This window comes from Pongo abelii, chromosome X (genome assembly GCF_028885655.2).
Source record: "Pongo abelii isolate AG06213 chromosome X, NHGRI_mPonAbe1-v2.0_pri, whole genome shotgun sequence".
NCBI lineage: Eukaryota > Metazoa > Chordata > Mammalia > Primates > Hominidae > Pongo > Pongo abelii.
Genome location: NC_072008.2, coordinates 5,797,052 through 6,373,767, shown reverse-complemented (window position 1 = coordinate 6,373,767; position 576,716 = coordinate 5,797,052). Strand labels below are relative to the sequence as shown.

Here is a 576,716-nt window from a genome sequence, read left to right as displayed (position 1 = left end):
AGAGAGCTGGGGTTTTTTTGTATATGAAGCATATATTTCTCTTCATCTCTGAATGAAGAATTGTATGTATTAAACCTTTCCAGAGTGGTTTTGTTGTGCACTGTCTTGGCTAACCTAGGACTACACGTTGCAACATCCTCTTCTGTCTGTTTCAGAGCCATTGCATCACTCAGACTTCAAAGCTTTCACAGACATTGTTGCCTTTTATTCTTATAATACTTCTCTAAGGTCAAACTAGGTGATATTTTTATTGCCACTATCATCCCTTTCTTGTTGTCTCATTTATAGATGAGAATGCTGATAGGAACAAAACCAGAATTTGATCTTTTCATGTTGACTTCTTATCTTTTTTATTACACTGTGCTCCTAGTATTATGAGGTTCCTATGAGCATTCAATTCATGTGTCTATGTTTGTAACACAGTGTCTGATACACAGTATCCGGAATAAACAGCCTTGATAGTAACAATTAACAGTTCACATCAAAATGCCACTCACATTTAGTTAAAAAAAAAAAGTGGATATATAAAAAGGAAAAAAACATAATTTAGTGGATTATTGATGTTCATCTATACCATTTTCATACAGGTCTCATGTGAAACTGGCCAAATGCATTAATCTGGCAGCTATAAATGCAAGTTTCCAAATGTGTTCTTTTCCTAGAAATGTATGTATTGTTTAAGTCATTGTGCCATTGTGCATGCATGCTCCTCCTGGGAAGTTTAGAGTGACAGAAGATGTTTAAAGACAGACGCGAGTCTTTGAAAATTGCATTCTCTGAACTGTAAGGCAGATTTCTCCACAATCCCTTGAGTAATGCAAAGCTACACTTTCAAGCACAGGAGAACTAAAATGTTCCTGAGAGACTGGCCAACTACCCACCACCCTCTTTAGAAAGGCATTAGGCTGATACCTTAATAAGGACTCTGTAAATAGCATTAAAGAACGATTTAAATTGTTTCCTTGAGAACACTAACTTCTGTGTCACTGAAACATTTTGCTAGTAATTATTTAAGAGGGAAATTATCAACGAGCTGAACAGAGGTGAAATTCTTTACGTTACAAAATGCTTTTAACATATTCTAGAACAGAGACCACTCACAAACTTGGAAGTCTCTTTTGCAGAGTGCTCCATCCACTCAGCCTCATATGGATTCCATAGAGAAAAATAAACTACACGATGCCTGCTGTCATCTCGACAAAGTACCAGTAGATGATAAATCATTAAACACTATGGCAGAAGATGCATGACTCGTTTCTTTGCAATGAAGTGGAACAAGTCTGAACCCTCAGGTCCGGAAGCCCAGCTTCCAGTGGCATCGTCTTTACTGAACAAAAGCTCAGACTCATTTTAAAATTATCTTTGACACGGAGGCTGCAATATCACCCTCTCTTCAGGGTTCTTCAGAAGATCCTTTGAAGCTCTTTTTGAATTTAAATATACATTTATAAAGCCATGGTTGTAAGGCAGAGTTCTGCAACCCTTTTGTTGTTGTTGTTCCCCAAGAGCCAGATAATATTTTTGACTTTTCACTCTGTACACCCAAGAAGCAATGCTGAGAGGATTATGTAAGTACATACACAACCAATTAAGTTTTTTTCAACTTTCGAATTCAGGGATACATGTGCAGGTTTGTTTCATTGGTAAATGTGTGTCATGGGGGTTTGCTGTGCAGATTATTTCATCACCCAGGTATTCTCATTAGTTATTTTTCCCAATCCTCTCCCTCCTCCCACCGGCCACCCTCTGATAGGCCCCAATGTGTGTTGTTCTCCTCTAGGTATCCAGGTGTTCTCGTCATTTAGCTTCCACTTATAAGTGAGAACATGCGGCATTTGGTTTTCTGTTCTTGTGTTAGTTTGCTAAGGATAATAGCCTCCAGAAGATCCATCCATGTCCCTGCAAAAAAACATGATCTCGTTCTTTTTTATGTCCGTATAGTATTTCATGGTGTATCTGTACCACATTTTCTTCACGCAGTCTGTCATTGATGGGCATTTAGGTTGATTCCATGTCATTGCTATTGTGAGTAGTGATGCAATGAACATATGAACCATTCCTAACACACCAGTCATTAAAAAAACTGTACCAAACACAGAAACATGGCAGCAGGTCAGATTTAACCCATGGGTCATAGTTTACTGCCCTCTGTCAGAAAGTATCAAGAATGGTCTAAGTTGCCTTATGAATAGTAATTTTAGTAGTAATAATACTATTAAAAATAATCCAAATAACTGAAATTTACCTGTTCAAGCTTACAGAATCATTTCACATGCATTACCTTATTTGATTTAGGTGAGTTCCGTCATTTCAACCATCATTGTAAGTGCTATCTCCATTGGGAGCTTTAAGGAGGGGACTAATTTGATTTAATTCCATGAGGATAGAACCATCTTTTGTCTGAGATGTTCATAAAATGCTTTGTGGGATCAGCTGGCAGTGAAGGATGGCCCAGAAGTTCTGCGTGCTATTTTATTGACATTGCCTTCTACAAGACAGGATTTAGAGAAAAACAATAGGCAGTTCATAATACCACTTAATCCTCAGAAGGATTTTAGAGGATAAAAGATGTGTAGCCAGGTTTCCAGTAGGGACTGTGGAATTTCACCTATTTGCTCTTATGATCACTGACTCAGTCGCATGTGTTACCTCTCCCTGCACAAATGCAAGTTCCATCAGAGACACTTCTCTATTGTTTGCCAGCTCAAATACAAACAATCCCAAATTCATCTTGCAAAAATCATTCTTATGTCTGAAGCAATAGATATCGTTCAATGCAGTAGGTTGGACGTAGGTTGCATAGGTAGATTGCAGAGTGCTCCATCCACTCAACCTCATATGGATTCCACAGAGAAAAATAAACGACGTGATGCCTGCTGTCATCTTGACAAAGTACCAGAAGATGATAAATCATTAAACTCTGTGGCAAAAGATGCATGACCAATTTCTTTGCAATGAAGTGGAGCAAGTCTGAACCCTCAGGTCAGGAAGCCCAGTTCCCTCACGGCCTCACTGGTAAAGGATCATCCTGCGGTTATTAACCTCTCTTTCCCCCTTCACTCCACATGCAGGAGTTTGAAACCGAACTAGAGGAAATCGAATAGGAAGAGTTCCAAGATTTCAGTAAGATAGAAACCCTTCAACGATTTTCTCTTTCCCAATCCTTGCTTTAAGAATGTAACTGCCACAGGGTGTGGTGGCTCACGCCTGTAATCCCAGCACTTTGAGAGGATTGCTTGAGCCCAGGAGTTCCAGACCAGTCTGGGCAACATGGCAAAACCCCGTCTCTACCAAAAATGTAAAAATTAGCTGGGGATGGTGGCATGCACCTGTAGTTCCAGCTACTTGGGTGGCTGAGGCAGGAGGATCAATTGAGCCCACAAGGTTGAGGCTACAGTGAGCCACGATCATGCCACTACACTCCACCCTGGATGACAGTGAGACCCTGTCTCAAAGTGAAAAAAAAAAAAGAGAATTCAGCTCAGAAACTACTAGATTCATATAAGCCAGCATGTGGCTGCTTGAATACTACCACGACAACTATTCCATGGAATCTGCCTTGGCAATAGTCATGATTTTTACTGGGGTTCATTTAAACATGCAGCACCATAAACTCCTGGAAATCAATACTCCAGGTAATAACACTTTCTCTTTTGCTTCCCCACATTATTTTTGTACAGTGAAGATACATTTATTAGTTTAAAGGAACTTTTAAAAGTTTTTTAATTATGGTAAAATACACACAGCCTAAAATGTGCCATTTTAACCATTTTAAAGTGTTCAGTAGTAATTAAGAACACTCACATTGTTGAGTAAGCAAATCTCCAGAACTCTCTTCTTTACTTTTAACTTTAATTTTAGGTTCAGGCATACATGTGTAGGTCTGTTATTTAGGTGATATTGTTTGGGTCTCTGTCCCCACCCAAATCTCACCTCCAATTGTAATACCCAGGTGTCCAGGGAGAGACCAGATGGGAGGTGATTGGATCATAGGGGTGGTTTCCCCCTTGCTGTTCTCGTGATAGTGAGGGAGTTCTCACGAGATCTGATAGTTTATAAGTGACAGTTTCCCCTGCTCTCCCTCTCCTTCCTGCCACCTTGTAAAGAAGGTGCTTGCTTCCCCTTCACCTTCCATCATGATTGTTAGTTTCCTGAGGCCTTCCCACCAGTGCAGAACTGTGAATCAATTAAATCTCTTTATAAATTACCCAGCCTCAGGGTGTTCTTTACAGCATTGTGGAAATGGACTAATACAGTAGGTAAACTGCGGGTCACGGGGTGTGGTGTACAGATTGTTTTGTCAGCCAGATAATAAGCAAAGCACCAGCTCAGTGTTTTTTCTGATCCTTTCCCTCTTCCCACCTCCCACCCTCAAGAATGTTCCATTGTGTGGTGTTCCCCTCTATGTGTCCATGTGTCCTCATTGTTTAGCTCCCATTGATAAGTGCAAACATATGGTACTTAGCTTTCTGTTTCTGCATTGGTTTGCTTAGGATGATAGCCTCCAGCTCCATCCTTATCACTGCAAAGAACATAATTTTGCAGAATTCTTTTCATCTTGCAAAATGTGGACTCTGTACCTATTAAACAACAAATCCCCATTCCCCCTGCCCCAACCCTCGGGAAACACCATTCTATTTTCTGAATGAATTGCATTCCACAAATCTGATGACTTTAGAAGCCTCCTATGAGTGGGATCATATATTTCTTTTCTTGTGATAAGTTTATTTCACATAGCTTCATGTTCTCAAGGTTAATAAAGGGAATTTGTTTTTTGTTTTTGTTTTTTTTTAAAGCTTGTTTCACAAGGCATAGAATTATAGAATACAATAACCCCAATGTAGGAACATTTTAGACAAACTTGGGTGGAATATATTTTTCTAAAATCTAGTGATTGGCTCCGTTGCATAAAGATGAACAACATAATTAAAATTCATGTATTCCCTTTTCAAATGGCGTCCACGTCGTGTAAAAATGTGGGGGCAGTTTTCACAGTTTAGTCTGGGGATTTAATTAGGAACATGGCACTGAGACACAATGTCTGCCAATTAAAAAACTAGAGCACAGGATAATAACTAATAAAAATGATTTAAAAGTACTTTGGAAACATAGCCTGAAATGTCTGTGCAACAGGATAATGGTGATTTTGGTGGTTATGGGGCAGTTGTTTCCAATAATAGTCGAATGTGCTCAATCCAGAACAATGATGTAAGATGCTTTTAAGATTGGTTACCTTCTTAAAGGGTCATCCTGGTTTTATCCTTATTTAATAGAAAAGGCTTTGTTAGGCACACTTTAAGTAAGACATGAAACACCTAAAAAACAACATCATTAAAGAATATGTATTTTTCCCATGTGTTTTTACCTTTTCTTATTTCAAGGCTTCTTGTCTAATTATTTATATTAAAGAGAAACAATGAGTGTCACATTTGGATTATGAGAAGAACATTCTCTGCTGAGGATAATGCATCCTAAAGTTATTTACCTGGAGGAAGAGCGTGTTAATTTTATCTTCATACAGCAGGGTAATCCTGCACACAAGTGTAAAGGGGATGGTTTTGCAGCAAACTGCAACACTTGGATTTTAGTTAGTGCCTCCTCACCAATTCAGTAACCTCAGATGGGCCATGTGGCTTTTCCACATCATGTGAAATGAGGAAGCTGCGTGGATCATGAGTCTTCAAATAAAATTGTGGCTGAAACTGCAATCCTTTAAAAACAAGAACAACAGAAATCCAAAAGATTCTGAGCAATGGATTCAAGAGCAATCCATAAAACAATCAGAAAGCACTTCTATCATTCGTAGTCTCCACCTCTATCATTAACAATCTCCACCCCTCACCCCTAGGCCAAGTGGTGCTCAGAACAGAGTTTGAAAATCTCTGGGCTATGTCAGCTCTAAGATACCATCCAGCTTGGATATACAGTTCAAAGGCCTGGTAATAAACGAGCAAGCTGGAGAAAAATCTGCTGGTCATTGGTTGCAAGTTAGAAAACATATTTTGGAAGATGCCAGGGATAGCAACTTATGGCCTTAGTCCCTTTGGTATTCAGAAACCTTGCTAGAGATATAAAAGGAGGGAGTAGGGCATCTGGGGTCCTGAACCTATGGGGGAGTTCTCTGGGCAACACCTAGGAGAGGGCTTTAGGACCAGCCCCTAGTGGCCCATACTGGTAGACCTCTCTAGTGCATTGCCTCGTGGAGGTTTTCACCTTGCTGCTTGGAGTGGGTTCTTCTCTGGGCATCTTCCTGAGTGTGTTGACACAGCTGTTCCCCAGGCAGAACCCTGTGTGCCTAATGCATACAAGAGGATGACTATTTTCCCCTCCTGATCCCTATAGAGATTTGGAAACAGAAGCCTCCCTTTACTTCTTAGGGAAGGGTGGACCTCACTTGAGCAGGTTGCTGCCTACTGGCCTATTAAACTGCTCCATCTTCTACTGCCCACCAGAATGAGAGATGGTTGGACACAATGTCTCATGCCTCAAATCCCAGCACTTTGGGAGGTTGATGTGGGTGGATCACTTGAGCCCAGTGGTTTGAGATCAGTCTGGGCAACATGCTGAGACCCCGACTCTACAGCAGAAAATAAACAAACAAACAAAAAAATTAACTGGGCATGTTGGTGTGTGTGTAGTCCCAGCTACTCAGGAAGCTGAGGTGGGAGGATCCTTTGAAGCCAGGGGCTTGATGCTGCAGTGAGCTGTGATTATACCACTGCACTCCAGCCTGGGTGACAGAGTGAGACCCAGTCTCAAAAAAAAAAAAAAAGAGAAGAAAAGAAAAGAAAAAAGAATGAGAGCCTCCTCTGGTAAGCTGTTTTGTTTGGTGCAGAGGAAAAAATCAATTAATTTTAAAAATTATTATCTCATTTAAAAATGAGGAAGAGACACTATCAACATCTAATGAGGAGGATATAATCGGAGAGACAAAAGAGAGAGTACAAAAGAGTACAGATGAAAGATCTTGTGACCACCAAGGAGATAAAATGAGGATATTTTTTAAAGAGACTTTCTGAATTTAAGAATGATATTGGTAAAATTTAAAAATCAATAAATAAGGCAAGTTAAAAAGTGATGAGTCACTGCTAATAAACTACACTGATATTTTAGAAACACAAATGAAAAGATTATCTCAGGAAGTAGGAGGCAAAAATAGAAAAAAAAGGACAATTCTTATTAAATTGATTAATCACAAAGGCACAGAAAAAACTTTATAAGCCTCCCCAAATGAAGGATTACCTGTAATAAAAACAAAATTAGTCTTGAATCAAACATACTCATCACTAAACAGGAATCTAGAAAACAGTTAATATTACATACTATGACTGGAAAACAGCTGGGATCCAAGCATCCTATATACACTAACTGTTTTACTGGAAGAAAAAAGGAAACAGAAAAAAGAAAAGAATTTTTTTTTAATATATGCAACATCTCAGAAGATTTACTTTCCTTACTGAGACTAATATGCACAAAAGTACTCAATATAAACAAACAAAACATCTGGCCAGTGCAGTGGCTCACATCTGTAATCCCAGCACTTTGGGAGGCCAAGGCAGGAGGATCACTTGAAGCCAGGAGTTCAAGGCCAGCCTGGGCAACACAGCAAGATTGAGACCCCATCTCTACCAAAAATAACTGTTTCAAAAATTAGCATGGTGGTGGCACACACCCCGAGTCCTAGTTACTCAGTAGGCTGAAGGATAAGCCCAGGAGTTTGAGGCTGTCGTGAGCTATGATTGCAGTCTGCACTCCAGCCTGGGCCATGAGAAAAACAAAACAGAAAAAGTCTGAGTAGAGATAAAGGAAGATGGTGAGACTAGAAAACCATTTTGAGCAATGGATCTCATTACATAAAAATATGTTTTTAAATATTCATATTTAGAGTTAGATTATAAATATATTTTTAAAAAAGAATGATAATAGTATTAGTGGATATTATAACATGCTCTCTAAAATAATATATATACATACAGAAAAATGTGTAAATATATAAACAAAAACATGCGTGTAACTATGTACACACATATACAGAAACACATATGTGTAAATATATACATATATAGAAACATATGTGTAAGCATATACATACATATACAAGTACATGTGTAAATATATACACACACATATACAGAAACATATGTAAATGTATACATGCATATACAGGAACATATGTACAAATATATACATATACAGAAACATATGTGTAAATATATACATATACAGAAACATGTGTGTAAGTATATACATACATATACCAAAAACATATATGTGTAAATAAATACACACATATACAGAAACATGTGTGTAAGTATATACATACATATACCAAAAACATATATGTGTAAATATATACATAAAAATACAGAAACATATGTGTAAGTATATACATACACATACACCTAAACAGATATATGTAACTTCTTGCAAGAAAACCATTTACATATATATTTATTTTATTTTTTATTTTTTGAGAGGGAGTCTTGCTGTGTTGCCCAGGCTGCAATCCAGTGGTATGATCTTGACTCACTGCAACCTCCACCTCCCAAGTTCAAGCGATTCTCCTGCCTCAATCTCCTGAGTAGCTGAGATTACAGGCACAAGCCACCACATCCAGCAAATTTTTTGTATTTTTACTAGAGATGGGGTTTCACCATGTTGGCCAGGCTGGTCTCGAACTCCTGACCTCAAGTGATCCGCCTGCCTTGGCCTCCCAAAGTGCTGGATTACAGGCATAAGCCACTGTACCTGGCTCATTAATACATTTTAAATTCTTTCTGTAAAATCCTAGGAGTTGAAAGGTAGGGAACTAGTAGGCTCATAAAGAATCTGGATATTGGAAATTAAAATACCTGGATTGAAAATTCCTCCATGTTATTTAATTTTGAGGTAGTAACAGAGATAAAGATGTTTAGCTACTTACTCAACAAATATTTATTAAGAGCCTATATGGGTAAGGCATTCTTTTAGTCAAGATGATACACCTATCAATAAGATAAGCACAAACTTTTGTTTCCTGAGCCTTACATCTCAGGGGCAAAAGACAGATAACAAGCAAACAAACATAAATAAACTTGAAGGTGGTAGAAAGTCCTGTGAAAAAATTAAAACAGAGAATGGACTGGGAAGTGTCTTGGAAAATGATAAAAGAAAGCCTCACTTAGAAAGTAGCATTTGAACTGATATTGGAGTAAATGAATGAGCTCTTATACACACACCCCTCACACACACTACTGGGGGAAAGCATTGCAATCAGATATCAAGAATTTAAATGACTGATAAAAGAGGGGAATAAAGTGGATGAGGGGAAGAATGAAAGAATGTGAGATCAGACAGAGAGACTGGAATTGTATTTCAAGTGAAAAATGGAGACTGTGTGAGAGTGTTATCAGGGATATGACGGGGTTGCATTTATGTTTGAAAAACCTAACCCTACAACTTTATCTTCTGTTGATGAGAAGAACTTGATAACTTGAAAATGCTCCTGTTACAAAACAACTAGAAGTGCTATGTAAGGTGCAACAGCTGTCCTTTAAATGCAAAATCAAATTCCCCCCTCCAAAAGGAAAAACTCAGCATACCCCAAAAATAAAAAATACAAAACAACGTGAATATAAGTGCATGACATTATTGCCACCCAGGGAGGTTTGTGCTGGTTTTAGTAAACTACAGGGATTGATGGAGCTGGAACTGAGACACCAACTAAGATTGAGACCTTTCAAAGTAAAGATAATTTTCTGCCAGTATAGGAGAGTGAAAAAGAAAGTTTATTTTAAAAATGGCATTATTGTACATTTTTGACAGTTAATTTTGATTGCATGGATCCAGACTTGTAGTTTATATGATCACTATGCTTCTCAAAGCTACAACATGCAAGTAAAAAATGAACTGGTCCTGGGGGAGTGTCAACACTACAGCTCATGGCAGCAACACATTTAAAAACCTTCTACAGAGGAACACGCTCATCAAGAGCTGCACACAATTCCCATTGATAAAACCCTCCTGAAGATGAGTTCACAATAAAAAGTCACAATATAGTGAAGTCACAACCCAATGCTCATGAAGGTCAAAAGGCACAACACATTTCCCATTGAAAAACCCTCCCGAAGATGAGTTCACAATCAAAAATCACAATACATGTGAAGTCCCAATCCAGTGCTCATGATGGTCAAAAGGCACAAATAGCAATATAATCACAACAACATAATACATAATCAGATTTGGATTACGAAAAGCATTTAGAATTGAAGAAGGACCAGAAATAAGAGGAAGATACTGTAATTAAAAGACAGATGGGTTTTAAATAAAAATGAGAAGTAAAAAGCAAGCCCTGGAACATAAACCTCGATGGATAAATTAAAGATCAGATGACACATGACTGAACTGAGAAAAAAATGAATGGGCAGAGAGACATGAAAAAATTACTTAGAATGCAGCACATAAATATCAACAGATAGATTGTATCAAAGTCAGTTCTAGAGAGAAGGAGGGTACATGGAAGAGATTCAGGGTACAATGACTAAAAGGTGATGGAGAATAACAGCATCCTGAGAATAAGGATCAAGCAATATTCCAAAAGATAACCATGGAAATATTCCAGAATCATATGAAACAGGAACATGCACAGTCACAAAACAAAATGAATCCCAAGCAGGGGAAATAAAGACAAGTCCACACCCTGGCACATCAAACTGAAATTCAAGAACAGACAAGTGAAAACCCACAAAAGCAACCAGAATAAACAAAACATCATATACAACAGAATAATAATTATAGGAGCAATACAGCTCATAGTAGGAATGACAGAAGCCAACAAGCAGAGATTTGTTTGTAGTGGCCAGAGAAAGTTACTGTTAAAATTCCATACTTAACAAAATTAACTTTATTAAGTTAATAAAGTTACTTTTCTTTAAAATTAATTAATTAAATTATTAAGATTAACTTAATTTTGAAAGAACAAAAAAAGAATAATGTAGAGGACTTGTCAAGATTTATTATAAAGCTACAGAAAGTAAGGGCATAATTGTGGAATAATCATTGAAAAAATAGAAGAATGAAACTGCATAGAGAGCCTGGAAATTTTTTCCCACATATATGGAAGCATATTTACAGCAGTGGTGTTACGAATTAGTGGGAAAAGGATAAACTAATAAATAAAAGTGCTTGTGAAATGGTTATCCATAACAGGTAAAAAGATAGATCCCTATCTCATGCCCTATGAAAAATTAAATAAATTAAAATCTAGAGAGATTAAAGGCCTAAATGTAAAAAGCAAAGCTTGAAGGATTTGAAAGCAACCATAGATAGAAATATTAACTTCCTTGAAATAGAATAGATTTGGTATATAAGACACAAGAAGAACAAATTCTTTTAAAACAACATCGATTAATTTGAATATACAAATGATCAACATATCTGAAAATTAAAGATACCCTGAAAAAAGAGAAAAACCAAGAATGTGTGAAGACTATTTGGAACATATTTTATTCAAAGGGATTATAATTAATATCAAGAATATAAAAATGTAAATATATATGTACGTATGGAAATATATAGAGATGTAGCTATTATATATAGCTCTATCTATGAATACACACACACATACTTCAACAAATCAATAAGTAAAGAGAAAAAACCTCTGTAGGACATATTAAAGGAAAAAAAGAGCATTTAAATGAAGGAAAAAACCTGAACGACCAGTTACATGTGAAAAGACCTCTTTTACAGCTGGTTAGGGAAATTCAGATTAAAACAGCAATGAGACTCCACTAAGATGGCAAAAAGTAAAGTCTGACAGTATCAAGCACCAAGGAAGACATGAAGCCAAAAGGGATCCCTTGCTCTGTTGGAGAGAGTGTGAATTTGTAGAACCACTTTGGGACGCTATCTTGAAACATCAGGAGAATTGAAGATGTGCTCAGCCTACCAGCCAGTTTTCCACTTGAGAGAAGCTCAAGCTATGGGTGCAGTGTCATGGACAAGAATGCTGACAGTAACTTGCTTGAAATAATGAAAAGGTAGAAACTGCCCACATTGGAATAATCAACAAGATGAATAAACTATAGTTACAGGTATCAATTCATTCAATCTCAAATTTAACTATAAATGAAGAATGACCTTCAGAATGATAACATTTACTTAAGTTTTACAAATGAACCTATATCTTTATATCTATCTATCCATCTACCTGTCTATCAATTCTATCTATCTATCTATCTATCTATCTATCTATCTATTTATCTATTATCTATCTATGCAATCTATCATCTATTCTATCATCTATCGTTTGTTGATCTATCATCTATCTAATCTATCATCTATTTTATGATCTATCATCTACCTATCTGTTTATCTATCTCTACCTGTTTATCTATCTGTCATCTATTATTTATCTATCATCAATCTATATCTACTTATAGATATAGATACACACATATGCATTGCAATGATAAGGCAATCCAGAGCAATGATAAAACCAAATTAACTAGAGTCCATTGGGAAGGAAGGGATGGAAAATAAAATCCAGAGCATGTACATAGGGGATTTTAAAATATTTCTCTAGTGTATCATTATATTCTGAAAACCAACATAAAGAAGACATGAGGGAAATATGGTAATGCTATTCACATTACTCCTTCCTCCATGTCCTCCTCACATCCAGCAAACTCCCAACACCTTGTCTCAGTTGCATGACTACATTCCACAACATCCGAGTCCTGACACTGTCTCCCTCAAAAAATATTTTTGGGACATGAGGAAAATTACAGACATAATTTTCCTAATGTGAAGTGGTTCCTCCTAAGTTTGAAGAATAACAAGAAATATCTAATTCACAATTGATTTAGTTTCCTTTCATTCATTTCACTTTTTTTCTAAATGTGGTATGTTTACATAACAGCAAATACACAAAAATAACAAATAGTAGAGATTCTCCTATTTGAAACTATAATTTCTTTGTTTCTTCTTTTTATTTTTTAGAAATAAGACCCCTGGGAATCTTGGGCATATGCGAAAACACATATGCTCACACACTTAGATAATGAGGTTCAGTCATAGCAATTAGGTTGCATTTAAAATTCCTAGCATCAGTTGTAAGAGTCTAAGTACTTATTTTTTCTGAATGTAACACACCTTTATCTCTGTGCATAGTCTCTAGTATTCCTAAGTCAGTCTCTTTCTTTGCCATGGTCTAACTTGGTAGTCTGAACTTTCCATTCTTTCCTCTGAGTAGGGTAATCTTGAGAGTTGAGGTGATTAACATCTCTAATAATTTGTACGGTATAATGTAGTTAAAAGTTGATGCTTAGGGTAGTGAATGTGTGAAGAGAACGGAAGATCAACAGAGAAGAGAAAAGTTGCTAGCTGGCATGGCCTTTTTCCCAGTCATTATTGCTTGGAAAGAAAGTTAGAATTTTATTGCCAAGATATTTAACTAAATGCCACATATGTGTGTGTGTGTGTGTGTATGTGTGTGTGTATATACACACAAAACACCCAGATACCGATAAGTATATATATATATGCACACACACACCTATATATGCACACATATGTATGTATATGCCTATATATATATATATATATATAGCTCTCTCTCAGAGAGGGGGAGAGAGAGACAGAGAGAGACAGAGAGAGAGAAATAGATTAGGTAGAGATAGATGTAGATAGAATAGATAGTAGATACATAGGATAGATGGAATAGATGATAGAGATAGATATGAATGCAGTAGATAGATACATAGATAACATGAGATAGAATATGTACATATATCTATCAGATAGGGAGATTAGATATAGATGTGACACACATACATACATATACACAGTTATTTAGAATTCTTGTCACCCAGCTTTGTGGAGATACTATATGTGTTAACTTCACAATTAAATCTTCACAACTGTCATGAGGTGGAAGCTATCATTATAACAATTTTGCATAGAGAGCTGTTGCCTAAAGAGGCAAGTTACATGACTTGGCCCAGCTAGCAAGAGGTGCAGGCGTGACGTGAATCCAGGCTGTGTGATCTGCAGCTCCTTCTTCCAACCCACCGTGCGCTATTGGAAGTTGCCATTTTTCAGTTTTCCCCAAGTGCAAAGTGGCATCTCAAGAGGATATGAATGTCCATAGAAATACTCACAGAAATCCCTCTTACTGAATTTAGTATTCTGCACCTAAGGCTAATCATCAATATAAAAATTCAGCGTTCATCTTCGCCATTCTATGTATTGAACCAAATCTCTTCCATATGACAGTTGCATTTTCACTTCCAAGCCATAAGAGGGAGACGAAGGATCCTCTGTAGTTTCTCTTGCTGGCGATAACAGTTGCAAAGGCAAAATTTTGAATGCATCTAAGTTAATCACCAAAGAGAGGCACTAATAGCCCTGGCTCCATTTAAGTAGCTCCTGCATGGAATGTTCCTTATGTATTGAATATTTTTAAGCCCTATCATTACCATTATCATCTACGGCTACATTCATCATCATCCACAAGTAATGGAAAAGGTTTTCCTCGCTCCCAAAGTACTGTGTGCTCATTTCAGAACGTCCTGTGCTCTTAATGCATTTCTTAATGATGACTCTAGTCTGTGATGAGGCACAGGGGTTTTGGAAGTCAGAAAGCCAGGATCTCATTGCACGCTCATCTTTAGTGGAGACCTCTTGCCTAGCTTGAAATGCAACTCAAATACATAGAGCTCAAATTACCTAGCCTTTCTGCTTCAGGTTATTCAAACCCAACGAAATATTGATATACTTTTAAAGATAATTATTGCACATAAAAAGTCACCTCTGATTTTTGTATGAGCAAGATAACGATTGCACATAAGCCACCTCTGATTTTTGTATGAGCAAACACAAGACGGAAAAAAGAGAAGCTATTTTCAAAGCATTCAGACCTTGACTTATGTAAGGAGATTTAATATTAAAAAAATTAGTTGCAACTTGAAGTGAGGTCCAGCTTGTCTAAATGTGGAGTTGGTAACGCAGATGAGTCTGAATGGCAATGTGTGTGTGAAGCATTGTTAGAGACAGTGAAAGCCTTTGGTTGGGTTTCTTAGAAGTAGACCTTGACACAAGGATTTGGGTGCAAGGGATTCACTGATGAAAAAACCAGCTGCTCCCATGTCAGAGGGTCTTTGGCTCTGGGATCCTTTGGGTAAAGAGATAAGAGATAAATTTCTAGGAGGAGCAACTCACTGTCAACCAAGGGTCATTCTCCAGAGCAGCAGAGCGGCTGTGAACTGTTAGTAGTCCCCACTTCCAACAGCCAAATGTGCACTGGCCCTTTAAAAAGTATTCTCAGGGCACAAAAACAGCATCTCCATGCCTACTAACTCCTGCAAGTAGAAATCTCTTCAAGCGTCTATTTAAAATAATATCCCTCTTCACGCTGTGATGCCTAATACATCCCACTCAGAAATTTTAATGTGTTAAAATCAGATTAGGTAATGGCTTATTATGCTAATTGTAATTGTACTTAAGGTCATAGTTGCTAAATCTTTCACTTATATCCTAACTATCAGGTGAGGGTTTGTAAATAAAATGGTGTTTTTTTTTCCCTAAGATTTATTGGTATGATTTCCAAATCTGTGGTAGGTTTCCCACACGTGTTTCCTTGCTTATAAATCCTCACGCTTAGCAAGAGCTGATGCTTAGGATAATGATTTCTCAATGAGAAGTTGAGCTGGATTTATTAGCAGGTTTTATAAATCAAGTGCCAAATATATAATTTAAACTTCAGAAAGCACAGATTTATATGCCTTGCAATAAATCATGAGAATAAGTATCCACTAAGTCCTTCTTTTAAGCTAATCTGGTCAATTGCTGGGTAAATACTTCATGTCTTTTAATCCATTTTGTATTCATAATTAGAAGTCATTATTTCAGTAAATATCTGTCGATTTATGGTTATCCTAAATGCATGCATTTGGAGAAGTTTGGAAACTTGCCTGCATATTAACAGTTACAAAGGATAACTAATGCTATCATGATGAAAATGAATGAAAAATGTACAATAATAATATTGAATCCCATAATTAAAGGATAAGGCAGAACTTCAACGAAAAAGGAATCATTTAATAATAATTATATGGTAATAAGTCATCAGTTATAATTGTATGATGTTTTACAATTGACTTAGCACTTTATGCATGCTTCTTTATTTTATTCTGATGGTAAGAAGTAGGTTGCATATAATTTTAAAGAATTGATGAGACCAAGCCTCGGACATTCAATGTGTTACCCAACATCACTGAGATAGCCTGTCAGTGGTCTCTTTTCTACAGGTTTTGGCATCCAACTCTCCTCCGACATCCACCCCAACATGCCTTAGCATGGATGTGAATGTTAATTGCATGAGGCAAATGTTCTCTATGGCCACTTTGATTTCTCTCTTCAAAGTCTGTGTACACACAAAGAATCATACTAAAGGGTCAAACTGAAATTTCATTTGTTTATACCTTCCTCTATAATCATGGGAGAGGACAGCGTTTAAATAAACCCCCCCCCCCAAGTTGACACAAACCACTTTTACAGGTTTTAATGTCACTTTTCCTTCATCTTTATGTAAATTGCCAATTACCAGAGAAGGCTGGCCAGGTCTCATTTATTCCAGAAGACATAGACTAATAGTTAAGCACAGAGACCCTCCCGTTTGCCTTACAATGGTGGAGCTAGTTCAATGGCTGTATACAGTCATTTAAAAAAATGAAATAGCCGGACGCGGAGGCTGAAGCCTGTAATCCCAGCACTTTGGGAGGCCGAGGCGGGCAGATCACGAGGTCAGGAAATCGAGACCATCCTGGTTAACATGGTGAAACCCCGTCTCTACTAAAAATACAAAAAATTAGCTGGGCGTGGTGGCGGGCACCTGTAGTCCCAGCTACTTGGGAGGCTGAGGCAGGAGAATGGCGTGAACCCGGGAGGCAGAGCTTGCAGTGAGCCGAGATCATGCCACTGCACTCCAGCCTGGGCGACAGAGCAAGACTACTTCTCAAAAAACAAAACAAAACAAAAAAAATATTGACTTCATTTTCAAGAATGGATTAAACACTTTGTTAATATTATTGAATACTAAAGTAACGTTTTATAATTTTGATCAATGATTAATACCAATATGGAAAAGCCCCGTGCAAAAGGATCATCAAAGAAAAGGTTTCCAATAGATCCTATAAATAACAAACTAGTCATTTAAAAAGAAGAAACAAGGACAAGAAAATTGGAAGTTGGGAATGACAAAGTGAGGGGGATGCTGAATAAGGCCACTACATAATTTTGTCATTCAAGCAGGACGCTTGAGAGAAATAGGGACTCAGAAACAAATTTATAATTTTCTAAAGTTTATAGTTTTTAAAAACAAACACTGAACATAAGTGTTATTAAATTGGTGGAGCTATAAATTAGTTCTATTAAAAAGTATTTCTAGACACAGACACACATCACTTTAAAAAATACTTCTGGCGGGGCGCTGTGGCTCACGCCTGTAATCCCAGCACTTTGGGAGGCCAAGGCGGGCAGATCACGAGGTCAGGAGATCGAGACTATCCTGGCTAACACGGTGAAACCCCGTCTCTACTAAAAATACAAAAAATTAGCCGGGCGCGGTGGCGGGCGCCTGTAGTCCCAGCTACTCGGGAGGCTGAGGCAGGAGAATGGCGTGAACCCGGGAGGCGGAGCTTGCAGTGAGCCGAGATCGCGCCACTGCACTCCAGCCTGGGCGACAGAGCGAGACTCTGTCTCAAAAAAAAAAAAAAAAAAATACTTCTTGCATTCTGGTTTGTGATAAAGTGGTGTATTCATTGGCTTGAGCTGCCATAACAAAATATCACAGAGACTGGGCAGCTTAAACAACATTTTATTTTCTCACAGTTCTGGAAGCTGGAAGTTCAACATCAAGGTGTGGGCAGGGCTGTTTCCTCCTGAGGCCTCCCTCTTTGGCTTGTAGACGCCATCTTCTCCCTGTGTCCTCAAAGGGTCCTTCCTCTGTGTAGGTCTGTGTCCTCATGTTCTTTTCTTATAAGGGCACCAGTCCTGTTGAATTAGGGCCCACTCTAGTGACCTTGGTTACCTTAATCATGTACTTAAAAACTCTATTGCCAAATATAGTCACATTCTAAAGTTCTAGGGGTTAGGGGTTCAATATATAAATTGTTCAAGAAAACAATTCAGCTCACAGATTGGGCATGTACAAGTTTTCCTGATCCACCAACTGAATGAAGCTATGAAATCAGGACAGGATGCATGGGGCAGCTGTTTGAGGACTCTAAAAATGAAATGGCCACTACCTACTTGTGAGAATGGCCCAAATTTACAACACTGATCAAACCAAATGCTGGTGAGGACACAGAGCAATAAGAACTCTCATTCATTCCTGGTGGGAATGCAAAATAATACAGCCACTTTGGAAGACAATTTGGAAATGTCTTACGAAACCAACAATAGTCTTATAATAATATCTAGGAATTGTGCTCCTAGGTATCTACCAAAATGAATTAAAGACTTACGTTCAAACAAAACTGCACATTAATGTTTATAGCAGCTTCACACATAATTGCCAAATCTTGGAAACAACTAAGATGCCCTTCAGTAGATGAACAGAGAAGTAAACTGTGTTAAATGCAGACAATGGAATGTCACCCCTCCTTAAAAAGAAATGAGCTATCAAACCAGTAGAGACATGGAGGAACCTTGAATATGACTAAGTGAAACAAGACAATGTGGAAAGGCTACAGACTGAGAGTTTAACTGTAGGACACTCTGGAAAAGGCAGGACTATGGGGGCAGTAAACAGATCAGTGCTTGACAGGGGTCTGAGGGACAGAGGGAAGAATAGGCAGAACACAGAGGATTTTTAAGGCAGTGAAAATGCATGAGACTGTAATGGTGGATCCATGTCATTATACATTTGTCAAAACCCACAGGATGCACAACACTAATGAACTCTAATGTAAACTAATGTGAATCCTAATGTAAACTGTGAACTTTGGATGATAGTGATGTGTCAATGTAGGTTGATTAATTGTAATGTACCATCTGTTGCATGACGTTAATTGTAGGGGAAGCTATTCATATGTGAGGCAGTAGGAAGATGCCCCACTTAACTTTGCAGAGAAGCTAAAATGACTATAAAAAATAAAGCCTATTGGCTGGGTGTGGTGGCTCACACCTGTAATCCCAGCACTTTGGGAGGCAGAGGCAGGTGGATCACTTGAAGCCAGGAGTTTGAGACCATCCTGGCCAACATGGTGAAACCCCATCTCTACTAAAAACACAAAAATTAGCCGGCATGGTGGTGTACACCTGTAGTCCCAGCTACTCGGGAGGCTGAAGTAGGAGAATCGCTTGAATCCAGGAGGCAGAGGCTGCAGAGAGCCAAGATCATGCCACTGCACTCCAGGCTGGTTGACAGAGAAGACTCCATCTCAAAAAATATATAAGTAAATGTAAAAAAGCCTATTAATTAAAAAACAACAGCAACAAAAACTAAATACATCCCATTCAGAAATTGTAATGTGTTAAAATCAGATTAGGAAATGGCTTATTGTGCTAATTGAAATTGTACTTACTCAAGGTCACAGTTGCTATGATAGAGGAGACAGGTTGGAGAAGACGAACAGAGTTCCAAGTTCCACCAAGACAGTGACGAGCTGGTTATTGTTTTCCCTTTGGGGTCTGATATGGTTTGGCTGTATGTCCCCACCAAATCTCATTCAGAATTGTAATCCCCAGTGTTGGAGGTGGGGCCCGGTGGGAGGTGATTGGCTCTCATGGAGGCGGTTTCTCATAAATGGTTTAGCATCATCCCCTCCATGCCATTCTCACAGCAGTAACTGAGTTTTCATGAGATCTGATTGCTTAAAAGTGTGCAGCACCTCCCTGCCCACTCTTTGTCCTGCTCCTGCCATGTAAGACACCTGCTTCCACTTTGCCTTCTGCCATGAGTAAAAGCTCCCTCAGGCCTCCCATGAAGCAGATACTGCCATGCTTCTTGTACAGCCTGCAGAACCATGAGCCAATTAAACTCCTTTTCTTCATAAATTACCCAGTCTCAGGTATTTCTTTATAGCAGTGTGAGAAGGGACTGATACAGGGTCCTTTATCCTGAATGCAATGCACCAACAACCCAGGAACTGAGCTCATTAGCACAGGTAGAGAGGATAACAGAAGCACTTGTTCTGGCTTAAGAATCAGGAAAGAGGTGCTGTACCATTCAGAGAGGGTGCAGAAACCCCAATTCTTCTCTTTTACTTTCATTCTTTCCCCCTGTTTTCGTCTTTGCTTTCCTTTGCGCCAGCCCTTGAGAGACCCTGTAACAGCGAAGGTGGTGAGAAAGCCCACAGGTGCCTGATTAGAGAGAACCCTGACTACAAGCAAGGTTCATTCCTCTCTGTTCAAAAGAAGAGGACTATTTCAACAGCCTTTTCAGATAATGTGGCCATTTATTAAAGTTTGTGTGCAATGTGGAATCTAAAATCACAACCATGAACTTTTTGTATGTTCTTAAGGAAAATGTATTGCTCTGTGTCGCACTCACAACGTTTTGTCTTGTTTTTACTCACTTAAATTTTTTAGCACCATGCCATTGGAAAACAACAGTTGATTGAATTATGCAGATTTTCAATATGTGGACATATTTCACTATACAGGGCCCAAAAGTCACATTTGTTAATGACATCAGCAATTTGATTTGAAAATAGTTTGCTAAAGGGATTTCTCAGTAGTCGATGAAGGTTTTCCAAAAATCTCATTTTTCCTTGAAGTGAAGGGCTCACTTTATTCAATTCTGAATTACCATGGTGAGTCCATCAGATATTCCTTCAAATGCTTTCACTCTTCCATGAAAACAGCAGCCACTTCAGCATGCAATTGAAGCAACATCACACTTGCTTTTCCCAAAAACAGCCATCACACTTCAGTATGCAGCAGAAGTGCTCACAAGCAGTTTCCATTTCACTGTACAGATTATTAACAAGACATACATAGAAGAGCTGTATACAATTTTATTGTCTCCTCCAAGTCACTCTTAAGTGAAACGGCCCTTTCCCTTCTTTGTTTCTGAGACTGCATGGTGCTAAAAAAAACCACAATGGCTGCTTGTACCTTTTAGTGTCACTGTTTTGATTTGTTTTAAGGCACCAGTAGCTTTACTCACCATTGTTTTGCCACTGAAGTGCATATATCAGCATTCAGGAAAAGGCACATGACATGATTATGTTATGAAAGTTGTTTTGACTGCCTGGTTTTCAACCCGGTCATAGGATCCTGGGGACTCCAAGGGTCTGAAAACCACACTTTGATAATTGCTACTCTTGCCTACTATAAACATTTATAATTGTGGACAATTACAGCTTTGATTTTGATATGTTCTGATAGTGCAGTTCATCTTGTTGCAATTATGAATGATTTGTGAACCACAACTACTCCCAAGTATATGTTTCACCCATTGGTTTCTTACTATGGTAAGAGCTTTGTGCCTACCAAGGTGTGTGTTTTATAAAATTGGTATCACATTATGACAGTAAAACAAATAATTCCACCTTCTGTAGGGAGACCCCCTGAAACTATTGCTATGGAATAAAAGATGAAATGCTCTGATTATTGTAAATACAAAATTCCACGCAGGATTGTGTAAAGACAATGCCAGGTTGGACTGCCAGAACGAGCCAATAGCGCGTGATGTGCTTCCCCCTGCAGAGAGCCTATGAAGGGACATGCAGTCAGGGAGGTTTCACATCACCAAGATTCCTATCCCAGAAAAGCAGATGTTCATAGCTCTGGGAATGGAATGCGACCCTCATGGAGAGCCTATAAACGAACGCATGGGGGGCGCCTGTCCATATGGATAAGATAGGGCTATAAACGCCCTCGTCTTGCCACGGCTCTTCTAGGCCTCTTTAGGGTTAAGGCATATTCCCTTCTGAGAATTTCTGGTCTAAACAGTTGTCTAGCTTCACATCCTGTTTCCATGGACTGTTTGTAACCAGCTTTTGTTGCAATTGTTACTACTGATTAATATCTTGCTAATCATAGGTTATGGAAAGATTGTGTTTCTGTTTTAAGGCTCTGTTAGAAATTACTGATGCACACACTATATTGTAAATTCTTATCTCTGTATACTGTACTTCTACATACAAATGTACTGTACTTCTACATACAAATGTTATGTTACAGAATTACTTCATCCCCATGTGACCATCTCACCTCATAATCAAATGACCCTAAATCCCTCACTAACCAACCCCCACCCTCACTAAACTTAATAATAAATGCTGGTATATCCAGTGCATTGTTGGCACCGTGGGACCAGAAGGCGGTGGCCCCCCTGGATCCAGCTTTCACTGTCTTTTGTGCGTCTATTATTTCTCAACCTGCCGATCCACCTGGGAACAAAGAGAGAGCCCCGTTGCATTGCGGGCTGCTGGCCAGATCCCACAATAATCTTCCACATTAGACCAGCATTCACAACAAGCATAGAGTTGCAAGTATAATAATAATTTAAAAAAAATTTGCAAAGCTCTACTTTTATTCCACGAACTGGCTAGAAAAAAAAAAATCTGCGCCATTATCAGAATTAGCTTCATTGATATTCTATTTCTGTCCTCTGATGTTATAGATAGAAAACTGATGCCATTCATGTGCTTGTGAAGGTGAAGCTGTTTTGCTAACAGAGCCATCATGCTAATAGCCATCACTTCACTTTCCGCATGTGAACGAGAACATTTGGAACTGAAAAGGAGGAAAAATAGGCCGGCCATGGTGGCTCATGCCTGTAATCCCAGCACTTTGGGAGGCTGAGGCAGGCAGATCACTTGAGGTCAGGAGTTTGAGACCAACTTGGCCAACATGGTGAAACTCCATCTCTACTAAAATGCTGGGATAACTGGTGTGAGCACGCACGAGAATTTGAGAGCTTGAGAATTTGCCACCATTTGATAATTTTCTGAGGGTTATGGACAGCCTCCCTGGAAGAATGCAGCTCTCTATAAACACTGTCCATCAAATTTCAGAGTTCAAGGAGTTCCTGAAGTCTATCCAGGGATCTCCCAGAACAGTAATTATTCAATGACGGCTCTATCTCATCTTGGGGGTCATTGTGGAATTTTGTGAGTTATTTGTGTTTTATTATTGTTATTATACTAACTTATTATCACTACTGACATTTAGTGGACAAATGCCAGGAATGAGAAAAAGTTTAGCAATGTACATAACATGAAACAAAAGAAGAATTGTATCATTTCCCATACAATTTTGAAATATCCTGCAGGTATGTATGTATATATAAAACAATTTTGAAATATCCTGCTAGGTATTTATGTATACATAAAACCTCTCAGTGATGACCTGAATCTAAATCTAGAACCTAACTCCATTTTATATCTAAACTCAAGCACTTTTTTTTGCACATTTTTAATAAGCATTGAACTTTCCAGAAAGCAGCTGCCAAGTAATTAAAGGGGAAATTATAGTTTATTTATTTGAAAACTTACCAAGAGTTGTTAATAATTTCAGAAAAAATTCCAACACTGCTTATGGTATTTGAGTCCCTGGCACAGAGAATTCACCATCCCCACCCCAAACTCCTAACGTGTGTCAAGGGCATTTGCAACTATTACAAACAGCTGATTTGATGTGCATGTATAAATATTGGAGCACTTGCTTGTGTCATGCAGTGAAAATACATGAATTATATTATTGCACATTACTTTCTATTTCTTCTTTGAATTGCAGGTAGGAAACTTCATAGAGCTTTTGAGAATCATTATTTATTGTGCATGTAAAATATTTGTGCCTGATACTTAGTAAACACTGCACTCTATAAATTAGCTGTCATCATCATTATTAGTATTAATATACATGTATGAGAACAAGTGCATAAGTATTTGTCATATAAGTGGGAGATTTGTGTCTCTGAAAGTTTAGGAGAATTGCTCTAGGAATAGTCCAGGTTGAGAGGTTTAAGGAAAATTGTCTTTAAGTAAAGACAGGATGTTAAGATCTACCTTTAAAAGGTAGGCATGTTTTACTCCTGTTCCCTTAAATGTATCCTGTTTTTGACATTATTGAAATGCTTCTTCGACCTAGAAAAGAAGTACTAATTGTACTTGTAATTTTAGATAATTTTAACTTTTTTCCGTTGTTCCTTTTAGTACATAGAGTCTACCTCTTCCATATTTACTGAGTGGTAACAGAATGGACAATCATTTACAGAGAAGTCTTTTGCCCCCAACATTAAATGACACGTTCGCTCAAACAAAAGCAAATTCATGGAGCCTCACTGCAAACAGGCCATGGCCGTATCCCTCATGAGGTTGTTCATGAAGTCTTTGTTTACTATGTCTGTCTATCTCACACCCTTCGGTGATTACAGCCACACCTATCAACGTCTGTGTTTATGATCAATCATTTTTTCCCTCTGTGATCTCCTAGGGACTCCAATGCAATCAACCCCACCAAAAGGGTGACATTTTAGCATTTTGGTTTTGCTGAGGCTGCCTTGCTGAGAAGCAAATAAGATGTTTGATTTCTGCTGGTAAAATAAAATTGGCAACCATGAGACCTAAGAGATTCTGAGAAATGGCATGGACTTCATAACTTCTTGTAATAAAAGTCAAATCATGCATTATTTTCTTGGCTGTGTTTCAGGGAGTGAGGGAGTAAAACCAGGGAATCTTTATATATATATATATATGTGTGTGTGTGTGTGTGTGTGTGTGTGTAGTTATCTATCTATATTTATACATACAGACACATGTATCTTCAATATATTTACATATCTTTACGAAAGTGACTTTACTGAAGGTATTTAAATTATATTCAGGAAAGTGACTTTCCTGAAGATACGTAAATTGCTTACATATATTTTTTCTTATTCTTTGAGAAATGCCTATTGCTCCTTCTTTCATTTCTCAAATAAATCTCCTTTAAATTTCATAACTTGCAATGTAAGATGTGCATAATACGCTCTGTTTTGTGATCCTTAAAGTGCATAGATCCACTTTCTGTCAATATCAGTAATGAGCCAGCTATAATTGCTTATCAGAAAAAACAATGCCACACTACATCCTACCTAAGTTCTCATCAAGCCCAGTCAGAAGAATTATCTTAATGAAGAGTAATCGAAGGAGAAGTAGCTTACTTACCTTCTAGATTTCGAAAATATCAGGACATTTTGTACTCTGTGTATTTGGATAATGAGTTCTATTTGTTTGTTTGTTTGATTTTTGCCACCACATGACAGTCAAATTTAGCATGGATACTAAAAGTAAAAATTAAAACTAATGGCAAAAGCGCAATTACTTTTGCACCAGCCTAATACATCATCAGCATGCGTTGAAGGGTACAACACACATATGTCCTTTAAGCCAGCCCTTTCATAGGTTGTAAGGATATGATGGCAAATGTTCACTACTCCATCTCTTATATTAAAACCCATCTAAAAATATCCAGGCTTATGTTTTAGAACAACTTCCGTTTCTCCTAATGAATCAATGGGCTTTATTTTTCTTATGGAAGGTCAAACATGGAGCCAATTTTTATGAACTTTGTGGACTCTATTATGTTTCTATTCTCTTCTATAGTTCTGTTTTTCATTCAAATATGTGTTTTTATACGTTATCATATGTACTATAACAAGTATATGACATTTCCCCGTTCCCTAACATTATGTCCCCAGCATGCCTTCCCTTCAATCTTCTCTGTCGCTTTTTTTTTCTCAAACTTGATGTGCATCCCCTGAATTTGGGAATACCTGACTCTCTCCTGAGAATATGAAACTGTCTTGTGGTGCAGAGCACAGGGCTGTGTCTGAAAATTCACTTCCTCCTATCATCAGTGTGATGGCATGTGGATCGTCATAAGAGGACCAGGGTGAACCCGGCACATCTGCATTGGCTTGAGATCATCTTACAGTGATGAGTTTCCATGTGTGCAGCCTGCAAACGCAGCTTCCCCTCTCTGCTCTCGCCCTCTAGGAGCAGAAGCAGAGGAGGAGGTTTCAGAGTTGCCATCCTGAAGAGCAACACACATTGCCTTTGGCCATAAGAAACAAGAGATAGCAAAGAGCCCACAAATGGGTCCAAAAGAGAGCATTTCAGTCTTGACCATCAGCTAACTCCAGAAAGCAAGGAAAGAGTGTCATCAATGAGAGTGTCATGATACCTGCTGAGTAAGAACCTACTGAGACTCTTACCTCTCCTCCCTCATGTAGACCCTGGAAAAAAAAAAAGAAAAACAGCCACCATATAGGGAAGAAGGAGAGGTAAGAAAAGAGACATCACCTCCTTCCCATATACTTTAACTGACTGGTCTTCATCAAGCTGCAGCTGGGGAAAAGGAGAAGTTATAAATTTATTTGGTGTTTCATTGTTGTTGTTTTGGGGTTTTTTTGTTGTGGTGGTGGTTTTTGAGAAAGGGTCTCACTCTGTCACTCAGGCTGGAGTGCAGTGGCATGATCACAGCCCAACTTCTTGGGCTCACGCGACCCTCCCATGTCAGCAGCCTGTCTAGTAGCTGGGACTACAGGCACGTTCTACCACGCCTGGCTAAATATTTTAATTTCTTGCTATGTTTTCCAGGCTGGTTCTGGCTATGTTTTCCAGGCTGTTCTCCAGCTCCTGGGCTCAAGCAATCCTCCCATCTCGACCTCCTTTACAACAATTTAAATTGTGAATTTAAATCAAGATGATTTTTTCTTGGCTAGGTAAAGTGATTCACACCTGCAATCCCATTGGTTTGGGAGGCTGTGTCAGAGAGAATTGCTTGAGCCCAGGAGTTCGAGACCAGCCTGAGAAACATAGAGACACCCCGTCTCTACAAAAGAAAACAAAAATTAGCTAGGCATGGTAGGGCACCTAAAGTCCCAGCTACCTGGGAAGCTGACTTGAGCTCAGGAGGTCAAGGCTGCAGTGAGCTATGATCATGCCACTGCACTCCAGCCTAGGTAACAGAGCAAGACGCTCTCTGAAAATAAAAAAAGTATGGAAATTATGTCTTGGTGTGCACCTGTACTCCCAGCTATTCAGGAGGCTAAGGCAGGAGGATCACTTGAGCCCAGTAGGTCGAGCCTGCAGTGAGCTATGACCGTGCCACTGCACTCCAGCCTGGGCAACACAGTGAGACCTAGTCTCAAAAAATATAAACTAAAATAGGATGTTTTTTCTTTAACTTTTTCGTCTATAACTGGACGTCTCGTATAACTGAATGGTGGATTGTGTGACCAAAGCCAGTGGAAAGAGCGAGATTCCCCTCATGGAGGGCGTTTCCGGGAACAGTAAGAGGCAACGTGAGGATGTGCTCTGATTGTATCTCAGGAGTCCCAGAAGCAATGATCCAGCCATACGCTTGATGAATATTTATCAGGTTCTGACTAAAACCACAGACCGTGCTAAGTACCAGGGAAACTGAGAGAAATGAGACGTGGTGCATCTGCTGGATGAGCTCATTGTCTTAGAGAAAGTACAGAGAGATCCAGGTACACAGAGAATGTTTTGCCCCCACCTCATGCTGCATGGTAAATGATGGATCTAGTGTGAACTCAATGGTTCCCAGTCCAAGCAGGCAATATCGTAATTAATTAAAGGAATGATGCTATGTTCTTCATTTCAAGAAAAAAAAATTAAAGGAACATTAGTTTACCTTTACTTGCAAGAGACCATTCTAAAAGCATGTCTTGTGCAGCTATTCTATTAAGTAGAATGAGCATTATGCTAGGCACTTTGGGATTAATGGATCATTTTTTTAAAATCTTTGCTACAATTAAAAGTAATTGAGAAGACAAAGTGAATGCCCATAAAACAATAGGCAATAAACGTCTGAATGTATTTACCTGCTACTTCCAAGCAATTACAATAAATGCTTCACAGTTTTATGAGGGTTGGTGCCACCTTGATTAGTAAAATCTTCATAAACAAAGTGGGATTTGCAGAATGATTAGGATTTACCTCAAAATAAGGAAGAAGAGAAGTCATTCTATAGAAGAGCACAATAAAATGAATCAAGGCAGTAAGAACGAGAAGGGAATATTTTTAGATACCTTGCTTAAAACACACTGACAAAAAGTCGAGTTTGTACAATGGGGGGAGTCAACACTCATTTGTCTAAGTAGAGAAGTGAAAATTATAAGAGATCCAAAATTCCAGAAGAAATTTAAATTTATAATTGAACAATGGAAGAGTATAGTAGGGTTTGGAGCAGAGAATTGGGATACACTTAAAGCATTTCAATAAGATTAAACTCATAGAAGAAATTGCCACTAGAGAGAAATAAGAGAGTGTCCAGTCAATTAGGTTCATTGAGAAGCTACTGGCCTCATTCATTGAAGAAGGTGGGTGTAAGAGGCAAAGGTGGAATGAATGGACAGGAAGACCTGTACAATTTGTGCTTCCACCACTATGGCAGACTGGTTATGCCCAAACAACATTCCCACTAAAAAAAGCCATGGAAGTTCTAGAAAAAGTGGAATGTTCCTTAAAACACATAACCAATTCTAGGAAAGCAGAAGTCATTAATTGCTAGGGGGTAGAGACACAATAAGTCAGGAAACCTGGGTGTTCAGAAGACTTGAAACTTCTCTGAGGGGCTTAGTCATTATCAGGATAGAGAATAAACAAGATATTGATCTTGTACTGAGGATGGGGTTGGAATTGAAAGCCCTTCCTGCAGCCGCAAACTCAAAAGAGTATTCTGCCAGTCTGGTACTGGACTAGAAAAGATATCCACCTGCTAATACAAGAAAAAAAAAGATATCCACCTGCTAATAGAAGAAAAAAGAAAAGTGTACCCTTTAGATCTAAAATCCAGACTGGAAAAAATGTCTCCTCTAATGAATTTGTAGTTTCAGAATTGTCCTTGCAAAGGTTTGGGTGTTAGACATTACCTTAGATGCACAATTTTAGAAGATCCAAGAAAATAACTGGACATCAGATGGCACCATGTTGGTAACACACAGGATGCCTAGAACCCGGAAGTTGGTTCCTCTCCCCATAACAATGGGCAAAAGGATGCTTACAGATGCACAGGTTAACAAACGTGCAAACACAAATTAAAAACCACACAAGGCAACAAGCCACCAAGAACAAGAGTTAGCTGTAGAAGCAAACAACATGTTAGACCTTCAAGGAACTCAGACTTTGGGATGCTCAAACATAGAATGTAACACCTCAGACATACAGACTTTTGGATGTAACTCAAATACATTTATGATGTTTACAAAAACAAAGCAGGAAACAGACTACATGAACGGGGCATCATGTTAAAAAAAGAGTTTAAAAAAAGGCAAAAGCAAACAAACAAAAGATACAACAAATACAGCATTTGTGACAATACATTAAAATTAAAACAGTGCAGATTAAACGGAAGATTAGATGGCACTGAAGAAAATTATTAGTGTATTAGAAATTAGATACTAAATATAATACACAATGCAGGACAAAGAGACAAAGAATGGAGCGTAAGAGTGAGAAAGACAGTGAGAACAAAAAAATGAGTTCTAGGCCATGAGTCGTGGCTCACATCTGAAATCCTAGCACTTTGGGAGGCCGAGGAAGGCAGATTGCTTGAGTCCAGGAGTTCAAGGCCAGCCTGGCCAACATAGTGAGATCCCGTTACTACAAAAAATAAAAAAATTAGCTAGGAGTCATGACATGTACCTGTGGTCCCGGCTACTGGTGAACCGAGATCAAGCCACTGTACTCCAGCCTGGGTGATAAAGCAGGACTCCATCTCAAAAAAAAAAAAAAAAAATAGTTAAAATGTGTCTGATATACATCAGATCCAAATACTAAATACTAGAAAAGCAAGAGTAAAGCAGGAAGCACAGCTGGAAAGAGCTCATATTTATGAAAGCTGTGACTCTTCAGATTTAGAAAGCTCAGTAATTCACAAACTGCACAAATTAAGAAGAAATTTACATTTAGCTGGAGTGTAGGGAGCTGGCAAACTACGGAAGTCATAGAGATGACGTTCAAAACAGCCAGGGGTGGGAAAGGAGCCATTACTTACAAAAATCAACCATTAGGCTGATGGAGGCTTCTCAACAGCGAAGATAGGAAGCCAGGAAGCAGTGAATAAAGTGTCTTCAAAACGCTGCAAGAAAATTACCATCAACCTAGAGTACCTTTACCTATGGCAAAAATGGTACACCTAGTCATCAAGAAAAACATCCAAGACAAAGCCAATTGTACACAACGAAAAGCACTTACCTTGGAAACAAGGAAAACAACTCAAATACTGAGACTAGTGAGTGAGGAAATTGGTTAGTGCCATTACATTTACACAAATACTAAATATATTAAGCAAAAATAATAATGTCTAATTTTGGGAGTAACCAACCAGAATAGGAGAGAAAAGGAAGGAAGAACTTCAAAGATGCAAAGGAGGTGCTTGGAATTTAAGTATTCTCAACTTCTTGTGATATTTCATAGAAGGGTAGAAATACAGATTCCATTTAAACTCTCTGAGTATTCAAAATTTTAAGGGTAACCAATAACAGGATAGAAATAGAGTGTAATCTTTCAAACCAAGGGAGAGGCAGATGAAGTTACATAGAGCAAAATTTCTTTGACAACAAAAATAAATCTAGAATGTTGAAAAGAAAACACAGAAAATACAGGACAAATAAAAAGTATCAATTACAACGGGAGAAATTAAACCAAAATAGAGTAAATGTAAATGGACTCAATTCAACTGTTAACGAGAGAATTTGACATTTGATTTTAAAATATCTCATTATGTCCAGCTGAAAAAGGCCATCCCTAAAACATTCAGGACACATAAAAGTTTGAAAGTAACAGGAGAGAAAAAGACATCCCAGGAAAATAGTAACCACAACCCTCTTATTCTACCTGTATTAATATGATAAGATCTCAAGGTAAAAATCTTTAGTAAAGACATAGCACATGAGAACATCACGATAAAAATTAAACTCACCAGGAATTACTGAAAAACAATCCTAGCTTATATATGGCAAATACACACCAAGAAGCAGAAACGCTCCCCAGTGAACTTCGAAAAAAAAAAATAATAATAAGATTGTTGTGCAAAGGAAGAAGGTGAAAGAATCAAAAGAGGGATAAATCATTGATGATATCAGGAAGAGAGAATGTATGTCGTTAAAAAAGAAAAGTGGGTGTCATCACCTCAAATTGGACTATTAGAAATCCAGAAAAATCTAACAGTGCTCATTTTAAAGTAATCATTTAGGGAGTTAACATGCTAGATTTTTGTGTCTAACATCATGTCTTGAATACTGTCTTCCAATTGGGAAGTCAGCATTCCCCTTGGAATTCCCATTGCCATTGGAACAAAGCAAGTCCTAGATATAAAACTCCTCTCATTTATGAAAAAATCAACTCCGGCTTTTCTCAGCTTCTATTATTACTGAACGTTTATGTTTTCTCTACTTTCAGCTAAATCAATATAAAATATTGATTCTTTCTTTTAACATTTTGCCAAATAGTAGGATATTCATGGAATCAACAGCATGGACAAAAATTGTCCAATAAAGAAAGATTGCAGGTTTAACAACAACAACAAAATGCCATTAAAAAGACATGACCTTAACAAAATTCCTATTTAAGGTAGTTTTCCCTGTTGTCGTGCTTACCAGTCGCATTAGCAATAAGTCAACTAGCTACCAAAAGTTATGAGCTTCTGGGAGTACATCAGATATATTCCCACCTCAAGTATCTGGTAATTGTTAAATGTATCTTAATTTTACAAATTAAATAAAAATGAAAAGGAACTATCATAGAGGAAGATTGAATTCTCAATCTGAAGGCACGTAAATTTTCCTTTCACAGGAAGCTGCTAGGCCACCTGTGCCTCCAAAAGGTATCTAAGGACAGGTATTCCCAACCAAAGCCTGTGGATAAATGGCAAAGGAAATCAATTTTGACTAATTATCAGTTTCAAGTGGTTGATGAAGGCAGATATGGTCAATAGAAAGGGTATTTAATTTACAATGATGTGTGTGCATGACATCATAACTTAAATATTTTCACATAATTTATTGCATTTTGACATTTCATATAATGAATGATGACCATGGGTGATTATGGCTTTAGTTATTTACGGATGTTGTTACTGAGGTCCAGACAGGTTAAGTATGAATGAGTGAGTGCCAGTCCAGGCACCGTAATCCACGTCATTTCATCTGTAATCCAGTGCTCCTCCTCTAAAGCACAATTCGTATCACACAGGAATCCACGAGTTAACTTCATGAAGTGAAGAAAAAATAGTAGATGGAATAAGTCTTTGCAGGACTATCATTCAGAGAGGCTGGTACAGTATATTATTTTCTAAAACAAGCCTCTGGGACTTAATAAGAATTTAACAAAAATGGCAGGTCTTAGATTAAGAGGATGATGTCAATCAACTTTCAAACTTTTCCTGCTTTTAAATTTAACGTAATTCCCATAACTTCTTTGGGGAGTAGGAATACACTAATAGAGGTCTAGCAGTTGCATTTATATTGGACACATCCAAGGTCATGTTTGTGTAACAGATATTTTTACAATTATTCCTGTGCATACCTTATTTTTCTTATTACTTGCTACACCCTGCTGTCCCCAACTTTTCCATAAGACAGCCACTTCTTTGACAATATGCATTGTCTTACCCTTTCCTGAGCACTGACAGGGCTGAACCCAAAAGAACTTGTCCACAAGGAACCCAACAATTTCTTCTGGTTAAAATAAAAGGTCAAGAACTCATATTTTGCCATAAACTACGCTTAGCCTAAACCTTTTAAGAGGTATGTTGTTTTGCTTTTTCTTTCATTACCAAAATAAATCCAAGACTATTCTAAAATTTTGATCTATAAATACCTTGACATAGTATTTATTAAAGTCAACTGAAAAGATTCCTAAAGCAGATTCTGTTTCAATTGTTAGAAAAAGTGAAGTTGACGTAAATCTAGAAAAGGTTTCTGTATGCCAATTCACTTCATGCACAAATATCTAGTATTTATACTTTTTCTGAGTACTTTTTAAAAATAAGTTTTTGTCGCTCATATAAGTAGGACCTCATGTGTTAACTACCCAATAAAAATCAGGGTATGTACAAATGCATATGGGTTGTTCAGAAAGGTTTTCCAACAATATTACCGGAAAAAAAGATCTGGAGTCAAATAAGTTTGGAAATCCCAGGGTTAAACAAAACGAAGTAGATTTCTTGACTGCAAGACTTGTGAGAATGCCGATAAGTCTGTGAATCTTTAAATCAGCTGATTGTTGGCATATCAGCATACGTTCTTACCTTCTCTCACTTCAGTGAAAGCTGCATTTCTAAAACATCAACCCATCCATCTATCCATTAAGTGCCTTTTGGCTCACAGCCTGTGTTTGGTTTCAGAGACACATGTGAATGTAAGGCTTACAACATCATGTGTATCGTTCCTTTTAATGACAATAAACAGTCCAGCATATTAAATATGTAGTAACACAACTAAACAGACTACCAGAAAATATGCACAAAAATGGATCGGATAAAAGGTAAAAATTAAAGGTAACATTTATCTGGGACAGAAGCCAGCACACACCGAGCATTCACGCCCATTTAACGTGGTCTTCATTCCAGAGGAATACGACTTCTGAGATGAGATCATGAAGGTTAATACACAATTCAATTAGAGTTGAGGTCAACTTCCATCATGCTACTTCCAATAAACTATTCACACCAGCGTTCATCATCCTACCCTTAATAAACTACACCAACCTCTGACATCTGACCCCCCAATAAACTATTCACATCAGCTTCCATCATCCTTTCTCAAGAAATATTTACACCATTTCCATCATCCTATTCCTAATAAACCATATCAATATCCGTCATCCTATCTCTTATAAAATATTTACACCAAATTCCTTCACTGTTGACGATAAATATTTACACCATATCCATCACCCTATCCCCCAATAAACTATATCAACTTTTTCCATCCTATTCACAGTAAAATGTTTACACCAACTCCTTCATCCTATATCCAATAAATATTTATACTAACCTTCATCATCCTGTCCCCAGTAAACTATTGCTATCAACTTCTTCTATTATCTTATTTCAATAAACCATTTACACTGATTTCCATCATCTCATCCCCAATAAATTATTTACTTCACCTTCCATCATCTTATCCCCCAAAACTATTCTTCTTGGGGATGAATCCATGACTAGGGTAGCTGTACATTCTCATAAACATTTCCTTCTCCAACCACATTGCATTCATCACCCCCTAACCTTGGTCCAGCCATTCTTACTTGGAGCCACAAGCTTAACCATATCCTAAGATGAGCTCAGTTTCAAGCTACTATGAAGACACCGGGCAAAGCTGAAGATCCCAGTTCAGTGATTGAGACAGAGAGACCTCCAGGACCTCACAGGGAGATCTGCACCTCAGATAAGAGCCTAGCCTAGGCAGTACTGAGTCAGACCAACTACACAGGCCATGTGGTGCTCCATGTTTGATCTCTGCATAAAGACTTTTCCTTTAAATGCCCAACCCAATGTCATGTCCAACGGTAGAAATGTAAATCAGTCATCTCTAGTCTTTTCTATTTTCTTTGTAGACTCATCACCTAAATATATTGAAATACTTTTATACCTACTTATACTCTCTATCTATTATAGCCCTTTCCAGAAACGAGGTCTACCTCCTTCCTATCTGGTGTGTAAGGAATGGCTGTGGCATTTGTCCTAAAACTATGACTTTCTGACTTCCAGGAATGTGTCCTGGTTGTGGTATTCTGAAATTAGATCAATAAAAATATATAAGTGTTTCCATATGCCATGATTTTATAAACGTCAGTCACGAATTCCAGCTCCCTTAAACTTTCCAGAACAATCAATACCTACCTTATGGCTCACTAATAAACTTCGCTTCTTCCAATTCTATACTGAGTCTGTAGAAGAAAATCCACCTTCCCAGGTCATTAAAAAGGAAAAATACATGGAAAATCACTTGCACATTCCTGAAGTGGTTGATTTCAGATCTTGGGGGCTACAGACACAAATTTTGGTTTATCATTCTTTGATATGCAAAGAGCTTTAAATCATATTGTTTTTGTTTTTTAGGCATACTTTGGATCTGAACATACTATCAGGTGATGTTAAAGATTGGCCTCTGTGATTATGGAGATTTTGAAGGTTTATCTCTAAGAAAACACGCTGAAAGTAGTGAGAGGCAATGTATACCCTAGTTTTGTTTTGTGTGTTTTTAAGAGTAATAACACCTATTTGAGGTAAGAGAAGAGCAAAGTAAATTTCTGAGAGAGAGAGAATACCAGGGAAGTTGGAGAGCAAGGTAGATGATCTTTCGCAAAATAGAACTTGAATAGTAAAATAGTTTGCAAACTATCAAATAGAATTGTTCTAAATATATAAAGACTTTCTATAATATATTAGGTGAAAAATGGTACAAAATAATCCATAGAGAATGCTGACTTCTGTGTTGGAAAGATGGTTAAATAGAATTACATATTCATTTTCATATTTGCATGAAGGAAACACCAGAAGAATATACAGAAATCTAATAATCTAATATATGATTACCTGAAAACAACTGACGAAATGTTAGTATGAAATGTCACAACACAAAATGTTTATTTTGAGTTTTGAACTACTTGAACAGCTTACTAATTTTAACATTAAGTAAAACTTAAAAGTTCAAAAGTAAGTCACATGTAAGCTGATTTTAAAAAGATGCGGATTAAATGATTCACTCCTGATTTTTAGTAGATATCTAATATTCAAGACATAATTCTGATCAAGATGAAAGTATTAATTGAGGCTAATATTTTGGGGGTGGGCATGAGTCAAACTCTCTGCCTATCTATAAGGAGTTCCTCATAGGCATAGAAGGTGGAATTTTGAATGTGCCCACTTGAGATATATAGATATAGGTAGATATAGATATATTGCATTACTCGAGATTCTCCATGAAAAAAATACTCAGGCAGAACAAGTATTTTCAAAAAATGAAATTTTGTACGAAAAATCACAACAAGTCTAAGGATCGGGGTGATCTCTTACTCAACAATTTTCAAATAATATGTCCAGATTATCTAACAAGCCCTCAAGGGAAACTACAAAAGAGAGGCCCAGAATATAATTGTAGTGTCAAGAAAGTTCAGATCCAGAACAAGTTGACCGCCACACAAAAATGCTAAAATTACAACAGAAAAGTGTTTATAATGTTACAGTTGCTGCAGAAGAACACCACCTGTTGCTTGCTGTAGAAGGTACACTTTTCACTGCTGACAAAGAGACAAAGCTCGATTTCTCTTCTGCTTTACCTCGGTGCTAGGCTGGACAGAATAGAATGAGCATGGTTAGGAAGGAGTGGCAGTTTTCGGCATTTTACAAGCTGCCTGCCCAATGTTCATTGTCGTCTCCTTCAGGCTGAGTAGTCCTCTTGCTTTGTTCTGAGTTACAATATAACCAACTAGAATAGGACTTCATCGTCCATCCTGCCATAAAGCTGGGTGATGCTCTGTGTGACATGGATTTACCCAATGGTCTTTAAAAGGAAACCATTGCCTTGGCTTGGACAAGTGTGCCTTGCTATGATATGAACTTATCTGGCTTATCCCTTGTATTCTCCCATTTTTCCTTCTCCTATTGTGGAATGGAGACGAAATCACTGGAGCTACAGCTGTCATGTTGTGACCATCATGGAGAGAGAGACCAAAGACAGTGGCACCAGATGTGTCCCTAATATTTCTGAATCCCTAAGCAAAAAATAGGCTCATGTCTCCTTCCAGAATTCTTATTAAATGACAACAGGAACCGAAATTGTTTGATAATCATACTAACAAGAGATAACATTTGATCAGCAGCCACTATGTGTCAGCTCTTTTCTGGAAACATCTCCTCTACCAGCAAACTTCATGCCCACCACACCCCTATGAAGTATATGCTACAATTGTTCCATCTTACAGAGGACGAAAAGCAGCGGTTGCCCACATTAACACAGGGAGTAAGAAGCAGAGTGGAAATCTGAAGCCACAGAGTCTGGCTTTGAAGGCTATAGGCTTACCCACTAGGCTACACCGGGCTTCCAAGCCCAGCTTCCTCGTAGAGCACCTGCCCACTTCTGAAGCCAGTGCTCTGAGAATCAGCAGGATGTAATTCTAATAATTCTAATCATCCACTAGGAGTACAATCCTGGTAAAAGAACACCTAAAGCATTTTGAATCTGCTTAAAACTCTGGCCTCAACAATTACCACCTGAGACATTGAGAGACTGTGTTGAAGACATCAAAGTAATATTGCCATCTTTGAAGAATCTTGATCAATGGGAAGGTTGAGAATGTATATAAGGATGGGGATAACTATAAGAACTTCTTTTATGGCTCTGACCTAAAAAATATATTAAACATAATTCTTGACTCATGAATACTCTCATCATTAGTCTTTGAATGACCTATTTATTTGTTACTGTGTTTATAATAATATAATAGGCACCCACACAAAAATATAATTTTAAAAATAACAGATTTGTGCTGTTTGGTTCCTCTATTCCATCTCCCTGCATTCCTCTGCCCAGAGAAACTGTTATCCTAAATCTTGTACTCATCACTTTCTTGCCTTCTTTGTATTAAGTCTTACTGCAGAACTATGTATTTCGAATATATACACATATGTATATTTATGTTTAGTGCTTAATTTCTATTTAGTTTTTTATACTTGATTAAAACATGTTGAATGCTTAAACTTTTGAAGAATGTGTGCATTTTTAAGTCATCCCTCTCATGACCATTTATTAGATCCCACTGGACTCTATGAAACCAGGTCAGGAAACTAAATCCAGCCCTCCACTTGTGTTTGTAAAGATAGCTACTGTAAACCCATTCGTTTACATATTGATCATGGCTGGGCTTGCTACAACAGCACAGCTGAGTAGTTGTAACAGAAACCTTATGGTCTACAAAGCCAAAAATGTTTACCATCTGCCTATACAGAAAACATGCACTGACCCCTGCTCGGCCGCCATATTGCTACAAAGGTAAGCAATTTAGAGTCTCCGTCGTCAAGGAGCCCTCAGCCCAGAATGATACAGATCTAAGGGTAGCACAAAATGGAATGCAGTGAACACCATCCACAGAACAAGGACAGAGCATGTGGACAAAAAGGAGGATGCCTCTAGCCATTCCTGGAGCAGGTTAAGAAAGTTTCAACAAAAAGATGACTGACTGGGGCAGGGGATGGAGAGGGCATTGGAAAGAGGTGGGAAAGTAGGGAAAGAAACAACAATGAAGGGGAGAAGGATGTGGATATAGGAAAGGAATTGGTTTGTCTTGAAAACCAGAATATCGTTTGTTCTACAGGAAATACAGAAGCAAATATAGAAGGACCATCATTCTACTCTCTGCTTTTAAGAGTTTGACTTTTTTAGATTCCACAGGTAAGTAAGTGATCAGGCACTGAGGAGACGTTGGTCAAAGAATACAAAATTTCAGTTAGGAAGAAGTAATAAATTCAAGAAACACACAGTTAATAATAATGTATGCTTGAAAACTGCTAAGAGAGTAGACTTTTAAGTGTTCACCCTGTTAAAGCAAACTAAATATGGCCCGAGAAGGACTCCGTACTTCTATATTTGGGTCCTTGTGGATGAACTGTAACTTAGCTTAATAGTCAGAAAAAATTGAAAACCTAACTTAATAATATGTGCCTGTAACAATAGCTGAGTGTTGGTCAATCCCAGCTGCCATACTTCAACCACTCATAGACTGCTCAATGTTCAAACTGCGTTCAAATCAGGCAAACACTGAGCTGTAACCAATCTCACTGTTTCTGTACCTCACTTCCAATTCCTGTACATCACTTTACCTTTTTGTCTATAAATTCATTCAGACCATGAGGCAACCCGGAGTCTCTCTGAATCTGCTGTGATTCTGGGGACTGCCCGATTCGTGAATTGTTCATTGCTCAATTAAACTCCTTTAAATGTAATTCGGCTGAAGTTTTTCTTTTATCAGCCCACCAAATAAATAATAAGTAGGTGAGTTCATCGATATGTCATTTTGATTTAACTGCTTTGCAATGTACATATATATCAAAACATCACATTGTATACCATAAATATATATTATATATAATTTTTATTTTTCAATTAAAAATTGAATAGAAGGACTCTCTATTTACTGGCAACACCCCCTCACCCTCATGGCACCAGTTTCCTCTGCAAGGGAGTTCTTGTGACCCCACTCTCCCACTCTGAGCAAAGAGAATCACTGAATTAAATGATCTAGTTTACCTTTGAATCCTGACTCTCTGGGAAATATTACTATTTGGAGAAAAAATAGCTTCTTCCCTATCTTTTGAACAGTAGACTTGATATTATTTCAAATCATCGATTCACATGGCAGTTCCATTTTCCTCCCAAAAATATTTATTGATACCTTCCCCCCTCCAAAAAAAACCCCCAATAACTATGGTTCTGTATCATAGCTGAGCATGGCCAATAAATCCAGGAGCCTTTCAAAGTATAAAATGACCTTAAATATAGTGAACTTGAGTTTGCTTAAACTAAGAAATATTTGATGTGCCATATAGGAATCACTTTGGTGAGGTAGATGCACTTGAAGGAGGTTGGTATGGAAGAATAAATTCTCCAGCCTCTGTCTGGGAGAGATATCTTAGAAAAGAATAATTTCTAAAAACACTGAAAAGTTACAAAGATGTTTCATATAAACTACCTAATGCAAAACAAGGATAGTTGCAGCTACGAGTAAATGGTGGTGGTTTCTCCATTTCTCCACCATCTGCATCTGTCATATTTATTTCCCTAAAAATCCTGAGTACTTTTTTGAGGAAGTTGCCATGGGCATGCAACTGTGAATTTGACTGTCTTCTACAAAGCAGGAATTCTCACACAAAATTGCATCTAAGAGATTGGTTAGGGGTTTGTCCATTCAACTGTGTTTTGTAGCTGATGAGTTCTACATAAAATTATGAAAGAGATGTATTAATAGACACTTCTCTTTTTTTCTTGAATACTCTAAGTACTTGTTATTTGTCAAGGTAACACAGAATGGCTGTGCTGAATATATTTATTATGAATGTGCATGTATTTAAGTATTATTGATTTTATTATAGAATGCCTAGGGTAGAGGCCAGGCATGGGGGCTCACACCTAGAATCCTAGCACTTTGGGAAGCCAAGGAGTTTGAAACCAGTCTGGCCAACATGGTAAAACCCCATCTCTACTAAAAATATAAAAATTAGCTGGGCATGGTGTCATGCACCTGTAGTCCAAGCTACTTGGGTGGGAGAGGCAGGAGAATCACTTGAACCTAGGAAGCAAAGGTTGCAGTGAGCTGAGATCGCACCACTGCACTACGGCCTGGGTGACAGAGCACGATTTTGTCTCCAAAAAAAAAAAAAAATGCCTAGGGTTCAGACTATGAATATGCCTCAGAATTCAGATATACCTGAATCCTGTTTAAGAGAAGAAAGAAGATGACAGTAGAAAGCATCATGAAGCTTAAGAAGTGGCAGGAGCACTCATTTGTGTATTTATTCATGTGCTGAGCCAGGGGCATAAAGACAGAGAACTACATTGGTTAAAGTGGCTGTTGTGAAGACAAATACACTCTGCAGCATAGCTATGCTTTTCTTATTTCATGTAATGTATGGTGAATTATAAGGCTGGTGAACATTTGGCAGTCTGTTCAGAAAACACCAAAACTTATTTCTAATTTGTGAAAAAATAAATATAAAATTTCAGCAATGTATTATGACAACACTTATTCTAGTTTTACAGGCAGCTGCCATTTTTAGCAGTTGTCAAAATATTGGAACACAAATACTATTAGAGTATTACACTTGAAAAATAGTTATTCTGCACTTCTCATATTATGCATTTTATGATCTACTTCACTGTCATCGCTATGGAATTAATTCTTTCTTTGAAGCCACTTCAATTTTACTTATTTTTAAATGTTTCTTTCTTTCACACTTTTTCTAAAGAGTGGGTGATTATAAATCATTCTGATTTTATTTCTTAATATATTGCTCAGCATTTCCAGCTAAATCATGCTACTGTGTGCTGAGAAGTTCATGCTAATCCAATTCATTCATTCTTTTACTTCAGTTTTGAATCAAAAATGGAATTTTATTAATGCAAATGTTGTCATGTACCAGGTTCAGTTTGTACTAAAATGAAAGATTTTTATTGTTGACTCTTAAAGGACAATTTTATTTATTATGTATTATTTGTTATCAATTTTTGATTCAAAGTTTTGCAACTTTGATATCAAAGAATTTGGTATTTGAAAGTGTGTTAGTTCTACCCGGTCTAAAGTTCTTTATCATATAATATAGACAGAAAATCCACAATAAACTTATAAGCATTACAATGAAAATTATAAACATCATATTTGATATAAAGTGTATAAATTATACACATTTTATATAAACATTGACATTATAAAAATTATAAACATGAAACTATACAATATGCTTTATAATCTGCATAGTGATAGAAATAAACAGAGACTGCAGATACCTTCCATTTCTGGATGATAAGAGTAGATGCCTGAACGAAAATCTCTCCATGCATCTTTTCAAAAAAGACAAAATAAAAATCAAAATGAGTGAAAATAAAATCATGTATGACCCATGCCTAGTGAAAGACAACAACCATTCCAACTTGCATCTCTCCATTATGGTCAGCCTTGAAAAAAAGGAAAGAAAGTGTAGGACCCAGAAGAAACACAGAACAAAACATCCCATAAAGTCTCACGTTGAGTGTTAAAGACGGAGCATGAGCCTTGGTGTCTAAGAAAACCAGGTGGAAGAAAGAGCCTTCAATGTGAGTAGGTCTCAGGTTAGCAGCCTAGAAGTGACATTGCCTGGGGAATAACAACCAGAATAGTCTCATTAGAGAAATAGTTATATCGAGAGAAAGAAGGAAAAAAGGGAAAATTAAGATTCTGCTGGAAGGAAAGAGTAACAAGATACTTCAATCCTATCTTCTCCACCACCATCACCACCACCATGACCATGCATTAAAAAGACCACACTTTACCATCATAACTGAAGAAAGTGGTCTTGAACTAGAAATCCTGTTTACAAAATGCCAAGAAATTGGGGAAAAGTTAAAGCAATTGCAAACAAAGCTACTGTAAAAAGAAAACAGGAAAGGCAATCCATGCTATTCTAGCTGGTAGGAATTCTCACTCACAGCCGGAAAAAAAAAAAAAAGAGTAAAACTCTCCATTTTGTCGTAATATTCTGCAACACTGAGACAACGGTATTTCTACAAAGTCCAAATGTAGTCACTGACCTACAACAATCTCTGGTAAGCAACACTGTAGAGTCCCAGTTTCCCAGTTTCTTGAGAACAACATCTAAGAGCAGGGAAGCACCTGCTTGGGGCCAGAATTTCAGGTGCTCACAGCTTCAGTGGTTTACCTTTGCATGTCTATTCTTTGAATGATGCCTTCTCCAAACACAAAGCATGTCTAACATTTGAAAAGGAAATCTGAATTATGTGACACTCAAAATCTCTCCCACAGTTTTCACTACAGAGTAAAACTGTAGGCAACAGGCAATCTTACTTCTTCCTTGAATACTTATTGCAGAAGGAATATCACAGCTGCAGAAGTCATAGAAAGAAATGCTAGGTATTTCCAAAGTAACATTTCACAAGTGAGAGTTTGAAAAATGAGACACTTAAAACATTTCATTTACTGTGTATCTCCAAATGGACTTTGGGTGATATTTGATTGGCACTTATAAAATTTTTCCACGGGAGTAATCATCTCCTTTCTCTCTCTCTCTCTCTCTCTGTCTCTCCCTCTTTCTTGGTCTCTCATTCTCTTTCTCTCTCGCTCTCTCTCCCTCTCTCTCTCTCTCTCTGTCCCTCCCTCTTTCTTGGTCTCTCATTCTCTTTCTCTCTCGCTGTCTCTCCCTCATCCCATTCCACATTTAGAAAGGCTTGGTGGCTTGGAGTTGCCCGCTGACACTCCAAACCACCACGCACCTCCAGGTCTACCAAGCTTTGAAGTTGCTGAGTGTCTGGGTAATGCTTCATCAAGGACTAACTACATCATATTTTATTACGTGAGGATGGTTAAAAAGATGAAGACTCATGAGGGCAGCCTCATCACGCTGGATATTAAAATATGCAACAAATTCACTATCAAGACTATTGGCTGGTGTGGTGGCTCACTCCTGTAATCTGAGCACTTTGGGAGGATGAGGCAGGTGGATTGCTTTAGGTCAGGAGTTTGAGACCAGCCTGGGCAAAATGGTGAAATCCCATCTCTACTAAAAATACAAAAATTAGCCAGGCGTGGTGGCACAAGCTACTGTCAAGGCTGAGGCGTGAGAATTGCTTGAACCCAGGAGGTGGAGGCTGCAGATCACCCCACTACACTCCAGCCTGGGTGACAGAGGGAGACTCTGTCTCAAAAAAAAGAAAAGAAAAGAAAAGAAAAGATTATCAAACTGGCATAAGAATAAAGAAAGTAATGGAATAGAATAGAAAGTAAAGAAATAGAGCCAAGGATATATAGAAATGTAGTATAGGATGAAGTTAGACCTCACATCATTTGGACAATAGTGGACTTTTTAAAAAATGGTATTATGACAAATGTGTGCAGCCATTTAAGAAAAGGTAAATTTAGATCCACCCATCATACCATACTCAAAAAAGAATTCCCAATGGAACATATATCTAAAGTTTTAAAGTTTTTTTAAAAAATGAACTACAAAAGAACTAGCAGGAAAGCTGGAAATTTTTTTCTATGACCTGGATGGAGGAAAATGGCTTTTTATGACACAGAACCCATATCAATGAAAGAAGACTGATAAATGTGAGTACATTTTTAAAAACTCTACATTGCATAAAATGTCATAAGTTAAGTAAAAAGCCAGTGACAAATAATGTGGAGATATTTGCAGGGTTTATAACGGATAAGTGGCTAATATTCTCGATATATAGAAGCTTATTTGAAAAAACAAGGAGGAAAGAGACATGTTTTTAAGAATAGGCAAAAAGCACAAATAAATAACTAACAAAAAGACCTTTTAACAAACTAACACAGGGATAGAAAATCAAATACCGCATGTTCTCACTTGTAAGTGGGAGCTGAATGATGAGAACACATGGACACATAGAGGGGAACAACACACACTGGGGCCTTTCAGAAGGTGGAGGGAGGGAAGGGGGAGAGGACCAGGAAAAACAGCTAATGGGTATTTGGCTTAATGCCTGGGGGATGAAATAATCTGTACCACAAACTCCCATGACACAAGTTTACCCATACAATAAATCTGAACTTGTACCCCGAACATAAAATAAAAGTTAAAAAAAATCAAATTAGAAAAAACAAATGACCTTAAGCATATGAAAAGAGGTTGAACTTTACTCACAGTGAAAGGAATGCAAATGAAAACAATATTTTTAGAGGGGAGGCTCCTCATGAATTTTCATTATAAAAGGTTGCTTTTTTGATCAAAAGAATCAGAAATGGTGGGACCATTTAGGGCTAATACTGCAGTTGACTTGTGGGTATTCCTTTGTCTTTTGGAGATTTCAGCTAATCCGAGCAGTTTTCAAACCACTGATATTCTCTTGAATGTAACTTTTGTACACTGTTGGAAATACACAGACCAACATGCTCAGTATTTGCATTGCAAAAATGCACAAAGCTACCTTGATTTTTTCATTACTGATGACACGGGTTGTTAAATTATCTCCTCTATAATTGAACATAGTGAGTATTAGGCTTTTAGAGTGAAATGCTTTATTACTGTTTTTATACACAAATGAAAACCTGATGGAGAATTATTTGGCTTGCTGATAATATATTTCACTCTCAGGTAAAGGTAATTTTATGTTCAATTAATCTCAGGAGGAGGGAACGGCTGTCTCACCTAAGTCCCTGTTGCCAATTTATATGTATTGTTGTTTCAAGTAATGACCTGACCCGAACTGTCATTTAAAAAGCACATATTTAACCAAATATTCTGTCTCCACGTAGCCCCTATGTCTAGCCTGGATAGTTCATAAGAATTTTTAAATGAGTAAGAGCTGTCTGAAGTATGTTTCCTGCTGTAAAATATACTCTTAAAAGCACCCATGAGTTTATCATGGGTATAATTGATAACAGATTGTTAGTAAATCATTTTTTAAATTTCCTTGCAATGAAAGTATTTTAATTCTTATTTTTAATTGTTCCTATCAATGCAACATAAAAAGCTTTCTGATAAATTTTCTGTTGACAATGGTTAGAAATGTGTAAGTATGGTAAAAATCTTCACTGACCAAAACTCCCAATTTTTTTTAATTTAGCAAGATTCATAAGAAAGAGGCAAATATTTAGGGTTTTAAACAATCAGACCCTTAAAAAGTTAGGATGTATACTCTGCCCTAATTCCTATCTTCCCAATATTTTATTACAGAAAATAATTAAAATTGAATTTTATTATGAAAATATTATAAATGGATATAAATTGTTAATGAATTATGAGTGCATATAGGACTGTCATAACATATATTCACTGTATAAATATATCTTAATTTCTTTTAAAAATGAGTTCAAGTCCAGGTGCGGTAGCTCATGCCTGTAATCCCAGCACTTTGGGAGGCCAAGGCAGGAGGATCACTTCAGGTCAGGAGTTCAAGACCAGCCTGGCCAACATGGTGAAACCCCATCTCTACTAAAAATACAGAAATTAGGAGGGCATGATGGCACGTGCCTGTAGTCCCAGCTACTCAGGAGGTTGAGGAATGAGAATCGCTTGAATCTGGGAGGTGGAGGTTTCAGCTAGCTGAGATCATGCCACTGTACTTCAGCCTGGGCGACGAAGCAAGACTGTCTCAAAAATTTTTTTACAAAAAGAGTTTAAGTATATTTACCAAGATTCATCATTTGAAAATAGATTATTGACAGTGAGTCTATTAAGGAAAAATATGTATACAGACACAACTTAATCTTAAATTTATGTTTTTAGAGAATTGGAAAATCATTTAGATGATATAATAAATCAATAAAACAGAAAAGAGAATACAATTTGCTTGATATATACTTTCTGCTAAAATATAATTAGAATTTCTTATTTAACATGTTCAATATATTAGATCATAAATATCATAGGTCATCAAATTTGAAAATGGATCGAATCAAAGTATTCTGTGGTACAAGTCTAATTTTAGACAATTTAGCTTTTTATTTTTGCCTGCATCATACTCTGCACCCATCTCCCATAGTCTTATATACCCATTCAGTCTGTCTTCTGGCCTGTCATGTAGAGGACTCTGGATTGGAATTAAGCTATTGACTTCTTGTCCTGAATATTCTTCTAATTACTATCAACCACCTGTGCCTTGACTTTATCACCTGTAAGATGAGACATGAGTTGGTCAACATCAGAGATGCCAACTTTGATTCATCCAATGTCAATCCATGATCAGCTAGAAATGGCTACATTATACTCTTTGTTGAGAAGAAATATAGGCTTAGTTGGAAACAGTATTGATTATTTCATCTGCACAGAAGCCTAAAAAATAGGCTCGTGGCATATATTCCAAATACCTGCTCCTTGTGTCCTGCAAATGTCCAGTTAACTCCGTGTGTGTGCGTGTGTGTGTGTGTATTTATGTGTAGAAGTGAAGTTTTTGTGTATTTGTTGGTCTATTTCTCAAGTATCTACTCTGTTTCCTTGATCTGTTTGTCTATCTTCATGGCAATATTGTGATGTCTTTATTACTACAGCTTATGTATATCTTGAAATTAAGTAGTGTTAGACCTTCAAATTTGTTCTTTTTTTATTTTTTGTAGCTATTCCAGGTTTTTAAAATTTACAAATAAATTGTAGAATAAGCTTGTCAATTTTGAGAAAAAAATTAGCTTGGATTTTGACTGGGATTGTGTTGAATCTATCAATTGATGTGGGCAGAACCAATATCTTGACCACACTGAGTCTTCCCAACCATGAGCAAAGTATATCTCCCCATTGATTAAGGTTTTCTTTAACTTCTCAGTAAAGTTTTGTAGTTTTCAGTGCACAAGCCTTTCTTGAACATCTTCTGTAGGAATTATCCCTAAGAATTTCATATTGTTGATGTGGTTGTTGTTAATATTGTTTTCTTAATTTCAGTCTTCAAATGCTCATTGCTAGGATATAGAAATACAATTTATTTTTGTCTATTGATCTTTATCTTGAAATGTTTCTAAATGCACTTAATAATTATAGTAACTGTTTGGTATATTCAATCAGATCTTCTACATGGATGACCATGTCATCTGCAAAGGAAGACAGTTTTGACTCTTCCTTTCCAATCTGGAGAATTTTCGTTTTCCTTATTTTACTGGCTATAATCTCCAGTACAATGGTGAGTAGAAGTTGTGAAAGCAGACATACTTGTCTTGTTTCTAACTTGCATGTGGAGGGAAAGAATAATTCACCATTATGTTATTAGTTGCAGGTTTTATGTAGATGTTCTTTATCAAGTTGAGAAAATTGATTCCTTTTGTAATTTTGATAACAATTTTTAAAAATCAGGAGTGGATGCTGAATTTCAAAAATTATTTTTATTCAAATATTAAGGCAATTTTGTTTAATGTTAATATGCCATTGGTTGGTTTAAAACAACCTTATATTTTTAGAATTATCCCTTCTGGTCATGATTTAATAATCTTTTTATGTAGTTTTGCTACAATTTGCTAAAAATGCATTTAGAAATGTTGTCTCTATGGTTATGAGGAATATCAGTCTGTTGTTTTCTTTCCTTGTGCTGCCTTTTGTGCAATGTTATATGATAGTATACATCCACTTTTCCTTCCCAGAATATGCTATCGTTGTAATGCATTTTAGTTCTAAATATCTTATAAACCTCACAATACATTCCTATTTTTTTCTTTAATCAATTATCTGTTTAAAACACATAAAAAGATAAAAGTCTTATAGTTTTATCAATTATCTACCATTTCTGCTGCTTCTCCTGCTTTTGTGTACAATTCAAATTTCCATCTAATATCAATCCCTCTGCCTAAAGGAATTCCTTGGACATGCATTGTACTGCATGTCTGCTGATCATGAATTCTTTCTGGTTTTAAATGTTTAGAAGTGTCTTTTCTTCACCTTTGTTTGATTTGAAGATATTTTTGCTGGGTATAGAAGCCTGTACTTATTATCTGTAATAAGTATAGATTTATTTATTTATATTTATTTATTTATTTATTTATTTATTTATTTATTTATTTTTGAGACAGAGTTTCTCTCTGACTCCCAAGCTGGAGTGCAGTGACACGTTCTCCGCTCACTGCAAGCTCCACCTCCCAGGTTCACGCCATTCTGCCTCAGTCTCCCGAGTAGCTGGGACTACAGGCACCCACCACCATGCCCGACTAATTTTTTGTATTTTTTTTTTAGTAGAGACGGGGTTTCACTGTGTTAGCCGGGATGGTCTCCATCTCCTGACCTAGTGATCCACCCACCTCGGCCTCCCAAAGTGCTGGGATTACAGGCATGAGCCACCACACGCAGCCTAAGTATAGACTTATTACCTGTAATAAGTATAGACTTCTATAACCAGCAAAAATATAGATACTTATTAGAAGTACCGTAAGTATGTTTCTTCTCTTTTTGCTTACATTATTAGTGACAAGAAATCCAAAGTTATTCTTATCTTTGTTCCTCTAGACATAATGTGTTTTTTTCCTCTGGCTAATAGCTATATTTTGTCTTTATCACTAGTTTTGAGCAATTTGATTATGATGTGCCTTGGCAAAGTTTTTCTCAGCTTCCTTGTGCTTAGAGTTGGTTGAGATTACTGTGTCAATAGGCTGATAGCTTTTTCAAATTTTTTGAAAATTTCTGGCCATTATTTCTTCAAGTGTGTGTGGGGGGGGTGGGGGTGGGTGGGTGCGTGTGTGTCTGCTCCCCTTTCTTTTCCTTTCAGTATTCCAATTACTCACCTATTAGGATACTTGAAGTTGTCCCACAGCTCACTGATGCTCTTTTCATTTTTACTTTTTTTTTCTTCTGTGTGTTTCATTTTAGACAGTTTCCATTGCTATTCATTCAAATGCAGTAAGCTTTTTTTTCTTCTTCTTTTTTTAAGACAGAGTCTTGCTTTTCACCCAGGCTGAAGTGCAGTAGCGCAATCTTGGCTGACTGCAACATCTGCCTCCCCGGGCTTCAAGTGATTCTCCTCCCTCAACCTCCTGAGTAGTTGGGACTACAGGCGCCAGCCACCACACCCAGCTAAATTTTGTATTTTTAGTAGAGACGGGGTTTCACCATGTTGGCCAGGCTGGTCTCCAACACTGCGACAGGCCCAAATGCTGTAAGCTTTGAATGCCAGAGACGGTGAATTTTACTACTTTGGGGGTTGGATTTCTGTTTTTTTTAATTCCTCTAAAATTTCTTAGGTTTTATTCTGCGCTTGAGTTAAGGAATTTTGAATGAGATTGATCTCTTAGAGTCTTGCTTTTCAGGTTTGTTAGGCAGGACCTGATTAGAACTCAGGTTGTTGCTAATCTTTTCTTCCTTACTAAAGCAAGACCAACCTCAAAACTTTATACAATGTCTCATGTATTTAGGGAATTTTTTTTCCTTCTGGCTGGTGAAAACAGGCATCATTTACAGCCCTCTGTGAACCTTGAACAGTGTGCTGATTCTTTTGGATGTTTATATCTCCATCCTTGTGTAATTTTCTCATATGCATGCTGCATCAGCAATTGGTTAAATACCCAACAGGGACACTCTGCAGGCTTTTTTTTTTTTTTTTTTGAGGGGGCAGTTCTCTGTACATCTCTCTTCTCTCCTGTAACCCTGTGCTTCAAATTCTAGCTGCCTTGTTCTCTCTAAACTATCAGGTTCATCAATTCAAATCAGACAGTCCACTGGTTCTGCGTAAGTTCCCCTCCTCATACCACTGCCTGGAATCTCTCTCAGTGTGGGAGCTATGCAATAAAAAGTACTCACCTCATTTATTAGCTCTCTTTCTGAAATCACTTATCTGTTGATTGACATCCAGTGTCTTAAAAACCATTGTTTCACATATCGTCTTTGTTTCTTTCTGATGGGAAGGTAATTACCTGTTTACCCCCTCTTAGCCAAAAGTGAAACTTCTACATTAACTTTCTACACCTAAATTTATATAAATCCCAATGAAGAGAAAATCTGTGCAACGTTTGATTTGATTATGAGAAATACGAATATTATATATTTGAGAATTTTTCACACCAATAATCTTGCCACCCAGCTACTTTCTCGAATGCAAAGGTGCATTAACTACTGCCATCAGTCCAAGTTCTCACTGGTTTATCTACAATGCAGAAACAATATGGAGCCATGGTTAGGCAGCCAGACTCTGGTTTGTATCATGGTTCCAAAACTCACCTGCTGTGTTAAATTGGGCAAGTTACCCATGCTTGTCATGCTGCCATTTTTATTTTATTTTATTTTTATTTTTTAGAAGAAGTCTCACTCTGTTGCCAGGCTGGATGGAGTGCAGTGGCGCGATCTTGGCTCACTGTAACCTCCGCCTCCCAGGTTCAAGCAATTCTCCTGCCTCAGCCTCCCAAGTAGCTGGGACTACAGGTGCGTGCCACCACACCCAGCTAATTTTTGTATTTTTAGTAGAGACGGGATTTCACCATGTTGGCCAGGATGGTCTCTATCTCTTGACTTCATGATCTGCCCACCTCAGTGTCCCAAAGTTCTGGGGTTACAGGGGTGAGCCACAGCACCCGGCCCATGCTGCCATTTTCTTATGCACAATGTAGGGAAGGCAATAGTACTGCTTTGTTAAGTCACTGTGAGAACTAAATGAGTTAGTATTTGTAAGACCCTTTGAACACTTTCTGGCATATAATAAGTACCATATGTGGTTGTTTGAAAAAATGGTAAATCTAAAAAGGAATTATAAATGTTGCAGTGGAATAATGGGAAAGTACTATCTGTGATTTCAGGAACCATTATGTAGACAAATAGCTCTCTCATTCCAGTTGTAATGGTTTTATCAATAAATTATGCTTAAATCTTTTATAGCATTATATCACATCAGTATTTTTTAAATGGGTCATCCTGACAAGATTGAAATTAAATCATTAATCTTATTTTTAATTCAGAATTCTAATGATACTTGCGACTAAATACATACAGAGTAATTATCTGCCCTCCAGCTACTTACTAACAAAAGAAAAGAGCTTTTTTTTTTCTTTTCAGAGGAAAAAGATAAACATGTACTTAAAGGGAAAATGTTAAATGGTCTGACAGAGGAATAAGGTCAGTGTCCAGAAATGAATACATCTAGTGAATTTAGGGGAAGGCATTTCTTAACATCTCCTCTTTGAAACTGGATGTGTATCAGGTATTTCCCTGGAGAGTAGGACAAAGAGGCCTGATTTTTCAAATGGACCAAATGAAGAACTAGGAGTAGAATTCTGATTACCCAATCATTTTCTGCTTTGAACCCTTTTGCATATAAATGTTCATATTGCCCCTTCCACCATTCTATAATTTCAATCCAAAAGTTATAACCTAAAATCATCCAGATGTAGCTATCTTATAGATTTAAAGGAGACATGAGTTTTAGTGAACTCTCTTTAAGGATCAGAACTGGACACATGAGTGGGGAAAACATGGTCCTATCACAGGACATTTATTTGGGCATTTTTATATTGTTTGGATTCTGAAATGTCACTTGACTCAGAGCAAGAAAGTTTGGGTTTGATTAAGTTTCAATTTACCCATATGAAATGGTGAGATCCAGGTCATTAAATGCTGTATAAACTCGGAGAAGTCAGCGAGGAGTGGATAGACGTCAGTGGCTTTGTAATGTGTTAATTTGGCTTTGCTGAATTAAATTTCCAAGAAATCTCTTTCTTATATATTTCCCCTTTCTGCATGAATCTCCGCAAGGGAGATTCTTGGAGGATGAGGAATGTAGAAAGAAAGCAGCAGCCATTTTGCAGGTCACACACTTAGTCACAGATCTGCTGAATCACCTTGTTAGCATGAAGCAGCAGCCAGGTCTGCAACTGCCCCACCTGTTCCTGGATCCTCCTTCGGCAGCTCTGATTCCTAAGCCAGGTGTGTGTGTTTAGCTCTGTAAGGCAGGCTTCTGGATTCTGCAGTTCTGCAGTTCTTCATTACCAAGGTCAGAGGCAACGATAAGACATATGTTTTAGTCCATTTGTCTTAGTCCATTTGGGATGTTCAATAAAATACTATGGACTTGGAGCTTGGAAACAACAGAAACTTAATTTTCACAGGTCTGGAGGCTGGGTGTTGAGGATCAAAGCACTGATAGATTCTGTGTCTGATGAGGACCCACTGGTCCATGAGTACCCACTGGTCCATAGATGGCTCCTTCTTCTTGTGTCCTCACCTGGTCAAAGGAGCAAGGGAGCACTCTGGGGTCTCTTTTACAAGGACACTCATCCAATTGATGGGGCTCCACCTGCATGACCTCATCACTTGGCAAATGCCCCACCTTCTAATACCATCACTATGGGGATGAGGATTTCAACATGTAAATTTTGAGGAAATGGAAATATTCAGACCATAGCAGCACCATCTTTGTATGGCTGCAAGTCCCACTTGTGGGCTCCAGACTGTTCCCAATCTCTCCCACTTCACGGGCATCTTCCGTTCCTGACTGCCTGCCCTATAGACGTTTGGCTCCAGCATTAAATTTGCAAAGACAACAGGCTTAGGTAGGCAGCTCAAACAGTTCCTTAAGTTACTAAAGTCAAATCTCTGTAACAAATATATTATACGTATATATATATATATATAAACACACATATATACATATATACACACACATACGTTTTCTAGGAGTTCTGCTTTGATGACATTACCCTGATTGATTTACAGGAAGAGGAAAAATCTGGGAGGCATGGTAAATGTATGAATGAGTATAATGCCACTAACAGTGAGAATAAATACTCTCCTGTCATTGTGATGGGACTTGAAACTTTGCTAACCCCAGGTATCAAATCAAGGTACCCACTCGGGTAGGTTTATTCTTCGACAATTTGGAAAAAAGGAAAAATGATCACCAGTGAAACTATCAGCTGGAATCCTTTAATTTAATAATTAACATCAGGAAAAATGTTTTCAAATGTCAAAAAATGATTTTTTTTCATTCTGTATCATATTTGTAGATATAAAACAGGGAAAAATGGGGCTTTCTCCCTACTGCTTTAAAAAAAAAAGTAAACTAATACAATTTTTTAAAACACAAGAAATTAGGTAGTAATAATGATCACTTTAAAGATTTTCCTCCCTTTGCAGTTCTTCAAAATAAAATAAAAATAAATAAGAAGACACATATCTTAGGATGAGGAAGTAGCTTCAACATTTCAAGGAATAGAGTCTTTTAAAGCATTGTTTCTCATTTTTCTTTTTTCTTTTCAGATGGAGTCTCACTCTGTCACCCAGGCTGGAGTGCAGTGGCACGATCCCAGCTCACTGCAACCTCCACCTCCGGCGTTCAAGCGATTCTCTTGCCTCAGCCTCCCGAGTAGCTGGGACTACAGGCACTTGCCACCATGCCCAGCTAATGTTTGTATTTTTAGTAGAGACAGGGTTTCACCATATTGGCCAGGCTGATCTCAAACTCCTGACCTCAGGTGGTCTGCCCACCTTAGCCTCCCAAAGTGTTGGGATTACATGCCATGTTTCTCCATTTTTAATGGGTATATGAGTCACCTGGAAAACTCTTTCAAATGCAGATTCCATAATAGGTCCAGTTTGCATCCTGAAATTTGGCATTTTCTACAAGCTCTCTTTCAAGAATTACACTTCCAATAGTAAGATATACATATGTGTGTGTATAAAATATATACATATATGTAATATATATATACACACACACATATATATATGTATAATGTTTTATTCTTAACGGCCAAATAAAAAGGATAACTCTAGTACAACAGGAATTTTGGAGGTGTGAGTGGGTGGAAACCTTAAAAACCCTTAGATCTCTGCCATTGCATGGATGCAGTATTTGACCTCATCTTTGAAGCAATCACATTGTTCTGCCTTGTAGCCGAGATTCATTCTATGTCTGAATTCTATAGCTTCTCTGCAGAAGTCTGGGCAGAGATTTGAAAACGTGCCTTTTATTTTATTATTTAGAGACAGGGTCTCACTCTGTCGCCCAGGCTAAAGTGTAGTGGCGCAATCATAGCTTATTGCAGCCTCCAAGTCCTGGGCTCAGGAGATCCTCCAACCTCAACCTTCCAGGTAGCTGGAATTATAGGTTTCACCACCATGCCCAGCTAACTTTTAAAAATTTTTTGTAGAGATGCAGTCGCCCTCTGTTGCCCAGGCTGGTCTCAAACACCTGGCCTCCAGCAACCCACATGCCTCAGCTAAAAATGTGCCTTTTAAACAAATTCCCAGATCATCATCTTTCTGGTCTGGCGACTACAGCTTAGCAACTACTGTTTTCTATTATTGTGTCCAGTTGGTTATTCACAGTCTTATTTCTTCTTTTTTTATTGTATGCAAATTAATTACCATTTAAACATTCTCAATTCATGCTCTTGTATGATACAAATTACCAATATATGCGTATGTGCATTGTAGGAGAAGAAAAGGAAAAGAGAAAAGAAATGACCTTAATCTAAAGAGAAACCTTCCTTTGCTTTAGAAATACATAATTTGTAGCTGAGCCTATGTATAAAAGAACATCTAAGAAAATTTTAACAGAATTTGTAACCATTTAAGAAAAAACATGCTCCACATTTGATTACATGTTAAGGCTAACTGATGTCATCACTTTAACGTACCATTTTTGTATTAAAATATCTCGTCTTTAATTAAGAAATCTGGTGTGACACAAGGTACCATCAAGGATGTAAATTCTTGTACCTGCTGACTCCAAGGAATTCTGAGCAGGGCGTGGAGCCAGGAAATTTCCCTGGTGATCCGTCCTGACCAGGACCTGCCTGAATCCATTCATCTGGATAAGTAGAAATGGCCAGTCCTCATCAAGACTGATTTCTAGAGTGTTGTTCCTTTACAGAAATGGGAGTTTTCTCATAAGGGGACAGAAACCATTCATCAGAGAGCTAAACTCTATTAGTATTTTACTGCTTCTGTAGAAAAGCACCATGCATTTGCCAGCTTAAAACAGCACAAATTTATTATCTTACAGTCTTGAGGTCAAGATTCTGACATGCTATCACTGGGCTAAAATCAAGGTATTGGTGGGATATCATTCCTTTTGGAGGCTCTAGGGGAGATTATTCTTTGGTCTATTCCAATTTCTAGAGGCTACCCTCATTCCTTGAGTCACAGCCTCCTATCCCCATTTCCACATGATGCTTCAATCTCTCCTGCTTTCCTTCCCCTTTGTCCTCTTTTTCTTCTTTTTTCTTCTCCTGTTCCTTCAAGGTAATATCGACTCCAAGTACAGACAGGATGCTAAACCCATTTTTAATTGAATGAATAAATCAGTCAGGACTACCCAACGAAACCCAATACGTTTCACATTTTTGGATCCAGTCATGTCTCCCAAAAGCATGCCCTTACATGGAAAATAATAAGTACATAATTCAAATCCTATGATAATTCCATTATGCATCCTTTTGGGTTTACGATGATTTAACTCCCCCTTTGGTCACAGCAGAACCAACTCCGGCATCGTTGTGAATTTTGTGATAGAATCGTAGCCATAAAATTTCAGAACCAGAGGCAACTTTGGAGGCAGCAGGTCCAGACACCTCTTTGTAAAAGAAAACACAGAACCTCACAGTCACTGGCCTGAATGAAGATACCATCATGGTGCAGAGAGCCCAGGGACTAAAGTTCATTCACCTGAAACATACTCCAATATTCTTTCCATTACTTGACAGCTATTTGCCCTCTCCCCGAACTTCTACCTCTCCTATCTGTTCCTAAATGCAATTTAAGAAAAAATGCTCCTACCTCTAATGCTGTTTGGAGTAGAAACTGGCACAACTCTTTGGGAAAGCGTTTCAGCCATGTGCTTCAGCAACTGTGAAAATATTCATAGCCAAAATTCGAGATGCATCAGAGGGTACATTTTCCTAATTTCAAGCATCACAGTTTGATATGGCTTGGCTGTGTCCCCACCAAAATCTCATCTCGCATTGTAGCTCCCATAATTCCCACATGTTGTGGGAGGAACTCAGTGGGAAATAACTGAATCATGGGGGAAGTTTCTCCCATACTGTTCTGTGGTAGTGGATAAGTCTCACAAGATCTGATTATTTTATAAGGGATAAACCCCTTCCACTTGGCTCTCATTCTCTCTTCTTGCCTGTCACCATGTAAGACATCCCTTGCTCCTCTGCCATGATTGTGAGGCCTCCCCAGTCACGTGGAACTGTGAGTCAATTAAACCTTTTTCCTTTATAAATTACCCAATCTTGGCTATGTCTTTATTAGCAGCTTGAGAACAGACTAATACACAGTTCATCTCCTAAACACCCCTGATATCACAGACATACATAACCACAGCACTGTGACATCATCGTGGGCTGGGACTTGCACCAGCTGGGAGGTCAGAGATGCAGCCAAGCCTTGGTTTGTCCCCAGCCCAGAAGAAGGTTAAGGAAGGACAGATGCCAGCTCACCTGATCTGTGATATGTTATAGGAAATTATAATTCAGATACAAGAAGTGTCTCCCACCCTATTCCTACAACTGCTAGTTGATATTGGAGCTCAAAAGGGGGCACGGGAATGGAGAGAAATTACTACAGACAGCTATTTATGGATGGGGATGGGAAACAAAACTTGACACAGTTCAGACTGAAAGTTTATAAAAGATGCCTATTGTAGACTCCTGGGTCGATTTTAATTTCAAATGAGACCACCCCCTTATGCACCTTTGTGGGCAGTGGGGGAAGAGTAGGAAGATGGAATGAAGGGGCTGAAACTGGAAATCTCTTTAACTCTAGAAAACAGACTCATTATGGTGAAGTTCCTTCCCCTCACAAAGTTCATCTCTGCACAGTGTTTCATATATTTGTCACAATTAATTAACCCAAACTGTTACACTATCATTAACTAACGTCCATATATTATTTAGAGTTCCTTCCTTTTTGCCTAACAGTCTTTTTCTGTTCCAGGGTCTCTTTCAGGGTACCCTATATCTTTAATCATCTTTTCCTCTTAGGTTCCTTTTAACTGTGGCAGTTTCTCAGACTTTCCTTGTTTTCAATGATCTTGACAGTTTTGGAGAGTACAGCTCAGGTTTCTTTGTAGAATGACCCTTAATTGCAATTTTTCTGATGGTTTTCTCATGTTTAGGCTAGGGTTATAGGTTTTTTAAAGAAAGGCAGAGGTAAAGTACAGTATTAATCACATCCTAGCAAAGGAGCGTCCCACCAACATCACTGATTTCTGTTGACCTTGACATTGATCACCCAGCTGAGGGAGTATTTGTCAGGTTTCTCCACTACAGTTGCTACTGGTTGTCATTTAAAAATATATTTAATACATACAGACATGTGCAAAGAAAGAATTAAATTACCTGTAATTGCACTACTGTTATCTATTGGGCATACATCTTTATAGTTATATCTATGACTGTATCTATATCTGTAGCTGTGTATCTGCAGCTATGTTTACATACACAAAATCATTTTGACCTCTTTTGTTAATTCATATATTACACTGGTGACCCCCTCTGTCATTAGTTTTCCTGGAACACTATCATGAAATAGTTGAATTGGGTTTCAACTACTTTTAGTTTTACCCCAATTCTCCATTTGGGGTATTCAGTGTCTGTCCACCTCTTCACTGTGAATAAACAAAACTTGGAAGAACATACAATTAAATCTTTGCACGCATCAGTGACTATTTGCATAACCTATGTTTCTAGGAATGGAATTGCTAAGTCAAAGGGTATTCATTGAGTATTATTACAAGGTGAAAAAATAACATGTTGGTAACACTATGGAGAAAAAGGAACGCTTATACACTGTTGTTGGGAATGTAAATTAGTTCAGCCACTGTGGAAAGCAGTTTGGAGATTTCTCCAGTAACTTAAATAGAACCAATCTGAAAGTTTGAAGTGTAGGCAGGACTTCTATGTTGCAGGCTGGAGGCAGAAGTCCTTCTTCTCGGGGAATCCTCAGTTTTTGCTTTTAAAGCCCTCAATGATTGAATGAAGCCCTCTGTTATAGAATGAATGTGCATGTCGCCTACAAAATTCATACATTGAAATCTTAATTCCCCAGGTGATGATGTTAGGAGGTGAGGGCTTTGGGAGGTGATGAGGGTAGAGCCCACAGGAATGGGATTAGTGCCTTTATGAAAGAGACTGTAGAAAGCTCCCTCACTCCTTCCACCATGTGTAGACACAGCAAGAAACTGCCATCTATGAACCAGGAAGAGAGCCCTCACCAGACACAGAATCTGGCACACCTTGATCTTGGACTGCCGGCCTCTAGAACTATGAGAAACAAATGTCTGTTGTGTAAACCTCCTAGTCAATGGTGTTTTTGTAATAGCAGTTCAAGTGGACTAAGACACCACACATGTCACAGAGGGCATTCTGCTTTTGTCAAAGCATATTATTGTAAATGTTAATCATACCTACATAATACCTTCACAGCATCATCGCAACTGGTCTCTGACAAAACAGGAGGGCACTGTAACCCTGGGCAAGTCAACGCATAAAATGAAACAGCCAAGACAAAAAAGCAAAATCCCAACTGCATCAAGAAGCTGGAGCAAGAAGAGGATAAGTAGCAAAGGGTGGATAAGAACACGCCAGACTAAGGGGATAGCACCTGCAAATGCTGGGAAGAACAAAAGGTCATAAAGCATTCATTCAAGAAACCGCTGCATTCTGCAGGGACTGGAGCTCATAGTATTGATAGAGAAGCTGTGAAAGAAAGGTACAGGAGAGATGGAGGGCAGAGAGTAAACTTAGGAACTGGACATCAGTAGCCCTGTTGGCCTTGGTGTTGTGGTCTTACTAAAAGTGAAAATGTTTTACCACTCCATTGGAAAAAAATATTAGTGGAATCTGAGGGAAGTAAACGACACCCCATGGTTTCTGGTGGGAGATAAATTGCTGTAAGTTTCTGGAAAAAAAATACAGCAACATACAGGAAAGGCTTTAAACATGTAAATATACTTTGTTTTTTAATTTCAATTTTTATTTTAGATTCAGGGAATACATGTGCAGGTTTGTTACCTGGGTATATTGTGTGACACTGGGGTTTGTGGCACAGATAATCCCATCACCCAAGTAGTGACATTGGACCCAATAGTTACTTTTCTAAACCTTGCCACCCTCTCTTCCTCCTCATTCTACTAATCCCAGTGTCTGCTGTTTCCATCTTTATGTCCATGAGTATCCATGTTTAGCTCCCACTTGTAAGTGAGAACATGCAGTGTTTGGGTATTTGGTTCTCTGTTCCTGCACTGATTCACACAGGATAATGTCCCCCGGCTGAATCCATGCTGCTGCAAGTAACATGATTTCATTCTTTTTATGGCTGTGTAGTATTCCACGGTGTATATGTACCACATTTTCTTCATCCAGTCCACCATTGATAGGCCATTTAGGTTGATTCCATGTCTTTGCTATTGTGAATACTGACATGATGAACCTGCAGACCAAAGAGCCAGAGGGCAATTCTGGGGTGACTCATCATGTATTCTGATGACATTTTCAAAAGAAAATCATTCCTTGGGGCCAGGTGCAGTAGCTCACACCTGTAATCTGAGATGGGAAGATTACCTGAGGCCAGGAGTTTGAGACCAGCCTGGGCAACATGGTGAAACCCCATCTCTACAAAAAATACAAAAACTGAGCAGGACTTGGTGGTGCATGCTTGTAGTGCTAGCCACTCAGGAGGTTGAGATGGGAGGATCACCTGAGTCTAGGAAATCAAGGCTGATCCGAAATTGTGCCACTGCACTCCAGCCTGAGTGACAGAGTGAGACTCTGTCTCATAAACAGAAGGAAGGAAGGAAGGAGGGAAAGAAAGAAGAGAAAGAGAGAAAGAAAGAGAGAGAAAGAAAAGAGAGAATGAAATGAGAGAGAAAGAAAAGAAAAGAAAGAAAGAAAGAGAAAAGAAGAAGAAAAGGAAGGAAGGAAGGGAGAAAGAAAGGAAGAAAGGAAGAAAGAAAGAAAGAAAGAAAGAAAGAAAGAAAGAAAGAAAGAAAGAAAGAAAGAGAAAGAAAGAAAGAAGAAAGAAAGAACAAATGTTTAGAGTGCACAATGTGCCTACGATTTCACTGGAAACAATCAGCTCATTAGCTATTATGGGTGCTTCTCAAAATTATACTATAAGCTCCCCAAGTGCTGCCTAAAGTCTCTGGTTATTTCAACTGTGCATGGGAGAATTTGCCCTATGTGCATGGATGAGTAGCAGGAAGACCTATTGTTATCACAGAAGACACATGGGAAAATGTGTTTGGGGGCTTACTGCAAATCATACTTATAGGGTTGTCAGCATGCTTGCAGAGCAATTATCTGTCATCCCATAAAACAAACCTGTGTCATTATATTCTTGATACATGCATTGGAGCCATAAAAAAAAAAAAAAAATGTTTCCTAGACCTAACTGTGAAAAATCCCAGCCGGGCGCAGTGGCTCACACCTGTAATTTCAGAATTCTATGAGACCAAGGCAGGAAAATCATTTGAGTCTAGGAGTTCGAGACCAGCTGGGCAACATAGTGAGATCCTCATCTTTACAAAAAATAAAAAATTAGCTGGGCATGGTCCACATGCCTGTTGTTCTAGCTACAGGCTGAGGCAGGAGAATGCCTTGAGCCTGGGAGGTCAAGGCTGCAGTAAGCCCTGACTACATTCCTGCCAGGGCAACAGAACAAGACCCTGTCAAAAAAAAAAAAAAAAAAAAAACGAAAAGAGAAGAAAAAGAAAGAGAAAAAAATCCCTAAACATGGATGAATATCGTCTTTTAACCCCTTTTCCATTGACTAGACCATTTTTACTTTGTAGGCCCTGGTAACTCATGAAATCTCACCTTTACAAGGAAAAGTCTCTCTGTTTTTTTTTTTTTTTTCTGCCTCAGAATTCTTTAATATAATGTAGATATCTTAACACTCAATGCACAAGACAATATGTTGAATTTTCACCAATCTAGAAATGATGAATAGCCCTTTAAATATTCTGAAATTAATTGAATTATGGAATGTTATAGATTGCATAGACTTTTGACAAGATAGAATCCCATCCTGGAGACTGACATAGCTTTGCCTAAAATATGTAGTTAGAAAAGTTTTGAACTCACGTATATACATCATTAACTCGCCCTAGTAAAGCACCTGATGACAAAAATGACATGAGTTAGTGCCAACAGCCCATAATCATGTATTTAAATATAGCTTTTATTTTGCATCCTAATTTCTTGTGATACTTGAATGTTCTTTTGATTTCCTGTGATTTAACTTTTTTAATAATTCAACCTTGTGCATTTGTGCTCTCTGTGCTGGAAAGTACAGGTGGCATGAGATTGACAGACCATTCTGAAAACATCACATCAAGAAGAGCAAGTTTTGAGTGGACAGGGGACCTCAGAAAACTGAATGAGGGGGGTCCATTTTTAGTACAAGCTTCGCCAGCAAACAGCTATGTTCCTACCCACATGCAATGTCTCTGAAACCCAGTCTCCTTATTCCTCAAATGCATATGCATTTTACCGGTCTCAAAATTGAGAGATTAACATAAGGTAATGATTATGAGACTCTCTTATAAATGGAAAAGTGCTTTATAGTTGTAAGGTAGCATGACTGTTTTTTTTTTTTTAAGGAAACTGACAAGTTAATTAAGCTATTCAAGATAATTTTAAAATACCATTTTGTTAATATATTTTAAATAAATTCTAAGATTACCACTCATTTGGTTCATAGCGCTGTAAATAAAACTTGTATTTTAATATCATGGAGTAAACCTAATGTCTGTTTTTAATTTTTTGGTCGTTGTTTGTTTTGGGGAAAGCATTAACGTTGAATTTGAATTTTGGTAAATGTTAAATTCTATGAATGTTATTTAAAAATTCATAATTATCAACGTAAGTTTAAAATTATTTATTGAATAGTCACACACCACAGTTGAATGGAAATATATATGTCATATTTTGAACACACACCATGAACCAGATTTTATTTCTCTTTCCCCATGTATGGGAATCCAACAAAATTCTCTGCAGTACAAATACAAAAACAACAAGAGCTAGCGTCATACGTAATGGTGAAATGCTGGATGCTTTTCCCCTAATATCAGGAACAAGACAAAGATTTCTGCTCTCACCACTTCTATTAAACATTATACTGGAGGTTCTAGCCAAGGCAATTATGTCATTAAAAAAAAAAGCAATAAAAGGCATGCATACTGGCAAGGAAGAAGTAAAACAATATCTATTTGCAGATGTCATGATCTTGTAACAAGAAAACTCTAAAGATGCAAGATCAATATTTAAAGAGTCAATTGAATTTCTATATGCTTCCAATGGATGATCCAAAAATAAAATTAAGAAAAATAATTCAAGTTGCAATAGCGTCAAAAAATAAAATAAATTACTTAGGAGTAAATTACAGAAAGCGGTACAACACTTAGACTCTGAAAAGTACGAAAATTTGCTCAAGGTAATTAATGAAGACCTACATAAGTGGAAAGGCATCTTGTGTTCTAGGTTTGGAAGACCTGATATTGCTAAGAAGATTGTATTTGACAGGGTGGTCTCCTGAATCACCACAATCCCCAGCAAAATCCCAGTGGGCTATTTCAGAAGTGGAAAAGTTGATCCTGAAATTCACATGGAATTGCAAGGCACTCTGAATAGCCAAATCATTCTCAAAAAAGAAGACCAAAGTTGAAGAACTGACGTGTTCATTAATTGCTGGGTGGATAAACAAAATGTGATATAGCCAGGCAATGGAATAGCTAACCATAGAAAGGAATGAAGTACTGGTACATGCTGCAACATCGACGTGCCTTGAAAACGTTATGCTAAGTGAAATAAGCCCGAAACAATACCACTCTTGTTTGATTCTATTTATATAAATGTCTAGAACAGGCAAATCTATAGAGATCATCCATATATTAGTGCTTGCCTGAGGCTGGGGTTGTGGTGGGCTATGGGGGTAGAACGCAGGGTAATAGCCAACGAATACAGTATTTCTTTTGGGGATGATGAAAATATTCTAAAGTAGTTTGTGATTATGGTTGCACAATTATTTTACTGTGCTAAAATCCATTGAATTTTGCACCTTAAATGGGTGAATTATATCTGAATAAAACAGTTACCAAAAAAAAAATAAATAAAACCAAAAAAAAATGTCTATAAGTCAGAGAGCTCTGTAGCTTGGACCACTTTTTTATACTTGAGCCAGCTCTTTTCATGGTGTTGATTTTTTACCCCCTCATATCCCACAGTTAATTTTCTGTTAAGGGAAAGGATGAATTCTGGGACTTTCAGTGAGTCTTACTTCCTTAGGATACATGAGTCAATTCCCCTGGCCTGCATGTGGGGAAAAAATTCAGGTTTGAAAATATGGAATTTCTGATTAACACAATCAATCGATAATCTAATGTTTCTGTTATCAGAAAGCGGTCCCAATCCAAACCCCAAGAGAGAGCTCTTGGATCTCGTGCAAGAAAGAATTTGGGGCGAGTCTACAGTGCAAAGCGAAAGCAAGTTTGTTAAGAAAGTAAAGTGGTGAAAGAATAGCTCCTCCATAGACAGAGTAGGGTGTTCCTGAAAGTAAAAGGAGAAATGCACCCACCCTAGGTACAATGCTTGTTTACATAGAGGATAACAAAAAATCATGGGGAGATGTGCTGTATTACAAGCATTTGTGATAAGGGATTAATTTTCCTTACTATATTTTGCAAGAATCGATATTATTGTCTTTAAAGCAAAATTAGGAATGCTTTTGTTGTCAAGATATCGGGATATCCAGTACATTCCTGAATTTGGGTCTGTTTGGTAAACATTATTAATCTATTCTTCCCTTAACCGTAAACATCTAGAGGCTAGGAGTACCTAACCTCCTTGGAATGCAGCCCAGGAAGTTCCAGCCTCATTTTTCCTAGCCCTGTCTCAAGATGGAGTTGCTCAGGTATGAATGCCTCTGACATTTCTAGAGTAATTGCCTAGAACACAGCATACAAGGTCCAGGAGTTCTGTTGATACTAAGCAATTGTGTAAATGAAAGGAAGCATCCCTATCCTCAAATCCAGTATGACCTAGTACAGCAGATATGAGGGTTTTAAATTTTTCTTTTTTAATTTCATTTATAGTTTATTTTTGAATATAGAAATTGTAAACTTATCTGTGCCCAAATTCATCAATCTTTGTGGTGCACAGGGTTTCTCTTTCTTTGAAAGTTATCTCCACTTCAATATCATGTTTGTAAAATAAACTCTGCTCCCTTTTAGAATTTCTACACTTAAATTTAATTTTATATAAGAAAGAATATAAACCATAGGTAGATAAGTAGAAATCTACATCTATATGCATTCTTATATAGTTGAATTTAGTATATTGTATGTGTATAAATATGTACATCGTTACTAAACATAGTAGCAAATTTAGTTACATATACATGTATGCATGAATATATATATGTATACATGCACATATATGTGTACATGCATGTATTTTTCCCTCTAATGGCCAGATCACACAACTCTTTGTTAAATGCATTCTCTCTTCCTCACTGATTTGCAGTGTTCCCTTTGTCATGTACCAAATTCTTTTCTGTGTACCAATCTATTTATGGGCTGTTTGTCCCATCAATTACTCTATGTATATTTCTGTGCCAACCCCAAGTAGCTTTAATAAATGTAGCGTTATAAATCTGGATATATGGATGGGCTGTTCCTCCCCCATTTCTTTTAAAATCAGCTTTTCTAGAACTCAAAGAAATTCTGTTGGCATTTACATTGATATTGCCTTCAATTTACAAATTAATTTAGGGAGATTGACATATTTACAACACAGAGTCTTCCTCACCAAGAAAAAAATAATATGTTTTCCCACTAACTTAATTCTTACTTAATATATGCCAGTAATGTTTCAACGTTTTCTCTAAATTTATATTGTACATGGCTTGTTAAGTTAGTTTTGAAGTATTTTATTTGTATTTCGCTTATTTGGTAACACAAACGAGTTGTTTTCCTGTCAGTTTATTTCCTAACAGATTATTACTTTGATGTGGGGAATATATTGAATATGTGTGTTAATTTCATAACAAACTATGTTACTTTACTGACTTAACATCTCCATTCTTACTTTCTGCTTGATTCTCTTAAGTTTTAGTTACAAAATTGTCCCTTCACCCCGATATAATTACTCTACTTCCTCCTTTGTAATTGGCATGATATATTTCATTGCCTTCTGCGTACTGCATTGAATAGTAATTCTAAAATAACACTAGTCATTAATGTTCTGGGTTCTCATGAAAGCAACTAAAGAATATGTGGTCTCTTAAAGTCTCTAGGGGCCCAGGCGCAGTGGCTCAGTCCTGTAATCCCAGCACTTTGGGAGGTTGAGGTGGGCAGATCACCTGAGGTCAGGAGTTCGAGACCAGCCTGGCCAACATGGTGAAACCCCGTCTCTACTAAAAATACAAAAAAATCAGCCAGGCATGGTGGTGGACACCTGTAATCCCAGCTACTCGAGAGGCTGAGGCAGGAGAATCACTTGAACCTGGGAGGCAGAGGTTGCAGTGAGCCAAGATCATGCCATTGCACTTCAGCCTGGGCAACAACAAGAGAAAAATTCAGTCCCAAAATAAATTTTTTTAAAAAGTCTCTGGGAAGAAAAGAAAACAAAGAGATGAAACTGAAACTGCCATTGCTAAATTATAACTGAGAAAACGAAAGAGATCTGACCTAACAAGCTCCATCTTGCTTCTAACCTCCCAAGCTGTCCTTTTCCACTCCTGGGCATAGGCTGAACTAACTTTGGTAGGAACTTAGTTTATTCTTTATAGTTTGAAGCAAAGACAATCACAGCCCTTTCCCAAAACAAACCTCCTTCTTGCTTAGGCACTAGACTGCCTTTGTAGGACTAACAAGTTAGTTAAAATATTAGAAATTATGGTTTAGGAGTCATGCAGGCAGAGGCTGCAAGATTCTGAACCTCCCCAAACTCCTCCTGGGGTTAACATCACTATTGTAAAACCTAAGATCAGAGCTTGAGATATTTTGCAGACCCTGCACCCAATGGATCAGCTGGTACTACCCAGATCCATAAACTGGCTCATTTGATCTTGTGGTCCCCACCCAGGAGCTGACTCAGCACAAGAGTAGAGCTTTGAGTTCCTATTGAGAGAGGAGAAAGGAAAAAACCTGGTCAGGCAGGCAGTTAGAGTGGGTCCTCAGCTGAATTATTTTAAACAAAAGAACAGCCTGCAGACACAGATAAGGGAACTTGCAAGGGAGTGGGGAGAGCTTGCCTAAGACATGCCCAGAGACACACAGATAAGAAAGCATGCACAGGTGACTTGCCAAGACATGCCTGCAATGGAAAATTCCATTCCCTCACACATGTGCAGTAAGGAAAACAAAGCAATATGGAGTAACTCAAGTTAAGGGCCCACGTGTGCATTAGGAGGATGGGGTGGATCTACCAGAAGTTTGTGCATTATGCAAACGAGATGACCAGCCCTCATCGGTTTCTTATAAAAGCTTTGCAAAACAGCAGCCCTTTTTCCAGGATCCCTCTCTGTAGCAGAGAGCTGTTCTCTTTCTTTCTTCTATTAAATTTCTGCTCTAAACCTCACCCTTGGAGTGTCTGCATCCTTCATTTCCTTGGCCATGAGACCAAAAACTCTGGATGTCACCCCAGACAACGAGGCCACTTCACTGTGATTTCCATCTCCAACCCGGCCAATCAGAACTCCTGACTCACTGGCTCCCTACCCACCAAATTTCCCTGAAAAACTCTGATCCCTGAATTCTCAGGGAGACTGATTTAAGTAACATTTAACAATAAAACTCTGGTTTCCCACATAGCTGGCTGTGCATGAATTACTCTTTCCCTGTTGCAATTCTCCTCCCTTGATAAATCCCCTCTGTCTAGGCAGCAGGCAAGAGCCCATTGGGCAGCTACAAAACAACAAGTAAACTGGTAAAAACTATAGAAAGAAATGAAAGAATGGAGACTGGTGGTTCTGTCCAAGAAAGAATTTTGATCCTGAACTGCTCTTTGAGGATCTTACAAGAGGACCACCAGTGTCAGATGAGCAAACTCAAGCTTTTCATGTCCCTGATTGTCTCTCAAGGAACTCCACCTGCAGCTGGTGAGCAGTAGTAGGGCAGCATTTTCTAGGTTCACCCAGCACCTAGATGGCCTTTGTGGTGATGTTTCCTGACCCCGGAACAAAAGTGTGCATCAATGATGCTCACCTTGATTACTCAGCAAAAGTGGTGTTTGTCATGCTTCTCCAAAGTAAAATTACACATTTGTCTTCAGTCAGAGTTATCTAGAGGGACATAACTAATAGGATAGATGTGTATATATGGGGAATTTATTAAGGAGTATTGACTCACACGACACAAGGTGAAGTCCCACAAAAGGCCAGCTGCAAGCTGAGGAGCAAGGAAGCCAGTCTGAGTCCCAAAACCTCAAAAGTAGGGAAGCTGACAGTGTAGCCTACAGTCGGTGGTTGAAGGTCTGAGTCCCAGAGCTGAAGAACTTGGAGTATGATGTTCAAGGGTGGGAATTATCCAGCACAGGAGAAAGATGTAGGCCTGAAGACTAAGCCAGTCTAGTCCTTCCACGTTTGTATTAGTCAGGGTTCTCTAGAAAGACAGAGTTAATGGGATATACATTATATATACACATCTATATAAAGGGGAATTTAGGCTGGGCACAGTGGCTCACACCTGTAATCCCAGCACTTTGGGAGGCTGAGGCGGGTGGATCACCTGAGGTTGGGAGTTCGAGACCAGCCTGACCAACATGGAGAAACCCCATCTCTACTGAAAATACAAAATTAGCCAGGCATGGTGGTGCATGCCTGTAATCGCAGCTACTCGGAAGGCTGAGGCAGGAGAATCACTTGAACCAGGGAGGCGGAGGTTGCGGTGAGCCGAGATTGCACCACTGCACTCCAGCCTGGGCAACAAGAGCGAAACTCCGTCTCAAAATAAATAAATAAATAAATAAATAACAATAATAATAAAGGGGAGTTTATTATTAACTCACACAATCACAATCACAATCACAAGGTCCCTGTATTAGTCTGTTTTCACACTGCTGATAAAGACATACCCAAGACAGGGAAGAAAAGAGGTTTAACTGGCCTTACAGTTCTACATGGCTGGGGAGGCCTCAGAATCATGGCAGAAGGTGAAAGGCACTTCTTTCATGGTGGAAGCAAGAGAAAATGAGGAAGAAGCAAAAGCGGAAACCCCTGATAAACCCATTAGATCTCGTGAGACTTATTCACTGTCACAAGAATAGCACAGGAAAGACCAGACCCCATGATTCGATTACCTCCCCCAGGATCCCTCCCACAGCACGTGGGAATTCAGGGAGATACAATTCAAGTTGAGATTTGGGTCGAGACACGGCCAAACCATATCAGTCCCACAATAGGCAGTCTGCAGGCTGAGGAGCAAGAAAGCCAGTCTGAGTTCCAAAACTGAAGAACTTGGAGTTTGATGTTAGAGGGCAAGAAGCATCCAGCATGGAAGGAATATGTAGGCTGGGAGGCTAGGCCAGTCTCTCTTTTTCACATTTTTCTGCCTGCTTATATTCTAGCTGCACTGGCAGCTGATGAGATGGTGCCCACCCTGATTAATGGTGGGTCTGCCTTTCCCAGCCCACTGACTCAAATGTTAACTTCCTTTGGCAACACCATCACAGACACACCCAGGATCAACACTTTGTATCCTTCAATCCAATCAAGTTGACACTCAGTATTAATCATCACAAGGTTCTTCTGCCTGCTTTTATTCTAGCAACGCTAGCAGCTGATTAGATTGTGTCCACACAGATTGAGGGTGGGTCTGCCTTTCCCAGTCCACTGACTCAAATGTTAATCTCCTTTGGCAACACCCTCACAGACACACCCAGGGACAATACTTTGCATCCTTCAATCCAATCAAGTTGACACTCAATATTAGCCATCACAGTATCCATTGGGCAGTTCCTTCAAACTGTGAATATATCCTCTTCCTCATCAAATTTTCTATTCACTTTATCCATATCAATATGAACTTGTTGTCTCTCATTTCACTCAATAACTTATAATCCATTAGTATTTTCATGCACGTCCGTGTGAAGAGACCACCAAACAGGCTTTGTGTGAACAACATGGCTGTTTATTTCACCTGGGTGCAGGCAGGCTGAGTCCGAAAAGAGAGTCAGCAAGAAGGGAGATAAGAGTGGGGCTGTTTTATAGGATTTGGGTAGATAAAGGAAAATTACAGTCAAAGGGGAGTTGTTCTCTGGCAGGCAGAGTGGGGATCACAAGGTGCTCAGTAGGAGAGCTTTTTGAGACAGGATGAGCCAGGAAAAGGAATTTCACAAGACAATGTCATCAGTTAAGGCAGGAACTGGCCATTTTCACTTCATTTGTGGTGGAATGTCATCAGTTAAGGCAGGAACCGGCCATCTGGATGTGTACATGCAGGTCACAGGGGATATGATGGCTTAGCTTGGGCTCAGAGGCCTGACAAGTATCATTAGTTGTTTTGATACTCAAACTGTACCCAGATTGGCCAGTGGTAGCTTCTCCAAATTGGCTTGCATCTTTTACCATAATCTCATGACTCTTTGAATATTTTCTGATATGTTATATTCCTAATTACCATCTTACACTGCTCCTGACTCAGCCCAGGATTCTGCAATTTTTCCAAGGAGCCCTGGAATCTACAAATGAATAATAATGTGTAGAAGCCAAAATCTGGATCTTCAATGTGCTCATTAACATTGGAGTATCCTCATGCCCAGAGTCTCTTAGTGAACAGAACTAAAATATGTACACATATATACGATGGGGTCCATGGCTATTGGCCCCCTAAATGTTTGCTGAAAAATCACTGACATGAGGCAGATTGATTAAGAGGAGAAGAGGAATAGAAATTTATTTAATGTGTATATATGGGAGACATAAGAGTGAAGACTCAACTTCCTAATCAGGTCCGGAAGCTTATATGCCACCCTGAGATTACAGAAAGATTTAGGACTTGGATCCTGTTAAAACAGGTGGTGGGGGGGGTTGGTGGGAGAAGAAGAATTCTATTGAGGGGCAACAAATACTTTGTAGGGAGAATGACAGGAGGGGAACAGAGATTAACTTGTAAAGAGTTCTCTTTGGAATTTAAATGATCCTTGGAAGACACTCATTATCGTGGTAAAAAGGTCTGCTCAGGTGTGGGGTTACATCTTGGTCTTTTCTGCAACAGATGAAGAGATAACAGGGGGAGGAAGAAAAAACAATTGTTTTCCTTTGGGGTTGTGAATTTTAGGCAGATAAGGGAACTTCAGCTTCCTCGGGAGAGAAGGTTGAGGAAGGAGGTCATCCGAGAGACCTTGAAGCTTCTTCAGTTCAGCATGTCAAAATGCCATATTTTGGGGTATTGGCTTCTGAGCCCCAGCAACAAGTACCTACATTTATTTTCTTTATCTCTCAAAAAGACTATCTCAAAGCCCATTACTTGATTCTGATACCTCCAATTCTATATCCATACCGTCATGCTCATTCTAGCTTTCCCTATCCTTAATTGTAATTTCCTTATCTGATGGAATTTTGGCTCCCATTGTTCCTAATATTTGTGCTTATTTTTATTTGCCCTTCCCCTCTATATGTATCCAATCCTTCATAGCAGCTATCAGATCTTCCCCCAAGACAGATGCCCACTCCCCTTATTTATTTATTTATTTATTTATTTTTGAGTCTTGTTTTGTCACCCAGGCTGGAGTGCAGTGGCATGATCTCGGCTCACTGCAACCTCCGCCTCCCGCGTTCAAGAAATTCTCATGCCTCAGTCCCCCGAGTACCTGGAACTACAGGCATGCACCACCACCCCTGGCTAATTTTTTTTGTATTTTCAGTAGAGATGAAGTTTCGCCATGTTGGCCAGGCTGGTCTCCAACTCCTGGTCTCAAATGACCCTTCCACCTCGGCCTCCCAAAGTGCTTGAATTACAGGTGTGAGCCACCGTGCCTGGCCCCCTTCCCCTCATTTAAACCTCAACACCTCACACCAAGTGGTCTTCCTGTATGGTCACCATCCTCACACTGACTCTGACCTCTTTCTCTGGACCACTGGAGCACTTTCCCTTCCCCGGTTTTGGCACCTATCTTTCTCAACTGCATCCTGTAGATTCAGGACTGAATTTGTCAGAGATGTTTGAACAAGCTTGACCCCATCTTGAATAGGGGCTGGGTCAAATGAGGTTGAGACCTGCTGGGGTGTCTTCTCAGGAGGTTAGGCATTCTTAGTCATAGGAGATAAGAGGTTGGCACAAGATACAAGTCAGAGAAACCCCACTGATAAACCAGGTTGCAGTAAAGAAGCTGACCAAAATCCTCCAAAACCAAGATAATGATGAAAGCGACCTCTAGTCTTCCTCACTGATCATTATACGCTAATTATAATGCATTAGCTTGCTAAAAGACACTCCCAACAGTGCCACACCAGTTTACAAACGCCACGGCAATGTCTGGAAGTTACTCTATAAGGTCTAAAAGGAAGAGGAACCCTCAGTTCTGGGAGTTTCTTGTCCCCTCCCCAGAAAACTCATGAATAATCTACCCCTTGTTTAGCATACAATCAAGAAATAACCATAAAAATAGGCAACCAGCAGCCCTCGGAGCTGCTGTGCCTATGGAGTAGCCATTCTTTATTCCTTTATTTTCTTAATAAACTTGCTTTCACTTTACTCTCTGGACTTGCCCCCAATTCTTTCGTGTGGGAGATCCGAGAACCCTCTCTTGGGGTCTGAATCCAGACCACTTCCTAGTAACAAATTAGCCAAGAAAGTAGGAGAAAGAAGAAGATGTAGAAGAATGCTAGGAATATTTCAACTCTCTTCAAGGGCTTGGTTGAGTTGTGAAGAAAATATTTCACTCTATTTTTCATAGCAAAGGAAAATTCATGCACTGGATTAGGTATGGTAACACTAGTTCATGAAATACACACAAAAATGTAAAATAGCTCAAACACAAGAGATGATTTTCTCATTCTTGTGAGATGATATCCAAATGAGTAATCTTGACTAGCAAAATGATTCTCCTTTGAGGAATAATTCAGGTGCCAACTCCCTTCCATGTTTTGGTACCATAATTTTCTTTCTCATATACAGTGAATCTGAAAGAGGGGAAAGAATGATGCATATTGTTAGGAAGTTATATGGGAGACCTGAAAGTGGCGCACATGAATTCTGCTACCATCTTGTAACCTAGGACCTCACTGCAAGGCAAGCTGGATACATGCACCCCAATGCAACTAGGAAAGAAGAAAGTGGCTTACTGAACAGTTAACCAGTTTTTGCCAGGTAGCATATACTGTAATTCAAATTTTAAAATACTATATGAACATAAATCATGAATAATATATGAGGCTATTAGGGAACAAGCTTGCCCTTACAGTAGTGTAACTTGCGTGTGTGTTCAATTCTTCAAGCTTGTTTACGACAATGTTGACTGTTCTCAGTCATTTCTGTTCTACTTATTCTATTTTGCTTCTATGATGCCTTGGCTTTCATCTTTTTGGTGCTTTTATTTTCCTTCTCTTCATTCTCTTCCTGCCATCAGATTATCTGAGAATCTCTCTTACCAGCTGCAGGATTTTGGAAAGTTGCTTGCCTTTTCTGCATTCCCTTTCTCAAGAATGAAAAGACATTGGTTGGCTCCATAATTCTTTGTATTTTTATTATTTTCACCCAGGTTTCACGTTCAAGCAGCAGGCAAGATTTACTGAATGTGGCATTTTTTTTATTTCTTTCCTTTTTTTTTTTTTTTTTTTTTTTTTTTAGATAGAGTCTTTTCTCTGTCGCCCAGCCTGGAGTGTAGTGGCACACTCTGGGCTCACTGCAACCTCAGCCTCCTGGGTTCAAGCGATTTCTCCTGCCTCAGCCTTCTGAGTAGCTGGGATTACAGGCGCACACCACCATGCCCAGCTAATTTTTGTATTTTTAGTAGAGATAGGGTGTCACCATATTGGCCAAGCTGGTCTCGAACTCCTGACCTCAAGTGATCCTCCCAACTCGGCCTCCCAAAGTGCTGGGATAACAGGCATGAGCCACTGCACCCGGCCTTTTTGTTTTTTTTTCTTTTTGAGATAGGTTCTCACTCCATCACCCAGGCTGGAGTACAATGGTGTGATCACAGCTCATCGTAGCATCAAACTCATGGGCTCGAGCAATCCTCCTGCCTCAGTCTCCTGAGTAGCTGGGACCACAGGCTCCTGCCTCCATGCCCTGCTGATTTTTTTTTTTTAGAGATGGGGTCTCACTATGTTGCCAAGTCTGGTCTCCAACTCCTGGCTTCAAGTGATCCTCCTGCCTCAGCCCCCCAAAGCACTGGGGTTACAAGTGTGAGCCATTGCACCTGGCTCCAATTTTCTATGATTGCCATGGCTTGGATGTGTTCCCAAAAGTCCATGTATTGGAAACCTATTCTCCAATGCAATAGTGCTCAGAGGTGGGGCTTAGGGAGAGATGCCTGAGGGTCCTGAGGCCTCCAATCTCATGAATGGATCAATGGCTGCTTACTTACTTTATTTATTTATTTATTTATTTTTTATTTTTTATTTTATTTTATTTTTTTTTTGAGACGGAGTCTCACTCTGTCGCCCAGGCTGGAGTGCATTGGTGCCATATCAGCTCACTGCAACCTTCGCCTCCTGGGTTCAAGCAATTCTCTGCCTCAGCCTTCCAAGTAGCTGAGATTACAGGCGCCCACCACCACGCCCAGCTAATTTTTTGTATTTTTAGTAGAGACCAGGTTTCACCATCTTGGCCAGGTTGGTCTTGAACTCCTGACCTCCTGATCCACCTGCCTTGGCCTCCCAAAGTGCTGGGATTGCAGGCATGAGCCACCACACCTGGCCTTCAATGCTGCTTATAAAAGAGCTTGGGGCCAGGAGTTCAATCTCTTGCTCTCTGGCACTCTTGCCTTCCACCACAAGATGATGCAGCATGAAGGCCCTCAATAGCTGTGGGCCCCTCAATCTTTGACTTCCCAGCCTCCAAGACTGTAAGAAAGAAATCTCCATTCTTGATAAATTACCTCATCTGTGGTATACTGTTACAGCACCACATAACAAACTAAGACAATGATTGAAGAGGGAAGTGTTTTTCACCCCCTGGCAACAGGTTTCAATATTTCACTTGTTTATGGTTGAATTAAAGAAAGGAACGCAGAATAAGCATGTCTTTACTCAAACTTCATTGGCCAGAAATGTCAAATAAGTGTTAGTTGGATAAATGTACAAACGAGTGGTGCATATACACTATGGAATGCTATGCAGCCATAAAAAGGAATGAGATTATGTCTTTTCAGGGACATGGATGGAGCTGGAAGTCATTATCCTCAGCAAACTAACACAGGAACAGAAAACCAAATACTGCATGTTCTCACTTATAAGTGGGAGCTGAATACTGAGAACACATGGACACAGGGAGGGGAACAACACATACTGGGGCCTGTCGGTTGGACCTGGGGAGGAAGAGCATCAAGATAAATAGCTTACGCATGCGGGGCTACATACCTAGGTGATGGGATGATAGGTGCAGGAAACCACCATGTCACACGTTTACCTACGCAACAAACCTGCACATTCTGCACATGTATCTGGGAACTTAAAATAAATTTAAATTAAATTAAAAAATAAAATACAAACAAATTCATTTCGAATATACCCAGGCACTCACTAAAAATAGCACCATCAGAAGCATAGATACCCAGCACAAGCCACAATGCTGGTAGCTCACATCCACTCCTTTACTGGAAAAAAACACAGATTTGAGTGATAAGAAAGATAACTCAAATGACCTTGTCCATTTCCCTGCCACCTCAGTTTCCAGTGAATGTTTCCTTGAAACCAACATCATCTAGACAGTGTCAAATATGTAAACATACAAAATAAAAAGAACGTAAATCATGACAGTAATCATGGATACTCTAAAACATGCTGGGAGCTATACTCTACAAGATGAAAAGATTAATGGGCATTGCTCCTACTTTCTTTGTTTTACATAGGTCCTTTGGTATCTCTTGATAAATATTTCCTTTTCCACAACAAAGGGATCATATATAGCCAGTCAATTTTATTTTATCTGTTGATCTTTCTAGAGATTAGAAAAGACCTTAGAGTAGTAAAATTTTCAGTGCTTTTTAAAGTAAATTTGAGATTCTGAGATAACAGACATTGCCAGTCAGTAAGTCAACACTGTTTAAGACATAAGAGTGAAACCGTCTTTGCAAAATTATGACTGAGACAGTGAAAGAGATCTAACTTAACTGACTCCATCTTGCTTCTAACCTCCGGGCTGTCCTTGTTCATTCCTGGGTGTAGGCTGAACTAACTTTGGGAGAAATTTAGTTTATAGTTTATAGTTTAAGCCAAAGGCAGTAACAGCCCTTTCCCAAAGCAGACCTCTTTCTTGCCTGGGGACTAGATTGCCTTTGTAGGACTAACATTAGCCACAAGATTAGAAATTATGGTTTAGGAGTCATGCAGCTAGAGGCTACAAGATTCTGACCCTCCCTAAACTGCTCCTAAGATCAGTGCTTGAGATATTTTGCAGACCCTGCACTTGATGGATCAGCCGGCACCACCCAGATAGTTAAACTGGCTCATCTGATCTCGTGGCCCCCACCCAAGAAATGACTCAGCATAGGAAGACAGCTTCAACTCCCTATAATTTCATTCCTGATCAATCAGCCCTCCTGGCTCACGCGCCTCCCCTCACCCACCAAGTTGTCCTTAAAAACTCTGCTCCCCAGTGCTCGGGGAGACTGATTTCAGTAATAAAAAAACTCCAGTCTACCATGCAGCCAGCTCTGTGTGAATTACTCTTTCTCTATTGCAATTGCCCTGTCTTGATAAATCGGCTCTGTCTAGGCCACAAGCAAGGTGAACCCACTGGGTGGTTATAAGAAGACCTGCTCAAAAGATCAAGAATAAAATGAAGAAAGACGAAGTCATGAACTGAAAGTCTGTGTCTCTATCCCCGACCCCCAAACTTATATGGTGAAGCCTTAATTCCCACTGCAATGGTATTTGGAAATGGAGCCTTTGGGAGGTAAGTAAGTCATGAGTGCAGAGTTCTCATCATGGGATTAGTGGCCCTATAAGAAGAACGAAGAGAGAGATGATAAATCTCTGTCCACCATGTGAGGATACAGCAAGAAGACAGCCGTCTGCAGGCCAGGAAGAGAGCCTTCACCACACAGTGGATTTGCTGGTGCCTTGACCTTGGACATCCCAGCCTCCAAGCAGTGTGAGAAACGAATTTCTGCTGTTTAAGCCACCCAGTATTCTGCTGTATCAGCCCCAGCTAAGTCAGATGAAAAATAGGGGAGAGAAAGACAGAGACCACAGAGATCAAGCCTAGGCTGATATCACATGGACAGCATTTCTACCAGGAGCCATTAGGAATCCTGAGATTCACCTCCACAGCTGTTGGCAGTTTTGTCTTCCCTCTAGTTGACTGTGGGTGGGGTGTTATGGGTTACTGTTCTAGTTGTTTGTGGCATAATAGTCATCTACTGGAAAGTTTGGCATCTACTCCATGGGAATTTAGCTAAAAGTTTCATGGCAGAGTAGAATACTAGACTATGTCTCACTTTGCACAGCATAGTTCTCAGACATGGTGCTGTTGTTGGAAGCAACATGGGCAGTGCGGCAGCACGCCGTTTGAAGGAATATTATCCTCTTTAATAAAGGAAGCAAGGGAGAGGGGAATTTCATCTACCTTGCATGAGCCTTACCTTCCATTTGCATGGTGTGTTGTCAAAATTGAGTACAAGCCCTCAGACCAGAAGCAATTTGAAGGGACATAGAGCTTGGAGGGTGAAGAGAAAGAAGCCCACTTCTCAAAATCAAGGGAGGTCCTTAGGGATCTTCAAAAGAGGGCAGCTCCATCTCTCCATGGAGGGGAAATGTCTGAGTTTCCAAACTTAGTAAGCACATTATAGGCAGACTCAGAGAAACTAGAATCGAGGAATAACTTCCCAAGAGCTGGGTGACTTCTCTGTTCTGTTTCCTTATTTTCAACATGGGTCTACTCATATCCAGTTTACAAAGTACTTGCGAGGATTCCAATAGAGCATACGTGAAAAACTTCTGATACACTTCAATGGCTCTGAAAGTAGTCGTGCTTCTTCCTTTGGCATGCTGCAACTTGGTTCAGAAATGTTGATTTGTTTCAAAACTATTCTTAGAAGTGGCATAACATAATTTCATAACACTAATTGGATTTTGAAACAAAACCTTCCAGTGACTAGGCTGTAACTTTGTACATTTTCTGCAAACATCAGGCTTTTACAGCTCTTACCTCACTCCACATCTTACCTCACTCAAAGAGGTTGTTATTCAATAATTAATGAATGCAAGAGATATGTTGAATCACTACTGTTTAAAATGCACTGAGATGATGTTCTGGGCACTGAAAGAAGGCTGGTGAACAAGATGTATTTTTTCTACTTTTGTGTAGCTTAAAATAGACTGGGGAATTACGTTATGTGACGAGTACTCAGAAATACTTAGGGGAACTCCTAACGTGGTGGTCTGGGAACATCCCTTAGAACAATAGGGATGGTCTTCTGAGAGATAACGTATACATTGAAAAGGAATAGATGAGGATGGACATGAGGGATGCGGGGAAAGGGAAGCATGACCCAGGAAGTCAATATCCCATGCCACATCCTGTGGAAGAAAGGATCCTGGTGTACTTTTGGGACTGCAAGTTGTTCATCACTGCTAAAAAGCAGAGTCAGAAGCAAAGAGCCACAAGAGGTGAAGCTGGAGAGATAAGTAGCAGAATAAGTGGGTTGGGGTGGGAGAATAACGAAGATTTAGACACAAATCCAAAACATTAGACAACGGTTGCAATTCCTACAGACACACAGGGAAGCATTCTTCATGAATTCATTTGAGCGACACAAAGAGAAACCCTTTGAAAATGACTGCTGTGTATTATTAAATATAGAATTCTATGGCTTCTGTGGAAAAAAATAGGAATGGAAGGAATGGGCTGAGGTGAGTAAATAACAGGCTCAAGTTCAGAAAGCTTTTTGGATTTCAGAAATGTTATCACAAGAAAAAAGATCTGTTTTGAAATCTTCATAAGGAAAAAGTAAAACCTAGAGAGAACAACGCAGCAATATGCATGGCGATTAGAGATAGTGGATACCAAGGTGAAGAAAATGGAGCTTTTTTTTTTAATGATAAGAGAATGTATTAGATTTATTGAGGCTACAGTGCCCTCCAGAACATCACTATAAGCTACAAAGAGTAGTTGGGGACTAAGCAAATGAAGACCAACGAAGGAAGGGAGTAAATATTGAGGACATCGTAGAAAAAACTTTCCTTAAGCTGAGAAAATAATTGAGTTTGGTGACTAAGACTGCTTGCCAAGAATTTCATGGAAAAGGAAAGAATCATATACATTCATTCAAGCAGGAAACATAAGTGACCTAAAAAATGGAAGGAAAATAATAGTTTATCCTCGGGGGTTTTTCCACGAAAAAAATGCCATAAGGTGATTTTAAAACTATGCAGAGCTGTTAAGGAAAATGCTTGTGGGGCGTCCTTGTAGGCATAGTTCATTTCATCTCTGAAGGAAAAGCAAAGTCAATCGCAGTGGGAAAGGGTCAGTAATTTAAATATCTACTGTGGGTACATGTTTGGATATGTCATATTACATCAACCTCAGTGGATTATTATATATATCAAAAATAAACATTGTGAAAAGCATGTAGAAATTTAGGAAATACAATATACCATATAAGTATTAACCAGTAAAATACAATTTGATATGAATATGATAACAATGCATAAAATATACTTGAAAAATATTGGTTTGAAATATAGCCACATGTTAATAGTAACTGTCTTTGAGGGAACTTATTATGATGCTTTTATTTTTTTCCCTCTTCAATATGTGAAATGTAAACTTTTGGCCGGATATGGTGGCTCACCCCTGTAATCACAGCACTCTGGGAGGCCAAGGTGGGCAGAAGGCTTGAGCTCAGGAGTTTGAGACCAGCTGGGGTAACAAAGTGAGATTTGTCTCTGCAAAAAAATTTTTTTAAAAAATTAGCCAGGCATGGTGGTATGCACCTGTAGTCCCAGCTACTTGAGAGGCTGAGGAGGAAGGATCACTTGAGCCCAGGAGGCAGAGGTTGCAGTAAGCCAAGACTGAGCCACTGCACTCCAGCCTGGGCAACAGAGCCACACCCTGTCTCAAAAAAAAAGAAATGTAAAGTTTTCTATAGCTAGCCTGCATTAATTTCATACAGAAAAACAAAACTTTATTATTTAATTTATTGATGTTTTGTTGGTCAATAAATTTATGCAACAGATATTTATACAAATCATCTTTAAAATATTAACATAATTATGCAAATCACCTTAAAAATAAAATAATGTATTTTCAAGGAGTTCATGGGCTAGCAGCAAACCTGGACATGATCACCAAGCTGGCACCATCACAACCCCACAGGTGCTGATCCCTTCCTTTGTGTTTCTACTTTCCAGCCTCTGCTTGTGTTCGATCCTTTCTGTGTGGCTTCACAGCTCTTTTATTTTTCCCCCCATCTCTTCCCTTTCTCTCTACCTCATAGCTTCTGCTGCTACCTCTTAAGTTTGGGCTTCCTTAGAGTGTTGTATAGTGTGACCTCTAAGGTTTCTGTTTTTCCTTCCTCGTTCTGTTTCCACATTTGGGTGAACTCATTTCTCATTCTTTAACACCTCACTCTCCCAGTGTGTTTTCTAGTTGATATTTCTAGAAGGAGCCTACCCCTAGTCTGTGTCATCTCTTCATACCAGACCACACCTGATGTGTCTGGCCTCATTCTTCCTCTTAGGTCAGATTTCCCTCCCCTTGGTCCAATACACAGCACTCTGGGAATAAAAACAAGAACCCTCCATAGTAGATCCTTCAACATGGGGTGTGGCCAGAGCAGGGAGTATGGCATGGCAGTCCTCCTTATGATTGAAAATCAATACATAAAACCATTGGTCCTCCTAATAACAGACATTTAGCTAATTGCTATTACTCAACATGAATCACGGTGTCACTGTTTAAGACATTGAGCTGTGGAGGATGAAAACAAATCCTTGCCTCTAATCATATCTAATTCTCTTCTCCCTTCTTGTTTTCCCTTGAAATCACTGGATGGCTTTAAGAAACCTATGTTCATTAGATACATGGATTACTGGAAACATTTATAATGATAGTCTTAATTGAGTAACGTACCACATGCCTGACACCCATTTAGTTATAGGAACAATCTTAGGAGGCTAGTATTACTATCACTGTGTTATATATAAAGGAAACTGAGGTTAGAAAAGTGACATGACTTACCCAGGGCCATATGGCTCACAAGCGGCTGTGTCATGGCTGGAACTCAGGCTTGGTGGCTTCCAAAGCATGACCTGCCCTTGCCTGCACCATCAGAATTCACTATGGAACTGCAACAGTGCGTCACCCCTGTAATCCCAGAGCTTTGGAAGGCCAAGGTAGGAGAATTGCATGAGGCCAGGAGTTGGAGACCAGCTTGGGAAATATAATGAGACCCCTAATCTCTACAAAACAATCTCTATAAAAATAAAAAATTAGGCCGGGCGCATTGGCTCACGCCTGTAATCCCAGCACTTTGGGAGGCTGAGGCAGGCAGATCATGCGGTCAGGAGCTCAAGACCAGCCTGCCAACATTGTGAAACCTGATCTCTACTAAAAATATAAAAAAACTAGCCGGGCGTGGTGGCAGGTGCTTGTAATCCTAGCTACTCGGAAGGCTAACGCAGGAGAATCACTTGAACCTGGGAGGCGGAGGTTGCAGTGAGCCGAGATTGCACCACTGCACTCCAGCCTGGGTGACAGAGCGAGACTCTGCCTCAAAAAAATAAAAAAAAGAAAAGCCAGGCATGGTGGCAGGTGCCTGTCTGTAGTCCTAGCTACTATGTAGGCTGAGGTGGGAGGATCAATTGAGCCCAGGAGTTGGAGGCTGCGATGAGCTATGATCACAGCACTGCACTCCAACCTGGGGACAGGATAAGACCCTGTCTCCAAAAAAAATAAAAATAATAATAAAGAATGCATTGTGACACAGAACACATACACATCAATGTGAGAGATACACACAAATTGGACATTTCTAAATTTTCTGGGCACTTCTGATAACAAAAAAAATGAATTTGCTAATGCCTTTCCCAGAGGAAAAAAATGTATAATTTGAATCTAGCACAGAGATGAAGAGACAATAGAGCCTTATCATGAGTTACAAGTATGGGATGAGTGGTAGTTGGCCATCTGCATCTACATGAGTAGAGATTCCTCTCCATGTCTTTGCAAACCTTTGTCTGTGCTCATAAAAAATGGAGTTTGTACTATAAGTACATGTCTCCGGCTTTCCATCATTTCATCTTCATTCTTCCAAACACCCTACATATCTACACATGCCTGATTATGCTAATGATGAAACAAAACCAAGACATAAATGGAAGCCACAGTCACTTGAAAAACAAGTACTTCAGCTTCATTCATTGAAGACCATGTTCATGAACAACTTAATGAGCACATATAGGTGGGAATAAGCTATGCTGAATGCAATTGAGTTTCCCAAGTTTAAGAGGCAAGCCTAGGAATTTGAGATTACATCCTGTTTGTGCATAAACTTCTGAGTAAAGAATTGGAGACAATTATCCAAATAATTCAAAAGAAATCAAACGTTTCTGCCAGATATAGCAACTTTACTTTTTGACAGTGGCATGTTTTATCTCGAATTAAAGACAAGTAACACACACATACACAGGTGGCATTTTCTTCTACAAGTGGCCTAGATTCATTGTAAAATGTGTTTTTTAATAAGAAGTGCAAGTTTCTGTAACCTCAAAGAGTAGGAGGATGAGAAAGAAGGTTATCTTGAGCTCTATCCTGAAAAGGCTTAATAAGCATTAGGAGTCCTATTTTCTCTGTAACTGTAACAGAAGAATAACATTGCTTTTGGTATTGCTAACCTGCCTGCTCGCCAAAAAAAAAAAAAAATTGAAGATGGTTTATGCAAATAAACCCAATATAAATTTAGCTACACTTAATAAATCAAAGGACAGCTATTTCACAGTAGAAGACAGGCTGTGCTGCACATTGAACCTTTACTAATGTTGTTGTGTTTTCTCCCCCAGGATATTCCTGTTGGTGCAAATCCCTGGAAAACTGTCAAGCATCTTGCAAATGTAGGCATTATTACCATTCCACTTCACTTAGATTATTTCTATTTGTTTTTTGTATTCCTTAGAGTGCAACTCATTTTATTTCTATTCCTGAAAGTGTGCAGTGAGAATATTCCAGTGCAATTAATGTCTGCCCCAAACCATTGGCAATTACTAAAAAAAAAAATTCTGTCTCAGGAGGTTAATAATAATACCATCAAAGAAAGGAAGACGCATGTAATTGGAAAGTTCTGATTAAGGCAGAGGGGTTGCTGGGCGTTCCACCAGTACCTGCTTACTGCCTGTTCCACTGCCTGCAGCTGTGTCCCTGTGGGATTTTTTCATACTACTCCCTTCTCTCTGCACTACTTCAGTCCTTATGCGATCACAGCTCACTCTCCTTTATTCCCCAAAACACCTCCACAACAAAGCTGCTGTGTGGAACCAGCCTGAGCATCAAAATATGCAACAACCTCTTTCCTCCCACATCTCCTTGGGTTGTAGAAAAGTGCAGAGAATGTCACTCCCACCAAAAAGAGAGAGAGATGGAGAGCCTACACACTTGTAACTTGCCTTAAGCCCTCTGAAGAAGACAAGGCCTTCCAAGGAGAAATGCTGTATGCAATTGTGGAGGGAAGGCCAGCCTTTACAATAGCAAATACAATATCAGCTGAAATGTTAAACAATTTTTATAGGTCCACTGTGTGACCATGTCTATCTGAAACAGCTGCAAGTCCCTCTAGGGAAAAATTTTGAAAGACTTTGAAGTGGAATGGGTGTCCTAACTATCTCATCCATCTGGGTTATTTCTGCCTCCATTGGCCTTGACCAGGCTATTGGATGACTCTCTAAGTTATAGAACCCCAATAGCAAAGCAAATAATTTGTGTCCGAAGCGATGCAAATGATTTCTAGTGGGATGCCATTGGTTTTCACCATGTGAATTTTGCCAGTTGTGATGTTTTCTGGATGCGTCAACTTGGCTACACTATGCAACAGGAAACAAATACCAGCATCTGATCATTTACGCAACCATTTGTAGATTCATTTTAGTGTTCTTTATCGGACCAAAAAAATGCAAACCGATTGTCTATTTTACCAATTCCTCATTAACTAATAAGTAAAATAAAATATTTAACACATGATTACTTTATATCTTCACAAGAGTCTGGAATTTACCTTTTTAAAAATTTTAATATCCCTAGAACCCCAGACACAAAGGAAGTTTCCACCTACTGCCCGTCTCTCAACAGGCCTCATTATGTTCTCATGAGAAAGCTTGGAGGCAGGGCAGGAGATACGAGAGAGCCCACCTCAATGATGTAGGCATGCGGTGCGTGGTGGCTCACACCTGGAATCCCAAGCACTTTGGGAGGCTGAAGTGGGAGGATTGCTTGAGCCAGGAGTTCAAAACCAGCCAGAGCAACACAGCGAGATCCTGTATTCCCAGCTACTTGGGAGGCTGAGGTGGGAAGATTGCTTGAACCCAGGAGTTCGAGGCTATAGTGAGCTCTGATTATACCACTGCGCACTGCACTCCAGCCTGGGGGACAGAGTGAGACCCTCTCTCTGAAAAAAAAAAAAGAAAAAAAAGGTGCAGGCCTGAAAATGACCAGCAGTTTCACTGTCAATAAAAAAGTGAAGTCACTTTGTAGTGATTTCTGAGATAATTTCTGAAAAACCACAAAGTCCCACTGTGATGGGTAATATTGAGTGTCAACTTGATTGGATTGAGGATGCAAAGTATTACTCCTGGGTGTATCTGTGAGGGTGTTGAGAAAGAAGGTTAACATTTGAGTCAGTGGACTGGGAAAGGCAGACCTCTCCTCAATCTGAGTGGACACCATCTCATCAGCTGCCTTGATGGCCAGAATAAAAAGCAGGCAGAAGAACGGGAAAGACTAGGCTGAGTCTTCCAGCCTTCATCTTTCTCCCATGCTGGATGCTTCCTGCCCTCAAGCGTCAGGCTCCAAGTTCTTCAGCTTTTGGACCCTAGGACTTACACCAGCGGTTTACCAGGGGCTCTTGGGCCTTCAGCCACAGACTGAAGGTTGCTCTGTCGGCTTCCCTACTTTTGAGATTTTGGGACTCAGACTGGCTTCCTGGCTCCTCAGCTTGCAGACAGCCTATTGTGGGGCTTCACCTTGTGATTGTGGGAGTCAATTCTCCTAATAAACTCCCCTTCATATATTCATCTATCCTATTAGTTCTGTCCCTGTAGAGACCCCTGACTAATATACCCACAAACTTCCCTGACTCCTTCACTCATCGGAAGCAAAGACTTAAATCACTGAAAAGAGATGCAGCAAACAATATCAACTGTTATAGCCCAGGCAAAAACCCTTCCTTCATAGCCAGTGTAAGAATAGAAGACAAATCCTCTAATTTTAGAAAAGGAGCAGATAACTCATCTGGCCCCAACATCTTATCCTAATATCAAGCAGTGCTCTGCTGCCTCTGAGGAAAAGAGCATGAATTGCCTCCCACCATGGCCAACCATAGATTCCTCCCTGAGTTTGGCTGCTGTGGAAGGGAGAAAGTCTCACCTCCCATCCCTGAGAACACAGGACCGGCCTCAATCAGAGGCTGGATTAGGAAAACAGAACCTACTCTTTCACTCCATCTCCATCAGCAGCAGAGCACAAACTATGAAGTAACAGCAATGAGCTGCTAGGGAAGGTGGGAGAGTACAAAGGGATGTCTCCCCTGTGAGATGCAGAGAGTAGGAGAAACCAAAAGCTGAGGGGAGAAAAGAAACAATAAGAAAACCGTCCTGCCTCTTAGATCCCACCCTAAGCCCATGGTAACAGCAACTTACCCCTGGACAAATTCGAAGCCTGGGATGCAATGAAGTTAATCATACTCACAACCAAGCCCAGCTGGGTTAACTGCCCTCCATTATAGGGAAAGATGCAATTATATTTCCAGCTTTGCTAGATTCATTGACATGCAACCCACACTTAGAAGGGCCCCCCACACTTGGTTTTTAATGTTTTCCTGTTGCGGTCTTAAAATTAATTATATATCTTAAAATTATATATATATAGCATGTATATTATATGTATGTATATATGATACAGTGTCTCGTTCTGTTGCCCAGGCTGGAGTGCAGTGTAGTGGGTAGGATCATAGCTCACTGCAGCTTCAAATTCCTGGGCTCAAGGGATCCTCCTGCCTCAGCCTCCTGAATAGCTAAGACTACAAGCCCAAGCCACCACACCCAGCTAATTTTTTATTTTTACTTTTGTAGAGATGGGGTCTTGCTATGTTGACCAGGCTAATACTATTTTTGAACAAGAAGCTCAGCATTCTCATTATGTACTGAACCCTGAACAAGACAGAGATGATGCTGGTTTTCTGCTATTCTGCATGCAAATGCCAGCATTCAACCCATTTGAACAGAAATTCCCATACTGTGGTTTGGGAAATCCTGAGTTTCCGCAAGACCCTTTCAAGGAGTCCTTAGGGTCACAAAGCTTTTCATAATAGCCCCAGACAGTGTTGCCTTTTCCGCCCCCCTCCCTCATTCCCTCCTAAGTCTACAGTAAAGTTTTCCAGAGGCCGCATGACATGTGATATTACAGCAGATTGAATGCAGAAGCAGATAAGAAAATCCAGCTGTCTTTGATCAAGCCCACTAAAAAGATTAGTGCAACTACAAAACCATGTGGTCTTACTCCCTGGTTTTAAAAAATTGTTATTTTTAATAAAAATGTTTCTATATTAACATGCAAAGGGTTTATTATATAGAAATTTAATGAAATAATATAAATACTTCAAATGTTTTTAGGTTTTTGTTTCTACTTTGATAAATATAACCTATATTATAAATGTTATTTGAGGTCCTCAGTCACTTTTAATAGAGTAAAATGGCCTTAAAACCAAACGTTTTGAAGAGTGCTGAGTTAAAGCAGATATCCTGCTAAGTTGCTCCCTATAACAAAAATTTGACAAAGGTTAAAACACTTTTTCCCTGAGCTGATTTGTGTTGACTTGAGAGTCTATGCATGAACCTTGACTTGACCTTGAGGAAGACCTCTGCCCTTCTTTGCTGAGGATACTCCATCATTTCTAAATTGTAAGGATCTAAATGACATGTTACAGAAATTTCAGAATATTTAACTGCTTCTCTTCCGTGGTGGCTGAAGATGACAATAATACATTAAGAGAAGGTGGGTGAAGATGACAATAACATAAGAGAAGGTGTGATTGAAATGTATATATACCAAGAGAAAGGGAAGAAGATTTTATATGTGCATAAATGTACATGTTTTCTGCTCTAGTAAGACAATTACAGGTGCGGAATTGGTAAGCCATAAGAAAATTTTATTTTCGCTGAGTTTTAGTGAGTAAGATGCATGCTAGTTATTGTATCAAACAACTCCACATCTCAGTGCAACAAACATTTCCTTCTCCTGTATACAGAGATGTCCCTGGTCAAATGGTCCTGGGTGGCTTTTCTCTATAGTAGGTATTTTAATGTGCACACGATTCATCAGGTGGTCTTGTCTCAACGCAGATTCTGATTCAGCAGCTCTAGGATGAGGTTGAGACTGCATTTTAATGTTTTATATTTTTTATTTGTGCATATTTATGGGGTACCTGAGAAATTTTGTTACGTGTATATAACACATAGGGATCACGTCGGGTATTTAGGGTGTTCATCGTTCTGCTGCACTACATTTTTGCTGAGTACAGTTATCCTGCTCTGCTATCAAGCTTCAAATTTATTCCTTCTATCTTACTGTATGTTTGCCCTCTTTAACCCACGTCTTTTCATCCTCTCTCTTCCCATGCATCCTTCCCAGTCTCTGTATCTGCTTTTCCACTCTCTTCTACCATGGGTTCAAATTTTTTAGCTCCTACATGTAAGTGAAAACCTGCACTATTTGTCTTTTTGCACCTGGCTTATTTTACTTAAAATAATGACCTCCAGTTCCACCCATGTTGCTGCCAAAAGACACAATTTCATTCTTTTTTATGGCTCAATAGTATTCCATTATGTGTATTTTCTTTATCCATTCATGTGTTTGTGGACACTTAGGTTGATTCCATATGTTTGCCACTATGGATAGTGCTGTTATCAACATGGAAGTGCAGGTATCTCTTTGACATATTGATTTCTTTTTTTCAGGGGCAGGTAGATACCTAGTAGTGGGATTGTGGGATTAATGATAATTCTATTTTTAGATTTTTTGTAAAGCTCCGTACTGTTTTCTGTAATGGCTATACTAGTTTAAATTCCTACCAACAGTCAATAAGAATTTCTTTTCTCCAAATCCTCACCGACATCTGTTCTTTTTCTTTTTTAATTTTTTAATTTTTTTTTTTTTTTTGAGATGGAGTCTCCCTCTGTCACCCAGGCTGGAGTGCAGTGATGCGATCTCACCTCATTGCACCCTCTGCTTCCCAGGCTCAAGCGATTCTTCTTCCTCACCCTCCCGAGTAGCTGGGACTACAGGTGCCCATCACCATGCCAGGCAAATTCTTTGTATTTTTAGTAGAGGTGGGGTTTCACCATGTTGGCCAGGCTGGTCTTGAACTCCTGACCTTAAGTGATCCACCTGTCTCAGCCTCCCAAAGTGCTGAATTACAGGCATGAGCCACCATGCCTGGCCTGTTATTTTTCATTTTTTAAATAAAAGCCATTTTGACTCAGGAAAGTTTATATGAAAAAAATGCTTAGTATCACTAATCATCAGAGAGACTGTGCAATTTTATGAGCTCCAAGATGATGCTTCATGTTGCTGTCTCCTGGAGCAGGCTTTGGTGAGGTTGTGAGCCCAAAGGAACAGGGCTCTGGTCAATGTGGTCTTCCCCCTGTGTCCACAGGAAGAGAAATTGCGGTTGATGAGTAGCTACCCAGTTTCTGCAATACATAAATAGTTAGCTATTCCTGTGTATTTATTTAGGATGTTTTGTTTCAGTTTAGATGTGTTAGTGCATTTGTCTTTGAAAGGACCTTTTACCTAATTTGTAAATGTTTTATATTTTCATGTTGGTAGTTCAAGGAAAATAGAATGAAATGTTACTATACTTAGAATTGTTACATCAGCCTCGCAGGAAGTCACTCCAAGTTCATAAAATTTTCCAGTTTTCAACTGTGTAGAAAATAATGTATACGATATTGATTTCCAAGACAATGTGCCTCTAATAGGCTTGGGCCTACAAACTATGGAACAAAGGGTATACCAGGCCCCTGCTTTAATAGTCGGCACCGGCTTGTCGGGGCCCCCTTAGTTACCCACACTGAAACCAAAGACTTTTATCTAGAGTGAAAGTTTACTAGCCTGCAAAATAGCTCGCTTTATCTATTCTTATCAGCTTGCCTGACTACCTGGGTCATAAGTGAAGTACTTGAAGAGCCCCAGAACTGACCATGATTGTAATGCATTATGGGGTGCAACGAAATGCAATGAGACAACCCTAAAGAAAATACCTAAAACCTCAACCCGAAGACCAATAGGCGACATCCGGGAAGATTGTGATCCCATAGTACTCAGCCTATGAGGAACTGAGGGAGGGACTTGCATACTAGGGGATAAATGGCTTGTTGTAACAGTACTGGGTGTGTCTGCCTACCAGACACCCGATCTTGCAAGACCATCATTAAAAGTCTCGCTTCTGCTATTCTCCATGTCTCTGAGTGCATTCCTTGGGTTTGGACAGGTGAGTGCGTTTCTCACAACCATGGTCAGAAATTTTTTCCTAAAAAGTCCATGTTTCGGCCGGGCGTGGTGGCTCATGCCTGTAATCACAACACTTTGGGAGGCTGAGGTAGACAGATCATGAGGTCAAGAGATCGAGACCATCCTGGCCAACGTGGTGAAACCCCATCTTTACTCAAAATACAAAAATTAGCTGGGCATGGTGGCAGGCGCCTGTAATCCCAGCTACTCGGGATGCTGAGGCAGGAGAACTGCTTGAACCCAGGAGGCAGAGGTTGCAGTGAGTCGAGATTGTGCCATTGCACTCCAGCCTAGGCAACAAAGTGAGACTCCATCTCAAAAAAAAAAAAAAAAAAAAAAAACCAGTCCATGTTTCATCGCAGTGCCAAGAACTAGGTGTTTAGGTGCCTAGGATGCAAAATAAACAAGCCCAATGAATTTGGCCACATGAAAAAAGTGTCTTAATGCATTTTTGTATGACTGCCTAAAACATGGTTATATTTTATAAAACATAAAAATTAAATATGGATGGTCTCGAAAGAGCATAGCTTACATCTAAATTTGTTTAAATAAACTTTTAAGTGATTTACAATGTATTTTGCTATCAAAACACTAAAAGATTTTATCAAAATTTTATCTACTTTGCTATCTGCCATTTTGTGCAATTACTATAACCCTCCTCTCTTTTAATTATTCCTTAAAGGAAAACTGCAAAGATAATACATGGATAAAGCTGAAGGATTTTATAACCAGGCAGTTTTCTCAGTTTTATAACGCTTGCACTTTGACAAAATTTTGAGTCAGAAAATCAAAAGTTTAGTTTTGAGAGAAAAACGCTAAATTGAACACTTGGTGCTGATTATCTCTGATCACTACTTGGGAGGATATATAGAAAAACACATTCTTTTGGTAAACGGAGTTTCTGAATTATTGACCCCATCACAGATTCCTATACTTCTTTGATGCATTGATTATAATACAGAAACCACATGGCCCTCAATGGCTGACCAGAATATATACTATTTCTGCATCTACATGAGGTTATTATGGAATGTGGTTTAAATCAAATGGGAAGGGAAGTCATACCGCATGGGACCCTTCCATAGCCACTAACCCTGGCATCAGTCTCCATATTCCATGAAGACACTGTTTCTTGAGCAAAGGCTGCGTGTGTGCAGAAACTCAGCCTTGTGGGAGAAAGTGCCTTGGCTTTGAAAAGGCAAAATATACCACTTACATTCTGAGATACATAGATTAATAGATACAGAAATATTATTTAAAAGTCTGTAGAACTACAGCAGACCCATTTTCTTTTCTAGCAGAAGTGTTATCTTTACCTAAGGAATCTAAGGATGGCAATGCTGGAGGGGGAAGGTGTTTTACGAACTTTTATAGAAAGGCAAATGTCAAAATCATTTAACAAGAATAAACTTGAAAACCACACACAGTGGCTCATGCCTATAATCCCAGCACTTTGGGAGGCCAAGACAGGTGGATTGCTTGAGCCCAGGAGTTTGAGACCAGCCTGGGCAACATAGCAAGACCCCTTCTCTCCAAAATTTTTTTAAAAAATTAGCCAGGCATGGTGATCCACTCCTGTGGTCCCCGCTACTCTAGAGGCTGAGACAAGAGAATCACTGCAGCCCAGGGGGTCAAGGATGCAGTGAGCTGTGATCACAGCCCTGCACTCCAGCCTGGGCAACAGAGCAAGACTCTTTCTCTCAAAAAGAATAATAAAGTTGAGTGAGAGGGCAGATTGAACTTACTTGAAGTAAGAGTCTTTAACAATTCAGGAATGAAATGTATCCAACCAAAATTGAGTTTCAAAATGTGGCAAGCATGATAAAGAAAAAAAAAAAAAACTATTTCCCTGCTACCATACATACCTCAAAGAGGAGATTTTTAATTTCTTGGTAATACTCCATACTGACAAAGTGAAAAGGAAGCAAATGTTGTTGTTACAAAGAATTAAAGATAGTTCGTATCATTCCATCTCCCAAGAAGAAAATAAATAGGAACAAGGGTAAAAATGAGAGAGAAATGGTGCTGTTTTTTTTTTTTAAACCACACAAGAGTGTCTAATATGGTTTGGCTGTGTCTCCATCCAAATCTCATCTTGAATTGTAGCTCCCATAATCCCCATGTGTCATGGGAGGGACCCAGTGGGAGGTAACTGAATTATGGGGTGGATTTTTCCTGTGCTGTTCTCATGATAGTGAATAAGCCTCAGGAGATCTGATGGTTTTTTAAAGGGGAGTTCCCCTGCACCTGCTCTCTTGCCTGCTGCCATGTAAGACGTGACTTTGCTTCTCCTTCACCTTCCACCATGATTGTGAGGTCTCTCCAGCCAGGTGGAACTGTGAGTCCATTAAACCTCCTTTTCTTTATAAATTACCCAGTCTCAGGTATTTCTTTATAGCAGTATGAAAATGGACTAATACAGTGTCCCATCATAGAAAATCATTTAAGTTCCATTCTTTACTTGGATTTATTTCATTTTTTTTTTATAAATGGACACAGTAAATTTTACTCTCTTCAAGCCCTAGGAATTTACCAGTAGATGAGCATAGTACGCATAATATAAGTGTGCTTTTAAGTAAGATGGGCAGCCATTTCTCTCTTACACAATACGTTCCTAAAAATCAACACTAAAGTTGTATATGAGAAAATCCAACAAAAACTTACCCACTAACAAGAGAGCTTTAGATCCATAAAACAAAAATGCATATTAAAATATCCCTTTCAGAAAAAAAATCATTGATGACACTATTCCAGCATTTCATACTTGCTGTTTAGTTTTGTTCTTTTTCTTCAGAACAGCAGGGGTGGGCTTAAGCCCAATAAGGTAGAGATTCTACATTTTTCATCTCACTGAAGGATGTTCACTTTTGTTTCAATCTCATTGACTTTTTGAGACATATTTCATATTGTAGTAGTAGCATGCTAGTTGTTCCATTTCCTACCCTTTAAGAAATAAAAGTATAGAGGTAAAATCAATAAGATATTCAAAGAACCTTCTTAGCATCACTGTACAAAGAAGAAGAGTCTATCAAAAAGTTACCATTGACTAGCAGAGAATACCATTCAGCAGAAGCCTGTGGTTGTCCATGATCAGATAATAGAGCAAAGTACAGTTTGGCATATTCACACATAAGCATTGATATAAATATATATAAACACAATGATACATACATGTGTGGATATCTAAATACTTATATATACAATATGCATATATTTTAAAATCCTTTTCAAATTAAACAGAAAAGTGTTAATATTCCAGTTACTAGCAGTGTCAAGGACTAGATCTTTTCATACTTGAATGAGGGTCTACGTGTCATATCCAACAAAATGTCCATTGAGTCTTTCTGATTTGGGGGGAGTCTTTACTGGCCAGGGAGTGTGATCTCATGATTGACTAAGTTCTAGGTTTTGAGTTCTGCTATACAGTCTGAGTTGGACTGCAGTCTAGTAGAAATGATGAGCTGAAAGTAAGGGAAGTGAGGAAACATTCATCTCCCCAGTGAATGCTTTGCCCTGCTATGGTCAAGAGAAATAATTCCAACGATCCCTGTGGATGGCTTAGAGGATGTCTTTGCTACATCAGTCTTTTCTTCCTTCAACTGAATGAGAGGGTCCGTTGATCTCTAGTGTGACCCACAAAAGATTTTGAAGGAGATACTAAAGATTGATTTAAGACAAATGGAAATGTCTTGTGAATGCAACTTGCAACAATTGATTGAAAGAAGGTTCATGGTTTGGAAGGTTTAAAAGCCGCATGAACAAAGGAAAAACAGCAAGAAACTTAAGATATGTGTAGCAAAGAAGACATGTTTGAACCATGCTGAGAGCTTGGAAATGCAGTTGAAGGCCAGATGGTGGACGAATTGAAACTCAAGCTCTGGAGATTGTCTTTGAGAGCACTGTGTTGAGCATAGCCTAAGATTCTGGAAAAGAGTGAGCCAACGTCATGAAGGTATCCTGGAATCTTGCAGACTGTGGCTTGGCCACCTTTCACCTGGGTGGTCTGGGAAACTTCTATCCTAATTGGCCCTCAGTCTTATAATCTGCAAAGTGAAAGTGATAGGACTGTTGTAAAAATTAAATGTGAGTTCTATGTGAGGTATCTTTTACATGGTAGGCATCCATTAATGTAGGCTTATTATGATTATTACTGAGACGCATTCCTTGAGAATATCCCTCACTGGGAGATGGGTAGAACAACGAAGATGTGTGGAGAATGGTAGGGGTGAGGGTATGTAGGAGTTAAGCGTGCAAAAAGGTCTTAAAATTAACCAGGATTTGAGATTTTGTAACACGAATGCAAGGAAAAGAGAGGCAAGCCAACACATACCTGACAAATAATTTCTGATGAAATCCCAATGACTTAATATCTATTTTTTAGAAACAAATTATTTATATTTCAGGAGAACCACTGGATATAGTAACGGCTTAATCAAAGGCATTGAAATAAAATTTTAAGGGTGATAGAAATTTTAGTCATTTGTATAGCTAAAACAGTAACTTTATCATCACGTCATCATTATCATTATCATCATCATCATAATCATCATCACATGAGGTAGGTTGTATCTATCATTATGGAAAGGCTAGGAATGGTTATCTATTGATTTGGGGGTAATCATTAACATTCTTGATATGCTTTGGCTGTGTCCTCACCCAAATCTCATCTTGAACTGTAGCTCCCATAATTCCCTTGTGTCATGGGAGGGACTGCTGGTAGATAATTGAATCATGGGGGCGGTTTTCCCCATACTGTTCTCGTGGTAGTGAATAAGTTTCACCAGATCTGATCGTTTTATAAGGGGTTTCCCCTTTCACTTGGTTCTCATTCTCTGTTGCCTGCTGCCATTTAAGACATGCCTTTCACCTTCCACCATGATTGTGAGGCCTCCCCAGCCATGTGGAACAGTGAGTCCATTTAACCTCTGTTTCTTTATAAATTACCCAGTTTCATGCTGCTGGTATGTCTTTATCAGCAGCATGAAAACGGACTAATACAATTCTTAACGTAGAAGAAGGACCTGGCCATGTGTTCTGCCTAGAAACAATACTGTACCTTCATCACGGACCCTTGCAACATTTAACCACCTCCTCCTTCTTCAGGTATGATATTAAATGTTCTGTCCTGTGCAAAGTTCCTATTCCTCCAATATTTTCTATTGTTGTTAATTTTCTGCTGTGTATACATGGCAATACTGATCATGGTTTGTAATTTCCTATTGTCTGATACATTTCTGGCCACCTCCTGTGCTGGACAGACTTTAAAATGACCCCCAAAGATCTGCACTTTCTAGTTTACACTTTCTTGTATAGTCCTCTTCCACTGAATGTACCCTGGACCATGGATATAAACTCTATGCTACATAAAACTCCATCTTGCTAGTCCATTCTCTCTATAAACTCTATGCTACATAAAACTCCATCTTGCTAGTCCATTCTCTCTAGAGACTCTCTCTCCTGTGGACATTGAAGAATCCCGTGTTCATGTGAGCTGAGGATGGCCCATAAGAGTGGAGGGTGTCTCCTAGCCCATAACCAACAAGAAGCTGGTCTCTCAGTTCTGCAGCCACAAGGACACAAATCTGACAACAGCACGCCTGAGGTTGGGAGTGAATTCTTCCCAAGTCCAACCTCCAGATGAGGGCTCAGCCCAACACTTTGATGGAAGCCCTCATAGACTCTAAGAAGAGGATTCGGCTAGGCTTTCCCTGAATTCATGGCCCACAGAAACTGTGAGATCATAAATGCATATGGTTTTAAGTTTGGGGTAAGTCACAGTTTCTATCCAGGCAAAAAGAGCACCCATCTATGACCACTGTATGTTCAGTTCAGTGTAGGGCACTAAACACTAGAGATCTTAATAAAGATATCTTGTAGGATGGACGACTGGATAAATGACCTTAATGAAGAAAGAAGGGAGAAAGTAGTGAATTGGAAATGAATTGCATTGAATTCTTGCAAGGATTTGCTCAGTCTCATGGCTGAATTTTTCTGATGTTGGTGGAATCTCTGCAGCTAAGACAATTGCGGCACAAGCTCGTTCACATTCAGTCAACAGCCATCACTAAGTGAGTAAGAGCTTCAGAGCTGGATTTGGGAGGGAAAGGTTGGAACCCCAGTTCTGCTGTTTACCAACTACTGATATCACCAAAACATTAAACCTCCTTCTATTTTATTCTTTTTAATTTGAACGGGGCAGATAATAAAGCCTCACAGAGAATAAATTAACCAACATATGCAATGGAAGGATAGTTCTGAAAGTATTTAAGATGGTTGTCCATATCCCAAGCCCATGATCAATGTGATTTGACTTCCTCTGTTTCTTTCCAGAAATATTAAGGAACATTATTAATCAGCTGCAACAAACTCTCAATTATGACTCTCCTTAATACAAAATTAATCTGGTGTATTCTATTCCGTATATCCTATTGTTTCCCTGATTATCATTTGTGTTACTCTTATGGAGAAAGGCAACCAATATTAAACTCCTTGACATCACAAGAGTTTTGGTAAATGGTGAGATCGCTCTGTTTCTCTATTTCTATGGCTAGCAGTCCTTCAAATTGCTAGGTATGGTATTTTGCCCATAGGTTAGATGCATTCATTCAATCGTCCATTTAATAAATACACACCGAGGACATCTTTTGTGCCAAGCATGGTAATAGACTCTGATTTTTAAAAATAGAAAAGATGAATATGACTCCAGAGAGCTTTCCATTATTCTGAAACCCCAAATTATACTTTGAGATCTTTTAGTTGTATCAGTAATAAAATTCTACAGTATAACTGAAGAAAGACCAGGGCTGGTCAGGGTACTACCTTAATCCAAGCACTATTCCCATTTATAAAATAAACCATACTTCCATAGACAAAACTTCATCTTCCTATACCTGTAGGAAGAATCACACAAGGATATTTTGCATATTCTCCAAGATTTTGCCCTGAATCACTGTGGCCAAGGTTTTCATTGATATTGAATGACTTTTCATATTAACATCACTGTGGAATATATGCTCTTAAAGATGATACTTCTAAGAGATTGTGTATTCTCGTGATTAGTACATGGCTACTTTCATCTAACCCCTTAAACTGAACTTTTGATGAATGCTGTGAAAATGGATCAATTAATTCAATTGATGCCATGGTTTGCTTAAGAAGGAGAATGAAAGCAATTCATATTTTATGGATGAAAGAGAGCAGAGTCTTGCAATCTATGAATTTACATTAAAAACAAACATACTAAATACAGATGGTAATTTTTTTAACTTGATAAAATATATGTAGGAACTCTATAACTCTAAGCCATTAGAAAGACAGATTCCCAGCATTGAATATGTCCTTATTTCTTTCTAGTCTTGATTTCCATCAACTAAATAGATTCCATTCAGTTATTTAACTTCAATGATAAGTAAATCAGAACAAATACTGCCATGATAAATCAGCCACCCACTAACTGGACTCACATGTTCACTAGAGCATGTCATGTAAGGTTTAAGAGACATTCACTATTTATTCACATTCTCTGGCACTGAAAAAAATAGAAAAATTAAATTATCTTGTTTGGCAATTTCAAGGCGTTCCTGGAGACGTCTAGTTGTTGTTTTACCAGCACATTTTGGTTCTATTGATGACTTAAGTCCACAATCTAATGTACTTTTGAATATATTAGAATCACAAATTGAGATTTCATTGTTGTAACAAAATGCCTTTGAAGACTTTTCTTTTTATTAACATAAAAAGAAAGAAAACCTTTTTGAAACAAAATGATTTAACAATGATGAGAGGAGGCGGATGTGAAACTCTGACTTCCAAGCTGCACAGTGCCCCAACATACCTGCTGGATTTTGTAGCAACTGGAATCAGAGACTAGCATTAAAGGATGTCTGTTCATCCAAAGTTGTCCAAACCTGTTACCTCCAGGACTTTTATGCAGCTCTTTTTCTCTTATTCTTTGATGCCAGCTTGGTCTATAACATCCTCAGAAATATGATCTCCCTCTCTCTCTCTCTCTCTCTCTCTCTCTCTCTTTTACTTTCTTGGAGAATCTGAGTTGTATAAATGCCACAAAAACATTTGCATCAAACTGTTAGAGCACTGGATGTTAAAACACTCATTTTACAACTTAACCCACTGCTTAAATTGCACTGCCAAGATTGCAAAGATTAAATTATAACTCCCAGAAACATGGACAGTCTAGAACTTAATGAAGAAGGGTCTACCGAGATACATATCTTTTATATTGCTTCCAGCTAAAGCCGCTCAAGGTGAATCTGTCTGGAAGTTTGTTTGAAAAAAGCAAAGAAGAGAAAGAAAGCAAGAAACAGCATCACGGAAATGGGAGTTATATAATTCTCTGGGTTATTTTTAGAATCCTTTCCATGGTGTGAAAAATAACGGATGTAAGAATTAAATTAATAAGGTGCATGTAGCTTCTTAGTAACACAGTGAGCTTTCAGATCAGTGGGGTGTGCCGTCTCTGCATCTATAAGAAAAAGGCTTCCAGAACATCAGGCTTGCTTTAACGTTTCATGTCAACAATGCACCACAAACGTCATGTTGTTTTCACCTCTTTATTTTTAAGCTTAGGAGGCGCATCAGGAAGAGGGGGAACTGATTCACTCTCTCAATAATTTGCTAGAAGGCTTTCTCTCCACTGCTCGGGAGTCCTCAGAAACTTCCTTTTCTTGCATACATGCCGAGTAAATATTGTTCTGTTTTCAACAGTTTCCCTACCAGTCTTTTACTCATGTTTCTCAAGATGATGTGAAACCTGCAAAGATCAGTACAGTTACACATTTCACTCTGCCCTCAAGTGTTGCTGTTATTATTGTTGTTTTTCCTTCAAAACCTGCTTTCTGTTGAATCCAGCCTGATTTCATTCCAAGCCAGGAGGCATGCACTAATCAGCATAGCTATTCCATAGCCACCTTTTCTTTTGGGATATCCTGGAAAAAGACACAATGCTCCGTGTTTCATAACAAATATGGGAACATTAGCTCCACAGCTGGAGATGAAAATGTGCATATTACCAAAAATAGTAGGGATTTCAGTAAGGATGCTAGACAGAAACAGCGAGAGGCACCTCATTACAACTGAACAAGGCACAGTCAGACTCCTAAAAGTACTTTTTCCTGGCGAGTATTTCTGTTCTCTGATTCAGGGCATACAAGCAAAGGAGCTCAGTAGGTTTGGGGGATGCAGAGGCTAGCCAAACCTTTTATGTATCTATTTCTCTGGCTTTCATGCAGACTTCCAGCTCTCAGAAGAAGCCAATAGTATTTGCAAAGGGGCCCAATTAATGCTGAATGGCTTTAAACCTGTTCTGATGGAATTCCGCAAAATAAAGTTGCATACACTCACCACAGCTGCAAGTCAGATAACTTTTGCAAGAAGAGAATTTTGAGGAGCAACTTAATAAAACATGTCTCCAGTGCAGGTACCCTAACTTTTGTCAAAAGGTACAGCGTGTGCCAGAAAAATTTCAGAAAGCTTCCCTAACTCCCTGAAGTGGCCAAGATGAGGAGGATTTGGTGTTTCAAACCCAGTCCTCTGCCCTGTGTGCTGGTCTGCTATTTTTCCCTTTTCAAAGTTAAGCATTGATTACTGAGTCCTGGATGGAGGTTCCTCCTCCAAAACTATCCCTTCCTAAACTACATCTCTAAGTCTTGGGTGAAAATATCTCCCATCTTAGGGTACACTCATAATTCTTCTCCCGTTCCTTCACATCATTATAATGGCTATTCTTTGCAGTTTTCGGAAGCTGCCTTTGGAATTTTTCATCTCCTTGCAGGTTATTTAAATGGTGTCATCATTTTTAAGCATCAGGAACAGTTAAGAACCAGACGAACAATATGTCTCTCTGAGCCTTGGCTGCATTTTTTAGGCTTTAGACACCCACGCCACACCACTTAAGGCCATGTTTACTTTGGGAGGCCTTCCTCCTACGGGCTGTGACTGCCTTTAAGTTGTAAATTCTCAGAACCAGCATTTCGCTGCAACTGAACTTCCTCTGACAAGAGTCAGCAGGGTTCAATGTCAAAATTCATCCAATTTGGTGTCTCATGAAGACCTGCTTGTGGTTGGCGGGATGAGAACTCACTCTGTGTGAAGGAGCTTGCAGTCTCAGGCTTGCCTTTTTCACTGAGGACAGAAAACATAGGCTGAATGCTACCCACCTTGTGAGGAGCTGAGCTGCCCCCCACTGTCAGGTTGATACCTTGAAGTTCTGAGAACCTTCGAATGTGACTTAATTTGGAGACAGTCTTTAAAGATGATGTAATCAAGTTAAGATGAGGCCATTAGGTGGGTTCTAAGCCAGTATGACTAGTGTCCTTATAAAAAGCGGAAGTTTGCACACAGAGACAAAACACAGGGAGAAGACGGCATCTGCAAGCGAAGGAGAGAGGCATCAGGAGAAATCAGCCCTGTAGACACCTTGGTCTCACACTTCCCGCCTCTAGGACCGTGAGAGAATAAATGTCTGTTCTATTAACTACCCAGGTTGTGGTACTTTGTTACAACAGTCTGGGAAGACTAAGACTCCCCTATATATCCCTAGCCACAGATCACCAGAAGGCTGCTGCTTTAAACCTGGGCTACCATTTTCTGAAGTTTTGCAAATCACCAAATGTAGTGAGAGGATGACATTTGATAAACAAGGAGATATTGTCAGGCCTCTGAGCCCAAGCTAAGCCATCATATCCCTTGTGACCTGCACGTACACATCCAGATGGCCGGTTCCTGCCTTAACTGATGACATTCCACCACAAAAGAAGTGAAAATGGCCTGTTCCTGCCTTAACTGATGACATTGTCTTGTGAAATTCCTTCTCCTGGCTCATCCTGGCTCAAAAGCTCCCCCACTGAGCACCTTGTGACCCCCACTCCTGGCCACCAGAGAACAACCCCCTTTGACTGTAATTTTCCTTTATCTACCCAAATCCTATAAAACGGTCCCATCCTTATCTCCCTTCGCTGACTGTCTTTTCGGACTCAGCTCACCTGCACCCAGGTGATTAAAAGCTTTATTGCTCACACAAACCCTGTTTGGTGGTCTCTTCACACGGACGCGCATGAAATTTGGTGCCGTGACTCGGATCGGGGGACCTCCCTTGGGAGATCAATCCCCTATCCTCCTGCTCTTTGCTCCGTGAGAAAGGTCCACCTACGACCTCAAGTCCTCAGACCAACCAGCCCAAGAAACATCTCACCAATTTCAAATCCGGTAAGTGGCCTCTTTTTACTCTCTTCTCCAACCTCCCTCACTATCCCTCAACCTCTTTCTCCTTTCAATCTTGGCGCCACACTTCAATCTCTCCCTTCTTTTAATTTCAATTCCTTTCATTTTCTGGTAGAGACAAAGGAGACACGTTTTGTCCGTGGACCCAAAACTCCGGCGCCGGTCACGGACTGGGAAGGCAGCCTTCCCTTGGTGTTTAATCATTGCAGGGACGCCTCTCTATTCACCCAGGTTTCAGAGGTGTCAGACCATGCAGGGATGCCTGCCTTGGTCCTTCACCCTTAGCGGCAAGTCCCGCTTTTCTGTGGGAGGGGCAAGTACCCCAACCCCTTCTCTCTGTGTCTCTACCTCTTCTCTGCCTTTCTGGGGGGCAAGAATCCGCCAACCCCTTCTCCTTCACCCTAAGTGTCAAGTCCCGCTTTTCTAGGGGTGGGGCAAGTACCCCAACCCCTTATATCTCTGCACCCTGATCCCTTATTTCCATGCCCCAACCTCTTATATCTCTGTGCCCTAATCCCTTATTTCCACGCCCTGACCTTGTATCTCTGTGCCCCGACCCCTTTCCCGCTTTTCTGGAGGGCAAGAACCCCCGAACCCCTTCCCTCCATGTCTCTACTCTCTCTTTTCTCTGGGCTTGCCTCCTTCACTATGGGCAACTTTCCACCCTCCATTCCTCCTCCTTCTCCCTTAGCCTGTGTTCTTAAGAACTTAAAACCTCTTCAACTCTCACCTGACCTAAAATCTAAGTGTCTTATTTTCTTCTGCAATGCCGCTTGACCCCAATACAAACTCGACAGTTGTTCCAAATAGCCAGAAAATGGCACTTTCAATTTTTCCATCCTGCAAGATCTAAATAATTCTTGTCGTAAAATGGGCAAACGGTCTGAGGTGCCTGACGTCCAGGCATTCTTTTACACATCGGTCCCTCCCTAGTCTCTGTGCCCAGTGCAATTCATCCCAAATCTTCCTTCTTTCCCTCCCACCTGTCCCCTCAGTCCCAACCCCAAGCATCGCTGAGTCTTTCTAATCTTCCTTTTCTACAGACCGATCTGACCTATCCCCTCCTCCCCAGGCTGCTCCTCACCAGGCCGAGCTAGGTCCCAATTCTTCCTCAGCCTCCGCTCCTCCACCCTATAATCTTTTTATCACCTCCCCTCCTCACACCCGGTCCGGTTTACAGTTTCATTCCATGAGTAGCCCTCCCCTACCTGCCCAGCAATTTCCTCTTAAAAAGGTGGCTGGAGCTAAAGGCATAGTCAAGGTTAATGCTCCTTTTTCTTTATCAGACCTCTCCCAAATCAGTGAGCATTTAGGCTCTTTCATCAAATATGAAAAACCCAGCCCAGTTCATGGCTTGTTCGGCAGCAACCCTGAGACGCTTTACAGCCCTAGACCCTAAAAGGTCAAAAGGCCGTCTTATTCTCAAAATACATTTTATTACCCAATCTGCTCCCGACATTAAATAAAACTCCAAAAATTAAATTCCAGCCCTCAAACCCCACAACAGAATTTAATTAACCTCGCCTTCAAGGTGTACAGTAATAGAAAAAAGTTGCAATTCCTTGCCTCCACTGTGAGACAAACCCCAGCCACATCTCCAGCACACGAGAACTTCCAAATGCCTGAACCGCAGCGGCCAGGCGTTCCTCCAGAACCTCCTCCCCCAGGAGCTTGCTACAAGTGCCAGAAATCTGGCCACCATGCCAAGGAATGCCTGCAGCCCAGGATTCCTCCTAAGCCGCGTCCCATCTGTGCGGGACCCCACTGGAAATCGGACTGTCCAACTCACCTGGCAGCCACTCCCAGAGCCCCTGGAACTCTGGCTCAAGGCTCTCTGACTCCTTCCCAGATCTTCTTGGCTTAGCGGCTGAAGACTGACGCTGCCCGATCGCCTCGGAAGCCCCCTAGACCATCACGGACGCCGAGCTTCGGGTAACTCTCACAGTGGAAGGTAAGTCCGTCCCCTTAGTCAACACGGAGGCTACCCACTCCACATTACCTTCTTTTCAAGGGCCTGTTTCCCTTGCCTCCATAACTGTTGTGGGTATTGACGGCCAGGCTTCTAAACCCCTGAAAACTCCCCGACTCTGGTGCCAACTTGGACAACACTCTTTTCTGCACTCCTTTTTAGTTATCCCCACCTGCCCAGTTCCCTTATTAGGCTGAGATACTTTAACCAAATTATCTGCTTCCCTGACTATTCCTGGACTACAGCTGCATCTCATTGCCGCCCTTCTCCCCAACCCAAAGCCTCTTTCGCGTCTTCCTCTCGTATCCCCCCACCTTAACCCACAAGTATGGGACATCTCTACTCCTTCCCTGGCAACCGATCACCTGCCCATCACCATCCCATTAAAACCTAATCACCTTTACCCGGCTCAACGCCAATATCCCATCCCACAGCACGCTTTAAAAGGATTAAAGCCTGTTATCACTGGCCTGCTACAGCATGGGCTTCTAAAACCTATAAACTCTCCTTACAATTCTCCCATTTTACCTGTCCAAAAACCGGACAATTCTTACAGATGAGTTCAGGATCTGCGCCTTATCAACCAAAGTGTTTTGCCTATCCACCCTGTGGTGCCCAACCCGTACACTCTTTTGTCCTCAATACCTTCCTCCACAACTCACTATTCCATTCTCGATCTTAAAGATGCTTTTTCACTATTCCCCTGCACCCCTCGTCCCAGCCTCTCTTTGCTTTCACTTAGACTGACCCTGACACCCATTAGGCTCAGCAAATTACCTGGGCTGTACTGCCGCAAGGCTTCACAGACAGCCCCCATTACTTCAGTCAAGCCCACATTTCATCCTCATCTGTTACCTATCTCGGCATAATGCTCATAAAACCACGCGTGCTCTCCCTGCTGATCGTGTCCGATTAATCTCCCAAACCTCAATCCCTTACAAAACAACAACTCCTTTCCTTCCTAGGCATAGTTAGTGCGGTCAGAATTCTTACACAAGAGCCAGGGCCGCACCCTGTAGCCTTTCTGTCCAAACAACTTGACCTTACTGTTTTAGCCTAGCCATCATGTCTCCGTGCAGCGGCTGCTGCTGCTTTAATACTTTTAGAGGCCCTCAAAATCACAAACTATGCTCAACTCACTCTCTACAGTTCTCATAATTTCCAAAATCTATTTTCTTCCTCATACCTGATGCACATACTTTCTGCTCCTCGGCTCCTTCAGCTGTACTCACTCTGTCTTAATTCCCACAATTACCATTGTTCCTGGCCGGGACTTCAATCCGGCCTCCCACGTTATTCTGGATACCACACCTGACCCTCATGACTGTATCTCCCTGATCCACCTGACATTCACCCCATTTCCCCATATTTCCTTCTTTCCTGTTCCTCACCCTGATCACGCTTGATTTATTGATGGCAGTTCCACCAGGCCTAATCGCCACACACCAGCAAAGGCAGGCTATGCTATAGTACAAGCCACTAGCCCCCCTCTTAGAACCTCTCATTTCCTTTCCATTGTGGAAATCGATCCTCAAGGAAATAACTTCTCAGTGTTCCATCTGCTATTCTACTACTCCTCAAGGATTACTCAGGCCCCCTCCCTTCCCTACACATCAAGCTCAAGGATTTGCCCCCACCCGGGACTGGCAAATTAGCTTTACTCAACATGCCCCGAGTCAGATAACTAAAATACCTCTTAGTCTAGATAGACACTTTCACTGGATAGGTACAGACCTTTCCTACAGGGTCTGAGAAGGCCACCGCAGTCATTTCTTCCCTTCTGTCAGACATAATTCCTCAGTTTAGCCTTCCCACCTCTATACAGTCTGATAACAGACCAGCCTTTATTAGTCAAATCAGCCAAGCAGTTTTTCAGGCTCTTAGTATTCAGTGAAACCTTTATATCCCTTACGGTCCTCTGTCTTCAGGAAAAGTAGAATGGACTAAAGGTCTTTTAAAAACACACCTCACCAAGCTCAGCCACCAACTTAAAAAGGACTGGACAATACTTTTACCACTTTCCCTTCTCAGAAGTCAGACCTGTCCTCAGAATGCTACAAGGTACAGCCCATTTGAGCTCCTGTATAGATGCTCCTTTTTATTAGGCCCCAGTCTCATTCCAGACACCAGACCAACTTAGACTGTGCCCCAAGAAAACTTGTCATCCCTACTGTCTTCTGTCTAGTCATACTCCTATTCACCGTTCTCAGCTACTCATACATGCCCTGCTCTTGTTTACACTGCCAGTTTACACTGTTTCTCCAAGTCATCACAGCTGATATCTCCTGGTGCTATCCCCAAACCACCATTCTTAACTCTTAAAGTAAATAAATAATCTTTACTGGCAAGACTATGCTGAACCTCGTTAGGCACTCTCTAATTAGATGTCCTAGGTCCTCCCAATTCTTAGTCCTTTAATACCTGTTTTTCTCCTTCTCTTATTCCGTTTAGTTTTTCAATTCATACAAAACTGTATCCAGGCCATCACCAATAATTCTAAATGACAAATGTTTCTTCTAACAACCCCACAATATCACCCCTTACCACAGAATCTTCCTTCAGCTTAATCTCTCCCACTCTATGTTCCCATGCCGCCCCTAATCCCGCTCGAAGCAGCCCTGAGAAACATCACCCATTATCTCTCCATACCGTCCCCCAAAATTTTCACTGTCCCAACACTTTACCACTATTTCGTTTTATTTTTCTTATTAACATAAGAAGACAGGAATGTCAGGCCTCTGAGCCCAAGCTAAGCCATCATATCCCCCTGTGACCTGCACGTACACATCCAGATGGCCTGTTCCTGCCTTAACTGATGACATTGTCTTGTGAAATTCCTTCTCCTGGCTCATCCTGGCTCAAAAGCTCCCCCACTGAGTACCTTGTGACCCCCACTCCTGCCCACCAGAGAACAACCCCCTTTGACTGTAATTTTCCTTTATCTACCCAAATCCTATAAAACGGCCCCACCCTTATCTCCCTTCGCTGACTGTCTTTTCGGACTCAGCTCACCTGCACCCAGGTGATTAAAAGCTTTATTGCTCACACAAAGCCTGTTTGGTGGTCTCTTCACATGGACGCGCATGAAAGATATTGTTTGATCAACCATGAAACTTTCAGAAAGAGCTTTTGTGTGCTCATAGCTAAGTATGGCTTCCAGGACAAATCCTGCAAGCCAGCAAGAAAACAATTGACAAAATCAGCTGCATAAAACTAAAAATTTCTAAATAACAATAATGTCCTCAACAGCGTAAAAAGACAAGGCATAGTGAGGGAAAATACATGCAATAAATCTGTACCGGTCATGATCCTCCAGACGAACAGAACCAATAAGCATGTCGGATATCTGTATCAATATTTATATCTTAGTTGGGCATGGTGACATGTATCTGAGCTCCCAGCTACTTGGCAGGCTGAGGCAGGAGGATTGCTTGAGACCAGGAGATCAAGATGCAGTGAGCCATGATTGCACCACTGCACTCCAGCTTGGGCAACAGAGCGAGACCCTGTCTCTTAAAAAAAACAAATTCATATTGCCTATATATTTACAGATTATAATATATATTATAAACATATATAAATATTATGTATTTAAATATATTATATACCATATACAGACACATAAAGATATATAATGTATATGCTATATGGTATATACTATATATTATAACACATACGGTATATACTGTATATATGGTATATATGCAAGTCGGCAGGGTTCAATGTCAAAATTCAACCAAATTTGGTGGCTCATGAAGACTTGTTTGTGGTTGGCAGGACCACAGCTCACGCTTTATGATACATATATATGTATATACCATATATAATAATATATGGCATATATATTATTACAGTATATATATTATTATACTAATATATGGTACATATATTATTACAATCTATATATTACAATAATATATGATATATTACAGTGATATATATGATATGTTATAATATATGACATATTATGGTATATATTATATGTAGTATATTATATAATATATAGATTATAATTTATAAATATGTCTTAATATATGTATATTATATAAGTTATATGACATATATTTACATGCTTATCAATAAGTATTTTACATATAATATATGAAGATGTATTTATTTCAAGGAATTGGCTCATTGAGTTATAGGGGCTGGCATGTTGAAAATCCGTATAACAGCAGTCTGGTGGCCTGGAAACTCAAATAGGTACGGGTGCTGCAGTCAGCAGACAGAATTTCTTCTCCTCCAGAAAAACTCAATTTTGGTTTTAAGGTCTTTCAACTGATTGGGCAAGGCCAATCCCATAATCAAGGATCGCCTCCTTCACTTAAAGTCTACTGTTTGTGGATGTTGACCACTCTACACAACATCTCACAGTGACAGCTAGTATTTGATTAAACCTCTGGACATGATAGCTTAGCCAAGTTAACACGTTGTGAGTTGTGCACTCCCAAATTCTCATCTTGAAATCCCAACCTTCAGTGTCATAGAATGTGAGTGTATTTGGAGATATAGTTGACCCATGGTATCCTTGGGGGATGGATTCTAGAACCCCCCTTGGATACCAACATCTATGAATGCTCAAATCCCTTATGTAAAATGGTGTAGTATTTGCATTTAACCTATGGACATCCTCCTGTATACTTTAAATCAGGGATTCCCAACCCCCAGGGCATGGACTGGTATCAGTCCCATGGCCTGTTAGGAACTGAGTCACATAGCAGGAAGTGCGCAGCAGGCAAGTGAGCTAATGCCTGAGTTGCACCGCCTGTCAGATCAATTGCAGCATTAGATTCTCGTAGGAACATGAACCCAATTGTGAACTGCGCATGCGAAGGATCTAGGTTGTGTGCTCCTTATGAGAATGCAACCATAAATGTAATGCAATTGAATCATTTCAAAACCATTCCCCATCCCCCCACCCCACATCCGTGGAAATATCGTCTTCCACAAAACCTATCCCTGGTACCAAAAAGGTTGGGGATCGCTGCCTTAAATCATTCCTAGGTTACTTACATTATTCAACACACTGTAAATTCTATATAAATAGCTGTTTTCCTCCATTGTTTGAGAATAACAAGAAAAAAGTATGTATGTGATGTTTGTGTTTAGTACAGACGCAACCATCCATTTTTTTCCTGAATATTTTCAAATAGCAGTTGGTTAAATCCATAGATGCAGAGCCAACAGATATGGAGAACTGATTAGTCTCTTTAAAGATATAATTAAGGTAAAATAAAGTCATTAGGGTGGGCCCAGATCCAACAAGACTGGTATCCCTATAAGGAGCAAAGCTTGGGACACAGACACACACAGAGGGATGACTATGTGAGGACACAGGGAGAAGGTGCCATTTACAAGCCAAGGAGAGAGGCCCCAGGAGGAACCAACTCTTCCTATACCTTGATCTAGGACTTCTAGCCTCCAGGACAGTGAGAAAATTAATTCTGCTGTTTAGGCTATCCAGTCTATGTACTTTGTTATGGCAGCTCTAGCAAACAAATGCAACAAAATACAACAGAAAAATACACACAAAATGCAATAGAAAAATATGCACAAAGTACAACAGAGTGTGGGCTGGCAAACTTAAAATATATCCAGGATATTTACCACAAAGGAACAAAGACTGAACAGGGAGTTTGAGGGCAACAGAAAGATATACAAATTCAAATAAGTGAAAACTTTTCTTTTTCCCCATAAGTACCAAAATGCAGATAAAAACAATAGTGAGAGTCCATATTTTTAACCTTCCAATTGGTAGCAATCTAACAGATGGATAAGGCATAGGAAGCACTTTAAATAGTGACTGGGAATCAGGCAGCCCCTTGGGAGGGAAATTTGGGAAAACAGACCCACGCTTAAGACGCACGCAGCCTCTGACCCAGCACATACTTTTACTTCAAGGAATACATCCTGAGAGATGCACCCCCACATCATGCAGAGATTTATGCTGAAGGGTGTTTGCACTGCACAATTATTTTGAAATATCACAACTAGAAAAAAGAAAACTGACTATCGATAGAAGTTAGCTAAATGACAGTGATTCAGACATGGAATAGTAGGCAGCCATGAAAAAGATTGTGCACGCATAGGCAAGTGTGTGCATGCTTGTGTGTGAGGGGAAGGTGAGTGGGTGGGTGAATGCATGTGTGAATGAGACTATTTCCAGAAGGTTGCTGGAGAAAACTGTAACAGCAACAATCTTAGACAACAGTGGCTCAGAATCTGTTCTTCAAGAACAATTGACTCTTGTTTGTACATCTTTTCATACACTTGCAATTTTTTCTCCATATCTGCTCTGACTTTTGGTGCAAATCATTGATTAGATATTCATGAATTGCCTCATTTCTATTAACGCAGTGCTAGATTGAGCCCTATTCTTGTAAAATAATCATGTTAACACTATACCGAAGTGGCTTGTAAAACACTGAATTCTGCAAGTGGACTCACTTTGCTCATTCACATAGACTCCACTGAAGTGCTTTAAAGTTAAATGCTCCTTCATATGCAACTCATTGTAAGATAAAGATTAATAATGAGTTAATTTCTGGAAAAAAGAAAATGCTAGCCTTTCCTCGAAGGTATAAAATATCTTTGAAACAGTCTCAACTAAAGATTATCAGACATAACTTCCATCTTTTACATGCATTCTGAAGGCTGGGTTACAATTCACCATATCCAAGCAGACTGTTATATAAAAGTTGACTTAAAAAAAAGTTGACTTAATTACTGAGCACATCACATCTTACATCTGTGTTTTGTGTTTATAAATACAGAAGGAACCATTTATAGTAATAAAACTATGGAGTATAAAATGTGTATTCAGTAGCTACAAAGAAGAAAACCTGCGATCTTAGATTCACAGTTTCCTATGCAGGTTCTAAAAATTCTGGAAAAGATGATGACACACTTAAAATATTCTCCAAGTGCCAACAATGTTCAGTGCTGCCTCCAAGCAGACAGGCTGTAATTGTTAAGAACGCATCTGAGGAGCTCACAGAAAAGACAGTACCTGACATTTATTTAATTGTTCTACACTAAAAAGTGAGTAATTGCCTAGGTGGATATTACTATGATTAGTAGACGATATGCATGTAACCATGAGATATGGATTTGAACTCATTACCTTCGGAGTTCAGCAAAGCCTCTTGGGTCAGATAGACTTCAGATAATCTATAGTTATCAAATTGGCTGCAGAGTTTCTTCTGCAGAATTCAAGTCATTTGACAATGCAAAAGCAGAATGCTTCTTTCAAATACTGAGCCAGCTTTTATTGCGGGATTGAGTCACTCTTTGACTATGTTTTGAGCATCCTTGGTAGCCCAGCCCAAAAGGCACTAAACTTAGAGCTGTGGACTCTAATTCTTATTCTGCGATGAACTAGGATTGTGGGTGGAATTGTGTCCCCACAAAATTCATTTGTTGAAGACCTACTACTTCCTAGCTTCTCAGAATGTGACTTCATTTGGAAATAGGATCGTTGTGGATGTATTTAGTTAGGTTGAGATGCGGTCATTAGGATGAGCTCTAATCCAATATGACGGGCGTCTTCATAGAAAAAACAAATTTGGAGAGATGCACACCAATAGGGAGAATGCCACATGAAGAAAAAGGCAGACATTGAGGCACAGATAGTGCTTGTATAAGTCAAGGAATGCCATAGATTGACAGAAAGCCACCAGCAGTTAAAAGAGAGAGCTGAAACAGATGCTTGCTCATTGAAAGGAACCAATGCAGCCCGTACCTGGATTTCAGACTTCTACCCTCAAGAATAAGACAGTAAATTTCAGCCAAGGCTTCTATCTAACTCCAGAACTTGTACTGACTTTTTCTACAGACAACAGTGAGGAAGGAGACATTGGTTTGCCCAGTCATGGACAGAACATCTGAACTGCAGAAAGAGGTTAAATACAAGAGATTCAATAAAGATATGCTAACCCTACTTCGAGGAATAAGATTTGATCGGAATATAAACTTGGAAGGGAAATTTGAGGTTTAAAAGTACGCTACAGCTAAGCCCTCTGAAGTCGGGAAATTACCATAAAAATTTCCAGAAGAAAATCATCCCTCACAGATGAGAATTGAAATGTGCCCTCTCAGTGGGATTTCTTTTTTGTAAACTCAATGTATCATTTGTTTATATATTTTCTTCTTGATTATTTCTCCCTCTTTTTGTATTTTTTTAAATAATTTCAACTTTTATTTTAGATTCGGGGGTATATGTGCAAGTTTATTACCTGGCTATATTGTGTGATGCTGAAGTTTGGGGTATGAATGATCTCGTCACCCAGGTACCGAGCATAGTATCCAACTGTTAGTTTTTCAGGCCTTGCCCTCCTCCCTTTTTCCTCCCTTTAGTAGTCCTCAGTGCCTATTGTTTCCATCTTTATGTCCATATGTGCTCAGTGTTTAGCTCCTAAAAGACACATGCATGTGTATGTTCATGTCAGAGCTATTCACAGTAGCAAAGACATGGAGTCAACCTAGGTGCCCATCCACAGTGGCCTGCATAAAGAAAACATGCATATCTATGCCATGGAATAATACACAGCCATAAAAAAGAATGAAATCATGTCTTTGCAGCAACCAGGATGCAGCTGGAGGCCATTATCCTAAGCAAATTAACGCAGGGACAGAAAATCAAATACTGCATGTTCTCAGTGGGATTATACTACTTCCCATAGACACGATTTTAGAATGTGAATAAGGCAACGTTTGCAGATGAGGTATATCAATTTCTCCCCTTGGGGAAAAGTAGGGTATAAAACCAGATATAATCAGGAGGACTCACGCATAAAGGTCCCCATTCCCATGCTGTGTGTCATTAAATGGTCAACCATGAGCTCTTACACTGGAATGTTAGGCTGTCCTCTCAGGCCAGGCATCCATTGGGCTGTTGCTGTGCTAACCTTTCCTCTACCCCACCATAGCACATTCTAATCTAGGACCCTGTACAACATGACTGTAAGCAGTTGAGAGTGACAATATGTAAAAGGAATAACTTTAAACAGGTTTCTAGGTATGCATGCCCTGCAATCCCATGCTCTGGGTCCTGGAGAAATTCCCCCTCTGGGGCAAATTGGCCCTTGTGTGGCCATGAAAAATGTGCTTCTCATTTCCTTGACCACAGGGAATGTTATTTACTGAGATCCCAAGCTGCTGTGCTCTGAAATCCATCACCTCATTTGCAACATGCTCATTCTTCCCAGAGACTTAATCTCCCCAATGACTGAGGATGGCAGGGATACTAAGGTGAGTCCTTTATTGGAGACACAGGACCCGTGATGGCCAGCATTGGCTGGAGGGCCACCAGACCACCATGCCCAATCTTCCTGCTCCTACCCTCTTTCCTTTATGGGAAGTCAGAGTAGTATTGAGCTCTCTCTGGTGGATCTCCTAGCCTCTTTGGGGTGACAAGAAATCTCATTCGGGACATGATTTCATGCTTTTTTGTGGCTACATAGTATTCCATGGTGTAGATACACTACATTTTCTTTATGCAGGCCACTGTGGATGAACACCTAAGTTGACTCCATGTCTTTGCTATTGTGAATAGCTCTGCCATGAACATACATATGCATGTGTCTTTTAGGAGCTAAACATTTTCGCTCCCACAGGTAATTCTCTCAAAACAATCCTTGCCCATCTCATCACATCTGGGTATCGCTTCTCCAAGGATCTGTCATGGGATCTTCTTACTAGGCAACCAAGATTAATACAGGCATCCTTTGGTTCAGCCTTTTCCATCCAAAAAAGGCACGTCTTTGTTTATCCCAAGGAGAAGCTGTTTTCTCTCAAATGAGAAGTTAAAGCTCCACCAGTTCAAAAAGAGTTTTTTTAAAAAAATGTTTGCAGCATTTGAATGTCCCTTTTTCTCCTTTCTAGCCATTAATCTTAAAAAAAAAATAATAATGAGGTTTCAGTTTTGGTGAAAGTACAAGCTTCCCAAGGAATTGGTGTATCTTTCTATTTGCAAGGAATGTCTGCCTGTGTCTGATGGGTGTATGTGACTCTTTTTTGATATTTTTCAGGACAAAAGAAACATGGGTATGTCAGAATAGCTGAATATGAATATTTTTGAAAAAATAGTCTGAATTGTAGAATAAATGATAGTGAGAACTGAAGAGAAAGTCAGAGCTCAGGACAAAACACAGCATGGTTTAAATTTTTTCCTTTTCTTTTCTTTCTTTCTTTTTTTTTTAAGTTCACTCCTAAGCTGCCCCACATACATATATTTAGGTCAAAAGCTAGAATCTGTTACTCAGTGATATCAATGCTGGATTGACATTAGTTTGACCCAGATAGCATATTTTTTAAAATGCCAATACCAGGTCCAAGTCGCGGAAGTCCTGATTCAATTGGTGGCAGGTGCAATCCTTGCTGGGCACGAGCGGTTTTAACCCCCCTTCCCCACTGATTACAATGCACAGCTGCAGTCGGTCTGGGCTACAGCATTGAACTCTTTGAGTCAAATCGCTGATCCATTAGGAGAAATAGACTACTTGGTTTGTCTCTGCCCCTGAAAGGATGGTAGGACTGAGCCAAGAGCCAGGGTGTGGGTGGATAATTTTGCAAAATTGGTGATTGTGACACATGTTTGACTGACTCAGTAATTTTAGCAATTGAAATGATCCAATCTGTCGTGTAAAATTGTCCAGAAAAAATGTGTATATATTACAGAAAATATTTCTGAAGATTATCACTGCTTTCAAAAAAACTACATAATGATTTAAAAAATAACCCAATAGGTAGAGCTTCATATGTAAGAGGGGCTAAGGGGAATATCTATTATTCCGTTAAATCCTCATAGTAAACATTTTGGATAGATATGGTAAAGTAATATTTCCTTGTATCTGACCTCAAGGTATAGTTCAGTATGTGAATGAAATTTTGTGTGTTTGTACATGATTTAGTACATTAAACTGAATAGGAGCTCTCACTGATGTGTTTAGAAGTTTTAATATATTTTTATAAGCAGTTGAAATACAAAAAAAGCATATTTAGAAATTTTTGACTAATGTAGATATAATTTTAGTTTCATTCCATTGCATTCCCTCTCTCTGCTCTCCAAAAACGGAATCCCTCAAGTGAATGTAAATAGGTAGGAAAGAACTGCTAATTCTTTGTGACATGCAATGGAAATACAAGCGTAGCCCACTATGTAGCTTCCAATTTCCCAGGAATCATTTTAAAAATATCCAACCAGAAACAGATGAAATCAATTTTAGTAATATTTAATGTAACCAAATACAGACAAAATATAATCCTTCTAACATGTGATCAACTTAAAAATATTGATAAGATATACTATATTCTTTTTTGTTGTGGTGGTGGTGTTAAACCTTTGAAATCTGATGTATATTTTACACTTAGAGCACATCTCAATTTGGACTCACTGCATTAAAAGTGCTCATAGTCACATATGTCTACTGTATCGTGCAGCCAAGGTCTTAGTCAAAAATTTTTTCTCCAGTCAATAACCCATGAATACACCACGGATATTAAAGAATCATAGTAGGTTAGAGAAGAAAGGGAGTATACATCTTTTTCTGGTCTAAGGACCCACTTTAGAAATAATAATACTAAGGCTCAGAGGGGGTCAACTGGCTTATATAAGGTCACAAAATTAACGAGAAAACTAGGACTAAGACTCAAATCTCAGCATCAGGTTGATGACTTTTCTGTGTGTGTGTTTGTGTGTGTGTATGTAAATTTAATTATCAGCTATTTTGTCCTTACTACTAATGTTCTACTATTATAGATTTATTCTTGTTTATTATTCACAGGGTCTATAGTGGACACATGTTAGAGGAGTCCCATGGTTCAGTGTTTCATTATATAAGTCCTTCCCCTTTAATATAGGCAGGAATGTGACTTTCTTCTAGCCAAAAACATGGTAAAGGTGAAGGGAGTGTTTTAGATGTAATTTACATCCTGAATCAGTTGACTTTGAGTTGTCTGCCTTATCATGGGTGGGCTTGGCTTAATCAGGAGAATGACCTGAAAAAGACTGAGGTGACAGCCTCTCTTTGAAGGCCTGATGAAATAAGGCCATGTTGGAGAAACCCAGGTAAAGAGTGGGTGGCCTCTAGGGAGCGTGGGTAGCTTCTATGTCCCAAACGTGGCCTCTAGTCAAGAGGTAGCAAAATGAAAGTCCCCTAACCACATAGTTGCGAGGAAATAAATTAGGCTAACATTCTAAATGAATTTGAAAATGTCTCCCTCCACATTTGAGACTCAGGATGAGAACATAGCTTAACTACGCGCTTCACTGCAGCCTTTTGAGAACATGAGCAGAGGACCCAGCTAAGCCATACCTAGACTCCTGACTTACAGAAACTATAAGATAATAAACATATGTTACTTTAAGCCTCTATATTTGAAGTGTAATTTATTACAAGATGATAGTAAACTATCAATATCTGTTCCCAAATTTTCAGCCAATGTAGCCGTTGATAATTGATCATTTTTAACAGTGGGATCATTTATTAATTTTGAAAATACTCTCAGTCAAGCAAAGTGGTTTGGGAGAGTTAACAAATCAAGCATGATTGAGTGAAAACTTAAATAGTACTGTTAAGCATTAGTCATCTAACTTTTGGTTGTATGTATTAGTCTTCTTGCTTGATCTATTTAGTTTGAACAACTGTAAGGAAAATTGAGATTCCCTTTTAAAAAATTAACTAACATGTGCCCCAATAAAAATGCTAATGAATAACAAAATACTAATGTTTATTAGAACTCTGATGCATATTGGAATATTTTTAAAAATTGTGATGTTGAATGTTACATAAGTGAAGGAAAGCACTCTATTTCAGACTTTGGTCAGCAGTTGCAGCAAGAGCATCCATGACATCTGATGACCAGCAGTTCCAATGCCAAGGTCTTATAAATGATCCTGCTTCTATGTCTGGATGATAGCTTAATAGCTATTCCAGCAGGGGGCCTTCTGTTAGTTCATATAAAGGCCACAATCCATTTATTAAAAGCTTTTTGGCATTGTCATATAAAAGAGAGAAAAAAATCAATGTGTTAACTTCAAAAATCAATAGATTGCTGAGGTTTGGAGGTGAGTGTAAACAGCACATAATTAGGAAGATCTTGGGAGAAGAAGGATCAAATATTTAAACCTGTCACACAATCAACACAAGGTCAGATGTTCTGAAAGCATGTGCTCTTAAGGCAAATCCTTCATAAGTTGTACTCCACATTTGGTCTCAGGAGTAGAAAAACTTACAAACTAAGCAACATTAATCTCTCAGCATGATCAGTTCTTTGAGGAAAAAGAACAACAGCAATAATTTTAGGTATTTTTTACATATTTATTCCAAGTCACTCACTCTGATAATAGTCATGATATGGATAAAATGTTAATTTATTAAAGCTCTTAGCCCTTAAGATAGAAGGGCTGTTAATTGCTTTAATTAATGGGCAAATTGAGTCAGAGATAAATAAAGTTTGTTTGGATTCAGAACCAGGGCCTTTAACTCTACACCTCACTGACATTATAATTGAATTAGATGTGTATTAGTTTTCTATTGCTGTGTAATAAACTACCTCCAGACGTAGCACCTTACAACAACCACCACTGATTATCTCACAGTTTCTGCAGATCAAGGACCTGGGCATGGCTTAGGTGGGTTTGGAGCTCAGCGTCTCACAGGCAGGCAGTCAAGATGTTGGCTGGTTGTGTTCTTATCTGGAGATTCAAAAAAGGAAGAATCTGGTTCTAAGCTTAGCCAGGTTGTTGCAGAATTAAGTTACTTGAGGTTGTAGCACTGAGAGTTCTGGCCATTTCTTGCTACCAGACGAGGACCAGTCCCCCATCCTAGGTCATCCTTAGCAGCTTGACAGTTGGGTCTCTCATCTTGATGACTGACTTCTTCAAAGTCAGCAAGAGAAGTCTCTAGCAAGAGTCTGCTAACAAGATTGAGTTTTATGTGGCCTAAAGTAAACAAAACACAGAAGTCACACCCCACGATCCTGGATACACCCAAGGAATGTATCCTCATGCACAAGGGTGTAAATACCAGAAGATGAGAGGCATTGAGGGTCACTTTAAAGTCTACCCACTACAGCCAAGAGGACATGTGGGCTTCTCCAATATGGATGCTTATATCATTGAGCCCACAAGGAGAACCTTTCCATCTGATGAAGTTAGACCTGCTCAAGATAGTCACCCATTGGATTTACTTAAAATCAACTAATTTGAGGTTATTAATTACATCACAATTTTTTTTTCACCTTCTCTATATTCTGCATAACTAGAAGCAAGGCACAGGTCCTACCACACTCTATGGGAGGGAATGGCACACATGTCTGGACACCTCTATGGGGACTATTGGCATCACCTTGGAAATATATTGTCTATCACCATATATTTGAAATGCTTATGCACAAGATCTGAGAATATAGAATTCCAAACAAAACTACCATTGTGCAACTGTTCATAAAAGAAAGAAAGATACTTTTCCGGCATAAATGACTCCAAAAATGTTTTATCCAGATCTTTATACAGACAACATGAAAGGATATACTTTATCATAAATATAAATATAAATAAAATGAAATAAATTCTAGGCTTCAATGTGCAAGATAAATAAAGGCCACTATGAGCCATGTTGTTAAATCTATAAATTAAATGTTAATTGTAAAGATAATGTTAACATAATATTAAAATGTCGTACCAAAAAGTAAGCTGGAATTGAAATGTTAAAATCAATAAGGGATGAGACGTAGGGAAGGGCCTTGACCAGGTTGGGTACATTAACACCATTGTCTTTTGCAGAAAGAGGATAAGAGCTATGAAGTTTACTAGAAAGTTAGAAAATCTGAATATTTAAAAGAGCAAGTGAAAAAACTGAGCCACCAATGAATAAAATCCCTAGAGGTCAGAAAAAGAGAGGGAAAAAAAGAAAGCTAAGTGTCAGGGGGTGAAAAATGGAAAATACAATTTGAGATAGTAGAAATATGCCCACTTATCTATTATCATACCAGACATGAAAGGCTAAACTTCCCTTTTAAAAAGGCACAGACACTCAGGTTTAATTAAAACTAAATAAAATGATAACCCAGCTCTAAACTATTTAATACTGATACATCTATGAAAAAAGATATGAAAATAATGGAAATGAAACTTGCATACCATAAAAGCAATAATCAAAATGAAGTTGATCTACAATAGAATTGAAGACAAAAGTAAGTAACAGAAGTTTAGGGATTTTACATCACAAATAAAACATGCCACCAGAAATCCATAATAATCAAAAACTCATTACATTGAGGCTAAGAAGAGAGTCTTTATAAATAAATATGTGTGTGTCTGTGTATGTGAATATATTATGTGTGTGTGTCTGTGTATGTGAATATGTGTATATCTATATTTATGTGTATATATATGTGTGTGTATATATATACGTATATATATACACACACGTATATATATATACACACGTATATATATATATATATACACACACATATATATATACACACACATGTATATATATATACACACACATGTATATATATATACACACACACACAAAATGACAGAATTACTAAAAGATATTTTAAAACCACATCTGTAGTGGAAAAATTGAATGAACCTTTGTCAAGAGTTGATAAAGAAAGCAGAACCCTCCCTCACCAAATAAAAAAGAGAGAGAAAAGGATAAAACTTATAATGTAGTAATTAACAAACATCATCTGGTTAATATATCAATATGTATCACAAAAAAGACATTATGTGTTATTTTTCAGGCATCTAAATTATTTTGCAAGATTAACCTGTGCTACAAACAAAATCTCAAAAATTCTGTAGTCAAATTCATAGAGACAACATTCTCTGTCTATTGTGCAATTATACACCAGCAATAAAGGAATATAAAAAGATATGGAATTTAAATGTCTAACAATGCTACAGCCACATATAAAAACATGCAGAATGAGCATTATTCACAATAGCAAAGACATGAAATCAATCTAGGTGCCCATGAACAGTAGACTGGAAATATAAAATGTGGTGCATATATACCATGGACTACTACACAGCCATGAAAATCAATGAGATGATGTCCTTTGCAGCAACATAGATGCAGTTGAAGGCCATTATCCTAAGTGAATTAACGGAGAAACAGAAAATGAAAGACCACATGCTCTTACTTATAAGTAGGAGCTAAATATTGGGTACACATGGAGACAAAGATGGGAACTATAGACACTGAGGAGTCCAAAAGGGGTCGGTAGGGAAAGGTAGAGAAGCTACCTTTTGGTACTATGTTCACTATTTGCATGACGGGTTCAGCTGAAGCCCAAATCTCAGCATCATGCAATATATTCATGTAATAAACCTGCACGTGTACCTCTAAATCTAAGATTTAATATATAAATAAATAAAAATTAAAACATGCGGAATGCATTGGCTAGGAGAGGAAATTGGAAACATATGAATAAAAAAAAAAAACAAACAACAGTAAAAATTCCTTAAAACCATTATTTGAAAACATAAGAGAATGACTTTGCATCCTTGATTTAAGAACAAGCCTTCTGGAAAATGTTAAATCCACTGATCTTAGCCTAATTTAGGCTATTACCAAAGACTACTGTTCATACAGACTCTATAACTGTTTAACTGATTTCATGCATTCTGATTTTCCAAGGGTCAGATTGTAGTTTTTGAAATGTGACTACGTTCCATGTGGTTAGCCTCGATTCTGTTTTCCCAGGGCTTGACCATAGAAATAGTGCATGGACATAGAAATGCACATTTGTTATTATTAGCAATATGTGTTCATTTTCTTCTGTGATGGAAGCACTTGCCATTCATGGCTATGCTACTAACATGTTTACATTTAGAACTTTCCATTTGCGAGGGAAACATTAGTCTTAGAAATGTCTTGGGTGCCACTCAAGCATTGCCTAATAGTATGTAGCAACCATATGGCACCTGGAAATATATTGATTTATGAGTTCCCTCAAGCACCCAGGCAGGAGATGAAGGATGAAAAGAATGTCACACAACAAGGTAAAAATAGGGTGGAATCCCTAATTACTATTTTTTTATGTTGACACTGAAATTTCAGGTGCAGGTTTTTAAAAACCATTCTAGGTTGAAAACGGATTTTAGAATGCCTTTGCTAGAACAACAGATCTAATTAAATCTCTGGAAAGAAAAGTGCTTTCCTTTGCTTTAGCAGAACTACGGTAGATAAAGTCAATATAAAGATGTGACTTATGCATATATCTATTGTTAATGTCCTTTTTGAAATACTTCGCAAGTGATTTAATTGATGATTAGGCAAAATAAAATTAAATTTAGATTTTATTATGGCTACAATATAGCTTTCAAATAGTTGTTTACAATTTAAAAAGATGAACTGACTACTGACCTGTGTGAGTACAGCAACTGACACTGAGGTTATTGCTATACCTGGTGGAATTCAACAATAAGGGGGAAAACGTCTAGAAAAGTAGCCTAGATAAACATTATTGCTGCAATTCATTAATGATATAAGTTTGTCTAACAATGTAATAATTGCATTGAAGTCAACAGCTTTACATAGAACCTAGTCTCATAATAAAAGGAACTAGGAAAATTCAATTAGATGTTGTAAAGTACTAACCTCGGCACGTTTGGTTTTAAATGTGGAGCAATTAAAAAGAAAACAACATTCATTTAATGATTTTATGTGAAATAAGATTATCTTCGCAATCCATTTGGTACTTTTCATCAACATTTTTATTTTCCTCTCTCCCTCCTGTATCCTAACATAGCTTTAGATAGTGATTTAGGCAAAGATGTTCTGAACATTTAGTAGCAAAGATAATAGGTCAAATTAAAGTTAATAATTGAAAGGTTGCTGGGTGATAAATGGAATCATGTGCTTCGTGTACCTAAAGCACTCTGTCTCTTTTAACTACAGAAAGTAGCCCAGGTGTCAGCCACAATGTTTTTCTAAATCCCCCTGTAGTTTGAAGTCTCCTTTTAATAGGCACATATTGAAGGAGGAAGGGCCCACCTCATATCCTGCTTTGGTTTCTCATCACTATCCCTGGGGACTCCAGGGGACTCCAGGAGACATCCACCCTCTGTCTAGTCCTCATTTGGGGTTAGGGATGAACCTGCCCCATGGCTCCATCCTACTATAAATAGCAAGAACCTGTCAGGTTTCCATCCGCAAACCCTACCCCAGTGACTTCAGACCTCCTACGGGGCACTTAATAAAATAAAATAAAATAAAATAAAATAAAATAAAATAAAACCATGGAAGGCGTGGGTCACGGGGGAGGAGTGATGGAGACTTTAAATATTAGAAGTTCCAGTCTTTAGAATCTTTGATTTTCTTATGAGAGCACAGGCTTTATCTGAGCTCTCTCTTTGCAGATCAGACCCAAAGATTTCACTCTTCACATTCAAGGGGCATTTCTCTCAACCAGGAGTTTGCAAACATTTTCCATAAAGGCCTGGATAGAGAATAGGCTTTGCAGGGAAGACAACTGTCTCTGTTGCAACTACTCAATTCTGCCACTATAGCGTGAAAACAGTCACAGATACTACGTGAAGGATTGGGCATGACTGTGTTTTAATGGATGTACACTGGAATGTAAATTTTATATACTATTCATGTGCCAAGAAAGTTCTCTTATTTGCTTTCAACATGTAAAATGTAAATTCCATTCATAGCTTGCAGTCCATACGAATACAGGTTTGGGGTGGATTTGGTCCAGGGACCATAGTTTTCGAAGTCCTACCATTAAGGATAAGAATCTTTTTGGCTATGATTCTTAAACACTAACCCACTAGACAAAAATTGCAGGAGTCAGATTTCTTTAAGTAAAGTATTTAAAGAGTTTTACTACACCCAAAGAGACATATGTTGAACAGAAATTGGGCTTAGTGGGATGCAGGGCTCAGGCTTATAATCCCAGCACTTTGAAAGGTTGAAGTGGGAGGATCACTTGAGCTCAGGAGTTCAGGACCAGCCTGGGCACCATAGGGAGACTCCGGCTCTACAAAAAATAAATTTTAACAGAAAATTATCCAGGCGTGGGCTGGGCACAGTGGCTCATGCCTGTAATCCAGCACTTCGGGAGGCCGAGGTGGATGGATGACTTGAGGTCAGGAGTTGACACCAGCCTACCAACATGGTGAAACCCTGTCTCTACTAAAAATACAAAAATTAGCTGGACATGGTGGCAGGTGCCTGTAGTCCCAGCTACTCGGGAGGCTGAGGCAGGAGAATCGCTTCGACCCAGGAGGTGGAGGTTGCCATGAGCCGAGATCGCGCCATTGCACCCCAGCCTGGGCAACAGGAGCAAAACTGTCTCAAAGGAAAAAAAGAAAAAAGAAAATTAGCCGGGTGTGGTGGTGAGTGCCTGTAGTCTCAGCTACTAGGGAGGCTGAGGTGGGAGGATGGCTTGAGACCAGGAAGTCAAAGCTGCAGTCACCTATGATTGCACCACTGCACTCCAGCCTGAGTGACAGAGCAAGACCTTGTCAGAAAGAAAGAGAAAGAGAGAAAAGAAAGAGAGAGAGAGAGAGACAGAAAGGAAGAAAGAAACAAGAAAGAAAAAGAAAAAGAAAGAAAGAAGGAAGGAAAGAAAGAAAGAAAGAAAGAAAGAAAGAAAGAAAGAAAGAAAAAGAAAAGGAAAGGAAAGAAAGAAAGAGGGAGGGAGGGAAGGAAGGAAGGAAAGAAAGAAAGAAAGAAAAGAAAGAAAGAGGGAGGGAGGGAAGGAAGGAAGGAAGGAAATGGCAGAAAAGGTGGAAAGAGAAAAAAGAAAGGAAGAAAGAGAGAGAAAGAACGAATGCATGAAAGGAGGAAAGAAAAAGAAATTAGGCTTAGAATCAGAAAACCTTGATTTCAGGCCTAACTCAGGTGCACCTGTTGTGGAACTTCTGGAAGAAATGCCTGACTACTAAATTCCTAATGTAATAAAAACAACAATAATTCCTGTCCTGTCCAATCCTGTGGATTTCTGAGCAGGCGATACAAAGGAATGTAGAGAGAGACCGCACTCCATGTTGTTTCCTATCAATGAGGATCATAGCAAAGAGAGTTTATGTGGCTAGGATTTGATTCTTTGGGCCTCAAAGGAGGAAACCTATTACCTGCACACATTGCAACAAACACCTCCAGAAAAAGCAATTAATTTTGACCAGACTTATTCTCTCTTATTCTGTCTTTGTATGAATAATCAGCAGAAACGGTGCGAAATGACTCTCTGGCCACAGGTTAGTCATGATCGTGGGATTCTCCCCAAGGTGAAAATCATGCTGTAGTGCTTGGGTCAGCACTACCTCCTCACTTCAAAGGTTGATTGTGATCAATGAAGAGCTGTGCATTTGAACGAACTAGGTTTGCTTTACAAGGTTCTCCTGCACTCTCCATCCTTAGCCTCTGAAACAATTTGTCTGCATCCTCCTGCTACAGATCAGCAGGAAGAGAGTTTAGGTAAGATTGCAGTGCAACTGTTAACTTAAAAGTTTTATGACTCCAAATCTCTTCAACAGGCAGAGAGTTGAAGTAAGATTCCACTTCACTTTAAAATTCACTTTAAAGTTTTATTATTCCAGGCCAAGAATTGTGGCTCACACCTGTAATCCCAGCAGTTTGGGAGGCTGAGGTGGGCAGATCACTTGAGGCCAGGAATTTGAGTCAAGCCTGGGCAACATGGTGAAACTCCATCTCTACAAAAAACACAAAGAAATAATTGGGAGTGGTGGCACGTGCCTATGGTCCCAGCAACTTGGGAGGCTGAGGTGGGAAGATAGCTTGAGGCCGGGGGTTGGAGGTTGCAGTGTGTTGAGATCATGCCACGGCACTCCAACCTGGGCGACAGAGTGAGACCCTGCTCAAAAAAACAATTTTATGATTCCAAATCTATGTTGCTTTTGTTTTAGTGTTTTAAAATTTTAAAATATTTTTATGTTCACTTTTATTTATTTTTTTCACTTAACTTTTATATTTTGGTGAAAAAAAATCACCCAACTCCCCAGTCAACTTTAAAAAATATTTTTGACACACAATCTCTAACTCCACTGCCTTGAACAACTATGGTGACATAGACCCTTTACTTAGAATTTATGGCACCAAGTAAACCCGCCTATAAGTAACGGGTATGTTAATTGTGTTAAATGCAATGCTTGATGGAGAATGAAGGGTTTTTAGGGTGTTCAATTTCTCATGTTGTCTGTTTTGTCTGCAGAATGAAACTGAGACAGACAACACATTTCTTGGTGTTCAGTACAGGATATAATTAAGTCTCAGTGCTTAATAAATAATAAATGCAGCAACTAAGCACACAGTATTCCTACCCTGCTTAACGAAAATAATTAGTTTAAATAAACGACTTCATTGTTTAAGGCCCAGAGAACCTACAGAAAAGTTCCATATACTCTCAGCTTGAGATTTATTTAAGAATAAAATGTGAGGAAGGAATGCTTTCCCAGGCTGGAAGATCCCATTACGTCCAAGTGGAGATCAGAATTTTTAAATTGAATTCTTTATGGAATTTTTCATGTTTCACTTTCCTAGAAAAAGCCATGGTGTGCTTTCTTTCTTCTCTCAGTAGTCATGAAATCAAATTTTTAAAAAAATAATGCCAAACAGGGAGTTGGAACGTTTAAAAAACAAAAAACAACATAAAAAAATCATTCAAACTGGTTGAAGTTTGTCTTAATGCCCAGCCCAAATTGAGGCTGATTTAATGGCTAGACCAAATTGGTTGTTCAATTTCAAGGTCTACCAAAACAAATTGAGTGTACTTTCCATTCAGATGACTGCAGACCTATTAAGAGAGCCGATCCACTTCTAAAAAACAGCAAAAACAATCTGAACCTCCTCCGCTAACTTGGACATTGTGTTTTGTCTGACATACCCAGAAACAGAAGCAACCAATTTTCTGTCTTAGTTTTAGGTCACGTCGGGTAAATCCGCAGTATCTTTCATGACTATGTGTCTTTCGTCTGTATATGGATTTTTTTGGAACATTGCTATTATTTCAACACATGGTTTAGTAAGAAAATCTTCTTTGTATGACATGAGAATATGAGAGGCAATTTGTCCTTTTATCTCATTTTTCAAATCCAAATCCCAAGGGAAGACACTCTTCCAAATGATAATATTGTTATATATTTGCTTATCTTAGAAGAAGCTCCTATGGAAATTAAAAGAGCAACATGGCAAACCCTCATCAGTTTCCCAAGCATTAAAGTGAAGTGGATTCATTGTGGCTATTTGGGTTTCTCGATACCATTTTTTTTGGTTGAATTCTCTCTGGGGCCTTGATTGACACTCCCTTAAAATAGGTAAGACTCAGATTAGATTCAGGGCAGATACAACCAATTCCACCCAAGCGGTAACAACCGAAGCAGAATGGAAAAATCTAGTTAACGACTAAAACTTCCCCACATACATTTGAGGGCACTTCTCAATCTCAAGGTCAATGACAAGTGAAACCTGCAAAGAAGAAGCCAATCTTACGACATACATAAAGACCTCAGTATTTCAACTTGGTGCTGGGCCCAAATGTTTTGCAAGTAGGGGAAATGTAGTTCTCCTCATGAAGTGCAATTAAATAATGATTGCTCACACCCTGAGAAAACACAAACACTGCAGATTAGCTACCTATTTTTTTTTTTTTTAAGAGACAGAGTCTCTCTCTGTTGCTGAGGCTGGAGTACAGTGGTGAGACCATGGCTCACTGCAGCCTCAAACTCTTGGGCTCATGTGATCCTCCTGCTTCAGCAGGAGTACAGGCACACAGCACCATGTCCAGCTAATTTTTTTCTTTATTTTGTAGAGATGGGGTCTCACTGTGTTGCCTAAACTGGTCTCAAACTCCTGGCCTTACGTGATTCTCCTGCCTTGGCCTCCCAAAGTACTGGGATTAGAGATGTGAGTCACCATGCCCAGCCATTCCTAATGCAAGCAATTTGCCACCAAAAGTTTCTTTATTACAAGCCAAACATATAAATTGATGAGATTCTACAGTGTCGTGGAAACCTAGCCAAAGTATTTTCCATCACATTTTTTTTCCTCATAGTCTCTTCACCGTAGTTATCTGATTTTCATCCCCAGTAAAAATTGTTAGCTATGCCCCGTGAATCACAGTTAAAAGAGAACACATTTAAAGAAATAATAAGTTTGCCATTAGAACCAGCAGAAAGGTCTCTCATATCAGTTATTTCCTTTTCTAGAAATATCCCCAGCTGAAATACCAAAAGTTTTGCATGGCCTTTTTAAAAATGTAACATAATCTTCATAAATGTTTTTAAACATCAAACTTGACCAACAGAACATTTCTACTGCCACTCTGTGAAAGTAAATATGAATGACCATGTAGGAGTAGGGCTTTTCAATCTGCATAATAGCCTTAGTATTCCTGGTGAAAGCTGCCTGTGAACTCCCCAGACAACTGAACGCAAGAAATCAAATTTAGCACATTCCTATAGTTAACTTCATAAGTTGTTTCCTGCCTATCTTTGTTTCTCATAAAATAAAATATTCATCCATTGCAAATGTTCAAACTCAATCACTACATTACTTTTACTGAAATGTCTACTTCAATAAGAGAAAGCGGAAGATATTATAAGAACTAAATGTTATAAAAGGTTTCACTAAAAACAACTGAAATTTTGTGTCACCATTGTTAATCCCTTTAAAGGGTGAGGTACATGTTTATATTCCTCTGTCTCAACAAAATAAACTTCTATCATGTTCACAGAAAAAAAAGTGCTTTTAATTATATCCTTTACTTATAGTTTAATATGACATTGACTTGTGATAAAACAATAAGTTTGCCAATCCTTGATTTAGATTGACAGGTACAGAAGACTGTCTTGATCACTCAGGTTGAGTGAGAATGTCTACTGTAATTGTGCCTGATTCATTCCCAACTGTACTGTAAGATCAATTCTCTCTAAATCTTCCACTGAAGAACTAGGGGAAAGGGCTGTCGCTGTCATCTTTAATAACAAGGAAGCTGTCACAATTACTGTGTCCATTTTGTTTATTGTGCATTTTGTTGAAAGATAAAATTCCTTAATCATGTTGTTATAAAATATTTAAATATCACTGATAAATAAGTAAAATCTATAAATTATGGGAAGATATTACCTAATCTTTTGAAACTAACTTTAATACCTGTCTCCTCAACATATTAGTAAAGCCCCACACTTAATAGCTCAGTTTCTTTTAGGCCCATGTCCCCCTCACTCCCATCCCCAGCTCATAATAACTTGACCCCACCTCCTTTGGAGAAAAGGGGCCTCAGCCGAGGACAGGAACCAATCTCCAAAAGCATTATAACCAAATCTGCATTTTTAAAAACTACATTTTAAATAATAGCCATTCTGACTTAGGTGAGATGGTATCTCATTGTGGTTTTAATTTGCACTTCTCTGATTACCCACGATGTGGAGTATTTGTTCATGTTTCTTGGCTGCATATATGTCTTCTTTTGAGAACTGTCTATTCACGTCCTTGGTCCGCTTTTTAATGGGTTGTTTGTTCTTTTCTTGTCAAATTGCTTATGTTCTTTATAGATTCCAGATATTAGACCTTCACTGGATGCACAGTTTGCAAATATTTTATCTCATTCTGTAGGTTGTCTATTTACTCTGTTGATAGTTTTCTTTGCTGTGCAGAAACTCTTTCGTTAAACTAAGTGTCATTTCTCAATTTTTGTCTCTGTTGTGATTGCTTGTCAGGTCTTAGTCTAAATTTGTATTTTCACTTGGTAGGTTTCATGGGGGTAGGTTTTATTTTTGGATAGTTATTAAGCTTCCAAATATTAAAACTCAAGATCGGTCCATAAAAACCGCAGTTTCCAAAAAGCATGGGTCGTTTAAAAAGGTCTGGCTCCGTCCATGCTCAAAGCACAAAGTGATCAGGTTGAAAGGATTTTCACCAGGCTTGTCAGAATCATTTAATTATTTTACATAAAATTACAATAAAGCCAACTGGGGCAAGCTGAGTTCATGAAGAGCCATCAAAACCCAACAAACTCTGAAATGGGAAAGCTAAACTAGAGTCAACTAACAGGTAGATATATAGATATAGACTATGACTATACACTATGTTTCACTGTTTTATTAATTGGACATCAATTAGTCAATTTTTTAATTCTTGGAAGGCCTCCTATGTAACCCAAGACTTATTCACATTGCATCTTCCAGTTCTCCCTAATAGTTGCAGTGGTCTCCTAGACCCATTTTGCACTGGCTCATTGGAGTTAATCTCTCGTATTTCAGAATTTAAAAAAATGCCATTATTAAACACAGTCTCCATTAAAAATTTAATTATACAATCTTAAAATTAGATACATTATTTTAAAAGGTGCTAAATGCTCAAAACTCATCACTGACTAATTACTGTACTTCATTTTAAAGTTATCTATATTCTTGAGGTTATTTAAGTCTGTTACATCTTCATTGTGGAAACCCTATAAAATCCTAATGTACATCTCTTAATGTACATCTCTATGTCCATGCTCTGGGATTTCACTTTGGTATATGAAATTGGACAGAATCCAAGTACATACACTTTGGAAATCAGTAAATGCTACCAGTGAAAGCTTCCGCCTCTGCCAGATACCCACTTGTTAATATTTACCACCATACTTCATGTAGAATATTTTCCTCATAATATAAATAAACATTTTCTGAAGACCGTGCCTTATGCCTTTAGTTTTGTTTTGCTTTGCTTTTTTTGAAACAGGGTATCATTCCAGTGCCCAGGCTGGAGTGCAGTGGTGCCATCATGACTCACTGGAGTCTTGAACTCCTGGGCTGACGTGATCCTCCTGCCTCAGCCTCCTCAGTAGCTGGGACTATAGGTGCACACCACCATGTCCAGCTAATTTTTTGTATTTTTGGTAGATACAGAGTCTCACTGTGTTGCCCAGGCTGGTCTCGAACTCCTGCACTCAAGCTATACTGCCACCTTGGCCTCCCAAATTGCTGGGATTACAGGCGTGAGCCACCATGCCCGACCTTATCCCTTTTTTGTACAAATTAACATGTCAAGCACCGTACTGAGTATATCCACCTCAGTAAATTCTTATTTACTTACTTTTGGTGAGTGGCTATTGATGCTATTTGAAGAAATGGTGACATTTTATAATTTGTCCCTTAAGTCATAGATTCAGTGCCTTATGGAAATATTTATCAGCCTATTGTTCGTTATCCCCACCACCACCCCCAGGGAGACAATTTAGATGTATTTTTAAAATTTGCCCCAACTGTATGATTTTCACACAGCAGACATATCGTGCATTTGCTTGCATACTCTATGTATATCTTTATATATAAAAAGAGTAGTTTTTTTGCTCCTCAAGGACAATCTTTTACTCTCTACAGGGTGACATCACCCTGTCAAGAAGGAAAGTCTAATAGTTTAACAACACCATTTGCTGTTGTCATTTCTCATTCCTTGTTACCTAAGCCATATTCCTTGAAACTCTTCTTCAGTATTTTGCTCATGTCTTCTGCTGTTTCTGCTTCTGGATAGAAAAAAATCTTCAAAGTCCTACCCATAGCATTATGATCTACATAAGTCAAGACATGCTTAACAGACTCTCTGTCACTTTTCTCATCTGTGTTATGGAGAGATCAAAGACCATCTTCTCGCACTTGTTGAAAATATTCAGGAAGAGGTTGCATGTGGAAAACTCAACCCCATTCACTGATTATAAGTGAATCACTCTTCCCCTTCCGGTTTGGTCAGTTTCATTTGAGTAGATGAGAACATCTTAAATACTGTTTATAGACTCAATCTTATATAGACCAGATGAAAATATTTCTTTGTATTAATAGTTTGCTCTCTTTCTTTCTCTCTCTCTCTCTGTGTGTGTGTGTGTGTTTATGTGTGTATCTGTCTCTATCTTTTTATTCTTGCTTTTTTCTGCTTTCTTTCTCTCCTTAATTTTTTCATTTTAGCAAAATAGTAAGTGGGCTTAAAATACCTAGACTACTGGCTGGGCACGGTGACTCACACCTGTAACCTCAGCACGTGGAGAGGCTGAGGCCGGTAGATCACTTGAGCCCAGGAGTTTGAGACCAGGCGGGCCAACATGGTGAAACCCTGTCTCTACTAAAAATACCAAAAGAATTAGCCAGGCATGGTGGCAGGCACCTGTAATCCCAGCTACTGGGGAGGCTGAGGCAGGAGAATTGCTTGAGCCTGAGAGGTGGAGGTTGCAGTGAGCCGAGATTGAGCCACTGCACTCCAGCCTGGGTGACAGAGAGAGACTCCATCTCAAAAAGAACAAACAAACAAAAACAACAAAAATACCTACAGTACTGAAAAAAAAAAAAAAGCCTGAAACTGGAAATGGAGTAAAAGAAAAACTCTGCGAATAGCTGGCCACTTCAAGAAATGCAGAGGGAAAAGTTTGCTTCTCTAGGAGTCCTCAACCAGGGTAATTTAGCTTCTAAACCAATGCAGGGTGTTTGACCTCCACAATAAATGAAAAGTGCATGTCCTTAATTAAGAAAAAGGCGGCCCGAAGGAAGCCAGATGGTAGAGGAATGAGCCATTGGCGGGACGATAGCTTTGCTTCTCTGACAAGGCAGGTGTGGTGCAAACTGATGGACCCCCAGGAAGACCCAGTGTCTGAGGCCCAGGGAACATTGCAGTGAAGTACTTGCCCGTCTAATTCTGTGATTTAAAGTGCCAACACAGAAAGAGCAAAAGTCTCATGAGTTGCCAGTTGCTGCCTACTTTTTATTCAGGTTTTCTGTTCATACAGAGCAGAAGAATTAAAGGGGAGAACTCCTCCAGGGGTAAGCTGTCTAAAGTGTCAGAATCACTCTCCCCAAGCTCTGGGGAACTAGCCCGGTGGGGATGGCCAGGGGGAATTCAAACCCAGGACATGCGGTTTTGTTTTATTTTTTTGAGGTTTCAGCTATGTATAAAAATAAATGTGCCGAGCATGGTGGCTCACGCCTGTAATCCCAGCATTTTGGGAAGCCAAGGTGGGTGGATCACTTGAGGCCAGGAGTTTCAGACCAGCCTGAACAACACAGTGAAACCCTGTCTCTACTAAAAATACCAAAATTACCTGGGTGTGGTGGTGATGTACACTTGTAATCCCAGCTACTTGGGAGGCTGAGGCAGGAGAATCACTTGAACCCGGGAGGCAGAGGTTGCAGTGAGCTGAGATCATCCACTGCACTCCAGCCTGGGCAACAGAGAGAAACTCTGTCTCAAAAAAAAAAAAAAATTAAAATAAAGATATATTAAAAGAGGGTTATAAAAATCATGAAATCTTTTATGTACACACATGGAAATAGTTGATTGCAGCACTATTCACAATAGCAAAGACTTGGAACCAACCCAAATGTCCAACAATGGTAGACTGGATTAAGAAAATGTGGCACATATACACCATGGAATACTATGCAGCCATAAAAAACGATGAGTTCATGTCCTTTGTAGGGACATGGATGAAGCTGGAAACCATCATTCTCAGTAAACTATCACAAGGACAAAAAACCAAACACCGCATGTTCTCACTCATAGGTGGGAATTGAACAATGAGAACACATGGACACAGGAAGGGGAACATCACACACCGGGGACTGTTGTGGGGTGGGGGGAGCGGGGAGGGATGGCATTAGGAGATATACCTAATGCTAAATGACGAGTTAATGGGTGCAGCACACTAACATGGCACATGTATACATATGTAACAAACCTGCACGTTGTGCACGTGTACCCTAAAACTTAAAGTGTAATAATAATAAAATTAAATTAAAAAAAAGAAAATACGATGATTGTGTATGTCCTAAAGAATCTCAGGTTGGGGCCCTGCTATTATAGATGGTGAAGCCCTTGATGCATGAATTTCCTACCGCTGGATCTCCTTCCTCGTCCTGCCTCCTCTTCTTGAGTTGGAAGTGTGGCCCAGGGTGATGCCTGAAGCCAGTCAGGAGGGTGCTTTCCTGGGAGAGGAAGCCTCTTGTGTAACTCTGGACACAAGGATGGGTCCCAACAGGCTGAGGTCTCAGGCCAACCAAGGGCTTCTCAAAGAAAAAGTGTGAGACAGCTTGAAGTTTACAAAGGGCAGCCTACAGGTCTCTGTTGGGTAACAGAAGAATTTGCTACATTTCACAGTCCTTGCCTTTCACTGCCCAGTTCTGTCCAAGGGGGAAAAAGGTGGTTGGAGGGGTGGGGGTTTTGGGATGGGTGTGTGTGTGTGCGCGCGCGCGCACGCGAGAGCAAGAGAGAGAGAGAGAGAGAGAGAGAGGGAGGAAGGGAGACAGAAATTACTTTTTCTTAGTGTTATGAAACCCAATTCCAATTTGAATAAAAATATAATCTGTAAATGATTTTTATTTTCTTTAAATTGGCCAACTTGAAACAAAGATTCCTTTGTAGTCTTGTATATCCTATGTGCAAGGGGCTCCTGTAATAGATATTTATCCCTGTTTACTATCAAAGGGCGCTTTACCATCGGGGTCTAAGAACAGAATGGCTTAATTTTGCTAGTCGTTGGTGCCGGTAATTTAAGAATTATAATGATGTGCGTGAAAACTGTGTTTATTTGGGACTTCCATCCTTTCCTGTTGTTAATAAAAAGCATGTTACTTCATTTAATATCAGAAGGCCAATGACATTAATATTTTTATTAGATCTCATGTGCAAATGACTTCACCTTGGTCAACATAAGACAAGAATCTCAACATTCAAGAAAGACACAACGTAAATGGAAAGATGTGGTAATACCCACTGCTCCCAGTAAGTTTCTATTGATTTTTTTGAGTAATTGGATCAGTGTGCTAAATGAAAGTGAACTGAAGAAAATGAAGGCAAATTCAACATTATATTATGCTAAATATGTGAAGGAGAAAAAGATTATAAATGTATTGATTCCCACTGAACAGTACACTTAAAAATGGCAAAGACAGTAAATTATATGTGTATATTTTACCTCAATTTAAAAAATAAATTCGCCAGGCCCCATGGCTCACGCCTGTAATCATAGCACTTTGGGAGGCCGAGGTGGGTGGATCACTTGAAGTCAGGAGTTCGAGACCAGCCTGGCCAACACGGTAAAGCCCTGTCTTTACTAAAAATACAAAAATTACCCTGGTGTGGTGGCAGGCACCTGTAATCCCAGCTACTTAGGAGGTTAAAGCAGGAGAATTGCTTGAGCCCGGGAGGCAGAGGTTGCAGTGAGCAGAGATCATGCCATTGCACTCCAGCCTGGGTGAAAGAGTGAGGCCCTGTCTCAACAAAATAAAATAAAATAAAAAATAAATATAAAACAAATAGCTTTAAAGCAAGGCATTAGGGACAGATATGGAAATGGAATCCACAGTGTGATGGATGGCGACCCCCACCAACCCCCCAACACACACACACTGTGTGTGCCATTGCAAGTAGTCCAATTATGTGCTGTTAGAAGGTTAAGGTGCTTTTAATGTAGGGAGGTGGGATGATGAATTTTTCTGAGGAAGGGATTTTGGGGGAAATGGGTGGGTCAAAGGAGATTGCGCTGATGCCGTGTTGAAGAAGGTTTTGGGGACTATGCATCAGTCCACAAAGAAGAAAACATCTCCTGTGGAAGGAACATGAAACACTCTAGTCAGCAACTAGCAGTATTTGATCAGCCAACACCTACTGGTTTCACAGTGGTTCTTGGCCAGGAACCTCAACACTCCCTTCTCTCCTCCACCAAGAGTATTTGCAAATACACAGTGAGTGTTTGCTTGTCAAAATGACTGGGGAGCCTACTGCACTTATGACACAGGTGCCAGAACTGGTAAGCATTCTGAAAAGCACTGGAGTTGGACATATCACAGAGATTCAAAATGCCAGTGAGAACGTGGTGAGAAGAATTACCAAGGGTGGCTTTCAAGGTTGTGCAAATTGAAGAAGGGATTCTTTGTCATTTTTTTGATGGTTTGTTTGTTTGTGTTTTGCTTTAGAGCAATGGTTCTCAATGATGGTGATTTTGTCCCCCAAGAGACACTGAGCAAAGTCTGGAGACATTTTTGATTGTCACAACTGGGTGAGTGGGGGAATGATACTAGCATCTAGTGGATGGAGGCCAGGGATGCTGTCCAGCACCCTGAAATGCACATGATATCCCTCTGCAACAAAGAATTTTGCAGCCACAAATATCAATTGTGCTCAGCTTGAGAAACCTTGCTACAGAACTTTCCATGTGTATGTAGCTCAGAAAATTAGAAGTACCTGGAATGGCATAATATTTCTAAGATTCTCACACCCTGCTTAGCACAGGGCCTCCCAGATAGTAGGAGGATTTGCTAATTGTGTACTGATGTGATGAATTGTAGAAAGATCAAGATTGTTGATGAAAGCAAAGCGATTCTCAGACAAAGTGAAGAAAATCTATTTTGCTTGATGCAGAAACTACAGATTTGGTTGTCAAATTCCTCCTCTTCCTTAATTTGATACATTTTGGCAGGCTTTATGAGCAGATGATGGACGTTTTACTCTGGTTCATTCATCTATGCTGTGTCTGAAACAGTTGTAGCAGCAATCCTGCAAATTGTAAAATATCTAACATATTTGTTCAACTTAGTCAATTTTTTTACTCTTCCTATCTGCTAAAGTTGTGTATTGTCATCTATATCCATATCTATTCCTACATACATATTTATATGCATATGTAAATAAAAGTAGTCTATTACAACATAGTGGCTTCAAAAAATACACATTTCATATGTCTTACCTTCTGTGGATCAGAATTTAGAAAATAGTTGAATCCTCTGCATTGAGTTTATTTATAAGGTGCCATTAAGGTGCCAGCCAGGGCTGAGGTCTCATCTGAAGACTCCAGTGGGGAAGAACTCATGTTGAACTCACATCATTGTGGGTAGAATTTGGCTTCTCACAGACTGCTGAACTGAGGGCTTTAGTTTCTCATTGACTGCTGGCTAAGGCCCACCATTAGTCTCTTGATATGTGAACTTTCTCGACATGGAAGTTTATCAGCACCTATTATTATCACAGGGGCACCCCAGAATGTGTGGGACAGGCCTTAGCCATCCCATGCAGTATTTGACATTCTCCTTTAATGCCATATCCATTCCACGTTGATCCTTTTGGTGACACAAATATTAAAATGAACAAAAGACATTCCACAGTCATAATAACAAAATAGGTGATTTTTTTTCAATCATCAATCAGCAAGGCAGAAGGCTGGATGGCAAGATGGAAGTCATAATCTTTATATGCTAACCACAGAGGTGACATCCCTTAAACATTGAAGTGTTGAATTGGTTAAAGCCAAGTTAATCCAGTAGAGGACAGATAAATATATATAAATGTGTAATATATGGTATACAGGCCTGGTGCAGTGGCTCACGCCTGTAATGTCAGCACTTTGAGAGGCTAAGGCGGACAGATTACTTGAGGTCAGGAGCTCGAGACCAGCTTGGCCAACATGGTGAAACCCCATCTCTACTAAAAATGCAAAAATTAGCTGGGTGTGGTGGCACGCATCTATAGTCCCAACTACTTGGGAGACTGAGGAACAAGAATTGTTTGAACCCAGGAGGCGGAGGTTGCAGTGAACTGAGATCATGCCACTGCACTCCAGCCTGGGCAATGGAGCCAGAACCCATCTAAAAAAAAAAAAAAAAGTATGGGCTGGGCAAGGTGGCTCATGCCTGTAATCCCAGCACTTTGGGAGGCCGAGGCAGGTGATCATCTGAGGTCAGGAGACCAGCCTTGCCAACATGGTGAAACCCCATCTCTACTAAAAATACAAAATTAGTCAGGCATGGTGGCGGGCAACTGCAATCCCAGCTACTTGGGAGGCTGAGGGAGAGAATTGCTTGAACCCAGGAGGCGGAGGTTGCGGTGAGCTGAGATCGCACCACTGCACTCCAGCCTGGGAGACAAGAGTGAAACTCTTTCTCAAAAAAAAAAAATATGTAATATGTGGTATGTTCTCTCTCTCTCTCTCTCTCTCTCTCTGTGTGTGTGTGCGTGTGTGTGTGTGTGTGTAGGTGTATGTATTTTTAGAATGAGTCTTGCTCTGTTGCCCAGGCTGGAGTGCAGTGGTGCACAATCGCAACTCACTACAGCCTTGAACTCCTGGACTCAAGCAATCCTCCTCCTTCAGCCTCCTGAGTACCTGGATCTATTGTTGTGCAACACTGCACCTGGCTAATTTTTCAATGTTTTTAGAGATGGGGTCTATGTTGTCCAAGCTGCTCTCAAACTCCTGGCCTCAAGTGATCCTCCTGCCTCCGCTTCCCAAAGTATTGGGATTACAGGTATGAGCCGCTGTGCCAGACCTGTAGTCTATAATCTTTACATATATATGAAATGTTCTTTTTTTTTTTTCACTCTGTCGCCAGGCTGGAGTGCAGTGGCACAATCTCAGCTCACTGCAACCTCCGCCTCCAGGGTTCAAGTGATTCTTCTGCCTCAGCCTCCTGAGTGGCTGGGACTACAGGCGCCTGCCACCATGCCTGGCTAATTTTTTGTATTTTTAGTAGAGACGGGGTTTCACCATGTCGACCAGGATGGTCTCGATCTCTTGACCTCGTGATCCATCTGCCTCGGCCTCCCAAAGTGCTGGGATTACAGGCATGAGCCACCGCGCCCAGCCAAATGTTCTTTTATAAATTACATGTATTATCTACATATATAATATACACTATATATACTATATATACACACATTATATAGTGCATTCCTTTTTTTTAGAGAGGGTCGGGTTCTGTTGCCCAGGCTCGAGGGCTGTGGCACAATCTCAGCTCACTGCACTACAACCTTCACCTCCTGGGCTAAAAACGATCCTCCCACCTCAGCCTCCCAAGTAGCTGGGACTACAGGCGCATGCCACCATGCTCAACTATTTCTTTTTTTGTATTTTTTGCAGAGATGGGTTTCACCATGTTGCCCAGGCTGGTCTCAAACTCCTGGGCTCAAGTCATCTGCCCGCCTGGGCCTCCCAAGGTGCTTGGATTACAGGCGTGAGCCACAATGCCCAGGAATGCATACTTTTAAATTGGGTTTCCCACAGCCACCTCAAAGACAGAGAACAGAGGATGGGCCAACACCCCCACTACCAGCACACACACTTCATTTACAGCATCCGTACATGGCCTATGTCATAATTCCTAGCTTCATGTTGTTGTGGAAAAATAAAGTTGACTTTCTTTGGAAAAAATCTGTATACCATTGCCACCTCCCATATTATGTCTGCAAAGCTCATGTCATCAATTATTCCACTTTTATATTTTAAAACTGTAATTTTTCATAAGCTTTATCTTAAGGACAGCACTGGGTTAACAAGAATTCTGAAGATGGTAAGACAGTCACCATACATCGTATCAAGGGTACATACTATCAACATAACATCACGGTTGATGTTGACCTTGCCCACCTGTTTGAGGTAGTGTTTGCCAGGTGGCTCCACTGTGAAGTTACTCTTTTGTCACTCCTTTCCAAACTGTAGGTAGAAAGTCACTATGTCAGCCCACACTTAAGGAGTGTGGATTAATGCTCCCCTTTATGAGAGTGGACTATGGTATTAGTGCATTCTTACATTGCTGTAAATAAATAACCTGAGACTGGGTAATTTATAAAGGAAAGAGGTTTAATCGGCTCTCGGTCCTGCAGGCTGTACAGGAAGAATGATAGTATCTGCTTGGCTTCTTGGGAGGTCTCAGGAAACTTACAATCATGGCAGAAGATGAAGGGGAAGCTAGGTGTCTCACATGGCCAGCATGGGAGGAAGAGAGAGAGAGGGAGGAGGTGGCACACACTTTTAAAAAACCAGATCTCATGAGAACTCACCCACTATACAGTACCAAGGGGGGATGGTGCTAAACACACAGATCAAACCATATCAAGATACCTGAATAAATTATTTGGAATGATTTATCTGTTACCCTTCCCAATTTCTTTATATAATCAATCATTTGTGTATATCAATATTGAACTCGTAAATGATTTTTTATTCTTTGGGTTATAATACAATACTGCTTTATTTATTCAGTTGCTCAAAGAGATACAACTCTGGCCATTGGGAGCTCTTTTGGTTGGTTCTTCTGTCCCTTTGACATACTCTTATCATTGCATTTTGTTTATCTTTGCTTTTTGTCTGTTTTAGCACATTTTTACTTTCTGTAACTACATTATGCTCCAGGCTCATCTTGGATATTTCCTGCCTGAGTCCTAGAATCATTTATTTCTTTATAAATTCCTGGATTCTTTTATTGGATAATGGTATTACGAACCAAACTCTGAGCACTAGGTGTGATCATTGGTACTTAGACATTGTGGCTTTTAGATTTCACCAATTATTTTAAATTATGATTATCATTCCATTATCATCAAGTGCCAGGAAAAATACAGCATAATAACAGCACGACTCTGTGGCTTTGTGTGTTTCATATAGGTTTTCTTCCTGTAATATTATTGGCAAGCACCAACCAATAGCTAAATTTTAATCACCTGTTAGCCAGTCTTTAATAATTTATGATAGGGTGTTAGATTAACTGATTGATATGGTTTGACTGTGTCCCCACCCAAATCTCATCTTGAATTGTAGCTCCCATAATTCCCATATGTCATGGGAGGGACCCAGTGGCTGGTAATTAAATCATGGCTGGTCTTTCCCATGCTGTTCTTGTGACGGTGAGTAAGTCTCATGAGATCTGATAATTTTATAAAGGGGAGTTCATGTGCACAAGCTTTCTTACCCGCTGCTTGGAAGAAGTCCCTTTGTTCTTCCTTCGTCTTCCACCATGATTGTGAGGCCTCCCCAGTCATGTGGAACTGTGAGTCCATGAAACCTCTTTCCTTTATAAGTTTGTGTTTATTAGCAGCATGAGAATGGACTAATACACTGATTTTATAGGTACTAGATCTCTCCCAAATTACTGAAAATGATTTTGTGGTTTTTTCAACAAAATGAACTAGATCTGGTTGAAGTGGCTGCTTGGCATCAGATTGATTATTCTAAAAATCCACTGTAATTAGTCTGATTAAGGATAAAGTTCTAGCACTGTTCTGCCAACATGTATTTATGGAGTTTCACTAAGGCCCGGCAGGTGCAAGCAACAGAGAGAGTGATGAGTGGATATTGTAATTGGTTTTCATGGCAATGAGAACAAACCAGTGCCAGGGGATGACGAAAAGTGTGACTGAACCTAGGCATGAGCTCAGAAATTTGAAGTTAATTCTCTGCGAGTCACTAGAATCAGTCCAGAGACAAGGTGTCTCCAAACATGAAAAAGCATGGCAGTGTAGAAGGTGAGAAAAGCAAGCTGCCTTGGGGAAAGTTACAATTATCCAAGAAGCTGTGCCTGACTGCTATGCTCAGAATGCTCCTCCCCACCAAATTTGTTCCTTGAAACTGAATTACCCATATGATAATATTAAGAAGTAGGCCATTTATGATGTGGTAAGATCCCTCATGAATGGGATCAGTGCCCTCACAAAAGATGATCCCTTTGTCTCTTTTGTCACATGAGGACACACAGCAGCCATCATCTTTGAAGGAGGGAACCCTCCCCATATGCTCAATCTGCTGGTGCTTTGAACTTGGACTTCTGGCCTTCAATAAATTGCTGTGGTTTATAAATTACTCAGTCTAAGACAATCTGTAATAGGAGCCCAAACGGACTAAGAGAGTGGCTTATTGGACGTATGGAAATACTGTCTCATTAACAAAGAATGGAAAGTCCATAGCAAGATTAAATACATCAGGAAGCAGGACATCATTGACCTCAGCCAGGGATATTTTGTATAATTTTACTTTTTTCTACAGTCAATGAGTCAGTAAGTGTAGGTAACCACAAATTTATTGGCTCAATTTTGAACTTGAAGATGGAGTTACAGAGTTAGGGTAGGTGTGGGGAAGAGAAGAGTCATACTGAAAACCAACTCCTGATATAAAGAGTCATCCAGAAGCAGAGTAGGCATGAAAGATTCTGTGGTATGTGGCATAAATGGGTTTGCCAGATAAAAATCCAGGATGCCCAGTTTCATTTTTGTTGTTGTTGCCATTACCAATTTTTTTTTTTTTTTGGTGAGATGGAGTCTTGCTCTATCACCCAGGCTGGAGTGCAGTGGTGTGATCTCAGCTCACTGTGACTTCTGCCGCCAGGTTCAAGTGATCCTCCAGCCTCAGCCTTCTGAGTAGCTGGGACTACAGGTGCGCACCACAACGCCCTGCTAATTTTTGTATTTTTTAGTAGAGAGGGGGTCTCACCATGTTGGCCCGGCTGACCTCGAACTCCTGACCTCAAGTGATCCACCTGCCTTGGCCTCCCAAAGTACTAGAATTACAAGCGTGAGCCACTGTGCCCAGCCCCCAGTTACATTTGAATATGAGACAAACAAAGAAAAAAAAAGCATAATTATATCTCAAATATGGCATGAAACATTCTTTTACTAATGTTTTTGTGAGTCCTGTATTTTTAGCTGTTAAATCTGGCAACCCTAGGCCCAGATGTCTGTGCTAACATCTGGTCTATCTACCACTTAGATAGATACTTGTGTGGTTATAAGCTGTATACTTGTGTGGTTATAAGCCGACCACTCCACTTCTCCCAGACAGCTTCCTTACATAAGTTTCCTATGACAAAGCCCCTGTCTTAATACTGCTCATCTTCTCGAAGATGCATTTTAAAAAATCCATTAACACCTTTCATATTAATTAGGGCACTTCCTGTGCAAGTAACATAAACCCACTTAAATAAGCTTAATCAAAAGAAAACAGAAAAGGAAATGTGTTCAAGGATACAGGATGTCTCAGAGGTTCCAAGGGCAGTATAGCAAAATGAACACTGTCCACTAAAAATTCATGTCTACCCAGAACCTGGGAATGTGACCTTATTTGGAAACAGGGGCTTTGCAGATGTAATTAAGGTAAGGATGAAGATGAGATCATACCAGATTAAGGTGGGTCCTAAATCTAATGAGAATGTCCTTACAAGAGACAGAAAAAGACACATGAAGACACATACAGAGGAGAAGGCCATGCGGAGATGGAGGCAGAGACTGGAGTGATGCGGCCACAAGCCCAGGGACACCTGGAGCCACCAGGAGCTGGGATAGACAGGAAGTATACTCCCCTAGGTCCTCTGGAGGGAGAATGGCCATGCAGACACCTCGATCTCAGACTTTTGATCTCTAGAACTAGGGGAGAGTAAATGTCTTCGGTTTAAGCTGCTCAGTTTAAGGTACTGTGTTACAGGAGGCCTAGGAAATTCATACAGGTAAGAATGTGATGGGGCTGGGTGTGGTAGAGTGCACCTGTCATTTCAGCACTTTGGGAGACTGAGAAGCAGGAGGAGCCTGTGAGGTCAGGAGTTTGGGACCAACCTGGGCAATCTAGTGAGACCCTGTCTTTATACTAGATTGGTGCAAAAGTAATTGCGGTTTTTGCCATTAAAAGTAATTGCAAAAACCGAAATTACTTTTGCACCAACTTAATAAAAATTACAAAAATTAGCTGGGCGTGGAGGCACACACCTGTAGACCCAGCTACTGAGGAGGCTGAGGCAGCAGGATCTCTTGAGCTCAGGAATTCGAGGTTGCAATGAGCTATGATAATGCCACTGCACTCTAGCCTGGGCAACAGAGCAAGACTCTGTCTCTAAAAGAAAAACAACAAGAACAGCAAAAGAATATGATGAAGATGTAGAAGGATGTGCAGCTTTCTGTCTTCATATCTACTTTGTACATTGTATATAAGCTTCCTCCATTTTCCACTGGACAAGGTGGAAAAGCATGACCAGGAAGGCCCCTAAATTTACCTGTTGCCTGTCCACTCCTCTAGAGCCACCATTTGCTGTGTGTATGGCTGTGTCCATGGACTGCAGTGTCACAGTTGTGAGTCAGCTTTCCAGGGACTGCATACCCATAGCCCGGCTCAGCTTAGATGCTCAACCTTGGACCAAGCAACGTGGCCAGAAGATGAAAATCCCTTTGGGTGGATCCTACTTTAACTCTGAGCCTGGATGACCAGATACCTAGGAGGCCATGCAAAGCTGTCCTCCAGGCAAGAGCTTCTCCAACTTTGGCGTTTGGTGCAAATCACCAGAGAACATGTTAAAACGCAGTTTTGATACAGTTGATCTGGGGTGGGGGCTCAAAGTTATGCATTTTTAACAGGCTTCTAGGTATTAATAACACCCATGATATTAGACCCAGGACTATAATTTGTTTAGCAAAGTATCAAAACTCTAGATCTTTTTGTATATTTGTAGGAAAAGAACAAGGTATTGCATGGGTCCAGGTGTTCTTTACATAATTTTAGTCATGACTATTCCAGGAAAATATTACCAGGCTCCTAATACACCAATGCTTTATAACAGATCAAACCCCACTCAAAACAATCCCATTGGTATTTTTACATATGTTCCATCTGCTCTGTTTCCACATGTATGCATACACACATGTGTGTACTTGTCACATGCAAAACGGTATTTGCAATACATTCCCTGTCTTCTCAACGAATAAGACCTGGAAAAAAACAAAATAAGTGTTTTTTAAAAATTCCAATACAGACCTCGAGTTTGAAAGGATAAAAGGGAGCCATTGTCCTAGGAATTTTTTGTCAACCTCATTTTATTTCAACTAAAATTATAAACCATACTGCATTCACCAGAGATGGTCTATATGCCTATATACCTATGTCTAACACCAGTCATTAACAAGAGAGAAAGCTGTTTGCTTGAGCTTTAATAAATAAAACACATTGATACTACCTCTTATTATGTCTTCCCCCCATGTTAAATGTCTCTTTTTAAAGTACAAAGGAAGAAAGCAGGAAGAGAGTCCATGTGCACACCCACAACAGAGATACAATCAGGCATAAGTCAACCATCCCGGGAATATAAACCCCTCTGTATTGTATAGACATATATAGATATAAATATAGATATAGATAAATACGTATCAATATATAGAGATAACTATTCATATAGATAGATCCATATCTCTATAGATATCTATAGAAGATACAGATAAACATATATATTTCATAGATACCTATAGAAGATACAGATATCTATAGAGATAGAGATACAGATATACATTGAAACAGACATAGCAATTTCTATAAACATATATAGAGATCAATTTATGAATTTATATAAATCTATCTATATGCCTATTTCTAAATCTCTCTATATACATGCATATCAATAATTCCAAGGTCCGAAAACTTGGAGAAAGATTTATGTATATTTCCATACTTGTAAAAGTGTAGTGCATGTTGTTATTCATCAAAGCGACATAGACATTGTAAAAGATTTTCATTTTGAAAGTCTTAGGCAAGAACAGTGGTACAGTTGCTGCAGGATGTCATTTCAAAATGAACTCTATTTTGGGCCTCTTATTTGGGATTCAATATCCTTGGTTTTCTTACAAAAGCAATAGTTAATGGCTTTCTCACCGTCAATGAATGTAGTGAAATTTTGGAGCCTGAATCTTTTTTAAAAATCAGGGCCATTTAAAAGTCATTTAGGCTCATCATGCCCAGTAATGAAATAATAACCGGGGGCAGAATTTAAAATAATCAAATGGAAGGCCAGCAGAGAGCATAACTCTCTACTGTGGACGCATGTTACATAATTAATGGTGTGTTACGGGTTTGAAATAACAGAAGTCAGAAGGACAAAGGCTTCAAGAAACCAGAAATAGACTCTTGCCCACAAAGATATCTTTATTCCCATTCATCAGATGCAAAAATTGAATTAAGGGCATGTACAACCTTTTTATCGGAAAATATCAATTTAAGGTATTTCCTTCAAGCTGTATTAATCTTATAAAATACTTTCCCTACAAAACCAATGGGAATAAACAAGAGCATCTCTTAATCTCCTCCATCTGGATTTCTGTAATTATATTTACATGTAAGAAATGTTACATACATTCAACTATTTCAATAAAATCTTATTTAAGTGACTGACATTAATTTTAAATTTATGATAATTCAACTTCAACTGGTCTGGAGTTTACTTGCTATCACTGAAAGAAAAAGGTTTATTTAGCAACTTTGGAGTGTAAAATAAGACAGAATGAATTTTGCTTAACCTTAAGGGTGCAAATATTTCTAAGGTTTACAGCATATTACTCCTATTTACGTTGTTAATTACCTTATATTTTAAAAGACTTTAAATCCTGTTTCAGAATAACATTTCTTAAATGTTTTCTAAAAAACCGAGTATGTTGTTTACCCTGGTTTATGATTTATACACATATATATTTTTAGATATTTTCTAGTTTACATATATATCTATATGTAAATATCTATAGCTATATCTTTTTATATATCCATATCTATATATTTCCATGTGTGTATATAGATAGATATAGGTATCAAAACAGGTATTATATAAATGTTACTCTTTGTCCTATCATTTCTCAAATTTATTAAACCTCACCTTCTGAACTGGCCTCATATAATGGTGACCACCTAAGGCAATTATCATCAACATGTTTCCGAGATATTTTTCTAAAATGGTGTCTACAATAGCAAATGAAAGTAAGAAACACCACAAATAAACTAACAGATAAATACAAATAAAATGGAACAATCATTCGGTTCAGAAGGGTCATTGGGTAAAGAATTAGCTATGCGAGGGCAAGGACTATGTCTTATTTATCCATCTTGAGTATTTTGCAGAGTTTGTGGAACAAGCAACGGTTCTCACATTCACGCTTAGTGAATAGTGAATAAAAATAGCAATCAGCAAACCACTTAACAATGACCCACCACAACCTTGCTATTTCTGAATTTACCTTATCTTTTTTTTTTTCCTTTCACAGTCAGACTATAATTATGATTTCAACTTCCTCATCGGATCCCCAGTCATGAATCTATCTAACATATTCAGCTGAAGGCTGTCAAGGACCTACTGATTCCAAAATGCAGTGGTACTCTCCCATCGTCCTTCACTCCTAAAATCTCTGAAGACCTTGACACAGTTGACTCCTGCCTAATCCTTGTGGAGGTTAAAGTCTTTCCTTGAATTCCATACCACACTTTCTCTTACCAAAGATCTTCTGCAGATGGGAGAATGACCCTATTTAAGTTGTTATCAAGACCCTACCCAGTGTCACTTTCTCCAAAGATTCGCCTTTTCTCTTAAGGGAACACTTTCTCTATTTTACACCAAAATGTTAAGTATCATATCCATAGGGTTTGTGCTCAGATCCATAGATCCTACCTTAAGATCCCTATCTAGGTCAAATCTCTTGTCCCAAAGGTCTCAGGTCTGTGGGTCATTGGTATTTCTATGATCCACCAGCACCTCATTTTTCTTTCCACACAAGTGACTCTGGCTGAGTGCACTCTCATTCATCTTAGCCTTCCCATTTCACCACATGAAGGCTATCTCTAGTATCTTCTCATTTTAGCGCTCCATCCCATTTTTGCTCAACTTCTGCAACTATGCATATAGTCAAATGCCACTCATAGTGAAATAAATTCATCATAACTGTGTTATTTTCACTAATACTGCCCTAATTTATGAATGCAGCAGCCATGCTGTCCTCTTTTGTTCTAGAATGTCCCAGCCCTTAAATCCCCTCAAAGTAAACTCTCTGAAAGGTAACCTCTGCTACCATCGCCGACTAACACCCACAAGGATTCCAGCCAATGAATATTCATCAACCTCTGTAGTCCAGCCTGACCAATTTCTTCTTATTCTCCTCTATGAATCATAAGAACCTATCATCAGCTCACCACCACTCCTGTTTTCAGGGTTTAATTTGAGGATTATCTAAAAAAGCAACCTCATGTAGCAGGGTGGCCCCCAAAATGCAGGTTCCCAGAACTCACTCCAGACCTGCTAAGTTTGAATCCTGGTGTTTAGTTCTAGAGGCATGGATTTTGTAACCACCTTCCTGGGTCATCCTTGTGCACCTTGAACTTCCAAAGCCTTTGCTCACTCCATATCTGTTTCTCTTCTCCAGATATTGTTAACTTGGAATAATTTCCCACCCCTGCTCTCCAATTCCCCAGGAAAACCTTGTTCATCTGTGAATCATTTTCTCAGCATCCCAATAGGAAGCCTGTTATGCCTTCTGCATGCTTTGGAGATGGCATATATCACACATTGAGTTGCATTTTAATAATTAAAGAGCTTAATTTATCCTCTTATTAGATTTTAAGCACCTTCTATACTATACATATTTATCTCTCTAATAATGATTAGCAATTAATAACAGTATATATTACTATTGCACAAACAATTATTATCCTACTGAAAATATTTCTGTTTCACTTGGACCATTTTATTAGGAGAGTCAGTACGAATCAGTAGTGCCCCACTGGCTTCACCAGTATTGCATTCAGGGTTCTACGTATTGATCTCACAGGAGCTTGGACATAATACCAGAATGTGGTTGATGGAGACACTGAGATGGAAAATCAGACAGAACAAGTAGTGTGGTATAGATTATTGCTCATGTTCCCTCCAGTTCTTGTACCAAACCCAGCTTATATATCTTTCTTGGAACCCTACAGTTTTATTTCATTTTATGACTCCTCCCAGCTCCCACATTTCACCATACTCCACAATTAGATTTAAAATGGAAGCATGAAGAATGATACCCTTATCTCTTCCAGGAATCATGGATCTAAACCTCTGTGGCTCCTCTGTCTGTGTTGCAATCTGGTGGCCCAATTGTTAAAAATTGGTGTTTTGGGTCCTATCCTGGTCTCCTGCGAGGGATTTTGGATTAGGGAAAATGATAATTTCATAACATCTTATATTCACTTTTTCTTCCAATCATGATTCCATCTGTCTAAGATGCTTTCTGACTTTTTTCTTTTTTTGAGGGAGGGTCTCATTCTGCAACCCAGGCTGGAGTACAGTGGCATGATCATGGCTCACTGCAGCCTCCACCTCTCTGGCTCAAGTGACCTTCCCCCTTCAGCCTCCTGCACTACCACTCCCAGCTAGTTTTCAATTTTTTCATAGAAACAGGGTCTCACTATGTTGCCCTATTTTTCAAATTATTTTTAAAAACTCTCAATGGAGTCATTCAGATAGAAGTGAAAATGTGCTTGCCTGCTCTCTTCCAGGTCACATATCTCAGGGCGGAGATCTGGTACCCAACCAACTCACCCACAAACTAAGTCAAACATTCAGATTTTGCCCAAACTCTCCCTCCCAATCTCACTTTATCATGCTGCCTTAAAGTATTTAGAAGAGATGTCTCCCCACATCAACTTCTCTTCCCTTCACTACCCTTCCCTTCCTTTTCCCTCCCTTCCCCTTCTGCTTTTCTCTTTCTCTCTCTGTGTCTCTCATTCAGGACTTCATTTGTTGCATCCATTCTTGCAACAATCTTACAAATATTTTCTTTTCTTTCCACGTTGGCCCTCTTCAACTTGTTCTCCATGTTGCCATCACAGTGATTGTCCTAAAATATAAATCTGATCATTTCTTCCCCTCTCCCTGCAGAAAATGTTACTGGCTTTCCCACTGCCTACTGGATAAATTCCACCTTTTCAGCATGGCACTCAAAACTCTTCACAATTAGGTCTTTAATCCTTTCCTTACATCTTCTTTTCATACTCAATGTCCTGGCATGCCAAACCCTCCCTATTTCTAGATCTCCACACATACAGTATTGCTATGATGTCTTTCTCAACTTCTTGACCCAATCAGTGTCTGTGTACCATTTCTTTCCTACTCGGAAAGTTCTTCCTTTGCAAACCCTTCCTTAATCATTTTCACCTCCATGGGTCCCTATGAATTCATACGTATTCCTTGTGCACACATTCTTGTAATCATATTTTTTCTCATGCTTTTGGCTATCTTGTCCACTAGACTGTATGCTTTCTCAAAAATAAATGGATGAGTTTCACTCACAGATGCATGTCAGTGCTTAGGACTGCACCAGTGCTTAAAAAAAAAAACAAAAACCCCGAATTTATGAATAAGTCAATGAATTAATACATTCTTGGCAAAACCCATGACTTTCTGGCCTACTATAAATTACTGTGTTCAAGGTGAGATTCTGCTTCAGTTTAGGATATAGATATCTATATACATGTCCATATATCTACAGCTATATGTCTATATCCATGTATATCACTGATTTGGGGAATAAGCTATACTTATTAACAATATTACTATGTTAATGGGTCTTCAATATCTATACAATAATGGAAAAAGTACATGTATATTTCTAAATGTCTATCCAATAATCGGAACACACACATATGTATGGATGGATATATGTTTTTTCTATTATTGGGTATAGATATCTATTAATAGATAAGTGAATATTTATGTACCTATCTTGTTCGTAAAAGGTGCTTTTATACGTATTATTTCATTTAGTCTCCACAAGAGACCCACAGGAAAGGTAATTTTAATCTCAGTTTAACAGATTCACAGAACATAACTGACTTTACAGCAAGGCAAAGTTTGTGAGGATAGAGTCTTAACATGAAACCAGGTCCCCAAATTGGTGTCTATCACCTTCCCCGTTATTGGTCAGGCTGCCCAAGTATCCTTCACATCATCATGGCAGGCTTCAAGCTTTGGTTTACTGCCTAAAGCAGAAGCAATTAGGAGGATATCCTATGTGTTGCGGACACTATCTTTTTCCTTCGGTAAATGAGTTAATAGGCCATGAAATAATTTTAAGAAAAGCTAACTTTTCTGGGCAAGCAGAAGAATAAAAGTAATCACCATGTAATATTGTTGTGAAGACTACCTGGCCCCACACATTAACTCAGCTAATCATTACAGTATTACATGGCAATTATCTGTTCCATTTTACAGATGCAGAAATGGAGGCAAACCATTAAAATACACACCTAAGGTCACATGCATCTTGAACCCAAGCAATCTCATTTTAAAATCTGTGTTCATTGTCACAACACTCTATTGTGCCCTCTGATCTTTGCATTGCCAATTTAAATCCAACTTTCTCTAACTCAACTTTAAGTACAGGGGTCATACCCCCATCCTCGCCCCCCGCAACTTGAAACTCCCTGGGAAAGATAACCTCCTGAACCCTGGAAATGAAGAGGCGTATTTAAAAACAAATGCCTCATCCTGGGCACAACTCCAATATTTTATCAAAATCATGAAAGTATAAGAATAGAAGTAAACAAAAAGATTTCTTCGATCCCCTCTCAACCATACCCTGAGCATAAAAGAGGTCCTGTACTTTACAGAACTGTATACCAAATTTTGCTGCTCTTAAAATTTTTTTTTATATCATTGCTTCCCAAATGAATTACAATAACGCAGACATAGGGACTGCTGGAGATCGTGACCTTAAACAGTTAAAGATGTTTGCATATAATGCAGCATGTTTGGTGTGGAGGGTATCTAGAGAGTCCTAAAAAAGCAAAGAGGAAGAAGGTTTGCTGTACGCGTCTGGTGCGGTGGCACCGTGTGCCATGCCCACCTGCTCTATCTCCCGGGTACCCGAGATCTCTCCGTTACAGCTGGTTTGCATTGGGATTAGCAGCTCTTTGCTTGAGGTTGTAGCTGTGGATGTGGTTTCTGTAGTGATGGGGCCGACTCCGGAGATCTATTGGCTGCTGGCTTTGTAAATTTCATTCAGTTTGGTCCAATGGCAGAGGGAGAGCCCCGGAGACAGCAGGACCTCTCTCCTCAATCTCCCTTTTTCTTGCAGAACCGTCTCTCTCCCTTCTCTGTCTCTTAGCACAGAGCTCTTATTCAGCCACTAGCTCAGCCCTTCCTGCTTCAATTGTAGTGCTTGTTCTGCCCGTCCACAGACTATTGACGGCAGAAACAACGAATTTCCTCCAAACTAGGCGGTGTTGGTGGCTCTTGCATTCCTCTGGATGAGCAAATCTAGTTGGGGGGTTCCAGAAGGGGAAGGCTCCTGGGCTTTCAATACATCCTCCTGAATCATACCTCGTTTCGGGTTCCCTAGAAAAATCTGGAAGTGTAAAAAGAACTCTTAACGGCCGATGCAGCTCTTCCAAAGCTAAGGTAGGTGCAGTTTTAAGACGTGTCTCTGGGATATTATTCTCCTTATTTTAAAAAGCCGTTTAAACATTTTGACTTGCAGCAAAGGATGGAAAGCCTCACTGCAGATACTTGAGCTTCACTTCATCTGATCTTTATTTTTTTCCTTTTACGATTATTAATATTATTTTTGGAAAATTTGGACAGGACTTTCTCCCATCTGTCTCGCTGCATTTCTTAGGTGTGGGTGGGAGTGTGGACCTTCATACGGTTTTTACATGCAACCTCTCCACATAAATATTTGGTTTTATTTTCACTTAAAGAGAAAAATCCGGACCACCGTTGTTTGGAAGCGTTTTGCTGCAATCAGCTATTTGAACGGCTCTGGGGCCGTGTGTGATGTGTTTACAAAGTAGCGCTGCCTTCCACACAAATAAACAGAAGACTGTGGCGGGGAGAGGAGGAAAAATATATATATGTATCTGCAGTACAGGGAGAGAAGGAGCGAAGCGGCCAGGGCTGGAGATGGTGAAGGCAGGAGGACTTCTGCAAACTGTGAGGCATGGGAGGCTTTTCTTTTCTTTTTCTCCCCCTCCCACCCCCACACCCCCTTCTTCTTTAAGAAAACTGTCAGCTACCACCGCCTGGGGTGCTTTTTTGAGGGGTTGGGGGGGTGCTGTTAACCAGAAAGAAAAAGGGAAAACAGGCTTGGTTGGGGTTCCATTTAAGCGATTTTTTTTTCCCTCCTTCATCTCCGGGCCTCGGATAAGATGACTGCTTGGGTGATGCACGAAATAACGCACGTGATTCATTAGACCTGGCTTGGCTTGGCTAGGGAACGATCCAGGCGCGCTGGAGACCCCGCGTGAAGACGAAATGACGGTAGCTCCGGGCTGCTTCTGCAAACCGGGGAGCGGGCTCCATGCACTCCTTTCCCGTGTGTGTGGGTTTCGAGGCGGGTGGGCAGGGTGAGGCAAGCCGCAGGAGGGTAGAGCTGGTGGTTTTGCTTCTTCGGGAGCCTTTGAGTGTAGTCTGAACCTTTGAGGGGGGCGCGGGGGCGCTTGCAGCTGCCGCCCTGGGAACCATCTCTCAACTGCCTGCTTTTCCGAAGGAGCGGAAAAGTTGGAAGCTGCGAGGACAGACTACCGGAGCCCTTGTCTGGGTCTCGGGGGATCTGGAGCCCTAGTCGGTGCCCACTGAGAACACCCCTTCTCGGAGCGAGGGTGTGGGGGGGAGTGGTAAGCCTGCGGGGCGCACTGTCCGCCAGTCCCGGAGGTGGGGACGGGGGAGGAGGCTGAGGAGTCGGTTCCAATAGGCGCACCACCTCTACAGCCCTGGAAAACGCAACCGCCACCCCCTGTTCCCTTCCATCCCATCCCAAGCCTCTCTGCTGTCCCGGGCCGATTTCATCTCGTCTCTTCCTCCGCCTCCCCGCTTCCCCGCCTCCCAATTCCCGCGCGGCTCGGCTCAGCCCCTTCCCACTCCAGTGGGCAGAACTGATGGAGAAGATCCGCCAAGCGGGCAGCCGGAGGAGGAGGAGACAGTGCGGGGTGGGCGAGGGGCTTCGAGACCACGCAGGGAGAGCGTGAACTTCAGTCCTGCCCCCTCCCCAAGGCCGCGGCTGGGGCGCCCCCAGCCCGCGCTGGCACCCGCGTGGCCTGACCTGCGGAAGCGCGAGCGGGGATGAGGTAGGGAGAGGGAGGTAGGTGCCGCTCGGCTGCAGATGATGCGTGGGTGGGGGGCTTGCTGTGGGAGGAGAGGCCCAGGTCCCGGCCTGCGCCCTCCACTCCGCGGCTGCTCCCTCCGCCTCTGGTTTTCCAAGAGGCCGGTCGCTACCGCGGGGGACACTCTCATCCTTCAGCCAGTCTCCTGGACACCCCTTCCTCCTCCTGTCCGTCAACCTGACCTGGCTCTTTCGCCCCTCCGAGAACCGGTAGGCTGGGGTCCCTCGGCGGGATTCTCCTGGGCCGCACCCGAAGCTTTGCGCCCCCGGTATCGGGGCCCAGTACCCCGTGCAACCCTGGGCCCGAGCGCACGATTCCGGCGCCTGCTCGCCGCCAGACACAGCGCCCTTTCTTCCCGGAGCGGCGGGGGCGGGAGCAGGGGGGTCAGGCCAACCCTTGCACCCCCGAGGCCTGGCCCGGGCCACCCTGGGAACGGATGTCCTGCATGGAGGGCGAGGGGCACCCGGAGGACGTCCTCCGCATCATACCCCTCCCCTTCCCCAGAACGCTTTTTTTTTTCCGGACTGCGGGTTTCTTTTTCTCTGGCTTCTTCCTCTGAACCTACGGCAGGTGTCAGCCTCTTTTTATGTATGTGCTGCTGCTATCTCGGGGATGGCGGGGGAGGGGGTGCAGGAGGCAGCGTGGAGGGGTCCTAGGAGGTTCCGGCGGGGTTTTGGCCCCTGGGGTGCGCCTGGGCTTGCAACTCTCGCGGGCGCTGGGCGCGCGCGTCACGAATTCGGCCTAGGGCTTGGGCGAGTCTGCGGGGAGTGAGGACGGAGGATCCCGATCTGTCATTTGGACCCAACTTAAGAAATTTGGGGTGGGGGTTGGGTGGGGGTTTTGGAACTAAGCAGGTGATGCTCTTGCGAGCTGAATCCACAAGGTGGTAGTGTGGCTTCTTTTTATTTTTATTTTATTTTATTTCTAGTTGGTCATTTTTGGGGGGGGGGGCGGTGGTTTGTTGTTGTTGTTGTTGTTGCTCTTATCTTATGCTTTTTGAAGGCATCCGTTGCCCGTAGGGTTTACATCGGAGCGCGTTGCCTTATATTTTCTTAAAAGGAGGTGGTGTGCGTGAGCTCCCGTCTCAGAATCAGCCCTTCCTGTGATGTGAGGAAGGCAAAAGCAAAAAAAAAAAAAAAAAAAAAAAAAGAAAAAATAAAGAAAGAAAAAGTTTAGGGAGACCTCGTTATCCTGACGAAGCAGAATTGCCAGTTTGTGTGGGCGTTCTGCGGGCAACATAGAAGTGCATGCTTAAGAAATTCGGGGTAGCTTCCTTCTCCAGCTAGAAATTAAATGGCCAGGGTGCAAACACCTGACTTTGATGAGAACAAAGCCGCCGAAACTGCAAGAGACCTGCATGGTTTGAATGGACGCACTGAGCCTTTTCCTAGGGGATGGCAGAGCGGGGTGAAATCAGATAGCAAAGAAATCTGCAGTTTTGTGGGGGCAGATTTGGAGAGTGGAGAATTATTTCATACCTTTAGTTGGCTGTGGGGAAGATGTTAGCAGTAATCCATTAAATCCTCAGCATAGATTTTCCTGTGGAAATGAGCAAAATGTTAAGAGGGGGAGGGATGGCTAATGGCACATGGTTGCATGAATCCCTGTATTTCCAGAAAAAAATATGGAATTTCTGTGTATCCTAAAATTAAGAATACAGGAATTTCATGCAGAACTCTGCAAGTATGTATTTTCTCAGATTAGAAATTCAGTATTTTATTACTCAATGAAATGTAGAATGCGTGTGTGTGTATGTGTGTATACAGACATACACGCATTTTACATTTCTACATATATATGTGTATATATATATATGGCCATTTTAAAGAGTATTTTCTTTGACATGTAAGAACATAATCAGGGCCAGTTGTAGCAAGTGGAAAATTACTTCATTAGTTTTAAGTCAGTAGATTAAAATGGGAGGCTTCATTTTTTTTTGAAACCAGAATAATAATTGCATTTTCATAATAATGCCTGTGCATGGATGCAGTTTTAAAGATGCTTTGATGTTTTCTTCTCCAGTGGAAGAATTGTTGCTTTTCTTTGCGTTTTATTTAAATAAACTAATGCCAAATATACAGTTGGCCCTCAAACCAGTAACCTAGCTGATTTTTACCCAAACCTAAGAATGTAACAGATACTTGATAAGGGACTGGTGGCTGCATAAGGTAGATAATGAAGTTATCTTGATGCTGTGAAATTTACAAGCAGACTTGAAGGAATTGGAAAGTTCATAGTTGTTGGCCTGGAATGTAGCCTGATGGTAAATATATAGATTTTTAAAAATTTTTGAACTTGGCTATTTCATTGTTTTGTGTGTAGTAATTTGTGGAAAGCTTATAGTCTCTCCACAAAGATGAGAGTGTTGACTGACTCCGCAACAGAGACTTGCTTTTGAAAGTGCAGGGGTCTCTTTAAAAGCCGTTTGCACTACTGTGCTTTTATTTCTAGACCACAACCAAAAGGTTCTCAAAAAACTAAACATTCAAGTGCATGAGGGAATGACCTCCGTTTAACACTCTTTCTTTTTAATTGGTACGCCACATTTCAAACCTTTCGTAATACTGTTGAATATTGTCAATAATGCAACTTGTTGAGCGAATGCATTGCATTCAAATGAAGTAGCAGTATACAAATATTTTAAGTCCTTTAATATCCTCCTCCTAAAGATAGGCTTATCTGGTTAAAATATACTTAAATTCCAAATATGGTGAGAGTTGGTCTTAGGATGTGAGTGTCAAGTGTAAGAGACACGATTTTAGTTTGTAAACCAGAATGTATTTTTTCTGTACTGCTTTCTGACTTTTAACAATATGTATTCTATTCCCAAATGGGGAAATATGTTCAGTTTAGTTTAAATCTGTTGCTCTTTTTGTGTGTGTTTTTGTCTGAGTACTGTACTTTTTCAGAGGAGAGACTTCGTCTCCTATTTAATTATGTGAATGGATATTCAGACAGATTTGAATAGCCACCACTGATTTCTTAAACTCCTGAGCTACCAGTTTTAAATCAAAGATACATCTTTTGCAGTCAATTAGAGAAAGTGAGACTCGAAATTGAAGCCCAGGCTGCTGAGGCAATTAGGTCATGTGCTGCGCTCTCTACTACCATTCACTCCACGAATATTTTCCAGTTTTGTCATTTTTCTCTAAACATTTGGACTTTGAAAAGCTCCACTGTTCTTTGTTAAGTGAACGGCAGTGTAGGAAGCCCTTCCTCATTTTTCTTGGAGCAGAGTAGCACACATGAACAAGAAAAAAAAGAAGGTGACATCTCCTAGCAGTTTGTCATTGTGCCATTTATAGGCTTTGAATAAATGTATAGATGAAAAGGCTTTCCCTCTGCAGGTGGTTACATTAAACAAAAAATAAGTAAATAAAAGGCTCATAAAATCATTACGGGAGTGAAAGGTTGGTGGTGGAAAACTGCCCATCTACCTCGGGCTGAGATTTCAAACTTTAGACATTTCGTGTTGAGTTCACGTGTCCCAGGTGTGTGCGGAACACCTCCATACACCACATCTTCCCAAGGCACTCTCATCTTCCCAGAAATGGTACCTGAAGGAGAACAGACCTAACCCCAACAATACTAAAATACGTATATATAAAACTATATATAGTAAGATATGTATCCTACTATATAATATATATATGGTAATACATATTATAGTAAGGTCTGCATCATGTATATAAAAATACACTATATATCTTATTATTATATATATAGTGAGATGAGGTGTATTAATCCATTCTCAGGCTGCTAAAAAGGACATACCCAAGACTGGGTAATTTATAAAGGAAAGAGGTTTAAATGACTCACAGTTCAGCAGGGCTGGAGAGGCCTCAGGAAACTTACAATCATGGTGGAAGGGGAAGCAAATACTTTCTTCTTCACATGATAGCAGGAAGGAGAGGAATGAGAACCGAGTGAAGGGGGAGACCCCTTATAAAATCAGCAGATCTTGTGAGAACTTACTCACTATCATGAGAATAGCATGGGGCAAACTGCCCCCATGATTCAATTACTTCCCACCACATCCCTCCACGACACGTGGGGATTATGGGAGCTACAATGCAAGATGAGGTTTGGTGGGGACAAAGCCAGACCATATCATGAGGTTTTATTGAATTTATTTGAGACAGGAAAAGAGTAATCCTCCATAATTTAGAAAGCAGATGAAGTACAATGAACATTTAGGTTCTCATTAGTTGAGGAATACATTTCAAAGAGAGAAATGTTAATTTCAGTATAGTGCTAATGAAACGATCTAGGCTTTCACTGCTCTCTGGAAATGTGGATAAACGGCCCAGAATTTTGTTTGGGTTGTTTCATTTAAAATGTATATTATATAAAGAAATCATGGTTTGTCAAAGTAACAGAGTGCTATTTTTGGCTTACGACGGGACTTTCTTAGCTCCACCTGTTAATATCGGTGATCATTTTGGTTTTAAGAGGTCAGTACCTGATTGGATGATGAAAACTTGCATCTCAAAGCCATCACTCCAGACATGTGATTTTATTAACATCTGTGGGCATCTCTCCTGGCTCCCACATCAACCCTTCATCCAGGCTCATTTTCTCTGTTTGTTTTTGTTTGGTTGTTTGTATGCTTTGGGTGGAGAGAGGGGACACATATTTTGCTAAGGGCACCTTTTTCAGTCATGAAACTTAGCCTGTCGTATAAGCTGAAAAGGAACTTGGGTTGTTTCAAGTTGCATTACGTGGTAAGTTTTTGGATCCTTTAAAAAAAAAAGGACTGAGGTTACTAAAAGTGTTATTACCACTGATAAAAGAGCTATGGTGAATTGTGGTTTGTTTTTGCAAAGTGCAGAAAAGGCCTCTTTGGTTCTGTGATGATGGCTGTGGTTAAGTTGCATGCGGTGCCATTTTCCATGTTTAGTATTTCAGTACCACCAATATGTGGCCCTGGAGTATTGGACGGGCAAGTCCAAGAACTCAGTGAGGCATGCCGTGTGACTCCAATGGTCAGAGCTGTTCAGCATGGAACTGTGGTCTCAAAAGCATGGGGGATGGGGGCAGAAGAAACTCACTGCAACTGAGTGCCTTTAACTTGTTCCAATCCTCACTACTCTCTGTGACTGTAATGCTGTGAATGGGTTAGGTGGGGAAACTCACAAAAGTAAATGCATGTTTTCACAAACAAAATATGTCATTGTTAACTGTTTTCCTAAGTGAGACAATATGCCCTCATGCCCTGAAGCTACATGGTAAGAATGGCAGTGTGTGTGAGCGGGCGTATACACATACATGTATGCATATGCCAACACATTAACTAGGAACTAGTCTTTGCGGAAAATGTTTTTCTCAGCCATTGCAACACATTAGATAAAAGCAAATATATATATATAAAATATAAGAAGGAAAAATGTGGTTTTCCATTATTTTCCTTTTCTTATCCTCATCATTCACCAAATCTATGTTATATTAAACAATTCATAACATCTGGCCTGGGTAATAGAGTGAGACCCCAACTCCACAAAGAAACAAAAATTAAAAACAAATTAGCCGGGCATGATGGCAAGTACCTGTGGTTCCAGCTGAGGTGGGAGGATCACTTGAGCCCAGGAGTTCAGGGCTGCAGTGAGCTATGATTACGCCAGTGTACTCCAGCCTGGGAGACAGAGCAAGACCCTATTTCTAAAAATATAAATAAATAAATAAATAAATAAATAAATAAAAATAAATAAAAATAGAAAATGTACAATGAAAGTTATAAAGTTGGCCGGGCATGGTGGCTCACGCCTGTAATCCCAGCACTTTGGGAGGCTGAGGTGGGCGAATCACCTGAGGTCAGTAGTTCAAGACTAGCCTGGCCAACATGGCGAAATCCTGTCTCTACTAAAAATACAAAAACTAGCTGGGTGTGGTGGTGTGTGCCTGTAATCCCAGCTATACAGGAGGCTGAGGCCGGAGAATTGCTTGGACCTGGGAGGGGGAGGTTGCAGTGAGCCAAAATCGTGCCATTGCACTCCAGCTTGAGTGACAGAGCGAGACTCTGTCTCAAAAAAAAAAAAAAAAAAAAAAAAAAAGAAAGTTATAAAGTTACCTATGATGGGTCTGGAGGCACTCCTTATTTAGGAGTAAAGACATTCATTAACATGAGACCTAAGTAAGTAGAAAGCATGTGTTTAAGGGACAGGTGTCCATTTTCTCTAGGTCTCCTGGAAGCTTTTTTTTTCTAATTTGAGTGCTAATTCCGAAAAAGGTGTTATCACCTATGTTTATAGTGGAACTATCTATGTGTGACAAAATTGTACCCTCTCTTGTCCATCAGTATTGTGCAATGTTGTATACTTGTGTGGAGAAATAGACAACTTTTACAAAGATCAAACTGGGCGCCCTTTACCAAGGCTAAACTCATAACCCTTTTATCTGCCTTTGTAGAAGATTCTCACCTTTATTTCTCTTGGTGCCCAAAGGCTTCACTGAGAGACTGTTCCCATTGAAGCCTTGTGGCAAAGTCAGTAGAGCATTGTATTGGCCCAGCTTCAGAAACTCTGCATTCACTTTTAATAAATATGGAGAACTTTGAAGTCACAAAAGCCGAGAACCTCATTACAGTCTCTTTATGTTCTTGGGTCCCTTTCTTCCTGCAGACTTCCTTGAATTCAAATTTAATGTGCACTACTCATTCACATTGCACCTACTGAAAAGCATTGACAATCCCAGGTGACAACAGGAGCAAAAGTGAATGAATGCTAGAGGGTTTCTCATTTAGGTTGTTCACTCATCACTGTGCACAGGTTCTTTAGAATTCTACCTACACGTGATGAGACTGTAAACAGACTTATGTTTTTGAAACATCAGTATACAGGTGTGCAGAAAGAAATGGGCTAGGTCAGTTACAGCCACCAGTATAAATAAGATGCATAAAATAGTTTTATTTGCAAATTATATCTACAGAGCCTTCATCATATATACATATATATAGATGTATGTATGTAGATATAAAATATAGGGTGCCTATAAACATACAGATCTTACATTATTCATTTTAATTTCTACAGGTAATATGTAATTATTTATATACAATTGCATTTATGTACATTTATACAATAGTATTTGTATACAACTTACATACTTGAATAAAACCATCATCTACAATAGCCACTTAATATATATTTATTTCTAGATAGTTGTATTTATGTACATTTATATAATTGTATTTATATGCAATTTATATTACTGGTGAAAGCCTTTATAACTTAAACTAGATGTATTTCAAAAGCCATTGCAAACTTATTTATACAAAATACAATTTATTTAAACATGTATTATATAAATATAAATTATATATTAATATATAGCATATATAAGCCATATAAATATATAATACAAACTAGTTTTATATATTTATAATTTATTATTGAATACAACTCATTTAAATATAATTTAGTATATATTACTATGTATACTATATTATTATATAGTATATATTACTATGTATACTATATTATTATATAGTATATATTACTATGTATACTATATTATTATATAGTATATATTACATAGTATTATATACTATGTATACTATATTACTATATATATATATATACACACAAACCATATATATAGTTTGACATGCATTTTCCAAAAGAAACTATATTATATGTGGTGAATGAACTTCCAGGCTGGTTCACAGGGGCTATTATTAGTTAATGGTGCACAGAAACCACAGCTTCCTTCCCTCTTTCCTTCCTTTCTTGTTTCCTTCCTTCCTTCCCTCCTTCCTTCCTTCTTTTTCTCTGCTTTCTTTCCTTCCTTCTTTCCTTCATTCCCTCCCTCTCTCCTTCCTACCTTTTTCTCTTCTTTCTTTCCTTCCTTCTTTCCCTCCTTCCCTCCTTCTCTCCTTCCCTTCCATCTACCATCCTTCTCCCTCCCTCCCTCCTTTCTTCCTTCCTTTTCTCTTCTTTCCGTCTTTCTTTCTTTCTTCTTTCTTCCTTCCCTCCCTTCCTCCCTTCGTTTCTCCATCCCTCCCTTCTTCCTTCCGTCCTTTCTTCCTTCCTTCCTTCTTCCCTTCCTTCTTTCTTCCCTCATTCCTTTATTCTATTTGGATGAGTGACAAGGTCTCAGGGATCCTTAAAGTATTAAAGAGAAAATGAAGATAATTCTATAGAAGAACAGATCAAATAGGAAAGAGTAATGAAAAGAAAGACTCCTGGAATGACAAAGAAGCATGTTCATGACAATTTAATAGAATTTCCCACATGCCATATTTGTATAGCTGGTTATATTTTAAAACTTTGTCAAACCCTATATTTATAAAACCTTGATTTTGATTTTAGTAAATTCTATGAATAAATGCATACATAAAGCAGATTACTTTGATTCAACAAAAACATACAGGCACCTGTGAGCTTTTTTTTTTTCATGTGGTAGTGGAAACAGCCTCATTAATTAATGGCTATTTCCTATATTCTTTTTAAAATTAATAAGCAACGGTCAGATATTTCAGCATTTTTAAGGCATGAACAATACCTTGGATTCTAATATATTTTAGTCTAAAATATCTGGTGACATCACAGATAATTGTTTCAAACTCTACCACCCCTCACATAATTTATTTTTCAACAATTTAAAGTCTTTTAGAATAATGAGATAACCTTAAAAATAGACAACATTACTCATACTGGTGAGCTAGGATTGCTTAAAGATGGGGCATAGATTGCATTGTCTCAGAGGAAAATATTTTATGAAGATTCTTTAAAAAGTATAAGAACTCCTGAATCAGTGATTCTTTCTTGAAGAGGCTCCCTGGTCCAATATTTTTGGAAAACCGTATATCATTTGCCTCTCTTCAATTATATCCTGAAAATGGACACACTATGGCCTTAAAGTCTCCTGTACTAATGGGTTTAGCAGCTGTGACAGATAACTTAGGGTTCTTTGTAATGAGTTTTAACCAAATTAACCACAAGAGTGTTGAGAATACTTCTGTTGACACAGAGCAGAAAGAAGTACTAACAGGGTATGAAGATACTTGAAAGTGTTTAAATTACCAAGACTACTTGGAGATATGAACTTGTTGGTTTTTTTCTTTATTTCACGAATTTATTCAAAACTTGTTGAGTACCAATAAGTGGGGTACAAAGAAGATGAAATTGCTTATCTTTCCTATATTAACCATACACTAATGTTATTTTGCACCTCTGGTTTTATGTTTAAGAACAAATAAGTTTTAACAGAATTTGTCTTCTGGTGTGTGTGTGTGTGTGTGTGTTTAATCTCTCATGTCCTATGTCAAAAGTTAAAGAAAACAACAGCTTGATTCAGTCTTCATACATCTTTCTTAAATAGTTAAAGGCAAAATCATCAGAGCTACATAGCCCAAATATTAGGAATTAGGTTCATGTTCGAATTCTCAGAGGGTGATTATGTAGTTCGATTTTAACTTCTTCAACAGACAGACTACTATAGTTGATGAGCAAGGAGATGAAAGTATTTGATAAACATCATGGAGTTAATATGATTCTTGAGGGAGGGGAGAAGGCTGCCTGTCTCAGGTAATGCTTTTGAGGGTAGGTTTGTCCTAGCCTTGAGGTAGCAGGCTTGCTCTGTTGGTTGAAGAAGCCTTAACATGCATGCCAGTATTGCAAATTTACCCACATGCCAACTGTATGCTGTGGGAAGAAATGAATAATGTAGATCCGATTACAGAGAATTAGGTGGAACAGATAGACTTAGTGCATCAGAACCAATGAGAAGTAGACAAGACATTTAGAAAATAACAACAGCAATGAAAACAAATATAAATAAACCACAATCAAAACCCTTACATTTGGGTTTCTAGTTGCCTGTTACCACAGAGGGTTCTGGTTACAAGCTAAAATGTAACCCAGTAGGAAGGTCAAGACAAGGCCCTTCGCGCTGTCTAAAACAGTAACAAACAGTAAGGATGACTCAGAGAGAAAGGGTAACAAGTGACATGGAAGCTAAATACGAGGGAGAAAGTGTAACAGTTACATGGAAGTTAAATACCAGTTACCTGTGCAGAGACTGAAAATATAAAGCAGACACAGGAACGGTAGTAGTAGAAAGTGGGGGAAATCTGAATTTGTTGCAGCATAAAACCAACCAACCGATCCTAGTGAGGGAATCAATACCTCAGAAAAAAATCTTCTGACAATCTAGGTTCATGGTAGAGATTAAACGGTACCGTATTATGAGGACAGAATAATAACTCACACATGGCTTCACATAGAATTTGTGTGACAGTGGTTATGTACTGTGATTCAGTCTGCCATGACAATTTCACCAGTAAAATAACCTTCCAGGATTTATTTGATATCTCGATTGATAAGCCTCCCTTAAGTGAATAACCAGAATATGACATAATTTATAAAAATTAACTTAAAATTACACAAGAAGTTATGTGTCTAGTCATTTCACAATCAAATGTATTTGGGCATTTAATCTAGTCAGATCCCAATTAATAAAAAATTGTTTCTTTCTAGACCAACATGTATCCTGATGTTATATATACGTATGTAAATTATATGTATATATTTGCATATGTAAATTACACATCTATTTACATATGCATGCATAGCTCACTTTTTATTGGGGAACACATCTTCCTGAAGGTTTTTCAAAGAATAATTATTCTACCTGTAATGCTGTAGCAGTATTTGTAAAAAGTTCAAATGTGAGTGGGTACAGTGGCTCATGCCTGTAATTCCAGCATTTCGAGAGGCCAAGGCAGGAGGGTTACTTGAGCCCCAGGACTTTGAGACCAGTCTAGGAAACACCATCCATACGAAAAAAATTTAAAAATAAGTCAGGTGTGGTGGTGCATGTCTGTACTCCCTGTTACTCAGGAGGCTGAGGTATAAGGATCACTTGAGGAGTATATCGGGAGTTTGAGGCTGCAGTGAGCTATGACCTCACTACTGCATTGCAGCCTGGGCAACAGAGTGACACTCCATCTCTTAAAAAGAATTCAAATGCCTCATTTATGTGGACAGAATTTGATTGGTGTTATTCTGTTGCTGAATAATTCCAGGGTATGCATTTACCTTTTCTCTCTTGACTTTAAACATAGCTTATGAAAAACAAACAAACAAAAACTAAACAGAGAAGGAGTTTGCAAAACTATATTTAAAAGTAAACCATACTCCCTCACCCCTGACTCCACAAAAATACTGTTTAATGTAGAGAAACCACAGATGGTGCAGCCCCCAAATCTGGATCATCCTCAGGTACCTGGGGGCATTCTGAATTGAGGGGCTGAGCCTCAGAGGCATTTGGTCACACTTGGGTGGGGATGCCTCATTGGCTAGTGAAGAAGCAGCTGTCTCTTCCATGTAGTGGTCAGTTGTGGCCTCTCCCGGAAGGGAATTTATCCAGCAGTGTGTGTTCCTAAAGACGCTCATAGCAAATTATGTTCAGTGAAGCCAGCTGCATCCTGTTGGTCTTGCAAGTCCCGGGATTCTTGCCACAGCAGGTCAGAATGGAAGGGAGCTGCTTCTCTTTCCTCCTTACTTCCTCTCCCCATCCCGGCTCTCATCTGACATCCTTCCAACACCTATTTGACAGAAAAAAAAATTCTCTCTTCAAATTAAGAAAAGGGTCTGGTCTGGGTACGATGGCTCATGCCTGTAATCCCAACACTTTGGGAGGACGAGGTGGGTGGATCATTTGAGGTCAGGAGTTCAAGTAGTGAAAACCCCATCTCTACTAAAAATACAAAAATTAGCCAGGTGTGGCAGCATGCGCCTGTAGTCCCAGCTACTCAGGAGGCTGAGGCAGGAGAATGGCTTGAACTCAGGAGTCGGAGGTTGCAGTGAGCTGATATCACACCACTGCACTCCAGCCTGGGTGACAGAACAAGACTCTGTCTCAAAAAAAAAAAAAAAAAAAAAGTGTTTGAGTATTTACTCTCCACATCTTTCAGCTATTTCACTTCACTGGGAGTAGACAGGACAGGATGGCTCCAGGGAGAGTGCTATTGTTACCTTGTTATCCACTTTCAATTTGGAAAGGCAAAAATATGCTTCGGTGTCTACTAAATTGCCTGCATTGAATTTGAAGTACAGTTTGTTGGGATACTCATGATGAAATTGGAAAACAGAATCACAGATTGTTAGGACTTGAATGTACTTGAGCAATCATTTGTATTCCCTCATGTACACAAGGAAATTGAGTCACAGAGAGTTTCAGTGATTTATCCTCATCTTTTTTTTTTTTTTTTTTTTTTGAGACGAAGTTTCGCTTTTGTTACCCACGCTGGAGTGCAATGGTGCAGTCTCGGCTCACCGCAACCTCCGCCTCCCAGGTTCAAGTGTTTCTCCTGCCTCAGTCTCCCAAGTAGCTGGGATTACAGGCATGCACCACCACAGCTGGCTAATTTTGTATTTTTAGTAGAGACCGGGTTTCTCCATGTTGGTCAGCTGGTCTCGAACTCCTGACCTCAGGTGATCCACCTGCCTCGGCCTCTCAAAGTGCTGGGATTACAGGTGTGAGCCACCATGCCCGGCCGTGATTTATCTCCATAGTTTTAAACACTATCCCTGAAATGAAAAAGGAATGCCCCCAATTTTTAACATGTCTGCTTATGCCAATTCATGACAAGCTTACAAAATTAGAAGAAATTTTAAATGGGCAAAATAAAGCAAAGTGCATTATTTAATTTTCAAAACAGACTTTTCTTTATTATGCAGCAGAGATTTAAACAGATAAATCATTTCTATGAAAGGGCCTAGCAGAGAAAGCAGGAAAAGACATGTTCCGCATTAAAAGCGGAACTTGTTGGTGGGAACTCATTTTGTTTTATGAGTTATGATGAATGCACCTTAGCTGTTTCTAACCCCGCTCCCATTCCCTGTTTTTATTTGTAAGTCAGAACCCAGCATTTTTACATTTTTTGAAGTGTTAATTAATTGCGTTTGTTTAATGCACCTTGCTGTGTCTCAGGCATTGTTAAGAAAGGATAAGATCTTTTTCAGGGATGATTCTTTCCTTTCCTTATAGGGCTTTGTCTGTGATGGGAACTTTCTATACACATATTTTTCTTTTTAAGAGACGGGGGTCTCACTATGTTGCGCAGGCTGGTCTCGAACTCCTGGGCTCAAGGAATCCTTCGGACTGACCTGAAATACTGGGATTACTGGCGTGAGCCACCGCACTTGGCTCTATCTTTCTGCAAAAACTGGTGGATTCTACTTCTCTCCCCATCTATGTTTAGTCCTGGGAGATATAATCAAGAGAAAAGAAACATCTACCTTCATTAGATTAAGAGTCAAACAAAAGGGCCTAGAGGCAAAAAGGCTCCAGAGTTACTCCACACCCATATCGCATCTTTGGTGACCATCTGTTACAATTAAGGAAGCAACATTAGTACGTTACTAAGAACCGACATCACAATTTGTTTGGATTTCACTGGTGTCCTCCTAATGTCCTTCTTCTGTTCTGAGGTACCATCTGAAATACCACACTGCATGGATTTGCCCTATTTTCTTAGCCTCATCTAGTCTGTGACAGTTTCTCAGTTTTTCCTTGTTTTTCATGACCTTAATAGTTTTGAGGTATTAATGTCATGGAGAATGTCCACCAACAAGAGCCAGTCTGATGTTTTAGACAGGGGTATGTGTTTGGGGGAGGAAATCCACAGAGATGAAGGTTTCCTTCATCTCACCCTAGCAAGGGTGACTACTGTCCACAAGACTTTTGCTGTTGATGTTGGCTTTCATCACCTGGCTGACAGAGAGTTTGTCAGTTTTCTCTGCTGTAAAGTTGTACTCTCCCCTCCCTCCCCAAGTCTAGTCTTTGAAACCAAGTCCCTAAAGTGGGGTGGGGGTGGGAGAAGAGGCAGAATTAAGCTCCACTTAATTATCGATAAATTATTTGGAATTCTTCTCTAAGAAAGTTGGGTCTCTCCCCTTTATTTACTTAATCAATCATTTCTATCAGTATGGACACATGGATATTTTGGATATGCTTTGGGCTACATTACTGTGACATATTCCACTTTGTATTCTTTGTGGCCGTGATGTAGACACCAGAAAGTCTATTCACTTGAATAGCAAGTAAATGAGGGGACTCAATGGTAAATGACTCTTAAGAGAAACTCTCAACCCTGCTGGTTCGTGGATGCTCAGCTTGCAAAAACACCTTCTTCCATCAGGAAACCTCAGTGGGCGGGCAAACATTACAGTGTCCTTGAATATGCTTCATTGCTTTAATCTACGAACTTCCTATGCAGTAAGCAAAACCACCCATACCACAGCTTAAGAGTGGGGCTTTCCTCCCACCACTCATCCTAGTGTCTTTTGATAAAGAGGTATAAAGTTGAAGGAACATGTTACTAACCAGAAGACTTCCAGAGGACCCCATTGATCAGGGTAGATGAATGACTGTGTGTGTCTTGTCACAACCATCAATATTTCAAAAGGTGATATCATCCTCTTAACCTTATGATGTGTTTTAACATAAAATTTTAATATGCATACGGGCGGTTATTACTTAAGCATTGCTTAAGAAGCAGTCTTTTTTTTTTTTTAATTCATGTAACCGGATCTATTCTCTGAATAAGGAATATAAGCAAATCGTAGCCATTTCAAGGACTCTTTTTTTTTTTTTTTTTTAATGGAGTCTTGCTGTCACCCAGGCTGGAGTGCAGTGGCGCAATCTTGGCTCACTGCAACCTCCACCTCCCGGTTCAAGCCATTCTCCTGTCTCAGCCTCCCAAGTAGCTGGGATTACAGGTGCCCATGAGCATGCCAGGCTGATTTTTGTATTTTTAGTAGAGATGGTGTTTCACCATGTTAGCCAGGCTGGTCTCGAACTCCTGACCTCAGATGAGCCGCCCTCCTCAACCTCCTGACGTGCTGGGATTACAGGCATGAGCCACTGTGCCCAGCCTCAAGGAGGCTTTTAAAGGCAGGATGTTTTTTTTTCTGGTGGAGGAATGAAGAGTAGTATAGGAAAGAAATACAGAAACTTTGAAAAAAGAAATGTAAAACTGGATCATCATTCCATAGGCTAGTAGTTAATAGTAAATAACAGTATAATTTGTTCCAGGAATTTTCTGAATATTTTAAACACAGATGATAATTCTCTATCTACATCTACGTGTTTATCTGCATTTATATCATATGTATGTATATACATATATATTTGCATGTAGATCACATCTTTGTATGGTATCTGTACCAATATTAGAGTTTATAGCTACAACATATCAATAACTGTATCTATATCATATTGTACCTTTTCTTATCTATATCTTAATCATATCTATTTTTATATCTGTACACATATCTTTACTGATATTCACATATTTCTATGTCTAGATCTATATATATCTCTGTCTATACCATTTTGAACTTTACATTTCATACAATATGATAGCATAAGCTATTTTAGGATTATTAAAAATCTTCATAAGCATTGTTTTTCATGGTTAATTTTCCCAAAAGACTATGCTTTAACATACCCAGTTCTTTATATATTTTTTGACATTTAGGTTATTTTAATGTTTTTGCTCCTTTAATGTGTTTTTCTTTATTTTTTTACTCCACATCCCTCCCGCCTCTGATTTTCAAATTGGGCATTCTTCATTATAGGGGCATTGCTTATTTTCTTTTGTATGTTTCAAAAAACATTCTGCATTGGTCTGTACACATTTTTCCCTCTTGTATCCCTTCTGTAAACATTTGTATTCACTTGAAACTTTATGGAATATTTTACTACAGAAAATTTCTGGTTATGACAAGAAAAGGAAGAGAAGATAGAATAAAGGATCCCATGTGCCCATCAGTTGGCTTCAGCAATTGTGAATGGATAGCCTAATCTTTAGTATCTAACTTCATTCATATTTCCATTCTTATTATGGCATGATGTAATTCATTTAAAGATATGTCTGTACGTTGCTCTAAAATATAGGAACCATTTTATTTTACACAGCTGCAGAATCTTTTCCATGCCTAAAATTATCAACAGTAGTTCCTCCGTATCATCCACTATAAATTTGTAACTGTCAAAATGATCTTCTCGTAGTTTGGTAACTCACACAAGGTCAAGGTCTAGCACTGCAATAGGTTGATTTGTCTTTTACATTTCTTTTAATTGATATAGCTTCCCTATCTTTTTATGCATATTCTTGTTGAAAAAACTGCTCTTTTTACTCTACATGAAAGTGGCTTTTAGAATCGGAAAATGTAGTTGTCAAGTTATTTTAGAAGGAACGTGTGTATTTTCCATAATGCACAGTCTTAGGTTACTAACTCCTTAGGAGCAAATGCTATGTGACTTGGTAGTGTTCAACCCGAAGGAATGCTGCTGGGTAAATTTGGCCAGCTATGTGACAGCTCTTTGGACTCAGTTTATCTTAGTTTTATCTATTTTTAACAAGGTTTTATTCTGAAGACAGGGTCTTGCTCTGTCGCCCATGCTGGAGTGCAGTGATGCAATCATAGCTTGATGCAGTCTTGAACTTCTGGGCTCAAGCAATCTTCCCACCTCAGCCTCATATTATCTAGTACCTGGCAGAGATACAGATCTGATGAGAAGCAAAGATAAAGGGGTGTCAGAAGGTAGCTTTGGTTGCGCCATTACATACACACACATACACACAAACGGGCGCACACGCACGCACAAAGAATCAACTGCAATTTTTTCCTGTTTGCCAACCCACAGTTAACTAAAATTATTAGTTCTATTGAACTCCACATTGCATGTGATATTTTGAATGATAGAGGCTAAAGAGAGGCCAAAGAGGGAGGATTGCTTGAGGCCAGGAGTTCAAGACCAGCTTGGACAACATAGTGAGACCGCATTTCTACAGAAAAAAAGAAAAAAATTAGTCAGATGTGATGGCTCGCTCCTGTAATCCCAGCTACTGGAGAGGCTGAGACAGGAAGATGGCTTGAGCTGAGGAGTTGGAGGCTGCAGTGAACTCTGATAGTGCCACTGCACTCCAGCCTGGGTGACAGAGAGATCCCGTCTGTAAAAAACAGGAAAAATATGACTAAAGAAAACCAAACTAATCTGATCTTTACAGGTATAAATAGTTGGCTATCATTCTTATGCTAATGTAAGTATGCCTCATTTTAAGAAGAGTTGTGTGTGTATATGTGTGTGTATCTATGAGTGTGTGTGTATGCATGATATAAATCCAGACTTCTAAACGAGTATCAGGGATGGTGAACTATTATTAGTAGATCATTGGAACCTGTTACACAAGGATGCACTAGAGAATTTTACAAACTATTAAATTCTGTATAATTTAAAATGTGACTTGATTTACTCAGATATTTTAAAAGGATGCATGTCTCTTACAAAACAAGATTTACTAACTTTGGTGCTCTTGACATTGAGGCTGGATAATTCTTTGTTGTGGTGGCTGTCCTGTGCCTTGTATGATGCTGAATGGTATTGCTGGACTCAAGCTTCTAGGTGCCCGTCGTATACACATTCCTGTTTTAAAAAAACTTATATAAATTTAACGGGCACAAGTGCTGTTTTGTTACATGGATATATTGCATAGTGATGAAATCTGGGTTTTTAGTGTAACCACCACCCAAATAACATACATTGTATCCATTAAGTAATTTCTCATTCCTCATCATCCTACCACCCTCCCACCTTTTTGATTCTCCAGGGTCTATTATTCCACTCTCTATGTCCATGTGTACACATTATTTAGCTCCCACTGAGGAGTGAGGACATGTGGTTTCGACTTTCTGTTTCCGAGTTGTTTCACTTAAGGTAAATGGCCTCCAGTTCCGTCTATGCTCCTGCAAAAGAGATAGTTTTGTTCTTTTTATGGCTGAATAGTATTTCGTTATTCATATATACCACATTTTCTTTATTCATTTATCCATCGATGGATGCCTAGCTGGATTCCATATCTTTGCTATTGTGAATAGTGCTGTGTTAAACATATGCGTGCAGGTATCCTTTTGACATAGCGATTTCTTTTCATTTGGGTAGATACCCAGTAGTGGGATTGCTAGATAAGATGGTGGTTCTATTTTTAGTTCTTTGAGGACTCTCCATACTGTTTTCCATAGAACTTATACTAATTTACATTCCCATCAACAATGTATATGGATTCCCTTTTCTCTGCGTCCTCATCAACCTCTGTTATTTTTTGAGTTTGACATCCACAATGTCTCCAGACATTCTCAGATATCCCCTTGGGAGTAAAATCCATCCCAGTTAAAAAGCTCTGTTATGAAATGAGGTGTACTCATTCCAAGTTTTACATGGGGAATTTCACTGGTTTTTGGATTCTAGTAGCCCTGACGTGTATGCTGGGCATGACCAGATAAGATAAACTGGGCAAAGAGTGCAATGAGAGATAGGAAGCACATTATTATGGAAGATGTTTTTCATAACCAGAATAGACTTTATGAATTCTATCAATTGTATTGAGAATCGGATTGACATTTGGGGACAGTTAATATAACGCACATTATCTGAAAGGAAGTGGCATTGATTTATATAAGTGAGAGCTTACGAGAAAACAAAGACAGGAAATAAAGAAAAAGAAAATCCCTGATAAGTATCTGATAGAACAAAGTGCAGAACGAAATGCAGCTAGCTTATCTAAAATTGGGCAAAATCATGTTCAAAATGAAAGCTCAGTAGATGGGAAGAGAGTATTTGAACATTTGATGTGAAAAATGAGATTTACTGTTCCACAGATATGAACACGTTGATGAGAGCTGTCAGTTATTAGAACTTATTAACATCAATGGGAACACCAGAAATGTGCTGCACAGAAAATTAAATTTAAGACTCTTTGAAAATGGTGTTATATTTTCTGAACTGTTACATTGATTGATTAAAATTAGATTATCCAACAAAATAAGAACTTTTGATATTCTGTGAGTGAATATGAGATGAATTTATGTGGCAAATGTGTTTTTAAAAGATGTATTATTAACCTCAGAGATTCAGAATTAATGTCACCAACCCCAAAGAATGCAGTATAACATTTGTCATAAGTGACCTCATAATAGGTTATTTTGTAATATCGTTTTTAATTTTGATAATAAATGGGCACTTTTTACACCTTTTATAATAAAAGGATATATGCAAAACCAGTTATTTTTATTCCAATGTTAATAAAATAGCAATAAGCCTCATTTCATTTGAAGCGCCAACTTTCACTCCATATCAAATTTCTAAAAGTCTGGGAGATACTCACCAGCTAGTTAAGAAGATTTTCATTCTATAAAGTTGTATAATGCAGTGAATCCTGTTCTTTTCCCATATGCATTTATTTAATATTTATATTTGATACAAGGAATCTATATTATTTTCATTAAGCCACTCATAAACGTAAGTGTTTTACTTCTTCTTGGGTACATTTTTAAAAATTTGGTTACATTTTTGAGATGTTGATGCCATGGTTAAAATATTCCAACTAAGTAATGGGATGGGTTTACAAGAAGTTTTTGCTCTGCAAGGAAATAGGTCAATAAATTAGGCTCCAGCCAATTATAGGAGAAAAGGAAAAGGTAATTTATTATACATTATTGCACACAGTGTTTGATGTATGTATGCAAATTGCTCCCAAATACAGTTTGGTTGCAGTTGTGCTCCACATTTATGGTGGATGCAGTTTTGAATATGTGCAGAGAGAATATATTCTGACCTCATTCATCAATGTGATGCAAATGTGTAGAAATGGCAAGGTCATTTTTGTATGATGATAAAATGCCTGTTTGAAAGTAAACTCATCCACCCATCCATCCAAAGGTTGCATTTTCTCAATTACCAATTCTAAATATGTGTGTGTGTGTGTGTGTGTGTGTGTGAGAGAGAGAGAGAGAGAGAGACAGAGAGAGAGAGAGAGAGAGAGAATCTAGTGCAATTTTATTTTTCTACTTTGTTCCAGGCTTGACATTTTAGTGATTGAAACTAAAATACCTTGATTCTTACCCTCTAATTTTACAAATAAAATCTGGTTTACTGTTATGGATTGAACTGTGTTACGGATTGAATTGTGTTCCCCAAAAAGATATATTGAAATCCTAATGCCCAGCACCTCAGAATGTGATCTTATTTTGAAATAAGGTCTTTGCAGATGTAATTACAATGAGGTGATTAAGGTGGCCCTCATTCCGTACAACTGGTGTCGTAACCACCATGTGAAGACACAGACACTCACAGGATGAAGACGGCCATTTGATGATGGAAGCAGAGGTTGGCATGATGCAACTACAAAAAGGGAATGCCAAGGATTACTGGCAACCCCCTGAATTTAGAAGAAACAGGAAAGTATCCTCACCAAGAACCCTCAGAGGGAGCATGACCAACATCATGATTTTGGACTTGTAGACTTCAGAACTTTGAGAGAGTATATTCCTGTTTCCTGAGACATAAGCCTTGTGATTCTTTTTGATAGTAACTCTAGGAAACTCATACACCAAGACACAGAGTTATTTATTTAAATTCATTTTTTTTCATTTAAAAATACTTATTTGACAAAGACTGTAATATGGAAAGTGTCCAGTGTGATGACTGGATGTACGTATACATTGTGTAACAATGATCACAATCAAATTAATGAACATATCACTCATAGCCCATGTGGTACATAATGGATGGACCTGAAGTTATGCAGCCAGCTTGGGGCAGAGCTGGGTTTGAAGGGCAGACTCCTTACCCAGCCACACTTGTCTTCCAGAGTCACTTTCACATCGTCATGAGGATTTTAGAGACTCCACTGCTCCATGTCACTGCATCAACACGTTGATGCAGTGGTGGGCTCATATTTCATTGCAGGTGTCTGAAGATCAACAGTTGGGTTTCCCTTCCCTCAACTGTAAAATGAGTGAGTTGGACCTGTCTCCAGGGCCTTTCTAAGCTATGTGATTTGAGAACAATGATCATTGTAATTAAGACTCTTGACTTGTATACTGCTCATTTTAAACCACGATTAGGGATATGAGATGCTCCGTGTGTTTTCTAAATAAACTTCATTGTGACCTGGTTAAGTGTTGGATATGAATTGGCAAGAGGAGGCTTGCTAGTAGAAATGGTGTAATTTAAAACACATTCACAAGTGTTTACACACTGCAAGACATCTAGATCCTCAGAAGTCAGGTAGTATCCTAAAAGCACAGTGTGTAATTTATGGTAGATAATTGAAATTGCACTGAAATTAAACTTGGTGGTGGGGAGTACACTTCATAGTATTCAATTTTTGCCTTCACTTTATTCTATGTCTGACTCTCAGGAAATAGGAACTGCAACATTGGGTTTCTCCAGTGTATTTTCAACTTCAAACTTGTGAATCATAAACCATTAAACAAATGATCAAACACTACATCTTTCTCCACTCTTGTATGGACATAGAGTTTTGTTATTCATACATTCTCTTTTCTTATCTGGGAAGAGATCTTTCTTAACCTTTAGAAATTGGATTAATGCGACTCTCTTTAACCTCGCATTTGATGTGAATGTCAGAACTTTTTGAAACTTAGCTGTGCTTTTAGCACACTGATCACTGAGTGCCCGTTGACTGGCAGGCACTCAGTTGACTGGGCTGCCCAGTGAGGTAGGTGAAGAAGAGACACCAGCTCCCTCCTGGAGTGTGTGCTCTGCTGGAGGATAAAGACATTTCTCAAGCAATAGCATAAATGCATCTGACACCATGACTCTAATCAGAGTGGCACAGCCAGTGGGCATGGGGCTAGGAGAATATGAGAATTCGCAGATATGGGGATGCTGTCAGGGTTCATGAAAGGTCTTCCCAATGATGAGAAAACTGCAAGCTGGGAGGGGGTAGAAATAACTGAAAGAAATGGTTGTAGAGATGAATACATTGGGCGATGATCGTGTTGCAGGGTGACATCTTTGAGTGATAAAAGGGATAGAGTTTGAGCTCCTGCTGCAGACCCTCAGTGATGTGTTGTAATGGTAAGAATTGGCTCATGGTTTCCTGGTTTGCCTGATTGCTGCATCCACAAAACCATGGGTTCTGGGGTTAATTCCCATCCATTTTATTGCTGAATTTCTCAGAATGATAGTCTTCGGTACGTTGTTACTGAAAGGAGGTGCTAAACCCAATGTCTTCATTGCTTTTGAAGCAGATGGTCCAGTATAGTGTTTCTCAAACATAAGCATCAGAGTGTCCTAGAGGGCTTGTTAAAGGCAAATTGCTGGGACCCATCCCAGGAGTTTCTGAGTCAGCAGATCTCAGATGGGACCCATAATTCCCCAGTTGAAGTTGCCGTTACCGGTCTTGGGATCACCCTTTTAGAACTACTGCCTTAGGGTATTTCTAGGTTACATGTGCACACATGATCTGCTTAAGTTTTGAGCTCAACATTCTGTTTTATTCCTTCCTGTTCAGAGGCCGGCATCCACAGCTCTGGGTCTCATCATTTGCTTTTTGTCATCCAGTTGTGCTCTACTGATTTATAAGTTATCTTTATGTTTTCAGTTTCCCAGTCAATTCAAGCCAATGCATATTTATTGGGCATCAACCATGTGCTATGGACTGTGAGGGACTTAAAGATTAATAACAACAACCATAAAAACTCATTGACGTGTTGGGCATTATTTATTTCCCCATGGCCCCCAAATGCTAGGCTCATAATTCAAAACACTACAGCAACTTGAAGACAGCAGATTGTTTCTCATTTCAGGGATCCACAGGTATATGGCTTCTCAGACGAAGGTCTGGTAATTCCAGGCTGCATGCAGCTATTCTTCCTTTAAAGACTGAGAAACCATGCATACAACATCTTTTCTTCCTTCTTCGTTTATACATTTGATAACTATGTACTGACATCTTACTTTGAGAAGGTCATCATGCCAGATACCGTCAGTGATAGAAACACAGATAAGATTCAACCTCTGATCCCAGGCAGACTCTTAGTAAGGAAGAGAAAATGAGAAATGAAAATACCTCTACTACAAGGCATGCACATCACACATTCCATAAGTGGGTAAAAACACAGACCTTGGCAGCACAGAATCTTGTTTTCCATTTGTGTCATTTAGGACACTGCACTTGTTATCTATTGCTGCATAAAAAATTCTTCTAAACTTTAGGTTAAAACTGCAAACATTTATCATCTCATGCATTTCTATACATCAGGGATTCAGGAGCAGTGTAGCTGGCCAGTTCTAGCTCAGGGTCCGTCATGATGTTGCGGTCAAGTTGTAGACAGGGCTTGCAGTTTTATGACAGTGTTGGAGAATCTCACTTATGTGTCACTTGGCAGGAGGCTTCAGTTCTTGGCCACATGGGCTTCTCCCTAGGGCTAGACATGTGACATTAACAGCTGGCTTTTCTGAAAGTGAGGAGAGAAAGAGGGAGGCTGAAAGGGAGTCTAAGGTGAAAGCCACACACTCTTAGAACTTGATCTTGGAGGTGACACCTTGTCACTTTTGCACTTGATTTGGAGGTGACACCTTGTTACTTTTGCTACATGCTATTGGTTGTTCAAATCAAGTCTGGCACCATGTGGATGAGGATTCCAGGAAGGTGTTAATTGCAGGTGTCAGTTGGCCATCTTGGAAGCTAGACTATCACCAGAAGCTCTTCCAAAGGAGGTGGCTTATGAGCTGCATAGAATTTTGTCATAAGGACAAAGGAGAAAGTGTGAACAAACACATAGGTACAGCAAGTGTTGAGGAATGGGCTGTGTTGTGTTGAGTGTTGTCTCAAGGGCATGTTGAGTTTGGGTGATGAAATTGAAATCAGATCATTTCAGGTGGTGCAACTTGATGGTAAGCCATATAGATGTTATCCTATATGGGGCAATCATATTAGGACTTTTGCAGAATTATTTAAGGAATAGCAGTTTCATGATAGTAGAGGTAGGGATAGAAGACAGAAGGTCAGTAATTCAAGTTGAGATCTAGTTATAGATTCAACTGTGGTAGAGATTGAGGAAATGGGGACGGTATGAGGCTCTGCAGAGGCATTGGAAGGATGATACTGATAGAACCTTGCCAACTATTGGATAGAGGCCAAGACAATGAAGGTTGCAGTTATGGGTGGAGTTGTCCAGTTAAGAAAAGGGAGAGAGTTCAGAGGTAGGTGAAGGTCAGCATTATTAGATGCTTTGGAGACACATGAGACTGACAGAGATGTTTACTATTTTTTTGGTGATTATAAGATAATCAATAGACTTTGAGAGATTACTGTTTTTCAGTCTTCCATATTATCTTGCTTGGATGCATTTTTCATTTTTCCTGAAACTTGGCAGACATATCCATTATCAAGATGTTTTCAGAGGGGCATGGTGGCTCATGCCTGTAATTCCAGCACTTTGGGAGGCTGAAGCAGGATTGTTTGAGCTCAGGAGTTGGAGACCAGCCTGGGCAACATGGTGAAACTCCATCTCTACACAAAGTACAAAAATTAGTCAGGCATGGCAGCATACGCCTGTAGTCCCACCTACTCGGGAGGCTGAGGTTGGAGGATTGCTTGAGCCTGGGAGGCGGAAGCTGCAGTGAGCCCAGATCACACTACTGCACTCCACCTTGGGTGACACAGTGAGAACCTGTCTCAAAAAAAAAAAAAAAAAAAAAAAAAAAATGAAAAGACCTTTTCAACCATTCTAATCATAATTCCAAGACCTATTTGTGTCCTGACTTCAAGAGCAGGTACTCTTATTGAGAAACATTTCTTTAATTGTTCCCACTTCTCTTATACCTTTTTTTCTGACAGCAGGTGGCATCCCCTCAGTTGTCCAGCTGACCACTGGAAGGGCCAACCCCTCAACAAACCCATATCCTGCTTGGGGTTTCTCTATAGGCCCTGTCTTATTTATTGCTCCTGCTTTGAGTAACTTTCTCCTTCCTCAAATCTATTCTTCTAATTTTCCTCCACTGCCTATTAATTGAACTGACTTTTCTGACTGTCTGTTCCTCCTGCCTTTGCAGTTACTGTCACTCCCTAAATTCCATCCTCGAATCACTCCTCTTCCTTCCATACTGTCCTATGTAGCTTTGCATCTACTCATGGTTTGATGATTATTTCCATCAGAGAGATCACAGAGGTCTATATCTTCTGCTCTCACTTCTCTTCCAAGTTCCTTCCTGCCCTTATAGCTCCCCTTTCAACAACATTGCCTATATGCTCTGGCCAAAACTCAATTCAGTGTTCCCAAAATTGTCCCATCATTTTTTCTTGCCAAGCTTACCCTGCTCCCTGCTTATGGCATCTTCTCCTCTCAATTCCTAATCTTAGATTTGAATCCCCTCTCTTTCCCATCCCCAGTGTAAATCACTTTCAGAAATAACAGGTCCTGTCATTTCTTCTTCTGAGATACATCTATACTTTCCTTGGTCATCTTCTCACTTTATGTGTTACTATTTTAATCATATCCTGTCTATATGACTTGTACACTCTCCAATCTATTTTTAAAGCTATTCTTTCTTCATCTTCACAAATAATTGATTATGTAAGACTACTATCTCGTTCAAAATTCATCAACAAGCGTCCACTGTGCTTCACCACCTGCCCCATCTCCGTCGTTACAACTGCAGTCATTTTACTCCTCTGGGTATTATACTTCATCCTCCACCCAACCTGAGTATGGATAGGAATCACTGCATTTCACCTTGGTTTCTTGGTTTTTCTCATTCTTCTCAGGCTCTCTTTCAACCTGGAATACTGTTATTTTCCCATCTCCACACCTTATTCATGACTGAGGGCTAAAATGCTGTTTCTTTCACTGCTCTCTCTAACATGCATTGTTTGGATTCCTCTGTGGTAGTCATCAATTTCCATTACAGAGGCCAGGAGACCTGATACTTTCTTGAGTGTGAATTTCAGTAGTTGATGTCTTGTGTCTCAGTTTCCTCAGCTGTTGAGGGCTGTGAAAGGAGTACCTACCTCGAGGGATGTTTGCAAAATAAATAAGTTAAGGTCAGGCACTGTGGCTCATGCCTGTAATCCAAGCACTTTGGGAGGCTGAGGCAGGAGGACTGCTTGATCCCAGGAGTTCGAGACCAGCCTGGGCAACATAGGGAGACCCTGTCTGTACAAACAAACAAACAACAACAAAATAATAATAATAATAATAATAATAATAATAATAAGGCAGGCATGATGGCACATGCCTGTTATCCCAGCTACTTGGGAAGCTGAGACAGGAGGATTGCTTGAGCCTGTGTATTCAAGGTTATAATGAGCTAGGATTGCACCATTGCACTCCAGCGTGGGTGACAGAGTAAGATCTTGTAAAAAAAAAAAAAGAAAAAGAAAAGGAAAGGAAAGGAATAAATTAAGCATATAAAGCACTTTAAAACAGGTGTATAGAAAGCGTTGAAGGCGGCCTTGACATTACTTATCTTTGGTCCATCCTTGTCTTTCTCCTTCGTAGTCTAAAATGTTTTACAAAGGACTGTTTCTGATGACACTGAGAATGAACCCCAAATTCCTTTCACTGACCTATTCCACTTTTATACAGTAAGCCTCTTGCTCACTTCTCCAGCTTCATCCCAGGCCATCCTCTTCTCACTGCACTGCTGTCCCAGTCCTCTTTTGGTTTTGTGATCTAACTGAGTGGATACCATGTTAGGACATTTTTGTGTGCCACTTTCTCTGCCCAGAGCACCCTGTCCTGTTCCCATTTAAAGTGGGTTCCACCCTCGGTTGTGTTCTTATTTAACCCATTATTTACTTTCTTCTCTGAGCTCACCTGATCTCAAAGACTTTTTTATTCTTTGTCTACTTATGGATATGTGTGGAGGATCTGGGGGGTTAGTGAATTTTTCTCTGCATTCTCTAAACATGTGTATTGCATGAATCTGGAATAGATCAGCCCTTACTGGGTATTTATTAAAGAAATGAGTAGTTGTAAGACACTCTATAGATATTCATTTAATGAATGAGAAAATCAAATGTTGCCTGGTAAAAACAAGTGTTAAGTCAGCTATCACAGTTTTCTGAGATATGCAGCCAAGCCAGGGAGACTGAGGGAAGGCCATCTTTCATTGTAAAATCAACGCACTGTAGGGGAAAGTTCCTCTCTCACCTAAGGGAACATGGATCTTCCTTGATTGTTCACTTTGGTATTTCTAAATTAGCATGATTTACCAAAAATATTTGGATCACTCAGTACATGCATGTGATTTTTTCTAAATGGCTATCTTTAAAAAAACTTCCTCATCTGTATTAATGTCCCTAGAGTTTTTACATTTTTTGCCTGTATTTCATTAAAGATGATGTCATAGAAATTTTTTGTCAAATTTCCCATTCTGGTCCGTGCCTGGAAGATTGAGTGATGCAGTCTAAGAAAGTTCAGGATTTTGAAGTTTAATCATTTACATTCTAACACTAAAGCTACAAATCTGCCGTGCAGTGTTGCTTACTTCTACTGCTCACTGGATGGATGAGTCTATGTGCTTTTTAAATTTCTTATAAAGATTTGGGTCAAAACCAGCAGTGTGGTCAATAAATTAATTTCTTGAGAGTTTATCAGAATTGTGGGATGATTTGGGAGGAGCAAAATTGTGTAAAATCAATCCTCTATTTTTAAACTTATTCTTCTAAAATTCTAAATAGAATTTTTTTATTCATTAATATTTTCTTGATTTCATAATGCTAAAAATTAAGTAAGATGAATGTTGTGTTAAGAAATGGGAGCAAATCCAAGACCAAAAATCAGATGATTATTAAATTTGCAACTTAAAAAAAATAAATACAGTTTGAAAGATTGCTCTGTTTGAGGAAAGGACATACAATTTTGTTGAGATAACTTAGGGTACAAATCAAGGTCATTTATGTTCATTTGAACATTCATATTCACATCTGGAAATATCCAGAATGACTACACTAAAACCTGCAGGTAAATTCTTTTCTCAGCTGAGCATGCCATATTGTTGTAGTTAATCAAGAAATCTACCAAAATTAAATTTGTCCTCCTACTTTTTAGTTTAGAAATTTAGGGGATCACTGGGACTCAAAAGAAAATTCAATAAATAATGGACCATCCTAGAGATACTTCTTTTTAACTTAAAAATCCCTCTGAGATATCCTCAGGTTTTAAAAATACTTTTGTATTTTCCTGTTTTTGTGTGTGTTTGTGTAGGCCTACATCTTCATATTAGTCATCAGTGTTGTCAGAACCTTGGCTAGAATCATAGTCTAGACCTCTTGAGGTCACTGGGTGGTTGGCTACATTTTCCACCTCTTGCTTTTCATGGGTCTCACTCTGAGAAACATGCTCCTTCTCTCTCTCTCCTCTTTCAAGGTCATCTTTGAGGACATCTTCTGAAGCTTTTTCTGAGATGCTGCCTCTTCTGAGCACGACACTGTCTATTCTTGTATCACCAGTATAGGAGCTCATGCAATTTGTAAGCACTTGCCTTAATGATGCGCTCCCTGAAAGACCTTGAGGAGAGGGATCAGGTGGCATTCATCTTTAGGATCCCTTCCCTGTCCTCACAGCACATTCATGGTCCACGTTCAGCAAACACTTGTACAATGACATGACTTAGGGTTTCTAGACAATCTGTATTGTAATTTATGTTGATACAAAGGGATAACATTAGCATCATATGAAAAGTAAGAGTTCTATCAATGTCATCTTGATGAAAATATTTATATCGTTATATCTTATGTCCTAGGTGTCTTCTTGACTGACTACCCAGGGCGAGTTGGAATGGCTATGTGCATCTCTCTGAACCCCCAAATCTTTAGTTGTAATGATGAACTTACATGGAGAGGCTTATTTGAAATGTCATTATAGTGTGGATGATAACCTTCTTAGTTTCCACAGCTGATATTCCTCCAAAGTTTTGTATGCTTTGACTAATGTATTCTCTTTATGCTAAGCCTTCTTTAAAATGATATGAATGTTCCATAAATGCTGATTTTTTTTTTTTTTTTTGAGACAGAGCTTCACTCTGTCACCCAGGGTGGAGTGCAGTGGCATAACCACAGCTTACTGCAGCCTCTGCTCCCGGGCTCAAGCAATCCTCCCACCTCAGCCTGTGGAGTAGCTGGGACTACAGGCGTGCACCACCAAACCTGGCTAATTTTTGTATTGTTTTGTAGAGACAGAGTTTCGCCATGTTGCCCAGGCTGGTCTCAAATTCCTGAGCTGAAGCAATCCTCCCTCCTCAGCCTCCCAAAGTGCTGGGATTACAGACATGAGCCACCATGCGCTGCCCCATAACTGTTAGTTTAATTAGCACCTTTCTGCTTTAGTTCATGTTGACTATTGAAAATCTATCATCCCGTATAATTAGTGTTTTTAAAAGATACTTTTAGATAGTGATCAAAAACTTATTTATTAAGTAGAATGTAAATTATTACAAATGATATGAATACCATAGGATACAGTTTTTATATGACAACTTAGATTATAAAATGCAATTCTAGCCAGGCACATTGGCTCATGCCTGTAATCCCAGCACTTTGGGAGGCCCAGCAGGCACCAGCCGCTTGCTTCCAGGAGTTCAAGAGCAACCAGGGCAACATAGTGAGACTCCGTCTCTATAAAAAATACAAAAAAAAAAAAAAATAGCTGAGCATGGTGGTGCATGCCTGTAGTCCCAGCTATTCAGGAGACTGAGGTGGGAGGATTGCTTGAGCCAAGGAGGTTGAGGCTGCAGTGATCCAAGGTTGCACCATTGCACTCCAGTCTAGGCAACAGATAAATATGAGTACAAATGGCTGATCATCTTCATATTAATATGAAATTGCATTTTTTGATACAGGATCTCATTCTGTCTTGTGGCCTTCTGTAATAGGTTATCTTGTCCAAATTCTGGAATAAAGTCCAGAAGAATTTTAATGTAGATAATTTATTCTTTAACCTTTGAAATACTGTATCAGCTACATGACAATGGCTTATAACTAGCTCTAAATAAATGAAATAACGTTTGCGAGAGTGAATCACGTCACTGAGAACCAAGGGGAAACATGAATTAGTGATTATTTGAACAGAGAGTGTTAGTGGTCTGCATTCTGCCTTGCACCCAAATGGCATCACCTATGGGTGTGATAAAAAGCCCCTGCCTTTCTCTCCCTCCTCAATGCTTGGGATTTCCAACAACAACAAAACAGAAGCCAGGAAAAATGCTGTGTTGTGAGTACCCTCAGGAAGGGTTTTCCTTTATGAAGAGGCAGACCTAGTTAGGAAATACATAACCATGGACTGCAGGAAAGACAATTGAGTCTGCATGGAGGATAGAGACCAGGGACCCCATAAGAGGAGAGGTGGTGACCGAGGCCTGCAGGATGCATGGAAACATTCCTGACATCAAGGGCAGCAACTATGAACATACTCCTCCTAGGCAGAACTAGAATGGATGAACAGAGTTCTTTTCAGGGAGACTCACTAGGTAGATGACTACATGTGAGACACTTTTTTTTTTTTTTTTTTTGAGACGGAGTCTCGCTCTGTCGCCCAGGCTGGAGTGCAGTGGCGCCATCTCGGCTCACTGCAAGCTCTGCCTCCCGGGTTCACGCCATTCTCCTGCCTCAGCCTCCTGAGTAGCTGAGACTGCAGGCGCCCGCCACCACACCCAGCTAATTTTTTGTATTTTTAGTAGAGACAGGGTTAAACCATGTTAGCCAGGACAGTCTTGATCTCCTGACCTCGTGATCCGCCCACCTCGGCCTCCCGAGTAGCTGGGATTACAGGCGTGAGCCACCATGCCCGGTGAAACACTTTCAATGGGAATATTTTGTTCCATCAGATTTTAGCAATATCAGATTTGAAAACAGGGGAAGCACACACAGATACAATTAGTTTCACCACCTCACTTGTGTATCTAAACAAACCTGTAAACAAAGCTAAGCAAACCAAGAAACAAACAAAACCTGAAACCTAATACAGTAATAATAGGCTGGGGGTGGTGGCTCATAACTATTATTAATCTCAGCACTTTGGTAGGCTAATACAGAAGAATTGCTTGAGCCCAGAGTTCGAGACCAGCCTGGGCAAAATAGTGAGATCCTATCTCTATAAAGATTATTTAAAAAATTAGCCAGGTTTAGAGGCATCCACCTGTAGTCCCAGGTACTTGGGAGGCTGAGGCAGGGGGATCACCTGAGCCTAGGAATTTGAGATTACGGCCAGCTATGATCGTGCCATTGAATTCCAGCCTGGGTAAAAGAGTGAGGTCTGTCTCCAAAGTTAATAAATAAGTAAAATAATAATAATAATTTTTACCATATCACAAAAAATATAGCCAGTCAGATACAATGCACACTAATTATTGTAAAATTTTCTGAAACACACATACATCACTAACTTGATAATTGTAAATTTAACACTGATTGGAGGGTGTGAACAAAGGTATGATCAAGTAAAATAAATGTATAGGCAATTTCAAAGTCTTAATAATACAATTTCAAGAGCTAATATTAATTGAGCATTTACTATATGCACACTCATGCATTATGGGACTGTCTTTGGTGCTAATATCACAAAACTTTATTTTTTTTTTCCACTGGTAATTTTTGTCACTGTTGAAAACTCTTTCAGCCATAGATCCCCACAGTGCAGAGATTGCGGGATGTGGGAGAGAAATGATGGTCTCAATCCCCACCTGAGCCAGTGTCCTATGGCGGGTGAAAGCCAAGCCACCCAGCTTCAGTTCTGGCTCCACTTTTATAGTTCTGTGGTGTTGGGCAGGTTAGCTAGTATGTCCCTGCATTAGTGTTCTCAACTAATGGGGATAAAGCTTACATATACCTGACATGTTTTTGGAGACAATTAAGAGTTAGTATATGTAAAGAATTCAGCAAGTTAGATGCTGACCCACTATGTACGTATTAGCTATTATAACTTATTATTCGGACAAACAGCTAATGCATGTGGAGCTTAATACCTAGGTGACGGGTTGATAGGTGCAGCAAACCACTATGGCACACGTTTACCTATGTAAGAAACCTGCACATTCTGAACATGTATCCCGGAACATAAAGTAAAATAAAAACAAAAAATAAAAAAAAACTATTATTATTACTATTATTAGAATTGTTTGGATGAGGAGGTAGCTTGATATCTTGAAAAGATGCATGGTCTTTGGAGTCAAGATAGGTCTTACTCCCTGCTTCAGTGAGCTGCGTTACTTAACACCTGGATATCATTTTTTTCCCAATGTAAAATAAGATGTCATAATAACTCCTGCCCTTGGCTGTAGAAGGGTCAGTGAAGATGAATGTTATTGTGATTGTTGTTAAATATAAATTCATTTTTACAAATACAGTTTCATCAACAATATTTATGATAATGCCTATTAATAACAAAATGTGCTAGGTGTTATGAGAAATCAAAAACATAGTTAAAATATGATCTTGTCTTCCTGCAATTTAATAATGTGCTGGCTCATTAGCTATGAAACCCAAAGGCCTTATCTACTTTGTATTAATATTTTTTCAAGCATGGAAGTAAGCCCAGAAGGGTATTGAGTGATGTATCGTCTTCTTCCCTTACCATCTTTCCTATAGATGCAAAATCCTGAGTGTGAAAGGCCACGTGGTACTCTGTTAGATATCTCGCAGGTGTTACTTATCGATGGTTCTTGCTTAAAAGTAGAAGGAGGAGTGACGCATGAGACGCATCCTATAAAGAGAGCATTCTGGGTGAGATGGCAAGAAAAACTCCGAATGGTCCTGAGATGATAACTGATCCAATGGAGATGATATATCTATTCAGTTGATGCAAACATAATTGCGGTTTATACCCTTGAATGTAAGGCAAAAACTGCAATTACGCTTGCACCAACCTAATATATATATCTTTTGGAGACAGGGTCTTGCTCTGTCACCCAGGCTGGAGTGTAGTGGTGCGATCACAGCTTACTGCAGCCTCAACCTCCCAGGCTCAAGTGATCTTCCCACCTCAGCCTCCTGAGTCGGCTGGGACCATAGACACATGCCGCCACACCCAGCTAATTTTGAGATAAGTTTTCTTGCAGTAGAGTCAATGGCAGTGTTGTTCTGATGTTCTGCCACAGCAAAACATCTCTGCAGGTTGAGGATTAGTTCTTGCAAATAAGTGATTTCTAAATGATTGATTGGTTCTTTTCACATATTAAACAAGTTATATCTAATGGAGAAATACACTGAGTTGATGATTTCCAACAAAACTTTAATGCCACCCAGATTAATGCCAACCAGATTATGAGTTGCCCATTGGAAACCTCAAGGAGTCTTCATTGATTTTGTATTCTCAAACTGCATGTGTGTGCTAAAATGGTTGCATAGAGATTCCACATGAAGCCATGCATGTGTGTAGGTGCTCCCACTAGACTAGTTCCTTGACTTATTAGGGAACAAGTTAAGAATTACTTCATGTCATGATCGGCTAGTTCTTGTAACTACCTATAAGAAAGCTTATAAGGAATGTCACATTGGTTTTGAAACAATATCATCTCTTTTACTGACGGAGAGAGGTATGTTTTTCTTTTTTTTTTTTTAAATAGGGAACAATGTGCTGAGATGGAAAAAAAATCAAGTAGGTTTCCAGGGTGGCATTTTTAAAGGCACCATCTCAGAAGGATGAGGCAATGGTAAGTATCAGGAATAGTTATTGGCGAGTCCAGCATGGCAGTCAATGACTGTGTTCTGGACTGCACCGTTGGACTTGGGAACCACTGTGTGGCCAGGCTGTGGGCTCCGGCAGTTGTTCAAAACCCTGAACCTGGAGCTCAGACCAGAGGGTTCCATGGGAGGCTCACTGTCATTCATTGTAACTCTAAGAACCTCATCCTTCCTTGAGCCCGATTGTTCCCATCTGATCAGAGCTTAGATGCAAGATTGGGAAGGAAGGTGGTGGAGTTGGGGTCTGCCTCGAGGGCAGCCCAGGTGAGTCATGGCTGGGAGAGCAGTAGGTTCATTCTCACCACCTCATTTTTCTAAGGGGAAACAGATCCACAAGGGAGGGTCAGCCCCAGATCATTGGCCACACTTATGGGAAACATGTGCTGCTGTTACGCAGGCCCCTTCATTCTGTTTGCATACTCTCCTTGTAACCCCTGGGCCTATCAGGACGCCAGGGTGTCTGTTGGAAGAGGCATCCAAGAAGGATCTTTAGGCTGCAGGATGGAAGCACACACTACAGCATGACCTTAGGTAGATGGTTCATTCATTACCTTTTAATATCTTCCTCTTTCTTTGCTGTCAAACATGGGTAATAAAATACCTAACCTGTCATATTATAAGAAGTAATTGAGGCCAGGTGCATTGGGTCATGCCTGTAATCCCAACACGATGGGAGGCTGAGGAGGGAGAATCACTTAGGTTCAGGAGTTCGAGACCAGCCTGGGCCACACAGTGAGACTTCATCTCTACAAAAAAGTTAAAAATTAGCCAGACGTGGTGATGCACACCTGTAGTCCCAGCTACTTGGGAGGCTGAGGTGGGAGGATCGCTTGAGCTCAGGAGTTTGAGGCTGTGTAGCTGTGATTGCTCCACTGCACTCCAGCCTGGCCAACAAGCAAGACCCTGTCTCAAAGAAAAAGAAAAAAATTAGGTGAAAACAATGTCTATGAAATGCTCAGTGCCTAGTGATGTCTAAGGAATGCCCAAACTTTCTAGGTAAGGGGTAGGGGATGCATGGGGTGAGAGTCCCATCGGATGAGCATGAATGGGAACTCATCACTATTGCTGAAAGTGCTTGATCCAGAATTAAAATATTTCAACAGAAAATTCAGAGGAAACTTTAGAATGCTGAAAAATGCCATATTGGTCAGTCTTACTGGTTAATCGACTTTTCTGAAGTACATACACACTTTTTTTTTTTGAGATGGAGTCTTGCTCTTTCATCCAGGCTGTAGTGCAGTGGCACAATTTCAGCTCACTGCAACCTCCGCCTCCCAGGTTCAAGTGATTCTCCTGCCTCAGCCTCCCAAGTAGCTGGGATTACAGGCACCCACTACAACACTCAGCTAGTTTTTATATTTTTAGTAGGGGTGAGGTTTTACCATGTTGGCCAGGCTGGTCTTGAACTCCTGACCTCAGGTGATCCGCCTGCTTTTGCCTCCCAAAGTGCTGGGATTACAGGTGTGAGCCACCATGCCCTTCCCACCCAGCTAATTTTTGTATTTTTAGTAGAGGCAGGGTTTCACCATGTTGACCAGGCTGGTCTCGAACTCCTGACCTCAAGTCAGGCTTTGGCCTCCAAAAGTGCTGGGATTACAGGCATGAGCCACTGTGCCCGGCACACACTTCACTTTGGATCAAGCCCTTTAGAGCATCTGAACTTCTTTTCCAGTCCCTTGCTGCACCCAGGCAATCCCAAGCCTGGTGCCTTCCTATCTCCAGCCTTTGATTTAGGCTATTCTGTCTGCCTGTGTGCAACATTTCCTTTCCCTCCTTACTGAAGTTCTATCCATCCTGTGTTGCATGAATTGATGGATAATTTTGAAAAAATAATTATTGGTAATCATTAACCTCTACTGACTTATTTCATTGATGCATTTTTGAGCCTGGTTAAACCAAGTCTAGCAGTGCTTTCGGATTACTTTGGTGGTGAAAATTGTTTACTTAAAAAAAAAAATTTGAAACAAACAAAAGTGGAAAGCAGTGGTTTCAAGCTCATTTGAAGTGTCCAAAGTGACATGCTTGGAAATTTAGGATTTTGAAATAATTGTCCACTCCTCCTCATGGCCACACTTCGGGGTACATCTCATAAAGTAGACAAACACAGATGAAGGTCAGCTCTCTGACTCACTGTATGTAAACCTCTCAGAAATTCACCCCTGGCTGCACTGCTCACCGGAAGTCCATTTTCTTCTACTAAACATTTGCAATGATCTAGGACTCAAAAAGTCCATCTTGGGCCATTTGAATAACCCCAGCATCTAATTTTACCCTTTTTATTTGTAGCCCCTGCAGAGTGGGGTTCAAAATATCAGACAGGTACTACTAGTACAGGCAGAGGGGACACTCAGACCATGAGATCCTTCTCACTGTCTGGACATTAGAAAGAGAGCAGAGCCCAAGGAAAAGATATCGGTAGAATACTTTTGTGATATACAGCTGTGGGCCCATGTTAGTGGAGATATTTCACAGTTGAAAATCTGGACCCTTCCCCACAAACTCAAATTTTAGAAAGGTTGATCTGATGCTTTCATACATCTCAAGTAAATGGCTCTGTCTTTTCATGGTTCAGCTGCAAATCTGAAGTCTTTACAATTTGATTGCTTAAATATTGGTTATTGACAAATTTTCTTATCAATTTGAATGTTGTAGCTTCCAAACTTTTGCCAAAATTTAGACCACAAAGGCCTTTTGAGTATCTCTTTAATGATTGCCAGATAATTTTCCTATCCATGGCTTTCTCTTTACAGAATAAAACTTCAGTTATTTTTCCTTGATTCTAGAAGATTGTCAAGGTCATGTCCTTTATGGAACTCTTGTTTCCAACAAAGTTGATTTTTAAACATCGCTCCATATTTCCTGCCATAAACAAATACTAGGTTTTGTTTTTCAAAGATAATTTGTAATTTATAAAGAAAGATTAATGCTGTCCCACCTCCCCCATTTGATCATTAACATACAAATTGGAAGAAAATCATACTTGGAAAAATGATTGATCAACTGTTTGCTATTTTTATCTAGTATAGATTTATTTGTCTTATCGAAGGTAAAACGAATAAAGGTACACGTCATTTTTCATCAGCATATACAGCTAAATAATCAACAATGATACATTATGTAAATCCCTTTGGCTCCTGAATTATTCAACTTTCTTCTTTTTTCCATTTTCTTTTTTTTCAACCTGGACGAGTCTTAATAAATAATCAAGGCCTGAAGTCTGAGAAATGTTTGTCTTCTCTCTCACACCTACAGCCTTTGGAACAGGAACCCAATGCAGTGTTGGTTGTAAACATTTCAGTAGCTGCAGTGGAAAGAACATTAAGTTGAATATAATCAGACTGTCCTAGTTCCAAGGAGAAGCAGTGGTAACAGGTCTGGCATCAGGCTCAGAGCTATAGACGAGTCACAGCTTATGATAGACTCACTTTATGAAACCCAAAGGGAACATTATATAAAGTGCACAATCATGAGAAGGAAATGAGAACTTCTGAACCTAGGACTTTTTTTAAAATTGTTTTACCATATGCGCTTAGGTTCAAACTACATTTGCAACCACTGGGCATTATCAGCTTGAAACCACTGGGCATTATCAGCATGTTTCGGCAAGAGTCAGCTACTGCTTTTGCTTAATTGGTAGCTGCATTTTCTCTTAAGGGGGAATGCTTTGGAGTGTGTTTTCCTGATAATTTGGAGTGGTCTTTGCTGAATGGTGATCCTAGGTTGGAATTTCCTACATTGTACACCAAGAATCAGTTGGCTGGATGAAAAACAAGTGACAAAGGGTTTTTCCTTTCCCAGTATTCTCAAAATCCTCAGTAAGAAATGAAGGCATCATGACTCTTCAGTGACATCAGTTGTCCTTGAGGAGGGGTGGAGGATTTCGTGGAGACACACATAGGCCTGATAATGAGGACATCTATGCTGTAATCCAGGTCTGCTGCTAATTAGTTGTTTGCAATTACTAGGTTTTTGGTATGTTTAAAGACTGCAGAGACAGGCATTCATTCCTTTTCACTATGAAGAATGTGTGAATGTAAATTAAGAACCACAGCTAGCTGAGAAGTACAAATAATTCGTGAAGCCTATTTAATACTTGAAAATTTCAATTTATGTCAGTTCATTCAATTTTTCTATATACAGTTGACTGAACACTTTCTGGTTTTGTAACCCCTATTAAGGAAAATTCTTTGCAATGGATTTTCATGATAATCTGGATAGTCTTAGTGATCTTACGTTAGAATTTATTTTATTGCTAGGATGACTTAGTCCAATTCAAAACTGATGATCAAGAAAAATTCCTTTCATGGCATTCCTGAAAACATAATTTTTATTTTTAAGTCAAGGGATGAAGGAGTGAACTAGGAAATTGGAAAGTCAGTATTATATGGAACTGAATTTGTGAGTATGTTGAAGATTCTGATGATCAGGATAATTCTAGGGGCCTGTAAGTTTGAACATTGAGATTGTTGATACTAAGTTCTGAACACATATTACCCAAATGAATCTTTTATTAAACATCTTGTGATTTCAAAGCACATAGAGTAGTTATGCAAATCAATGTGGTGCAGCAACTACAGTATAACCTTCAGATGTTAGGGAATCAACGACTAAAAAAAAAAAAAGGACAGTATTTGAATGTTATTACAAAGACACCTACGATTCTTGAAGGACATTTCAAAGGCAGACAATGGGGTAAATTGTGATTGAAATACACGCTCAATCTCTATGATATGCTCCTTCCACTTAGAAAGTGGGATGAAAGCTCATCAATTGAAGAATAATTGCTAAAAAAGATTTCTCTTCTATCTAGCTTTGGAGTATTTAGGAGCTAATCAGAGTATTTTGTCTTCTCGGAAATTAAAAGAGATGAACAGAGTTGTGCAGACATGGGGAAAATAAAGTTTAGTTTAATATTTAGCTTTTAAACTTAGTACTTGATGGACATTTTAAAAAGTGTACAATTATCAAAACTTCAATATCTAATCCTTTTATGTAAACTATGGTGGATACATGGAAACACCAGGGACGGGTGCTGGTTCTTGTTAACTTTTCTTTCTCTGTCAGCCACAAGAGTGCCTGTTCCATAGCAGTAAACTAATAAGTATTTGCTAAATTAAGAAGTGGGAAGGGCGTTGTAGGTTATTGATCAAACGAAAATAAATATATTTTGTTGTTTATTCAAAAATTTCCCCGACTTAATTTTTTTAAAATGTAACTTAATTTTTTAAAGCTTATCTGTGTTTCTTTGTTTTGCGTCGAGTCAAAGATTATTTTATGTCAATTACCTTTTCATGCTGAGGCAACAGTTTCCCAGTTTTCTCATTCTGCAAAACTAATTTCCTGATTCCTCTCTCACCAGGGACCATTCCCCTCCAAAATCCTACAAGGTGGGTCCATGACATCTGCTAGAGAAAAAGAGGGACATGTTGGAGCGATAGGATTCCCATGGGCACTGACATACTGGCCTCTGGGGGTAGGAAGACTAATGCTTAGTACAGGAAAGAAGGAAAAGAAGGCCTTAGCGAGGACTGTTTTATCTCAGCATTTCTCAGAAGCTCCTTCAGCGGAGACTTCGCCTGGGACCTTCACCCCACCTTCTTCTAATGGCACTTCCTCCCCGTGGCGGGGGGGGGGGGGGGGGGGGGGGCCTCCACGCGGGACGTCACATCCGGTGATGCGTAGGGCATCGGGTGTGGAAATGTGTGCGTGCCTCCTGGCGTGTGCGTGTACGTGCGCATGCGTCCGCCTCCCGGGTTCACGCCATTCCCTGGCCTCAAGCCTCCGGGTAGCTGGGACCACAGGCGCTCGCCATCACGCCCGGCTTTTTTTTTTTTTTTTTTTTTTTGTATTTTTAGTAGAGACGGGGTTTCACCGTGTTAGCCAGGACGGTCTAGGAAATTTTTAAGCCACTCTGACTAAAGAAGGTGGAGTTGGCCGGGCGCAGTGGCTCATGCCTGTAATCTCAGCACTTTGGGAGGCCGAGGCGGGCGGATCACGAGGTCAGGAGATGGAGACCGTCCTGGCTAACGCGGTGAAACCCCGTCTCTACTAAAAATACAAAAAAAAAATTAGCCGGGCGCGGTGGCGGGCGCCTGTAGTCCCAGCTACTCGGGAGGCTGAGGCAGAATGGCGTGAACCCAGGAGGCGGAGCTTGCAGTCAGCCGAGATCATGCCACTGCACTCCAGCCTGGGCGACAGAGCGAAACTCCGTCTAAAAAAAAAAAAAAAAAAAAGAAGGTGGAGTTAGAGTTGATATTTCCTTTAAATTTCTAGAGAAAACAGATTGTCATATATTTTTATAGAGACAAAATACTGATGAAGGTGATATACAGTTAGCTTAATTATGATTTTTCTAAGATTTAATTAGATGGTAAATTTACAGTAATTATTAATATGTTCACTGCTTTTATTGAAAACCATCGATTCTGAATCCACAATGACACAAATGGTGAGTAAGGTTTATGTCTTGTATCTGTGTTCTTGCAGTGCTTAAATGTCAAGAGAAAAACAAAGACTTTAAACATGATTTTTAAGGAACGTTTTCATTCTATGGTGGTTTCTGATGTATGTGTTTGTCCTTAGACTTCCTTTATCCTTTTCATTTTATCTCTTTCTCAAACTCATAAGGTTTCCTTTGTACAGATACTTTTTTGCCTGTTTTTTCTCCCTAGTTTATGCTGCTTTTCTGTGAAGAGGCTATATTTCAGAATGGGAAAAAAGGGCAAGCATATATAGTTAAATGAATCATTTTACACTATTTATAAGTTATTATACATAAGCTAATGTTTGATCTCTGGAGGATAAAAATAAGCTCAAGTTTGAGCAAATGATGGTGCCGCACACATGCCCTACCTTATGGTGAGTCAACTATGGCCTATGGGTGATGGCCAATTTTTGTAAATAAAATGTTTTGGAACCCAACCACACACTTAAATTTACATTTTCATATATGGTTCTTTTATACTACAGTGCCAGAGTGGAATGGTTGCCCCAGACACTGCATGGCCTACAAAGCCTAAAATATTTATCATGTGATCCTTTACCAAAAAACATTGGCAATGCATACTTTGGCAATTCATGGTGATCATCTTGGGCCTATGAGTTAATGCATCCATGCATACATTTTAAATTAGAAATATGTAATACATTAGCATTAACAGAGCATATGCTTTTGTATTAGGAATTCTATGAATGCATGCACTACAACTCTTAAACACAGAGCAGGTTTAAAGCCTGGCATCTGGGGTGTATGGATGAATGGGGCCTGCGAACACCCTTGAATTTTACCTGTAAAATTTATGTGCACCAGGGAAAGATTCAGTGGCGTTCAACAACACAAGAAGCTGCAGCTGGCTTGTGTGGGTTTTCATTGGTGGTCTCTAGGCTGCTTAAGTGATGGATTCCAGTTGCTGGTTGATCTCTCTTAGGGCTAAGGTTCATTATTGCACAGATTGATCTTGGAGAAACATCTTGACTGTTTTTTTCACACTCCAATCCATTTGTTTCGTGATCTAGAAGAAGGGAACGCTTGATTAAGTGCAAACAATTATTGTGATTTTTATTCCGCTTCACTAAACTTTTTAATGAAGTGCATTTTGTACAGTTAAAACCAGGGGGTTCCTGGATTCTATTTTTCGTGGGAATTTTTGAGAGAGAAGTGATTCTGACTCAGTACGCTTCCTTAGAGTAGATAATTAATATTAATGGGAAATGGAGTTTTGTCTTTCTCTGGCATGTTGTTCTCCGCCACACCTGGCATGCTGTGGACCTGTAGTAAATATTAACTAAATATATTTTAGACACAGATGATTAAGGATCTTTTGCTGAAAAACATTCTCTTAATCTTTTATACTTCCCTTTCCACAGTGCCTGCTGAAAACATGAATTTCAATTGTGTTTCTAAGTCCTGGTCAATTTAAGTGTGACATGGGGTGATGGGGAAATAGTTAGGACCAAAGATGGAAGGTAACATGATCCATGTGAATTGTGGTCAGTGCAAAGACCTGGAACAGCGGTCACTCTTTCCTGTCCATGAACCTTTGTGCTGTTCCTCTTTGTACACAGTTTAAAATATAAATAAGAAAATGTCATGCTGCCAAGTATGTATCACAGTGCAGGCCACGTAGAAGATGCTTTGTATGTGTTGGATGCGGGCCAGTGTTCTCAACTCAGCAGTTTCAGAGGAAGTGAAACAAGCCCTGGCTGGAAACCAGTAGCCGTAAGGTCTAAGTCCTGGCTGAGCAGTCCAAATGGGTTCCCTAACCTCTTGCCCATCCCCTCAGCTGAGAAGGGCAGGCAGTGCCCCTGGGCAATGCTGGTTTTGTCCAACTCTCAGAAGGCGCCATTCTTTGCCTACGCTCTCCTGTGTATTGGTCCAAAGCCCACCAACTTCCTAAGTGGAGTTCCTTCACATTCTGCAGAAAACCTTCTGTGGTGCTTTAACATTGGATGGGAAGATACGTTATCTTGGGCTCTGGGCTATGTTAGTCATGTTTTGGTAAACGAAGCATTCTGTTTTCACCAGGGGATGAGTAGGTATCATTTTCCTTCTTGAGTTTTGCAAACCTGGGTGGAGAAGAAAATCAGTGCAATGTCTTATGAATTTTTTTTTTTAATAGAAGATAGCAACTTGGAAGCAATTGAGTGTTGAGTCTAAGAGATTTTTTTCCACCAGCATTTGTTCTGATCTCATATATATATACAGAAAAATATAAATTATTTAGCGTTGACTTATCTGTAATTAAGTCTTCTAAAAGGACTACTGTTTTATCTGCTATATTTTCTTTCAATTACTTGGAAAATTTAAACCTTCCTTGGGGAATGTTTAGTCTTTCACTTGTCCTTTTAATGGCAATTGATTGGATTGTTCAAATTATGCTGTTCTGAGAAGAAGTTAACAAATAAAATCTGGCAAAGTAATAAGCAAATAGCATCAGGTAAATGAAAACAGCACACTATGTCCAGTGATATGTGTCTTCACTAATTTCTTACCTTTCAGAAGTTGAAGATTCATAATCAAGGTAAACTTTAAAATGGAAAATTTGCCAGCTACAGATTTTAAAGTTCATAAAAGGTGGTTTTTGATAGCTTCTGTTGCTACTATTTCCATTTAGCCTTTTATAATAATTAGTTAAAAATCTCAACTAATTCTTTCGATAAGATATCATAGGTTGCATTTTTCAATGTTTAAGCCAGATACTTGCTTAAAAATCAGTTAATTAACTGAGAGTGAATAATTGTCACTTATTATTTTATATTTGAAATATTAGGTTATAGTTTAAACATTTTACTGAAAGTGTAGCTAGAATACTGGGCACATTTTGCTAACACTCAGTGTTTTCAGATGTTTTTAAAATCATCACCATTTCTATGGTTAAGTCTTAGAACAACTCTCTGAAATGATGTGGCATCAACCATCTGAGAAAGTAATTAAAAGGGATAAAATAGTACCATATGAGTTGGGATTCCTTGACTATCCAACCAGAAAATTACTGATTTTAGGAAACATCCTGTTTAATCTAATTATCCTTCAAAGTGAGTGGACCTTTGACGTCATTTTCAACAGCAATGCCATCTTGTTTTTGTGTAGTTGAAGATCAGTTCATTGATCTTATGTCTCAGGAAGAAATTGCAGTATTTCTTTTTTTTCTTTTTTTTTTTTGAGACGGAGTCTTGCTCTCTTGTCCAGGCTGGAGTGCAGTGGCGTGATCTCTGCTCACTGCAAGCTCCGCCTCTCGTGTTCATGCATATCTCCTGCCTCAGCCTCCCAAGTGGCTGGGACTACAGGCACCCACCACCACGCCTGGCTAATTTTTGTATTTTAGGTAGAGACAGGGTTTCACCATGTTAGCCAGGATGGTCTTGATCTCCTGACCTCGTGATCCGCCTGCCTCAGCCTCCCAAAGTGCTGGGATTAGAGGCATGAGCCACCATGCCCGACCAGTATTTATTTTTTTGGTGTTTAAAAGGTTAAACTGCTTTGGAAAGAAATTTCAAAATGATTTGGGTTTTCCGGGCTTAGAAAGCAAACTCCAGCTCTAATAGTATATGCTTTTTTTCTACAAATGTTTTCCACTAGATGGTTATAGAGAATCGTTTCAATTGATTTCTTTCTGATGTCCTCTATATTTGGAAATGCAGTCGTTCACATCTAATGGACACTTTCTAGCAGCCCTATTTCATCCCTCCTGTATACTTCTTAACTAGGATTCCAGAAGGAGCAGTCACATTTGTTTTTCCTTACTTTCCACTCCTTCTTCAGCATGTTCATGTTCTCAGCTGTAACACATAATCACAAATTTAATGGTTTGAAGAATACTCATTAGTAAACATGGTTCTGGAGGCCACTTTCTGAAATGGACCTGGTGGAGCTACAATCTAAGTGTCAGCAGGGCTCCTTCCTTCGGAAGGCTCCAAGGGAGAATCTATCTCCTTGTCTTTTTCCCCCATGGAGGCTACCCGCATTCCTTAGCTGTTGTGGCAGGTCACATCTCCCTCTCTGACTCTGACCCTCCTGCCTCCCTCTTATAAGGGCCCTTGTAATGCCACTGGGCTCACCCAGCTAACCCAGGATCATCTCTTTATCTCAAAATCCTTAACTTAATCACATCTGCAAAGTCCCTTTGCCGTGAAAGGTCACGTATTCACAGACTCTGGGGATTAAGATGTGGACAGCTTTGGGGACAGTGCATTATTCAGCCTCAGGATGCTATAATCATATGATTGATGCATCTCAGGGGTCATCTTAGTTGGCCTCTGCAACATCTTTCTGCCTCTTGATACCTTTCCTGGGATGCTTTCCTCAACATCTTTGACAACACTCTTGTTTTCCCTTTTTCTCCCTGATGGCTGCTTTTCTCTTTATTTTCCTTCTTCCCTTGTCTCTTTCCCTCCTCCTTGTTCCATCTCCCTTGGGAATCCCATTGTACATTGTGTACTCGATGGAAGGTATGTTTGGAATATTATCACGTGTGTGACCAAAGACTGGTGGCCAGTGAAATGGTCTTAGGTGATTTGGCCCTAAGTTCCCTTTTCTATCCCATTTCATGACATCTGTCTACATATCCTGTGTCTCAGGCATGTTGAAGGACACAGAACCTTCTGGTACCAGCAGTGTTCAGCCACAGACCTCCGTGTCACTGTTATTGCTACCTTCCTCCCTTGCCTGACTTGTTTCCCTGCAGTGGAGGTCCTAATGATTCCACATTCACCTGAAAGTCATTTCTCAAGGGAGCCTTCCATGACCTGCTCCCCCTCTATAATCATGTATCCAAAAGAGTACCCCCATTATAACCCTCTTTCCTCTCTTGTTAATTTAAATGTGTTACTTCCCTACCAGACTAGAAATTCCCCTGAATACAGGAAATATCTTACGTTATTGTAATCACCACTCCATCTAATGCAGTGCCCCACTGCTATGGTTTGAATATCCCCTCCAAAACTTATGTTGAAACTTAATTCTCAGTGTGGCAGTATTAAGAGGTGGGCCTTTAAGAGGTGATTGGATCGAGGATTAATGGATTAATGTGTAAAAGGATTAATTGGTTAAGAAGAAGAAGAGAAACCTGAGGTAGCACTGAGCCCTTTGGCTATGTGATAACATGGGCCACCTCAGGAATCAGCAGAGAGTCCCTATTAGCAGGAAGCTTCTCATCAGATGCAGCCCCTTAACCTTGGACTTCTCAGCCCCCAGAAGTTTAAGAAATAAATTCCTTTTGTTCATAAAATTACTCAGTTTCAGATGTTCTCTTACAAGCAGCGGGAAACAGGACTACTAAGACACACAGTAAAAAATTATTTATTAAATTAATAATATTACCATAAAATCATAGTAGTTAAATCTGTGTTTAGAGATAGTTTCACTCCTTTTAGTCTATCACTTTTAAATCTATGTATTCATGTTAGTTCCATGGTATGAGCGTTTGTGTGCATAGGTGTAATTATAATGTAATAGATTACTAAAGCAGTCATGAAACACTTGAGGGTTCTTTGTACCATCACTCAAATTTATTTACATCCATACACACTTGTCAAAAGAGGTAGAGAGTTTCAGATGCCCTGAACTATCCTTATTCCCCACAGGCCTACCCTCATATTTCTGATAGCAGCTGATATACCAGGGAGACTGAAAATTAAGTTCCATCCTAAGCACAGAGACTTAAGAATTGCTGTCACTTAGAGAGAGAGAGAAGCAAACTATTGGTGCCTCCGAATGCAATATTGTTTTTCCCCAAAGAATGCTTTATCTTCGCTTTACTTAAAGAAAAAAGCAGGGCAGGGCGGTGGAAATGAACTGATAACGTTGTATCTGTGGATATAACTCTGCTCCAGGGAAGATATTAAAGGGTAATGCTTTGAAAATAACATCAAGAAATGAAAGTTAACATAAAAAAAAAAAAGCTGTCAGTACTTTAGGCCTTCCGAAGTCCTGTGGAGAGTGACTTAACTGGAGTTTATAGCAACTCTGAGACTTTTTTTTTTTAGTACAGTTCTGCCACTACTTTCTATGTTTATAAACAGTGAACAGATGCGTTCAGTGCTAGTTACCCAGCATCAACTGTCATACCCAGCATTACACTTGAACGTTGAATGTTGTATTAGTCCGTTCTTGCATTGCTTTAAGAAAATACCTGAGACTGGGTAATTTATAAAGGAAAGAGGTTTAATTGGTTCATGGTTCTGCAGGATGTACAGGAAGCATGGTGGCTTTTGCTTCTAGACAGTCCTCAGGGAACTTACAATCTTGGCGGAAGGTAAAGGGGGAGTGAGCTTTCTCACATGGCCGGAGCAGGAGGAAGAGAGAGAGAGGGCAAGGTGCTGCACACTTTTAAACAACCAGATCTCATGAGAACTCACTCACTATACAGTACCAAGGGGGCCGATGCTAAACCATTCATGAGAACTCCGCCCCCATCATCCAGTCTCCTCCCACCAGGCTCCACCTCCATCACTGGGATTTACAGTTCAACATGAGATTTGGATAGGGACACATTTTCATCTTAATTTGTATTTTGGTATAGTTTCATAGGAAAGATTTAGGTTGGTGTTCTCTCGCGTGGAAATTCACTTAGAGCTTTTACTTGCTTGTTACTTGTTTTAAAGCCTTTCCAGTTGAACCGATTTATTAAGGGCATCTATTTAATTTTCTATGGCAAAACATGGTAAATGTACTAAAAACTAGAAGAGATCTTACTGCCTTGATATTAGTTTATTGCTTGTTTATTAGGTGCCCTGAAAAGATGACTTTAGCACCCACTGCTTGCTAACCATCCTTGTCTTCAGCATCATTAGAAGATACGAAAGAGTAAGGAATGTGCTTATGAAAAAACAGAAGCTATGGCATCCCCCATCATAGCCACATAAGTCTTGAATAGGCCGCCTGCTTCTCTGTCTTCTTTTTGCAAGTGGTTGCATCCTAGCTTTGGTGGTGTCCTTGTAACTTTGGAATTGCCTTCCGGTCTTGAGAGAGGACCACTCTCTCTCTCTCCAGCTGCTGGACCTGAGAGATTGGGCTGCAGGTGGCAAATGGTCGCCACTGAGAAAACTGAAAGCAATGACAGCCATATAATATGGTGTGAACACCATACGGATCAAACTGGGACATCACCGTCAGCACACACTCATCCAGTTCTCAGACCAAGGCACACCATGAAATTCTGACATTTAGGTTTCCCTCCTGTTAGGAATTCCATCAAAATTATATAAGTAGCACTATTCTAAATTTTAACCTACTATCATTTTTAAAAATGACTTACTCAAAGCCCCAACACTCATCGGAGCAGGCTGATATTGTAGAAAACTCTAGCCCTATGCAACTGGAGTGATCTTGATGCTAAGACAATATGACCCAAACCTTGTCCTTTCCTCTTGGCTATATGAATATTTTCTAACTTTTGTGAACAAAATATGCCTCTTTTTCCTCATGATGGTGTTTCAAAAATGAGTCGATGGGTGTTTTTCAGTTATTAGTGGATAGGAGCTCTCTTAGCTCAGTCCTTCAAAAGCTTGTGTTTGATTTAGCTTTGTAAATTATCTCAATGTATGCATACACACATACTCCCCTACCTAAAAAGATCAGTAGATGCTTAGAATTCCTTCCTTCCTTCCTTCCTTCCTTCCCTCCCTCCTTCCCTCCTTCCTTCCTTCCTTCCTTCCTTTTTTTCAGGGTCTTGCTTTGTCGCTCAGGCTGGAGTGTAGTAGGACAATCGTAGCTCACTGCGGCTTTGAGCTCCTGGGCTTCCCAGGGCTTCCCATCTCACACCTCAGCCTCCCCTGGGACCACAGGCATGCACCACCACACCCAGCTGATTTAAAATTTGTTTTTTTTAGAGACACGGTCTTCCTATGTTGTTCAGGCTGGTCTCGAACTCCCGGACTCTAGTGATCCTCCTGTCTTGTGCTCCTTGGATTACAGGCATAAGCCACCACGCCCAGCCACGTAGTATTTCTATATTTTACTTTTAGCATAAGTCCGTGAAAGAACTATATTTCTCATGCTTTGTTGAACTGTGCACATCATGATGTTGAAGGATTTGCACGATGGCTATGATGGTGGCTGTCACTGCACTACAATACTTTTTTTGAAAATAAATGAAATATTCATTGTTCACTAGAATAGTCATACAGGCATTTATTTCTTTAGAATTTGGAAACTTCTTTTTATATTCATGGTTGTATTTCGTTCTGCTAGCAGTTTAGGCAGATTCATCCTGTCCCACTTTCCAGTGGTAGAAACAGGTGTGAAGAAGTGAAGTAGTTGTTGGAAAATCACTGTGGTTTGCTTCCCAGGGGTTGCCTTGTCCACTCATTACAAAAGTATCATAACACATGGCACCTTCCCACAAGGAGTTTAGAGCTTGAAAAGTCAATGTATTAATGTACATAGGGGACCCACTTCCACTCAAAGCAAACATTGAATCAGGTATCAGAGCTCAGTGGGTGAACACGATGGCATTTAATTATCCTAAATTACTTTATATGATCAATATGTACTAACTGCCTTTGTTATGATGCTACCCATCATTTTTGGAGTCACAAGCTTTCAACCTTTGTCTAACTAAAAGATGGATATCTGCATTTTATATTAGGTGGTCTGGAAGCCATAGTAGTATTAGAGAGCACATAGGGAATGTTTTAGTCCATTTGGGCTGCTATAAGGAAATACCATAGACTGTGTAGCTTATAAACAACAGACATTTATTGCTCAGTTCTGGAGGCTGGGAGTCCAAGATCAAGGTATGGCAGATTCAGTGTCTGGTGAGCACCCACATCCTGGTTTGTAGATGGTGCCTTCTCCCTGTATCCTCACGTGGTAGAAGGGATGAGGGAGCTGAGTTCCCTTTTATGAGGTCACTAATCCCATTCATGAGGCTCCAACCTCATGACCTCATCACCTCCCAAGGACCTCACCTCCTGATACCATCATCTTGGGGGTCACAATTTCAACATAGGAATTTGGAGGGACACAAACATTCAGATCATAGCAGGGAAAGAGATGAGCCTTGCCCAACTCCATGAAGCCATCTGGATTTTTTCAGTCTCAGTCCTATTTCCATTTTTTAATGTTGAGTTTTGAACTTTATTAATGTCTCCTGGTATTTTCAAAACTTTGTAGAGCTTTCATCATCAATATTAAACCTTTCACATTCAAAGGACATGATTATTTTGTGTGAGTAGTGTGTTGTTATTTGACAAATGAGTACAATTATAAATAAATCTTGACCATCTTGATAGAGGAAATAAATGCACGTGTCAAGATATACTATAATGCTTTCGTAATCAAAACAATGATGGGGCCAGGTGCAGTGGCTCACGCCTGTAATCCCAGCACTTTGGGATTACACCCACTGAGGCGGGTGGATCACTTGAGGTCAGGAGTTCGAGACCACCCTGGCCAACATGGTGAAACCCCATCTCTACTAAAAATACAAAAATTAGCCAGGCATGATGGTGCACGCCTGTAATTCCAGCTACTCAGGAGGCTGAGGCAGGAGAATCGCTTGAGCTCAGGAGGCAGAGGTTGCAGTGAGTCAAGATGGTGTCACTGCACTCTAGCCTGGGCAACAGAGCGAGACTCTGTCTCAAAAACAAAACAATCAAACAAAAAGCAATGATGGATAGAACAGGGTATTATTTAAATGAAAACTGTAAGGGGAGTTGTATGCTCTCAAATGTCATTATGCACAGTCTAATATTTTCCCTTTTACTTTGTCACTCTACCTGCTAATTTGCTTCCTTAATTCGGAGTTATGTCTTTGGTTATTAGTTATAATATAGGCTGACAATTATGTAGCGTTTCTTCTGTGCTAGGACCTGTTCCAAGTGCTTTTTATATTAACTCATTGGTCTCAACCACTCTACTTGATAGTTACCATTAGTATTACTTTCCTATCTGTGCTACAGTAACAAGTTACTACAGACTTAGTGGCTGCATACAGCTCTAGAGGTCAGAAGTCCAAAATGAGCCTTAGGAGGCTAAAATCAAGGTATCATCAGGACACCATTCTTTTTGGAGGCTCTAGGAGAGGACAGATTTCCCTGCCTTTTCCAGATTCTAGAGACTTCTTACTTTCCTTGGCTCATAAGTTCCTTTCTGCACCTTCAATGCCAGTAGATTGAGTCCTTCTCATTCTGTCGACTTTCTGGTTCTTCCTCTTTTCTTTTTCCCTTTTCTACTTATAAGGATCCTTGTGATTCTGTGGACCCACTGGATAACCTGGAATCATCTCCCCATTTCGAGGTCTGCTGACTGGGAACCTTAATTCTACCTGCCTCCTTCATTTGAATCTCTTTTCCATGTAAGGTCACACAAAGTCACAAGTTCTTGTATTAACACATGGTCATCCCGGGGGGTCCATTATTCTGCAGACCACATGGTTGTTACCTTCATTTTACAGCCAAGAAAGACAAACAGTGAGAGTTAAATCACTTACTCAGGGTTGTTGGGCTGCTAAATGGTAGAGCCAATTAAAATTAGGAGTGTACACAGGGAGGCTAGGCAGTGTTGTTGTCAAGGGCCTTGGCCCCCTAAAGGTTCAATGAAAAATCATGGAGACAAAGTGATTTTTACTGTCCACTCAACTGGATTGCACAGAGGGAGAGAGAGACCAGGAGCCTGGCTGGCTGGTGAGAAATTCTTACCCTTTAGCCAGCAGTATGAGTTCCTGGGTTCTCTGCACTGTGGCTTCCAAAAGAGCAGAGCGTCTTTGTTGACCCCGCTCGCTGTGTCATAACTGTAGGGGCCAAGGCTCTTTACTCCCTAAAATTTTACTGAAAAATCACTGATTAGGGAGACTGATTAACAGGAGAAATGACATTACAAGTGTATTTAATGCAGATACACAGGAGCCTTCAGAATGAAGATCTACCCTCCAAATGAGGTCCAGAAGCTTATACACCATCCTGAGGTTACAGAAAGAGTGGGGTCTTGGATCCCGGTAAAACAGGTGATGGGACGGGGAGGTGAGGAATTCTGTTGAGGAGATTATTAGAACAGAGATTAACTTGTAAATAGTTCTCTTTGAAAATTAAATGATCCTTGGAGACACCCTTGGAAAACTGTCTGCTCAGATGTGGTTTTATCTTGTTTTTTTTTTTTTTTTTTTTTTTTCTGTAATAGATAATGATATAACTTGAAGGGGTTGAAAAACAACTGTAGGTTGTCAAATGTATCCCATATCCTAGCCCTCATTTCTGGTTCCATCTTACTTTTCTATGTAAGTTTTCACTTCTAGTTCTATTTCTTACTTAGAAATTGTGTTAATCACTGGTATAAGTAGCATCTTTGCCAGATAAAAAGGAAAAACAAAAACAAATGCTTTATGACGATATGTGGGAGAAAAGAATGTAATAGTACTTGAGAAATATTGGAACTGGTTATATACTAGATGGTGTTGGGTAGTGTTTAATAAAATGATTATATTTCATAGAGAGCATTTTCTCTACTCTGAGGCAGAAATGTAGAGATAATTTTATACTATACTCATCCTTTCTCCTAACCATATTATTTTTTAAAATTCAAGTTAGAATTTGAGTGATTGTATTGCTGCTGTGCTGTTTTTCTCAGAGGAAAAATCATAGCAAATTATTTCAAAGATAGATGGAGAACATGGTGTTTCTCTATACCCAGGTTGGATTGAATGTTGTATTAGCCAAGGGAAACCTTCCTCTTCACCCTCTGGAGCGTCGCTGAAAATCATGTCACAAAAGGCAGATTAATAGGAGAAAGCAATACATATTTATTAAGTTGTAGATTTGTGTAACGCAGGAGCCTTCAGAATGAGGACACAAAGATACAGGGGAGACTGTCCGATTTTTTTTTTATTTCAACTTATTTTAGATTCAGGGGGTACATGTGTAGGTTTGCTAGATGGGAATATTGCGTGATGCTGAGGTATAGGGTACAATTGATCCCAATCAGTGGTGGTAAGCATAGTGACCACCAGCTAGTTTTTCAGTCCTCACCCTACTCAACTTCCCATTCTAGTAGTCCCCTGTGCCTATTGCTCCCATCTTTATTTCCATGTTTTTTCAAGCTCCCACTTATAAGTGAGAACATGCAGTATTTGGTTTTCTGTTTTTATGTTGACTCACTTAGGATAATGGCCTCCAGCAGTATCCATGTTTCTGCAAGGGACTTGATTTTGTTCTTTTTCATGGTTGCATAGTATTCCACAGTGCATATGTGGAGACCACATTTTAGTAGAGACCACATTTTCTTTATTTATTCCACCCACCACTGATGGGCATCTAGGTTGATTCCGTGTCTGTCTTTGCTATTGTGAATAGTACTGCAGTGAACATACAAATGCATGTGTCTTTTTTGTAGAACGATTTATTTTCCTTTGAGTATATACCCAGTAACGAGATTGCTGGGTCAAATGGTAGTTTTGTTTAAGTCCTTTGAGAAATCTCCAAACTACTTTCCACAGTGGCTGAACTAATTTACAGTCTCACCAAGAATGTATAAGTGTTCCTTTTTCTCTGCAAACTCACTGGCATCTGTTATTTTTTTTTTTTTTTGACTATTTAATGATGGCCGTTCTGACTGGTGTGAGATGGTTTCTCCTTGTGGTTTTGATTTACATTTCCCTAATGATCAATGATGTGGAGCATTTTTCAGATGTTTATTGATTGCTTATATGCCCTCTTTTGAGAAGTGTGTGTTCATGTTCTAGGCACAGTTTTTTTTGTTTGTTTGTTTTTTTGTTTTGTTTTGTTTTGTTTGAGACAGAGTCTAGCTCTGTTGCCCAGGCTGGAGTGCAGTGGCACGATCTCGGCTCACTGCAACCTCTACCTCCTGGGTTCAAAAAATTATCCTGCCTCAGCCTCCTAAGCAGGTGGGATTACAGGTGCCCACCACCACGCCTGGCTAATTATTTTGTATTTTTTTAGTAGAGACAGGGTTTCACCATGTTGGCCAGGCTAGTTTTGAGCTCCTGACCTCAAGTGATCCGCCTGCCTCGGCCTCCTAAAGTGCTAGGATTACAGGCGTGAGCGACCACTCCCAGCCCTTGGCACAGTTTTTAATGGGGTTATTTGGAAACTCAGTTTTTATGCTAAGGTTCAACTAACTGTGGACAGCCCAGTAGAAATAGGGTTGGACAAAAAGGGCCTCATCTAAAGCTAATGGACTGAGTGGGGAAACCCAGCCAGGCCTGTCTGCCTAGATTCTTCTTGGCCTTTCTGAGCAGCATTCCTTCTGAGTGTGAGGTAGGACCCTCTCTGGAATGGGGGTCTTAGGACCTACAGTCAAAAAGGCAGGTCAGAGGATTTATTTATGGCCAGCGTTTACAGAAAGGCAGGGGAAAGTTGAAGTCATCTTTTTTTGGTTTCATGGGTGCTTTGTGGGGAAGGGGTCTGGTTTGTATGACCTGCCTTAGGGAGGAGGGATTCCAGTTCCTATGGCCAGCCTCCGGGGAGAATGGAATTGAGAGACAACAGGTCAGGGGAGGGTCAGAGAAAAACCTTTTGCCTCTGAGGCTGCTGAAGCCTTCATTTTGTGGTATCGTTCTCTGAGCCCCAACAACACACATTTTTTTAACTTCATGCAAAACTCTTAGGTCAGTTGAGCCTAGAATACAGGTTTCTACGCTGTATGGCTAAAGTATGGTCCTTCCCTCCTCTCCACAGGGAGCAGATGAAATTTATTTTGGAGGAAGTTAACTCAGAACAGAAGGACCCAGAGATGTCAGAGAGTGGAGTGGGAGCGAGAGCCCAGACTCCATATCTGTCCTGAGAAAGTTAGGACATAAGGACCCAGAGACATCAGAGAGTGGAGTAGGGGTGAAGGCCCAGGCTCTGTGTCTGTAAGGAAATTGTCTACACTGTGCATACTCACAGCCATCAGCTTTCTTGTCCTTCCTTCCAAGTTGAAAGTCACTGGACTCCTTCAAGTCCATCCTGGAGGATCCCTTTCTTGGTAAACTGAACTGGCAGAGAAAAGTATTCCATAACCGGCATTTGGAGGCCATTTGGGCCTATTACTTATTTACTGTACAGTATGTTCACCTGCTGAGGAAGGACCCCTGGCTATCCACACAGACCTGATTCTTAAGTGAGAAAAGACAGTCTTACATCCTAGATATTTTCGAGAAGCTTTCAATAAGAAATTCTTTTTAAAAATTGAAAAAAGAATCATCTGGAGGTAGCACACACAACACCAACCAAGAAAACAGAGACAAAATTTCCAATCTGTAACTTGTAGGAGATGTGATGAAATAGTGACTCATAAAAAACATGGGAATTCTATTAAAATGTGACATATTAGGCAAATTAAATAATCAGATTGTAGAACGATTATGAGGATATCTCCAATGGACAAAACTTTAATGAGAGAGAGATAGCAAAATGGAAAGGAACGAATATGGAGACTCTAGGAATCTGACATTCAAAGAGTATTTTCAGGAAGGAAAACAGAATACAAATAAGCAAAAGTGACTTACGAATAATTTTTAAAATAATCCCAGCATTGAGGGATCTACACTTCCAGGCTTATGAAACAACACTCAGGGCTCACCATAGTGAATGAATTGAAACTCCAAACTCCAAAAGCACATTGCGAGATTTCAGAAGAACAAATATATAGGGAAGATCCTAAGAGCTTGGAGGCTGTATTAGGCCGTTCTTGCATTGATATAAAGAAGTACCCAAGACTGGGTAATTTACAAAGAAAAGAGGTTTAATTGGCTCATGGTTCTGCAGGCTGTACAGGAAGCATGGTGGCTCCTGGGGAGGCCTCAGGAACGTGTCAATCATGGCAGAAGGTGAAGGGGAAGCAGGCACATCTTACATGGCTGGAGCACGAGGAAGAGAGAGAGAGGACGTGCTACAGCCTTTCAAACCACCAGGTCTCCTGAGAACTCACTCACTATACAGTACCAAGGGGGGTGTACAGTACCATTCAAGAGAACTCTGCTCCCCATGATGCCATCAGCTCCCACCAGGCCCCATCTCCAACACTGGGGATTACAATTCAATATGAGATTTGGGCAGGGACACAGATCCAAATCATATCAGAGGCAAAGAAAAAAAACTTATTAAGAATCAAGAATTTGTAATGTCATCGAATGCTTCATGTCTTCACTGAACGTTAAAAGATAGAAACTTTCACAATTCTAAGAAAAAACAATTTACTACGTAGAACTCTTGGAGCAAACTGTCCATGGGCAGGCAGGGTCAAGGCATTTACGCTGATGCAGCATTTCAGAAAATTTACCTTTTGTGCACCCTTTCTTGGAAAGCTGTGCGATTATGTGTTCCTTCAAACAGCGGAATAAATGACAAATAGAAAGATGGGGAATTCAAGGAACAGTGGCCTTCACAGAACAGAGCTGAAAGAATGCAGGTCTCAGATTAATGCTCAGAGCAGGCTGGGACAGCTGGAATCCTAGAGTGAGACTTCAAGGAGAAAGTACATAAAAGAAAAGGAAATGAGCCATTTGACCATGTAGAAATAGTACTTGAGATGGGCTTTAGTTCCCTTGGAACATTCAGAAAAATTGAACAATAGACACACAGAAAAGCATGAAATGAAAATGTGAAGGAGTTGTCTCCAGATAAAACAGGAGGCGATTCAATGAAGGAGATTTAATTAGGGTAGAATGCTTCATTCAGGAGTGATTATTAATTGCACAGTTACAATAAAGTTAAAGAGAGAAGGCCAGGTGTAGTGGCTCACGCCTGTAATGCCAGCACTCTGGGAGGCCAAGATAGGCAGATCTCTTGAGTCCAACAGTTTGAGACCAGCCTGGGCAATGTGGCGAAATCCCACCTCTACAAAAAATTCAAAAATTATCTGGGCATGGTGGTGTGTGGCTGTAGTCCCAGTTACTGCAGAGGCTGAGGTGGGAAGATCACTGGAGCCTGGAAGGTTGGGGCTGCAGTGAGTTGTGATTGTACCATTGCACTCCAGCCTGGGCAACAGAGCAAGACCCTGTCTCAAAAAAAAAAAAAAAAAAGAAAAAAGGCAGAAGGGGCAAATAGAGTGGTGGTTGCCCATTGATAATTTATAGGTAATATCTAAAAATAATATATCAAGAAAAAATAGCATAAACTATTACTTAGAAATATCATAGAGCATATATTTGGAGAGGAGAAGCTAAGAAATCTGAAAGCATTTGCTTTCTAAAGCAAGTGAGGTCATGAGATGTATGTTGGGCAAGAAAGTGCTGTTTGTTGTGCAAATAACACTTGTAGTAGTTTGACCTTTAAAACTTCATGCATGCGTTTCTTTATTGAAACAAAATTTTTTCAAAAGAAAAATGATAAGGCCAAGATTGAATGGTATGTGAATGTGAATATGACAGTTAAAAGCATGATTTCTCAAATGTACCTGCCCATTGGAATCACCTGGAGAATGTAATAGGTATCAATGCCTGTGCTGTGGTCCTCCAGAGATTCTGTCTTGCTTGGTCTGCAATGCAGGCTGGGCAGTGAGATTTTTCAATTCTCCTTAGGGATTCTAAGATGCAGCAGAGTTTAGGAAGCATGGATCTAGGTAGCTCAGATTCTTACTTGAATTTAAAAATCTCTAGCTGGGTGCAGTGGCTCATGCCTGCAGTCCCAGCACTTTGTGCTGGGCTGAGGTGGGAGGATTGCTTGAGCCCAAGAGTTCCAGACCAGCCTGGGCAACATAACATAGCGTGCCTGTGTTCCCAGCTATTCAGGAGACTGAGGTGGGAGGATCGCTTGAGCCCTGGAGGTCAAGGCTGCAGTGAGCTGAGATTATACCACTGCACTCAAGCCTGGGCAACAGAGCGAGACCCTGTTTCAAAAAAAAAAAAAAAAAAAAAAATCTTGTCCGGTGTTCTCTTCACCAAGATACAGTGGTTTCAGTAATAAACTACTGCTAATATGATGATTTAGATTGAGCCAACTTCATCACTCAGTCATTTCTTTGTTATCTAATATGTTCTTTATAGAAAGGCTTTAGTTGCTTGAAAATGACCTAATGCTTCTCCCAAGCTTCCCATTATTTTTCCCTTTCTTAACTGAAGTCACAGAATGTTCTCCTGTGTGGAATGCTTTGTCTATCCTACGGGAAGCCAATTGTACCTGGCTCATGGCACCATTCTGGCTTAATTGTTCCAATTCCTCCTGTTTCTCCGACCACACATGAGGTTGAATTAAATATAATTTTCTCAGTTTGCATTTCCCAGGCAGTCGTCCTAAGTGGCTTCTTGGAGGAGCTCTGTGCATTCCACTGGTCTATTCTCTGATGCCCTTTAACTCGAGGGCCAAGGACATAATTACCAGCTCTAGAAATTCATTCCGTGGTCAAGGATGCTTGTGCAGAGGCCAAATTTTCTTTCATTATAATCTGGCCTTTACCAAGCTTCAAAGTGAAGGGGATTGAGTTCCTACTAAAGAGTGTTGGCACCTAGGAAGTGAATGCTTTCTCTATCTTTTGCAGCTAGTGTGTTCTACATTTCTTCAGTGTACCTTCTGCCTGGTAAATGTCAGATTATTTGTTGATCATCCTCAGGGTGTAGTTCTTTGTGTTGTTAAATGAGAACCCAGTGGCTTACAAAGCATTGGCTTTTGAGGAGTCATTTTTATCCTAGATGATAACTCAAATCCATGCAGTGCTGATATTTACAGCTGGGAGGTGACATGATCTTATCCTTCGGTCTGTTGCTCAAATTATTGATTTCAGTAGGACTTACTGGCTCCCTTCTGTCTTGGGGATACCTTTGATCTGTCTTGCCTTGGGGGACCCTCCCTCTGACCTGGAATAGCAGCCTATTTCCACAAGAAGGGACCCTCTGAGAGAGGACAGTCTTCATACCACCTCTTCTGATTTTCCTTTATCTTTTATGGGTTTTGGCTTTATAACTTTACTCTTAGAATGTCCTTAAAGCTAATGATTTTTTAATGTTCTCTAGTGTATTACTAAAAGCTCTTCATCTACTTGAAAGACTGGGGCAGGAAGATTGCTTGAGCCCAAAAGGTCGAGGCTGCAGTGAGTTGTGATCCTGCCACTGTATTCCAGCCTGGGTGACAGAGCAAGACCCTGTCTCAAAAAAATGAAAAGGACAGGTGCAGTGGCTCACGCCTATAATCCCAGCACTTTGGGAGGCTGAAGCAGGAGGATTGCTTGAGGCCAGAGTTCTAGACCAGCCTGCAACATAGAGAGACCCATCTCTTCAAAAAATAAAAAAAAAAATAGCTGGACATGATGGCACACCCCTGTAGTCACAGCTTCTTGTGGGGCTGAGACCAGCAGGAGGACTTCTAGAGCCTAGGAATTCCAGGATGCAGTGAGCAATATGTATGTGTTAATACATAGTGAAACCAGTTATTGGAGAATTAGTATGTGGCCTCCCACAAATTCATTATGTTTTCCTAATTATCCAATTAATTCAAAGGGCATAAACATAATAGATGCAAATTATTTTACGTTTTTTGTCTAAAAACCTTTTTGACTGAATCAGTCTATGACGCTTTAGTATTTGAAGTTGCGGACAGAACTTAGTCTTAAGATAGCACTCACTTTGTTGATAGATTTCCATGGAGGGAATTTTTGCCAGATGATAATTTAGCTTGAAGATGTTATAGATGTGGACAGTCACACCCTCTAAGTTACACAGTCTGGGGTGGGCCAATTGAAAAGAACATGCAGGAACACAGGCTTGTTAAGGGATAATTAAACGTGGGGGAAATAGAACAGTCATGGCAGAGGATTTAATAGGGTTTAATTGGGTTAGGAAGAATAGGCTGGAGTGAAAGAATAGCTCTTAATAGGAGGTCTAGAAATAGCCAAGGAAAGCATTAACTGCAGAAAATCTGTGACATCTGATTACCGTAGTGAAAGAAAGATCCACCTTTAAAAATCCTATCTATACAGAAAGAAGTGATAGGGAGAAGGAAATCTTCCCACGGACGTATTTAAGAAAAACAGTGGGGAGGTTTGAGATTTCAAAGGGCCATGGTTCAGGTTATAATTCAAAAGAGAGGCAAATGATAGTCCTACTCTTCTTGAGTTTCAGGAAGGGGGAGGATTTTTTTGCCACTTGCTGTGAAATAATTTTGGAGCTTCTATAACCTTGATCCTTTCATCCTATTTTTTCTTGGACTTGGGATGTGGGGAGTGGATAAGATGAGGATGGAGAAGAAGCAGGGTTTGAAATGCCTCTTTTGATTCTGTTCATTCCTGGAATTCTTCTCCATGGGCCTTAAAGAGTAGAGACTCCTTCCCGGTGCATGACATCCAGTGGCCAATTAATGAAACTTTATTTCCTCGGATAAGTTCCCTTCCTCCATTAATTTGTGGGATTTCAGATGAAAACTTACTTGGACTGTGGTTTTCTGTGTGTTTGTGAATGGAAGGACATGTTTGTCTTTGACTTTCCTTTAGTTTCACGTCTTAGTCTTGATATTTAAGTAGCTTTGGTTCAGACAGAGAAGGACCATGTGTGCAGTTGCTGGGACTGCTCTCTAGCTTGGAGGTCCCCTGGTCTTGGGAAAGATCTCCCTGCCCTATGCAAGTGGCATAGATGTTTAATTTTCTAGATGAGAGAAGCGCTAGAGTTTTTTTATTCATTACTTGTGTGCACAGCTGTGGCCTCTAGGGAAGCTCAGCTGAGGTGGTCTCAGGTTCCACCAAAGGTTACCAGGGAGAGATGACCAGGAAGACAGGAAGACGTGTCTCACTTGGGAGGGTATGGCAAGAGCTAGGCAAGACCTCCTGGTGGAGATATTTGCCATTTATTCTTTCTTTTTTTTTGAGACAGTTTCACTCTGTCACCCGGACTGAAGTGTAGTGGTGCGATCATGGCTCACACCAACCTCCCTGTCTCGAGCTCAAGCCATCCTCCCACCTCAGCCTCTTGAGTAGCTAGGGCTACAGCCATCAACACCATGTCCAGCTAATTTTTAAATTATTTTTAGAAACAAAGTTTTGCCATGTTGCCCAGACTGGTCTCGAACTCCTAGGCTCAAGTGATCCTCCCACCTCAGCCTCCAAAAGTGTTGGGATTACAGACATGAGCCATGATGCCTGACCCATTTATTCTTAAGTACTTATGCTCAGGTCAGGTCTTCCAAGGGAAGAGAACAGCCAGATAAGACTCGTATGAGATAGCTGAGGAGGTGGCATTTCATCCTTCCATGCACATGCTCCTTATCCACAAGCAGAAAGCTGTAACCTTTGCTGTCCCCACTAGGTCATGATAGGTAGACACGCAGGTGATGACCACAGACTGGCAATTAGCCAAGGATTCTCAGCTGTGCACTCTACATGTGTGAGTGTGTGTGACAGATCCCTCTGGCGGTTTGGTGGAAAATTGATACATTTTGTAAAAATGATATGTTTAAGTCATACAGTAAGGTAAATAACGCATAAAAGGAAATCGGTTTTATTGAAATAGTTACCAAGGTATATTAATATTAATATTTAAAGTTGGTGCAGTGGCTCATGCCTGTAAACACCAGCATTTGGGGAGGCTGAGGTGAGAGGATTGCTTGAGGCCAGGAGTTCAAGACCAGCCTGGCCAACAAAGTGAGACTCTGTTTCTACAATCAATAAAATAAAAAATAAAAATAAAAAGATATATTTAAACTGGGCTATAGTAATACATGTGCATCTTTATTGTGTGTTAAGTACCTGGATCTACTTAAGAGGTTCATAATAGTCACAATTTCAAAGTACAAGTAAGCATAAACAGTATTTTGGGGTATCTGTAATAACAGTGTTAAGTGTCTTACCTACACGGATAATGGAAGCAAATACTAAATTTCAGTGCGTGGTAGTGAAACTAAAGATGTAATTACTTTTGCCCATTGCAGTTTGTAGAACCCATGGAATCTATCTAAAGACTCCTGGGTGGCAAAGGATAAATGCTTGAGGGTATGAAACCCCATTCTCCATGATGTGATTATTACATATTGCATGCCTGTATCAAAACATCTCATGTGCCCCATAAATATATATATATATATATATATATATATACGTGTGCTATGTACTCACAAAAAAATAAATAAAGACACCTGGGTGGGATTGGGGTTTTTGGACTTAGGGTGGAGGACATCTGCATTTAGAATTGTGTAGAGGAAAGGTTTTGATTTATTTATTATACCTCTGTTTTCTTTAAAAACCCTGCATGTGTAGGTAGGAATTTTGCCAGAGGTGGGAATGTGAGAGTCACTAGTTTGCAGCATAGAGCATTCTATTCTGAGAGAATTATTTTTATGTCAAAAAGAAAGTGAAGAATCTGGCAGATTAGAATCTTCATGTTATTTTCATTTAAAAAGCTTGGAAGTCTCAATATCAATTAATATTGACTGCTATTTACTGACATTTTTGGCAAAAAACACATTTCATTTTAATGAATTTTGTCTTGTTTGAGTGTTCGTAAGGCTTTGGAGGTAGTTTTAGGAGATAGTTGCCTTTGATTCCTGAGGTATATTCTTGGGTCTACCCTGATTCTATCTCTTGACTTTGCACCTCTTTCCTTCCTGAACCCTGTTTAAAAGAGCCTTCCTTTTATGACTCTTTTCTTCCATCCTATTCTTCCTTCCCATGCTAATGTGAGACACAGGGGTTTTTATGAGAAGCCTGTTGTCTATATGCTGGATCTTGGAAGCCTTGGTTATTTCCTAGAGATGGAAGGTCTGATCTCAGTTAAGTTTTGACCCCAGGACAAGAAGCCTCTCTGGAGTAACTGACTCACTGGGATAGAGCCTGTTTTCACAAATTAATATTCCTGTCTGGGGAAGGCAGAGGAAACATTTTGGGGAGTGGGTGGAGGTGATGAAGTTCAAGCCTGAGGATGAAGCTTGCCTTTCCTGGGAACTTGTACGGTGTCATACTCAGGAAATAAACTGTGTGGGAAAGGTGGTGTTTAGTAACCTAGAGCCGAACACCTTGTAAGGCCCTCACCTTGTCATTCTGCACCGTCAGAAGCCCATGAGAAAAGAGTGTAGGCTGCCAGAGCAAGCATCACACCGAAATAGGAACTTCTCAGATAGAGCTGTCTGCCTAAAACGAAGTAACCTTAGCAGATAGGATCTATGCTACAGAAAATGGAGCACTCTAGCCAGGGTTGTGAGACGGAGCTGGTCCTGGGGTCACAGGTGGTGTCTTGGGAAACGTTCTGAAGACACTCAGCTTTTCGGATATTGCACAGTTCATTAGGAGAGGTATGGGCAGTGGTTATGAAGCTCCTTATGTAAGAGACATAGAGATACACTCAACAGTGTATTACTCCAGAGGGTTCTGGCTCCTGTCTTGCACTTGGGAGTACACACTTGTTCTTGTCCACATTAACCTCCAACTGTCCACATGATCAACCATCTGCAGACCCACTGCCAGTTGAGGGTCGTGTCAGGTCAGAAGTACTAACTGCAGGTTAAACTGTGCTATTTAGAAATTGAGTGTTTTTTTCTTACTCAAACTGACAGTTTTCCTTTGTAGAAGAACTCACTCAGCTTCCACTGTGGGTTAAATATTTCCTTTACATGATCAATATTATCTCTGTCCATCAGATACAGCAATGAGAAAGCCTTTTAAAGGAAATGGGGTTGAAAGTGACTGGGTATCTAGAATTCTTTATTTTGTTTGCTAAATTGCAGGCAAATATATTCCCAGAACTAGTTTTGATACCTTTTCAGAAATAGGCTTATTTGACATTGGCTGAAGGTAATACTCTGACACTTTACTGCTGTGTCAATGAGTGAAATTCCTGCAGGCAAAAACAATAGGGACTACATCATGAAGCCTATGAGAATTTTATGGTGGAAACATGAGTGGAGCAGGTGGTGGAAGTAGCTCATCTTCTGTGGTTGTGGTACCCACAGGAGATGAGCTAAGGAGAATGCCCTGAAACCTAACCTTGCCAATTTTCTGCCTTCTGTGTCCTGGTTCCTTCTGGTTTCCTTGTGTCTCTTTTCTTCCTTTTAATTTAATAGTGTTTACTGAAGACCTTCTGTCTTCCAAGTTCAAGTATTAGTCATCTCTGGGCTTTGCCCTTAGATACTTATCATAGTCTAGCAATGAATGTAAGCATTGAGGAAGTAATGGTGACATAATGTGAATGTTCAGTGTGGTATCATCTTCCCCACTCTTTGTAAATCTTGGTGGTCTTAATTCTTGAATGTCAGTGCTTACCCCCTCTATGCTGTCTTTACAGAAGTCCTCTGGCCTAGCTCTCTCTACATGTCTAAAATTGTAGAAGCATCTTCTAGGCACTCCATTCCAAAGTCCATTCTGCAGAAGCCCACCATCCCACAGAAGGAGCAGGTGGGAGGCAGTGGACCACAGGCTGGCTGCATGGTAGCAGTTGAAAAGCAATGGAGCACAGGCTGGCTTAATGGCAGCAATTGAAAGGCAAGCTTCATCTCATCAGCTGGAGTGTTTACTACTTGAGGATGGGCACTTGATTGGTGTATCTTTACATTTTATCAAAATGGATTTCACCTTGGAAGCATTCAGTGGTACCTCAGTGAATAATTGTAATTAGCTAGGATTTCTTTGGGGAATACTTACTGTTCTAAATTTATATGTGTTTACATATATGTACTGTATTAGTCTTTTTTCACACTGCTGATAAAGACGTACCGGAGACTGGGTAATTTATAAAGAAAAAGAGATTTAATGGACTCACAGTTCCATGTGGTTGGGGAGGCTTCACAATTATGGCAAAAGGCAAGGTAAGAACAAAGGCATGTCTTACATGGCGGAAGGCAAAAAGAGAGAGCTTGTTCAGGGGAACTCCTCATTATAAAACCATCAGATCTCATGAGACTTACTATCACGAGAACAGTATGGGGGAAACTGCCCTCTTGATTCAGTTGTCTCCCACAGGGTCCCTCTGCCTATACGTGGGAATTATGGGAGCTACAATTCAAGATGAGATTTGTGTGGGGACACAGCCAAACCATATCACATACATATGCATATCTTTATGTAAGGTATCTTTATGTAAGGTATGTGAATATAGGTGTGTATATTTGTATACTCTTGTACTTTCTCAAACACAAACCATAGCACGTGCAATAATATCCTTGAGTTACATCTGCTACTCTGCCCATTTTACACATAAGAGATGGAAGCATTGATGGTTATATTAGGGTTCTCTAGAGGAACAGAACTAATAGGACAGATAGATATATAAAGGGGAGTTTATTAAGTAGTATTTTCTCACACGATCACAAGGTCCCACAACAGGCCATCTGCAAGCTGAGGAGCAAGGAAGCCAGTCCGAATCCCAAAGCTGAAGGACTTGGAGTCTGATGTTCGAGGGCAGAAAGCATCTAGCACAGGAGAAAGATGTAGACTTGGAGGCTAAGCCAGTCTAGTCTTTTCATGTTTTTCTGTCTACTTTATATTTGCTGGCAGCTGATTAGATGGTGCCCACCCAGATTAAGGGTGGGTCTGCCCTCCCCAGCCCTCTGACTCAAATGTTAATCTCCTTTGGCAACACCCTCAGAGGCACACCCAGGATCAATACTTTGCATTCTTCAATCCAATGAAGTTCACACTCAGCACTAACCATCACAGTGGTGTATACACCCTTCTCTGGTTGCTGATGGAGTTAAAAGTGAGAGCCAGGATTTGAATCATAGTCATAAAACTGCACAAAACCTCTGCCCCATACTACCTCCCAGATACATAATACACTCATGAGTAGGTGTTTTTGTGCCTGTTATAGTGCATTTGAGCCTGTTGTTCTTCAGTTTGCTCTTGTGTAGGACCATCTCTCTGAAAACAGATGATCAGCATCATACGCAACAGGTAGTATTGATTATCTGTAGCATAAAGGCATGGAACACGGGATTTTCAGGGAATGGAGTAGGAAAAATTCCTGAACCTAAGCAGCTTAATAGTTTAATATTTCACTTGGTTAGTTCGAATATATATGTTTATATACACACGCATGAAATTACATGGATAAAATAAGTTTTAATGTATCTATATAAATCTCTTTAAACCTCAAAAAATATATATATCCAAACTAATTATTTGTCAATCTCTCCCTCTCTTTCTCCCTCTCTCTCTTTCCACATATTTATATATAAATATTTCTGCAGGCTAACCAACTGAAATATTAAGCTCCTATCTATGTTTTATATATATTTCTGCAAATAGCCAGCCAAAATATTAAAGCAATTAAACTCCTAAATATAATATTTCATGTATCTATTATATTATTTCTTCAAACTAACCAACTGAAATATTAAGCTTCTATGTTTTATATATATAAAATATTTCTCCAAATAACCAAGCAAAATATTGAGGTATTAAGCTCCTATGAATGTTTTATATTATTCTATGTATATAGAATAATATATTTTATATGTTTTTTATATTTTATGTTTTATTCTATATTATATATAGAATAATATATTTTGTATTCTATATTATATATAGAATAATATATTTTGTATTCTATATTATATATAGAATAATATATTTTGTATTCTATATTATATATAGAATAATATATTTTGTATTCTATATTATATATAGAATAATATATTTTATTTATATTTTATTTTTATAATATATTTTGTAATGTATATGTTTTTATATATAGAATAATATATTTTGTATTATTCTCTATATATAGCAGGTTAGTTTGAAGATATCTATACATATAATATATTAAAATTAATTTTCGGCCAGGCGCATTGGCTCACGCCTGTAATCCCAGCACTCTGGGAGGCCAAGGCGGGCGGATAACGAGGTCAGGAGTTCAAGACTAGCCTGGCCAATATGGTGAGACCCTGTCTCTACTAAAAATACAAAAAATTAGCTGGGCATGGGGGCATATGCTTGTAGTCCTGGCTACTCAGGAGGCTGAGGCAAGAGAATCCAGGAGGCAGAAGTTGTAGTGAGCCGAGATCTCACCACTGCACTCCAGCCTGGGTGACAGAGTGAAACTCGGTCTCAAAAAAAAAAAATTATTTTATAGATATAATTTCATATATGATAAGTTCAAGTACAAACTCTTGAAACAACTGCTCTTATATATGAGGGGAAAGAAGAAGATTATTTGTACAGTACAATTAGTACAGTGAATTCTGGGAAAAAGTCAGTAAATACTCATTTCAAATCCTCATGTACAATTCAAGTAAAGAAAAATCTGGTGGCATTTTTATATCCTGCTAATAAAGATTATCTGGTGTTGGAAAACATATTTTATTTTTACACGTACACAGTAGGTGTATATATTTGTGGGTACATGAGATATTTTGATATAGGCCTATGTGTAAAAATCACATTAGAATAAATGGAGTATACATCACCTGAAGCATTTCTCATTTCTTTGTGTTACAGACTTTCCAATTATGCTTTTAGTTATTTAAAAATATACAGTAAATTAACGTTGACTGCAGTCACCCTGTTGTGCTGTCAAATACTAGATCTTATTCATTCTGTCTATATTTTTGTGCCCATTAACCATCCTCACTTCTCTCTCCCTCCCATTACCCTTCCCAGCCTCTGGTAGCCATCATTCTACTCTGTCTCCCTGACTGCAACTGGAAGAAATTTTTTTAAAGGATAGGCTGGAAGGCTACATTGACTTTCACTGTTTCTGGCACACTAAACCTTGCCATTTTCTGCAGTAGGGATTGTCTCGCTCCAGTTATGCCTTGCTACTTCAGTGAAGGACTTTCTGTTCCCACTGGGCTCCTATACTGAGTCTGCTTTGGAGATAATAGTCTGAGATGTCAGAGCGTCTTAGTGGTGAAAGCAACTTAAGAGGTCACTGGCACAAGCCCTCGTTTTGCAGTGGAGGGAGTTGATGGCGAGGGCACTTGGCTAGGGCACTTGGCTAATTAGTGACCAGGGCTATAGCAGGCTCAGGTGCCATGACTGTGCTCGCCATGGCTGGCAGTATCCCAGGGCTTTTTTGTGTAATATGTGGGTGGATGGTCTATTGCCTTGGGCTTGTCGCATAATCAAGGAGAAAACAGTTTATATTTTCCCTTCAATTTTTAAATCCAAGATAATTTGATAGCACATGGGAAAATAAAGTCATTGAGTAAAACTTATACCGATGAGAATCTTCTGATTAAATTTTCATTGTAAAATAATCAAAGTCATAAAAAGTGTATCAAAACGTGTATTTGGATATTCATTTTAAAGAGTAAAAAATAATCACATACATAGTATTGTACCCACTGACAGACAAGGAAAGAGAACATTCCCACTGTTTTTATATATCAATGTGAGTTGCTTCCCTCTCTCCTACCTCTCAGTGAAATCTAATCCCCCAAGATTTGGTTTTCATACTGTCCTTGCTGTATATTTCAGGACAAACATAGCTCTGAGCAATATATTGTTTAGTTTTAATATTATGTAAATAAAATCACACTATTTGTAGTCTTCTGTGACTTGCCTTTTATGTTTGAGATTTTCCCATTTTCCTCCATATATCTGTATTTTATTCATTTTTGACTGTTTTGTAAAGCCTTCTGTTTTAATATGCCAACATTTATTTATTCATTGTCCTATTTATGGATATCTGGATTGTTGCAATATTTTTTGCAATTATAATTGGGGCTTATTTATCCTCAGCAAACTAACGCAGGAACAGAAAACCAAACACTGCATGTTCTCACTCATAAGTGGGAGCTGAATGATGAGAACACATGGACACATCGGGGAGGGAAACAACACACACTTGGGCCTGTCTGGGGATGCCCGGAGGGGAGAGCATCAGGAAGACTAGCTAATAGATGCTGGGCTTAATACCTAGGTCATGGGTTGATTGGTGCAGCAAACCACCATGGCACATGTTTACCTATGTAACAAACCTGCACATCCTGCACATGTACCTTGGAACTTAAAAGTTGAAGGAAAAAATATGGGGCTGCAGTGGACATTTCCGTGCATGTTTCCTGATGCGTGGGAGTTCTAGTTGCTCCACATCATTGCTCAGTACTTGGTATCATTGTTTGTTTGTATTTTTATTAATCCTATTGTGATTTCATCTGCATTTCACCAATAATGAATGACATTGAGCCTCTTGTCCTATGTTGAGGCTATCTGTAGATTTGAGGACTCCTTCCTGGATGTGGATTTATGGTGGAGAAACCAACAAAGGTGGCTTTGAGTGTAGGCTGAATTACTAGAAAAGTAATGATCTAGTTACCCAAATATAAAACAAAAGCATGGAAGCAGTTTGGGGATTGGAGAGTGAGATTTTTAGGAGCACCATAAGATGTCTATCTGACTGTATTCTTGAAGAGAAAATAGTCATGGCATTACAGGCATGGTGGCACACACCATGTTATCAGCTGGCACTACAGGTGTATGCCTCCATGACCTTGAGGATATATGACTTTGAGTTCAGTGAGAGAGATGAACACAAAGCCTAGAGAGATCTGCACATCATTTGATTTAGATTTAGAAATTGTGTCTGGAAAACATTTGACACAGAAAATCAAGCATTAATGAACTTTTATTATTTGCCAGTCCTTGTGCTAGCTTTGGATATGCAGAAGATGAATAAGAAGAAAAAAAGCATCACAGGTAGGGATAGATACCTTCATGAGAATGTAAGCTCTTAGTGGGCAGGAACTCCTTCTTTACCCCATTATGTACCCTTACTTAGCATAGTGATCTTTACGGGATACTTCTGTGGTCTGAAGTCTTGTGTCTTTCCAGAATCCACATGTTGACATTGTAACCCCAAAGTGATGGTGCTAGGAGGTAGGGCCTTTGGAGCTGATGAGATTATGAGGGTGGATGCCCCAGAATGGTATTAATGACATTTTAAAAGATACCCCAGGGAGATTCCTTGCCCTTTTCCCCTTTTCCCCTTTTCCCCTTTTCCCAAGTTATAAGGAAAATACAGCCCTCTAGGAAGCAGGCCCTCACCATACACTGAATCTACCATGCCTTGATCTTGGACTTCCAGCCACCAGAGCTGTGAGCAATGAATACCTGTGGTTTATAAGCCCCCCAGGCTATGATATTTTGTTACAGCAGCCTGAATGGACTAAGCCAACTTCTAAGTTTTGGTGTTGTCTTATTTCTTTGGTCAGTGTAGGATCTTTCTGTCCACATAGTTTACTCTAGAAAGGTGTATGCTCTATTCCTAATGGTATATTTGTCTTTCCTATCTGTGGAATATCCTCTTATCCAATTCGTCTTGGCTGGGCAACATATAAGCCATTAACTCTTTACCCTTGGGTTTAGTTTGGGTTCTGCTAAGCCCCCTGCTGAAAATTCTGGTTTCTACAATTATGGCTCATGCATGTTCCTGACCCATTAAACTTCAGTGGAAGAACAGAAATGGTGAGGGAGGTGATGGAGTTGATACCTTGAGCTGCTATATGGTGCAAGATCGTCTTGAAGATAGGACATTTGGCATCCTTTTTTTTTTTTTTTAAGAGATGGGGTCTTGCTAGTTTTCCCAGGCTAAACTCAAACTCCTGGGCTCAAGTGATGCTCCTGGCTCAGCCTCCCAATTACCTGGCAATACAGGCGTGTGCCACCATGCCTGGCCACATTTTTACTCTCCAGTTGCTTAATATATAGTAAAGATAATGGTTCAAAATGGTAAATTTTTTTTGTGTGTATACCAATAACATTTTTTTTTACCTTAAACATATTCAATCTTTATTCGACAATTTTTTAAAATTTCAACTTTTTTTTTTATTCATGGGATATATCTGCAGGATTTTTTACCTGGGTGTATTGGATGGTGCTGAGGTTTGAGGTACAGTTGATTCTGCCACACAGGTATGGAGTATAGCACCCAACAGGTAGTTTTTCTACCTTTTCCCCCTCCCTCTCCCTGCTGTAGTAGTCCCGAGTTTCTGTTATTGCTTTATGTCCATGAGTACCCAATGTTTAGCTCCCGCTTCTAAGTGAGAACATGTGGTATTTGATTTTCTGTTTCTGCATTAATTAACTTAAAATAATGGCTTCCAGCTGCATCCATGTTGCTGCAAAGGACATGATTTCATTTTTTTTTTTTTTTGAGATGGAGTCTCGCTCTGTTGCCCAGGCTGGAGTGCAGTGGCACGATCTTGGCTAACTGCAGGCTCCGCCTCCCAGGTTCACGCTATTCTCCTGCCTCAGCCTCCTGAGTAGCTGGGACTACAGGTGCCTGCCACCACGCCTGGCTAATTTTTTGTATTTTTAGTAGAGACGGGGTTTCACCATGTTAGCCAGGATGGTCTCGATCTCCTGACCTCATGATCCACCTGCCTCGGCCTCCCAAAGTGCTGGGATTACAGGCATGAGCCACCGCGCCGGCTGATTTGTTTTTATGGCTGCATAGTATTCCATGGTATATACGCATCACATTTTCTTTATTCAGTCCACTGTTGATGGACTCTTAGATTGATTCCATGTCTTTGCTATTGTGAATAGTGCTGTGATGAGCATACATGTGCATGTGTCTTTTTGGTAGAACAATTTATTTTCCTTTGTATATATACCCAGTAATGTGATTGCTAGGTCAAATGGTAGTTCCTCTTTTAAGTTCCTTGAGAAATCTTCATACTGCTTTACACAATGGCTGAACTAACTGACGTTCTCACCAACGGTGTATATAGCCTTCTCTTTTGTCTGCAGCCTCAACAGCATCTGTTGTTTTTTGATGTTTTATGAATAGCCATTCTGACTAGTGTGAGATAGTATCTCATTGTGGTTTTGATTTGCATTTCTCTGGTGAAAAATGGTGGATTTTTAAATGGGATTTCATTTTTAGATTTAATAGAAACTGCATAGGTGACTGTGCAAAGAACTCTTAAGATTTGACAAAAGGCAAATTAGATTGTAATCTCCTTTATGTAGGAGGGGAAATAAAAACCAGAATATTAAAATATCTACATGTACAAAAATAGACAAAGTGGCAGATTGCTGGTGTTGGATGATGTTGAGCAGGGATGGAGGACCTGTGTGTGCATGCATGCATGGCCATGCGTGGAGAGTGGTCATTCATTTTGGTAACAGCATAGAGCTTTGGGCTTCAGAACAAAAGATAAGCCACATCCCACTCAGGTACCCTAAAATGTTGTCTCCACTAGACACAAAAGAAAAGGAAGCCAGAGATGTCTGTAGCTTATGCAGAGTTTTGGGAATAGCTATTCTAGACTTTCTTAGTGAACAGTATAGAAGGATTATTGTACAAGCCCAGTAATTTGGGCAAGGGTCAGATTCTGTTGCTTTTGTTTTCTGGATGCTCCGTAATGAATGTGAGATGGAAGCGGATGTCTCAAGTGCTTCTTGTTCTCAGAAACCTCCTGGCAGCAGACATCTCAGTGGGCCCAGACGTTCAGCGTGGCTGGAAGTAAAACACAGGGAAGGGTGCTCTTTCTCAGTTATCCTATTTTTTTTTTTTAAAGCATCTACAAAGCTTCCTGTTTTCTAATATATTCCAAGGCCTTTGAAAGGCAAGGCCATAAACACCCAGGAGATGTGACTTTATTCATTTTAGGGTCCAAATACCAAAATGCCTGTCATCAGGGCTCACCTTAATTAAATACATATCTTAAAATTAAACCAATCTCAATTTAAGGAATGTATACTTTGGGGAGAAATTTATTACAATTTTTATTCTGAACACTTTAAATTCTGATAGGCCTGAAGAGTGTGAGCCTTGCCTTAATTGCAACCTGAGTCAGAATAACTGCCCTGCAGAGAATCATTTAAAATACCCAGTCAAGTTATAAATTAGTCAAAATGCCATTCTGAGATATTATTATTTTATGCAGTCTTTGCAGAGAATACATGCTATATAGCCCTTCTTCACTCCCAAAGTATATGTATATATTTAATGAAGTTAGTTTTCACCTTTTTTATTAAAATTTTTTATCCATTAACAATTTTAGAATTCATTTTGTAGCATATCCTCTTTATCTTAGAAATATTAAAAATCTATCTACCTATTTATGAATAACTATCAATAACCACGTTTCACCCTTTGTGAAATCCTTTTCAATTTTTGAAACTCACATAGGAGATCTTGTTTTTTTTTTTTTTGCCCACAAGGATGTAGGTTGGTTAAATTTACAGTGATTCTTTAATGATGATAATGTACATTTGATTGATATCAATAAGAAATATTGATATCTTAAATATCAACATTTCTTGTAATGCTAAAAATTTACAAGTTGCCAATTTTTTGAATATGACTATATTTTCACACACACACGTACACAACAGCACTAATTATATTCACTAAATATACCTACAGATACTTAATCATTTACACAGCCACTATAATTTTATACTTGATGGCTTAAACCAGTAATTCTCACTTGAGTGTGGTTTTGGCCCCTGGGCTGTCTAGCACTATCTAGAGACATTTTCCATAGTTAAAACTGGGTAGGAGGTGCCACTATCATCTAGTGAGTAGAGGTCAGGGATGCTGCAAAATACTGTACATTGTACAGGCGACGCCCCCACAACAAAGAATTATATGGTTCACAATGTCATTTGTACTGAGATGGGGAAACGCTGGGCTTTAGATTATAGTAATTTTGTGCAAATTAGCCAAATTTCAAAAAACAAGGGAGTGAAAAAAGATAGCTCTCAACCTGTGAATATTGTGAATGCCCGATCTAGACCTAGTAAGTGTACAGATGCCCTTGGGCCCGTCTTCTTAGGTTGCTGCTGCTTCATAATCGCTCACTGCCCATCAGGACCTTGTGGGATGTAGATTTAGGCAGAGGAGGGTTTTGATCATACAGCTGGATCGGTCATAACCAATATGTGACTCATAGTCTCATTCACATTGAGTTTGAGAATTTAAGGCGTGGGCTGGAATTCCTTATGGAACTAACTTTATATACCTTGGAAGAAGTCCACCCACTAAATTCTACATTTATTGAGCTCTGTGTTTCAGGGAATGTGCAATACCTTGAGGATACATACTATCTCATTTAGTCCCAAGTAGCTTTTAAATATTTGAGAGTGGTTTTGGCCCCCAGGCTGAAAGTAACATCTACCTCTGGTTAAAAATCTTTCAGGAAAGAAGCAACCAAACAGGACATCACCTCTTTGTTTTTCTTGTCTGTCTCTTAATTATTCAGAAATGGGATTGCTGTATGGCAGACATCCAAATGTTGTCTACAGTAGAATTCAGAGATAGAAGCAAACACCTAAATCAATCATTTGGTGAGATGCTATTTGTCACTTTCAAAGTTACAATCCAGATTTTCAGTGCATTTTCATCCAACTCTGGTGAACTTTTCCCAGGATATCATGTACTATGGAATTTCCTCCCATTGTATTATTGTTCTGTGATAGATCCAGCTCCAATATGTTTTATTAAAAAAAAAGCCATGTGATGTATTCTGTTCAACTGATTACTTAAATGAAATGGATAATTATTTTCTGATGCAAATGCTCGGAATAACCCACAAAATCCTTAGAAATACATTTGTATATTTTGAGTTGAAGAACATGCTAAAGGCACCCTCCTTGCAACACCTAGTGAAATGTTTTCCGTTCCTAGGGGATCATTTAACATACTGTCTATTGCTGCACAGCATTCTTTTATTGTCACAGGAGCAGCGACTTATGTAGGGATAGTTATATTATCCATGTAAAGACAAATTGAGGTGGTGACCCTTTAAAAGTTGACTCCAGGCTCAATGGGAAAGTAACTCAAATGCAGCCTCAGCTTTTTAAATGGGCTGAAGGGTGAAGAGCATACCCTCTAAGGCATGCAGTGGCTTACTGGAAAGTCAGGATAATTGTATCAACACTTTTAATTATGAATGAAGTCTTCAAGAAACTAGCACTACAGCATGTACAGCATGCACCATCTTGTATAGTTTTTTACAAGGAAACTGAGATTCAGAGCAGTGAAGTGTGTAGCCTAAATATATATGCACTTGACCAGACCAAGGAGAATTTGTGTCCAAAGTCTACACTCTTCATTTGATGATGTTCCCTTTGTGGCCTGAGAAATATCCACATCATGATGCCAGATTGACTTGGATGCATGCTTCCGTTTTTCTCCTACTGGAAAACTTTTAGAGCTCCATGTATGTCTCCTTAGGAAAATGTGACAATTTCCTTAAACATTTGAGAAACAGTGTTTTGGAAGTACCCATGTATTGATAACCAGTCTGGTAAACAATAGCAAAACTGGGAGGTGTCGTTACTATAATCTGCATAACCTGTATAACTCTTGAACATCTGTTTGATCATGCAGCACAGATTTGTTTAGTGTTTTCTAAATGTCAGGCATTGTTCATGGTGATAGGATGTACAGCAGGAATTAAGACAAGTGGTGGCTGCTAGGCATGGTGACTCATGCCTGTAATCCCAACACTTTGAAAGGTCGAGGGGGATGATCCCTTGAGGCCAGCCTGGACAACATAGGGAGACCCGATGTCTACAAAAAAATCCAACGAATTAGCCAGACATAGTGGTGCATGCTTGTGGTCCCAGCTACTCGGGAGGGTGAGACGGGAGGATGGGTTGAGCTCAGGAGTTGGAGGCTGCAGTGAGCTATGATAGCACCACTGCACTGCAGCTTGGGCAATATAGCAAGATACCATCTCTAAAAAAAACAAAATAAATAAAGACAGGTGATGTTCTTGCTGTTGCCTACTGTGGAGATGGCACTATATGCATTTCTATACAAATGAATAGGAATTTCATAGAGAGATGTTGTGGATTTCGTGGAAGAGCCAGCCAGTGTTCTAGGTGGTTGTTGTGTGGCTTCATTATTCTTGTCTGCTTTCTTTCTCTTTTAGGCTGCCTTGGAGTTTTCATAAGAAATTGTCCCTGGAGGTGTTGGATGGTCACAGCTTCCTTGGAGCATTGCAGTTGCTGGAATCCAGTTTCAGGATTAAGGGAGGGCTGCCTCCTTGCAATGGGCTGCCAAGAAAACGGCTGTGCTTGTTCTTAACCTCAGGCTCTGTCTGTGATCAGTCTGAGAGTCTCTCCCAGGTCTACGGCTCCCTGGAAAGCTCTATCTGCAGGCTCGCCTCTGGGCTTTGTCTCCTTGGAGCCACATCACTGGGACAGCTGCGGATGTGGATGCAGATTTGAACCATGTCGCGGCCCCAGGGACTGCTATGGCTTCCTTTGTTGTTCACCCCGGTCTGCGTCATGTTAAACTCCAATGTCCTCCTGTGGATAACTGCTCTTGCCATCAAGTTCACCCTCATTGACAGCCAAGCACAGTATCCAGTTGTCAACACAAATTATGGCAAAATCCGGGGCCTAAGAACTCCGTTACCCAATGAGATCTTGGGTCCAGTGGAGCAGTACTTAGGGGTCCCCTATGCCTCACCCCCCACTGGAGAGAGGCGGTTTCAGCCCCCAGAACCCCCGTCCTCCTGGACTGGCATCCGAAATACTACTCAGTTTGCTGCTGTGTGCCCCCAGCACCTGGATGAGAGATCCTTATTGCATGACATGCTGCCCATCTGGTTTACCGCCAATTTGGATACTTTGATGACCTATGTTCAAGATCAAAATGAAGACTGCCTTTACTTAAACATCTACGTGCCCACGGAAGATGGTGAGTACCTCATTGGAACAGAAAACAATACCTCTTGTGCAGTGTGTAGAGAGATTTGCTAGGAGGGTTTTATAATGTCTCGTGCATGATCTCTTCTATAACCCGTTTATTTTAATTTATTTTTCATATTCCAAATGCAATTCTTGCAGCAACTTACCACATGTTCCACTTGTATGTATTGGGCCATCTACTGACTGGACAAAACTATAAATAATGACTTTAATTATTTACATATATTGCCTTCTTAACTTTTTATAATGCTTATTTGCAGATGAAAATAAATATGAGCATATAATGTTGCATGTTATACCTGAATCATCTGTAAAGGAATGAATCTATAGAAAAATAATAGAATTAAGTACACTATTATGCTCCAGTTTGCAAACTGAAAGATGAGAAAATGGTGCTTTCTGCCTTAATGACTTAAGATATTAGCACCTTTTTTGAGTTTTCAAAGAAAAACTTGATTGTTTTTAATATACAAGCAGGGGATAGTTCATACAATAGTTGGATTTCATTGTTTAGAATCAGTTTTCTTAACGTAAATTTGGATGTTCTTTTCTTCCAATATTTGCTGCAATCAAGTGGCAAAATGTAGTCAGATGATTCTAGCTACATTAGAGATGAATGCGTTTGTATTTTTAAAAATTTCCTTTTTTATATAAAACAACAATGAAAGTCTGTAGACACAATAACATTTAATATATTAACCTAATGTTAGTAAAACATGAATAGTTTTATGTCTGTATAGATTTCAAATTCAGATTTCCTCAGAAGAATAACCAGACTAAAGTATGCCACAATGGTATCACATTTCCCAGTTAGCATTTCCATATGCCGTTTTTAGATGAGGAGAAAGAACAACAGAGAATAAAATATACCTGGAAAGAAAGGAAGTTAATTTGTGGGAATGATAGATGTATCTAATGTAGAAACTACAGTGTGTCCTTTGTATAAAGTTCTTCGTGGAAAGTGTGATAAATTTCTTTTATGGAGAAATTTCTTCTTCTTCTTCTTTTTTTTTTTTAAACTTCAATCCCTGGAAAACATTTTTCAGTAAGATTTGGCTGAAAATACTAAATAAACAACGACGGTAATCCAATGATCTCCAAAATTGTTTTGCATCTATCAGATTACTCTTTCTCCATATAAATGCCAGATAGTTTAAGTAGAGTGTCATGAAAAACCATACCAGGGTTGTGTGTCACTGAGATTACAAATTGTCATTGAGATTACAAAGAACAGCCCAGAGAAAGAAATTAAAGGATTCTGCTTCATTATATTAGTGGTTTCTGGCATATTGCCCTTGTCGTTATGGTGACAGACCTCTCAATTATCTCATAAAGTCTAGGTCTGAATGTGATTCAAGGAGTTAAACTGACATTTGGACGCTGTACTTCCATGGGGTGTTCTGAGCTGTCTCCGTGCCTAACAGTCCCTCTTTATGTGTGTGTGTGAGATGAATAAGAGCTCTCAAAAGCAATTAGGGTTCTCATTTGAGCAGCCACCTGGGTTGAGATCTTTCTCATAATGAACTATTCAAACAAAAACCAAAAAGAAAGGAAGACAAAAATGGGGAGAAAACCCCCCAAACAGGACAAAGGGTTAAAATTGCTTTCATAATACTTTGGATGTGCTAGAATCTGGTAATTTTGTAGAGCTAGCCTTGGCAACAATGAATGCACTTCAAATAGAAGGCCTCCTCATATAGGAGTTGGACAGAATGAGACCACCCATGAAAAAGAATCAATAGCCTCCCTGACTGCAGAGCCCTGTATGTACAATTGTGTGGATGGAGACCACAAACGGTGTGGCTGTTTCATTGCAATTCGGTATTGAATTAAAATTTGAGGAATGTAAATATGTGAAAAATGCTATTCAGTGAAAAAGTAATCCAAACTTCATAATAAACCCAGTTCCACTTATTTAGTTCTTTAGCCTTTTTGAAGCAATATGTGCATATGATCTTGACAAGGGAATCAGAAATCTAATAGTGACTGAAAAGGTAGAATCGATCTCCCCACGATGTGTAAACTCTAGAACTTTGCTGGTGAGAGTTCAAAGCTACAGCCCTGCATGTTTGTACCATCCACAAGTCACAGCCTATTGGGTTAGGAGTTTTTATTTTTAGTTGCTTGCTTGTTTTCTTAACTCTGTCAACGAAGAACCAGTGCAGGCCAGGCGCGGTGGCTCACACCTGTAATCCCAGCACTTTGGGAGGCCAAGGCAGGCAGATCACATGGTCAGGAGATTGAGACCATCCTGGCCAACATGGTGAAACCCTGTCTCTACTAAAAATACAAAAATTAGCTGGGCATGGTGGCGTGTGTCTGTAATCCCAGCTACTCAGGAGGCTGAGGCAGGAGAATCGCTTTAACCCAGGAGGTGGAGGTTGCAGTGAGCCACAATCGTGCCATTGTACTCCAGCCTGGCAACATAGCAAGACTGCGTCTCAAAAAAAAAAAAAAAAAAAGAACCAATGCAGAGCTTTAGATGTTTAATTATTAATTATTCACTAAATGAATGAACTCCGCATCCACAGCAACATATTGAAATGTTGGCATCATGCTGATTCTCTCCAAAGGCCTTCTCTTAGGGAGTATCTCAATTCAGATCAGTGCTTTTATTTAGCAGGATAGATAGCAATATTATTATTTGGAATTCAAAATTCCACTCTGACCAGTCTGATAAAGCCAGAAAGACAAATTTAAACAATAACAACAACAAAAATCTACTTTTTTTGTTTAGCTTTGTCTTTCTGCCTTGATCAGATTGGCTCAAATTTCTGTGTTTCTACTTTCATAAAATGTGTAGGTATATTAAAAATACAAAAGTAGACTATTTTAGATACATACTTATCCTTACATTTAAGAACTAACTTGCAAGGGAAAAGTGTTGGAAATTTCTTTGTAGTACAATAGTTTATGAAACATATTTTTTTTCTGTAGAAAACAATACTTTTTATAATTCCCTTTAAAATAAATCAGGTCTTGCTGAAGGTGAGTCTTTTCATTTAAACTGGCATCATGATCTACTAAACTTGGGCTTGGGTCTTTATAACTATTTCCTACCTTACAAATTTCTTTATTTAAATTTTCATAGGTTATTAATTTCTCTTTGTTGTTAGACAACAGGCTAATTAATTAACTTGAATTGCATATTTAACCTTTTGATAGGTGCTCAAATAAGGTCAAAGTCAGTCAAGCCAGTCGGAAACTCTAGTAGGATACGTGGGCCATTGTTGACAAGGAACAGTTGGAGACCGAATGACCGAATCTGCATGGTGTATGTGTGTGTGTGTATGTGACAGAGAGAGAGAGAGAGCAGAGAGAGAGTGACTGAGTGACTACTTTGAGGAAGCAATGCAGAATATGGCTTGGTAGCTTGACTAAACATAAATTGTGAAAGTCAAGCTGAGAAGTTCTAGTCTCACATACTAAGTCCACCTGAGTTCATACATGAGGGGATGGCAGTACAGTTCGTGATTCGTCTTGGTCCCCAAGGAGACTGAACACAGAAAGATGAGTTATGCAAACACTTAAGGTTTTTAATGAGAACCAGTGATACTGTTTAGAAGTGAGGTTAAAAAGTAAGGGAAAAATAAAAGACACATTTTGAAGGAGTTGCTCAGACAAGATACCGTATTAAATATAAAGCTTGGAGGAGAAAGAGCCACAAGTGAGTCCAGGTTGCCTTGGGGAATGGACAGACCCATGGAACCACTTCCTGAGTAACCTACACCTGCGCTTTCTCTCTGGATCCTTGGACATACATCTTAAGGTCTTATTCTTGAAAGATTTCAGGAGCGAGAAGCCCTTCCATTCTTCATCATGGGACTAAAAACACTGGGAAATATAAAGGAAAATATAAATGAAAGTCATTATCGCCCAGGCACGGTGGCTCATGCCTCTAATCCCAGCACTTTGGGAGGTCGTGGCGGTTGGATCACTTGAGGTCAGGAATTCCTGACCAGCCTGGCCAATATGGTGAAACCCCGACTTTACTACAAATAAAAAAATTGGCTGGGCATGGTGGTGTGTGCCTGTAATCTCAGCTACTTAGAAGGCTGAGGCAGGAGAATCACCTGAACTCGAGAGGTGGAGGGAGGTTACAGTGAGCCAAGATCGCACCACTGCACTCCAGCCTGGGCAACAGAGTGAGAATCCCTCTCAAAACAAAACAAAACACCACTCATTATCATTGTATTTTCATTGTAGCATAACAGCAAATGCCATTATGATTTCTAGAAAAGTGAAATTTTGGGTTTTTTTTTTTTGCTAGCAATACAATTGAAAAAGGAAGATATTAAAAAAGAACAGATTATTGAATGCAAGGTGTCCCTATCATCTTTTTCCCCCAATATGACACCTGACACTTTGAATACTGTGACTTAAGTAAGCTTGCTATGATTGTTGATTGAGGACCTATTTGGTGAAAGCATGGAGCTTTATGATGGAATATAAACAGACACGACATGGACAGTGACCTGTAGGAGTTTGCGCAGTTAATAAACCTAGAGGTAGATAATAAGCCAGAGCATCCTAGTTAGGGAACAAAGAAAGCTCTGTGACAGCTCAGGGACAAGCTATTTTTTGAGGAAAAACTTGATGGAAGCTGTTAAGTTGTTGAGCTGTGCCATGAAGAATATATGGGTGATGGAAGGGATTCATCTATTAAAGCATCTGATGAATGGGACATTTGAACACAGAAATCTATGTTAAGCAGCTTGGTGTCAATCGTTGCTGTTGTTACTGCTTGGGTGTTAAGTGTGGCATGGTAACAGAAGCTGTGCTTTAGCATGGGCTGTTTCTGGCAGTGCCATATCATGAAAGTTCTTTTTTTTTTTTTTTTTTTTCCTTTTAGAAACAGGATCTCGCTCTGTCATCCAGGGTGAAGTACAGTGGTGCACTCATAGCTCCCTGCAGCCTCAACCTCCTGGGGTCAAGGGATCCTTCCATCTCAGCTTCCTGAGTAGCTGGGACTACAGGTGCACTCCACCATACCTGGCTAATCTTTTTAGTTTCTGTAGAGATGGGGTGTCACTATGTTGCTCTGGCTGGTCTTGGGTTCAAGTGATCCTCCCACCTCGGCCTCCCAAAATGCTGGCATTACCAGCATAAGCCATTGCACTGGGCCCATAAACATTTTTGTTATCCACAGCTGCTGACCCTATACTTTCTAGGGTAGACAAGCTACCTAAGATGAAAGGGTGGCAGGAGAACAACAGGGAAAGAAGCTGGAAAGTCAACCAGCTTTGCTAGCGATTTTACAAAAAAAAAAATGTATTCGCTTCTTTTATAGATACCACTGGATCTAATTCAAGATATAATTTATAGCATGGTTTTCATCCTTGAATAGCTCCCATCTTTTCTGAGGGTCTTAGAAACTTTTCTGGCATTCTGCATTAGTCAAGAGATGTTTGTGTTCAAATGGTAGAAGGCAACCTAGCCTCAATCTGACTTTGAGGGAAAAAATGTAAATTTATTAGAAGGGCTATGGGATATCCAAACTTATTGTAAAAGTTGAGAAATCAGATTGGGAGAATGGCAGGGATGCAGCTAGACTTTAGATGCACCTGGAAGCAATGAATCCAAGGACATCACCAATCTTCATGTCTGGTTCTTTGCTTCTTTCTGGAAATAGGCTTGCTTTAAATGGCGGTAAGAGGGTTCTCTGCAGTTCTTGTTAGTTGCATTTTGTTTTTCTCAGTACCACCAGTGAGGGACAGAGTTCCATAGTTCCATACTAAAAGTCCCAGGGCAGGGTTTTGATTGGCCCACTTGACTCAGGAGTAAGAAGAGATAAAACTGGGCTGTTCTTGGGTATACCAGTTGGCAGGGGGAGAAGGACAGTTCTTACCATAAGGTGTCTGGAATGAGCAGGCACTACTTCACTTCACTGTCCAAAATATTTTTGAGCATCGATTATATGCCAGACATGCCTTAGATGCTGAGATTGCGAGAGATACAAGCATTCCTAATTTTGAGAGATAGGTACTTGTAGGCAGAAAAGTCATGGTCCCTGAGAGATGTGCAAGCACCGCCCTCCACCCCTACCCCCCAACCAACTCGCCCATTCCTGGAACCTGGGAATAGGTTGGAGGCATGGCACCTGACTTCTTCAATACTCTGCCTTAAATAATGACTTCAAATGGCAAAGGGGAATTAAGATTGCTGACTGAATTATGTTTGCTAATCAGCAGACCTTCCAATAGGGAGAATCTATCCTGGATTCTCATATATATTAACAGAGACCCTCCACTGTGGATGCAGAAGACTCAAGAGGAGATCAGAGTTGGTGTAAAGCAACGTTGAGAAAGAGATACCTGGACATTGCTGGCTTTGAATATGAGAGAGCCAGGAGAAAGGAATGCAGGTGGCAGCCTCTAGAAGCCGGAAGAGACAGGGAAACAGATTCTTCCTTAGAGCTTCCAGAAAGGAGCCCAACAGCCCTGCTGATACCTTGATTCTAGCCCCATGGAAGAAACTCTGACCTTAGAACTGTAAAAGAATAAATGTGTGCTATTCCAAGCTTACTAAGTTTGTGGAGATTTGTCTTAGTGGTAATAGAAAACTAAGGAAGAGTTTTATCACCCTGTAATATTATTTGAAATTCATAATGAAGTATTACTCTGAAAACAAAAGTTCAGAGTCTCTGAAGTTGTTTGGTTTCGGGCCTTCCGGACCCCTCTCCATTCTGGGATTCTATTTCCAAGAATTTCTAGTTGAAAACACCCTTGGGTACTTGGAGCTTTCTACCTTGCTCAAGCATGCTAAGGAGATCATATCAATTCTTATTTTAGGGCAGACATTTTTCAGATTTTTAAAAATGTATTTTTTAAAAATTTGAGAGCTAGGTACCCTGTCTCTGAATGGGGTCTTGCACTGTGGCCCATGCTGTAGTGCAGTGTCACAGTCATAGCTCACTGCAGCCTCAAACTCCTGGCCGCAAGCGATCCCCCAACTTCAGCCTCCTGAGTGTCTGGGACTATAGGCTGAGACTGCTATATTGAGGTTCAGAGAAGAAGCATGTCCAGGTGTTTGCAAATTAGAAAATGGTGGCAGATTTTTTTAAAAAAGAAAAGATGGAAAAATATCCCCTATTAGATTTACATTACAATTTTCAGCTACCATGACTGGCTAGTTTTTAAATTTTTAAAGAGTTGGAGCCTTCCTATGTTGCCCAGAGTGGTCTGGAACCCTAGCCTCAAGTGATCCTTTCATCTCAAACTCCAGAGTTCTGGGATTACAGGTGTGAGCCACCAAGCCCAGTGACATTTTGCAAATTTGACATTTTGCGTCATGTTAATATAGCCTCATGGCAAATTGTCCTAAATGGTATATTCAAAAGATAATACTGTTTTGACACAGAAAGGTACCAAAGGGTCATTTAACATTTTTTCAGGAAGCTATAACAGATTTCTAGAGTAGATGGCTTTGAATGACATATAACAAAATACCCAAATTGTTCTTTCCTCATCTGTCTCCATAGAGTTTCACTCAAGATTGCGGCTGCACCTTTACATGTCTTATTTTCCTACTTACAAACACTGCTGACAAAATCCTCTGTGTTCCCCACTCCTTCCGGCTACACCTTAAGCCGTGGTCTCTTCTGGGCAAAGTGATTCTCTGACCTTTTCAAGGTACACCTTGTTTCCTCCTCCAACCAAAACTTGTTTGCTGGAGTTGAAATGCCAGTTTAACCCCTTAGCAGATCAGTCATTATGGGCAAGTGACCCAGCTTGCTTGGGCCACAGTGTCCTTATGTCTAAAATAGAGGCGGCTGAGAGGTTTAAGGTTTTAATCCATGTAAAGTGCTTAGTAGCCAGCACATACAAGCACCCTGTAATCTGATGTTAGTGCAGCATCATTAATAACAGAAAAGGGAACCCGAAAATTTCAGCAAAATTACATGTGCATAGTGGGTCTGGTATGTATATTAGTCTAGGCATAATGTTGATCGTCTGTGACATAACTATTGTAGTAGTAGAGGGGTAAGCTTAAGAAGTAAGACCAATAGCCCATCATTTCTGGCAGTTTCTAGTATGGTTTTAACAAAAGGGAATTTTGGGAGGAATAACATTTTTAAAAAGAGCCGACTATTATCATTCTGCTTTATTCCTAACTTTAGTCCTTTTGAGCCTGTGTTATCAAATGGATTTGGAGCATATGTGAATTAGAGAAATTAATCACTAGGAAAGGATTAGAATTAACTTTTTTGGAAAAGTTCCTTAAACCGTCAAAAGGCAGTAACACCATTCTTTGTGTGTGAGATTAAAGAGAAATTAATTTTCTTTCTCTTCTTGTCTAGACACACAAAGTCCAATTGTACGCATATAGTCACAAAATAGAGGTGAAAAACGAAAACTGTGTTAACACAGTGAGACAGATGTTTTAACCAATCAACATCAACATGCAACTAGGTGAAAATAATTAAATTACTCCAGCTTTCATCTGTCAGTTGGATGTTTGACATTGTGTAGACACAGCTTATAAGTAATTATGAAAGATTATTAAATAAAGATCTCCCTGGCACGGATTAATTGAAAAGTATTTAGTATTTTTTATAAGCACAGTTAAACTGGAGTGGATTTCCGATAGCATGTGTCTCTCCCCCAGCTCAAAAAGCTTTCAGCAATTTGAATACTGAGTAATAATCTTATTGAGGGTTTAGAAATTACATATGTTTGGAATAATACTATTTAGTAGTATGAATTATGCCTGTTTGAATAATTAAGAAATATCTTTTCCTAACAAAGAACATTTTCCCTTATGTACATAATCTTCCAATACATGAATTTTAATTCAATTCAATTTGCAATTTAGATTTTTGTCATAATTTGAACAAATACAGATTACCTAGAATATATTAAAAATCAAATTTTCACATAGTGCATATCATAAGAATTTTTTTTTTAGAAATTGTCAGAGATAGAAACTTTAGGTACAACTAGTCCACTGGAATATTTGGCCATTTAAAACAATTAATTAGCTCATTATTTATTTGTGGAGTCTTGCTTCCTAAGATGTTGTAGTCTTATTTGTTGTCAATTAATATTGCTGGTTTGAATACTGTTATTTATTTTCCATACTGTTTTAGCCAAGCTATTGATTTTTATTATTATTATTTTTTTAATTTTATTTTTTTATGTTTGAGACAGTCTCTCTCTGTCACCCAGGCTGGAGTGCAGTGGTATAACCTCTGCTCACTGCAGCCTCCACCTCCCAAGTTCAACTGATTCTCCTGCCTCGGCCTCCCGAGTACCTGGGACTATAGGTGCCCACCACCACACCCAGCTGGTTTTTGTATTTTTAGTAGCGATGGGGTTTCACCATGTTGGCCAGGCTCAAACTCCTGACCTCAGGTGATCCTCCTGCCTTGACCTCCCAAAGTGCTGGGATTACAGGTGTGAGCCACCGCGCCTGGCCTAGCCAAGCCATTTAACCTTTAAATATTTAGTGTCCTCAGCTATTAAAAATAAGAGTAATATGATTATACATCCTATGAATTTTTTTTAGAATTACTGTGATTTGGGAGTAAACAACTATATAAGAAATAATTATAAAATAGATAAGATTAGTGCATATTAAGACTTTGATGTCATATTAATTGAATGTTAATCCCATGACTTTATCTTCCACTGGAAGATTCTTTGCCTGAGTGGGGTACTGGAAGCCATTGTTGAGAGTAGATCCGATCTTACTAGACTGTTGGTTGGTTCTCCTAAAACCAGGCTGTTTTCATAATGAGTTAGTTTAACATTTTGTCTTTATGTTTAAGCACCCGTTTGCTTGGTGCAGTCACAGCCAAACTTCAGACAGAAATCGAGAATTTGTGAGCTCCAGATTTGAGAGCCACAGAGAGTTTGTGAGATCAAAAACGTCCACTCTCAGTAAATAAATCAGATCTACCTAAATCACACAGTCAGCTTAAAGGCAAGGGAACCGGAGGGAAAAACTCCAAAGGAGTGATCTCTTCATGCAATAGCTACTGGTAAAATAAAGCAAAGATGAGACAGTGTAGTCTCCACCTTATTATTTCAATCTAATATTCTATATCGAGGTTCAGAGAAGCAGGTCCAGATTTCCACAAATTAGAAAGTGGTGGCTTGCTCTTGTAATCCTAGCACTTGGGGAGGTCTAGGTGGGTGGATTGCTTGAGCCCAGGAGTTAAGACCAGCCTGGGCAACATGGCAAAACCCTGTCCCTACCAGAAAAAAAAAAAGAAAATTAGCTGGGCATGGTGGCGCTGGCCTGTAGTCCCAGCTACTTGAGGGAATGAGGCGGGAGGATCACTTGTGCTTGGGAGATCAAGGCTATGGTGAGCTGAGATCACAGCAGTGCACTCTAGCCTGGGTGACACAGTGAGACCCTGTATCTAAAAAAGAAATAAAAGAGAAACATTTCCTTGTTAGACTTTACGTATCTGATGATGACTTTTGATGGTGAAGGTAGGCATTGGTATGTGGTCTGTGGTGTCTGTGTGTGTGTGTGTGTGTGTGTGTGTGTGTGTGTGTTTGTGTTTGTGTCTGTGTGTGAATGCTGTTGAAGGAAAGCCGGTAGGAGAAATATCCACAATTCAGTTAAGATCAAACATGTTACAATTTTCTGGGAAATGCCAAGTTATACAACACCTAAACTATAGCCTCTTCCCTCTGAAACCCCAAACATCCCAAAGTCTCCTTCAAGCCAGACATCCTCTTGGTCTACTGTGCATGGTGTCTGCACGGTCCTCAAGTTTGCCTCAGGGAAAGTGCCTGTTGCCATCAGAAGGAAAGAATGCAGCAGGTACTGATTTATCTCAGGCAAAGGAGCTCTTCTGATGGGTTTCAACCAGATATGAAAATTGTAGGTTCTTGAACACTCCTTTTCTTCTTTCTTAAAATGGATGTCTGTAGCTACGTTCTACTCTCTTCTCTGTCTTTTATGACATAATCAATCATTCACTCAACGAGGGAACACCTAATATTCACCTAACATCCCATTTGCCTGTCACATATGGACTTTAGCCTCCAGTCGGGCCAATGACACTATTGATCTCCTAATTCCAATCTAGACTCTTTGGGCATTTTTTTCTCTTTTCCATTCCTTATTTTCTTTAGAGGCATTTTAGATAACTCATTTAAAAATTATTAGTAAATAAATCATTATTTGCAATCAGCATAGACAAGGCCTTGGGTGGGTATCCGGAGAGATCTAAACCCGCTGCTGGAAAAGTGAGTGGGAAAGCCCCATTGATATGTGACCCAACTAAACCAACATTTCATAAAAAGCACAATGTCTTCAGTGACTGCTTTAGGATTTCAGGGAAAAGAAAATGGAGGCAAATCTGAAAGTGGATGTTTTCTATGGAGGATCCTTGATAGAAAAGTTTTCACCCAGCCTTGAGTGAATATGCAGAGCGTAAACACATGTTTGTGCAGTGAGGAAATGCTGTCTGTGTTTCCTAAAATGGAGGTTCTTGTTTATTCTTTAGCTGCACAGAGACATAAAAGATGCAAAATTGGGGAGAAGGGAGAGATGAAACTAAGACAAAACTGGAGGCGGGTGCAATGATGTTGTAAATTAACATGCAAAATACTCACTTGGGTATTTTTTAAGTTGTTACATTGTGACATTGGAGGGTTCATAAATGGAATTCCATCCAAACTAATTCTAATGCCTGTCTTTTCTTTTTAGCAGACTATAGAATGAAGTTAAATCAAAGAACATGAGGTCCCATTCTTACCAAATTCAAATATACTTTTTATCACCTGGTGTTTAAATCATTAATACTAAAGCTTTCAGTCTCCTCCAAATTTCTAATCTAGTAAAGTACTTTCATAATTTTATATTGGAAATGTACTAATCCAGATAACTAGTATGAAATCAAGTTATAATACTATTTTGCATGTTTCTAAAATGTTTAAATTTAAAAATAGAGAAGTAAGCTTCAGAGAGAAAACTGCAGCTTTCCCAAGAATATTAAAATGTTAACAAATTATTTCATTTTGAGCTAAAATCAGATGATAATGAGAACAAGTTTCACCATCGCACATTCTACAAGGATCTTTGCATTTTATACTTTTTTTTGTTTTGCTTTATAAGAGGGGATTTTGGTAAATTGAATATCATACTGGAAATTTACCTAGACGGAAACGATAGAGTCAACTTAGACTTTAATCACAGAATGATAACATCTTCCAAGGAGAAGGAGCTTTTGGGGTCATTTCACCAAAACTCTTTCACCATATAGTATTTTCCCGTTCATTAACCTTTTGGCACTCTAAGCAGAGATGAAGTATCCTCCCCTGAATTCCTAGAAGTTGAATTTAATCACCATTTTACTAGTCTACCCTCCCCAGTAGATGGTAAACCCTTTGAAGACCCAGAGCATTTTTGAGGTAAAAGAATGAATCATATACTTCAATGCATGGAACAAATGAATGAACCTGTAGTGCCTGGCCACCCAGCTTTTTTTTTTGAACCTGACCAATAAAGACGTTTACAGCTTTTTAATTTCATTATCAGAGAAAGGATTGGCAATATTTACCTGAGCACTCTCTACAAACAGAGATGAAGAAATTTGGAATGTTTCCTTTCTCTCCTAATATATAGCTTTGGAAGTCTTAGAAAACATGTTAGTATGTTCCTTCTAGGTAGTCTTTTGCAGGCATCCTCTTGAGTGTCAAGCATCTATTCTCATGCATCACATTACAGGTTATGAATACACCCAGAGTTTATGTGAGATCTTTTTTTGTCAAATGCATTAAACTCTTGGCTTACATATATTGAGCTGGAAGCCACATGTTTTTATAATATTTTAAAAGTAATATATTTTATAATATGCCTTAGAAATTAAAAAGAAAATAGAATACCTCCACTTCCTATGACAAACTGTCAGCATATACAGCAAGGCAAAGACATTTGTTGCTGAAGCTCTGTTTTTCCCACCGGATGCTGAATGCACAACAATCACCAGCCAAGCCAGGAGCCTGTTTACTGCAGGTTTCCCTGAAATGCCAAGCCCCTGAGGCGTTACAAGGAGGGAAGGCAGCATACATGTGTGATAGAATGGCCAATAAACTAATTGGTTTATAGTTTTGAGAAAGCAGCTGGTTGCCTGTTTTTAAATGCAGTGGTCTATAATTTGATAGAATGCAGAAGGAATCATTTCCAAGAAATTAATTAAAGTTCATAGGTTGGAAAATAACTGAGCTCATCATTAGGGAAAGCTTATTCTAAGACTTAGGATAAAATGAGCTTCCTCTTGCATTTCATTCAACTTAAGGTTTTGTAGTTACTTGTCATCATCAAAAATATCATCAGAGTCATCGCCATCATCATTATCTAAATTTGAGTAGCTATGAGAAGGTATTGTGAGGTCCTAGCTTTAGAGGAATCAATTTCTTTGAGATTTGATATTGTTATTTTAAGACTGCAGAGCATAGATTAGAATCTGTGTTTTAAAAACTTTGACAGGCCACATCATAGGTAGTAAAGTTTTCTCTTGGCATGAGTTTTGAGTTGACTTGTGTTATGGTTGAATTGTGTCTCTCGAAAAAATTGTTTATGTCTTAACTCCTGGTGCCTAGGAATTTCACCTTATTTGAAAATAGAGTTTCTGCAAATGTAATCAAGGTGAGTTCATACTGTGTTAGGGAAGATCCTAAACCCAATATAATTGGTGTCCTTGTAAGAAGAGACACAACAACAAAGACAGAAACAGGGAGAAAACACCATGTGAGGATGGAAGCAAACATTGAAGTGATTCATCCCTAAGCCAGGGAGCACTGTTGGAAACCACCAGGAACCAAGAACAACTCAATCCAAGACAGAAGCATGAAATGGATTTTCCTTAAGAGCCTCTAGAAGGAATCATCTTAATTTTGGACTCTGCCCCAGAACAGTGAGGCAATGCATTCTTGTTTCAAGTCACCAAGTTTGTGGTAATTAGTTACAAAGCCCCAGAAATGAATGCAGGCTGGATTAGGTATATTCTGCGTACATACACTGCCTAAGAATGCCAGAAGCCAGAAGAGGTGATGTCTGCATTTTTGGTTCCTAAAATCCTCTCTCAGTACCCACTGCTCTGTCCAGGGCAAAGCTCCCCTGACACATTTTTAGCCTTTAGGCTATGTCCTACCTCCCCTGCTCACCAGAGAAGTAGGTCTTAGATTCCAGTCTCTCAAGGCTGGCATTTTCCAAGTGAAAGACCCTGCCTTTGTGTAAATCCCTTCCCCTTGAGTGTAGGCAGGACATAGGATTTGTTTCTATCTCATGGAATATGATAGAGATAATGGAACACCACTTCTATGATTATGTTACATAAGCATATAAATTGTGTCTTACTAGTATACCCTTTTTGTTGCATTCTTGGTTTCCATGCTTTGATGAAAGAGCAGCCATGTTAAACAGGTGCATATGGCAAGAAGCTCAGAGCTGCCTCTGAAACAACAACCAGCAAGGAACAGAGGCTTTCAGTCCAGCAGTCCACAGGGCATTGAATCCTGCCAACAACCACATAAGTTTGGAAGCGAACCTTCCTCAGTTATTCAGTTTTAAAATGAGACCCCAGCTCAGGCCAACACCTTCATCAGTGAGAGACTTCGAAGCAGTGGACCCTGCTAAGGTTGTGCCTGGATTCCTAATATGCAGAAACTCTCATAAAATAAATACATTACTTGAAGCTGTTAAGTTTGTGGTTATTTGTTAAATAGCAGTCAATAACTAATGTGGCATAATATGCAAAACATGGATTTCAGCTGAGCACAGTAATCCCAGCTCCTTGGGAGGCTGAGGTGGGAGGATTGCTTGAGGTCAGGAGGTCGAGGCTGCAGTGAGCTATGATAGCACCATTGCAGTCATAGCTCATGGCATCTATGAGCCTGGGAGACAGAGCAAGACCTTGTTTCTTAAAAAAGACATGAATTTCAAATTTGGCCAGATTGTAACCCAACTTCTACATAGATATTATGTCTCCATTGGAGGGATATATATTTCAAGACTTTGCAATCCTTAATTACTTAGGAACAATTAGTTAGCAAGTGAAAGAAATTCAGGTTGAATTCACTTAAGGGAAAAGAAGAGATTTTCGGGTTCCATTTACTAGTGGTGCATTTAGTTTCGAAAATGATGTCCTCAGGTCTCATCATTGCTGTTAGGAATCTGGCACTTTGGCACCATGTTTCTTCTTCTTTGGCTTTCTTAGAGAGGCTTGTCCGTGTGTGGTGGTGGGCAGTCAACAGCATTTCCTAGTATGTCATCCTTTTCTCAGAGAAGCACATTGGCCTAGCAACTATGCGTACTGGCCTAATTTTAGTTGCATGCCAACCAATGTCTATATCCAGTGGAAAGAGACACTTGAATTGATATGGACTGCTTGGGTTATGTATACTCTTCAGAAATGGGAAGAGATTGGGTAAGTCCAGTAGGCTTAGGGTAGATGCAAGTAAGATTGCTCCCCAGAGGAAAATTGAATGCTAGGTAAGCAAAACTCATTGATGTCCATTGTTGCTCATATTACAAATAGTACCAAACAAGAAAGAATGGCATGGCTGCTTCATGGAAGAGGAGATGAACTTGGGGGCAAAACCTTACCTAGGATATTTCCTTTTTTCAGCTAAAAAGAGGAACTTGGACATTCAGAAATGAGAAAACTTGTGTATTAGTTGCTGTTGTTGGTTTGTAAGCAGCTGTAGCTCTTAGTGACATATAGAGATAAAGTGACAGGAACAGATGAGGCTATTTCTATTAGGATGTTATCCAGGCAGTTCTATGTTGGGAATCACCCTCCTGGGACACTCCTGGTTCTGGAAGCTGTCAGCTGGTGGCAAATCAGAGATAGTCTAAGATTTAATGCCAGATGGGAAACGTGACCTCAAATGAATGAGGCTGTTTAGGAGTGGGCGTAACATGCTGTGCTGGCCATCTCTTTTAAGAGTTCTAACTGAAAGGTTAGGTTTACTGAAGAATAAGCCAATTTGGGGAGCTGATCTGGTGAACATGAATTTGGCCAAATTTCAGCCTAAGCATTTAGCAGGGTGAAAATTTGGGAAGAGTTTCGTTGTAGAACATTAGGCAAATGGCTGACAAAAGAGCTTCCAGTTCTCTCACAAGGAATTCTTCAAAAAGCAAAGGAGGTCCTTTTCAGTCAGCCTGCTTTTTCTGCTCAGTAGACTTCTTTGTGAGACTATGCTGTGAGTGAGTTCTCAGGCTGGTGATATAACCTAGTCTTCAATTCTTGTGCAGCTCTGTAAGTCCACGTAGGCACCACTAATACCCTTATGACATTAAATGTCATTGGATTGTTTGCTAACATTTGCTTCCATATGGGCCCCAGGCATTAGCAAACATGTAGTTTATTCATTTATTTATTCACTCAGTGAATATTTATTGAACTTATTCTAATTGTCAGACCACTTTGCTAAATGTCGTTCCATCACTTTCCTTGCAGACCATACAGGGGAAAATGCACAACTAACTGGAATCATCATTCAGTGTAATCCATGCAATGATGCAACAAGTTGGGGAGATGTGAAAACATCTGGGAGGAGCATGTGTCCCGGACTGAGAGGGTGAAAATGCACTAAGGAGAAATTTGAAGAATCAGTAACTGACCAAATTGCTGGGAGGAGAGTCATTTCAGACAGATAGAGGAGCACGTTCAAGGCTGAAGTCTACAGCCTGACATTAATATCGATTCTCTTAGCTAAGTGTTGTTAAAGAAACCAAATGACAGTGAATTTGAAGTCCTGCACTCAGCCAACCGTATGAAGTGTAGTCACTGTATGGTCAGTTAATTACAGGGCAGGATCCTTCAGTCATCAGTCGAGCTAGCTAGAATATTGACAGATGTGCTCTTATGAAAGCTGAGAAGCTCAACCAGGACAAGTATTTAGCTAAAAGGGGGTCTGACCTCCTTTTAGAGATGGGAAGCAAGGGTGGACAGCATAACCTGTAGACTAAATCTGTCACACTGCTGTTTTTGCGAAGGGTTTAATGGAACACAAATAAGCCCTTTTATTTATGTATTGTCTATGTTTGCTTTCACACTACAAAGGCGAAGTTGAGTAGTTGCAAAAGAGACCATATGGCCTGCAAAGTCTACAATATGTGCTATCTTACCCTTTATTTTAAAAAGTTTTCTGACCCCTGATGTAAAGGACCAACTTCATGAAGTCGCATGCGGATTTTCTAGTTACCATATAGACATGAATGGAAGAGTACAGAAGTTCCATGTCAGACAGCAATTGTTTTCAAACTTGCTATGAATTTTTACCAAATGCAGATTCCTGGGCTCTATCCAGGCTTCCAGTGACTCAAAATCTGGATATAGATTCCAACAATTTGCCTTTTAGTGACCTTAGAGGTGATATTGATGGCAAAAATTTTATATATGTACGTATCCATGAAACAGAAAATTGGACATGAAATATTTTTTAATCCACATATAAACAGATACTCCTTTCTGTCATTAAAAACCAATTAGGAAAAAAATGATAAAAGCCTGATTTTAAAACCATGGTCCATATGACTTATGCAAGATAATTTTCTGAAGTGACCTTCAAGATGAAATAGTTGCGAAGTATATCTGTGTTCAATTAAATTAGGAGGTATGTGTGCAACAGGGAATTATTAGGTGTAGATCTTTAAAATCAAATCAATGTAAACAAAACACTGTTAGCCCAGTGGCCAAAGAACACAATCAATCAAAATATGAATAAATATACACAATTATACACTACTACTACTAGATGATGATGGTTATGATGGTGATGATGAGGATGGTGATGGTGATAGTGATGATGATGGTGATGGTTATGGTGATGACGATGGTGATGATGGTGATGGTGATGATGGTGATGATAAGGATGGTGAAGGTGATGGTGATTTTGGTGATGATGGTGATGATGAGGATGGTGAAGGTGATGATGACGATGGCGAAGGTGATGGTAATGATGATGATAGTGATGATGATGGTGATGGTGATGGTTATGATGATGATAGCAATGAAGATACAATTATTGTGATGATAATTTATCGCGATAATAATGATTGTGGTGATCGTCTTGTTTCTATGTGTCAATCTTAGTTACTCCCCCAGACTCCATACAAACAGAACCACCTTAGAGACGTTTCGAACTTACCATGTTCGAAACTCAACTGCTGCTTTTGACACAATGAATGCCCTCTTGTTTCCATTTTTACCATCTTAGGAGAACTCACACCATCCCCTCATCGCTCAGTGAGCCAAGTGTGCTAGCTGCTGATCCACATGTCTGAATGGCCGCCTTGAGGAATTGACGTTACCTTGGGGACCTACAGGGAGCAATGATGCTGGACTGGGGCAAGGATGAATAAAGGAGGGATGAGTCCAAGTTGTTGGGGAAAGATAGGACAGCCAGCTCTATCTGGAGCTCTCAGATGGGTTTAGCAGTTGTGGAGATATTTCCAATGGCATTTTGAAGACATGGAAGAATGTTATTAGGCATAGCAGAGATTCTTAACTAAGAGCAATTTTAGACCCACTGTAAGGGACATTTGACAATGTCTAGAGATATTGTTGGTTGTCACAACTGGGGAGGTGCTACTGACATGGAGTAGGTGGTGACCAGAGATGCTGCTGAACATCGTAAAATGCAGAAGAACGACTCACACAGCAGAGAATTATCCAGTCCAAAATGTCAGTAGTTCTGCTATTGAGAAACTTGGCTCTGTATTGTGCATGTGTAATCGTTTTTTACTTACTGATTCTAGATTCAACTGGCAAGGGGTGTCAGCAATGTCTGGAGATATTTTGGATTATCCCATCTGGGCAGTTTGTGCTCCTGACATCTAGAAGGCAGAGGATGCTGCTAAACATCCTACAATGCACAGTACAGCCCTCACAACAAACATGATCATCCAGCCCCCAAATGCCCACAGTGCTGATGTTGTGAAACCCTGCTCTAAGTCAAAGCATTGTCTTACTCAATTTTTAATTCCTAGTGTATATCAGTGGTTCTCAACTTTGGGGAGGGGACAGGTTTGCTTCCAGCGTACATTTGGCAATGTGGGAAGACATTTTTGTTCGTTGTGAGTATGGAGTGTGTTACTGGGAATGGAGGCAAGGGATGCCACTAGACATCTTACAGTGCATAGGACAGCCTCCACCCCTCAGAATGATCTGGCCCCTAATGTGAACAGTACTGAGGTAGAGAAAACATGAGGTAGACTATAGAAGCCTATAGAAGAAGAGAATCTGAGAAAATTGTTGTGCTTGGGGAACACTGAAGAATGTGGAGCAATTGAACAAATGCTTGTGCAGACAGATTGGCACCAAATTGCAATGGAGCACCAATGGGACAGTGAAAAGGGACAAGTCCTACAATGCACAGTTCTTGACCATCCCCAAAGTGCTCCAAAGCTGCAGAAGTTGGTGTGCATGTATTATCTCATTGATCCTATTTGGGAATTATCATGTTGATAGCTGGAGTCCCATGAAGGAACATTTTTAAGCAGCAAAGTGACAAGCTCTGATTTGCCTTTTGAGATTAATGACTCAGAGACTGCCAGTTATTTGTTAACTTGCATGATTCAGCCTAAGCAGACATCTAGAGGGTGTAATTTGATTTATTCTGCAGAGGGGTGATTGGCCCCTACATTATCTTGGCACACTGCCTGAATTTCTGAACATCAAAGACTTATTTTTTTCACGTATGGCCATCTCATTTCCAAGAGTCATCAAAGAAGTGAGAATGGATTAGATATGGAACAAGCTGACCATTGGATTAGTTTATCAGATGATTAGCATACCATGCTAATTTATCAAGACATGGAACATTTAAAGAAGGGGAGAGTAACATATACAGGGAAGATAGGAGATCTTTGTCCCAATTATTTCTTTTTTTAAATGCATGAATAGTCTTTTGGTAAATATAGTTTATGTTTGTTTCTGCTTTCTAAGTTAGGCTGCAAAATATTATTTATCGGTGGTATTCTTTGAAATTGATTGGCATGGCAAGACTCTAAAAGAGTATCTATAGGTATATTTAAAAATAAAAGATCATCTTTTCACCTTTGCAGAAAAACATGTATTTACTATTGCTTGGAATAGAAAGCAGAATTTTGCTGTAGCCATTAGGAAGTGACAAACACTACGCCATAATTATAGTGAGAAGAAAGCATCAAAAAGAAATGTTTTGGTTTTTTTTATATACAGTTGGCACAAAAATGTCCACATATATGAATACTCTAAAGAATGCACCATAAAAAGAACCTTCCACCACTATTAGCAAAATTAATCAGTGCTCATTACCGTGGGATTGGGGATACATTTTACATGTTCTTGATTAGATTCAAGAGCCAAAGAATAAGGCCTAATTGATGAAAGTGGGCTCTAATTTTGTGCTTTTAAAATAATGGCCTCTGGCCAAATATGGGCAAAAGAAACAGCACTTGATTTGTTACTTTACATTTGTTTCTTGCATCCTGCTCGAAAATAGAGATGATTTACAGTTTTAATATATTTTTCATGCACAATTAACATCATTGTTGCCAGTTTTATAGAAGAGGCAGGAAAGTGGGCCTTCTATGATATATTGTGAGTGCATGAAACAGAAGTAATGCTACTAGCAACAGAGTTTTAGTAGGAAAAAGTTAAAGCACACAGTCTTAAGAAGGAAAGGTTGGTGTCAAAATTATGTTTGCTTTAGGTAAGCTTTATACCTCCATGAATGACTTTTTTTATAGCAACAACAACAATAACTGTATTTACATTGGGGGTTTTTCTCTGTTTCAGAGGCTTTCATGTGGAGTGCCAAAATAGTAAAATATATAACATTGTTATATGAAGGAGTGAGGGAAAATCCAATCAAGATTGGCATTTTTTAAAAAAGAAAAGGGGCACAGGGAATATTTTAAAGATTTGGGGCCAAGCCTGGTGGCTGATGCCTGTAATCCCAGTGTTTTGAGAGGCTGAGGAAGGAGAATCACTTGATCCCAGGAGTTTGAGACCAGCCTGGGCAACATAGCGAGACCTCCACCTCTACAAAAAAGACTAAAAAGTTAGCTGAGTGTGATGGCACGTACGTGTAGTCTCAGTTACTGGGAAGGCTGAGGTGGGAGGATAGCTTGAGCCCAGGAAGGCCAGGCTTCAGTGAGCTGTAATCACATCACTGCACTCCAGCCTGGGCAACAGAGCAAGACACTGTGTCTCAAAGAAAAAAAAAAAAAGATTTGGTGTCTTTCTTTCCCCCACAGTTTGCATATACATTGAAAACTGTGCAATTAAGCCAAAATAGTTTTTTTTTTTTTTTTTTAAACATTTCACTATAAAAAAGGAGTCTGGCTTTCACATGGGTACATGATTTTGCTTTGGCTTCTTCAATTCCCACCTGCCCTGGTGTGAGACCCATGAAGTAAGCAAAGCATTCTTTTTGCCACAGAAATGAAACTCCTAAACATATTGTTTATTATCACATAACGGAAAGAGAGAAACGTTTCAAAAATAAGGATACGTGAAGACCTTATTGAAAAGCAATCATACATTGGTGAATTTAATGTTTTGGAGCAAATACTGTTATGTTGGATACCTATTAGTCTTTTTAGCTAGTGAAATATGTACAAGGCAAGATCAAGCATCAATAGAAGGGTCCAACTAAGCTTGTTTCTCGTATGGTTTCTCTGCCAGCTCACACCTCAAGGGTACCTCCTGCCTGCAATGTGGACTGTCTGGCCCACTCACTGATTTCCCCTTTTCTGTTTCATGGGGTGACTTGCTGACCTTCTCTATGCATGGCTAGTAGTACTCTATTGACTGGCAAGGGTTGTGTCTTCCACTTGGGTCTTCCAAGCTGCTGAAGAAAGCAACACAGAAAGTATAGCTGACAATAATTATCTGTCAAATGTATGTGAATCACAGTGTGGATGGTAGACCTGTTGTTTCTTCTCTTTGAAAGGAAGACTTCAGTTTTCTCTGCAGCCATGGTACTTTATAAATTATTTCCTCTTCCATCTCTTAAAAGTCACTGTTATTTACCACCCCATTGGCTGTGGATGGGGTGAAATGCCCACTCATGCAGCACAGGACGATACACAGATTGTCACACATCTTTTCAGGAGACCACATAGCAGTAGGCAGTGTAGTATTAAATAAATGCCTGAAATGTGAGCTGGGAATGCATTGCACTTCAAGGAATTTTATCCATAGGATATAACTGGGAAAGTGCAGAAGAATGCATATATATGGTTGTTCATTGTTACGTGTTTTATGATAGCAAAAAAAAAAATTAAAAAATATTCAACTTTCATTTTAGACACGGGGGTACATTTGCAGGTTTGCTACATGGGAATACTGTGTGATGCTGAAGTTTGGGGTATAGATCCCATTACCCAGGTAGCGAACGTGGTACCCAGCAGGTAGTTTTTCAACCCACATCCCCCTGTCTTCCTCCCCTTCTAGTAGTCCCTAGTGTGAAGTGTTCCCATATTTATGTCCATGTGTACGCAGTGTTTAGCCCCCCACTTATAAGCGAGAACGTGATATTTTGTTTTGTTTTCTATTCCTCCATTAAGTAACCAAAATTTTTAACAACGTAGAATCTATTACATAATTAGAGATACAATACAAGCATTGAATACCAGCTGTTAAAATGGCATTACAGGATAATATTTAGTGATATGGAGGAATATTCAGAGTGTATTATATACAAACATTTTCATCATATCATTTTTTACTAGAGTGGACTGTCATTTTCTCGTGGGCTTCCTTGTATTATTTACTCTAGTGCATCTCGGTTTTATTGCATACTATGCAAAATAGAAGATAATGATAGCTTGGCACATTCTTTGCTGAGACTATTTACAGTGGTGTAAAAAGATGTTGCCAGGGGCGTGTGCCTCAGTCTATCCCAGCCTTCATAGGGCCCCATGTTTCAACTCCCTAATAGCCCATTGAAGACACACAGGCACACAAGGGAGAATGCTCTGGTTTAAACAGTCAACCATAAGCCAGACACAGTGGTGCAACCCGTGTTGCACCTTGTGGTAGCCTCTTGCTACCCAAGAGGCTGAGACAGAGGATCTCTTGAGGTCAGGAGTTCAAGACCGGCCTGGGCAACATAGCGAAACTCCCATCTCTAAAAAATAAAAGCAAACTCAACCATTTTGAGTTTTACATGTTGTAAATATCTTCTCCCACTGGCACCCACCCATCATTCCTGGTTTTGATTGAAACAAAACCATTAGTTTTAATGTAGCAAAATGCCATCAACATATTTTTCTTTCTAACAGTTTCTCCTACGTAGTACCTGTTAAAGAAATCCTGTTCTACCCCAACATCACAAAAACATTTTCCTATAAGTATCAGAATTTCATTGTTCATACAGACATTTTTTAATCCATGCAGAGTTTATTTTTATATATGGAATGAGGTAGGAATCTCATGTTATTTTTTTCCCCAATAGGGGAACATTGCTTTTGACACATGAAGGAAGCAATGTATTCTTTTTGTTTTTTGAGACAGAGTCTTGGTCTGTAGCCCAGGCTAGAGTGCAATGGTGTGGCCTCAGCTCACTGCAACCTCTCCCTCTCAGGTTCAAGCGATTCTCCTGCCTCAGCCCCCCAAGTAGCTGGGATTACAGGCACACGCCGCCACGCCTAGCTAATTTTTGTAATTTTAGTAGAGACAGGGTTTCACCATGTTGGCCAGGCTGGCCTCGAACTGCTAACCTTGTGATCCACCCTCCTCGGCCTCCCAAAGTACCGGGATTACAGGCGTGAACCACTGTGCCCAGCTACAATGTATTCTTTCCCAATGATTTGTGGTGTCAGCCAGGACCTTGATAGGGATAAATGGCATGCAACTTGAGAAATGTAATAAAGATGGGGACAGGATAGTGGAGCCCTTATGTGAAGTTGCTGATGCCCACTGAGGTTGAACTGGACCTACCTACCAGGGAGGGAACTGGAGGTCATATATACAGGCCTTACTTGCCTTCTGCCTTCCAGATTACCTGCTAGTGTCTTTTTTGGCTGAAACCCAGGAGCAGCCAGAAGGCAAGAGTGAACCTGTTTATTTACCTTCCACAGTAGAGAGGAGTGGAGATGAGGAAAAGTAAATCTTGAAGGGGACAGACTCCTCCCCCACCAAAATAGTACAAGCTTTTAAAATTCATCATATATACATCAGCCAATCCAAGGGCTTTATATTTGGTCCTGTTGATTTCCTGATCCATTCCTGCAAGATTAAAGTATGACTCAAATAGTACAAACACCCATATATTTTTCATCTTCAACATTCTCATTGCTTTTTGTAGAATTTATTCTTTCATATACAGTATGGAATCAGTGTATCAAAATCTGCAACATTCTTCTGTCTTTGCTGGGAATTGTATTTATTTAAATGTTGGTTTGAGGAAAAATAAACATCTTCCAAGCTCATGTTATCTCATTTGTAAACTGGCATAGTTCATTACTTGTTGAGATCTAATCATAGCTTTATTAAAGACTTTGAGCATTATGTGTTAATTAATTATTATTATTATTTTGCAAATGATATCTTCAATTACATTTTCTACTCCTGGTATAAAAGAATGTCGATCTATTTTATACATTGATTATATGTTCAGCCATCTTTTTTGATTCCCTATTATTTCTAGTAGCTTTTCTGTTAAATTACATGGTTTCTATAAAAATGGTGACATTATGTACAAATAATGACCATTTTCTCTCTTTCCTTTCAATACTTGTAATTTTCATTTCCTTTATAACTTGTACCATTGTATGGCCCATTGACGTCCAGTGCGAGGATGAATACTGTTGGTACAAACTTTTGTTCCCATTCATGGTTTTACAAGAAATGAGTCTAACATCTTTTTTGTAAATGCAGTGTTGAGGAGAGATTTTAAAGCATGCGGTCATTATCAGATAATATGAATTACTTGCAATTCCCAGTTTTTTCTAAGTTTTTGAAAATGTTTTGTTCATAAATATTGATTATGACCAAATAATCAACTGGCATTTCTACAGCTGGTTATATGATTCTTCTCTTATAATTAATGTGCTCTGAAAATTAATATATTTAAAAATATATATTCAATTTCGGGAATAACACATTTTTAATCTTAAAAGAAACATTTTTAAAGTGGCCATTATTCTATTATAGTGGAATATATTGTATATTATAAAAACAGCTACTATTCTACTAAGTTTGGTTTGTAAATATTCCACTTAGGATGTCTACATCTACCTTCATAAATGAATTTGATTTATAATTTTCTGATGTTATACACTCTATACTTTTGATATGAATGTTAAACTGTCCATACAAAAGGATTTGGGTAGCTTTCTTTAATTTTATATTTTCTGAAGAAAACTTAAATAAGTAGAATTACTAAAATTTTTGTGAAAATTATCTTGGATGGTGAGTTTTTGTGTGGGAGATTTTTAGTGATTCTTTCATTACTACTTATAGCTTTTAGTTTATTCATTTCTTTGTGTAAAGTTGCTTTGTTTTTTTTTTCTCAAATATTTCAATTTCTTTTTTTAATACCAGGGCTTATACTATTAAAATAGTATTTTGTATTTTTTATAACTTTGTTTATTTGTTATTTTAAAAATGATTTTCCTCTTTAAAGACTATTTGTTGTCATTATTTGTTACTCTTCCTTGGTCAGTCTTGCCAGAAGTTTGTTTATATTATTAAGCTTTTCAATAAACTAGCTTTCATTTTGGTAATTAGCTCAACTGTTTTTTCTGTTTCACTAATTTCTGCTCTTACCTTGATCATATCCTATTTTCAGATTTATTTGGATTTATTCTGTTTTCTCTTCTTCCTGTTTCTTGACTTGCCTCCATGGCTCGTTTATTTCCAATTCTTCTTGTTACCTTGTAAAGATATTTGAAGTTTTAATTATCCCTTTTAAGCACTTCTTCAGTCCCATCCGACAAATTTTCACATGTGACATTTGAACTATCACTGGACTCCGACTGTTTTGTGTTTATACTGTAGCATAAAGGCACATGCACACACATACACACACACATAAATGTGTGTGTGTGTATATGTTTAGTGTTCTATCATTATTTTGAATGCTTTTTACTATTGATTTCTAATTCTGTTGACCGATAGAATATAGTGCTGTATGCTGCTGTTTCTTTAAAGTACTCTTTATGAAAGGCAGATTTTGTAAACGTTTGGTGTGTGCTTGAAAGCTATGGACACATTTACACATACATAGACATATTCACAAATACAAATATAGATATACGTGTATATGTGAGAATGTGTGTTTTGAGGAGCATAGGTTTCCATAGATACCCACCAGATCACATGTATGGGTTACTTCAGTCTTCTATATCTTATTTATTTTGGTGGGTCAGGCTAGGGACAGAGTCTCGCTCTGTTGCTCAGGCTGGAGTGCAGTGGCCTCATCTCGGCTCACTGCAACCTCGGCATTCTGGCTTCAAGTGGTTCTCCTGCCTCAGCCTTCCAAGTAGCTGGGATTACAGGTGCACACCACCACACCCAGCTAACTTTTGTGTTTTTAGTAGAGACGCGGTTTCACTTTGTTGGCCAGGCTGGTCTCCAACTCCTGGCCTCAAGTGATCCACCCGCCTCGGCCTCCCAAAGTGCTGGGATTACAGGCGTGGGCCACTGCAACTGGCCTATATCCTCGATTACATTTTGTCTCCTAAGTTTATCACTCCAAGAATGTTGTGTTTTATTCTCTTGTAACATTTTATCTTTTCTTATCTGCCCTTTATCTTATATATTTAATGTATATGGATATACTGTTATATATCTGTAGTATGTATATATAAAACGTACTTATATACCTTTTACATGTTTTGAAGCTTTATTATTAGGATGTTACGTGAAAGTGTCAGTTACACCTTTTTAATCTTCCATTCCTTTTCTAGTATTTATTATCCATTTTTGACATTTATGATTTTTGTTTGATACTAAATTTGCTTCCTGTAATATTTTTCATTTATATTTTGTTTTATATTTAAAATTTTTAGTGTCTTCATTTTCAAGTTTATGTATCCATTTATTTTAAATATATCTTTTCAACAATATGTTGCTAAAAGCATTTTAATCAATATTTTATCTGTTCTAATTTTATTTCTGCAATTATCATTATTATAGATTTCACTTCTGACATTTTATTTTATATTTTATATTTATCAATCATGCTTTTTAAATTTTACCTTTTTTTTTTTTTTTGCTTTACCTGACTTCCATTATATAATTTTAAAAGTTTCTTTTACTGACCTTATTATATTCTTCTTTCTTCTGTTTTTTTTTCCTTCTTATAGTTTGGATTCATCAAATTTCTCTCTTCTTTTCCCATTTTATGCTGCACTTGTATTTTAATGAAGATGTATCTATTCTTCTTATTAGCTATCAAACATTTCAGTATCCATAATTTTCCTCAGAACAAGATATTTATTTAGCATTTTCTCTACTCTTTGGCATCTCTCTCTCTCAATCACCCCACACTGTGTTAGATTCTAAGAGAATCTGGGCTCTAGATCATGTAAAAAATTTGATTTTAGATTATTGTTTCTTCGGAATAATTTTTTGTCATTACCTGTATTGTATTGCTGTGTTCTGGGTTCCTCTACTTGCCGAAATACATTGTGTCAAGATTTCTGTGATGTAAGTGGATTTGGATTTAAGCTATCATTTAAATGGTAGTTTCACTGGACATAAAATCCAGGCTGATTTTCTTTCCCTTGTACTTGCTGGGGGTGAGAAGCCACTGCATTTTGTATCCTACGTTGCTTTGCAATTAGCCTGGTTTTCATTCCTTTGCACATCGCCTGCTTTTTCTCATTGGAAAAATTAGACATATTTTGTTTACATCTGAGGTACTCAAAAATTGGAATTTGTTTTTGCTTTGTTCTGTTTTAAATCAACCTATTATTTACTTGGTGCGTACTTTCACTTTTAAGCCTCTTCTTTCATTCTGGGAAATTCTCAGCCTTTCTGTCTAATGTAGTTCTTCCTAGTCTTTTTCTCTTTGTTCTCTTTCTGGGTCATTTTTTTTTTTTTTATAGGACTGGTAACACTTCTATTTCCATCTTCCATACTTTAGCATTTGGAGGATGTTTTTCCCCCATTTTTCATCCCAGATCCATTTTGGGAAAATGTCTCTCTGTCTTTTGGCTCCTGTGTGCATTGTTTGTGGGTATCATTCCATTTCAGTCTGTTCTTTGTGCTCTCCAGTTCAACAATTTCATTTCTCCTCCCCAGTATCTCGCGTGACTTCCTTTGAAACCCTTTGTTCCAACTTCATATCGCTATCATTGTCTCTCTGTCCATTGGAGGGATCTGTTTCTTTTGAATCCCAGTTTGTTTACTTGGGTCATTTTATTATTATTATTTTTTAAATAGGATGTTCCTTTTCTTTTAAGTGCTTTGCTTTTTGACTGGCTCTTAAAAATTTCTTGGGAGTTCTTTTATTTTCTCAAGGCTGGTAGAGGTCTTGGAAGGTACCAAGTGTCCAATGGACAGTCAAAAGCCCACCTCTCTGCCTGGCATGGTGGCTCACACCTGTAATCCCAGCACTTTGGGAGGCCGAGGCAGGCAGATCATCTGAAGAGTTCAAGACCAGCCTGACCAACATGGTGAAACCCCATCTCTACTAAAAATACAAAAATTACCTGGGCATGGAGGCATGTGCCTGTAGTCCTAGCTACTTGGGAAGCTGAGGCAGGAGGATCACTTGAACCCGGGAGGCAGAGGTTGCAGTGAGCAGAGACTGTGCCACTGCACTTCAGCCTAGGTGACAGAGTGTGACTGCATCTCAAGAAAAAAATAAAAAACAAAAAATAAAGGCCCACCTCTCGATTTAATGCCTCTGGGTAAATTGGAGGGAAAAGAGGGTCCCTCTGTGAAGAGCCCTTGGAACTCGAGTTCTAATTTCTAAACCAAGAACTTTATATTCTTTCCTCCCTCCCTATCACTTCCATCCACTGGCTGGCTTTTATCTGAAAACTGTCGTGTGCAGTTATAAATACTCAACACTTAAGGAAGGGGAAGGAATGCTGAGAGATTTCACCAGCCTGATTCTTTTCATTGCCATAAAATTCCACTGCTTTACCAGAAATCCCTGGAATGTGGCTTTCCTAGCTTTGCACTGTGACCTTCTTCATTTGGAGTAACGAAGATGGGAAAAGCATTGATCCGCCCAGAGAGTGAGGAGCGAAGAGCAATACCTAGGTAGAAAGCTCTATCTCCCCTGACTGTCCTGTGAAATGCACCTGAGTCTCAGATGACTCCACTGCCATCTGTCTGTCCAGGAATTTCCCATTTTGTATGATGACTTCAAAGTAGGTAAATACTTTGATTAAAGGAACAGAGAACAGAATTTGGGTAGCTTGTTCAGAAGATGGCATGGAAAATTCTGTGACTGGAGTAGTTGTGAAGCATCACTTTTCCTGTAAGAATAAAGGAGGCATTTGCCAGATGTCTGAAAACACACACACACACACACACACACACACACACACACACACACACACGAATTACTCCTGGCTGCAAGAATATTCTCTCTCAGCATCTTCCTGCATCTCCATGGGCAAACAGACCCACAACAGTCTGGGATTTTTTAATTGCCAACAGTTTTCATTGCATGAGAGCCTGACATGTCTGTTGCATGATAGGGTGTGTTTTTATTTTTGGCTTCCTATTGGTTTCAACATATCCCTCCTTCCATGTCATAATGACAGTTTCAAAGACCTGAGTTGAACCTAGAACGCTTTTTTTTGTCAAAGACACAACAATGCAGTGGATGTTAGTCATAGGGTAATCCAAACAAAAATAATTTTGTGTATTCTAGAATATTATGTTTTCAAACATAGGTTTTGATGTACCATAAGATTTCTTCTGCCATTGAGGCAATATATATATGTGTGTGTGTGTGTATGTATATATTTGTGTGTATTTTAAATTTAAATTAGATATTTTTTAGAGGCCTTAGCCCTTAAGCAGAATTCCCTCCTAATTTAATGATTTTGGATGAAGCTCTTTGTGAATCATTTAAAAACACATTCGTGCTTCTTCAAACAGAGGTAACAAAGGATATAGCACCTTGACTTGTTGACTAAGTGCTGTCATGGTAGATGTTATTTAGCATAGAAGATGCCTGCAGGGTCAATTCTACTCTCTAAAGTTTCTTGAGGCTGTGTTAAATAAAATCAAACACCTGTGGATTTTTTATTCTTGTTCACGCTTTTTGTACCTCTCCTTTCTTCTCCCTGGGCAACCTGCTTTCACGCTAGTGCCTACCTCTGTTTTCCTTTCGTAATGTGATCTATGCTACACTGTCTGATTAACAAGCTCACCAGAGTTCTACTGGACGTAGAATAAAGAAACCAGTATAGTTTTCTCTCTAGGGACAAGGCAGTGAGGAAGCCAGTTTGAATACAGGTTCTTGCTCTTGTAAGCGTTGACATTCAGCAGGTTCCTTACTTTCTGAACACTGCAGTTATATGATGGGCAGACAGGGACTAAGAATAACACCTACCTCAACGGGGCTGTTGTGAGGATTACTGAGATAATTTATGTAAATCCCTAGCACAATGCCTGACTCATGCGAGATCTTTAATTCATGGTAGCAGTTACTAATTTCATTTATCATAATGAGATAGCTGCCTGAGCTACGCAGGAGCTCTGCCACTCCCAGTACTGTTCTACAGTTCTTTAATTCAACAAAGAAATTTTTCTTTAGTTCCAAATAAGTGCCAGGCATCAGGCTAGGTGCTGGGTGTATGATGATGATTAAAACAGTGTTCGTATGGGGGTAGTCATCATTTTGCAGATGGGCCATTTTGTATGACGTCCCTCTTCATTATAGGTCTTGATTCTTGCCTCTGTTTTGTATATATATGTGTTGCGGCAGGGGTTTGCTATAAAAATCAGAATTGCCCAGGCTGAGTGCAGTGGTGCAATCATGGCTCATTGTAGCTTCGAATTCCTGGGCTTAAGTGATCCTCCCACCTCAGCCTTCTTAGTAGCTGGGATTACAGGCACACTCCACCACACCTGCCTCTGTTTTGTGTAGCTATGATTACGTAGCAATTTGCTGAATCAGTGACAAGATGCAATGCATATTTTTTTCAGTAGGTTAATTAATTTATCTAATCTACATTTGGAGCTATTTTTTGGAGTGTTAGTCATCATAATAAATATGGTGGCACTGTCAATAGTAATATAAATATAATAGTACCTTATTTCCATAATAGAAAGATCACATCTTCATGACTGATGGACCATTTCAAACCCATAGGTGTATTTGCTTGCTCTGTAAAGTATACGAAAGTAAGAATTCTGGACATCTTTAAAAGTTGTAAATTTTTACATGAAAACTTACATTCACGCCGTCTTTTGAACATTGAAAAGATTTGGGAACATGGGGCCTATGTGTGACTGTGGATGAGGTGTGGCTGTTCCCTTCAGGCACAGCACTCCCTTTGCCATAGTCACACTCCCCACCGCTCCCTGTTGTGTCTCCAACCCCTAGGCTATTGTCTGTTTCTTTTCCAACATTATTACCCACTCATAGATGGTCAACCTTATGATCATTGTTACTTTTTTTCCCCAAAAATCTTTCTAATATTTATGATTTTTTCATGTGATTATTTTGAGCTTTTTGCATTAAGAATTCAGGATCACATACTCAAAAGTTTAGTATTTACCAGTTTGTATTATTGAGCACTTGAGAAATTTATTTCTGTTGCTGTTATCAACTCATAAAATATCTGTTTAATTATCCAACTAAAGACTAGATAGGATAGTGATTCCTATTTTTTCCAAGCTCATATCTGTGAACTCCTTGATTGCTCAACATACGCATTCAGTCATTCATTCAACAAATACTCATTGAGGACCTACTATGATCTGGGCACTTTTCTAGGTGCTGATAATTGTAGTGAAATAATAGACCACAGTGGACAATGTTTCTTTATGGAATTTAAGTGAATGAGGAAGTTATTTTGGAGTATTTCAGATCGTGATTCCTGCTGTGAAGAAAAGTAATTCAGAATAAAGTAGATAAGGAATAATAGGAATGGACCCACACAATTATTACTTTAATTGCTGTGGTCATACTGATATCTGAAGCAAGTAAGAGAAGAGTTTCCTGTGAGGATGGAATAGCATGTGCTAAGACCCTGGAGTTGTAGAATCCTTGATGCGTCCAAGGAATATGGAGAAGACCAGTTGGGCTAGAGTTGACAAAATGAAGGTGAAGTGGGGGAATGAGAATAGAGAGGTGCTGGACATTAGGCCGTTGAGAGGGCTCTAGCTTTTCAGTGATGAATATTGGAACCCACAATGTAATTTTGAGCATGAAAATGAGAGCCTTGATTTACATTTTTATCAGATCACCCTGAGTTCTGGTTGGAGAATGAGCTCTAAGGATCTGTGGTTATATTTAGGGAGATACTTAGGTGGCCTTTGCAATAATACACTCAAGGGAGGATGCTGGCTTCACCAGAGAGCTGATAGATGAGGCATGGCCAGATTCTGGGAATATTTTAAAGGAAGATCCAACAAATCGATTATTCCTAGAATGCAGAATGAATGAGAAAGAGACAACTTATGGCCAACCCCAATTCCTTTGGCCGCAGTAACTGGAAGAATGGCGTTGCCATGTGCTGACAACAGGGAGATTGTGAGAGGAGCACTTCAGGGTGAGGGAATTAGGAGACTGCTTTTGTTTAAGTTAAGAACAACCAAGGAGAGATAGATGTCTTAGAGACAGCTGGGTACAATAGTGTGGACATGAAGAGAGAGGTCTACGCTGGAGATACAGGGTCGGGAGACATGAGCATGTAGATGATATTTACAGTTGTGAGACTGAATCGCATTTCCAACACAATGAATATAGATAGAGAGGAGAAGTAAGTGTACTAGAAGAAAAAGAAGGATGAAGAGGAGGAGGGAGAGAAGAGTGAGGAAGAGGAAAGAAGCAGCATGCACATGTGTACTTGTATGAGAAAGAGAGAGAGGGAGAGAGTGGAAGATATAGATAGAAGGAGAGAGAGAGAGACTGGGGGTAGAATTACATCCACCCAAAACCCAAATTTTAATGACTTACAATATGAAAGCTTCATTTTTTTTTCTCTTATGTCGCACTTCACTGATGGACTATCATCAGCCCCACTTCTCTTCCAAGTCTTTATTCCAGAATCCAGGCTGGAGGCCATGCCTGAACTGAGGAAATGGTGTTCATGTACAACAGTTCTTTAAGCTTCTGCTCAGATGTGGCATTGCACATCCACTCATATGCGATTGTCCAAAGCATTTTTCTATTCTCTGGGAGGTACTTCAAGGGGCACAACAGTGGCTGGGGATTGAGGGGGCTGTGAATAGACTTTCAGGAAAAAGGATCAACTGTGCTAAATGCTGCTGATGAGTGCAGTAACACAAGGATGAATAACTTGTGTAGCTTGTAGAGAAGTATAGGCCATTTGTTTCATGCCCAGGAACAAGGCAGGACCAGGAATCCTGGTTGAGATGCTGCAGGTTGGACTAGTTGGAGGTGGGGGGAAGTTTTTCTCTCACTGCTGGGACTTACTTAGGTTAACAGATGGGACGTTGTGGAGGAGCTGGAGACAGAGGAGAAGGTTTGGAAGAGTTATCTAGGAGATGGACTGAGAGTGTTGGATGTGAGGGGCAGTAGAGCATGCATTGAACCTAGGCTGCATGGTTGGAGGGTTTTTTTCCAGCCACGTCCTGTCTGCTCAGGTTCAGAGGAGGTAGGAGGTAGATTGAACCAGCCACAGGTGATGCTCCATGAGTAAAGAAGGCTTGAGAGCCAGGAATTGAGGAGTCCAAGGCATTAACTGAAAAGATGGTTCATGGAATTTAACAAAGATGAGGACAAATATGAGGAGAGGAGGCAGTCAAGGGAGAGAGAAAGAGTAGGGTTGGGATACAGGGAATGAAAGTGAGCTCCTTAAGATGAATGGCTAATCCCACAAAACTGGCTAATTCCCATAAGGTGAATGGCTAATCCCATTAGTGCATTGTTGACATGAAAACGTCCTCAGCACATAATGAAGAAAAATTTGATTTTCTTATGTGGAAAAAGCAAGACCAAAAAAAATCAACCAAAATCGTGTCTACTACCTGGCAGTCCATTAGAACACACTAAACACACACATAAAGAGAAAAATGAAGTATGTTAATTGTGAAACTTGTATCTCCAAAGACTGGAAAGCTTCTTGGCACTTAAAAAGGTTCGGCCAGGCATGATGTCTCACGCCTGTAATCCCGGCACTTTGAGAGGCTGAGACGGGCGGATCACTTGAGGTCAGGAGTTCGAGACCAGCCTGGCCAACATGGTGAAACCCTGTCTCTAGTGAAAATACAAAAATTAGCCGGGCGTGGTGGCGCATGCCTATAGTTCCAGCTACTCGGGAGGCTGAGGCAGAAGAATCACTTGAACCTGGGAGGCGGGGGCTGCAGTGAACTGAAATCGTGCCATTGCACTCCAGCCTGGGCGACAGAGCGAGACACCGTCTGAAAAAAAAAGATTCAATACCTACTTGTTGAATGAAAGTGGATGTGTGAATTCAAAGTTTCCACTCTTTCACAGTGTTAAGTTGTTGTTGTTGTTGTTGTTTTTTTTTTTTGAGACAGAGTCTTGCTCTGTCGCCCGGGCTGGAGTGCAGTGGCACAATCTCGGCTCACTGCAAACTCCGCCTCCCGGGTTCACGCCATTCTCCTGCCTTAGCCTCCTGAGTAGCTGGGACTACAGGCGCCCACCACCACGCCTGGCTAATTTTTTGTATTTTTAGTAGAGAGGGGGTTTCACCATGTTAGCCAGGATGGTCTCGATCTCCTGACCTCACGATCCGCCCACCTTGGCCTCCCAAAGTGCTGGGATTACAGACATGAGCCACCGCGCCCAGCCCCATTCAGTTCTTTATTACATTTGTAAAGGTAACTCTAACTCCGTGAGAGCACTTTCTCGCTCACCTCTTAATTCTTGAGCAAACAGAGAAGCTGTGCGTGATAAAGCTGGAGAATTGGGCGGTATCTTCCTATTAAGCTTACAGGAAAGCACTGGGCATTTGGAACAGGTGTTGCATCTTGAGAGCCACAGAGTCAGGTGTGCACGTTAAAACGATGCTTCTAATTGTTGCATGGAGACAGAGAAGACAATCACAAAGATCCTGCCTTGACCTCGTTACCTCTCCAGTTCTAAAAACATTTCTCCCACTACAGAAAGCATCCATCTGTGTGTTTTTGCCTCCACGTGGTCCTATTCCTGAAATGCTCCTTCCAAGTCTGTACTTTTCCAAGAGCTACTATTTCTGAATCTTTTGCAGTTGCTTCAGCAAGAATCAATTCTGGCTTCCTCGGTTCTACCGTGCCAACTTCACCTTCTCATCCCTCAGTGGGATGCTAGGGCTTGGGTTAATTCATCTCTCTCCTTCAAGGCGACATGAAGCCCCTGAGAACAGGGACATATTTTTGCCCAGCCATTACCTACAATGATACAGGAGTCCTGTAATATTAGAGAACTATGTCCACTGAACATGAATTTCCTATCCCGTTCCTTCTAAAAAGCATGCATGAGTTATCCTATATTCCCAAGGCACAACATGACTTTGTTCTGATATGTGCCACTGTGATCCTGTAAAATTTGTTTTGTTTCCAGTCCCTAAGAATAATTGTCTCCTAAATTATTGTAGTCATTCACTCTACATTTTTATGAATTATTACTGGCCCACCTACAACCATATTTCCTCCGAAATTCATCCATCCTCCTGGAATTACCTGATTCTGAATTATTAAGTGGTTCTCTTGGCCATTTGCTCAAAAAAAGAGCACACTTATTCCAACACACAGGCATTGTTTCTAAATTATTATTGTTTTTTCTTCCTAGAAACCATTTAGAGATGAAGATCCAATTTAGAACATGAACCCATTTAGTTTAGACTATAACAATTGAAGATATGGTGACTACTGTTTATTTCTGTTAGGGATATATTTTTTGTAGATTTCACAAAAGACAGAACCTGCTGTGTGACAGCTTATCTGCAGGACACCGATGGTTTGTAGGACGATGGTGAGGCTTTGTGAGAAGGCAGAAATGTGGAAGGCTGGCAAGATTGTTTACTGAGCTTCCCCTAAGGATGGAATAATTCACCAGTCCCACAACTCCTCCACCCTCAGTCACTACCAATAGCTGTGCCTCAGTGTTTTCTTTTTAATGATTGTATGTATTAAGAAAAAAAATCCTCATATGTAGTGTTTAGTTTATCTGATTTTCGTTAGTAAAATAATAAAGGAGAAAAGTAAATAATTCATATAATTATAAGTAAACTTTCTTATTCCAAGCAGGTGTATGTGTGCATGTTTGTGTGTTTGTGTGTATGTGTGTGTGTTTGCCACTTTGATGGAAAGAGGCTGACTTTGCAGAGACTATTTTTTGTTAAGAACTTTCCATTAAATTAGAGCTTTAAGTTATAACACTGATTGCATAGGACAGGGAAAATGGTAGGATGTGGCTTAAAAGGCAATCTCACAAGAAGTACGACTTTCATCTTACATTATAAACAACAGCCCAACCTTGGAATTTGTCCCAACAAATTCCATAAGTATAAAATAAACTAAATAAGTAAAGTGACTAGTATCCTACTAAGTCTTTTGCTTCACGCATGCTTTTTCGCCTAAAGCTATTTAAAATCTCTCAGGATTTAAATCTATGATTCTTTCATGGAGTAGAAGAAACCCAGAGAATATAGAAATTTAGAAAATCTTTAAGACTTATTGGTTTAACAGAAGTAGGCCGGGTGCGATGGCTCATGCCTCTAATCCCAGCACTTTGGGAGGCTGAGCTGGGCGGATCACTTGAGGTAGGAGTTCAATACCAGCTTGGCCAACATGGTGAAACCCCTTCTCTACTAAAAATACAAAAATTAGCCGGGCGTAGTGGTGCACACCTGCAGTTACAGCTACTTGGGAAGCTGAGGCAAGAGAATCACTTGAACCCAGGAGACAGAGGCTGCAGTGAGCTGAGATTGCGCCACTGCACTTCCAGCCTGGGTGACAGAGCAAGACTCCATCTCAAAAACAACAGCAACAAACAAAACAAAAAACCCAGAGGTAGATCTAATTCTGCAGACTGCAATCACTCAGATATGGATGGATAAGTCAGTCGTTAAGTCCATCTGCTATTTGTGTATCGTGCATTTTTTTTTTTTGAAACAAGCACGTTCCCACCTGGATTGAATGTTAATATTCACTCAAAGCCAAGGCATTGCAACGAGCCCTTAGGATGTTATAATTCTGGGCCATTTTTATAGTTCAGGATTTCAGATTTATTGCAGTGTTGTAAATTTTTAGTTTCTTGTCTTTCTCTAACATCTAGTAAGTTCCAAAACTTAAAGAACTGCAGGTTTTCTTGATAAATACCTGTGTCACTACTTTTTATTTTTAGATTTTTCTTTTTTACTACATGATCTGAGTTAAAAGTTAAATATATATGAATTATTGTTTTGAAAAATATTACCTATAATAGTTTTTTAAAAGAAACTTTAATTTTAGATTTGTGCTAAATTGGCGAAGATTGTGTAGAGAGTTTTCCTTATACCCCACCCTCAAATTCCACTACTATAAACACCTTACATCATTATTGTACATTTGACACTATTAATGAGCCAATATGTGTGCAATTTTTTACTAAAGCCCACCCATTCTTCTGATTTCCTTGGTATTTTCCTTCTGTCCTTTTTCTTTCCTCAAATCCTATCCAGGATCCCACATTACATTTAGCCGTCACGTCTCCTTGAGCTCCTCTTCACTGTGACAATTTTTCTTCTTTTGTCTTTCATGACCTTAACAGTTTTGAGGAGGGCTGGTCACGGGATTGGTACCTTTGTTTGGTTTGTCTGATGTTTTTCTCATGGTTATACTGGGGGGCTATGGATTGTGCAGAGGAAGACCAGAGGTGAAGTGCCACTTTCATTACGTTGTATCAAGGGCACGTACTAGCACCATGACATTGTAGTTGATACTAACCTTGATCCCATGGATGAGGTGATGTTGGCCAGATATCTCCAGTATCAAGTTCGTCCTCCTGCACACACACTTTCTATAGTGACCCTGTGGAAAGAGGTCACTACGTGCAGCCTACACTTAAAAAAGCAGGAGGCCGGGCGTGGTGGCTCACACCTGTAATCCCAGCTACTCCAGAGGCTGAGGCAGGAGAATCACTTGAACCCGGGAGAAGGAAGTTGCAGTGAGCCGAGATCGCGCCATTGCACTCCAGCCTGGGTGATAGAGCGAGACTCCGTCTCAAAAAAACAAAAATAAATTAAAAAAAAAAAAAAAGAAAAAAAGCGGGGACTATGATCCCCTCCTTGAGGGCAGAGTATCTACAGAAATTATTTGAAGTTATTTTGCATGAGAGATGTGCCTATTCTCGCCTACTCAGTTATTTATTCACTCATTTACATATATCAGTATGGACTCATGGATGTTTATTTTATACTTTGGGTTGTAATGTGATGTTGTTTATCTGCATAGATTTTGTGTTTAAGTAACTTTTTTTCAAATTCCTGAGGGATAGCTTTTTAAAAAATCCCTGTTTTTACTTTAGATCCAAGGATTACGTCTGCAGGTGTGTTACAAGGGTATCTTGTGTGATGCTGAGGTTCGGGCTTCCGTTGATCCCGTCACTAGGTTATTCTGTGCCCAGATAATGAGCACAGGAAGTTTTTTAGTCCTTGTCCCCTCTCTGCAGCAGATTGTAGGAAATAATCTGAGACTGATCATTTTTAATTTTCAAGCACTGAACATGCAGTTATTTTATCTAGAAGGTAGACCAGCAAAACAAAATTATATTTGAAATTTTAGCATATAAGTATTTTCTAGTTAACTTTGACATACAAGAAGCCAGGTTATGAATGTATTTATTCATGACTCTAGCTTGTTTGGTTAAAATTATTCTCCTGCCAACCAAATGCTTTTTTGCTACCCTGAATATTTAAAATTTTTACAATATTTCATCTTTAAGAGCTATAAATGTATGTTTTAATATCCCAGGGTAAGATATAGGGATATTTTTTAGTCTGTCTAGGCTGCTATAACAAAATACCTTAGACTGGGTAATTTATAAACAATAGATGTTTATTGTTGTTATTATCATTAAGACAGGGTCTCTTTCTGTTGCTCGGGCTGGAGTGCAGTGGCTTGATCGTGGTTCACTGCAGCCTTGACTTCCTGGGCTCAACTGATCCTCCCACCTCAGCCTCCTGAGTAGCTGGGACCATACATGCGTGCCACCATCCCTGGCTAATTTTTATTTTTTTTGATTTTTAGTAGAGATGAGGGCTCACTATGTTGACCAGGGTGGTTTTGAACTCCTGGCCTTAAACATTTCTCCTGCCTTGACCTCCCAAAGTGTTGGGATTACAGGTATGAGCCACTTTGCCCAGCTAACAACAGACATTTATTTCTCATGGTCCTGGGAAGTCCAGGATCAAGGTGCTAGCAGATTCAGTGTCTAGTGAGGGCCCATTCCCCCAAATGGCATCTTCTTGATTTATCCTCACATGGTGGAAGGGACAAGGTGGAAGGGCCTGCAGCCTCTTTTATGAGGACACTAATCCCATTCATGAGGGTAGAGTTATCATGTTGTGTATTGGATTTCAGCATATGAATTTTGGGAGGACACTACCATTCAGAGTATATAGCAAGATACATTAGGTTTGGGGTGTTCTGCACTTGAGTGAATCTATGTAAGCCCTTTCACATATTTTTACTTTCACTGAAATAAAACTAAATAAGGAAACTAATGCTGTCCTATATCTTAAAATGAGAATGGTTTGTAACAGCTCATTGCCTTGCATCATGGTCTTTTAGGGTTAGGGTTCGGGTTAGGGTTAGGGTTAGCTTTGCTTTGCTGGGCAGAGTAGGTATTTCTGCCTCGAACCACCTCTAAGGGCTTCAGCTTTCAGTAACGCACCTGTCACTTCTAATGCAAAACCTTGAGTCCTCTGTCTGTGTGCAGATTCAGGAACAGGTGACTTTAAGTTTGAGGTCTAAGAATTTTCTTATGATTGCCTTCCATTTCAGTTTCTAGTTCCTCCAAAGTCCTTCACAATGATGACCGAGAGGAGACACTCAAAAATTTGTTAGCCAGGGTCCCAAAGTACATAGAAGCTGTTTCTCTTGGGTGGATATTACAAGTGCCTCTGCAGGCAACTGCATTTCTTTCTATCTTTCCAGGATTTTTGCTTATTGTCCAGACATGCTCCTCCTAGTGAGAGGGACACTTCTGATTTTTCCTGCCTCCATGGAACAAGGGCTTCGGAGAAGAAACTCTCTACAGCCCCTTTGTTCCATTAATAATTTATAATTAAATGCATTTCCAGGATGAAGGATGACTAGGAGTAGAGAAGCATATTAGAAGAACCAATCTGCTGCGTATCTGCTTATAGGGTTTGAGCCCAGTCAAGGAGGGATGCACAGAAACTCAGGATTCTGACAGCCTAGCCCCCTTGCAATTGGGAGGGTCGCCAAATGTCTTTCTTGCAAGGGGTACCTACTGTCTGTGAGTGGGAGCCTCTTGTGGATAAGGAGTGAGGGCAGAGAGGGAACAGCAGAGCCCTGGGAAGTTCTTTCCACTGGACTCTGAGCGTCTAGACAGCAGCCTGCCCCCACCCCCTAGATTGGCTTTGTACCTGTAAGCAAAGTTTCTGACTGTGCCATACATCTCTGGAATACATTTAGTTGCTAACGGAGATATTACTATAATTCCACAAAGGTTTTTAGTCTCTCCTTGGGGCTGTGCCCTTCTGTGTGGCTTGGCAGAAGAGAAAGGAGAGAAAGATTATACATGGCAGCCTTGCTTTGGAGGGAGTGAAACCTGTGATTTTCCTTTTCTGTGTCAGGAAAGCGTTTTTCTGCTGCTTGACTAGCCACCTCCCAGGCACATTAACCAGTCAGGTGATGCTGACATTTGTACCCCCTAATCTGGCTTATTTCTGAAACCCTTCCTTTGAGCCCTAACTGCTGTAATTAGGAGACTGGATGCCAACAGGTTTGGAAAAAGGTTTGCAATCTCAAGATAAAGTAGTGATTTTGAAAGAGAAATGTAGAGTTAGCTATGGGGTTTGCACATTCTGCATTTATGTTTGTTTGTTTTTGTTATTTTTTCACTCAGACTGCTCACAGATGCAGTGAGCACACCCAAATGCATGGGATCAATGCATGTCTGACTTCTGCAGCTGTGGAAGGTCTGGGTTTGTAAGATCACTGCCGTAGACCCTTGTTTGACCTTTTTGGATTGCTGGATCAGAAAGAGATTGCGAAAGTTTTCTTAAAAGAACAAGTCAGTGAATCAATTCATTAATTCTTTTGTTCATTAGGATTAGTTAATATACTGCTGCAGTAAAACCTTTTGTTATTGTCTGTAATAATAAAAGTTGGATTATGGCATGGCTAACCCCAGTCTCCATACAGTCTGCTCATAGTTTTGACCTCTTTCTAATATAACCCTGTATTTCATGTGATTGAATGTTTTGCACCATATTTATAATATTACATCCAGGTATTACTTGGTTTCTGAAGGTTTATAAAATTGTAAATGCAGTACATAGGGTATTAGAGATTTTGTTGTTTTATTTTTTTAGAGACTGGGTCTTGCTCTATCAACCCAGGCTGGAGTGCAGTGGTGCAATCATAGCTCACTGTAACCTTGAACTCCTGGGCTCAAACGACCCTCCACCCTCAGTCTCTGGAGTAGCTTGTATTATAGGTGCATGCCACCATATCCGGCTAATTGTTTATTTTGATTTTTGTAGCGATAGCATCTCAGTATATTGCCCAGATTGGTCTCAAAATCCTAGCCTCAAGCAATCTTCCTGCATTGGCCTTCCAAAGTGCTGGGATTACAGGTGCCAGCCACTGTGCTTGGCCATTACCTAGAGTTTTTGTTAGAGATAATTAAATAAGAATGAGATTAAAATGAGGTTAGTCTCATGCTGCTTAAAACAGTGATATGCTTAGGAGCAGCTGCCGGAACATCTGATCCAATCTTGGAGGCAGCCTGGAGGGCTTCCCAGGGAAAGCACAATTTAGTCTAAAACCTGAGAGATGAGCAGGGATTGACTAACTAAAGAGCAGACCTACACACCAAATTCTTCCATCAGTTCCTTGCATGGCATGGAAAATTGATTTCTACAACTATGCATTATTTTTCTTCCTTTTTTTTTTGAAACAGGTTCTCGCTTTGTCACCCAGGCCTGGAGTGCAGTAGAGCGATTTTGGCTCACTGCAGCCTCTACCTCCTGGGCTCAAGTGATCCTCCCACTTGAGCCTCCCTAGTAGAGTAGCTGGTACTGCATATGCACACCACCATGCCCAGCCAATTTTTTTTTTTTTTTTTTTTTTTTTTTTTTTTTTTTGTAGAAACTGGGTTTTGCCATGTTGGCCAGGCTGCTCTTGAACTCCTGAGCTCAAGTGATCAGCCCACCTCGGCCTCCTAAAGTGCTGGGATTACAGGCATGAGTCACCATTTTTATTTGGTATGTGTGCATTCATAGTTATTCTACAAAAAATAATATTTAATAATAATTCACAGTATCCTGCAAATTCCAAAATAAAGTAAGCTTAAGTTCTGTTGGAAAATGAATTTCTGTGAGAAGGCTTTGGTGCTTTGACTTGAAGCTGACATCAACATTAGTGTTGGGCATTTGGCTACACACATGTCACATTCAAAAGCCAATTCACTTTGAGTCTTTATTTTGTTGGCAGTAAGGGCTGCACATTTCGATCCACTGTGTATTTTCCTAGCCCAGATTCCACTCAAAGCAGAGGTTTAGAGAAAACCCTTGTTTATTGCAAATATTATGCCAAAAATAGGGATGAGGAAGCAGCACTGTGTTGTGGGAAGGAATGAGAAATAATAACTATTTACAATAGCCGAGTTGTGGAATCAACCTGTGTCCGTCAACAATGCATTGGAGAAAGAAAATGTAGTACATCTACAACACAGAATACTAGGCAGCCGTAAAATAGAATGGAATCATGTCCTTTGCAGCAACATGAATATGGCTGGAGGCCATTATCCTAGGTGAAATAACTCAAAAACATAAAATCAAATATAGCATATTCTCACTTATAACTGGGAGCTAAACAGTGGGTACACATGGATATAAAGATGGAAACAATCAACACTGGGGACTCAAACGGGAAAGGATGGGAGGGGGTGAGGGTTGAAAAATTAACTCATGGGTACAGTGTTCACTCTTTGTGTGATTGGTACCCTAGAAGTCCATATGTCACCAGTGTGCAATATACCCATATAAGAAACCTGCACATGCACCCCTGAATCCAAATTAAAATTTAAAAACAAACAAAAACACAAAGAAGTGTATTGGCCACAGAGGAGTGACTGCTGCTTGACCCAGTGAGGTTGTCTGAAAACCCTTATGTTATGTGTCTCCAGACCACCTTTACCCGGTGAAAATGGAGGACCCATATTCACACCTTCTTTCACCTCTTATTAGTTTACCGGGGGTAACCTCTCCAGGCTGCTTGGGGAGTGCTAAGTAGGTTTTAGTGTGCATCCACTGTGAGGCATCAGAGAAACTTCAGGAAATCAAGAAAAAGGCAAGTTTGCAGGTATGAAGTGAGGCTGCACCTGCATGAAGCTGGTTGAAGTCTAGGCAGAGCAGATTACCACAAGAGCGGCTGGAATAAGCCATGTGGCCAGATGGCATCCGGCGCAACCAACAAGTGAAACAGAGCTCCTCCAGCTGTGGTAGAACTAGGGTCAAAGTATGTGAAAGTGTTCAAAGATTCTTCGCATTGAATTCAAGCTCATCATTTACTTGTCCACAAATCAATGAGACCATGTCTATATTGGTAAAGAAAGAATAAAGCATAAATTCATATTTCAGTTTTTAGGTTATCTGAATAAATGAATTTCAAGAGTGCTTAAGGTTTTTCCTAGATGTTTGCAGGTTTTTGCCTGGAAAGGCACGGGCAATTCTTTGTCCTATCATTCTAGCCTTCCACTTGTAGGGATTCCCTGGAAAGTTGACATAACCGCTGATTCCTAGTTCTGTTTTGTGGGAAGTATCAAGATTAAGAGACCCTCTGGGCGAACAGGATGTTTTTCAATAGATGAATGGGTAAATAAACTATGGTGTATTCAGACAATGGAATATTATTCCATGCTATAAAGAAATGAGCTATTAAGCCATGAAAAGACATGGAGGCAAATTAAGTGCATATTGCTAAGTGAAAGAAGCTGATGGGAAAATGCTACATATAGTATGATTCCAACTATAGGACATTCTGGAAAAAGCAGAACTAAGGGGACAATAAAAAATCCATCGTTGTCAGAGTTTCGGTTGGGGATGGGGAAAGAAAAGATAAATAGGTGGATCATAGAGGATTTTTATGGCAGGGAAGATATTCTGTGTTATACTGTCATGGTGGATACAAGGAGGTTCTTTTTGTCTAATTAACTGTTCACATTCATCATAATTGATTCCATACACTGTGCATGGATTTCCAGGGTCCAAGTGTTAACCAACTTCAGTGGACTTAAACACTCTGTAAATGGGGTGCTCTTTAGTGTTTGTTTTGTGTACTGTTCTAGGACTGGTTAATAGAAATCAGAGGACATACAGATCCAGAGTCCCTTATCTACAATTTGAAAGTCAAAAACAGTTCAAAACATTACAGTGATATCAAAACTCATTTGGGGGCAAAACCTGATCTGACAGATGACTATTCGTGTTCTTTCTTTTCCACCTCAGGGTGGACATTTAGATATTTTCCTGCAGGAATATTAATGAGTTTGATTTGGGAATGATGTTCCATATTCCTCTGAGGGTGCTGCATAAAACAGATGTAAAAAAATTAAAAAGTTCTGAGTCCCCTTCCTCTTGTCCACAAAAGCATATTCATTCCCAAGGGTTTCAGATCCCCATTGGTGGATCTGTGATATCAAAGGTCTCATTGATCATGTTGGTGGCAGTGGAAAATAGTTGTGTGGAGAGAGATGTGTTAGTCTGGACCTCATGCAATGACTGCAGAAATAATTTTATGATTTCCGAAGAACAACAGACAATCTAACCACCTCCCTTACCTTTAAAGACTGACATCTGTGTTGTGTTTATGGATGATTATGCAAATCAAGAAAAGTGGCTTCCATCAAAATAATGTCATTTCTTTTTGGAGAAAAGAGCGTGGGACTGAGTTTTGTTATGTGTGCAGTTTGCCAGCTAAACTCCTGGCTTAATGACTGGGATGGGTTTCCAAGGGCTGGTTCTGAGACTCAGTGGCAGTTAGTTAGATGGTAATTTCCCCATTAACATTAATGAGAAATGAAATAAGTTACTTAAGAAAACGTGCTAGACAATAGTCTCTAAGTACTGAAAAGTAAATGAACCCACCCACGTTTGTTCACATAAAATTTCTTAGTATATTTTAAATTTGCTGATCTAATGTACTTTTTTTTTGCTTGTGCTTTAACTTTGTTAAATTATGTCAAGTAAAACATTTTATTCCATATTCTAAATTACATAAATGTGTCACACACAATGTCATGAATCAAGTTTGTCTAAAGAGGCAGGTGAATCACTTGAGGTCGGGAGTTCGAGACCAGCCTGGCCAACATGGTGAAACCCTATCTCTACTAAAAATACAAAAGTTAGTGGGGTGTGGTGGTGCACACCTGTAATCCCAGCTACTCAGGAGGCTGAGGCAGGAGAATGGCTTGACCCTGAAAGGTGGAAGTTGCAGTGAGTCAAAATCATGCCACTGCATTCCAGCCTGGGAGACAGAGTGGGACTCCATCTCAGAAAAAAAAGGAGATAATACACTTTCACGTTTGTAAAATATTGTTGATTAAATGGTCTAATGTGATTTTATCTTGCTAATCCAGTTACTGTCCCAGTATCTGAATTATGATAACAGTTTACACAGCATAGTTGTCTAACAGTTGTGGTTCCATCTCTACTATTAAATTCAGGCCACTAGACCTGTTTGGTTCAACTTGGATTAGGGTGTGAGGGTTCTTTTTTCCTACCTCTAACCCCATATACATTGTCCCTGCTCCTGACCTTCCATGCAGGAGGCTTGCAGGTATCTCCTTAATATGTCTGTCATCTGTTTGTCTCTGCCATCTCAGGGACTCCTGATCTTTCCAGACTGCCCATCCTCTCCTGTCCCTTTGACTCTTCCTTTTTTATTCACTTTCTGTAACTCCAGTCTGATCATCTAAATAGTCTGAGGGGAAGACGAGATACTGAAGGCACTCCTGTAAGAATATTTCTCAGGTTCCTAGGTCCAAGTTTCCGTTGCATCTTGGTTTCTATTTCAGTCTGAGCAGAGAGAGAGAGAGAGGAAAAAAGATCTTCAGGATAAAAGTGAGAGAGAGAGAAGATGGAGAAATAAATATAAATGAACAACTGATAAATGCATTGAGCTATAACTCTGCCAAATGAACACAGAAACTCATGTGCAGTTAGATATTATCCACCTGAGAATGTAGTTGATAACATATTTCATCATAAATAATATCGTCTAAAGCCCTTACTTGGGAAGATTATGAAGCAAGCCAAGTCTTATGCAGTATGTCCTTCTGTTCTCTTGACAAGCATAAGTTTCTATTTCTGTATTGCTAGAAATTTTGAGCACATGCAATTCCAACAATGCTTTAAGCTGGTTATTACTAAGCAGAAGATAAATGTTTGATGATAGAAGAATTTGCGGTGGAGGTGAAATTTAGGATAAGTATTAGCAACTTTGAAAAGTAAGATGTAGATCTATGCGGTACCAGAAAACATTTAACAGATTCAGAAGTTAGTTTATGTGTACCTGTATGTGCACACACATGCACACACAATGCATGCACACTTATGCAAATCACACGCACATGCCTCACGCACAAATGCAACACTCAGGTGCACCCAATTGCACATACATATTCTATTACTATTCTTTGCAATGCTTTGAATGCTCATCATGTACCACAAAATTATGGTCTAATTCGTAATACCATAAGGTGCATATACTTTAGAGATACTGTGTATTTCCTTTCAACATCGAACTAGTGACTATTAATGTTTTAAAATCAAATTTGATAACATTCTGAAATAAAATACTGATGTATTAAGTACCAGTGCCTTGACATCAGGTTTCATAGGTGTTGAACTGTAGCGAGGAAAACAGTTATGAGGTGTCCTACTGTAACTCTACCCAGCAGGAAAGCTCTATGTAATGATGGTAGAATATCCAGATGATGTTGTCCACATCTGCACAGGTACGATTTGAGATTCACTGACTTATTTAGGAGGGTTCAGTAAAATTTCGCAGATGTTGTTATGTAGTAACATTTGGCTCATTCATATTCTGCACTCCTAGACATTGCAGAAAGACATGCAACTGTGATTTCCATCTCATCCCTTTCACCCTATTTTGAAGCATTTAGTTATGTCTACTAGTTACCCTAAGTTGTATTTTTTACCCTCTAAAAAGGAACAAGAGAAGTTGGAATCCATCCCAGCTTTCCTTCCAGAAAATGGAGGGGAGGAACAATTGGAATGGAGAGGAACTCCAGGGAGAAAAAGACAAAAGGCACATGAGTGAGTTTGTCTAGGCTGGGAGAGTGGGCGATCACATGAGATTTGTGAACTAATTTTGTTCTCCTTCTGTTTCCACTGATAAGCACTTTATGTGTGCCACCAGTATAAGTAAATATTAAACCTCATCTCAATTAGTATCTACTCTTTTCCAAATATATGCTTATGTCAGAAAATGAGCAGTAGAAAGCAACCACAGGATACCACCTGCACACTCACGGGCTGAGCATTGCATACTTTCAAGGAGTGCTCTTGTGTTTTCAAACTTAGTAATTTCCCAAAACAGAGAATTCACAGCTTCCCTAATCACCTTCCTCAGAACCCTGAATCTTGTTAATTGAGTCATTTTTCTGATGATCATGTACTCACAAAATTGACTAAATGTCTCACTATGCCTTCCTGGTAAGTAGTGTCTCTACATGTGAAGTGTCTGTTTAATCTATCTATCTACCTCTCTCTATCTAATCTGTCGATCTCTTATCTATCTAATCTATATCTATCTGTCATCTCTATGTATCTACGTATGTATGTATATATGTATGTATCTATATATATATCAATCTATCTTATCTATATGTATCTATCATCTCTATGCATCTATGTATCTATCTCTCTCTGTATGTATGTATGTATATGTCTATGGATCCTCTCTCTCTCTCTCTTTTTCTCTCTTAGTTCAGCAAATTACTTACAGGTTTGTGTTATGTAACTGAGCAAAATTATATACACACACATAAGAAGGCTGGAAGTTCAAGATCAAAGTGCTCACAGATTCAGTGTCTGGTGGGGACCCACTTCCTGATTCATAGACAGCGCCTTCTCACTGTGTCCTCACATAGTGGAAAGGGCAAGGGAGCTCTGTGGGATCCCTTTTATAAGGGCACTGATCCCATTCATGAAACTCCACTGTCATGACTTCATTACCTCCAAAAGGCGCTCACCTCCTAATACTGTCCCCTTGGGGATTAAGATTTATATATTTTTTCTTTTTAATTTCTAATTTTTGTGGGTACATGGTAGCTATATATATTTATGGAGTACATGAGATACTTTGGTGTAGACATGCAATGCATAATAATCATATCATAGAAAATGGGGTGTCCATCTCCTCAAGCATTTATCTTTTGTGTTACAAACAATCAAATTATATTATTTTAGTTATTTTAAAATGTACAGTTAGACCAGGCACGGTGGCTCACGCCTGTAATCCCATCACTTTGGGAGGCTGAGGCAGGCCTATCACGAGGTCAGGAGATCCAGACCAGCCTGGCTAACACAGTGAAATCCCGTCTCTACTAAAAATACAAAAAATTTAGCTGGGCATGGTGGCAGGCACCTGTAGTCCCAGCTACTCGGGAGGCTGAGGCAGGAGAATGGCGTGAACCTGGGAAGCAGAGGTTGCAGTGAGCCGAGATCACGCCACTACACTCCAGCCTGGGCGACAGAGCGAGACTCAGTCTCAAAAAAAAAAAAGTACAATTAAATTACTATTGACTATAGTATTGACTATAGTCACCCTGTTGTGCTAGCAAATACTAGGTCTTATTTATTCTTTCTGACTATAATTTTTGTATCCATTAACCACCCCACTTCCCCACATCCCACCCCCACTACCCTTTCCAGTGCCTGATAACCCTTTTTTGACTCTATGCACATGAGTTCAATCTTTTTGATTTTTAGCTCCCACAAATAAGTGAGAACATATGATAACAGTCTTTCTGTCCCTGGCTTATTTCACTTAACGTAATGTTCTCCAGTTTTATCTATGTTGTAAATGACAGGATCTGATTCTTTTTTATGGCTGAATAATACTCTATTGTGTATATGTACCACATTTTCCTTTATCCATTCACCTGTTGATGGACAGTTAGTTTGCTTCCAAATCTTGGCTATTGTGAACAAAGCTGCAACAAACATGGGGGTGCGGATATCTCTTTGATATACTGATTTCCTTTCTTTGGGGGTTTGGATAGAAACATGAATTTTGAGAGGACAGAACATTCAGACTATAGCATACTGTACCATCTATCTATCTGTCCATCCGTTTATCTGTCTCCCATTCCTGAATATTGCATGGCATATTTTGTTAATTATTTCCAATGTCATATTGAGTTTTAAAGTAAGATTACATTTCTGAGAGGCCTCATGTGGGGACATCCTGAAAAGTACATTCTCTTTATAGTTTAAATGTTTTGGGTTTTTTTCTTTATTTTTTCATATTTAATTATATTTCTTCCAAGTGACTCCTTTGGGAGACATGATTTTCCTACCTCCTGGGACTGCCACGATTCCCATGCCTCTTGGAATGCAATCGATCTCTAGTCTGCCTCAAGTATAAAGATGATATTCATGTTGATGACATTGAGAAGGATGAGGAGAAAGGAGTTGATCAGAGATCTATATTTGTGGTATATATGTTTATCGTATATATGTTTATCTGCTCATTGTCTTCAGAATATAAACTCCAAGACTGTGGGTCTTTGTTTTCTTCAGTACCACCTTGCAGAGTCTAGGCCCTATTCAAAGCTTAATATTTGTGAAGTACGTGAATGAATAAATAAATTATAATGTTATCACTGCCGTTGGTATGGCATCTGTTTCTCTATCTGTATTGTCCTCTCTACTTTTCATTATTTGTTTAATTTCCACTCATCGAGACAGATTACAGAAGATTCCTTTGCCAGCTGCTCCTGGGTAGAGATAAATTTCCCTCCACGGAGCTCCCATTGGACTCTACCTACAGCTATATATTATCTTGTATTTTCCAACACTCAACTGTACCACATAAGACTTGATTGAGTGAAGACCCTGACTTAGCTTTGCATAAAACCAAAGTAAATGCTTTCCACACATAGCCATTCACAGACATTTTCACATTTTATACAGCAACTGATGAACTAGGCTAGTGTTGGGAACAGGCCCCCCAAAATCTGGCCATAAACTGGCCCCCGAACTGGCCAAAACAAAATCTCTGCAGCACTGTGACATGTTCATGATGGCCATGACCCCCATGCTGGAAGGCTGTGGGTTTACCAGCATGAGGGCAAGGAACACCTGGCCCACCCAGGGCGGAAAACCACTTAAAGGTGTTCTTAAACCACAAACAATAGCATGAGCGATCTGTGCCTTAAGGACATGCTCCTGCTGCAGATAACTAGCCAGAGCCCATCCCTTTATTTCAGCCCATCCCTTTGTTTCCCATAAAGAATACTTTTAGTTAATCTATAATCTATAGAAACAATGCTTATCACTGGCTTGCTGTCAATAAATATGCGGGTGAACTGTTTGAGGCTCTCAGCTCTGAAGGCTGTGAGACCCCTGATTTCCCACTCCACACCTCTATATTTCTGTCCGTGTGTCTTTAATTCCTCTAGCGCTGCTGGGTTAGGGTCTCCCGGACCACGCTCGTCTTGGCAGGCTAGAAAGACATTTTCTACTGGCTTAACAGAGAAGAAAAACAAAGCTTAGGGAGACTGATTATGCAGGATTTAATTTGCAACAAGCAAAGACAAGTCTATTGACTTCAAATGGACATCATCACATTGTCATCTGATAATTTTTCCAGCATCCTTTGCCTCCTCTGTGTTAAATTATAAATTAATGCTGATTTATACAGTTCAGTTCAGCCTCACAAATATTTAATGAGCACTTGCTGCGTACCAGGTATTATTATATAAGTAGTTCTTTATGATGTAAGAATGGATAGTAGATACTTTTTTATCCATTCAACTTTAAAAGGTTGATGCCTAGTCATAGATACCAGGAAACACTTAGGTGAATGAGGACATGTTTTCTGCTGTCAAAGAGAGAGATCAGACACCAACTAGAGTCCAAGAAAGAACAAAGTAATTTTGATCAACAAAACTTATAGAAGAAAATAAGCATTCTTTGTTGTTACATACACTTCAGAGCCATTTTAGTGCTCAAAGTTTGATAGAAATTGATACACAGGACTTGCTCCTCTGAATTGGCTATCCCAGAATATTCTACGAGCTACAACCAGACCTGACATTAACCTGTAGTTACTTGTGGTTTATTCATCTACCCATCTAAACGTTATGAGCATCTCCTATGTGCTCTTCATGGTACTAGACTTTAGACATTGAATACGGAGCAAAAAAGACATAGTTTCTTATTTAATGTGGCTTATACTCTGATGCAGCGTTTCTTCACCAGGGGTAATTTTGCCTCAGGGGACATTTGGCAATGTCTAAAGACAGTGTAGGTTGTCATGACTGAGATTTGCTGCTGATGTCCAGTGGGAAGAGGCCAGACCCCCTTCACAATAAAGAATTATCTGACCAAAAAAGGTCAGCAGTGCCAAGGTTGAGAAACTTCCAGCAGTTGAAGAAAAATAATCATCAGATCACCCACAAGTATAATTACAAACTGAAATATATGTTAGATGCTGGTAGAGCTGATTTCCAAAGTTTCTGATCTAGTTGTGAGGATACATATAGATATTGAGAACGCGTGGTTGAAGGGGCAGGAGTGAGTTATTAGGGTAAGAAGGTCTTGGTGAGCAGAGGGACTTTCATGCAAAGACTCCAGGGCTCGAAGGAGCCCAGTGCAATCAGGATCTGAAGTGACAGGTGTGGCTTGAGAACAGCGGCAATGGGGAGTTAGGCAGGAGGGGAAGCTGGAAATGCAGGCAGGGATAGACAATAAAAGTATGCAGGCCATTTATATTATACAATTCTGTAGACTTCTTTCTTCTTTCATTCTTGATACTTTTCTATAATAACATTCAAGCATTGGATCAGCACCCTTTGTTGTCTTCTGTCATGTAGCCCAAAGGTTTACCTTGGAGACACAGAGGCAACTAAGACAATGGTTTCTGCACTAGGGAGATCATATTCTCACTCAGAAGACATTTGCAGGGTGTGATTAGTGATTCTCACATACATGTCAATTTCTTCCTAAGACCTTGTGCTTTTCTAGTTTTTATTTTTTTATTATTATTTTTATTTATGTATTTTATTTGAGAGAGACTCGCTCTGCCACCCACACTGGAGTGCAGTGGTGTGATCATAGCTCACTGCCGCCTCCAACTCCTGGGCTCAAGCAATCCTCTTCCCTCAGCCTCCCAAGTAGCTAGAACGACAAACATCTACAACCACACCCAGCTTATTTTATTTTTTGTAGAGGCAAGGCTGTCTCTACAAATTATGTTGCCCAGGCTGGTCTCAAATGTCTGGGCTCAAGCGATCCTCCGGCCTGGGTCTACCAAAGTGCTGGGATTCCAGATGTGAGTCATTGCACCCTACCCTCTAGTTTTTAATTGGTTTATTTTCTTCTCATATTTCAGTTGAGCATTATTCATTTATTGCTGTTGAGGTTTTACTTTTTTTTTTCTTCCCAAAGGTAGATTGTAGACAACTCACCTTTGTTACCAATTTGAAATGCTGCATGTTAATTCTTAATGTTGTAGCTGTAAAGGGCCATGATTTGAGGACGTGTTATTTTTTTTAAGCCTGAGTTTGGATTGGTCTGAGTTGAATGCAGTTGCTAAGCCATTGAATGAGGGGGCGTCCCTGAACTAATGAGTGACATGGACCTTTTCTTATAGGTGAGAGTCCATTTGTGATAAAGGCATTGTTTTAGGATACGTAAGAGTCATGGTGTATATTCTTAGCAAGTGTTATGAATACATTCAATCTGTTTCTTCTGAATTTTAGTGTTTCTCTCTCCATCTTACTAAACGAGGTGTCCCAGATTTCGGGTTCAGCACATTTGTCTCTGGGGTCACATAGAGGGACTAACTAGGTGGAGTTTAGGGTAAGGGGGTATTCAGAGTCCTGCCCTCCTGCAACCACAGCAACACCCCCAAGTCTCTCTCATTAGATTGTATTTGTTCTCCTACTTATGTTCTTTGGCCTCTACTATAAACATTTTCAAAAAAGTATCCAATGAAAACAATGTTGTCAGTGACTGTCTTTAGTAAGTCTGTAGTCAGATTCATATCTTTAAAATATGTACACTGTGTGAATATTTCAAAGTATGTATCATGAAAACAAATAAGCAAAAAAAAAAAAAAGCCAAGAAAGCTGAGATGGCTCTATTAATATCAGGCAAAGATACCTTCAAGATAAGGATTATTTCCAAAATAAAAGAGAGACATTTCATAATGATACAAGGAAGAATTCATCTAAGAGAACTAATAATTTTAATTTGTATACACCTAATAAGAGAGCTGTTAATTACACAATTAGACAGCAATAAATGCAAAGAAAGACTCATCAATAATGACAGTTGGAGATGTTAAGATGTTACCACAATAGATGAAAGATGAAGATAGAAAACACACACACACACACACACACACACACACACACGATATGAAAATTTTCAACAGCACCATCAACGCCCTTGGCAACTTCGTACTTCGAGTCCAACCTCCCTTCACAATCTAATACAGAAACAAACAACCCATGATTTTTCTGCATTTCATGGTTAGGTTCCCTGTGGCTCAAGGCCTCTGGTGCAAATGATGTTGTCTTTTAGATTTTCATGCTAAGAAGATACTCATGTTCGTATGTGTGGGCTTTTTCCTCTATAGCATCCTTAATGTTGGCCTCCAGATGAGAGTCTCTGACAATGGGGCTTTAACATCAAACAGCCAAAGCCTCTCAGTGAGTTAACCTCTTTGGCCTTAAATTTCTCACATAATGACATACAACAGTCCACTCTTCTTCAAGTGGCCTTTGAGGAGTCTAGGGACACGTGTGAATTCACTTCCACAACTCAGCTGCATTGCGAATTCAATTATTGTGCTGGGAGATGTTGTACCATTATTTTTTTTTAAAGGTGCATATTCTAAAGGTTAATCTTGAGGCTATCACATTAAGGGTTAACATTTTATCGGGGGCATTATAGAGTGCATTTTTGATGGCTCTGATTTCAGATAACAAGCTTGTTGTTTCTATTTTTCAGCTTTAGCTTGGCCTCTAATCTGTAGGGAAGGCTGGTTCCTAAATGCAGGAAATGAGGCTCAATAGAACATGAAAAGCCAATATTAATACAGCATACAATCTCAAGAAAGAGTGGGAGGAAGAATGACAGAGCTGTTTTTTGACAGATGAGTGGTTAGGCATCCCCCTAGCTCTCCAAGTCACCACTAGGATGAACTTTCAGGATGCAGTGTCCTCTGGAATTTGACTGTGAAACATAACTTCTTCATAAGGCAGATGTTGTAATGCAGTTCTGGCTTTTGTACCCACAGACAGCTCTGTGTTATGGTAACTGTTTTCTGTTGGCACAACAAACAATTAGTTAGCTTCATGCTGTAGAATATTTCCAGATGCCCTGATACTCCAAACCATTGGTCATTGCAGCCTCCATATTCAGATGTAGCGGCTATAAACAGGTGATGCATGCATCCTGGCCAGGGACCATTTTGATTTTTCCACCTTTTTCTTTCCCAAATTCAGGGTTTGTCCACATTAGCACTATTAAAACTTTTGGGGCGCTTCCTGTGCATTGTAAGATGTTTAGCAGCACTCCTGGCGTCTACCCACTCCAAGTCTGTAGCACCTAACCCCTATCCTTAATTGTGACAACCAAAACTACCTGCAGGCATTGCGAAGTGGCTCCTGAGGGGGCAGCATTGTCTTCATTGAGCACCAGTATGGTAATCCTAGCCTAATCTATTGTGTTACCTTATTGCTCCTTAACATACATGGGGTACAATTAGAATTACAGGAACATGAATTTCTTTTAACAATTATTTCTTTACAATTATGTAATAAAATCATAAAAGGTAAAACTGTATCTTTTCAGAAGCCAAGAAGTAACAGTTTATGAAACAAAACCTCTTTTAGTATTTCATAATAATCAATAGATATTGTGGAAAGGCTAGTTCTTCTTTAAGGTAACGGTTGCTTAAGAGTTGAAGTGCAGCTTATGAGTTTTACAAGCCCTGATTTATGCACAGCTAGAGGCATTGCTGTTTTGCAACTATTGTTTTCCAGCAGCACTGCTATCTTATAAAAGCATGTATCAGCAATAGTATAGAATTGCATATATGCTTCAGAGTCAATGCAATCATTAAATAGCATGCAATCTGAGTAGAGTCTACCCAAAGCTGGAATTCAGAGCGCATATTTACGCACTTAGCAACATTGCCATGATTGCGCGCACACACACACACACACACACACACGCACGCACTTAAAGCCTTAGCCATTTAAAAATAGAATTCAACAACTAAGGCTCGTATACATGGAACTCTATTCATAGCAGGATTTCCAATGTGCAAATTTGATGGAATTACTCTTTTTAAAAAAAAAAAAATTGCCGCAACGTTTTTCATTAACACCATAAACATTTACACATGATTCAACCCAAATTGCACCCTAGATGTATTTACCCTGACTTGGCGATTTTATATTTCATGTCTCTACTTCCCTTCATGCTTCAATACAGAAACAGACAACCGATGGCTTCTATATTTCTGTGGCTCAAGTCCTCTGGCCAACCTGATAAATGACTTATGCTATTCGATAACCTGCAGCAGATCCTCTGAGATCTTCTTTAGAAATTTCCTCCAAGATCTTAACTACATTCATTTGTAGAAATATTTGAGCTGCAATGCATACCCTGTCTAGTATCCCCCCACCCCCTAACAGAAATGTGAAGTAGGGTGATCTGTCATCTTTGTGCAGGTCATTGCCAGCTCTAGCACCAGAATCTCCTCACCTGTGGAATATCTCGGTCCCAGGCCAACTGGGACTTGGTTACTCTAATTCTAAGTGTGGTTGAAGCATCAGTGGGTTCCTGTAACACTGGCACAGGGAAAAACATTAACAGTGGAACAGAATAGAGAGTCCAGAAGTGCATATGAATAGAGAAGCTGGTCCCAGCTGGGACCAGCTTTTTAACCTTGCCAAATCTTGCTATTGCATCTTTAGCTTTTCTTCTTTCCTTTTTATAGCTTCTTCCTTCTACTTTCTTTTTAGTTTCTTCTGTTTTTCTCCACTAATTTCTTAAGTGGGAGGATTCACTCATTACTTTTTGCCCTTGTGTTTGTTACTGATGTTAGTATTTGTGGCTTTAAATTTTCTCTACTGCTAATTTTCCTGCCTCCTGTAAATTCTAAAACACAGTATTTCAGTATTTGTCTATTAAGTGTTAAGTGAGATTTGTGTGACGTTCTAATAAACAGTTAATTTTTAAGTGTTTTGTGTGTATTTTCTAATGATGAGATACAAAGTTATGTAATTGTCTATCAAATCATCGGTTAACTGTTTAGTTTATGGCATCTGTTTTTCCTATTTTTTGTTTGATCTATTAAAATTGAAAATAGGTTTCTTTGTATCTTCCATTTATGAATGAATTTATAAATTCTTCCTATAATACTACTGATTTGGGGTTTTTTAAAGAATGTATGTGGCATAAAATATATAACAAGTTATCTCCTTAAAGAATGAAATATTTTACTATGTAGTATTCTTGCTTTCTCTTAAAATGCTTTCTGTTTTACAACAGATATCCAATATTAGTAGAAATATGCTTGTTTCTTTTTTACTTTTGGGTTGGCTATTGCTGAGAATAGGTTTTTTTGTATTTTCACCTTTAGTAATTTCAGATATTATGGTTGTATCATTTCATATGACAGATATCTATAATTTCTTTTTTTCAATATGACAGTTTCAGTATAGTAACTGCATAACTTATGCTATTTATGAGTTTGAAGATATTTGATATAATTCAACGTATTTTAATCTTTTGGATTTCCTTTTTTATGCATTCCTTTTAATAAATGAGTTTGTTCTTTTTCTGTATTTTCTTCTTAATTTGCCATTTACTTGATTTCTGCTTTTCAAGAAAAGCTTGCAGTTGTAAAACTCACATTTAAGTCATTAAAGTCTAAAATTAAGCAAGACCTTAGCTCCATTCTAGAAAATACCAATCACCTGTCTCCCTAGTTACAGGCTATTATTGTTCAGTATTTAAATTTTATCCTTTTGCTTTATCTAACAAGAATATTGATGTTGTTGTTGTTGTATTTAAAGAGTTAGGATTTACATTCATGCTTGCCTTTTATTTGCTCATTATTCCTTTTTGCATATTAGTCCTAATTCGATCTGTTTCCCCCCTGCTTGATATATGTTTTTAAAAATATGTATCATGAATATTTGTTATAAACTCTTTCAGTTTTTGTTTGATTGAATACCTTTGTTCCCTGCTCATTCCTGAAAGATAATTTTGCTTATGCAAATCCAGGTGGACCATTATTTCACATTTCACTGTGTTCTGGCTATACAGATGTCAGTTGGTTTTGAGTTAAACTTTATGCACAGGTTGTCTTTGGCAAGAGCTAAAATTTAAGATCTCCTGTTTATTTTTGGCATTCATCAGTTTCATGTCAATATTGATTTTTTTTTGCTTTATCCATTCTTCCTATGGTTTCTGTGCCTTTGGATTCATATATTTAATCATTATTTGAAGATCTTAGGGATCACCTTTCAAATACTGACACTTCTCCATTCTTCCTGTTTTCTCAAATTTTGGTTTGATATATGAGATTCTCATTTTTGCACCCATGTCTCCTAAATTCACTTTTATATTATTAGTTTCTGTCTTCTGTTTTTTGTAAGATTTTCCCAGACATATCTTTTATTTATTGTCTTTTCTTCTGTGTCTAATCTCTTTAGCTAATCCATTAATTTTTATTTATTTCAGCAAATACAGTTTTCATTTATTTCATTTCTATGTGGTAATTTTTCAAATCTTCCTTGTCCTTTCCAGTAATTTCCTGTTTTTTGTTTATTGTTTCCTGTTTCAAACTTTATTTTTTAAATAGCTATTTTATGTTTTGTGTGCAGCACCTGTAATACCTCAGTGCTCATGGGCTTAGTGATCTTTGTGAACTCACGTTTGTTTGATCTTAATCTGTGGGACTTTTCTGGCCTATGCTGGCATTCTTTCCCCAGGCAGGTAGGTTTACTTTCCTTCTGATAGAAGCTAGAGTGTAAGACTTGAGCCCTTTCAAGGGTCCAAATTCTCCACCTTACTGGAAGACTAAGCTTGGGTTTCTGGCCCCAGCCCCTTGTCTTACATATCTGGCTGTCCTTCCAGCTACCTGCTCCCTTTGTCTGAGGTCAGTGCTACTATGGGTGTGTTACATAAGGGCAGACTTCCCTTAGGTCCAGTTTTCCCTTTGCTCAGGACACCCAAATATTCTTTTGCTTACACTGTTGGAGGAGCTTTATGTGGGTAAGCTTAATTTTGGATATTTCTCTTACTTCCTTGTGCCCAGAAGTTCACTAGCAAGTGCATCTTATCAGGAGGTAATTGTTTTGTTCAGGGAGGGTCTCCCAGAGTGATGTGTTACCTGCTGATGATAGGAGTGGAAGCTTTTCCTTTGAGAAGGTTTCACCAATGGAAAAACAGGAAGGAATGAGGAAGGGGGTAAGAAAGAAAGGAAGAAAGGAAGGAAGAGAGAGAAGGAAGGAGTAAAAAAAGAAAGGGAGGAAGGGAGAGAAGGAAGGAGTGAAAAAAGAACAAAGGAAGAAAGGAAGGAAGGAAGTAAAGAAGGAGAGGAGGAAGAAGTACTGAGAAACATCTTACTCAGTGGTGAGACCCAGTTCGTACATGTTCTTATCCTATGAGCTGATTTTTTCTCTTTTGTTTTTCTTCAGAGAATTGGCTGTCTCTTACTCTGTAATACAGATCTGTGAGAAAATAGCTTTTATAAAAAGAGATTTTGTAGTATTACACAGTTGGCAGGAATATAGTTGTCTGTTATAATAATGAATACTAATCTAGAATAGGAGGCTGAGAAGAAAAATATCATTAAAATGGTAATGTCTTTTTTTTTATGTGAATGAAACTCATCCAGTATTGGTTTTGAAAGATATCTAAGTTCTAGGAGCAGACTGTAGCAGAATCTCCTTTAATACTCTAAGGAAAGGACACTTTTAGAAAGTAGGCATTGCCTCCATATGTGAAAACTGCATTCCTTTCATGAGGGTTCCATTTCCTGGAACACAGGATGTAAGACAGGGGACGTAAGAAGGGATCTTGTAGCAGTGCAGATGAATCAAGTCACTGCACTTTCTTATTTGATCTTATTTTAAAAAGATGCTTCCAGGGAAGCAGGACCTTGGAACCCACAAAGTCTGGAGCAAGTCATTGACCTCACAAGGTATTCACGTCCTCACAGTAAAATGGAGAATAAAATTGCTAGTTTTTAAGGATACTCTTAGGAATAAATAACTTGTTCTAGCACATATCAGACCATCAATCCTGCCAGCCTGTTTTCCTTTCTCTCTTACTCTCTCCCTCTGTTCATTTTCTCCATCTTCTCTCCAACTATTCCTCCCTCTCTACCACTGTTGCTCCCTCCCTCCCTCCCTTCCTTCCTTTCTTCCTTCCATTTTTTCCTTCCTTCCTTTCTACATCCCTCCTTCCCCTCTCTTTCTTTTCCTTTGCTTCCTTTTCTTTTTCTTCCTCTCTTTCCTACAAAACAGAATTTGTCAACTTTGGCACTCATGACATGTGGAGCTGATCACCCCGTCTTTGTTGTAGGAGGTGTCCTATGCATTGTAGGAGGTTTAGTTTAGCAGCATGCCTGGGCTCTGCCCAGTAGATGACAGTGGCACCACTACCACAAGTTATGAAAACCAAAAAATATCTCCAGACATTGTCAAATATTGCCTCTGAGGCGAAACCACCCCTGGTTGCGAACCACCGCTCAAAAATACACTTCATATCAATAAAAATCCTGCTTTATATATATATATTTTTTTGCTCAGTTCAGGGTTATAAGGTTGTAAGACGCTAGTGTTTTTACAAGATTTCTAGGGATGTTCTTTGATTGAGTCTTAAAATCTTACTTTCACTGTTGATGAAAAATTGAAATTATGTTGTTATTTTTATATTCCTTCATATAGCAGCATAAAACTTGGTATTTTATGGAAATGAGTATGCATCTTGTTCTGATTCTATGGTCTACTTTTATGTGTCTCAAAATGAGATTCAGATCAAAGAAAATTAAAACGAGAGCAAAAGTGAATATCAAGGTAAAGGTATAGCATTCTGATTATCTGCTGCTTGTCCATCTCAGGTATGCAATACTGACACTGTGCCACTAGTAGCTTCTTGACATTCTTAAGAGGAAAATAATTTAGTTTTTATCTAAATATATTAATAGAGAATATACAATATATATTTTATTCATATATTAATACTGGAACAATAGAGTAAGGTTAAACATTCAAAATTTAGCTCAACCCTGAGATTATTATGAAGTACTTACAAAAATAAAAACTAAAAAGACATTAGTAGCATACTTCCCAGCTTCATCTCTGCAGGAGATGTGACCTTAGCTCAGGGCTTGGAGAATAGGACGTGTGTTTACATGATTGACTCCTGTTGGGATTGTTCTCAGAGCTCTCCTGACCTTGGTCCACACACTTGGGAGCACATGATTCCTAATACTGATAACCACAGTCTCATGAATTTTTCTCATTTTGCAGAGGAGGGAATTGAGGCACTAGATGGTAATATCTTTTTCTTTTCACATAGTTGCTGGTGGCTATGGGAAGCTGGTGGTCAGCTTGTCCCAGGCCATATCTAAGACATTTGTCTGGCCCCTTGCTTTCATTCCTTTCATGCACATAGCAAGCATATCCAACTTTTCTATGCTGGTCTATTTCTAGAAGGTGTTATTTGACATGGCATCACCTCCTTTGTAGCCCTCCGACTATGAGAATGATAGAATGACCTCTCTTTTAAACCTATCTCCTTATCCGCCCCAACACATACCCCTTTGGGCTGGGGGCATAAGGGGGTATCCCTTCTCCACAGTAACTTTACCTGCTTCTCTCTTCATTGTCTCTCTGCAGCAGGTAATGTAAGCAAGAAAAAGATTAAGTTAATTACATGCACCTCAAGTTTCAGTAGGAATGTCCCACAATTCCTGTGTCTCTTAATTTAAACTGTTATTTATTGAACACCTGCTGTGTTCTTGGGAAGATTCCAGGTGCTGGATGGAATTAGTTTATGATGGTAACTAAGACTTGCAGAGACATTAACGTGCTGCTCTTCTTCTTCAGAAAGTATAGCCATGTATAAACTACTAAAGGGCGATATCAATGTTGGGGAGATAAGTATCAAAATACAGAGCTTCCATACCTGTAGTTTTGTTTAGTTTAATAGGCGTTAACATTTACTCATTTTCAGCTACCTACATTTATTGAGCAGTGCCTATACCACTCATTGTAATTTAATTGCATAATAAATTACACTGTATTTGCTGTTTATAGAAATTTAGAAATTTAGTTTAATGATATGTTTATAATTTTCTTACTACTATGGATAATACATTTAATGACTATAATTAAATTCTTGTGAAATTTTTGAATTGTTTTTAGTAATTTACCAATGATTTTCCCAGGTATTAATTTAATATATTGAAATTTTGTCTTTATAGCATAGAGGTTTTTTTATTTCATTCATTTATTTAACAGGCATTTATCATTCATCTGCTTTATGCAAGGAAAAAAATGGTCAAGACAAGGATGCCAAGTCTTTAATCTCAAGGAACTTACAGTTTATGTACAGGGACACATACTCATCAAATAAACAGAAAAAGGAATGTATATTCATATGAACTCGGCATCATATATTCTTCTTTGTGTTATCATTAATAGCATCCAAATGTCAACAACACATCTATTGTTACTTTGGTTAAAAAGCTACACAGACAGTAGTAGATATGGTACTTGGATGAAGAAAGCTGAAGTTTATTATTTTTTCTTTCTAGTTTTAATCCCTAAGGGTCATTGATAAAAGACTTACACAAACCCCCCTTTAGTAACCTAATAGTGTATAATAATCCTGTTCTTTAAATGGTGATAGAGATTTCCTTGGTTTATACTACATAACACCATAATACCATATTAAGACTTGATTCTCTTTATATCATGGAACAACTCAGGTAGTGTTACAAAGTGCTGTTACTGAATAAGTGCGGGGAAGAACAAGCTCTCCAGAGCAGTGCCATGCCTGTGTCTGATGTTTCCCAGGATAGAAAACTGCGCAGATGTTGATGGTTTGTTTCAGGTGCCTTGACAGCCTGATCATAGGCTCTAGCCATGGACCATGAAAAATCGCTTCTCCAGGGGCTTAAGAAAGACAATGAAGAGCTTTGCATTTTCTCTTGGCATTTCCTGCTGTTGTTTAAAAGGTCACATATGCAATTTAAAATGTTCCATGCATGGAGCATGACAAATGCCACGTAGAAAATGAAACTGCTTTCGTTGACATTTTTGGCCATTTTCCAAAGGGTACCATTTTTCACCTTTTCCCTTTTGTGGATTTGCAAAATTTGGCTTGTGCAAAATGCGTGCCCCACAGTGCACTCTAGGTTGGTAAGTGCCACATGTTAGGCAGAAAATCGTGTGTAGATGAGAATGGCACATTCAGAATGAAAGTCAGAAATTAAATGACATACAAAAAATAGAGAAAAATAGAGAAAAACTTGTAAATGAGTCCATCAGAACTATCAGAAGCTCAAAAAGAAAGGCTTAGAACTCATCAGTAACAATGTCCAATCACATTCATATATAAAGAAAGTGAAATCAACTTTATTTTATTTTAGTTAATTTTACTTTATTTTATTTTATTATCCTTTTACCTAGCTGAATGGCAAAACTCAGTTCAGCTATCTTTGGGTACGGAGAAATGAGCACTCTCACAGTTTGCTAGTTGGAGGAAGAATTGAGGTAGAGTTTTAGAAGACATTGGGTATTATACAATAAAATTTAGAAAGAGACCCACTTTACTCCTCTGGAAGCATTTTTGCTTCCAGGAATCTATCTTACAGATATATGCACAAAGATATATGTACATAGGTGATTATTGCAACTGAAATTTTTCTCATCAGGAAAATGAGTGAATTATTTTAAGCACTTAGAATATTAAAACTATCTTTCCCTTGAAATTGAAGAGGCAGAGCAAAATGTGAGGACACAGAATAATATTCACATAAACTCCTTAAACCTATGTATGCGTGTATAGATACTTGTATATATACATAGATATGAATGCACAATTGTATCCATACACATATGTATACATATGTGTGCATGTGGGTGAATGCTTGTGTGTAGATTTGCATACAAATATGTGTATGTTGCTGTATTAAAAGTCAAAAAATAAACAAATTATTAACAATGTTTGCCTCTTAGAAGGCGACTATGGTACGGTGCCCTTAGAGGCTTTGATTGGCAGAGAAAATGAAAAACCATAACTGCACCTATATTTAAGAATTTTAAAAATTCTTTGTAATGAGTTTGAGTAACTTTTAAAAGTACGTTGACATTTCATTTATGCAGATCTTCTAGGTCTGTATAAAAAGCCATGAGAAAAAGATGATTTCATGCGGTAGAGAAACTAGCACAGATTAGAATTTGGATTCAGCTAATGAGACAGTATCTGCCCAAACCGATTTAATCAAAGCTTTGTTGCATGAGCCAGGTGTGGTGAGTCACATCTGTGACTGCAGTGCTTTGGGAGACCGAGGAGTGAGGATCACTTGAGGCCAGGAGTTCAAGAGCAGGCCTGGCAACATAATGAGATCCCTTCTCTACAAAAAGTTTAAAAAATTCATCCGGGCATGGTGACTCAGGCCTTTGGTTTCAGCTACTCAGAAGGCTGAGGTGAGAGGGTTGCATGAGCCCATGAGTTTGAGGCTGCAGTGAGCTATGATCACACCACTACACTCCAGCCTGGGTGACAGAACAAGACCCCATCCTTAAAAAAATTTGTTTTAAACAGTTTGTTGTGTGGAAGAAAGCCGTATATTTAAACAAATATAACCAAACCCATAATACTGGGGAGAAAGATTGATGGATTGTTGAAAGGATTATACCCGTTAGGCCAATTTTGAGATTTAGGCAAGGAATCTCAGAAGTTCCAAAAAGTTCTGCTGTGGTTCAGTGTTATAGGGAAATCTACTCAAGGGAATATATGGCTTGCAATCATTTTGCTTTTTTGTAACATTTCCTATTATTCATTGCTTTGTTGGGCTTGAGAGAAGCCCCACAGAAAAATAAGAAATACCCTACATCATTCACATCTTTGCTTTTGAAAATTAAATTTTATGTACTTAAAAGCAGCCATGACACATGAAAACATTTTCTTTCTTCCTCAAACCTTCTTTACCTAGCCTCACCCAAACCAAACTTTAATTTTTACATTAATTTTTCTTTTCCAAAGCTATGCAGCTGACACTCATCTGCTCACTTGGCATAATTCATTTGGCATCCAGTAAGTTTAAGAAATTCTATCTGGGCTTCATGCAGTCGTAACCTACATCCAAATACCAACACTTATAATAATAATAATAGTATTTTTTGGTTTTCACATGAATTTTCTCCCTTAATTTTCATGACATCTCAACAAAATAGACAAAATACATGGGCTTCTCCTCAGCCCTGAACTTTGCCTGTCGTTAACCCCTTGAAGAAAAATGGCGCTGAGCTATCAATCCGTCATTCCCTGGCAAAAAGGGACCAGAATCAGTGTAGATGGCTTTCTGAAGACATTGACTTGATTTCTGTCACCAACAATGGCATATTCAGGCTGTGCTCCACTCCAGGTGCCATGTGGGCATGGAGTCCACCACACCAGGGGAATTCTCAGAAGCAGTGTTGAAAACACATAGGAAGGCATTATGTAAGCCTGTATAAACATAAGTTCTGTCCAGACATGGAATACAGTGGGAGTTCTTCCTAGGATAATCCCAAATACTAATACATGCCAGAAAGCTTACCTATAACATGAGAATTCAAGGCAAAGGCATTTTTGGTATGTAAGTAAAATATTAGGTTGAATCCATCTCTTAATGCGGATGTTGAAGAATTAATGTTATATCCATGAAGCCAGTGTTGACTGGAAGGACTCAAAAAAAACTGAAGAATATAAGTTTCTTGACCTCCTTTATTGCAGACTTCAGCTCCATTACACGACCACCTCACGGTTCTCATTCGGTTGTCCTTTGCCTGTTTCTGACTTACTGAAGGACAATGGCGTGGAGCTACGATTTATCACCCAGAAAATGATTACTAAAGTCCGTATTCTACTCTGAATACTGAAAACTCTGAAGTAATGACCCTAACCTAAACCTCCTCTTCTTCTGGCTATCACTTCTTCCTTCCCACTTTGGTCACTCTTCCGTGAATCCTTGCAAACCTCCTAGTACTGAGTATCCTTCCAGCCACCAAATGTCTGACATAGATCGCTGTATCTTTCTTTAAGTCTCTCACTAAGACCCTCAATTTCCTCCTCTGCTTGTGGTGGGCTCACCCTGTTGTTTCTCAGCCAGGAGTCCATCCAGATATCAATTTCTTGTGTCCCATAGCACTGCTAGCATTAAGTGAATTACTGCATGGTTTGGCCTCATTATTAGTGTGTGGTTTCCAGAAACACTTGAGATCTTACTGTTGGTTTGTAATCTGTCTTAGTCCGTTTTGTGCTGCTATAACAGAATACCTGAAACTGGGTGGTAAAACATAGAAATTTATTTCTCATAGTTCCAGAGGCTGGCAAGTCCAAGATCAAGGCACCATCATCTGGCAAGACCTTCTTGAACATCATCAAATGGCAGAAGGGCAAAGAGCTTAAGAGAGTGAACCCACTCCTGCAAGCCCTTTTTATAATTACATTCATCTATTCATGAAGGCAGAGCCTTTGTTACCTAAACACCTGCCATTGTCCCCTCCCCCACAACACTGTCTTATTAGGGGTTAATAATATTCATGTCAACACATGAATTCTGGGAACACATTCACACCATGGGACAACCCATTTACACTCTCTCCTCATCAGGGTTTATTTTCAAAAGAGCATCAATTTAAGGTTTTTTGACCTTTTCTTTTTTGTTTTCATTATATCTCATTTTTATACTAACAGATTCATTTGTTCCTATAACTCTCCTGTATTCCAGAATCTGGGACAGTTTTCCGCCTCCCAAGTGGGATCTAGGAATTAACCCCCACCATCAACCCAAGTACTCCTCCTGTGTCCAGTGGCCAGTCAGCCTCAATCCTGTCTTCTCTTGAGTTACGACATATTTTTCTCCTTCCATTAATGGTGACCATTACTGTAATAGGAATTTATACTTCATTCTTTGTCCTCCAGTTCTCCAAAACTGGTTCTCTACCCTTTCAATTTTATGCTAACAAATCTCATTAAAGTATGACCAGTGATTTCTACATTGCCAAAACCCAGTGGTGTCTTTTTAGTGATGATCCTATATCAATTTGATGGGCACTTCTCACTTGCAGAATTCTTATTCCTTTTCATTTTATCACTATGTTCTGGTTTTATTCTACAATTATGAGAAGTTCTCCTGTATTTTCTTCTCTTATTATTCTTAAATGTTGACTTTTCCTAGGGTTTGTTCTTGACTTCATTCTGTATGTTGTATGTCTAGGTAATTTATTGCATCTTCTTATCTTCAGCTATCTGCCTCTATGTGGATGATTCTCAAGTCTTTATTTCCAGCTCAGGCCACTAGCTTCAGTTACAGTGTTTGTAATTTTAGCCCCTATTAGAAATCTCTAGTTGAGTGTCACATAGACACTCCAAACACAACACATTCAAATATTAAGAGATGCTCTTCCTCTGAAACCTATTCCTCTCTGCACCCTCCTGTTAGTTAAAGGTGCCCCATATACCAGTGTGTCCAAGATATAAACTCTGTTGGATTGTACTTCTCTTTTCTCAGCACTTATGTAAATGGACGTCTGCTTCTTATTTCTGCCCTGCAAAACATTCCTAGCTGTGTGCTGTCTTCTGTGGCCCACTGTGACAGCTTCCTTATCTCAGTTTAGATTGTTATGCAGTCCATTACTCTTCTGCCTCCTACCTTCAAGCTACTATTGGAGTCATCTTCCTGATTCTCACATTTGATGGCTTCAATGGCTAAGTGATGCATTCCGATCTTTCTTAGTTCATTTTGTGCTGCTACAACAAAACACCTGAAACTGGGTTATGAAAAATAGAAATGTATTTCTCATAGTTCTAGAGGCTGGGAAGTCCAAGATCAAGGAACCATCATCTGGCAAGACTGTTTTGCACATCATCAAATGGCACAGGGGCAAAGAGCTCAAGAGAGCGAACCCACTCCTGCAAGCCGTTAAAAACGCATCATGGCAAAATCTCTTTTACCACCTGGGAAAACCTAAGACCCTTGGGGCAGCACAGAAGACTCCTTAATCTGCCCATGTGTCCCTTTTCCAGTGTTAGCTTCTTTTACTTTTTCTTGTACACCACGTGCCCTTGCCCCTTGGAACAAACAGCTCACAGTTCCCTCAGCACACCCACCCTTCTACCTGCCCGGGAGCTGCCTTCCGATAAGTTGTATCTCGATGACTTCCTCCCACTCTCCATCTGGGAAGATCCCAGTCATTCATTTGTTAAGGCCAGTGAAAAAGATTTTATTTATTTTCTTCATATAATATTTTTATGTATACATATATATGCATATGTATGCTATCTATCTATTAGATACATCTTGTTTTGGCTTATTTTTATTTTTTATTTTTTGAGACAGAGTCTCAGTCTGTCACCCAGGCTGGATTGCAGTGGCATGATCACAGCTCACTGCAACCTCGACCTCCTGGGCTCAAGCAATCCTCCCACCTCAGCCTCCCGAGTATCTGGGACTACAGGTGCATACCACCATGCCCAGCTAATTTTTGTGTTTTTTTGTGGAGACACAGTCGCACTATATTGCCCAGGCTGTTTTTGAATTCCTGGGCTCAAGCAATCCACCTGCGTCAGCCTCCTAAAGTGCTGGGATTACATGCCTGTGCCACTGTGTCTGACGTTATCCTTGTTATTTTAATGCCTACCTCATTTGTCTTTTTCAAATAATACTCAACAAATGATTTCTGGATTGATAAATGCATGAATGAAATGATAGTTTGCCAAAATACAGAATATTAAAACCATAGGGTAACCTTGAGACAATTTAGGTAAAAAATAGGGGAGTATTTTATATTAGAAGATTATTCAATGTATTATTAAAATGTTTGTTTATTTCATGTGTTTTAAGTGTTGAGAATTTAACAGAGAATGAGACATGAATGGTCTAAGTGTTTATGCATCATAATAAAGTTGAAGAAATGTAGGGTTCCCATGGTGTTTCTTCTCAAACTTTGATAATAACACTTCTTTATTGATCGCAATTGTACATTGGCAGCACTGCCTCCAGACTGGAAAATAAGATCGATTTCTCCTTTGTGTTTCTTTTATAACCTTGCATTTTTATTCCTCTTGGGCTTACTGTTATGAGTTTGGTTTCTAGTTTCTAGAGCATGAGTTCTAAGAAGAGGAAATCAAGATGGAAGGAAGTTACTATAGTGAGAGGGTGTCATGCCCTGCAGGCCAGGTATCTTAGAGTCTGAATGCAACTCCCTTGACACAGGCAGTTCTTTTTCTTGCCTGCAGCCTTTTCCAAACTAATATCACCAGCCTCATATTCCCCTCCCCTTTATAGATGGAGCCCCTTTATCAAGCAGGCCAGTTTACTGGGAAAAGGCCCTTCTCAGACACGCTTTCTCATCCTGATGCTTTGCCTTTACCAGGAGTGAGGCCAGAACCTTCAGCATGCATTTATATCAAAAAAGAGAGATGTGCTATTTTCATTTAAATTCCGCATTTCCACTGGGCATAGTGGCTCATGCCTGTAATCCCAGCACTTTGGGAGGCTAGGGTGGGAGGATCGCTTGAGACCAGGAGATCATGACCAGCCCAGGCAACATAATGAGACCCCGTCTCTATAATTTTTTTTTTGAGAAAGGGTCTCAGTCTGTCACCCAGGCTGGATTGCAGTGGCATGACCACAGCTCCCTGCAGCCTCAACCTCCTAGGCTCAAGCAGTCCTCCCACCTCAGCCTCTGGAGTAGCTTGGACCACAGGTGTGCACCACCATGCCTGGATAATTTTTGTGTTTTTTAGTAGAGACAGGGTTTTGCCATGTTGGCCAGGCAGGTCTTGAACTCCTGACCTCGGGCGATCTGCCTGCCTTGGCCTCCTAAAGTGCTGGGATTACAGGTGCGAGCCACTGCGCTCAGCCTCTATAATTTTTTTTTTTTTAATTAGTGTGCTAGTAGTCTCAGCTACTTAGAAGGCTGAAGCAGAAGGATTGCCTGAGCCCAGGAGTTTGAGGATACAATGAGCCATGATCACATTCCACCCTGGGTGACATAGTGAGATGCTGTCTCTATTAAAAAAAATAAATAAACAAATTATAAATTTTCACATAGTCGTAAACCTCTGAAGATGTGGATACTTCATTTGTCACATTTAGGTCTTTAATACACTAATACCGTCTCTTGGGAAACAGTGTTTCTCAGTCTCTCCCGTATTGATAATGTTTCCACTTTGCCCTTGAAGATTTTGTGGGTCATGGGGAAACAGTTTATGGGGTGTCTTTCAGCAGAACCACAACCCTTTTTAGGAAGAAGCTAATTATGGTGTGAAAGGGACAGGTGCTCTTATTAGGTAGTGATAGTAAGAGTTAAAACCCAGTTCTCTTGAGCTGTTACTTGGATTCTTCAACTGAGGGTGATTTTGCATCTTTGGCACTAGATGTCATTCAACTGACAGTCATGGACTCCCAGGGGACCCCCAAACTCTATGTCACCTTTGTGAGTAGGCGAGAATGGATTTTTCTTGGAGAGGAGTGTCTCCTCAAAGAAGTCTGTGACCTAGAAGAAAAGATGAAAAATCTCTGCTTTGGATTCGGAATGTCAGGACTGCTCACTTGGAACTTAAGGAGAGTTTCTTCCTAGTATATACGAGACTGAACCTTATGGGGTTGTCATTTTCTTAGACCCAAAGCTTTCAAATACAGTCATTTTCATATGGCTTTTACTTAGACAATAAGATCATCATGTATTCCTTTTTTCCTCTTTCAGCATCTGGCATTTTTCTCCCCTTGGGCTTGTTGTTCTGGGTTTTTTTTTTTCTGGTTTCTAGACCATAAGCATTCATGCATTCACATTATGTTGCCTCCTAAGTTGTAAGCTCTCCAAAGAGAGGGAATATAGCTGCTTTATGTCTTCACCCAACTTTGAGTAGAGATGATGGCAGCAAACAGAGAGCATTTTCACAGAGAAGATGAGTCCATTTGAGTCAGGGGATCTTGTTTGAAATCTTATCTGTGTGATCTGGGGTGAATTAATACAGCTGTCTGGAAAATCTAGAACTGAGACCTCAGAGGATTGCAGTAAGGATTCCTAGAAGTTAAGATCTCCTCAGTAAATATAAATACCTTATTCTCTTGGGTAATGAAGCTGACCCACAGGATGATGCCAATTATCTCCTTGGTATTATAAGCACATAAACAATAGTTCACATTTATTGAGTGCTTACTATGTGTAAGATACAATTATGTGCTTCAGGATATTTGTTCACACATGAAACAAGTGTTTATTTAGTGCCTACTCCGTGCCCAGCACTGGAGATGCAGCTGTCATGAGCACTAACACCGTCCCAATATCATGGTGCTTATGTACCCATGTGGGAAAAAGGAAAGACAGGCTCAAGCATATAAAATAGGGAAGGTGGTCTTAGGATAATTTAAGCTGGATTGGGATCAGTAGTGATTGAAGGGCTAGATTATATGAGGAGTTTAGGACATGCATCTCTGCAGGATGGCATTTGAGCAAGAAGCATAGGCAAGACTTATCTACTTTAATTTTCACAGTAGGACCATGAGATTACACTACTGTTTATTAACTCTGTTACAGAGATGTGGAAACTGAGATTAGGATGATTGAATAACTCAGCCAAATTAGTAATAGGGCTGGTAGTCTTTAATGCAAATCTCAGGGGCTATGCTGCACATAGTCTTAACAACTTGCCACCTTCCGTGGTATAAGAGAGGAACCAACCCAATTCCCGTTGCCTGCCTTCCCTGCTATATTAGTCTATTCTTACACTGCTATAAAAAATACCTGAGACTGGGTAATTTATAAAGGAAAGAAGTTTAATTGACTCACAGTTCCGCATAGCTGGGAAGTCCTCAGGAAACTTACAATCATGGCAGAAGGTGAAAGGGAAGAAAAGCACCTTCTTCACAGGGCAGCAGGAAGGAGAGAAGTGCTGAGCAAGGAGGAAGAACCCCATATAAAACCATCAGATCTCATGAGAACTCACTCGCTATCATGAGAACATCATGGGGGAACTGTCCCCATGATCTAATCACCCCCCATGAGGTCCCTCCCCCAACACGTGGGGATTACAATTTGGATTACAATTCAAGATGAGATTTGGGTGGAGACACAGAGCCAGACCATATCACCTGCCATCTAATTACCTTGATCAACTACCCTGCAACCATTCCTTAGTGAGTAATGGGGACACACTCAGGAATGGTTTTAATAGAATTTAAAAGTTATCAATGTTGTAGTTTAATTGTAATTTTAAAAATGGTAAACCTCACATCAGTGGCTAGGATCAGCAGATGACATGCTGCATCTTGGGGTCAATAATTACCACAAGCACATTATTAGAGTTGCTGTTAATAGTCATGGAAACCACCCTGTACCTTCTTCCCCCAGTGCAACCAACCTGGCAGTGATTGACCTACTCGGTAGCGAGTTGCTAGACATTAGGAGAAGTCAGAAGTAAGTGGAAGAGGGCCAGGTGTCTAGAAGACCCCCCCCACCCATAGCAGTAACAACACATATGCATAGGAATAGGTTAAATGAGTCTTCACTCATTGATCCATTCATTCATCTTTCATCCATGAATTAACTATTCGTGACCCATTGTTGTTAACTCTGAAGATACGATAGCAAACAGGATGCACAAATTGTCCTGCTGTTACTTTAGTTATGGGGACAGAAGATAAAGCAGTGATCAAATGCATGAAGGACAGAATTGCTGATTGTGATCATAGCTTTGAGGGAAATGAAGCAGTGATAACATCTAACGTAGGTTATGAGGATCTTTGAGATGGAGTGGCCAGGGCATGTCTTTATGATGGTGAGGAATTTAAGCATCCCAGACACAAGTTCTGACTCAAACATCAGCCTTTTAATTATGTGAAAGGGTCTCTCAAAATTTAATAAACTTAGTGGTAGGAGTTCAGGTAACACTACAAGAAACCAAGCTTTCTTTGTGAATGGTGAGGTTAGAAGGGGTTTGTTGCTGCAAATCCCATTTACAGGTTCTAAGGCTGGGGATAAAGTAGAAGGAACAATCTCTTGTCACTTGCCAAGCAAAGAACAGTCCCTGTATCTGGCAAAAGAGACATACCTTTCTATGAATCCTGGTTTTGGTCATAAGCCAAACTTCTATATTAGTTTTCCTTTTTTGGTTGAGTTAGTGAACAGTTGGATGATTAGCTAAATGTTGCTGAAATAGGAGGAAGGCAGATTAAAAATACAGAAAGTAACTCCTATTTAATGATTTGAAAAAATGAGGTTAATCAGACAAAATTTTAAGGAAAAAGGAGATAATTTTGGTGTATAAAACTACGAAATTTTAGGCTAGGCATGGTGGCTGACATCTGTAGTCATAGCACTTTGGGAAGCTGAGGCAGGAGGATTGCTTGACCCCAGGAGTTCGAGACCAGCCTGGGCAACATAGCGAAACCCCGTCTCTACAAAAATTACAGAAATTAGCTAGGCATCCTGGTGTGTGCCTATGGTCCCAGCTATGAGGGAGGCGGAGGCAAGGAGAATTGCTTGAACCTGAAAGGTCAAGGCCTCGGTGCACTCTGTCCTGGCTGGTAGAGTGAGACCCTGACACACACACACACAAACACACACACACACACACTAAAATTTTGGAGTGTAATAACATTGATGCTGAAGTGAATTGTGGAAAAATATCATATAAAATATATTTTAATCACATGGTATAAATTTCTCTCTGTGCATTAGTTACCAAAATTTGAACATAAACATTTTCAAATACACACTTGTGCAAATGTCAGGGATAGCAGGTGGTGTATCACTTTATATTTAAAATGCATGTAGGAATGAAAGGAAAAAGGTAAAAATATGTTAAGTTTAGAATTCTAATAAAAGAACATATTGGAACTATGAAAACATTTTGGAGGACTTTGTTCATTTATGGTCTGAGCACCGATGATGCTAAACATGGTCCTTCAACTTTAGCTGGCAGCCATTTGAAATGAACATACTAAACACCATGAGAAGCAACTGCATGAAAAGTAAAGAGCGTTAGCCAAGTGAACTTCATATCTCATCATTTGCCTGCATTTATGTAATAGTAAAGACCCAAGGAATTGGTCTAATTAATTGGTATTTTATTTTAGTGATGAAATAATGAGTGCAGTTGAGCATGCCAGATGTATTCATCTGATACATTCTTCCAGTCACATGGTAGGCTGCATTAGGTGATAATGCTTCACCCTGAATTCATTTATAAGTTAGTGAAGGGAAGTCCACAACTCTGGTCTCAGAGCATTTTATCCTATTGTTGATCAGCCAAGCTGTTGCTCTTACTTAGCTGCTAAGGAATGAGGCTAATTGGACCATTCCAGCATGTAAAATATGTAAAATATGTCCTTTCACGGAACTCTGAAACAAACAATGAGAACAACCAGAAAAATTGCCAGAGTCATACAAAAGCTGTCTATAAATGATCATTCCTCAAGCTCTTGTCATCTACTGGGAGCCCCTAGATGGATGTATAGTTGTTGCTGTTGTGGCTGATTTTGATAGGACTAACATAGGACCAGTGTATGGAGCTGTTTATTAAGATGCTTTTGTTGCTCAGTATTTACATTTTGGGTGTTCTCTGATAACATACATTAATTCCTTTTGTTGCTTAGTATTTACATTTTGGGTGTTCTCTGATAACATACATTAATTCCTACTTCAGTATTTAATAACGTAACTAGTGCCTGTCTCACCTGTCTGAAGACATTCAAATATGGAGCCTTTGTTTCTTTCTCTAGTGCAGATACTAAATATCATATTGTAATTAGAGCTATACAGAGATTTAGCATATAGGACTGGCAAGTCTTGGAGGCCAATTTTTATGATGTGGGAAGGGGGGGCGTCATTTAGAGTGGACAAATAAAGTGTGGGAAGATTTTGTGTTTCTGGCTTGAGTGACCAGCTCTTACCTCTCCTCTCCATATTCTCTTCCTTGCCTCAGTGCAAATTCACACTGTCTTCATTTTGTATGATCACCCTCTGTCTTAGTCCATTTAGTTTTGCAATTAAGGAATCTCTGAGAGTGGGTGACATATAGAGAAAAGAGATTTGTTTGGCTGTGATTCTGCAGGCTGTACATGAATCATGGCATCAGGATCTGCTTCTGGTGAGGGTGTCAGGAAGCTTCCACTCATGGTGGAAGGTGAAGAAGAGCTGGTGTGTGCAGAGATCACGTGGCAAGAGAAGAAGCAAGAGAATGGGGGGAAGGAGGTGCTAGGCTCTTTTAAACAGTCAGCTCTTGGGGGAATGAACAGAGCAAGAATTCAGTCATTACTGCAAGGCTGGCACCAAGTTGCTCATGAGGGATCCACCTCCATGACTCAAACACCTCCCACTAGGCTTCATCTCCAACATTGGGAATCAAATGTCAGCCTGATACTTGGAGAGGACAAACATCCAAACTATAGCACTCTTGTCTCCTTAGGTACACCTTTCTTCTTCAGTGACTAATCTAGAGTTCTCTTTGGAAAATGCAAATGTAGTTATGTTTCTTTTTTGCTTTTATGCCTTACTGGTTCCCTGTTCTTTATAGGATCCTGTTGCATCTTCATCAACTGGTGAACCAGTTGATGAAGAGAAGATCAGCATTCTGAAGTATCTTGTAACTTCTTGAAGTATCTTGAAGTATCTTCAAGATTCAGAATGCATGTTACCTTCTCTGCAAAGTACTCTTTGCACCTTGTCCAGTGTAGCTGTGTTAACTCCAGTGCACCTTCCTGATGATCTTCCTAAGGCTCTTACCTTCTTGTCATTAGTAGTTTCTGTGACCATCTTGCCTATAGGAATATGGGCTACTGTGGGCAAGTACAATGCCTGGCATGCAGCAGGCTCTCCAGAAATGCTTGTTTAGCTTCTAGAGTTCTCTTTGCTGTTACCACATCCATCCCTTTATCATCCTTTTTTCCCTAGTCATCTTTCCTCTGTACCTTTGCCCTTGGTTCTTTCTCCCATGAATCAATATAAATAGTACAAGCTTTGTGCATAGCAGACCTTCACTCTTGTCTCATGGTTTCATTGCTTTCTTCTGCATACTGAAAGGCAAGTACCTTTCTCTCTCTCACTCTCAATTTCCTCATCTGTATAATTTTGATGATTCTTTCCATTGTCTGCTATTGCTGATAATGGCACGAACTCAGATATGCAAAGTATCAGACTTTCACTCTTGTCTCATGATTTCATTGCTTTCTTCTGCATACTTAAAGGCCATTACCTTCCTCTCTATGACTCTCAAGTTCCTCATCTGTATAACTTTGATAGTTGTTTCTACTGCCTGCCATTGCTATGACAATGGCACAAACTCAGATATGCAAAGTACCTGTGGATTAAATGTGAACAAAACCTTCAACCTGCTGCATGATAATCTGACCTCTGCTTGACTGTCTAGCTCTGTTTTCCTGGCAGTTGGATGAAGAACATGGCAACAATATTCTTGGCCACATTGCTTACAATACAAACGAATCCCCTATTTGTAAATAGCATCATGACCAGGAGAAACCATAAAGACCTGAAAGAACCTAGTGGGAATACCACCCCACCTCAGGCTTCCCGGAGGGCAAGTTTTAGAGTCACTTTGCAGCTGCTATGTTCACTCTAGGAACCATGGAAACTCTGCTCATGGAGTATTTACAGGGAATATTGGCTGCCGTGAAGGCTGGGACTTCAATGCCAAGGAATACCCAATTCCCGTGCATATGGACCTTGTAGGGATCTTTGCATCTCAGCTGTCCTTTGTGGAGCAGATGGTTCCCAGATGCCTGCTGCAGTCTTCCTGATGAGCTGAGCTTCTTGTCTGTATTGTTTTGAGTCGGTTGGCACCATGGTAACTTTGGGGGGGGGTCTTGTGATTCTGCATGTTTAATGGAACCTGAGAAGACCCTTACTGGACATTAAAGAACAAAGACAAATGTCCCTGTGACAGAATACTAGCTCAACAATTGGTTTTCTCTATGATGCCTCTTCCCTGCTTGGAAAGCCCTTTTCTTTTATCCTTCATAATCACTTCTTACATCTGGCACAGCCTTCAGCTTTGCATTATTCCTTCATTATCTTTTCTCATCCCACATTAAAAAAAAATTCTTTAAATTGTGGCCAAATGAACATGACATAAAATGTACCATTTTCACATGTGCAGTTCAAGAGTATTAAGTACATTCACATTGTTGTGCAAACATGCTTTTTTTTCACTCTGTGCCTTCATTTTGCTCTTTCCTGGTTTCCAATGCAGTATCTTATATATGATCTAATAAATGTGTCCTGGGCATCTCAGTCTTGTATATTTTGGTCCTCTGTTATATCAGGTACACCTTAAGGGTAAAGATTGTGCCCTACTAATCTTCCTCCTTCATCACATGAAATATTGTGCTTGCATAGTACATTTTCTTCACTCCTCTCCCTGTTATTTTTTATGTATATCATGACACTTATTTGCCAAGGATGGCTTTGGCCCTCTATGCAAAATGTCACCAATGGGAACAATGCTAAAGTCTGCATAAATCTTAAGTTTAATTCTAATTTTAAATATTTGAATATAGTGCTAGTGTTGTCATTCTATAGGATTCATTAATTCATCCCATCAACGAACACTTATTGAGTTCCAAATTTGTTCAAAACATGGCCGTATGTGCTGCTGCAGAAAAAATGTAAAAAGTCAGTTTCTAGTGTAAGGGAAATAAAATATGGATATCATTAAGTCCTGGAGAAGGCAGGGGGTGACTGATTTCAGGCTTGTATCATAGGGACTCCCAGGAGGAATAAGTAGGTTGCAGCATTAAAAAAGGGATCATGAAAGACATGCCACTTTAACTAGTTCCAAATGGAATTTTGGAAGCAGAGCCATTGGATGTTATAGCTGAAGTAATATTTTAAGCAAGGTGTCAGAACAGGATTGAGGCATAATTTCAGAAGAACATGGAGTCCTTGTTCACTAATGCAGAATATGTTTTATGATAGGCTGGAAAGTGAATCTGTGACTAGATTTGGGAGTGATTCAGTGTACAATGAATATGGCAGTAAAGAGCTTGGACTTAATTTGGGCTGCTGGTATGGTCAGCCCTTGTGTCTGGAGAGATGGGCTGATTAATATTGAGTAACATTTCCAAAGGTGGAGAGAAGGAATTGGAGATTCTAGTTAGGTGCTTTGGGCGTATGTTCAGTGAGGGATGAGGCATTAATGTTCATCAAGGCAGCATTCACAAGGGCTATGGCGGCACTGAATGGAAGAGCAGACAGACACAGGTGTCATCCCAGAGGTGGACTCCGTATGGCACAGCGGCAAGGGAGTGTGAAGGGTTATGACAGATGCTGAGTAGGTGCTAGCAACATATTTTTTAAAATTGTGGCAAAATATATGTAAGATCTATAATTTTTGCATGTACAGTTCAGGGATATTAACAATATTCACACTGTTGTGCAAACATGCTTTTTTCACTCTGTCCTCATTTTGCTCTTTCCTCATTTACAGTGCAGTATCTTATATATGATCTAATAACTGTCCCCTAAGCATCTCAGTCTTGTATATTTTGGCCCACTGTTCTATCATGTACACTTTGAGGGGGCATTTTCAGATAAGTCCAGGTAAAATGTAAACCTCACAATGGCAGCTAAGAAAACGGGCGTTCTCTGCATTGGTTAGTTACAGGGCTGTTAGTCAAAATTCCAAATCTCATATGCAGAAGGCCAGGATCTGCAGTCTTAAGTAGTTCAGTTTGTTTCACGGAGGTAAATAAAAGAAAAAAGGCATGCTGAAGATACATATCCCTGGCCTCTAGATAATCAGACAGTAAGATCTCTCCCACACACCAGAGAAATCTATTTCCAGCTTTCTGTTGCAGTCCATGAAAATGACAGAAAATACATGCCCTGCTTGGACCACAGCCTAGCTCATGGGAAAAAAAGGAAAAAAAAAAAAAGAAAGAACCCGAGCTTGCTGTGGATGGTTCCTATGGAGTGTTTTTGGCACTGTCAGAGTGCACACTCTGACAGGCTGGGCATGGTGGCTGACACCTGTAGTAGTAGCGCTCCATGGTACTGAATTTACGATGGAAGGATCACATTGGCAAGTCAAATCCTTGGACTGCAGGAAAGGCTCCCATGTGCTGCTTTTATGCTCCCCAGCAGCCAGGCTGTCGTTCACAAAGCACTCTCCAAGCATCTTCATTTAATGTTGTTGGGCACAAGGCCCTGGTGACCCCGTTAAAATTCAAATCTGGCTCATGACAAAGTGAGGGCAGGTTTTCAATTGACATTTGGAGGTTTCTCCAGCCATGTTAGAAACAAAATACATTTAAGTGATGGGCCCTTGATACATAAGAAGGTGCAGAGCCAGCTGGATTTCTCCAGGACCATGAGAGGATCCATCTGATTAGGGCTTCTGAAGCCGAAGGAAACTACAGAGAGATGTAACTTGGCCGACTCTCATTCTTTTCTCTTGGTAAGAGCACTTCTCATATTGGACAATCTTTTCTTCACTGATTTAGATATTATTTTAGATGCACATTTTCTTTTTGTTATGGAAGCTTTATTTTAAAATAAAGTTAACCTAAAATGGGCATATTACTCTCCCCCCCTCCCCACCGCTAATGATTTAGAACATGAAAATAATCCACAAGACCATGGGTGCTGTCTTCAGCTACAATTACTAATTTCTTAATTGTCATGGAAACATGATTTATTATTGGATGGTTTTTTACTGTCTTATGCAAAGATTTCATATGAGCCGCAATACACATTGTTTCATATGGGTAAGTCTCAATATTATCTGACAAAGAGAGCTTGTCTGCCCAAGTTTATGAAAAGTACATTTTTTTTAGTCACTGTCTTGCCCAGGCTGCAGTGCAGTGGTACAATCATAGGTCACTGCAGCCTCAACCTCCTGGGCTCAAGCAGTCCTCTCACCTCAGCTTCCTTAGTAGCTAGGTGTTTTGGTTTGGCTTTTTATCCCCACTTGAATATCATCTTGAATTGTAATCCCCAGATGTTGAGGGAGGAGCCTGGTGGGAGATGATTGGATCATGGGGATGGTCTCCCTTATGCTGTTCTCATGATAGTGAGTGAGTTCTCACGAGATCTGATGGTTTTAAAAGTGTCTGGCAGGTTCCTCCTTCGCGCATTCTTCTCTCTCTTCCCACCATGTGAAAAAGGTCCTTGCTTCCACCCCGCCACCTTCTGCCATGCTTGTAAGTTTCCTGAGGCACCCCCCATGCCATGCGGAGCTCAATTAAACCTCTTTCCTTCTTAAATTACCCAGTCTCGGGTATTTATTTATAGCAGTATGAAAACAAACTAAGACACTAGGACTACACGCACATGCCATCACGGCATGTTTATGTTTATTTTTTAATAAAAAACATGCTAGTTTATGTTTGTTTTTTAATTTTTGTAGAGATGGGGTCTCACTATGTTGCTCAGGCTGGTCTCAAACTTCTGGCCTTGAGCAGTCTTTACACCTTGACCTCCCAAAGTGTTGGGATTACAGGCATGATCCACTGCACCTGGCTGAAAAGTTTCTATTGAATGGAAAGAACAATGCTATGAAAATATATTTTATTAATGTTCAGGAAATTGTGGAATTTGAAAAACTCTAGCTTTTTAGCAGTTTTAATGGCTACTGTGTGCTTCTAAAATTTGTACATGCTTTTTTGAAAGGTTATATACATTTTTGTTTGTTGATGGTGGTGATGTTTTTGCCATTGATCTCACCTGCTAACATGGAAACATTTCAAGATGTGGTAAAATGTCTTATTTTAGTACATACTATGGTGTCAGCTACATTAAAAAAAAGCCTTAAAGAATGTAGCTTGAATTGAGGATTGCTATGACTTTTTGTTGTAGTAGATTTATGAATTGTGTATCATCATTTTCCTTCAGTGGAAAATTCAGTAACTAGTATGTTACTGGTTCCTGGATTCCAAGGCAGGAGAACATGAAACATTGCAATGGAATTAAACTCCAATGAGCTTGACCCAGCTGCGATATTGAAGTGAAGGAATACATAAAGACGTGGGTGTATGTGTGTGATCTGTTGGTATTAAAGTGCCAGGATTACAACATTCTATGAAAATGGCTAATCATATTCAATATTTATTTGAGACACTTAAGATGCATGGTTTGGGTGGAACTAGGGATAGGGGGCTGCTGTTTTGAACAGCCAAACTAGAATTCTGCTCAATTATCTCACACAGGCACACCTGTGAGGCATTTCTTACATGAGGCCTCAAGAAAGCTTTGCTCCATTTTGTATTTCAGCAGGAATACAAATTTTTGAAATTTCCACAGTAAAGTGTTTAGACTTACCAAAAGATAGGCCTTGTTATAATAACACCAGTAGGACCGATGTAGTCATTTCTAAAATGATTCAAGCACTTTATACCTTATGTTTCTGGATGAGCTATTAGATCATTACATATTTTAAAGTGAATTTTTGAAATTGTTGGTTCATTGTTTAAATTTTCAATTTTGTTTCTGTTGCATTAATCTCTGAGATTTGAAAACAAGAAAAGCAAAAAGATGGATACACATTAATGCTCTTATACCTTCCTTTGTAACAGCAATTGATTGTGCAGTTGCTTTTGGCTGTAGTTAGTCCTTTTCTTAAATTAGTTTCTGGTATGGATGTCCACTTTAAGTTAATTTTTTTTTTTTTTTTTTGAAGCGGAGTCTCGCTCTGTCACCCTGGCTAGAGTGCAGTGGCGTGATCTCAGCTCACTGCAAGCTCCACCCGCCAGGTTCAAGCAATTCTCCTGCCTCAGCCAACTGTAGCCAGGACTACCAGCACCCGCCACCACGCCCGGCTAATTTTTGTATTTTTAGTAAAGATGGGGTTTCATCGTGTTAGCCAGGATGGTCTCAATCTCCTGACCTCTTGATCTGCCCGCCTCAGTCTCCCAAAGTGCTGGGATTACAGGTGTGAGCCACCGCACCCGGCCCCACTTTTATTTAATTTTTATTCAATTTTACATTTTATATGCCTTGTTACTCCATTTCTTAGCACCAGAACTACATGTTTAATTCTTCAACGTCTTCTTTAGCACCTCATAAGGTATTCTTTGTTACTTGGTGATAGAGAACTATGTAATTTGATTTTCTTCTTTTGCAATGGAGTGTTCAAATACATCGTTGCTTTTAGGTGAGGGATGTGATTAATTAGAAAAATGAGTGGATCTTAGCTCAATGAAATTTAATCAGCAGAATGGAATTTTCCATTCAGAGCAAATGAGTCCCTAGGACTGGACACACCTAGATCTGCTGACCCAAAACCCTTTATAGATTTCATTTCTGAATGAGCTATTAGATCATTGTATATTTTCAGGTGAATTTTTAAATTGTTGATTCATCATTTAATTTTTTTAGTTTTATTTTCTGTTGCATTAATCTCTGAGATTTGACATCTAGAAGAAACTCTCATGCCAGCCCCAAACCCTTTCCCTATCTCCTCCTCCCTTGCCTTCCTGGAGTGGAGGGAACGTCAGGCATAAGCAGAGCCCAGGAGACACTCATAGACATTCACGGGGACTACTTCTGAGGAAGCTTTTCTCTATAGAAGGGACCAACACATCTTGCACCCTCTCCCTCTCTTGCCCCTGCCTGCATGTGGGTGCAGGTGCTTTTGTCAGGACCCCACTGCTTATCTCAGGTCAGGAGCTGGCAAACCTATGAACAAGATGGAAACCCAACTGCTGACCAGGGTGGTGGTCTGACAGGAGAGAAGACTTGGGCCCTTATAAACACTGTTGAATTGCTAAGCTGTAAACAATTTTCTTTGGTCTTCTTGTCAGGTAAAATCAATTCTCTTTCATCCTTTTTAAAGACCTCAGTTTGGGCTTTACAATCCATACTGGCAAATGCTTCCTCACTAATATTGTGAGATTTAATTAGAGAGAGCATTTTATGTGCTCACCTAAAACTATACAGTAGACACAAAGGAGTCTGGGTCTCAGATCCCACGTGGATTATAGAGAATGCAGAATGCTATAATGCCTTGAGGGTGAGCCATCCATTATTTGGGGATTTGAAAAAGGACAATTTTTGTTTTGTGTTTTTGTCCTACTAAATGGAATTGAGAGACAGCTTCTTTTCTCCTTAGCATTTGGGCAAGAACAGAATCCAGTAAAACCACTGAGGAAGGTCATCATTGCAGTGTTTATTTAACATGAGTAATTCTAGCATGAGCTGGCATGCCATTTACATCCATCTGTTTTAAGTGTTTGCAAGCAGAATGGTAATAAGAAACTGCGGTAAGTGTTAAAAATAATTATATGGAATATAGATTGCCCCAGATGCACTATCTAATGCTGATGGGAAAGGAGAGAGCAGGGGGTACCTGGAACCTGGACTTCTCCTTGGAAACATGCCATGACCGGGTATGTTACTGGATTGCATAGATGCAGAACACGGAACATTGCAGTGGAATTAAACTCCAGTGAGCTCAGCCCAACTACGATATTGGAGTGAAGGAATGCATGAAGACAAAACCTTTATTATAAGTCTGTGTGTGTGTGTGTGTGATCTGTTGGGATTAAAGTGCCAGGATTACAGCATTCTATGAAAATGGTAGTGGAGAAAAGGAAAGGTAGAGGAAAAGAGAAAAACCAAAGCAAGAGGAAAACCACTGGAAGAAAAGAGGTGGGAAAGAGAATGGGCATCTCTGAAGAATGTAAGGAGTACAAGATCCCTTACAGGCAGTGAACACATAAGAAGGCATCGTTCACCAGAAAGTCATACCAGTTTATGTATTAAAACTGGGAATGGCAATGATAGGCATTAGTTAGAGATTATGCTTTAAATTGTATGCATTTGCATATTTTTATATGTTTTATTTAATTTTTTTTTGGTGAGGGGGGAGACTGTTTCTTACTCTTGCCCAGGCTGATGTGCAGTGGTACAATCCTAGTTTACTGCAACCTTGAACTCCTGGGCTTAAGTGACCCTCCCACCTCAGCCTTCCAAGTAGCTGGGACTACAGGCATGTGCCACTATGTCCAACTAATTTTGTTATTTTTTTGTAGAGACAGGGTCTCACTGTATTGCCCAGGCTGGTCTGGAACTCCTGGGCTCAAGTGATCCTCCTGCCTTGGCCTCCCAAAGTGCTGGGATTACAGGCATGAGCCACTGTGACCAGCCCATTTGCATATTTATTGTTTTTGTTTGTTTGTTTGTTTTTTGAGACAGAGTCTCAGTCTGTTGCCCAGGCTGGAGTGCAATGACGCGATCTTGGCTCACTGCAACCTCTGCCTGCTGGGTTCACGCGATTCTCCTGCCTCAGCCTCCCAAGTAGCTGGGATTACAGGTGCCCACCACCAAACCCGGCTAATTTTTTGTATTTTTAGTAGAGACAGGGTTTCACTATGTTGGGCAGACTGGTCTCGAACTCCTGACCTCATGATCCACCTGCCTCGGCCTCCTAAAGTGCTGGGATTACAGGTGTGAGCCACTGTGACCAGCCCATTTGCACATTTAGTGTTTATTTTCTTAATCAATATCGAAACTGTGAAAGGGAATGTTAAAACGGTGGAGCCAGGTGAAAAAGAAAATCCAAGAGTCAGAAGAGAGTGTCCAAAGAAGAAGGCAGAGGCAATAACAAGTAGACTCTGAGACTGAAATTAAACTATATGGCTAGAAGATGGGCTAGCATAGGATAAGATGAGGTAACATGCTAACATGGAAGATTGAGAAGAATTGCAAATGAGAAATCACGGGTAAAACACTGACTGCCTAATAGGATAAAAGCAGAGGATGTTCATAAGCAGCTGTTATCACCAAGGAAGAGGAAAACATGGGAAAGGTTTTGCCCTCTGAGTAGAACAATCCCGCATGTCAAGGGGGAGCCTCATACACCATGTAACCTCATGTTAAACCATAAATACTTACCAATACCTCTTACAGTGTGTCAGGACACAAACTATTAAACCTGGTGCAGATAATGCCTTTTAAAATGAGTATTATATTTGATTATTAATTCTAATAATGTTATAACTATGTTTAAACCATCCACTTTATTCCCTAGATGAAATATAATTGAATTGAATGTTAAACATATTTGACATGTATTTCTCGGGGCTTTTGATTTAACATTTTAAAATATGCAATTTAGCTATTTTAAAAAACAGTCTTAAAAAATAGCATAGTATATCAAGATAGGCAGAAGGAAAATTTGGGCACCAAATAATAGAGTACATGTTTCCTGACCCATATTGTGTGTTTTAGTTGGGAGATGATCTTTGGAAAGTGCTGATTCTGTTTTGTTTCCACAAAACAAAATTTCCAGAGATGATATATTGGATTCCGCTTGAAAGAGCTCAGCAGACATCGCACTTCTATCACACTGATAGCCCAGGAGGAATTTTAACTATGTAATTATTTAACTGCAAAATTTTCCACCTTCTACCCTGAAACATTTGGCGGATAAATTATGATAAAAGCAGTCATGATATGCAGTTCGGTTTCATAGTTTCCTTTCTCTTCCTTTTTGCTATATTTCCTAAAGTTCTATTATGGAGAGATACCAGTTTTAAATGTCAAGCAATTTAACATCTTTGCATCTTTATCTTTTCCTATCCACTCTGCTCTCTTTTCTTTTCTTTTTTTTTTTTTAAGGGCCAGAGAGTGACACTTAGCCAATACTTAACCAGTACTCTCTTTCTGTTTGTTTGTGGGAATTTTATATATATTTTTTCTTTTTCAATTTTTATTTTAGGTTCAGAGGGTACATGTGCAGGTTTGTTACATGGGTAAATTGGGTGTCGCTGGGGTTTGGTGTACAGATGATTTTGTCACCCAGGTAGTGAGCATAGTACCTGATAGGTAGTTTTTTGACCCTCAACCTTTTCCCACCCTCCACTTTGGAGTAGACCCTTGTGTTTATTGTTCCCCTCTTTGGGCCCGTGCGTCCTCAATGTTTAGATCCCACTTGTAAGTGAGAACATGCAGTACTTGTTTTTCTGTTTCTGCATTAGTTCTCTTAAGATAATGGCCTCCAGCTGCACTCTTGTTGCTTCAAAGAACATGATTTTGTTCTTTTTATGGCTGTATAGTATTCCATGATGTATATTACACCACATTTTCTTTATCCAGTTCACCGTTGATGGGCACATAGGTGGATTCCATGTCTTTGCTAATGTGAATAGTGCTGTGCTGAACGTGCAGGTGCATGTGTCTGTTTGGTAGAACGATTTTCATTCCTTTGGATAGATATCCAGTAACGAGAATGCTGGGTCCAATGGTAGCGACTTGTCTCTTAATAGTTTTTATTTTGCCTCTATCTCCTGATTCTCTCCCTTTTTTTCCTGGCCATTCCTGCTGCGCTTGCCTCATTTGCTATTGATGACATGCTTGTCCCCTGCTTCCATTGATGTGTCCACAAACGCATGTGCACACGTGCTTCAGCTAAAGATTCCTCAGCTGAAGATTCTCCCTCTCCATCAGGGTTTCTCTCTTCAGCTCACCTGCCTTTCTCTACATGGTTTTAAAGTGAGATGATTGTAAATGTGTTTTTCACAATGGAAATTCTCCCAGTGGGCGGGGAGAAAAAAAGACATCTTGAAATATTTTCTGAGAACTATGAGGACCGGCAGAGTTTGACAGGTTTTTGAGGCGATAAAGTCATGTGTCCATCTGTGAAAGACAGGCATTGGCTTTATCCGCATCCACACAGCCTTCCCCGCTGTGTGGCTTCATTATTGATTTGCCGTCATGTAGAGTCGATAATGAGAAAACCTAGGTAGCCTTGAACCCAACTTTGCAAGAATCTTTTAGGGCTCTGGGACTTCTAACCCTCTATGAAGGTGGAGTTAAGGGGATATAGGCACAGAATGGGGCAGAAGGGAAAGACATTAAAGACAGCCTTTAGCAGACCAGAGAATACAAGCCGTTTATCAAATTGTTAGATGTCTGTGCACCAGGCATGTTGATTCAATTATGGTATCTAAAAATAGGACAGAAATAAGGAGGAAATAAAAGGAAATGAAATAGCAGTTTCCCTCTGGCAAAAACAAAGAGCCCAATCAGAAAAACTAGACAAAGCCACCTGTAGGACTAGAAGAAACCATGTGAGTTAGGTATCACTAACCTTGGAAGGACAAGGACTTCCTAGTATTTTTGTATTTTGTGAAGCACTTTCTCTGCATTTTCTTGATTTGTCCTTAAGTGATTATCTCTCAACCAACCCCAAAATTTGACTCTTCAAATCATTTATTCTCTAAGATTTTTAAGCATTCAACTGTAATGGCTTATGTATCAGCATAGTCTTATATAATTCTAAAACAACATTCACAGCGTGGTATCTTGTAATATTTGATTTTCACTATTAATTCTTTCAGTTATTATTTGAGTGCCTGTCGCATGCCAGGTATTGTTCTAAGCTTGAGGGATGCATCCATGTACAAAATAAATAAAATTTCCTCCCTTGTGCCACTTATATTCTATAGGTGGATGGAAAACAAACTTAAGAGTTAAATAAATTAGGTTTTATTTAAAGACAGGGTCTTGCCCTGTCATTCAGGCTGGGTGCAGTGTGTAATCATAGCTCACTGTACTCTCCAACTCCTGGGCTCAAGCGGTGCTCTCACATCAGCCTCCCAAGTACCTAGGACTACAGGTGGTGCCACCATGCCCAGCTATTTATTTTCTGTATGTTTTTCTTTTTGTAGAGATTGGGTCTTGCTATGTTGCCCAAGCTGGTCTGGAACTCCTAGGTTCAAGCAGCCCTCCCTCCTTGGCCTCCCAAATTACTAGGATCACAGACATGAGCCACCATACATGGCCAAAGTTTTGTATTATTTTATAAGGTGATGAGTGCTGTGAAGAAAACTAGAAGAGGATAAGTGGAATTAGAAGTGCTGGGGAAGTGGCAGCATTTTAAGTAGGGTGGTCAATGACAACCTCAATGAAAAGGGGATGTGGGAGTAGAGAATTGAAATAGCTAAGGGAAAAAGCCATGATGATATATGAGAAGGATGTTCCAGGCAGAGGGAACAGCCAATGCCAAGGCTCTGGGGTAAGAACGTCCCTGTTCTGTTTAGGGCAGAGCAGTGTATTAGTCTGTTCTCAAGTTGCCAATAAAGATATGCTCAAGACTTGGGAATTTATAAAAGAAAGAGTTTTAGTGGACTCACAGTTCCACATGGTTGGGGAGGCCTTACAATCATAGCAGAGGGCAAGGAGGAGCAAAGTCATGTCTTACATGGATGGCAGCAGGCAAGAGAGAGCGTGTGCAGTCCCTTTACAAAACCATCAGGTTTTGTGATACTTATTCACTATCACAAGAAGAGCATGGGGAAGACACACCCCCGTGATTCAGTTACCTCCCATCAGGTCCCTCCCACAATTATGAGAGCTACAATTTAAGATGAGATTTGGGTGGGGACACAGCCAAACCATATCAAGCAGTAAGATCCACGTTTCTAGAGTAGAGTGAATGGCAGGTATCAGAGTAGGGTGATGCTGTCGAGAACTTTGTAATTCTGAGAACCAGGGAGAACAAATGGAAGGATTTCAACAGATAATTCATGTGTCAAGGTGTGTTTTAAAGGAGCACTTTGCTTAGCTGAGGCTTGTCTGTAGGGGCAAAGGTGGAATGTGGGAGACCAGTTAGAAGGCTGATGTAAGAGTCAAGATAAGAACCTACAGCTGGGAGGTGAGGAGAAGTGGTTGGAGTTTTTTATACATTTGAAGTAAGATTTGCTAGTTATATGGATGTGGAGTGTGGGAGATCGAAGGAAGTCCAGAGTTTTTGGCCTAAACACTGAAAAAGGTGGAGGTGGTCACAGGTGACATTGGAGGATGGGCTACTAGAGACATTCTTAAGTTATCATCAAAGTTTAAATGTTTGAGTTTGAAATGTCTATGAGACATCAAACGGAAGATATCCCATAAGGAGATGGATGTCAGAGTCTGAAGTTCGAGGGAGAAATCTGTGCTGAAGAGGAAAAATGTCAGCCTAGATAGTGTCGATGGTATCTAAAGCTATGAGGCTGAATAAAATTATCAAGAGAGTTCTGTGGACAGAGAAGAGAAAGGACCAAGGCTGGAGCTTGCCAACAATTTGAGATCGGTAATAATAGGAGGAACCTGGAAAGGAAATGAACATAATTGTCCAGGGTGTAAAAGAAAGTCGGGTAACGTGGAAGTCAAAGGGGGAAAAAGGCATTTCAATGAGAGAGAGGTAGTCAACTGGGTGTAATTCTAATAGGTCATAAACGCACATCTGCTGCTATGGTTTCCACTACAGATGCAAGGAAAAAGTGTCCTCGTCCTTTTGTCTATCTGATTGTGGCAGTTGAGATTGAATAGAGGTAGACAAAGGGGAAAAAAGAATGAGGAAAATTGAGAACATAGCAATGCAAATGTCATTTTTGACCTTTACTAGAAAAGTAATAATTTTGGTGGAGTATTGGGGGTAAAAGCCCCAATTGGGGCAGGTTTCAGAGCGAATAAGAGCAATAAAATTGGAATCAATATCAATAAATATTTTCAAGGATATTTTCAGAAAAGGAACAATACAGACATACTTTTTTTTTAGATGAGAAAATTGTTTTATTGCTTTTCAGATGGAAAATCTAACCACATTTCTCTGTGCTGTAGGGTTGATCTAGAGGCATGGTGTTATCAATCAGTACAGTGTATAGTGTGCTACATTAACAAATATCCCTAAAATGGCAGTGACATCCACAGCCACTAAAGTTTATTTCTCGCTCATGTTCAAGGTTCTCTAAGGGTTGACTGTGGCTGTTTTCTGTGTATTCTTAATTCTGGGACCCGGACTGATGGAGAAGACTCATTTATTCTTATTATTACTAATTATTTTTGTTATTTTAGCAAAGGGGGAAAATGGGTAGAACCACATTATAGCTCTTAAGGTTTTCGATCGGAAGTAACCCCACTAATTTCTGTTCATGTTTCATCTGCCAAAGCAAATCAATTAGCTATAACTGAAGTCATGGAAGTGAGTCAGTGAAATTCTTTCGAGTTAAGGACAGGGAAAGTCTTGCAAGTGTGTATTTGTCCCCTTGAGAGGTGTGGACAGTTTTTTACACAATAATACAACATACAAGAGGAAAACAATTCTGAGGATGTAGCAAGAGCAAGGTGTTCTATTGTTGGGTTGTCAAGAGTTGATGAAGTTTGATGGGTGAGAGTCAGCCTTATATTGGGTTCCTATCATTATTCTCTTATGAAAAGAGGAGCCACAAAAGATGGGGCCATTATTGTCACATGGGTAAATGGGTTAGTGGTGGTTTGTGCATGTTTTCTTGAGATAGAATTTCTTCAGTGCAGTAAGAAGCCAGGTCATATGCTAACAGTGAAGATGGAGCAGGAGGGATTGGGGATTAGAAGAGGAAGAAGAAGGTGCTATTTAGCAGAGCCTTTAAGGGAATTCATCAGAGAAATTGAGTATGATATACAGGCATCTCGATTAACTTACTGGAGGTTTGTGTTCATGAATTTAACGTGAGATAAGTCAGCATGATTAAATATCTTCTTTCATCTGTGCTGATCAGTAAAGGTGAGGCGGGAGCATGCTGGGTGGAGAGGTGGATTTCACCAGGGTTGGAGTTTTGCCAAGGAAGAATCAAGAATTAAGGCTGGATTAGAATTGAGGGTGTCTAAAGGATCGTGGATCTGATATGACTCCACAACTCTAAGAAAAGAAGATCCGGTACCACCATCCTCATTATGGAAATGACAAACGAATGAAACAAAACCATTTGTCACTTTCTACAAGATTCAGAGGGCTTGTATGTCTATGATCTCAGGCCTCAAAAAGAGTAAATCAGTTACCTTTTTCCCACGTAACTCTGTGTGTGTGTGTTAGTACAATTTTGTATGTTTGCCCTAGAATGTGAACCATAAATTTGTGAAATGAAAGCAGTGAATAGGAAAAAAAGTAAAGATACAGTTTTGTATTATCTGTAGCAAAAATATTACCACAGCTATGTAATCCACAAAAATGGAAGAAATTTATTAGGCATTTAATTTTTATCCAAGAGCAGTAAAATGAAGGCAGCTATATAATTACGTAGGTGACTGTTAAAATATTAGACTTTTTGTTGACATTTTTTGGCTCAGAAAACAGGTTTCATGCCATGCTGAAGAATTACTTAGTTTGATGAAAAAGTAAACAAGACATGACAGTGAAATCATACAATGTTGAAACAGGAAATAGCAAAAATGTATTTTTCTCAGTAAATAAGTGGCTGGCATAAGTTGTCCTCATTTTGGGGTCAAGATCTTATTTTGGTGTCTCAGCTGAAGATGCCCTCTTCACAATCCATTAGGTATTGTGACATTGATTAATGATTATCAAGCAGAAAGTATTTTTTGGAACTGCTTTGCACTAGGCAGGTAAGGCAGTCGCTACGACAGGGGCACAGGTTTCGAAGCAGTTCAGGAGGAGCCAAAGTCTTGCTGAGAAACCCAAGGCAGACAGCAATTAGAGGATAAGATAATGTATAATTAACTGCCATCGTGTGTGGGGTAGACAATTAGAGAACAAGGCAACACAGATGTTGTAAGGTGCTGATTATGGGTTTGAACAATAATGAAAAATGGAAGACAACATCATCAGCGTGGGCTGACGCTGTCAGGGGTGGTGTGTTTTCTCATGTGCTGTTACCCTCTAATCAATGTTGAGTTGGGTAGTATTCCCAGGAATGGCTGTTTGGCTTCGCTTCTCTTACTAGAGAATTGCTCTGCCTTATAAATGTAGAGACTGACATGTAGACACACTTGGATCATGAATTTCCATTCTACTCTACAGAAGTACAGCTGCAAAGAAAATCAAATCGCATTCAGTGCCTTTCTGGAATTTTCCCAAGTACTCAGTAGTCATTCTAGCTCACATCTTAACTCTGCTAGGGTTCAATAAGTATACCAAATGCATATTTTTTTAGCTAATTCCAAAATCTAATTCACTTTGATCAATAGTCATCTCCTATGAATTCCTTGTGTTTTCTTCACTATAAAATATTTTTGTGATTAATCTTTCAGTAGACCAAAGGTGGGATACTTTGAGATTATATTTCTACTAAATCATGAATGATTCATTCTTTTACTGAAAGTAAACACATCCATCATATTAAATCCATATCATGTTCTGTTGTATATTGTCACTTAAGTGTTTGTATTATTTTTAAACAGGTTATATAATTGCATAGAGCTTCAGGCTATCTACATAGACAAAATATCTGAATAAAAGTCCAATGATCATGTTTAATGATTTTAATTCCAGGGAAAACTCTAATGTACCAAGTTACCAACTGAAATGTGCCCAGTATCAATCCTTTATTTTTAAATATAACATTGTAAGTTGTTAAGTAAGTTGTTAACTCTTACCCCTAAAAAGACATAATGTTCCCTTTTCTTATCATATGCTAAAATAACAATTTCTAACAATGAATGTGCCATTTTTATAAGCCAGCAAGCTATGCAAGTAAGGATCTCAATAGAAGATTTAAACAAAATAATTATTTTGTTCCATATTCTGTTGCTTTTGTTTTTTGATGAGATAATTAATTTTCATGGAATTTTAAATGATCAATTTGTAGTAAATTTTGGGAAATATGTTCATTATTTAATCACAAATTTACTATCTTAAACACATTGACAACGTCAAACTTGTCTGCAGCAAATGGTTATATTAAAAATTTGCCATAGGGGTGAGAACTGCAATTTATACTATTTCCAAGCTATCAATGCTTCAGTTATTACATGTGTTTATATATATATGTGTGTATGAACATGTGTGTGTGTGTGTGTGTGTGTGTGTGTGCATGTATACACAAATTTTAAAGTAATGGCTTACTGAAAGGCCTTTTTTTCTTTTCATATGACTAAGATATCTGAAATTCTGCCCAAAATTGCTAAGATTATATGCCCTTCTGAAAAATTGCAATGTGTTTATAACATATTTTTATGATATTTCAGTACTGGATATGTTCATTACCCCATGTATGAAGTCTTATCTTGTCATGATGAGTTGATCAGACCTATTACATTGAGAATATTTTTAGGTATAAACTTTATGTAGTCTCTGATGAAAATCTGATGGTGAGTGTGTAGGTAAATTGCTTTGGGCTCACCTGATTGTATTTTCATTGTTGTTGACTTTCATTATTTCACTAATTTGGGAGTAAGGGCTTCTTTTTTATGGTCTATTTCTAGATCATCTTCCCTTAGACTGTATCATGTAATGAACTGGCAGAAGATATTAAGTAGATCTTATTCAAACAAGAACTTTGAACCTAAATGGAGATTTATCAAGCTAAATTAGCCTAATTGTCTGTAACAATGACCATAGCATATTAATAAAACCTGTGACCCTTACATATATACATGTGCATTTTAATGATCTTCCACTATGAAAGGCATTTTGTGATTTAATCTGCTTGATGAACGATTAATATGATATTCACTGATTTTTACTCATCTTATTCTTAATTCATCTAATTTATCTAATTCTTAGTAATCTAAATGATTCAAGCCTCTTACAGATTTTTATCTCTACCCAGTTTTTCATCCAGCTGTCTGTGTGGTCATCTCTGCCTTGGTGTGCTTGAGAATTATTTCTGATTCTATGACTCCAATGCACTTTGCAGTCTTTGAACTTGAATTGGCAGAATCAGGCTTCCTCTAGACAGATCACTGAATCTCTTTTCTCATGTTAAGGTTTGTAGGAAGCCTATTCTCAAAGCTGCCAAAACACTACTGCTTAGTCTATGCAAATCAACAACTACAAATGCACGTCACTCAATCAACATTATGAAACTCCTTTTTGGAATGCTTGATGTTCACAAAATGTGATCTTGTGACAATGTGATATATTCATTTAAGCCATATTGAGGTTTCAAATTGGCACCATTGACAACGTACCTCTTAGATGCTGAGTAGAATAATTTGTTGCCTCTCATTTTCCTATGTTGCTTCACTTCATTAAATCTGAATATTTAAAAATTTTCGTAGCATCGCCAAAGTCACTTCCCAGGAGCTAAGGAATGTGTCAATCTGTATGCTGATCCAGTTCCTGCTGACGTTTGCTTGGATGCAAAGGCCATCCGTTGCTTTCCATTGATTTTTGTCAATTGATGCTTTTCTTCCTTCTTTCCTGGTGACTTAGGAAATGTTCTGAAACTGTGCATTCAAGTCAACACATGTTAGATTCATAACTAGGATTCACCTTCACAGTGGACTGGTCCCAATTTGCTGTGTTTTTATTCAGCCTGTCAACTCACACTGTCTGGCTAAAAGACGCTAATGCAGTGTTGGCCAGTCCCCTGTCATCTCCTTCTAATTGTTTGGTCTCAAAGCAATAGTGCGTGTTACACACATCCATTTAGCTGTCCAATTAACGCATGTTTCTAGACAATTCTGATAGGAGGGGTCTCTCTTCTTCCTTCAGTCCAAACAAAGCAAAACAAAACAAAAGGGCACTTACACGATGTTGATCTATGTTTTATTTATTTTTTTTTTTTTGAGATGGAATCTCCCTCTATCACCCTGGCTGGAGTGCAGTGGCATGATCCCCGCTCCCTACAACCTCTGCCTCCCGGATTCAAACAGTTCTCCTGCCTCAGCCTTCCTAGTAGCTGGGACTACAGGCACGCACCACCACACCCGGCTAAGTTTTGTATTTTTAATAGAGACGGGGTTTCGCCATGTTGGCCAGGCTGGTCTCAAACTCCTGACCTCAAGTGATCCACACACCTTGGCCTCCCAAAATGCTGAGATTACAGGTGTGAGCCACCGCCCCGGCCTGTTTTTGTTTTATCTTAAATCTCTTAGGCTGAGACTCATACGGTCCCACTTACCCATCTTTTTACAGCATGAAATTGTCCAGTTAAAATTACAGCTCTTTATTAATGGCCTTAAGACTCTTTCATTTTGAATGGATAAAATAGTAATAGGCTGTGAGCACCAACAGTATTAATGTATCATTCATGCATGATATAGTAGTGTTGACATCTTTCTTTTCCTTTTCTGTTTTTAAATGAAGTTCAGGAAACCAATATGAAAGGTAAGAAATTGCCAGCATCTTGGACTATCAAATCATGGCAGACACCGAATTAAAGAATTCAACAAATCTTTGGCAGCATCAGTTTCAAAGGTATTTAGATACAACCACCATGTAATTCTACACAATTTAATTAAATCATTTATCAAATCCTCTACAACTTGAATAATTTAACTGATATCAGAATAATCCATTTTTCAGATACTTATTTTTATATTTAATGTGTTAAATATAAAAATATGACACTTGCATAATTTGCAGAATGTTATTTATTTCATTATTATTATTTTTAAAATTTCAACTTTTATTTGATACATGTACAGATTTATTAAATGGAAATATTGCCTGATGCTGGGGTTTGCAGGAAGGATCCTGTCACCCAGGTAGTGAGCATAACATCCAATAGGTAGTTTTGTAACCCCCTCACAACCAGCACCCTATAGTAGTTCTCAGTGTCTTGCTCTTTTGCCCAGGTGCAATCAAAGCTCACCACAGCCTCCAACTCCTGGACTCAAGTGATCCTCCTGCCTCAGCTTCCTGAGTAAATAGGACTACAGATGCCACCATGGCCAGCTGATTTTTTAATTTTTACTTTTGTAGAGATGGAGTATTGCTATGTTGCCCAGGATGATAACCACTCCTGGCCTCAAGTGATCCTCCCAGCTAGGCCTTCCAATGTGCCAGGATTAGAAGTGTGAGCCACCTCGCCCAGCCCCAGTGCTTGATCTTTAAGAGCTTCAGGCAATTGAAGGGTTTTGTCTGCCTGCCACAGCCTTCCATCTTTTTGAGATGTGTTTACCTGAGACAGCTAAGTAGGTGACAACCTGAACTATGGTTGCTGGCAATTGGAGAACAGAAGATTGCTCTGTTGCTCCATTGGGAGAAGTACAGTAGTCTGCAGAGGAACAGAATCCCAGGGTTTTTTTCTGGCATGGAATTACTCTAGAGAGCCACATTAAAAATTTAATTCCTGCTGGGCGCAGTGACTTACGCCTGTAATCCCAGCACTTTGGGAGGCCGAGGAGGGCGGATCATGAGGTCAGGAGTTCGAGACCAGCCTGACCAACATGGTGAAACCCCGTCTCTACTAAAAATACAAAAATTAGCTGGGTGTGGTGGCGTGCACCTGTAATCCCAGCTACTCGGGAGGCTGAGGCAGGAGAACTGCTTGAACCCGGGAGATGGAGGTTGCAGTGAGCCGAGTTTGCACCATTGCACTCCACCTTGGGCAAAACAAGCAAAAAACTCCATCCCCCCCAAAAAATTAATTCCCCTTTGACTGTTGATTTTATTTATTTATTTATTATTTTTTTTTTAGAGAGAGGGTCTTGCTCTGTCTCTCAGATTGGAGTGGTATGATCATAGCTCACTGCAACCTTGAAATCCTGAGGTCAAGTGATCCTCCCACCTCAGCTTCCCAAGTAGCTTGGATGACAGGCATGCACCACTACACCTAGCTAATTTTTCTATTTTTATTTTTGTAGAAACAGGGTCTCGCTCTGCTGCCCAGTCTGGTCTTGAACTCTTGACCTCAAACGATCCTCCCACCTAGTTCTTCCAAAGTGCTGGGTTTATAGGTGTGATAGTGCCCAGCCATTCGGCTGCTGTTTTTACATTTATACCATTATCTTCATCCTAAATAGGAATTCTGATAGTATTGTTGGCAGAATAGGATCAACTGGAACACATGTTTTTGTTCTCTAGGTAAAGATGATGAAACTTAAAATGTAGCTAACGTTATTCCTGCAATGAATATGTCAATTTCTAATCTTGGGACAAAAATAAATAAAAAACGTTGCACGTATTAAACACCCTCTTGGCTAAGTGGCAGCTGTAATGATTTCACTTGGGGATAGCCATTGCTTCTTAACTCGTGCTAACAGTGCATTAAAGCTATTGATTTTTAGTGGCTGCTGTGCTTTCATGATTGTAGATCATTTCTCCCTTTGGAAACTATCTGATGACAAAGCTGGCTGTGTTGCAGAGTAATGATAAAAGAAAGGACCTACCAGAATTTCAAGTGAAATGTGTAACATATGTGATAATGCATGGTGATTGCAATGATTGTTTCCTGATGTTGCTATTTAATAGCCATGAAAGCATCCTACTGAAATAGAATATTTCTGCTTTGAATGGCTTAGTTAGCTCAAACATTTTGAAAGCCTTCTCAGTAAAGCATGGTGCCAGGCACTGAAAGATTCCTTTTGGAGGAGCCAGAGTCAATTTGGATGATGTTTATAAAATGCTGCTGGAAAATTGGGTGGTGTTTTCTAAATGATCTTCCTAGTAATGATTTATGCTGTAAATCAGAAAGGTTGCCATCTCTCTGGATGGAATTGCATAGTCATGTGCCCGTAAATGCAGGGATTTGACCGCGTATAAAAAAGCTCTCTCTTCCCCCTCATTTATGTGATGATTGTGTACCATCTGAGCGCTGAGAAACCCATTGGCCATCTTCCACTTGTGTGTGGCTGGAGGCGCTTGCCGCAGCTCTGTGATGCCCTGAGCCAGCATGCTCGTGGAGTTCCAGTCTGCTGCATGAACAACAAGTGGAGAAACATGATCTTCCTAAACTGCTCACAAGCTGCTAAATGAATGATTTGTGTTCCCTTTGAATTCATGCTGTAAATGGAAATGCTTGCTCCTTCCCGGGTTATTACTCTGTGTACACGCCATTTGAGGATGCAGATAATTGTTGCATCTTCACTGAAGCATCCCATCTTAGTCCAGATTTCCGTTTTCACAGACCAAAAGGGCAAAGTCAGACTTGGCAGACAACGCAGCTTCAGTCTCATGGGGGGATTTGTTTGTCTCATCAGCCTCAGTCATGGGCTTTCCAGCCATTATAATTTCACATGTAATATGGTGGGTGTCCATCTGAGCAAGTGTGGTGCCTCAGTAGGGTTGGAGGAGGCACTTGGAGCTGATGTAGAGAAAGGAGAGTGAATTAAAAGTGGAAGGAGGCAAATTAAAAGAAGCAAGGAAACGTTCTTTTTCACACCAGAGAAAGGTTTTCAAAACACCAGGGAAGCCTCAGAACCAATCCAGGTACTGCTTTTATTTCTGAACTCTGTTATAATTTGTGATGTCAGAAGCTTCTATGGAATCTATGGATATGTGCAGAAATAATGTGCTGCTGTGCCCATTCTGTGTTATACATTTAGAAGCAGTTGTGGTATCATGGAATACATAATATTCTTTAATCCCAATAGGGGCTTCAATTCTAAATATAACAAAAACAATTGGGAAAGGCACACATACACAGTTTGGCCTGTAGAGATGGAGGTGGCCAATGTGGTGAGTTTTGAACAGACGGGGATGCTCTCTGCGTACTGCCCCCACACCACAGGACAGCTGACAGGCAGCCCAAATGCCCGTGCAGACTGCTGGACTCCAGATGGCTTGCTGGTGCTGGCTGGCACGCCTTCAAGTCCTGCCTTTCTTGGGTCCCTAACAGAATTCACATTACCTGAAATTTCAGGGAATTTGTGGGGCTGGCTAAACAGATTCCTTACATAACTGGTGATGTGCGGTCAGAAAGAGAATAGATGAGTAAGAATGCAGTGGCTGCCTGTGTGTATTAGTTTTCTTTTGCTGCATATTGAATTACTGCAAACTCAGTGGCTTAAAATCACACACATTTATTATCTCACAATTTCTGTGGGTCAGGCGTCTGGGCGTGTCTGAGCTGGATTTCCTGCTCAGTGCCACACAGAGATGCAATCAAGGTGTCGGCCGGGCAGCATGCCTCTCGGGAGGCTCATGGTCCTCTTCCAAGGTCACTCAGGTATCGGCAGAATCTGGTTTATTTTGGTTGTAGGATTGAGGTCCCCTCTTTCTTGGTGGATGTCAGCAGGGGTCGATGTCAGCTCCTAGAGGTCCCCCAGGCAGCTTCTTGCCATGAAGCCATCTCAGGGACTGTCTCCCAATACGGCGACACGTATCTTCAAGTCCAGCAGGAGAATCTCTTATTTCCAGTTGGCTAATAAAATAATCTTAGATAACATAACCTAATCAAGGCAATGGCATCCCATCCCATTTCCTAGGTAATATAATATACTCAAGGGATGACTTCTATCAACCTCATAGGTCCAGCTCAAATTCAGCTTCCTGGGATTACAGGAGGGCATGGCTTATTAGGTCCTTCTGAGTCATAAATGCTCTAATGTATAAACTTCCTAGGGTTTCTATAACATATTAACACTGGGTGGTAAATGGTGTAAACTGGGCGGCTTACAACAACAGATTTATTCTCTCCCAGTTCTGGAGGCCAGAAGACGAAAATCAGGGTGTTGGCTGGGTTGGTTTCTTCTGGAGCCTCTGAGGGAGAATCTGTTCCTTGTCTCTCCCCTACTTTCTGGGGGGCTGCCGGTAACTTTTGGCTTTTCTTGGAAGCGTCACTTCAATGTCTGTCTTCATCTTTACAAGGCCTTCTTCTCTCCGTATGTTTCTGGATCCTCTCCTCTTCTTAAAAGGACACTAGTCGTTGGGTCTAGGGACCACTGCAAATCTGTGATGATTTTATCTCCAAAGAAATTACATGATCACATCTGCAAAGACCCTGCAGTATTACCTCTTTATCCATAGTTTTGCTTTCCAGGGTTTCAGTTCCCTGTGATCATTTAATCTCTAGGCTTAGTCAGTTCACTCTTGAGAGATTAAGAGTTAATCTCTTGCTGTGTATAATTTATAAATTAAACTTTATCATAGGCATTAATACATAGGAGACAACATAGTATCTATACAATTTGATACTAGCTGCAGTTTCAGGCCTTGAAACATATCCTCATAGATAAGGATGTGGGGTGTTATATATTTCCACATAGGATCACATTCTGAGATTCTGGTGGATGTGAATTTTTGGGACATTATTCAACCCAGTACACCCTGTCAAGCTTTGCCCATGACCTGACATTGCCCAATCCTCTGGTCTCATCTTGTGGGGACTCTCCTTCACCTTTTCTGGAATATTTCCTTACAACTTCCTTTCTAACTCCTTAACTCCTAATTCAGATCGTCTTGGGCTAGGAGTAATATTCAGTACTCAATCATTAGAGAAGATGGGGTCACCAGGAGATAAATAGGTAAGCAGATAGATAGGTGGGTTGATAGAGATAGATAGATAGATAGATAGATAGATAGATAGATAGATAGTAGGTTGATAGAGATAGACAGACAGACATGGGTGAATAGATAGATGATGGAGATGGATAGATAGAAAGATAGGTAGATAGATGATGTATAGATAGGTAGATAGTTGATATATATGTAAGAATAGATAGATAAATAGATAGATATGAATAGGTGGATAGATGATAGATCGATGGATAGATACATAGATAGAGATGATAGATATAGGTAGATAGAGATGGATAAATGATAGAAAGAAAGGCAGATAGATACACAGATGCATAGACAGATGTGGATACATGGATAGATGATAGAGATGGGTAGACAGGTAGATATATGGTAGTTATAAAGATGTTAGAGATGGATAGATGATAGAGATGGATAGATAGGTAGGTAGATAAGTAGATATAAATTTAGATAGAGATGAATAGACAGGTAGATAGGTAAATAGACAGACGGACAGGTAGGTAGAGGACAGAGATGGATAGATAGATAGACAGGTAGATGATAGACAGATGGTAGAGATGGATAGATAGAAAGACCTCTTAATCCCTATGTATCAATCCATCTCTATAGCTATCTGTAATCACACATGTATATGTCTACATGCTCATTAATAACATTTTCACGGTAGGAATTCAGTGATTTAGTGATTATTGAATTAATTGTTGCATAAGGTTCCCTGAGGGCAGCACTGGGTCTTCTTGTTCACTGTCCTCAGTGCTATCATTTTACAGTGGGAGGAAGCTTACCTTCCTACCAAAAGCATTCTGTGGCTCTGAAGTGGGAGAGAGAGATTCTCTGCCACCTTTCTCAAACCAGGGATCCTGGTTCTGACATCAGGATTTACCTGGCGCTTAAAGGGATTCATTCCATTGCGTTAATTATATTCATGCACATGAGTATTTTCTGAGCATCTCTGAGGAAGGCAACAGTTTCTATGGTGAATGGTGTGGAGAGCACAGTCACTCCTCATTACAGCACTGGAAGTAATCACAATGATGATAACATACCCTGCATTCTATCCAGAGCCATTTTTAAGATTTAAAAAATTTACTTGGCATTATTTTCTTCATTTGAGTAGCTCTTTAAGGTATTTTGTGACCCGCCCCCCCCCCATTTTATTTTTCCTTTTGTAGAGAAGGCATAATTTTACTTTCACCCTCTTAGAGTTTTTTCTGATGGTCCTGAGAATTAAATGGACACAGGACAGATCAGCAGGAGAAAAACATACAAACCCATGTAATTTAAGGTTTCTGTGACATGAGAAAACCCTCAGATGGAAACGAAGACTCAAAGAAGTGGCAACACTTCAATGCTTTTAGAGAAGGTTGAACAAAGAGAGACGATGGTGGAAAAGTAGCTAACCTATGTGGAGGCTAAAGAAATATGTGGTTTATTTTAACATAGTCTTTTAGTACACAATTCTCTTATTTCAGCCTCCCCTTCTCACGGACAAGAATGCTTTTTCCTTCTGGTATAGGGAGGGCACAGTCCATACAGGAGTTTCATCTCTTGCTTTCAGAAAGGAAAACAGGATCAGAGCAGCTTTCTTGCACCTGCTGTTTTTTCCTCTCCTTTCCTTTCCTTTCCTTTCCTTTGCTTTCCTTTCCTTTTTCCTTTTTCCTGTTTCCTGTTTCCTTTTTCCTTTTTCCTTTCCTTTCCTTTAAGGGCCTGGAGCTTAAATAACCATACACCAACATAGCATTTCTGGGGTGGCAGATTCTGCCAGCCTTTCACTTTACATCCTCGTGTTATCATCTGAATTTTTGAAATATCACTCACAACTTTTGTACATGGTTTCTTAATATTTTACAAATATCTATATGCAAAAATAATGTTCATTTGGCATACTCTTATTCTTTTTGAAAATTTTATTTTATTTTATTTTAAGTTCTGGGATCCATGTGCAGGACATGCAGGTGTGTTGCATAGGTAAACGTGTGCCATGGGGGTTTGCTGCCCCTACCAATCCATCACCTAGGTATTAAGCCCCGCATCCATTAGCTATTTATGCTAATGCTCTCCCTTCCCCCCTCCCTCCCTGACAGACCCCAGTGTGTGTTGTTTCCCTCCCTGTGTCCATGTGTTCCAATTGTTCAGCTCCCACATATAAGTGAGAACATGTAGTGTTTGGTTTTCTGTTTCTGCATTAGTTTGCTGAGGATAATGGCTTCCACCTCCATCCATGTCTCTGCAAAGGACATGATCTTGTTCTGTTTTATGGCTGCGTAGTATTCCATGGTGTGTGTGTGCCACATTTTCTTTATCCAGTCAATCATTATGGGCATTTGGGTTGATTCCATGTCTTTGCTATTGTGAATAGCGCTGCAATGAACATACACTTGCATGTATCTTTATAACCACATTGAGAAACCATCTCACACAAGTCAGAATGGCGATTATTAGAAAACTCGTATTCTTTAATAACATCTTTGAAATGATGATTCTTCAGTCTAGAATCATCAGTGCTTCTAGGCCATACCTTCCCCATTCTTAACTTGAATCCTGACTTCATTCTTGAGCTTATTGGAGTTGCCCTGAGCTTGATTTCTTAGAGTGAATTATCCTGTGATTTTACTCTATGCCTAAGTTAGATGGACTTTCTTAGCATGCTAATCTCTAAAAATACCTTTTCAAAGGAGAGATTGGGAAAGGTTTTCTACCAAAACATGGTAGATCTTGTTCCATTATCAACTGCGTCTCGTGTCAGAGAGTTCTAAGGTGAGTGAAATTGTGCGTGTTTGTAGTGTGGTCATAAAGACATTTCACAGAGCGGATCACAAACAAACCAACAGAGCACAGAGGGCTTGAGAGCAATGGCAGCTGGTGGAAGCATAGGACAGGGCACAGCGGGAATTTCATGGGACCACGAACCAAGAACAGAACCCACAACCAGGCTGTTTTTCCTTCAAGGGGCCCAGGCTTTCTCAGCTCAGCCTTCACCTGCATGCTGCTTTGAGCATGTTTGGCTTCTTTGAGAAAATGAGCCACCCAAGAGGCCTACATCCGAGTCACCTGCACTCAGGTCCCAGCCAGGAGTATGGAGGGCCCACGTGGGGTGGAGTGGTGCACGTCCTCACCACCTTAGACACAGGGACCACCTACCTCATTTTAGATGGAGTGGGCAGATGATCTGCACACATACCTCCAAAGGTGTCCTCTATTGTAGAGACACCTTTTGTTTTTCTCCCTCGATCCTGGACATTTTGTTTGTTTTTCTTTACTTCACTAATTTTACAATAAACTGCCAGGATATGTCTCCATGTCTAGCTCTTTTTGTGAATTATTCTGGAAATAACAGCCTCTGCAAGGCTGTTAAAGTGACAAAGATATTTTTCAATCGCGTCTGATTCCTTTCAGATATTTCCATCTTCCTACTGCATCATCCATCTCTTTTTAAAAATTTTGTTTTGTTTTTGAGACAAGGCCTTGCTCTGTCACCCAGATTGGAGTGCAGTAGCATGATCGTAGCTCGCTGCAGCCTTGGTCCCGGGCTCAGGTGATCCTCCCACCTCAGTGCCCCCAAGTAGGTGGGACTGCAGGTGCACATCCCACGGCCAGCTAATTTTTGTGTTGTTAGTAGAGACTGGGTTTTGCCATGTTGCCCGGGCTAGTCTCGAACTCCTGGGCTCAAGTGATCCGCCTGCCTCAGCCTTCATGTTGTCTTTACCAGTTGGTTCCCTCTCTTTCCCACACTTGCTAAGACCGCTACTGGTTCACTGTCACGATGTCACTTACTTTTTTGACTACCTTCGGTGATCTTTCTTTTCTGATTTATGTATATATTTCCTGAGTGATGTCATTCTTTATTAAAAATGTATATGTATATATGTGTACACAAAAGTATACATATGTGTATATATCCTAAATGATTCTATTATTTATTGAAATAAATAATGTATGTATAATTATATCTTTATATATAATGTAAGCATTAGTATATAATGTATATTATGAATACATCATATATACATTTTATACACAATTTGGTTCTATATATACTATATATGTAGGTATACACACGTGTATATATATATGTGTTTATAATATATACAAATGATTGTAACAGTGTGTGTATATATGTGTTTATGTGTATATATAATATATATATAACATTAATGTGATAAAAGTGTATGTGCATATATGTGTATTTGTGTTTTTGTACATACTCATGACTACATTTAAAGAATACCATTGTAAAAGCTGACCATATAATCGTCTATGTGCATATATATGCAGCAAAAATGCCATCATCTTCATTAATAAATGCCTTCTTTATTAATAAATATACATTTGTTCACAATATCAACCTCAGCATTATATACATTTCAACAAATATGCTGATTGTTTCAAGCATACATTATTAATCCGTATTTATTTTGTTTTAAGTTGAGATTGTTATAACTCCCTCTTTTTTAAAATTTTTAGCTAATGGTACTTTTTAAAAAGAATGACTTTATCGTACTCAAATTATTACTAGTGGGATAAATAATGTAATGATGGGAAAAAGCTTCCTTTGTTCCAGCTATAGTTATCTGTACTTGTTTACTTGTTTTATTCAACTTAACATTCATGTTTTATTGAAATCATCAATATTATAAAGATTTTGTTCTGTTACCAAAGATCTTATTGGGAATTCTAAAGTAATAAATTATTTTGAAGAGGTATCGATACTATTACACACTTGATTTATACCTGGATCAATGAATGTTTTTAAATATGTAAGTGTTCTTTTATGTTTCTCGTTATTTTATATATGTTATATAACATGTGCTGTACACTTCTTAGAGTTATTGCTAGAACATTTATCATGAATGTGCAAAGAATTTTTTTAAGTATATTTATGTGCATATATATGAAAAATCATTTTGTGTTAATTTTATACAATTCTAAATAATAAGTGATTCGTTCTAAATTATTTAGCTGATTCTCTAAATTCTCTCTCTCTTGTTGGATAGTCATACGCAGGAGTGACTTTATTTTGTCTCCTCCTTTCTGATATTTTCAGTTCTCAATACTTTTTAATAAAAACATAGGCTTTGAGTCTGTAGAAGTATCTTGAAATGTGATGGTGAGAACATCATTGCCCTGTTTATACTTTTAGTGAAAATTCACTTAGTGCAACATTTCTTCTCCTATTTGTTGATAAGATTAAAAAGGATTTCCTGCCAAAATAAATATTCCATGTACTCTACTTTTTAAATTAAATACATTAATAGTACCAGATGCTATTTGCCATCTTTCAAATAGCTTTTTTCTCCTTTGATCTTTCCTTCAGCTATCACCTAACTTTTTTCCTTCAACTGTGAATGAGACAAAGCAAAACACCCTACTTCTTCCCATTGAACCATCTTACTATATTTGTAGAGTCAACCTAATTCCTTATTAGATCACTGCATAGTTCTTTTAATTTAATATTTTACACTATTTATTATAATGATCATTGGAGGAACAATCAGAATGTGTTGAGATTCTTTACAAGTAACTTTTACATTTTAGTGTTCTTGGCCTTTGAACTGCGTTTTGGATGAAGAACTGTTAGGATTTTCTGTGCTTGGGGGTGCTAAAGGTGTTTACACCTGAGTGAATGCCCAGAACTTGATCATATAGATTTTTCTATTGACAGTCTCACCTCCTTATGGTTATTCTCTTGTAAATTATCTTTACCTCAAGACCAAGATTTGCAAATATATTGATTTTCAATAGGTGCAGTGTTCACATAGTATCTCCTGAAACAATCACTTTTTGCAGTGTCTTTTGTATATCACTGGTTGCTTCCCTTTACTCAGATCTAAGGTACATCTGTTTCTGTATTTTTCCTTATGAGTGGTCTGGATTTTAATTCTTTCAATACACTTTATATTTTATTGAAGTATGCTTTGCCAACGCATCCTTTTTATCTCAGACCGTTCTTTTCTTATGTCTCTGTAATAAAGAAACTGCATCTTATTTTACTCCATGAAAAATCACAAATGATTATCTAAGTGTTCCTTTAGAGTGTTCCTGAGAGGACTGGTTGTCTTTTATTCTACATTGTGTGTCTTTTTTAAGACTTTATTTATTAGCGCAGTTTTAGGTTCACAACAAAATTGAGGGGAACGTACAGAGAGTTCTCATATATCCCCTGCCCCCATACATGGACGGTCTTCCCTATTTTCCACATCACCCACCAGAGGGGTGTGTTTGTTACAATCCATGAACTTACACTGACATCTTCATCACCCAAAGTCCGTCGTTTACAGTAGGGTACAGTCTTGGTGGTGGTGTACATTCTGTGGGTTCGGACAAATCTGTAAGAACATAAATCCACCATTACAGTATCACACAGTATAGTTCTGCAACCCTAAAAATCTTCCATAAAAAAACCTCCACAATTTTAGCAGTTTGTAACAACAAAGGCTTATTTCTTTTTTCTGAAGTTCATGTCGGTTGTGGGTGGACTTGCTTGTTACTTAGGTAGACTGATATTAGAAGGTGGGAAAAGAATAATACCTCTCCAGGAAAGGACAGGAACTGTTTTGAACCAATAATACAGCTCACTACACAAAATGAGTGAACACAGTCACACTGAAAGAGAGATGAGTGGCATATGCTTAAGTTATGCTTATGTTGACAAGGTCGCACTCACCCAAACTGGAGTGCAGTGCCACAATTATAGCTCACTGCAGCCTGGAATCCCTGGACTCAAGCAGTCCTCCCACCTCAGCCTCCTGAGCAGCTGGGACTACAGGCACACACCTGTGTGATTTTGTTATTTATTTATTTATTTTTAATAGAAACAGGGTCTCACTATGTTCCTAGACTGGCCTCAAACTTCAGCGCTCAAGCAGTCCTCTTGCCTTGGCCTCTCAGAGTGCTGGAATTACAGGCATGAGCCACTGCACCCAGCCTCCTTTAGTGTTTAACTGAACAGAATAAAGAACCTCTTCATTACGGTGAATTGGCTAAGTTCAAAAGAGTAGCAAAAGCCTTCATGGGCAGTAATAATTACCCTATCTTCCAAATACTTGAGTGACCTTATGCTTCTTAAAATATGTATTTTAGGGCTCTTAATTGAAATAAATTGACTTTATAGCCTCTATTACAGCATACTCAGAAATTGAAGAGCGGGATGATTTTGTATAAATCTAGACTAATTTTGTTTTTCTGGAATGAATAGAACCATTTACCACGTCAGGTACACACACAAGAAAAGCTAAGGGCGAGTTGTGAATGATTTGACTAGGAACAATAGTTGGGCTGCTTTTAGATGTAGACAGTTTATTCCCTACATAGACAGCAAAAGGAGAATTCACCAAAGGTGCCAGCCCTTCAGAATCCTTGTCCCACACCACCAAAAAGTCCTGTGACAGAAATTCCACCTGTTAATCAGCTGCTGTGTCCTGACTACAGAGAAAAGTATGATGCAACAGAACGCAAACTTTTCCACAATCTCATAGCAAGGAAAAAATATATGTATGTATAATATGTGTACATATATAAGAAAATATGTATTACATATATAGTAAATACATACAAATACACGTGTGTGTGTATGTGTATATATACACACATATTTTGTTAGGTATTTTTTATGACTATTTATTAAAAAAAGTCACACTGAAAATAAAATTGACTTTTATTTGCCCTAAGTTACCTCTTGAAATATTGTGTTAAAAACCTAATAACTTCTGACAGGTATATATATACCTGTAGAGGTTAATATATATACGTGTGTGTGTGTGTGTGTGTGTGCGTGTGTGCGTGCGCGCACGTGCATAGAGGTTATTAGGTTTTGTTTGTTTGATTGTTTTGTTGTTGTTGTTTTTTGAGATGGAATCTCACTCTGTCGTCCAGGCTCACTGCAGCCTCCGCCTCCTGGATTCTAGTGATTCTTGTGCCTCAGTCTCCCAAGTAGCTGTGATTACAGGCATGTGACACCATGTCTGGCTATTTTTTGTATTTTTAGTAAAGATGGGGTTTTACCATGTTGGCCAGACTTGTCTTGAACTCCTGGCCTCAGGTGATCTGCCTGCCCTGGCCTCCCAAAGTGTCAGGATTACAGGAGTGAGCCACTGCGTCAGGCATTATTAGGTTTCTAGTACAACATTTCAAGAGTTATATGTATAGATATGTGTACGTGTGTGTGTGCGTGTGTGTGTATATATATATATATATATATATATATATATATATAACCTCTATGGGTATGTTAGGTTTTTAATACAACATTTCAATAAGCATCTTAGGACAAATGAAAGTCAATTTTCTTTTCAACATGACTTTTCTTAATAAACATACATTTAAAAATACCTAGCAAAATACATTATTTAGTACCTATTTTTAAACACACTGTGATTTAATCTCAAGCTCATAGATTCTTCAAGATAATATTGTCTATCAGCTGAAAATTCTAAAAAAAAATGGGAAAGGCTCATGTAAATATAATAGGATTTGTATTGCATTTCTGAGGACAGAAACATTTCAGTAGTAAAATTTGCAACAAAAAATGCTTATGGAAAGTTAGACAGTCCTCTAGGACTCTAATAGTAAGCACAGGAATATGTCAGAGACCTATAAAATCTTTAGATTTATTTTGATTCCTACCTGTAAAAGTGTGAAATCAACTATTGCTAAATCCAGCAAAACAACAAAGGAAAATTACTATTCACCTTTTTCTCTCAGTCTGTCTTCCAAAGCTACTAAGAGAAAAACAAGAAAAATACAGAAAATCCTATTTCCATTATTACAATGAAGCATTTTTGAGCTAGTAGAAAATTAGAATTAGACCTTGCTTTTACTGGCATCACATCACAAAAGCATTTCATCCTGTTTTTTGAAATGACAAATGGCAGAATTCTTATATACTATATGCTAACCAAAATCATGTTATTGCCACGTCATGAATTATAATTTAATATCTACTCTCAAAGTTAAATAAGAAGATGCAACATTGCATTTCCCTGCTTGAGAGGAGAATTAGTTACACTTGTTACATAAAGGCTGTATTCATCACTGGTTGTCATAGCCGTTATGACTGTGACTCTTATAATAGAGGTGGGCTTGCAGCCAAAAATATGATTCATCCAAAAGATATTTACTATGTAACTTATATTATATGTGCTGAATATTTTGGTAGTCATTGCAAATTAAGGAATATGGTGTTGAAAAATCACAGGTAACACCTTTTTCTTGTTGCTAACAATCTAACAGGGAGACCTTATTTAACAAGATATCATATTACACATTACAATTCATTTTGTGAAGAAAAATGCTAACTACAGTGAATAATTGAGGAACCCAAGTTCATTTATGAATGGAAGGTTGGGATGAACAGGGAATGCCTTTCTGAGAAAATGGAATTTAAGCTGATCGGTAAAAATGAATCTTCCAGGAGCATATGGGCTTTGCAGATGGGGGAAACAGCAGAATGCCCAAAAGTTCTAAAGGAAACCTGATGATGAAATGAGTTAAGCCATGTTCCTGGTAGTGTATCAGTTAGCTTTTGCTACATAAGGAACCATCTCAAAGCCAAGCATCTCAAACAACCTTTATTTAGCTAAGCATCTCAAGCAACCTCTATTTAGGTTTTGATTCTTGGCTGGACATCTGGGCTGTGCTTAGCTGGGAGGCTCTTCAGTCTAGAGTCAGCTTCCAGGTCTGTTGAGTGCTCATTGGCCAAGCACTATTTAACAGGGTGCTTGACAGTGCTCCATGTGGAATATCATCCTCTAACAGGCTAGCATAGACTCTTCATGGAAGCTTGTCAGCGTTGCATGTAGGTGTGTTCAAGTCCTCTTATAATGAAAGCTAAGAATAAGGACAGTGTGTCACCCCCCACATCCAGAATGTCCAAATAAGCAAATCCGGAAAGACACAAATGAATGGGTAGTTTCCAGGGGCTGAGAGTGACCACTAAAGGGTACCATATTTTTTGGGGGGGATCATGAAAATGTTCTGCCATTAGATATTGTCGATTATTGCACAGATCCATGAATATATTAAAAACCATTGGATTGCATACTTTGACACGGTGATGTGTATGGTATATTAATTATATCTCAAGCAATTATATCTGTCTATCATTTATCTGTAAACCAGATAAAATAAGACAGGCTAGGTATATAGAAAAATAGAACAGAACAAGGTAGACAGAGACAGAATCTAGCAGATATAAAACTTGGCATGTAAGTAAAGAGCTGTAATACCTAGGTAGCTGAAAATGGAACTGTTCTCTAAGGAAATAATTAAAATAATCTCTGTGCTCTAGCGTCCAGATAAATAAATTCCAGGTGAGTTGTGACCCAGATGTGAAATAAAACCTTAAAACTGTTAGGAGAATATGTAAGCAAATAAAATGTCTTTATGTTTCTGGATTAAGTAATCCTTTTTTTAAAAAAGGCAGAAATTATAGAGAAAATAGTGATAAATTATAATACATATGCATTTTAAAGTGTTACTTTAGATAATGAAAAATCAATAAAATGGTTAAAGACAACAGACTAGATATCACCAATGCTTAGCTGTGTAAACTTGGGCAAATTATTTAATATCTGTATACCTAATTTTCCTCAGCTATAAAATGATATTAGTTACACATCTCATAAGGTATTTATGAAAAATGCATATTCGGAGCTGGACACAGTGGCTCACACCTGTAATACAGCACTTTGGGAGGCTGAGGTGGGAGACTTGCTTGAGGCCAAGAGTTCAAGACTAGCCTGGACAACATAGTGAGACTTTATCTCTACAAGAAATAGAAAAAAATTAACCAGGTGTGGTGGTGCACACCTGTAGTCCCAGCTACTCGGGAGGCTGAGGTCAAAGAATCACTGGAGCCCTTGAGTTGGAGGCTGCAGTAAGCTACAGTTGTGTGACTGTACTCCAGCCTGTGTGACAGAGCAAGACTTTGTCTCTAAAAAAACAAACAAACAAAATGCATATTCAATATGCATAAAGCCCTTAGAACCATACGCAGCACTGCTGTGCACTGTTAAATGTTTGCTTTTACATGCTCAAAAGAGGCCAGCATTCATGAATATAAAGATTTCCTACAAATCAATAACAGACATTCAGCCGATCAAAAATCGGATTGCTATTCAAGATGGGAATTTAGAATGGGAATATAGAAATGCATCTGTACTAGTTTTAAGGAACATGCAAATTGAAATGTAAACTTAATATTTTATACTCATCAAAGTGGCAAATATGTTGTCTGATAATGTCAAGTGTTGGCAACAGGGTAAGGGCCAGGAAATTTTCTTACCTGCTAGTGGGTGTATAGCATAATACAACTTGTTTGGAAAGAAATATGCCAGTATCTACTGAAGATAAAATTAGTATTACCCTATGTATCAGTTAGCTACTGCTGCATAACAAAGGACTCTATAAGTCAATGCCGTAAGACAATAAGCGCTTATTACTGCTTATGAGCCTCTGCATCTTGTTAGCTGGAAATTTATTTTGGTCTTGGCTGGGCTCATTCATGTGTATGTATTGTTGATTTGGAGTGAGTTCTCTTAGGTAACTGGGGGTTGCTGGAGGTAATTTTGCCTAGGTTGGGGCCAATGGGTTCTTCTCTATGAGATCTCTTGTTCTGCAACCTGCTAGTCTGAATTTTTCACAGGGCAGTGGCAGAGTTTCAAGAGAGTAAGAACAGGTACAGGGGATTTGAGTCCCAGTCTTGGAAACAGCACATCATCATATTTTTTCTTTTGAAAAAAATGCAATCATAAAGCCACTCAAGATTCAAGGGGTGAAAATACAGACTCTTTGTATGAGGAATAGTAAATTCACGGGGAGGATTGTAGAACTGGGAACCTTTTGCCTGTCAGTGGACTACACCCTGTAATTCGACAATTGTCTATCTGGTAGTTATGTGCCCTGGAGCTGGGGTCTTCAAACTGGCAGATGTCTTTTCAAAATTTTTCGAAGTACGACTCTGCTGATGATTTTAAAGAAACTAATTTTCAGGTACTCATCCCCCAGATGTTCTCCTTTCTAAGCCTTTCTGGTCACCAAAAGCTTCTTCCCACATCACAAAAGGATGACCTTCAGTAGGCATGACACTTTGTTACCAACCTTTTCTGCCAGGGCTTATAATACAAGAAATATCTTTTTGAATGTTGCTTTCTGGAAAGCCCCTTTGCTGAAAGCTCCATAAAATAAGCCTCCTATCTTATACATATTTCCATTAAGAGTGAAGTTTGGTCCTGTTCAGGTGTTCTGATTTCAGAAAAAGAAAAAAGAAGCCATAGGTCAGCTATGGCAGTTCTTTCAAATGCAGAAACTGAATTTTTCTGTTGCTAACCAATTTTTCAAGGTGCATATACACTGGGTGAAGCCCATCGGTAAATGATCCAATCTGAAAATCATCTGAAGGTCATCTTTCAAATTCATTGTGGTAGTATTATTCAAGTGGAGGCTCAAATATATTTCAAGTGTATGCATGGAATATTTTCCCCAGCTAGAGTCTGTTCTCCAGGTGTATGGAGGAAAGAGGAGGTGTCCAGGTTGTGTACCTATTCTTCTCATCTTTCTGGGGCTATTCATGTCCCTTCTGTGCCCTCAGCCTCCAACCCATGCTTCTGCTCAGAGTAGCCTGTTTTCTTTGCTCCCATAAATGTATTCCTGGCCCCAGATCTTCTGTGCATATTTAGAAGCCCTAACCCACTTCCTCACCAGCCACCCCTCTATCCCCAGACTCTCCTACTGGGAACAGCAGAGGATCCTAAATTCATGCATGCATTTTCCTGCCCCGTTGGAATGATCTGTGTGCATGTCTGTCTCTGATGTTCATCTCCTTCTTCAGTGTGGGTGTGTCCTTACCTCTTTTAGCCAGGACTGCATGGCATTACCTCTCTTAGTCGGGACTGCATGTTAAAAGGGTCAACACATATTTGTAGAAGGAATGGGCTTATGAGTGAATGAACCCATGTGTCATGGGCAGTCTGTGAGGACATGCCAGTCACTTCCTTGCTGCAGAGAGCTGGGGATATTGCATTGGATTAAAACATTAAGCCCGTATTCCTCTATGGCCAAGTGACAAAATAATCAATCACATCCACATCTGTGATAGCCAAGAAAACATTTATTTCCGCACCCCTCCCCCACTCCCCGCCGTATGCAACTTTCCCTGTATGGAAATAACGTACTTAGCTTAAAAAGGCTCTTTCTCTACTTAAGATAACAAGACTAAGTTGAAAATTAACCTTGCCCACTTAAAAGAAAAAAAATATGCAGTAAACTATGAACTACTAATACAGTTCAGTATGATATCTCATGAAGAACAATGATGCTGAAGGTTCTTTTTGGTTCTATTATTTCCTTATATTCTTGCTTAGATAACAAGATCACATTTGTATCTATTGACTTTCTATGATGATTTAGATATGTAAGTGGCAATAATTAATGTATATTAAAAATACAGATTTAAATTGTTTTTCTGACTTGTAATGTTAACAGCAGTATATGTGACTGTGAGGTTTTCCTTTGATGTTAATTTTCACTTTGACAATAGTCTTCATTTTCCAATTTTTTTTTTATTTTTTTAATTTTTTTTATTTTAGTTTTTATTTTTTTTGTGATAAGGTCTGGCTGTTTCACCTAGGCTGGAGTGCAGCAGGGTGATCTCAGCTCACTGCAACCTCCGCCTCCCAGGCTCAAGTGATCCTGCCACCTCAGTCTCCCGAATAGCTGGGACTACAGGCATGCACCACCATGTCTGGCTAATTTTTTGTAATTTTCATAGGGAAGAGGTTCCACCATGTTGGTCAGTTTCTTCCAGAACTCCTGACCTCCGCCCATCTCGATGTCCCAAAGTGTTGGGTGGCATGAGCCACCGCGCCCATATCATTTTCCAAATTCTTTACAAAGTTTTTCTCTTACATTCATAACATAAAGTGCTATTTTAAATAGACTAACTTTTGAAAATAACATAGATAAAGCACTAAATGGAGACATCAGAGGAACAGGTTACAAAAAAGCCGGAATATTCTTCAGGATTAGGGACATTGAGATATTTTATTTATAAAATGATATTTAAATTTTAATAATAGAATGGTTGTACTTTTGCTTGGAGTATTTAAATCTTCTCTTTAATATTTAAAGCCAGGTCTGCACAGAGGTTTTACGGAGATGCTAATTGTTGTATGAAAAGGAATATTATTCTGGAATTTTGAGGAAGGGTAGACATAGAGAAGAGAAAGGAAACTCACAGCCTACCTAGGTTTTATTTGGGCTCTGTGTGTGTGTGTGTGTGTGTGTGTGTGTGTGTGCGCGCCAGCCACAAGCTGGGTTTATTCTTGCATAAACTGTAGACAAATTGTTTTTCCTGAATCTTCTAAAACCTGCATCTACATCGTCCATGGTTGTGTCTAAACTAGATACTCAAGAGAACTTGGTTTGTTTTAAAGGCATTTAATTAGTTATATTTACATGGACAAATAGAGCAGCAGTTTATTAAAAAAGAATGAAAGGATAAACAAATTAAATATACGTAGAACAGGAAAGACAGCATCTAATTATGTTTCTGGGTCAGGCTCTGATATACAAGATTAATTTAAAATTGGGATTTGGCAAGTAATTTCTATCGAAATCTCAGCAGGAGTTTTTGTTGCAACTAACAAGCTGATTTGGAAATTTTCATGGAAAGGCAAAGGATCTAGAGCAATCAAAAAGACCTTGGAAAAGGGGAAGAAAGTTGGAGGGCTTCCATTTCTCTATTTTAAAAGGTAGTGTAAAGATGTGGTAATCAAGATAGCAGGCAACTCACATGGGTAGAAATTTAGACCAATGAAATATAATTAATTACAGTTGGCCCTTGAACAATGTGAAGGTTAGAACCCCTGCACAGTCGAAAATTCACTTAAAACTTTTTACCCCCCAACACTTAACAACCAATAGTCTACTGTTGACTAGAAGCCGTACCAATTACATGAACAGCTAATTATCACATCTTTTGTATGTTGTATATACAATACACTGTATTCTCACAATAAACTAAGTTAGAGAAAAGAAAATACCATTGAGAAAATCATAAGGAAGAGAACATATATTTACCACTCATTAAATAGAAGTGGATCTTCTTAAAGATCTTCATCCTCATCTTCAGGTTGAATAGGCTGAGGAGGAGGAGGGAGAGGAGAGGTTGGTCTTGCAGTCTCAGGGGTGGCAGAGGCAGAAGAAAATCCACATATAAGTGGATCTGCACAGTTCAGACCTGTGTTGTTCAAGCGTCAATTATAAGAGTTTAGAAATAAATCCTTCAATTTGTAGTCAATAGATTTTTAACAATGGTGCCAAAACAATTAAAGGAGGCAAGGATAGTCTTTTCAATAAATGGTGCTGAGACAATTGGATATTCATATGTAAAAAGATCAATTTCAACTCTTACCTCTTATTATACCCAAAAATTAACTCAAAATGAACGACAGGTGGAAATATAAGAATTAAAACTCTTAAACTTTTAGGAAACTTCAACAACACAGGAGAAGGTCTTCAGGGCCATGGATTGGGAAAGATTTCATAAATAGGACCTCAAAAGTACAATCCTTAAAAGAAAAGAATTGATCAAGTGAAACTCATCAAAATTAAAAACTTTTGCACTTCAAAAGGCACTGTTGAGAACATAAAGTGCTATTTGTTGAGAAAACCAAAAGACAAGCCATAAACTGGGAGAGGAGATTTGCCAACCATATTCCTGATAAAAGACTTTTATCTAGAAAATATGTAAACAAACCACGTACTATTCAATAATAAGAAGGAAAGAAATTATTTTTTAATGGGCAAAAATAAATTAATAGACATTTCTGCAAAGAGAGTGTACATGAGAAGATATTTAATATCATTAGTTACTAAACATTAGCTAAATGCAAATGAAAACTACCATGAGGCCAGGTGCAGTGGCTCTTGCTTGTAATCCCAGCACTTTAGGAGGCCAACATGAGTGGATTGCTTGAGGCAGGAGTTCAAGACCAACCTGGCCAACAGGGCAAGACCCATGTCTACTAAAAATACAAAAATTAACCAGGAATGGTGGTGCATGCCTGTAGTCCCAGCTACTTGAGAGGCTGAGGCACGAGAATTGCTTAAACGCAAGAGGTGGAGGTTGTCGTGAGCCGAGATCGTACCACTGCACTCCAGCCTGGGCAACAGAGCAAGACTTTGGAAAAAAAAAAAAAACAAAAAAAAACCTACGATGAGATACCATTTCACATCCATTAGTACGGTTATAACAAAAAAAGATATTAGCAAGTGTTGGCTAGGTAATAGAGAAATAGAGATCCTTTATACCACTGTTGGTGAGAATGCCAGGTATTGCAGCTGATTTGGAAAATAGTCTGTCAGTTTATTAAAACATTAAGCATAAATTTGCCTTATGAAACAGCAATTTCACCCCTAGGTATCTATGCAATAGAGATGAAAACATATATCCATGCAAAAAATAGTACACAAATGTTCATAGCAGCTTTATTAATAATAATCAACAAGTAGAAATAAACCAAATGTCACTCAGCAAATAAATGGATTTAAAAGATGTGGTATACCCATGCAATGGAAAATAATTTAGCCATAAAAAGGAATGAAGTATTGATGCATGCTACAGTATGGAAGGACATTGAAAACATAGGCTAAGTAAAAGAAACCAGACACAAAATACCACATATTATATGAGTTCATTTATATGAAATGCCTAGAGAAGGCAAATCTTATAAAGACAGAAAGTGGATCAGCAAGGCTATCACACCCACGCACCCACCCAGGTCTGGTTTTAAAAAGTATTAAGCCCCCATGAAATGGACATTATTTGACTTTTGTTTGACGTATGGAAACAGCATTATCAAGTCTTGGTTTCAAAATATGTTTAAGCCCTTCTGAGTTACGTAGAACAGAGGAGTGTTTTCCATTCGCAAGTGTTGGAGATGACAATATTTTCCCTCTGCCTTAATCCACTTATCCTAGAACCCTATAGGAAGGCAAAGACTGTCTTAATTGATTGATGCAGTTAAAGTTATTGATAGTGGGATATGCACATATGGGCTGCATCTGTCTATGAGAAGGAAGCAATGGAGCCAATTAATTAATTCAAGCAAAATTAAATGTTCACACCTTTTAAATGTGGAAACTATAAAAACCAAAATGGTTCTCTGTGCACTAAGAGCATAAGCTAGTTTTTGCTATTCTTAAGGGCCTCTTCCTGCATTTTGCCTATATTAAAATTCCTATGCAGATCTTATTGAGGTGATCAAGGTAGATGACTTCGATTTTTATTTTCTTCAACAAATTCACTTACCAATAACTTTCAAATGATATTTAATAACTATTTTAAACACAGAGGACATGGTCTTCAAATGATGTTTAATAGCTACTTTACACACAGAGGACATAACTTTCAAATGATATTTAATAACTATTTTAAACACATAGGACATGGTCTATAATGTTTTGTCCTGACTTAAATATTTATCACATGTAGTAGATTTTAATAGAAGAAAACAAGAGTGAATAATGGGTAGCGCTTCTCTAAACACAGAGTAGAGGTAAATCTTAGTGATTTAAATTAGTCACAATTCTGACTTTTTGAGATTGCATGTTTATAAGTTTTTAATGCATGAAATTAATGTCAATTATATAATATTTTGATTAAAGTCCTTCCATGTTTACTGTGTGTGTTTTTGCTTGCCTTATGAAAATTTCTAACCATAATGTATCAGTAACATTTCAAAAATTTATTTAAATTATAACATGTTAACATCAGAGGACCGTTGAATACGCCATAAGCATTTCTTTAAAGAATGTGGGAAATATCTTTTCTAATAATTTAATTTTCTCTTTTTTTAAAACAACTCACGTTAGCATTTTTTTTTGCAGTAGCATCATTTTAACCCCCAACTGCATATTCACAGGATATCTAATATTTTTTGCAAGTAACATTTTGAATTTGTTCTTCTTGACATCTTTATGTTTATATGCATTTTGCATTTCCCTATCTCATTTTTTTGAAATCCAAATGTAACAGATTTCAACTTTTTGTGTTACATTCTTTTTTTTTTTTCTTTTTCTGGGTAGCATCTCTCTCTTTTCTGAATTTTTTGAAAACCTGTTGTTTTTGAATTCTCTTTTTTCCCTTTATTTTCCTTCTCAATATGACCCCAGGAGCCAACACAAAGAAAAACGCAGATGATATAACCAGTAATGACCGTGGTGAAGACGAAGGTATTTTTTGTTTTTTCAAAGCTCAACCCTGATGCATGATTTTGTATCTCTCTCTCTCTCTTTTTTTTTCATTTCAATCTGTTTTTTCTCCCCTTACTTAAAACTAGTACACTTTGGTGTGCTTCTTTAATTATTTTCTTCTTGTAGCGAAACCACTGTCATTTTTAATCCCAGTTACCATGTACAGGGAACAAATCACTGTGAGAAGTATAAACATTGTTTCTAAACGTGAAAAGAGTAATGAACTACTGTTTACAGAGAAGCCCATCTTTTTTTTTTTTTTTTTTTTTTTTTGGCTTGGTCACAAGAAGAGAAAATGGAATTTTGAAACATGCATGTATAGTCTATTTTCTCCCTTCCAAATGTTATTTTGTAAGTTAATATACTACTTTGGAGCTTTGGTCTTCTTAATTATTTTTATAAACTACAAAACTCTACAGCACCTTAGAAGAATTTTTTTGGAGGGGGGAGCTGAAATATCAGTTTTTTTTTCTTCACAAACATATTGATCCCAACATAGATTTCTGATAATCTGCTCACAGTGAAGTACACCAAAAAGTGTTTTAACGAGATGCTGTTGTTAACGAGCCCTGTTGCATTCAGGACTGCCTTTTACAGCATTTGGGGGTGGAGGGGAAGGTAAGAGTATCTCAGAACTAAAAAAGGACAAAAAGCTAGCTATGTTCATCTTTCTTTTCACACCACGGCTTTTTTGAAAACGTTTTTCTCCTTAAAATGTTTTGTTGCTGTGAAGTTTCTTCTTAAGGCTACCAAATTGCTCAACACATTGTCTACCAGAAGTGAAAGGATTTTTTTTTAAAAGATGGTATGTCTGAGGTACTCATGCAGACAACTCGCACACTGTTTTTCTTCCCTTTCTGTACAAGAAATGATTTTTTTTTTTAAAGAGGGGAAGCAACAAAAAAAGTACTCAAGCAAGCCCTTCTTCATTGGTAAGGCTCTATAGGATTAGCTAAAAGCACATTTTTCCCATCTGGGTAGCAAAATGCATGGAACTCCATTAAGGCCCTGGCTGGACCTTTGGGTCTCTGTCTGAAAGGCAATTTAAAGCCCAAAAGTGAGTCCTGAATTATCCTCGCTCGTCAAGCCCAACGTCCATGACAGGGTCTTTTGACCAGTTCTTGTAGTTGCTCCCCTCCTTGCTTATCTTCGTAAATCAACTGTTCTCCAAGAAAAGAAATCTTGCCAACACCCTTTCCATGCCTAGTCTTCCCTTAACATTTTGAATGTTATTATTTTTACTGAGCTCATAGAGCTGTCACTGTCTCAAGTAGCTCTCTGAGAGATCTCAATTCTGATGGCCATAGAAGATCAAAATCTACACCTGCTTCAGGTAGCCCCTTCTTTGATAAGGGCTTCTGAATGCCTGACATTTTATCAGTATTGAGCAAATACATAAAAACGAAATAAACTTTTGTCTCATACCTTATACTGCTCTAATTTGTATCCTGTTTGGCCTTCTCTTTTTAATACATTTCCTCTTGATAATTAGGATCTGTTTTCACAGTGTTCCCGGTGAATCTTTATTACCATTAAAATGCCATCTAATTTTCATTTAATATTGTTAAGTTATGATTTTTTGACTTTGCATTAATATGACAACTGGTTATTACTTCCACAAGTTCAAGAGAGTCTTGTTCTATATTTTGTGGAAGGTAAGAGATGTTAATCTCACATATTTTCCAATGGAGCACTTTAAAGCAGCCCTTCAAAATCTCTACTTACTCTTTTTCCACAGTTTACTAGGCAACCGCTGGTAATAGTAAAAGAAATGAGGCCAAAAACAGCAAATTAGGAACCAGAAAGAAGCAGTGGATCATGAGAAAAGCCATTTCTTATTCATATAGCAGAAGACATTTCCCGTAGTGTATGATGCATAAATGATTAATAGAAGATTTTTACTTCATATTTGAATTTTATATTAGAAAACAAAAGACACTTTTCTGCCGTGGATTAAATATCTGCAAATAAATACTTGGGTAACTTGACACTCTTTTGTGTGCTTTACTGTGACCAATGGGTATGTCGTGTCTTCTGTATGCACCCAGTAAAATTGTGATCATAATTCGTTCAAATTGGAGCCACCATCCAAACGATGGTGATTCATATCCTCAGAATTCCTTTGTGGTATTTCAAAAGTGTCCCTGTGGATTATGAGGAAAAAAAAACTTTATTGATGAAAAAATTGAAAATAAATATGCATAAATATTTGAGTTTTCTTTTAGTAACAAAGATATTTAAATTGTTTGTACACACACACACGCACACGCACACACACACACACACACACATATCTGTATCCAGAAATATTTTACGTGAGGTCAGTCTTCTAAAGGTTAAATGCAGCCCTAATGGCTGATTAATGTTATAAAACAGGTCTTTTCACAAAGCAGGCCCTACAGATGGTCTCCAACTTTCTATCATCACAGATCATTGTTTTTACATCATTGTTAATTTAAATAATAAAGTAAATTACTAAGAGGAATCATTGGTTGCAAGTCACAATGGGAATTTATATTCCCTGTGAAAATATAAAGCATTTAAATAGTTTGGATTCTTTTGCCATTTTTTATTACATCTCTTTTATTTTTGTCACCTAAGTATGTTAGTATGTTACTGTAATCACTGGAACAAAGACATTTGCTTGGGCATCTTTTCTTTTTTTTCCCTATTTCTGTTCAGTTTTTAACTGTAGATTTTGCTTTCTTGTCATTATCTGTCCGTTATTGATAGTTTATACCTTCACTACTACTTTTATGTTTTTATTGTTAAATTGAAGATGAATCTGTACACTCACCTGCGAATTAAGATGCAACTATATTAAAATTAATTATAATTTTGAAGTTGATTTTATACTTAATTAGAAGATAAAATATATTTTGTCAAGGGTCCCATGTGTTTATTCAATTTAAATCACATTTTAGGGTTTGAGCAAAATTTAGGAAATGTGTACTTTACCTAAAACCATTTCTTGTAGTGCTTTAGATATATATAGAAGCTTAGATGAGCAGAGCACACTAAATGTCTGGATGCTTCTTAAAATACCATTTCCATAAATAGAAAACGTAATAGCATTGATCATTTTCCTTAGAAACTCTTATCAAGGGTCATATCATCCATAAAAATAAATGTGCTTAACTCAAGTCAAAATAGGGAAATCAGTGAATCTCCTTTTTTCTTAAATTAGCATTGGTGAGTCAGTGTGATTCTTTATTGTGTTTTCTTACTTGGCTTTTTTTTCCAGATATTCATGATCAGAACAGTAAGAAGCCTGTCATGGTCTATATCCATGGAGGATCTTACATGGAGGGCACCGGCAACATGATTGACGGCAGCATTTTGGCCAGCTACGGAAACGTCATCGTGATCACCATTAACTACCGTCTGGGAATACTAGGTAAGTGATTGCATCATGTGAATGACTGAGCAAGAGGAAAGATGAAAAGTCCACTTCTCGTTTTGATGGGGTTCGTGGATTTGAATCCTGTTATTCCAGTTCCTGGTTAATTCCACTTCACGGTATTTACTTTATGTGATCGGATATGTTTATTCCTTTTACTACCTTCGTGCAACATGGACATGAATCGCTTCTCAAACCAATGCAGACTTTAAGATCTTGAAGATGAAATGAAATTTTATTTATAGCATGTTTCTCCCTTGGAGTTCAATGAACGTATGTTTGTCTACATAGACCTGTACGATGAACACATATTTGGTGATATTATAGTTGGGAATGGCCATAGATCTTAGCTTTCTTTTCTGATTGTGTCATTGTATGAATCAGTATATTGTGTGGAGGAAAAGACTTTATCCAATTCTCTAACTGATTATGTTGAGCCTTTGGAAGATCTGTTGTTTTGGTTCCATTGCATTTGCATGCAAGGAAACTTAGCTGTTAGTTGACTTTTGTTCCATTGATGATCTACGATTAAAGGCTAAATACATGGAAATTCAAGTTTAGTTCCTCCTTGTTTTGATGTTTCATTTCTTTTCTTTCTTTTTTTTTTTTTTTTTTTTTTCTTTGAGATGGAATCTCACTCTGTCGCCCAGGCTGGAGTGCAGTGGTGTGATCTTGGCTCACTACAACCTCTGCCTCCCGGGTTCAAGTGATTCTTCTGCCTCAGCCTCCCAAGTAGCTGGGACTACAGGCGCATGCCACCACACCCAGCTAATTTTTGTGTTTTTAATAGAGGCAGGGTTTCACCATATTGGCCAGGCTGGTCTCGAACTCCTGACCTCGTGATCCGCCTGCCTCGGCCTTCCAAAGTGCTGGGATTACAGGCCTGAGCCACCACGCCCGGCCATCATTCATCTTCTTCTAATTGTAGGTTGGAAAATTATGAATCTTCAGGGTCAGATTTCAGTACCTTCTGAGATGGCCTTTCCTGGTGTTGGTTAGTTTGTGAATAATATTCCTAAGACCTATGTAAAAACATTTGTTTTCCAGGCAAAAATGCATTAAAATGGTGTAGAAAATAAAATTTTTAACAAGTTAGCCATGAGAGAGATGTGTATATTGGTTGCAGTGTGATTATGATACAATATGAAATACAAAACAAAATGGAGGCCAGGTGTGGTGGCTCTCGCCTATAATCCCAGCACTTTGGGAGGCTCAGGCAGGCAGATCACTTGAGGTCAGGAGTTAGAAAACAGCCTGGCCAAAGTGGTGAAACCCTGTCTCTACTAAAAATACAAAAATTAACTGGGCCTGATGGCAGACGCCTGTAATCCCAGCTACTCAGGAGGCTGAGGCAGGAGAATCTCTGGAACCCAGTAGGTCGAGGTTGCAATGAGCAGAGATAGCGCCATTGCACTCCAGCCTGGGGCGACCGAGTGAGACTTTTCTCAAAAAAAAAAAAAAATAATAATAATAATGATAGTAATAAATTAATTAAAATAAACAGCAAAATAAAATGGACTAAAGGAGGTCTGTCAAACAAGAAATATGGCTGAAAATGTTTTCTTCAAATATTGCCAAGAATATTTTCTTTTCAATCAGATGACTTCATTTCATTTTGAGTGAGTTTTTTTTTTTTTTTCCTATGTGAAAACATTAACCTGTAAGAAGCCCTAAGAGGTGGTGAATTGCTGAGAAACCCTAAGAGGTGATGTAAGAAACCCTAAGAGAAATGCATTTCTTACTTTGAAATGCAAATCAGTCACAGGTGTTGCTAAAGTTGTATCTTTTGAAACATTGATAACTCAAAATTCCAGGTTGGTTTCTGCATTAAAGAAAATAAACACCACCAAAAAACCTTTTAGTATCAAAAAACTTATTATGTCGTTGGCTTTATTTCCTATATTTTTTGTAGTTTTCTGTCAGCCACATCTTGGCGGAATAATGTCTCTGAACTTTTGCATAGCGATAATTGCACGCTTCACTGAATATTTTTCAGAGGCGCTGGATAGTTACTTTGGCTACTAGTGTTGGAAACAGGAAATTGTGCTTCTTGATGTTTTACAAAAGGTCCATTCTGACAAAGAGGTGGAAGGAGGAAAGTACGTGTGAGGGCACTGCACAGGCCCTCTTCAAAGGGAGCAGTGTGTGCACTGCCTGTAGCACGGCCACACGGAAGAAAGCTTGGGCATGCTTTTCTGAAGGAAGCAGTGGGCATCAAGAAAATTCTTGCTTTGCTGGAATCACAGGATATTCTGTTGCATGCATGATGAATTGATGTGTCTGATAAGATAGAGTTTCAAAAGAAATTGATCTCCTTTTCCCCCTAAAGCTCAGTTGTATCAAGCAACTCTACACTATGATTTTTTTTTAATCAGTTTTGTCCCTTCGTGAATCAATTGCGCATCTTGCAAATTGGCCTCCAGGCCAATTATACACACTTTTTTTAGAGGGAAAAAAACTAATTGAAAAATTGTAAGTCTACTTTTTGTTATGGAGAGTTTTTAAAAGTCAGAAGATAACAGAGAGCTGTAAAATTAGTGGAGAAGAAATAAAAGAAGCGATTTAGCATCTCTATGCCGGTCTATTTACATTCCTCCAATGAGCTAGTGTGGAACAGCCAAGCACACTACAGACTCCCTTTCATTTGATGGAATGAAATGTGCCAAGTTTGCCGATTTTACAGGGCGATAGAGACTTTAAAATGTGACTGCGTTGGTTTTTATCATGGATCTTGCATTTACTATTGTCCTCTTGAAAACAGCTAGATGGCATTTACTTTTTGCTTGCAGGAAACTCCTATTATCGGTCTTGAAAAAATGTTTTTAAACCTTTGGCATCCAGATATTTAAAAAGATGATTGAATAAAATACACAGCAGGCGCTGCAATGATCATTTCAGTGAGTGCATTTCATACAAGTAGATACAATTTTAGGCAAAAAGTTGAAATATTCTTTGAGTTCTTTTTCTTCCAATAAAAGTCATAAATGCATAAATGTTATCTTCCTACCTGAGGAATGGAAAAATACTGTTTTAAGATTTTTTTTTTAATGGAGTAACAAATGCTATTTTCTGTTACCCAAAAGAGAGGATTAAAAAGATGAAACGTGCCCATAATGGAAGCAGAATGCTGGCATTGGAAAGAATGTAGATTGCGGCCGGAGACAGACAGGAGCTGACAACTTTCCTCTACCTCCGCCTTGAGAAAGTCAGCTAGCGTTTCCTCAGACTCTTTCCTTAGATGTAGAAGGCAGTGGTCTCTCCCTTGCAAGGTTGTTGTACAGTATAAAAGTTCCGTGGTTCAAAATACCACACTTTACCTCATTAATATATAATCTGCTTGTCAATAAAAAGATAACTTTTTTCTTTTTTCTTTTCTTTTTTTTTTTTGAGATGGAGTCTCGCTTTTATTGCCCAGGCTGGAGGGCAGTGGCATGATCTCGGCTCACTGCAACCTCTGCCTCCCAGGTCCAAGCGCTTCTCCTGCCTCAGCCTCCGCAGTAGCTGGGATTACAGGCGCCCGCCACCATGCCCCGCTAATTTTTGTATTTTTAGTAGAGACGGGGTTTTGCCATTTTGGCCAGGCTGGTCTCAAACTACTGACCTCAGGAGATCCACCCACCTTGGCCTCCCAAAGTGCTGGGATTACCAGTGTGAGCCACTGTGCCTGGCCAAAAAATAACCTTTTAAAAAAGATTTAATGGACTCATGTAGATGAAGTTTCATAGGCTCTCAGCAGCAACCATTATACCCAACCACACTACAATTTCTAGTGTTATTAATACCATTATGCATTGTATTAATACTACTGTTTATCCACAGTAAGAATTGTAGCTGACCCAATCTGTAACGGCTAATATCTATCAAATATTGGCATCCAGACTGAACCATGTTAATTTAAAAAAACCGTTACAAGACACTTCTAGACATTAAATAAATCAGAAGATCATCATGTTTGCTATTTTTTAAAAAAATAATTAGAACTGTGCTACACAATCTTGCTAGCCATTGGTCATATAATTTATGATCCAATCCAGGACATGTTTGGGAGTTGCTCATGTGCTATGAATAAACTGGGATTGTCCCAGGCAAATTGAGATGTATCATCATAGCTATAAAGTAATTATTTATATCTACATGAAGTGTCTTCTGATTGAATTGGTGTTCAGTTTGTTTTTAAAGAAGCTGCACTTCTATAAACAGATTTCCTATGTGTTCTGCTGTACATCCTTGTCACTAGGAAGGTGTATATGTTACCAGAAAAGGATCCTAATCCAGACCCTAAGAGAGGGTTCTTGGGTCTCGTGCAAGGAATTGGAGGCAAATCCGTAAAGTGAAAGTAAGTTTATTAGGAAAGTAAAGGAATAAAGAATGACTGCTCCATAAGCAGAGCAGCCCGAGGGCTGCTAGTTGGCTATTTTTATGATTATTTCTTCATTATATGCTAAACAAGGGGTTGATTATTCATGAGATTTCCAGGAAAGGGGTGGCAATTATTGGAACTAAGGGTTCCTCCCGTTTTTAGACCATATAGGGTAACTTCCTGACATTGTCATGGCATTTGTAAGCTGTCATGGTGCTTGTGGAAGGGTGTTTTAGCATGCTAATACATTATAATTAGCATATAATGAGTAGTGAGGACGACCAGACGTCACTCTAGTTGCCATCTTGGTTTTGGTGGGTTTTGGCTGTTTTTTTTTTTTACTGCATCCTTTTATCAGCAAGGTCTTTGTGACCTGTATCTTGTGCTGAGCTCCTGTCTCATCCTGTGGCTAAGAATGCCTAACCTCTTGGGAGTGCAGCCCAGTAGGTCCCAGCCTTACGTTACCCAGCCCTTATTCAAGATGGAGGTGCTCTGGTTCAAACGTCTCTGACATATATATTCAAGAATTTGGAAAACCTGAAGTTCACCAATGCCTCTCAGATGAGTCATTGCCAGGGTGTATGGTGTTCCTATCTGCTCAGAAGCCAGCAAAATCCTGCTGAGCTGTACATGCCAGGGCATTTGCCTGGTCTCACCTACCCACTTGAGTACCTATGCCGTATCACCCATTCACCTCACAACATCCATACGCATCATTTACCCCAAGAAGATTAGACATTAATCCAGGTAATAAACTTTCAGAACAATCACCTCCAGACAGAAACTGCAGAGGATAATCTGATAAATCTGAATTCCTGTAAGGCCATTACTGAATCAATAATTACTCTTTTCTCCATCTTAGTCCCTTACTTTAGTATAACTTGAGTTCTCCCCAATCTGTTTTTTTTTTTTTTTCATTCATGATAGTCCAAAGACCTTCGATGTAAAAGAGAATGCATCTTGCTCATGCTTTTTGATGGAAACACCTGGAACTTATTTATTCCTTCCCCTTTCCAGTTGTCTCCAACTGCAGGTCTGTACCTGCAGTGGATTTCATCTGCCTCCATTTAAATATGCATTTCCGTTTAGCTCACATGGTACTATCACCTTTTTGGTCATCCTATGACTTCATGCTTCATGTATGCTGAAATTAATTGTTGCTTCAAAAGAGTCCCAACTATGTAACATCAACTCATTGTGTGCCTCTGTGTGGCTGGCAGATATTACTTCATTTAATCTTCATAAACTCCCTTGGAAGAGTTAACCTTATGTCCTACCTATGAGGAGATGAATGCTTTGAGGTGATAGGATTTACTCATGGCATCACACCTTCTAGCACTCAGAGCAGGGACTGAAACCCGGGTGTAACTGAAGCCAGAGCTCTGACTTACCACTCAGAACTCATCCACAGCCTTGTTAATTAATGTCAAATATGAATTAGTAAACCATGCAATGAGTGAAGAAATTGAGTATCACTTTAGCATCAGATGTAGCTTTTATCATTATGCAAAAAAGTTCTTACTGCTGATCAAGATACACAATTGTGATAAGATGCTTACAGAGTATTTTTAAGTACCTCAAAGTGGGTCCTTGAAGGCTGATTCATTTCCATTCAATCGATACTGGTTTGCTTTGGTTCACGGTGATGGTGGCATTAACCACAACAATGGCATTTGTCACATCAAAGCTCTTCAGTGCAGTAGAACTAGTGTTTCATCAGGAAATTTGGTGTCCTACCCCCAGTTCCCATGTCATTGCTGGCTTGCTGTCTCGTGTGCATAAATTGAATCAAATGATCATTTCGGTGCATTTCTTACAATTTTTCAGATATTATAGCTATCCTGAAAATTTTCATCTTAGGGTAGATTGCGTCATGGTCTTCTGAAGTTGTCTTTCTCTTTAAGACCATTCATTGAATAAACCTATTAGGCGCTTTGGAGTCATAACTGAATATAAGACAGAAATGGTTTGATATAAAAGCAACCAACATGCATAGCAGAACAGCATCTGTAGTCATAATTTGGGTGACTTAACCCATATGCATGTGCTCAGCCTAATAATGTGGTCACTTTCCCTGTTCTGGACTCCCTTGTAGGGTTTTTCTCTGAAATTGAGGGAGGGTGGGCTGAGCTCTGAAGCATTCTTGCAACATCAGCCAGAGTGGTCTCACCTTTATGCTTTTGTGATATGTGTGAGCCATGTAATATTCCACTCAACAAAAGAAGCCTGGAAATCATTAGAAGAGAGGACCAATACGTTCTTCCCAAGAGTTACAGCCTAAATTCCATGGGTGTGCATTTATGTGACATGCATCTGACATTAGTGGGAGTTCAATGGGTCACTATAATTTCCCTGAAGCGCATCTGCTGAAAAATGTCAAGCTATCTTATAAATGACCTGTACGTTCTTCTCCCCTTTGGAAGTTAGAGGAGTTGCTCTATTTTGGGTACATTTGCTATTTTATTTCTTTTTTCTAACAATATTTCTTTTCTTTAATGCTTTATGAAGGATTTTATTTGAAATGATAAGTGGAACACATCTTATGTATCAAGTCAAAAGTTCATAAGCGTATATATTAAAAAAGAAAGCATAATTTCCTTTTTCGAGAATCAGCACACCTTGATGCCACTCTCCTGGTTTCATTAGAATCCCTCTCTTCTCTTCCTCTAACCAAAATGTCTCAGATTCCCCCTGATTTGATTTCTGTAAATGGCCTACTTTGACTGGAAGAATTGACTTTCTCTGTCTAAAACAGGACCCAGGCGTTACTAAAACACAACACTGCAAAAAGTTAAATGAGGAGAAAGGAAAGTTAAGCATTGTACTTAGTGAGAAATACATAAACAAAAGTAGAGACGTAAAAGAAGCATGAGAGAAGGGTGAGAAAGTGAAATCCTGAGACAAGATGAATGGTGTGTGGGCGCTCAAACCCAGGAAGTAGCAAAAGGTGGAAGGAAGAATGGGAGCCTTTAGAATAAGATTCTTTGTGGGCTGGGTGGCAGATGTTATCGGTAAAGCCAGCCTGGGGAGTTGGCAGGGGTCCATGCTGTAGATAACACAGTAATAGAATGAACACATTGCAGAAGATAGGGCAACCTCTAATCCAAAAATTATCAGATAAAGAAAAACCAAGACACTTTGCAAAACAAAAAACAAACAAAAAAACACAACACAATGTCTTGTTTTTCATCATCATCTTCTTTATAATGAGATTTCCATGCATTGAATACACACTTGGAAACACTGTAATCCCATGGTTGTTGTGGCTGCAGATTGATAGGTGTGGACAGGTCTTTGGTGGGGCAAACAAAACCAGAATCATGTTTTTTGCTCTCAGAATGATCATTTGCATGGACTTTCCTCTTCTGCCTCCTAGTGGCTCAAAATGCCCACTGCATTCATTGGATTTATTCAGGATGTGAAGAAGCTCAGGGGAAATTAAGGATGAGTGCTTCGTCATTAGGACCTCAGAGGCAAATGGAGCAGAGATGGGGACGACTGCAGTGGGATAAGGACTCTCTCACCAGGAAGGTGCCATTGACGTAATAGTTGATGGGAACAGCAGAGCAAAGAGGCTCCCTCGTCCTCAGCTGACCCAACAACAGGCGAGACATCAGATGGAACGGTATTTATTGGGCAAGGAAAATCAGGGGAAGGCTAGGTGCAGTGGCTCTCACCTGTAATCCCAGCACTGTGAGAGGCCAAGGTGGGGGGATTCCTTGAGGCCAGGAGTTCCAGATCAGCCTGGACAACCTAGTGAGACCCTGTCTCAGAAAGAAAGAAAGAGAGAGGGAGAGGGAGAGAGAGAGAGAGAGAGAAAAGAAGGAAAGAAAAAGAAAAAATTAGCCAGATGTGGTGATGTATGCCTGGTGTCCCAGCTACTTGAAAAGCTGAGGTGGGAGGATTGCTTGAGCCTAGGAGTTCGAGGCTGCAGTGTGCTGTGATTGCGCTCCAGTCTCAGCAACAGAGTGAAATCCTGTCTCAAATTTTTTAAAAAGACTCAAAAGAAAATCAAGGGAGGAGTGGAGACAAGGTAGAAAAGAATTTTTTTTGTTTTGTGCTTTTTTCCCTAATGTATTCGTTTAATCATCAAATAAAAATTGAATATATTGATCATGTACAAAGTGATGTTTTGAAATATGTATCCATTGAGAAATGGCTAAATCGAGCTAATTCACAAGTGCATTACTTCAAATGCTTATTTTTCTACTGCAAACACTTAAAATCTACTTTCTTAGAGATGTTCAAATATTCAATTCCTTGTGATTCAACTTTGTTTGCCATATTGAACAGATCTTTTGAACTTTTTCCTGCCAACTGAAACTTTGTAACCTTTGGCCAACATCTCCCGTTTCCTCTCCACCTCCAGCTTCAAGTTCTATAAGAGAACATTCTACTCTCTGCTTCTGTAAGCTTGACTTTTTTTAGATTCCACATATAAGTAAGATCATGTGATATTTGTCTTTCTGTGTCTGGCTTATATCACTTAACATAATGTCCTCTGGTTCATCCATGTAGTCCCGAATAACACAACTTCTTTCCTTTTTTTTGAGGTAGAATAATAGTCCCTTATGTATATAAACCCCATTTTCTTTATTCATTCATCTAATGATGGACATTCAGGTTGATTCCATATTTCAGCTGTTGTGATTAGTGCTGCAGTGAACATGGGAGTGCAGATTTCTCTTCAAAGACTTCTTTTTTCCAATCCCAAATACACAAAATTATCACCCGGCATCTGTCATGCTATGGAGACTCTCCTTGATCTATTTATAAACGATTCAGGATTTCTTTAAAGAAGCTGAAATTTTATTTTTACATGCATAACCATATTTACCAATCAAAATATTCAAACAAAAATCACAGAAGAATCTATTCCATCAATATATAATTCCCAGTTAATTGATTGTATAATGTCATTTAAGCGTGAGTTAGTAGTCACAGAGAATATGCCTTAAAAATGTTCCGTCTTTGAAAGTTTTACATTCAAAACAGTCTCTTATTAGTTCTGAAAGACACCATCCCTTTCTCTCTTCAGCCTGTTTTCTTCATTTTGCTTCTCATCCAGTATGTGAAAGGTTGATCATTTTTAGTTGATGAGGTTGACATGCCCTCTTTCTCCTTGGGGACAGAAGGACATAAGTTGTGCTCTAAATGAAAATAAGAGTATGGTGAGCATCCCAAGGGATGATGGAAAGTTCCAGGGAGAAGCATTGCAATTGAGAGCCAAATTCAAGTACTCTGGAATTAGGGTTCTGGTGATAATTCTGTCAGTATCTGCATATATTCAAGGAAATCAGTCCTTTCGAGTAGGATAATGGAAAAATCTCTAAAAGGCAATCTGAGCGGGATGTTTAAAGACTATGTGATTATTATGCACTGCATGCCTGTACCAAAACATCTCAAGTACCCCACAAATATATACACTTACTATGTACCCATAAAGTTTAAAAAAATGTAAGACTACTACACATATTCTGGCCTGCAGCTTTTTTTCCCCTGACATTTGCCTACAAGCCTGTAATAGCACAGGCAATTCTACAAGAAGCATGAATATGCACATATGTACCTGCATGACAGCAGTGATACAAAGACGGATGTGTTGTGTTCTAGTATAATTGTCTTATTTTTGTCCAATCCATCATTAATAAGTCATTAGCTTTATGGAAATGAACCCTAGAGGATGAAACATACAGGTGCAAAGTAAATTTCCTAGGGACTAAATTATAACCAAATTATGGCAGGTACACCGTGCATTTAGCGATATAAATATATGTTTCAAATAAAATTGTAACATATTGATTGGCACGTCCAGCCATATTCTTAAGATACTTTATCCTTTGACTAAAAATAATAATAATCGCTTTTTTGAATGAAGTGTTTAATTTTCAGTGTAAAAAGTCAGGAATATTTTAGAATGCTCAACGCAACATTGCTTCAATGACCTAGGGCCTTTATGAAGATAAGTCACTAGAAAGTCTCTGTTGATTCAGTTAATTATTTGAGATTATATGCACTGATTTTCACTGTGTTAAGTATAGTGGCATTTATTAGAGGCTCAGATGTTATAGAGAGAAGGCTGTGTCCAGTTATAGGGCTGTAGTCATAAACAGGCGGGTAAAATCAACACATCATTATAAATCATAAACAGGCAGGTATGATAAACACATAATGATAAGCATTTCAGCACTGGGTGCAGTGTTGCATGCCTGTAGTCTCAGCTACTCACGAGGCTGAGGATCCTTGGAGCTTAGGAGTTCAAGAGCAGCCTGGGCAACATAGTGAGACCCCATCTTTAAACATTAAAAAGAACAACAAAAAAACATCATTTCAGTGTAGACAGGCATAACATGATCTCACAAACACTACGATTTGTACACAAGAAAACTAAGCTTTGCACTGGTGTTGGGAGAACATTTTGGAATGATAAACTATTTCCTGTTTGTTTTAAGAAATATTTGGTAACGTTTAAAGTAGTGTCTGCCTCTTTACTAAAATATTCCAGTATCTGTTTAGATGTCCCAGTTGCTCTTAGATACTTGGTAAACATATATATACACATATATAGCACACATATATGTATATATGTGGGTGTGGGTGCATATGGGTGTGTATATATCTATGTGTGTATACATACATATGCGTGTATACATACATATATGTGTACATACATATGCGTGTATACATATATGTGTACATACATATGCGTGTATACATACATATATGTGTACATACATATGCGTGTATACATACATATATGTGTACATACATATGCGTGTATACATACATATATGTGTACATACACATGCGTGTATACATATATGTGTACATACATGTGTGTATACATACATGTGCACATACATATGTGTGTATACATACATATATGTGTACATACATACATATGTGTGTATACATATACATGTATCAGTTGTTTGCCCTTGTGATACACACACAGATCTATATGTGTGTATATATATGTGTCTATATGTGTACACACACTAATGTGTATGTATACATATATAAAATATGTTCCTTGATTCACAGTGGGATTATATCCCAATAAACCCGTTGTAAATTTAAGATGTCGTTAGTTGAAAATGCATCAATACACCTAACCTACCAAACATCATAGCTTAGCCTAGCTGACATTGAACATACTTATAGCACTTACATTAGCCCACAGTTGGGTGACATCATCTAACACAAATGCTATTTTATAAATAAAGTGTTGAATGTTTCACGTACACCGTAGAGTATCAGTTGTTTGCCCTTGTGATTGTGTGGCTGACAGGGAGCTACAGACCACTGCCTGGCATCCAAAGAGACTGTGGTACGCATATTGCTAGCTTGGGAATATATCAAAATTCAAAATATGATTTCTACTGACTGAATATCATCTTAAGATCAAAAATCATAAATCAAACCATTGTAAGTCCGGGAATGTCTGTGTAATAATTTGGCTATAGTCTTAAACAGGTGGGTAGAATAAACACATTATTATAAATCCATCCTGTGCTTTTGAACACATGGAGGCTACCCCTCCAAAATGCCTGTGTTCAATATATTGCTGAACCTCTAGGTATCTTTTTCCTTCATTGCAATTTAATTTTTCCTTCTAAGCATGAACTTAAAATATTACTTAGGAATAGCATTCATCCTTCTTCATTCTTCTTTGTTTAAAACATGCTTAGCATTTCTCATCTTGAAAGAAATGAATAGCTTCCTTCTTTTCAATCATATTTCATCAGAACTATTCTCTTGAGGGCCACAGAAATGTCATAAGCATTTTCTCTGGCACTTCTGATACTTTTAATGGCTTTTGATACATCTTCATGTTTCTTAATCTTCTTGTGATCCTTACCATGTAAGTGACCCGTTGAGCTTATCTCCAACTCCTATTTTTCATTGTCTGCTTCCTTTATTTGAAACAACTTATATCCAGTGTACACGTTTAAAGTGTGCAATTCAGTGGCCTTTAGTATATGCACAACACTGTGGCACCAGCAACACCATCTAATTTTTGAACATTGACGTCATTCCAAAGAGAAATCCCATACCTCTTCTCTCCTAGGTCCCCAGGAGATAGGCTTCCACTATCTACCTGTCTATATAGATTTGCCTTTTGGGGGCATTTCATGTAAATTAAATCATATAGTATGTGCTTTTTTGTGTGTCTGACTTCCTTCCCTTAATGTTTTTGAGGCTCATCCATGTTGTAGCATGCATCACTACTCTTTTATTTTTTATTTTTCAGTAATATTTCATTTTATGGATATACCACACTTTTGTTTATCCATCCATCTGTTGCTAGACATTGGGATCATTTCCAGTTTCTGGCTATTGTCAATAATTGTGCCGTGAATGTTCATGTGCAAGTTTTTGTATGGACATATATTTCATTTTTCTTGATTGGGGATATAGGAGCAGAATTGGTAGGTCATATTGTTAACTCTGTGTTTAAATATTTGAGAATCTTTCAAATTATTTTCCAAAATAGGTGTACCATTTTACATTTTCACCATCAATGCACAAAAGTTTTAACTTCTCCACGTCCTCACTCACACTTGTTCTCATCTGTCTTTTTAATTATAGCCATCCTAATGGGTGTAAAGTGATATCATGTTTGGGGGTTTATTTTTGAATATTTACATCATTCCAAAAAGAAGTCCCGTATCTCTTCTCTCCTACATCCCCAAAAAGTAGGCAAGAGGTAATCTACTCAAGAAATGATACCAGCTTAAACCAGGGCAGTACCAGTGAGAATGCAAAGAAAATAAAAAAGAAGAGGTTGTTCTGCGTGTCTTACAGATGCAACAGGATTTGCTGATTGATTGGATGCAAGGTGGCAGAGAATGAGAATGCATTTTTCCTGATGGCTAATGATGTTGAACACCTATTCATGTGCTTATTGGACGTGTGTATAAATCCTTTGGAAAAATATCTATTCAGATCCTTTGCCTATTTTAATTGGATTATCTTTTCATTATTGAGGTTTAGGAGGGGTACTTTTAAATAGTATAATGTGGATCCATGTTCCTTACCACATGTGGGATTCACAAACACTCCTGTTCTGTGTCTTCCACCCCCACTTTCTTGATGGCACATTCTTATTACTCATGTTTCTGAAAACATAATCTTCAGCCTCATTGACCAGTGACTCTGAATATTGACGCCTATGTGTTTAAGCAGGCTTGTCCACTTACTATATCTCACAAGTCCCATGGTTATCGTGACAGTCCACTGCTATCTCGTCCCTTGTGGCTGTCTCATCATTGTATGGAGACAATATAAGGATGCCGGAACAGATAAAGGGTATTAAGATAGAGTGCCATCAATGTGTCTGTGAAGAAGGGTTCGTTTCAATCAGTTCACCATGACTGGGGATTTGATTCTGTCAATTGCTGGCTCAGGAATGTAAATACTGAGTAAGGCAGGACTTGATCAGTCTATTGGGGTAAGGCATCATTGACCAAAGTGCAGTGCAAATTTATTCATTGACTATGAGGCATATAACTCTTTATAACTGTCAATAGAAAATGGACAAGGCATCCCTCCGTTCCTTACAAGGTTTTGTAATGAGCCCTGGATTTAAAAAAATACTAGTAATAATAAGAGAAAGAGAGGGAGACAGAGAGAGAGAGAGTTTCTAGTTTAAGTGAAGTTAAGATGTTTTTTCTATATATACAAAACTAGCTTTGCCAAGGAAGATGTAGTAGTGGTTTTCATTCATTCATTCTTCTTTCATTCAAGAAACAGATATTGACAACCTGCTGTTTGACACATGGTATAACAACTTCCATTGAAAATGGAGTAGCAAACAAAACAGAGAAAAAATCCCCAATCCTACAGCATTTCTATCCAGTAGGGGAAAAAACAACAACAGACAAGTATCATAAAATACACAGTAGAATATGATATCACAAGTGCTATGGAAAAATATTTAGTAGAGAAGGGTGCTAAATTAGAAATTTTGTGCCAAAATTTTGACTAAGGTGGTTATGGAAAGTTTCACAGATAAGGCAATACTGATGTGAGGGAGTGATCCATACAGTTACCTGGAGGAACAACATCTTGGGCTAAGGAAAGATCCAGTGCAAAGGCCCTGTGGCCACAGAGTCCCTGAGAATATCAGTGCAGCTGGAAAGTAGTGGTGAAGGGGATAGTAGCACCTGATTTCAGAGATGTCAGCATGAGCCACATTTTATATGCCTTTTAAGGACTTGTGTCTTGTTCTTAGTGAGAAAGGAAATGGCTGTCTATGTAAAGGGGCATCAGGTTAGAAGGTTGTTGCATAATCCACCCAAGAAATAATACCAGCTTAAACCAAGGCAGTACCAGTGAGAATGCAAAGAAAAAAAGAAAAAGAAAAGAAAAAGGTTGTTCTGGATGTCTTGCAGATCCAACAGGATTTGCTGATAGATTGGATGCAAGATGGCAGAGAATGAGGAGATTCCAGGACAATCCTGGCCAATTAGAAGTATACTTTGAGGACAACAGGAAATAGGCCATATGGCCAGGCGTGGTGGCTCACACCTGTAATCCCAGCACTTTGGGAGGCTGAGGCAGGCGGATCACCTGGGGTCAGGAGTTCAAGACCAGCCTGGCCAACATGGTGAAACCCCGTCTCTACTAAAAATACAAAAATTAGCCAACCATGGTAGCGGGTGCCTGTAATCCCAGCTACTCGGGAGGCTGAGGCGGGAGAATCGCTTGAACCCAGGAGGCAGAGGTTGCAGTGAGCCAAGATTGTGCCATCGCACTCCAGCCTGGGCAACAAGAGTGAAACTCCATTAAAAAAAAAAAAAAAAAGAAATAGACCATAGAAGGAATAAGTTTAGGGGATGAGGAGATCGAGGTTGGGCATATTAAATTTGAATCCTGTATTAATCAATCATCAAACAGACAAAGACAGTGGACAGATGGATGTGAGTCTGGAGTTTAGGGGAGAGGACCAAGCTGCATGTCATCGCATTCTGTATCTAAAGTCCAAGAAACTGAATAAGATTTCTATGTGAGAGGATGTGCAGAAAAGTTCTAAGACTCAGAGCCTTCAACCCTCCAATATTTAGAGTTTGGAAAGTTAAAAAAAACAATAAGCAGAGTGCATCTACTATGATAGCAAGAAAATTGAGAGGTTGCAGTATTCTTGACACTGTAGTAGGCAAAATAATGGCCCTCATGCCCTCAAAAAACCAAAGTTAACATCCTGTCTGGGTGTACTGTTTTTCTTGTTTCTCTCTCTTGAACCCATTTCGATCAGAATTTAGCTCTTCTACTCCATGAAACTAATCATCAGTTCCATTAATGCCTTCCACTCTGCACTCTCAGGGTTCAATTTTCTGGAAAATTTTGAATTTTGATTTTGATTTTCCAGAACATTTGGAGTTCTCGATGACTCTCTCCTTCACGAAAAACATTCCTTACTTTGTATCTGTATTTGTTTCTTTCCTATTGCTGCTAAAACAAGTTATCACAACTATAACTCTAATGTTAACTCTAGGGAATTAAAAGCAATGCAGATTTATTATCTCACAGTTCTAGGTGCTAAAAGTCCCAAATGTGTTGGCATTCAAAGAGAGAATCCATTTCCTTGGTTTGTCTGTTTGTCTTCTTTTGAAGACTGGCTACATATCTTAGATCTCATTCTCTGTTTCTAACCCTCCGTTTTAAAAAACAAACAAACAAAACACATTATGATTACCTAGATTCATCCAGATGAACTGGGTTAAGTTCTCGTCTTAAGATCCTCACTTTTTTTTTTTTTTTTTCTCTCTGAGATGGAGTCTTGCTCTGTTGCCAGGCTGGAGTGCAATGGCGCGATCTCGGCTCACTGCAACCTCCCCCTCCCGGGTTCAAGCGATTCCCTTGCCTCAGCCTCCCGAGTAGCTGGGACTACAGGCCCGCACCACCATGCCCGGCTAATTTTTTTGTATTTTACTAGAGACGGGTTTTCACCATGTTGGCCAGGATGGTGTCGATCTCCTGACCTCGTGATCCGCTCTCCTTGTCCTCTCAAAGTGCTGGGATTACAGGCTTGAGTCACCGTGCCTGGCCAGGATGTTCACTTTTTAAAATTGATTTATTTTTATTTTATTTTAGAGATGAGGTTTCGCTCTCTCAGATAGGTTGGAGTGCAGTGTCATGATCACAGCTCACTGAAGTCCCAGCCTCTTGGGTCAGTTGATCCTCCTGTCTCACCCTCCTGAGAAGCTGGGACTACAGACATGCACCACCATGCCCAGCTAATTTTTGTATTTGTTTAGAGAGGAGCTTTCACCATGTTGCCCAGGCTGGTCGTGAACTCCTAGGCTCAAGTGATCCACCGGCCTCACCTCCCAAAATGCTGGGATTATAGGTGTGCTTCCTGACACCAGTTTCTAAGGTCCTTGACGGCTGTGGTCATAGCTCATACTACCTTTCTCTCCCTAGTGTCTACCAGACAATAAGCAGTTTCTGAGTGATTAGCCGTTGCAGGGTTTTTGACTCCAAATTGCAAAATGCAAGCTAATTAAAAAAGGAGTGAATCTATTTACTCATTTTTTTTTTTTTTTTTAGTTTGAGTGAACTCCTGATTCTCAAAATCAGTGAATGCCCAGTTTCATGTAAACCGTGTTTATTTCCACTCTTTACACTCAGCAGGTAAACCGTGTTTATTTCCACTCTTTACACTCAGCAGCTGTTTCTTTTTCACAAACACTGAAGATTCCATGTTCCCCGAAATATCTATGTATACCTGTATCATAATTCATTACACATAGGTTAGCTGGAATGGAGATATTTTATATTTGTGGCATGCATTTGATCTTGAATTGAAACCTGTAGTTTACAAAAATCTGCATATCTTTATATTTTTAACAGATTGTGAGAGTTAAAAAGCAAAACAGTAGAGCTCTACGGTAGAATTTTTTTTTCTTTAGGTCTTTCCATGGGTATTTTAAATGTCTCATTATGGAAAGACCATAAACCATGGTTTTCTAAGAGTTCTGCCGAATTTTGCAATTGGCTGGCACGTTTTCTAAATGATCCTGTAATCTCCATGTATTAGTTTTCTAGAGCGGCCATAACAAATGACCACAAATGTGATGGCTTTAAACAAGAGAAATTTACTCTCTCTCATAGTTTGGGAAACCAGATGTTCAAAATAAACGTGTTGGTAGGGCTGCCTTTCCCTGGGTGGTTCCAGAAAAAGATCCTTTCTTTCCTTTTCAGCTCTGGTGGCCTCGGTTGTTTGTCTCTATCTTCACAAGGCTGTCTTCCCTCTATTGTATGTGTCGTCTCCTTTTCTTATAAAGATACCAGTCATTGGATTTAGGGTTTTACCCTCAATTCAGGATAATTTTATCTGCAGATCCTTAACTAATTATATCTGCAAAGACCCTATTTTCAAATAGGGTCACATTCTGAGTTTCCAGGTGGACATGTATTTTTGGAGGATATTACTCAACCCACTCCATCCAACACATCATTATTGCAATATATATGTATGAATATTGGTGTTTCAGATGTTTTCACTACACATGTGTACACAACCAATGTATTCAGGATGCCACCTGGCTTTCTCATTACTAGGCCACACTCTGGCAAGAAGATCTAAGGACAGTCTGGGATTCTTCATCTCCTTCTTGCATCTACTTTGCTTCCAAATAATGTAGTCATGCAGTATCTAAAAGTTTATTTTCTGAGCCTTTAAAACTTCTCCATCAGTTTGACAAGGAGTAAAAGTGTTTTTCCCCGTTGGCCACAAAACTTGTGCTTTTGCTCCAGCAATGCGCAGAGCTATATTTCACACTTCCTTCTTAAATTACAGGCTATAAATATAAAGCAAAACCTTTTACCTTGCTATATTCTTTCTGTCTTTTCCCTCTATTATTAAATCTGATTACAAATGCTCATTAATGCTCTGCCTTGGAATTGCAATTTGGGCATGTGCCATCTGAAAATGGAGGTTCCTAAGAATTAAAATCAAAGATTAATGCAGGTTTTAAAAAAGGGTCTTATTCAAATATATCTCAAGTTTTGAAACGACTCATGGACTTTTAATGAAATCAATGGCCTTGTAATGCCTCATTTTTTTTTTCAAACTCAACTGTTTCGTAGCCTTCTCTTTAGAACATATCTGATTTGCCAGAACCCAAGATTTGTGAGATGGTGTTATTTTTTATTTTTACTTTTTCCTCACCCCACGGTACCATGAAGAGACCATGTAACATCCTTTCCTGGTTTTAAAGACAGGTGAGTAACGATTACATAACGTTCAAACAAGTCAGGTGTTCTCCAGAAGATGGTGTTAATGGTGTCTGATTCACAGACGCTGCCTTGACCCCTGCCGGTGGTAGGACCTATATTCTGGTGAGATCCAATTTTAGGCCATGGATTACAGGACCTAGATGGAGAAAAACGATACCTAAACCTCATGAGATCTTAATTCACTGATCGGTGGGAGAGATATTTATCTTTCAGATGGTATCATCTTATTGCATCTCCAGCAGAGTGTTTGACTGGTGAAAATAAAAGTGGCCATTATAGAGAAGTTCTTTAGACTTTTAAAAATTTTACTAGGAGGATGCCAGAAATTCCTACTGTATAAGTAGATATATATATGTGTGTATATATATATATTTCTGAATTCGAGATGTTGGGTGTTGGTAGAGATTCATTCATTTGAATGGAAATAAGCTTGCTTTACTTTTGGCCAGCATGAATGCTCTCATTTGCCACAGGTTGGCAAGCTTATTGGTTTAAATATAAAGGATCTTGTGGGTAAGATTGATAGCAGGTTTTTATAGTGCCAAAACTTCTTTCTTTTTTATTATCATATTTAGGAAAGTCTCTTGACTCTGAGATACTTTATATTGTGGAATAATAGTTCTGGTGCAAGTATAGATTAATAGATTATTAAACACTTTAAGATATGGATGGAAGAGTACAAATAGGATATTATTAATGAGTCCCATTTACTATTCTTTAATTTGCAGTGGAATTTTCATTTAACTTTTGAATATACCAATGATAGGAAGTTAGTAGTGTTTGCCTGTAATTTATCCTGAGCTTATTCATTTTAAGTTCAAATTTGAAAGCTTCCTTTTGTTGTTTGGTAAATAGAGATTATTGCGATTCAAAACGGGTAATCCCTAAATTGATGTGGACAAAGATATTTGAGGCTGGGCACAGTGACTCACGCCTGTTATCCCAGCATGTTGGGAGGCTATGGGAGGTGGATCACTTGAGGCCAGGAGTTTGAGACCAGCCTGGCCAACATGGCAATACCCTGTCTCTACTATGAATACAAAAATTAGCTGAGCACGGTCTCACAAACAGGTAATCCCAGCTACTTGGGAGGCTGAGACCCAAGAATCGCTGGAGCCTGGGAGGTGGAGGTTGTAATGAGCTGAGATTGTACCACTGCACTCCACCCTGGGCGACAGAGCAAGACTTCGTCTAAAATAATAATAATAAAATGAAAATAACTTTGAGATATTCATATTGTCCAAAAAGTATAATTCAAATACTTAATGCAGAAGGCAGTAGGATCACTAAACTACGGACCCATTCATCAATTATAACAGATGGAAGGGTCTTTGTTAGAGTCCTGGAGGCTGATTGAGCTAGGGGCTACCATTTTAAATTGCAGGTTCATAGAGGAGATCCAGGAGGTCTAAAGGTAAGAGTCTACAAGCAGGAAGCACCCCCACTCCCAGCCCCGAATTCATGACAACAACACTAACTAGGCAGCAAAGGGATATTTCCTGATGTCAGCAGTCAGCAGAATGGTACTGAAGGTTGCTAGATAAATGCAAGTTTTCTAGTCACTCACCTGCAAGTTATAGGCAAGATAATATTTACCTGTACTCCTACGGGAAATTAGCCCCAATTGACTGCTCTTAATCAGAACAAGACATTCTAACCTCTTATTCATGGTTAGCAATATATCCTACTTGCTTCACTTTGTGTCTCCATCACATTGGAATAACTGGACATGGGATGCATTTGGAATTGAGTCTCAAATTCAAATCGCCATAGAACCTGAAAAAAAAAATGTAAGAAGTGACAAAACAGAAGAAAAATGCGGGATAGAGAGTTCTGATTTAGATGTGTTCATTCTGTGAACAGAGAGCAGATTCTCTTGGATCTGGCTGAAATAGGGGCCCCCGGTGTTGTGAAAGTGGTTTATGTCTTCATACGTGTTCCCACGGGCCTGGACAACCAACCACATTTGAAAAATGAAGAAATGAAGGCTTGTGGTCAGGGTCACAAAACTTGACAGTGGCAGAAGTGGATCCAACTTCCAGTCAAATCTATGACTCATTCCATCTTGGCCACAGTTATACTGCAACTCAATTGCTTTTCTTCCAATCAGTACCCACCCACCAAAATGTCAGCTCTTCAAGGGCATGAATTGTTGTTTGTTTCATTCATTGTTGAGTCTTAGGAGCCTGGGCCAGTACATTGAAAATCTCAATTGTTGACATTCTCAGTAATACACAAGAAATCATGTTTTCAGATCATGGAAATCATATCCATTAGGATGGCTGTTAATAAAGTAAACGTAAAATAAGAAGTTGTGATGGAGATGTGGAGAAACTGGAACTCTTTCACATTGCTGGTGGGAATGTAAAATGGTACAGTCATTGTGGAAAACTCTTTGGCTGTTCCTCAAAAAAGTAAACATAGAACTACCATATGTGATCCAACAATTCTACCTCCGGATATATACTCCAATTCTACGTCTGGGTATGTACTCAAAAGAATTGAAAACAAGAATTCCAAGAGATATTTGTATATGCAGTCCTTAACCATGTTATTCACAATAGCTAAAACCTGAACTTTTGAACTAGCCAACTGTCCATTGATGGATGAATGGATAAACAAGTGATATATATGTGTATATTTATGCGTGTACACACACACACACACACACACACACACACACTGCTGAAATGGAATATTATTCAGCCCTTAAAAGAAAGGAAATTCTGATACATGCTACAACATAAATAAACCTTGAGGACATCATTCTAAGAGAAATAAGCTACATGCTAGTCACAAAAGGACAAACGCTGTATGATTTTACCAATATGAGGTACGTAGAGTTGTCAAATTCACAGAGGCAAAAAGTTGAATGGTGTTTGTCTGGGGCTGAGAGGCGGAGAGAATGGAAAATTATTTCCTAATGGATAGAGTTTCAGTTTGGAAAGGTATAAAATGTTCTGAAGATAGATGGTGGAGACAGTTGGACAATAATGTGACTGTTCTTAAGGCCACTCAGTTATACACCAAAAAATAGTTTAAATGATCAATTTCATATTCTCTATATTATATCACAATAAAATAAATCATTATGGTATCTGTGATTTAATTGACTATTTGTAATCATCACCATGTTAGAGCATGTTCAGTATCTCATATCCTGCAATATTGGAATGGACATGGTAATTTTTGAGTGGTAGAAAATAAAGTAACTTTTAAAAACCCATCTCTATGTATTCACATAATCTTACATTTCCTATAAGTGAAAGCATACACTCTGTATCTCATTTCTTTCTCCTAATAAAATGTTTACAAGGTTTACAAGGTTCATCCACATCGTAGCATGTATCAATCAGTACTGCATGCTGGTATATGGCTGGATACTATTCCATTGTATGATAGACCGCATTCTGTTATGTTTATCTATTTTTCATTTGATGGATATTTGGATTCAATTCATGGAGACAGAAAGTAGATTAGTGGTTGCTGGTACTTGGAAGAGGACTATAGGGAATTAGCGTGTCATGGTTACAGAGTTTCAGTTTGTGAACATGAAAAATTTCTAGAGATAGATTCACAAAAATGCGAATGTACTAAATGACATTGAACAGAACAGTACACTTTAAAATGGTTCACTTTATGTTATGTGAATTTCCTCTTAAATAGAAGAAAAATAAAGTCCGAAGTTGTCATATACTTCACTGGGAAGCTCTCTTTAAAAGTGTAGAAAGGAGCATATAAACAAACTAAACAACAATCAAACAAAACATGTCATCGTACCCCACAGCATCCTGACATGGAAGGCTAAACTAAACTGTCCCCAGGGCTCTCTTCTTCCTTATCTGTTACTTTCAGGGGCATTTTAGCTTAGGATTTAATTTGACTATTGACAACCCCAGTGTCTCCATTTGATCTCAGAGCGAACTTGAGTTGATAATTAAATTTCCATGCTTTTGACCAGGGAAAGACTTTAGGAAATGTCTTTGAAACTGTGAACTTGTAGAAAGGAGAATTTATATGTATCTAGTTTCTATCCATTCCGTTTGTCATATGGTCAGAACTTACATGGTGCAAGCATGCCATTTACAGGGCCCTGGGCTGACAGCTACATGCTATATTTTGTATTTGCTTCCACTATTTTGTTAGCAAATGTATGTACTTACTAACAAAATACGTATTTTAAGAAATAAAATTATTTTAAGAACAAAATAATAAAATGTTTTAAGAAAACCTGCTTTTATTTACCTTTTATTTTTTATTTAAAAATGTTTATAAATTTATGGGTGTTACAAATTCAGTTTTGTTATATGGGTATATTCATAGTGGTGATGTCGGGGCTTTTAGTGTGCCCATCACCTGAATAGTGGAACCTGTATCCAGTAGGTAGTATTTCATCCTTCACGCCCCTTCCTCCTCCTTCCACCTCCTCACACTTTATAGTCTCCAGTGTCTGTTATTCCACCCTGTATGTTAACGTGCACCTGTTGTTTAGCTCCCACTTATAAGTGAGAACATGCAGTATTGGACTTTCTGAGTTATTTCACTTAGGATAATGGCCTCCACCCAGTTTCATCCATGTTGCTGCAAAAGACATAGTTTCATTCTTTTTTATGACTACTACTGAGTTGTATTCCATGGATATATAAACCATGGTATATATAAACATTTATATATCCAGTCATCTGTTGATGGACACTTAAGTTGATTTCATGACTTTGCTGTTGTCAATAGTGTAGTGATAAACATATGAGTGGAGGTGTCTTTTTGATAGAACCATTTCTTTTCCTTTGAGTAGAAACCCACAAGTGGGATTGCTGGGCCAAATGGTACTTCTATCTTAAGTCATTTGGGAAATCTCCATACCGTTTTCCATAGAGGTTGTATGAATTTACCTTCCCACCAACAGTGTGTAACTGTACCCTTTTCTCAGCATCTTTGCCAACATATGCTGCTTTTTGACGTTTTTCAAAATGTCATTCATTTTCATCTTTTATTATAATTACTTAAAAATGATGACTTTTAACAGAGAAGGGAAAGATAAAGTTGGTAATCTTTTTTAGTGCCATATAATTTCTAGTTACAAGACCACAGGTAAGTCCCATGCTGAAGAGAGGTGGGTAAAATAGCTCGTTTTAAATGAAGCACATTTGGGAAGATAAAATTGTTTTTAGGATGATAAAGATGTTTGATGTCTAACTTTGGTCTAGTTTTTCTAACGTTAAGTGTATTCTTAACATCTGCCCAAATTATTCACTCTTTAAACCACATGCCAAAATATTACTTACGTTTACTTGGTTTATAATAAAATTTGGGACTATTAGTGGATGATATTTACTGCAAGAATTGTTAATCTGGCATTTGGATCTAGTATTTAGATTACTTTATATTTTCAGCTGCATATGCAACTATTAGATATCTGCCCACCCTTTTTCCTTCCCACTGTGGAAAATACACACTGTATTAAGGTGACAGGTTTTCCTATTTTCACCCCTTAGACTTGAGTTATTTTCTCATCATTATTAACTCATAGAACCTGTGCTTTGTTCCTGGCTTCAGCTTGAGCACTGTGCAAAAATCTATCCTATAAGATTTGGTCAAAGCTGTTGGCTGTGTAGGCACCTAGTAGAAACTTCCCCTTTCCCCTCTGAGGGTTCACTGAAAAATCAACTTTAAAAGGTAGATTAATTGAAGAAAAGGCATGCAAATTTCCTTTAATGTGGATAGCTTGGCAGGAAGGATTAGGAGACTGATTACCCAATATCTTAATGGAGTAGATATGCTTATATACTCTACTTCCTAGAGGAAAGGGAGGTGAGGACTCCTGGATGATACTTAGGGGGAGAGTAAATGATTTTTAGGGGAATTAAGTGGGCTTGAAGAACATACAGTGGCTTAGAACAAAGTCTGTTGGGCTTGCAGAGCAGACAGTAGTTTGTCACAAAAGTCTGTCCAGGTGTGTTGATAGACTTCATTCTTTCTTCCTGCGATATGAGTTCAGTTACTAGAATCTCAGGGAAGGGACCAGAGGTCATTGTTTTCTTCTTTGATGGGTCCAGACTTTAGGCAGATAAACAACTTCAGAAAACAACTTCCTCCTGTGCTTTGGGGGTCACAGAGGGTTGACAGACAAGAGGGAGTGGGAGAAGATGAGAGACACGTTGAGGCTTCTTCTTCAGTTCAGCACATCAAAGTGCCATATTTTGAAGTATGGGTTTCTGAGTCCCAACAACTGGGCAGTGAAGACCACCCAGGGCTGTGTGTTGACAGTTCCAATGCAGACAGTCAAGGCTCACTTCTCTGGGAGGAAGCTATATGCCACTCAGAGACACATCCCCATCTCAAATGTCTTTGTTATATTGATGACAGTTGGCACCCAGATAGCATGTATCCCTTGTGGTTTCAACCATTGGTTGACATGACCTTAAAGTCCCAAGGTATGTATTCGTTGGTCCATTTTTTGGAGGAATGCATTTTACTTCCACAATGCAGCATAGCTGTTAACCATTCATCATGCCAGTAAGGGAATCCCCGGGATCTGCATTGGGACAGAATCCTCATTCACTGCCTTGTCTCACTTTTGTAGTTTGTTTTGTTTTGTTTGAATTTGTTTTAGTTTTTACAAATAATCTGAAGGTAAAATATAATTGAAAGAAGTATTTATCTTGTGATATCAGGATAAGTAAACTAGTGCAGTTCCAGAAACATCTAACCAAGTGTTGTTTTCTTGCTGGATTGCAATATTGATGGGCACATGGGATAATATCTCATGTAAATTCTGAAACATCTAATTGCATCTTGATCCTTCATCTTGACCCTCTTCTCAGTGGGCTGCATTTATCCCTAAAGAGCAACATTCTGTCAATCCTTAGGAACGTGAAACGTTACAGTCTGCAGAGCAAATTACCAGCAGGAGAAAATATTACCGAATATTCAAAAGCATGCCTTTTGTGTGAATGATCTTGAAGCCCCAGGGAATGGGGGAAACAGGGTTGGGAGTGCATAAGCCAAGAACCTTATTTGATCCAGCAGTTTCCGGCTTCTAAAACCCTACCCATGCAGTTCCAAGAAGAAAATAACAAATTGGCATCACTTAATGTTTAGTGATAGAAAAAGAAAAGCATGCCTTTGTTCATTTTCTACTCTTCTCATTTCCTGCTTCACCATTCCTATCAAATGAAACATTTCGTTTTCATTTCCTCTCTATAACTTGTACTATTTCTGTGAATAGACGATGTGCTTAACATATTGATGTTTGTGAGTAAAGATACTCTTGCTATCATCAAAAGAGATAGTATCCATTTGAGAAACATCTAGTGTATGAGGAAAAGTTTTGTTTTCATTTTTCCCTTATGTTGTTTTTTATATTTTAAATGTAGTTGTAAAATGACAGAACATGGGTTCACAAAGAAACAAAATTCATAATTAATAAATGTGATTTTGTATTTATTTGAGGTATGCAAGGGGCACGTTTGTGTGGGAGTTCAAAAGCATTTAATTATTTTAAGTCTCCTTTCATTCATTTAATAAGTGTCTTTTGAGGTCAGATGTAAACAGACAACCTGTTACACATGTTTCTTGTTTTTAGGGAACTTCCACCCCAACATGGGAAATAAACAGAGACCCTACTAGTTCTTTAAAAGTTTCTTAATGAGACAGGATATTTTCCTGACCCCTTCACAGGTGGGAACTGGAGTGCACTGGTGCTGGAACTAGCCGGCTGCTTCGGGGCCAGCGGGGGTGAACCCTACTCACTCGCTGCTCTACCCCTTGTGGGAGGGGAAGCACAGGTGAGCAGGTACAGGAGCCAGGGCGAACAATTTTGGGCACCAGCAAGAATGAACTCCATACCAGCTCCACGGCAGCATCTAGTAGAGGGTAGCCCGCAACCCCTGAAGACCCAGAGGAAGTGTTACACTGCCTGTTTGGCAGAGACCGTAAGTGTTAACAGCTCAGTGGAGGGTCAGTGTGACAGCCTTTTGCACCCACACTCATGGCACGCAAGTTTTTGTCCTGAGGTGGGAAATTAAAGAAAAATAAAATCAAAAAGAAAGAGAAATAAGTTTTCCTGTATTAGGCTGACTTTTCCCAGAGGCAGCAACAGGCACAGCCCAGACCCAGGAAAAGTCTTGATAATATTATCTAATGTGCTCTGGAGACTCTCCCAGCACTCCCTCAACATAGGGAGAAGAAAAACAAATTTTCCTTTGTTTTATGGAATGAGTTTATAGATTCCTGTTCTCTGTAACTAATGACTTCAAGTATTCTGTTTTATCTAAAAAGTACAATGAAGGTCATGAGAAGCCTGATTAGGCCTGAACTACAGCTGCTTGGGCACCATAGTGAAGATTATGAAATAAACCAGTGCAAGGCACTTTAGAGCAAAACCTAGATAACAGACATCTGGGTTGCTTGGCAATGGTCATATGCAGTCCTGAGTTTGTCCTGCCTCTGTATCCCTGCTTTCACGCCACTGTAAGCTTACTTCAAGCTAGCCCACCCCCTTTTGTTAAGTGTGTATGAAAGACAAGTGCTGTCTTTGTTCCAGGCCCAGTCGTTGGACGTTGAGTCTGCTGGGTCTGAGTGCACTCAATAATAAAGATATCTATCCTCCTGTATACACCCCGAGGTCTCTCTCTGGTCCTCCTGATCCCGCAACAGACTGACGTCCAGGAGCAATCAGGTCACACGAACAAATTGAAGATGGTAAATGCAGGAGATTTTATTGCTGGTGAAAGTAGCTCTCAGCAGGAAGGGGAACTGAAAACGGGATGGAGCGGGAAGATAATCTTCCCCAGGAGTCCCGTCATCCCCGTCCAGAATCTTCTCCAAAGCTATGCCATCAAGCTGTCCCTCTGAAGTCAAGCCACTTCTCTCTGATGTCCAACCATAATCTCCGATGTCCAGCTGCTTCTCCCCTTTCCAAGCTATGCCTGGAGTTTTTATGGGCACAGGATGTGGTGCAGGGCAGGCCATGGGTGGTTTTGGAAAAGGCAGCAGTCGAGTGGGAAAACAGGAATGTAAATTCTCACTTTGGGCCGTGGTTGCTTTTTGGCTTGAGGATGGGGCACTTACCGGGAACCCGCTCTCTTCTGCCCAGAATTTCCCTGCCTTCTGTCCCTATCTGTTTTGTATTTATTTTAGGTATGTAAGAAGCACGTTTGTGTGGAAGTTCAAAAACGTTTAATTATTTAAAATCTCCTTTTATTAATTTAATGAATGTCTTTTGAGCTCAGATGTAAACAGGCAAGTGTAGCTTATAGCTGCAGTGAACGCTGAGAATGAAGTACTCAGACAATTCCAGCTGAACGGGGCGGGGAACAGCTCTTCTGAGAGACTGCTGCCCCAAGATCCATCCACCTGAATATTTATTGAGAGAGCTTGTTTAAACTACAATTCAGATGAACAAAAGATATCCACCAGGTGGCTCTTTGCGGTTGGGTCATGAGGCACATATGACCTTGTAAAAAACACTCAAACCACATTCTTAGGAGGCTGTGTTCAGCACTCCTTATCACACATACTACCCCCTGTCCTGTTTTCAGGGACAAGGAGTTCTAGTCTCATGCACAAACAACATGCACACAGCGCCTCAGTATTTTTCCATGCCTCGACCTCAAATGTCTTCTACATTAGCTTGAATATGTTGCCATGCACCCCCCACAGGAAGTCATTACACATGTTTCCTGATTTTAGGGGAGCTTCTACCCTAACATGGGAATTAAAGAGAGATCCTACTAGTTCTTTCAAGTGTCTTAGGTAACCAGTTGGATATATTCTACACCCCTTAGTGGCGAGTGCTCATGTTGTCAAATTTGCATTTGTTTTCAAATGAGATTAAAACACAACAACAACAATGTTTACATGTTTCTACTATTAGAAAATAAAATCAATGTATTCTATCTTGGATTTTTCCTTTATTTCTTTATAGAGTTCTGGTTTGCAACAAAGTTTTATCAGTAGCTGATTTACCTTCCCAAGAGCTCGGGCAGGATTTGATGGTGAATGTACATTTAATGGTTTCCATATTTAAAAAAAAAATGACTCTGAATAAGCTCCCAGGCTCTCAGATTCTTCTAGTTCTTTCTGAAATGGTCCACAACATGATTGTTTTAAAATTGAAAAATTAAATGCTTTTATTTCAAACCCCACCGATCTAAAACCAGTAGGTGTACCTTTCATGAGCACACTTCATTCTGCAGGTGAAAAATTTTCTTCCAACAATTGTCTATGATAGTGATTTATAAGTCAGCAATTTGCTCTAAAGAATGTGTCTCTTTCTAAGCATCACAAGAAGTAATTTAAATTATGCTATTTCTTAGTAAGCATGTTGATTGAACCTCACATATTTCCACTGATTCTACACTAAACACAGACTCTCTTTTAGTTTTACTCCATTTGACTTGGTTTATACAGTTCACATAGTCACTTTTGTATGTCTAAACTTGCCTGACCATTTTACTAGATGGCATGGTGATATGGTTTGGCTGTGTCCTCACCCAAATGTCATCTTAAACTGTAGTTCCCATAATCCCCATGTGTCATGGGAGGGAGCCAGTGGGAAGTAATTGAATCTTGTGGTGGTTACCCTCATGATGTTCTCATGATAGTGAGTTCTCATGAGATCAGAGGATTGTGTAAGGGGCTTTTCCTCCTTTTGCTTGGCACTTCTCCTTGCTACCACCATGTGAAGAAGGACATATTTGCTTCCCCTTCCGCCATGACTGTAAGTTTCCTGAGGACTCCCCAGCCATGCTGAACTGTGAGTCAAACTTTTTTCCTTTATACATTACCCACTCTCAGGTATGTCTTTATTAGCAGCATGATAATGGAAATTGCTACTGAGAGTGGGGTGCTGCTGTGAAGATACCCAAAAATGTGGAAGTGACTTTGGAACTGGGTAACAGACAGAAGTTGGAACAGTTTGAAGGGCTCAGAAGACAGGGAGATGTGGGAAAGTTTGGAACTTTCTAGAGACTTGTTGAATGGCCTGACCAAAATGCTGATAGTGATACGGACAATGAAGTCCAGGCTGAGGTGGTCTCAGATTGATATGGGTAACTTGTTAGGAACTGGAATAAAGGTGACTCTTGCTGTGTTTTACCAAAGAGACTGGAGGCATTTTGCCTGGTGCTGCTGTTCCATGATTTTGTTTTTTTATGTTCAACAGGACAATGGCACAACCTAGCTGCAAGGCACAGACCAACTCCCAGCATTGCCAGGGCTTAGGGTACGTTACCAGGTCAGCTGCTGACCAGCAGGGGCTGCTTTTCTCTTTTGTGAGTAACTGAGAATTAAATAAACTGAATAACATGCCTCAAATCCTGCAGAGGGTTGGAGATAATACTGGAGTCTCAACATAGACTATACGGGAGAGTCTAGCCCATTAATCTCCAGGCTTTTTTCTAAGAAACCAAATGCCAATATTTTATTTGTTGCAGAAAAGAGACATCCTGTGGTCAACACAATCTTCAGTGGGAGTTAATTTTAATCAGGTTCTTTAGAATTCAGGAAAGCTGGAAAAAAGAGGAGTTGTGTAACTCACATACTGGGAGGCATCTTCTGTGGCCAGTCAGCAGATGCCATCTCCATTGGAGAGATGCAGGCATCTTAAGGATGGGAGGATTCCATTTATAGCCTAGGACTCCTTTGTCCATGGGCCTGGCTTGGATAGGGATGGCCCATATTAATGTCTTTGACTCTCGGTTTTATTGTTACATTCTGTATGGCTGATTCAGATTTGTCCACACTGATATATTTGTTCTCTGATTCTGATCATTGTGGCCATCTTTTCCTAGAACAAAGGGCTTAGGTTAATTTTTGCAGAGTAATGACATTTTCTGTGGCAGCCAGACTCCATAGAACAATATTGCTCCTACTTCTTGTTTTCTTCCAATGGCAATTGAACGTGTAAGCCACATTCAGGAGTAGGGTCTGAAGTTCCCCAAGAGCTAGCCAGCAATAATAGTGCAAATCTAATACATGCCCTTGAAACACCAAGGGATAAACTTATGTGCATTTGTTCTTTTGGGGTTTGAAGAGCCAGATGACATGCAAAAGAAAAATATTGACAAAAGATATCTCATCGTTTACTTTCAATTATTGAGTTTGATTTTCATGCATTCAACCTTAGCTTTTTTAACAGGTAAGTGATTCTAGTTTGTGAGAGCCAGAAGCATGCACAAATAAACCTTATTTAACAAATTAATCTCATATTTTCTTGGTTCTGATGATGGCATACTGCTTATTTTTAAAAGGTTGTGAGCAAGCCAAAGTTATCATACTTATTTTTAAAGTGACAGCATGGCTGAGCTTTCAAAATATGTTTAAAGATTCTAAGAGAAACAGGTTAGAAAACAAGATGATTGACAGCTTTTTAGGTTATTAGATACAGAAAATTATACTTAGATTTATTTAGGTTGAAAATTAATCCTACAGCATTTAAACCAGCTGGGAGAGCTTGTGCATGCACAAGAGTGTTCAAGCTGCAACTTAAGGCCATTGGGCAACAGTAGAAAGAAAAAATGGTTATTTCTTCTCTTTCAGAACCAACTGTGACTGATTAACCACAAAAGATCAGCGGGGGTATTCAGGCCTAGGTCATCTTGGTGGCAACTTGGGTTTTAGTTTGCTTTCAGGCTCATTGCTGGAAAAGGCTGTTCAGAAGCTTCCTCTACAACAAGGGAGACGACAGTGCGTGAGTACAAAGCAGAGAGATGCAGTGCTTTCTACAGCACCGAGTAGGCAAATTGTGCAGATTTTTCAGTAGAATCTACTTAACACCAATCCATGCATTTGCATTTTATTAAAATGAAACTATGATCATTTCAACTGCACATTGCAGACATGCCCTATAAAATGTTTGAAGTCCTATTTTGGGCAAAAGTTTTGAAAACATGCACCCCGTATCAATTTCTCTGCTTATATTTTGTATTTAATTTTTCTAAAGAGTGCCACATTTTCAAAGCAAGTAGGCCAAGAGGAGGATCTTTTTTTCCTCTTTTTTTTCCCCAATGTTTAAAATGTAACTGCCATGGGGCTGTGCCATTTTAGCTGTTGAAAAAAATAATCTACTATGCCTTGGTTGTATGTCTGAGTCATCAGAGCTTCTGGGAATGACTCTTTGGCACACTCTACCAACAAGTTAACATGACACAAAATCATTTTCGTATCTTGTGATAGTGTCAGCCAAGTGTTTCATACACGTGGTGCTAGGTGCTGAAAAAGGTGTCTGAATAAAATTGTTTTCTTAAAGCAACCATAGGGGACATGATAAAAAGATGCACAATTACGTTTCTTTCTCTTTTTTTTGAGAAGTAGTTTCCCTTTTGTCGCCTAGGTTGGAGTGCAATGGCGCAATCTTGGCTCACTGCAACCTCTGCCTCCCAGGTTCAAGTGATTCTCCTGCCTCAGCCTCCCGAGTAGCTGGGATTACAGGAGGCTGCCACCACACCCAACTAATTTTTGTATTTTTAGTAGAGACGAGGTTTCACCTTGTTGGCCTGGCTGGTCTTGAACTCCTGACTTCAGGTGATCCACCCGCCTCGGCCTCCCAAAGTGTTGGGATTACAGGCGTGAGCCACTGCGCCCGGCCTAAAGATGCACAATTACATTTCATAAATTGAGAGAGTTTCCTAAACAAGAGAGAGCATACCTGGAAATATCAGAGAAAAACGCAAAGGGCTTAAAGATGTTGTATTAAGCAAAGTTAGACTAAGGCAGTTTGGATGTGCGTCTCTTCCACTTTATGTTTATACCTAAGTAGAGATTAAAAGCAGAGGAATTTCAATTTCCACGTGACTTATATGTGAGCAACAGATGGGAGTTCTAACTACTGACCACATTGGCACATCACACAATGTTTTCTTTCAGGTTTCTCTACCTGTGGCAAAACCAATGCTGCATTAGAGCCTCATGAGCTGTGTGTTGTTGATTAGTTGACTTAACCTCTCTGGGCCTCATTTTTCTCATCTTTAAAATAATCGAGTCTTATGGTGTTTTGAGGATCAAAAGAGTTACTATACAAACAGTGCTAGTAAAAGTCCCTGCCACATGGAAGGGCTATTATATAGATATATATATACACACACATATATGTAATTTTATATATTAAATGTGTATAATTTATAAATTTTTGTATTATAAATGTAAACCTGTGATATATATTAAAACTATGAAATACAGATCATGTAGTATATACTACCTATTTTTTTTTTTTAATTTGTAAGCATATTTTGAAAATTTTATTTTGCTTATAGGTCTTGCAAGTCATTCCCCAATCAACCTTTATTAAAATCCCTTTGATTCATTAGAGAATATCAATACATATGAGGTATTAATATATATAACATATGTAACTCTTCTGAGTTTATAAACATATGTATAAAACATAAAAATTACTAACTCTTCATATATATGTTGGTATCTATATATAATTTATATATATAGATACATATACATATTTGTATTACATATGAATAATCATCACAGTGTGTCTGCATTTGTTAATCTAACCTCCTCCAACCCCATCCCCAAAAAAGCAGAAACTAAAAATAGAGGAATTTTAAGTTCCACATGATTTATATAGGAGCAACAAATGGAACTGCTAACTTCCGACCGCATTAGCTAATCATACAACTTTTTCTTTCATGCTTTTGTTGTAAATATGATTTTTATTTAAGAGGGTATTATTGATTATCTACACAAGAATTAGCTATGTTCTCCATACTTCTATTTCAGTTTTTTAAAAAAGGATGAGGATAGACCGGGCAATAGTGGCTCATGCCTGTAATTTCAGCACTTTGGGAGGCCGAGGCCAGCGGATCACTTGAGGGAAGGAGTACAAGTGGCCTGGCCAACATGGTGAAACCCCGTCTCTACTAAGAGTACAAAAGTTAGCTGGGCATGGTGGCACATCCCTGTAATCCCAGCTACTTGGGAGGCTGAGGCAGGAGAATCTCTTGAACCTGGGAGGCAGAGGTTGCAGTGAGCCAAGATCACACCACTGTACTCCAGCCTGGGCGACAGAGCGAGACTCTGTCTCAAAAAAAAAAAAAAAAAAAAAAGGGTGAAAAGGGTAAGGATTGTTATTTCTGTGGGCAGGCCCACACAGCATCAGATTCCTCAGAAACTGCACCGGTAAATGGGAAAGTCTTTGAGTCCCTCTGACAGAGCTTCAAGGGGCTGGCTGTTCATTATCCCACAGCCTGCTTTGCTCTGCATAAGTGGAGGCTCCGTGCGTCTGTTATCTTGCAGTCCCTAGGTGACCGGGGCAGGGAGAAAAATCAGTGGAATCAAACTCCGTAGCACAGAAAAATGCCCCAAAGGCAAGGATGAGAGGAAAGTTGTGATCGCACATATCAAAGTCGGACTCTTATCTAGTTGGGCACACCCGAGCCACAGGCTGGCAGGCTGAGATTCTGCAAAGGCTCTGGACCCCAGATAAGCTTGACTGATTGCATTGTGATCTTTTCATCAGGGGAGGCACTGCTGTGAATGACTAAGCTGGATCTGACTTTCCAGGGAATCCTTTCAGGGACTGTGACCGTCCAGCTATCTTTGGATGGCTTTGATGCCCTAATTATTTTTCACTTGGTTGAGGATACTTTTAGGTATCTGTTCATGTGTCATCTTGTACAGAAATGTGTGCTCTGGGCTTATAAAAAAAGTTTAATTGTAAGACAAAGGGCTCTAGGTTTCATATTTATTCACAGTCTGATGAATGGCACTTATGGATACATACGTGTATACAGTAAGTGCTCACTGAATTCCTCTTGAGTGATAAGCTGGGATACAAAATGTCAGAAAAGAAAGAGTGAGGCTGGGCACTGGATCCAGATGTCAGTGAACTCTGAGGGTCTCTTGCTGGTTAAAAGAACAGGGTACTTTTGGCCGGGCGTGGTGGCTCATGCCTGTAATCCCTAATCCCAGCACTTTGGGAGGCCGAGGCGGGCGGATCACGAGGTCAGGAGATCGAGACCATCCTGGCTAACACGGTGAAACCCTAACTCTACTAAAAATACCAAAAATTAGCCGGGTGTAGTGGCGGGCGCCTATAGTCCCAGCTACTTGGGAGGCTGAGGCAGGAGAATGGCGTGAACCCGGGAGGCGGAGGTTGCAGTGAGCCGAGATCGCGCTACTGCACTCCAGCCTGGGCGACAGAGCGAGACTCCGTCTCAAAAAAAAAAAAAAAAAAAAAAGAATAGGGTACTTTTATTTTCATTCTAAACCCTGCCTGACCCTTGCCCTTATATCAGTGAATCACCACCTCGATGGCCCCTCGAACATGGCATCTTTGAAGTAGAGCCTCATTGAGAAGGACTCCTTCGAAGTCTGTCATGGCTACTAAAATTCATATCTGTGCTTTGTGCCTGAGTACTAGTACATGTGTCAGCTGTTTCTTAAGCCTACATTGAACCATTAGGTAAAGCCCAGTGTGCTCCTAGTTCCTAAAATCTGGTCAAGTCTTGATGTTGGTCAACATCTTGCCTGGCCCCAGTCAGATGTCTCCAGCTATCTGTAACAGGACTCAGTTCCTATTTACAAAATGCATGAGTCATATGGCTTCATTGCTGGTTTTGCTGTATAGGTCAGGAATAAGTCAGAAATAACCAAAATGCTCCAAATCAAGTTCTGACTGTTTTGATACCAACATCTTCCATCAACCTCGCTTCTCCCTGACTCATCTGTCTGTCTGTTCCTGTGCTCTTCGCACACAGAGGCAATTTTGTGTATAAAGCTCCCCAAGGGAAGAAGAAGACAGTGCCTTCATGGGAAGCTCCTTTCTCTTAAATAGGATTTCCATACTTAACCAAAGCATTTGCTTCAGTTAACCAAGTGAGAGGTGGAGAAATTCTTGCAAAACTATAGCTACATTGAGAGGGATTATTAAAAGTATTGACTCATTCATTAGAGGAGCTGTGACAAAGATTGTAGCAACCAAAGTAAAATAAAAAATATTGCCCAAAGTGTTCTCAAACGTATTTTAAAATGTCCAAAATATTGGGCAAGACTAACATCAAAGAAGGTATGTTTTGACATTGATTTACTAACTACTTATCAGTGAAAGTAAATACACCTTCAAGCACTTATTTAGGATTAAGGTAGTCAAGTTATATGAGTTATATGAGTATGTTCAGGCCACAAGGGTTGCAAAACATAGTGAACTCAATATCCCTCTGCCGTATTGAATATCCCTCTGCCAAACTTCTGCATCACAGTTGTGGCCTGCAAACAGGTAAGAATTGTCTGCCAATCCCTTAGGGACCACTGCATTCTATAGGGCTTGACCAGGAAGTAAGAGGCTCTTCCCAATAAGCGATGTCGTTATGGTCCTTGTGGTTCTGCTAAGAATCTCAGAGAAGAAATGAAAGATACATGAAATCGTTTGCATGCTACTAGCTCTAGTGGGTAGGTTGGTAGTGTAGTTCTTCATGGCAAAAGACAAAATATATCCAAAATTTTCACCATTTTGTCCCTGGTTTGAGGGATGCATATTCCTTTAGACCATTATGTTGAAAAGAAAGTTAAAAATAGCGTAAGAAGAGACCTCCTAAGTTGTCTCATCCAAGCCCTCAACTCTTAGTAAGTGCCTGGTGTACAATGTTTCATTAGGTAATTACCCAACTCCTGTCTGCCCACTAAGAGGTTCTAGTAAAGTACATACTAGCTGGATTCAATAAAGCACAAATAGGCAGCAAATGCATTTTTACATCTCAATCTAATCAGTAGCCTTCTTTATCCTCACCCTTGGCTGACCAACGTGCATAAAGCATAGGAATTCTGGCCACTCAAGGACCTTAATCATCCAGTTCAGTCTGTTGCAATTTCTCCTGCATTACAAAATTTTTTCACTTTCCTTTCCTGGGAAAGCCACAGACAGGACAACCATTCAGTGAGAAAGGAGTGTGAAGTTGACGTCTTTCCTCACTAAGAGGAGAGGGGCCCTGAGAGGAAAAGGCAACTTCTTGCGTGGCTGGTGGTAGAGTTAAAGTCTGATGCTACTGTCTTCTGGGAGCAGCAGCTGTACACAGTTGAACTTTACTTTGGAGGCATGCCAGGGTTTCTGTGGCAAGTTCCACCCACTGCAGTTCATTTGACTTGGGTTGAATCTCTTTCCTCCCTCCATCACTTCAGCTGAACCTCTTCTGTGACCCTCACCTGTTCTCTAGAGGTGAGACCAGGGCACAGTCCCTTTCTAGATGACCAAAGAGCACTTCTTTCTATGTGGTTCACATTTGGCTCCGTCACCATCATAGCTGACAGGGCCAACCCTCCAGCATCTTCATCCTTCACCACTGTCTTTGCTGTGCCCCATAAGGCCTGAACAAGGCTGATGGGCCAAGTATGGTGTGGCCAGCCCCACAGTCTATCACTAGGCTTTACCTTGGTGGACACACTTCTTGATTTAGAACCATGGCTCTCAGTCATGGGCAGTTGTGCCCTGCTTGGCAATGTAAGGAGACATTTCCAGGTGTCAGAGTGAGTTTGAAGGGTGTTAATGCACTTAGTTGGCGGAGACCATGGTTATTGTTCAGCATCCTACAATTCGTAGGACACTCGTCCATAACAATGATCTGATTCCAAATGTCAATGATGCTGACATTAATAAACCCTGCTCTAAGTTAATGTTTTTTTCTTACTCATATTTAAAATGCTTCCTCTAGCTAAAACATTAGCCCCCAATGAGGTGTAAGTTTTCCTCTCCAAGGGACATTTGGCTATTCATGTAGATACTTCGGGTTGTTACAGCTGGAGATTGGTGATGCTTCTGGCATCTAATGGATATAAGTCCAAGATGCTGCTCAATATACTGCAATGCAGAGGACAGTCCACGAGAACAAAGAATTATCCCATTCATAATGCCACCAGTATTAAGGTTGAAAAACCTTGGTTTAGAATATGGGGATACTTACTGGTGCTCCCTAAGGTGCTGTCTGAAAGCAGCTTTGAAGACATACTCACAGGGTATGATATAGTTTGGATATTTGTCTTCTCCAAATCTCACGTTGAAAACTGATCCCCAGTGTTGGAGATGGGACTTGGTGGGAGGCGTTTGGGTCATTGGCCGGATCCCTCATGAATGACTTGGTGCAGTCTTCCAGGTGATGCATGAGTTCTTGCTCTATTATTTCTCAGGAGATCAGGTTGTTAAAAAGAGCCTGGCACCTTCCTCTCCTCTCTCTCTTGCTTCCTCTCTCACCATATGATCTGCGCACACAGCAGCTCCCCTTCCCCTTCCACCATGAGTGGAAGCTCCCTGAGGCCTCATCAGAAGCAGATGCTGGTACCATGCTTCTTGTACACCCTGAAGAACTGTGAGCCAAATAAACCTCTTTTCTTTTCTTTTTTATTTTTCTGATTAGAGACAAGGTCTTGCTCTGTTAGACTGGAGTACAGTGGTGCAATCATAGCTCACTGCAGCCTCAAACTCCTAGGCTCAAGCCACCCTCCCACCTCAACCTCCCGAGTAGCTAGGACTACAGGTGCATGCCTCCATGCCCAGTTAATTAAAAAAATTGTAGGGACAGAGTCTTGCTGAGTTTCCCAGGCTGGTCTCAAACTCCTGACCTCAAGCAGTCCTCCTGCTTCAGCCTCCTAAAGTGCTAGGATTACAGATGTGAGTCACCATGCCTGGACCGTCTCTTCTTTATAAATTGCTCAGCTTCAGGTATTCTGTTATAGCAATGCAAATGGAGTAAGACATTGTACAAGTCCCACTTTGGGCACGTCTAGATCTGTCTGTGATCCTAGACAAGTTATGTAATCTCTCTTTGTGTCTAAACCTGTTGTTTGTTTCTTGTCTTCATTCCTCATTAGGTCCAACTCTAAAGATAGTAAAATTATAGGTATAAATGGAGTTAAGAGGGGCGCCTTACCAAGAGTAAACACTCCAGGAGTGTTATTCTGTCAATATGACTTGGTTTTTAGCTTTGAAACTTGTAGCATGAAACTAACATGGCAGGAAAAGGCCTAAATTAGAATTCTTCACACACAAAACTCCTTCTGTCAGGAGGCAGCCCATCTGTTGTCAAATAATCCTACTTGTAGAAATGTATGAAATTTTTCTTTTCCTTCCCTTTTCCCCCTTCATTAAATGGAATTAGATTGTGACACTATAAGGAAATTAAAGTGAAGGTAAAATAAAACAAACAGGAAGAAGTCTGTCTTCAGATTGGATATGCAATTATCCTGTCTTTGCTGCTGATTTCAATTATAACTCATTGGTGTTACCAGCCCACAATAGATGTCCCCTGCCTATGTGGTGTTTAAATCAAGTGTTGGCATCATTCACACTTGTTTACTGTTATTAGCACTGATGGATGTAATCTTCATGTCTTCCTCTGAACACTGCATGCTGAGAAAGGGGCCTTATTTCCTCGTGGATTTTCTAGGCAAGAGAATGTCAGGCCCTCACCTGTCGTATTTCTGTCTCACTCAGCAGAAAACACACCGGCTCATGGAAACTGCAAGCATTGTTGTCAGCTGCACCTGCAGGCACTATGGGGTTGCAAGTCAGCGTCCCCTTTCAGAAATGAGGACGGAATTAGAGGTGGAAAGAAAATTCTCCACTGTCCTCTCACTTCTCTGGGCTTAGACAGGGAGGTTTCTGCTATGTTTTCATTGATTATGCTATGGGGGGAAGGGAGAGGAGGAATCCCCTAAGAAGAACAGTGTCTCATTGGATATTGTTCCTTCGGAAAAAAAAAAAAAAAGGAAAGGAAATATTTTCATTTTTTCTTACTTTTTCTACCCTAGAATCTCAATGCCACCTTCAAACATTTGAATCTCACAGGGAGAAGGTGGCCACATATTTCACCCCCAAATGCTAGGCCATGTCTTCTGATGTCAGAAATGCCCTATTGTGCATGTGTCCTTGTTGCAAGCCATCTTAGACTTGTTGTTTCAGGGATAGGGAAACCATTCTGCAGTCCAAATAAGGTTGCATTTCTTGCAATTCAAAATAACAAAAGGTGTGCATGCACACACGCATGTGCTGGTATTATTGTACAGCTTGCGTGGTGCAAGGCTGAAGGCTAAGGGACTAATGGAGGCTGAAATTTAGCCCTAGATACACTCTGCAAGCTGAGTACCTGTGGGGCCGCATTACCTGGCTAGAGGTGTGCCTATTTCTCATGCATCCAGTATCAGGTACTTTTCTGACTAGAGGGTCCCTCAACCCTCTCCTCCTTCCCCTCCACCTATTGTACTTAGCATACTGTATATTTGCCCTTAGTCTGTTTAATCCAGCTTGATCACTTTGTAGCCTGTCTTTATCCCCACTGTCTAAATCAGTATTTGGAATGTAGTAGGGACTCAAAAAAATATTAGTTGAATAAAGGAATAAATGGGTGAAATAGTGAATGCATGAAAAAGGAAAAAATGAATATTTTCGGCTGCTGGGTATTCTTGTATTGTTGTTATATATAATTCTTCTGCTTGTCTTTCTTCATACATACCTCATTATTAGTATAAACTACCAGCATTCGTGATATGCAGGTCTTTGCTTTTGCAAAGAGCCATGGGTTTCTCTAAGAGGCATCCTGCAGCCTCCCACCCAGGGTGTCTCTGTGCAGCTAACCTGGTTGCTAATCTCTGCAAGCTCGTACTTTTTCTGCAGCACATGATTCTGTTCTCATTTACTCTTGTAATCCTTCTGTTTCCTTCTGACTGGCTTGAGCTTCTGTATCTAGTGCCTTGACATTTTCTTTCTTTCTTGGTCTTTTTAACATTATTATGTCAGTTATAATGTTTTTCAGTTGCTTTTAGTATTCAGAAAATTCTTGAAGCCTTCTTATTGCCCACTGGTATTTTGTCTTCACCGCTTGTTGTTTGGGTGGATTTAGATATAGCAGAGAGAGAGAGAGAGAGAGAGGAAAATAGAGATAGAGATATGCAGTCCCCCCAACCAACCCCCGTTATCTGTGATTTCCATTACTCATGGTTATGTTAGTACAGTACAGTGATATTTTGAGAGAGAGAAAGAGACATCACATTCACGTAACATTTGATTAGAGTATATATTGTTACAGTCGTATTTTATTTTAATTGTTGTTAATCTCTTACTGTGCCTAATTTGTAAAATAAACGTTATCATGGGCATGCAGGTATAGGAAAAAGCATTGCATATATAGAGTTTGGTACTGTGCACAGCTTGAGGCATCCAATGGGGGTCTTGGAAAGCATCCCCCACTGCCCCTGGTAAGGAGGAACTACTCCAGTTTTGAGAGGATAAACTAAATAGATATGAAAAACATACAAGTTGTAACCTAATAGGAAATTTTTTAAAGTGTTATTAAAAACCATATCTTATATATCTCATATATTAAAGGACTTCACAACGGACTTTAGGAAATTAAGATGGAAGTTGCAATAGCAAAAGTTTAGCAATGCGTATTCTTACATATGAAAACCGAAATTAACCTAGCAGTGTTCTGAGCAACTTCACTTTAAGAAGTAAAACTAGTGAAATGATAAAGGTATATGGGTGCTGACTGTTACGTAATTAGGCTGATATAATTTAGCAAGGATATCAGAAATCATATACCCAAAATGAGCTTTATTATATTCAAATTAGTCACTTCAGAGACAGTACACTAATTGCAATAAGGTAAGACTGCTGGAAACTTCTTTATTTCTCCTCACTTTAAAACGTTTCAGAGCCCATAGTAATTTATTTTTAATATCTTGCTGAGGCAAGTCTTAATCCTTAAGGAGGCATTTATATTTGGACACAGCCAGGGTTCTGTTGAGTAAGGTCAGTGACCACATTATATAACACAATTTTAATTCAAAGACAAGGAACAGCTATAAATGAAGGTGAGCGTGTTTAAACTAACTCTTTTTTTTTTGAGACAGAGTCTCGCTCTGTCGCCCAAGCTGGAGTGCAGTGGCATGATCACTGCTCGCTGCTCACTGCAACCTCCACCTCACAGGTTCAAGCGATTGTCCTGCCTCAGCCTCCCAAGTAGCCGGAAATACAGGCACGTGACACCACGCCCAGCTGATTTTTGTATTTTTTTAGTAGGGACGGAGTTTCACCATGTTGGCCAGGCTGGTCTCGAATTCTTGGCCTCAAGTGTTCTGCCCGCCTTGGCCTCCCAAAGTGCTGGGATTACAGGTGGGAGCCAATGCGCCCGGCCTCAACTAAACCTTAAGGCACGTTGAAAATAAAATAAAAAGGCATTGAGCTAAATGCCAGGCATATGCCTTTCCAAATGGACTTTCCATGAAGGATGTCATTCCTGTGCAGCCAGGTGTTCTCTTCTGTGTATTTTTAGAATGCTCATCATGTAGTCTCACCTTTTAAAGTCTGTTTAGTGGAATGTTTCTGACTTTCCCATGTACCTCCCATGTCATTTTTTGCCAGTTCTGCCTTCCCTAATAACCAATGAAGGTACTTGCTTCATGTTAAATTCTAGGTAATCTGGTTTCTATTGAATTAGAACATTCCCCCCCACCAATGTCTTTGAATAATTAAAGGTTTTATAATGTGGTTTCCATACAACTAACTGAATATTTCATGTGTCTAGATAAATAGGTAAATTGCAGTACAGTAGCAATTGGTGTAGACACTTAGAGGGTCCTAATAAATTATTGCACACGCCAATGTGCAATCAGAAAGAATAACTGTAGTGCTAAGCCTCAGACAATGCTATAGACCTGAGGATGGGCCTGTGATGGACGGATCGATGGCTCAGTTCCCATTGGAGTTTCACATCTAGGAATAAGTGAATTCACGACTATTCATCAGCTGCTGCTACTGTACGGAAGTGTGTCCATTGAGAAGTTGCAGAAGGGGCTGGGAGATTGGATGAGGTTTTTGCAATACCCCTCCTTTTTAAAAAAGTAGACAGGGTGTAACTCTATTGCAGGCTGGAGTGCAGTGTTGTGACCATGGCTCACCACAGCCTCCAACTCTTAGGCTCAAGTGATCCTCCTGCCTCAGCCTCCTGAGTAGCTAGGACTACAACTGGGCACCACCATACCAAGCTAATTTTTTTAAATAAATTCACTGAGACAGAGTCTTGGTATGTTGCCCAGGTGGGTCTCAAACTCCTGACCTGAAGCAATCCTCCCACCTCAGCCTCCCAGAGTGCTGGGAGAACAGGCGTGAGCCATGGTGCCCAGCCTCAATACCTTTTAAATTAACAGGAAGTGGAAAACAGAAATTCTACAGCATGTTTTTCTCATTAGCATGAATCACTCTCTGGTGACGTGTTCCTGGTTTCTAATGGTATTTTCAGGATGGACAATATAAAGACAACCATCAGAAACCACCAATAATAGGGCCATATGAAACAATACAATAGATGCATGAGGTTAACTGGTCAACATTTATGCTGAACTTAGATTTACACTGATTAAAAAAATAATCCATTTGAAGTATAACACACAGAAACCAAAGTTCTGTGTGTTCTGTTATCTTATATTATCAATGCTCCATGCAATGTGAAAGCTTAAGGCAAGTGTTTCTATAACCAACACCCATGTGAAGAAATATAGTTTCCATCTTCAAAGCAGTGCATGCTCTTTTCCCGTTCTATCTCCTTATCCTCCTCCGTGATAACCATTATTCCCTTTTACTACTCATTTCCATGCTTTTCTTTATATTTTCCCAACGATAAAGGCATCCCTGAGTCACATAATTAAATTTTGCTTGTTTGGAGACTCTAAATGAATGCAACTTTATATTACTTTCTGATGTGGTTTTTTTCATGCATAATACTGTTTTGTAAATTTCATATGTGTTGCTGTGTATACATCCATTCCACTCATTTTAATTGTTGTATAGTTTTCTAAAGTCTGAACATACCACAGTCCATATGTCCATTTTATTCCTAATAGATATGGTTATTATTTTGAGTTTGAGGTTATTATAAATTTGTGTTATTAACATTCTTTTTCAGGCACCCTCCTTTCTCACAAGCATTGGTTTTCTGAGACATATACCATTATGGAATTGCTGGTTCAAATCTTCAACTGTATAGTTTATATAAGGATGAACTGTTTTCCAGTACGGAAATGGCTGTTTTCACCAGGAGTGTGCAATCTTCAACATGTGGCAGTATAAAAGTTCTATTTTCTTTTTCTGATCTAGCATGTGTACATGGAAACCCATTGTGTGTTCACTGTGTTTACTCTGAGGTTGAGACATTTCCATATATCTCTTGGCCATTCGTATGTCCTGTTTGGTGAAGGGTCTGTTTTTGATCTGTTTTTCTACTGGGTTGTGTGTCTTCTTATTGCTATATTTCGATTAGAGTGCTTCACTGATTATATATGTTGCAAATATCTTCTGATTTTCCTTCCATGTTTTTAATGATTTATTTAAATAAGCTAAAGTTCTTAATGTTAGTTTATAGACTTTACAATATTTTCTTTCAGATTAGTGCTTTGGAATTTTTGTTTAGGATATCTTTTCCTACCAAGAGATATGAGGATTTCCTTTTATTTTATCTGCAAAAAGCTTAATATTTTATCTTTCATATTGAAAACACACAGGGAATATATTTATTGCATTCTGTAAGAGGTCTAGTTTATTTTTCCTTGGAATATCACAATACAATTTATTTTAAACAGTTTAATCCATGTCACTAAAGTTCAGGTGATCGCTTTGTCTACCTCTGTGCCAGTAATCACATTTTTATCGTCATGATTTTGTAATAATCCGCAATATGTAGTATAGCACGTCTTCTTTCCTTGTTCTTTTGCAAGAGACTCGGTTACTTTTGGTGTGTTGATTTTGTATAAATTTTAGAGTCTCCAACCTGGAAAACAAACAAGCATCTGATTTTTAATTAAGAATGTAATTAATCTCTAAGTTAGTTTGGGCTGATTGGACATCTTTAAACATTGAACAGACATGTTCATGGAAATGTACATCCTTATACACATTTAAATATTTTAGATTGTTTTCTCTGTCGTATTCTATAGTGTTCTGAATAGAGGTATTTTACACATTTTGTTTAATTTATTTGTAAGAAAAGATGGTTTCAAAGCTTTGGTACTGTTCATCTTCTTAAAATGTTCATTTTCTGTTATTGCTAAAATGGAAAATGCCATTACTTACTTGTTGAACATTAATTTGGGACTTGTTAAACTCTTGTATTCTTTGGGATTTCCTAGAGCACACTCCTATCAACTGTGAGTAAAAACAATTTTGCTGCTTCCTTTACAATTTTTAGACATGTTTATTTTTCTCTCCTTAACAGTTCTTTCTGTAAGCCTTCAAGTACAATGCCAAATAGAACAAAGACTTGAGCATCTCTTTATGTACTTTTGACTCTAAAGACAAGATTTTGAACACCTTAACCCATTAAAATGAGATCTTCAATTCTACTGGCTTTCAATTGTGAATTTTTATCAGATTAGGAAAATTCCCTTTGATTTTTTGTTTGATACAATGTTTTTAAAGCTGTGAATGGAAGGGTGTTGCATTTTATTATTTTTTTACTGAATGTAGTGAGTTTATTGTTTTTTTCTCTTTAATGTCACTATATTGACTTTCTTTGTTTTATATATATATGAAAATATACCATAATATAAAATTTATTCATATATTTTAATATTAATTCCACTTTGTGTGTTGGGGTAAGCCTAATTTGATAATTATGTATTTGTGTGCTTTTCACACATAGCTGAAAATAGTCCCTAGGTGACTTTGTTGGCCACTTCCTTAATCCTATTCCTTGTTGAATATGGGGCAGAAGTTACACTATCATACAATAAAATTGAAGGATATGTCTTTTTTTTTTTTTTAATACTCACTTGAAGAGTTTAAGATTGAGGCTATATTTTCCTTAATATCTTCCTGAAATAAGAAATGCAACCCTTTCTGCATAGTTTTCTTTGTGGCATGAGTTTTGGCAGCTAATTTAATGTCTTTTTTATTTTAATTTTTTTGAGACAGGCTCTCGTTCTGTCACCCAGGCTGGAGTGCAGCGGCACAATCATAGCTCACTGCAGCCTCAAACTCCTGGGCTCAAGCAACTAATTTGAAATTATAAATGTTAAAGGGCTTATTCTGATAAATCTTGCTGTTGTTTTACTATCTTCTTGAAATGCTGATTTTATTAATTTTCAACTATCTTTCTTTTCTAATATGTTAATATATACCTGTAAATTTTTCTCAGGTACTGAATTAGCTACATTCCACAAATCAGGTAAATGATACTTTTGCTGTTGTTCAGATAAACTGTTTTGTAATTTTTATTATTAATTTTTCTTTCACTCATCAATTTTTTTCACAGACCATTATTTAGTTTCCAAATAGATGTATTTTTTTCTAGATACATACACACATACATACATATATATATATATATATATATATATATTTTTTTTTTTTTTTTTTTTTTTTTTTGAGACGGAGTCTCGCTCTGTCGCCCAGGCTGGAGTGCGGTGGCGCGATCTCGGCTCACTGCAACCTCCGCCTGCCGGGTTCACACCATTCTCCTGCCTCAGCCTCCCAAGTAGCTGGGACTACAGGTGCCCACCACCACGCCTGGCTAATTTTTGTATTTTTAGTAGAGACGGGGTTTCACCTTGTCAGCCAGGATGGTCTTGATCTCCTGACCTCGTGATCCGCCTGCCTCGGCCTCCAAAAGTGCTAGGATTACAGGCGTGAGCCACTGCGCCCGGCCGGTTATTTATATTTTTATACTTTGTTTATTTCTTGCCAATATGCATTGCATCCCTGAGAAAAGTGTTTATTTTGCAATGGTTGGTGCAATGTGCTATATGTCTAATATCTCGAACTGTTGAAGTATGTTGTTCACGTACTCTATATAGTTTTCCAGGTGGTAGTTTACATATTCTTTCAGTAACTAAAATAGGTCTATTAAATTTCCCCACGATGTTTATGGATGTTTTAAAATCTTTTCCTATATTTTTCCAAAATTTAGTTTTGTACATTTTATATGCTTATGAATTTTAGTGGATACAGTCTAGAATTTTTATTACATTGTGGCAAATTAAGGTTCTTCTCATTATAAAGTGATCCTCTGTAAGTCTGTGGTGCTTCATGCCTTAATGTCTGTTTACTTTGACATTAACATTACCTTTGTTTTGTTAGTAATCCAATTGTGTATAGTTCTCATGTGTTTACTTCAGGCCTTTCTGTTGACTCAGGTTTTGAGTCTTTTCTACGTAGCATCTATTTGGGTCTCATCATCTTTGATTTTCAACCGCAGATCCACTGATATTTACTTTTATTTTTGATATATTTAAGTCTCCTATCCTGAATTGTGCTATTAATATCCCACTTCTACATCTTGCTTGAATTGCTTTTTAAAAAATCATTCAGGCCAGGCACAGTGGCTCACACCTGTAATCCCAGCACTTTGGGAGACCAAGGCAGGAGGATCACTTTAGAATCCTCCAGGAGTTCAAGACCAGCCTGAGGAACATAGCAAGACCTCGTCTCTATGAAACATAAAAAAAAAAAAAAAAAAAAAATTAGCCAGGTGTGGTGGTGTGCACCCGTAGTCCTAGGTACTCCAGAGATAAGAGTTGACAGGAGAATCTGATCCCATGAGTTCAAGGCTGCAGTGACCTATGATGGCACCACTGCACTGCAACCTGGATGACAGAACAAGATCCTGTCTCAGAAAATAAAGAAATAAAAGACAAATAACATTATTCCATTTCCTTCACTCCCACTTCTCCCTCTACACTAGATATTAAAAGACTGTACTAGTTTTAGTAAATAACCCTAGAAATTACAACACGGATCCTTAATATAATCACTAATTTTAATTAATACATTTTCCACTTCTCTGAAAATACCGAGTAGTCAGTGTATTTTAGCTCCATGTTTATGACCTAACCTACTTGCTGTTAGTACCTTTCAATGTTTTGTGTTTTTTAGGAATCTTTTTCAGATGATTGCTTATCTTATTATTTCAATATTCATTTTGATTTTCTGACAATTACACTATTTTATTTATGTTTCATTACTTTTTGTACCTCCTACTTTTATCTGTGATTATTCTCTTAAAAAAATCTATCGGTGATCTAAAATATATTTTCAGAGCTAACAAGCTGTTGGAAACTCTGTTTGCATGGCTAAATGTGTCTTTATGACATCCTCTTCTTGAACAATATTCTCATTGAATTTTAATTTGCAGTTACTTCTTTCAGCCATCTGAGAAATCATTCTCCTATTCTCTGGATTCCATTATTGGTATGGAGAATTTAGCTGTCAGTTTAAGTGTTACTCCTTTAAAAATAATATATTTTCTACAGATAGTTTGTCTATATCCCCCTGATAACTTTAAGATAGTTTTTCTTTGAGTTTCTGCCATTTCACTGTGATACCATTAGGGGTTTATTAATCTGATTGGAATTCCTTGATGACCTTGAAATTTGCAATGGTGGTTTCTTCCATTCTGAAAATAGTCATTACCTCTTCAAATTTTGGTGCTGTTTCTCTTGTTTTCACTCTGTTTGCACATAATTTAGATTTTCTCCCTCTGGCTCCTTTTTTAGTCTTTTTTTTTTTTGTATTTTTTATTAAATTTTACTTTCAAGCTTCATTCTGGATTACTTTTTCTCAAGACCTATAATCTATTTCATTAATTCTCTTTTCTACTGTATCTAATGCATGATTAAACCAATGCATCAAATCTTTAAGTTTGATATGTATTTTCATTACATTTCAAGGATTAATTTTAGTTTCTTCTTATAGTTTCCACATTTTTGAAGTTCTCAATTTTATGTTTTCTGGAATGCATTCTTCCTAGTTATTTTAAAGTCTGCATTTTGTATTTCTATTTTTTTCAATCACCCTTTCGTTTCTTTCTCTTTTTTGCTTTTTGGTCTCATTGACTAATATCTTCATGGTCTAAGTATTATAATTATGCATATATTAGATATTCTCATATTGTTTTCCTTATTTCTAACTCTCTATTTTATATTTTTTGTATATGACAGCTCCCTGTGTTGCCCAGGCTGGAGAGGTTGTGCTCTGTGCCCAGTGGCACAATCATAGCTCACTGTAGCTTCGATCTCTTGGGCTCATGTGATTCTCCTGCCTCAGCCTCCTGAGTAGCTGGGACTACAGTCACATGCCACCATGCCTGGCTAATATTTTATATTTTAAAATTTTTTTAGAGACTAGGTCTTGCTTTGTTGCCCAGGCTGTTCTCTAATTCCTGGCCTCAAGCAATCCTTCTAACCCAGTCTTTTAAATAGTTGGGATTACAGGTGTGGGCCACTGCACCCGGTTTCCCAGCTTTTTTCATATTTCCACGATACTCTCTGGATCGTTTCTTCTCACCTCTTCTCAAGTTTATACATTTTTCTCTTCAGCTTTGTTTAATCTGCCCTTAGGTGGACCCATTCATTTTCTCATTTTGTTTTATTTCTCTGATCTAGAAGTTTGATTTGATTTTTATTTTTCCATTTTTAATACTTTCTTACTCCCTGCAGATGTTTTCCAACTTTTTGTTTTCAAGCTTTTTGAACATCCTTCAAAAAATTGGTTATCATGTATATATTTTCATGGCATCTTAATTCCTTTGGGATTTCTGCTGGCTCTTGCTGGTGACTTCTTGTTTCTTTCTTCATGGGCTTGGTAATCATTGTGAATTGGCCATTGTATTTGCAAATGGATTAGTGGCATCTTTCTCCAAAGCAGGTAACCCATGGGTAGCGAAATTCTAGGTTCTTTCATCCATGGGGCCATGCTCTTCCCTGAATTGCTCATAGATGTTATGAAGGTAGACTGCAAGTACTTGCAAGACTGAATTTAGTTTTGTTTCATGTTTGCCTTGAGGGTGAAACCCATGGAGGTAGGAAAATGTTAAAGGCAAGTATATTAGATTGGACACCTTCAGGCATGACTAGGGTCTGAGAGTTGCCCCATTACATGGTGATGCTGCAAGAACTCCCACAATTTCTTCCAGATTGGAACAGTGCACTAGGGCAAAGGCTGCTTTGTGTGCTGGGCATCTAGCTGGATCATCATTTGGTCGTCTATGTGTTTTTGTTTGTTTCTTTGTTTTTTGTTTGTTTGTATGTTGTTTTGAGACAGGGTCTTACTGTGTCACCCAGGCTGGAGTGCAGTGGCACGAACAGGGTTCACTGCAGCCTCGAACTCCTGGGCTGAAGACTTCCTCCCACCTCACCCTCCCCAGTAGCTGGGACCACAGGTGTGTGCCACTACGCCTGGCTACTTTTTAAAAAATTTTTTGTGGAGACAAGGTTTCACCATGTTGCCCAGGCTGTGATAATAGTTTTGAAGCTGTAATCTTAAATATGATTTTAGCACTAAAATGTTTTTAAGAGACTTAAAAAAAATCACACATATTACAATCCATTTTCAATAAGACGGTTTGTTTGAATAATCTACTCTGTTACTGCTAGATGTAGGCTTCTGATTTATTCTAATATATTACAGAAATGAGTAGGTGGAACATGAGTTTATAAAGGTAATGCAAATATTTTATTAGCACTGTATTCTCTTAAGAGCAGTTCAGAGTTCAAAGAATCATGACTTTATTTCACAGGCATTAAAGTACATTAAATCGGCAATCTCATTCCTAACAACTCAAACTTCAAAGAAATTTCAGACAGTTAATCATCACCTGACACCACAGCCTATGCAACTTGGGTTTAATTAGGATTTATGTTACTGCTAGCATTGTGGATGAAAAGATATTTTCATTAACATTTCTCTCTGAAGCACTGAGTCATACTCTTGTTTTTTCACAAGTTTCTTTACACTTTTCAATCAATATTTGAGTGTTCCTTGGGAAATGTATGTTTGGCTATTTTGGTGTTTTTGAGAGTGTTTGATCTTTGAAAATGCATGATTAAAAGCCATTTTAGAAATAAGGATGAGTGTTTTAAATACAAATTACTAAAGCCACTGTTTTATTTCAAATTTAGGGATTTAATTTTTTAAATGAAAATGCTCTTGTTTATATATGCATGAGGTTATTTAAGGTCATCAACTTAAAGATTGACGATGGATTTAGTGCCAGCTGTTGATTAGTATGTCTGCAGTCAATCTACAACATAGCAATAATGCTAGCTACCTTGGAGAGTTACTGCGAGAAATAAATAAGACACGATGTATGTAATTGGCCTAGCAAACTTCTTTGTATACTATAATTATTCAGTAAATAATACCTTTGTGATTATTTATCTATCAATCAGTCCTATAGCAGTGAATTTACCTTTAACGTCTAGACACATTAGGAAAGAATAATGGTAGATTTTAAGACAAAATTAAAATTTCTTGGTGTACTCAAAAATATATATTTTCTATTAATGCAAATTAGGCTTTTATATTATTTTTAATATTTGACTCTGGAATGTTTTCAAAATTTAGTTGAGTAGATCTTAATGCAAGTCTACTTTTAAAAAATTTCATTATCTAGTAAGCTTTACTAGTAATTAATTTGAATTTGGTAGACATGAAACATACACACCAATTTCTTGTACACAATCATAAATCCTGTATACTCAGTATACTCTATGCCTGTATCTCGGTGAAGCGGGAATTAAACTTTATCAAATTTCCATTGAAAAACTGAAGAGCAAACTAAGATGTAATCAGAATGTTAATAAATATTGTAGAAATGGAAAAGTTTCAGAACGTTTAGATTTCTTAAGGAAATCTCAAAGCATGACACTTTTCATTGGTCTGTCATGGATAATTAGGTCTTTTGCTATTTTTATTTATTTATTTCCAATCCATCACAAACGTACTTCGGTTGATGCATATATCAACTATAGAGTAGTAAATCTGACAAAGTCTGTGCGCTGAAAACTATACTCTGTCACTGAGGGACACTGATGAAGGCTTAAGCAACTGGGGAGACAGACTGTGTTCACAAACACAACACCCTTCTGAGAAGATACAATATTGTTAAGATATTTATTTTGTACAAATTAATCTACAGACTCTTTGCAATCCCAAATGAAATAATAGTAGACTTTTAGAAAATACATAAATTAACAAGATAAATTTAAAATTTTAATGAAAATACAAAGGATCTACAATAACCAAAACATTTTTGTAGCAGTTGAACATACTTGGAGGGCTCCTGCTACCTGAGCTCAAGACTTAGTATAGAGCTATATTAATTGAAACAGGGTATTATTGGCATAAAGATGTAAAACTTGATCAATATCATAGACTAGAGACAGCACATAGAACTATACATATATGGACAATGAATTTTCCAAAGAGATTCAAAGGTAATTCTATGCAGGAATGATTTTTTTTTTTCAAGAAATGGTGTTGGAAACATTAAATATCCATATACAAAAGAAAAAAAGTAAACAAAAAGCTTTGATCTATAACTCACAATTTGTACAAAAAATAACTCAAAAGTGAATCAAATACCTAGATGTAAAGCTTAAAACTGTAAAACTTCCAGGAGAAAAAAAAAAAAAAGAAAAATTTTGTGACTTTAGATTTTGGCAAATATTTCGTACTTAAAACAAGAAGCTTGATTTTTAAAGGAACCAATTAATACACTGGACTACATCAAAACTTAAAAAAATGCTTATGCTACATGAAAGACATTGCTAAGGGAATGTAAAGAGAATTCACAAACTGGGAGGTAAGATAGGCAAATTAAATATCGGATGAAGGAATTGTACCAGTATAAATGTATGCATGCATACATACATATATATGATGCAGTTTCCTATAAATATATAGTATATATAGTATTAGACAGACATATATATATATAGACACGTACTGGTACAATTATATACTATATATACAATATTCATATATAGTATATGTGATACAGTACTGTATACTATATATAAAATATATCATATATTTACCAACAGTATACTACACGTATGTATATATATGATATACTGAGTATCACTATTACTAAAAATTACAGAATGTGAACTATGAAAATGTAAAGAAAGCCTATTTAAATAAAATAAATATTTAAAATACTGTTTTATATATATATATATCACATGTAGTATACTAAATTGTATACAATATAGTATATATAGTATACTGTATCATATATTGTCAATATAGTATACTATATATAGTGTACTATATGATATATAATATTTATTCATGTGTATTGTATATATATAGTATATAATTTACCCCTGTGTGTGTATAGATGTGTGTATATGTGTGTATATACATATATATATATTCTAAAAGGAGAATTAAAAAGAAACAACCCCATAACAATTGGACAGAAAATTGAACAGGCAGTTCACCTAGGAAAACATACATATGACCAGTGGCCCAATGAAAATGTGCTCAGCATCATTAGTCATTGGATAAATGCACAAATGAAACCCCAGTGAAATACCACTACACATCTGAGAATGGCTGAAGCCACAAGACTTGCTATGCCAGGGCTTGGTGAGGATTTGGAGTAGCTGGAGTCCACCCCAAGCTGCTGGTGGGGAAGTGATACGAAACCAGGACTTTTGAGAAGAGTTTGGCAATTTTTTTCTTGTTAAACCTACAAGTACCATGTGATTCAGCCATTTAACTCCTAGGTATTTACACAAGAAAAAGAGGAGCATATGTCCATACCAAGACCAAGAACCTGAATGTATTCATAGGCTGGAATGCTTCTGAGCAATAAAAATGAATGAACTATTGGTGCATGCTGCAACCTGCATGAATATTAAAATGATTATGCCGAGCCTAAGAGGCCAAGCAATGAAGAGACCGTAATTCTGTTACTTCGCTTTTAATATTTTGGAAGCTGTAATTCATAATGCCTGTCTGTAAGCAGATAGCTGTTTGCCTGAGATGAGGAGGAGGAGCAAGAGATATGGATTATAAAGGGATATGGGTAAACTTTGGGGTGTGATATATATATATGTATATGTATATATATGTGTGTATACACACACACACACATATATACATGTGTATATATATACATAGACACACATATATATATTTTAAACAGAGTCTCACTCTATCACCCAGGGTGAAGTGCAGCGACACCATCTCGGCTCACTGCAACCTCCACCTCCTGGGTTCAAGCAGTTCTCCTGCGTTAGCGTCACCAGTAGCTGGGACTACAGGTGCATGCCACAATGCCCTGCTATGTGTGATTGATATTTCTGTCACCTTGACTGTGGTGATGACTTCATAACTGTATACATAAGTCAACATTGATTATACTGTATACTTTACATATGTACAGTTTATACTTTTACAACTATAACTTCAGAAACCCACTACCCTATTTAAAAAAAGTTAATAATTACTCTCAGCCACTGTGAGACCTCACTGTTTCCTTCTGCTCATTTTTCCCTTTAACAGTAATGGGGAACTAGTATTTTATCAGATAAAAATAATGTTTGATAGGATTTTGTGCAAAGTCTGTTTTGCCTACTAATTCTGCCTTATGGCATCTCAGACATGTAAATTAGACAAGAGCCTTCAGTGTGTCTGATCTGTTGTCACATTATTTTCCACTAGTTTGTGTGATTTAGATTATTTTTAAAGAGTTGAGAAAGGAAAGGAAGAGAGAGAGATAGAAGAAAGAAAGGAAAGAGAAGAAAGAAAGAGAGAGAAAAGAGATAGAAGAAAGAAAGAAAGAAAGAGAAAGAGATAGAAGAAAGAAAGAAAGAGAAGAAAGGGAAGGAAGGGAAGGAAAGAAAGAAAAGAAAGAAAGAAAAAAAAAGAGAAGCCTGTCTTTTTAATTCCAGTTGGAAGCAGCTTTAGGTATAAAATTTCCACTCTCTAGAATATTCTTGGGGAAAAAATGAAGTGTCAATTAAATTGATTTTTTTAACTTGCATCCTATGTCTCTGAACATGATTCTTTTTCAATCAGGCGTGTAGTTATTGAAGACCCATTTATGAGCTGTGCATACATCCCATCCAATTCCATCCAATCCTATCCACAGACATGTTGAAAGCATGAGCTTCCTGCAAGAGCATTGCACCAGCCGTTTTCCTAGAGATGGGTCTTCAAAGAGAGGGTTCTTTCTCGGAGCACCTGCTCAGGGAACAAGACTGACTTTAAACCAGTGTTAGCAATACGCATGGTACACTGAACCATCTGCTGGACGACCTCCCTGTGTCCAACACAGTCCTTCTGTTGAATGTCATGGAAAAGACTGATGTGTGAAGCAAATCATTTTATGCAGTGAGGAGAAGACCGTGCTCATCTTTCAGTTTTTGAGCCACATCTACCTAATTTATAGTCAGGTTTGGTAGCCTCAGCACTACTGATATTTGCTGCATAAATCTATGCTTTGTTGGGGTTGTCCTGTGCATTTTAAGGTATTGAATAGCATCCCCAGTTCACACCCACCATATACTAGTATATAAATGTATACAGTTTTTGCCAATTAAAATGAATAAGAAAAAAATCATTGTTACAGATTAATAATAATAATAATAATAATAATAAGTGGCTGGACACAGTGGCTCATGCCTGTAATCCTGGCATTTGGGAAGGCCAAGGCAGGAGGATCCCATGAGCCTGGGAATTTGAGGCCAGTCTGGGTAACATAGTGAGACCCCATCTCTAAAAAAAAAAAATGAAAAATTAGCCAGGCATGGTGATATGTGCCTGTAGTCCCAGCTGCTCAGGAGACTGAGGCGATAGGATCACTTGAGCCCAGGAGTTTGAGGCTCCAGTGAGCTAGCTATTGATGGTTCCACTGCACTCCAGCCTAGGCGACAGAGCAAGACCTGGTCTCTAAAAAATAAAAATAAGTAAATAAGCTAAATGCTCTTGAACTGAAAAGAAGAATGTATTCTATGAGAGATACCTGATAATCACCTACTTTGACCATGTTTTTATCCTTCAAGGATTTCAAACTGTTACAACAAACTTCTAAACGTGTATCTCTTTAGTTCGGCTTTCTTACATGAATTTAATGCTCCAGTATGTGAGACCAATTATTGATTTAAAAAAGGGTAGATCTGTTTTAAAATTCCTTTACCAATATTCCTCATGCTCATGAGAAAGATATGAGGCAGTGCTGTTGACCGCATCTGTATTTAGTTAATACCACGAGCAAGTGGGAAAAATTCAGAAGTGACACTGAGTTGGTCATCTCTCAATTATCATCGTGAGAAGTACGCACAATGTGAACATTCTGCCATAGGGCTTGTCTCTGTAAACTGCTGGTCAAGGGGCATGGACAGATTCTACTATTTTTAAAAACATCTTTCTGAGCAGATAACGGAGGCTTAACTGTAGTATAAACACACTGATGTACAAATCTCGAAAAACATAAAATAAAGTGTGGTGAGATTGGAGGTGCTCTGTTCAACTTTCGAGGGATAGAAAATATGCCTATCAGCTGTAAAAGCGGTGCATTTATTTTCATTTTTGAGACCGACACTAGAGCAGAAAGACACATTAACAAAAGGGTTAGAGTCTTCAGAGCAGATTACTCCCACTTGAAAAATGAGTTAAGTGATTTCACAGCAGGAGAGAGGGATATTTGCAGCAAGAAGTTTCATTAGTCACTGAATGAGGTTTCTCTGACATATATTTTCACAGAAGGAGAAGCATGATCTTTAGAAGCAAGAGCCATAACCTTTCTATATTTTTCTTCTGTTTATTCATTTTGCTGGAAGATTCCCTTCCCTAGCCTTCTGGGAATTTCAGTCTTCTAGTCTGATTTGGTGACCTTTGTTCACTAGGAAGAACATAGTCCATTTCCCTTTGCCAAAAGGTAGTTGCATGCATTTGCAATCTAAACAAGGAACATCAAAAAAAATTAGAATGTGTGTTTGTTGAAAATATTGTGATTATTAAAGTCAGAGAAGATAGCTAAAACAGAAGATGCTCATACTTTGAAATCAGATGATTATTAATAGATGCTGCTTTGTGTTGACTGGAGTTTAACTGCCAGTCCTTTCTTTTGCCAAGATATTTTCCCAAAAGAAACATTTCAGTTGTAGGCTCAATAAGGAGACTGGAATCTGCTTTGTGAATTGGTGGCAAAAGGAAAAGGTGGGGAAGGTAGGAGAAGAAAAGAGAGACGGAGCCTTCAGGTAGGAGACTCCTTTTTCTTCCTTTGGTGTCTCATCTTAATATTTAAAAAATCAAATTGAAGACTCAGCTAAGGTATAGAAAATATCAGGCTTTTTCTTTTTGACATATAACCAACATTATCTCTTGTCAAGCAATTTATTTTTTTATTTTATTTTATTTTTTTAATTTTCTAATAAGACTAGGTTTATTCAGTACCCTAGTAAAAGTTTTTATTATAAGTATCCAACAGTATAAAAAGTACAAAACAGACCTGTAGATTTCTAATATATTAATACAAAGTGCTTGTTTTTTAAACTGCTTTTTTTTTGAAACGGAGTCTTGGTTTGTAGCCCAGGCTGGAGTGCAGTGGTGCCATCTCAGCTCACTGCAACCTCCATCTCCCGGGTTCAAGCAATTCTCCTGCCTCAGCCTCCTGAGTAGCTGGGATTACAGGCACCCACCACTATGCCTGGCTAATTTTTTTGTATTTTTAGTAGAGATGGGGTTTCACCAAGTTGGCCAGCCTGCTCTCAAACTCCTAAACTCAAGTGATCCACCCGCCTCTGCCTCCCAAAGTGCTAGGATTACAGGTACATGCCACCATGCCCAGCTAATTTTTGTACTTTTAGTAGAGACAGGGTTTTACCATGTTGGCCAGGTTGGTCTACATGATGACTTCCTAAACAAGTGCATAACTTCGATTCTACAGAAGATGACAGAATTCACTAGTACTACTCGTTTGTCCTCAGTTATGCTTTCTGCAGTTTCAATTATCTATGGTCAACCATGGTCTGCAGAAAATTCCAGAAATAAACAGTGCATCAGTTTTATATTGCCCTTGGTTGTGAGTAGCATGAGGAAGTCTCCAGCAGTCCTGCTCCCTCCCAATCCGTCCTGCCCAAGAGCCTCCCTCTGTCCGGCATTTTCATGCTGTAGAGACTGCCTGACCCTTAGTCACTTAGTAGTCTGCTCAGTGACCAGATCATCTGTCATGGTACTGCAGTGTTTGTTCTCAATTAACCCTTATTTCACTTAACAATGGCCCCAAAGTGCAAGAGTAGTGATGCTGGCATATTGTTATAATTCTTCTTTTGTATTATTAGCTATTATTGTTAACTTCCTGTGCCTAATTGATAAATTAAGCTTTATCATAGGCATCTATGTATAAGAAAATGCATAGCACATATAAGGTTCAGTACTATCTGTGTTTTCAGGTAACCACTACAGGTCTTGGTACGTGTCCCCCATGGGTAACGGAGGACTACTATTGTCTATGTTTTATTTGAAGGGATTTTGATTCATTTGTGATCTGTTTCAGGCCCTCTTCCTTTTCTCCTCTGGAAAATTTGAATTGGCATGACCTCCGCTTAATCTTTTAAATGCTTGATCCATTCTATTCTACAGAAGAATGTTAAATTTTTCATTATGTCAGTCAATATGCTTTTGGGAAAGGGAACACTCCTGTTTGTGTTTCCTCTTTAAATTAATGGTTTAGAGTTTTCTCCTCTTCCTTTCCCTTGAGGCCCCCCAACTGCAGTGTCTCCTCAGTCCTCTAACTCTATGACTGTGGATGAAACTCCACCTTGTTTTTCTTCAATGTGCTGTTTCTCAAGTTTACATCTCCAAATGTGCTGCGAATATCTGGTACTGAATGATGTTTCATTTCGGTGAAGCTTGTTTTTGTTTGTTTTGAAAGTTAATTGTGCATGTGGTTTAAAAAATCCAATATGACAAAAGGCATACAGGGACACCGTTTGACCATGCCATTCCCCACCCCTTCATTCAGTTGTTTCAGTGACCACCTTTCTTTGTTGTGGCTTGAGAATCCTTCCAGAGACATTAGTGGCTAAACAGCCATGGAAATGCCAGTGCAACAGAGCATTTTTTACATCTTGCTTTTTCCACTTAATAGCATAACTTTGAGGTTGTCCTATTTTGACACATAGACATCCACCTCATTCTTCAGGAAGCCTCTGTCACAGGCCCATATATGGACCTACCATAATTCATTGATTGGACTGCCGTGGTTGGACATGAAGATTGTTTCCAAATACTTGCTACCATAAACCCTAGTGCAGTGAAACATCCTTCACACACCTTTTTTTTTTTTTTTTGAGACGGAGTCTCGCTCTGTCGCCCAGGCTGGAGTGCAGTGGCACGATCTCTGCTCACTGCTAGCTCCGCTTCCCGGGTTCACGCCATTCTCCTGCCTCAGCCTCCCGAGTAGCTGGGACTACAGGTGCCCGCCACCACACCCAGCTAATTTTTTTGTATTTTTAGTAGAGACAGGGTTTCACTGTGGTAGCCAGGATGGTCTCCATCTCCTGACCTCGTGATCTGCCTGCCTTGGCCTCCCAAAGTGCTGGGATTACAGGCGTGAGCCCTTCACACACCTTTGTGTGAGGGTAGGATTCCATATCTATTTTAAATGTATATAGATGTTATTGAGTTTTAGAGGACTAAATTTAGCTTCCAAGCACAACCTATAAATGCATCTTGGCCACATTCTTGCCAACAGAGAGTGTTATAAAGCATGTCATTTTTGTCTGTCTCAGGTCAGTGAAACTCCTGTAAAGGACCAGATAGTAAATGTGAGCCACATGGTTTCTGTCCTGACTACTCAAATCTGCCCTTGCAGTGTGAGAGCAGCAATAGATGATTTGTCCATGAATGGTGTGGCTCTCTTCCAATAAATCTGTATTTACAAAAGGAGGGTCCTGGCCAGGTTTGCTTTCTGGATCATAGTTTGCTGACCCCTGGTCTGTCTAATAACAACAATAACAATCTTTAGTTTGTTTATTTTGTATGAGTTAGGCTGTTCATTTGTTTAAAAATCCACTTAGGTTTTTTTTTCCTGTTAATTACATCCTTTGCTCATTTTGCATAATGCAGTTTAACGTTCTCTTGTTGGTTTATTAAAAGCAATCTACATATTTGAAACTTAATTATTTTATATATTCTGAAAAATAATTGATCTCTTAGTTGTTGCAACAGTTGGCTTTCTGATAAATCTCTATTTGACATAGAACCAAGTAAAAATTATGTTACCTTGGGTTGTAACAGTTACTCTTAAAAACAGTTACATCTGCCAGGCACAGCGTCTCATCCCTGTAATCCCAGCACTCTTGAAGCTCCTGGCTTCAAGAGACACCCCCCCCCACCACCCCCCCCACCACCTTGTCTTCCCAAAGTGCTGGGATTGTACTTGTAAACCAACAGGCCTGACCTTGTGTAGACGTGGTAATTGACAAGAATCCTGTAGTCACATTTTCATAGACTATGCAGTAGATGCAACAGACTAACTTCTATATGAATCTTTTTCATTTTGTATTAATTGTAATCATTTGCCAAGATTGCTTCATTCATTTGTTTAGTAAAAGAGTATGTGTAAGGAATTTGGTAGGCAATTTTTAGAACTTTTAGTGACAACTTTGTTTTTGATTGTTTCTTAGTGAAAGAAGGATTACAATAAGAACTTAGCCACAAAATACAAGTTTCCATGAGTCACTGCAAAATAACAGGGATAGTCTGGAAAGGCAAGGAGTAACCAGAAGCTTTGGGGCATAGTTTTCCTTAGTTAAATCAGTATAATAAATGGGGTACATATTGCAAATTATTTATTCATAGTTTGGTAGTTTGCATAGGTATGTCTTAAACCTGAATACTTTAGAGTGAATGAAGTAAATAGGATGAGATGATGGGGAATGCACACACACCCACACACATGCACACACAAACACACATGCATGCATGCATGCATGCATGCAGACACACATATACATATGTGTCTGTGTGCGTGTGTGCCTGTGTGCACATGTGTGTGTATGTATGTTACGTTTACATTATTTCTGCATATTAAACACTTTCCCCTTTCATTAGATATTGTTTATTGAGAAAATGCATTACACTAGATTACCATTACTTAAAAGTTGCTCTCGCAGCACAAATCAATTCATTATCTTTAAGGATAAGCCCATGTCTGGAGGTAGGGAATCAGTTTTTAAAAATTAAAGTTTCTGTCTTGAAATATTGTCATCCTTCACTTTTTCTATGTACTAGGATGCTCTTTGCTTTCAGGAAAACACGTTATAACTCATTTAATACCTTTGTCCCTCTTATCCAGAACAGAACATACCGTGGTTGCCTAACAGGAAGGCTGCATATAAAACCCAGTTTTGTCTAGTATCATTTTCCCCAAGTCCGTTATGTGTGTTATTGTGCAACGCATGTCCAAATGAGGATTTGAGCAGTAGAGAAGAAATTCATTAAAGAAATGTGTCATCTCCTTGCAAAAAGGAAAGTATTGTTGAGGAAATTGTTACTGATAAGACAAAAGTGCTGAATGAACATCTGCCTTTTGAAGGCATTTCTCTGAAGTGAAAATTACCTTGAATTATCTTCGGATCAGTTGTGACTTGATCCTTCTATTAGGAGCTGTTTCAAACTCAGAGAAGGGGTGATGATTCACACTGATGACTGAAGGTTTCTTGGAACTGGTGTGAATAAGAGGGGAAAAGTATTGCAAATGCATCATTGTGGCTTTCACTGAGACTCAGTGGACAGAATTCATCATGATCTTCCTGGGCTCCAGAAACACAGGCCTGAAATTTAGTAGCCAGTCTGCCAAGCATGGAGTTAGGCACAGATGGGATCTGAGTTAGAGAACTCTCCTGGGACTGGTACCCAGGGAGGGTAATGTAGGGTAAAATGTCATTGTTCAACATGCCTATTATTCACCTGAACATGGGTGACATTCCTTTCCTGAGAAACTCTGGTCTGACAAATGGATTCTTACAATTATTTCTGAAAATAGAAAATGTATTTCCAATAATTATTAGTTATATCTGTTTATTATTTCTAGTCATATTATTCCTAATAATTGAGCTCTGTGGCTATTGGGTGAGGTTCCTCAGGGAACAGCGGATTCTCTGTTACTGAAGGAGTTGAAACAGTATCTATACCGAGAGTAGTCAAGACACGCAGAGATGATTTCCATATTATAAGAGAAGTTGGATTGAATTAAGTCTGTGATTCCCTGCCATTCTGAGATTTTAAAAGTCCAGGCCTTTAATGTCCCAATTCCCTGTCATCATTAGTCTAATTATTGGCAACTACATTGAATTATACAGTACAGTATCAGTTGATCAATATAGTATCAATTGATTGGTACAACACTGTATCAGGTTGAATTTAACTGAGTTAAGGTATGGCCCTACCTTCTAAGAGCTTACCAGTTGACAATAAAAGCACTTGGGTAGGTAAGAGACACCCACATTATTAGATATAACTATGTTATTCATGTTACCTAAAGTTGGAGAGTAAGAAGAATGAATTTCTTAAGGTAGGGATGAAAGTATATCCCCATTCCAACAGTTTAGATCCAGAGAAGAAAAAATGTTTCAGAGAGGAGATATGATTTTATAAATTGCTTCAGAGGAAAAAATTCACATTGGTAATGGCAGCCTAGAAAGATGCTAAATGAGGAATTCTAAGTCAAAGGCCTTGCAGAAAGCTAGGAATGAACATGTCACTGGTTCTCATGGAAAATGCTTAGAGTCCTGCAGGGAATAAATTTCTTTTTTCTTTTTCTTTTTCTTTTATTATTATACTTTAAGTTCTAGGGTACATGTGCACAACGTGCAGGTTTGTTACATATGTATACATGTGCCATGTTGGTGTGCTGCACCCATTAACTCGTCATTTACATTAGGTTATCTCCTTTTTTTTTAATCATTATTACTATTTTATTTATTTTTTTTTTTATTATACTTTGAGTTTTAGGGTACATGTGCACAATGTGCAGGTTAGTTACATATGTATACATGTGCCATGCTGGTGTGCTGCACCCAGTAACTCGTCAATTAACATTAGGTATATCTCCAAATTCTATCCCTCCCCCTTCTCCCCACCCCACAACAGTCCCCGGTGTGTGATGTTCCCATTCCTGTGTCCATGTGTTCTCATTGTTCAATTCCCACCTATGAGTGAGAACGTGCAGTGTTTGGTTTTTTGTCCTTGTGATAGTTTGCTGAGAATGATGGTTTCCAGCTTCATCCATGTCCCTACAAAGGACATGAACTCATCCTTTTTTATGGCTGCATAGTATTCCATGGTGTATATGTGCCACATTTTCTTAATCCAGTCTATCATTGTTGGACATTTGGGTTGGTTCCAAGTCTTTGCTATTGTGAACAGTGCCGCAATAAACATACGTGTGCATGTGTCTTTATAGCAGCATGATTTGTAATCCTTTGTGTATATACCCAGTAATGGGATTGCTGAGTCAAATGGTATTTCTAGTTCTAGATCCTTGAGGAATCGCCACACTGACTTCCACAAGGGTTGAACTAGTTTACAGTCTCACCAACAGTGTAAAAGTGTTCCTATTTCTCCACATCCTCTCCAGCACCTGTTGTTTCCTGACTTTTTAATGATCACCATTCTAACTGGTGTGAGATGGTATCTCATTGTGGTTTTGATTTGCATTTCTCTGATGGCCAGTGATGATGGGCATTTTTTTACGTGTCTTCTGGCTGCATAAATGTCTTCTTTTGAGAAGTGTCTGTTCATATCCTTCGCCCACTTTTTGATGGGGTTGTTTTGTTTTTTTCTTGTAAATTTGTTGGAGTTCATTGCAGATTCTGGATATTAGCCCTTTGTCAGATGAGTAGATTGCAAAAATTTTCTCCTATTCTGTAGGTTGCCTGTTCACTCTGATGGTAGTTTCTTTTGCTGTGCAGAAGCTCTTTAGTTTAATTAGATCCCATTTGTCAATTTTGGCTTTTGTTGCCATTGCTTTTGGTGTTTTAGACATGAAGTCCTTGCCCATGCCTATGTCCTGAATGGTATTGCCTAGGTTTTCTTCTAGGGTTTTTATGGTTTTAGGTCTAACATGTAAGTCTTTCATCCATCCTGAATTAATTTTTGTATAAGGTGTAAGGAAGTTGAGACTGGTAGAAGACTAAGCTTCTTCCAGACTTTAGTCATTGTTATCTGGAAAGGAATTGAAAATAGTTACTTTTTTTCTGAATCATTGTAATCATGTGAAATCACTACATGTCAATGTTGAATTGACCACAAGGACCAAGCTAATTATGGAAGAAAGAGGTGGGGGAGACATTGAACACAGCAATCCACAGGAGTTTGAGTAAGTCTGGAGTGTTGAACTGGTGAAAGTCCTCCCTGCAACAGCTCCATCGGGGCAATTCTGTTAAGTCAAGACTCAAGCACTGGACGGTGGGTGGTCCAGAAAAACTATGTCATTAGAAATGCACATTTGTTTAAAATAACTAACTGCTCGTTCGTGGATGATTGGTACTAAGATTTTATAAACTCTTTAGGGACCACCATGATTCCTCACACACATTAATTCATTCATGAGAGTTGATTTTCTTTTCAAACACGTTGATACATTATTAGTAGATAGCACCCCAACACACACGTACACACTCAAACACACACACACACACAGAGAGAGAGAGAGAGGAGGGTACTTACAATCAAAGACGGCCATACTAGCTCCAATAGGTAGCAACAAAATGAGAAAAGTACCAGAACACACAGGCAAATTGAAAATACACAAAGCCACATCCACAGCATGCCCTTTAATGGAGGAAGTGGGAAGAAGGGTCCATTTTCCACTCTGCTCATTTTCTTCCCCACCACCCATTAAGAGTGTCAATTCTCATTCACGTTCCTTTTAGAGAAGAATGAACCGTCGAAAAGGGAGCTGAGAGTTGTAATAAAAATATTGCATTACGGATTTCTGCAGTTTCCTTTCAGCATGAATTATTTGTTACTTCATTGAAAAAAGTAGAAGTATTGATCAGCCGCTTAGCTTGTGGCTTCTGCTCTCAAGGAGTCAGCACATAGTCTGATGAGGAGGAAAATCCATAAATGGATTTCTGCAATCTGCAGGTAAGCATAGGATGAAATGCTCCTTGACATCCAACCCAGGTTACAAATCAGATTTCAAGACTCTAAATTTGAGGACCCCTAGGAGCTCAAATGATAAAGAGAAGAAGGTTTATAATCCATGACGGGGGAGGGACTGCACACTACCTGCAGGATGAGCAAGAAGGATGCAGGGGCTTGGTATCACAGGACCAGCATTGTAAATATTACAGGGAGTAACCTTTCCTGTGTGTCCTTCATGTGGTTTTCTTTGTGCATATTCTTGAGGCTTAAAGGAAAGGGAGCCAGTCTGTGTCCATACTTCTGTCTCATGCACATCATCCCGGCATGGCACTGCTGATGCAAATTAAAAAAATAACCTTTGACTAGAAGCATTTTCCCAGCTACCAGTTTCCTTGTCCCCAGAGCAAGACAATGTGACAGCAAAGGTTCATGCACAGAAGCAGAAAGGTAGTGGAATGACTCAGCTTCTAACTAAATTCCTTCCACCTTCCTTAGCTTTGTGGTCTCAGGATTTTATAAGAGGTCTCTCATGTGCTGCTACAGAACCAGCAGGAAAAATCAGACAGGGCCAAGACAGAGAGAAAAGAGACACCTTTCTCCTATATTGCCCCTACCTAGGGCTTCTATCCAAAGCATGTTCTAATTCCTAGATGGTTGATTCCAATAAAATAACATAAAAATAAACTGTGCAATAAAAATTTAAAGAGAGTTGCGCTGACCATCGTTTTTGAAATATTTAAAAATAAGTCCTCAGTAAATTTTGGTGTGAACATTAGTATTTTGTCATGGATAGAGGCACAAGAAAGGAGTAAATGTGAGACCTACATTGCACCCAACGCCTACATCAGTAGAATCTAATCTCTTCCCCCCATGATAAAATGGCCTCATTCTGTCAACTGCAGGCTTTGCTAACTTTTTCTCAGACAACAGACCAAATTTATCCCCAGCCTGATAAGGATCTTTATTGCATTTGCTCCCACCCCGCCTACTGTGTTTAGGGTAATGGTGAAAAATGTACATTGATGCCGAATTTTATGGAAATAGTAGAAATGGAAATGATCCTACAGAGTTGTCATCTACTATCTGGTGTAGGTTTGGTTACAAAGCTGTATTTCCTCTTCCAAGTTCTAAGTAATCAAGTTTCAAAACAATCTTTCCTGACATCCAGTTTGTGTTAAAGCCAATTTCCCAAATGACTTTCATTTGCATTCTGGAAATGCAGTGAAGCCTTGACATTTTACAAAATGACCTATCTTCTACTCAAGTCAATGAAACTACAGTAAACATTTTATGTATAGTTGCAATGCTTGTATCTCCCCAAAGATTAAACACAGAAAAGCATCTTTGGGGAGTATATTTAAATACGATATTAAAGCATATAACATGTGTCTGTATTTATTCAGTTTTAAGTATACTTACTAATAATAACAGGTCAAAGTGGTACAAGGTAAAACACCACTTTTCATTGTTCAGTATACAGTAGTCATTGGCTATTCTACATATGCGCTTAGCATAATATTTACAGACTATGTAATACAAATCACACTCTGTGAATTCTCATGTCCTGTGAGACACAGGAACAGAAGAGCTTTGTAAAAAAACAGCAAAGTACAACTTGAAAAGTTAAGCCATATGAGTAAGAAATCAAAGTAATGAATTTACGAAGTGTTTATTAATATTTAAGCTAAGTTTACATATGATTCAACATCATATTCATACTCAAAGTCTGTTATTGTACTTTGCCAAACTGTCTGTATTATTTTGTGACAGGATATTATCTTTAATATTGCTCTCACTGCAATGAAGCATAAATAAAGTATATGTCATGTTCTACCTTTTCAGGAGCTCCAGTGAACACATGCTATGATTTTTAATGACTGTAAAGAAAATTTCCAAGCCATATCTTATCTGTTTCTCTGGAGAAGTTGATCAATGATCAATACCATTTGCAGGGACCCCGATGTGTGACTTGTTTCTCTTTATACTGTGACATGTTTCCCTGAAGGTGGAATGTCAATGAGGCATTCACTTTCTACTAAATGAAAATGATGTTAAAGTTGCAGTCTAGTGATAGAGTTACCAAGATCTGCTTCTTGGATTTTTTATGGGGTTTGGGCAACACATAAAGAAACTTTCCTCTCATTCAAGTTGAATCTATCCAACCACTTATATATACGTTGCCCAGTGCGGTCAGTGTTACATGAAGTTGTAGAACATTTACTTTGAAATGAGGTTTTCTCATTTAATAGAAGTGTCACCTTGTGTCAGTGGCTTAGCTAGTTCCAGCTTCTATTTTATCTCTTATCCAATGAGAATATGCCTATCCCATAAGGAGTGTGGCTGGTAAGAATGGTGGTCTGTCCTTATCTCCTGGGTTCTCTGGTTTCAGAACCTGCACAGTGGACAGTTCCAAACACTGCATTCCACCATCATTTCATCAGCATTCCTCTTGGAATAAATGTGTCTTGACAGTCTCTCTTAGAAGTGCTTTCTCTGAAGCTACTGAGGACCATGCCATGTGCAGGCATAACTCAAGCATGCACATTCTATAGAGTGCCTCCAAGATGTGCACATTCTGTAGAGTGCCTCCAAGGTTTTCAAGAAGAATGGAGCCCAACTTGGCCACATTGGTTACACACTTGTGCATGGTCCATTTATTGACTATCCCACCTTCCAAGTAATTTACCTGCACCCGACTTCTTGTCTCACGTGGGGCCTTTAGAGTAACTCCAAATAAGACCAGGTGGATGTGCAGATGAAACGTTTGATGCTTGCATGTGCTTGCCTGATGATGACTGTTAATCGCCAGGTGTGTCAAACTACTCTAGATGCTCATTGTGTGTGTATGACAGGTTTTGGTGCTCTTTCTGCTTTTGATAAGCGATTCAATTTAATAGGGTGTTCTCTGAATGCCCAGCTTTTCTTTAAACTTAGCATGTATATTCGTACCCCATGATCCACCTAAGACAGTTGTGTATCATTTCTTTATGCCTGTTCCATGTTCTGTGTATATTAGATGATTTCATATAGATAAGGAGGGAAAGCTCATATTTTATACATTTTAACTATTATGATGAAAACCTTATCTAGAAGAGGTTCTCTTCTTTTTGAAGTTGCATAGCATTAGTAAAGCTATAGGAGTTATCTCTTATATCCCACTAGAAACGATACACATTTAAGATAAAAAGCATGGGCCAGGTGGTGGCATATGCCTGTAATCCCAGTACTTTTGGAGGCCAAGGCAGGAGGATCATTTGAGGCCAGGAGTTCAAGACTAGCTTGGACGACATAGCAAGCCCTCCCTCCCCACCCTGTCTCTACAAAAAGTGAAAAAATTAGCCAGTCATGGTGGCATGTGCCTATAGTCACAGCTGCCCGAGAGGCTAAGTTGGGAGGATTGCTTGAGTCCAGGAGTTCAAAGAAACACTGAGCTATGATCATGCCACTGCAGTTCAGCCTGGGTGACAGAGTGAGACCATGTTTCAGAAAACAAATGAGTAAAATAAAAATAAAAAGCAATGACAATATTGCATTATGCTTTGAGGGCATTAATTTTCAAATTTAACTTTACTTGCATTTTTTTCCTGTCATTCTTTCTGTGTCAGCTAGTTCTTATTTTAGTTGTAATCTTTTTTTAGAATGATTATGAATAGAATAAATACCACTGTATTCACATAGTATATTTACTATTATTTTTGTCTCCTTGCATTGTGTTTTAATTATCTATGTCAGACACTTTCATTAGTCAAATGTACTACTAGCCATCTAAATGGAGAATTTATCTTAGGAGGAGAATTCTTCTCATTTATTTTTGCATGCCCAGCAAATTATTCAGGAGTGAGTGCACTGTTTCATCCTGTTGATAGTCTTCCCTGAACATTTATAACCCACCCCTGACTGGCTTCAGTCTTTACACCTTCCTCAAGACCTAACTTAAATACACTGAACTGCCTGAAGTCGTCTTTGAATTTTACATCCTTTCTCTTCATTCTCATACGCTTTGCATTGTTTTCCCATACAGGGGCATCAAGAAATAGACCATATTATAATGAATGTACAATAAAGTACTAAGAGTAATAAAAGTAAATATATTCTGAAGCAGGAAAGAGCGAATGCTTGGGTTTTTTGTAGAAGGAGAGAAACGATAATTTGAGAATGTTTCATGGAAACTCTTGCATTTGAGCAGAACTTTACAAATTAGGCTTAGGCTTCAATAGTCAAAAATTAGTGAAGAGAACATCTCTGCAAAGTTGAATGTTCTGGTCTCCTTTCTGTTTGTTTAGTGAGCAGAATTGATAATTGACATGCAAGTGGCTTTTAAACTTTTCCAAGGACCAGTCATTGGGGAATTACTGTGGTTCCTCTGAACCTTTCTAGTAATCCCAGGATTTGAGTATTAAGAGCAGTTAGTTGTGTTAGCCTTAAGATGCAATTCTCCTACCTTGTTGTTTTGAAGATGTTACTTAGAGGGAAGGAGATGTTTTAGTCTGTTTGGGCTGCTAATACATCTTTTTCTTCTCAAATTTTACTGTAAGCAGTCAGGAGGAACCAAGCCATTCCTTCAACACTTTTCTTAGAAATAGCTTCAGCTAAATCCACTTTTATCACTCACATGATCTGCCTTCCACAAATTACTAAAACATGAACACAGTTCAGCCAAGTTCTTTGCCACTTTGTAGCAAAGATCACCTTTCTTTCATTGTGCAATGGCATATTTCTCATTTGCCTCTGACAGCTCATAAATATGGTGCTTCCTGTCCATATTTCTAGTGTCATTCTGTTCAAAATTGCATAGATTTTCCCTAAGATGATTGAGACTTTCTGTACAGCTCTTCTCTTTTTTTTTCTGAGCCCTCACTAGAATCACCTTCAAAGGTCTATTCATGGCAATGTAGGCTGTGTCTAGCATACACTTCAAAACTTTTCTGGCTTCTACTTATTACCCAGTTCAAGAGCTGCTTCTGCATTTTTAGGTATTTGTTATCTTAACACCACACTCTCAGTACCAATTTCTGTCTTAGTCCATTCAGGCTGCTATAACAAAATACCATAGTCTGGGGGTGGGGGGTGGGTAATAAACAACAGACATTATTTCTCACAGTTCTGGAGGCTGGAAGCCCAAGATCAAGGCAGCAGAGGATTCAGTTTCTGTTGACAGCCCACTTCCTGGTCCACAGACAGTGACTTCTCCCTGTGTCCTCACGTGGAAAAAGGGTGAGGGGCTCTTTGAGATCTTTTCTTGAAGGACACTAATCTCATTCACGAGTCCTCCATCCTCATGATCTAACAACCTCTCAAAGATGCCACCTCCTAATACCGTCTCCTGGGGAAGGGAGTTTAGGATTTCAAGGTTGAATTTTGGGAGAATGCCAGCATTCAGCCCGTAAAAGGAGATAGTATAGGAAAACTACAGAAATCAATAAACTCTTCTACTGTTTTGATTAAAATATAGCAAGTGCATTTTTGGTGTACGTATTTTACTTTATCTTTGTTATTATTCATCTAGAAAACAAACGTACATAGTGATAGTTAATTCTTCCATGACTTTTTTGCAAAAGTGTTGCTATGCATTGGCTATAAGTCTCCTCTCTGACTTTATAAGACCTTGGAAAGCTGCCAAATATCTCAGACCTTGTTGTCTTGAGTCTTAAAGTGACTAAAATGACCTCAGCTCTACCTGCCTTATAGGATGCTCTGCCCAATGATGCATGCAGTATGCATGTTCTTTGAACAGAGTATGTTTTGAGGCTGCAGGTTTAGGCGTTATTAGAATCCATTTGACTCCATAGCTCTTTTTATGGAAACATACATACATACTTAATGTCAAATAGTTGTATCTTTTTACTAGCTAATATGGATAAGTACTGTCTCTTCACATTTTACTGTGTGTAACTGCCTTCTCTTAGAACTCAACACAAAGTGAGCTTTATGATTCACATTTACAGTAATATGGAGACAGAACCACCTCATTCAAAACAGGAAAAAGCAGGTATAAGATGCCATGAAGGGAAATGAGACTGAATGTGTTCAATTTTTCTTTGTTTGGCTTATCACATATCGTAGAGAGATGTGCTCTTGCATGCAGTAGAAATAAGAACATCCTTGAAAACTCTGTTTGAGCAGTTCAAAATCATATATTTTTTAATGTTGTGTGAGTTTCAGGTGATAAATCCTCTTCAGGATACCTCAGGGGTTCGCAAAAATGTAAAAATATGTTTAAAGTTTTAAATGACTCACATTTTTTGGTATACACGGCAAAGAACTGCTTTTCCAACCTTAATAGGATTTCAAATTGACATTGACATTTTAGTAAATCAGAATTAGCTTTTTCTTTTTAAGTTCCTGTGTCTTATGTAAATGGCTGTGCTGACTTTTATGGAATTGAATATTCCAGAAAATGTCATGGAACCTAATATAAAACAAGTTAACATTCTCATTTTTAGATCTTAAAGGGATATGGTGTTAAAATATAGCTTTTGATACCCATCCAACCTGTGCAAGGTTTTCTGTGTATCTGTGAATTTCAAATTTGAGAACTTAGCATGTCGATGAAGGCAAATCTGTATACCTGTTGAAAACAAAGTTGAAATTCTGAAGGAATTATTGTAATTTACTTAAATAAGAACTGTAAGAAGTCAGACTGTTAATGGAGTGTCAATAGATTTCTTCTGAGAGCTTCAAAATCTTTTCACTGCCTTTATTACAAGTCTACCAAAATATCTGTTAGATTCTGAAAGCCAGTCTGTCATTACAAAAAGCATTATTCACAATTTTAACTTATTTCCACAATGAACATTCTACAGAATTATTGTATCTTTGTTTAAAGATAAAAAATTCTCCCTTGGGAGGCTGAGGCAGGAGAATGGCGTGAACCCGGGAAGGCGGAGATTGCAGTGAGCCGAGATCGCGCCACTGCACTCCAGCCTGGGCGACAGAGGGAGACTCCGTCTCAAAAAAATAAATAAATAAATAAATAAAAATAAAATAAAATAAATAAGTAAATAAATAAATTCTCCCCCCGAGGTCTGAAATTTATTATTAATGTGAATATTTTAAGCATTTTTAGAAGAAAATAATTTTGTAAAAGATATTGTAAGTTATGGAAAATATGGTGGTGAGGTATAACATTCACGAACTTGCTAGAACCTTGCCCTAAAAATGAACTAATTATTGGATCATATGGCAAACTGATGAAGAAGAAGAATAAACTACTTTATATCATGAAAAAATACATGACTATCCACCTGCCTTCCTAAAACTTCTTCCTCTCATGTCCTGCTATTTTACTTAGAGTTTTCCTTCGGGTTAAGGAACAATGTCTTTAGAAGGCTATTCATTAAAGTACTAATTAGAAAAGGTAGTAAATTAAGCTTGTGACACACAATTTATATATTTTCTTATGATGTGTAAGAGACCACAGCATAGTAAAGATAAATTATTTATTTTCAGTCAAAATAGGGCACTTTTTTTGCTTTCCTGCAGCTCATACCTAAATTCCTTTGTGAAAGTATTTAAGTAAGTTCTTTGAAATACTGCTTTTAAAATATATTTACTCTTTAAAGTTTTAAAAATAAGGAAATATATAATACAGTGAAATTTCCCCATCAGTGTGTTCTGTGTATTTTCTCCAGCTCTTTCTTGAATTACAAGCAGCAGTTCTACAACTTTACCACCCACACACACACATTTATTCATATGCACATATTTCTTTTTAGTGTTTTTTTTTTTTTGCAAAATTGGCATATTAATTATACTACTCTGCAACTTGCTGTATTTACTATTTTTAATATGGAAATTGACTGAAGTTAATTTTCAAGCAATTGTGTAATATTGATTGAACTTAATTGATATACTATAACTGATTAAACTACCTCACTGTTATTTGGAACACTTATCGACAACATTGCAGTGCAAAACCCTCTTTCTACTTTTGCAGCTTTGTGATAATTCTATAAATAATCAGACGCCGATTGTGATGCAATCGTATCACAAATTCAAAGACACATTATAATGTCAGTGGAATAAATTAGACATACAGTGCCAATTAACTCAGGTTTCCAGGGGTAATTATTTTCGTTTTTGATAAAATGCAAATGCATCTTATTCATTCAGAGTTGCCAGGGCCCTGGAGTAGAAATCTACATCATGACCAAAACAAACAACACCACCACGAAGAAATCAACAAAAAAAATTTCATGAGGGTTTTGAGTATTTGAATAATATTTCAATAATTAAATTGGAAAGCAAGAACTGACAGGTTTGCCCACCCCATCCATCCTGTGATGTCAAATGCAGGGTATGTATCTGGTTGACAGGGAAATTGAGGTAGGAAAATAGAATAGATAATATGATATTATGTACCTGCGCTTCAGTTTGAGGAGGATAAAATTGTTTTAACCTTATGTCCACATTCCTGGAGTGGTTTGCTAGACCTACATCAGAAAGTCCACATCTTAGTTCTTCAGCTGTTCACATCTCAGTCAACACAGCCTTTTGTCATTAGCATGCCAGAAATGCACTACATTCATGAAAGGAATTGCTAGTTACATCATGATGAATGTTAGCGTGAACTCTCATTGGCCCATAACATTAAAATATTCAAAACATACAAATTGGCTAAAATCGATTGGAGAAAATCTTCACAGTGGCATGATGAAGGTATAAAAATCCAGAAATGCCTATGCCTTTGACCTGCTCCAGTGCCCATAACTTGAAGTCTCTTTAGTCCTACGCTCAGCCATGGACTAATGAAAATTTCTCATTACCTGATGCTGAGTGAGAAAGATAAAAGAACACCACTTGTTTTGTCCTTAGAGACTTGAGAGGCAGAAGAGCTACATGATAGAAGTTGTACCTCTCACAAGTTTATGGAAGAAGACATATGAACTGTTTTCTGTCTGCTATGGAAGTCGGATGAATGACTGCCTATATGTGTAACACATTTGGGCCTGAGACACACAGGATGAGGGGAGGAATTACAAACTATCACTGGTCTCCTTCTTTTTCTGCGATTACTGTTACCTACCAAACTGAACCTAAAAATTGTGCATGAACAAATTAGCTCAGGTAGCTTGCAACATTGACTTTACAGTTTGACCTAGAGGAGCCCCATGGGCTGAACCTAATGAAACTCAGCCAGGTTATATTAAAACTGCAATAGCCTGTATCTCTACACTTTCTGCAACCTGGTTTCTGCATAGGGAAATGCTGCATGTGTTTTCTGTAGGCGAATCTTAAGTACACCATGACCCATCAAGAAGAAGAGAATGATGTGCAGAGATACTTTAGGGAAGGGATAAGATGGCAATTTTGAATGGGAGCCCACATGGTACAAGTACTCATATTCCATTACCAACTTCAGGAGCTTTTTACTTTGGAAAACCATTTTTCACCTTATTTTAGTAATATGTCAAGCATTTCAGGTGGTCTGCAAAAGCCACATAGCCCAGAGGCTTAGCAAACCTCAGACATCAGGCAGAAACACTTTCTAAACCCCTTAATGAGTGTCAAGCAGGAAATTGTGAGTATGTAGTATTAAGGAGATGGACTTGCTCTTCTTAAATTTATAGAAAAAAATACTGGATTTTCTTCCTCAGTCTCCACTTAATGACAGATTTTTTTTTTTAGCAAAAAGATGCATGACAGATAGTACCTATTTAAACTTACTCTGATAAATTTGATGAAATATTCTTTTTTTAATCCAGACATCTCTATGAGTTTCAGAGTTATTACCCTTGTCAAATTCGTCTATGCTTTTTTTGTGGAAATGTTCAACTTTTGTTCTCACTGCTCCCTGCCTTCCCCCATCAACAAACCCTGAATATCTGGGAATTTCTCACCAGCTATTATTTAACTCCATTCCACATGTCCATCAGATGTCCTACACAAGATTGGTTAAAAAGAAGTTTGTTCTTCTGGGAGAAGATGACAACTTTTTATATTAAATGCATAAAAATTTTCTCAATACTGCAGGGTGATAAAGACAAAGAAAAGGCCAACTTAAAAGGAAGCCTTTAGAAAAAATAGAATAAAGCAGAAATGCTTCACTTTCCTACACAATAGGGAAAAAATTTTAATGCTTTTGCAAAAATTAAACTCTAATGATGGAACAAAGTTTACTTTATACTGGGTAAAAGTTATGTTAGGCATGAAACTACATACAAATATGTGGACAACAAAGAGTGATTCAGGGCTGCTTAATTGCTGTTGCTCTTGGTGTGGTTTTTAGGGGATTGCATAATTGGTGAGTTCCTTACACGTTGATTTCTCAGATTCACCAGGCAATACATACCAGCTGTCTTGGTAAATGCATGAAATGTTGCAGTCTTTGCAAGTCCTGCCATTTTACTTCACCAGTAACTTTCCCTGGTCAACTAACAGTATCTAGAGATCAGGCAGAGGGTGACCAATGGCTGCTCTGACGTACACGTGGAGATACTGAAAGATGTGGAGTTAAGGATGTTTGAATAAATATTTCATATAATGACAACTATCTTTGTTAGCAAGCAGAAATATCCACTGTGATGCAAAGGCATATCCTTATGTCATATATGTTTGCTGTGAAAGGTACTGATTCATGCTTATGTGAAAACCTCTTAAATCCGGAATCTGGAGTCTCCTCTCCCTGTTTTTTCTGGAACTCAGATGCTAAAGTTGATACGGGAGGAGTGGACTGTCCCAAATAAAGCAGTCGGGGAAAGGAGGATCCATTACAAATAAAGGGGAAAAAAGGTACATATGAATAGTGTATCTATTTGCACATAATGCAGGTTATTCTGGAGGGTATTCAATATCTATCAGTAACTATCATTTGTTAAAAACCAGGGATCCCCAAGGATGTTAGTGGATGTATGAGAAAGTTCCTGGAGATATATTTTGGGGTGTCCACTACGATTGTTGCATTTCTTTTCTTCTTTGTCTCTCTCTGTCTCTGACTCTCTCTCTCTCTCAGTTTGCTTCTCACTCCCTTTACACACACACACACACACCCACCCACACACACAGACATCACACAGAATATTCCCAACTTAACACACAACACCAATAAAAAATGCCAATAATCAGATTGTAAAACTGGCAGTTCTTTTCTTTCAATGTGGCTTTCTATTCTATTGTCTCTCGCGTGTCGAAGAAACAAGAGGACAACAGATCAGGATACATTTTGTCACGTTTATATTGTGTAGTAACCTAAAACAAATGCCCAGTGAGTGGAGGGTTTCTTAGCTTTCTGTCAGTTTTCAAATGTTTTCCGTCCTCCTGCCTCCCTGGCTTTGGGTTGGTGATGCATGTGCTGGTGCTCAGACACGCTGTGCACCCTGACAAGAGATTCTGAACTGGGGCATAGATGATTGTCCCGAGAGTGATCTGCTCAGTTCCCATAATTCTACACATTTCAGGCAATGGAAACACAATGAGAAAGCTAGTTTGGGTGGTTTTTGGATTGCAAACTTAGGCAGCCACAGTTTCAACCACCAATAGTAATTTTTCTCAACCTTTCCATTTCTACCCAGTGTATAACTTAAATAAATTTTCTTCCAAAACTTCACAACTAAACTATTCCTTATTTTATGATGTTATCAATGTGTGTATGTCTTAGAATATAATTGGTGGCATGCAAACCAGTTTATGCCTCTTTAACTTTAGTGCTATGATCTTAAAAATTTTGACTCCCAGGCAAATATAGATATAAATATAAATATACATGCATTTTTTTCCTTGAGAGTCAAAATTATATATTTATATATGTGTGTGTATATTATATATGTGTGCATATACACACATATCAATTAAATATATAATATATATTTCATATTATATATTACAGATTAAATATATATATTATCTATGTTTAATTTCATTAGTCATATTGTTTTCTACAGTTTGATTTCCAGTGTTGCAGGACTTTTTATTCATATTCCTGATATCAGGAAAGGGTGCATATTGACAGTACTCAGGTGGAATATTTAGAAGACACATGGCTATAATTAGTTGCTTGCATTTTTCCTGAATGCTTTTTATGGCGTTGACTATTTAAGAATATCATGCATTGCTTTCCAAACAAATAAACTACACAAGCAGCGTTTCTTGAATCTCTTTGATCTGTGTGGTGTGTTGGTGTGGTCTTATACAGGATTTTGTCTTATTTATTTTTTATTTTTTTAGTGTAGTTATTTCTCCTTTTTTCCTTTAATCTAACAAATATTGAAATACTTTAAAATTTTTAATACTGGTTTTTATGGAGAATGAGAGTTTCCTATCATTTTCCCGGGGTAATGTCACACAATGCATTTCTGAAAAAAAATACTTCTTAAATTTTGTTAATGTTCTGATTATTTTTCTGTCATTATTTTGCCACTTTGTATTATGTTACATTATTATTCCATAACCTCCTTTGATTCCAGCATTGGGAATTGGTTTTCATTTCCATGGACTCATTACTGAGGTCCTTGTTTCTTTTGAGATATTAAACCTGACCCTGAATTTTTTTTCTTCCCTGTGAGAGTGGAAATTATCATTCCTTTCTACTGGTTCAGCAAAAAAAGAAACTTTACTTTCTAAAGAATATATTTCTTTTTATGGTCAGATATGTTTTAAATAAAACGAAAGCTTTCAATATCTGTCTGTAAAAGAGCAGGGTTTGGAATTCTCATTGGTGATGGATATGTTTATTTTCTTATCTGACACATCAGCTACTGCAGCTAAAGCCAGTGAACTATTTCTATATCACTTACTGATGAAGAAATAAAGGGCTCTCTCATGGTTCTAAGTGTATTGCTGTTCCACCATCCGGATATTTTTGGTTTAAACCCTGAGGTGTTACCAGATGGTAAGGATTTTAGAAATGCTAAAATGATAATAGTAGGGACTACTTTCGATATTGTGAAGTCAGATATATCATTGCAAGTTTAAAAAAAATAGAATATTTTATATTTTAAGTATCTGATTTACCTTAATAAACACTTCCATCAATTTCAAGAGCATCTACAAGCTATATTCTGGTCCTGAATTTTCATGGTTAAAAAAAAGCGCCACCCAGAGACTAGCTAATAACTGTGGTGATCAACAGCGGACAGAAATTCAGAGATACTAGTTATGGTAACATCATTTAATGCTGGAGCCTTACTATCATAGAAACATGTGAATGTCAAACTAAAAGTTAAAAAGCTAGATATTTCAAAAGAGTGGGGAGTGGGAGAGTATAAATTCCCCCCAAGGACCCTGGAAGTGCTAGATTCTGGGCAAGATCCAGATATTTGCAATTTGTTTAACTCCCAGTTGACCATCTGAGAAATATTGAGCAAGACAGAGAGAGAGAGACACAGACAGAGATTGCCAGGGACCGAGGGATGATACTAGTGAGCCATTTTGCTACAAAGTGTCAATGTATGAGGCTGGCGTGGTGGCTCATCCCTGTAATCCCAGCACTTTTGGGAGGTCGAGGCAGGAGGATTACTTGAGCCCAGGACTTTGAGACCAGCCTGGGCAACATAGTGAGACCTCATCTCTTTAAAAAAAAAAAAAAAAAAAAAAAAAAAAGCCAAGCATGCTGGTGCCTGCCTGTAGTCCCAGCTACTTGAGAGGCTGAGGCTGGAGGATCATTGAGTCCCAGAGTTGGAGGCTGAAATGAGCTATGATTGCACCACTGCACTCCAGCCTGGGTGACAGAACAAGACCCTGCCTCTAAATAAATAAATAAATACTATGTATGTGCTGACTCTCCAGCCTTGCCTAGTCCCCAGAGGCCTTGCAACCTTCCAAAACTTGATTGTTTTTCTCCTAAATTTCTCAGATAATTGAGGGGAAAACAGAGCTCAGAATTTGACAACAGCTGTCCACATCTCCTGGAATCCCTGGCAGAATGCCAGTGCTGTCTCTTCTCTGGGTTTCACAGGGCGGGCATAAATTATAACTTTATTAGGTTGAGCACATATGGCCTTCAGCCCCAGGAGACCCTCCATGGGGCTAGTCTGTTGGCAGAGGCAGCTTCTGCACTTTCGTTCAAATTCACAACCCATAAAGAAAAAGAGGCCTTCAAGGCTGCAGCCTGCCTGGGGCTTCCGTGGGGCATCTCCTATCATTGCCAATAATGCTGTAGTGAAACCCAGGCCAAATATTCCAACATCTTTAATGCTGCTTATATAAACATGATGCATATTGCAGTTCAAAACTAGGAAAAAAGAAGAGCATATTACAGGCGAACGCGAATGCATCAGAATATGGTACCTTTAAATTAAAAGAGAAGGCTCTCGATTTTGAATTCTCAAGTGTTCCTCTTCAAATACACACAATGATGTCTTTCACTTGACTTTAATTTTAATTATTATGGATACATAATAGATGTGTATATGTATAGGGCACATGCAGTGTTTTCCTACAGGCATGCAATGTGTAATAATCAAGTTAGGGTAATTGGGGCATTCATCACCTCAAGTATTCATCCCTTCTCTGTGTTAAGAGCATTCCAAATCCACTCTTTAGTTATTTTAAAATATACAACAGATTATTTTTGACTATAGTCACTCTGTTGTGCTATCAAATAGTAGATTTTTTTTTGAGGCAGGGTCTTGCTTTGTTACCCAGGCTGGAGTGCGGTTTTGTGATGATAGCTCACTGCTGCCTCAATCTCCTGGGCTCAAGCAATCCTCCCACCTCAGCCTCCTCAATCTCCTGGGCTCAAGCAATCCTCCCTCCTCAGCCTCCTGAGTAGCTGAGGCCACAGGCACATGCTACCACACCTGGCTAATTATTGTGTTTTTAATTTTGTGTAGATTCGGTCTCACTGTGTTGCCCAGGCTGGTCTCAAACTCCCGAGCTCAAATGATCCCCCTGCCTTGGCCTCCCACAGTGCAACGATTACAGGTGTGAACCTGTGCCCGGCTGATAGGAATTTTTGATGGAGTTTCCCAATATCTGGACTTTCAAAGATTTTGGATAGTGAATGAGATACTGCAAAGATCTCTCTAAATATCACCAGCTTGACCAGGGACCTTGTGTTACCTATATGAATACACTGAGGTTGCTGCCTGTTTCTCTGTTAATGTATAAGCAGAGAAAGGTACATTGATGCTCATCAGATTTTCAGTTTAATATCAGAGCATTGCAAATTAAAATATAAGGTGCGGGACACATACAGTTTTACTGAGGGGCATGCAAAACCTGAGGGCCCCCAAAGCAGAAGAAGGCATTCGGCCTCTAGTCTGCATTTCCTCCCTCCTGAGTTGCCAGCCAGCCAGCCAGCCTGTCTTACAGATTCCAGACTTGCCAGCTCCCACATTGCATGAACCAATTCCTTAAAATAGATCAATTTAATAAATTTAACCTATATTGGTGAACAAATTTAGCAGAGAACTTTGATATATATTAGTACCACTTATTATTTTTAGAAAAATTGGAATTTGAATAACTTACACTAAAGTCTAATTCGTCATCTGGTGTGTATGTTATAAATGCATACCCACTCACAGAGACCTAGTCACAGCCACAGCCTCATATAAAAATAGGCAATAGATACAGGAAATGAGAAGCAGCCATAGAGGGTCTTACACAAGAAACCCCATCCTTCTCACACCTACTCAAGAACATTGTTCCCAACATCTACATCTTTTGTAGTTTATATCCACTGGGCACACCTAACATCACATCCACATTCTTTTGTTTATCCCATTTGGAAATACGTGCCTGACCTTCACTTTCTCTGCCGGATGTGGCTGCATGTCTTTGTTTCTCTGGCAACCATCTCCTCGTCTTCCAAGAGTCCTCACCGATCACACTCAACTCGTCTCCACCTATCCTTTCTTAAATTCACTCCAATCAGTATATAGCCTCACCACTTCACCAAACTCCTCTTGCCAATTATACCATTGGATCCTAGGCCCCACAAAAGTGGAGTTGCTATTCCTAATGTTTCTAAAAAATGACCATTCTGCATTTTCCCTCAAATCTCCACTGCCTCTATTTTTGAAAAAGAGTTTCATCTTTGAAAAAGCATTTAAGACCAACTTTTTTCCCACTCTGGAGGGAAATGAAATATTGCTGAATGCAGAGGATATCTCCAAGGCTTCATACTACTTGCTCTGGCAATATTTCCAGATCCTTATCCTGCAGCATTTGCGGTAGTTGTCCCCCTAAAATTCATATATTGAAACCTACTCCTCAACTGTGTAGGTATTTGGAAGTGGAGCTTTGGAAGGTAATGAGGCCATGAGAGTGGAGCCTCATGAGTGGAATTCCTACCATTATAAAAGGGACCCCAGAGGGCACCCTCGTCCCTTTTATCATGTGAGGACACAGCAAGAAGGCGCTGTCTATGACCCAGAAAGTGGGTCCTCAGCAGCCACTGAATCTGCCATGCCTTGATCTTGGACTTCTGGTCTCCAGAACTGTGAGCAATTTTTGTTTTTTACAAGCCATGGGGTCTACAGTCTTTTGTTTTAACAGCCAAAAGAGGTAAGATAGGGCATGTTGGGAAGGAATGGAGATGTCCACAAACACCCTGAATCATGTACTGCTCCCCAATCCCCCGTCCTCCCAGCAGAGAGAGCAGGAAAGAGAAGGCTTACTTCCTCCAGGTTCGATGCTCTTCTACACACAGTTATGACAGACAGATTGCCTTATGTTTTTATTCTTTTTAGTTCATCTGGCCAGTTGTCAAATTGCTCAAATGTCATAAAAATGGCTCAACGGGCCGCTTTGGACTTCTGCAGTAGAAAAAGAAAAGACAGAAGACTAGATCCCGGTGTGTTCCTGGACTGGAAGAAAATTCTTATTTTATGGAGCCATAAATAAATATGACATTTCTTGTGCCTGAGAATTTGAGGCAGGTAGTACTCCTGTGAAGTAAGATAATGTCTTATGTAAAAGAATAAATTAATTAAAAACCATGGGAATCATTGTAAGTTTCATTGTCAGGAAAGAAACAGACATGATTTTGGATGTAGGTGAATGTTAATTATTGAAGATGATTATTGTTCTCAGAACAAGTTTATTCTGATTCGTAACCACAGCAATTCAAGAGAAAAGCAATAAAGGAACCACAACCATATGACTCTTCTTATAACCATGTTGCGGTGGGGATGTTTCTTCTCCGTCCTACTTCCTGAGAATGGCAGAAGGGTTTTGCAAGGGTGAAGGCAGCTGGGAATATATTCCAGCCACTTCCATAGTTCATGCTGTGGCAAGGAGTTTCAGGGTCACAGTGATTGAACACTAGAACTTCTGCCTCTGTTCTCTGCTGAACGTCTTCCATGACTGCTACATCAGGGCTTGGGGTTCCCACTGACATGGTGTTTAAGTAACATTTAGAGTCCTTATGGTTATACACTTTCATCTCCTTGTACAGAAAGTTTCTGGAAACTGCCCACTATTATATGACACATATTAACCTGTTGAATTTGGTTATTTATGTAAGGAAACCACAGAAAACCATAACAAATCAAAATACCTAAGAACCACAAATTTCCTCCAGTGCAGCCACATCCCATAGACAGGTAATGTGCACTACATGTGTAATTTTAAGTTTTCCAGTAGTTGCATTCAAGAGTGCACAAAGAAAACATTGATACCAATTTTAAAAATACATTTAATGTATCCCAATATTTATAAAGTACTAAGTCAGCAGACAATAGAGACAAAATATAGTTTGCATATTTTTTATTACATATTTGATATTCAGAGTACATTTTACACTTACAACACATCTCAGTTTGAACAAGCCACATTTTATGTGCTCAATTGCCACATGTGGTTATTGGCTAGCATTTTGGAAAACACAGTACTAGAAAATGCATTCTTCCTGCCATGATCAACCATTGTCTCTCACTTACTCCTGGGCAACTGTGTTCTAATTGATTTGCAGGCATCGATTATTGCCTTTCAGGGAGACCAACTGATCACCCTATTACAGTAGGTCATTCCCGCACATGGCCTTCAAGTCCCAAACCCGTCTGATTTGCTAAGCCGTTTTCCCTCTTGTCATGCCATCTTCCCTTCATTTGCTACATTCTAGGTTTTCTAGTCTAATGCAGTCGCGTCAGGCACTCTGTACTTGTACTCAGCATTTACTGGGTGGTGTATATCTGTCGTAGGCTGTTGGTTGTAAGTTTCATGACAGCATACACTATGCCTCCCTTTTTCCACATGCACCAATCCATCAAACCTAATTGAGGACATAAAACACAGCCTATAAAGCACTCCATCGATTGAATTGAATTGATGTATGAACAATTGCACCTGCAAGTGTAACTGAGGGCTCACGTGGTTGTCATGTATCATTTTTAAAATGTTTAATGCGAGTTTTCATCTATATTCTTATTACTTCTGTAGAAATTATAATATTTTAACAGTAACATGGTTGAAATTGAGGCCTTATGTAATGTTTGAACACAAATGATAACTTGATTCTGAATCAACACTGTATGTGCGATTTGATGTCTGATGTATGATTTGGGGCAGTTTGAGGGCCAGTCATTTATTTGTACTGAGCCTCTCAAATTCCCTGTATATGAAGGGAACAGTTGAGAATAAGTGTCTTCAATGGATAAGACAGTCGTCTTTATCCCCGGAAGGCATCACCAACTGATCACAGCGGTCTGTTTTTCTGAGTCAAAAGGCAACTTCCCCTCTATGTAGGACACTACTTTTAGTGTAGTGTGCTCTTCTATATCTATTGGAATCATTACACCTGATCAGTCAGGTTTAACATAAAGGGTGTGATAGATAGAAATGGATGCAGATACTCTTGCAAATTGAGTTGAACCCTTTCTCTTTGCATCTTGTGCTGGCCTCAGTGACTGTCTTCTTGAATAGAATGTTCTGGGAGTAAAGCACTGGGACTTCCAGGGCTGGATCATAAGAAGCTATTAAGCTTCCATTTAGGGCACTTGGACTACTGACCCTCAGGGCATTCTCTCTTGGAAACCACATCTCATGTTGCAAAGTGTTCAAGCCCCATGGAGAGGCTGTGCATGGTGCTCCAGTCAGTAACTTTAGCTTCACTCCCAGTTGACAACCAGCAGTACCGCCATGTGAGTGGCCCATTGTGGACATCCCAGCTGATTGAGCACTCCTGTCTCTTCCTATCCCTTAGCTAACTAAGGAGATCTCAAGAGAGAACTTCTCAGCTAAGCCCAGTCAGCTCACAGAATCATGGGAGATCCTCATAAAAGGTTGTTTGAAGCCCCACATTATGGGCATCTATAATGTGTTTGTTACACAACATTAGCTAACCAGAGCAGGCACTGAAACTGGAAGTGAGGTTCTGTTTCAACAGAAACCTAAAGTACATGATGTTGGTGTTGGACCCTCCATAGGGCAAGACTAAAGGCTTGAAGAACAAGGGAAGAAAATTGGAGGCTGGGGAAATGGAATGGATAAAGAGAACTCTTTGAATAACTGACTCACAGCCTTACAGGGGGAGAAGTAACTTTTAGCACTGTGCAACTGCATGCAAACTGGATTTTGTCCTTTAAAATAGAAAGATGGCATCTCAAAGGACACATTTGTCATGAGTAGTTCCTAATAAGCATAATACTTAACATAAAGTTCACTGGCGTATGTTATTTATAATCTTACTATAGTATAATTTCCATTGGATAGCAAAAGGTCAAGGATATAATTACAGAAATATATTCTTTTAAAATTTCTTTTGGTTACACTTAAATGTAAATTGTGAACACCATTTTAATTTTCTATCATATCCCATGACTTTTCTATTGTTTGAGTCATATTAAATCTATTTTTACAGTATGAATTTTGCAACATATATTCCCACAGGAAAGAACAAGTTATAAAACACACAGTTTATATATGTCTTTCATTTAAAAGTGAAATTTTAACTAGTTTTTCTTTTTTTCTGTTACTATGTCTTTCTATTCTTTGGTTCAATACATTCCCACCTACTCTTGAACGTTTTTTGGAAAGTTGGCAATGACCATTTAAATTCTTTTCAGTCTCTATCTGCCTAACATATATTTAGGTTCCGTATATATTTATACCATTTCCTACTTAAATATACATATTTCCATTTTTGTGCTCATGCTATTCTGCAAATGCCTGCATTTTAAGGATGAGACATACATTTAAAAAGGGCATCTATGCCTTCTTTCAGAATTTTTTTTTCTAAATATGTATTACTTTGATATTTGAAATTTCATACCCACAAACATACACATACACCCATGTGTGCATAATATACATCTCACAGAAATGCCAGCCATGTCAGGAAAATGACAGCTCCATCAGAAATGTCTTTACATCCACGTAATATATCTTATTTCCTTGTATAGGCACAGATCCTCTGTTACCAATATCAACTTATCCCCAGGCTCTAAATCACTTGAAACTACTTTTGATTCTCTGGAGAATTTCAGAATATATTTTTTTCCTCAAAATTTCATGAACTTGTATGCATTTTGTACCTCAGACTTTGAACACTCTGGACAAATTCCTTTATCCCTATGAATTTTTAACGAATTCTAAACAAAATACCTGACTCCACTTTCCCCCCAAATTTCCTGACCTTGCATGCATTTTGAACTGCAGACTTGAAAACGCTTGTGCAAACATTCCTTCATCCCTGTGAATCTTTAATCCTAAACAAAATGCCTGTATCAATGCTGGCAAGGTTGTGGAGAAAAGGGGATCCTTATACACTATTGGTGGAAGTGTAAATTGGTTCAGCCATTGTGGAAAGCAGTGTGGCCATTCCTTAAAAAGCTAAAAGCAGAACTACCATTAGACCCAGCAATCCCATCCATTACTGGGTATATACTGAAAGGATTATAAGTTGTTCCATCATAAAGACACATGCGCACATATGTTCATTGTAGCACTATTCACAATAGCAAAGACACGGAGTCAACTTAAATGTCCCTCAGTGGTAGACTGGATAAAGAAAATGTGGTACATATACAGAATGGAAAACTATGCAGCCATAAAAAAGAGCAAGATATGTCTTTTGCAGGAACATGAATAGAGCTGGAGGCCATTATGCTTAACCAACTAACTCGGGAACAGAGAATCAAATACTGCATGTTCTCACTTAGAAGTGGGAGCTAAAGATGAGAACACATGGTCACATAGTAGCGAACAACAGACACTGGGGCCTGCTGGAGGGTGGAGGGTAGGAGAGGGAGAGGATCAGGAAAAATAACTATTGAGTACTAGGCTTAGTACCCGGGTCATGAAGTAATCTGTACAACAAACCCCCATGACACTGGTTTACCTGTATAACAAACCTGCACGTGCATCCCTGAACCTAAAATAAAAGTTTTAAAGAATGCCAGTATCCACTACATTTATGGGCGGTCTTTCTGAGTTTCACCTCAGAGAAACACTCCTAAAATTCAAGTTATGACTATTTAGACCATTTGTTAATGATAGCTCTGTGTGTGTCTTAGCCCCCTCTCTGTTTCCTATGTGTTCTACTTGATTTTTAAATAAACTATAGGAGCTCCACGTACTAATTTGATTCTCTACATAAAATGGTGCCATATTCTCTTATTTTTCCTTTAGGATTTGTACAAAGACTGTACAAAATATTTTTTGAGTTGTGTAATGGTATCCAATATGGACAATAAATGATAAGTAAATTTTGGAAAAATCAGTTAAAATAAGTATAATAGATACATAGGTGTCTTAATTGTTTTCCATCCTCAAGTATGGACGTTTTTGCAAAGACACAAGCTTTTTACTTCAGGAGACATTTGTCGACGTCTGGAAAAAATTTTGGTTGCCACAGCTAGATCATGGGGGTGGGTATCACTTGCATGTAGAGGACAGAGGCCAGGGATGCTTTTAAGGAACCCACAAGGCACAGAACAGCCCCCCATGACAAAGAATCTTTCATCTACCTGTGTCAATATTGATGAGGTTGAGCAACCCAGGTCTAGAGTAATACTGATGAGCACAAATTATAGCGTGAAGCCTCTTTTTCTATATGGCTGTGATAGATTGTTTTAAATGATCATTGGAAGAAATAAACCCTTGGTTCTATGGAAGTCATGAGGAATATTCTGCCCGTGTGCTTGTGAAACCTCAGCTTGGAGCAAAGAGGCGAATATCATGCAAGTGGCTTCCTAGAATCATGGGGTTTTGTACAAATTATTTCATCATCCAGGTATTCAGCCAAGTATGCATTAGTTATTTTTTTGATCCTCTCCCTACCCCTACCCTTCACCCTCAAGTAGGCCCCAGTGTGTGTTGTTCCCCTCTATGTGTGCATGTGTTCTCATACTTTAGCTTCCATTTATAAGAGAGGACACGCAGTATTTGGTTTTCTCAGCTGGAGGCCATTATCCTTAGAATCTTCTGTGTTAAAAACAACAGAGCACCTCCTGGCTTTCCTGGGAATCCTTGTTTTCTGATTCCAGACAAGCGCCATGGCTGTGAAATCATGTATTTATGTGTATGCTGTTGGATTTTAACGTGAAATACCTTTTCACTGCGCCAAGTTCACTTCCAAATGTGATCCCACCAGGCTGACCAACAAGGCATTCAGTCAGCCTACTTTCTTCTGCCGGGACCTTTCACAAAATGAATCATATGTCACTTTTCTTTTCAGAAGCATATGCCATTTTATTTTATTCTGGGAGTTTGAATCACACCATGCATCTGTTTTAGTGTTGTTTTCAGTAAGTTCACTGTCAGTGCTTCCTGAGCGTGGTTTCTCGTATGGGGTACTCACTGACCTGTCCCATCCATCTTTTCTTCCTATAAAGCCTTTATTGCTATACTTGTCTACTTGCAGAACCTCCACACTTTTTATGAGCTCCCATTTTTCTCTCTTCTTGGTATTTATCATTACTTATTTTGACTCTTGCATATTGGATGGTCAAAAGAGATCCCCAGTGGTTACACTACAACAAGATAAATGTAGGTATACTTTTCTTAATTCTTATTAGTGTTACTTATTATTTTCTTTTATTAGACACTACTTTCAAAGGCTTTACAGCACTGGATATGTGTTCTACATTTTTCTTTCATTTTATCCTCCACGACAGTTCTGTGATGAAAGTACTATTATTAACTTCATAGTTTACATGACAAAGCATGGTTTCATAACTTGTCAGGATTTCTTAGCCATTATTTGATAAAATTAGGGATCTAAATTCTGTCTTCTAGCTCCAAACAGATGGTTCTTTCCATGCTATTTGCTATTATCTTGTCAAAAGTAATGACAAAATAGAACTCAAATAGTATTTTTCTTTTGGCTGATTTCTTCTTTCAGACCAGAGAGGTTTCCAAGGTTAAAGTAGTTCATTAATTTCAATTTCTTCTTCTTCTTTTTTTTTTTTTTTTTTTTTTTTGAGACAAGAGTCTTCTGGTTCTTTTGCCCAGGTTGAAGCACAGTGACACCATCATAGCACACTGCAGCCTTGGCCTCCTAGGCTCAAGCAGTCCTCCTCTCTTGGCCTCCCAAAGTGCTGGGAATACAGGGGTATGCCACCATGTCAGACTACTTTTATTTTTATTTTTATTTTTATTTTTTTAAGAGACAGTCTTGCTCTGTTGCCCATGCTGGTCTCAAACTCCTGGGCTTGAACACTCCTCCCTCCTTGACTTGCCAAAGTGCTGAGATTACAGGCATGAGCCACCATGCCTGGCCTTAATTTGGGTGTCTGCTAATTGATGTGGACTCTTATGCCCTATTCATTTGTGTTTTGAAGTGAACTGACTCTGAGTGTCAGTGATAGGGCACTGCTTAGTGTTGGGGGTGGTTAGGAAGATACGCAAGTTTCTTAGAGCATAAAGCAGCTTGCTGCTCACAGCAGAGGGGGTGTAACTGTTTCAAGAATTTTAGAATACTACTGTCTGTGAGTTCTGCAAGAAGTTAGGGAAGCCTCCCACTCCTGGTTAGACTGGCAGCAACTTTTTGCATTATAACACAACAGACATTTCATGTCCAAGCCAGGTAATCTGAGCTACCCTTGTTCATTCCAGATCCAGGGTTGGTGAGGCAAAAAGGGTGTCCCCAAAATAGATGGGTCTCTTTATTGAACTTCTGGGTTATCTCCATCATGTACAGAAGATATAGAATCATGCATTTATAAACTTTATGGTTGAAGATGGCACCCACAGTTACATTTTCCCCCCAAACCTCCCTGGCTTATCTCAGTTCTTAAAGATGTCTGGGGATTCCTAGTTAGGCATAGAGTAACAAGGCAGCTCTATCCTTAAATGATCATGGCAAGCTGCCATATGGCTGGTATTCATCCTCAGTTAATGTGGATATTCTAGTAGGAGGGCACAGTGACATAGGAAGAAATGGCCACTCTGTGTTCAAATTATTCCTTCAACTTAGAAGACAAGTTTACCACCCTGTGGGTACTGAGCATTGCAGACTTCATGTAAGCATATTTTTGAGCATTTTCTACAAATCCTCATTTCTCCAAATCCCATCCTTTGCAACCTCAAGTTTATCCAGGGGATTCACACTGCCTGCATGTCCTTGTATGCATTTCTTATTGTTCCTGTAACAAATTATCCAACCTGTAGTGGCTTAAAACACACACATTTATTATCTCACCATTCTGAAGCTCTGAAGTGTGAGTAGCTCGGATGGTTTCTCTTCATCATCACCCAAGGCTGATTTCTGTGTGTTGGCAGAAAGGCTGTGTTTCTTCCTCCAGACTCCAGGGATGCATCCACTTCCAGGAACATTTGGGTTGATGGCTACATCCAGTTCCATGGGGTTGAGGTTCCTGCTTCCTTGCAGGCTATTGGCTGAGGGCAAATTTTGGCTTCTTGAGAACCACAGCATTCCTTGACTCCTGGCCTCCTTCCTCCCTGTTCAAAGCCAGCAGTGGCAGCTTCTAATGCACTGAATCTCTCCGACTTCCTTTTCTACCTCTTCTCTCCTTTCCCAAGTTGCATGACTTGTCTGGACTGATTGTTCCATTACCATTTTCCTGCTTCTCAGTATCATGGACCCACTTGGATATTCTAGGATAATCAGCTTATCTTGACATCAGCTGCCTAGTAACCTTAATTATATCTGCGAAGACAATTCACAACAGTACCTAGATTCATGTTTGATTTAATAACCAGGGGAACGAGAATCTTGGGTGGATGACTTTATAATTCTGCTTACCACATTCCAGTCTATAAAGTAATCTTAAGGTTGGTGGACAGACCCCTTACAACTGACTTTGAGTACCCAAAACACTGGCTTCCTATCTTTACTCAACCAGTGGGCTCCTCCAGGAAAAGCCCAGTCAAGGAAGATAACGCCATTATTCTCATGCCTTTCCTTTCCCCTCCCCTCCCCTTTCTCCCCTCCCCTCTTCTCCCCTTTCCTTTCCTTCTCTTTCATTTTGAGACAGAGTCTTTCTCTGTCTCCCAGGCAGGAGTGCAGTGGCATGATCTCGGCCCAATGCAACCTCCACCTCAGCCTCCCGAGTAGCTGGGACTACAGGACCATGCCACCACACCACCTCATTTTTCTATTTTTAGTAGAGACGAGGTTTCGCCATGTTGGCCAGGCTGGTCTAACCTCAGGTGATCCACCTGCCTCAGCCTCCCAAAGTGCTGGGATTCCAGGCATGAATCACCATGGCCAGCATGTCATGCTCTTTTGAAGTCTGAGTAATAATCCTCAGATGGTAGTACACATAGTTATGGAGAATTAGTGAACCACTCCTCTCTGATGTGGCTCGCCCCCACTGCAAATAATTTGTCTATTTTTACTATTATTTTTATTTATTTATTCTTTCTTGAGACAGGGTCTTACTCTGTCGCCCAGTCTTGAATGCAGTGGTGCAATCATAGCCCACTGCAGCCTCCACCTCCCAGGCTCTCGTGATCCTCCCACCTCAGCCTCCCGAGTAGCTGGGACTACAGGTGCATGCCACCTCGCATAACTAATTTTTAAATTTTTTATTGATGCAGGATGTTGCTATGCTGCCCAGGCTGGTCTTAAACTTTTAGGCTCAAGCAGTTCTCCCACCTAAGCCTCCCAAAGTGCTGAAATTAACAGGTGTGAGGCACCCAGCCTGGCCTATTTGTCCCTTTTAATTTAAAAGACTCAACATGTAGAAACCATTTTACCCCTTCACCTTGTGTATTAAGAGCTTCCTTTTTCTTAACATCCTGCTCCTTGAAATCAACCCACTCTACTTGTATAGCAGTTGTTATTTTAATATTTCTAATTAAGATACAGTTTTCATTTTACCTTATAGAGACAGTGAGCGGGTGCTCTTGAATTCCAGTCTGGCTTTCTCGATTCCTTTGGGTAATCACAGGTTAACTTTTTTCCTTCATCAGTTTTCAGCAGTCAGTCAAAGGTGCATTCATTTTCATAAATCAGCCATTTGGCAACATTTGAATGTTTAATCAGTTTGCGATCACATCAAAGAACAAGGGAAGGTCTTGGGAGATTTATTACCTCCTTTGGAATCTGTGTTCTTAGCTACAGAGGTGCAATGACTTTTTCTAGTTCTCTGCCCCAGATGTCTGAACTGTTAATATTTACAGTGCTCCCTTCCTGAAATTCAGAGTCAGCACCTCATTTTATCCTATTTGTATCCCAGCTTACTTTATTCAAAGTGATTTTACAACCTGAGGTAGCTCCGTAGGAAGAGTTCAGTTGTCAGAAGCAATCTGATCCATGGAAGTTTTCTGGTGTTTGTTTTTCCTTGAATTAATTTGCAGGTTTAAATTCTTGCTTAGGCCACTCTAGGACTTTTAATTGCTATTTCTTAGGATATATTCCTTAGAACATGAAGCAGTCTGTCTTTCAACATGCACACACACACACACATACACACACACCTAGCATAAGATCCAGAACAGCGTTTTATCTTTTTTTTTTTTTTTGGTAGGAGGGAGTGTCTCACTCTGTCACCCACGCTGGAGTGCAGTGGTGCCCTCATAGCTCACTGCAGCCTCGACCTTCTGAATTCAAGTGATCCTCCTGCCTCAGCTTCCCAAGTAGCTGAGACTAGAGGCACACGCCATCACACCCAGCTAATTTAATTTTGAAAAAACTTTTTTTCTGTGGAGACAAGGTCTCCATGTTGCTTTGGTTGGTCTTGAATTCCTGGGCTCAAGTGATTCTTCTGCTTCAGCCTCCCAAAGTGCTGAGATTTCTGGCGTGAGCCACCACACCCAGCCCTAACATTTTATTCTTTTACTGACTGTGAGATTTTCATTGACTTATGCTATGTCAGGCAGACTTTTCAAGCCATAACCTGGCTTTGGTGATTTATTATTTTAGCTCTTCATGTTTTAACAGCTTCTCTTCTACCATGATAGGTTATAATAAGTGATAGAAGAAAGGCATTTTAAAGTAATTTATGAATGTGGATCTCATTTTGCTTAGCTAAAAAAAAAAGGTGTTTTTTTCTTCTAGAGAATAGAACCAAACAGTGTTCACTATATCACATATTCCTTTTAGTGTATTGAACATTAATGGGATATTTTTGCGGCATCAAATCTTCATAAGGCAGGGATTCTACTGTTTTCCCGCATTTATTAGCAGCACAGTAGCTATTAGGTGATTTTACTAAAGGCAGCAAAATTAGTTTCTTATAACACAGTCTCTATTGAAGACACACTCTAAGGCAGTTTGCCTCATCTATTTAGCTTTCCAAAATTCTCTCTTAAATTGCAGTTTAATTAATAGACTAAAACACAAATTTTAAGAAAAATGTAGTTATAAGACATGAAGTGTCTTTTAAATCTGCCAGTGGTTTAAGGTATAGCATACATTTAAAATAAAGTTATAGGCACTGATTTAGTCCTGGAAAGTAATGTCTTTATTTCAATAAGCCAGTATCAGAAATTAGTTTTTGTTTTCTTTTTTTTTTTCCTTGATGAAATGTGGTTCCTAGTACTGGATAAGAAATGCATGAGAAATAATGTATCCCAGCATATTTAATATTGCAACAGTGTGATCTCAGTAGCCTTGCAGATGGCTGAGCTGAGGCACTAAAAGTGATGAGATGACATTTTGTATTTTTCCACACGTTCTTGCCTATTCTCAGGTGAGTCTGGTCTCTCATCAGTATTTAAATGCTGTTTTACCTTGGCAAGACATTTAGGTCCAGAAAATAGTTTAAAAAATTAACATCTACGCAGAAAGAACCTCCAGGTAGTTAAAAATAGGGCGATTTGCGGATACACCACATCCTGAAGAGTTAGTGTTGCTAAGTAAACCACATTATTTTAGGTGTTTCTTCCTGACATTTTTATTTTTTTCTTGTGTTATTTTAATTCTGGAACATAACTGGGAACTGAGAATACTACATGGGACCCTTATCTCTTTTCTTTGTTATGACTGAAAATCATAATTTGAAAGATGCTTGGAAAAGGGAAAGCTTAATATCTTACACATATTTTTATAAGACAAAAATATGGAAAGATATGAACCATCAAATAATTCAGTTTAGAATGGGAAGGGTTAGTAAAACTTTTTTTTGAGCAGAAAAGGAATCATGGAATGGACGCTTTATAATACAGTAATTCAGCCAATTTATTTGATGGAATTCAAATGTCATGTCCTCTTTGTAGCTAAGAGTGCACATTAGCATTAACCCTAAACCAGACCACTTGGAGCCAAAGAGGTGTGTGTGTGTGTGTGTGTGTGTGTGTGTGTGTGCATCTGCTTCTGTGTGTGTGTGTTTGCCCCATCTGAGTGATTTGATTTTTCACCATCTCTCTATTTTTGCACTTCCAGAATTTAAGTATTTAGACATTGATTGTATTAAATATGTTTGCATTCTCCCTCCCTCCACATGCAGTGTTTTACAAATTTCCTATCAGATCGTTCCCGTCCTGCAAACCCCCAGAGCTCTGTGGCTGAGGCACTCCTCTTTCTGTTCTCTTCTCCACGCAGATGGAATGTCTGCTGGGAACCATCTTCAATCTATATGTTTCCCGTTCGTAGAGGTGGCTAAATCTGTGACATGCATCCATCCTCATCCAATAGTGTCTCCACATGAGTGAGCTGGATAATGCAAAACCAAGCTTCGACATCAGTGATATGAAGTATACATACACACACCCACACACACACATGCACGCACACACAAATACAAACACACATAATCTCTGTAGCTCAGATTGGGATTGTCTAGGGTTAATATCTCTTGTGCTAAAAATATCCCTATGCCAAGTTGAAGCTTATTATAATAATTATTAATTACTGATATATTTCAACTGTTATGTCTCCTAAAAATATGCATAGATTATTAAGTTTTCCCTTCTCCTTGTGTTTTTCTGATTATGATTTTCTATCATAAAGGTGAAAGTGATAAGGGTCCCATGTAGTGTTCTAACTCTAAACCTAATACTGACCCTAAACAGAATTGAACGCTTTAAACCAACCCATGGCCTTTGACCATTGCTTCTTGCCCATTGAGTTAACCCATAACCCTGAACAGAGGATGAGAAATTGAACCCAAATTTGAACCCAAACCCTAACTAGTGACTGGATATGAAACCTAATCCTACCCAACTTTGAAAAAGAACTCAATTCTAAACTCAAAAGCAAAGCCAACCCAACACCTAATCTAACTTTAATATAAACCTTTTAACTTACCCTTAACTTTTGCCAGTAGCCCTTGACTCTTGACCCCTGATCTGAACACTGAAGGCATCCCCCGAATTCTCCGACCCATGGCCTTTGATCCTAATCTTGACTTTTGATCACTGGCCCTAATAATGAATATAATCCCTTGATCATAACATTGAACTTTGCTCCTACCCTGACATTCAATTAGTGATCTAACCATGCCACAACCTGAACTTGAACCCAAGTCCTAACATGAGCCTTCATCCATACCTGGAAGCTATCCTAACCCTTGACCTTTGATCTTTATTTTTCCCCTTGACTCCTGACTGTGAGATCCCAGCCTGGACTAAAATGTATACACACACTCAAAATCTTTTTTGATCTGAATCGTTACCCAAACCTGAACTTGAACCCAAACCCTGACCCTACCCAATTACAAATCTGAATACAAAACCTATCCCTATTGTAAAGTTGGGGATTTGAGTCTCTTAGTCCCGTAGGGTAGATGTGGCGTTTGCAGCCCTGCAGCCACTATGAACACCGCAGACTTGGACAAAATCTCCAACGTATTTTTGGGAAAAAAGGATGCAACCATTAGAGAACAAGATGTTGAAACTTTCATCCATAATCTCTGTTTGTACAGACTTCAAGGTGAAATACATGTGGTTAGAATTGTGATATTTCCAGCCACAAAATTGTATTATGTTGAGATAATGTAGGTTTCCCTATCCCTGAAAATGCGTTCATCCAACCAATAGTTACTTGTACCAGCAGTGCACCAGGGACCATTTTAGGTTCCTGGAGGCAGCCATAAGCAAAAGCATCCCAGATCCCTGCTTCTGGAATCCCTGCCTATGGAATTGGCATCCTCATAATGAATGTAATAAAGAAATAAGGTAAATAAAGAAATAATCTAGACTCAGATGTGAACTTTAGTCGCTCTGGAAGTCCAAACCCTGTCCAAACATGTCTGCCAATTACTTCCAGAGGATGGGTGATGACTCAGGTTAATATGGTTATTTTTGGAGCCAGTCTTACCTATTGTCCTTTATAGATGATGTGTTTTCCACCCCAGATACCAACATGAAAGACTGGGTCACTTCTCAATTCAGAAATCCATTCAAAGTTAGGCACTTTGGGAGGTCGAAGTGGGAGGACTGCTTGAGCCCAGGTGTTCAAGACCAGCTTGGCCAAATGGTTAAACCCTGTCTCTACAAAAAATAGAAAAAAATTAGCTGGATGTGGTACCACCTGCCTGTAGTCGTAGCTGCTTGGGAGGCTGAGGCTGGAGGATCCCTGATCCCAGGAGTTTGAGGCTGCAGTGAGCTGTGATCATGCCACTGCACTCCAGCCTGGGCAACAAAGTGAGACACTGCTTAAAAAAAAAAATTCATTCAACTATGTGTAGGATTGAGAGAGAGAGAGAGAGAGAGAGAGAGAGAGAGAGAGAGAGAGAATTAGATTTAACTGAGGATTTGGGGAGAAACTTGAGGCATTTTATCATATGGGATAAGATGGAAAAATAAACCTTTTAAATCAAACATCTAGCTCTTTTGCTGACTACCTTTTGGCTATCCTAACATGAAATTTTCTTCTGGATGCTACAACTCTCAGCTCCACTGATCGGCTAGAGCAGATTCACCATCACTTCTTGTTTTTGGATTTCACCCTCTGCCACTCGTGATTTAACAAATAATTCTCTGAAAGGCAGTTCTCTTTTGAAAAAGAGTTTTGCTTCTCCATGTTAAAATAATGTGTGCTGCTGTTAAAATAGTTTTGTATACACAAGGGAACTCCTTTAGAAGCTTTATCACGTCTCTTAGCTGTGCGTGCAATTTGAATAATTACTGTGTACCAATTCCAGTAACATAGCCAATACATCAGAACCCTCAGGGGAGGTAGCTGGGAACTTTCTTGCAAAACAACTCCCACGTGTTCATTCCTGTCTGGAAACCACCAGTAAAATTTATAATCAGTAATAATTTCTCCAGGCACAGCAACTGAGAATGGTAGAACATTAGTTTTAAAAACCATTTTAATAAAATGCCTTTATAAATATTGAGACTTAATTATTTAGATTAATTTGTTCCAGTTAATGAAAGATCTCTTAGCACAAGACTGGGAAAAATTAGAACACGTATAATTTTCTTCATTCTAGATAAACAGTTATTTTAATGTTTATCTGGTATTTGACCACAAACTTAAATTCCTGGGTTTTGTAGGATTAGAAAATTTAAGGTTAGTAATCACTCCCGTTGTTAAACTGCTGGATTTGACCTAAAATTACTGCAAGGATGTATCATTTTTTTATACCTCAAGCTGTTTTGTGCAGTTCTGCTTCCAACTTCCATAGACAATTTTAATCATTTATTTTTGTTTTTTCTTATTAGTGTTTCATAACATGGATGTGAATAATTAAATGAACATCTTTCTGTGCACAAATTGAATTAAGATTAGAACACGAAGATTTTTGGATTCCCCTCAGTTCCTTTTATAAATTGTATTTCTTTGGACCTGTCCTAAGGATAACCACTTTTGTGAATCTGATTCATTATTTCCTTCTTTTATAAAGTTTTATTTCTACAAAGTTGTCACGACCAGCATAACCCAAAGAATATATTGTTTGCTCTGCTTTTGATCTTTTATAAATAGGATCATCCTATGTTCTTCTTGACCTGGCATTTCCCTTTTCATTGAATAGTATGTTTTTGATTTTAACCATGAAGATGCTTGGAGCTGTAGTTTATTTGTGTTCACTGATATATGGAACCTCACGCGATGGTTATGCCACAAGATATTTAACTCAGAAGCTGGAAATTTGAATTGGCCGTATGTAAAGAGTTCAGCTATTAGGATTCTGTGCGTGTCTCTTGTTGAAAAAAAATGCAGAAGTTTCTCCACCTAGAAATATATTTACTGGACCATATTTTACGTGCATATTTGGATATACACTCTCAGTTTAAAAACTGTTTAAGTGGTTGGACAGTTTTATTCACCCAAGAACAGTATCAGAGTTCCCTGTCCTCTCTGCATTCACTGCACTGAATCCAAAATTGAATAGAAATGAAATTAGCTGTCTTTGATTTGTTCTGTCTTTAGACAAAAGGCTTCCAATGTTTTATCATTATGTATAATGTTTGAAGTAAGATATAAATAAACTACCATTTTCAGATAAAGAAATGTTTATTTCTTTCCTTAATTTGATAACATACAATCATAAATTGGTTCAAGGCATTTTTCTTTATCTTTTAAGATTATCCTTGCTTTGCGTTTAATTTTTTCATGTAGTAAATTAAATAACTTAACTTTCAAATGTTAAACTTAGCTTGATATTCAATATCTTCTTCAATACTGTTTTTGTATTTGTTGTTAGATATTAATCATTTTTTTGTATCTCTGTACAAAACAAGATAGACTATAATTTTTCTTTGTTGAGCTTCCTTGGTTTTAGCATCGACTAATAGTAGCTGTGTAGAAAGAGTAAGAGAACATTTATTTATGCTTTCTGGGAGAGTTCATATAAAAACAAATTATTCATTCATTAATAGGTGGTAGACTTGCCATTCAGTCCACCTTGGACAGATTATTTCTTTGTTGTACTTAAAACCATCATTTATTTCCTCCTTGATTTGTGGACTTTATTACATATTGACTTCTTGTATATATGAATAAAAACATGTTTGTATGCCTGCACATGTCTGTTATCACTCTATTATGTTCCCTTTCTGCATTTGTCTGTCTGCTATATACATTTTGTTAAACTGTCATAACAAATTATGAGAAATTTAGCAGCATAAAAGAATAGTCATTTATTACATCAGGGATCTGTAGGTCAGAAATCCTGGTGCAGTGGAGCCTAGCTTGGTCCTCTTCTTAGGGTCTCCCATGGCTGAAATCAAGAGATTGGCAGGGCTGCATTCCTTTCTGGGTGCTGTAGGGATGAATATATTACAACATATAGATTTTTAAAATCTAATTATTTGCACTAACTTCTGATTTTACCACATTAGATTCATAGGGTGAATTCCTATCATATTGATCATTCGAGTCTTATGGAAGCTTTCTTTCTGTCTTACAACGTCGTCAGATTGTTACAGGTTTTCTTATGTATTTATTATGTTCTTATGCTTTAAACAAGGGGTTTTCTCTGTTTTATGTAAAGTTTGACCTAATATTTTCATCATATCTGTGTTATACTTGAGATGTATATTGTGAATATATAAGCACACACAATGAACTGTTCTTCAGCCTTAAAAAAGAAGGAAATAAGAAGGAATTCATGTAATTTGTGACAAGATGGATGTACCTGGAGGACATTATGTTAAGTGAAATAAACCAGGCACAGAAAGGTAAACACTGCATAATCTCAATTATATGTGGAATCTAAAGAAGTCAAGCTCACAGAAACAGAGTAGACTCATGGTTGCCAGGGACTGGAAGTTGGGTTCCTGGGGGAATTTTGGTCAAGAGGCATAGACATCTTTTTTCTTCTTATAATATTATGGTCTTATGTTCTAATTTTTGAGCTATCAGGATTTCCATATCAGCATTTTAGGTCTTATTTATGCTTGCATTTTTTATACTCTTGATAATTTTAGTCTTTCTGTATCTTTTGGGCTTAAATTTATCTCTTGAGTTGGATGCATTCTTCATCTTAGGTTTTGTTACAAACATGAGATTGTCTGGAAATTTTTTTTAATTTATGAGTTTAAACCATTTATGTTTGTTGAACATTAATTTTACTGATGCTTATTTCTGCCATCTTGTTTCACATGTTCAATTTAGTTACTTCAGGATAAGCATAACTGTACATTTTTTTTTTGAAAACATAAGTTTCTACCTGTCATTTAATAGATATTTAAATACATAGGTATTTAAAACTATATTATCTATTTTTTGTCCTTACTATGGTTAACCATAACTGAACACAGAGAATGCTGTTTATTTTTCCCAGTTGTTTTTATAAATTTAACAACATAATATTGGTTTATACCAATTTTGTTCAATTTCTATATGAAAATCAAAAATATATAAAATACATCAAGGAATTTATTGACAGATCTGGGAATTTCTGTAGCAGTCCTCTAACAAGATAAACTTTTTTCAAACATGCATTGTCTTTTAGTCCCACCCCTAAGTGCTATTTAAGTAAATATTTCCAAGAATTTAAGTTCTGGGCTATTATCCATATATGATTTTTGTCTTCCTTTTTCTAGCCATTTTAGCCAAATGTAAATTATAGTTATTGGTTGTGCTTGCATTTCATATATTTTTCAGAATTCTTACCAAATTAGTTATATTCTTTGATAAGTATTTTCTCAAAGATAATTTTCAGAGTCTTTAAATCTTTGCTTAGCAAAATGATTGAATCTCTTTCTGATCTTTTTTTTTAAACTTGGCCTATAGTATTAAATTTTTTTAAATTCAGAGTTATTTTTCTTCAAACTTTCAAATATGACTCCTGTATCTGCTAATGTCTTGTGCTATGACTGGGAAGTTTGATGTCAATCTGATTCTTATTCATTCATAGCTCACCCATTTTTCTCTCTGAAGGCTATTAGAATTTTCTGTTTGTCTTTGATGTCCTTAAATTTCTTAGTAATATATCTATTCAGGGCACTCTTTGAGCCCATTCAAAATAAGGTTTTTGTTCTTTTTGTTTGTTTCAAGTGTATTTTCATTCTTTCACCAACTTAGTTCTTCCTCTTTATTTTTTTTTTCTCTTTCTATTACCTGATACTGGTATCTCTAACAAACTCATCTATTTTTCCAAGAATGCCTTTCTTTCCTTTATTCTTTCCTGATGCTTTCTGGGAATTTCTTCCATCTGATCTTCCAATTCGGTAATTCATTCTATGATTTATCTTAACTGTTAGATTCTTATTCATCTTTACTATTATTTATTCTATACCTACTATATTTACCAAGTTCTCTTTTACTTATTATAATCTCCTATTTGAAATATATTCCCTTAGGTGATCGAATATATTTATTTTGCCTATTGTAATTTCTTCATTGATCTGTTCCAATCATTATATTTAACGTAGAAGAATTTTTTTTTTCTATTGAGAGAGAGTGTTTGGTACCTTTTTAAATGTTCAGGTATATAGCTCTTTGTTAAACATTTAGCCTGTGTTCTCCTTAGGTGGGTGGAAACTCATCCATCACTCTGGTTTGTAATTATGGATTTGATGGGACCTAAGGGCAGGCCCAAGTCTATGTTTCTTTTATGAGATTAACATTCAACAAACACTTTTAGATCACTCTGGTGCCCTGGAAACCTACGAAGAAGTTTGAAATTTGAGATTTGGCTTTAAACTCTCTAAAGGAGCCGGCATTAGGAAGAAGCAGCCTCTTTAGCTTCATTCCTCGGGGTGTGGAGGGGAAGGGAGTGAAACAGGAAAAGCCCATAGAGGCCATAAGTGACTGGTGGCCCTGAAAGTTTTTAACCTACTCCTCAACACAGCTGAGTTTTCCGTGGGCTTGCCAGAGTCCCACTACCTGATGGCTGCCCTCGAGTTCTAAGTTGTATGGAGAAGAGAAGATGGGAGGGAGATTAGACAATGATTAACTCAAGGCGTTCTTTATAAGAGACAAGAGTGAACTTAATACTTTGCTTTCAAACCAGGATGTTTCTGTTTCCACTTCCACCCTCTGCCAGAAGGTGCAGCCACTCCCATTCACTATATATACATGATTCATCAGCTTGTAATCTCCTCGGGATGGCTTATAGCTTACTGATTCCATGTTCTATTATTGCTCTTTCCGCAGATTGATGCCTCGTCTTAGCCTCTGTAGTTTTTCAAAAGTAGATTTTTGTGGAGGAAGGGGCATTATGTTCTATTCACCATCTCAAAAGAAGCATAAATCTCTTTCTTGATGTATTACTGTTTTTCCCACATTGTGTATGCTTCTCATTAAAGGTAAGATTCTAAACCGTCCAAATGAATCTGTGCCGCCACCTGCCCCTGGACTTTGGACTGAAGAGGATTGAGAAATGGTGAAATACTTAACTATTTGGTAGCTTCCTTCCTTCCCACAGACCACATCAGATGTAGTTAGCTAATATACCAATTAACAAAATTACCCAGGAAATGCAACATATATACTTATTATTTCATTACTTGTCAAAACTTTCTAAATGGCTTTCATCTATTTCTAAAAAGAATCCCAAATATTCCAGGAACAATTTCCAAATGTTCATTTATCAGCGTATATCATAGCTATGACTATAGACGCCAAAATATTAAGTAATTCATAATGACAATTTGGACAATGAAGGGTATATTAGAATTTCTTTGGGTATTTTTGATTGCAGTATGAATTTTTAACCAAAGACTTATATGAGCTCCAGAGAGCAAATCCACTACATTTCTCCACTCTGCCTCCCAACCCATCACTATATAGATCCATTGTGGAGCTTTTTTACTTCTTTGTGGTGTATTAAAACAAAGGATATAATATCCCCTGATTATGGATGAAAGTGATGGAACATTTACTGCCATGAGAGTCCCTTATGATAAGTGGTAGTTGAACTGGAAGTTTAAAGAACTGTGGCAGACAGGATGGGGTAAATCAATAGGATCCAGGACCTAGGAGTACATCAGGAAAGACAGCAACAGGAAAGGATGAGCTAGAGTAATTGAAAGGGTGATACATATATTTGGAGCCAATTCTTTTTATGCTATCATCAAGATAAAACCAGTATTCCTCACCTGGTAGATATTTCTTCTTTGCAAAGGTGGATATTCCACAGTTCATTTCCACAGACCTCATGCAAATGTCAGATTCAGTGGGGAGAGGGAGCACCCCAGTTTCTCTGGCAGCACAGAATATAATGCATGATGTTTATTTGCAAGCCTGGAGATATTCTTGCATACATATTTTATCTAGCAGATGACACTGGATCCAATTAATTGGTTCATGAGGTGGCTTTGAAATATATTTATTGGAATTCATTATTTTGAGTTATAGTTGTTTCTATGATCCATGCAATCTACCAGGATACTCTTCATGCTTTTGCATTTAAAAGAATGACACCAAGGGCTTGTGAAAGGCACATTCTGGGGTCCATCCCCCACAATTTGTATTCTGTTGTTCTAGGGGAGGGTGTGAGGATTTGTGCATCTACCTGCTTTCCACAAAGTAGGGTCCCTGCTGGTATAAGTGCACACCGTAAGTGCTACTGCACAGAAGCATCAGATGTCATGAAGATCGTGTGTTATCTACATTTCTTATTGTTGGTCGACTGCCAGTTACTCTTTTCATAAAATATGTATCTGTCCTATATAGGGCTAAGAATTAATTTATCCCAGTCTATAACTACAGAGAGAAGCCTACTTAATGAGCATTCGTGATGGGACATACCACCCATAAATATGGCACCTTAGCATTTGAGAAAACAGAAGAAGCGGGAAAGTTCTCTCTGACCTTCTCCCCATCCTTCTCCCCTAAAGCCAGGTCATAAGACCCTCCTATGAGAGGTGACTCTCTATGCCAAGAGGAATAGAACATTCTTATCTCTGAAGACAAAAGGACACAGAGGAGAATCTGAACACACAGGCCTTGCTAAGTTCTCCCCAGTTTTTTCCCATTAGATAATATACATTTTTCCTTCAATCATACTTTCCAATGACTGTCCACTCTTTATCAAACCTAAGCATCTAAGCACAAAAATACACAGGTTTCCCTGTTTCTTTGGGTCTTCATTGCCTTATGAAGGCTCCTGTGTCATATAAAACTGTTATTAAATGAAGTGCACTCTTTGCTTAATCTGTCCTTTGTCATAGGGGCCTCAGCCATGTAACTAAGATAGAAAGAAACGATATTTCTTTTCACTTATATTATTCAACAATATTCTAGTTATACATGTAAGCTTAACCAAAATCTTATAGAATATCAAAGTAGTAAGTGTAAAGTATGTGTGTGTGCACATGTGTGCATGCATATATATATATACATACACTACATTGTAGGTGTGTATATATATGTATATACATATACACATATATATTTTATAAGATGCGTATACACATATACATTTGTGTGTGTGTGTGTGTGACAGAGTCTTGCTCTGTTGTCCAGGCTGGACTGCAGTGGCGCTCACTGCAACCTCCACCTCCTGGGTTCAAGTGATTCTCCTGTCTCAGCCTCCGGAGTAGCTGGGATTACAGCCATGTGCCACCATGCCCGGCTAATTTTTGTATTTTCTTTTAGTAGAGACGGAGTTTCACCATGTTGGCCAGGCTGGTCTCGAGCTCCTGACCTCAGGTGATCTTCCCACCTCGGCCTCTCAAAGTGCCGGGATTACAGAGGTGAGCCACCACGCCAAGCCGACACATAATACATCTTGTAAAATATATTTAGCAAAGTCTATTTAAAAATAATTAATAGTTTATTAAATCTTATGTAGATTTTTTTTTCAAAATGAACAAGCTTCTGTCTTTCCAACAAGGCTTTGGAAATAATAATCATTGCATTTTCCTCCAACAGATTAATCAGCAGATCAACTAAAACCAAAATGAGTCTTTCTCTGGGCATGGTGGTGCATGTCTGTAGTCCCAGCTACTCAGGAGACTGAGGCAGGAGGATCACTTGAGCCCAGGAGTTCAAGACCAGCTTGGGCAACATAGCAAGGCGCCATCACTTAAAAAAACCTAAAAATTAAGAAAAAAATAAGTCTTTCTATAACTGTATGACAGGGCTAAGGTGATTTTATTTGACAGAGGAATTAAATTTCAGTGTACCAAGTTCTATCCATATGATATCTTTTCTGATGGATGGAAGGGCACCAAGGGGCTTCCGTGAAGCTCAGTGACAGCATTTTCACATGGAAGTCACTGCAGCGGAAAGTAGGGTACACGTTCTTGGTAAATAATATATGATTGCACTGTTGATGAATAGCATTTCAAAAGCTCTGCTACTTATTGTCTATTGAAAGATAAATGAATCCAGCAAGTAAACTGTCTAAAATATTTGTACACTGTTATAAAATGTAAACACCTCTATCATACTATAAATCTCCCTCCCCTCCACTGGAAAAGACTTCAAGCTGAGATCATCCTCCTCCTCGTCACATGATTGCTTGGAATAGAGTTGTCCCTGAGGCCACCTGTCACCTAAGAGGACTTGTATTCATTTATTCAGTGTCCATGTAATGAAAGAATAAGACAGACATACTATGAATATAAGAACATGGAGTTCAAAAGACTATTCTGATTGAGCAGAAGGAAGATCTTAAACAAATATTAGATGAACAAAGATTGTGTGTATGGCTTTGAAAGATAAGCCTAGGATCTTAATCTTGTTTATATAACACAACTATTAAACCTTCCTGAGCAAAATAAATTTTAATTGAGACTTAGCATGAAGATAGAACACCAAGTCTGGGCATTCTGAAAAGTTGAGACGCAGAGGCATAACTGGCAGGCAGTGATTTAAAGTGGATACAGATTTTTGCCCTGGAGTTGCAGATGCGTGTAGGAATGAAAATAAAGTAATGGGTGTGATAACCAATTTAAACACTAATCGGTGAGCCCCAAATATTAACCATATACTGGGATTCTACAAAGATATGCCATGGTAAAAATATGAATTCAAGTGTTTTAACCTGTATAGCTGGATACATTCTTGTGATATTAACACGGGAAATAAGAAAAGAGACGAGTTTGAATGAGAAAAAGATGTTTAGCTCAATATAGCACACACTGAGCTTTAGGCTCGAATAAGACATCTGAGTGGAGGAAGACTTAGTCAAGCATGGGAGAAGTTAGAGCTGAAACCCAGGTAAAATCCTTCAAGTTACAGGCAGGAATCATTACCAGACGTGTGGTGGAGTCACACGGGGGATGTGAGTCCTAATGCCTGTGCAGATGCATGGGGAACGCAGTGTCTTTTTGAAGGACTGGTTTTAGCACTGCAAGAAGTAAAGTAAATTCTCTTTTACCTGCATTCTTGTTCCCTCTGGTGCTTTTATGAGGACCTAGGCAAGAATACTATTGAACCGCTTATACCATCCATCTGTTAGAAGAACCTATAATACAGAAATATTTGCTTTGGGCTGAACTCCAAACCTAATACTTAATGATTTCTCTTCAAGTTTGTTGACACGTTCTACATCTCCACATACAGTTTGCTCCCAGTCATTTCCGAGATATGCTACAGAAAGTACAATTGATCAAATGTTGGCTGTAGGGATTCAAGAACAGTCCTGTGACTGCATTTTCGTTCCATCCTGAAACTATTCCAAGGCCATAAAACACCTTTTTTGTGTGAACTGTCTTTCTGTATCCCATTTCAGATGATATCTTCTTTCCATTAAGTACAGTCTTTTATATTTTTCTAATTGTCTGATTGCCAAAACAATATATCTACATTGCTATAAATTTACAGTATCAAAGATCATACAGAAGAAAAATTTTTTAGCAAAAGAAAACCATTGTTGATAATTTAGTTTACATACATACATACGTACATACATATATCCTGTTAGCACTCTGGGGTCCGGAGTAGAGAGCAAACCTGTGAAACAGATAGATAGATAGATAGATAGATAGATAGATAGATAGATAGATAGATAGAAAGAAGATATAGAGATATGTTAGAGCTATAGAGTTATAGTCTCTAGATAGATAGATAGATAAGAATATATGTATTCTCTCTGTCTAGACACATGATTAGGAAACAGTCTATATATAAGAACGTGTGTGTGTGTGTGTATATATATGTGTATTCTTTCTAGAGGTAGAATATATCTCTCTGTAGAGAGAGATACTTATGCATGTGTATGTATGTATAAAACAAAGAAACAATAAAAACACAAAGGCCCAAATATCAACCAGAAGAAACTGACCAGCTATAATGGGACAATTAGAACATCTGTAAGAATATTTGTACTGGATTTAAAATGATAAAGACATAAAAGTTCATGTATTCATCATGACACCCAGAATAAAACCCACTGGTTATATTACTAGGCCACGATCGCATTTTCCTGAATCTTGATCAATAAAAGAATCATGATTTTTTCCCACTTTTCCTATATATATAGATTTTCAGAGTAACTAAAAAATCGATGATTACAAGTAAAATTTCAGATAATATATGCAGAAAGAACAATACTATCTGAAAATCATTATTTTGTGAAACTCCAAATTAAGTAAATAAGTATATTAATCTGTCCTCACACTGCTATAAAGAACTGCTGGACGCTAGGTAATTTATAAAAGAAAGAGGTTTACTTGACTTGCAGTTCCACATGGCTGGGGAGGCCTCAGGAAGCTTACAATTGTGGCAGAAAGGGCAGCAAACATGTCTTTCGTCACATGGTGGTGGCAGGAGAGAGAAATGAGTGCCCATTGAAAGGGGAAGTCCCTTATAAAACCATCAGATCTTGTGAAAACCGACTCACTACCACGAGAACACCATGGGGGAAACTGCCCCCATGATTCAATTATCTCCACCTGGTTCCTCCCACAACATGTTGCCATGGAACTACAATTCAAGATGGGATTTGGGTGGGGACACAGCCAAACCATATCAATAAGAGATCTAGGAAATTATCTCTGATTATTTGAAAAGCTTAGCAGGTATATATATATATGTATATGGTGGGATTCATTACCAACTGAATGTAATTATCAAACACTCTTAAGATAATTAAAAGTAACACTAGCAGGTATCATATAAGTCCTTATTAAATTCAGTATAAAGTACAGAGCAGTTCCTAGGTGCAGTGTTTCCTACAAAGGGCACCATAACCCTAAGGAAGAAAAACAAGATGTGATTAGGAAACATTCTGTTAATTCTAGAACATGGGGTGTTCTTCCGCAGTAATGTTCAAAATGTGGTTCTCAAAGCAGCAACTTGTTAGAAATGCAAAATTTGGGATCCTATACCTGGGAGGAGGCTTCCTGAATCTAAAATTGAGGGTGTGGGTTGCAAACTATTATTTCTTTCCCAAGCCCATCTGTGATGTTTGTGCTTGATAAAATTTGATGGGACAGTTCATTGATTTCCATAAGGAATTAACGATGTAAGAAAATGAGAAGAAGAATTGCATTATGGAAAAGAGGGTGTCATTGTTTTCACTTGCTTTCTCTTTAAATGTGTGGATCACAAGATTTGCTTTTCATTAAAAGTATTCAGATATATATACGTATTTGAAATGCATGTGCCTGTACCCTAACCCCAAAACAGCTCATTAAGAATCTCTTCCACTGGGACATAGGCATCAGTATTTGTTAAAATATCACTAAGTGTTTAGTGTGGATGATGAGGGTAGAAAGAATATATTTTCACCAAGCTTATGAGATGGGCAGTTTGGGGCCAGGAGAAGAAGGCAGTGAAAGAACTTGGGTGATAAGCAGCTGTCTACTTGCAAAACAACTTATTATTAATGAATTGGGACTTTAAAATTTTTTTTTATTTTCATAGGTTTTAGGGGAACAAGTGGTATTTGCTTACATGAGTCAGTTCTTTAGTGGTGATTTGTGAGATTTTGGTGCACCCATTACCCAAGCAGTATACACTGAACCCAGTTTGTAGTATTTTATCCCCCAACCCCCTCCCACCCTTTCCCTCTGAGTCCCCAGAGTCCATTGTGTCATTCTTATGCCTTTGCATCCTCATAGCTCAGCTCCCACTTATGAATGAGAACATAAGATGTTTGGTTTTCCATTCCTGAATTACTTCGCTTCGAATAATAGTCTCCAATCCCATCCAGGTAGCTGTGAATGCCGTTAATTCATTTCTTTTTGTGGCTGAGTAGCATTCCATCATATATTTATGTACCACAGTTTCTTTATCCACTCGTTGATTGATGGGCATTTGGGTTGGTTCCACATTGTGACCCAATGCTTTTAAAATAATGTGTGTGTTTGGCCACGAACATAAGCCAGAACACTAGAAAAATTGTTTACTGAAAGCCATCTTAGTTTCAGGAACACAAAGGAAATGAGGTAATGTGTGAAAAGAACTTTAAAAATTGTAAGGCATTTTGCATAAAGATGTTAGGTGCTTTTTGAAGTTTCTATTTAAATGTGGTCAATTAGAGAGGTTTTTTTTTTTTTCATTTTGTGTTTGCCTTGAAAGCATTTAGAAGTATGAGAATATATAATTTCATTTTGTAAAACACAATATGTTGAACCTAATGGGATCTTTCTTGGAAACTGAACATTGTCCTGGGTTTTGGAGGCATCCCGTTGAAATTTAGCCATGATTCCATATTCAGCAAATTGCTGTGGACCCAGATACATCTTCGCTGACCAGAAGTCTTTCCAGAGTGGAAGATTTTAGTAAATTTACAAGTCAATCTTGTAGAATTAAATAAAATGCATTCTGTTTTCCATCATTTGCCGATATCCCCCCACTGCTAATTAAAGGAAACACAATCCACAATTGATTTACTTATGTAGATGTAGATTACAAACCAACAACGTGATTTTAAGAGTCTTAAGAAGTTGAGGGCTATTTTGAATGTTTACTCTTGGAGACATGTATATTTAGGTGTCCTGGTCAACAAGATCACTTGTAGGAATGGTTGGTGCGATCACATTGGTCATTAAATACAGACATCACACATCATCAAGCAGATTTAGCTCAGGGTATGGGTAACTCAACATAGGAACACCATTCAAAGTATTTCCCCAAAAGGCTGGCATGGTGGCTGACATGGTTTGGCTGTGTCCCCACCCAAATCTCGTCTTGAATTCTTGTGAGAGGGACCCAGCGGGAGGCAAGTGAATCATGGGGGCAGGTCCTTCCTGTGCTGTTCTCATGATAGTGAATAAGTCTCATGAGATCTGATGGTTTTAAAAAGGGGAGTTTCCCTGCATAAGCTCTCTTCTGTTGTCTGCTGCCATGTGAGACATGCCTTTTACCTTCCACCATGATTGTGAGGCCTCCCCAGCCACGTGGAACTGTAAGTCCATTAAACCTGTTTCTTTTGTAAATTGCCCAGTCTCAGGCATGTCTCTATCAGCAGTGTGAAAATGGACTAATATAGTGGCTTACACCTGTAATCCTGGCACTTTGGGAGGGCAAGGCAGGCACATCGCTTGAGCTTAGCAGTTTGAGACCAGCCTGGGCAACATGGTGAAACCCTGTCTCTATAAAAAATACAAAAATTAGCTGGGTGCAGTGGCACAAGTGTGTATTCCCAGCTACTTGGGGACACTGGGTCAGGAGGATTGCTTGAGCACAGGATTGCTTGAGCTAGAGATGCCCAATGCATCTCAAGGGTGCAGTGAGCCGAGATGGCGCCACTTCAGCCTGAGTGACAAAGTGAGATCCTGTCTCAAAAAATAAAAAATATTTCCCCAATGGGGACATATGGCTCAATAGTTAGAGTTATTGTTTGTAGTGATGAATAGGTTTGGAAATAGGTAGTGGTGATAATTATACAACATTGTGAATGTAATGAATCCCACTGAATTGTACATTTTAAAATGATCAAAATGGCAAACTTATCCCACACACAAATAAATAGATATAGATATACATAGACATCTTCATATGGTTTTTGTTCTTGTTTTTTAATTTTTTAATTTTTTTATTTTATTTATTTATTTATTTATTTTTGAGATGGTGCCTCCCTCTGTCACCCAAGCTGGCGTGCAGTGGCACGATCTAGGCTCACTGCAACCTCCTCCCCCTAGGTTCAAGCGATTCTCCTGCCTCAGCCTCTCAAGTAGCTGGTATTACGGGCCTGTGCCACCATGCTCTGCTAATTTTTGTATTTTTAGTAGAGACGAGGTTTCACCATGTTGGCCAGGATGATCTCGAACTCCTGACCTCAGGTGATCCGTCTGCCTTAGCCTCCCAAAGTGCTGGGATTACAGGTGTGAGCCACTGCGCCCTGCCTTCATATAGGTTTTAATATTAGTTTTGCTTAATTTAAAGACAGTTTGAGGCAGTACAGCATAAAGTACTCCCCACGTTTCATTTATTGAGTTTTAATTGACAAGTAATAATTGTACATATTTATGGGATACATACAGATGTTCCAATACATGTAATATACAGTGATCAGATCCAAGTAATTAGCATATCCATTATCTAAAACATTTATCATTTCTTTGTGTTGGGAACATTCAATTTCCTCCTTCTAGCTATTTGAAACTATATATTATATTATTTTTAACTATAGTCACCCTACAGTGCTATGGAACATGAGAACCTATTTCTCCTGCTTCCCCCCCTCCCCCCGAAGAAATAAAAGAGGTGAAATCTGACACACGAAGCAAAAGGAACAAAGACATTCAGGTACTGGAGTTGAGCATAAATTTGACCTCACAATTTCTGGCAGATAAAGCAAAAAGAGAGAGAGAAAAAAAATTGATTCTGGGATTTGTATTTCCGGCAAGAGAAACCTTCTCCCTTTTCCCTCTGATTCTTGGTGAAGGGCAGTTATGATGTTGGAGATAAAAGGAGAAGATGGCAGTGATGGTTCCTTGTTCTTTCCTTCTGCAGTGGCTGTCAGCTTCACCCATGATATTAACAGTAAGACAGCAAAGCCTGAGACCGCCTCACTAAAGACAGACCCTTCCCATTATGTGTCACGGCAGCCTTCACCCTTGAATCTAGAAAATACTACCTGGGCCGTGCTAAGTTTATTCTTAAAAGCCTAACACCGTGTAGCTACCGCTGCCCAGTGCATCTGCCCAAAACAGTACTCCCCAAATCCTGAATATGCATACAAATAACTTTTCAGTTTTCATGCCTACTGCTGAATCGTACCAACAGAGATTCTGATTTGGAAATCAGCGGAGGAGTCTACGCAGTTTAAATTTTTACAGACAACTCAAGGTTTTGTGGATATATCCTGAGACAGCTCAGCCGTCCCAGGCTGTTGGTACCATAGGGGCTGGGAGAGATTGCCCTCTTACCCCGCAAACACCTTGCAGGATGCAGAACAGCTCTTAATAAATATGTGTTATGGAAATAAAGGAATGCCCCTGTGCTTGGAGGTACTAGGCTGTCTCTCTCTGTCTCTGTCTCTCCTCTCTCTCTCTGTCTCTGTCTCTGTCTCTCCTCTCTCTCTCTGGTTCATTTTCAATGCCGCTGAGTCATACTGTGAGAAGCAGCTTAGAGTCATTAAGAGATTGAAACATCGGGGAAAAAAGTGAATATGTTTTCACTTGAATCTCTATTTTTAACTCTTTCTGACCTTGTCTGTCAAATTTGGCTACCTTGAGACTGTTGCAGTGATAATGAAATAAGCCTATGCTGTTCTTTGGAATCATTTTAGACATATACATGTCTAATATATATATAAAATACTTACCATATGTGATCTTGTTTGGCATGCCTTTTTTCTGTACAAAAGCACATGAATCACCATGCTTCAACAATGAAGATGTTGTGTTTTGGACTAAAGGCAGTGTAAACACAACATGCTATTAGCGTTTTTCTTAATCATCACTACCACCCAGCCGTTATCTTCTTGCACAAGATAATAATAGCATCTCACATTTCCATGGAGCTTTATAATGCATGAAGGTCTTTCACATTCATCGTTTTGTTCAATGTCATAGGGAGAGGGAGCTTCAGTGACCTCAAAGCCCATTGTGCAGAAAGAGAAACTGGGATTGATTCAATCATTTGGCCACAGTCCTAGGACTCTTGAATATGTGTGTAACTCAGACAGGGTGAAAATCCCAGAAGATACGTCCCCATCCCAAGGGCACCTACCCAGGTTCAATAACTTGGTTACAACTGACACTCTTTGGATGATGCTGCACTCTTCGCAAACATGTATCCAAACCTAACATGAACCCAAACCAGAGCAAACATCAAATCCCCACTCCTACCACATATTCACATCTTGTATTAGCACCAAAGCCTGAAGCACCCTGACAATATGTGTCCAGAAGATGTTGAATATCTTCCACCCTGACTGCCACTAACCTGGCTAAAGCCAGGACCAACTTTCACCTGGACGACTGCAGTGGACTTCTTCCAAACGCAGGCTCCTGCAGTCCTGTCCACCAGTGGCTCCTGTGAGCTTTACAAAGCCATAAATCCTATCACATCACTGCCATGTTCCAACTCTTATGCCTTGTCATTGCTTTACAATAAATTCCAACATTTTACTCTCTCTTCCAAGTGTGAACTCACTTTGCCTACTACTGGAATAACATTCTTTCACATTTCCTTGCTAATTATGAGTCAGCTACACCGGGACTCCTTCTGTTCTCCTCACCCTTTAAACGTATTTCCCATTTGAAACTTCGCAACTTGTAATTCTTTTCAGGAATGTTTCCCTTTCATCATCTTGTAGCTGCTTCCTTGTCATCATTTCCTTTCATTTCTACCTCTTCAGAGAGGCTTTGTTTAGAAGAAAACGTAGGAGCAAATATTTGCCAGCTAGGGTTATGCAAAAGTTTCTTACATAGAACACAAAATGTAAGAACCGCAAGAGAATGTATTGACGGGGCCTTCAAGACACCATGAAGAACTCAGAGAGCAAGCTTCAGATTGAGAGAAAACATTTACAACTAATATAGCAGAGAATTGACTTGTAACTAGAATATATGAAAATATCTCCCAACTTAATGATAAGTCAGGCAACCTGCAGACCAGCAGTCCTCAACACTTTTGGCACCAGGGACTGATTTCACGGAAGATAATTTTTTTCCAAGTAGGGGAACGGTTTCAGTATGAAACTGTTCCACCTCGGATCATCAGGCATTAGATTCTCATAAGGAGCAGGCAACCTAGATCCCTCACATGTGCAGTTCACAGTAGGGTTCACACTCCTGTGAGAATCTAATGCCGCCGCTGAACTGACGGGAGGTGGGGCTCAGGTGGTAATGTGAGTGATAGGGAGTGGCTGTAAATACAGATGAAGCTTCCCTCGCTTGGCCACCACTCACCTCCTGCTGGCCCAGTCCCTAACCAAAACTGGTCCATGGCCTGGGGCTTGGGGACCCCTGCTGTAGAGGACAGAATAACAGCCCCCTACATATGTTCACATCCTACCTTATGCACTAACATGGACTTGACTGACGTGATAAAGATTTTGAGATGGGGAGAGTATCTTCAAGTATCTAAGTGAGCTCAGTGTGATAAAAATATCCTTATAAGACAGAAACTGGAAGCTTGGAACAATAGAAGATCTGAAGGTGAAACAGACGTCAGACAGAGATTAAGGTGCTATGCTACATATATATATATTGCCCAGGAGGATTGCTTTGTTGGAGCCTATAAAGGTTTGTGAGATAAAAGTTCTGAAGTGGAGAATTGTTACTATCATGGTTGCTTAAAATCTAGTTTTTAGAACAGAGATGAGTTTGACTGTAGCTACTCTGGTATGTGATCCATTTAATCGTTTTTTTTGTTTAATTAATTCTCAGAGAGAAATCTTAGCCCCGGCTATTTAAATCTCTCCGTAAATAAAGACTTCCAAGCACCACTGGGACAGTTACCAAAAATGACAAATCGTTGGCAATTCTAACAATAAACTTCAGTATAGTAAGAGATATAATGGAACTCTGTAACTGCTCTCAAATCAAACATCCCTCCTCCTTAGTGAAAAAATTGCACTAATTTCTCTGATGCAGTCTCAAAATCGAGCCACCATTTCAGGTTTTGTAAGAAAAGTTGCGGACTTCAGGCTTAGAAAAGGCATCCCAGTTATGCATTGTGGCTGAGGATAACAGGAAGATGAGAGTTAGGATGTAGCTATCTTCAAAAAGAAAAGTGGCAAAAAGAAAAGAAAAACCTTAATGTTAAAACATATAAAAATAGTATAAATAATTAAGAACTTAAAGAGGCAGGGAGTTTGGTTAAAGCGGCAAGCCAGCAGGACACTTTTAGTGTGTAGCTTAAGGTACAATACATGCATAATTTGCCCTTCCTCAATTCTAGAAAATATTGTCTGTCTTCTTCAATAACCTTTCTATTCCTGAAACTAAGCATTCCACTGGGATTTTAGCTATTTTATATGCTGTCATATTTACTTTGCTAGTGTGCATGTGATTACACCTAAGTTCTAATTCGTCTAATATATGTGCATTACTTTAATATTTCATTCATCTAATATGAATTCTAGTTCATCTAATATAGTGTTGTATAAGTTGTCTTTTTACTTACGTGCATTTTACAGTGCCCTGAATAGCAGTGAAGTACAAAAATGTACCTTAATATGTGTTTTATCTCCATACTTTGATGGTGAAAAATATTACTTTCCATTCAAATGAGTTTTAAAATACTCTCATTAAAAACAAATGAAAACGTAAATGAAAAAAAAAAAACCTTTTCTGTGATTTTTCAAGATATCTATGGAAATGAACTGAACTACTCCATCTTTTTCCCCCAGATTTTGCTTGGGTCATCATGGCTACTTCATACATTGTTGAATGAGCATTTTCCACAAATCTCATAGCATAAGTAAAAGCTATGATGTGTTTTTTGCCTTGTCTTTCTCTTTTCACTTTAAAGACATAATAAACACTTAGTAAGCAGATTGAATAAATAAATACATACCCCCTTTATGCAAAATTATTCACAAATAAATGGTATCTAACTCATTCTTTAAAATACCATCAGAGAACACACAATCTCTTTACCATCTGTATAATTTTAGAGTCAGAGTCTAATTTGACCAGCAGTCAATTTTTTCCTTTTGGACTCCTTTCATATATTTGAAGGACATTTCTTTGTTCCTAGTATGTGTAGATGAAGCAAAACTAAACTGCATGGCTTCTGATATTCATGAAAGCAGGCTAGTAGGTAACCATTTTTGAACACATTCCACACCAAGCGCAATGCTGTTTCTTGTGCATTGTCCAGTTGAGTTCCTCAGCTTGCTATGGGAGGGCTACTATTCTCCTCCCCATTTCACGTATAAAGAAAGTGGGACTTTGAAATCTTAAGTCATGTGCTTGAGGCTTTGCAATAGATTCCACCACAAGGATGTCCAACTGAATCCATCGCAAGCAATAACTCCAAAAACAGTCACCAAGCAAATGCCCTTCGTGTAAAGTGATACGTTCTGTAACAGAAATTCATTGAAAGCCATTTACTGTGCCGAGAGAATAAAGATAATCACACAGGACACTTTTGGAAAGGGGCCCACATTGGTAGAGAGAGATGGCCAGGTTCTACCTGAGTATGCAGGTGACCCCTGCGGAAGATGCAGGGACTGACCTTCAGGTCACACTGACCTTTCAAATGGTGCTGGGTCCATGAGCTAGCCGTGCAGCTTTGTGTGCGGCCATAGCCCACAGGAAGGTGTGCTCAGGCAAGGTGTTCAAGGCAATTTATGGTCGCCCAGCAGCCCTGCAGAGGGCGCCCTAGATCTTGGGGACTTCATATAAAAAGGCAAGCATATCAAAATGCAAGGCATATTCTGGAAATAGCTAGCAAGTGTTGTGGTGGATTTGCAGGCTCCAGAACATAAGTAGGGCATCCCTTGAGAAGGTCACATTCGCCCACACAGAATGACCCTTGGATTCCCAGTAATGAATTTGTTTGTCCAACACACTTACTTTATTGTGTGTGTGTGATCGTTGTTGCTAAAAAGGGAGATTTAAATTATGAACAAAATATAAACAGATATTAGCAATAAAACGTGAACATTCCCTGTAGCCACATGCTTCGAGATAATCACTCTCCACTGTTAGAATTCCTTCCAGATTTTATTTTTTAATAAAATAAATGGACTGGATGCAGTGGTTCATGCCTTAATCCCAGGACTTTGGGAGGCCAAGGCGGGTGGATCACTTGAAGTCAGGAGTTCAAGACCAGCCTGGACAACATTGCAAAACCTCATCTCTACAAAAAATACAAAAATTAGCTGCAAATGGTGGCACATTCCTGTAATACCAGCTATTTGGTGGGCTGAGGCAGGAGAGTCGCTTGAATCCAGGAGGCAGAGGTTGTAGTGAGCTGAGATTGCACCACTGCACTCCAGTCTGGGAAGCAGAGCGAAACTCTGTCTCAAAAAAATACATAAAAATATAAAATAAAATAAATGATACATAGTATTCAGTAGCCCACTATTTTTTCTTGAGATACCTTAGATGTGTTTCTGTGTCCATGCATGTAAATACTCCTTAGCACTTTATGCAGACTAACAGCATCTCATAATATGGATCCAGCCAAGACAATCCATTCAGGTCTCTGACTTATGAACATTGAGCTTGCTGCTATTGTTTGTTTTTAAAATTATAATCCATGTGAATTGTGGAGCCTTGGGTGGCTATTTTTATGCATCAGAATAAAGATTTTCATAGAAAGCATTCAAAGAATTAGGACTCCTGGGTCAGAAGTTTCCAATTTTCATTTTCCTGGCTTTTACCCATTCTCTTACACTGGAGACCATCATGATGATGTTGATGGTGTGGAAATTCAGAGAAAGCTAAAAGGACGTAGCACCCAAGTGGGCAGGTCCTGGGGAACTGTAGTTCTCATCTCAGACACTAGGATGCAGACCCAGGGAGGGACAAGATGTACAAGCTCTTTGAAAAATAAAACCAAAAGGATGTGACAGCCAATTGAATGAGAGTCAGCAGCAAATCTGGAGAAATATCTAAGGAGAAAGTGTTCAGTTGAAAATACTCAAAGTTGGCTGGGCACGGTGGTTCACACCTGTAATCCCAGCACTTTTTGGAGGCTGAGGCAGGCAGATCACTTGAGCTCAGGAGTTCGAGACCAGCCTGGCCAACATGATGAAACCCCATCTCTACTAAAAATACAAAAATTAGCTGGGTGTGGTGGTGTGTGCCTGTAATCCCAGCTACTCTTGAGGCTGAGGCAGGAGAATTGCTTGAATCCAGGAAGTGGAGGTTGCAGTGAGCCAGGATCACACTGCTGCACTCCAGCTTAGGCGACAGAGCAAGAGTCTGTCTCAAAAACAAAAAAAGACTCAAAGTTGACTCAAAGAGATTTGTTTCCAGGCTGGCTATTCCCAAATTTTCATTTCCATGAAACTCATGTATCAATTATCTTCAGATTTTGATGTTTTATTATTTAATAAACAAGCTGTATTTATTATTTTATATTTTGTTCCTAAAATATGATCAATTTCAGTTTTTTTATTTCATGTAATTTAAACTAAAGCACTTAAAAAATACCTATGCAGCTTCATTCTAGATAAATGTGTGGAGATATTATCTTTTATGAAAATAATGCCAGGAATCTCAATAGTAGTTCATAGGCCCCAGAGTTTGAAAACCTGTGGTATAAAAATCATGTGTCTCTTATAATTGTTTTAGATTTTCTCTACTGATATTGGAAATAGACTTTGGTTCTGTGCAATACTGCTGTGATAACATGATACAATTGGAGAATGGTCTGCTAGTACCCATTCCATTTTTAAGTAAAAACTAAAAATAAAAGGCACTGAATTTCAAGCAGCCCTGCCTATCAGGCAACAGAATTTGAATGCAGTACGTCAGCTTCCCTCCCTTCCAGCCCATCCTGTGCAATGTATGCTTCTGTGTTAAATCCTACATGTTTTCAATCAGAAAGTTAAAGGTTCATCTTGTAATAAATGCACTTCATGAATGATTTCCTATAACCGTCAAAGATTAGTTTGCATCTATTTGACTGATTTTTGTTTTTTATGCTTTTGCTTTCATTCTCACCAAACAGATTTCTTTCTGACCTCATTTGCATGACCTAACACAAATTCTGTTTGTTCTCACTGAAGAATTTTTATTTAAACATTTTCTGTTTGGTGTCACTTCTTTAGTTTAAAGGTGCCTTTAAACAAATGTATGTCTGTGTACATATACATTTATAGTCACACATGCATATATATGGTTATATATGCATATATATATATACACATATCAGGTGATTTACACACACTGAAATGGTAAAAGATATTTAACTTCTCTATTCACTTAATTATCTCCTGGTTACTTGTCTCCAGAAAATGCCTACTGTGTTTATGCAAGGAACGATCTCCTAAAAGAAAATGGATTGTGGCTTTAACATCATGTAACGATGTCTTTTGTTAATTGAAAGAAAAACAATATCTGACCCCATTGGGTTCCTTATCATTTACTTGCAGTGCGTGGAGAAACAAAAGACCTGCAGTCATTCTCCTAAGCCCTGTGATGTAATTCAAAATGAGAGGAAACATCTATATTATCTATAATAAAAATTGGAAACTTTTCTGTTGTGACAACAATATTAAGCCTGAATAGAAATATTCATGTTTATATGATATTCACTTCAGTCAACATGCGGCAGGAAAAACTGTGATTCCTGTTTTTAGTCATCTTTTCCATGAAACCTGTTTCTAAATAACCATACTAACTGAATGTACTAGTCTGTTCTCATGCTGCTAATAAAGACATACCTGAGACTGGGTAATGTATAAAGAAAAGAAGTTTAATGGACTCACAGTTCCCCATGGCTGGGGAGGCCTCACGATCATGGCAGAAGACAAAGGAGAAGCAAAGTCACATCTTACATGGTGGCAGGCAAGAGAATGTGTCCAGGGGAACTGCCATTTATAAAACCATCAGATTTCATGACACTTATTCACTATCAGGAGAACAGCATGAGAAAAACCCAGCCCCATGATTCAGTTACCTCCTACTGGGTCCCTCCCATGACACATGGGATTATGGGAGCTACAGTTCAAGATGAGATTTGGGTGAGGACACAGCCAAACCAGATCACTGAACGTATCTATTGGTATCTCTTGTGTGTGTATATTTGTTATTGTTCCTTGCAGGGCCCTGGATGAAACTTGGCATCAATGGAACCATTAACATGGATTAATTCACATGGTCTCTTTCGCATCTTTCTTTCATTGTTCAATTGTTGGAGGAGAGAGGTTGCTGATTTACAAGCTTCATATTAGGGAGAGTAAAGCTCAGAAACCAAAATTTCATCAGCTAAAATGCTTAGAGAGTTTGTAGCCTAAAGGACCTGTCAGTTAAAGGAGCCATTTGTTGTAAATCTCTGGTTTTAGACAATCAAGTAGCTTGTTCTCTTCATTCACCTTGAACATATATTTAAAGTTAAGTGATCTACCCGAGAGATGACTTCTCAGGAGCAGCACTCATCATCTTTGGTATCATATGTGGCTCTTTCCAAGTTGATGAGCTACCATCATTTTGCTTTCTACAATCAGGAGGCAAAACCCAGTGGTTTAGGTTTGCAGGATTCCTAAAAATATTAATTTTAATTTGCTACAATAAATACCAGGATTCCTGGTGTCAAAAAGCTTGCAAAAAATCACACCATTAGAATTTTTTAAGATCACTCTTTATTTACACTTAAGAAGGTAGCTTTGCCAGGAAAATGCCTTCCTTCCTTCTTTCCTTCCTTCTTTCCTTCCTTCCTTCCTTCCTTCCTTCTGTTCTCCCTCCCTCTCTCCTTCCCTCCCTCCCTCTCCCTGCTCCATCATATCACAGAGCTGTAGTGTGTTGCCTGTTCCTCGCCTCCAGTCTTATTCACAGGAAAACCTGGCCAGGTGCTGATGAATACAGAAGAAGACAGATTGATAGTGAGATCTAATTTTCACAGATCAGGCGACTTGGGAAAACAGGTCTTTTTATTTTCAAACGCTAACTTTCTGGGCTCATAGAATTCTGCATCAGTAAGCCCACATGCTTTTTAAGTCTGATTTATAGAAAACACGATTTGGCCCTCAAAATAGTGTAACCTCCCAACAGATTCATCTTTACCGCTACACAGATAGAGCTGATTAGTCAAGACAGAAGAATTGCAATAGATAAAGGGTTTAATCCCTGCAGAGCTGGCTAAATGGGAGACTGGAGTTTTATTGTTACTCAAATCAGCCTTCCCAAAAATTTGGAGGCTTGGGTTTTTCCAGAATAGTTTGGCAGACAGGGGCTAGGGAATGCTGATTGGTTGAGGATGCAATGGTAGGGGTGTGGAAAACAGCACTGGTGCACCCAGTCGGCCTCTATGTGGGGACACAGAGGAATCACTGGTTCTAGTAGGACCAATCAGTTGTCAGAAATGCAAAAGCCTGAAAAGACATCTTAAAAGGCCAGTCTGTACTATGCTTATTACCTGGGTAATGAGATAACCTGTACATCAAACCCCTGTGACATGCAGTTTACCTACATAATAAACCTACAGGTATACCCCTGAACCTAAAATAAAAGTTTTAAAAAGGCAAATTTTAGCTTCTAGTGATTGGGGAAGTTGCAAATCTTGTGACCTCTGGAATAACGGCTGGTAATCATTCAACTAAGCTTACATCTTAGCAGAATTCAGGCCCCTCTCATTCTTTAATCTGGTGGCCTTTCATTACTTTGACAAAGGTGGTTTAGTTTTAAGAGGGGCTGTTATCATTTAAACTACAAGTTCAATCTCTCCCAAAGTTAGCTTGGCCCATGCCCAGGAATGACCAAGAACAGTATGGAGGTTAAAGGCAAGATGGAGTTGGTTAGGTCAGATCTCTTTCACTGTCATAATTGTCTGACTGTTATAAGTTTTGCAAAGGTGGTTTCAAGATGAAAGGACTATACTCTTAAAGAGCATAAAATTATTGCATTCATTGTGTACCTGAAACAGGCACTCCCCCTTGTTGATAGTTTAAAAAGAAAAAAATAATAATCCCTGGATGTTGCGATAAATGAAAATTCCATGGCAGAAACTGTGGAAACACCAGCTTCAAAACACCACATTCATTTGTTAAACTTCAGAGATCCATGGATTGTCGTTTCCCTCAGCCAGCCTGTAGGATATTTGGAAGAATTTCAGAACCTCAAAGATCAAACCATCCAATAGGATGCTGTTAGAAGAACTAAGATTTTTGAAGCCAGGGGATATTCATTAGCCTGCTTTTGGAAAGGTTAAAACACTCTCATTTTGCCAGGGAGGAAGAGGTTGTGGTGTAAGAAAGGCCAATGATTTACTGCATGTTGAAAATCTTCATGCTCCTCCACAGAAACAAAATAAGTCAACAGGTCATTCTGCAGAATTGAGAAAGAGAAAACAGTGAGTGAAGAAAAGACGTGCTGAAGACAGAATCGTTCTGTTAGAAAATTGCTCGTGCCTTAGGAATTAATCACCTCTTTCTTTAATAGGGGAAGAAAGCATTGCCCTATGGTATTATAGAGCACCCAAACTGACATGATTCGTCATTGTCATATAAGGATCTTCGATCTTTCCTCCCAAGCAAAGCCTGATGCCTTTTATGAACGATCGTGTCAAAGATTTAGTGATGGAGACAGGTGTTGCAGAACATTTTTGGCATGAAGCACCAATTAGTAATTGCTAATTAAATGGGGGGGAGGCTTGGGTAATGTCTGATCGCACCCACTAATCGTAGCTAATCTCACGTCACATCCCTCTGAACTTCAAAGAAGATCACATTGGTAGGATGTGTCTTAAGTATCCAACCTCGCAGTTGCAAGGCTGCCTCTCTTTGAAGCTGCAGGAGATGGTGACTCCCGATTCAGGCTTGGAGTTTTTATTGTCATTGTTGAAAGAAAATCGTCCTGTGACTTTCTTTGGAGCCAGGCCATTTCCTCCTTTCCAGCTCAGAGCATTTTTCCACAGGTGCTCAGGAAAGCTCATGGAAGAAATGCTGGTTGACTCAATTGGTATGCAGCCTCATCCTGTACTCTTTTTGTTTTAAAAGTAGAAGCTGGCGCTCAGTCACTCCTTGGAATGCCATCAACTTTGGTTAGGGACGTGCTTTGAAGGAATTGGTTTGATGTTATTTTAGGGCTTAAAGTAGCCTGTCTTCATACAAACATGACTGCAGGTGGCCGTAATGATGTACTAAGCATCCCTTGACATGAGTGAATGACATGGCTCTTGGAAAAAAGAAATTGCATAGAAGGGGCAAATATCATAGTTGGGTAGTTGGGGAAGGCTCAAATAAGGACGCGAAAATGGTTAAAAAAAAAACTTTTTAAAATCCTTTGTCTTTTTGGAAGGCATATCCAGTACAGATTTGGACATAAAGTTGGATTAAAGTTTATGCAATGAATTAAACTTGCAGGATGCCTTAGAAAATATTCCTAGTTTTGAATCTGAGTAGGAGAGTGTATGTCTTACCAAACTTGACTTCAAAACATCAGAGGAAAGCAGTTTTTCCAGGTCAAGCTATTTTTCAATGCAGAAGGAACAAAGAATAAAATAGATTAACTCATAACTTTGCTATCATTAATACCAAAATTGCCATTTTTCAACTACTAAGGAAAAATTTAGAATTGTATGCCTAGAGTAAAATCTAGATCCTCAACTCACAGAATCCTTCTTTTTAAAATAAGGAAGGCCAGCTCCTGATATTTTGGGGACGGTTGGGGAGATGTAAATATTCATTAGCTTTTGGGTGAGGTTCAATAATTACATTTTTTTTGTATATAACTAATATTTTTGCTAAGTAGGAAAATAGAGGTGCATACTATTTACGAGTCGGATCTAGTGGAGTCTGTAACTTACTTTGTTTGTTAAGCATTAAAAGGAGTTAAAACAAAATGTTAATAACTAATTCAGTGAGAAAAACAGGCGCACACTGCCTTTGTATACATGCACATATTCTTAGACACAGACACACGTGTGCACTTACAACCCCTCCCCCCCCACACACACACGTACTGTTTTCCCTGAAAAATTTCTTGTAGGAGTCTGTTGCATTTTTCAAAAAAGAAAATGAAAATGTGCACAGAAATGATAACCTTGAACCTAGTAAAATTTACGACGTCTTCTGGGATTGCTTCTGGTTATTAATATTTTAGATTCATCTTACCTTCTCCATTAGCCACATATATACCCAAAGATGCCATAGTATCATAACATCAACCTAAACAATAACCATTATTTATATAATTATTTCTGCCACGAAATGTTTTCTCCTGTTCTTCCTCTAATTGGTGGGGGTGAGGGTTGAGGAGAGAGAGAATGAAGAAGACACGCTATGAGATATCTTTTCAAATAGCAGAGACGTGTATGCACTTTTTCTATTTGGCCACCAAAAATGTCTTGTGTTCTTTTGTAGGGTTTTTAAGTACCGGTGACCAGGCAGCAAAAGGCAACTATGGGCTCCTGGATCAGATTCAAGCACTGCGGTGGATTGAGGAGAATGTGGGAGCCTTTGGCGGGGACCCCAAGAGAGTGACCATCTTTGGCTCGGGGGCTGGGGCCTCCTGTGTCAGCCTGTTGACCCTGTCCCACTACTCAGAAGGTAATAATGGCACCCCCAGGGTGGGCGGGCAAATGCCCTGAACCAAGAAATGAATGGTCAGAATTCATATCTCAGATGTATGTCCGGGTTACCAGAAGTCACTCTGGCAACAGAAAATGCCCAAAAGATCAGATGAATCCATCTTGATGTCTTTTAACTCAGCTTTTGTTCCATTTGCTCTGTCACCCAGGCTGGAGTGCAGTGGCACGATCATAGCTCATTGCAGCCTCCAACTCCTGGGCTTAAGGCTTCTCCCATCTCAGTCTCCTGAATACCTGGGACTACTGGCTGCTTTTTTAAATTTTTTATAGAGAAGTGGTCTTGCTATGTTTGCCTAGGCTGGTCTCAAACTCCTGGACTCAAGCGATCCTCCTGCCTTGGCCTCTCAAAGTGCTGGGATGACAGATGTGAGCCACCATGCTTGATCAGCAATATTTTCCTCCTAATTTAAATGTGTGACAATTAGGTGTTGGTTACAATGACTGGAACAAAATAACTACTTTAGAAGTCCTGACACTTTTGTTTCTGTTGCCATTCTGACTGTATTTGACTATTTGAAATTTTATTAACTTCTAGCTACAACTTAGTAAGAGTAGTGTGGAAGAGAGACAGTATGTCGATAAGGGATGCGGGTGTATAGATTTTGTAACCATCAGGGCTTTTAGCCACATGTTTTTTAAGAAGTCACTCCTCTGTCTTGTAATACTCCTTACTTAGGCACCCAGTTGAGGATTTCTTTAAGCATAGCTAACTGAATGTATTTATTTTAATTGGCAAATCTTAATATCTTCATTAGACTCAAGGTAGAAGTAGAAATGCGCTCCTGAATTAGCACTCTGAAGTTGATTCAAGTGGATTTCTTTTCTTCCCATAATGAAGAGATACCTAGTTTTGCTTGTGAGACAAGAGGGCCTTTGACCTTGCACTAGCTTAAAGCATTTTTTTTCTTGGAAATGGGGATTGCAGTTGCTCTTGGAGTTTTTATATATGGCATCTGGAGGCAAGGAAGCAAAAACGACACTAAACTGTGGAAAGAAAAAGAAATCACATGTATTTTACCAGTGCAGGAGAAGTGTCAATGTGGTTTCATTTCCTTAAACTCGTGTGTGTGTGTGTGTGTGTAGAATAACATTCCCTAAAATGAATGTTCAGGAGGAGGGGGGAAGGGGGAATGGAAATGAAAATGGGTAAAAGGGCCCCTGACAGAGCTGAATGCTACTACATCCAGAAACTCACATGCCTGAGAGACAATCGCAGCCTTCATTGCTCAGTAAAAGCTGCATTTCTGTCCTGCGGGTTTTCATTTGCATGTCCACAATTTTGCACCTGCAGGTCTCTTCCAGAAGGCCATCATTCAGAGCGGCACCGCCCTGTCCAGCTGGGCAGTGAACTACCAGCCGGCCAAGTACACTCGGATATTGGCAGACAAGGTCGGCTGCAACATGCTGGACACCACGGACATGGTAGAGTGCCTGCGGAACAAGAACTACAAGGAGCTCATCCAGCAGACCATCACCCCGGCCACCTATCACATAGCCTTCGGGCCGGTGATCGACGGCGACGTCATCCCAGACGACCCCCAGATCCTGATGGAGCAAGGCGAGTTCCTCAACTACGACATCATGCTGGGTGTCAACCAAGGGGAAGGCTTGAAGTTCGTGGACGGCATCGTGGATAACGAGGACGGTGTGACGCCCAACGACTTTGACTTCTCTGTGTCCAACTTCGTGGACAACCTTTACGGCTATCCTGAAGGGAAAGACACTTTGCGGGAGACTATCAAGTTCATGTACACAGACTGGGCCGATAAGGAAAACCCGGAGACGCGGCGGAAAACCCTGGTGGCTCTCTTTACTGACCACCAGTGGGTGGCCCCCGCCGTGGCCACCGCTGACCTGCACGCACAGTACGGCTCCCCAACCTACTTCTATGCCTTCTATCATCACTGCCAAAGCGAAATGAAGCCCAGCTGGGCGGATTCGGCCCATGGTGATGAGGTCCCCTATGTCTTCGGCATCCCCATGATCGGTCCCACCGAGCTCTTCAGTTGTAACTTTTCCAAGAACGACGTCATGCTCAGTGCCGTGGTGATGACCTACTGGACGAACTTCGCCAAAACTGGGTACGTTCATCTTCGTGTTGGGGTATCACTATCCTTGCCACTTGTTTGGGTCCTCAATATAGGTGTTGCTTCTACCGCCACATGCAGGAGCACACACACATACACACACATACACATGCATGAACACATATACACACAGACACACGCTTACACACACAGCAGTAACAGGCAGCTTCTCCCCCAACATCTATGGCAACTCATTTTTTTCTTTACTCCTAAAGTGTTATAGGAGTAAAACACTTAACTCTCAAACCAGATTTTTACTAGAGTTCTAATTGCCCGTTGGGAATTCCAGAGTTCCTACCTGCAGGTGCAGGACTCATACATATACGACGGTTCTGTTAACAGCTGATTAAACGGTTTTGTTTTTGTCCTTGTTGTTTTAGAGACACAGTCTCACTCTGTTGCCCACACTGGAGTGCAGTGGTGCAACGATAGCTCACTACAGCCTTGAACTCCTAGGCTCAAGCCATCCTCCTACCTCAGCCTCCTGAGTAGCTGGGACTACAGGTGCCTGCCACCATGCCTGGCTAATTTTTAATTTTTTTTTTTTTTTTGGTGGAAAGAGGGTCTTACTCTGTTGGCTAGGCTGGAGTATAGTGGCGCAATCATAGCTCACTGAAGCCTCGAGCTCATGGGTTCATGTGATCCTCCCATCTCAGCCTCTTGAGTAGCTGGGACTACAGGCGTGCACCACCATGCCCTTACATGGATTTTTGTAGACACAGGGTTTGCTATGTTGCCCAGGCTTCTCTCAAACTCCTGGGCTCAAGGGATCCTCCCACATCAGCCTTCTGAATAGCTGGGACTACAGGTGCACACCACCTTACTCAGCTAATTTTATTTTGTTAGAGACAGGGTTTTGCTGTGTCACCCGAGCTGGTCTCAAACTCTTGGGCTCAAGCGATCTTCCCACCTCAGCCTCCAAAAGTGCTGAGATTAGAGGTGTGAGCCATCACACCAGCCCTGATTACAGAGTTTTAAGTCTAATTTCAACCATATCTCTTTTGTTAATTTGTAAGGATATCACAGCACATGTACCGCTTGGGGAACTGTGTTGATTGCCTGGCCATAGGAATGAAAACAAATATCATAATAATTATAAAGAAATATAAATATATATTCATATATATATTTAATGTCTATATAAAAATATAGATATTCCCATTTGTATAATATATAGTACATTTATATTTGTATTTGTATATATATGCACACAAATATATTTGTATATACAAATACAAATAAATATCCTATATATACAAATACAATATATATACAATATATGTATAAATACAAATATATATATACACAAATATATGTTTGTATTTTCTTTGCTATATAAATAACTATAGAGAGAGAGCAAATGAAAATATATGATATTTGTATCATATTGCTATATGGCATGCATATATAAACACACACACACAAACACACATACGTGTGTATCTCACAGGAAAGCTCATTTATTGGCCTAAATATAGTAGAAAATACAAAATATACAAAAAGCACATGTACAACAGAGTCTGCCAATATTCTGCTGAGCGGATTCTCTGCAAACCATGGGAGAAAAGAACCGAAAACATCCTAAATAGCTCCAAACGTTGTGGCATCTTTTCATTTTCTCTTGTCTAATAATATAACTGTGGAAATGGATGGGGTATCATTCTGTACTACCAGTGTCTGCCTCCATCATCACCCTGAGTCTCTTTACACTGAATGAGAGAGAGAGATGTGCCTGTCGCCCAGGGAGGGTAAATCTTCCCATGCGGAGTGAGGCTCTGAGACTACAGTGGCCCTGCCACACGTGAGTTATGCACAGTAATCCTTAGAAGATCTGGGGATGCTGGTGGTTTCAATGCCTACGTGTTTAGCAGCTGGCATACTGTACAAAGATTCCAAAGCGGTTTGGGTAGGGAATGGTTTGAGAATGTTTTGTGCCCTTGGCAAAAGTACAGCATGTTTGTGGAGTGGAAAAGGTATCACCTGGATAGCAACTTTCAATAATCAGACTTTGTAGATTTGGTCTGAGAAAGGCTACCCAGAGGAGAAGGGAGGAGGGACCCACATTTGATACAAATGCTTGTCTATCACTCAAAGGTTCTTTCTTGTGTGAAGAAACGATTGAAATCAAATTAATACTTTTTTAAAAGTAAACCTTGTTTATTAGTTTGTTGGGGCTGCTGTTATCAGAGTATCAAAAACTGTATGGCTGTGCTGGGCGCAGTGGCTCATTCCTGTAACCCCAGCACTTTGGGAGGCCGAGGCAGGAGGATCGCCTGAGGAGGCCAAGAGTTTAAGACCAGCCTAGGCAACATAGTGAGAGTCCGTCTCTACAAAACAAATGAAAAAATTTAGCTGTGCATGGTAGCATATGCCGAGAGTCTCAGCTTCTCAGGAGGCTGAGGCAGAGGGATCACTTGAGCACAGGAGGTCAAGGCTGCAGTGGGCCATGTTTGCACCACTGCACTCCAACCTGGGTGACGGACCGAAACCTCTGTCTTTAAAAAAAAACAAAAAAGCACAAAAAACAGTGTGTCTTATAACAACAGAAATGTATCGCTTCACACTTTCTAAGGCCAGAAGTTGCAAATGAAGGTGCTTGCAGGGCCAAGTTCCCTCCAAAAGCTGTAGGGGGTGGTATTCCCTTGCTCCTTCTTAGTCGCTGGTGTTTGGGTGCAGTCTTTGGCATTCCTGCCTTGCAGGTGCACCATCCCACTCTGTGTCTTTGTCATCTTACGGCCTCCCTGTGTTGTCTCTGTCTCCACATGGCCGTCTTCATATAAGAGCATCTGCCAAGGTGCATTAGAAGCTCACCCTACTCCAGTATGACCTCAACTTAACATAAATAATCATATCTGCAGTTACCCTATTTCCAAATAAGCTCACATACTGAGGTACTGGGGTTATGACTTCAGCGTATCTTAATTTACGGGGAGACAGTATTCAATCTCTTAATACCCTGTGAAATCAGCGCCAGGCCCTCTTTTGTGACAGCACTAAGATAGGCGGTGTCTGCCCTTGCAGACAATTTCATCCTCTTGAAGCCTAAAGACTTCCATGAGAGTTTCCCAACATGGCTATACTCATTCAATCTTCTCTACATTGGCATCCAAACGTATTACCGACTTGGTCTGTAAACACTCTCTTTACTTACTTTCATTAAAAACATATACTTTTTCTTTTCCTCCTTATTACATGATTTGAAAATAGACTTTATATGATTATCTTAAGTGGAAAGCTAGAATCATTCCTCATACATTTTATAGAACCATTAAAACAATAGTGAAATCTAAATAATGCTGTTAAATTCTCATTACCTCTTCCTGACTCCCAAAGGCTATGAGACTGAGGCTGGCTCTCTCATTATTAAAAAAAAAAAAAAAGCAAAAGGAAAAAAGACAGAAAAAGATAAAGGAAGTTAATTAGTTCCATGAGGTGATCGTTATCACTGCTGACACCAAATGGATGCTGTTACCAAGACATCACGAAGGTCTGAGAGAGCCGTGAGAATACCATGGTGATCTCTGTTATTGAGTGCTTTTTAATGCCATGAATCTGTTTCTTAAAATCACTTGGCTTAGAGCCTGTGATTTCCACCCTGCGTTTAGGGAATATATTCATGTTGCCATTCATGGTCTGTGTTGAGGGTGCTTCTAGCTTTCATGAAGGCCCTGACATGGCTGGAACAGATGAGGAAGGAATAGCTACTAGAACTTGGAGAGACGCTCTGATGCTACTGAAATCAAAAGCTGCAGGTAGAGAGAGTTCATTGAGGTACCCAGAGCTCGAATGTCAGTCTGTCTGAAGCCTCTATTTTTGTTTCTTCCGCCCATGGGAAACATCCCTGAAATAACACTGAGTGTATTAATGCAGTGAGCTCTTTTAATTCATCAGAAAGGTATTAGAATGACTCAAATGATTCCTCAAGGAAGTTACTCAGAACTTACATCTCACGTGAAATGCAACGTGTCGATTCAAATACAAATAGTTTAAGTGATCACACCTCCATGGCAGCCCCATAAAAGAAGGAAATGGGGGATTTCAGTGCCGGGCACAGTCTGGTGAGCTAGGTATTCGTCAGTGGACGACAAGGACTTCAGTTGCAGTTGGTAGTTATTTGTTTATTGTAAGTTGGGCGGTGGCCCAATCACTCCAGGGCAGAGAAGGATTCCCTGGTCACCAGGTGCAGAAAATGAACCAAACTGATGCCCGCAAGGAGAAAGTATGGGATGCACCTTATCTGCTGTCATGGTGTGAGCTGCCAAGTTTAACGCCATTCTGCAGAGCACACACTCAGACGATGACTCACAGAACAGGAGGGCATATTTCTGCATACCATCATTGTTCCCTTCCAGCACTGGAGGTGACAGGAGGAAACAAGAATAGCTCCCAGCGTGTCTGTCACTACACAGTGCCGTGGAGAAAGGATCGCATTGTGCCAGGACATGCTTCACCACTCTCAGTGGGCGTTATGTCAAGCATTCTAAACCTGCAGGCACAGCCAGTCTCTCGATGGCGCATGTGTTTGCCGAGATGAAGTGGATGGGGTCTGGATGCTTCTATATAGACATCTCAAATTAGATAGTTCTGACCTTTAGTCTAGGTTTGAAGGCACATATACCTGGTATACATAAACCTTTGGTTTTGGGATGAGCACAGAAAAATGATGTTGGGATGTGCATGGCGGAGAAAAGAAAGGAAGGAAGGAGGGAGGGAATGAAGGAAAGAGAGTTGGGACAAAGGAAGGAAGGGAGGGAAGGAGGGAGGGAGGGAGGAAGAGAAAGAAGGAGGGAGGGAGAGAATCAAGAAAGGAGTGAAGGAAGAGAGGAAGGAAGGAAGGAAACAGGTAAGGGGGGAGGAGAGGAAGGAAAGAAGAAGGGAAGGAAGGAAGGAGGGAGGGAAGGTGAAAGGAAGGAAGGGAGGAAGGAAGAAAAGATAGAAGGAAGGAAAGGAAAGAAAGAAAAGAGGGAAGAGAGGAAGGGAGGAGGGAGAAAGAAGAGAGGAAGGAAGGAAAGAGTAGCGAGGGAAGGAAGGAAAAAATGGAGGGAGAGAGAAGGAAGGAAGGGAGGAAGGAAGAGGGAGGAAAAAGGAAAAAGGGAATGGAGGAGGAGAGGAAGAAGGGAGGGAGGGAGAGGAAGAAGGGAGGGAGGGAGGGAAAGAAGGAAAACGGAAAAGGAGGGTAAGAGAGAGAAAAGAGGGAAGTGGGGAGTGGAGGAGGGAAAGAAGGAGGGAGGAAGGGACAAGTGGATCCTTGCTTATAAATCATGTCACCTGTATATTTTCATGGTACCATTAGGTGAGAGGGCTCTCCCATCTTAGAAAGGCAGAGTCAGCGAGTACGCCTAGTAGAAATGAGGAGGAAGTCCCTGCGGAGGCTCCAAATTATGAAAACCTTGATCAAGACGGGATGTTGAAATCATTGAATGCCAGGGCCTCAAGTAATCCTTGCTATTTCTTTTGTATTATTATTTTGAATAGGGAAGCAGTTGCCCAGGCCTGTGCCTGAGGGGGATCCTCCCCTGTAGCAAGGAGGTGTTTCAATGTTAGTCCAGGTCAGAGGACTAAAATCATGCTGGAAGAGAACCGTGTAAACCCAAACATGCAGAGGCATTGTAGAAATAAGGTAGATTGAGACCATTTTTGGAAATCAGGAGCAGTGTCAAGGAAAAGTGAAAACTAACTCTAAAGTTTGAAAAGGGTTCTAGAGCATTTAAGTCCTTTTCCTGTAAAATTACTTTGGGAATAGGAGAAAAAGGGTTTGTCCAAGCTGACCAAGAAAATTCAGATGCTCAGTGATCCAGGATTCTTTCATTTTGAGCTCTGTGTGGAAAGAGATGGACAAAAAGGAGTGGGGGAATCTTGGTTTATTTATAAGGTATGACAAAGAACAGTGCTTTAAAGTAACCAAACAATGCATTATAATATATAATAGAAGACCTTATGTGCTATTGGAAGTCAGAAATGAGAAGAGAGTTTTGTAATGGAAAATCAAATCAACACATATTTTGATTTTTTTATGTTGTTCCATCGAGTCTGGGGTTTGTACAGCAGATTGATTTCTATCCTGTTTGCATCAGCTACCATCACTGCTTTTGAATGTGCTGGTATCCTATGATTAATTTACATTCAACTATTGTTAAATCTTTGGGGAAAAAAAGAAGTTCCAATGAGGTATTTAGTGGGGATGGGTTACAGAGAATTGCAGCATAATTCTGGCTGTAAAGGCGACCTTTATTACCAAAAAGGGATTTTAAGCTGAATGAATGAACATCCCCACCTGGTGTGGAAGAGGAGTCACTGAATGCATAATAAACTAGTCTGGTAATAGATCGTTAACTGCGAACAATGTTTTGGGTATAAGGAAAACCTGTACTACTGAAAGGAACAGCTGAGAGGATTCACAGATATTTTTAGAGAGATCGTAGTACTATATCCATCTCTAGCTAAAGAAATGAACTAGACCTTAGAAAGGCACTTGAGTCTCTGCTGCCAAGATTACATCTCAAAACAGGACAGGTGGAAACGGCTGTGTTAGGTACTGGGGGATAAGGAGGAAGACATGCACTGAGTCTTTTACTAGAGAGACCAACTTGTGTTTCTATCCTCAATCATTATAGTCTTTAATTTTACTCACAGGAGTTTAAACACTTCTTATGCTGAATAAAATCTAAAAAACAAAACACTGATACCCCACATCTAGACCTCACTGTCTGGAGGGTTTGGTAAGGGGGAATGACTTGGGCTATCATAATCTCCACAAGTTTATCTGGGTTTAAGAATTCTGGCTGTGCATCTCCGAGATCTTTAATAGACAGACTGTATCAGGTGGCAGCTCATTTATATGGATTTTCCAAATCCTCTGCTTTATTCAAGAACAAAATATAATGTGTTTTCTTTACCTTTCAAATATACCCTGAGTTCCTTCAAAAATAGCCTTGTACCCAACATGAACAGAATACTCCTTTTCCTAGACGCTCACTGCTTAATAGATGAGATAGCCACACATCTAATAGATCCAATTCGGTAAAATTGGATCCATGGAAAAAAAGGAGGAATCTTCACTTCCATTTGTTTCTTTAGAATATTAAAAATCAATAACTAATATTAGTGGATTTTTTTCCTAAAATATTCATTCACTTATTTTTCTTTCAGTACACATTAAATAACTGAAAATTTTAAAATTATTTCAGAAGGCTTAAAGAAGCAAAAGAAACATGAGATGCTGCATTGAATCCAACATTTTTTCAAAACCATGTAAGAATACATGCATAATAAATAAAAAAGCAGAAGACTTTTCAAATATATTGTTGATCAGTAAATAAGAAAACTCATGGTATTAGAACCTATGAGATTATATATATTTGTTCTCATCCTATTAGTAAAGTGAAAACACAGCAGTTAGTGTGCATTCAACTAAAGGGTAGAGGCCACCTTTCTTTCTCTCCTGTATTACGTTATACATCCTATATCTATATCTATAGATAGATATACACATACACATATATATACACGACATACACACATATATATACTGCATATAGTATACAGTTAGTATACAGTATAAACTGGTGTACTTGTATATAGTATGTAATATACAATATAGTATGTAATATACAATATAGTATGTAATATACTATATATACAATATACTTTTATACACTCTACAATGTATACAATATAGAAATTCAGTGTGTACTCTGATATACAGTGTATCACTCCCTACTTCTCCCTCCCTTGCAATATTATAGGTGTTCTATTTTTTATATTGGAAGAGAGGGGGTAATATTTCCTGAATTCTTACCATATGCCAGACATCTTGTCATTATCTTTCAACCTTCATCACTTACCTCCAACCCTGATATTCTCATCAGCCACGTAGAGGAGTAAGTTAAGGCCAATACTGGCTGGAAAACTTGCTCAAGATTTCACAGCTGTTAACTAGCCAGAGCTGCAGAAAGTTGAATACAGGGAAATGATTTATTTTATCACCACCACAGACTCAGACTGAGGGGATAAAATCTTCCTTTAGCAAGCGTGGCACCTCTGGGTCAAGTATATTGTTTGAATCCTGCGCAGTGTCTGGTAATGGCTACAGATACATGATCTTCCTTGGTCCTGCAGCCTTCTGCCATGCAAGCCATGCAATGGCTGGAGGCAGTTTCACAAAAGTCCCGCCAAGGAGAAGTTACCTGGAAGATAGCCCTTAGCTCACACCTGGAGCCATTGATCAGGATGTTGCAACTCCTTGCTTGCCTGGTTCTGCACATCACATCTCAATGCTCAGTGCTAACTAGTACATAACATGTTGCCATGCATAATCTCAAATCGTTTTTATAACAAATAAACCTTAAGACGTAATTGTTTTTTAGCTTACTTTACAAGCCATAAAAAAAAAAATGGAAGAAATGAGCATTTGGTAATTTATTTTTTGAAGGGGAAGTGTTAATCCTAAAAGAGTTGGTTGCAAAGATGTTTAATAAAGGCCCTATGTTTTATGAATTATCTCCAAATTTTTGTGATTCTCCTTCTACCCATGCCCACTTGTGCAAATAATAATAAAATAATTCTTTGATTCATAGTTTCCAAGCACAGCTTAGCATCTGTAACAGCCCTCAGCTTGTTTCTGGGTGTCTTATTTATCTTAAACATGTTAACCTCATCGTAACTATATGTACCATTTTAGCAAACTTCTTACAGCTAACATAGTGTGCTTTCATCTTTTTACCTTCAAATAGAGAGCAAACACATGGTGCATATATCTATTTACAAACACTTTGTAATTATAAAGCCTATTTTTATTTTGACTGTTACTATCAATTTTCATTGCTAAAACTGCAACATTTATTCATTTACTTCAAAAGCAATTCTTGAGCAAGAAAGAGAATGCCCATTTCTTGGACAATAGCTTCTTAATCAGAATTTCTCAACCTCAGTACTGTTAATATTTGGGTCCAGATAACTTCTTTGCCGTGGGGGTTTCTCCTGTGCACCAGAGGGTATTTAGTAGCATCCCTCACCTCCACCCTTCGTAGAACGACCCTTTGTCTACGAAAACCAAAAGTGTCTCCAGATATTGCCAAATATCCCTTTGGAGCAAATCAGTCCTGGATGAGTTTTACAGTTCAACAAGAGTGAAACTTGAAATACTGAAATTTTTCCTAGAGACACTTGGTTTTCCTTGTTTCCCTTTATTTTTGAAGATCATTTGATGCCTAAAAAAATAGTAAACATGTTATAAAAATTGCATAATGCTGCTATCAGGATTTATATTTAAAAGAAAAATAAGAGCAGTTTTTAAAGGAAAAGACAACATGTTAGACAGGTCTAGGATTAAAGCAGAATGTACCTTTGCTGCTTGGGTATTTTGTGCTCATTGATAAATACATATGAAGAGCGGATTGTAACTTCCTGATTTATTGGTTTAAGATAATTTCATGTCACGTGGAAGAGTATGACCTTTCTTTTTTTCTTCCTTCTATCCCCAGTGATCCAAATCAACCAGTTCCTCAGGATACCAAGTTCATTCACACAAAACCCAACCGCTTTGAAGAAGTGGCCTGGTCCAAGTATAATCCCAAAGACCAGCTGTATCTGCATATTGGCTTGAAACCCAGAGTGAGAGATCACTACCGGGCAACGAAAGTGGCTTTCTGGTTGGAACTCGTTCCTCATTTGCACAACTTGAATGAGATATTCCAGTATGTTTCAACAACCACCAAGGTTCCTCCACCAGACATGACATCATTTCCCTATGGTACCCGGCGATCTCCCGCCAAGATATGGCCAACGACCAAACGCCCAGCAATCACTCCTGCCAACAATCCCAAACACTCTAAGGACCCTCACAAAACAGGGCCCGAGGACACAACTGTCCTCATTGAAACCAAACGAGATTATTCCACCGAATTAAGTGTCACCATTGCCGTCGGGGCGTCGCTCCTCTTCCTCAACATCTTAGCTTTTGCGGCGCTGTACTACAAAAAGGACAAGAGGCGCCATGAGACTCACAGGCGCCCCAGTCCCCAGAGAAACACCACAAATGATATCGCTCACATCCAGAATGAAGAGATCATGTCTCTGCAGATGAAGCAGCTGGAACACGATCACGAGTGTGAGTCGCTGCAGGCACACGACACGCTGAGGCTCACCTGCCCGCCAGACTACACCCTCACGCTGCGCCGGTCGCCAGATGACATCCCACTTATGACGCCAAACACCATCACCATGATTCCAAACACACTGACGGGGATGCAGCCTTTGCACACTTTTAACACCTTCAGTGGAGGACAAAACAGTACAAATTTACCCCACGGACATTCCACCACTAGAGTATAGCTTTGCCGTATTTCCCCTCCTATCCCTCTGCCCTACCCGCTCAGCAACATAGAAGAGGGAAGGAAAGAGAGAAGGAAAGAGAGAAAGAAAGTCTCCAAACCAGGAATGTTTTTGTCCCACTGACTTAAGACAAAAATGCAAAAAGGCAGTCATCCCATCCCGGCAGACCCTTATCGTTGGTGTTTTCCAGTATTGCGAGATCAACTTCTGACCCTATGAAATGTGAGAAGTACACATTTCTGTTAAAATACTGCTTTAAGATCTTTACCACTCCAATCGATGTTTAGTGTGATAGGACATCACCATTTCAAGGCCCTGGGTGTTTCCAACATCATGGAAGCAGCTGACACTTCTGAAACTCAGCCAAGGACACTTAATATTTTTTAATTACAATGGAAGTTTAAACATTTCTTTCTGTGCCACACAATGGATGGCTCTCCTTAAGTGAAGAAAGAGTCAATGAGATTTTGCCCAGCACATGGAGCTGTAATCCAGAGAGAAGGAAACGTAGAAATTTATTATTAAAAGAATGGACTGTGCAGCGAAATCTGTACGGTTCTGTGCAAAGAGGTGTTCTGCCAGCCTGAACTATATTTAAGAAACTTTGTAAAAAAGAAAAATGTATATAGCTGTGAGTTTAAACAAAAACCACAAACAGACAAACAAGAAAAAAAGCTTTTATTGGTGTTTTCACTTTGAAAGAGCTTTTAGCAAGGTTGTGCTTTTCATTGTGCTCTGTATGTATATAAATATATATATATATACACATTAGTCATATCACCTCTGTTTCCTCCCCAACAAAAGAGGCTTTTCTTCTTAATTACTTGTGGTAAACAAAGACATGGGATTTTCTTACATGAGATTCTCATTTGTAGGAGGATATGATGTCCCACAGAAGACCCAGAAGGTCTGTGTGGCCTATTTCCCCCGTCAGGTTGCACAGGTGCATGCAAGAGCATTCTTAGGAGACCACTGTTTTGAAAAACTTTTGACTTGTATGTGTTAGCCTTTCATGAAATTGCAGTACAGAGATGGGTCCCCAAAGTGGAATGTATTTACAGCTTGGTAAATTAGAGACGTGCACACACAAAGAATCAGTAGGGAGAAACAAAAATACAAGTCCCGTTCTGTAGCTCTGGCCCTTTGAATATGTTTAGGAAGAGTTGCTTCCCATTGCAGGGCCCTGCCAAAAAAAGAAGAAAGCTTGCCTTTGGTGGGGCTATGCCCCTTGGAGTAAATACGGCTCTGTATTCCCTAGCAGCTGCGGGAGGGTTTGGCCGATGAAGTACCTGCTCAGCTTAGCTAATCAGATTGAAGGAAGACATGTGTCTTTCCTTTTTGTTTAAGCACTCGGTCCCTTATTTATCAGTAAGCAGGTTTTAAAAAATCTTTTATATCATTTATGGGATCAAACATATGATTGTCTGAAAATATCACTTTTTGTGGATTTGTGTATCCGGTCACCAAACGGTGAATATTATAGAAGAATGGGGGGAAAAAGGATAGAATATTAAAACTGCTTTGCATGGGTTTTCTGGGAAATTAGGATAACTTCACTGGGAAGACATTGAATGGAAATTATTCACCCGTTTTAAATTGGTGACCTAGGGATCAGAGATTTGTCTTTCCAACAGCTTGTCATTTTTTCATTTTTCATTTCATTTTTCAGGAAAGTTTTGAGTGTTATAAGGTGGAAGGAAACATAATAGCAATGGTTACTTTTTTGAAAAATTATTGCATTACCAAGAAACAGTAGCCAAAGATATTTGAAGATCATGTCCCTCGGCTCCATTGTGGGTTATTCTAGAAATCCAGTCTTAAATCTCTCTGCTAAAGTGGACATTCCCCATAAAAATTGTCCAGCTGCCTGGCTCTTTTGCAGTAACAACCTTTGATTACTGAATCCCTACACTCAAAACTGTAGTGATATATCAGTGTTTGAGAGTGACCTCTAGAAAAAAGAAAAGTGTTTTTAGAAATGCGTACAAGTCACCCCCAAGTCCTATTGCTTATCTTGGGTTAAGTTTGAGAGTGATTCTCTGTATATAAATATGTGAGATATTATTATCTCAACTTAACACACGTGAAGCAACATTTCTTTCCTACAGAGAGGTGTCATGGTAAGATTTCATTCCGAGTTCATTGTTTCATAGAGCTATGATCAGGCCATTTCTGCAAGCAATGTATGACCCCACCTGAGCAACCACAAATAGGCTGTCCGTGAAATTACAAAGGAAGTGATGTGTGGCATCCATGTTGGTTTCGTCTGTCTGTAATGTGAATTCCAGTATTTGTTTAGTATTTCCAGTTGTCTCCTGCTAGCAATATGTACAGTAACGCGTCAGGCTTGTGACATTTGAATAAGGAAAAACAGAGTTCCTGTTAAGTGAATAACTTTAGCTTTTACAGGGGATTATGATCAAAAGTGATTTAGTACATCTTAAATGATATCTTATTTCTACATGGAAAGAAGTTATAGAATCTTCATAGAGTTCTATGAGAAAAAATATACTTGCTATCTATAAAAAAGAGAAAAAAGAAAAAAAATGAGAAAAAAGAAAAAAAAAATCCTTTCCTAGGCTTTTATTCTTGATCTTCAAAGGCACGCAGGGTTTAATGGTTCCTTGGGTTATTATTTTGCAATTTTGTTTTTTATTTTGCCTTAAGTAATGATAGAAGATATATATGGCCGGACACATATGTATAAACTTTTCAGCAGCATTTTTAATAATAAAATATCACAGTATTTTCTAATGCTTTGTGCAAATAATGATGCGTCCATTCTTTCTTGGTAGGTGGCGTGTTTTATTTACTTTTGTTGTTCTTTGAATGTCTTTTTCTTTGTAAAAACTAAGTGATGCGCCTGACATAGGCTACAAATAGATAAATACATTTGGTAATGGGATAGTTTCTTTAGCTTTGGCCAGCTGCAGAGTTGAGGAGGCTCTGCTGGCCTGATTTTGGAAAACCAAGCCCTGTTTGGTGAAGCTCCTCAGGTGACACTGTCTGAAACGGAGTGTTTGGATTTGTTATTTCTACCACTGAGCATTCTTGCGTCACTGTGTTTTGAGTTGTGGTCAACAAAACACTTTCAAATAGCCTTAGGTGAGTAAGCCTTCAAGTGACAGCAAGAAATTCTACTGAATGAAACTCAAGAGGCAGAAAATCGCTATCATACCAATGGGAGCTCATTTGTCAATTCCTTCCTGTGCATCCAACCATCACGTTCTAATTTGACATTCACAGTAGCCCTAAGGGGCACGCACCTGCATTGCTCCCCTTTCATAATGGAATATGTTCAGAGGAAACTAGCCCCTATTCGACAGGAGAACTTGATGGGTAACAGGATAGTATATCCTCATAGCCCAAATCTTTTCACCAAGAAGTTATATGGCAAACACTTGTAAGCCAAGGCCCTGCATGTTGTGATAATCCTAGCTAAGTATCAGATAAAGAAAGATAGCAAGGACCTGGACTCTCTGACATATGTGAACTCCTAAATTCTTCAGATGTTGTTTGCCTCAATCGTGTTGTGAAGGCACACAGGAGAAGTACATGGACACACACATATATGTACATTTATGTGTACATTATATATGTGTATACATGTACATATCCTATAGACGCATTATGTATATACATGTACATATCCTATATATGCATTATGTATATACATGTACATATCCTGTATATGCATTATGTGTATACATGTACATATCCTATATATGCATTATGTGTATACATGTACATATCCTGTATATGCATTATGTGTATACATGTACATATCCTGTATATGCATTATGTGTATACATGTACATATCCTGTATGTGCATTATGTGTATACATGTACATATCCTATATGTGCATTATGTATATACATGTACATATCCTATATGTGCATTATATGTATACATGCACATATCCTATATGTGCATTATGTGTATACATGTACATATCCTATATGTGCATTAGGTGTATACATGTACATATCCTATATGTGCATTAGGTATATACATGTACATATCCTATATGTGCATTGTGTATATACATGTATATGTCCTATATATGCATTATGTGTATACATGTACATATCCTATATATGCATTATGTGTATACATGTACATATCCTATATATGCATTATGTGTATACATGTACATATCCTATATATGCATTAGGTATATACGTGTCCATATCCTATATATGCATTATGTATAGAGTCATGCACAGCATAATAACATTTTGGACAAATGCAAATAACATGGCAGTGTCATGAGATTATAATAACATTTTTATTGTACCTTTTCTATGTTTAGATATGTTTAGATACACAAATACTTATCATTGTGTTACGGTTGCCTAGGGTCTTCTCTCCAGTCACATGCTGTAGAGGTTTGTAGTCTGGAAGCACTAGGCTATACCGTAGAGCCTAGGGGTACTGTAGGCTGCACCTCGAGGTTTGTGTAAGTACACTACATGATGTTTGCACAATGATGAAATCACCTAACGATACATTTCTCAGAATTGATCCCTATTGTTAAGTGATGCATGACTGTACATGTATACATTACGTACACTGTATATGCACACATGCATATATATGTTACACATGTAAATATATACATAGATACACTTAAATTCCTGAAGATGCCAATTCCATTAAACATATATATACACACACTCATATATATGTGCACACACACTCATATATCCACACACATCTACAACACATTTAATGTGCTCATATATATATTCCTGGGTGTGTGTGTGTGTATATATATATATACATAAAATACATTAGTTTTCTTTATCTGTGCAATCACATTCTGCAGTTTCAGGTACTGTGGACAACTGTGGTCTAAAAATATGTGAGTACAGTTCAATGAGATATTTTGAAAGAGACCACACTCACGTAACTTTTATGACAGTATATTGTTATAAATGTTCTCTTTTATTAGTTATTGTTCATCTCTTACTGCCTTTAATTTATGAACTTTATCAAAAGTGTGTACATATAATAAAATACATAGTATATAAAGGGTTTGGTACTATCTGTGGTTTCAGGTATCCACTGAGTTTTGAACGCATCCCCCTTGGAAAAGGGCCATTACTGAATATACACACGCATAAACACACATACATATGTACAGATACATAATTTACATAGATATATTCATAGATATGCATGCACTTAAATCTCTAAGAATGGCATTTGCATTAAACACACACATATAAACACACATGTATATACACATACATACTTATACATATTTAATTGTCATCTTCAGGCATTCAAAGTTGAATTTTTAGCAAATTTCAGCTGGAGGGAGAATCACTCTTGTTTTGACTATTTTATGCATTCTTGTTCATTACGAATAACTCAAGGAATGCTAAAAAATATATGCATTCATTAATTCATTCAACAAACCTTTACTGAATATCTCCACTGTCCCAGGCCCTGTGCTGGGCTGGTGTTAAAATTGAAGAAAAAACTTCTCACACCATAAAACTCAAGGGGAAGGCAGAGAAACACAGAAGCAAGGAGAGGCAGGGGGTGCTGGAGATGGAGATGGCACCCATGCTAATAAGTGGTGCTAAGAAATGTTTGGACACTGCTCTTAACCTAGTCTGGGAAGGTTGGGAACGTATTCTGTCTGAAGAAACCTAAGCCAGATCTTTCCAACTCCGTAGAAAAAAATGACAGTGGGTGGTGTGTTGTGGGGAGGATAGAATTCCACACCTTTGAAGTGAGAAGACAGAGGAAGTTGGGAAACCATGCTCCTGCATCATGGGTGAAAAATACAAGGTATTTTTTAGAAAGGTGTGAAATATGAGGCAGAAAGAAACTGGCTGATAAAAAACCTCCAAAGGCAAGGCAGGGAGTTTGGGCTTTGTCCCAAAATCAGGGAGACGCCAAATGATTGCACCAAAGTGGTGTATGAGTGTAGCTGGGACATTTAGCAGTAATTCTCAAAAATTCACGTTCTTAGGAACATGTAGGACGTCTGCTTAAAGTGCAGATCCTTACTCAATTGTGGTTTGGTGAACCTGTGTCTGCATTTCCAACAAGCTCTCAAAGTGGTGCATATGTTGCCGGTTCTCAACTAACCCCAACTCTTTCTGGTTGCAAAGGATGGAGAACTGTCCACTTTAGAAGTAACCATGAGGATAGTTTGTATCAGAGTGAGAGGGCTCTGGATGCAAGGTAAGCATTAAGGAGGCAGAGCAATCTGTTTGAGAAATTAATGACTGTCCTCTTTTCAAGGGTGATGGGGATAGTGATAATAAGAAAGCAAAAAAAAAAAAAAAACCAATAAAAACATTGCATCATTTTATAGCTGCATGTACCAGAACTGATTAGGTACAGTCATCAAATACCACCTGGAACCCCATCTGAAGTTAAGCTTGGGTTTAGGAACTTGTTTCAACAGAGGGAGGGCATACAAGGAGAATGATGAGCTACCTTGGAGAGGGGTTCAGAAGGGCTGGTCAAGGGTTTGGGCTTAGACTGGGTTGTTTTAGAAGTGCTAAGAGGGGCAAGAACTTGTTCCTGGATTGGTTGCTATCAGGATAATGGGGATGTCAATAACCTTTAGCCAGAAAGTGACAGGACCAGAGCATGACTAGCATTGTCTTCAGTAAAAATAAGCAGTGGAAGAGAAGGGGATTTGGGGTCATTATTAGTGGTTACACATTGTTCATGTTTCTGTCTCATCCCATGCTGGCCGTGGGCTGCCTTCCTCTGATGTGGAAGTTCTTTCAATTATTCTTATGTGCAGCCGGATGCACTTTGACTTAGCCATTAATTAGCAGGCTAGTTCCAGCAGCCAGATTTGAGGGCTGTTTCTTTTGTTCTTTCTCAGAACTTCCAGAATATGTACTCATATGTCCCATCTCTCAGGCCACCTGGTTCAAAAGAAATCTAGGTTGTGCTAAGGAAGTGAAAGTGACACTTTCTCTGCAAATTCTCATTATTATATTGAAAGAAATGGGGATACAGGGAAAAGTCCACTGTAACTCTACCCTTCTCTAAAATGACCATCCGTGTAAATACTTAGAACACCCACAAATAATCCTGTTTCCTCTAGAGGCAAGAGAATTAGGGAAAATGAGATGAATTAGCCAGGGGAAAACACTACCTGGAATTAACAGGTGACATTTATTAAAGGTGAATGTTCAGACTAGTTCTTGAGGTCACTGGTTCCTAAACGGGCTGGATAGGGAGTCTTTGGAGACTAAGACAAATTGCCAACAGCCACAGCTGGAAGGATACCCAAAAGAAAAATCTTTCTCAGCCCCAGGCTCTAAACACAGGGCCTTGGGCTCAGAAGAAAGGAAATGGGGAGATGTATTTCTGGCACCCTAAAATATAACCCTAAAAATTCCCATAAAAATTGAGAGATCAAACAATGCCTAATTTTGAATATTAGAACCATTATTATGCTTCAGTGGTACAACTGGTCGAATCAATTTTTTGTGGGCTCAGGTATTAGCTTCATTTTTATGCAACATCTCTTTCTACGAGGATATACATTATGAACACAGCTTTCAAACTAGCATGCTTGGGCTGCCTGTGTTATTGGGCTTCAGGTGTTATTTCTAGTAGAGCAATTACAGTTTTCAAATTATAATAATAGAAAAGAACGTAACAATTCACAAGGCTATGCATTACATACAGACAAACTTTTCAAACAAATGCTTAAGAGATTTTCTAAAAGCATTGAGTCAACCATTTACAGAGCAATGACTTGTTTTAAAACTTTCAAATAATCGTCAAAATGTGTTGTTCTGCATAGGTTATATGCATTACCTCATAATCCTTTTACCAGTCCCAGGGTGTAGACTGTCTCATTTTACATGTGAGGAAACTGGGGTACAGAAGATTAAATGAATTGCTCAAGGTTGCAGTCTTAGAACATAAAATATCTAGTGTTCGCAATCATATCGTTTTGCTTTTAAAAGCTTGTGCTTGTCAACTATTCTCTAACACACACAGTTATTGGAGAAATATATGCCTCCCTGTAGACATTTTGGGGAAGAAAAAAAATCACCGTAATCTCTCCATGTCTTGAGAACAATGATAGCTTTAAATCTTAAAACTCATCATGTACACACACAGACACACATATATGCACTCATAAACACAGAGTAGATTCAGACTGCTTATAGATTTTGTAGAGTGCCTGTTTAAAACACAGTTTCTCAGTTTTACCTGTGATTTTACTTTACTTGTGATTTGTTTTTCTCTGTGCTCATTTTTGCTGAAATGGCACTTTAAAACCCTTGTTGTGCCTGCATCTTACCTGAATGCACACAGAGAGTGCATGGAACTTGGAAGATTAAGGTTAGAGAGCACAAAGGAGATACAGGTGCCCACGGAAACATTGTGAATAATGCTTAGCATAGGAGAAAGCAGGCTTGGATTGCTATAGAATGTACACCAAAATGCATTAAATACGACTGGCTTTCAAAAGCAGCACTCTTTGAATGAGATGAAACCCCAGGACATCTGCTCCTAACCAACGATGTCCATGGACTGCCTAACCTGTGTGACCAGTGCACACACTTTGTGAAATATGTGGCTATTATCATCACCCCACCATCCCCAATGCATTGTGTCATCCCCATCAGACCACAGACAAAACCCCTTTTCTCCAGACTTGGGCAATGGAAGAAACCACTATCTACCTACCTGACTGCTTCAGAATCTCCTTCCTCTGTCCTCGAATACCACTAGAAGAACATTCAGTGGCAGACCCAGGGCAGATCCCCACCTCCAAACCCAACAACTTTGGTTTAATGTTGTCATTTAAGAAGCGTGATTCCACCTTAGAGATCTATCAAATATTTAAGTAGGAATACATTTAAGTGTGAATATATTCATATACTTAAGTTTTAAATGTGCAGTATTTTTCATCCTGTCCCTCCCCACCTCTGAAATCCAAATTTCTATATGTTGGCTTGCTCCTGAGAGAAAAAGAAATTTAGCAGGATACATGGTCACTGTTTATACCCTTTAGCCACACTTTTCTTATAAACCTAAGTGGGACCCGTTATATAACAAGTTTTAACTTTGTTCTTCCAACCCAGGGAATTGTTTTACAAACTCATTTAAGTGTATCTTCTGCACTAGCAGAAACGAGGTACAAACTAATGTTTTAAGATGTGTCTCCCTTAATTTAGGTGTATATATAAAATAGTTTGTAATATGGAGGGCTAACATTTTGTATTTTCAATTAATTACTTGAGTGACCAAGGAAAATGAGAATTTACAGCATGTCTGCACAAAAATACTCCAAATTATGTGAGTCTTTTATGATCCATGTATGCTGGAGAAAAAATACTAATATTTCCTTTTTAAAATATAAGAGTAAGCTGACAGTTATTGTCTAAAATGGACCCTGGAAATATTATTCCAATATTAAGCTAATAAGAGGAATGCATGGTTTTGACTTTTCTCATTTTGAAGCAATGGGCTTCAACTTCAAAATTATGCTATTGATGTAGGTGTTTACTGTAAAAACAATTCAGAGGAAACATGGCATTCATTTGTGAGCCATGTAAACTAAATCTCACAGTTACCTCTGTCCTTTGCAGAGCTTTAAAGCCTTGGATTTCCATGAAAAGTAATTTAATAGAATGAGCATTCACCTCGCAGCCAAAACTTCTAGAACATATGGATTATCATCTTGTTGTCTAGTCCAAGATACCATAGAAAGCTTTTTATTTAATTCTCCCATTTACCATGACATGTTTTACGGCCTATTTAAATTGACAAAAATATCAGCACCACATAATGCAATATTTCTATTAAATAGTGGCATAAATTTGACTTTTATTACATTAATCCACCATATAATTACTATGAACAGATACCACAGTAATCCCTTTAACAAATAAGTAGTGTACAGTTTGAGCCTATCCTAGTTTTATTCTTCATAGATGGGCAAATGTTCACACAATTGTACCCTGTAGCAGTTGTCCTGAATTAATAGGACTTGGGATAATAGTTCAGTTTCATACCCTTTTTAACTTATTTCCTATCTTAATATAGAGGCAGATCACACATTTTATGCATTTTATTATTTTTTTTCCTTTCTTAGGTTTAGTAGTTTCCCTTCTTAGGTTCAGTGTATAATATTAAACCCTTTTTTTCCTCATTTTCTTTCCTTTTTTTTTTTTCTTTTTTTTAGACAAAGTCTCATTCTGTTGCCCAGGGTGGAGTGCAGTGGTGCAATCTTGGCTCACCGCAACCTCCGCCTCCCACATTCAAGCGATTCTCCCGTTTCAGCCTCCCGAGTAGCTGGGATTACAGGGACACGCCACCATGCCTGGCTAATTTTTGTATTTTTTAGTAGAGATGGGTTTTCACCATGTTGGCTAGGCTGGTCTTGAACTCCTGACCTCAAGTGATCCGCCCAGCTTGGACTCACAAAGTGCCAGGATTACAGGCATGAACCACCGTGCCTGGCCTTTTTCTCATTTTCTTCTACATTTAGTCTGTGGGCTATTCAAGAAAAACTCAATGTTTTTCTTACAAAATAATAATGATAGTAGAAGTAATGATGGTGATTATTATTATGATGATAGTAATATAGATCAATGGCAGCTTCCCACAATAAAAATAAAAAGGGAAATCAGAATGGGCATGTTTCAAGTACAGATGAAGGTGGAGACATTTGACAATGTGAAATTGGGAAGCGCTGTAGAAGCAGGATCAAGTGAAAGGCAAGACAACATGATCTGGAAGAAACTGTATCCCCCCAGAGAGGAAGAGGAAGGGAAATGCAGAAAGAGGGTTCTCTCTGGGAAGGGAGTATTCCTGGTTGTCCTAAAATTCCCCATTACAGGAGAACGTTGTCTGCATAGCAACCTTTGTCTGATGAGTTTCTTTTCCTTGCAATCAGAAATCCAGGATAAGCCATCAGTATCGACACAAAAGTTATTCATTACTCAAGAGCTGGTTGGATGTTCACAGATTTTACAACTCTTCTCTTCCCCCTAGATTTTATCCCTGTCGCTGCAAGGTGTTGAAGCACTTTACCAAGAATACCATTAGCTCTGCTGAAAGGCACATGAGAGGAGAAATTAGAAATAAGTGGATAATAGGATTATTCCATCTCGTGCGTCCACGTAGCACATTTTCCTTTAAACAAATCTTCTTTAAACAAGTTTTCCTTTAAACAAGTCTCACTGGATATTCTAATTCCATGAACATCACACCTACATCTTTCTCCACTAGGCTTCAGATCAATTTCTTCATTCTATCACACATCCCATTTGGGATAAGCATCCTTATGTTTATTTCCGAACTGCAATGACAAAATCACCTGAGAAGTTAGTTGCATGGGGGGTGTACCTGGTACACTTCATTATTAACCCAATTCTGCAGTTGGTTTTAGGGATTGCTCCCTAAAACCAATGGAGGGTCAAAACGACATGAAGGCAAGGAAGTTCCCACCTGTTTTCTTCTAATAGCAAGTCCAGTTTAAAAACAGCAAGGTAGCTTCTTTCAACTAGCTGATTCGGATTGGAGCGGACAGTTAATTTATTGGAATGAACACATGTCAGCAGCACTCTGAAAAGACAAGCACCCAACAGAAAGCTTAATGCGGCTTGAGTTCTGAACAAACACCTCTTAGGTGCAAATGAAAAATATTATCTACTTGTCGCCAGCCCATTGCGAAGACAACCATACAAAAAGATCAGTGGAAATTATAGTTTCTAAATTGGAAATGTTTATGCAGAATGCCTATTTGTATTATGCACTATCTGAATCTAAAACCAGCTGCTAGCCTCCCCATTTTGTAGAGAATACAAACACCATGAGATCTGTACTGTGCCCAATGGGGAAAGGGGAGAAAATGCACCTCATAGCAGCTCCTCAATGACCCTTTACTTAGGATTGAGCTAATTGGGGAAACTACTTTCTGGCCTAAAATATGAAGCATAAATGCATTGTTTCTTGGTAGAATGGATGATAATATTAACAGCTGGTCTTTCCTAAGATGAGTCTGCTGAGGAATAAGTGATAAGGCATTTTCTGGAAGAATTGTAAAAAAAAGGCAGCATATTTGAGGTCATATATTTTTACTACCAGATCATACATTGATAATAAAAAATAAGTACAAGTGAAGTCTTCCTTTGTCAACAGTGGGAATAAATCCACACTCAACCTGGGAAGGGAAAGGCGTGCAGCACTGTGCTAAAGGGCTTTGTTACATCCATCCACCTGTAAAGCGTACATCTAAATAATAGCAAAACATCTGCTTGCCAAGGAGCAGAATCAGCCGGCTTGGGTTATTCTCCTCCACTAGCAGCGGAAGCTCAAGTTACCCTACGGTAGACCCCCAATCTCTATATGCTTATCTGCTCACCAGGGAGAACGTTTGGCCAGCTTGCACCACGGGGTCCAGTTAAACATAAAACAAAATTGCAGATTTGAGAATTTGTCATCAACTCATAAAAAATCTCAAAGGATCCAGGGTCATCTGATTCATTTTCAAGTCTGCTTTTAAGTAATATTTGAAGAAAGGAGGTGCCATAACTCTAGGCTGCTGACTTCTAGGAACTCTGCTTAACACGTTGGCAGAATTTTAAAAAAAATTAATTGTATTTGTTCATTTGGCATCTTTACAGCAAGCACACAACTAGGGCCTGTGGGAATAAAACAGAAATAGAAGACTGTGCCTTGTTTCCGTCCCGTAGGAGGAGAGAAACTGCCTGATGCACATCTAGAGTGCAGATGCACCGTAAGGAAACAGGGAACAGAGACAGTGTGGAAGATTATACTGGGCTAAATTTAGAGGAGAAGATAAACCAAACAAGGGTAAGGTCAGGTAGTGGGGAAGTGGGAATCTCAGACATGGTGTGCATGGTCTTGAGGGAAGGAAAGAAAAACCACTAAAGTTTCATCCCCATAATTATTCCCCCAAAATAAAAATTAAAAATTTAAAAGCCAATCAGGCACTCTGCTGACATACCTGATGAAGAGATTGATTTTGTTCTTCCCTAATCATTGAGTCAAGAAGTTTGTAACCCAGCTCCATTTGGCAGTCTGACCCTATACTTTGTGGTATTTTATTTTATGCATTTTCTTTTTAATGAGGGAACGGAGGCTCTGCCTGGAGACGAGGTAACTCATCACCAAAATTCACTTTCTTGGTCAATTTCCAAGTTACCATCAAGGCCACATCGTGATGTGGATAGACAAAAATATTTCTATCCATTTTGAGAATTATATTTTTTTCCTAGCTTGGTGTGGAGAGAAAGATGTCCTTCCCTCTTTCTTCTTTCTTTCTCCCTTCTGCACTTACTTCTCTACGCTTTCTTCCTCTTCCCGATAAACGTCTTTATAATCTCCCTGGGAAGATGAAGAGATGACATTGAGAAATATATCATTATGGCAGTTTCCCAAGAGTTTTATGGAACACAAAGTTACTGGAATTTGTTCAAGTCTTTATCAGTAAGAAGCCTTAATAAATATTCATGTGTAATAGTGAGTAAAACACAGGTCATATAACATAGTATTCTAGTCTTGTACTGGCTATCATATGTGCGTGTGTGTGTGTGTCTGCATGCATATGTGTGTGAAAAAATGTATATATTGTGTATAATATATAGATACATATTATATGCGTACATATCCAGTGTACCTATGTATATACACACACATACACTCAAAAATAATTATACATAAAGATCTCTAGAGCATACGAACTTTTCTTTTGAAACACAACGATTGCATATTTGTTCTGACAGACTCTTGCAAATGCTACAAACAATGTATCAAAATGAACCTTTACTTTCCTTGGGATTTCTTGGATGATCTTTGATAAGCACAATCTCATGGAATTAGAAACACAATCTTTTTCCTGTTTAACTTTTAGATATTAAACTTCTTATTTAGAATACTTTTAGATTGACAGAATAGTTGCAAAGGTAGTACAGATTGTTCCCATATACCCTGCACCCAGATTCTCCTATGTTTTAATTGTATATTGACAAATAATATTCATATCTATTTATGGGGTACAAAGTGATGTTGTGATATATGCGTTCAGTGTGGACTCATTGATCCAAGCTCATAAGCATACCTCTCCCCCAAAAACTTATTATTTATCCCTCCTGTCTAGCTGAAATTTTGTATCCTTGGATTAATACCACCCCATTCCTCTTATCCATGCCCCTGGTAAGCACCACTCTACTCTATGTTTCCATGAGTTGGGCTTTTTCATAGACTCCACATATGAGTGAGATCATGCAGTGTCCGTCTTTCTGTGTCTGGCTTATTTCACTCAGCATAACACCTGCATGACAGGTTTTCCTTCTTTTGAAAGTCGGGATAGTATTCCATTGCGTAGATATACCACATTTTCTTTAGCCATTCATCTGTTGATGTTTTTCATTTCAAAGTAAAGTAAGCCTATGCTAATAAGGAAAACGAGGATACTTGGGATGTGTGATGAGTCTTTTAATATTAGCATCTTTTTGGCCTATCTAGTGACATGAATGATGGCGTTCTGCCTCTATCAAAGACATTAGTTCACACCCATGTAGCGAACACTTCATGTTCATGTTATTCTCCCAGCTTCATAAGAGCCCTTACTTGTGAATGTAAAAAATATATATACTATATGTATAGTAAAAGCATATATACTATATACAATATATATCCTATATAAATATATATCCTATACAAATATATATCCCATATAACTATATACACTATATATAGTATCTAAATATACTATATACACTTTATATATAGCGTCTAAATATACTACATATACTCTATATATACGGTATCTAAATATACTATATATATATATAGTATCTAAATATACTATATATATATATATAGTATCTAAATATACTATATATATATATATAGTATCTAAATATACTATATATATATATATAGTATCATGGTCAATTTGCCACAATCCAGTTACACTTACATCTATATTGTCTCTTCAAAAAAAACCAATGAACAACTTCCACTTTCTACTTTAGATATTATTTTTATTGCCTAAGATTTTATGCACACATGCACACTTGCAGGAGTATATTATGTATGGCTAAGGATGTGTTTGTATAAAATAAATACTATAAATATATAGTATATGTGTCACACACACAGACACACACACATGCATATGTGTGTATGTATAGGTAACATAATCTCGCCAGTGCCCCAAACTGAATATGCTGCTAAGATTAATTGTACTAAAATCTGACTCTATAATAGAATTTTTTTCTGCCATAAGTAAACCAAAATCAATGTGTTAATGAGTAGTGCCTGAGGTATCTACAATAGACAATAGAACACACAATTTTCCAAGCATTTTATGGAACACAGTTACTGGATTTTTTCCCAATTTTCTTGATCAGTAGGAAGCTTTAATATATATTCACTATAGTCTAACCTATTATACACACGTGGAGTATGTTTTCCTAAGCCATTAAAGATGCTTTATATGAAGTTTATTAGGAGCCTTTGAAAAGTGTGTCAATATAAGCAAAGTACACAATGATTCCGTCATTAGGAGACAACATTTTGTGATAGGTGAAAAAGCTTCACATCTGAAGCCAGCCTGATGTGAATTCCAAGTCCCACCCTTACCAGCTGTTTAATCATGAATAAATGACTTACTTTCTTCCTCTTTGCCCTCATAGGGCTTTAGGATTAGCATAATATTAATACACGGACCCCAGAACTTAAAATTTAAAAAAGAATATCATATACATGATATGAATACTATAAATAGATTTAAGTATCCCTATTTATCTACCGCATGTCCATTCATATTATAATCGGAAAGAAGTATTGCAGCAGAGAAATAAAATAACAGAAATAAAATAACAGAAAATAAAATAACAGAAATAAAATAAATGCCGCCACGTTCCATGAAGCAACGCGAGTGTCCCAGTAGGTGGTGCTATCCGCTCTGCGTCAGGAGAGGCAGCAAGAATTTCAGGTGGAAATGGGGAAGGCTGAATGGATAATGGAGGGTGTGAGTAGGGAATGTGTTGAAATAAGAAGTGACAACCCAAGTGGCATGACTTCCCATCTATCTTCTTGAAAACCCAATTAAGGCACTTTTCACCGTCATGCGTGTGCGAGTAGAGCTGCTTGACAGGTGAACTTACTTTCAAGAGGAAGAGTCTATGGTTTTGTAGAATTCCTTCCAGCTCCATGAACAGTTCTTTCCATTCCACTTCCCAGAGGAAACAGAAGCGCCAACCCAACCTGGATTTCACTGTCAATCAGCAGGGACACAGAACCTTTGACACCATTATATGAATATACATTTTGTTAACAGCCTTGGATTCATAGTAGGTCCTCTGGGAGGAATGGGGAGGAGAAATTCCAAAATATTTCATTGGAAAATTTCAGCATCTCAAGCTACAGCAATTTCCACTATGTTGTACACTGATCAGAGAATGATTATATTTAGTGCTCATAAACTCGGTTCTAGGAAAACATGATAGTCATTTCAAAATGATGGGAAGAGGCATACACAAATATATTATTCTCAACTTCAGCTCTTTAAAGCATGGGAGACCCTGAATTGGAACACATCTGGTTTTGCTTGTTTGTTTTTTTACAGAGAATGTATTTTATTTTATTTTATTTTATTTTATTTTTCAAATTTCAATAGGGTTTTGGGGAACAGGTGGTGTTTGGTTGCACAATTAAGTTCTTTAGTGGTGATTTCTGAGATTTTGGGGCACCCATCACCCGAGCAGTGTACACTCTACCCAATGTGTAGTCTTTTATCCGTCACCACCCACCTCCCACCCTTTCCCTTGAGTCTCAAAAGTCCATTGTAATTTTTTTTTTTTTTTTTTTTTTTGAGAAAGATTCTCACTCTGTCGCCCAGGCTGGTGTATAGTGACAAGATCTTGGCTCACTGCAACCTCCACCTCCCAGGTTTAAGTGATCCTCTTGCCTCCGTCTCCCGAGTAGCTGAGACTACAGATGCATGCCACCAAGCCTGGCTAATGTTTGTGTTTTTAACAGAGTCGGGATTTCACCAAGGTGTGCCAGGCTGCTTTCAAACTCCTGACCTCAAGTGATCCACCCACCTTAGCCTCCCAAAGTGCTGGGATTACAGACATGAGCCACCAGCGCAGCCCACTGTATTGTTCCTATGCCTTTGCATCCTCATAGCTGAGCTCCCACTTATAAGTGAGAACATAGGATGTTTGGTTTTCCATTCTTGAGTTACTTCACTTATAATAATGGTCTCTAATTTCCTCCAAGTTGCTGCAAACACCATTATTTCATTATTTTGTTCCTTTTTATGGCTGAGTAGTATTTCATGGTACATACATATATATCACACTTTCTTTATCCACTCATTGATTGATGGGCATTTGGGCAGGTTCCATATTTTTGGAATTGCAAATTGTGCTGCTATAAACATGCATGTGCAAGTATCTTTTTCATATAATGACTTCTTTTCCTCTGAGTAGATACCCAGGAGTGGGGCTGCTAGATCAAATGGTAAATCTACTTTTAGCTCTTAAAGGAATCTCCACACTGTTTTCCATAGGGATTGTTCTAGATTACATTCCAACCAACAGTGTAAAACTGTGCCCTTTTCAACACATTCATGACAACACCTATTATTATTATAATTTTTTATTACGGCCATTTTTGCAAGAGTAAGGTGGTATCACATTGTGTTTTGATTTGCATTTCCCTGATCATTAGCGGTGTTGAGCATGTTTTCATGTTTGTTGGCCATTTGTACATCTTCTTTTGAGAATTGTCTATTCACGTATTTAGCCCACTTTTTGATGGGTTTGTCTGTTTTGTGTCATACAGAAGATCACGTCCAGTAAAAGCTCTGATGCTGATGTAGTCTTTATTACATTTCTCATTGCAAATTTCACTTGAAATTCTATTTCGCCTTGAAATTTATTAAAATTGTATCCTAAGTTGGAATATATTGACACTTGTAGTTCTTTAAAGAGGTACGCATTTTAAAGCTGAGAGACTGACATTGTGAAGTGTCAAATGATTGTTCAGATGTCTGTTTTCTTAAACTTGGTCTCACCAAGGGTTGTTTATTTAGTGATGTTTACATGCCTGGCTCCTTCCAAGCTTGTGGGACACACACAGTGTTAAATAGAAGAAGAGCTTACATGCTGGGCACAGTGGTTCACGCCTGTAATCCCAGCACTTTGGGAGGCCAAGGTGGGCGGGTCATCTGAGGTCAGGAGTTCAAGACCAGTCTGGCCAACATGGTGAAATCTCATTTCTACTAAAAATACAAACATTAGGTGGGTATGATGGTGTGCGCCTGTGGTGCCAGCTACTTGGGAGGCTGAGGTGGAAGGGTCACTTGAACCTGGGAGGTTGCAGTGAGCTGAGATTGTTCCACTGCACTCCAGCGTGGTGAAAGAGTGAGACCCCCCCACCCCAAAAAAAAAGATGTGAACAATCAGAAAAGGAAATAAAGAGGTAGCTTCAAACTGGTAAGGACTTTTAATTGCACAGGGTTTGGTAATGCAAACTTGAAAAGGGATTGTCCAGGAAAAAGTGACCTTGGAGCTGAATCCTAAAGGCTGAGAAGAAATCCACATTGCAGGGGGGAAGGAAATGTTTAGATAGAAGAGGACCTATTAGGGTTGGCCAGGACCTTTATGGGAATCAAAGGATGTTTCCATGGACTGGAATGTGGAATGAATGGTAGCTTAAAAGGTGAAGTTGCAAAGCTGAGCCAGGACAATGACCTTATCATCCTGGTGAGAGATTGATGGATTATTTTAAGTCCACTGGGGAACTACTGATTTAAGCAGAATAGTGACCTGAGGCATATATCAACAGAGATCCTCAAAGCTATGCAGAGGGAAGAAGGTGAGGGGAGAGGACAAGACAGTCTGTGGGGAGATCAACTGAAGCTCCCAAATGAGTTTGCAAGGGGATTGTTCCCTGTCTTCAGATGAGACTTCAGCTGCGGGTCTTATCTTGAGGGCAGCCTTCTGAGAGACCCTGAGGCAGATGACCCAGCTAAACCATGCCTAGATTCCCAATCCACAGAAACCATGAGATAATAAATGTATTGCCTTAGGTCACAAATTCCTGATGTGGTCCTAGAGAACAACTAGGTTGCAGGGGAACAGGTAGAATCTCAGGTTCAGCTGGGAGGGTGGCTACAAAAATGGGTTTGGATAAATAAAGTCAAGCACTTAATCATTGAAGATAGTAAATAAGAATTAGGGAATAGGTTTCAAGGATCAAAACTATGTCCCATAATTTGGCCGCAACATCTGAGTCTCTTGCATTTCTTTTTTCATTTCTGTCCTATTTGGCTCACTGTGCAGACCACCTGCATATGCCAAATGCTAACTTCAAGGTCCCCTTGTCTCCAAATGCAGCCTTGTTGAATTCTGGTAGGCAGGAGAGACTTTCCTGCCCTTTCCTGGGGTGCCTGTTTCTGTTGCTCTTGACAAATTGAGGGATGCGTCAGCTTTTTGATGCTGGAAAAAAATAATAGGGTCCCTACCACTGGATGTGCATCTTGTGGGTGAGCGATTGAGTCATATATGGGAACACATTAGAAGGGGCTTGGTTGATATAGCTGCTATTATTGTCAGGAGGAAGCTACCCTAGAATATAAATCAATAATTCACAATCTTCCTCTAATAAAAATTACCATTAATTAGGTCTTTTCAATCAACAAGAGGTGTCATCCATTGATAAGGCTATAAATAAATTCTGGAACCAACTTATGCAAATAGTAATTTTGCTTCCCTAATCAAAACCTACTCAGGTCGGGGATAGCACTAAATAAAACATTAAATGCTCTCCTTTCTTCCTTTGATGTTCTACCTCTCTTGTTCATTACTGCAATAACAAGCTCAAATCAACCAACTACATGAGAATAATATAGAACTGAATTATGGTGAGTACGCTAAGCTTGGTCTTATCCATTAAATAGCAAAAAAGACCCTGTTCTCATTTATATTTCAGTGGGCTCTCTCTGTAGCTATCACAAATGTCATCCCTAGCGTTTAGCACAAAAATAAGATGTTAAGAAAGTGGAAGAGGGCAGTTTCTTTCAGCTTACTACAGAAGGTGGAATGAGGAAAGTTGGTCTTAAATTTCAGCATACAGGAGTAAAGCTAGATTTCATTTACAAACTTGGCATGTGTAAAATTCTGGGAATTTTTATGCGGCAGAAACAAGGGTAACCCTTCCATTTTCTCATCCCTATGAAGAAAAGACAAAAGACACATTATTGCCACTTCTTGTTCATTAAAATAACTTTTGAATGACATTTAACATTTTTAACACACAATATAGAAATGCAGAATATAAACATAATAAAGCAGAAGGAAAAGTTAATTGGTGTTACAAAGGAATTCATCCTGGCTGGGAAGGGAGATGCAGGTGTAGTTTACAAGCATCTTTCAGGTATTCATATTTAAGTTATACCCATCAAGTTATTTTTCTCCATCTGCTCAAGCTGGTAAGCACTTCCTCCAAAGAAACTTTAAAAGAATACGCACTCAGCAAGAAAAAGACAAATAGCTCTATTAAAAAAATAAGCAAAGTGTTTAAATAGACATTTCTCCAAAGAAGATACAAAAATAGCCACTCAACACATGGAAGCATCATTAGTCATTAGGGAAAAGCAAATCAAAACCACAAGGAGGTCACACTGTACACACAGCGTGGCTAAAATTGAATAGATGGTCCTTAAGAAGTGTTGACACGGATGTGCAGAAATTGAAATCCTGATACACTGCTGGTAAGAACATAATCTGGGGCAGCTGCTTTAAAAAGCAGTTTGTCCCTTCCTCCAAATGTTAGACATGGAGTTACCCATGACCCCATCCATTCCTCTCCCAGATACGGACACAAGAGAATGAAAATGTATGTCCACATAAAAACACGTATGTAAATGTTCAAGCAGCAGTATTCATAAGAGCTAGAAAGAGAAAACAAAGCATATGTCAACCAACTGATGCAGAGATAAATAAAATATGATGTATCCATATTCCACACTGCATAATAAAGCATTATTCAGTAAGCAAAAGGGATGACAAATTGATTCATGCTAAAATATGGATGGACTTTGAAAAATTGTGTTCCATGAAAAAGGCAGACACAAAAGGCCACATATTGTATGATTCTATTAATTCAAAATCTGTAAACTATGCAAACCTATTAAGCCAGAAAGTATACTACTGATTTCCAGAGACTGAGAGGAAGGAGAAATAGGGACCTATTAGGTGTGGGGTATCCTTTGGAGTAATGAAAATATGTGATTAAATAATGTTGGTGGTTGCACAGCAAAGGGGGTATACAAAAAATGCTAAACTGTACATTTTATAAGGGTGAATTTTAATTTCTTGAGGATTGTCTTAATAAGGTTGTTGTTTTTATAAAAGTCTTATATATGGATTCAATTCACTCTCAGTAGTAGTAACACTTAAAAATGAGTCACTTTGTATCAGGCAAAAATTATAATATCCCACAGAAGAAACTGAATTTTTTAAAATCAGCTAGTTCTTGTAATGTTAAAGAGGATGATGCTGAATTGACATTATTCCTTTGAGGCTGACCGGATGAATTCCTCTCAGTCCCTATTCTTTCTTAGCTGCCCCCATTATAGAGGCTAGAAAAGCTAAAAAGCTCATTTCTTTGGCCTATTGGCAACTCGGTGGTTCATAAAGGCAATAGCATAACTATATTTATTTTTGTCCCTTTCTCCTTCTTTTCTGCCTGGAATATGGTCATGACACCTGAAGACAGAGCAGCCACTTTGTAGGCGTTAAGCAGTCAGTATAAAGACAAAATCCAGTAGTCTAAGGATAGCAGGATAAAGGGCTACAAAGAGCATGAACCTGGCAATGGGCAAGTTTAAGCGTCTGTGTCTGCACTGGACTCCTTATTTTGGGCTACTTGGTATATGAGAAAACATACATCCCTATCAAGTTATTCTTGAAATTTTTCTGATATTTGGAGCTACGTGAACACGTGGTTTCTTCAACATTGATTAACCATGCCCAAAATATTCCCAGAAAATTCAATATTTGTGGTTCAGTTTGTAAGAGATTTTATTATTTTCATGCATATACCTTTCAAGACTAAATGAGCCAAGTGCAGACTATTGACGGAACGTATCTCAAAATAGTAAGAGCTATTTATGACAAACCCACAGCCAGCATCATACTGAATGGGCAAAAGCTGGAAGCATTCCCTTTGAAAGCTGGCACAAGACAACGATGCCCTCTCTCACCACTCCTATTCAACATAGTATTGGAAGTTCTGGCCAGGGCAATCAGGCAAAAGAAATATTTCAAAAATTGATGAGAAATTTGGCCAGGTGTAGTGGCTTACGCCTGTAATCCCAGCACTTTGGGAGGCCGAGGTGAGTGGATCACTTGGGGTTAGGAGTTCAACACCAGCCTGGCCAGCACGGCGAAATCCTGTCTCTACTAAAAATACAAAAGAATTAGCCAGGTGTGGTGGCAGGCACCTGTAATCCCAGCTACTCAGGAGGCTGGAGGCAGGAGAATCACTCGAACCCCAGAGGTGGAGGTTTCAGTGAGCCGAGATTGCACCGCTGCACTCCAGCCTGGGCAACAGAGCGAGACTCCATCTGAGAAAAGAAAAAAAATGGATGAGAAATTTATTCTCTGCATAAGTATCTACGCCTTGACTTAAAAAATTGAGTTCTAATCAAATACTGTTTTCTGTATCTGTAATAATTTTTTGCCTCTGTTCTCTGTGCATTTCTATTGAGTAGGAATTTTTCTTCTACCAGTTACCCTTGGGGAATGAGAGTCTACATCCCCTGTCTGTTTTCTGTAATCTTCTGTTTCTTGTAACTCAGGCTTTACAGGTGATAGATGCACTTTTACAGGATGCTGTGTTTCCCTCAAATATTGGGCAATTCCGGCATGCTGATCATTCTTTATTGCAGAACACTGGTTGCCTGCTTGGGCAGTTTAGTGTTTCCACTCTCTTGTGACCAGGGGAGTGGACAGAAAACTTGGCAGTACTCATAACTCATGTCCTGGGTGTGGGAGCTGCTCGCCATAGCTAATCTTTGTCTTTTTTGTTTCCGTAAAGCTGTTAAACAAAGGAAAGAAAACGATGTGTTGTGGATTTGTGTCCCTGCCAAAATCTCATGTCCAACTGGAGGAGGGGCTTGGTGGGAGGTGACTGGGTTGGGGGTGGATTTCCCCCTTGCTGCTCTCGTGACAGTGAGTGAGATCTTATGAGATCTGATGATTCAAAAGTGTGTGGCACTTCACGCCTCACTCTCTCTCTCTCTTGCCACCATGAGAAGAACGTGCTTGCTTCCCTTTCGCCTTCTGCGATGACTATAAGATTCCTGAGCCCTCCTAGTCATACTTGCTGTGAGAAGTTTTCTGTATTAATTTGTTTCACACTGCTATAAAGAACTACCTGAGACTGAGTAATGTATGAAGAAAAGAGGTTTAATTGACTCACAGTTCCGTAGCGGGGACTACAGGCATGTGCCACCATGCCCAGCTGATTTTTGTACTTTTAGTAGAGATGGAGTTTCACCACATTGGCCAGGCTGGTCTCGTACTCCTGACCTCAAGTGATCCACCCGACTTGGCCTCCCAAAGTGCTGGGATTACAAGTGTGAGCCACCATGCCCAGCCATTATTAGCTTTTTTACACCTCTGAAGTACTAGATATTGAGAGAGATGATGTAAGTCCTGAAGTTACAGAGCTCATCCCTGGCTAATTTGTATTCAGTATTTACATCTGCGGTATTTGAAAGTTTTTACTGTGTTTATGATGGCAATTTGTTTCCTCGTGACTTAGATCTTGCTTCAAGCTTCAAGACGTAAAGAAGGTGGATGATCCTAATGAGTACATCTTGAGCCGCGTGGGAGATATTGCATTCAAGTCTACGATGAATATTAATTCAAATGCCAGAATTTACAGCTATTTAAACCTCCCATTTTCCCCAAGAGTTTCCATGCATCCTCAGAGGCCAAGTTGGCGCCTAAAAGCTAAATTTGTTGATTGACTTTAGTGCCCTCTTCTGTATACTAAAAACTAATTTCAAAGCATAGTTAATTTGCAAAAATTCCACACATATTTATAATCTATCAGAAAAAACCGAAACTGTACACATCACAAAATACACAGTTAGAAAATAGCTATGAATTGTGCCAATTTCAGTGCAAGGTTATACATTGCAGATTAAATCACAAATTTAAAAAAAATCTCCCTTTAGTTAGGCAAAGAAATATTCATTGTTGAGCCAGCATGAGAAAGCCCAGTGACAGGGAATTCTATTTTCTTACTGGATAGTTATGTGAAAAATGTAAGTGGCATCAAATGAACAGCTCAAACTTTGAGGAAATCATCATTGGCAGAGCAAGAAACAATATATTTTGTCATTTTAAAAATTTATGCTGTGAGGAGTCACTCCTTCCTGCCAAAGAAAATATTATGTACACATTTAAATATACAATTGACCGTTGAACAAAACAGGTTTGAATTGCATAAGTATATGTATATACAGATTTTCTTCCACTTCTACTACCCCAGAGACAGCACAACTGAACCCTCCTCTTCCTCTTCCTCCTCCTCAGCTTGCTCAACCTGAAGATGGTGAGGATGAAGACTTTTAAGATGATCCACTTCCACTTAAAGACTTTTCTGTAGCTTACATTCTTTTCAGAACACAATATATAATACATATAGCATAAAAATATGTGTTAATCAACTGTTTTTCTTTTCAGTAGGGCTCTGGTCAACAGTTGGCTATTAGTAATTAAATATTTGAGGAGTCAAAAGTTATATGTGGATTTTTGACTGCACAGAGGGCTGTGCTCCTAACCCCCATGTTGTTCAAGAATCAACTGTATAATAAAATTGTTACAACAGTATGAATGAGTCCACTCTTTGGGAGTCACTGAAACTTATTCACCTCCCAAATATGTATACTCATGTAGATCTTTCACTGCAACTCAAGTCTACTATTCTCTTAGGTTCTCAGGCAGACTTTAAAATAACAAAGTCAACTTAAAAGGGAAAAAATTACCCAAAAGTCTGCAAATATCAGAAGTAGTGGAGACAGAAAAATTCTCCAGATTCTTGGTCGTTCACTCAAGGAATACTGTGGGATTCTGTACTTCAGATGAGCAGTTTGCTTCAAAACACATGGAAATGTGTTCAGCACAAAGGCTTTAAGTTTTGCATAGAAAGTTTCACAAGCTGCCGTGTAGCAAATCCACACAACACTGGGAAAACCAAGAAGCTCATACATTATAGAAAATGTTGATTGTTTAAGAAAATGATTATCATAATGGCGATGATGATGGTGATGATGGTGATGGTGTTGATGGCCATTATGTTGATGATGGTGACTGTGATGATAATGATGATGGTGATGATAATGATGATGATGATGATGACAGTGATGATGGTGATAATGATTATGGTGATGGTGATGATAATGGTGATTGTGATGATAATGATGATGACGATGATAGTGACGGTGATGATGGTGATAATGATGATGGTGATGATGATGATGGTGATAGTGATGATGATGGTGATGGTGATAATGATATTGATAATGGTGGGGGCGATGGTGATTTATCATGGGGATGTCCATATATACTGATGTGGTTTGGCCATGTTCTCACCCAAATCTCATCTTAATTTGAGGCTTCCCTAGTTCCCACATGTTGTGGGAGGAACCTGGTGAGAGATAATTGAATCATGGGGGCAGTTTCCCCCATACTGTTCTCATGGTAGTGAATAAGTCTCATGAGATCTGATGGTTTTATCAGGGGAAACCCCTTTCACTTGGTTCTCATACTCTCTCTTGTTTTTGCCATGTAAGACATGCCTTTTGCCTTCTACCATGATTGTGACGCCTCCACAGCCACGTGGAGCTATGAGTCCATTAAACCTCTTTTTCCTTATAAATCACCCAGTCTCAGGTATGTCTTTATCAGCAGCGTGAAAAAGAACTAATACATAGACAAAATGGGGGAAGAGATAAAATGAATAAAAAGGAAGAGCAAAGAGAAATTTAGAAAAAAAAAGAAACAGTAGAATGAAAGAGGGAGGATCCTACACTGTAAAATATTGCTTAGTTCCCAGGAGAGAGCTACCTTGCTAGCAATTGCATACACTGAACTCTTAAGGCATCCTCCTAATAAATATGTTGCATGTCTTGACTGCTTTTCAGAGAATCTGACCTAACATACAACCGTTGATTAAGATTATAGAAAATAAGTATAAGAACATGAGGACCATCTCAAAAATAAATTCAATTTGTAGGGTCATCAATTCTAACAACTGTGTAATCAGAGTACCACTCTGATGGGGGAATGTTGATAATGGGGAAAGCTATGCATGTGTGGGGGCAAGGGTACCTTCCTCTTGATTTTCCTGTGAGTCTAAAACTGCTGTAAAAAATAAAGCCTTAAAAATAGATGCATTTTGAAAATATTTACCTTAAGTGACAAGTATTGCCCATATAACATTTCTTATTTTTTCTCTTTTCTTTTTTTTTTTTTGGAGACAGAGTCTCACTCTATTGCCCAGGCTGGAGTGCAGTGGTGTGATCATGATCACAGCTCACTGCAACCTCCACCTCCTGGGCGCAAGTGATTCTCCTGCCTCAGCTTTCCAAGTAGCTGGGACCACAGGCACGTGCCACCACGACCCACTATTTTTTTTTTTTTTGTATTTTTTTGTCGAGATGGGGTTTCATCATGTTGCGCAGGCTAGTCTTGAACTCCTGGACTCAAGCGATCCACCTGCCTAGGCCTCCCAAAGTGCTGGGATTACAGGCCTGAGCCACTGCACCCAGCCACATCTATAATTTTTCTATGCAAAAGATAAATAGTAGTTTTCTATAATTCTAATAAAGAGTTTATTATTGCAACAATAGATACTAGCTGGGAGGATTCTTGCTCTTGCCTTACTTTTGCCTTACATCACAGGCATTCACAGCCTCAGGTGAAATAGCACCACCAGAAATGTCTTACCATTGATCTAACATACTTCTACTCATTTTACAAATCAGCAGGTCCTTAAGATTCTGTCCCAAATGCTCAATTCTCTAGGATTTCAGGTGTGTGGGTTTTGCAGCTGCAGTACATTTCTGCCTGAATGCGTTACCTTTACTTCAAATTCACGTAAAATGGAACTCGTGAACATCAGTGGAAGCTGGAATCCTTTTCCCTTGGTTTTTACTGTAAGAACAGCCTTTGAACCACAAGCTATGTTGATTTAACTCCTTTGGGCAGCATTCTGGTGGAACCTTGAACTACCACCAGCTGCAGGTCTCAGGTGTCTCTGAGTTTGCTTGTCTTGGGTTGGTAGACTTAATTCAGTCTTTGTTCTGCTTCTGTTTAACGGATGTAAACTGAGAGGCATAGAAATGTTGGCCTGGCCAGATTATTAGCTCAATCCTTGGTGAGAGATGGGGAAAAGTGCCCTCATTAAATATTGCCACCAGATAAAAGCCAGTAGAATTCCGACAGGTAGATGGTCAATTCCAGAAAGAACAAAGAAAAAATGTTCTCTAGAGTCCAGAACAACTTTCACACCCTTATTTATTCCTGAAGCTCATGTTGTCATCAATACTATCATGCATTTGATCATTGTCCTTTGTTTCATGGAGGGACTTGGGGTGGTGAAAGTTTCGGTGAGGCTCAGGGATGACTGTATGGGTTTTCTATTGTTTCTGTAACAAATTCCCAGAAACTTAATGTCTAAACAATGCAGGTATAGATCTTACTGTTCTAAAGTCCTAGAGGTCTCCCTGGGCTAAAATCAAGGCATTGGTAATATCATGTTTCCTTCTGGAGGCTCTAGATAAGTATCTGTTTCCTTGATCTTCTGGCTTCTAGGAGTTTCCTGTAGTTCTGGACTCATGGTAGTCATCCCACTCCAAAACCAGCAATGATCAATAGAGTGTTTCTTACAAAACCATCTCTATTATGCTAACCCTTCTTCTGAATCCCCCTTCCACATAGAAGGAAACTTGTAATTACATCGTGCATACCCAAATAATCCAGGATAATCTCCACGGTTTAAGGTCAACTGACTAACAACATCAATCCCATCAACCACTTTAATTCCTCTCTGCTGGTCAATCTAATATATTCGCAGCTTTCAGGGTTAGGATATGGATACCTTTTGGATACAGCCATTTGTTTACGTATATTCAATGTACAGAGGCTTTATTCTACACACCACAGTGACCACTCTTCTTATATCTTACCAATAAACAGACAGTGACTTTAAATTGACACAGCCATTTTTACATGGTTTTATCAAACCAGCCAGGCACAAATGTCCCTTGCATAAAAGAAAGGAGTCCAACGTTTCCTCTCAAATGCCATGAAACCGCAGCTACAGAAAGATTGCTTGATGATTTCATCTCCCAAATTCCACCGATCAAATGGAAGAAAAATGCTGATCATTTGGTAATTTGTAGCATTTTTATTTTTTATATTTTTAATCAAAGAAAACTAAAATCTAGCTTAGTAAAATCACACCAACGTATCTCGCAGTCTGATACCACCTGGTTCAATCATTTGCATTTCATGGTCTACTTGGATTTTTTCATTAAATTGGGAGCTTATAATACTAATTTTATTGTAATAAGTGGGACACCAAAGAAGCAAGCCACAAGAGGAGTATTCTTGTGCAATAAATTATTAAGCAAGTGTCTTCATTATTAAGAAACAGATAAGGGAAAGATGGGGAAAGCCACATAATGAATAAAAAGGTGAGAGAATTCCAAGACTCTGCCTCATTTCATAGGAACACTGAAGAGTGAATCCTGGGTCTTCTTAGTTTGAATACAGAAAGACAGGTTTTCACAAGTACACATATGTCAGCCACTGCCTAATGGTCTCCCTGGGGGAAATACCTCCCAGACAGTTCTGAGTCTTTTTGTACTTTCATGTGGAGATCACAATAGCATAAGGACAGATTTCTCAAGAGAGTTACAGAAGTGGGGTGTTGAACCAAACACACAAACAAATATTCAAACAAACACACACACATGCACACGCATACACACAGAGAAGATGGATCATGGCACATAGAAACAGTTTAAGGGTAAATGTAATCCAGTGAGTTGATGTGCCTCACCCATACCATCAGCTACAACAAAATATTGAGCGACTTTTCTAGTGAAAGTAGTACCTTTTGGAATGGTAGATATTTGAGAAAGAAAAAAAATTTAATAATGTGTTCTCAATAATTTCCTAAGGGGCCCCCTATTGGGGCTTATTAAAGAGAATCTGATATTGGGGAAATTCTTTTATTTTTTTATCTACATCTAAGCTCACAAACTGTCACCTTGCAAGAAATAAAATTTTGCAAGTGATGATCCATCCTTCTAAAGACACTATTATTTAGTGGTTTATCAGTTCTGTCATAGGAAGTCAGTGTCAGCCAAATGCAACAGCCAGAGGAATGGGGGACCTGATCTGCGAGAAGACACTACTTTTGGCTCCCTTCTCATCTTCAGTGGTTTCCAACACATGGAGAATACAGTTCAGCTTTTATAATGTATTGTGGAAATTCAGGGAAATGCCCTCATTACTGGATCTTTTCAAATGTACTTTTGAATGATGATTCCAGAAAGCACTTTAATCAGAATAGAAAAGACTTTTTCAGATGTTAGGGAAAGAACATAGAATACCCAGACATTGGCTAAGATTTTTCATGCCCCTTAGTAAGTGCTTTGCACTCATCTTTGTGGTCAACTGGGCTCAAGTGCCTACCCCTTCTAAACAATACAGCAATCCCTCATTCCAACTCTAGCTCTTATAAAACAAAATGACATTGGCTTTCTCATTTTCCTTGTCCACTATATCAAGTTTTCAAACTAAGCCATCTATCTGTTTTTGTCAATAAAGTTTTATTGGAACATGACAACATTATCTATGGCTACCTACTCTACAATGTTAGATAGAGTTGAGTAGTTTGCGCAGAAAGCCATAGTATTTTCTATCCAACCACTTTAAAAAATAGAAATAAATTAGTCCATTCCTGCACTGCTGTAAAGAACTACCTGAACCTGGGTAATTTATAAAGAAAAGAGGTTTAATTGGCTCGTGATTCCACAGGCTATATAGGAGGCATGGCTGGGGAGGCCTCAGGAAACTTACAATCATGGCAGAAAGTGAAGGGGAAGCAGGCACTCCTCACATGGCCAGAGGAGGAGGAAGAGAGAGAAGGGGAGTGCTAGACACATTTAAACAACCAGATCTCGTGAGAACTTACTCACTATCACGAGAACAGCAAGGAGAAAATCCGCCCCCATGATCCAGTCACCTCCCACCAGGCCCCTCCTTCAACACTGAGGATTACAATTTGACGTGAGATTTGGGTGGGGACACAGGCTGTTCAGGAAGAGACAAAAAAGGCTGTAGACACCAGGATGGCCATATCAGAAGTAGTTTGTAATTTCAGATACATTATTCTTTACCCTATTCTTTGGTTATAAATGAGACTTACTCCTCAAAAGTAAATGTTACATGCAGTTTCCTAAGCATATGAGATGCTTTAGAAGTCTTTAAATAATTGCGATTTGTTTTAGTTAATTCAATCTCTTTTTTTTTTTTTCTGATTTGGGTTTAAGTGACCAAGGAATCAGGTCTTATACCTGTTTTCAGATGCTTTTTATTCTTCCCAAGAAATAAAAAAAATTAAATATTAAAATTATAGTCATTTTTTTCACCAAAGATTGCATTTATTTAAAGACTTACTATATTTCCATGATAAAAAATGTGCGTATGTGTGTATGTATGTGCGTGTGTATGTGCGTGTGTGTCCTATAAGTGACTCAACATTTATAAGAGTTGATAAATCCATCAGGGTCAACAAGAGCAAATTACTTGTACATATGGTAGTATGAAATTATTTATGTTAGAGGTGTGTAAAATAAATCATTAGCATTTACATATTTAATTTCAGCTTCAAATGATGCAATTCTTTAAATAAGGCTTGTAATCCCAAATGTTCATGCTTGTTATTTTTGCGAAGACCAGATTGAAATTTAACCATCTTCTTCCTAAATTTGTGGACTGACAGAAAAAACTGCTCTTTTTAAAAAAGTATACCAGAAATTATTTTAATGGTACCTTTTAAATATGAAATTATAACATTAATAAAACTATTCTATGCCCTCTTAAAATCAGTTTCTGAATATAACTTTTTTAATCTGTCCCAATATAAGAATAGTTGTGAGTAGGTAACCATTCTGTTGTGTACATCTTTTTCACACTATCTAAAACCCTAAGTGTTCAGGCTGGTCATGGTGGATCATGCCTGTAATGCCAGAACTTTGGGAGGCCGAGGCCTGTGGATCACTTGAGGCCAGGAGTTCGAGACCAGCCTGGCCAAAATGGTGAAACCCCATCTCTACTAAAAATACAAAAATTAGCTGGGCATGATGGCACATGCCTGTAATCCCAGCTACTCGGGAGGCCGAGGCAGGAGAATCACTTGAACCTGGGAGTGGAGGTTGCAGTGAGCAGAGATCAGCCTGGGCAACAGAGCGAGGCTCTGCCTCAAAAAAAAAAAAAATAATAAATTAATAAATAAAAACCGTTAAGTGTTCAATTGTATCCATTCTACAATTTGGCAAAAGTTTTTGTCTTATTTAAAATTTACACTTACTTTTTGAGCAGTCTGAACCTTTGATGGGATTTATCAGAAGAAGATAATTTGATTTTACAGAAATGTTTGCTGCTGTCTGAAAACAGAAATCACTGAGCTTTATTTTGAGAGCTGACAGATGGGTTTCCTATATCATAAGATTTTTTTCTGACATTTCTCAAAATATCAGCAAAAGTAAGCAGAATATCATCATTTAAGTAGCAATTTTTGACATCTTTTGAGTCACAAACACTTTTGAGTAACTGATCAAAATTATTGGCCTCGTCCAGAACAATGAACACATGCATCTTTTCAGAATTTGATGGGATTTTGTACGCATATATAAGTCACTGGTTAAGAATGCCTCCTTCGAAAAGTAAATTGTCCTTGGAAAATTAAGCTGCCTTTTATAATTTGAGAGGAACAAGAATTTAAAGAGATAACTATCAGCAAATATTCACAATGAAAATGGTATGCTACCAGTATGTCCTGAACTTCCAAGCATAAAAGAAAATGATTTCCAAGAATTAGAATTTGTCATGGCCTTAGTGTTCACGCAGATGTTATAAGAATAGTAAGCATCTTCAAATTCTTGAACCTAATTTTTTAAAGGTGATCATTTCTTAGGTAGAAATGGGTAACTGCCAACAAAAATGGATTGTTCAATCAGTTTCCCTTGTGAGTAACAGAGTGGCAATTTGTCTTCTGTTGCTGTTGTTAGATTTTAGATTCTCCACCAGGTTCTATTTAAGAGTGTTCAACCAATGAGTAAAATACATATTTTAAGTAATATCAGGAGGATTCAGTGTTACTTTTGACAATTTTAATTTAATGCCCAGTTCCTTGAGTTACTATTTACAACAATTTCTTGCAATAATAAAAGTATATACAGCTAGATGATACAGTTTTAATTGGATAGGTCAGCATGATGCTTATACATGAAGATCAGCCAGGTGCGGTGGCTCACGACTGTGATCCCAGCACTTTGGGAGGCTGAGGCAGGCAAATCACTTGAGGTCAGGAGTTTGAGACCAGCCTGGCTAACATAGTGAAACCCCATCTCTATTAAAAAAATACAAAAACTAGCCGGGTGTGATGGGGCGGCGGGGAGCCTGTAATCCCAGCTACTCGGGAGGCTGAGGCAGGAGAATCACTTGAACCAGGGAGGTGGAGGTTGCAGAGCTGAGATTGTGCCGCTGCACTGCAGCCTGGGTGACAGAGTGAGACCCCTTCTCAAAAAAAAAAAAAAAAAAAAAAGAAGAAGAAGAAGAAGAAGATCATTCCCAAGTCATCTTGGGGTTAAATACCACACTGTACAATCATTGATGTTCATGATTTTGACCCTGAGTTTCAAGAATAAGTAAAATTAAGCAAAACTAAATGCCCATCAATGAAATACTTCTCAGGAATTAAGCAAACAAAACTAAATGCTACTAATTCAAGAATAGCATAAATGAACCTCAAAAAAATTTAATCACTGCAAGAAGCCAGACACAAAAGAATACAGAGGTCATTCAAGACTGATGTCATAATAGGAAGTTCAAGATCAGTCAACAGAAGTGGTTGGCTTGACGAATGGCATTTGTTGGAAATAGGCATGAAGAACTTCCCTGGGAGGATAGAGATGTTTTATATCTTGTTCTTAGTGATGCTTACTTGGATACAACAGTTTTTTACCAAAGTGCATTAAGCTGCATACTTATGGAATATACATTCTTTTCTGTATACATTTTACCTTAGTGAGATACTATTTGTAAAGACAATAAACTAAGCCTCTGATAAAAATGTATCTCTAAAAGGAACAATTTTACAGGATTTTAATACAGCTTATGCAATACATTTCATGTATGAAATAATATCCTATATTGTTAGTGTGCCTAACAACACAATTTGGGAAACTCTTATTTAAATGGTATTCAGTATTTAAAGAAGACATCAAATTATAGCCCGTTTGTTAAAATGAATGCTTCTGTTTAAAATGGTCAGATTTTGAAAAACTGCCTTGGGTGGCATAGCTCACTGATAAGTGATTCCAAAAAAATGACACATTACTACAGAAAGTTGAAGAAGTGGAGATTTTGAATTTCACGGTTAGAAACATAAAACTGATTCTCAAAAGTTAATGTCAATGAGTGGAACTAATTAAAAGATATTATAAAATTTGTTTATTTTCTTCATTTATATTCTTAACAGGCACACATAATAAACTGATAATTTTTTTAAGATCCAGTTGCTTATTAATGATGCTAAGAAAATCGTTTTTTAAATTTATTTTTCTCTCTTAAAATGTATTAAAGCCATCACACGCTCCAGGACACTAGGGAACCTGCCAGTTTTTCAGATGAGCCCTCATAAGTACACACATAGAAAAGTATGATGTAATTGCTGTGAAAAAGAAAAAAGAATGTTGCTAAGCTAATCTAATTATCTCACCTACGAAATCACGATAGGCCAGGAAAGAAATCATTTTTCTGTTTGGTACACACCTTCAATAATGTCAATTATTTGGGGGAACAGAATGTAAAGCTTTCAACTCATTCAAAACAACATAACCTTGAGGATTTCCTGAGTGTATTTCAAAAATGAGAATTCTGTGCTATTATGGGGTAAATCGGTAGTGGTTCATTTTTAAGCATACTCATTTCATGAAAATTTATGAGGGTGGATTTTTCCTCCTTGAACTCTTGGTACATACTAAATCTACAACCTTCGGTGCTTCCAAATGAGACCGAACTGCTTTGCTACATATTCTAAGCAAAGGAATGTGTGATCAAGATTGTGGCATACCCTTTAACTTAATGATTTTTTGCATCGCTGCAAGCCTTTTGTCTCAATAGATTTTTCTCTGCCAATTGTAACTAGGGCTGTAACTCTGTTTTTGTCTGTCCCTGGTAAACAGGTCTGATAATATGTGTGTGTGGATATATATATATATCTCTCCACACACACATATGTATATATAGTAGATTATATATTATATATAGTAGATTATATTATATGTATTATACATTATATTACATATTATATATATTATAATGTATATATAGTATATAATATATAATCTACAGCCTACTCCTTGAAGGAAGGCAGGAGTCTGTTCTCCCTGGAGTCCAAACACCCAGTGAACTCAGAAATGACCAGTGATATCAAATTTGTCATTATCATTGAAAAATAAACTTTAGATTTTAGGATTTGTTTTAGTATCAAATTAAGATACAATAAAATATAGAAAGCTGACATGACTTGAATAAAAACAGCTAATAACTTAATGGAATTTGAATCTACAATTAAACTTGCTTCCCTGAATTGCCACTAATTAATTTGCTCTATCCTTTGCCTACAGGCCGAAACCATACACCATAGTTGTTATTTCTGTTTTTGTTCCTCACTGCTAAAACTCACAGCGGAGCAAGCCAATAGATACAATAAAATATTTTATAAATCATTTGGAGAAAAATATAATCCATTGAAGAATGGAAACTTCCCTCAATGCTAAGTTTCAGATGGATTTTTTTTCGTATTTGCAAGTTAATCCTCATCTGAAAATCTCAAGTGCATTATAGTTTATATTTGCTTTTTAAATAGAATTTGTACCAGATATTAAACCATTTGCTTCCCTGTTTTACTCTTTTTTTTCCTTTCATTGCTTTGTGCTTGAGAGAGAAAATTTTTTTCCAGGTTTTATAAAGACATGAGATGTTGGATTAAAACATATATTTTTTATTGAGATGTAACTTACACATAGAAAATGCATAGATTTAAAGTACTGTCTTTGCTGCCTTTTGTCTATTGCATACATCTGTATGACAATGAACCAATTTAGGATACAGAACGTTTTTCACTGTCTTAGAAAATCACCCCATCTAACCATTCTCCACCAATTAACTCTCCCACAGAGGAGACCTTTATCTGACTTCTATTGGCCCTGAAAATGTTTTTCTCTTCTTATATTACTTAATAATAAGAAAATACTCTGTAGGTTTTTAACTCAATAAAACACTTGAGATTCATTATAACGTTGTTTTTGTCAGTAGCTTATTCATTTTTATTGCGGTCGGTATTCCCCTGAACAAATCCGTCACAGTTTCTCCTTTTTTTCAGATGTTGGGCATTTGGGTTATTTCTATGTTTTGACTGTAACAAATAAAGGTTCTATAAACATTTGTGTATCTGTCTTTGTAGAACATGTTTCAGACAGGTCAAATCTTCTGTAATTCCTCTTGTGATTTTTTCCCTATGACCACCGAGTGTTTAAAAATTATCTTAATTTTAAAAATATATAGGGCTTTCTCTGTCTCCGTGTCTGTCTTTCACTTCCTCTTTGTCTCTCTGTCTTTCTCCCAATCCTTCCCCCTTCTCTCTCTGGTGCACACACATTTCTTGCTTTGTTTTATACCGTGGGGTCTTCCTATGTATTTGATTGCCATTGATTTATAATTTAACATTCTTTTAGCTAGGGAATATATTTGGTATGATTCCAATCCCTTGATAAGTTTTGAGACTTATTTTAAGGCACAGCACATAATCAATTTTAGTGAATGTGCACTTGCAAATCAGTGTACCTTCTGAAGTGGCTGGATATACTGTTCCATGATAGTCAATTAAGTAAATTTGGTTGATAAAGCAATTGAAATCTTTCATATTTTTACTGAATCTTTGTCTGTTGGGTTACTGAGAGTGAGTGGATTTTTTCCTATTTCTCCCATTACATCTATTTTTATTTTCTACATTTTAAAGCTCCGTTCTTAACATTTCTTGTGGTGCAAGCCTGCGGGAGAGAAATTCCTTCAGCAATTTACAGTTTTCATTCCATTGTTTTCTGCACACCCATGTTTAAGGGAAACTGTAACATTTCATTTATCTCAACATTTTGCTCACTGTAATGTGTCTTTTTATTCCCTCAGACTGTTTGAAGGTTTATTTATAATTTCAGTTTTCATCACATTGACTACTGCACCCCAGGTGCAGCTTTCTTTGTTTCATCCTGCCTGGAGATCTCACATTATTTGGGTAATGTATTTTATCAGTTTTAGGAAGGTATTGGCCATTTTGTTTTTCAATATTATTTGGCTATTTTCTCAGTCTCATGTCTTTCTGACGCTCCAATTACACACACAACGTTTGATGTTGTCTATCTGTTGACATCTGCTCTTTTCTATTTATCTGCTTTTTGACTTACAAATTTGGTGTCAGTTTGGATATTTTTTACGGACCTACGCCAAAGGTTACACAAACACACACATACAGTTTGCTTTTTAAGTTTCCTGTTGAGTAACTCTAATAAATATGTCATTTTAATAACATAATTTTATTTCTGGTTTAAAAATAATTATATAAGAAATAATTATTTTATAAATAATATATAAATTCATAATTACACATAATAAAAAATTTGGTGCCACTTTATAGTTTTCACCTCTTTACTAAAATATCCACTCTTGTTTTCCTTCTTCTTCTGCACGAATTCCCGTAACATAAATACCTTGTCTGATAATCCTAATATTTCTAGATCTACTTTTATTGACTATTTCCTGCCTTGTTCATGGGTTACACATTTATAATTCTTTGGAAGTCTCATTATGTTTGATTTGCATGTCAGATATTTTGCATAAAAGCATAGTAGAATGTGAAATATGTCATCTTTTTCTCCAGGAGAAAATCTGTCATTTTTTTTTTCTTTCAAGCCCCTAATGTGTGGGCTTGTGCCAATTTGACCTCTAGTTGAGCTGCATCTATGCTTTCTACTGCTTTAGTTTAATTTTCTAGTGGCTTGAAACTTTCCAAAGACATGTTCTGGGCTTTCTTTTCAGCATCCCTTGCAATCTTGAGCATTTGTATCATTTCATTTACTGGGTGGCTTCCCTTGTTCACTACCCAGCATTCATCTTTTAGGAGTTCTCTTAGCTTTCCAGTTCTGCTTCTATATTTTTGTTTTAGGGAGACCTTTTTCTCCACTGATCTCTTCCCCTAGTCTTTAGAGGGCAACTGCCTTGCAATCTGTGAAGGTCAAGGATGCTTTGAAGAATCTCTCTCAGCATTTTTCTGCTCCTGCCTTCAGACAGTGGCTTTATAGAACTAGGGGTGGGCCTGAGGACCTTGTAGGGAAGACCTAAAAGCATGCACTGCTCATACATTCTGGGAAGACCTAAAAGCGGGGGATCCCCGGTACCTCTGGCGCAGACCCTCCTGGAACTCTAATCTGTCTTACCAGCCCATTTGGGTATGGAAATTTGTTATAATTTTGGATTTTAAAATAAATTGCTACCCCTTTTCCTTCTTGTACTTCTTGCTCTAATCCATCAGGGAGAGAAAAAGCCATGGCCCACATCTCCCTCACAAGGAAATCATCTCTTTTCTATTGATTGCAGTAGATTTCTTTGCCTCCTGTGTTTATAATAAATTTAATTTGTATCATATCCAGTGCGTTTGGGTTGATAGGATAAGCGTGATATTCTCTCATTACTTTCTATATTCTAATTGGAAGCAGAAGAAGCCCAGATATAAAATTTAAATTGAATGGCTACTAAAAAAGAACTGAAGGCAATTATTCACTTAACTAATAATTCTGACATATGAAAATATATTTTGTATATTTATAAGTATGTAAATATACAAATATAGAAGTATATACAAATTCAAATAGTACATTTTATAAATATAAGTATGTGTATTTTATATGCTTATATACACATATTTATTTATGTAGTAAATGCAGTATAGTACACATATAGTATTTTTTTTCTTTTTGAGACAGGGTCTCACTCCATCATCCAGGTTGGAGTGTAATGGCATGATCTCGGCTCACTGCAACCTCCACCTTCCAGGTTTGAGCAATTCTCGTGCCTCAGCCTCCCGAGTAGCTGGAATTACAGGTGTGTGCCACCACATCCAGGTAACTTTTGTATATGTATATATATATATATATATATATTTTTTTTTTAAGTAGAAACAGGGTTTCACCATGTTGGCCAGGCTGGTCTAAACTCCTGGCCTCAAGTGAACGACCCACCTCAGCCTCGCTAAGTGCTGGGATTACAGGTTTGAGACACTGCATCTGGCCTATACATATTGGATTTATATAGTATATACTATATAGCATTTATATAGTGTATAGTATTTATATAGTATATACCATACACATGTTTATATTCACTATATATTATATATGCATACACATCGTGTAAACATATATAGTATACATATAGCATATACTATATATAGTATATATAATATAAATTTATACCCACTGTATATTTACACTATATATTTATACATACTGTATATTTATATACACTAAATATAGTGTATATTGTGTATATAAATATGTACATAGTATATATTGTATATAAATATGTGTATAGTATATACTATATATGTGTATATGTACTATATGTAATATATACATATATAAGTATAATTGTCTCTCAGTTTCTGCAGCGTACTAGTTCCAGGACCCCAGCAGATATCAAAATCCAAGGATGCTCAAGTCGCTGTAATAAAAAGGCATAGTATTTTCATATAACCTATGCACATCCTCCTGTATACTTTAAATAATCTTCAGATTACTTATATTACCCATATAATGTAGATGCTATGTAAATAGTTGTTACACTGTATTGTTTAGGGAATAATGACCAAAAAGTATGTACATGATCTGTACAGTTGCAATTATTTATGTTTTGTTTCCAAATAGTTTTGATCCTAGGTTAGTTTAATCCCTGGATACGGAGGGCCAACTGTGTGTGTGTGTGTGTGTGTGTGTATGTGTATATATATACAAGCCAATAAGTATCTAGCTTTATATGTAGATTTACATGTGAATTCTATACTTATGTAATTATATATACATATACATGCACACACATACAATTTCATACCTATGAATCTTCTGAAACCATTTGTATTAATGACATTAAGTAAGGTCCAACCATTGTGAACAGTAATGGGAACCCTTTTATTTGTAGTCAGTATTATATGACCTGGCAACAGAGAAGAAAAAGACCATAACGACTTAAGGTTTTCCACAATAGACACTAATTTCACAGCCCATTTTGTAATAGCTGCATATTCAGGCCTCCATACAGTTATTTGAATGGGTTTTGTTGAACATTCCTATCTTAGGAACATACTCAGTTCTTTGTAACCTCCAATATTAAAAAGTTCAAATAATTATATTTTTACAATGATGGCATATAGTACTTTACACTCCATAAATTGGAGAATGTGCATGCAGAATTAAGATAAAAGGTATTAGGGATATCCTACTGAAGAAGAATCTCTTGGGAATGATAGTGCCCAAGTCTCTCTGTGTTTAGGAGTAGTTAGAAACCACACCTCCCAGGCTCAGAAATGAAGAAGGAGAAAAAGACAGTTTCCCCAGAAACAGAGGTCGAACTGACTTCTCTGCCATGCTGTAGCCTCTTTTCTAACTTTCCTAATTGACCTTTGCATGCTTTTCATTTCTATTATAACACAAACATTCTCTAATATCATTCCTTTTGTTTGACCCAACTTGCCTAGCCAAACCTCAGTCTGTGTTGTAACTCCCACACCTGTTGCAGTTTAAAAAGCAGCTGTTACTACTTAGTTTGGCCTTCTCAGCGCTATCAAGTTAGGTTGGATTCAGCTGTCTGCTTCTGCTAGTTAAGGTCAGGCTGCCCCAAGGCTTTGGCCAGAGTAAGTCAACTAAGTGGCTCTCTCCCTCCATGGAGGCAGCTGGCAGGTAACTGGGGGCTTCTTGATCAAAGGTGAACCCAGATGTGATTTGTCTTGGGTGACAGACAGATACAGATGGAAGGGATGGAGCAGTAATCTTCACATAGCTATAGGATAGGAGGAATTTATATTGGATGGACATGGATACAGAGAAGTATGAAAAACCATGTTTTCTACTGTCATCAGCCTCCCACACCTGGATGCCCTTTCAGGTAAGCTGGTACTCTTGACTAAATCAAACCTTCTAGTTTGCGACTGCCGAGCTAGCTTCTGTGTTCCAGCTCATCCTAGCTTTACCTGTGTATTCAAACCTCTCCCCAGTATAAATTATATGTTCCTATCAGCCCCCAAATAGGACTTTCTGGTTTGCAAGTCTGAATTTGAAGGATAATCCTATTATCAGTAATTATGTACTTGTAGTTAAAATATGATTTAGAATAAGGTCATCAGGTGAATAATACTGGTTTGATGAAGGACACACAAATATGCTTAATAGTGAGAATTTGGGGGGAAAGGAGACTGCTAAAATGAGAGATATGTAATGCATGCAATGATTCCTTAACTTTATGTAAAATTATAGATAATCTTCAAAATACAACATAGAGCACTAATAGTGTCAAATTTCTACTTTAAAAAATCAGGTGCATAAGTTGTATGTGGATATATGTGTGTGTATGTTTTTTTGTGTCTATACACATACACACACACATATGTATATACATATATGTATAAAACTGTATTGCAATGCCTCCAATAGGTGGCTATTTATTTGAAAGTCAAATCTATTTAAATTAAATACAAATTAAAAGTCAGCTTCTTCATTTATACTTGCCACACTCAAGTGCATAGTGGCCATACAGTTTATGCCTAACATACCAGGCTGTATAGTGGTCGAATATTTGTTTCTTTCTAGAAAATTTCCCTTGTTCTTTGATAGCCATTATATTCACGGACACTTTAATTATTCAAAAGGGGATCACATCTCTTCCTGGGGGGTTTAAATGGCCAATATCTCCATGTTTATCAATCTGCCCTATGCTGAACTTACTTTAAAAAAGCAAATAGTAACAGAAAAGGATATTCCCATCGCGGATAATTTCCAAAGAAGAAATTACATTGAATAATTGAAAAGTGCAGCCTGTATTGTGCTTTGGATGAAAGTCAATAGGACTGGGCCTTGTCACTGGAAAATGACAGTAGGTAAAATAGGCTCTGCCAATCAGTTCTGATATGCTCTGCCTTTAAACAGAACTGAAAAGAGAGAATGACACTTTCTCAGTTGGACAACCCAAACCGTTGATCATTTCATACTCTCAATTCAAAACTATGGGTCTCAATTTTTCATTCTGTCCGGGGATAATGGGTTTGTTCTATGTTCTGTTATGAAAAGTATTCCATTTCTTGTGGATCATGTGTATCAAAGAGTATTTACTAAGGCAGAATTGTTGCATAAACAACTGAAGCTGGGCTGGGTGCAGTGGCTCATGCCTATAACCCCAGCACTTTGGGAGGCTAAGGCAGGAGGATGCCCTTAGCAATCTTGAAGTCAGGAGTTTGAAACTAGCCTGGGCAGCACAGCAAGACCCCATCTCTATGAAAAAAATTTTTTTTTAATTAGCCAAGTGAGGTGGTGTGTGCCTGTGTTCCTTGCTACTCAGGAGGCTGAGGCAGGAGGATTGTTTGAGCCCAGCAAGTCAAGGCTGCAGTGAGCTATGATTGCAGCACTGGACTCCAGACTGGGCAATAGTGCCAGATCCCATCCCTAAAATACACACACGCACACACACATACACTGAAGCCACACCATATAAAGCTATATAGCTTGTGTAGCTTCACCAGCCTCCTCTTTGTGGCTTAGTTTAAATCTATTTGAGGACTGAGGGATGTTCTTCAAAATAACTTTTGTCTCCCACACATGGTCTTGGCTGCCTTCTGCCCTGATCATTTATTCAGTTGTTACCAAGTGACAGGTAAGCATCGGAGACCAGTTTCCAATCGGCTCTGACTGTGCCCAGGTAGAAGGAAAATCCAGCCAGATACGAGTGCTAATTTTGGTCTTTTACATCAGCTACTAGCTGAAGCTTTTTATACCCATGCAGGTCATCAAATGAAGATTATACATCACCAATCTCTTGTTTTTCTCAGGACAAATGACTTCTTCCAATCTCAGGAGAATAGTTATTGAAGTCATGATATAGTTATCTAAACTTCCTTAAAATGCAGTTAGTTAAATCATTCTCTTGTAGGTTTTCCCATGTACCTTCTCATTTTCTCTTAAAACCACAATAGCGCATGCCATTCTAAAATGCATGGTTTCGTTGATTCAAGTGTGCAGTGACTTAGAGACTCCTCTTAATTATTTAAAATTATCTTGGTTTGATATCTAATATTGACAGATCTTGCCTTCCAAAGTAAAGTTAAAGAATTGAGTCATTGACTGGAAATCTCTGCAAAATTAAAAATAGACTTGCATAGAGGAGAGAGTTCAGGAAGAAGCTGGTGTTTTTCTTAACAACAGTTACTTGGATTCAACCAGGGAAATGAGGAAAGAGACTGCGGTATCTATAACTCGTTTTCTCAGATGATGTTAAAGCCTAGCTCTTATATAAATGTTGTCCTTTTTTAGAACCTTAAAAACAACAGCTTTCAAACAATAGAGGAAGAAGTAACATCAGTATGATGATAGCTGACAACAACAGTCATGAAGTCATGAAAATATTCCACTTAGATGAACTTCTTACATCTTTAGCTGCATTAGAATGAATACATAAGACTTTTCTTCTTTCTTATGACTGATATTGATAAAAACCAAAGTCATAATGGTCAATACATGTTTAAGAGCTAAAGAGATGTCATATGGATTACACATTCATTAATTTTCATAATGTATCTTGGAAACATAGTGTTGAATTCTGGTTCTGCCACTGTGTTTTCCTGCTTTGAAGTGGCTAATTATTTGGGCAAAGAGAAGTTTGATGTTCTCTCTACAAGGTACTCAGAAGAGAAAACGTCATGCCTTGAAAATGTGTATCGTTAGTGACTTCTCTATTTGCCACTTTAGCAACTTTCCTGCCATGTGACTTCAGTTCTGAGTGTTAAATAGGATAGTCTAAAGGGGCTAGTCTGGGCCACTGTACTCCCGCCTGTGGCTGGGGTCAAAGCTACAGTTTGTGTCAAGCATGGTTCATCTCTATTTCTTCTGAAGCACAGACAACAGGGGCCATGGCACGTCACTGGAGGTGAAGGTAAACCTACCAGTGCAGGCACATGTTAATCCTCCACTCACATCATATGGACTCATCTTCTATTGACCAAACACAATCGTATGGTCAAAGTCAAGAGGAGAGAAATGCTTAGCAACGAGTGAATATATTATTATTTGCAAAAAAGTGAAAAATTAGGACAAATTATTGGATCTTCCACATGCATCTTCTTGTGTGAGTTGGATGATAAAGTGTTTACTGTTAGACGACGATAAAACATTACACTTAAGTACTGAGAGACGGATGGATAAAGAGTGATCACAGTCTCATGGGCTTAACCATTGAGTCAACCGTTCTGAGTCAGATAGGGAAGACAGAAATGACCAAGACAGGGGCACTGGCTTAAAGGAGTACAGTTCCGTGCATTTGAACATGATATCATGATGTAAGGTATCTGGAAAGTGGATATCTATAAGAGAAGGGCACCAATTTGTACCCAAGTATGGAAAACTGGAAGTAGATTGAGGTTTGGGAAGAGTGTAGAACACAAGTCACAAGGCCAGCCTTGGAATATGAAGTCTGCCTTCATCAAATAACACTTCTAAGACTCAGTGTCTTCCACCTGAATGTCCCAGAAAACAGTACAATCTAAGTAACGTGACTCTTTAAGATTCCCCTGACATAAGGCAGAATTAAGTTTGATGAAGGAACTGGCAAATTATAGTGATGATAATGAGAACCCTACAGCTTAATGAATTTGTCAAAGTTACTTAGAGTCAACAGAAGATCCCAAATGTGAAACTGATTCCTCTTGATGCCTTTAAACAGGTAAAGGATCCAATTAGGAACTCTTGATAATTCTAGAAAATTCCATTTCTTCTGCCTGTTGGAAATTTTCTTTACATGACCTTCAAGACAGAACATGAGTGGTTTATTATACATCTTCTGCTACATTGGGCTATAAACCTATGCCACACAGACCCTCCTACTATAATTTGGTCCAAGCCATCCCATATCACTTTGTCATTTGGTTACCAACCTTGTTACCTTGGACGATACAGTACTTGCTTACAGACTGGTGATAATAATGTTCTCCTGCAACAGATAGCTGCCTCTAACATAGTTCCTTAAACATTTGCCCAAACCATTCAGAAACATTGGAATTTTTTTTGTTATAATGTTTTGGAGTCTGGCTGGAGATTACTCAATCACTGTTGTCACCAACCTAAATCAATGTTGCATGCAGTGGAATAAATAACTTGGCATAATAAACTGTTTCATGCATTTTTGTAAGAATCTTGTCTAACTTCAACCATTTCTTCCACTTAAAAGTGACTTTGAAATTGAGCATCATTGCATAATTTTGTGACAGCTGACTTACATTTTTTGAGGTCAGATATTTAGAAATAACTAACCTTGCATGAGGATGACAAGACATGTTATAAATGAAGACAGAAAAATGCCACCTTTCCCATTTCACGTGCCTCCTACACACCCAACAGCTAGTTACACTGTCTCATTTTCTCGGCACTTTTTTTTCCCTAGCATAGAAACAAATTGGAGATGATAGACAATACTCTCGGCAAATTCCAAAAGGATGTGAAATTTCAATGTCATGTATAGTCCAAGACCCCTATTTTCATGTGTTCATGATATAAATTTCAGCCGATAAAATCAGCATTAATAAATAGATTTATACATGAAACTGAATATTTTCTAAAAATCACATTTCATTGTGCTCTTACTGAATTGGGGAAAAGAGTGGTTGTGTGGAAGAAAGAAAATATGCGTATATTTTCAGATACCATGTCTTATTATTAAAAGTGTATCTTCCCATTGGAAAATAAACATGTGGGAGAAAAGTCTATGTTGTATTGTAGCATAAAAAATAATTACAGTCAAGTCAGGTAATTATTGTCATAAGATGGAAATCTTCAACTATAAAAGGAATCTTAGAAAGTATTTTATTCAACCCAGTTAATATACGCATGAGAAAGCTGAGAACAAGAATTGTGTTATATTTTTACTCACAGTTCTCACGTTTTTAATTTCCTAACTGTATTTTTCAAACAGATATGCCCATGCTTCATAGTGCATGGGAAATTCCACATCAAATTAAATAAATTAGTAAATACAGAAAAAACAAAGGAGAACAAGAGTCTTCCCTGAAGTATATTTCAGGGATTTCAATAATCTCACGTATAATGTAAATCTATAAATCTTATGAGAGCCCTATGCCTCCTCCTGCCTCTCTCCCTCAGAGCAGCTCCTGAAATGAGTGTTTTGGGCAATGCAATGTAGAAAGCGTTACGTACCACATGCCCCTAACTCTATCACGGCCCCCTCTGAACAAAGACAGTTGTCAATGAGCTGATATTATTTGTTCCCCTTCAAGATGTGTCTCCAGACGGGTCCATCATTATGGATAGACAGAAAATGCCTGCAATCTACAATATCTTTCAATGTCAGGGCTAATTGCATGGACTTCAAATATTTCACTAGGAAATCACATACCAGTTCTAGAATATAATTTCTGCAGGTGTGCTTAACTCTTAATTCGGTAAAAAAAACCCTGTTGTTTCTATAAAATTAATATAAAAATGGAGCAAATTCAATAGGAAGAGGAATATATACAACTTTAGAATGAAAAAGGAATGATATATTTATACATTCCTGTGGAAATACATCTTTATACATTCCTGTGGAAATACATCATGATGTAGTGGGTGGCTATGTGACATTTCATGGCTTCTTTCTCTCTCTCTGTCTCTCTCTCTCTATATATACACACACACACACATATATATACATATATACACATACATATATTAATATATACTCATACATGCACATATATTCATTGATTTATATACACAAATTTATTTGCTATTTATATCCATAGCTATATTTATATCTCTATATATCTATATATGTATCTATATAGAGAGAGATATCTGTATATATATCTATAGATACCCCAGTGCTATAATACATGTGTATAAATCTATCATCCTATTATCTATCTATTCATATTATCTATCTATCTATCTATCTATCTATCTATCTATCTATCTACCTACCTATCTAGTATTGCACAAATAAGGGAAAAGGATTTGGGTTCAGATACTACCTCATCAGCTCGACATCAATAGGGAGTTGGTCTCTATGCATTTAGTCTCCAAATCTCATTTTTTATTTTCAATACTGTCTTGGATCTAGATCCATCAATCTCATTAATCTATTCCTAGTACTAGGTACCTTTACAATACCAGTACCTGTTGAGGAATAACACATTGTTTAATACACATGTTGTTAGAGTCCCAAAGAAAAAGGAGAGAAAAAATTTTTTAAATGGCATAAAAAACTGAGGACACAAATATTTGAGAAGAGACAAGTAAGTTACGTCATACAAATATTGATGTCCCTGAAGAAAAGAACAAATCACAAAAATTACACTTTTAATAAAAAAACCTTATGGACATAACCAAAACTTAAATACTGATAGAGAACCAGTATATATTAAGTCAAAATAAATATTATAACTAATATATATTGAAAATTCACAGTATTTACCAAGAAATACTGATATAGCCATATAATCACTGAGATTCCTCTTAGTGAAGTTATTAGAAGTTCAATACTAGAAAGCTAATCCACTATTCTCTTCAATGACACCTTTTAATCAGAAATCTATGGTAGTATGAAACTGTATTGGCTTGATGTCCAGTTTCTTCCTGTTCACCATGTGCTAAAAGCACTAATAACAAAACAACAGCCTTAAATCAAAAATTGATTTGGTTTAGAAGGGGAAAGCATGATAACCCACGATTACATAGAGAACGCTGAGTAAGTACCACTTCATTGCAAGCACAGTGCTAATTTGAAAGAAGGAGAAATTTTAAAATGGTTCTATAAAATCGCTTAAGTGATTTTGTCCACTTCTAATACATTTCATAATGGTGTCTGAGAACATAAATACGCATCCAATTATGATAAATTCCTGGATGCTTTCTTCACAAAACTAAAGTTCCATAATCACACCCACTTGAAATGGAAAATCAACGTGTTATGAGATGCCACTTATTCAACTTCCCTTTTTAAAGGACCCATAGTCCACTGAATTTTTGTCAAAATCTAAATTGCCAGGAAAATGTATGGAACTATTATCATGGGTCAGATTTCCCTGAGAAGATATCGCAGTAGACTTTACCTATCTATGTAGCTTTTGTTTAACTAGAGTCATGACTCGTTTTTTGGACGGAAGCTTAGGATCAATTATTCAAGCCAACGAGTTCCATCTAAAAAACACACTTCAATAAATAACATCTCACAATACGTTCATGTTCCGTTTAACTGGATGTGATTATGGGACTTTAGTTTTGTGAAGGAAGAATCCACAAAATTATTGTAATTGGATGCTTGTTTACTTTCTCAGACACCATCATGGAATTTACTAAACGTGGACAAAATCACTTGAAGCAATTTTAAAAATCTTTTTTAAAATTCTGTACTTCATCTAAATTCTTTTTTCTCTCTCTCTCTGTGTGTGTGTGTGTGTGTGTGTGTGTGTGTAAACATATGCCTCTTGTTTAATTTCCATTTCACATTGGATTTCCTATTAGTTCTGTTTCTGAATTTAATTAACATTTTACATGTCTTAATTTCTTTCCTGGATTTCAGTAATTTTGTCTTATTAGCACTTCAAAGTCAGACTCAGAACTCGAAGCAGAGGACTTAATTGCATGAGTAGTTGATTTCCTATTACAGACAAACTCATGCATAGCAAGTGGTCTTTAACCTTTTAAATGTTCGCAGGAAAATTAGAGTGTGAATGTCTTAAAACTATTTTTACATATTAATTTTCTCCAAACTTCCATGAAATAATAAAAGAAGTTAAAATAATATATTTGCTTTCATTCAAATAAATTAAAACTTGATGCATTTGTTAATATGCTGAACTTCTTTAAGATTGTACATCTATTTTCCTGAGACTTGGAAACTGAAGGTATTTATCCCAATTCAGGTTTGATGAGGTTTGCTATATTGCATTTTCATTTATTTGTCTTTTCTGGAAAAGAGCGCAACAAAATTTTCTCCTTAAAACAATAGGCAATATATTCAATTTTAGGAATTTTCCTCAGTAAATGATGGGGATATTTCAGGTTTTCAATAAGGTCATTTACTACCATATAGTTTCTAAAGAGAATACTTCAACCTCCTTAATATCTAGCAATAGAGGACTGGATAAATTATTTGTAATCTATCTATATATTTCATCTGTTACTTTGACAATACTGATTGTTGCTATTATTCATCAATTGAAAGAACACATTTAAAAATATGTGTGGAATATATAAATATTTTTAAAATCAGTATAATACGTATTTCAACCCACAGAGAACAACTGGTGGTATATAAAACAAAATGTTAAGAGCAGTTATCTCTAGGCAGTAAAGAAAGGTTATTTTATTCTTTGGGATTTTTGGTGCTTTGCAGATTTTTTTTTTTTTTAACAGACAGGGTCTCTTGCTCTATGTCGCAGGCTGGAGTGCGGTGGTGCAGTCACGGTTCACTGAAGGCGCGACCTCCTGGGCTCAAGCGATCCTTTCTGGCCTTAGTCTCTGGAGTAGCTGGTACTATGGGTACTATAGATACACTGTTATTGTTATTATTGTAGATACAGTGTCTTGCTATGTTGTCCAGGCTAGCTTTGTAGATTTGTTGCTCATAAGCAAACAAACAATGTTTGCTTGCTTATGAGATGAAATAACATTAATAATAAGCATTTAAATATGTACATTGTCACTATTTTGAACAGCTTCATGCTAGAAGATAGCTACGGAAATATGAGTCTGGAAACATAGGATAGTATATTTATATATAATTATGGTAAGATCCATTTTTTTTAGTGTTTTCATAATCAACTTTGCCATTTCCTTCCAGGTCAATAACAACTGGAGTGTGATGGAGACGAAGAGACAGTACACGGTTGAAATTTTTCCTGATGAAAGGTAAAGAAACAAAAACCAGGGTCATATCAGACTTAGATAAATCAGGGAGAAGAGGTAACAATTAACTTAATCTAGATGACAAAGCTTATTGACTTGAAAATCACTCCCTTAGCTCATTTTGTTTCTTGCTTTCATTAATATTCCTTTGGACTTCCTATCTTATACAGGATCTATGTGGCCTCCAGAATACCCTTCAAGTTGGCATTGAATGGTAGCCAGTGAATATGGCCCATGATGTTTACTTAAAAAAAAATCACAAAGACTTGGGGGAATCTGAAGTGTAGGATTTACGTTTTATGGATGCTGTGGTGGGAACTGGGGAGATGCTAACTGATTGCCTCTTCAGAGTGACACACTCATTCTCCATCTTCTGGAATTTTCTGCCACTGAATGCTCCCAGATTCCTCCTTTTCTGGGAAATGCGTTGAACTGCAGCCTTCCCTAAGCTTACAAAATCCTCACTTGACGGACCTTGGCCAGTTATTGACTGGTGTGGGGTTTGAAGCCATTGGCCACTTAACTTCAATTTAAGAAAACTCTGATGCACCACCCTAACTCCAGAGCTCCCTCACAGGTGGGCTGACGTCTCTGTTGCAACCATATTGCAGGACAGCTTCTCCTTCAGTCCAATCTGACTTTCTTTCTTTTTTAGTTGCACTTGTATTTCCCAAAAACACTCTCCAGAAAGCCTTCTGCACACAACCCTCTGTCGCTGAGTCTGTTTCTAGGGAACCAGTTTTAAGACAATTGTTAAATATAAAATTTATTCAGAGCAGATGCAAGGCGTGGGAAAGTGTGTGGGAGTGGGGGGTTGGGTGGGTTACCCAAAGAATTAACGATGTAAAAATTGAGATGGAGTTAAGAAGTAGGAACACGTTAGGGTGCCTTTCCAACCACTCCCTGAAGCATCAGCACATTAACCCTGAGTAGTTAGCACGTTGCTAGTTAGGAAGGGGACACAGCAGAGGATAAAATGCCTTTAGGTTAGAAGTGTTCATAATATCACAAAGGCATGACTTTTTGGGTCGTGGGATAATTTTGTGACGTTGGCCAGTAATAAGACTAATTATTATTATTCCTCCAATCACAGTTACAATTTATTCCGGGCTTAGGATATGCCAGACTGTTCTAGGTACTTTGCCAGCTTTTTGTCTTCATAAAAAACAAACAAACAAACAAACAAACAAACAAACAAAACAAACCTCTGAGGTAGGTACAATTATAAGTTGCTTTTTTTAGAGATGCAAAAACTGTGGTATAGAAAGATTAAGAAATTTCCCTTCAATTGCATAGACTCCAGTTTCGGGAAGATGCAATAGAAATTTTTCCGATAATTAGGATAATTACAAAACATCATTAGGAGGTATAACTGGCTATTCACATAATGTTACTCTTAATATTATTGATTTATTGAGATTATGTTATGTGCCAAGCACTGTACTAAGAACATTTGTATACATTTTTCATTTAAGCTTCATCAACTATTTTTTAGCATGTGGGGAAACAGATTTCATAGAAGTGAGGACACTGTGTAGCTGCCTAGAGACAAAATCAGAACTTGGGCATTCTGGCCCCAGAGCTTGTGGGTTTGCACACTATTATAGTTCATCCATTTCCTTGGCAAAATCAAATCTGTAGACAGTGATTTCATTGTTAGGTAATACTTTCATTGTTGACAGTTCATGCCAGGGTCCATGGGTCTTCCCTTTGTCCAGGTGTTCGTCATGACTGATACAATTCATGCATGTCTGTCTTAACTTTAGAATTTCTAACAAGACACCTAGGAAATGAAATGTAATGCATATATAGACAGCTGAGTCATGTGATGTCTCAACTATCATTGAAATCAAATATCGCATTCTATTCGAATAGGATGATGCCATTATTTTGGAACTTTTCGTTGTGAAAAAAGACAAATACAAAATGTACTTCCAAGGCACTGTGACATATCTCTGAAAGTTAGTATCCTATGCAGACTTTAATCTCCTAACCACCCCCACATCCAATTCCCATACCCATTATATCCCAGTTTACTTTGAAGCACATCTCACACATCATATTTCAAACATTAAAATATGAAATATTGCAGTATGGATGGACATAGATTTAAAAGGTCAAGATTCTTCCACTGAGGTAATTTTTCAAATTTACTATAAATGTTCTTCTCCTCCACACCCTCCTCTTCCTCCTTCTCCTCTTCTTTCTTCTTTTCCTCCTCCTTCTCACCCTTCTTTTTATTCTTCTTTATTTACTCCCATTTCTTCTCTTCTTCCTCTGCCTCATCCTCCTCATTCTTCTTCTCTCTTCCTCCTCCTCCTTCCCTCCTGTTTCTGCTTCTGCTTTATATTTGTAGTTTTTCTTCTTCTCTCCCTTCCTCTCCCAGCCTCCTCTTTCTCCATTAACTTCCTATTTTTTCATCTTGTTCTTATAAGTTTTGTTTGAATCGGTATCCTACAAGGTCCACATATCACATTTGTTTACTATGCCCCCATTTTTGTCTTCCTATTTTTTGGTGTTGAATAAAAACTGGGTCCCTGTGTTACTGACAGCAAATCCATATGGGTCTGCAGCAACCTTAATTTTTGACTCCTCAGAAGAAAGAGTTAGATTGAGAAGCATAAGGCAGAGAGAGAGAGAGAGAGAGATCAAGGCAAGTTCTAGAGCAGGAGTGAAAGTTTATTAAAAAGCTTTAGAGCGGAAACGAAAGAAAGTAAAGTACAGTTGGAAAAGGGCCAAGCAGGCGACTTGAGAGATCAAGTGCACGGTTTGACCTTTTGACATGGGGCATGCTTCCATGCTCTTATGTCCTTTCTTTTTTTGATTTTTTCCTTTGGGTGGGCTGTCCGCATGCACAGTGGCCTGCCAGCAGTTGGGACGTGAGCATGTGCAGTGTGTTTCCTGGAGTTGTATGCATGCTCACTTGAAGCGTTATTCCCTTACCAGTTGAATGTCCCTAGGAGATCATGTACCAGTTAAACTCCACAATTTTGTGTCTTAATGCGCATGCTTGAGCCTACTCATCCAGCTCCTGAGATCTTATCAGAAAGCTGCTGATCACTCATTTCAGGTGTTTCTGTTTATTGGAAGACTGCCTTTCCCTGGTGCTGGCTGTGACCAATTATTATTCTAGAGAGACAGTTATCAACCATCTGATCATTATCTGATGATAAGGATTGTTCCTGGTGGAGGGGCGGGGGGGCTCTCCTGCCCTGCTCATGTCTGCCTAACTACCTGCTATAAATCCTGGAGCCCTGTGGTGACATTCACTGTACTTCTTCATCCCTATAGTTCCTCCAAGCTGGAACTTGCATCTAGAATTTTTATCAGATTCAAGTCTTAATGTTTAGCAGCAGAACCGTCTCATAATTGGTGTTGAGTTCTTCCACCAGCAACTACATAATGCCTGTTTGTCTCTCTTTGGGGGAAGCTAAAAAGTTAATAATCATTGATGAGATCTGTCTTCATAAGGAGTTGCAAAATGGTGATAGCGTAATTATGTACATCTTTCTTTGTTTGGTTGGAATTCTTCTTTAAAGTGAAAATTTCCTTCATCAACTGTGTGGTTCCTAAGAATTTAAGACTATCCAAAACTATAGGATGGTGTTTATAGGACACAACAGCTGACTTGAATGGACTCCCACTGGCTAAAGATGACACACTTTGACCATCAGTAAGAATGATAATTTAAATGCATTTCAATACATCAAATTTGATAAAAGACACGAGTTCCCAATGATGTTAAAGATATGCACATTGATTGTCTTTAGAAAATAGTTGGGAATCATTTCATTACTTTGTGAACTGAAAAATAAAACAAAAAGAAATCATGTGTCCTACTTTTCCTTAATAAACGCTTGATCAGATTAATCAATAACATTTTTAAAAATACGTTTTTGTGGAATCACTTATGAGATACATGTTGTATAAAAACAGATCTTCAGTTTCCTGTATAAATCTTTAAGCCACTGATATATACAATGTTACTATAATGTGTTCATCATACAACAAAAAATGAGGAAAGAGACCATGCTGGATTTTGACATTGGCACATAAACCACTGGGCTGTTTCTTGACACACAACTACAATGGCTGGTCAATGTTGCATTTTGTGTGCCTGGAGGAAGATATAATCCCCACTTTATTGACTGGTGATGCATAGTACACATCTTTGAGTATAACTTCAGAAGAAATAAAAGATAATTTATGAAAGGATATTAACTTCTCAATACCTGTGGTGTGAGTTATCTCCTAATGATTCTCATGCCTCTAATATATGAGATAAATTCAACAAAATTGAGGTGAAATGAAAGAATTTGAAGAATTGTGATAAAGTTAGGCAAATATGAAATAAATTATAATAACTATCTTAAAATACAAACAGAATGATTTCAGCTCTCATGATTTTAATTTACAACTTTATTTGTTATGTGGTGCAATAGTTTCTAATTTAATTAGACACAAAATTTTGTCTCAGACACAAAATGAGCCACAATGGTAATTTTTGCTTGGGACATCAATTAAAGGAATCTTTCTTTAACACTAACGTATATTTTACATCAAAAGGAAAATAATACAATGGTGGAAGTTTGGGAATATCACTGGAACACAAGTGCCCTGAAGGTCCACAGCCCCACAGGTTGTAAATCACTGAACAGGACATGGATAATTTAGTAAGATTCCAGGCAGTGTTCCCAGGGTTCATTGGTTCTCTGCTCTCCACTGAAAACACAGTGAGAGGGGAAAAAATTAGGTGGCATCCGTACAAAATATTATGCAAACACTGACTATTTAATCTACTTGTCACTATTGTGATGTGAGGCATTGCTGTTTGCTAGTGGGAAAATAGATTTGGACCTTTAAATTCCTATACACTTAAATAGCCATTTAGTTTTTTCATACAAAGCATCATCCATATTAATAAGGTCACCAAAATGTTGGTCCAAGCAGGAGCTACTGATGAAAGAAAAGAAAAAGCCCAATGATTCTGAAGAGTAGGCTCACTACTTCATCATATTTAGACATGGCAATTTGGGTAAACAGGAATATATTTTTAAATGTATCAATTCTATCTTCTAAAGAACAAACGTATGAATTACGATCACTCAGGGTTAACAGTTGGATGCTCCTGGGTTCAAAGCCCAATCTTTGCCAGGCACGGTGTCTCACACCTGTAATCCCAGCACTTTGGGAGGCCAAGGCGGGAGGATCACCTGAGGTCAGGAGTTCGAGACCAGCCTGGCCAACATGGTGAAACCCTATCTCTACTAAAAATACAAAAATTAGCCAGGCATAGTGGCGTGCACCTGTAGGCCCAGCTACTTGGGAGGCTGAGACAGGAGAATTGCTTGAACCCGGGAAGCGGAGCTTGCAGTGAGCCAAGATCATGCCACTGCACTCCAGCCCGGGTGACAGAGTGAGACTCCACCTCAAAAAGAAAACAAACAAACAAACAAACAAAAAACAACAAAAAAAACGCCCACCAATCTTGGCACTTACAAGCTGTGTGTTCTTGGCCAACTTACTAAAATCTACTTATTTTTTTGGGCCATTCTGAGAATTAGAGCTAATGAAGCTAACATTTTTGGCACAAAGTTGGGTATTTAATAAACAATAGCTCTTATTCTGAGACTAAGTCATGGGGCTAGCAAAGTTTTTGAAATGCATCCCCAAACATAGCTTTATGGTGCCCTTCACTGCCATGCATTAGTTTAACCATGCATTTATTTATTCCTACATTTATAAAATAAGTTTAAGCACTGCCCTCTATCTGAGCTTAGAGATTATTAACAAATACATGTATTTTAAGAGAGCACATTCTATTGGGAGAGAAAGATGAAACGTCTAACAGTAAATTAAAAGAGCTAGAGACTAGATTGGAGTGGAGGTGTGGATTCAAAATGGTGCATGTCAATGGGTGAACGTCTACTAACAACCCAGCCAAGGTTCAGTGCAGTGATAAATACTCAGTAAAAGATGGGTATTAATCCCAGGGATATGAGAGTCCAAAGCAGGAGGATCACTTGAGGCCAGGAGTTTGAGACCAGCCTGGGCAACATAGCAACACCCTGTCTCCACACGAAATTGTAACAAAAATTTATTGGGCATGGTAGCACATGCCTGTAATCCCAGCTACTTGGAAGGCTGAGGTGGAAGGATCTCTTGAGCCCAGGAGGCCGAGGTTGCAGTGAGCTGTGATTGCGCCATTGCACTCCAGCCTGGACAACACAGTGAGACCCTGACTCAAAACATAACAAAAAAAAAAAAAGGAGAGTTTTGCGTAACCTAATGTCAGAAGTGATATCCCATCACTTTGCCCATATCCGATTTTTTAGAAGCACATCACTAAGGCCATCCCAAGCCAGTGAGATCTCTTGTACCTCCTCATTTTGTTTCCAAGAAGTTGCCTGTTGCCTCACGCAAGGATCAGCAAAATAAATGTGTGTTGGTTGACTAAAAGAATGTAAATCTGGAATTAAGGCAGGGTGCAAGTGCTGGTGTCTACGGGATAATAATAATAATGAAAATGGTAATGATAACACTTATATAATACTTGTCAGCAGCCAGGCATTGTTCTAAACACTTTATATATTTACTCATCTAATCCTCACAGGAGTCCTGTAAGGGAGTTAGTATATTATTCACATTTTGCAGATGAGAACAATGAGAAACAAAATGGTTGAGTCACTGGCTTGAACTCACCCTACCAGCATGCCTTGAATACGTGATTTGAACTCCAAGAGATTTGCAGTCAATGTCTGTAGACTTAACCAATAGCAGCTCTCAGAAATAGGCAAGATGCTGAAATATTTTAACAGTAAATAAACACTCAAAATGTAAATGTTATTTGCTGCCTTAATATAAATACAACGCATAAATAAATACTGTTTTACATTGAAGAATTTCACCTTTAGAAAATTTAAAAGAAAACAAAAACAATCAAAGTCACACATACTAGGAACTCTGAAACTTTCCCTTCACCCCTCCAAATGAGGCAATCCACTGAAATCCTGTGGCATGTGTTTCTCATATCCTTTGCTCCCCCTTTCTAACTATATCAATTTGTCCCCTCCTAGTACCTCTCAGAAGTTAATCTAGAACTCCTTTTGTCCTTTACATGGGAGACAGAGAATTTTGTTGAGAAAGTAACAGAGTATCTAGTCAATCTTGCAGAAAGTAGGGCAGATTGGCTTAAAGTTCAACCTTGAGTATCTGTCTGTGGTCTGTGTCCTGGAACTTTCATTTTATTACTTCTACAGCATTAGCTAGTTACTTACACTTCTGAAGCTTCAGTTTCCTCCATCTGAATGTTGCTCTGACATTTAGTTCTCCAAATGCACATATAAAACCCCCAGCTCCTAAACATAGAATGACCATGTGACATAGCAATTCCACTCCAAAAAATTTAGTATTTAAATCCAAAAGATTTAAAGACAGAAACTCAGATACTTGTAAGCCAATGCCCATTGCAGCAGTATTCACAATGACTAGAAGGTAGAAAAAAACCCACATATCTATAGAAAGATGAATGGATAAACAAATTGTGTTGTATACATATAGCGGAATATTATTCAGCCATAAAAAGGAAGGGAGCTCAGATATCTTCTACAACATAAATGAGTCTTGATGACATGCTAAATGAAATAAGCCAACCACAATAGGACACATATTGCTTGGTTTCACTTATATGAGGTACCCAGAGCAGTCAAATTTATAGAGACAGAAAGTAGGATGGTGGGTGCCAGGTGCTGAGGGGAGGGGAAAAAATGAAGAGTTACTGTACTCTGGGTGTAGAGTGAGAAAACTGTTTTTGGAAATAGAAGGTGGTATTGGCTGCATCACAGTATGAATGTGATTAATGCCACCAAATTGCACACTTAAAAGTGGTTGAAATTCTATATATACAATTAGCCATTTCAACCACTTATATATATACTAATTTATTTTATATTATTTACTATATTATATATTTACATAGTGTTATATATTAATATATAATATAATGTATTATATTATGTATTAGTTATTTACATGCACATATATATACATCTAAAATGTAAAAAAATCAGATCCACCTACTCATGTCATCAATTGTAGTTGTTAATGTTCTTTAATGTAGGTGGACAATCCACGTAAGATACTAAAAAAACAGGGTGAGAGATAGCTAAGAAGAGCAATGCATTATTTAAATGAGTGTTAATGAAACATCTGGGTTAGAGAGGTCATCCAACAATGGCTCATTTTTCTGTGGTCTTCAACAGTCAAGACGAGCATGATTCTTAAGTCATAGAATGCACTTGTTCTCCAGTGGCATCTCCTGCCCACCTAAGCCCCTGGATTCATGACAGCAAGAGGAAGTGCAGCCAACCAGGTGTGCTGAGAAGACACTGCATGAATAAATTACAGTGTGTTGCTTATTTGGACCTTTTGTCACAAGGAAGACCAAACATGAAGGAGGGAAGTGAATTTAAAAGGCTGCAACTGTGTTGTTGGGTCTTTTCCACAAACTTAAAAATGGCTTAAGAGGAGTCATGTTCATTGCTTCCTACACTGGCCAGGAACATTGGCACCTCTCTTTCTCCACTTTGGCTGCACGATCGAATCACCTAGAAAGATTTTGCAGAGCCTCATGTCTAAGCTCACCCAGGACCTGTTAAGCCACAGTCTTTGGGATTAGAATCCTGGCCTCAGTATTTTTAAAGCTTTACAAATGATGCTGGCCAGGCGTGGTGGCTCATGCCTGTAATTCCAGCACTTTGGGAGCCCGAGGTGGGTGGATTGCTTGAGCCCAGGAGTTCAAGACCAGCATGGGCAACATAGTGTAAAACCCCATCTCTATTAAAAAAATAAAATAGATAACTAAAAATAGCAAGGTGTGGTGACAGAGGCCTGTAGTCCCAGCTACTTGGGAGGCTGAGGTGGGAAAATCACCTGAGCCCAGGAGGTCAAGGCTGCAGTGAGCTGTGATCATGGCACTGCACTCCAGCCTGGGCAACGGGAGTGAGATCCTATCTCAAAACAACGGCAAGCAAATGATGCTATATGCAGCCATGGTTGGGAATTTCCATACTCAGTGCCAATAATGTCAAGTTACTGGGTGATAATCCCCAAAGTTAATTAAACGTTTTAATTGTAAAAATAATCTCAAAACCTAAGTTTATGTGACACTAAATCCAGGCACATTTACTAGAGTGCAAAAGATGTTATTTTGCACAAAGGCTGTGATCACTCCAGGATTGGCCAGTTCCTTAATGTCAGGTTCCTGATCGATGTAAGACATCTAAAAAAAAAGGCCATTGCCCATTGCTAACTTTTAGTATTGTTTTGTTTTGGGAGCTGGAGATTGGAAGCTGTTTAATTTGAAAATAGTGTGAGTTATATTTTATTGCAAGAATATGTGGCATAGTTTAGGGTTCAGATCTTAAATTTTTTATAACTCTTTAGACTTTTTAAAAAATCCAGGAATTTAGTTCATGACATAATATTGTTTGGTTTTGATTGTTTTTTTATGCCTAATTTATCAGCATATGTTTTCTTAAGTGTTTCTTAAGTTCAGTTAAGTATGTTTCTTAACTGAATCACTCTTCACAGGGTCCCTTTACTTTTTATTGCTACATCCTGCCTGGGGGATACTTGAGCATCATTCCAAGATGCTGTGGTCTTTAGAGACCCAAAGGGTAGGTCTACTCTTGATTTATTAGCTATAGCAGTAACTGAAATGATAAACTTCCCACCATAACTAAATTGGGCACTAGTTATTTTGCATCCAGTTATGTCCTTTCTTGAAACCAAAGGATTTACTAGATAAGGGGACTTTGGCAAGTTATATCATGTCATGAATCTCTGGTTCCAGTTTTTTATCTGTAAAGGGAGTAATTAAATATATCACCCATGGCAGTATTGGGAAAATAAGAAAGGGAAGGTAGATGAAATACTTTTGGCACACTGCAAAGAGCAATGTAGAAAAAGCATCGCAATTTTGCCTCACACTGGTTCCTATTTATTTAATTAAGTGATACACTGGCAAGTGAAATCAAATTAGGAAGTGAGTTTGGACCATTCACAGTACTCTGCATTGACTCTCCCTCCATAATAGCATCTGAGCAGAGTCCAAGAATAGCTTCTACTTTCTAATAAGCATAATATGGCCCGGAGAAATCAAATTTTATTAAAAAGTATAAAGTAGAGCAAATTATTTTATTACTAGAACTGATTTGATTGCTGTACTGTGAAGACTAAGCAATCCAGACATTGACACTATCCGTGCAAAGTTTTATTGTTGTTGCTGCTCAGGGCATTGGTATTTCTGAGAAAGTCCATGCTGAGAGTACTGGATATTTAGGGACTGAATTTCTCCCCAGTATTTCGTCGTCAGGGTGATGATCTCAAATGCTTGTATCCCATTCCCCTCAAAATGTGGGTATAGAAAAAATGAAGGTAACCATGAATATATAAATTCATACTGTCCACTGTTTTAATATGTAAGTGCCAGTATTTAAATAGAATAGAACAGAGGCCAATTTCATTCATATTCAAAAAGAGAGATGAAATTATCCTATATAGAGCAAGTAACAATATACTTGAACAACATACATTTATCCATCAAAGGAAACGCCTTCTCAGAGGACAAAGTCCCTCCACTCATAAAATGTACTATTTGTCTAACTTTGTACATTGGACTTTTACTTCCAGAGAGCAGAAAAATCATACACTGTAGATTTTTCTTTTCCTCTCCCACATCAGATCCTCATATATGTCAGACACTTGTCAGGACATAAAATGTTTCAAATACCATGTTGGAAAATAATAAAATTGTCCTTGGTGGATTCAAAAGGACTCTGACATATGTCAAGCAGAGGCCTTTTGTTTTGAACTTTGTTCTATAAGAACAGACACTGTGGAAAGAGGCCACGGTAATACAGGTATTTTGTCTATACACGAAGCGGAAGGTAAGCCAGAAAAATCTAGCAGGGAGGTCAAGGTGCAGACAGAAAAGAAAGAATAATGAGAAGCAGGTGCACTTGCCTCCAGGTAGGAACAATAGCTATGGAAGCTTGGGAAAGACAGTGGTAGCAGAGACCAAGGTGGATGGCAGCGCACAGAAGAGGTGGTTCGCTCTTGTGCTCAGATGAATCAGCTTCATTGGGCTTGACACCTCCAACCTGTATCCTTGCAGGCTGAATAGAAGAGGAAAACAGAGGGCTCTGTTCTGTTCCATTGATCTATATCTCTGTTTTGGTACCAGTACCATGCTGTTTTGGTTACTGTAGCCTTGTAGTATAGTTTGAAGTCAGGTAGCATTGATGCCTCCAGCGTTGTTCTTTTGGCATAGGATTGACTAGGCAATGCGGGCTCTTTTTTGGTTCCATATGAACTTTAAAGTAGTTTTTTCCAATTCTGTGAAGAAAGTCATCGGTAACTTGATGGGGATGGCATTGAATCTGTAAATTACCTTGGGAAGGATGGCCATTTTCATGATATTGATTCTTCCTACCCATGAGCATGGAATGTTCTTCCATTTGTTTGTATCCTCTTTTATTTCCTTGAGCAGTGGTTTGTAGTTCTCCTTGAAGAGGTCCTTCACATCCCTTGTAAGTTGGATTCCTAAGTATTTTATTCTCTTTGAAGCAATTGTGAATGGGAGTTCACTCATGATTTGGCTCTCTGTTTGTCTGTTATTGGTGTATAAGAATGCTTGTGATTTTTGCACATTGATTTTGTATCCTGAGACTTTGCTGAAGTTGCTTATCAGCTTAAGGAGATTTTGGGCTGAGACAATGGGGTTTTCTAGATATACAATCATGTCGTCTGCAAACAGGGACAATTTGACTTCCTCTTTTCCTGATTGAATACCCTTTATTTCCTTCTCCTGCCTAATTGCCCTGGCCAGAACGTCCAACACTATGTTGAATAGGAGTGGTGAGAGAGGGCATCCCTGCCTTGTGCCAGTTTTCAAAGGGAATGCTTCCAGTCTTTGCCCATTCAGTATGATATTGGCTGTGGGTTTGTCATAGATAGCTCTTATTATTTTGAGATACGTCCCATCAATACCTAATTTACTGAGAGTTTTTTAGCATGAAGCGTTGTTGAATCTTCTCAAAGGCCTTTTCTGCATCTATTGAGATAATCATGTGGTTTTTGTCTTTGGTTCTGTTTATATGCTGGATTACATTTATTGATTTGTGTATATTGAACCAGCCTTGCATCCCAGGGATGAAGCACACTTGATCATGGTGGATAAGCTTTTTAATGTGCTGCTGGATTCGGTTTGCCAGTATTTTATTGAGGATTTTTGCATCAATGTTCATCAAGGATATTGGTCTAAAATTCTCTTTTTTGGTCGTGTCTCTGCCCGACTTTGGTATCAGGATGATGCTGGCCTCATCAAATGAGTTAGGGAGGATTCCCTCTTTTTCTATTGATTGGAATAGTTTCAGAAGGAGTGGTACCAGTTCCTCCTTGTACCTCTGGTAGAATTCGGCTGTGAATCCATCTGGTCTTGGACTCTTTTTGGTTGGTAAGCTATTGATTATTGCCACAATTTCAGCTCCTGTTATTGGTCTATTCAGAGATTCAACTTCTTCCTGGTTTAGTCTTGGGAGAGTGTATGTGTAGAGGAATTTATCCATTTCATCTAGATTTTCTAGTTTATTTGCATAGAAGTGTTTGTAGTATTCTCTGATGGTAGTTTGTATTTCTGTGGGATCAGTGGTGATATCCCCTTTATCATTTTTTATTGCATCTATTTGATTCTTCTCTCTTTTTTTCTTTATTAGTCTTGCTAGCAGTCTATCAATTTTGTTGATCCTTTCAAAAAACCAGCTCCTGGATTCATTAATTTTTTGAAGGGTTTTTTGTGTCTCTATTTCCTTCAGTTCTGCTCTGATTTTAGTTATTTCTTGCCTTGTGCTAGCTTTTGAATGTGTTTGCTCTTGCTTTTCTAGTTCTTTTAATTGTGATGTCAGGGTGTCAATTTTGGATCTTTCCTGCTTTCTCTTGTGGGCATTTAGTGCTATAAATTTCCCTCTACATACTGCTTTGAATGTGTCCCAGAGATTCTGGTATGTTGTGTCTTGGTTCTCATTGGTTTCAAAGAACATCTTTATTTCTGCCTTCATTTCGTTATGTACCCAGTAGTCACCTCCTGTAGCTCAGAGTAGTTTGATCGTTTGAAGCCTTCTTCTCTCAACTCGTCAAAGTCATTCTCCGTCCAGCTTTGTTCCGTTGCTGGTGAGGAACTGCGTTCCTTTGGAGGAGGAGTTGCGCTCTGCTTTTTCAACTATCTGATCTTTGACAAACCTGAGAAAAACAAGCAATGGGGAAAGGATTCCCTGTTTAATAAATTGTGCTGGGAAAACTGGCTAGCCATATGTAGAAAGCTGAAACTGGATCCCTTCCTTACACCTTATACAAAAATTAATTCAAGATGGATTAAAGACTTAAACATTAGATCTAAAACCATAAAAACCCTAGAAGAAAACCTAGGCATTACCATTCAGGACATAGGCATGGGCAAGGACTTCATGTCTAAAACACCAAAAGCAATGGCAACAAAAGCCAAAATTGACAAATGGCATCTAATTAAACTAAAGAGCTTCTGCACAGCAAAAGAAACTACCATCAGAGTGAACAGGCAACCTACAAAATGGGAGAAAATTTTCGCAACCTGCTCATCTGACAAAGGGCTAATATCCAGAATCTACAATGAACTCCAACAAATTTACAAGAAAAAAACAAACAACCCCATCAAAAAGTGGGCAAAGAATATGAACAGACACTTCTCAAAAGAAGACATTTATGCAGCCAAAAAAAAAAATGAAAAAATGGTCATCATCACTGGCCATCAGAGAAATGCAAATCAAAACCACAGTGAGATACCATCTCACGCCAGTTAGAATGGCATTCATTAAAAAGTCAGGAAACAACAGGTGCTGGAGAGGATGTGGAGAAATAGGAACACTTTTACACTGTTGGTGGGACTGTAAACTAATTCAACCATTGTGGAAGTCAGTGTGGTGATTCCTCAGGGATCTAGAACTAGAAATACCATTTGACCCAGCCATCCCATTACTGGGTATATACCCAAAGGAGTATAAATCATGCTGCTATAAAGACACATGCACACGTATGTTTATTGCAGCACTATTCACAATAGCAAAGACTTGGAACCAACCCAAACGTCCAACAATGATAGACTGGATTAAGAAAATGTGGCACATATACACCATGAAATACTATGCAGCCATAAAAAATGATGAGTTCATGTCCTTTGCAGGGACATGGATGAAATTGGAAATCATCAGTCTCAGTAAACTATCGCAAGGACAAAAAAACAAACACCGCATGTTCTCACTCATAGATGGGAATTGAACAATGAGAACACATGGACACAGGAAGGGGAACATCACACTCTGGGGACTGTTGTGGGGTGGGGGGAGTGGGGAGGGATAGCATTAGGAGATATACCTAATGCTAAATGACGAGTTAATGGTTGCAGCACACCAGCATGGCACATACATATGTAACTAACCTGCACATTGTGCACATGTACCCTAAAACTTAAAGTATAATAATAATAAAAAAAAAGAAGAGGGAAACAGAGAGGGAGAGGGAGAAGGAAAGGGAGAAAAATGAGAGGGAAGAGGGGGATGAAGAGGAGAAGCAGAAGGGAAGAGAGGTAGGGGAAAGAAAGAGAGAGAGAGATGAAAGAGAGAGAAGAGAGAGATAAATGAAAGAGAGAGGAGAGAGAGAGGCAGGGAGACAGAGGAGACAGAGGAAAAGGGGGAGAAAGAGAGCAGAAGAGAGAGGAGAGAAGGGGAGAGAGACAGAGAGAGGAGGAGGAGAAAAGAAAGAGGAGAGAGAGAGGGGAGAGAGGGAGGGAGAAAGACAGCACCACCTATATCCTGTCTCCATCCAGGCTGAATAGAAAAGGAAGAGAGATTGACAGAGAGACAGAGGGAAAAGGAGAGAGAGAGAGAGAGAAAGGAAGAAGAAGAAGAAGAAGAAGGAGGCAGAGGAGGAGGAGGAGGAGGAGGAGAAAAGAGGAGGAGGAAGAGGAGGAGGAGGAAGGGCAGAGGACAAAGAAAGCAGAGGTGATCTAATGGAATTCACACACTTGGTATACAGTGGTAAATAACCACATGCTGAAGGAAAGTGAATAGATAAAAGAGAGAAACAAATTCAACTAACTCAAAACAACATTGAACCTACGAAGCACAGATCATTGAGCAAGTTACAAAGTTTATTGGAAATATATGAATGATCCTCAAGTGTGTGATGTGATGTTGCCTTCCTTAAATAGTATTTTTAAATATCATCTAAAGATTTAAAAACTTGTCTTTAGCAAAAAAAAAAAAAAGTCTTAGGAAGTTGGGTAACTAATAAAAAATATACAGTTGAAGAAGGGGTAAAATGGAGCGTAAGTTTTTGCTGAAGAACATTCTCAGAATTCAGCCCAGAAGGCATGAATTTGAAAAGTAGAAGTAGAAATGAAGAGATATACATTAAATCCACGGTTTGCAAAATATCTGCATTAATAGTTCTAGAAGGAGATACTAGAAAGTACAGTCAGAGTTAATAATTAGAGAATCAAATAATATACACTTCTGTAGAAGTAAAGAATAGCATAAAGAATGGACTTAGTGCCCAGCGTGATAAATACCTAAGTAAATAAGTAAGTCACACATATTGTTGTGGAATTTCAGAAGTAGTAGAATAACAACAACATCAAAAAAATACCAAAAGGTTTTCATATCGGAAAATTATCTATAAAACCACAGAATCATCATTAGATTTATTTTCTGTGACACTAGCTTAAATATGTTTTAAACAATTAAGGGAAAATAAAATATGGCAATGATAGCCCTTATTTTTTCAAATTATTGTTAGCATTAAACAGGTTGATAATTTAAAGTATTTTAGTTTCCTGCCACAGAATAAATCAGAGTGAATTTTCTCTCTCTCTGTCTCTCTCTCTCTCTCTCTTTCACACACACACACACACACACACACACACACACACACACTTTACTATTTTAGATCTGTTAAAAACCTCAATATGAAAAACATGGAATATATAACAATAATGAAAGAACAGATGATGTTATAATCTTGAAGATAGAGAAACTCCTCTTTAAAAAGGCTGCAATAAACAAAAGCTACTCATGAAAATACTGAATCATTTGGTTATCTCAACATTAAAAACTCACAACAAACTACAGTTATGTGTTGCTTAACAACAGGACTATGTTCTGATAAATGTGTCATTAGGCAATTTCATCATCTTTGTGTGAACATCACAGAGTGTACTTACACAAATCTAGGTGGTATAGCCTACTACACACCTCGCCTACATGGTACAGCCTATCGCCCCGAGGCTACAAACCTATGCAAAATGTTACTATACTGAATATTGTAGGCAACCACAACACAGTGGTAAATATTTGTGTATGTATCTAAACACAGAAAAGGTACAGTGGAAACATGGTTTTATAATCTCATGGGAACAGTGTGGAATTGTGGCTCATCAATGACTGAAATATTGTTATGCAGTACCTGACTATATATCCAGAATCTATGCTTAAAAACCTCCTCACAATACAAAGGAAGCCACTAATGAAAAAAATTATCAAAATATGATCAATTTATTCAGTATTACAAAAATACAAATTAAATACTAAATGCTACTTAACCTTATTATTAATAAGGGAAGCACAATTTTCTCTCATCAGATTAGCAAACATTTCAAAAGTATGATAAAATCAGGCCTGGAGTAGGGAATTAAGTGCTTGGTGTAAATGTAAATTTGCTGATATTTTTGAGGTTAATTTGGTAGAAGCTATTATAGTTAAACAAAATCAGTCTCTCTGATTCAGCAATTCTATTTCTCATGGCCCATTTTAGAAAAACATGCTCCAAGAAGCATGTGTAAGGATGTGTTTCATGGCTTTGCTTCTAACAGTGCATGGCTTGGAATGACATAGACACCCACAGGAAGGACAAAGGCAAAATGCAACATGGCAGGGAACATTATACAGCAGATAAAATGATAACACATGCTTATATACTGTGGTGGAGAAGGAATTTTAAGAGTTATGTTGGGAAATAAGCTGTTGCAGAATAAACGCAACTTTGCGTATGACACACACAAAAACAATCAGTAATCACAGAATTACTTTAGTATTTCTTTTTTTTCTCAATGTAATTTATAGATTCACAGACTTCCGTATTTCTTTGGTGTGAATTTTTGATAGGAGATAGATAGATAATATATTAGATAAGTAGATAGATGATAGATAGACAGATGATAGAGTAGATAGGTAGATAGATGATAGATAGATGATAGGATGCATAGATAGATAGAGAGTGGATGATTGCATGAATAGATGGATGGGTGAATAGACAGATGATAAAGATAGATTCATAGAGAGATATACTGCTAGATAATAGGTATAGAGATAAATATTAGATACACAGATATGTAGATATAGAATTAGATAGAGTACATGTATAAATGGATAAATGTATAGACAGATAGATGTTAAAGATAGATGGATGGAAAGATGTACAGAAAGATAAAAGGTATGTATGGATATATACATTCGATAGATGGATAGGTAGATATTCATAACTACAGAAATGCTGCTCTAGCATGAGACATATCAAATCGATAATTGTGTTTACTTTTGGAGAGGGAATTATAATTGGACGTGATGATTCAGTTTGCCTTAGGATTATCTATAATTTTGGACCTTTCACGAACAGAATCGGTCCACATATTACTTGTGAAATTAAAAGTTTACTTTGTTAAAGATTATACCTGATCAAGTCCACCATGAAAAAAACTTACTTCAAATCTATGAGGATTTATGTGCCGTGTAAGCAAAGCTTAGGAACTCTACAATGGAGAGAGACCCAATCTATTAGATTGGGATCTGCAGAGAAACAGAACCAAAGAAGTTTCTTTGAAGGCATGGGTTCATGTGACCGTAGCAGCTGGCACATCCAAAAGATAGGGCAAGGCTGCGGGCTGGGGATTCAGGCGTGAATTGATGCTGCAGTCTTGAGGCAGAATTTCTTATTATTCACAAAACCTGTTTTTGCTCTTAAGGACTTTCAACTATTATTGGATGAGACTCACTCCCATTATCCTCCTAAAGTCAACCAATTGTGGTTGTTAATGACATCCACAAAAGTCCTTCATAGCCACACCTATATTAGTGTTTGATTAAGGAGCTGAGTGCTATGGCCAAGCCAAGTTGGCACAGAAAGCTAACGTTTCATGCAGCATACTCCTGCTGCAACAAAGCACAGATGATTGCAGATTGGGGCATACAAAATTAGAATCTCCATAGCACCAAGACCATCTGGTTCCTTTTGTTTCCATTTTATTCTCTTTAAACACACCTGCAATTACAGCATCAACACTCCAGTTATTTTGAAGACGTGGAAAATTCACGGAAGGATATTTTGTTGGGTGTGCACCTCTCCTCTAGGTTCAATTTCTGTGTGAGTTCCGTCTTCCTTTCCACTCACTTTGGCATCTGAGGAAGTGCAGGGGAATGAACAAAGTCGGTTTTCCAGACTTGCAACCTGGGAGTCAGAACCAGGTCCCTGGAAGACTCACTAACATATGAGCACCTTTTATGTGCGTCCTTGGATGCCAGCCATGCTGAGTAACACTTCAATTACAACATGCTTCAAGAAACTCAATTACATCACCACTTGAGACAAGAAGGCAGATTATTTCCCGCTACTAAGTAGTTAAAATTTACTTGTTAAAATTGAAATGTTAATATTCCCAGAAAAACTTCTTTGATACTTTAGCAATTAATTCCCTGAACTTTTTCTTTCCTTTTTTTGACTCTGTCCTTTTACATAATTACACCTATACCCAGTACATGTCTGATCCTCCTCATCTCAGTTCTGAATTATTATTTATTCTGCAACCCCATAACACCACTTTTTGTGCATACCTGCCACTTTGAAATTTCTCTAGAGTAGGCAGATGACACACCGCAATTCCACATTTTATCACTAGATTTCTGAGAAGAGCCAGGTCATTCAGAGATAGATCCTACCATTTGATTTTTATATATTTTTTTTAAATGGTGGAATTTGAAGTATTTTTTCTTAGTTTGCATTGATACTTTTATAATAAGAGTATTTCTCTTCTTAGACATACTACCTAATGTTGACCTATTTATGTTTCACCCTTGAACAAGAATCAAGAGTAATTTTTCAAATTTTGATTATTTCATAAAATAGATATATCAGTGCAGTAATGTTTCGTTTTTAAATGGCAAGAAACAAATCATTTTGCATATATGTATTGAGGAGAGTAAAGATCACTTGATGACCATCTGGAGGCAAAACCCCTTATCTGAGGCATTCAAGAAGAAATTTATAAGTAACTGGAATTTCTATACATCTCTAGAATGCACGCATGTCCAAACCCATTGTGCAACCTTTGCTGACATCAGGGCACCAAAATGTCTACGTAACAAATATGGCTCGAATTATCCTTCAGCTCCTGCTGCAAGGTCCGTAAGTAACCCTAAAGAAAATCCACCGCAGTGCACTGGGTCCTCCCTTGCTGAAGCTCACCCCTCTTCACTCTGCTGCAGTGTTCTTTCTAATACAGTTTTCTTTTTCAAACCTATACCGTTGTCTGTAAATTCTTTTTACCACCTGTGAGCCAACCACTCTGCTACAGGGGCCTCTGACACCTTGCATGGGCATATATAAAACATTTTAAAATATATGTGTGTGCATGAAAAAATGCTCATCATCACTGGCCATCAGAGAAATGCAAATCAAAACCACAATGAGATACCATGTCACACCAGTTAGAATGGCGATCATTAAAAAGTCAAGAAACAACAGGTGCTGGAGAGGATGTGGAGAAATAGGAACATTTTCACACTGTTGGTGGGACTATAAACTAGTTCAACCATTCTGGAAGACAGTGTGGCGATTCCTCAGGGATCTAGAACTAGAAATACCATTTGACCCAGCCATCCCATTACTGGTCATATACCCAAAGGAGTATAAATCATGCTGCTATAAAGACATATGCACATGTATGTTTATTGTGGCACTATTCACAATAGCAAAGACTTGGAGCCAACCCAAATGTCCATCAATGATAGACCAGATTAAGAAAATGTGGCACATAGACACCATGGAATACTATGCAGCCATAAAAAAGGATGAGTTCATGTCCTTTGTAGGGACATGGATGAAGCTGGAAACCATCATTCTCAGCAAACTATCACAAGGACAGAAAACCAAACACCGCATGTTCTTACTCATAGTTGGGAATTGAACAATGAGAACACTTGGACACAGGAAGGGGAACATCACACACCGGGGTCTGTCATCGGGGGGAGGGGGGAGGGATAGCATTAGGAGATACACCTAATGTAAATGACGAGTTAATGGGTGCAGCAAACCAACATGGCACATGTATACATATGTAACAAACCTGCATGTTGTACACATGTACCCTAGAACTTAAAGTATAATAATAAAAAGAAAAAAATATATGTGTGTGTGTATAAAACTGAAACATATGAAACACATGGTGTCTAGAGTATACCAACTCTAGTGGATACTGTTGTTATCCATTTCAGATTCAGTCCCTTCACGGGGATATCACATCTAGTCACTAGCACCTGTGAGTATTGGCTGCTAATCACACACAGCTTCATTCTTTTCCAGAACTGTATCCTTCAAGTTTCTCCAGCCTTGTTGCTGTTGACATTTGAAGTTGGTAATTTCTTGTGATGGAGTCTCTCCTCTGCATTAGGGGATGTTTAGTAGCCTCCTTGGACTCCATCCACTAAATGCCAATAGTGAAACCACCTTTGCAAAATTGTAATGGAGGAAATTATGACAGAGAAAGAAATCAGACCTAACCGACTCCATCTTGCTTCTAACATTTAAGCTGCCCTTGTTCGTTCCTGGACATAGGCCGAACTAACTTTGGGAAGGAATTCAGTTCATGGTTTGACTCTGAAACAAAATTGATAATAGCCCTTTCACGAAAAGACCCCCTTCTTGCCTGGGGACCAATCTGCCTTTGCAGGAGTAACAAATTAGCTACAAGATTAGAAATTACAGTTTAGGGGTCATGCAGCCTCTGTCTCCAAGAGTCTGAACCTCCTCAAATTGCTCCTGAGGATAACGTCACTATTGTATAACCTAAGATCAGTACTTGAGATATTTTGCAGACCCTGAACTGGATGGATCAGCTGACACCACCCAGACAGGTAGTCCGGCTCAACCAGTTCTGCCATCCCACCCAGGAACAGAAAACAGCAAGAAAACCTCACTTCAACCCCCTGTGATTCCATCTCCAACCTGACCAGTCAGCACTCCCCACTTCCAAAGCCCCTGCCCCCAAATTATCCTTAAAACTCCTATCCCCGAATGCTCGGGGTAGAATGATTTGAGTAATAATAAAACTTAGTCTCCAGCACAGCCGGCTCTGCGTGAATTACTATTTCTTTATTGCAATTCTCCTGTCTTGATAAATCGACTCTGTCTAGGCAGCACACAAGATAAACCCATTGGGAGGTTACAATAGCATCCCCGGTTGGGAAAACCAAAACCATCTCCAGATATTGCCACATGTCCACTGATAGGCAAAATCACCCCTTGTTTAGAAATATCACCCTAGGCTGATAAGAGCCAAATTGCCTGGGAATGTCAAAGAGGTTACACAGCCCTCTCCTGGGTGATCCCATTCCAAGTCCTCTTCTTTCTTTTCCTGCTCCTCCTCTTCCTTTTCCTCCTTCTCCCCCTCCTCTTCCTCCTCCTCCCCCTCCTCTTCCTCCTCCTACTCTTCCTTCTCCTCCTCCTCCCCTACCTCAATGAGGGCAGCTCTGTGGTGCTTTTTTTAATTGAAGACCTCCATGTAGGATGGGCAGAACTAGACTCTAGCTGAAGTTACAAGTTAACTAAACTTCTTCCTCTGCCCTATCTGCTTCCTTACCCTAGAGTAAGGATAGAGCAGGATGAGCTTTAGGAAATTCAGCCAAGACAGCAAAATATTTTCGTGTGCTTATATTTCTGCTGGTCCTCCCCCTCCTGCTCCTCCCATCCCCCAATAAGGACAATTCTCTGGTGATCCTTCCCACTCAAAACCTCCCTGTAGGATCAGCGTGAAGCTAGAATCCAGCTAAAGGTACACCTTTGCTGAATTTCTCCTCTGCCCTATTCTGTTTTTCTTCCTTACTCTCATCAATTTTTCTTTTGAACACATACTACTCTCAACAAGTCACCTGCACAAGAACATCTTACCCTTGGGTCTGCTGCTCCAGAATTCAGCCCAAGATAGAAAAGTATTTCAATATGTTTATATCCCTCCTCCTCCTCTTCCTCCTCGTCTTTCTTCTGCTCCTCTTCCTCCTCCTCTTCATCTTAATAGATGCTATGCACGAGGTATTGCATGAGATAGTTCACGTATCTTCATCCTTATCATCTTCCATTTCTATCCATTAGTACATGGGGCTTCACAAGGATTAAGAAACTTGCCTGCTGTGTTATGGCTGATTAGTGACAAATAGGGGGTGCATTAGGCATATGTTTTAAAATAATTCTAGACATAAACACTGCAAAAGAGCTTTGCCAGCTCCAAAGTGCTCTACCCATGAACCTGTCATTTTGCCTTCTGACAAGGGGGCACAGATTTAGCTAAAAATGAATGTCACATGGTGTTTTCCCCAAGCATGCAGTGATGTATCTTCATCGCTGTTTTGGTTGAAATGCTGTGCAAAGATGATTTCTAAAGACAAGCATCTGTTTTGAGCACAGAAGCAAAAACACCTGGAGCACGTATTGTATTATAGATGCATTATTGTGTGGGTATGTACCTGTGTGTTTGTGTGTTGGACTCTTGCAATATGCATTGAGAACTTAGCAAGGTGTAAGAGGTCACACCTGAATATACTTGTTTGTTGACAGAATTAAAGTCCCACTTGGTGCCCATTTTTCCACACTCAAAAACTACAGTGTGGTTGTTTATAGAGAAGGCACCCAGTAATTAGTTTTGTAGGCTGAGCCAAATTTTTGGCTTGCCTGATTATTTGCTGGAGGTCTGAAGGTGCAAAATATATCATTACTTTTGGGCTCCTGACCACCTAATTTAATTCACCTATGCAGAAGTTGTCTTGCTCGAATAAGAAAATAAATGAAGCTCAAGTCACCTTCTTGCCCTTGTGTTGTTTATTTGAAGGGTCATCTCTAACTTTATGATCCATGACCATCCAGAGTAACAGACACGCTAAATTTCTGAGGGAAGCAAGCTTTTAATATTTCTAAATTCTAAACAACCATACGCATTTGTCTATGTCCCTGGACCAACATATTTGTGTCTGTTTTCTGCCACATTTGATCTGATACTATTATATCTGTATTTTGAGAAAGGTAATTTTTTTTTTTATAATGGGAGATAGAGTTGTAAGATAAACCCATTGTAACTCCTGCCATTATTTCAAGGATAGAGCATTCTAGGTTCAAATCATCTAATCTGGAATATCATTTCTCTTGGTCAAAGTTGGACGGAACCTCGTTAGCCTCAAGATATGTATTAGTCCTGCCAGGCAACACCGGCAGTCTGAAAAGATTGCATTTCATTTACTGAATGGTGGCCTCTGCCAGCCTTGCCTGCAAGAATCATTTAGCACCGCCTCGTAAATAAATACAGACTGCCACTTTCCCCAGGGCAGCCTCTGTGGAAGGACTGGACTTCAGCAGCAGCTGCAAATCCGAGCTCACTCTCTGCTGAGTCTCTGCAATTTGGGTGGCTGCTAGATGAGTCCCCAGCTCATTTTCTCTTTCCAGAGTGCCTGAAGAGGAGCACATTTCTCTGCATCCAGAAGCTGGGTTACTCTCTGCGTGTCCACCTCAATTTCAAAGACCACTGACAGCCTCTCAGTTGGAGGTGACCTCAGAACCCTCCAGACGACTTCTGGTTCCCTATAGTTAGGTGAGACTCTTTCAAGCCCTCTCTAACTTTGGTAGGAATTTTTCTATACCACTCATATGCTAAGGTATTAGATAATTATTTTGAAAATAAATTTTCCGTGTATAGCTGATATAGGTATAGCTAGTACATATGTAGCTAAGTATGTATAATTTTATATAGGAAATTTATTTTAAAAATAGCTTATATATGTAATTATATATAACTAATATGTAGCTAATATATAAGTAATTACATATAGCTAATATATACATAATTATACGTAGCTAATGTATGTAACTATACATAGCTAATATATATGCGATTTTATGTATAGCTAATATATATGTAAATATATAGAGCTAATATATGTAATTATATATAGCTAATGTATATATAATTATATATACCTAATATACGTAATTTTATATATAGCTAATACATATGTAACTATATGTAGCTAATATATGTAATTATATATAACTAATTTGTTTGTAATTATATATAGCTAATATGTATGTAGCTAAATATATGTAATTTTATGTAGCTAATATATAAAAATATATAAAGCTAATATATATGTAATTATATATAGCTAATATATGTAATTATATATCGCTAATATATGTAATTATATATAGTTAATATGTATATAATTATATATAACTATTATATATATAGTTAATATGTATGTAATTCTACATAGCTAATATATATGTAGCTTCTATGTATAATTATATAGTATAATTACATATTTATTATTACATAATATATAAATACTTAAATATCATGTTATAATTACATATATATTATTTTATGTTATATTATTAGAATATGCATAAAAGATCAGAGAGGTAATATATTTAACAGATATTTCAAGAATTATATAACCTGTTGTACATTTAAAACTTGTCTTTCATTAAGCAAAAAGATGTGAGGTCTTTTTCCAGAACATCTTTTGTGGTTTTTCAGATGGACAGACACCGAGGAAATCGTTTCTCACTAGGTGGGCAGATGGAATCAGGAATATAGAGAGGGCGTGGCAGCCTGACCAGAAAATATCATGGCATCAGTTCAACGCATCCCAAAAACTCACTTAAAAGCCAAAGGCAGGCCGGGTGTGGTGGCTCATGCCTATAATCCCAGCACTTTGGGAGGCTGAGGCAGGTGGATCACCTGAGGTCGGGAGTTCAAGACCAGCCTGACCAACATGGAGAAACCCCATCTCTACTAAAAATACAAAATTAGCCAGGTGTGGTGGCGCATGCCTGTAATCCCAGCTACTCAGGAGGCTGAGGCAGGAGAATGGCTTGAACCTGGGAGGCGGAGGCTGCAGTGAGCTGAGATCGCGCCATTGCACTCTAGACTGGGCAACAAGAGCGAAACTCCATCAAAAAAAAAAAAAAAAAAAAAAAAGCCAAAGACAAACAAATCATCTGACAGCTGCAAAGAAAAGTGCAAGTCCCTATGTTTTGTTTTGTTTTTCATTCTATTTCCAGGGTTCTTCTTTCCTGTATTCCCTTCCCTCTCATCTTTTTTTTCATTCCTTCTTTCCTTCCTCTCAATCTGCTCGAAAAAAAAAAAGGATTTTTGTTCACTCAGCATAGTTTCGTATGATTTTTAGCTGCTATGCAAAATTATTCAGAATGAGCAAAAGTCCTTTTTTTGCTCATAATGAAAACATAATAATTATGACCCTTTGATAATTATTTGATTGTGATGATGGTAAGGGAAAGAATGTAAAGGAATATCAAAACACTTTTTGAGAAGCCTGGGATAAACTTTACATTTTCCATATTCAACTTAAGCCAGCTTACAGGAGAGCATTTTTGATAATAAACATTAACTTCTTTGCAAGGAAAATATCAATTTTGTTCTTTGTTTTGCTTTAATAGTGTTCACGTTCACGTTCATGTTTTTGCACTCCGGAGCCGCGGTGGATCATGGATTGTATTTCAAGCAGACAACTCTTCTAAAGGGATGTTTAAGTGCTATGGAATCTTGAATGCAGGATCCAAAACCTGCCTGATGGGAGACAGCTGGCACCTTGAGCAATGCGTGCATATATTTTGTCTCTAGATAAACTAAGGTCCACAGACCAGTGCCATTAGCCAACAAGTTGAGTATCCTTGAAATCCATTTGGATGCCCAGCACACACATATTTTTTTAATTTCCATTTTTATTTTGTATTCAAGAATACATGTGGGGGTTTGTTACCTGGGTATGTTGTGTGATGCTGAGGTTTGTGGTATGATTGAATCTGTCACCCATGTTCTGGGCATAGTACCCAATAGGTAGTTTTCCAACCCTTGTCCCCCTCCCTCCCCAACCCCTAGTAGACGGCGGTTTATATTGTTCCCATCTTTGTGTCCCTGCGTACCCAATGTTTAGCTCCAGCATGTAAGAGAGAACATGTGGTGCTTGATTTTCTGTTTCTGCATTACTTGACTTAGGATGATGGCCTCCAGTTGCATCCATGTTGCTGCAGAGGATATAATTTTGTTCTTTTTTATGGCTGCATAGTATTCCATGGTATAGCTGCACCACATTTTCTTTATCCAATCCACAGGTGATGTATGCTTATGTTGATTCTATGTCTTTGCTATTGTGAATGGCAGCATACACATTTATACAGGGTCCCAAGAGGACCGTGTGCCATTTGTGTTTCCAGAGCTAGGCAGAGGAGTAGGATGGGGGAAACAGGAATCTAACAATCTATGTACAAGGAGAAAGTATATTTTTATCTAGCAAGGAAAAAAACACATCTCAAAGCCATCACTCCCCTGAACTTCGTATTTTTGCTAACATCACATCCCTTAGATAAAGGAAATAAAAAACTGTTTAAAATGTTGCTATTAGAGTCAGGCCGAATAAATACATCACCAAGAAAGAAAAGTTATACTGTCTTCTGTCCTGCCCTCCAGAAGGAGTTTATACTTTAGAACATAAAACAATTCAGCGACACCTTTCAATTTACTTTGGGGTTCCAAGACAGAGACTTTATAAAATATACTCTCAAACAAATAGAAAGAGCTTCCTGCCCCCAGGAGACATTTTAGCTCTCTCAGAGCCTGTCTCCAATATTGATGAATGACCCTGAAGCTCCTTGCAGGGAGATTGGTAAGTCTCTCTTTGAGAATTACTGAGAGCACACCCCCAGCAGGTAATACCTAGGACCATTCCTGGTAGTTCTGCTTGTTGGCTAAATCCTTCTGCACGGCTTCCCTTGGGTCATTTAGTTAAAGAAATGCCTTTAATTTCTTCATGAAGTAAAATAAATATATCATGGTTAACAGATAATAAATATTTGAATGCGGTAACGGAAGATTAAACATACTCTCACAATTTGAGTTCAATATTGCTATATTACAGAGATAGCACAGATGGAAAAATTCTAAACAGATAAGGAAACCCTGGGGTACACACGGATGTTTGATATTTCTCCCGTCAATATTGTGTACTGCACTGGATCGAAAATGTGAATGTACCAGCAATATTTTTTTCTCCATTGGATTTTATGCCAAGTCAAATGAATATAACAGATACGTCAGGATAGAGATAGTATAAACATTTGTGTGCAGGTTTTTTTGTGCATATAAGTTTTCAATTCAGTTGGGTTAATAACAGGAGCATGACTGCTGGATTATATGGTATGATTACAATTAGCTTTGTAATAAATGACCAAACTTTCTTCCTAAATGACTTTACTCACCAGTAAAGAGTGAGAATTTGTGTTTCTCTGTATTCTTGTCAGCATTTGGTATTATAGAAATTTGGGATTTTAGTCATTCTAGTAGGTGTGTAGTGCTATCACATTGTTGATTTAATTTGCAATTCCCTAATGAAAACTGTTGTTGAACATCTTTTCATATGCTCATTTGCCATCTGTATACCTTAGCTGTTGTCTGTTTAAATACTTTCTTCAGTTTTTTAATTAGAATAGTTTGTTCTCTTATTTTAAGAGTGCTATGTTAAGAGCTTTTTGTGTATGCTGGCTACAGATCTTTTACCAGACATATATTTTGGGTATATTTTATTCTACAACCTGAGTTTCCTTTCAAGTTTTAACAGTGTATTGCATACTGTAGAAGTTTTTAACTTGAATAAAGTCCAACATTTCCTGTCTTTCATAGATTGTGCTTTTAGATTTAATTAACTTGATTGTGGTAATCATTTTACATTATATTTAGATATGTATGCATATACATATGTGTGAGTGCATGTATGTATGTGTATTATATGGGTTTGTGTGTGTGTATTTGCAAATGAGATGATTTTATTTTTGCAGAGAATCCCCGAGATGTAACAACAAAAATGCCTCTAGGAATTAATAAGTGTCTATACAAAGATGACAGGACACAAGGTTAATATACAAAACTCAGCTGATTGCCTGCAGACAGGCATAAGCCACTAGACATTAAAGAAACAATTAAAGGGGTCTTTGAGAAATGGCTGAATCTAGGGCTGGGGCCCTAGGGCTGGGGGCAGAAAATACACATAGTTGTGTGTGTATAAATTTAAGGTGTGTAGTGTGATGCTTATATAAGAATCACATTGCATACAATTTTATTCATAAATTATATCTCAATAAATATGGAGGGGTACTCAACAAAAGTACCTCACGAGCAAACCAAAGACATGGAGAATTTTTTTCCTATTTTTTTCTAGATGTTTTACAGCTTTTCATGTTACACTGAAGTTCCTGATCCATATTTTGTTAATTTTTGTAAAAGGTGTAAGGTTTTTGTCTTCCAGCAAAGGTACATTCCATTTTTTTCAGCATCATTTGTTGAAACGGCCACATATCCCTCCATTGACTGCCTTCACGCCTTTGACAAAGATTCGTTGTTCATATTCACATGAATCTATGTCTTGCTCTCTGTTCTGTTTCATTGCACATGTGTGCATTCTTTTAATAATACTATGGCCTCTCAGTGGTTGTAGCCTTTCACTGCTTGAAACTGGGTCATTTGACATCTCCAGCTTTGTTCATCTTCTTCAGCTTTGTGTTGGCTATTCTGGGTCTTTTGCCATTCCGTTTAAACTTCATAAACATTTTGTCCCGTCTACAAAATAGCTTGCTGGTATTGTGATTGAGAGTACATTTCACTTATACATAACATTAGAAACAATGGCTATCTTAATTGTATTGAGTTTTCAAAAACATGAACATAAAATTTCTCTCCATTTCCTCAGATCTTCTTTCATTACTTTCATCAGAGTTTTCAACTTTTCCACATACAGACCCTGTACAGATATTATTAGATTTATTCCTAAAATATTTGTCTTTTGGTGATATTGTTTATAGGGTCTGGGCTTATTTTGTGTATTTCTTGCCCCAACTCTAGAATCAGCCATTTCTCAAAGACCCTTTTAATTATTTCTTTAATGTCTAGTTTCTCAGCCTGTCAATAGGTAATCAACAAATTTTTGTATATTAACCTTGTGTCCTGTAGCCTTTGTATAGACATTTATTAATTCTCAGAGGTATTTTTGTTGTTACATCTTTGGTATTCTCTGCAAAAGACAAAAAAACTCATCTGCAAATAAAGATGATTTGATTTTTTCCCTTCCTAATCTGCAAATTATTATTATTATTATTATTATTATTATTTTGAGACGGAGTCTCACTCTGTCGCCCAGGCTGGAGTGCAGTGGCGTGATCTCGGCTCACGACAAGCTCCGCCTCCCGGTTTCACGCCATTCTCCTGCCTCAGCCTCCCGAGTAGCTGGGACTACAGGCGCCCGCCACCACGCCTGGCTAATTTTTCGTATTTTTAGTAGAGACGTGGTTTCACTGTGTTGGCCAGGATGGTCTCGATCTCCTGACCTCATGATCCGTCCGCCTCGGCCTCCCAAAGTGCTGGGATTACAGGCGTGAGCCACTGCGCCTGGCCTTAACTTTTTTTCTAGCTAGCTAGGACTGGTCATTCAGTACTATGTTATACAGGACTGTTGAGGAAAGTCATCCTCATGATTTTGCTAATATTATGAGAGGGAGATAATCCAGCTTCTCACTGGATGTTAAGAATAACATTACAGCTGTGTTTTTCTTGGATATTTTAAAATCAAGTTAAGGAGTCATCTCCTGATTCTAGTTTGCTAAGAATTTTTATAATAAATGAGTATTGAATTTTTGTCAAAAGCTTTATCTGCATCTAATTATAAGTTCAGATGATTTCTTTTTCCTTCTTTGGACCACTGATATGGTATATTACGTTAATTAATTTAAAAATGTTGAACTTATTTTGCATACTACAAATAAATGCCGACTGGTTGTGCAGTATAATTACTTTATTTCTTTTCCCCTCCTTTTTCAGTCTTTGGTTTTAATTAAGCATTTTGTATGACTTCAATTTCCCTTTATTTTTCACACATTAATTCTACTTCTTTTAACAAATGTATTCTTTTACCTAGGATTATCAATATACCTTTTAAATTAATTTACATCCCACCTCAAATATCGCTGAATCACTTCCTGTATAGTTTGAGTAATTTATAATAAAGTGTTCCCAATTTCTCTGTCTTGTTCACTATAACATTGCCTTAATTCATTTCATTGATCTGTATGCTACAATCACTCAATATATTATGATAATTACTATAAAGAAATAGTTATCTATTATATCAATTAAGTATAGAAAAGTAAAAATATTTTATTCTACATTTTTTATTCCTTCTCTGAAGTTCCCTTTTTCCTTACTGGATCCAAGTTTCTGAACTATAGCATTTTTCTTCAACCTGAAGAACCTCTTCAAACATTTCTAGTGGGCCTGTCTGTGGAGATAAATTATTTGAGTTTTTATTTTTATGAGAAAGTCTATTTCTTCTTCACTTTTTGAAGATAATGTTATTAGACACAGAATTCTAGGTTGATGGTTGTTTGGTTGTTTTCTTTCAACACTTTAAATATTTTACTCCATTCTCTTCTTGCTTGCATGGTTTTTGATGAGAAGTCCACCGTTTTGTTTGTTTTTTTAATACTCAGCTCACTGCAACTTCTGCCTCCCAGGTTCAAGTGATTCTCCTGCCTCAGCCTCCCGGTAGCTGGGATTACAGGCGCCTGCCACCTCCCCCGACTAATTTTGTACTTTTAATAAAAATGGGGTTTCACTATGTTGACCATGCTGGTCTCGAACTCTTTACCTAAAGTGATCTGCCCTCTTTGGTCTCCCAAAATGCTGAGTTTACAGGCGTGAGCCACCATGCCTGGCCAATTCTTTTTAAAATTTATTTATGTTTTTATTTCCATAGGATTTTGGGAAACAGGTGGTGTTCGGTTACATGAGTAAGTTCTTTAGTGGTGATTTGTGAGATTTTGATGCACCCATCACCCAAGCAATATACACTGTACCCAATGTGTAGTGTTTTATCCCTCAATGTGTAGTCTTTTATCCCTCTCCCACCCTTTCCCCCAAGTCCCCAAAGTCCATTTTGTCATTCTTATGCCTTTCCGTCCTCTTGGCTTAGCTCCCACTTACGAGTGAGAACATACGATGTTTAGTTTTCCATTCCTGAGTTACTTCACTTAGAATGATGGTCTCCAATTCTATCCAGGTTGCTGTGAATGCCATTATTTCATTCCTTTTTATGACTGAATAGTATTCCATGGTGTGTGTGTGTGTGTGTGTGTGTGTGTATGTATAGATATATATCACATATATATCACATTTAATTGTGAGATATGTATATATATATCACATTTAATTGTGAGATATGTATATATATATATCACAATTTCTTCATCCATTCATTGATTTATGGGCATTTGGGCCAGTTCCATAGTTTTGCAATTGCGAATTGTGCTGCTATAAACATGCATGTGGAAGTATCTTTTTTGCATAATGATGAGCAGTCCACTGTTAATTCTTGTCCTCATTTATCTATAGGGAAGGTGCTCTTCAACCCCCTTCCCAGCTTTTTTCAAGATTTTCTTTGTTTCTGGTTTTCTGCAGTTTGAAAGCAAAATGCTTATGTGTAGCTGTTGGTATTCATCTTGCTTGGTGTTCTCTGAGGTTTCTAGACAATGATCAATGTCAGCCATTAATTCTAGAAAATTCTCAGCTATTCTTACCTCAAGTATTTTTTTCTGTTCCATTCTCTTTTTCTTCTCCTTCTGATATTTCAATTATAAATAAATAAGTCCAGCTTTTGTAATTATCCCACAGTTCTTGGTTATTCTGTTTTTGTTTATTTTTTTTTTTATCTTTCAATTTGGGGTGTGTCATCACTGAAACTGGAAGTCTTTCTTCAATTATTTTTAGCGTGTTATTTTGTATTGTGTTACAGTATTGAACCCTTCTAGGGTATCCCTAGTCTGTTTTAAGATGCTGGGTGAACTGATCATCCATGGGTTACATAAGCAAGCATGGAAACTGGGTCTCAATAGGATATGATTGGTCATCTAGAAACAAACCAACACCTACGCGTTTGGCATTCTGGAATTTTCTCTTCAGGAATTTATAGCTTGTATAATAAAAATGTTGCCAGTATAATATAGAATTCCATCAATGGAACAGTAGTTAAAAAAAAAAAAAAGAAAAAACAAAACAAGAACAACAACTTATGAAAACAACTATCCTCAAGGCACTGCTAATACTTTTTTTGAACAAATTCTGTTTTCTCTCCAGTGTAATATTTCTGCCATACCAGAGCACTGGGCTTGGATTAAATTAAATGGTTTACTGACTTAGTTAAGTCACTAGAAAAGAGAAGAAGAGAAATTACCTTTATTGAGTTAACAGTTATATATCAAATAGCATACAGGACATACGTTATCCAATGTTAGTCTCACTATATGATGGCAAAGGCTAGCATATATTATCATTTTCCCTGCTATCCACTAAGGCAGGACAAGAGTAGGTAACAGATTTCAAAGCCAGGGTTTCCCCTGCCGCAGAACATAGGCCTCCTTTTAATCTCATCTTTGCTTTCTTTCTCCCTGCATATAATTAGGGCAGAGACCGCTTTTATTTTAATCATATCTTCGTCCTTGGATCTCAGTAAGGACCTAGCGTACATTAGACACTAGGTATGTCTTGCATACACACAGAAAGAGAGAGAGAAAAAAAATGGGAGGCCATGTCAGTTTGACTTTGATATGGTTTTGCTGCATCCCCATCCAAATTTCACCTTGAATTGTAATAATCCCCACATGTCAAGGGCAGGGCCAGGTGGAGATAATTGAATCATAGGGGACGTTTCCTTCATACTGTTCTCATGGTAGTGAATAAGTCTCATGAGATCTGATGGTTTTATAAATGGGAGTTCCTCTGCACAAGCTTTCTTGCCTGCCACCATGTAAGACATGACTTTGCTCCTCATTCGCCTTCCGCCATGATTGTGAGGCCTCCCCAGTCACATGGAACTGTGAGTCAATTAAACCTCTTTCCTTTATAAATTACCCAGACTTGGGTATGTCTTTATTAGCAAGGTGAGAACAGACTAATACAGTCTTCAATACTTGTACCCTTTTATTCGCAAAACGAAACGTGCTCTGATACTTTGGAAACATTGCTTAAGCTGCCTTATTCTAATTTTCTCTCCTCTACACTGATGGGATTAACTACAAGATTAACTACAGGCGCTCAGAAATCCCAGTTGCATTTCTCTTCCTCCCTCAGCCCCATGTTGACACATGGATGTCAAAGAGCCTGAGAAGGAAGGAGGCTTGCTTTAGTGACGCTGAGTAAACAATGAGTGGATCCTTGGTATGTGATGTGTACACATCTTTATGAAGATGGGATTGATGGAAGAATAGAAGATTGAGACTATTGATGGAGGGACATGGGTCAATGTTTGTTAAGTTTATATTGGGAGGTTAGTCTTGAACTCTGTGTGTGTATATGTGTAGTCTAATGTGCGTATATGTATACAGTTGACCCTGGAACAATGCAAGGATTAGCAGCACCAACCTCCACAGTGTCAAAAATCTGTGTATAACTTTTGACTTGCCCAAAACTTAACTACTAATAGCCTACAGTTGACCTGAAGCCTTACCCGTAACATAAACAACTAATTAACAAATATTTTTTATGTTCTATCTATTATATACTGTATTCTTACAATAAAGTAAGCTAGAGAAAAGGAAATATTAATAAGAAAATCATAATGAAGACAAAATGTATTTACTATTTTTTTTTGCCATTACTTTTTTTTATTTTTTATTATTATTATACTTTAAGTTTTAGGGTACATGTGCACAATGTGCAGGTTAGTTACATATGTATACATGTGCCATGCTGGTGTGCTGCACCCATTAACTCGCCATTTAGCATTAGGTATATCTCCTAATGCTATCCCTTCCCCCTCCCCCTATCCCACAACAGTCCCCAGAGTGTGATGTTCCCCTTCCTGTGTCCATGTGTTCTCATTGTTCAATTCCCATCTATGAGTGAGAACATGCGGTGTTTGATTTTTTGTCCTTGCGATAGTTTACTGAGAATGATGATTTCCAATTTCATCCATGTCCCTACAAAGGACATGAACTCATCATTTTTTATGGCTGCATAGTATTCCATGGTGTATATGTGCCACATTTTCTTAATCCAGTCTATCATTGTTGGACATTTGGGTTGGTTCCAAGTCTTTGCTATTGTGAATAGTGCCTCTTCAAGGAGAACTATAAACCACTGCTCAATGAAATAAAAGAGGATACAAACAAATGGAAGAACATTCCATGCTTATGGGTAGGAAGAATCAATATCGTGAAAATGGCCATACTGCCCAAGGTAATTTATAGATTCAATGCCATCCCCATCAAGCTACCAATGACTTTCTTCACAGAATTGGAAAAAACTAAAGTTCATATGGAGCCAAAAAAGAGCCCACATCGCCAAGTCAATCCTAAGCCAAAAGAACAAAGCTGGAGGCATCACGCTACCTGACTTCAAACTATACTACAAGGCTACAGTAACCAAAACAGCATAGTACTGGTACCAAAACAGAGATATAGATCAATGGAACAGAACAGAGCCCTAAGAAATAATGCCGCATATCTACAACTATCTGATCTTTGACAAACCTGAGGAAAGCAACGGGGAAAGGATTCCCTATTTAATAAATGGTGCTGGGAAAACTGGCTAGCCATATGGAGAAAGCTGAAACTGGATCCCTTCCTTACACCTTATACAAAAATTAATTCAAGATGGATTAAAGACTTAAACGTTAGACCTAAAACCATAAAAACCCTAGAAGAAAACCTAGGCATTACCGTTCAGGACATAGGCATGGGCAAGGACTTCATGTCTAAAACACCAAAAGCAATGGCAACAAAAGCCAAAATTGACAAATGGCATCTAATTAAACTCAAGAGCTTCTGCACAGCAAAAGAAACTACCATCAGAGTGAACAGGCAACCTACAAAATGGGAGAAAATTTTCACAACCTGCTCATCTGACAAAGGGCTAATATCCAGAATCTACAATGAACTCCAACAAATTTACAAGAAAAAAACAAACAACCCCATCAAAAAGTGGGCAAAGAATATGAACAGACACTTCTCAAAAGAAGACATTTATGCAGCCAAAAAACACATGAAAAAATGCTCATCATCACTGGCCATCAGAGAAATGCAAATCAAAACCACAATGAGATACCATCTCACACCAGTTAGAATGGTGATCATTAAAAAGTCAGGAAACAACAGGTGCTGGAGAGGATGTGGAGAAATAGGAACACTTTTACACTGTTGGTAGGACTGTAAACTAATTCAACCATTGTGGAAGTCAGTGTGGCGATTCCTCAGGGATCTAGAACTAGAAATACCATTTGACCCAGCCATCCCGTTACTGGGTATATACCCAAAGGACTATAAATCATGCTGCTATAAAGACACATGCACGCATATGTTTATTGCGGCACTATTCACAAAATGTATTTACTATTCTTAAGTGGAAAGAGGTCATCATAAATGTCTTCATCTCTGCCATCTTCATGTTGAGTAGACTGAGGAGGAGGAGGTGAGAGAGGAGGGGGTTGGTCTTGCTGTCTCAGAGGAGGCAGAGGTGGAAGAAAAGCCATGTATAAGTGCACCTGCGTAGTTCAAACCTGTGTTGTTGAACAGTTGACTGTATCTGAATGTGTATCTATTCTCAAGTTGCTACAAAATTCTCCAGAGGGAGAGTAGCACATCAATTTTAAGCAGAGGAAGGATAATATTGGCTGGGTCAGGAAAGTAAATATAGAACAAAAGTAAATGTTTTCATAGGATTTATGGAAACTAGGGCAAATGCTAAGAAAACTCACTAAATAGCCCTTTAGGAAAGCCTTGCCAACATTTTCCAAAATACTCCGAGTTAATTAGTCAAGGACACTCTAAGTCAGAATGGGCCACATGGAAAAATGTTCTCTTGATAGAACATCTTACTTTTAATCACATGTGAACACAGGACAGGTGAGCACAAACAATTTCGAAATAATCCACATCCATTAATTGTCTTCTCAAACCTGTGTTTATCTGCAAATGCTAGAGCCGAAAACGTGCATGAGAGATTTTCGTTTTCTTGATATGAGCGGCAAATAATTGCAGAGTTCTGAAACAGAATTGTAGAAGTCTGTAAAGTTTTTGGAGGACGTATTGAAGGGAGGCTCCTAGGAGCCTAGAAGAGCCAGCTGCATAATATCCGGAAGCTTGGCCCTATCTCAGCAGGAATGTCAGACAGGATAATTACTTCCCTGTAAGAAAGTGAAGTTGTTTAATTCCCAAAAGTCTGCTAAGTTATTTGTATCAGTGAGCTGTTTGAGAGTGCCATTAGTATCGGGAAGGCACTCTTTGATTTTTATCAGTCACGTACATTCCTCTCATATCAGCTTCATAACCCAGCCCTTATCTCTGATCCGTGAACAGAGACTAACAAAGTCCCAGGGAACAGCCAGCAATGAAAACAATTTATATTCTTCAAAGAATGCAAAAGTATCTGATTCTATCTGTACCCTCAGATAGAGGCTTAAATATAAAGTTTGTGAAATATTATAAATCTCCTTTCACTGCACCGTATTTATCAGTTTTAGATTGGTTTTTAAAATGGCCTCCTCAACAAAGGTTTTTATTAGGCAGATAATGACTTTCTGATGGGTATTTAGTGGAATTGTTGACTATCCCTCAACTATATACACTAAACATAAGAAGACCTTAAAATCCCCAAACCTACATTTAAATGATTTTTGTCCTAAAATATTATAGATTAAAGAACAAAAACCAAAAAACAACTAATCATCTTTGCCATAACTATTCCTGCCTGATGTATTCAAAGGCAATTTGCAGCCCTTGTAATTTATGGATTTCTCACAAAGAATAAAAAAAATATTAAAAAAATATTTAAAAACCTTTACCCTAAAGCACATTTATGTATAGGAGAGGCCCTATTTGAAGTTCATCATAAAAATTTACTTTTATTTTGTCCTCCCAAGCACGCTAGAGTATTTGGTTCTTTCAGAAGTCATCAATATTATTGTTGTCTAAAGACTTCAGAAAGCCAGATTGTCTCAAAAACTATTTCTTCTTTGCTTGCCTGGGTACTTTCTAATTCCATCTTTAACCTTTTATACCAGTTAAAGCCAATTTATTTAACTTGCTTTGTTTGTCTTTCAGAGACTAAATTATGTTCACAAAAGAATAGCAGATAATATATGACAAGCACAAAGAAAAAAACATATTTAGTAGTTGTATTATTACTTTCAGCAATACAAATGGCCATGGAAAGTAATTTAAGTCTGGGTGTGGTGGCTCAGGCTTGTAATCCCAGCACTTTGGGAGGGCAAGGTTGGGGGATCACCTGAGGTCAGAAGTTTGAGACCAGCCTAACCAAGATGGTGAAACCCCGTCTCTACAAAAAATACAAAAAATTAGCCAGGTGTGGTGGTGAGCTCCTGTAATCCCAGCTACTCGGGAGGCTCAGGCAGAAGGATTGCTAGAACCTAGAAGGTGGAGGCTGCAGTAAGCTGAGATCACGCCATTGCACTCCAGCCTGGGCAACAAGAGTGAAACTCCATCTCAAAAAGGAAAACAAAAACAAAAAAAACCTAAGCAATATGAAGAATTGCATATCGGAAGTATCATTTTGTTTCTTCCCAAAAATAACACACTGTAATTTTGTTAAGAAATGTTTTAGATAATACTTTATTTTAAAAGGAAACATTTTCTACTAATTTAAAAAGTGGAGTGTCACAGAGATCCTTGACAAAGCAAGCTCCCTGTAAGATAAAAATATAGGTGAGAAGAGATAATTACTTGAATGATAATCATTATAAAAATAACCACAAATCCTGCATCACTAGATACCTGGTGATTTCTCAGATATTTAATAGTGATAACAGACCCATTAGGTCAGTACATTCAGTGCTATTAGGATTATTCTTCTTTTAGTAATCAGGAACTGGGACCACTGAATCAAAGATGACTATGTAAGTTGGAAGCAAAAAAGGAAGAATGGAAGGAAAGAAAGACAGGAGGAGGGAAGGGAGAGAAGGAAGAAGGGAAGGAAGGAAAGAAAGGAGGAGGGAAGGAAGGAAAGGAGGAGGGAGGGAAGGAAGGAGGAAGGGAAAGAAAAAAGGAAGGAGGGAAGGAAGGAAGGAAGGAAAGAAGGAAGGAAGGGAGGGACGGAGGGAGGGAGGGAGGAACAGGGGAGAGAGGGAGGGAGAGAGGAAGAAAGGAAGAGGTGGGGGAGAAAGGGGAAGAGATAAAAAACAGGAAAAAGGAAGGAGGAAGCAGCAGGGGAGGGCGGGAGGGATGAGGAAAGAAAACATGAGCAGTAGATGTCCAGAAACGAATGTCTATCATATCTTGTTATACCCTGTGATATGCTTTGGCTGTGTCCCCACCCAAATCTCATCTTTAATTGTAGTTCTCATAATCCCCATGTGTCATAGGAAGGACTCGGTGGGAGGTAATTTAATCAGGGGTGTGGTTACCACCATGCTGCTGTTCTCGTGATAGTGAGTGAGTTCTCATGCGATCTGATGGTTTTATAAGGGGCTTTTCCCCCTTTTACTCAGCACTTCTCCTTCCTGCCACCATGTGAAGAAGGATGTGTTTGCTCTCCTTCCGCCATGACTGTAAGTTTCCTGAGACCTCTCCAGCCGTGGGGAGCTGTGAGTCAATTAAACCTCTTTCCTTCATAAATTACCCAGTCTCAGGTATGTCTGTATTAGCAGCATGAGAATGGACTAACACACCCTTTCATCATTCTTGAGTAATGCAATGCACAAGTATTGGATAGTAACTTGGAATGACTTCAAGGTGTGCAGTATATGGGGAAAATCTGGATTTTCTCACAAGATCTTGCCTTTGCTAGCTGTGTGACAGGGTGATTTCTGGACATCTTTGTCTCCATTTGTGCATCAGTAAGTGGAGGGGAATGATTCTTTCCTCTCATACTTGATGTGTAGAGTAAGTGGGATATTTGCATGCCCAGAATGGGGCCTGCCTTTTATTTAGTCCCGTATTTTAGTCCCTTATGGTACTTTCTTTCACATTTTAGAAATTGTCTTTGGTTGAACTTGAATAATATCAACTTCACGGCCTCCTTTTCCCTTCTCAGAGGGCACATTTCTTCTTCTGCCACAGTGGGATATTTATCTCTAAATAAAACTGCCCTTGTTTTAAACCCACATTGCTGGCAATCAGGTCAGATAATGCAAAAAGGGAGTAAAGTGTCAAAAAAAACTCAATATAATTGTGTTTTTTTGTTAGTTTATTAAAATGAATTTATTCTGTTTCATGAAATAAGTATTTCAGTTATAATGTCTCTTCCCCACATTTTTTGGATCTAAATGTTTGAGGAAAGACTAGCTCCATCTCTGACACATAAATATTTCAAAATATATAATTAAATCATGTATTTTAATTATGTATTCATGCAAGGAAGTATTCAGATTTGCCTCCAAACTAATGGTCTTCTTTTTGTTTTATTTTCTAATCCAACCCAAAATGTTGAAATCATCTGTGATTAAACTTACACAGAAGCATTTTTGAAAAGAATTTATATTGTTTACAATTTAATTCAGCTAATGTTTGAGTAATTATGTTCAAAGTGTTATGTTATGAGATATGTGGAGAAGAAGCCTACGTAGTTTCTGTCCTTCATGAGTTTATTTATAGTGAAGGCAGCATATACAAGTGATTAATTAAAATTCATTGCAAAAATTATCCTTCTATGCCAGAGACGGTAAAGGAAAAGTAGTGATTCATTAAACCTTAGAGGATGTTGTTACACATTTTTAGGGATGAGGCATTTTGTTTCAAAGTTAAAGGCTAATGAAAATTTTAATAGGTCCAAAATATGGGAAAGAGATTCTAATCTAAAACAACAGCATGAGGCAAGACATAAAACACCAAAATTAAAAACTCATATACACAACATGCAATTATGTTTTATATTTGAGGAGGTGCAGAAGCAGAATTATCAGCATTTGAGGTACAGAATAGAGGAAGAACTCTGGCTAGAAAATTGAGCCTAGTTCTTAAAATATCTTCATTGACATAATAAAGTGGCTTTATTTTGTAATAGAGAATGGTAATAAGCACTAAAATTACAATGACTAATCACTAAAGTAATTTGTTTTGGAAAAAAGAAAAAAGATGTATCAAGAAAAAATAAAGTTAAAGAAGAGATGATAAATCTAGAAATGAATTGCATATCTTATAAATAAAAACCACAGATTTTATTTTTAAAAATTATTTACCTTGTTAATCAGAATTAAATATAGTTTTGAAAAGTCAAAGGAAGAATTAATAAATTGGAATGAAATGGTTAAAAAAAGAGAAAATGCGTTATAAAGGAATTCACAAAAAGAAATGGAGGATCAAAAGTAAATAGGCAAACTCTCAAGCAGGTTAGAGACATATTAATAAAGATGTTATGGGTGAGTTTGCAAAGACAGAGTAGTAACATAAGAAGAGTTAAAGGGAAATATGAGTTCTCTGTGCAAAAATGTACCCCAAACAATCAGACTCAAATATTCAAAAGTCAACAGAATAAATAAAAAGAGCTAAAATAAAGGAAAGTAAAACCAGCTACTGAAGAGAAAAAAAAGAAACTCATCATAAAGGAATGGCAATAAGACTGACAGCCAGTTTCTTATCAGCAACAATAGAACCCATATAAAATAGACTCATATTGTAAGGTGTTTTAAATAGAAACTTTCAACCTGTAAGTGTATGCTTGCTTCAACTGTCTTTCAATAGTGGTAAAATAAGTAATTTGGGGACATACATAATTGAAACACTGGCAAAACAAACTCAATTTTTCATAAAACCTACTAAAATATATACCTTATGTAAAAACAACAAAACTCAGTAATAGGGAAACAATCCCCCTAAAATTTGTCAAAATATTTTTTTAAATGCAAGCCACCAAAACGCTTCACTCAAAAACTTCACCAAAGTTTTTCAGGTAACTTAAAGCACACAAAAAAAGATTATTGGCAGCAATGGTGTTAGGGTGATTCTGAAGCTGCCATTTCATGAGGAAGCCCAAGCTACATGTGAAGGCTGTCTACGTGTAGGTACTTCCATTGACAGTTCACTTGAGCCTGGTGTTCAATGTATTTCAGTCCAGGCACATGACATGTAAATAAAAAAGCCTCCCCAAAATTCTGTCTCCCAGTCATCTGAATTACGCAAAGTTCTTTGAGACTTACCACCCGAAGCCTCCAGACTCCATGGAACAGACAAGCTATACCTGTACCTTGACTGAATTATAAAAGCCTGGCAATGGTTAGCATAATAAAATGGTTACTGTTCTGTGCTATGCAGTTCTGGAGTAGTTTGTTATACGGTGATAGAGACCTCATCAGTTGTTTAATATCCAACGTCTGCTGTTATAGAGAAGTATGCGTGTACAAGCCATGATAGTGCAGGTGGTGTCAATGGAAAATGGTCTATTTTAATCATACAAAACAGTAAAAGGTTTACATCCCAGTAGATTTAATTTTTTTAAGTTTACATGTAAGCATTATATAAGAACACACCTCCTTCTGTAACCAAACGGTATGTGCTGTCAATGCCTTACTCATGAGTTGTGTTACTTGTCTTTAAGCCACTGCATCTCACCATGCTTTTTGCCATAAAGACATTTTTCATGAAGCTAACAGATGACATAGGTCTTCCACCTAAGACACAGCCTGCTAAAACAATGTATGCATCAGAGTTCTCCAGAGAAACAGAAGCAATAGGATAAATAAAAAGATTTCCTATAAAGCACTGTCTCATGCAATTATGGGGGGTGAGAAATCCCATGATCTGCTGCTGCTGTCTGCCAGCTGGAGACTCAGGAAAGCCAGAAGCATAGTTTGAAGCCTCAGAGTCAGAGAGAATCGTGTAGATTCCAGTCTGAGTCTGATGATCTGTGAACCAGGAGCACGAAGGCCAGGAGAAGATCTGTGTCCCGGCTCAAGCTCCCAGGCAGAGGGAGAACAAACCTAATCTTCCTCTGTGGTTTTTGTTTTATTCAGGCCCCCAGTGGATTGCATGATGCCCACTCACCTTGGGTAGGGCAATCTGCCTTACCTGAATCCAAACGCTCTTCTTGAAACCATTTCTTGAATACTTGAAACTCTTCTTGAAACTCCCTCTGAGACATACTCAGACATGTTTCATCAGATATCAGGCCATCCCATGAACCCATCAAGGTAATACACAAAATTAACCATCACAAATGATACAATTACTCAGCAGTGCTTAAAGAGGTTCCTATTAGTCCTAACCACTAGCCCTGTACAAAAATTTTTTTAAAAAAAGGAAAAAAAGGCACTGCTAACTCTGGCATGAATAAATAAAGAGAAAAAGATGAAAGAGAATAGAATATATCAAAGAGATTTTTTTAAAGTAACCTGAAGCATTTTGCTTAAAAATCAAGAATTGGTTAAAACATTCAAGACATGAAAAATGCATACTGATGGAGGAAAGTTGTTTCTTTTGTTTGTTTGTTTTTTGAGACAGAGTCTGGCTCTGTCACCCAGGCTAGAGTGCAGTGGTGTGATTTTGGCTTACTGCAATCTCCTCCTCCCGGGTTCAAGTGAGTCTCCTGCCTCAGGGATTACAGGTGCCCACCACCACACCCAGCTAATTTTTGCATTTTTAGTAGAGACAGGGTTTCACCATGTTGCCCAGGCTGGTCTTGAACTCCTGGCTTCAAGCGATCCACCTGCCTGGGCCTCCTAAAGTGTTGGGATCACAGGCATGAACCACTCTGCCCAGTCACCTGAGAGTTGTTTCTTAATGCACCCTTTGCAGAATGCATTTTGCATGGTTTTATCCATATTCTGGGTTATATCTCTCTTTTCTTCCTTCCTTTTCCCTTTCTTTCTTCCTTTACTTCCTTCCTTCCTTCCTTCTCTCTCTCTCTCTCTCTTTCTTTCTTTCTTTCTTTTTCTTTCTTTCTGCCTTTAAAAACTTAGAATCTCCAAGATGGTAATGTGACCTCTGTTTACAACTTCACATTTAAAGTTGTGGTCTTGAGAACATCTCTTAATTACCAAATATTCATGACTCTAGGGAGCTCATTTTTTCTCCACATGTTAATTATCTGGGATTCAGAAAGTGTATTTCAAGGAAGCTGTACATTTAATGTGTTACATTTGTTTTGATTTTCCAGGGGGAAAAATATATATCATTTACATAGTGAAGTCTATGCTTGTCAGATTCTCAGAATTCAGAAAATGAGAAATCTCACAGTATTTTTTATAAAAAA

At 38.8% G+C, this 576,716-nt stretch overlaps 1 protein-coding gene and 1 long non-coding RNA gene across 13 annotated transcripts; both read left to right on the top strand.

Annotated features, from left to right (window-relative positions):
* The first annotated feature begins 99,825 nt into the window (after nucleotides 1-99,825).
* Nucleotides 99,826-143,146, top strand: LOC112130716 (uncharacterized). 3 transcript variants are annotated; one of them, XR_008518004.2, is made up of 5 exons: nucleotides 99,826-100,249; nucleotides 102,114-102,215; nucleotides 131,869-131,974; nucleotides 133,168-133,250; nucleotides 141,015-143,146. It is a non-coding gene; the product is annotated as an uncharacterized LOC112130716 (long non-coding RNA). The 3 variants fall into 3 exon arrangements; XR_008518003.2 differs by lacking the exon at nucleotides 141,015-143,146 and adding an exon at nucleotides 136,101-141,008 and having other exon boundaries at nucleotides 99,828-100,249; XR_002912943.3 differs by lacking the exon at nucleotides 141,015-143,146 and having other exon boundaries at nucleotides 99,852-100,249; nucleotides 133,168-136,094.
* Nucleotides 143,147-148,788: 5,642 nt separating this feature from the next.
* On the top strand, nucleotides 148,789-486,068 carry NLGN4X (neuroligin 4 X-linked). 10 transcript variants are annotated; one of them, XM_054544298.2, is made up of 7 exons: nucleotides 148,789-149,175; nucleotides 225,553-226,325; nucleotides 344,402-344,461; nucleotides 347,727-347,879; nucleotides 470,830-471,015; nucleotides 472,348-473,137; nucleotides 482,626-486,068. In XM_054544298.2, exons 2-7 carry the CDS (start codon nucleotides 225,854-225,856, stop codon nucleotides 483,473-483,475), a joined length of 2,511 nt encoding a protein of 836 aa, XP_054400273.1. In that variant the 5' UTR covers nucleotides 148,789-149,175; nucleotides 225,553-225,853; the 3' UTR covers nucleotides 483,476-486,068. The 10 variants fall into 10 exon arrangements, with proteins under 10 accessions (XP_054400273.1, XP_024096638.1, XP_054400278.1 ...); XM_054544299.2 differs by lacking the exon at nucleotides 148,789-149,175 and adding an exon at nucleotides 150,731-150,839; XM_054544301.2 differs by lacking the exon at nucleotides 148,789-149,175 and adding an exon at nucleotides 150,765-150,853.
* The last annotated feature ends 90,648 nt before the right edge of the window (nucleotides 486,069-576,716 follow it).

Excerpts from the sequence above, each read along its gene's own strand:
- NLGN4X (XM_054544298.2), top strand. The coding sequence starts at position 225,854 with ATGTCGCGGCCCCAGGGACTGCTATGGCTTCCTTTGTTGTTCACCCCG. Across the intron at positions 226,326-344,401 it reads CTACGTGCCCACGGAAGATG|GAGCCAACACAAAGAAAAAC; the intron begins GTGAGTACCTCA and ends ATATGACCCCAG. Across the intron at positions 344,462-347,726 it reads TGACCGTGGTGAAGACGAAG|ATATTCATGATCAGAACAGT; the intron begins GTATTTTTTGTT and ends TTTTTTTTCCAG.